Genomic DNA, 505,758 nt, shown 5'->3' with positions numbered 1-505,758 from the left:
AGTTTGAAGTTGGAAGATGATGCAAAGTACCAAAGTTGACAACCATAATTTACATTAAAACTAGCTGATTCCTTTTTGTTTTTTTTTACTAAAATCATTTATTCGAGTTTCATTCACAACTCATTTCCTCTTGTTCTTGGCATCATATAATCTTGGAATCTCCATTCTGTCCTAATTGCTTTAATATGACTTTGTGCACCACTTGTTAAGCATGATATTATAACTGGGACAATGATAGATCAATCACCATTTTATGAAAAGACATCGAAGATCTTTATCTGCTTGGCTTTCACACTTTGTATATTTCTGAGTTAGGATCAAAAGATTTCAGAAATTTTTCGCAAACAATTTCACTGGTTCGAAATCACCACACAAAGGTGATCGGTCAATCTCGCTAATATGATATTATGTTTCAGATAGCAATCGATATGTAGATATTTTACTATATGATGTTAGTTTTTGCATGTGAAAACATTTAAGCGATTTCTCTTGAAGAATTACGGGCTTCAAATATAAACATTAACTTTGTGGTGTGGACATTTTTCTTGACTCTTTACTCAATACTTTCCAAAAGTTATCAGTGATTTGATATCATTTATCTTTTCTATTTGGCAGTATTTGGATCAAAAGCTTTTAAGATTCCACCAGCAATTGAGACAATTAAACTTAAAACATCTATTAATGAAAGCATATGATTCAACAGAAGTTCTGATTAGTTTTAGGTTTTCTTGACAACATTCCAAAAAAAATGGTATTGTAATAATATAATAATAGTAGTTCTATTTATTTTATTCGCTTAATGTCCTGATTAATCAAGTCTTGATTAATTATAGTTTAATTCAATTTCGAGTATAATTGGACCGATTTCTACTAAATTAATCTAAATCTTATGTAACTGACATAATTTAAAGATAATTAATATTTTTTCAGAATTTTATGATAATTTATTATTAAAATATAAGGAGATAGTGAAGGGGAAGAATAAGAAGAAGGAGAAAGTAGAAAGAAAAAAAAAAAGACAAAGAGAAATTAAAAATATATGTAAAAATAAACAAGACAGATGAAACATGTAGAAACAAGGAGACAGAAAAAAAAAAAAAAAGAGAGAGAAAGGAGATTTAATTGAGTCAATTTTAAATTGATTAAAATTTGAATGACGGAGACGAAAGTGATGATCAATGAGTTGTAAGTTAAGAATAATATTATCTTTTAGATAATAAGAACGATTATACGTAAATAAATCAAAAAAAAATATATACATATATATATATATATATATAAGAGAATATTTTTTATAAATAATAAATTTACCCTTAGTTTTATCGGATCTGCCTCCACCCCTACACTACTCGTGTCATTATCTTTCATCTTCTTTACATTACTTGATCTATTATCGTCGTCACTTATAGCCCTCGTTAGACTCATCATTTCACTTTAGTCGTCTTCGCTCATAATTCATAAGGAAAGAAAAATCGTGATAGTTACTATAAAGGTGGCACCCTAGCGATGCATGGTTGGAGGCAGAAGACATAGGTTCGACTAGAGTCAAGATAAAATTATTTTTTATATAATATTATATATATATATACGTATTATCATAATTTCGTTTTTTATTAATAATATTACCATGAGGTCCCGTCCAAGGGGACGTCTCATATCACCGGGTCCCGAGGGGACAGCAAGGCGTACCGTCGGTCCCACAAGAATCGGGTACCGCATCGAAGGACCGCCACGTGATACGTGTGCGCGTTCTTTGCCGTTGGTGTTGCCCAAAACGTTTGACACGTGAACGGTGTCGACTCGTGTGCATGCGTGGCATCGCATGTGCCTCGCTGCTCGGCTTTCAAAGCAAGCATCTTTGCGGGGCCCAGCCCAGATTTCCCTCGCCACGCACGTGCTTCCACGCGAGCTCCAACTCCTCCTCCATCCTTTCACCGAGTCTAATGAAACCTCTCCTCTCCTCTCCTCTCCTCTCCTCTCCGACGCTTAGTTTAGCTTTGATGAACACACATCACAGCAGTCGAGACACTCTCATCTCAGATATATTTCTCATTCATAAATAATTAAACCTATTTTTAATGCAAGAAGATATACCAAAGAACGATCGATGTCACCTCATGCAATCAATATTCGTTCTCGTCTCGAATCCGATAGGGACTGTTATCGCACTCCAAAGGGACCTAATTTGGTTCTCTCATTATTTCTGGCTACAATCCATAGGCAAAACTTTCATGATCACCTATACATATAGTTTCACCATATATGAACACATATATTCTACGTCAAATGCAATTTGCCAATCGTTTGATGATGATAGTAGCTAAAGACTTAATGACCGCTTTATAAGGGGATTGAACTGAATTATTTAGTGATATTTATCTGTAATGTCTCGAGGTTCACATGTTAGATAGTTCATCTCTGTGATCGATTTTGAGATGATTCTATTATTAATAGGATTCTAAATTTTGGTTGGTATATTAGAGGAGGAATTGGACAAACAAGATAGAATGATTGAAGACACATGACAATAGGTACAAACAAGAACATAATACTCGGGACCATGACAAAGAACCTTTATGCATGAGACACAAACATTTGTTTCTTTGTGGACAATTACTTTAATGGAGGGCTGTGTTTCTATTATGATTCTTTTTTCCTCTCTCTCTCTCTCTCTCTTTATTTTTCTCCCTTTATTATCTTAATAAAAAATAAAATTATGATGATAAAAGAATAATGAGAGTATGTCTAATGAGTTATTTTATTAGTATATGATTAATCAAAAAATTTAGTAGTCACTAGCATGAAAGAATCTCCTGATATTTGTTATTTGTCGATCGTATTATATTAGTTGATGAGAGATTAAGCGAAAATAATTATAAACTTGAAGTATATGGAAACTAAAGGTTTTAGATTAAGTAGGACAAAGACTCAATATATAAAATATAATCTTAATTATTCTAACAACTTTAGATAATTTATATTAATTATTTAACAAGTTGAAGAGATCGATGAATATATTATTAATAGAGTATAAACATGATAGTCAAAATCATCGGATACCTTTGAGATTAAAAAAAAAATTATAAGACTATTGCGAGACAAACGATACTCTAAGTGTCGGGCAATTAAGAAAAAAATATATTAACAAAAATTGTGTTGTTAAAATGGATGTATGGAGTTATAATGAAAGATGAAAGAAGAAATAAATTTATTCGTGAATAACCAAATATCGCTTCGATAGATGATAAGATGAAAAAATCTAGTTTAAAATTTTTGGATGTGATAGTAAAAAACGATGAAATAATTAATATTAATGGCATGATGAGACCTTCGAATGCGACAGGTGAAATAATTAATGTCAGTGATATGAAGAGAGATAAATGAAGATATAAAAAGACCTTAATAGAAAATATAAATAAAGATTTAAGTACTTTGAGTTTAACTAAATATATAACTTTTTACGTATATGTCTGAATAATCCAAAAGAGCTAACCGTAAATTATTGGGACTTATTATTATTGTTGTATCGTAAAAAGTATAGATCATGTGTCTCACTTAATAAATGACTTTTGTGTATCTAAATTTGTATTTAGAGAATCTTTACATGTGGTAGAAGGGATTAAAAAGGGGATTTAGAATAGTTTGGTACACTTAACAAGTTTAATAAGCCTTTGAACTGTGTTAATTCTGGCATGCTTATCTTAAACACATCTGAATCAAACAATTCCGATAATTGTGTTAGGAAATGATAACTCTAAATTATAAACACGAAAGAATAATGAAATTCTAATAAAGTTTATAACAGAGTGATTTACCCAAACTTCAATAAGCAATTGAGGGTTCGAAGTCTCATCTTACGTTTTCTACCTTTAAAATGTTGGTGTGATGATGATGATAATATGTCAAATCATCATAAGATCGCTGGAATCAAATCTCGTTCAATCTGCCAGCCAAAACAACACGATGAATGCTTGACGTTATCATCTCGCTAGAGTTGCGTAAACGTAACTTCATCTGCCCTAAATGCAAGCGTGTAGATCGTTTGGGCATGGTGGCCAGCCACGGGCCAACTCTCCGTCTCCCGCGCGAGTTACACGCATGAACAGAAAGCTAGTGGATGCTGCGGAATCCCGTGCGTCCTCGACCTTCCCTGTAGCTCCAGGGAATGGCGAGCGATCCATGCAGCCAGCTTCCCTTCACTGCAAGTTTACTTCCGCCCGCCAGTGGAACCCTCGAAGTCTGTTTCCCTTAAAATACACCCCCCCCCCCCCCGTAATAGGAGCTGAATGCACTCGCATGACAGGACGATCTCTACTTGCATGCACAAGACGATATCGGGCACGGTGCATCGTCTGCCAGACGCAAGAGAGCTGGCCTTTCAAGTTCCAGTATCGCAAACAAAAGGCTGGCCACGAGGCAGACAGAAGTCCTGTGACTCTGTGTGGTCTCTCGGATACACCGACGCGTCCCCCACCTTATAGTAAATGGCAGCGTTGTTGCATGGTGCTCATGAGAATATAGAAAGGGTCGAGATATATATGCTACAGTTGTCAGGTCAAGATATTATATACACGCACGCGGAACTTGCAGCTTCTGCATGGCTTATCACCACATGTACATACGTGGAGTCGAAGCTAGTAGCCTCACTCTCTTACACTCGTAGATGGAATGACAGTGAACACGCAAGAACTATGCCATGGAAATCAATGGCACATAAAGCTCAGGGAACCAACGAGAGAGTCCAGTCCACGAAAGCATTGCTTCTCGTGCACCTCGTGAATTGGATCCTCTCTCTCTCCTCTCGACTGCTACACCTTTCAACTGCTACACCTTCAAATAATGAACACAAAAAGGTTGCACGAGAAAAAGGAAGCCTATCACTTCCAAGCATCCCAAGAGCTGGTAGAAGACCTCACGGAAGCATCCAACGCGATGGAGAGTTCTTGTGCATGAAAGAAACTGTCATGACGACGCATCGGGCACTGCTCGGTTCGTCGAGATCAACCGCACCTATCAGTTTCATGGTTTGATCATCGGTGAAACGTGATGAGACCTCTGGTCAAGTCCATCGATGCCGGGACCGACAATAATACAACACCATAAGTGCGATGACGATCGGCTCTCCAGAGGAGAGAGAGAGTGATGTGTTGCTGCAGCGACCCAAGCGGTCATAATAGATGGCAAATAATTGGCGGCACAGCTGACAAAGATCACAACCGTGTTGTGTGGCTACTAGCCGATCTCCACGTCAGGTGAGATGACCGACCTTGGCCGCTTGTCTTATGCGTCGGTTCCGGATAACGTAAGTTGTTCTCTCGTCATTCCCGCCGTGCTATTACGGAGCTGCCCCCCTTCTGCTCGACTTCAAAGAGGGCAACGGGAGTTCCGATGAAAGTTTACTGAGTTTTCTTGTGACGTCGGGTTGGTAGGGTTCTTGCTATAAATAGTCGCGGGATTGGAGTTCGATCTCGGGGCAGCGAGGCGATATTTTTCCGGGGTTGGGTTTGGTGGATCGTGGACCTCGAAATGGCGCGCCTTTGAACCCCTTCGATTCGTGGGATTTCTGATTCTGGACTTCCGGAGGATCTTGAATGGAGATCGTAGGTCCCGTTACGCCCGGCCAGGTGCGTGGAATCATGCCAATTTCGGGAGTTCTCGAAGAAATTTGCAAATTTTGTGTTGCCTCTTTAGCGTAGTCGAGGCAAAAGTTCTGCCTTTTGTGGATGCTTTTGCTTCCTTCTCTGTTCTGTGAAGTTCTGATTTAGTCTGCGAGAGTGAGAGATCAGCGGGGATGGGTTGGATTTTGCCTGCTTTAGCCATCGATTCATGCGAATTGGCATGCCCTTGTTGCAGGTGGCGGTGCTTCTTGGGTTCGTCCCGATTCTTTTGTGGTGGGTGTATGCTGAGCTGCTAGAGTTATGGAAGAACTCTCGGTTTTTCGGGATGTAAGTTTGATAAACTTTGGATCATCATTACTGTTACTATTTTTTTTCTTCCTTTTTTGGATTTTCCTGCTTTCTTTCTGCTAGCCATTGCACTGTGAGTTGTTTTTGCTTCTTATCGTTTATACTGCTGGGAGAACTTCATTGCTCGAATTTGATTGAAATGTCATACTTTTTGCAAAGAGAAGCATCTTCACGGTCAGATAAACAAAGCACAATTCTACCTTTACTTGCAGGAATACTTGGTCCAAAAATAAGCATGATCCTAAACGACACTTATCAAGTGTTGAACATCTGAATCAGAACTTTGAATGCATCATGTTATGCATGATGGTTAGGAGTTATGCTAACTTGTTCTAGGGTTATCACTTGCAATAAACAGAGAATTCTGATGATGTCCATGTTCGATATTTCAACTCGTTCTAGTCTGATTTCCTTCAAATATTGAGAGTTTGCTTTCTTTGTGGTAGGCATTCTGATGATGATTCTATTGCTTTGGACATCGGATCGCTTGGGGAAGAAGCTAAAACTCAATTACTAGCTGGAGGTTTTTCGGTAGGATCTTCAGTAGCTCACAAGCAAAGACCAGGGCTTGTCAGGTTATTTGTGCACAGTGTAGCTGTATACTCAATGTTCTGTCACTGTAATTCCTAAGTGCCATTTTCTTTTTTGTCACTGCTCAGGTTTTTCATGATGGACAAGGATTTTCTATTAGAGAACCGCTTGACTTTAAGAGCCATGTAAGTGAAGGCGCTATTTGCTTTTATTTCGTAATAGTTTCTTAGTGGCAAGATTGTTGAAAAGTTGGGCTGATGTTCTTCAGATCAGAATTTGGAGTCGTGTTGGCCTATTTCTACACATGTGACAGAACAGATCTTTTTGGAGAGTCATCAAAGGTGCTATTTCTTCCCTATTTACAAGAGGCTGCATGCTGCAACCAATAAAATTTAGGATTGCTAACTTGCAAGATTCAAGAATCATGATTCGCTAATCAGATCTCATAGATGTGCAAAGGGATATACTCATTAATATGAAAATCATAAATTTCTCTAATCTGACAAAGGTATCTAAACCACTACTGTCAGTAATTACTTTAATCAAATTTCTTGCTTCAAATTACTGATATACTGAGACTTCTAATCGAGTCCTAGTCCACCCTTAGGTCATCAGTACTTGGTTTTACTTAGAGCTCTCTCTGAAGAAGCAATAAGAAGGCCGACAACACTAATCGCGAAGGCTTCTAAACCTGATTTATAATGCATCACATATTGTTCTTCAGAGGAAATCGTACCATGGAAGACTGTTACAATAAATGGCATAAGCCTCAATGTCTACCTTCATAGTTTCAGGAAGAAGGCTAAACTTTTGCAGGGTGAAGTTATCATTAAATGAATATTCTGAGATTGATTTTCCATGGTAATATCTAACTTTCGATCCTCCTTAAGAGCTATAACCCCTATTAAATGTATGTATTCTTCACTGTTTCCAATGAAAAGCATGGATGACAAACATTTAATACAATTAAGGAAGTCACCCCTCTTATTCCGATACAGATGTGTGGCATCCTGGAGTAGCAGTGTTACATAATCTTTGTAATGTCCGTCAGCTCATCGCTTCAAGCTGCATCTTCTGAATTCTAACCTTTCCATGGCTGCACAGTGTATAAACTGTCTTTTGTCATTTTGCAGAGCTACAACAGGGATATTTTCTTTTTTCTGTATTTTCTTCTCATCATTGTCGCAGCGATGACATCATTCAAAATCCACCATGATACCTCACCATCGTCATCCAAGTCAGTACTATACCTGAATAGGCACCAGACCGAGGAATGGAAGGGGTGGATGCAGGTAAGAGAACCAGAACAGTGAAGTGCTTCTTTGTGGCAAATTTTATGTTTATTTTGCTTTCGTACCCATATGGTTTGTCAACACTATGTTGCTCTTTTATTCTGAGCAAAATTTGAACATTATGATTCTCTGAATTTTATTCGTTTCTATTTGCTGTACCAAACATGTGTTTAGTTGTCCAAACCAGATCCAAATTACACATGCTGATAATATTCTTTCTTGCTTTTCCTTTTTACACTTGTTTGATCTTCAAATGGATAAATGTTTGTGTGAAATACAAAAACAACTTTATGCATTTTGAACATGGATGTTCTAAAGGACACAGGAAACAATGATCAGGCTAGCACCTGATCTTTTTCCTGTTCGAACTAATTTCATCTGTCCCAGAATTAATCACATGTGATACACCTGGATGTTATGATATCCAGTAATCTTCTCAGATGCTGGCAAATAAGCACTTCCAAAAGACTGAAAAATCCAATTCCATATATGAGAATGTTCGTTCCTTAAATGGTTTTTGAGATTTCTGAAGTCTCAAACATTATTTCTGTTATTAAGATGACACTTTGTTTCCCATATAGTCCTCAAATCTTTATGTTCTACAATGATATACTGTTTTAAACCTCTGTTTTCTATTAGGGCTTATGTTTTTTTTTTGGTTGTTTTCTCTTGGGGCCATGGTTTCTAATTCAGTTCTTTACTCATATATGACACTGGAGAACTTCTGCTCTGTACCACAGTTTTTAAAAACTCCAAGTATCAATTGTTTCATAACTTGATGCTCTCTTTTCTATTCAGGTGCTCTTTGTGATGTATCATTACTTTGCGGCCAAAGAAATTTATAATGCAATTCGTGTCTTCATTGCTGGTTATGTGTGGATGACTGGATTTGGTAACTTCTCTTATTACTATGTCCGTAAAGATTTCAGCTTCTCACGGTTTTGTCAGGTGATGATCACACACAAGTCATTCTTCTTTTCTTGGCAACTTTACTAGCAATTCTGAAATGGAAGCTGATAACTTCTGTCATGTTGAACAGATGATGTGGCGGCTGAATTTTTTTGTGGCATTTTGTTGTATTCTCCTCGATAACCATTATATGCTGTATTACATCTGCCCGATGCACACATTTTTCACCCTGATGGTCTACTGTTCGCTTGGAATTTTTAACAAACACAACAATAAGGGATCAGTTATTGCTGTCAAAATTGCTGCCTGTTTTGTGGTGATTGCTGTGATATGGGAGGTACCACATGTCTATGATATTGTTTGGAGCCCTTTTGCTTTCCTCTTAGGTGGGTGTCCATGAAACTGCCCTTTATTTTCTTAGCCTACTTGCACTCGCTTCCGAGCTGAGATGAATATGTAACTGAACCCTTCAAATGCAGCTTACAATGATCCAGACGCGACAAAGAAGTTCCAACCTATGCACGAATGGCATTTCCGTGCTGGTCTTGATCGCTATATATGGATATTAGGAATGATATATGCCTACTATCATCCAACAGTAAGATCTTTACTAATGTGTCAGTGCATATGCACTGCTGGTCTTTATTTTTACCTCTCATCCTTAATAGTGTTTGGCATCTCCTTTGTGTCATCTTTTAGGGCTCCACATGACAAATTAATTATTTTGAAGCTTGGGTTGTATTAGCACGCTGCTTCATATAGGTGTGACAAGGTTGTGACCGTGTCTTGGTCTTTTGATACAGGTCGAGAGATGGATGGAAAAACTAGAAGCAACTGAAGCAAAGTTGAGGATATTTATCAAAACTTCCATTACCGCAATCTGCCTACTGGTACTTATAAATCCAGCACTCATTTCTTTTCCAACTTCGTTTGGTATCTGTTCATAGAGAAACTTCTTTTTCGCATTTAATTTATGTGCTGCTAATTGCAGGCTGGCTATATGTGGTATGAATACATATACAAGCTTGAAAAGTACACTTACAACAGATACCATCCCTATACATCATGGATACCAATAACGTATGCCTTTTCCGTATCCCATTTTGATTTCTCCCATTGAACTAATGTTGATTGATACATCTTGTTTTATTTGGTCATCATAAATCAGTGTGTATATCTGCTTGAGGAACATCACTCAGGAATTTCGAAGCTATAGTCTCACCCTATTTGGGTAAGCAGTTTTTGATCACTGCAAATGAAGCTTCTTTGCGAACATTGCAGTTCTTAGATTTAACAAGCTCGGTAAACCAAATGTTTTGTGACAAATCAGGTGGCTCGGGAAGATAACACTGGAGACCTACATATCTCAGTTTCATATATGGCTAAGGTATGGTATGCACACCGAGCGTTTTTTGAGTTAGAAAAGGTTGCCTAATGTTCTTTGTGCATGTGACACAAGCAGATCAGGGAAGCCTGATGCACAGCCTCGACGACTGCTGTCTCTTGTACCCGACTACCCTATGCTGAATTTTATGCTCAACACCATCATATATGTCGCTGTACGTAACGTCGATGATCATCGAATAAGAGATTGCCGCATGGCATGAAATCAAAATGAAGTATCCGGTTCTCTTGAGCTGCAGGTTGCACATCGAGTGTTCAATCTGACGAACCAACTGAAGGTGGTGTTCATACCGACCAGGGATAACAAGCGACTGCTGTATAACGTGATTACAGGAGCCATCGTCTCGATCACCCTCTACGCTTTGTCGCTGGTGTTGCTCAGTCTCACGAAGAAGCTGGTACGCATGCTCTAAATGCTTATGTTGTAACTCAACTGTATCTCAAGATCTTACACTGTATTTTATCTCCTTTGTCTCTTACAGCACACCGAGGCATGAGAAGTCCGATCAACAAACAAACATGCCATATTTGTATGCGATGCTCATTGGTGTCTACTAGTAGGCATAAGTTTGACCACAGATTGAGGCGTCTGAGGCTAATTTTGACCTTGATGCCTCAAAGGTCAGCAAGTCTTCATTCTTGAGTTGTTTGCTGTGCAATAAGTTGATGTAAATATGCAATTTATGTGAACTCTGTTGTTTCCTTTGCCAATAGCATAGCATCAGAAATTGAGCAAGAAACAATCTTATGCTGCTGCATCAGAACAATCATTTTAGCTGTTCAAATGAACATTCATGGAAGACACGTTGCAATTACAAGCATTCATTACATTCCAAGAACACAGAATCCCTCACTATGCACAATAGTAGGATAACTCTGATATCATTTGTATATCAGATAATCGATCTGTTCACTTATTGAGTCAAAACCATTAGCCCGAGATGCTTAAATCCAAATTGAGACATATAGATCGGTGAAATCAAAGTCAGCATGCAAGACAGCAGTCAAGGAAGAAAAGATTGCTGCGATAACTGGCTCTGTCTGCAACATAAGCTCTCTCTAACCAAATGATTCTTCTAGGTTTACAAGTGAGTCATCCATGGTTGCCAACCACAACAGAGAACAAAGCCCTCACACACTCGATCCCGTATAAAGGACACTCCAATCATACCTAAATACCACATACTTGATTCAGCTGAAACATGTGCCGATACCAACTGATCACATAAGAGGGCGATCGGAAAACAAAGCCCTGTAAACTTCCAATCTCATAGACTTCTCTTAGCTGCATTAAATTGTAATGATGAACAACTGGGAGGCATATGGATCAGTAACTCTGGGAAGGAAGGCGGTTGCATCAGATGGTAGTTAAGCAGCAGCAAAAGGAGCAATTTCGACCAACCTAAAATAGCATTGCAATGCCATTAACAGTTGGCTTCAGCAAATGGTAACCAGAACACATAGATCATCAAGAAATTTAAACTTTTAGCTGTGTTACAAACCAAAATGCTGGCTTTCGACAAAATCAGTTGTATGCAGTCACAAAAGAAATGAAAATTCACAAAGCCAGGAATTCAGACACTATCATTTTCCATTTCAGTCACATACCTTAAGTACAATGAATAGCATCATATGATAACCTGAGCGAAATAAAATTCATGGAATAGCATGTGGATTAAGCTAATTACTTAGTAGGTAGTTAAATTCTGGAGTCAAGTGTCATGCATTTAAAGGTAACTGAGAATGAAGGATTTGAGTACAATGGCGATGCATCTTTAGATGAAGGGAGGTTTAGAAACCTGAGCATTTAGTCCGGGAGAATTTTTCTTAGAGAAGCTGAAAACAGGTCATAGCAATTTTTTTTTCTTTTGTTAGTGTTTCATGTAAATTTTTTGACTAACAGGTATGTGCTATAACCTACCTCACAAAAGTGAGGGATATGAGAATGAAGATGTTTATTTTCCTAATGATATTAGAATCATAAAACATCATCCAATGATGAAGTAGGAAATAATTAACATTTTGATGGAAGTATGCAAATTCCTTATCAAACTTTACCAAAAGGTAACTGCTTTTGGTAAGAATATCTCACCAATCCAGAGGCACATCCGTGAGAACGCGAATGAAATTTCTGCTTGCTAAGATAAAGTCATTATAAATAACAAGTGCTGGTCTTGATGCCAGACTACTTGAAGGATGGACGTCAACTACCTGTACAACATATAAAATGAAAACTCCAGCCATATTTGATATAAACAGTGATGCATAGGACAGAAAAGCCAAGTCAAATGATGTACATAAGAATCATACATGGTGACCTTTTGCTGTCGAGTAGTTGCCTGAATGGTCAAGATGTGCAACCTGCATAAAATATCCTGCCAGCAGGCCCTTCCTAACATTGTCGTAGTCATCGGAGCTGCTAAAATCAGTGGAGCACAGAGTAAGATCAAGTTTATGCATGATTGAGACAAGATGTCCCCTAACATTGTCAGCAGATCTGAGCACAGTCTGATTTATAAAGTTCCTTTTGCACCACCAAGTCGAATCTCCATCTGTAACATTATGCTCTATAGGTTACTAGAGGTGAACATTGTGATCTATGTGTAAATATAGATGAAAAGTTATAACTTACTGCTTAGCTTGTATGCACGGTAGACATTCAGAAGACTAAGGTGATCACCATGGACGTGGTTGAAAGTGGCCTTAGCTTCATCAGCAGCTTCCAGGTTTTCCATAGGCCGTAAGAAACAATTTGGTACTGTTAAAGAACATTCTGAATCAGAGAAATTTACAGGCAACTTGATGCATGGAACTGAAAACAGTAAGGTGTTGAGAAGTTCCAAAGTATGGTATTGAGTCAACTTCAACTTGAAAGTTTCCAATTATGTTTGCTCTCCTAGGTTTAACCACTTGGTGTGGTGGCCCTTCTTCCCGCCATTATTCTCCCACCATAACAAATCAGCAAGAATTCGATCACAGTTGAAGGCATCATAAATATCAAAGGAAAACTCTAAAATGGAAGTTAAGAGTGTCTAAAATCTGAGGAAAAAGAAATATGTTTGGTTTATATATAGGCAATCAAAAGGCAAAAACCTGAGGAATGCAAGTGAGAAAGCTTGCATGCGTAGTTTTATGCACCTGACAACATAGCAGCAATTGAAAGGATCTCATTCGAGCAGCAAAATTTCGGGCTATCAACTATGGTCTTCGACATCTGAGGATCCAGAGGAAACTCGCTCATGAGCTCTCCCAAATGGGTCAGACTCCCCTCATCATCCAAAGCACCTAAGCATTTCAAGGTCTCAACAGCCCGCATGACTGTTTCGGCAGGAGGAGGATCCATCAAATCAAGATGAAGCAAATTATCAAACCCAAGTTTTCTAAACTGAAGAACAGTGCCTGCAAGGTTTGCTCTGAGAATCTCAGGGGAATCTTGTGGCTGAACTCTGTTAAAGAAATCTTGGGAATAAAGTCTAAAGCATTTTCCCGGGGCTGACCTTCTTGCACATCCTGACCTCCGTTGTGCACTCGCTCTTGATATTGGCAAAACCAGCAATGACTCAACTTGGAGATCTGCATTGTAAACCTTTTGTTTGGTGTACCCACAATCAATAGCGTAAACAATGCCATCAATTGATAATGATGATTCTGTGATTTCAGTTGATACAATAACTCTCCGTCCAAGAGGGCCACCCTTTCTTGTTGGAGGTGGAGCGGCCTTGAAGACCTTATTCTGCATATCTACTGGCATTACGGAGTGGAGAGGAACAACTTTGACAGGTCCAATTTGATCTCCCAAGTCCAAAATCAGTTTTCCAAGTCTCCAACAGCATCTCTCTATCTCCTCCAACCCAGTAAGAAACACAATTATGTCACCAGATGATTCAGATACAAGTATATGGATAACCTTCTCTACAGCTGCCTCCACGAGGTCCCTCACCGGTTCCTTTACATAAGTGATTTGTACAGGATGAAGTGTGGGCAGTGGTTGCACAATTTGTGCATCCTTGAAATAATCTTGAAACTTCTTCGCCTCAAATTGAGTACTCATGACTACAAGTTTAAGGTCACAACGAGCTTTCGTTTTGAACATGTTTTTGAAGTAAGCAAGAAGAATATCAGTTGCTAGAGTCCTCAAGTGAACCTCATCAAGAATTATCACCATGTAGCTTTCTAGGAACTGATCAGACATTGCCTCCCTTAGGAGCAGACCATCTGTCAAGTACCTACCAAATATTACATCTTGAAACATAAAGAAGGGACCATGTAGCATGAACAGAGAAAAAAACAGCTATGAACCGATGCATGGCTTGTGTTGCCACTAACAAGGACTTACTTCAAAATGGTCTTCGGGCCAGTGCAGTCTTCAAAAAGCACAGAGTAACCCACTTCCTCCCCCAACTTCACATCCATCTCTTGAGCAACTCTGCGGGACAGTGCCGTGGCTACCAAACGACGAGGTTGGGTGCAGGCAATCTGCTTCCCTTCACTTGCGTAGCCTGCCTCAATGACGAATTGAGGAATCTGTCCTAGCAACAAGAAAGAGTAGATATCACCAAAAACAAAATTAGCAATAGTTTCATAAATCTCTACCGTGATCATATCACTTATCCAAGCTAATGATACCAAACCATCAACCCAAGTTCCAGACTACAATTTCCTTCTTCCTAATCTTATATCAAATCATGAGCTTGACGACATGGGTCAGTGTCAAAGATAACGAATTTCAATTCCAGGTTCAAATCAACTTCACATCAAGTCGGTGTTCCACCGAAAGTTATAATGGCTCCAAACTTTTTGGACGTTGCATAAACGCAAGATGAGATTTTTTATTGCTAATTCATACTCAAAATCACCTTCCTTCCACGCTTGGGTGGGTTGGTCTCATCAAATTCAATATTTTCCATATTCTTTTACCAATTGTTTCAACTCATATCACAAAATTCGCAGACAAATGGATTCTAGAGCAGCCAGAATCCAATATATAGTAATCAAACACTGGTAAGAGCCCGAAAACATAACCAAAATGTAATGATGATAGACGATGGAAACAGAAAGAGAGCAGTGGTGGTCAGCGGGGAATGACCTGGGTGGACTTGCCGGACCCGGGTGGCGCCGCGACAACGACGACCCGACGCTTCGCGAGGACGTCGAGGAACTTACTCCGCTGACCCCACACGGGAAGCTTCTTCCGCCGCTCGAGCAGCTTGTGGTACCGCCGCGAGAACGGCGATCCCGTCACGGGATTCGCCGCGACCGCCTCCCCCTTCTTCTTCTCCATCGCCACCTCCACGATCCAGAACTCCGACGGTCGGTCGCGTAAGAGGAGGACGATGCGAAGCCAGAGGCAGAAGGAAGACGAGAAGACCCCGATGAGTCCCAAAAGAACCTCGAGCGAGTACCGATGAAGGAACGGCTCCATCAATTATTCCCCACGTGATTGGGTCACCGAATACTTTGAGTTTCGAACCAGCCTGACGTGCGCTCACCTAAGCCGTCCGATGGCAAATAAAGCAGAGGGACCTTATTTGTTCTTTCCCCATTGTTAAGGCGGCTCGTGCTTTACGATCCGCGCGAGGCTGATGTGTGTTGCAGATCGTGTGACGATCGGAGCGGCTCCCTCCATTATTTCCTCCGTGATCGAATGTGCCACACGCTATGATGTCCGAGCAATGTAGACCGTCCGATGATGCCCACGCTTTATTCCTTTCGCTTAGGAAAAGGGTGCCCGAGTGTTGCGGCAGCGCGGCGCTTTGCGATTCGTGCGAGGCTGATGCGCGCTGCAGACCGTCTGATGATGGGCATTCTTTGGGTACCATCGCAGGTGTAATAAATATACTTAGCCAGCAAGGAATGTAATGGCATGAACATTAAACACCTTACACTTCATAGTGATGTATCAAACCAAATTCCAAGAAACCATCTGATTACACTACAGATCCAAAGAAACCATGCATGGGAGATGTGGTTTTTGTGGAGGAACAGTCACCCATTACCTTCACATTAAAGTTCCTTACAAGTCCTAATGCAATTTTCAAACACAGCAACCGGATTCATCGTGGCTTAGATCTTATCCCCAACCTGGCCATCTCAGTCTCCGGTCCATTAACAAGCAACAGTCGAACTGGGGAGGCAAGATGATCACCAGGCACTATCGCTTAGGTGGCCTCTCATCATCGTCATCGCCGTCGTCGTCGTCGTCGTCGTCGTCGTCGTCGTCATCCGAATCATCTTTAGCTGTTCTCTTCCGCTTCGACGACATCTCGTCCCTCGTCGAATGGCCCCCGCCATTACCCCGAGTGCCATCTGCGTCTCCGATGTCGTCGTCGGTTTCTTCGCCAGCTTCGAAGTCGCTTGCATCTTCTTGGCCCTCTGCACGAACTACTGGTTGTGCAAGGTATTCGGTTCCTAGTTCTTCCTGCGGACCAAAACAGACGGTACCAAAGAACCAAGGCAAGAAAGTTAGATATAATTCACATATTTCTCATGGAGCTCTTATTTACTGGAAACAAATAGTAATTCTCAATGCAAACAAGAACATGAAAGTCCCAAACTTTGATGGAAGATGAATGCTACGACCAACCAGTTCATGTCTAGTTTGCATATATCAGAACTGGATGAAAGATTAAGAGCATACATCAAATTGGACTTGCAACGATTACAGCTTCAAGCAGCAGAAAAAATGGAAAGGTGAAGAGATAAAGACAGAGAAACTCCAGATTTCATTGTGCTACTAATTAACGTGACAATATTACTGCTGTTCGAGATCAACTGCAAAAAGAAGAAAAAAGGAATCAAACATGTTATGAAACAGTGTTGTTCCCTTCCACAGAGCAGACCATTTCAACTACTGACCTGAAGACCAAATCAAACACCGACTTTGAGCAAGAAGAGGCATCGATATGTAGGGAAATAGATCGACAATATCAATATGATCGATTGAAGAAATTGAGAGCAGTTTCAACTTGCAGTATTCCAGATTCAAAATTAAGATTTGAGGAGAACAAAATCCAGATCTACAAGAATTGAAGAAAAAATTGCAGAAAAATAAAGAGTAATTACCGATCACAGTAACCAGATGATCAGATCTACGAGGTTGGTTAATCAAGCAGACGAAGTTTAGCCAGAAAGAGGATTACGGATGAGATGTACCTCTTCTTCCTCCGCATCTTCGTCGTCGTCGTCGTCATCGTCGTCGTCGTCGTCGTCGTCTCCATCACCGCCGTCCCCGCCTTCTTCTTCCTCTTCCTCAACGTCATCGTCCGCTGCCGCCTGCACTTGGCGGTGATACTCCTGCGGAGTGACCTCCTCCACGTCGTCGTCGTCGTCGTCGTTGTCTCCCTCATCATCGTCACCACCATCTTCCTCATCATCGTCATCGCCGCCATCTTCGTCGTCATCCTTCAGCTCCACGATCTCATCCGAATCCTCGTTCTCCTCCTCTTCGTCATCGTCGTCGTCGACTTCATACACCTCGGCCTTGCCGTTGACGGCTTTGATCTCCTCCTCCTTCCTCTTCTTCCCCACCTCCATCTCCCTCTTCTCCTCCTCCGCCGCCGCCGCCGCAGCTCCCTTCATGTCTCCTCCTTCCTACTCTGTTACAGAACAAAATTAATCAAAATATCGAGGAAACATACAAATCGAAATCGAAATTAGGGGAAGAAGAAAACCGTGGGACGAAGACGGAGAGAGAGAGAGAGAGAGAGAGAGGGGTTCCGGAGACAACCAGCTCCGACTCCAGCGACGATCTCGACCGTCCGAAGGACGAACTCGTCACGGATCGATGACGTGGACGCCGATCAGACCGCTGGAGCTCACGAGCTTGCGAGTTGTGCTTTCGCGCTGATGGTCACCTCCCGACCTCCCCCGCTCGTGCCGCGGCTCCTCTCCCAGGGCTGACGTCACCATCCCGAACCCCTCATTAAACCTGCAGATATTATAACATGATTTGGCGATTGCGCAAAGGACGGCGGCGGCCGCCAAGAGGAGAAGATTCCATCCGCGGCAGAGAAGATGCCGGAGCACGCCGTGTCGGGACCGGTACGCTCGCTCGCGGAGAAATCGTGTTCCACTTGGGCTGGGCTCGTGCCATCGATCGTTCGTGGGCCAAAGTAGGCCTAAGTGGGCGACTTTGAGATTCGCGCAACATCTGCGCCACGTTAAGATGTGCGGCTTAGAGAGCCTGTCGCCGTCGTTTATATTACAGTCCAAATTCCATGCAGAATAAGCACAAACATGTTGAGTGCAAAGATTCGCCCGAACTTACCGTCGGAATCTATAAGCCGGTCGTGTCCGGGAGCTGTACGCTTCGCTCGCGGAGAAATCGTGTTCCACTTGGGCTGGGCTCGTGCTATCGATCGTTCGTGGGCCAAAGTAGGCCTAAGTGGGCGCGCGCAAGATCTGATTGCATGCAGAATAAGCACAAACACGTTGCGTGCAAAGATTCGCCCGAACTTAACGTCGTAATCTATAAGCCCCCCAAAATACACCGCAACGATCCGAGAGAGAACGTAACCATAACAACCTTGTTTGTGTTGTATTGTTTGTTCTTTTCTTTTACACGAAAGAATAATCATACGACTTAAACGACTGGACACACATCACCTCCTATTGATGTCTCCCTCGACGAACCCTTCGTTGCCTGCGAGCATCAAGTACTTGTCTTTCCTGGTCAGATTGGTGCACTCAAACCCCAGAAACCTTCCGATCTGCCCTTGCAGATGGTTGGCGATCTCGTAGCTGCTGCACTCGTTCCCACCTATGGAGCCGGTGGCCACCTTGCCCATGAACTCCACCTCGTAGCGTGGGGAGGGGTTCATGAGGAAGTACAAGGGGTCGAGGTACTTGAACTTGCTGGTGCTCGTGCCGTAGAACATGGTGACCGACGTCTCCAGCGCGACGGGGACTACCTCCTGGCTCACCTCCGCGAACAGCGGGCTGAAGCGGAGCAGATACGGCTCGCGGCACGTCGTCCCTTCGGGGCACACCACGAGGTCCCCCTCCTCCAGCAGATTCTTCATCCGCCGCCTGTCCTCCTCCCTGTTCCTCGTCAGCCTGATGGTCCGGATGGGGGAGATCCACTCGTTGATGGGGCTGACGCTGTAGGTGGTGGCGGTGACGTTGCGGCGGAGGACCGCGGCGATGCAGAGGGGGTCAAGGAGGGTGCGGTGGTTGCTGATGTAGAGCTGCCTGCTGCCGTGGGAACCGACGTCCGCCTTGGGGTGCGCCGTTGAGGAGGTGACGTGCCGGTTGCGCATGCCCAGGGTGGCGAGCAGAGGGATGGAGAGGGCGTAGGGGAGGCAGATGAAGACGAGGGCCCGGGCGACGGCGAGGGGGAAGCCGAGGGGAAGCCACAGGAACATGAAGAGGGTGGACATGGGGGTCGGCCTGAACGCTATTCTGCCGTCATGGAAGACCAGGGGCTTAGGATAGCTCGATCTCGGTAGCTGCTGCCACATTCTCTTCTCAACCTCACTCACCAAGTAGACTTCCTGAAAGCAACAGAAGGGCGACCCAAATCAGCATGCACGTACGCATGGCTGGTTCTTACCATATACACAGACACAAGTATCTATCGAACACCATGGGCCGTTTGATGTCGATCGGACGTACCAGCCAGAGCACAAACGTTCGAATCCAGTGTGTGATGTTTCTTCAAAGGAAACCAGACAAATAAAGCTCGAGGCGGTGAAAGCGCAGAATTTTTCATGGTTCTCATGGGTGGAGACGTGACTGACCTTGCAGCAAGTAAAGAGCTGCTGGTGAAGATAACTGGAGTAGCCTCCGAATCCGACGATTCCGTCTTCCGTCACCCTCCCACCCGAAAGCAACTCCTCCAAAGCCAAGCCAGCCTTCACCTCGCTCTCCTCCATCAACCCAGTGTAGTAGCCACCAAACACCTTCAGCTCCCTCCCCAGCACCACCTCGACGTTCAAGTACTCCTTAAGGAAGCCTTCCACCATAGCGGTGGGCATGGAACTGACGCACACCCTCCTCCCTCCTCTCCTCAACACCTCGAAGCCTTCCAGCCCCACGTCTTCCAGGAAGAACTTGGGGAGCACGGCTCGCCCCATCCTGAAGCTCTCCTTCCTCACACCGAGGAAGCAAACAAAGACCATGAGCCTCAGGGCCAGTTCACGGCTCAGGCAAGAGATGAGGGGGTAGAGAGACAAGAGAAGTAGGCCTCTCAAGAACCCTCCCGCCTCCAGTGCCACCAGCATCAAGTATGGGAAGGTGGAGGAATTCCTGAGAAGCGCTCCCTCCACGTCACATACTATGGTCTGGGTGGAGAGCTTGTCCGGGGGAGGACACTTGTGTGTTCTTCCGTAGGTTGTATAAGAATTCCTCAGTCTCTTTAGCATGAACCTGTAGAACAGGTAAAGGGACTCGAGGAAAGCCTTCGAAATCATCCGCTCTCTCTCTCCTTCTCTCTCGCTCTGTCCTGAAAAGATATCTTTCAGTCTAGCTGACAAACACGAGAAGAAGTAAGGTTATATATAGAGAGGGATAAACAGAGAGATAGAGAGAGAGAGAGAGACGGAGATTATAAATGGGAATTGAAGGCATGACAGGACATAAAAACTCCAGAGGCTATCTTCCCAAGGCCTTTTGGAAAGAATCAGATGCACTTACAGCATAAATACACGTCGATCATTAGTGGGTGAAGCTGATGGCCCACCTTAACTCGAGAGACAGCAAAATTGACCACCCGGTGGCACTACGCACACCATACATTTGGTAGATCAACCGATGGCGCTGCGAGCATTAACGCCCCCGGCAAGCTCATTCGTGGAGCAACGCCCCAAAACAAATCCAAAGCCCTTTCAAAAGCGTTCGCAGATTAATGACGAACGGGATTGCTGGCACCCACTACAATCCGAGTTCACACACCTTATCTCCCTTCGAATTCCGTGGGTGAGGGGGGAGGGCCGAGTACCTGAGGTGGGTGGTGGCACAGTTGCAGTGCATCAACTAGATGAGAGTGCAAACAAAGCATGCCAATTCTGTGGTCTCATAAGTTTTGAGTGAAATGGAAGGACAAGGCATGCGGCGTAGTTTCGTCTGAACTGTCCTCCTGCAAGACTAACAGATGCAAGTGATCTAAGAGATTGCAGCACAGAATATTAAGTCCAAATATTTTCATGATGAACCACTGAGTTTGTATGTGACAAAGAAAGGTGAGACTTGGTCTTTTATGAATGTGACAAGGGATACCTCGTCGTTAATGCTTGATTCCGTTAGAATGCCATTGGCGGTCCTGCAAGACATGCTCAAGCAACGTAATACTTACTCTTCTTAAGAAGAAAACTTCAATCACACGGCGTTTCTAATCAGAAAAATCTTCAAACAGTTGTTTTGATCTCTGGAAAAGCCTCACTTTCCAAGAAGGTCTGCAACTTTTAAGGCTGGAGCTAATCTTTCTGTAGACCTGTAGACGAACAGAAGAAATAGATTTGGACTTGGCACCAAACATGTGATCTTCCTACTTCTTGCTTAATGTCGGGTTTCCTAGAATTTGTCCCTACAGTTTCAACTGCTAGTTATTATTGTTACAATTAACCCTTCTTTTGAGTAGATAATCATCACAATATCTTAAAACAGGCTACAACTCACGTACACAACTGTTTTGTCCTTTGTAATCTGCACACCTTATGTCTCCTCCTTGTGATCATAGCCTAGCCATTATAAACATGAAGAATTTAAATTTCTCATGCATATATCCATTCAGAATAGAAAAAACAGAATGCAGATGTATTCATGATTGATTGTAAAGAGCTATCTAAAGACATTAGCGAATTTAAAAGGACCACTGCCATTTACAAGTGCCTTGAAGGGCACCTATACAAGTTCATTCAACTTGTATACTACTAGCGGCAAGATGGAATACATAAGTCATTAACTCTCAAAACATTATTCTCTAAAAGAGGATTCGGAAGGATATATATATATATATGTGTGTGTGTGTGTGTGTGTGTGTGTGTGTGTGTGTGTGTGCGCACGCGCGCGCGCGTGCACGCGCGCATAAGAACCTAGGATCATTTATACTTGTTTCCTACTATACGACGTGTACAAGAAATGGGATAACAGGCTCCTTTGCATACGAACTAGGCAATTAATGGTTGTTGTCTCTGTTTCTAGCAGTAGATCCACCTATGCAGCTGAATCCATAAATTCCGAAGTTTTGCACTCGTTTTGAATGCCATTTCATCTTTTGATTGTACTGGTGCAGCTACTACACATGGTCTCAGAGCTGACTTCAGAAAACTACAAACATCTACCATCTTAAAATCCTTTCACGTCAATCTTTAGTTGCATATACAACACAAGGAAGAAGGTTGAAACCTTTTGCCTATTAATTAGCTGGAAAATGACACCGAAAGCGACAATATGAAGTACCTGGACACATAGAAGTCATGAAAAATCGGTCACGCCTTTAGGGAAGTCATCCTGATCACTGTTCATCAGCAGAATTTTTAAAACTTTCTACATGGCTGTCAAAATAAGATTAACAGATCTGCCTCAAGCTTTTATCCTGCAAAAGAAGTCGTTTTATTAGAACCTTTGTGAGAAGCTCATGGAAACAGGTGATCTAACATTGATGAGAACGAAGACAAGCAAAAATGATGCATAAATTAGTTCTGGTACATGATGGCAACAATGGGATGTGCAACATACAAAAATCCTTTCCCAGCTTTGCAGGTCACCTGTGCTAACAGAGACAACAGCTTGATGAATAGGGATCATCCCCAACTACTGCATTAATGGTACCAGTGATGGTACCACTTCACAAATACATGATTGTGATAGGTTCCTCTCCATCAGAAATACATGGAATGCACTAAGAATAGTACAGTTAGTTGATGAGACTGCAGCAGGTTCTAAATGTGGTGCTCAAACTTGCAGGAAGACCGTCGGTGAATAAACATGAGGGTAGACATAATTTATGAAGCCAATAATGGATTTAGTTGGGTACATGCTGCTGCTCCCACCTGCATCACAGCAGCAGTCCTCGTTACAGCAAGTCAAGGAAGCTTGACAGAGCTCATCAAAGGCTAGCTTCCGACCTGGGCAGAACACATAAAGCAACCTAGACATATAACTCGTTTTGCTGTGCTAGTATGATGTCCATATCATTAATCAATGTGGGATTTATGAGGGTACCAATCTAGAGTTTGTTGGTCAATTCTGTGATTAGACTGCTGCAGTTGCCTCCTCATATCTGAAGCTTGTATGAAACAGGTGATTATATATGAAAAAAAAATCCCATTTTATTTGGAACCACTTGCTAATAAAATATATATCAACCCCAAAGCAAAAAGTTCCTTTACAGTGGATTTACATAAAGAAACCAAGCATTTATGCTAGCTTTGTTTCTCAAACCTTACATGAGATAAAAACTAGAAATAGAAAGAACTGTTCATAATTTTTGTATTAAGAATCATCCTATGCTAGAATGATTGGAGAGGACAAGTGTCTGCCAGTTAAACATCTGCTACCAATGTGGATAAGGGATGATCGACATGCAGTGAGGTGAAGCCTGCTATTTCCTAACTGCTATCTTTCATGATTTAAATATATTGATTGGCACTTTAGTTGTGAATCGTTTTCCGACAACAATGGACAACTAACTGTATGCCTACGTATAATTGTAGAGGTGTTTGACTAGTGGTTGACTGATGCAACAAATTCTGCTGAGATCATAACTCAGCATAAATGTGTTCGATTGGATCGGTGGGTGCACAGTTTTCTTGGGTTTATCCATCACTGAGCTAATATTACAGAACCTATACATTATCGTAAACTCTACTTACAGTTCATGTGCTTGTACATTTTATGATATATTCTTATAATTTAGGAATGCTTGATTTATGTGTCTTGATTCCACCTATTTAGGTGCTATGCACAGGGAGAGTCTGGATCTTGCAACCCAAGTCTTCTCCACCAAATTAAACTGAGATCATCCATTTAATCTTACATACCTAAAGATATAGGGAGATGCTATGACATAACTCTTGCTTTAAAGTGTTTTACCAAGAACTTAATTTCCAACACATCTTTGTTCTTCTTTCTTGGAAGTCCAAAGATATAGATGAATGGATTAGAACGCAAGAGTGACATCAGGATTCAATCTACTCTAAAATCTTAAAGTACGAATAGTACCAAAAAATAATGAATAGCAGAATACCGTGAACAAAAATATCATAAATTTATATTTGCAAGGATATCAATAACATATATAGAGTTACTCTTAGATTTGGTGAAAGACAATACATAAACTTGGTGAACAAGCAACAGTCAATCTTAAAATGTTGTGCTATCAAATATAAAAGACTGGATAGAACAATAAATACTCCTACCCAACTATTAATATATGATTGGGACCTCAACAGAAAATATGAAAAAAGAGACATCCATGTTGATATACAATTTAAGAGTTATACATAGATAAAATGTGTTCAACCACATGCAGTGTGTTTTAGGAGCAGGCCACACCTAGTTTTTTTGCCTTTTTTCCCCAGTGAGGACAGAGACTTGAGAAGATCACAACTTTCATGAAAAACTAGAATTTAGTCAGTCATTAAGCAGGATGTTCAGTTAATTACGTTCAAGTAATTACCAAAAGAAAAAGGGAAAAATCATTTTCTAGCCTCTATCTTCCATGACTTAAACATCATAGCAGCTTGGATATGAATCACTTTCTGATACTTATGAGCAATCTAATTTGGTAGCTGCATAGGATAGTCATTATGTTACCACTGGGTATAGTTTGGTGAGATGATCTGGCTCTAAATGCTCCGAAAGAAGCCTTCGAGCTTTAGCCAATGCACTGGTCCACTTCACTTCTCATGGTACCCCAAAAGTTACACACACGAGTCAACCATGATTATATAGCTTATGGAAGACTAATTAGGACACACATCATGCTTGCCTCATCATAATTTACATCTTGACACTGTTAAATCATATTTATATTACATTTCAACCCTTTTTGTTTGTTTCCATTAGGAATCTTTTATACATTCTAGTCTAACCCACTATTTAACCTAGCAAGAAGTTTATGATAACATCACTAAGCCTCTGTTAAAAAAATGCATTTGTTCCATTCATTTTTTTTAAATTAAATTCCTTCATCCGCTCAATCTACCATTTTTTAAACTTCAGTGAAGATGAAAGAAAATTTCATCAACATATTGCAATGAGCTGAAAAAATGATTAGATTTCTTAAATATTCATGTTTTGCCAACACTCCATTATCATAAGGTTCTTTAGACAATAATTAGTAATATTAGTGCAAGATTATAAAAATGAAGATGCAAAGAATATCAAACTTGTAAACAAGTCCAAATTGAGGTTTAGAAAGCGAACCAAGAAGATAAAGAAAACAATGGTCACAGAAATATTAGTAAGAACTATACTAATAGCAGATACTTGGTGATAATGCAAGTGCCATAAGAGAGGATGCAAAGTAGTAATGCGACTGGTCCACTAAGGTCTGGTCATCTAAAAGGAATAAGAAAATTAAAAATAGAATGGAAGAAAGTAGCTAGTGGGTCTCACAAACTTCACCTGCAAAGATTGCAATCTCTTAACTGCTCATACTTCATTCAAGTGGACCAAATCAGAAAAGATGAAACTGTCCCTTGTCACTGTACATAGTACATAGCAAATACAGTTCATAAAAGACAAAACAACCAAAGTTGCAAAGGGACAGCAATATGATAACTATCGATGTAAATTTCTCAGAGGATAAATCTTCACCTAGAGAATGACACAGGCTAAACAAAGTATTGGAACTTAGCAACCTCTTTGTTTCAAGAAGATTTAAAGGAAATCAACCATAGGCCCGCACTATTGGTAAAATTCATAAGAATATCATAACAAACAAATGAATCAGATTTTTGCAAAAGAATAACCAAAAACCAACATCAGGCTCAGAATGCATGGAACCAAAATTTCCACATTATGTAGCCAAATTGACATCTCAATTGGTGAGTCCAGTGCAACATTTGTGTTCTTTTTTATGCATGATAAGTAATTGACCTGAAGTAATAGGCAGGTCTTAATCCCTAGTATCAGGATGGCAATACATATTACCCAGTCAATTTCATGCAAACCCAGTTGATGTGGCTGTAGGAGGTTCTCAGCAGTGGGGCTATAATTGTGGAAGGAAGATTGTTGGTGAAGTATCATGAACCAATTATTGGGTTTAGTTGAGCACAAATTAGACCTTCTGCTAGTACTTCAAACAATTAATTCTAACAAAGCATATACAGTTGCTTGACGGCTGAGCTTATCTATATATTCTGCAGATAATAAGCAACCAACAACCATGTACAATCTATTTTGTTGCACAGATATGATTTACCCATGACCTTGAACAAAATGATCATTACTGACATGCTATGTGATAGTCAACGCAGTTGACTAATCATTGCCTGATACATGTTGAAATGTATGATCCAGTCCAACCATGTTCAGTAGAATCATTAGGTGTATGATTTTCTCACATTTATGTATAACCGAAAGCAGTGACTAGGCGGCCACCTAGGCACCTGGGCGAGACGAGGTGAGGCCCGAGCCCAGGTGCCAGGCAGTTTAGGAGCGTGCCGGAGCCAAATCCAGTCTGGGTCGAGCCTAATTGAAGTGGTCTGTTGAGTCTGTTTGACACCTCAGCGTCTTTTAGTGCCTAGTGCCTTTAACTACATTGACTGAGCCAACTTAACAAAACCTATCAGTCATTTTGCATTATGATGAAATATAATGTCTTCTACATTTTGTGAAACTTTTACATGTCCACTCAGCAGCAAGCGCTGCTGAGACACATGCTCCTTAAGCTATTTTGGTTTAAGATAACATTTTGTCAAATCCAATAATCAACCAGAAACCTATCCGTTTGACCATTATCACCAAATAAGCATCAATAAAGGAATGGACATAACATATTTAACTATCCAGGAGGTATTAGAAAGAACTGTGCATTTGTGCATAAATATGAACTCAAGCACACAGGTCATATAGATAACTAAAATTGCACACAATTATAAAGCAAAAACAAAGAACGGAAGCATAAAATCTGCAATGAATGGAAGAAACCAAATTCCGCAATCACACTACAATAATTTCTTAAAGGAAGAAGAAGCCATGGTAAGCCAATCCTCATGGAAGTTAAACCTGCCTGCAATATGATGTCTGAACACTGAGCAAACAGGAGACGAGCAGAAAGCATAAAATTTAAAAGAAATAATCATATATTTACCAGCGATCAACGCTTTTTCATTTGAGGAAAGGTAATCAGAATATCCAAGTCAAAAAAGCAAAAAAAAAGAGGTTACTTTTAGCATAAAAATAAGCAGAATGCCAACATCCTTGGGAGATATTTTCCAAGACAAGAGTCAAACAAAGGTTCCCCCAGGTAATATAAGAACCCAGAAAGCAAATATCACCATCAAAACAAATTCTTTCCCTAGATAACTCTCTTTCTAATATATATTTTAAACTGGGTTCTATCTGTCCCAGCTAACCTTAATTTTGATGGCAAGGTGAACTTGTTAGTGTCTGGTCTAAAACCACCATCATAAATAGTGGTCTTCAGTTTTGCAAAACCATTATTATGGACAACAGTTTCAACAAAACCGTTGTCCACAGCATCATTTTTAAATTTGTAAAACCAGTAATCATTACAGCATATACAAAATTTCTTCTATTGTAATTCCCACAAGCGAGACTACTGGGGAAAGCCTTTCCAAGTGAAACTAGACGGGAAGAAATAATCAACCCAAAGTTTTTGGAGCAGGAATTCAAATGAAAACTGTAGAAAACACCCACAAGATAGCTCAGGAATGCCACATTATAACAAGTAGCAATGACATTTACCTCGATTAATGATTACCTAGATCAAATGTTATGGAGCATGTGGACACACAGGATATGATACAGACAGCAAATTTATAAGACATGACAAAATATGGACATGACAATTTATATGTATGCCTTATGCTAATTTTCTTTATCTAATGTAAACTATATGATCAAAGATCATTACATACTTGAAGGGTTATAGATAAGAATGAAGAAAAGAATTCTGTGATCTTTTCTAAACCAAGAATAATCAACTAAAAGATGCATATCACTCAGCAGTCTATCAGCCAATAAGACAATTTTGGTAGCACATGTTAGAAAGTACATTGACCTTGAACACAAAAGAAATTAAATTTTAGTTTTGCTGAGAAAGAAAAGCAGTAAACAAAAAGTCAGAACTCAGAAAATAATAAACTTGTAAAGGTATTAGCCATGTCAAATGCCAAGAATATTTACCAACAACATCTGATGTAATACTTACAGGTAACAGCCCCATGGTGCAACAGTTACATCTCAGATATCACAGAACAGTCTAGGTTCTCTAGAAACTAATGCTGATATAAATATCTAATTTAATTAACAGCAGTTTTAGTATCCAAGAAAACAAAAGAATCACAAGGATAAAGACAAATCATTGCGTGAATAGAGTTAGAAACCTAGTTGCACTTCATGTGAGACCATGTATATAATACTCCAATAGACACTGTAAAAAAGGCAAATGACAATCTAAAGTCATCTAGCAGCAAACTCAAAACCATTGGAACAAATACAGCTTGTTTTTAATGTCTTCTGCCGCACATGATCAATGACATTCACATCTTGTGTTTGTACGGTCCGAAGAGCACAATGAAACATAATTTTCCATTTCCATGATGAAGCTGTCAAGGCCATGTTCAAGAAGTTCAAGACTTCTTTGGACAATGTACTGCTTACTGCAACAGTTACTGCCTTGTGACATATGCAATAAAATAGGTTTAATTTCCCTAGATTCATGCTTCTTCAGGAAGTTTCTGTTCACATAGTTGAACTAATGCCTTGAAAAATTGTGCAATAAATTTGGGAAGAGACAATAAATCTTAAAGAAATTGTCCATGGTTTCAGCCCATCATTATGTTGCCACGGCAGGAAAAAAATAAATTCTAAGATAATCAAGAGCCCATTTTTCTCTGACTGCATAGCAGGGCCACGTCCAAATATGCAATCCTCAAAATCTTTTTGGAAGTTGGAATTCATGGTTGGACACACCATGAAAATCTTTTGGAACATTTTCAAGAATATGCCATACACAAAGGTGATGTCATGTATCAGGAAAGGTCATAATAATTACTTTTGACATTTCAGCACAACAATCTATAAAGATTTTTTTTGGCTGTCTATTAGACATAGCACCCATAAAAATTCTAAACATCCAAATGAATGATTATACGAATACATCCAAAAGTAATGCAACACCAAATATAACAATTTACTTATGATAATTTGTACAAATAAATGGTGCAAAGGGTATGTGAAACCTGCTCGTTGGATGGGTTTAAACAAACAAGACTTCATCACCAAAGCAGCAATGATTATTTCATGACTGTGTATCAGCCCGGAAGAAGTTGGTCAAAGTCAAACATTCTTTTGCATGAATTTGTAATGCATAAACAAATGGTGGATCTTCAGACTTATTTTAAAAGAAAATCTAAGAAGAGCTTTGTGACGTCCTCCTCAAGATCCCTTAGCCTCAGATTACTTATTTGCCATTTTGGATCTTCCCAAGGAATCCCTCATCTTCCATATCATAAACCTCTGACTGATTATGATGCATCTAGTAATTTTTGTTCTTTTCATAATAGTAATCTGCTTCAGTAAAGAAAGCACATTCAACAAGCAATTTCTTTCTATGAGACCACAATATGCATAATGGGCTTGCAGTAAAGATGCCCCTTGCACATAGCACATTCAAAATTGTATGATCCTTCTTCTTAATGAAAACAACCTTAGGTTCTAACTGAGAATTTTCAGTTGCCTCAGAAGCAACTTTCACTAATCCATCCATATTGCCAGTAGTTCTGGAGATCCATCCATATCAGTTGTATTTCTTCCTGATGCATCTTTGTCATCAATATTTCTGACTGCATATTCACTGCTCCATCAAGGTCATTGTTATTTACTACTGCTCCAGTGTAACACAGTGGCTTTTCACATTAATCCATCCTTTCATTGTAACTTCTCCAGATACGCCAGCAGCCATAGTCCCTTCTAATGATCTATCCATGCCTTTGGTGCTCTCTACTGATCCATCCACTGGTTTAAAATAAGGACCCATCCATGGTGGTTTTATTTTTCACTGTTCCACCAGTATGAGACTTGTTGGCAGTTGGCTACACCTTGAAGAAAGAACTCTCGTCAGACCTATATACCTCCAAAACAGATGTCATCTATAATTTCTTCAGCTTTATATTTACCAGAAATAATCTTCAGCTTTATATACCTCCGAAACAGATGTCATCTGTAGAAAGCAGGAAAAGGTCAGTAAATATAATTAAAAATTCACATTCAGTGACTAAAGAAAACATGTAACTAGAGTAACTGTAGCCTACAGCTTGAAAACTGCAGCATTTTCGTTGGCCACTTAAAAGCAATATGGCATAACATCAATGTAATACAATTCCAACAAAGCAAAGTGCTTATGCAAACTTGAATATTTTGGAATTTCCAGAATCCCAATATTTCAAAAATGCAAAAATTATACAAATAAGAGAGAGAAAAATCACTGATCATTCATAGTCCAAGAATTTTGACCGGTCAGGTCATGCATCAGGTCAACGAGTTAACAGAAAGGTCAAATAATGAGTGCTTTGTTAGGATGAATGGGTTCACTTACCAGTTGATAGTCCTTTATCCGGAGATGTAATGTGATTAGCTGACTGGTCAACTCCGTGATAGAATGCCATCAAGCAACTTCATTTGCTTAAGCCATTTAAGTGTCTAAATCTTCTGAGATGAAGTGCACAAGCAAAACTAAGGAAGAGAAACCACATAAATTGTATAGCTGTGAACTGAGAACATAAACAGCCATACATTTGATTTCACGGCATAACTGGTAATTAGATAAAGTGAAAAAATAATTAATATTTTCTAGAGCATGCATGCAAGGATCATCTTCCAGGTGCCCATTCGTGGGACAAATCCTTGGTGCACCATCTGCTCCAGGACCAGCTCAGCATCAGTCAAAAGATTCTCCCTACAAAGACCACAAATGAGCAGCTTGTATGATGAATAACTAGGCTTAACACCTTCAGATATCATTATACCCATGAAATCCTTAGCCTCCACAAATTTCTTTGCACTAAGCAAACCATAAAGTAGTGCCTGGTATGTTCCTGAATTTGGATAACATCCCTTTAACTTCATAGTCTTTAAGAATTCCATACCCTCAGACACTCTTCCTTGTTTGCACAGACCAGAAATTAATATGTTGAATGCTATTGTGTCTGGATGACAACCATTTTTCTGCATTCTCTCACAAAGTTCCAGAGCTTCGCTTACCTCGTCATGCTTACAGAGATAATGCATAATTGTTGAATAAGTAGTTGCATTAGGTCTGCATCCCTGCTTTGGAATTTCATGCAGCAAGGAAAAAGCAGCATCCAACTTATCACAGTCACACAAACCCTTGATCAGAATGTTAAAGCAACATGTGTCAAGAGTTATACCCAATCTTGGAGCACTTAAATAAACCTCATGAATAACCTCAAACTGCCGAGTATTTACAAGCATGTTAAGAACATAATTGAAGGTCTTGACAGTGGGCCAACAATTAAAATCTGGCATCTTGAGGAGCGTTTCAATTGCCTTATCAGGATGATTTGCCACATTACCATACATTTTGATCAATCTATAAAAGAAGTCATCAGAAAGTCTGCACTTCTCGCATTTAGCCTTGTCTAGGAGATCCTCAACATAAGCAAATTTCCGAGAGTAAGCAAGTCTATCAATCAACAAACTATAAAGTGCTTCACTAGGTCTATAATCAATACGTCTAGCAGCTTTTTTGAATGCATTAATAATAAGTTCAGGATTTCTCACATTTCTAAATATTTTCAGCATTTCATTTGGTGCTAGCCAGTCCTTGTGATCCAACCTCTCCATACATAATTTGTCACTATCATGCATGTAATTCAACTTTGAGAAGGAAGATGTGGCGTATCTTGATATCCTAACCATTCTAGAATCAACATGTGAAATATAAGGAACAGCTTGAGACAACCATTTGCAATCCATACGCTGTGTTTTATACCTGCATTCACAAACAATTCCCACACTACCAATGTATCAAATTTTGTCATAGCTCACATAGTCCAGGAGCATTTTGGCATTACGGAGTCCTCAAACAAAACAAATACAGCAACAATATAAACAGGGCACTGCTCGTAAATACAAATAATATCCCCCGGAATAACAAAGGACACAGGTTAAGCATCCGATGTTCTTGACCAATAAAATGTTTAATTTGGATGAGTTACGAGTAACAATCTTACTGTTCTGTGTTATTCTTCTTTCCTTTTTCAGGTTCAGGACAACAATTTGATTGGTCTCTCTTCAGTTACTAAAGTATCTCAACTCAACAATGAAATTTATTTCCTAAAGGAGTGATTGTATTAGTGATGATATTTCTATTGTAATGTTTTAAAAAGTGAAGTGAGAAAGAGTTGTACCTCAATAGATATAAATATGGACAACCCTTAGTTTTTTTTTTCTCTCACCACTGTGTCTCTTGTAATATTTCTTTTCCAACTTGAATGTCCATTGTCCATTTTGTCAAACAACTTTTTTTCATGCAAAAATATATATTTATAGATGGCATGACATTTTGTTCTGCAATATCATTTTTCATGGATAAAGGGAGGGGAACATCCAATCTTTTGGTGGTAAAATACTGTCCTTTGAAGAGCTGTTATCTGCACTTCTTGTTGATTGGAATTTCCTCTCTATTCTACCATTAAATGACAGCGAGCTAGAAAACCATTTCAACTCTTTATCAATTGCATATCTATTCTGTCCATTTACATGAACAAGAAACAGCCAGCACCATGCTCTTGTGTATGGAACATCTGATCACTGCTTCGTTTTTCCAATGTGAATAAATGAGACACTTTAAAGAAGGCAGAGTTGTCATCAGACACTGAGTTCAGGAAGCTTTGATATTAAGGGAAAAGAATAAAAGAAGTGGCACCTACCAAGGCCAGACCATTACATTTACAAGCTCATGATGGTCCTACAATGGTCAGAACCATCTACTAACAATTGAAATTTTACTAGGAAGACTTCGCACCATGAAGAAGAAGGAAAACAAATGAGGTAGAAGCAGAAGGAGAAGCAGCTGAGAAAGTAGATGAAGGAGAAAAAGGAAAAGCAGGGGAGAGCGGGAAGAGAGGTAATCTAGGGCAGAAGGGGGAGTCTCCTCGCTAGGGTTCGCCTTACCCGAGTCTATTTAGAATTCGATTCTGTGACCGAGCCGACTTTCCAGGCCTGATTTGGGCGGCCAAGATCACGATCTTGATAAGAGGTCGGGGAGGAGGAAGGGTTTCGAGGGGCTTCATGCAGGTCACAAAGTAGAGGAAGGAGGGAGAGAGTACCTCGCTCGGCGGAGAACGGCGATCGCAAGTGATGGCTTCGACAAAGGGAAACCTCGACCGACTCGTGGGCGGCGCGCTTCGTTCATCGTTTAAATACTCGTTCGGTCCACAAACTAACGGATCTTCATGACCCATCCCCTGGGGATCCGATGATCGGAAACATTATCGGGTCGGATTGTTTCACTCCTTTACCATGTTAACCTCTTTACTACTGACAATCTCATTACACAACCCCCTAAAAAGATAATAAAATAAAATAAAATAAAATTCCACAAAAAAATTAAAATAAAAAAGTATAAATAATAATAATAATAAATGGATTGTAAATTGTAATCTCCTTAATAAACCCTATCCCATTACATCCATAGTTGTGAATGCATTAAGGCTTTGGTTTCTATTGATACTGGAAGATGTCTGTGTAACTCAAGCAAACTTGATGCATGTTTAATGCTGCTGCAAGTCAAAAAGTTCATTCAAATTAATGCTGGAGCTCAACTCAAATCAGGATCTACAATTGCACATCATGCAAGATACAAATCAATCACTGATCTTGGTTCTGTTTATTTACTTCCTTCTGATCAAAAGAACATGACAGATACACAGTCAAGCTTGTTTTTTACAGTACAATTCATTCAATCACAAACTAAGAGAACAATCTTTCTAGTTCAGGGCACAACTCATCACAGTACCACAGCTTTAATGCCTTTAACTTGTTGCCATCTTGTTGACAACCTGATGCTGTATGCATCACAGCCTCAGAAGGTAGGTGTGAAAAAAAATCTGAAATTATAGTATGCAGCTGAGCTAAGAAAAAATGCAGCTAGCTACATTTTTCTCAGAGGATCTGCGGCCAATTGCTAATCCCTCAGATGAGAGAATGAGAAGCACTCCTAGAGAGACAAAGGTTGATACTCTTGTGGGGTTGTTTCATACAAAATGCCGCCTTGTAAACTACTCCGGCTCATTCCCATCTTGAGAGCTTGCTTTTGCAGTACTTGGTGCGGTTTCACTGGGTGTGGGACGCTGCATGTGAGACTGGACAGCATGTTGTCTCTGCAAATCTCTAAATCTTTCTATAAGTTCTTGGAAATTTGGTCGACATTTTGGTTCGCTGTAAGGAGAAAAGACAAATAAGTGATTAGAGCTAAACAAGAAACAGGGAAGAATTTGGACTACAATATTTTGTGGTCGACAAGACAACCTATGCCAACAGCTCTCGATTATCGATACCCATTGTGGGTCCAGATCTTTGGGGAGATCTAACCTTTGGTTCATGAATCCCACAGCTGCGATGACCTGGACAAACAAAAACAAATAAGTGGCAAACCTCTGAAAAGCATTAGGAACTCAGTTCAAGATTTCAATTGTTAAGACCACAAAATCGCCAACCAATGAGGGCAAACTTGTGTAAGAACAGTGTAACTACCATTTTCAAATATAGATGTAGGTGAATTAAGTCGAGCTTGTGCATCACCTGCCCTGCCTTTTGATGGAATGACATCAACGATTGGCAGTTCGGAATGATTATTGAAGTCGGTAGATGATCATGTAATACAAAACTGGAATAGTTGGATGACTACACACAAAAGTAATAGGACCAAGAAAACTCTGTTCTATGTTTCCACTACCAACCAAGAATATCTGTTTGGACGACAACTAAGATCTTGACTCTCGTGAGTTGAAATACTAATTTTCAATAAAAGGTCAAAAAAAAAAGAGAGAAAGATGTAGCTGTTCAAGTAATTATTCTAGATACATTATTTAAGCTTTCATGCATTGGCCATCCATTAAAAAGAAGTCAATAACGCTAGAAAAGTTAATGCCATGATCATGCATCATGATGCCGAGTATTGAAAACTTCTAAGATATTCTAGAGCATCAACAAATGAATTCTACTACAATATAAACTTCCACAAATTGATAATCACCTGCATTGAATTGAGATTATACCAAGGGATTTCCTCAGTGACAAGTTCCCAAAGTATTACGCCGTAGCTGTACACATCCGACCTATTTTAACAATGAAAATAAGCTCTCTTTTTTTTTGTTTTTGTTTTGAAGCAGCACATAGAATATCAATGTAAATTACATGTTAGAGTTACATTTAGAATCTGACATACTTCTCATCTGAAGGTTCATTTCGAAGACATTCCGGAGCCATCCATTGTGGCTGAAACCCAGAAAAACATAACATTTTCAGAATCATCAATAATCAAATGCTCGGAAATCCTCAACAACTGGTATGGCTAAAGAAGGAACATGGGAGACTATGATTACCGTTCCTTTCCCAGTTTTCGTGGTTAAGCAAGTTTCATGCTTCAAACGCGAAAGGCCAAAATCACCAACCTGTTTATTTTGAAGAATTTAATAGAGGATAAAATATTTCTGTTCAGATGAAATAGGCCACTATTATTTGGAAGCAGAAAAGCCACCTTGACTGTCCAATTCTTATCAACCAACAAATTTGATGACTTCAAATCACGATGGATGATAGGAGGATTGCAATGATGAAGATAATTCATCCCTCTTGCCTATCAAAAAGTAAGATTATTTTACAATCAACTAAGGGTATATGCGACATATTGTAATGAACAGTTTCTACAAAAATCTGCAGCATTAAATATTTTCTTAAAAGACAAACAACTTTATGGGCATCAAATAAAATATACGTATGGACTTGAATGCATGAATCTCCATATACATGTAATTGCTATTCCAAATTTCTGGAGGGGTAAACATGCATTTTACTCATTCCTAAGATCATATACACAAAACTCCAGCATATTTAACAAATAAATATTTAGATTATTATAGCTTTTCTAAGCAACAAAAACCAACAAAACAACTCGCCTTATTCATTTACTTATTTTGAGGCATAATCCATTCTAGCCCAACAAATCCAATAATGACAACACACCTTGGCAACCAAGTTTTCTCTTCTCTATGACCCTTGTTGGTGCAACCTACAACTGTGAACTTACAAGACCAACCCTTTCCATAGCATCCTAAAAAAGGAATGCATTTTAAAAATTTCTCTATCTTATCGATTTTTAAATAAGAAATTGATAAATCTATTTATGTCATTTTGAATCTCTTGAAAGTGATTTTAATGATTTTGATTTAAATAAGTTTTATCCAAATCATGATTTTGATGATTGAAGATTTTTTATGCATAAATTGAGATCTTGTTCTCCTATGATTCTTTTTGCTATTCGCTAAAACGGAGACTTATTCTAGTGAATCAAGATTGTTTCCTATCATGCTTTCTATTTGCAAAAGAAGAAACTTATCAAAAATGATATATCTTTGGGAATTGGGGATTTTGTTTTCTGTTCTTCTGCTATGCATGTGATGTTACCCCCGAGATTTCCCAACAATGGTATCAGAGCTAGATTGTTCGTATGAAAATTGGTTTTGAACTATGTGTGTTATGTTTTGGAGAAGCTTTTGATGTCAAAATCATTGACGCAAAAGCGAGAAAGGGCAGCAACTGTTGTTGCCTTTGCTGCCCTCGCTGCCATCTGCATGCAGCAGACTTACTATAGGCGGCCGACAGCCTATAGGGGTTGGTAGCCCGTTGGCATAGCCTGCAGCCGCTGGCGCTGCCACTGGCAGCCCGCGTGCAGAGGTGTCACGGGGCAACGGCGCTTGTGTGCAACAGTGCCTGTGGCCGTTGCACCCGCGGGGTGAGGCATCGCAGGGCAGCGGTGCCTGTGAGCGCTGTGCCCGCGGACAAAACCACCTGGCGGGGCAGCACCGCCTGCGAGCAGGGACACCTTCTATAGTGACACCAACTATTCCAGCAAAATGTCGTACCTCCTAATCTTGCAGCATAAACCATCAACCAAAACACTGCTTGTAGCTTACATATTCCAATCTTGCAGCTCCCCAATTCTGCCACCTGTTTTCTCCTTGGCTTGCTACCGCTCCATCCTAGCTATCCAAAATTGACCACTTTCAGTCCAGTGGACTCCACCCCTTACCAAAACATTTGACCTAAATTTCCCAACGCCACTACCATCTTAGATGTCCGGTTCAAGGTTTATTGTCTCCGTCCATATTTCTTTTCCTTTTTAATATGATTCTGAAACAAATGAAACAAGTTAAACATATGGATTTGGATGCTGCATTGTTTACCAGATCAAATTGCACTTATATGGTCAATTCCCTTCCATAATTCAATTTGTAGAATCAACATACTGTCTTTTTTTATCTCCCTAAGCATAATTAAATTATAGTTCCTGCGATATCTTGCATTTTTTTATGTGATTAAAGTTATACTTAAATAGAGATACACAATTAAACATGTACATGTTGCATTGACGAACTATACTTACAATATCTAGAGCCATGAGAGTACGCCGTCTCCAGTCCAATTTCATTGTGTTTCTTTGCAGTAAACGGAATAAACTCCCACTGAGACGAATAAAAATGTAAAACTGGTTATTTATTGAAATGCCGATTAATCAGCTTCTTCCAGAATTTTCATGTCAATGTTTAAAGTAATAGCATCTTAAGAAGATAAAAAATGTGAATCACATTCCTGTGTAACTAATTGGACCACTTGAGTGGAGAAGATAGTTACATCCAACTGACCATTTCCCTATAGTTTCAATTTGAACTGCTGGATGTGTCATTACAAATTTCACCAACAGCATCCATACAATTAATGCAAAAGTTAGGGTGGGGGACAGGATCTCGCGGATATACAAGCATTTGACTACAATCATGATTAACTTCTAATCAAAGTTTTAACATCAGCTTTATTGAGGATTTCATAATGTTGCTGGCTTGATATGGCCGACACACCCCATGCACTGGCTAAAATGGGCTAAATTCAGCCTGGCCATACCATATAACATAGTTGACACTGGCATTGCTTGACATGGAACCCCTGTGCCAACCAAATCTTTCATTCTTGTGTACATCACACAAGAACACCATAATGCCACACTTGGTGTGGGAGTAATTCTGTGTGTATTGGCAGCTTGTATTAAATAATTTGCTATTGTGAGTTCGATGCAAGCTAATTTGGATCTCTGATTAAAAGGTAGATCATGCTGCCTAAATCATTTTCGTGTAAAAATGTAATATGAGTATCAGAACTGGGAGATTCCTGTTCTGAATAAGCTGCAATATCTTGCCAATCTTCAGATTATGAAATAATGGTTTATTTTGTTTCTTGTTCAGCTTTAGAAAGAGCAAGTTGTTTACCAACCGTGGAAGAAATTCTGTCACAATACAAAGGCGATGAGGAGAAGTAACTGCACCCATAAAAAGTAGTATATTCGGATGTCGTAGCCTCTTCATGAGTGACACCTTGAAAAACAAAGCATTGTTTAGAACTTTAGATTGTAAGGGAAGAGGTTCGCTACCAAATTTAGAGAAAATCTAATCATAAAGTTAAATACTCGGTAACACCATACTAAAATACATGAATTCTAGTAGCATTAGATCTTGGGAAATCTAAATTCAATCTGGAAAAGGGATTCTCTAATTCATATCAATACTGAAAAACATGTAGAGATTGCATGCTATCATGTCCGAGAAACAAATGACTAAACAATATACGTGATCTCATATTCCCAAGTTCATAAACAAATTGATCCCTTAGAGCTGTAACATGATAATGAGAAATTACTGAGCATAGATTTCAGCAGAAGTTAACGAAGTCTATACAGGTTGATATTCAAGGAAAATAGAAAGGCTAAAGTATGAAATCCAGAGCATAAACAAGCAACTGAGTAAGAACAAATTTGATAGGCAATATTTGCAAATTTTGTTACCTCTTGTCTAAAGGAAAATATTACTTCATCAGAGTATTCCTGCTTTGAGAATACTTTAACTGCCACATCCTGCCAAAAACATAAAATTTACTTTTCAGTTTTTACTCCATAACAAGAAGCACAAAGCAGTCTGAACATCAGAACTATACATGATATATTCAAGTCAATGTTTAATTAAGGAGCAGCTTAAGAAATTAAAAGGTAAATATTTGAAACTAGATAGATACAAAATTGTGCTAAACTTCAACATACGTTTTAAGAGTTCCTTACCAGGGAGAGAAAGATTAATATATAACATGCAAGAGATCCCTAAGCTGACTACTAGCAAATATATAATCTTTGTTCAATACGCTGGCCACTCAATATTCATTTCTAAATTGATAAGTAAACATCATGCTTATTTGGATAATGTATTGAAATGTTATCAAGTCTAAGGTTGAACTATATTCTGTGACAATATCTGGCCATTGCCCGGAAAAAACCTGTTAAGCATTCGAAAAATATATGACATCTAAAAGTCAATCTTTCAGCAGCTTTTAGAGATCAACAAGTGACTGTTTTTTACTTGTCAAAGAGAAAAAAGCACGGTTGATTGATATGAAATGATACATTTATTTTATCTGTTTCATTAAACTGAATCTCAGAATAACTTGATTCCAGAAGAAACATGATTTCCTATCTCAATCAATCATGTAACTGAGAAATAAACTAATTTGGAAAAATGCTATCAACCTTGAAATAAATTTATAGCTTATTTTAGAAATAAAAACTCAGTCTGCGTGTTAGGATTGAAACATTTCTTTCAACATAAGAGAGATCATAACTTGACCAGTAAGCATGGAATAGTATGTAGTTTATTCATGATAAATGCTTGTTCCAACTACTTTGACATTCCTAATGACTGGAGAAATTTTGTAGTATCACTCTACTGCTATTGCTCGCCTTTCCGAATACTTCCGCTGGGGCATAGCCTATGACTAATTTCATTGTAAAGCCCATTATGTTTAGCATTACATCATCCAAACTAATTTCTAACTAGAAATTAAAAAGCATCATGCAAATTTTCAACTATTGGTGCATTTTCTGTTTCTCCCAGTACCATTTTTGTGCCTATATCATATTAGTGCAGAACAATATGCCATTTAGTGACCACGGGAAACTATAATGACTGGGTCTAAATTAAAGAAGTTTTATATTCACTTTCATATTTTTAGCACAAAAATCAATTACTGGAATCAGACTAAAACACAGCCAATGCCGATCCCAAACCCGGATGATAAGGGTAGTGGGTTGCATCAAGTTACTGATAACCAGTGTAAAATTATGTCAGATCTCATAAACATGAATCTTAACCGATTTAGCGTTTTACAGATTTCAATGACAGCAAAAGATTCATGTAGCCAACCCCAAATAGTTAGGACTTATGACTTTATTGTTGTTGTTATTGTTGATGTAGACTAATGGTGATTTTAGTTGGTAAGGAACGCATGGCATGCATTCAACAACCTGCCATTCTTGTGTGTCATATCATCTAATAAGTTCTTTTAATAATAAGATTGAACTATAGCACAGTGGATAAAACATCAACACGGTTGTAAAATAAATACAGTCAAAGCTAAGCTGCAACTAGAGGACAAGCAAACAGCTAACCTAAAGAAAAATCACTGGAAAGCAAGATATGCTGTAAATTCCTTTTTTACTTCATTTATATGAAAACTTACCGATCCATACCACAAAGCGTGATATACAGTCCCACAAGAACCTGCAAAAGCAGAAGATGTAGTAAGAAATGGTACATAAGCATGAACAACAGTGATGAAAGTGTTATCCTCTAGTCATTGCTGCATAATGTTAACAAGGGCATGTGCTATAAATCATTATTTGGCAGCAAATAATCCACAAAGAAGTGATTAAGGTATCAAGACATTTGACTGGGAAATTATGCAGAATTTTGTCTTTTAGCATAAGGCACATCCTAAAAGGTAAGATCAGCCAGTCACTGCCTTTAGTGAAGATAATGCAATGCATGAATAATCAAATTCTTCAGTATAATGCCCAACCCATCACAAATAAGAGTACCTTATAGGGGGGACATGAAACACAAGTTTCAAAGGAAAGAGTGTCAGAATCAAATTTTAAACAAGCTGAGAGGAGACCAAAACATCAAACAGCTTAATAGCCATGACAAAGTGCAACAAGTCAAATGGTAGAGAACAACCGAAAATGAGATCATGTAGGAAGACAAACAAAGCAGCAAGTCAGCAGTGGATATCAAACTTGCATTCATGTGCAAAAATTAGATAAAACATATGATTGGAAAATGATGAGACTGTGCCAGTCTAGTCGTCACACCTATATTTTCAAGAGATCACCAAGTTTGCCTTTTCGAATATATGCCTCTTAATTCCCTTTCCATTTTAAGAGTAATAGAATTTATTTAACTGAATTTATTAAACAAAGATGAAGAAGTACAAGGTTCACTTGTTATATCTAGGTCAAATTCCCAAAACTATGGATGATTTCTGCAAGTTTAGAAATTGTACATGGGTGGATAACATAATATTCGCCTCATGGAAAAATAAAAAAGGACAACAAAAATGGAAGGAAACATGCGAGAGACTCCTTTTGTATTTTAAAACATGATTTCTCCATTCTGAAACATTAAGAACAGCAAATGATGTGTTCTAGGTATATGGGACGATAAGCATTGGATATTAGTTTGACTGATGGCATCTATCACAAAAATGATCCCTATAAATATCCTGAATGCTTGTTAGCAACACAAAAAAATGAGAAAGAAAGAAAAGCTGGAGCTGGAATTCAAATGAATTGAACATTCTTATCAGCACATATATGTTGTACTGGAATAACTTATGAAGAAAATGTCATCCTGTTATTGCAAGAAGAAGACTGCTACCTTGACCTATTTGTTCTCCAATTGTAAGGTCTTCCCATAAGATCTCATAATCTAAGCAGTCAGTATTGATATCCGCCTTCTGAACAGCAGTGCCGCCGATGCTCCCACTGCTACTAACACTACTTATGCTGTTTGCATTATGAGAGGACCAGGACCCAGAAGCTTCATTATTGCCTGTCCAGTTATTTTCAGTAACTTGAGTTTCTGTTCTTGCACCAAATTCAGATGCCTTTGTATAATTGCTGTCATTTTCTTGATTACCATGCAGCCATGGCCAGACAAATCGATGCTTTGAATCATTACCATCCTGCTCATGCCCTTTCCAATGCCATGATATCCCCTTATTGGCAAATAATGCCTCTGTCTTGCTTATGATCTTGTATATGCCTGTTTTCCCTTCATCTTCATCATTTTTTACTTTAGTTGCTTTGCCAGGAGACTTTTCCTCTATCATAGCAGAGTTCTTGCCACATGTGCAAGGTGGTACATCTCTTGTAAGTGTGCTAGCTCCACTTGGAGCACCATCCTCCTTATGGCCTGATGAAATTGCATTGTGATAAGAACACTGGCTATCTCTGGTTCGAATCTCACGTTCCAAATTGTTTTCGCCTAGCTTTATTCGAGAACGAACTTTGCATGTAACCTTAGTGGCCTGTTTTGGTGATTCTAAAAATCAAGAAAGAATAAACTACAAAATAAATTGATAATATATGCCAGACTCCACTATAATGAAGAGTGATCCCAAGTGCTTTTGTGAGACATGCAATCTATTGCACTCTTACAGTTTCATGAAATTGCAATAATCCACACTCACCAGGTTTGTGATTTTGGATGCAATGGCAACCTGGATGGGTTGCTGAGGATCAGATCCATGCCTATTAATAAAACTTATTCTTGGTCGACTTGCAGTACTGCAGGCAGATGCTCGTGGGTTGGTGGCGGTTGGAGGGGATGCCGAGTCCTGAAAGGACCTTGAATCACTTGAAACACAAATGATGCCGACCAAACTACCATCATCATCATAAAAGGGGGTGTTGGTGGCAATAGCTAGAAAACGTTCTCCTAACTTGTTCTTCACGGTGAACTTCCCGGTCCAGCTCTCTCCCGTAGTTATATGTTGAACTATGTTACTAGCAATGTTGAAATCACATACATCAACAAGCAACTCAATTGCATTCCGACCAAGAGCTTCAGATGCAGAATAACCATACAGATTTTCCGCTGACCGATTCCTACAAAATCAAATCAGATCATCCTTAAAGATCCTTCGTGGATTAAGTAGCAAAGATCAGTCACTTAACATTTAGAAAACAAAGGATCACACACTCATGTTTTTATCAAAATAAAAAAAATATAACTGCAAGATATTATCATGTACACCTTTCGGCATCTAAAGACAACACAACAGAAGACAAACAAAAGATACAGTAATCAGAATAAAAATAAGGAGACCGTGTGAAGTTGCAGAATGCAAAAAGATGTACATTCCAAGTATCCAAAACCTTGGTTTGTGAATGACGATCATACTTGATATTGATTAGTAAAGACTCAAACACTGCAGTCAGTTGTTTCTATCCCCTTCATCTCTTTTGTCATGTTCTACATTTATTTATCCAACCGACCTAGTCAGTGCGAAAGTCAGACATGACTGGACTAATCGGTAATTAAAATGTATGTCATAAATAGTATACAAAATAAATACTAATTGTTCCACCACAATCATTGTACAGAAGAAAAATGTCAAATCCTAGTAAAGCTAGTGATATTGATCAAAGAACAGCCATTTTGGAGGACTTAGGAAACTCCTTTAAATCAAATGAACTTTAATGTTTGAGAAATAATCTCAACATATCGGTTGAAAACTATGCTTCTTGCAGTGCTTCGGGTTTCTTCTACCTCTAAATGCTTTAACGGTTCTACACATTGAAACTGTACTGGATCACAAAAGGGACCTTCCCCAACTATCTACCATGCTCTGAACAATTTCACCAACAATCCAATTCAACAGAGACTCATTACTCTAAACAATCAAGCAGACCCATTATGAAGCTCACTAGAATATCAAAGGCTATAAGATATTTTTACACAAAGAAATCATATAAAGAGAAGATCAAAGAGCTAATAGAGAAAAGCGAGTATGCGCAGCTGACCAATATATAATCCTGCCCTCGAGATCGAATATATGGACCGATTGCCCCATCGACTGCAGAATTTTCAGGTACTGCCTTTCCGAGAGGCCGAGGCCGGCCGCACCATCGGTGGAGCTGCTTGTCCCCTGGCTCTCCAACTGCAGCCTCGACGAGTGGCCGAAGGAGCCCGAGACCTTCCCCCGGGGCGGTGTGGCCCCCTCGAGGCCTCCGCTCCTCCGCCGCTGCAGCGGCGCCGTCGTCTGCTGAGGCGACACCGAGTGGGACCGGCCGCATTCGGATCGGCCCGCGCCGTGACCATCCGCGGGCAACAGCTTCGACATCTCCTGCTTCAGCTGCGCATGCCCCGCCTCCAGCTCCTGGATCTTCTTCAGCAGCTCGTCTGCTGGGACTTCCATGCCCCAAAGGCGTCTCCTTTCCGCCTCAGAAAGGGAGTAGAAGCAGCAACGCAGGCGGCGATGGGTCAAGGCAAGGGCTCATCGGCTGTCCTTGAATCTTAGCGTGGGTTTTCTGCTCCAAGATGCCTCCTTTTTGGTGTTCTGCTCCCTCTGTGATCTCTCTCTGTGGCCTATTCTTTGCTTTCTTCAATCACGAGTCCTTTCTTTCCCAGCTTTGACTTCACTTGCAGCAAAAGGTTCACAACATGTTGCACAACCTCACGAAGAACAACAACATATCGAGAAACCAGAACAACAAAAGATCAAATCTTTGGGCGACCACCACTCGCTTTCATGCTCGTCGTTTCACGAGTCTACCATTCCAGCCTCTTATCTCTCCTTCAAATTTGGTCCTCTTGTTTTTTCTCCTCCCTCCCTTCTTTGCCAAACCATATTCCTGAGGTTCGTTTGCTTGCAAGCAAGCTGGTTTCTGTGGTCCATCCCATCTCGCGGAAGGAATACCAGTCCCTCATCCAACTTGCCATACTTTTCTACGCTTACCTCTGCTCCAGTAACCATTAGTTCATTCACAGGTGGGCGGCTGTTGCTTTGGAAAGAGTCAAGATTTCTACTGCTTCACATGTCATTTTGACTTTTCCTTGGCATCATTCAACCGTAGCGCAAAAAGAAAGTCTTCCTTACGGAGATTGAAGTATCAAATTTTGGATAAATCCGTTCCTGGAGAAGCTATCGATTGTCACATATAATTCAAGACATGATTAAAAATTGAACGAACTGCCTTTGTTTACCGTCTCTAATGATCCACAAGATGAGGACACACGGGCTGCTGTGATCTCAAGGAACAGTGTTCGTCGTCAGCCAACCAAGCATAGCTGGAAGCTTAAATGTTGCCAGACAGTATGTGCCAAGTTGTTTGCTCCCCCATCCCTTGTGTCGATCGTCAGCACCACCATCATTTTCTTTATTAGGAGAATTGATTGCGTGGAAGCAGCCATCTGCAGAAGACAACTTGGTGATCCATTAATTTATTGAATGATCACTGATGTTTGCTTCAAGTAATCTATTAAACAGTAATTGTCTCTGAGCATTCTTTACCATCTCAAATTGTCTGAAAGTAAAAACATAATAGCAGATTACATCATACATCAGAACTGACTTGTGTGGTGCTGAGAAATTGGTGTGAGGGGAGGAGGAGGAGAATACTGGTGGTGGAAATATAACCTGAGCAAATACTGGTTAAGTCCATTGATGGAGAAATGAAGATAAACAATGTACTTTAAGCAGAAATAGATCAAGTAAAACCCAAGCTTATCATGGAGAAGGATGTTTATAGCAGGCCATGCAAGTTGCTTGACATTGACATGAAATCTCAAACGAAGAAGAAGAAGAGGAGGAGGAGGAAGAAGAAGAATAAAACATGATTAATTAATGGACTCGTTGCACCTCTTAAATGAATCGAAGTAGAGCCTCAACAAGACCAAAGAGATCAGCATCACCACCTACCTTTCTGTGCTTTCACGACCTGTCAAAGATGCCTGCCTCAAGTTGGAAACAGGATGAAGGGATGGTCGTCACTCCATTAACGTATCTCATTGGCCTGCCATAACAAAACACAAACAAGCAAAAGGAAATTATAATTCTTTTTTCCTTAATTATGAACCAAGTGTTGTTGATAAGTTAATCAGTTTATATATAGATCATTCTCTTTTTCTTTTTTTTTTGCTTAAATGGAAGGAGACTTGAATTGACAGTTGAATATATTATCATTAATTTACACTAAGATATTTTAATCATATGATTATATGTCTGTCAAGTTGATAGATCGGTGAACCCATTTACTTGATTTACGAGAAATAATAATGATGTCGCTTTAATATTATATATGATGGAAGGCCTAATAAGAAAATGACTATCTATATATAAGATTTGAGGCATATTCCAAATGTTTTTTTTGGAAGGAACGAATTGAATCGAACCAAAATATTCATATCCATAAATTTCATTGCACAATAGGATTCAATACATTATAAATTATAGATATCGATAAATAGGAATATTTTGACAACAATATCTCTTCTTCCTAGTGTAGTGAGAAAATATCTTTTTTCACATTGATTTCCTTTGAATTCTAAAGTTTGATCCTAAAAGTATTTCTACTCTTATGATGAAAGTAAAAGTTCTTTAAATTTATAGGGCAAGGATATATATCATCCAACTCTTTTAATATCTACTAATATATTAAAAAAAAAATTCTTTTAGTCAACTTTTTTAATCTTTCCTCGTACATAAATATTTTCTAATATTATCTCCATATATATGTATGGGTTAATTATCTCCCCTTTACTCTTACCGATAGGTGGCGTGACTAATTTTGTATATACCATAAGCTTGACTCTCATTATCGCTCAAGTTTTTTTTTTCTTTTTTTTAATATTTTAATATTTAGATTTAAAAAAAAATTACTCATTTTTTTATCTACGAACTTATATCATATTAGAAATCCATTAATGATGAGTGAGTCAAATTAATACATATTGAATAAGACACCAATTCAATTCTATGAAGTGGACATCATCATCTTTAATGATCATTAAGTGACTCATGATTTGTCCTATAGCAAAAAAAAATCAAGTAGTAGCATCAATTTGTATTCTTGTTGAAATTGTTTGTTTTCTTTTGCCATCGATTTGCTATGTAAACACAAGCTAAAGCTTTGTATCGAAGAGTGCATCCTTTGGCGATCTTTCTCTTAGTCCGAGATTTTTGTCCTACGATGTAAAATAAATGATGCAACTTTATTCTCGCAAGTAGAGATTTTAATGTTTTCTTTAGACAAAATATGTGAATAAACAAATCAATTTAGGATCTAAAGACAAATAGGTGCATGATTTCTTTCCTTTGCAATAAAAATATTTTCATACTCATGATTTTTATTAGGATTCAAACTTGAACTCATTGGCATTATTTGTTTTTCTTTTCCTCCCTAAAATAACAAAGAAACATTAAGGGTTTCCGAGTTCTAAATGAATAATTTTGTATTGTTATCTCATATCCACTTTTCGTGTTAAAAAAACTATAATTTTATATGTATATATATATATATATATTTTTATTTATTTATTTATATAACGAGAGATAAAGAAGAATTAATCACGATCCGATGGGAATAAATTGAGTTGATAATCTCAATTCAATGGGATAATTAATCTATTAACACATGTTGAGGTTGAACCATTAACTTAAAATATTTAAACCTGATTTGATAACAATACGCCAATCAAATCCTTATAAAGAGGGTAACATAAGAATAATCACTTACACATTGAAAGTCAACTATCCTTGTCAAAAAGTTTGACTCATCAAGATGAACACCTGCAAAGATTATATAGTTGCACCTAAAAATCAATTAATTTGATTAGAAAAATAACATTTTGGAGCCTGCTAAATGATGATATGCTATGATGAAGTTGTGAAAGAGTCAATTCTATTTTGTTTGGAGGTCAACTAAGTAGATTGAAAGGTTCTGTGATAGACTGTGTCTTCTTTATCATGCTCGTCTGATTGAATGCGATCGAAGTCACATATGATAGTTCTTATTTTTCTTTGTTGGATTTATGATCCTTTTTTTATTCTTATCGTCGGTTTTTGTATGTTTATGTGTAGAGTTTTTTTTTTTCCATCGAGTTAGATAAAATGACGACTCGTTAATTATGAATCAAGTATTCTTAATAAATTAACCAATTTAAAAAATTAATCATTTAAGCAAAATATCATAAATATATCGTCGGCACTATCGATTTAATTTCACATCGAAAATATGATACTTGAATTTATTTATACGAGACTAAATAGTACACTATTATTGATTTGGGCATATATATTTTATGTTACATGTGTCGATTACCTCATCAAGTCATGACAAATGATATTAAAAGCGACATAAGTCGATAGAGTAGAAAAAAAGATAACTATTTATGAATGAGATTTGAGGAACACGACGATACGGAGCCACTATCGTATCGAGTTTTGTTTGAATTGATTTTGAAGGATAAATGATTTTTGAGGCTTAGACATTATCAGAGATCTATTAAACTAATAGATCACTTATCTAACCAAACTCATGACAACATATTTCTACAACAAAAAAAAGTATTGGTTTTGAAGTTTAGCATAGGAGTCAAATAATGTCAAAACAATAGCCCTTTGCTTGAAATTTGCAAGAAGGTCATCTCTAAGGGTTAGATTTAACATAAAAACTATAAAATATATGTGAGGCTTAAATTTTCAATCAAAATTACATGAATTTTATCGCTCACTAAATTATGATCGAATGATTTTTTTTATTGAAAATATTTTTTTAGATAGAGTTTGTATTGGTCGATGTATGTATCGAATTTTACGATTGAATCGAGCTATTTTTCTTTATAAAATATATATGCGCATCAAATCCTTTACGATTTGTATTGGTCGATGTACGTATAGAATTTTACGAGTGAATCGAGTTATTTTTTTATAAAATATATATATGCGCATCAAATCCTTTATATTTAGTAGGTTTTTAATAGTGAGGTAGGGCTAAGGATCCAAAATTTTCTCTAATTCTAATCCAACTTTTGTGCATTTAAGAGTGCAATCAATTGAGGAGACGTCCCCAAGTATTTTTTGGCTGTAGACGTTCAAGCTTGGATAGGATCGAATCAAATCAAAAGATTCAGATGCTTCAAGTTCATGGCACATCTAAGATTCTGTAGATTATAAATTGCACGTATTAGTAGGCAAAAATCATCCATGTAGTGCATTGAAGAAGATGGTGGGGATAAAGGAGAAGATCTCTCTTGATGGTGGGACGTATGGATGGAGATGTTGCAAGTATCATCATCAACACGATTACCTTTGAGCTTCAGAGTTCGATCCTAAAGAGATTAAATATGTTTCCACTCCTATCGTAAAGGTGAGACATTAGTATTTTATCTCAATTCAAGTTTATTCCTATGTTCTCGCAACATCTAATCCACAACCAATAATTAGATCTCATTGTATATATATATATATATATATATATATATATATATATATATATATATATATATATATATATAAAATATTATTCGTGATGGAAATCCAACATTGAGCAAAGTTCATTGCAATTGCATGATGAGATCCAATACATTATATAGTAGGGTAGAGAAGAAGAGTCAAACCACATCTCTTCTAGTATAGTATAGTATAGTATAGTGTATAGGAGGAGATGGTGATAAGATTCAATATGTTATAGATCGTGATAAGATTCAATTCAATTTAAATAAGGAAAAAATCATAATTATTATTCCTACAAACGATATATATATATATATATATATATATATATATATATATATACAATATTCCAAATTCAATTTAATTTAAACAAAATTAAAAGAGTTGTCATTTCCTCTAAATGTTGTATGGAAAGGAGGAGGAGAGAAACAGAGCAAATCCGAAGGAGGTTTACGTGAGGTCAGACAAGGAAGAGCATGGCGTCCGAAGCTGACGCCATGACGCAAGCCGGCGGCCACCGACGGAGAAGATGATCCGAGGGCTCAACCGCGTCCGTCGCCACCCCGTCGAACTCCTCCGCGTAGCAGAGCACCGACTCGAGCGACCGGAGCGACTCGGCCAGTTCCGCCACCTCCGCCCTGAGCACGGCGTTCTCGGACTCCAGCCACTGGTGGCCCTGCGCCAGCCTCTCCACCCGATCCAGTATCTGCCCGTTCTCCAACTTCAGCCGAGTCTCGTCGCTCGTCAGCTCCAGCAGGTGCTGCTGCTTCCTCATCCGCGACCGCCTCGCCGACTCCCGGTTGGACAGCTTCCTCTTCTGCGTCCTCTCGTTCACCGCGAGCAAACTCTGGCGGCTCCGTGCGGCTGACATCCTATCCTACCCTGACTACGAAAGCTTCGTCGAGGGATTCAGTGGCAAGAGAGAGAGAGGGAAAGAGACGGCTGCCTTGGATCACAAACTTAGCTCACGAGAAGACATAAAACCAGTAGAGGAACACGACGGAGAAGGATTGGAGGAAGCAGATTCGGAGAAGATGAGGGGCGATGCTCATAAAGATCACAGAAATTGCCGTCCCAAAAGATGGGATTTGCTTCCCCGATGAGACAGCAATCAAGAAGGCGAAGTACTCCCAAAAGATGTGCTACAGAACAGAGACGGCGAAGTATCGAAGGGAATGCGAATGAGAGAGAGGATGGAGAAGGCTTTATTTATAGAGGAGGAGAAATGAGATTTCTTTTAAGGATTAAATAATTCTTTTTGTTTTGTTTTGTTTTGTGTTTTTGGGTATTATATTGGAAGAGGAAGGAATCTTGGCAATTGATGGGGATTGAAGATAAGGAGGGTTGGTGGATTCTACAGAGCACGTTTTGGGTAGCTTTGAATTAGATTATTTATAGCGTATTTTTGGGTAGTAAAATACGTAAAAATAATAGTTAGGAAAATGATTGGCTTACAATAATAATGAATTATAATATTTCAACTACTTGAAATGGTCTATCTTTTTTTTTTGTCATAATTGAGCTTTGTGTGTAAATACAATACTTGATATCTAAATTCCAAGAAAAAAACTAAATACCTTAAGAAAAATACTTGTATTGAGAATTGAGATTAAAATCACAGTAATCCTTGTTCGGTGCACGATCAGATATTGTTCCTATCTCTTCCACATTCAACAGAGACTTGATATGTTGGATGGCTATCTTGCTCCCTCCACTTCATAATATTCATTGTCATGATCTAAAACAATTAAACTCAATTTGACAATCCGAGTGTCACATCATATATAGTTTGTGACGATAAGAACACAGGAGTATGATTTGGTCTCCTTGGTCAACTAAGTTCATCTAGGTCATGATAAGAACGAGAAAAGGGATCGGTGAAGACTTGAATGACAGGAAAAGGTAGATAGAGAAAGGGAATAGTTAGCGAAGCCCGAATCAATTAGGTCGTGTTTTATATAATCAATGGTTTAAACATGTGATTCATGTTTCAGATCAGAGAGAGAGAGAGAGGAAACATATAATATTAGTATGCCGAGAATCGTTTTTGAGAACATGCTGTAGTTGGTGATGGTGAAGCCTCTTCAGATTAAGAGTAGTATGTTATTATTTGCAACTGATCCTAAAAAATGTGAGAAGGAAACGGTAAGAAAGATGCGTCTGTGGGTATGCTAGTCTTGCACGCAAGGCATGCATGCAGGAAACTGGTGCAGTGTTCTACGCATCTGGTCGATCCGTGGACGGGAGAACAGGATAAGACCGGGGAAGAAGGATCGATTGAGGAACGGTTGGACCAGGAGGACATGCACGTGGACTCGGCCGCCGTGGCTGACAGCTCCTTGTGATCGATAATTCCGGGTGCGTCCAGAAGCTTCTCTCGGAACAACGATACGGCCCTGATTCAAGAGAACAAAAGGGATCGGTGGTCAACCAACAACTTGGGATGAAGCAGTTTCGAGGAAGAGAGAGAAAGAGAGCATGTGTGTGTTATAGTAAAATATGTATCTAAATGACCCCCACAAAAAAAAAAAACGATAAGTGAAGCGAATGGGAGAAAAAGGGAACAATAAAGGACTAATGTTATTTTTTAAAGAAAAAAAAAAGTATCACGACTTTAAAATACACACCTAGAGTTCAGTACATTCCTTATTTCCATCATGCTTCTCAAATGAACAAGAAAAAATTAAAGTAAAACAAATTCAAAGATTTAACTAACTAGCCACGCATAAAAAGCATTGAACATTTACTTAAGCAAGTACCAAAGGAAACAAGCATAACCTAAACCGATAACCACCACCAGGGAAAGGTTGGATTAGGTCAGAGCAGTCCCAAACAAGAATTAGTAAACGTTGACTAATAGCCAAACAGAGCATTTCACTGAAATCAGCCTACCGTTTGCGGGTGTGCCGTCCGCTCTTCTTCCTTTTGCTCTTTTCATCAGAATCACTATCCGAGGCTGATTCAGACTCGGAAGAATCAGAGGACGAGCTGTACCTTCTATGTTTCCTTTTCTTAAGCTTCTTTTTTCGTCGCCTCCTTTCCTCCGAATCAGATGAACTGTAAGTATAGCTAGACTCACTCTCTGTTTCAAACACAGAAGAAGCCTCACTACTGTCCTCCTCCGAATCAGTACCAGATCTGTGCTTTCTCTTGCTCTTTGTGCTGCTCTTCTTCCCTGCCTCTTTCTTGTTGTGTCTTTCATCCCTTACTTCCTTCACAATGTCAGGATCGTCCGATTCATATGACACCGAGGGGGTCATCTTCAACTTGGGGTTTTTGAGCTGCTGAGTTCTTGATGGCCGTGAGATGTAGACACGTTCATTCTTGCATTCATAAGTCCAATGGCCAACCTGATAACACTTTTGACACTGGGACGTGCCACCAGAAGAGGAAACACAAGACTTGAGATCCTTCCTCTCACCCAATCTGACAGCTTTCTCTGTACTCATCAAGTACATTTGGCGCTTTGCTTCCTTCCTCTCTTGCCATCGGCTTGGTCCTTCTTCCTTCTGACCATAAGCATTCACATTTCGAGCTGCAGCGGCGGCGGCCCGCTCAGCTTGAGCTCGACTAAGACCTTTTGCAGCTGATAGCGCTGCTGCTTTTATACGATCAGCTGCAACCTGAGCTTTCTCTTCCTTTTTACTTGACATATTTAGCAGTGTTATAACTAGAAAATCCGGAACTCCAGATGTCCTGCAAGAAATGAAGACCTAAACGGATTAAAAAGTCAACCCCATAACAACCTGGATATAACTATAGAGAACCCCAAAAGCTAATATTTGGGAGAAAAAGATGTCCAAACTTTCTCAATTTCAAACACGACAATCTATTATTAAGAAGCCATGGTTGGTTCTAGTTAATAGGATCACACCAAAGTTTCAACATGATTAACCTTCACTGTCCCTTTCTATGAATCAATCCGAGAACGAATTCCAAACTAGTAAGAATATGAAGGCACCATTGTGAGACCCAAAAGACTACCGCTCTGCTCATGTCCAAGTCTCAGAGGCCAGATCTTCACAACAACAAATCATTATGAAGCAAACAAGTATGGATCAATTCCAGAAAGAAAAATGTGCAAGTGATGAATTGGGAGGTACAACAAGCATGACAGGATCGAAGTGCAAAATTTCTTTCCAAGACCAGGATTCTTAGTAGAAATTTTCAAAGCCCGTCAACTCCTCCCCTAGCTCAGATCTTTCAGATGAATTGTCAAAAAGCAAAAAGATCTATCAATTCCACAAAGAAGGTGATCAAATGATGGATGGGGCGGTAAGACAGGATCTAACTGCATGTAAGACAAAGAGTGCAGGACAAAACGATTCGTGGTAACCCCATTTAATCGCCCAGATCTTACATACATATGATCAAGAAACAAAGTGATCAATGAATTCACAAAAAAGGGTTACGAAGTACCTGTGACACAAAAGGGGTTAGTTGAACCCTATTCTCGATATTAAGGAATTGAAAACCATGATCTTTCAGATTGATCGTCAATAAAGAAAAAATAAAAGTATCAATCGACAACGCACAGAAAGCGGATGGATGGAGCTACGATAAGAACGAAGAAGCAAAAACCCTATTGAAAACCAAGATACTGTGAATTCATCTTGTCGTCCAAACCCTAATGATCGGTTGTCAAGAAGCAAAAACATCGATCGAGTTCACAAAGAAACCAGAGCTACGGTAATCATGAGAAGATAAAAGATACCAATGACACGAAAAAAGCCACGAGAAAGCAAGTAAAACCCATTGATCCCCGACCAGATCTTTCTAATCAATCGTCAAGAACCAAGAAAAAAAGAAAAAGGATCAACCGAAGTAGCTGTGAGGCGCAAAGGGCCACAGGAAACCTATTCTAGACCAGAAATGAGGTCGAAATCCATCGACTCCTGACCCCAAATTGTCAGCCAGATCAATTGTCCCCAAGAACAAGACAAAAAGACCAACCAATTTCACAAAGCGAAACCAAATGATAAGATCGACATACCTGCACGACGACAAGGGCAAGATGAAACCCTAGAGAGCCCGCGCCTCCGGAAGCGGAAGGCTCTTTGAAAACGACGAAGGCACGTCTTAATGATGAGGTGGGAACGCCCGGCCACAACCAAATCCGATTCGGAGAAGGCCCGGCTCAAAACTGAACCGCGATGTTATAGAAAGAAACTTGAACCGGAATGAATCGTCTCGATGAATTGCCAGCCGTGTGCTGACGTGATATCCACATTTTCAATTTTTAAATTAAAAATATTTTTATTAATTTTGATCTTGAGAGAACTCATGACTATTTATTCTTAGAGGATATCGATAATTTTAATTTCCTCCAAAAGATAATTTTGGATTAAGTGAGAGCTTATGTTGTTACTTAATGAGTTCAATAATGACTTCATGATAAATCATTCCATACTAAATGTTATTGAGTTTGATACGTCTATTGTTTTACTTAAATCAGTGATCAATATATTTAAGTTAAAATTAAAATGATATATTTATTAGATTTTTATAAGTTAATATTAATTTTATTTGTTTTTTACTAATGGAAGTATTATAACTTATGATGTTATCACAAAATATGAATCTAATGGAGTTTGAATACAAACTTATTTGAGTTTGAAAGTTATTCGGACGATGAACTTGTGATCATAGGATGATCGATGCTATTTAATTAATTAGGTATCATTAAAATTATAAAATTATAATTGAAACAAATGTTGAATGATTTATAAGAAACATCCAATATATGTGCTCGGTTTATTTTAACTTCTTTAAAAAAAAATATTAGGAGGAGGTTAATTATATATTATCTTTATCTTATGTACTTGACTATATCAATATCATGATTTTTATACTTTAAAAATTTATATTAATTTTTTTATAATAAAAAAAATAATCTTATTTATCCTGATATCGTTAATTGTATTAAGAGAAAATACGATATGTGATATCACATTACGATACAAAAATGATGAACAAAAAGATAATTTTAATATTTTTTTCGTTTTCAATAACCTTATCAATAAAAAAAAATTTCAACATCTCACATATTAAAAATAAAAAATATTAAAATTATCTTTTTTTTATCACCGTCGTATTAATTTAATACATGATATTACGTGTTATATTTTTAATCAATACAACTGATGATGTTAGGATAAATAAGATTATTTATTTTATTTTTAAAACTATTAAGATTATAATATAATTTTTTTAATACAGATATTGTAATACTAATAAGGTCTAAACATAAAAGGTAATATATAATTAATTCTATATAGAGGATGATATAATATATATATCTATATATGAAAAGAGTTAATAAAAAAATTAATATTGTCGAACAAAATCCTTCGAGCTTCCTGAAATCTCAATCCACGTTGACGTGATGATTTATTTTATTCTTTAAATTACCCTTTCATTTGCGCGAAAGGATACGAGGGAATAGTGCTGGCAGTCAAGTAAATATGAACAAAGCCATGGCCTATTATATTCTCACGTTTTCCCCACTACAGTCGCCAGCCTTTAAACGATGAAAATGGTCGCGCGAGGATGGAGTCACCACAGTTCATTATTCTTGTTATGGAGCCAGACACGTCGATGTGGACACGTGTCGTTAATCCATTGGCAAAGGTATCCTCCAGAGCTAGTACAATTGGTGAGCCGGCGAGTGGCGTAAGGGTACCGCGAGGTCACCCTACTCCGTATTTTTCTCTATATATCTGTTACGCTTCTCTCGCCTCGATCGAAGGGGAGAAGCCCGATAGACAGGAGAATCTCGAGATGGCGATCCGGAGGAGGCCTCCTCTCGCCGCCGCGCTCGCTGCGGCGCTCGCCGTCGTCTCGATCGTCTCCGCCGATGTCTACTTCGAGGAGCGATTCGGAGGTATGCGCCCCTACCCTGGTTCCACTCGAGATTCGTGGTTTGTTCTGCTTATTTGCGCTCGATCTCAGCCCGCATGGCTATCTCCTATGCGATTTCCATTGTTTGATTTGATCTCTCTTTCTTTGTTCCTGATCTGTGATGGTTTCGATCCGCTGGCGACAATGCTCATGTTTCTTTTTGGATCTTTCTCTTCGTGCATGCTCTGATGTTTGACTTGGTTTTTTCCTGTGGTTGATTGATGCTAGATGAGGCGTACCTGTATTGTGATGGAGATAATGTAGTCGTGAGGCCGCAGATTATTGATGTTTTATTTTAGCTAGATTTTGAGACAGCTATGTATGTTTATCGCTTTTATAAATGGCATGGATTGTAGAGCTTCTTCTGCAACGGTTTATTTTGCTCATGGGTTTTGCATAAAGGTCATTGTGATGGGTTTTTCGAATCGTGTCTTGTAATAGAAATTAATATGATCTGTTTTGGGATCAAGGATTTGGAATAATAATACAATTGTCGTATACAAAATATGATTATACAACAATTATGAATGGATGAAATGATGAATATTTTTAATAACCGTCTCCTGGTAATAATGATTATCTACAATTTTCTATCTGCTTGATCGATTTGTTTCGATAAATTTCCTACTTAAATCGAAGATGGATGGGAGAATCGGTGGGTCAAATCTGACTGGAAGAAGGATGAGAACACGGCTGGAGACTGGAACTACACCTCTGGCAAATGGACTGGCGATCCAGAGGATAAAGGTATCCCTCTTTAGATAATAAAGATCATTGCTCCGTAAAAAGTAAATCTTAGCTCTGAAAAAGTTGTTTGCCTTTATTATTGCTATGAGTTATTGTTTACATAAATACATTGACTGCAGGTATCCAAACTGCTGAAGACTATAGATTCTATGCCATTTCGGCAGAGTTCCCCGAGTTCAGCAACAAGGACAAGACATTAGTTTTTCAATTCTCAGTTAAACATGAGCAGAAACTTGACTGTGGAGGTGGTTATATTAAGCTGCTTAGTGGTGAAGTTGATCAGAAGAAATTTGGTGGAGATACTCCTTACAGGTTCTTATTATCTATTTTTGCGTTAACATGTGTAGTCATGGATAATGCATCAGTAATCTAACTTATTATTCTGTATTTGGAGATTGCAGTATTATGTTTGGACCAGATATCTGTGGGTATACAACTAAGAAGGTTCATGCCATCTTCTCACGGGATGAAAAGAACCACTTAATCAAGAAGGATGTTCCATGTGAGACTGATCAGCTCACTCATGTTTACACTTTCATTGTTCGCTCGGATGCTACATACAGCATCCTTGTTGATAACAAGGAGAAGCAAACAGGTAGCTTATATAGTGATTGGGATATCCTTCCTCCAAAGCAAATCAAGGATCCTGATGCCAAGAAGGTAAAAATGATATATGTGTGGTCTATTATGAACCTACAAGGAGTGTCAATTAGAGTTGTTTGATTTGTTTGTGTTATGTCACAGCCAGAAGATTGGGATGACAAGGAGTACATCCCTGATCCTGACGACAAGAAACCAGAGGTACTCTTTAACTTTATTGCAATTTATCTGTCTTCTTATTAAATGGTTGCGGTAAAGGAGCTGACCTAGTGCCAGAGTTTATAGTTCTCGAAATGCCATTGTGGCTTGGTTTGTTTTCCACTCATTGTACGATGGAGCTGTTCAATAACTTTGCTCTATGTGGTTCATCTACTTGGAAAGTGTTGCAAAATGAACAAACTACTTTATCTATTGTTTTTATGGTCTTTTAGAAAATGACACCTCTGTCATAATAAAAACTCCAGACTTTATTTAAGTTCTTTTTATGTTTTTGAGCCCTCATGCGTGCATTACTCTTCCTAACTACCCATCATCTGATATTTTTCAAGTGATAATGGAAATTGAAACAAAAATGCTTTGCTGCTTGCAATCTTTTCCTGTCATGAACTACTATCTTTCATCAATTTTAGCATGGTAAATGTACTAAACAAACTCAACCTTATTGGTGAAGGGGTATGATGACATTCCTAAGGAGATTCCTGATCCTGATGCAAAAAAGGTACATGATTGTAATTTCAGGAAGTCTACTCTTGTATAATATATCCTTGCCGTCTTTTGCCACTGCATAACTGTTCTGCGTTTTGCAGCCAGAAGATTGGGATGAAGAAGAAGATGGTGAATGGACAGCTCCAACCATTCCAAACCCCGAGTACAAGGGACCCTGGAAGCAAAAGGTGTAGGGAGCTTACATTTTCTTAACAGAATCAGCACTAGAGCATGAGTAAAGAATCTAATTACTTATTTTGTTTTCTTTATAGAAAATTAAGAATCCTGACTACAAGGGGAAGTGGAAGGCACCAATGATTGATAATCCAGGTATCATTTTATTTTACTTTCTGAATTTGTATATTCTCTTTTTTTCATGTAGTTGAAACTTAACCTTCACTCTTATTGCAGATTTCAAGGATGACCCGTTCATCTACGCTTTCTCCAACTTGAGATACGTAGGCATCGAGTTATGGCAGGTACAATCACTCTTCAAGTCATATGGGTCAAGTCCTTATTTGGTGTTTTTGATTTCTAACTTGTTTTACTGCACTCGTAAGGTCAAATCTGGGACTCTGTTTGACAACATATTGGTGTGTGATGACCCTGAGTATGCAAAGAAATTTGCTGAAGAAACATGGGGCAAGAATAAAGATGTAGGTATTTCAAATTTTCCTCTTTTTTTTTGAGATCATGTAGGATTTTGAAATTCTAAATTCATTTGGTTTATCTCTTGCAGGCTGAGAAGGCAGCATTTGATGAGGCTGAGAAAAGCAAGCAAGAAGAGGTATGCTGGAAATTGCTTCACCTTAGAATCTGTGTTTTCTATTCTTATTTCAGGGTCATATGGTTTGTCTTATTAACATTCATTTCCTGATCTTTTTTTAATATTATATTATATGAACCAGTAAGTACCTATACTTTGTGAATTACTGCTTGTTTAACCAATTGACAACAAAAATGACCTTTTACAGTTTGATTGCATGGGTTATTGACATAGGGGCCTTCAATGTGTCTTGATATTGTTAAGAGGAAATATTTGACTGTAATCAATTCTTTGATGCTTTTTGCCTACTAGCTAATCATTTCTTGGATATTTTTTGCCTCCTACTTTCTCATTTAGTTTTGGTTACTGGAACCATAACATCCCAGTTTAGTCCCATATCGGAAATGAACAAAGATTAAATTGACCTATGAGATCTTATCAATGTATTATGTTTAGTTTCATAGTTTATAAGATTCTGATGAATGTATTATTATTAACTTCTAGTACATTTTAAATCATGTTCATGTGACAGAGGTCTCGATGGGCCCATCAGGCCGAGTCATGACAGAATGTAGTAACCTAATGTCGGATTTCTGTTGATGGATATCTTTGCTTTTCTATCATATGCATATTTGATAGTGTTTACTATTTGATCAAAGATCCAGCGAAAACATAAGGGTCGCATTTCATCTGCTGTTTAACTCTTATTATCTGCTCAGTAGCTCTCTTGTTGTTTAGCTACTTTCTAAATCGAATTACTTGCTTCTCTTATGACAGGAAGCCAAAGATGAAGATTCAGATTTAGATGTAAGCCCCTGACTGATGTTTCTGTAACTCTTAGATCTTTGCCTCCCCTTTAATCTCTCATTTTGGCTCAAATTATTCTATTACAGGGCGAAGACACGGAAGATGCAGAAGATGATGCTGATTCAAAGTCTGATTCAGACGCAGAAGAAGAAAAGGAGACTACTCACGTACCGTTTTCTTCACTCCGCCTCCCTGTTCATTCGCAATTGTAACTGACACATCACACATTTTAAATTAATTTGTTCTTCTGATGGTTTCAGGACGAGCTTTAGATGGAGTCGTCGAGTCCGCTGCAATTATTCACCCGTGCATCAGTTTACAGGCAATTCGATTGGCTAGTCAGTGAAACTTTAGTTTCTTGAGTACTCACTCTTAGACAGAACAGAGAGCATGGTTGCTCTTTTTGTCTGTCGCACAACTCGAAATCTTAGTTGCATTGAATCTATCTTTGAGTTCAAATGAATGAATCATGTTCTTTTGTTTATCTTCTAATGTTTGTGATCTCACGCAAGAAGCGATGCAGTTTGGTCTTTCAATTCAGTACCGATGATCATGCAAATGTGCGAGTAAGATTCCTAGTTGGTCTAAACCGGCCTAAAACCATCTTGAACTGATTCGAACCGACTCGATTTCGGTTCGGTCTTGGTGGGCTGTCAGCCGTGCCGGCACGTAATCGCTGGGCCACTCAGACTGAATAATCCTGTGTTTTTTAATGCCAAGTAAACTAATGGACATATAAACATTATTAAATATAGTTTGAAGACATAAACTTAAATAAATATAGTTCACTAATTTTTAAGTAATGATATAAAATCTCAAAACAATTAAATTAAAATCATGAACATCATTAAGTATACCGATTTTTAAATCTTGATACAGATTTTCAAAAATATAAATAGTAATACAAAGAATATAGAAACATAATAAATTAAAAAATTATGAAATATTAAGTAACTAAAGCATTGATCCTTCCTCTTTTGTTATCCTCCACATGTTTATTGACGGTTAAAGCTTAGTAATTGTTGATGAACTGATGGGCCGTGGTTGATGAGTCAGCACGGCCCAGTCCACGGGGTGATATTGGGAGTCTTCAATCGGTTGAGCTGGAAGTCGGAGTCGATTGAGCCTTTCAGTCGATATGTTGGTGCCACAATATTGACGTCTCTTCGTCGGGAGTAAGGACGTCTCTATTGATCGGGATGGCCTCGCCTTGGGCGTTGTCGTTTTTCTACACAGAAGGCCTCGTCGGCTCGTTACCAACTGTGGCCCCTCGATAAGTAAGTCCATGTGACGTTCTACTTTCTGCCTCCTTTTTCTCCTTTTTTGGTTGGATGTCAGCTAGGGGCTTTTATACTATTGTATGAGGGTCGGTCGTACGCAAGTTTGGCGTGGCGGTCGATCCTCGAGGGATGAGATGGTATCTTTGTGCGATCGTCGTCCTGGGACGTGTGGAACGGTGCCATGCGGCATCGTCCCAAGCTTATCGGGACGGGACATACCGAGTGACGTCTTGATACGGTTACTAGCTCGGTGCATGGGGGTTCTTCTTTTGTTGACTTGGCTGTGGTGTGGCGTGGCATCAATTGTGACGTGGCTCGGGCTTGAAGTATACCTTATCAGTAATAACTGTTGCATATGTTGGCAATGCCATTGTAGATACACTATCTCTAATAAACGGATTATGTTTACCTGTCGAGGTGTCTAACTTTTAATTAAATATCTAACATGATATAAGAAATTATTTTTAAAAAATAGATAAATCTCTTTAGCATCTTATCTCTATACTTAAAAATATTATATTGAAATCTTTATAGTTTGAAAATAAAATAGCTAGGTCTATTTATTCTAACGTCATCAATTTTATCGACAGAAATATAAAAATAATAAGTAAAAAATTAATTTTAACGTTTTAGTTAGTGAAGGTGGTAGATGATATTAGTAGTGACGGACGATGGTGTCGTTAGAGGCCACAAATGATTGTTATGGATGAGTTGCATCTGCATCGATGTCGACTCAGTTACCGAGCAACCATTTTGTTACTCATTTACATTAGCGTCGATGTAGATGTAAAGTGGCATGCGCTTGGCAACTACATCAACATCGATGAAAATGCAGAGTGACGTCGCTTGACAATTGCGTTGATGTTGACGTAGATGCAAAGCGACAAAAGAATTACTCATTGTATTTACATCGACGTAGTTGGTGAGTGATATCGCTTTATATCTATACCAACAAAGATATAGAGCGATGTTGCTCGATAATTATGCCGATGTCGATGCAATGAGTGACTCTTTTCCTACTAGGCAATTATGTTGATGTTGACGGAGTAAACAACCCTTTCGTCACTTTCCTTATTCACAACAATCACTCGTTACTCCCAACAATAGTGCTATCCATCATAATTGACGTCATCCATCAGCAACGGGATAATTGAAATTATCTTTTTGTCTATTATTTTTATATATTTTTTTAATAAAATCAGTATTAAAATAAATGAGTCGAAATATTTCACTTTCATAATTATAAAAATTTTAATATAAAATTTAAGTGCAAAGTTAGTTTGCAAATAGCCCTATTCATATCATATATAAAATGATTCTTTAAATTGTTGGAACAAAATAAAATTCCCTTCGTTTTCTAATATTCTTTTTTTTATCCACTAAGTGTACCCATCTACATATAAACATCCAAAAGCAAATTTTGAAAAGGATCGCTATGTAGAAAAAATAAAAAAAATAATTTTCTTGGAGAATTCTCCTTAACGGCCGACATGTTAAGGTTTAATGCAAATAGTCAACATGCCATCTTGATATAATAAAATGACGATAGTGTCCTCAATATATAGGCAACAGCAAAATAATACATCGTATCCTAGGGGCATAAATGGAAAATCATGTGCTACTTCTCACACGTACCTTTCAACTCTATCGGCCCATCTCCTTTCTTCGTTAAAGCCTCTTAAAATGCTACGAACTGGACTTTTGCGGTCGTTCTCGTCTCCTTTCGCATCTGCTCGTTCGGCCACCGAAACCCTAACCCTAGCTCTCATTCTCTGTGGCGGAGCGTTCTGATGGCGTGGTCGACCCGCTTCCTCACGGCGGTGGCGTTCCTCGCGGTCGGCGTCATCTTCGCGCCTGACGTCCTCGGATCGGGGCCGGAATCCCCCGCTGCCGTTGTCACCGCCGCCAAGCTGTGCCACCTCCTCGCCTTCGCTACCTCCTGGGGCACCGCCCTCTGGGTCACCTTCATCGGCGGCATCATCATGTTCAAGTAATCCCCTTCTCCCCCGTTAAAAATCTCACCTTTCGTAAATACTACTTGACTGATTATAGTTGTACTGATGCAGGCTCACAGCTGAATCTCTAAAATTTTCTGACGAAAGTCTTGTTTATTTGCTAATCTTAACTTGATTTTTTTGTGTAATTAATTGTAGGATTTGGATGTGTTTTGACAATAGGTGTGTGAAATTTTGCAGAAATTTGCCGAGGCATCAGTTCGGTAATCTTCAGGGCAAGATGTTCCCGGCGTACTTCATGGTGTTGTCTGTGTGCGCGGCAGTTTCGGTGGCAGCGTTCGCCTATCTCCATCCATGGAGCTTGGCCTCACCCATCGAAAGGTACCAGCTTGGTTTTCTCCTTTCTGCGCTTGGCTTCGACCTCTCCAACCTGATTGTCTTCACCCCAATGACCATCGAGGTAATTCATTCATCTTATCTGAAAACTTTGGCACCCATTCCTAACTAAAGCCATTATCACTTCCCACTACTGTACTGGTTTAGGGTTTTAGGTCTAACACTCTATGTATATTGTTTGAACTTGCTTTATTGGATGAACGTGATTGTTCTAGTCCATATTAAAGAAGCAGTAAGAAAGGTATATTTGACTAGTGATATTGCTCTTAGCAGATCTTAATGATGGAAAAAGATCCATCTAGATTTTTTACCATATGCAGCTCTTATGAGATAACGAGCATGAGTAGATTTAGAATGTATGTTGTATCTGTGTTTCAACTGCTTAGATCATCTTGAAATTTATTATCACTTAAAGAAAACTCCTAACTATTAATAATGTTATCAGATCTTGGAGGCAAATCCTTTCACCATTATTACAATGACGGAGAGTTGTATTACTTGTTTAATACTTTGATTGAATTACTACAAATGATAGTGATGTGTGACCTCCCAAACATAGATTCTTAGGTTAAATTGGAAAAGATTGGAACTCTTAACTTTAGGTGCTTGTAACTGGTCTTTGTTTCTTGAACTTCACATTATGGTACCACTGAACTGGGCTGAGAATGTAGTAGCACTCTTAAATGTGGCTTACATCTTGAAAGGTTGTATCTTATGCTTTATATAACAAGGCATATTGGCAAATATTTATCCACTAGGAGCTGTTTAGACACACTTGGATATCTCCAATAAGTATAATATGTTTATGCAAAAATTCTGCAGCAAATCAAGTCAAATAGCTAGTACAACATTGCAATAGATTTGGATCAAGATCTGTGTAATTGGTTTTTTATTCTTTAAGTTTCTCTCTGGGCGAGGATTTTTACACACATGCGGTTGGATATTTGTATTTGTATATATAACCCTTGGAAATTTGTATTTGCATGTGTACCCTCCATGTAGTGCATAACTTGTGCCATAAGCATCCATACCAATTCCATCAGCAAACCTGGATTTGATTGGATTATATATGTTAACCAAAATTGTTATAGGATGAAAGTTTCTCTGCACCTCTATTCCCTTTCCTTCAGAATTTTGAATGGATTATTAAACCTGTGCGCAACCCCAATCTTGGAGTTTGAACATGCAAATATGAACTTTTGAGGGTTGTACAGAAATACTTGTTGAGGTATATACTCATAAGGAAATATCCTATATTTGAAATTTGTTCTTATGATAGTGCTTGTTTCAATCATTTGGTTGTGTTCCATAAATAATAAAAATCTTATGCTAGCTATAACGGCTTTACTTTAGGTGGAGATGACTTGGTTAACTTGGGACTTGGGTTTATGTTTAAGATTTTTTGAAAGAGCAAACATATTTTTAAGAAATCAACAGAACTTGACAAATTTAAACATCACAAGACATTGAAATTGCGAAATCATGTATAACTAGGAGCATTGTTATGCTTATTAAAAGCTCACTCCTTGCAGATGATGAAGAAGAGGCACAAGATCGAAAGAGATCTAGGCATTGGTGAGGAAGTTGGAGGGTCGAAGAATTTGGAAGCGGCAAAAACCAATCCACAACTTGCAGCTATGAACAAGAAGTTCGGAATGATCCATGGCTTGTCGTCACTTGCCAACATCATGGCATTTGGCAGCCTTGCCATTCATTCGTGGTACTTAGCTGGAAAGCTTCACTTCTGAACAAAGCCAGTCTTCATGGTTTCTGGAAACTGCACAATCATGTGGTGTAGATGCTTATGCACAAATTCCCTACTATCTATGGTGTTAAACATTGCTCATGTGATATGAAATTTACTTTTTACTTTCTAATGGTTTAGAAACTTATTTTGTGGTATGTTAACCTTGGAGTTCTTCTGCTGTCACTAAAGAAACATCAATTGAGTGGGAGAAAAATTGTTTGTCCCCAAATCAACAAGTGTGGCATGTTCAGGTCAGATTGGCAAGCCATAGCCAAATCTTTTGCTCTTGAAGAAACGGCCAAGTTCAACTGCAAGCTCAGAACAAGTAAACAGGTATTTCTTGAGCCTCAATTTTAATGATCTCTCGTGAACCAAGAAGAGCTATCAGCCTACTGTCTCGTTCCTGTATCTTGCATATCGACCCTATAAAGCCTCCTCCTTTCACCATAGTAATTTTCTCATATCATTTCAGATATTGGTTATTGTTTCACCATAAGTTATGATTCTCCTCCTTTCACCCAAGGACGCGACCGGGCGTTTGGTCTAGTGGTATGATTCTCGCTTCGGGTGCGAGAGGTCGCGAGTTCGATTCTCGCAACGCCCCCTTACAGTTAATATATTTTAGTTTCATGACTTAATATGTTTTTTGGTTATCCAATATATTCTTTTATGGTTTTCCTTAGAGAAAACCATAAATAATAATAATAATAACAATAATAATAAATTAAAGAAAGAAAATATTAAATTAAAATATTTCTCACTCAAATAATATATCGTGTTGAAATAATATTAAGGAAAATAATAATAATAAATTTAAAGAAAGAAAATATCATGTTGAAATAATATGAAGGATTGGTCCATTATTATGCGAACCAGTAGAAGCCTTAGTAGGCTTGGTGGTCACTGTCATCTTTCAGGTTAAGCAACTCGCTTTAATTAGTTATGTTTTTAATTTTATGTCTTAATTCTTCTTTTTGGGTTATCTAAGATATTCTTTTATGGTTTTCTTTGTGATGCTTTCTCGTTCAAACCACATTCTTATAATTTAAAGAAGAAGAAATAATAATAATAATAGGTAAATTAACGCAAAAAATATATCGTGTTAAAATAATAATATTAATGGTTGATCACGCTCGATCATATCCTCCCCTTCCAAATTAAGTAACTCGCTTTAATTACTTATATTTTTATTTTGTATCTTAATTCTTTTTTTTTTTGACTTATCCAATATCTTTTTTAATAATAATAATAATAATAATAATATTATTATTATTATTAAGGGTTGGCTGGATTAGTTTCTGGTTCGATTAATATTCGAACCGGTTCAGATTGGAACCTCTTCCAAGTTAAGTAATTCGATTAGACCGGCTACGAGTCGCACAGCCCAAACGCGACGGGAATATAACCCCCGTCAAGTTTGCCGAAACCTTTCCGCTTTCTATCGATCTCTGGAGGGGGTAAGGAATAGGCGAAGAGACGAGGTGAGACGACTCCAGGATTGCTGGCTAGCTAGGTTCGCAGACCCGCCGCGGAAGCGAAGACGTCGTCTGGATCCCCCCCCCCGCCGCGATCGCCGGAGGATGTCGGCGATGAGGCCCCACGTGAGGGCGATCGACATCAACGCCCTGGCCCAGAAGGTGGAGGTCGACAACCGCATCTCCCTTGCCTTCTACTACCGCATCGCCGATAATCTCCTCAAGCAGGTCCCGTTTCCGCCTCGCTGCTTTGATTTCTTATCCCAATTCTTGTGCCCCGCCCCGCGTCTTGATCCCGAACCGTTCTTAGTTCGGGTGCCTTCAAGATGCGATTCTATTATGCTCTGACGGAATTGTCAGCGTCGATGTGATAGAAACAAAAATAAACAAGGGGAAAAAAGGAATTGGATGAATTTCAAGGAATTTGAGATTACTGGGTCGGTTAAGTGTGGATTTTCCTGTTGGATGTTTTGTCAAGCTAATGCACTAGCATGCTCCATGCAGGAATTATCAAGGTGTCATCTTCCAGTTGTCTTATCATTGTCTGGTTAGCTTTTAGCAAACTAAAGAATGGAGAGTGGATCATGAAATGTTTTAAGGAAACAGAGATGGATAAAACAAAGAGGCCAAATTTGGTGTGAATTTTTTGTTCAGCTGATAAACTTGCATCCTCTCCCAGGAACCATTGGCATGATCCTTTTATTGTCATTTAAGATTTACGAATTCGAGCAGATCAACTATTGGAAGAACTCGAAACTGAGTAATTCCCATGAAATAATTTACGTATATCTTATTATCAACCTGCTATTAACCACTTAAATCCTGGTCCAGATTGTTAGTCAGTCCAAATTTAGAGGTTACTCATATTTGATTAAAATATAAACGTTCTAGCCTATTTGTTGTTGTTAAGCTCGTAAGGTTTGTAGAATAATCCTATTAAATTTTGTTGGACTAGGAACGAGTCTAATTAATATTTAGATACAACTTTTAAGCAAACCAACATGCCTATGATGCACAAATCCTTTATGGTGGACTATGCACAAGAAAGTAATATTCAGGCACCGCAGGTCCACGTTAACCCTTTTCATTGGCATTCCAGTTTGAAGGTTTGTGACCCTTTGGGACTGTTGTTATCATTCATGGAAATTGGATTCAACACTTTCTTTGGAGTAATAGGAACATAAAGTTTGATTTTCATCTTTTCATTGTCCAAAAGTGAGCTTGCTCGTTCAGCAGCTGTGCTGTTCATTTTAGCATATCGATATTTGGACTAAAGTTCAGAATTACTTTGTTGATTATGGCCTGTTTTCTTTCATCCATGTCTGCTGATTCAATACTTTAATTGTGTATGACACAATTTCCAAATTTAAGTGCTTTCTTTTATCTTCAGGCTAGAATTTACAGGGACGAGAGAAATCTCATTGATCTGTATATTATACTTCTCAGATTTTCGAGGTAATGATGCTGTGAAGTCCATATTGCTTGCTTTATGCATGTTTATTTCCACTGAAATCTACATGCTGGTATATGCAATTTTTTGTCTCCAGCATCCAATTTGTTTCCTTTTTCATTTAATTCTCTGCTATTTCGATCAGAACAGGCACTTAGAACTGTGGTTTATATTGATACTTTTCAATTTATCTTTATGGATGCAGTCTTTTGTGCGAGACAATACCTTGTCACCATGAATACCAGGCCTTACCTCCTGCTTTTAGGAAGGTTGGTGTGGCCATTCATTTTACCCTTTCTCCAACTTTGAAGCCTGTTCTTATTGTTTTATGAAATCCAGAGAATGGTGTATAATAATTAAGAACTTCTGTTAACCTTTTTCAAATCATTTCAGAAACTGTTGGATGTCATGAATGAACTGGAATCTCTGAAGCCAGAAGTTCAACGTCAAGTTGACAATCTTAACAGAGAGCATACATTTCAAACTGCTGGTCAGAAAAGTGTCTCCTATAGTCCAGTTCCTGCCAAGGAACACATCGTTCCTATTCCTCGCATGGACCAGGTTTATTTCTATTAAGTCTCTGATATGAAGTCATTGCACATGGCTTGATTTACTGAATGTTTAGATTACAAGTTTCACAAATTATGAGGCTTATGCAAGTTAGGATTTTCTTTGAATTTCCTGCAGAATAACTTACTTTTTTTCTCATCTGATCTTTGTTATCATATTCTTAAAATTGCAGACTTCTACAGTAAGTACATCTCGATCATCATGGAGACCTGCTGAGAGGAATCGACTTGTGTTGCCAGACAACTCACAAGCAGATAAATCATTGCAGAAAATGTATGTGCATAAATCGATCAATTTGTCTATATTTAACATTTTATTATCCTCTCTAGCTTATAACCTGCTCTAAAATAATGAATAGGATCAAAGAATGAGCATTTGGGGAAATATGAGAGGAAAAGCATCAGAGCATGTTTCAGAAGGATGTAGGTTTAGAATTTAGGTTTATTGTAACTCCCCGATTAGACCCACATTGGAAGTGGACAAGACTAAGATTGACTTATAAGGATTTGATGAGTGTGGATTCTAATTAATTTCAACTTTAGTATTTTGGCTAGTGGTTTAGGCTCAACAATGTTGACAAGCTAGTTAACTCATCAGGTCTGGGTCATGACAAATAGTATCAAAGCTAACCTAGTATTGGAGCATGGTGAGGGACTCGAATAAGAAAGAGCTATCCGTGGATGGAGTTAGAGGACTCATCACGATGTAGACTCACCACTGAGCTATGATTCACATACATCATGTTAGGTTTTGATCTAGGGTATGTTGGGCCTTGACGTGGATATCAAGCCCTTAAATAGGGGAGATTGTAATATCCTGATTAGTCCTATATCGAAAGTGGGTAAGACTAAGATTGACTTTTAAGGATTTGATGTGTGTATTGCTATCAACTTCAGCTCTAACATTTTGACCAGTGGTTTGAGTTTAACATAGTTGATAGGCGAGTTAGCTTATCAGGCCTAAGTCGTGACATTTACACAAAATAAAACTTAATTATGGAGCTCTAACATGTAAGACCATCACATAGTATGTTCATTCCTCGTTCCCTGATCTTTCCCACTCATCCTACTACCCTTTTTTCATGTTCAAAAGATAATCCATCCATTGGTTAATTAATTTTTCAGTAGTACTATCTTGATCTCAGGGCAATTGTTGAAATGCCATTAGCAAAAAAAAAAAATGTTGGAATGCCTCAACGTTCTTCATTGGTTAAATTGTTTAATGTGCATCTTTACAATGGTCCAATCAAATGGTTTTTGTTCATTTTTTTCACTATTGTTGTGCAGTTAAATCTGGAGTTTGTCTTGTTTCTTTTGTGGTAATGAATAACTGGTTAACAAAAAAATTCACTGTATATTGTTTAAAATTTTGTGCTTGATCAGTTGCTACGTTGCATCACCCAGTGGTACATGTTATTTTCCATGACACTCCCATAGGATAGCTAAAAGTTCACCTTCCTTTAAATTTTAACTTGAGTATTACTTGCTTTTTCTATGGATAACATACAAACAATAACATGTCAAAGTTTTGGTTAAAATGTATGCAGTTTGTAGTTAAAAAGGTAGAAAAAAAATTGTTCTTATAATTGCTTTATTTGAAAAGTTTCATATATTTATAATTCCAAATTTTGTTAGTCTAGATTTGGAACAACATCTTAGTTTACCAAGATGTTTATGCTCTATTGTAGAATGCAACTCGATGTTTTGTCATAGCAATGAGCAGGTTTCTAATTGTCTGATTTTTGTGGTTGCCAAATATAGGATGGTTGGAAAAGCTTAGTTTTGGCTATTTGCAGTTCTTGGGTCATTTTGTAGACTCTCAAACATATTATCTACTGAGTAGATTTAAAATCTTGGCTTCTCTCTAGACTCTTTTCCTGTGCTAATTTGCTAACAAATTTGTTGTATTACTTTTTTAATATACATTTGTGCAGATCTTTTGGTGTACTTAATCCAAAAGAAGAAACCTTATCTAGGCATTCCATTTTAGGTCCTAATGGTCTATGGGGCCCTCCTGCACGACCAGTTACTGGTATAAGGGTATAATTCTATTGTACTTAACAAGTCTTTTGGTCCTCATCTAACAAAGTAGTGACTGCCACCGGTATTTACTTCTATTTGGTACAGGTCCAGTATCCCAGCAATTTTGAGTTGATTCAAAGTGGAAGTTCAGGGTGAGAATCTTGGACAGTGCTTTATAAATTGCAATAGCAATCTGCTGTGTGCTTGTTTGTTTTTATTCACACTTCTAAATTTGATTTTTTCGGTGAATAACCAAGTCATCTTCTGCTTTATGTCTATTTTCCAAGTTACACTTAACAACACATTTTGGTGCTGTGTACTGTCAAATAGCCTGAATCAGGATGCGCAATCTGGTTTAGTTGTGATAAATGAAGGCGATTCTAGAAAGAGGAACTATGATCTGGAATCAGTTCTCTCCCTTGATGATGGCAGATGGTCTTCTATTCCGGTAGAAGAATCTGATACTTTTGCTGCAAGTGTAGTTCAAGAAGATTTTGCTCATTTGAATATCAAGCAGCCATCTCCTCCTCCAGTTCTAGCTCAAGTGGAGTCACGTGTGATTTCCCCATCAAAAGTTGCTGATCCAAGACCAGGCCCAGCAAAATCTTCGCATGATGGAACGAAGACTTTTCAAAATCTACATGTGGTGAGCTCTCTCCCTTTCACTTTCTCAGTCACTCACAAAATACTGAAAAACCTGACCTTGTTGAGTAATCTATAAAATCTTTCATTCATTTGACAGCCGGTAAAGATGATGGAAGCTTTTATGCGGTTTGCAGAGAAGAACACTGCCAAAAATTTGGAAACCTGTGGAATTCTTGCAGGTTTATTGGTACGTGATGTCAAGTAGGATCATTAACTATGAAATTTTTGCCTGATTTCTGATGCATCCCATGCTTTTATTGTAGAAAAACAGGATGTTTTATGTGACAACACTAATAATCCCAAAGCAGGAATCAACATCTGATTCGGTAAGATAATCTTCTTGCTTTTTATTAATGGATGTTGTTATTAACTCAAATACAAGTTCCAGTTGTATAATTTGCTGGTTGCTGATCTCTTCTTGTTGTTGGTGATTCTTTGGATTAAGACATTGCCTTGTATTCATCTTCGAAATTTAGAGCTAGTTTTACTGAATATGCCAAAAGCATAATAAAATTGTGTATATGTTCTTATTTTTAATTTGTATAAGTTTTGTTTTTTAATTCGTAATATTTATACATGTTCTCTGTTGATCAGGTCCTCCTCATAAGCTAATCCCTTATTTAGTCATTTATTTTGTTTATGGCCTTTTTAATATGATTTATCATCCCTCAGTAATGAGGCTGAGTCTTGGTGCTGGAGCATTTCTTCAATGTGACTCTCTTTTCTGGATTTAACTTGAATCAACAGGCTCACAGCTTGGAGGGGCTTTGGACTCGTTAATAAATTATGAAATTAATTTGCTTAGCTCATTTTTAGTTTGAGAGGCATACTTAATTGGGTCCTATTATGATGAAGATTTATTTGTTATTTAGAGCTTTAAAAAACTTTTCTTTTTCAAGTTCTACGTTACATTGTGGTGCTACGTTTTATATCTATTAGGTGCCATTTTTTTATGCCTTTTCCTCTTGAATTGCAGATCCCTGCCACAAGTCTTCTGATTTGACCTTATCTTGCTATGCAAACTTAAAGATTTTTTAGTTGTCACACTTGATCAGTCATTTTTCACCTGATGACTAAACAAGTACCCTTTCAAATCATATGAAATGGTGGAGAATAAGGCATGTTTTTAGTGTTATCTTGCACCTATCACTTTTAACCTGGAAGAATTTATTGACTCTTGCTTTCTCATATTGCCTTATCCCAGAACAAATTGTCTGTCTGATAGATATCTCTTTCTTCTTTCTTTCTTGCAAGCTCCATACCAATAGCTGTCCATTGTATTCATTGTGCTAATTGTGTTGTACGCAATTTGGTAACTTGTTATCTTGCTTCAATCATTTTATTATGTTTTGTTCATTGTATTCAACGGTTCATCTTATATCATTTGGTAGATCATGTCTTCATAATGGCCCTATTGGGAATTTTATACTTCAGAACACATTTAGCCACCCTTTTGATATGTTGGAGTATGGTCTAATTCCATTGTTAATGGTCCCATTATAGATGTCATATTTTGACAAGTAATGACAGTTCTGGAACATGACTATGAGACTCCATTGAGAAATCATGGTTGTAAGTTATCCAATATGGAAAATAAAATTCAGGAAACAGAACTAAAGGTGAAAATTGCAAATTTACACTTTTAGGACTCTAGGAATTTTGGTACTGGATTTGGGTGATAGAAACAAGATTCATCAGAGACAAGTGCTCCTTCAACCCTATAATTTATTACACTTCTGATCCACCCAGAGTCTGTACGGCATCCTATTCTAGGAAAATATCTCTGCATTATTTATTTCAAATTAAGGCCCAATGTAATGCTATCAACTAGGCAGTTGACACATAACAATTAGCACAGTTAGTTCTAGTTGGAAATTGTAAACCATGGTTTAAACTTCAATTACCATTGCTGATATCCATACCATATCCAGCTCGAATCAGTTTATATTGGCCGGTGCAGTGACATACCACCTGGCACATCCCAGAGAAAAAAATATCAGATAATTGATCAATTTTTGAAACTCAAAGTGTTCCATTGCAAATCAGCTTTACTGGTTCAGTACCAGGTGTTTGGCATGTACCAAGCACACCTGGTACCCTATGCAATATTTAATCCATGGTGTGAATAAAGGAGCACTTTGCAGTTATTTTAACAGTTTTCATGTATTATCTTCTATTATCAATCAGTTCAATTCTTTATCATCATTTATTTGTATGCACTAAGCAGATATTTTTCTTTTCAGTGCCAAACTACAGACGAAGAAGAAATATTTAATGTCCAAGACAAGCTCTCTCTTTTCCCTCTTGGGTGGATACATGTAAGTTTACTGTGAGAGTTTTACTTATCACTATCAAAGCCCATTTGATGTTTTTTTTACCCAATCGATCCTGAAGCATATTTTGAATTGTCATCAAAGAAATTATATTTATTAATTTAGGCAACTATCTAACAGTCTTCCTATTCTCTGTGGTTGTTTCCTCGCCTTCAATAATTCTCATATGTTCTAAGCGTAGATCACTTTCATCTCATAATATCTTGTAAGTTTTGAGGTTTCTCTTAAATTATTTTATAATTTTCAGCAAGTTTGTTTAATGAATGTTTTAGGACTCCTAGATTCATTTCTGAACTGGATGATGATGCCTATGGTTATCTTGCTACCATAAGAAATGACGAGTGCTTTTCGAAGTCTTCTTTATGACATCGTTGGTAGCCAAAAAGTAGAGACTTTGCTTGGCAAATGGATATGACATAGTAACTACAGATGCCTCCTTTTTCTTTTTTGGCCACTGAATTATCAAAGAATGAGAAGTTGATGTCATCACAATTATTGCACTCTTAAGTACTCTTGAACACTTTACAAACTTTTGCAATTCAAGCAAGAAGATATTGATTAAGATGTGCTTTGCCATCCTCCATCTAGTATGGAAATTTATATCTGTATCCATAAGAATCAAGGAGGTTTGGGGATAATGATTAGCAAGATATTATGTTGCTTAATATGCATTTCAAATTTATATGACACCAGGGCATCTGTTCTGCACTAATTGTATTTGTTCTTTTCGACAACTTTGATTCATTTGAGTTACATATTGTTTTTCAGACCCACCCAACCCAGACTTGCTTCATGTCATCAATTGATCTCCATACTCATTATTCGTACCAGGTGATGCTTAAAAACCTTTCTTAGTTCTCCTTTTGGTTAATTCATGTTGAAATGTCTATTTGCTTTTATTTTTTCATGTCGAACTATTAATCATCAATTTTTATTTATTTCTGAATGAACACTTGCCTTTGGCTGACTTCTTGATTGGTTTATTTGGAGCTAATATTGAAAATCTTGGGGTACCATCTTGAAGTCCTCGCCGTGGGTACATATGAGATCAACTTTTTTAGTTGAAGTAGTTCTTATTGTTTCATGACAATTATGCAATGGGTGCTAATTTTGAGACAACAACAACTTTGTTAATTACATCTTATAGTAGCTATTATATTTGATTGAAGGTAGAATAGTTATCTATTAAACAAGCGACTTTTCAGTTCCCTGTATTTACTCTGAAACGAGCAAGGGGTATTCTCCTACTTAAAGTTGGTGGTGGCTGGACACCCCCTTTCTTTTGTACCATTTTCAACTGGGATTCCTTAGTCTCCCATTCGGTGAGAACTGAAGAAGATTTTGGTATTTCTTCTTTTGTGGTAATTCAAGATTTTCGATGAGAACATCATTTTCCTTTTTTCTCTTAATTTCTTTAGCTGTTATGTTCTGCTATTTTCGTTTTTCATCATCTTTTTGCATTTTACTGCCAAAGCTTCTTTCATTTTCTTTTCTGCTTTACTGATGCCTCTTTTCTGATTTGTTTTAATCTTTAACTTTTAAGTGCACCTCATTTTTGTGAGGTATGTGCCTAGCTGTGCTCCTTGCATCCTGAGCTCTGTGTCATGTGTCTCAAGTGTTACATCTATGCTCCAGGAGATCTTTTGTGCTTAAGTGTCTCTCCAACCTTTGATAACATTGACCTACTGGTTATAAACAAATATTACGGATGGACTAGATGTTACTCGAAGTGTATAAGCAACTGTATCTCTTTTGGCCAAAAGATACCCACAAGATTGTATAAATGATATCTCTTGGCTGCACTGAGATGTCCATGGAGGATGAAAGAGGAAGATTATAATTTTATGAGGCAGCAACTTTTTGGTTGACCTTGTAAATAATGCTGTTTGCTTACAGCATATGGTGGGGCATGATATAATTTTTATCCTACACCAGATAACTCACTCCTTATGGTGATAGTCATGATATGCTCATCTCTCTTACATTTAGTTAGGCATTTGGTTGAAATAATTAAAATTAAACCTTATATAGCTTGAGCTAATTCAGCCATTTGATACTATGTTTAAACCTTGTCATATAATTATGTTTTCATGTAGATTGAAAGAGTTTTAAATCATTTTCAATAAATGACATTTGCTTTTAACAGATTATGTTACCAGAAGCAATTGCAATTGTCATGGCACCAACTGATACATCAAGGTGAGTCCATCTCATTTTTCTTGGATATTATAGGTTAAGACTGTAGCATTGATGTTTCCTTTTTGTGGAATCCCTGTCAGTAAATGATAATATTAAGAGAAGGGGAATAAATCTGACGGTTTTAGCTCTTACATCTGATAAATCATGTACATCTAAATGTCAAGAGATCTTCTAGGTAATTATGAAATCTGTCTTTCGTTGACCATCAAAAGTCATCGTGATGTTTCCTGTGTTAATGAGAAGAACTTCATAGCGGGCTTATTCCTGGTAGGCTACATTTTATGGAGAAAAACTAGAATATACTATTTGCTAGAATCTGTTGCTCCCTCTACAATGATCAACGGATTGGGACATCCCGAGTTGTTCAAGTCGATGGCTTCCCTTGTCTACGATTCCCCTCTGTTAATTATATAGTTCTAAAGAAATTTCAAGTAATATCTATATCCTATCTGCCCTTGTTCGAAGGGTATTCATGATATGTTTCTCTGTGCAGAACCCATGGCATATTCCATCTGACAGATCCATCGGGTGTTAATCTGATTCGCAACTGTCGAGAAAGTGGATTCCACCCACATGAGGAGCCTCTGGACGGCAGTCCTATATACGAACACTGTTCGCATGTTTACATGAATGCCAATATGAAGTACGATGTGATCGATCTCCGTAACTCCTGATCTTATCAAGGCGTTCAAACACACGCTCAGTCCAGCTGGGAAGAGACCTTAGATGCAACATGCAGTTTGATCCTCAGCATGTCTACCACGATGCTGGCAATGCCGCTTGTTTATTCTGTATTTACTCTGATGAGGATGGATATATGCCGTGTCGTCAAAACGCCGAAGTTACAGATTCTGTGTCTTCTTTCAGTCTGCCCAGCAACACAGCCAGTTGCTTCCTTGGTGTATATGCAGTTTGTGACTAATAGATCATCTCGGATTGCTTTTTATGATGCATCTGAACTATACTACAGTTTGATGACATATATCATGCTGGATGTAATTGCTGGCTGTTGCATCACATTCTCAATATTGTTAGTCATTTGGCATGAGAAATGATTCTCATGATTAAAACTTTAAGCATTATCTTTCATGTATAAATTATTTGTGTCTCCTTCCCTTGTGTCGTCTGATGCTTGCAGTAGAGCTGTCTAAGAGTGCAGCATCAACTCTCTCTAATGTTGTGTTGAGACAAAAGGATTACCAAAGTAGGATTCTCCACTAGTCTGCTTTACAAGTTGATAAGATATAATCTTTGAAGCATTAAATACACCACAAATTCATCAAAGGAAGTTTAAACAAACCATGACAAAAGATATCCGATCTTAGTGTTCTCAGTTATATTTTCTATTCACTTTTGTTTTATTTTTTTTGTTAAACAGCCGTCTTTCACTAAATTCCCCCGTACCGACTTTAGATTCAAAAATAGATGACCGAGTTGTTATGGCCACACCCAAAGCGCACACAACCGTAATTGGCGATGCCATCAGTGAAATGATGAAGGTGAATATTCATTATCGATAAGGACAATATTATTTTCCAGAAATTTCTTCAAATTTTTTACTTTTTTTAATAGAACACTCCAATTTTTTTTGTTTATTCATATAGAGTGTCTCTTATTTTTTAAAAGATGAGATTATCTTTGACATTCGTCCTATCGCCCATCGTCTACTACTATTGCCAAGCCCTCATCTACCGCTAGCACTACGGAGGTCAATAATCTCTCAAGAGAGTCTCTTGGGTGAGATGAAAGGCTCGATAATGTTGACATTAGAGTTGGAGAACATTTTGCTTATCGTCGATGGGGTCAAGGGACAAGATAAGTTTGTCTTGACCTTGGGGCCGTGGAACACAACCATGTCATAAACATGCACAACTAACCCTAACCACGGTTCGATTCGAATCGAAATCTAATCGGGCCAAAAGCGAAATCGACCTAAGGCGATTCGATTCTGATTCTTCGATGTCAAAGCTATGCAAAACCTCCTTGGCAATGTGTGACACTTCTTCACTAGATCCTGAATTCTCACCATGTACCTCTCCCACGTTTTATAATCCTTTGGTAGCTCACCACTTTCCCATCTCCTACTTCGTAATCAATCGATGTTGCATCCTTCGTCGACACCAAAAGCTCTAACCATGTTGATCAAAGTTGGGTAAGGGGCAAAGGCAACGATGGACGAAACAAAGACCATCGATAATCTCATCTTTTAAAAAAAAAAAAAAAAAACTTAAAAAATGTATTTTTATAAAATTTTGCCCTACGTTTCGACTTGACATGTGATGTGAATGTCAGCCATCAGAAAATGATAGATACGTATCGAGTTTTGAGAAAATTCTAAAAAATACACAAAAAAATAAAAATAATATGGAACACATAGCATCTTTCACAGTACGATACAAACATAGCATGCGATATATAAGTCTCGTACCGAACAACACAAACCATGTTATGTATAACAATAAACTGTCGGACCGATAAATACAGCTCGTACCATACCGTATGTACGGAACTGTGTTAAGACCTTCCATCACAGCTAAATGGCAGAAGCAGATGAGATCAAATTAGTTGGGGACACTCGATTCCCATCATCGCTTCATGCATAAACCTCTTCTAAACCAAATCATCATTCATCATCGTCATCATCATCATCAACAAGCCGGCGGTGCCCCCACACCCACCCACTTGCGATGTCAAAGAGGCATTCTTTTCATCATAAGCAGTACTTAGCCTTTCCTACCTTCTATCTATCGTGTGTATGCAATGCTTATTTTGATGTCAAGGACGCATTTTGAAGGCCAAATGTCCCCTCTGAATTCATCGCAACCCTACAACCAAATTCAAAGCGAATTCTTTGGGTTCCGAAGCTAATCCCTAAACCATAGAAAGAAAGAAAGAAGCAAAAAGATTCATCGTCTACGGCATATAAGCACAGAAAAATTATTAGCCCCACCAACATCAGATATCTAAAAATCAAGTCTTCATCGGCATCAAAGCAGCAATTCAGAGAGGTAAAGAATCAAAGAACCAACGAATCTTCACCTCGATGAAGGAACCAGGAGCGGGTTTCCGAACCAGTTAACCAGCTACTCCTGCCGTCACGCATCGAAGCCCGAATGAGAGAGAGCCCCAGGAGCGATGGTTTCCGACGGATGGGGACGAAGAGCCGCGCGCGATCCACCGATGGTAGAATCCTGGAAGCGGGCGGGTAATCAAGCATGGACATGAAGAGAAACCCTATTTCGACTGTTCCACCCCCCTATAATATAACGAAAACGGCCGATCTTTATTGTGAGATTCAAAGGCTCTATGAAGGGCAAAATTGTCCTGCGATGGGTTTAGGGTTTTACGCCGCCCTAGTTCATCTCTACAGAAATATATTGCAGGAATGGGTTGCCTTGTTCTTGGAGAAACCACTTTGATCTCAAAACACTTTGATTTCAACATGAATCTTCATGCAAGGAATTCAAGCTATGAGCACTTCTATTTCAATTTCAATTGCTAATTTGTCATCTTCATAACCCTAATCTTAACATCGGTACTCATGAATCATTTCGAACCTTTAGTTTCGCTTTAGGCCAATCGTACGTAGGCCTCTCGCTCTCTCTCTCTGACTCGTTTTCACATGCACACAGCTAAGTGCTGGTACAACAAAAAAGTATTACCCCCATTTCTTCGGCTTTGGATGAGCGATTGATGCAGTGTGTTCGGTCATAATGTCACATATAAAATGGCGTGTAACACATGATCTTGATCATTCTTTAAGACCACAAGTCAAATTGCTGGTCCATCATTCTTGATGGAGCATGCACCAGTATGGCTATCCATCCAATTCTTGGATCGGACAGTGCCTGGTGCAGTCTAACCACATAGCATTTGAGATAGATGGGCCTGAAACTGAAAACAAGAGGCAGGGTTAGTCGATGAGATAGTGAGATATGGCTATCAATCAATGAAACGCATCCATCTCCATCATCGGGTGAGTCCAAAAAGAACACAAACGTCCATCATGCATCAACGAAAACGATGCCTGTCGGTCACATAACGACATGCAATCGGAAGCATCAACGAGAATGCGAATCATAAAACCCGCATCGACGGCTTCGATTTCTCTAAATTTAGTGAAGGATTTGGGACTACAACGCAGTAATCAAGATGGACGAGCTCCCCCATGTACTGTACAAACTCGATTGGCTTCTTCTTTCGGGTGGTGATGACAATAACGGCAATAACGGAGAGAAGACGGAACGGGTTACCTTGACGGAACGGGATTCAGGGATCTGGCGAAGCCGTGGATGGCGCCGTAGCTCCTCGAGCTGAACCAGAGGCACCCGAGGAGGCCCTGCCGGTAGGGCAGGAAGGTCCGTCGCCTCATCTCCTCCGTCTGCGCCCGATTCGCGGTGTAGTGCCGCTCGTGCGGCGATGGCGCAGCCCGTCTTCGCCTTCCAAGCCCGTTCGCCGGCCTCGGAAGCGGCGCCTGCGGCTTCAACGGGGGTGCGGGTGGCGGGTTCTTCTCCGGCTTCGAGATTGGAGTGGGTTTCGTCCTGTCCTTGGATGCTGAGAAGGAGATCCCGTGCCAGAACTTGTCCTTCCCGTGGCCGCTCCCTTCGCTTTTGCTCCTGTGGAGGAGATCCTTGAGAAAGATCCATCGCTTGGAGCTCCGACCCGACGAGGAGGAGGAAGACGTCGAAGACGAAGACGAGGAGCGGGAGGAAGCCGAAACGGGCGGCGGAGGGGCCTCCTCCGCTTCGATGTGCTCTGGATCTGGGGTCTTGTCCAGATCCTTACCCTTCTCCTCCCGATCTGCGCCCTGCAGCCGCCACCGGAACGGAAGGTTCCTCAGCGGGGAGAGCGATCTGGACCTTCGATGGACAGAGCGGCTCCGGAGCTTCAGATCGCGCCCACGGACGCCGATATCCGCCGCCTCGCGGTTGCCTCGCGCGCCCTCCCTCTCGTCCTCGTCCTCCTCTTCGTCGGCGATATCAGGGAGCGGAGCCAGGGCTTGCGGGCGCTGGAGGTGGGAGGAGAGCTTCATGGGGCGGATCTGGCCGTTGAGAAAGAGCTCGTCGGCCGAGGCAGCGATCGAATGCGAAGGAAAGCGAGCGGAGAACTCGAACTCGAAGGAGAAGTCGCCGGAGGCGGGTTCGGACGGGGAGTCAGGGGCGGAGAAGGGAGAGGAGGAGAGGACATAGTGCATTGGGCTGGAGGGGGCGCTGAAGAAGAAGAATCCGCCGCCGACGGAACCGCCACGGCCGGGACTGGAGGGGGCGCTGGCGAAGGGGGTGGAGCATGCGCTCTCGAACTCTTCGCTGTTGCCGGGGTTCGGGGAATAGGAGGATCCTTCGGTCTCGCCACTGTTAGGGTTTTCGAGCTCCATCGTGTCAGTGAGGATGGAGGACGCTTGCGAAGTAGGAGAACGGCGTCAGCTTCGTCTCCGACAAGGAAGGGGGAACGCGGGGAGGGTGGCGGGGGGGTTTTATGGTCGCTGTTGCTCGAGTCCTTAACAGCGAAGATGGAAGCGCTCTTCCGTATTTACCCTCGGATATTTATGAATCTCCGAAAGTGCCACTGCTAGCAGCTCTTTTATTGTATTAACACTACAATAAATCTACAACTTCTGTGCGCCCTTGGATGCTTCCAATTGCCTTTAGATTCGCGTGCATCGATGATATTGTTACCCAGCCCTAATCTTAATTTACTTGTCTTGTGGTCGGTAGTATTGTATAATTATAATAACAAAGCAAAAGCAGTTAACAGTAGCTATAAAAAGATTCTACTAATTGCATTCCTCTTAAATTATACATTAATGAGCACAGCATCATGCGATGCGTGTTTGCCATTATTGGTCTTAAATTGCTCATAAATGAGCAGTTTCCAATAAAGTGCTACAGTACATGAAATGAGGAGGAATTTTATGATGGTGCGAGATGCAGAGTTGGGGGAATTGGCTGCAAGCCGCGACAGGCGTCAGGCTGATCCGCAAAAGAGGACCACACGGCTCCTGCGCGGCGGTGGGTCCAACTGTGCCGGCCAGTAGCCGTCGCGCCCGAACCCCACCAGCCGGAGGTGATGGGCTCGCCAAGCGCAACCCGACAGCCGACGCGGGCCCCATTCCCCCTTCCCTCAGGGAGCAACCAGCTGCGGAGCCGCTTGACAGCTTCCCCCTTGAAACCCGCTCCAGCACAAGCCACGCGTCGCGAGGTCACTTGACCGGTCCCAGGGGTGGGACCACCGGCCTGCTCCTCCGTCCGATCCCCATCGCACGGCTGATCTTTCCCGTACCTCGCCAGTTACGGCGGTTGCTCTCAGAACTGCCTTTCCAGAAACAACGGCGGATCAGCGGCCCGCGTAGACCGATGTAGTCGGTACGGTCACCACCAGCATCCCCATTCCCAGGAAGGAGAAGGGACTCACGAGGGCCGAGAAAGTCCCCGGGTGAGATTACCGACGGCGTGGGCAATTTAAGAAACGCAGGGCGGTTGGGGGGGTAAGGTATGAGATGCGGGTTGGTGTCAGGAAGGGAACGTGGGGTGGGGTCCATTTTCCCAGGCCGTGACAGGCAGCATGATGCTGACCTTTTCGTGCCGCACGCATATCGATGCATCCCGGTTAATGAGCAGCACTACCAAAATGGAAGATAGACCCAGGCATCCATCACAGAGCAGCTAGGGCAGGGGAAGTAGGCTTCCTGTAGTATCCCCGTGTAACAGACGTGTAGACTAAAAGTGAGTTGTTTCCACTTTGAAATGGTAACTCCATTTCCTCCACTTTGAATCTAGGTGGGTGATAATTAATTAAGAACCTATATATTATAATTGAAATGCTTAATTGAAGCATGCAGTCATGTACAAAGATCATGCAATTACCAGTCGAGTCCATTTGATGCAACAAGCATAGAGGTCAAACCAACGGTAAATAGAAGCGCATCGGATGGAGCGAAGAGAATGAGGTCCAATCAAGAGAATGATAGCGTAAGCTTGGAAGGTCACCTATCGGGTCTGCCTCGGGATTCGTGTATTAATTAATATATATGATTGATCTGATCGAGCGGCCCAAGATGACGTGGGCAAAGAACTATCTATCTATCTATCTACCAAGGCCCAACCCAACCCGCCCTTTCCTAATTAGTTGACCATCATTGATAACGATGATTCGATGCGACAAATACGAAGAAATATATAAGAGAGGAGAAGTCAACACAGACGTTGAGGAACATTAACAGCCACCGGCAGGCGATAATTAGTCTCCCTTTTTTTGGGTTTGTTTTGATTCGTTTGTGGTTAGAAGAAGGACACGACGTTGGTTCATCACAAACGTTACAAACCAGTGACGTCCTTTGATGGAACTCCGGGAGGGTGCGGCGCGTCACCGTCCGTAGACGAGGGCGGAGCAGCGGGCCTTGAACCAGCGGAGCCCGTTACGGAGGGAGGCCCTCACCTTGCTCTCCGCGGCGTACGCCTTGTACCCCGCCACCCTTCTCCGCCGCCTCGTCTCCGGGTCGCCGGCCCACGACTCCCCCGTCGAGGAGGAGGAACTGCCGGTCCCAATCCGGCTACCGTTCCCCCTCCCGGGCCGCAGCGGCGGTCCGCAGGCGGCGGCGGCGGCCACGGCCTCCGAGCCGGCCGGCGCGCCGTGGGCCCAGACCGCCTTCCTGTGGCCCCGGTCGTAGTCGGGCATCGCGGGAGAGAAGAGATGGCGAGAGCGGAAAAAAGAACTTAATATAATCGCGTACTAATAGCTTCTAATTTTTGCTTGGTTTTAACGGAGCGCGAGCGAATTCAGGAAGGCGGAGGAGCGGATTCCCGGTGGCGACGGGTTATTATGAGGGTGGAACGATTCAAGCATTCAACCACGCCCTTAGTTCCTATTATTTTCGTGCATTAAGTGGCGAGAAGGTAATCTACACTGCGTCCATACGCTACAGAGACAACAACTAGCCATAAGCCTAACAACTACACGCCCACCACGGGCTCACTTGCCATCGTCCGCTGCCGACACCTTGCTGAGCCGACTGGGATGCGACTTGCCGTCGCCGGCACCGACCTTCCTACCGCCGACCCGACGCCGGTGCGAGCCGAACAGAGCCCGTTGAGCCACCATCGCGGAGTAGGGATACCCGACGGCCTTGCCGCCCGGTCCGCCCTCGGTGGCCTCGGCGGTGTTTGCGCGGCCGCCGCAGTCGGCGGCCTCGGCGGCGTCGTTCATGGGGAGGTAGTAGTGGTTGTGGGTGCCAAAGTGGGATCACTTCGTCCGACTAACGTCGGACTTATAATGAGTAGATAGGGGGTGGAAGAATCCTTAGCGCCTGGGGCGGCCGTGGAAGAGGACAACGGAGCGGCAGCCGAAAGCGGCGATAAAGGCTTTTGAGGCATACCCCTTTGGAGCACTCGGGAGAGGAAAAGTGCGCCGGCCATGGGCCAGTAGTCTGTGGATGAGGGGTGAAGGAATCGAAGAATGTGAGACCTCTCTCCACTCGACTGCTTCTTTGAATGGGATGACGATCCAAAAAGGCAGCTTCGAATCAGCAATCATGTACAGGCAAAAGGTACCTGAGTAGGGGACCCAAGGCATGTGGAAGATGATGCGAGCGAGACTGGGGTAACTCCGTCATCCTTCCTTTTTATGATATTTCTGAGCGAGTCATGGAAGCGCAGTCGGACTCCACGCAACTACCTGCATTGCATGCACTTCATAAATGAACTATTATTATCATACATGATGCTGCGAGACAGAGACTGCTGATAGGTGTTCGACAATTAAGTTCTTTCCTAACAGCAAAAAGTTATGGATTATTAATCACCAAATCAAATAATTATCAGTAAAGAAGGCAAAAGTTCAGACAAACTAAAACTTGTTATATATCTTTTACCATCCAACAATCACCATCAGCAGCTGCCTTCGACTAACAATCTCAAGGAACCTAAATATCTAGCAACTAAGGTGGATGGACCAATTGGAGAGGCATAGTACCCATCTCTACCATGACCTGATCTTCCAAGTATGTTGCTTGCGTTTTCAAGGCCAGTACAGGTTTGTGATGACAATCCCAACCTCAAAGAACCGCATGAGTTCCTCCAACCAAAATTTTCTTGTCAGAAGTTTGAAAACAACATCAAAACAAAATGATAATTCCTTGTTTTTTTTTTTTGTCTCGAATCATGAGAAACAGCAAACTTGCCAGAAAGTCATCTCACTGATCTCTATCTAATTCAATGGTACAAAAGAAAGAAAGTGAGATTTCTACCTATCAATCTCTAGACCTACATACAAAATAACAAGTCACAGTGAAAGTGTGAAGGGGGCAAAACGGGGCACATATAATTTAGAGCCCTTGCGCCACTCTTGCTGATTCTATACAAGTTCATAGGCTTGAAGTTTCTAAAACTTGGACAAGAGTCATTAATATGCACCTCAAAGATATGAGATATCCAAGTTATGTCAAGTTGCAAATGCATATCCACCAACAGACATCAAAATCAAAAGCACAAAGAATGAAATTATTCAAATTCTAGATCCCATTAAGAAAAGGGAAAGTCCAAGTAAAATTTGCAAAAACTTATTGTCTGAAACTAATTTTTTTTTCTATGATATAACACAGGCGTTCACGTGCAATTTCACAAGAAACATATTAATTGAGGGGGTAAGAAACAGTAACGAGATACATGGAGCAAAAACTATGTGATATGGGTGTTCGAATCCCAGGATCGGGATGGAGACTTAGATTGATGCACATTAAGTTAGAAAGCAACAACTAATGTTAATATAAGATCACCTCCTAAATGTGTTGGAGTGGGAAAGAAAGAAACGGTAGTCAGGATGATCAACTTGTAGGTGGCGAAGCCAGTTGTCTGCAGCTTGCAATAGCAAGCTTGCTTGCTGCTGCTCATGCAGACCACTGGATGTCCAAATAGGCCCCCTGAATTTATATGAAGCCAGTCCGAAAACAGGCAAACATAGTTTTACAGGCCTGTCATTGCAGCTCTTGACATTCCTGTTTGTGCAAGAGTCAAGAACCTCTGAAGGTGGACTGGCATTATCTGTCAGAAATGAGCAAACCACATTAAGTGGGAAAAAGAAAAAACAACAGCTCTTGCAATTGAATCTCCATGCAGGTTTTTCACAAACATGGCAAAGTAACAGTGGAAGAAGCATGGGTTGCCCCAATTTTTAGGTCTATTGGGTTGACACATGTGCAAATCTAGATTTCTGATACATTTATGTTAATTATACTTCTCAACTTCTACTAAGATGGCATATAACACACACACTTCTTTTAAGAAGTGGTCTTTAATGAACCTTAGAGTAGGCATCAAGGTGTTACTCCAGACGACAGGCAACCGATTTATCAAGATTCAGTTCAACTTTTGAGTTAGATATTATACATGTGCTAACAAATTCCATAGTGATATTAAAAAATCAGCATGCGACATTCTTAATCCTTGCAAGAAAAAGACTGCTACCAAAACAATTGTAATTTAAATAATTTCTAGAAGAAAATAATCAAATAGATACAACATAAAACAAGGAAAACATGTTCAAGTTATATTAATCCAATGCCAATAAAAATTATCTTAAAATAGGATATGATGACTACATGTGTTCGTCACAAAGATGTGTTTAATAGCTAATTTATTGGTATATGTATCCATTTATGTGAAATGCAAAAGTTTAGCACTGACCAGGTTGTGTATCCTAACATTTCTAAGACTGTTTACCCACTAGATGGCAACCTAGAGGCCAAGGTGAATGCTAGAAGTGACAATAGCTGAACTGTAGCCCGACAAAGGACTAATTCAGTGGATGAACTGATCTCATCTTAACGCATTATATGGAAAAAATACTGACACAAAGTTTTCAACAATGAACAAAGGTTCAATAACTTGAAATGCTATAAGTAAAATGCATTCTTCTGTTTATCAGTTTTTGGATAGTGTTCTTATGACTATATTTCATGTAAGGTTAGCCAAATTTGATATCTTCAATAAATGTGAAATAAATGTGTTTCTACTTGTGCACATGCTTTAAGAAATGGCTATTAGATGCTTACTTCTAGGAGTAGCCAGTAAGTGGAACGTCAAAAAGCAAGCATCCAAGTCCTTTAATGTGGGTCCTGTTGGTATCCTATATATCGGGTACCTGCAGCATGAACATCATTTAAGTGAAATCAATAGTATCGACAAATGGAGGTTCTTAATAAAACAGCCAGAAAAAGAAACATCTCCAAGCATGCAGCTTTATAAAAAATAGGTAGCTGAAGACAGATGACAAACAGTGATGCCAAGAAGTCTTAAAACCATACCAGGCAACAGACATCCAACTACATGGCAGCATATCACAACTCTTGTACGTTTTCAGGTCTGGAAATGTATTGGCAAGAACTGATATCTACACAGGTATATCAGCAAAAAGTGTCAATGTTTGTTAATTATAATATTTCAAACTGTAAACTAACAAAGACCAACCTTACCTTGTCAGCCAATGGTTCTCTTCCATAAGGTGGGTCCTTCTCAAAATACTCGAATACTGGAAGTGTTGGCTTCGGACAAACATCATTTTTATCATTTACATAGCCTCCTTGGCCAATGTGGCCAGTAGTGCCCAAGGATGAACTTGTTTCTCTTATGTGGTTCTCTTCACTGCCACTGCTGCCCTCACTGCTAGTATCCAGATAATTATTCCCATCATTTCCCTCAGCAGATCGCCTTAAAATAAGCACAAAAAGTCAACTAAAAAACAATATTTTCTATAAGTTATGGCTAAGCAATCACATGTAACATTTTATCGACTAATATAGGTAATGATGATTTTATAAATAAAAGATCTCCTTTATGGTACTGGAAAAGTGAACATAGCTGGGTCAAGAATAGTAAAGTGAAGATAGCAGCAAAGGGAACCTTGTAAAGGTAAAATATCCTTTTTCTTAGTTATACTTTTAAGATGGTTTGTTTAAACGTTACATATACATCTATTAACTTCACAATCATCTGACTTGAGCTTATGAACTGGTGGTCTCAAACTAGATGGTTAAGCATTATTTAAATACATAGAAAATCAACTCTTGGATGACACCCCTCTAGTACACAGTCAAGGACCAGATAAAGTTATTATGGACATGCTACATAACACCCTTCCAAGTACACAAATAAGGGCTAGACAAAGTAATATAAATGTACTACATAACTCAATAAGACTAATAAACTAGACTGAAAAGCTCTTGTGCATCCAACTTTAGGTAATTAAACTCGATTTTTGCCAAAATTTTTTGGACCCGATTATGAGTTTGACACTTCAATTTGGTAACAAGGACATATTATTTATCTGGATACTATAATTCGTCAATTTGATGAATGAGATAACCAAGTATAATCATTATGAGATTCTAGACATATAAAAATAGTGATTCTCACCATTTTCCTATTATACTATACATTCCTGCCAGAAATAAAAATGTGAATGAAGTCAAGTAAAGATGCTTCCTAACTAATGGCCAAGATATTAAAGCATTTCTACATCCAACAAAAACTTGGGGCCTTCACCATGACAAAAAGAGACATGAGTATGCCAAAAATTTTAACATAACACATCAAAAGAGACAACATGACACATCAAATTATGGATGAACTTTTAGAAGCTTGCTGCTAGAAAACGCTTAATTTCAAGGAATAGAGCCATATATGATGAGAATATAAGTACAATAAATATGTTAAGAGAGTGACAAAGCTCAAGAAAATAAAAAGAGACATGCAATTACTATGTCCATTTTCTTCTCTCTTCTGCTGCTCTAGCTTCTTTCTCTTGTCTTTTCCTCTTCTTCGTTCCTAACACTGGGTAAGCTATAAGGGAAGCCACCACCAAAACTGAATCTTGTTTCTTCTGCCCAAAATCGAAGTGACAATTTTCTTAACCTAAACCTTTTACGAAGTCATGAAACACCTGAAACTAATTACATATTCTCGGACCCCTAGGGAGCTTATGAGAACATGAAGTTCCGTCTAATCTCATTTCTTGTAGAATGACGAGAACACTAAAACGCAAATCCAAGTGCATTGCAAATTGCCATGATACTTGCTGAAACCATCGACAATTTACCCAAGATCTTTTACATATTATGGAACCCAAGGGAAGCTATGAGGTTATGAAGTTCCCTATAATTTCATTTCTTGTGGAATCAGCAAAACACCAAAGGCCATGCAAGACCAAGAGCAGTGTTAATTGCCCATTATTTTGTCTGACTCTTGCTTAAGTCACTGATAGTAAGCCTAGAGATGACGAGATAAAAGCAAAGTGCAAAAGAGAAAAAAAATGCAAAAAATATCTCTTCACATGACAAACAATAAGGTTGTCATTATAAGTCAGTAGATGATGGTCATTGTTGTCATCGCAACCAGCTAGGTGCTTAGGCAAGTGCCAGGTAGAAGAAAATCCTCAAACTATAGCTCAAACTGCCTAGAACATCATATGTACAAACACCATTACACATGCTCACAAGCAGATACACATGCCAAAATTATCAGTCTAGTCGATGTACCAAGATATCACGAACTTGAGGCAGGAGGTATGACGCATATGCACCTCGATGACCCCAGAAATGATGATATATTAAGCATAAATAGTGTATAACAGATCCAAAGCCATGGGTTTACTTATCATTCATAATATTTCCAAACAAATCTAGGTTTCTTTCTACCTCAAATAAAATAGCATTGTATTAGTTGTAAAAAGAAACATACAAGTGCATTGCTTGAATCAGAGACTTAGGATCAAATTAATCTGATTTGCATCAATGACTGGCTAGGATGAAATACAGACTGATATAAGAGAACACCTTATATGCAGACACCTGATGTTCTTGGAAAGGCATACAGGGCAGATACCTCAGGTGTTCCTCACTGATACATGAAGTCTCAGCTGAGGCGAACCTTGGCAGCCTCACCACTTAGTTCCACTTTAGACACACCTTTCATAACATGTGAGTCTATGTGATGATGATACAATGAACTTAGAAGATGATGACATAAGCCATCCCAATACAATGTATCTATGAATTCAAACAATTTTACAAGTCAATTTAATATGCTCCAAATTTTCTGAATGTTCATGTCTCTTTGGTAAGATTTAAGTAAAATGACAATTTGAATTCACTCTCACAGTGATGGCAGAAGATCAAGTATCCACAAACTTCACTTATCATTCATAAGATTTCCAAACAAATCTAGGTTTCTTTCTACCTCAAATAAAATAGCATTGTATTAGTTGTAAAAAGAAACATACAAGTGCATTGCTTGAATCAGAGACTTAGGATCAAATTAATCTAATTTGCATCAATGAATGGCTAGGATGAAATACAGACTGATATAAAAGAACACCTTATATGTAGACACCTGATGTTCTTGGAAAGGCATACAGGGCAGATACCTCAGGTGTTCCTCACTGATACATGAAGTCTCAGTTGAGGCGAGCCTTGGCAGCCTCACCACTTAGTTCCACTTTAGACACACCTTTCATAACATGTGAGTCTATGTGATGATGGTACAATGAGCTTAGAAGATGATGACATAAGCCATCCCGATACAATGTATCTATGAATTCAAACAATTTTACAAGTCAATTTAATATGCTCCAAATTTTCTGAATGTTCATGCCTCTTTGGTAAGATTTAAGTAAAATGATAATTTGAATTCACTTTCATAGTGATGGCAGAAGATCAAGTATCCACAAACTCTACCTGAACCTGCACCCAAACCCTACTTTATAGGTACCCGAACCTGAACTTGACATGGGTGCATACCTTCCTACCCATACGGCCATACCCATCCCAAACCTGATTGAAGGTTTAATCAGTTAGGAGTGTATACATGGTGCATACATGGATCAGATAGATTGTGTACCTGAAAAGACCCGACCCCACTGCTATTCCTAAATCAGTTAGGTGTAACAAAAGATGGAGTGCCGATTGTCTGAATCAGGCTAATTATATATTATCCCCTGTACTTGGACTATATTAGTATTACGGTTCCTGTACTTAAAAAATTTATATTGGGATTTCTATAATTTTAAAAATAAAAATAAATAATCGCATTTGCTCTAGTGCCGTTATGTCACGAACGGTCGTCGCGCACCCGCAACAACTTCGTTCAACGAACCGTTCGTCGCTCACACCCGCATGTACAGCTGCTTGACAGCATGTTTTCTCATGGTTTTGGGTCATTTTGCTGTAAATATGTAAGTTCGAACCAGCTGCAGCGTTGCAAAAGCGATCGCTCACCGAACCGAGCAAAACAGCCCCAAAACAGCCCAAAACGGCTCCGTTTTCGCGTGCCGCGGGAGGTGAGCGGAGTGCTGCCTCCGCTCACCAAAATGTCAGCCATCTCAGCACCCAGGAACCCCCTGGGTGGCACATGGCTGGATGGGGCTTCGGTTATATACCGGGCGTTGAACACTCTTTCGCAAGTTCGCACGTGACCTTTACGGGAACTTGGTGTTGCGCCTGGGACCAGGTGAGCTGCTGTTTGTGGGCTTGCAGCTGTTCGTTCATCCTTGAAAGCCTTGTTTTCCTCCCTCTCCCTCTTTTCTCTTGTGCACACAAGGTGTTCGACGATTTGCTTGTAAAGCTTCCCTTTTCGCGAGACTTCGGGACTTGTCCGTTGCTCGTTCTTTCGATCTAACTTTCTTTCTCTTTTACAGGTCCTTCGGGACCTGCGAGAGGTTACAAAGTGGCTGATCCTTGCGGAGCAAGATCGCAAGGGCGAAGCGCGACTTAGGCAACGTAAGCTAAGATCGCGTCTTTGCCGCACGGGTGACCCGCGACTTTGGCAACGCACGCTAGCTTCGAGTCTTTGGCCGCAAGGGTGCCTCACGCCTTAGGCAATTCCAGCTAAGGTCGTGACATTGTGGTATCAGAGCGGGCAAGCTCTTCGATCGAACAGCGAACGAACTTCGCAACTTCGCCATGGCAAAGCATCGTGGCGAATCAAGCAAGACGGGGCAAGCCGGAACCTTGCCCCAAGCAGCCGCAGGTGGGCTGCATGTGCACACTCGCTCTCATGCTGTTGGAGCCGCTCACGAGGATCGCGGCAGCGAACAGGATGAGCGAGAAGTTGGCAACTCTCCGCGAGCGGAGGAAGCGCAATCTGGTGCGCTAACGGGGAAAAAGAGTCATAAGGAGAGACTCACGACGGCGGAAACCCGCCTGGATGTTCTGGAAGCGAGCATGGAGGAACTCTACCATGGCCAACAAAGGCTTGTTGGGGTAGAGAGCTCGCAAGAGGAAGCGGAGTCCAGGATCGACAAGGTCGAGGCCCTAGTCGACCGACTATCTGATGACACCAAGGACTCTGTGCTACACTTACAGGATGTTGTGGCGGAACTCACGGCAAAGGTGGCTATGCTCACAAGAACGCTAAATGCGGGAGGAGGCAACACCCGCGTTGCACCGCCACAAAACTTGAGGGCACCTGAGCCCCATGGATACGGAGGGGCTAGAGATGCCAAAGAGCTCGAGAACTTTTTGTTCGACATGGAGCAATACTTCCGAGCTACGAGGCCCGATTCTGAAGATACCAAAGTTTCTATAGCAACAATGTATCTGAACGGAGATGCGAAACTTTGGTGGCGAACTCGTTGGGAGGAGATCCAACAAGGTCGGTGTCGAGTCGACACATGGGAAGACTTGAAGCGGGAGTTGAGAACTCAGTTCCTACCGGAGAACACAGAGTTCGTCGCAAGAAGGAAGTTGAGACAACTCCGCCAAAGTACCACCATCCGAGACTACGTGAAGCAATTTTCTGCACTAATGCTGGACATACAGGATATGTCCGAGAAGGACAAGTTGTTCAGCTTCCTTGATGGTTTGAAACCATGGGCCCAACAAGAGCTGAATCGAAGGAATGTTACCGATGTGGTCGGGGCAATTGCAGCTGCAGAAAGGCTCACCGACTTTGTTTCCTCTGAAGACCCGGCGAGAAGGAAACAATCTTCAAGCAATCGCCCTCCAAAACATTCTCGAGGGAAGGAGCTCGGGGGCGAACAAAAGAAGAAGAGCTCCCACAAAGGGCCGAACCCTAAAGGCAAGGCCTCAAAACCTGGAGAATGCTTCTTGTGCGGAGGACCGCACATGGTAAGGGAGTGCCCACAGAAACAGGCACTCAATGCTTTGACGGCTTCCATCCACCCTCCCCGATCGGACAAGGGCAAAGCTGTTGCTCTTAGCTCGAGCAGTTCAGAATCTAGCAGCGATGACGAAGAGTCGCAAGGACCCCGAATGGGAGCAATGCGTTTGTTGAACGCTATGCGGGGTCAAGTGGGGGAGAACAACAAGACAAAGCAACAGAAAGCAGGAAGTGGTGAGTTGATGTACGTAGACATCAAGCTGAATGGCCAAATGACCCGTGCAATGGTGGACACGGGCGCTACCCACAACTTCATAGCCGATCGTGAAGCACAACGACTTGGGTTGATCTTGGAGAAGAGCCCAAGCCGAATGAAAGCGGTGAACTCGGAGGCCAGGCGAATCTCCGGGTTGGCGAAGGGTGTTCCTATCAAAATCGGGACTTGGAGCGGAAACACCAACATGATGGCCGTGCCACTGGACGACTTCCAAGTGATTCTTGGAATGGAATTTATGCACGCGGCGAAGTTGGTGCCGATGCCGTTCTTGAACTCCTTATGTATGATGGGAGGCGATGACCCCTGCGTGGTTCCCGTCTCTCGGAGAGGAACCAAGGAGCCCCAACATATTTCGGCGTTACAATTGAAGAAAGGGGTGCGAAAGGGCGAACTGACATTCGTGGCTGCTATGAAGCTAGAGCCACTCAACGAAGAGGTCATTCAAGAACCTGTTGTGGTGGCGAACGTCCCGAAGGAGTTCAAAGACGTTATGGCACCCGAGTTGCCGAAGACTCTTCCACCACGGAGAGGCGTGGATCACAGTATCGAGCTGGAGCCAGGAGTGAAGCCTCCAGCGAGACCACCCTACCGCATGCCCCCGCCAGAGTTGGCAGAACTCAGAAAGCAGTTAGGTGAACTGCTAAGCGGTGGTCTCATCCGCAGCTCAAAAGCACCTTTCGGAGCTCCAGTTCTCTTCCAGAAGAAACAAGATGGGAGCCTCCGATTATGCGTCGACTACCGAGCCCTCAACAAAGTAACAGTGAAGAACAAGTATCCCATCCCGCTCATTGCGGACTTGTTCGATCAATTGGGCAAGGCGAAGTATTTCTCAAAACTCGACCTTCGGTCGGGATATTGGCAGGTGCGCATTGCTGAAGGCGACGAAGCAAAGACTACTTGTGTGACCAGATACGGAGCGTTTGAGTTCTTGGTGATGCCTTTTGGCTTAACCAACGCTCCGGCCACATTCTGTACTCTCATGAACCAGCTATTCAAGGAGTATTTGGATAAGTTCGTGGTCGTCTACTTGGACGATATCGTCGTCTACAGCCAAACGCTCGAGGAGCATGTCAAGCACCTTCGGACGATTTTCAAGGTTCTCAGGGAGAACACGTTGTTCGTAAAAAGGGAGAAATGCTACTTTGCTCAAACTGAGATCCTATTCTTGGGGCATCGAATCGGTGATGGCTCCATTCGGATGGACAAGTCGAAGGTGCAAGCAGTTGCGGAATGGCGAACTCCAAAGAAGGTGCCAGAGTTGAGATCCTTCCTTGGTTTCGTCAACTACTATCGACGCTTCATTGCCGGGTATTCGAAGCGGGCAACCCCACTGACGGAGTTGCTGAAGAAGGAGCAGCCTTGGAAGTGGTCGGACAAATGTGAGATAGCATTCCAAGACCTGAAAGCTGCTGTCCTAGAAGAACCAGTGCTCAAATTGCCAAACTATGGAGAACCCTTTGAAGTCCACACAGATGCTTCGGACTTCGCTATTGGAGGAGTACTCATGCAGGAAGGTCATCTGGTGGCCTACGAGAGCCGCAAACTCAACGAGACCGAGAGGCGGTATCCAGTGCATGAGAAAGAGATGACAGCAGTGATTCACTGTCTACGAGTTTGGCGACACTACCTTCTCGGATCGCGATTTGTGCTGAGGACAGACAACATCGCCCTGAGTTATTTCCAAACTCAGAAGAAGCTCTCCCCAAAGCAAGCACGGTGGCAGGACTTCCTGGCTGAATTTGATATGGCAATGGAATACAAGCCCGGGAAGGCGAATGTCGTGGCCGATGCGCTGAGTCGGAAAGTGGAATGCGTGAATGCTGCACAACTGGAGGGCAGAGGCCAAGCAAGTCAGTTACACTCCAACTTCCTTTCCCGAATCAGAGATGGACTGTATAGTGATCCCCAGGCAGTTATCCTGATGCAGCTCATCAAAGAAGGCAAGGCACGACGATTTTGGGTCCAGGAGGGACTTGTTTACACATAAGGGAATAGGGTTTATGTTCCCCGAGTGGACAATTTGAGGCGTGAACTCTTAAAAGAGTGTCACGATTCCCTTTGGGTTGGACACCCCGGCATTCACAGAACGTTGGCTCTCGTGGAGAGGGCCTTCTACTGGCCAAAGATGGGGATTGATGTGGAGGAGTATGTTCGAACATGCCTTACTTGCCAACAAGACAAGGCGGAGCAGCGGAAGCCGGTGGGACTTTTGGAGCCGTTGCCCGTACCAGAAAGGCCATGGGAGAGCATTTCCTTAGACTTCATATCAAGTTTGCCACCTGTAGGGGGACTTGGATCGATACTCGTGGTGGTCGATCGGTTTTCAAAGTATGCAACTTTCATTGCTGCCCCCCTACATTGTTCAGCTGAAGAGGCGGCTAGACTGATGATGAAGGGTGTAGTGAAGTATTGGGGAGTCCCACACAATATCATTAGTGATCGGGATGCTCGGTTCCTGGGACGATTCTGGACCGAGCTATTCAAATTGTTGGGGTCAAAGTTATACTTCTCTACAAGCCTCCACCCCCAGACGGATGGTCAGACTGAAAGAATAAATTCGCTCTTGGAGCAGTATCTCCGGCACTACGTGAGTGCCAATCAACGAGATTGGGTGAAGCTGTTGGACATCGCCCAATTCTCCTACAACTTGCAGCAGAGCTCTGCATCCAACAAGAGCCCCTTCGAAATTATCACAGGACAACAACCGTCGACTCCGCATACTATGGCAATTGGGTATACTAGGAGTAATCCATCAGCCTATCATTTCGCAAAGGAGTGGCATCGAAATGCCGATATTGCGCGAGCTTACTTGGAGAAGGCGGCAAAACGGATGAAGAAGTGGGCAGACTTGGGAAGGCGACCACAAGAGTTCAAAGTTGGCGATTTGGTGTTGGTAAAGCTCCAACCAGCATCACTCCAATTTTTCAGGAACAGAGTTCACAAAGGATTGGTGCGTAAGTATGAAGGGCCCTTCCCAATTATCAGCAGAGTAGGCAATGTTTCTTACAAGTTACAGCTGCTGGCGTGGTTCAAAATTCACAACGTTCTTCACGCCAGCAACCTGAAGGCCTACCATTCGGATCCGCAAGACGCTTCTCGAAGTGTTCCAACTCGGCTTCCTCCCATCACAGCCTCCTACGAGAAGCGAGTGGAAACCATTCTGGCGGATCGTAAGATAAAGCTACCCAGCGGAGCGAAACAGACAGAGTACTTGGTGAAGTGGCGAAAGCTTCCCCGAACTGAAGCCAGTTGGGAGCCTGAAGACGCCCTGCGACATGAAGAAGAAGTCATCAACAACTACCAACAAGCGTCGACGAGGGCGTCGACAGTTTAAGTGGGGGAGAATGTCACGAACGGTCGTCGCGCACTCGCAACAACTCCGTTCAACGAACCGTTCGTCGCTCACACCCGCATGTACAGCTGCTTGACAGCATGTTTTCTCATGGTTTTGGGTCATTTTGCTGTAAATATGTAAGTTCGAACCAGCTGCAGCGTTGCAAAAGCGATCGCTCAACGAACCGAGCAAAACAGCCCCAAAACAGCCCAAAACGGCTCCGTTTTCGCGTGCCGCGGGAGGTGAGCGGAGTGCTGCCTCCGCTCACCAAAATGTCAGCTATCTCAGCACCCAGGAACCCCCCGGGTGGCACATGGCTGGATGGGGCTTCGGTTATATACCGGGCGTTGAACACTCTTTCGCAAGTTCGCACGTGACCTTTACGGGAACTTGGTGTTGCGCCTGGGACCAGGTGAGCGGCTGTTTGTGGGCTTGCAGCTGTTCGTTCATCCTTGAAAGCCTTGTTTTCCTCCCTCTCCCTCTTTTCTCTTGTGCACACAAGGTGTTCGACGATTTGCTTGTAAAGCTTCCCTTTTCGCGAGACTTCGGGACTTGTCCGTTGCTCGTTCTTTCGATCTAACTTTCTTTCTCTTTTATAGGTCCTTCGGGACCTGCGAGAGGTTACAAAGTGGCTGATCCTTGCGGAGCAAGATCGCAAGGGCGAAGCGCGACTTAGGCAACGTAAGCTAAGATCGCGTCTTTGCCGCACGGGTGACCCGCGACTTTGGCAACGCACGCTAGCTTCGAGTCTTTGGCCGCAAGGGTGCCTCACGCCTTAGGCAATTCCAGCTAAGGTCGTGACAGTTAGCTGCATTGACAGAAAACACAACACGTAACACCACGTACTGGATCGACGCGAAAGTGATGGGCAAAAAGATAATTTCAACATCCCTTTTGTTTCTAACAACTTTACTGGCAAAAAAATAATTTCAACATCACACATGCTCGAAACGAAATGGATGTTGAAATTACCATTTTTCCCATCACTTTTGTGTCGATCCAGCATGTGCTATGACGTGTTGTGTTTTCTGTCAATGCAGTTAATGATGTTAAAACAAATGAGGTTATTTGTTTCACTTTCAGAACTATAGGGATCCTAATGTAAATTTTTAAGTACAGAAACTGCGATGCTGATAGGGTCCAAGTATAGGGTGTAAGTGTAATTAGCTTGTCTGAATCTAATTAACTACATAAATACCAGAATCTAAACCTGAATTCAACTCAGCCACCTACTTCTATACCCAAACATGTCCTGAACCCAATTATAGGGTGTCCAAATCTCGGGTTTAAGCAGATCAGATAGACCTGGGTACCTGAAAAAGCTCGACCTGCTTTTGTGGAAGTGCTTTGTAGGATCATAAATGATATGATATAGTTGTCCTAGCAGAACTCACAGATTTTCCACCTTATTCAAACGTTAAGCTTCAATATGTCCTACTTAAAAAATTCTACAATTTTTACCACGATGACTACTTGTCAAACAATTGTGACAGGAAAGTGAAACTAAAATGAATCCTCTGTTGTGATTAGAAGTCTCCCTTAAGAAAACATATCTAATGTTACACCATAACTACATAAACAAGCAAGCCTTGTCCTAACAATCATTATAACTAGAGGATGCAGATTGACAAGAAATTACTGACTTAAGAAGTTAGATCTTTCTAGATTGTCAGGAAGATACAGCACAGAGATAACGAGTACTCTTATGCGAAAAGAATAGATAATAAGTACCCTTATGCATAGCTAAAAACACATAAAATAAACACAGGTGACAAAGGTTAAAAACATTAAACCAATGAGGAGTACCCTTATGCAAACAAAAAGAAACAACATCGTTACACCGGAATCATTCCTGCCACCAAAATGCTGCACTTTGCTCTCAGCTCAATGCAGAAATGTTGCATCTTTTACTAAAATTGAATGACTAAAGAGTATAGCTACTAACCCAAACAATCAATGTGAGAAAACAGCACTAGTTCTTTATTAGACATGGTAGTTGATAAATCCATACCCCGATCTTAATGTGGCCGCACCAGTATCCACATACAGCTGAATGGCGGAGAGGTATGGCACATAGTACTGAACAACAGAATCACTCCCGTTTAGCACCAAGGGCACCCCCGCACCATAAGCACTCCACTCTTTGAAAGATTCCCAAAGATCTCCAAGGAAAAAGTAGGGCTGAGATTCCATTTCGTCGCCATTCCTCCATCCCCTTGCACTAGCCTGCCAGTTGTTGAGAATTCAAATCACTCATCTGAACCAGTTCAAAATGCAGATCAATAGAAACCACAGAAACAAGAGAAGCTGCTCCTTTCGACCTAAGCCTACTTCCAGACCTTGGAGAAATACCGGGCGGGTACAATGGGGGTGGTGGACTCGAGCAGCCGGTCAAGGTTTCCGACGGGAGTCGGCGATACCGGTGGCGGGGTGGGAGAAGGAGAGGGAGATGATGACGTTGAGACAGAGGGCTTCAGAGAGGCATCATCCCGATCAAATCTGTCCTCGACCACCTTGACCTCGGCCGCCGTCGCCGTCGCCGTCGCCCCCACGGACGGCCGAATCCTCGGCATCACCTCCTTCTGCTGCTGCTGCTTCTTCTGCAGCTCAAGCTTCCTCCTGATCGCCGGAGGGCTGTAGAAGCGGTCGGTGCCGCTGACGCGGGCCGCCGAGGAGCCGCCGGAGCCGACCATATCGGCGGGATTAGGCAACGGAATCTGACCGGCTTTGGATCGAGGCAGAGATTTCCAATACCCTATATTTCTAGGCGGACGTCCTATCGAATCCCCGATTCGAGGTCGTCAACGGCGATCGCGGCTTCTTAGGGTTTGGGTGGGCAAGCGGCTCAAGGTCGGAGGAGAAAAGCGGTGAGAGGTCGACTGTGGTACTCCGCCTTCGTGACCTCACTGCTGCCCCCTTAATATCTCCCCTAATCTCTCAAAGGGTTGAGGTCCCGTCACCGCATGTCACTGTTACCCTCAGTGACAGGGCCCACAGACCACGTTTGAGAGATGGATGCAACCGCAGCCGCTCGATTAAGGGCGAGCTCCTAAAAAGCTTTATACGACAGAGTAATCTGGGTCGCTCATTTTATACCCAACATTAATCTATACCGTTAATTGACCCGCTGACTGCCTCTCTTCGCCAAGCCGCATGCGAACGGTGGGATGGATTCGTACGGAAAAATTCAACGGTATATGATGGTGTCGCGTAGATGACTATTACGAGCGATCGTAGAGATGGATGTGTGAGTATAAATTCTCTGTTTATGTACGTCGTGTGTTGACTCGGTTCGTCCTCAGGTCAGCTGCCGAGATGAGATGCCCAAAATAGCCTTGAGCTTTGCAAAAATGACAAGAATTAGTGTGTGGAAGTTCCTTAACTTTCTTTAAGATTCCCGTTTTGTAGTAATCGGACGGCTTCCGTTCAACGATCACCACAAGAACCCTCAGTACGTAGTTGTGTGGTGCATTAAAAATACGAGCACGAAGAGATTACTGATACGACAAAGCGAAACCATATCACAAGACTCTCGTGAAGTTGTTGACCTCCGCGGATCTTGAGCTTGGGTCCGACTTGGGCAACGGATCGGATCAAGTCGCGACTGCAAAACCCGCAATTGGGTTCGGATCAAGCATGAGATCCGACCCGTGGTCTGATCCGTCAACTCCCCGTTTCCCATCCGCGGCCACTGTTCTCGAATCGAATCCGTATCCCATGTCCCAGCGAAGGGGACGAACCAGGAGAGCGAGAAGCGAAACGAAGGCAGAGCTCGGAGGGAGAGAGAGAGATGATGAAGGATCTCTAATGGCGCTCGTCGTGATTCTTACCGTAACGTCCCTCCAAAGCCCCCAAATCGCCTCTTCCGACTCTTTCCAAGCGTCACCTCCGATCTCCCCCCTTTTCTCGCCCTCGGGAGGGGAAACCCTATGTTTCCCCGTGGTCGGCCCCTCGTTTCTCTTTTAATTCACTAGCGTGAGCTGCTCCCGCGAAGCCCAGGTAGCTTCCTGTTCCACGGCCTACTTGTGATCGAATCTGTTTCCTTGGAATAACGGCGATTCATTTCTATTCCCAGGCTTAGCAATTCGTTGGTTTACTGCAGGAATTATGCTCTAACTGTGTCATATTCGCAAGGGGCGGTAATCTTTCTATCATATCGGGAGTGGGATTCACGGCAGAGAGGCCGCGAAGCTTAGCTTGCATTAAAGGTGCGATTGTTATCTTCATTATATTTTTTTTGCTTCTTTTCCCCATGTTTTCGGCCTCTGCTTTCTTGTTTCGATGTCTGTGCTTTGTATTACGTGCATACTGATGATTTTTTGGTCCTCTGGTAAATTACAGGGGTTTCGTGCTTATCTATTTTGACCTTCTTCTTCGTTTACTAGTTCCTCTAGTTCTGTTGACAAAACTTGAAACCATTCCCGGGTTTTCCTGATCGCATAAGAGGAATATCACCAAATTTTGGTTTCCTAGCTGGGGAACCAAACTGGAGAAGGTAAAAGATATTATTTTTCTCATCGCCTCTGTTAACTGATCAAATCGTGCAGCTTTTTGTATGGATTAGAAATGCTACTTGATCTTTTTGAGAGGAAGTCTTTTTATGCCATGTGAACAGTCACATTGCTTGAGATACGAAAGAAGCATGACAAATTGTAAAAGAATAAAACAGCTCTGGTTGAAGTCTTGGTAGTTCCAGTTATATCCCATTGGTTCTCATGCATTTCTGTGGTCCTTCTCCCCTATTTATAGTGGTTCAAAGTTGAAACTAGATATTGGTTCCAACATTTCTTCCCATAGTTGACTTTTCCTCTTATCTAACTTTCCCAGAAATGCTTTTAAGAGTATTGTATCTGTATCTGGGGCTATTTCTAAGTTGATAATTTCTAATAGGTTTTTAGATAATCAGTTGCCAGTTATATATATTACATGTGCTAATATAGGCTAAATTGATGCTGGTATTATATTACTCTTTTATAAGTGGATTTCAGAGGCAAACCAGTTTCCCTTTTTTTATGTTTGGTCATCAAATAAAGGAATGAATTTGATGGCAATTCTGTTTGCTTATTAACATCTTGCTCTTCCTTTAAGATCTCTTCCTACCAATTGAGACCAGCTTCACCTATGGGTATGCCTTTACGTGGGTAACCTATATATACTGGAATATGAATCCTGTAATGCTGTTGTGGATAAAGTCATTCTGGAGAGTTTTCCTTTGTTTAGCTTAGCATTAGCTAGAATAGATAAGGAACTAGTCCCTTCTTGTCTAGGAGCTATAGTAGTCAGTTTGCTTCGGAAAAGTTCCAGCTCTAGTTAGCTTGTAGTGTTCTCCAACTTCAAGGAGACAACGTGTAATTTATTTCAGCACTAGTATTTACCTGTTGTTAATAAGTTTGGTCAGTTTGAAAATACATGAGGTTGAGAAATCCTTAATATTTTGAAGTACTGTGTACTGGAACCAATCTTAGTAATCTACAGGTGACAAAAGAGCCACTCTCAGTCCTTGCTTATTGTAGATATCAACTTAAACTGAGTGAATTGACCGGCTTTGACTTTGACATTGTGGAAAACCCAAGAGCTTTAGGAACTGCTGACAAAGTTTTGAGTAATTTGTGCACTAAGAGCAAAGACTAAAGCTGGTCTAATAATTTGGGGTCTACTTATGTACACATTGTTATCATATTGTACTTATCCTTTGAGTTTTCCTAGAATGTTCGATTTTATAGGAAAAGTAAATGGAGCAGATGCTCCAACACTGTAGGTTGGGCCAGCCACTAGCCAGGCATAAGCATGTGACTATATGTTTGGAATTAATAAAATTTTCATTTTCTTTTCAAATCTGTGGTAACTCTTTCTGTGTCCTACATATCAGTTATGGACTATGATACAAGTCAAATTATATTAGATCAGAGTAACAAGTGTGTTTTTGTTTCTTTAGACCAAATGTATGTCAAGGATATTGGCAAGACTCTCTCTCTCTCTCTCTCTCTCTCTCTCTATATATATATATATATATGTGTGTGTGTGTGTGTGTGTGTGTGTTTATTTATATTAATGATAATCAATCTAGCATACCATGTTTGTCATCCAAAATTTGATCATCATGATTATTACATTAAGTGATAAGTGTTTTTGCTTTTTTAATTAGGTTAAATTAAGGTAGTTTATTGATATATCTCATATTCGCTGTTCCTGCAAAATGATGTGATGGTTTTGAATTGATCAGTCAGACTAAAGTTGAATCACTAGAGAATATTTTTCTTACCGATGTCTGTTGTGATTTTGACACCTATTATATTTCTTTCAGGAGATGTCTACTAGTTCTCCTTATGATGAAGAGCATACAGGCACCAATGATGGTGGAATGGAGTTCCCAGCCATTGGGGATGGACACTTTGTCTTCGAGGATAAAAATTTGGTTTTTCATGAAGATGATCAAGTTCAACAGGAACTTGAGGTACAGTTGGGTGAGGATGGTCAATCTAATGTTAGTGCGACTGTGTTATGGAAACATGTTGTCAAGGGAAAAAAATGTGGAAATGCTCATGGTGGTTCTCATGTTTTTAAGTGTAAATACTGCCACAAAATATATCATGGAACCTACACACGTGTTTATGCACATTTGATGGGCCATAAAAAAGGAGAAAGCAAGGGAATTGGATATTGTTCTGTTGTAAAAGCAGACAAAAATCTACAAATGCAGATAAAGAGAGAAGTTGAGCAAGTTGAGAGTACACCAAACGTTGTTCCTCTGAAGAAGTCAAAGCTCAATGCATGTTCAGTGGCAACTTCACAAGGGCCTTCTTTAGCCTTATCCTATGTAAGTCCTTTTGAGCAGGATTACTCAACACAGGACAGAGATGATGTTGATTCTAAGGTAGTACGCTGTTTGTGTGCTAATGGCATCCCTTTCAATGTTCTGCGATCACCATATTGGGAAGAAATGGTATTGGCAATTAGTAAAGAATTGGGATATAAAAGCCCATCATATGAGAAAGCAAATACTATCTTTTTAGAAAATGAACGAAATAAGATTGACAGAGAATTGGATGACTTCAAGCAGAAGTGGCCCCTTTATGGGATTTCAATTGTTTCAAATGGTTGGAGTGACATCAAAAATCAACCTTTGATAAACATATTGGCTTCAAACCAGTTTGGATCCATGTTTTTACATGCCCTTGACTTTGTAGTAGTTGAGAAGTCTCAGAAAAGAATTTCTGATTATATGGTAGAAACAATTGAAAAGGTGGGACCATGTAATGTTGTTCAGTTGATCACAGACAATTCTATTGATTGCAGAGCTGCAAGCGAAGAAGTGGCAAAAGTGTATCCTTACATATTTTGGAATCCTTGCATGGTTCACACTTTATATTTGATACTGAAGGATATTATAAATGCTCTTCCTTGGCTTAAGCAGACATATAAAACTGCAAAAAGTATAGTCAAATATATCTTATATCATTCCCAAGCTGTAGATATTTTCCAAAGCTTTTCAAAATTAGAGTTGCTAAAAGTTACAGCCATAACATATGCTTCACACTATATCACTCTTTATCTTCTACTTGACATAAGAGAATCTCTGACAGCTGCTGTCTTGTCAGATCGATGGGAATTCTGGGCTACCTTTCCAAATATAGATGAGAAAATAAAACTTCATGGGAATGATGTGAAGGAAGCAGTCATGTCTGAGAACTTTTGGGTAGCAGTACAGTTGGCCTTATCTATAATCAGACCAATATACAAAATGATCAAATTTACTGATCAAGATGGTCCCATTATTGGTGAAGTATGTGATAGAATGGATAATATGTTGGGAGAAATTAGAGAAAATCTGAGAGGACGAGAGGATATGTATATGATTTTGGAAGAGAAGGTCTTCATTAGATGGAACAAGAGAAATGTTCCATTACAATGCTTGGCCTATGCTCTCACCCCAAAGTATTACGATGAAGAGTACCTTCAAATTCCTGCACCAGGAGGTAGGAAGAGATGCCCTCCAGGTAGGTTCTTTCTTCTACTTCTTTTCTTTCCTTTTCTAGTAAACATAAATTTATTAAGCTTCTTTTGTGTTTCCTTTTAGGATGCTTGGTTAGAAGCTTTGCAAAGGTTCTTTCTTCTCTTTCTTTTTTTTTTCTTTTGCAGTCAACATAATATATTCTGCTTTTTTTCATTTTCCAGTACAACATTTTCGTAGAATTCTTGCAATTTATGTGCAGCTTATGTTTTAAAAAAAGGATAATGTTGCGCTGTTTGTTTACAGATCAAGATGACGAGATATTTGATAGTGCTGTTGCTGCAATATGTAAAATGCACCCAAATGTTGATCATCAAGACATTGTTCGTGTGCAATTCCTGTCCTTTGTCGAAAAGAAGGGGAAGTTCTCCTCTCCAGTAGCCAAGAGAGATGCCAGAAATCCCAAAATCAATGTTTTGCAGTGGTGGAAGTTTCATGGAGGTGATACAAAAGAGCTAAGAGATGTGGCCTTTAAAGTTCTTTCACAATCAATCAGCTCTTTGTCTGTTGAGAGACCATGGAGTACTTATAGCTACATCCGTGGTGCAAAAAGACATGAACTTAATTCACATCGTGCTGACGATCTGGCATATGTACATTCTAACTTGAGATTGTTGTCCAGGTTGACTCTCTGCTTTTTTTTCTCAGATATCAGATTTATTATCATGATCTAGATATACCTTTTTTCTCAGCAACTCACCTCTTGGTATATGCTCATTTAGGTTTAGTTCAAGTTATAAATATGGCCCTCACAGGAAATGGGATGTAAACCCTGAACTTCCTCTAGTGGATGAATCTGCTTTACAATGGGAGGATTTATGCTTCATGGGTCTTGATGACGATGATGCATTGTTGAAACAAGCTTCTCACTCTAGTATTCCAATACAAGAGCTTTTGAGGATCATTGAGGATGTTCCTTCCAGCAACAATCAAAATGGTGAACAAAGTCAAATAACCAGTTCTGTTCGTACAGGTGGAGTGAGAGGAGGCCAAGCTGGCATTACCGGTAGGATTGATCCAAAGGGGAAAACAAAAAAATTCTTGTGACTATAACAGCTTTGTGTTGTTTTCTCTTTCTAACTGTTCTCAAATGTCAGAATTAGAGGTTATGAAAGTTTCTGCTTCGGATCTTACAACTAATGAAGATTTCTAGTTCTTTCCTAGATAGAATGTAAGGGTCACCATACCACATGTAAATGGTGATCTTCCTAGGTTTATTGTGAATCATAGTATATTACCCATCATGAAATTAGTCCTGTAAATTGTAAGATGCTAATTCAGCTCAGTTAAAATGTTTTGTGCATGGATTGTTTGTGCACCTGAATCATTTGTAACTGTTTCAGTAATATTTGATGTATCTTTAATATGTTTTCCCTCTATCACCTGAAGATCCAAGAAGTTTTTTTCCAGAATCCTTGGATTATGTTGAATTCCTCAGATGATTATGTTGGAACAAGAACCACGTTGCCACGGTATAGATGCTACTGGGTTAGTAATAGGTTTTTTAGCCTTGCAAATAAGAAAGAAATGAACATGCAATAGTGTCTGCCTCATGCAACTATTAAGTGATCAAACTTCTTACAATCATAAACTCGGAACATCGATTAGCTAAGAAGGCTTCCCAATAAAATGGACAGCACAAATTGCAGAGAACAATGAGGTATAATGCATATCCTTGTTACATTATGACCATTACTATTGGACTTCAAATCCAGGTGATTTGGCACAAAACATGTCAAGGTCAACCACTGCTCAAGGAACAGAAGCCACAGGCAGGGACAAAGAAAACCTGTCATACATAAAAGGACAATAAACATTTACAAATATTTCAGGTTTTCCAAAACAATCACCTTATACACCAATTATATATAATCACATTTGTGTTCCACTTACAATGTCTTCCAACACTATATAATGATGGTCAATACAAGCCCTATGATTCAAATGGCGCACACAATCTATCATACAATTGTTCTAGTTTACAGATTCTACAGATTGATTTTGACCTTAAACAATGGTTTGCCAGGCAAAGGATCCTCTACTAGCCCCGTCCTTGCTGCCTCAGTGGGTTCTCAGCTGTCACCACTCCGAGTCAAGATACATTGACCATTCAGTATTCTCAGATGCACAATTCCAGCTCTTTCAGCAGCGAGAAACCTGCTGATAGAGATTCCACACTTGAACCACGGCAATCAGCTTAACCCACTTGCGAATCGATGTTGCAACAAGTGTCATAGTTATATCAGGCTGCCAAGTTTCCATAATAAATTTGTCGATCTCATCCTCTCTCAGGCTTCTTTCCACCAATCTACTGGTACATGGTTCATTCTGAAATGTATGCTCATCGACATTATCACTCGAGTTGAACATGGTAGCTTGGAAGGAACCAGGGGCTTGAAATGATTGCATGCTCTGCTTAGCAGAAGTATCATGAAAAAACTGCTCGATGCCCACTTGAGTGACTAGTTCATCTGTCAAGCAATTCAACACTAGACTAGAATTAGTATGGGAGATCAAGGACATGAATTTTATTCCATCACATTACAAAATTCAGTTACCATTTTCCATCTGTATGCTTGACTCTGGAATCTGTATACCATTTGGTGTTGGTGGGCACATGGTGGAGTGGTTAACTAGCAAATTGATGATCTCAGTTGAAACAGGCTGCAGAAGAAAATAATGCAGTTCAAAACACAAAGTACAACTCTTTGTAAGCAAATAATAGACGTATGGGGAAAGAAAAGAGGATATTTCTGTATGGTGTTTTCCTCAGTTGCAAGAAGGTTCATTTTCGCCATACCAAAATAGAAACAAGAAGCATGAGCATAATACAAAGCAGAATCACAAAGTTGAGTAAGATCTTTCAACTGCAATCTTTTGTTCGGTTATGACTAGGTGCTAGCCAGACCAAAGCATGACGAAGATGCAAGACCTAGATAACTAGAACACATGGCTGAGTCACAATTCTAAGGAGGGATCTTTCTATCACAATATTGGTTTGTTGAAAACTAGGTATGCATTTACAAGGTAAAGAGGTCCTGTCTCTACACTTGATAAGGACACGGAAGCAAACCGTGACCTCCTGGGATAAGAAGCATATGTAGACTCGATGATGAAAAATATAGAACTAAGAATACTGATTGCCTAATTTAGACTAGCTGGTAACCCTGTGTCATATACAGCAATGCAACTTATAAGCTCATCTGAGGATCCTAATCATTCAGTAGCCCACTCAGCAACATACTATGCACCAGCCACTTTTCAACACTTTGTTACTGTCTCTTCAGAGATAACAGATTAAAAAAAAAACAGTTCATTACTACCTAGAAGCTTGACATTCAATATACTGCACTTCTTGAATCACTGATGGAAAATAATTCTACTGGCATAAACACGACCAATGATACAACCCATACCAAGACACCAGACCTACTGCATTAAGAAATAGATGCTAATTTGTTTTAATATATAAACTAACTTACTCCTGTATTGTCATGCAGTTACATGTTTTAGAGTGGGAAAATTTAGGATTTCCTCTCCTGAGAAATTTATGCATTTCACCCCACAGATTTAAGATAATAGGCCAACAACTAAAGCCTCAAGTTTGACTGAAAATGTTTCTTCATGTCATATCATATCGCACTAAGTAAATTTCCTTGACTAGTTTCTTCTGCAATAAATGGAACATAATGCTTGAGAGTAGCAGAATAAGGATTGAATTGATTTATATGGATAGATGGGTCTATTATCATTAACTTGGTCTTAAGCATTTTGTATCACATGGTTATAGGCCCATCAAATTAATGAATTGGTTTTCCCAAGGAGATGCATCATGACAGACCAACATATGGAATCCAGAATTTGTGGGCATTAGTTGCTGGATGCAGCACCTTAACACCTCCACCATCATGTTCTGTGATCCCCACAAGTACAAGTTCAGTTCTCAGAATTTTAACTTAATGCCTGAAATAAATGACTCCCATGATATTTTACATGATCAAAATGTGTCCAAGCCATGAAGTGCTACAAACAAAAATAGAAGTACAAAGGAAAGTATCACTTACACAGGAATTTTCTGTTTCCTGAAAGCATGTAGATTTCTTTAAAGGATGAACACCATATTTAGAAAAAGTATCTTCCAGTTGAGGTAAATGATTTGTAATCTCACCATATGGTGCAAAAGGTTCATTAAGTAAACCCACTTGTCCAAATGCATCATCTGTTCAAAATTACAAAAATATCAAAAGAAGATCAAAGCATGAAACTTTTTTGAGAGACAATGGTTAGGTACCTGAAAGACATGGAACACGTGAGCCAAGTGAGCTTGATACTGTAACTAAGTGATCATATTCTTGAGAGAGGGGAACAGGAATGTTGTCAACCATCATGTGATCCGAGTTAAAGCTTTTCATATCTTCAAAAGCAAGTCCTTTCCAGATCTCTACTAAAGCCTGCAAACCAAAAGGACATTGGCTCATGACATCTTACCACAATGGTACCATGAAATAGATAAACCCCGGTCATCAACTTTATACCTGTGACAAAATAACTATCTTAAGAGAAAACTTATGTTACGAATTGCATAAGATTTCACTTTATATCTTTTTGAACAAATTAGAATAAGCTAATAGTTATGCAAGAACTTTCTTTGGTAATGCTCAATATGAAGTACTCGCTTTCATGTAATACAAGTGTAACCACAAAACTTGAAGGAAAGAATTACAGCATGGTTTCTGCCTTTCTGGCTTATGCTCATTGAACTTGCTGCTTTCCTACTTGGAAATTAACTACCTGGACCAGCTTAAGAGAAAATTCATCCTAAATGCAAGAATACTAAGTCAACTGATGCCACAACATGCCATCAGCCAGAAGGAAACTATTCAGAGCACGGGTTAATTCAGATTCGGTAAAGTCCCTCAAAATTTCAACCTTTGGAAGTCATCCAACCAAAAACAAAGAACATGCTTGAAGGTGTGACGTTTGAACAGGTATCAATTACTAAAGGTTATTGAAGCAACAACCAATATTCACTTTACATTGTTTATAGTAACTCGTTCTAGGAATGGACTCTGTGAGACCTGTTTGTGCTCAAACTTGTGGTTGTTGTTTTCTTTCAAAAAGAGTAATATAAGCAAGCTGTTTTGACATTTAATCTTTTACCAAATAGCAATTTAATATTGTTGTTCTTGGAGCACATAAAAACTTCCTGAAACCCTTTCACAAAAGAACTAGAATAATGCTAGATATGCACGAGAACAATTGTCGCTGTAAATTTACCTCTTATCTGACTGCCATCAATTGTTTTAATTGTAAAGCTAACTAACCCTATTCACTCTCTATGGTCCCCTATTGCAGATAAATCAATCCACATTCCCACCAAAACCCAGGAGCTAGGACGAGAGCAATACCATCAAAAGCTGGAGGAATTCTACTGATAGATGCAGAAGAAAGGGCAAAAGAAGGTTTGGTAGAGGTAGAGGAGAGGTGACAGCACATTCTGTGAAGCAAACAGAAAGGACTTGGAACCATACGATTATAAAGGAAAAGAGAGACGAAGAAATTAAACTTTGGGAATGACAAAGCAGCTACTTCAGTTTTCTCCCAAGAAACTGCATGCATAATTTCACCCAACAAGTGTTTTATCAATAAAAAGAAAGAATGGAGCAGCCACCTGCCCTCAGTAGTTGATCAAGACATTGTGCTAGCAAGATCATTCTATCTGGCCATTGTGTTTGAAGCTTGACCCAAACCCTGGACCACCCTGACAATTTGACAGGTCTAACCTACAGCAGGGATCATCTTACCTTATTACCTGTGCTTTAAAAAGGTCCACCACAATCTTCTTAAACCAAGTTATAAGATATATTGAATTATGAACATGCAAATGCAGAATAAGAAAAAACTAGCATTAGCAACAATAATCATCAATGAATATCTGGAGATATATCCTGAATTCTAATATGAACCTTCTGAGGTGCACTGAAGTTACTGATAGTGTGATAATGGCCATCCAGTTTTGCCCCAAGAAGCTCATACACCGAGTTGAAAATGAGAGTGACACTCTGTCCAACAACATTATAAGAATAAAGCTCTTTGCCTGGTGGACATTCCCTAGCATTTGCAACAATTGCTTCCCATGTCCTTTTTGCAATTCCTTTCTTGCTTGACTCTCCATTGCCAAGTAACTGAAGTTTGACAAGAGAAAAAAATATATTAATAAATGATCTTGTAATTGAACTTCTCAAGTAAAAAAGAACTGGCAGGTATTGCTTACTTTGCGCAGATTATCATGATCCATAGAAAGGGCTTGTAAAAATTGTTTCACACAATGTATTCCAGCATTCACAAGTCTTTTGTGAAAAGGACCATCTTTCCGTATTTTCTCCAGGTACCAGACTTCATCAGTCAATGATGGAGGATGATGCTTCTCGTGCACTGAAATTGAAGACAATAAAACACTGTAATATAAACCCTTGCTTACTTTGATCAATGTATGTTACCATGATGAGACACATAATTTGCTGCATTATCCCTTCAAAATTGTCACCTAAGATTATTAATAAAATAGAAATTCAGCCTATTTATGGATAACATTCTTTGAAGGCTGCAGGTTCCAATCATGTTAGTGTGAATGATGATTATGCAAATCTCAAAATCTGTATTCTAGTTACAAATTTCAAGGGTTGACAAACTATAAATCCTTATAAAGAACGTCAACTCTACAATACGCTACAAACATCAACTGATATTTTTTTTAAACCCCTGATATGCAATTTATCTTTGCAAGAAACTTGAAGGCCCTCCTAGCTACCTGAATGAGCTCCTATAACAATGATTGTCAAAAGTTTAAACTCATACCACGATGCACTAAAAAGCTCCCCTTTTCTTAAGTTATTCAAGTATACAGGTGTATATGCTCTATGATCACACTATTTTGCAACAAGAAAATATTTTTCACACAATGTTTATAAGAAAACACTTCAGAAGTAAAGGCATTTACTTGATAAACCATTCTTTTCTTAGCATAGATTTATATAACTTATTCCAGGTAAAGAATAAAAAAATACAAATATTGATGAGACCTTAACAATAAAATGTAAAACTGAACAGAATGCCCATGGTCTGGAGACCAAAGTTGAATATCATTTTAAAAACATCATTAAGTTCCTTGGGGAGTTCTTCTGTATATGACTATCAGTTTACATATTTTCAACCATGAATTCCTGTTCATTAATGCAAGCATATAGATGATGTTTTAATCTTGATGCTCCTGACTTTATCACCTTCTTCTTGCAGTAAGGCATGTTAAACTCCATCTACCCTCTTCTTCTTGCAGCAATCAGCCTTAATTTTTCTTTTTTTCTCTCATGGGTTGCTTGATGATCTTTTCTGAATGGCTTTCTTCTGTGGGTTTTGGATGTTCCTAGTACATCTTTTGATAAGATTGTTATAATTAGAGACCTACAACCACATTCTTAAGAAAGCATAGCAATTTCAGCAAGAATCAATGTAAGTAATATATTATACATGCTAGTTTCGATAAACTGCAGTCTTGCAAGAAGTAAGGCTGTTTGCTCAGTCTAATTCAATTTTCCATGAATACTTGAGAAACTAGATTTTGCTACTAAGAACGCAACAAAAATTACCTTAGATAGCATTCTCATAATGATTTATGTTGATCTCTGGTGTCTTAAATCAAGTTCAATTAACATAATGCTTCCTTCTTTATGGTGCATTTTGGTATCTACAAGTTTCTAGTTTAATTGCAAAATCACATGCACTTGTCTCCATAATAGTCAAGCGATAATTAAAGAAGTGAAAAAGGTTAACAAAATGTGGACTTACACTGTCCACAACGATCCTTTACCCGGAGAGGTTCACTTATTCCTTCTTGAGCTCCTTCAGCTTTATAAAGTCTCACAGCTAGCCTAAACTTCTGACTTCTAGTCCAAATGGAGTTATCACTAAAAGAGACATTATCAAGATAACCAACACCATTGGTCAGCTGAATAACCAGTTTTCCCATAAGCAGTGGTCCTTTACCCTCTCTTGCAACAACAATATGATTGTTGAATTCATCTTTAGTCCATCTTTTTTGTCCATCACAATAAAAATCACCATGGAGAGCAAGAACCTCAACCATCACTGAAGACCAGCGACCAGAAGTGACCCTTTTTCCTGTGGTAGTATCAATTATTGATATCTGGACAAGATTTTGGTCCTTTGTCATTATTGGCTTTAATGTGTAAAGCTTCTCAGGCAAGCCATTCTGGAATTGCAGCTGGTATAACTCAGCATCCGAACTGAGCAAATGACAATATCTTTTACTGGTCCATTTATAACATGCAGAAATCAGACACTGAAATGCTACTAAATGCAACAGATAAATTACTGAAATGCTCATGTAAGATGATATATGTCAAGTTAATAAAGTTCTAACAGTATACTTGCCTATGTTTAAGCACCAAACACTACAAGTTATTATGGACAGGGAAACATGACAAGATATGGAAAATGTAGGACATGACAAAACATGGAAAAAGACAATTTTGTGTCTAGGATAAATTTTGTATGGTTAAAACATACGAGTGTCATATATGTATCTCAAAGCAGAACAATTATTCATATAAACAACAATAATTTCTTAAAGTACTTTAAATGCATACCCAAAAAATTAGAAAATATTGTAGGCCAAATGACTAAAATACATACATATGTTGTGTTCAACATGTGTTGAGGACTTATATAGATGATATTATTGTTCTATATGTACCACGAATTAATATAAATAAGAATGGAATATACAGATGTCCTAATATATTTAAGTGTATTCAGAAATTGTTGTAAAGTATATAACAGGCACAAAGAGCAACATAGCCACAATACAAACATGACAAGCATTTTTGAACTGGTCATGCTTCACAAGTAATGACAAAAATCCAGTTGTTTTATACATCCAAGCCCATGAGGAACACATAAAAGAACTATTGCAAGGTACTTCGGATGCAGAACACTGAATACAAAATTAAGACAAAAAAATTTACCTGGGAACTGGAAGTGACCAATTAACAAGCGACTTCCTAATTTCATCTTGCACCTATTCATGCAGAATGACAAATTATGAGAAGCCAATTATGGTGTAACTATGATGATAGACACAACATGCGTAACAAAAGTACAAGTTAATTGCAACCGATGTGTATCTCCAGAGAAATAAGATAAAATTTTCTTACTACCAGCTATTATGCTCTTTGGTCCTATTTAAGACAAAGCATTAATTATGGGACAAGTAACGAACAACTTAACATAATAATATAATTTACTAAAAATTATCCCAGGTATGGTCAAACCGTCCAAGTAATGCCAACAAAAATACATCATCTAAGGCTTTCTCACTGAGTATGATTGCAGGTGGGTTTTAAAGAAGATTGCCTACATTTGGTAGAAAGATTGGAAGCCCAAATACCAATATCCATACTGTACACTTTACACCCAAGAAAAGAAATCCGCCACTAGTTTTGTTAATCTCCAGGAAACAAACTATTGGTTAAATATTTCGTCACAGACAAAATAGATTACCTCCTCAACCTTCCAAAAGACTTTGCGAATTGGGCGTGTAAGAAAGACGACTATGTGCGATAAATCATGACAAATATGTAAGAGTAGGAGAAAAAAGAAATCAAAATCAAAGGCGATAATGAAAACGATTTTAACTTATACCTCCAAAAGAAAGATTAAAACAACAACAAAAACACAAAGGATCAGATGTTAAACCCTCCACGACGAGATCAAATGCGAACTTTTCTCATTTCTTGTAATCCTACATAGACTCAGATCAAGACCAGCCCTTTACCGCTCTGCGAACAACCGACTCCAGTCTCGTCAAGAAACGCTTCATGTGCTGCTCGCCCATGACCTCTCTGGAACCAAAAAGAAGACGCAAAAGATAAGAAGAAGAAGAAGAAAAGCCTCGGGTCGAAAACGAAACCTTGTGTTGCCCGCTTACAGGATTAGGGGCCGCCATCGCTTTATTGTCCGAGATCCCTCCCCGCCCTCCCGCTCCTCCTCCCCCGGGGCAAGCAGAGGCCGCTTCTTGGTCGCCATGAGAGCTCGCAAGAGGGAATGTCGACGAGCGGCGGATCGCTCGGTTTTTATAGAACCTCGGAGGGAAACAACCATGGAAACTTCACATGATCCATTTAAGTCTTCGCTCTCGTCTTATAATATATATATAATCTCATGTAACGCCTACACGGAGACTCCAATTAACAACTATCACAGCTTAACTTGATCGAGCGACCAAACAGGAATAAGATCGACCCATCGGTTGCCAGGTCACCGGGTATGACACGATCGCTTATCGGGCCCACAATTTGCGACGAATGGGCAACGCTTCCTTTGTGCCTGCTGGCTTTGGCCGACATACGAGAATAGTACTCCCCCCCGGAGGGGCCTCAGAGTCTGTTGGTCTTGCCGTTGTGGCCAATCGCTTACGGAAGACGCTCTGATAGGGGAGAAAGGGTGACTGACGTCACCCCGCAATGTTCCAAGGGTGAGCCCTCCGTTCTCTGTTAGGCTTCTATCCTTCGATAATTATGTTCGGGATATGATATTCCAACACTAAACTAATGTTTTGGATCTAAAAAAAATTCAAAGAAATTAAATCCTCAAACTAATAAAATGGATCAAATAATCATCATCAATAGATTAATTTTCTAAAGCTGCAAGAGACTAGAAAATTAGCAGAATCTTGAGATTCCAAAAGACGTGTCCTGACTTCTTTCAGCTAACATTTTATTGTTTCCTTTTGAAAGAGATGCTTGCACTTGAATTATACATAGCTATGACCTATACACTACAGTGCTGTATCACAGATTCCAAGCACTCATCTTCTTGCAATACAACTATAACTCTATAAGATCACCTCCCCCTCTGCCAGAGATGTGGGCAATTCTGATGCCCAAGGTGGCAACTAGCCAAGTGAGATCAGGCATTGCCATAGCCGCAGCTGCTGCCACCACTTGGTTGACTCCACTACAAGTTGTCGTCAATTATCGTGGACAGCACAAGCTCCCGCACAAACTTGCTCCTCCGAGCTCTCTCCTCATCTTGGTAAGATAGAGTTGGTTCGGCACTGGAAAGCAGGCTCAGGAACGTTAGGCAATCAAAATGAGATCTAAAAGAAGAGACAAAAAGGTCTGAATGAGAATAACAAGATAGCAGCGACGATGCAACTGATGCCATGCTTTGTAAAAGACAATAATTTGAAGTCATTACAGCCCTTTTGGCATAGAGAACGGAAGGCGAAATCCTTTTGGCAGTCATAATTTGAAGTCATTACAGCCCTCCCATTCACCATCAAAACTCAAGAGGCAATGGTTTCAATTGACATAAATGCTGATATGTTGAAGCTCAATAACCATTATTCATGCGTGTTTTATTCAAATGACAGGCATTAATCTTAAACACACCATAACAGTGGGACAGTAGTCCTGTCCGCTGATTTACAGAGCAGAATTAATTTCCTAGCAGTGTTTCATATCGAGGATCATTGGAATGATTTTTTTTTCTCCTGTCACGATTATTAGTTCCTACTAAAAGGTCACAATGGATACATAGATGGCCATTTATATCTAATGAACAACGACATATGTCATACATAACCAGAAAAAAGAATCAAGTTTTTCTAAGTAGACTTTAATTTGGTAACCATGTAAAGAATGAACAATAATTACAACAGATGAAGTATGAAATTCAACCAAAAGTCAAATTAGCAAGAGAAAAAAGCAACTAAATTATTGGATTTTTTTTTAAGGAGATAGAAAATATATAACATTCCAGTGGATCTTGAAATGAAAAATTAGACAATGAAACATATTTCTAATCAATATTGCAAATAGCAACTCTACCATGTGAATGATTAGCAATTCTGTGCACAACCTAAAAGAACTGGTAGCAAAAAGATCGAGTATGCTTGCCCAAAGTAACAACAATGAAAGTTAAATCCCAGGAACTTGATACTTTACATGGTTCCAGATTAATTTTGTAAAGTGGCTAAGTATGCCATGGCTGCCAGGTTTACAGGATAGATAAAGACACAGCTGAACTTCAAATTGATATTGGGCCAAGAAGCGAAGCCCAGAAGTCAGGCCTAGCATTGTGAGTGTTTTTAGGTTCATGGTTGAAGGAATTGGAGGTCCAATATGGGCTTGCTCAAGGATGACAGTACTTGTTTCTCACCTTCACACCAAGCTATCATTTGCTTTAAACATTGTTTCATCAAATTCTAGTGTTCGCTTTACTGACAGCCCTCTCTGTTGTTATTCGTGTTGCCAAATTTAAGAAACAAAATGCAGTAAAACGATCTCAATTCTTGTGCATTTTCACCACAGTGTTTACTGCATTTATCATAAGTTACTCTAAATAATTTGAATTTGGGCTAGTTAACCGTTTCTCATTATGAAATTTGATTACCCTTTGGTCCAGAAGTGATGCTTATAACTGTCAAGATCCCTACATGTTGATGGTTCAATTAATTTCACCAGTGACTGGTTATCATCAGCTTCATGGCTCACTTCGAAATAGGGTAATGTCTTACCCTTCAGAACAGGGTTCGCACTACAAGTGGCTAACAGGTACAATGCAAAAGTTTGATATAAGTACAAACAGTGATGTAATTGGATGTCAAGTGAATGACAATATCCATAGTGAAATAGGAATATCATATACGGAAACTCTGAGTAGGTTTGCCAAATTTGTATGGCTCACATTCGGATAATTCAAAGCAACTTATAGAGAGACAAGTCAGTTCATCTATCAGTAAAACTATCCTTCTATATATAGATTTGTGAAACCCACATTAAATATCAATCTAAATTATCATACATTTACTTCTGTTTTAACAAGTGATCAATATGCAAACAGTAGGAAGCCCATATAACCCACTTCTTGATAATATATGTACAGATCTCATGCAATAAGTTGATGCAATCATTATAACAATAGGAGTGGAAAAAAGAAGAATATAATTCAACACAAAATGCCAGTATTTCATACCTATTTTCCACCTTATCATCTGAAATTTCATCCACTGTGCTTTCTTCATCAGAGATTACAGCTTGTACATCTTTTGAAGTTTCCACTTCAGGCAAACTGAAAATGAACGATGACAGTAAAGGATCAGGTGCAGCATTGGAGGAAGCAAGCGTGTCTGATGAGCCTCCACAGGAAAATCGAAGATTGGCATCCTGCAATTCCTTTCTCAGGAACGAAAGTGTCGAATGAGATCTTGATGAACCTTTGGAAAGTCTCCTTTCATGCTGCATGTGAGCTCTTGGTTAAGAAACTTGTCTGAGCAACTCAATATAGAACATGGCATTTGCACAATAGGAACTGAGTAATAACTCGTTGAGAAAATCTTCTGCTTGAAAAGAAAGATTTAATTATTCAATAACTATAGGAAAAAAATCAATAGGAGCATCAGACTCGATAGAAACAGATAATGGGATTCAAAAAAGGATATCTTAAAGAAATTTCCATGCTGCACTGTTATGTGGCCAACTATGTCCATTGCAACTCTGGCCGCACATATAGGGCATACCTGAAAAAAAAAAGAAGCTAATGTCAGGACAAGAAACATCACCGACATATAACGAATTAAACACACAGATAATATAAATGTGAGATTTTTTGCTAAATTCAAATGAATAATGGTAAGTCAATAATACATCCACTAAAGGCAAACTTTGGGGCAAAGGAAAGTTATTTTGGTCACAACAACAAGACAAGTCACTCAAAAGGTTAGTTCACATAAAAGTGGATCCTGCTCAAGCAAATATTTATACAACACAAGACACTACTTACTGTTTTATATGGTTACTAAAGTGATAAATATAACAATATGATTAAAGAATATATGCAACATATTCAAGTTGAAGATCAAAATCAGTAAAAAAAACTACCTAGGGCCTGGAAACAGACCTATTGAGACAAGCTACAGTTGGGTGTAAAACAATAGGGCTGCAAATCTACTATTTTCTCAAGATGGATTCCTTTATAACTAGCATTTGACAACCTCAAATAACCAGGTTTTCTCTCCAAATATCCATCATTCATTGGAGCTTGTACAATTTAGGTCCACACTGAAAATAAAGACTTTAATTGGGTTAAATTGGATTTTAAGGTCAGATAAGTATATTATCATTAACTTTGGCTTAAGCATTTTTGATAAGTGGCTCAAAGTTAATGGATCAAATATCCGATAAGAATTGTGATAAATGATATCATAGCGTATTGGACTTGGTGAGAGAATCAAGCTGGACCATGACAACAACGTGCCCAAATCTTGGGATGTAATAGCTAAAGATTTCTTTTGATTTTTTCCTTGAGCTCTAAGATGTGGTTAGGGACATATCTAAGGATAATACATTGGTACAATCCAGGGATGAAATCCTAGTTCCATCACTCTTTCGAAGCCACCATTTTCATGCTAACTGAACAACCACAAGAAGAATCTAAACATACTGAATTTTTGAATAAGTATAATTCAAGAGGTATAGATATGCAATTCAGACTGCAGAGACATAAAAGTCCATGGGAATAAAACAACTATAAATCTCTCGCTTCTGAATGACTAAAATATCAATTTAAACCACGACCATATGAGAGATGAAAATTATACAAAAATCATTTTAAATACTAAAAAAAATAACTGGATGAAAGGAAAGGTTGTAGCATCATAGAATAGGACTTGGGGAAGCCACCAAAACCCAAAACCTTTTGCATAAATCAAACACAAGAATTGATATCAAAAACGAAGAAAACGTTTAAGAAAAAGGCTTCCTATTTCAGTAAGGTCAAATAAAGTAACAAACAAGCATCACAAGGGGCTGATACCTTCAGAAGAAAATACAGAGTCGCACTCGTAACACAGGAAGGCAACTCACAAGCAACGTACAACAGGGTACCAAAAGGCCAAAAAAACGACGCTTTTTTCTTGGAAGAATCCCATCAAAATCCCATTTTTGATCCAACAGTCAAAAGAAAACAAACAGAGTGACACAGCAGACCAAAACCCTTTCAAATGCATCCCAAGGACCAGAATTGACATACTATCTCAGTCTTCACTTCCACTGGGTGCTCATCATCAAGATGACAGCACAATCCCACCAGATCGAAGTCCTCGAAGCAAAACGGGCACGGAAACTCCGCTCGAGAGTCATCTTCTCCTCCGTCGGTGTCCTCCAATCCAAGGTACATGTCTAACATCCAGAAAAAAGGGGTAATAAGGAAACAATTAGAACCGGTCCCGCTAACACTAACCAAAACAATGAAGGAACAGCAACATCCTCCAGTACTAACCGTATCGGGATCGAAGAATCGACTCGTGGCGCTTCGAGGCGGAGGACAACCGATCCCATGAGTCCATCTCCATGGCTTCTTCCCGTTTCGAATCCGGCCGTAAAGGGAAACCCTAATAAAGAAGAGGAGCTGAAGAAGAGGAGTTGGCGGCGAGCGGCCTCTGGTGGAAGATTAAAGAGCCTTGGCGAGAGAAGAGAGGCAAAGGAAACCGCGTTGTGCGCCAGGGGTAGAAAAGGAGGTGGCGAAAGAGCACCGCAATTGCTTCGGTCGGAAGCAGCAACAGAGAAGATGACAAAGGGAGAGTGATGGGCCGGTCGGGTCCACAATGCCACCAATGGAAGGTCGATTCGGTACCACGTGTCAAACTGAGACGATATGTAAAGGGGATTCCCTGATTTGCATCACCGGAGCGGATCCGTGGAGTTATTCGAGTCGAGCCGTTTGCTGTACGGACGCGATGGGATCTGGAATGAAGCACGTGCGAGTGTTGCGGCTGAGAAGAAGCCATGTGCGATGGATGACTCATGTGGCCCGCTTCCCGGGATGAACGCACGTGGAAGCTCGCCATATTGCACGTGGAATACCGTGCAGCTGTTGTGTATTTGTCCACCGGTCAAACTTACGTGTGTACCCGTAGATTCTACGTATCCGTATGAACTCATAGATTGGCATCTACACTGGAGGAGGAGTTCGAGCATGCAAACTGACATCTACGTATCCGTATTTACCCGCTTTTCTGGCTGTGTTAGCGAATGATGCGTTGTCTCCCAAGTCGGTTACTGTGTGAGTGCCACCAAAGTGTCGAGACTGAAAGAAGACGGATGTGGAGATGACTCATCAAAGTGGATCACCAGAACTCAGTGCTGACAACGAGGATATGATCAATCGTTCATCGTTTAATACGTGTTCTTTGCCTTATTTTTTAGATTAAAAATAAAAAATAAAAATTATTTTTTACTGGATTGCCCATGTAGACAAAGATTCAAGATAAATATTATATTTTTATATGTAAAAATAAAATAAATTTAAATTTAAATTATTATTTATCTTTTAAAAAATGTTTAGAATTTAGGATTGTTATAATTTTATGATGCATAAATATTTTTATTTTAATTTTTTTTATATTAATAAATAATAATTATTGATTTATGATATTAGAATGATTATTTGACTTATAATGATTTTATTAAAATTCTTATTTTTAGATTAATACAATAATTCTAATTCATTTAACTATATATTCAAGAATTATGTGTAATTTTTATGATTTAATTAGATTTAAATTTAAAATATAAATTTAATTTATTTAATTTATAGATTTGAGTTACTCTCTAATAATTTAAAATATTAAAATCTAATTGGGGTTTGACCTAAATTAGATTGATCAGTCAGATCGAAGCAACCCAACCCTTATGGCTATGCATAACTCAACTCATATAGCCAAGTATGACCTAGCCCTTGTGACCATGTACGACTTAACCCTTACAATCAAGTTTGACTTGGCCTATATGATACAGGTACAACCTAGCTTACGCGACTATATAAGACTTTGTAGTACAAATATCCATTCGAGTAGAATCCAAAGAAATACTAATTAATGAATGGGCATCCCGAAAAATGTAAAAGTGATCAATGTGCAAAGATCACCTTGGAAAGCATAAGAAAAAGCTATCATGACGAAAGATACAAGATAAAATATACCCGAGGCACAAGTCGGGAAAACTTAACTTGCATAAGAAAAACCCATTGTGATGGGAAGCACAAAACAAAATATACTTGAGATATATGAGTCGAAAAAATCCAACCACATGAGATAAAATCTACCATAACGAGACACAAAGCAAAATGTGCTCGAAGCACATGAGTCGAAAAAATCTGACTCGTGTGAGAAAAAACCTACTATGACAAGAGGTATAAGATAAAATATTCTCGAGGCCCATGAGTTAAGAAAACTCGACCCATATGAGGAAAATCCGTCATGACGGGAGGCACAAAACAATATATACTCGAGGCATGTGAGTCGAAAAAAAGTATCTGCATGAGAATAAATACACTATGATGGGAGCACAAGGCTAAGTGCTCACCCGGGTTATCGATTCAAGGTATATGTCAAGCTCAAATCGGGCATCCTTGCCTCTTATTGGTGATTTGCCCAACGTATGGAAGTTAAGCACCATCGACCTCGTCAGCGTTCACCTAATGTGCAGATGTTGGGCATCCTTAAGCCTAATTGGAGCTCACTCAATAAGTAGAGGTCGAGTGTCCTCGACCCTCGTAGATCGACTCTTAGAGGTTGTCGATTTAAGGTATAGGTTGGGCATCCTCGACCCTCGTAGATCGACTCTTAGATGTTATCGATTTAAGGTCTAGGTTAGGCATCCTCGACCCTCGAAGGTGATGCTCGAAGGTCATTAATTCAAGACACGAGTCAGGCACCCTCAACCCTCGTCGATGATTTGCTCGACGAGTGGACTTTGGGTGCCCCCGACCCTTAGAGATTGTCGATTGAAAGGCACAAGCCAAGCTTCCCCTAACCTTCATTGCCTAATGCATAGAGGTCGAGTATCCTCGACTCTCGGAGGTTGTTGATTAAAGGCATATGTCAAGCGTCCTCGACCCCCGTCGGTGATTTGCTTGACTCATGGAGGTCGGGTGTCCTCACCCTCATTGGTGCTCACTCGATGCATGGAGGTGTCACCAACCCTCGGAGGTGAGTGCTTCAAGGCATAGGTCAGGTCAGACATCTCTATCCCCTATTAGTATTTGCTCGATGCAAGGACCCAACCCCCATTGGCATTCACCCCATGAGTCGGAGAACCAATCAAAGAACCGTAAGCTGAATGTGTCGGATGAACCAGATGTCACACTTCAGGTCCATTTTACAAGAACCCTTAAAGCATGCTTTTAGAATGGACAAATGATTTTGGGGAGTGAGAGGGGAGGGGAGGGGAGGAGATATCGTCAACAATTCACCATTTGCATGACATCTATGCTCGAGGAAAAAGAGAAAAGTTATCCCTCATTTGACTATCTATGTTAATAAGGGTCCAACGTAGGAGGTTGCAAGCTATTTCACCCTTATAACTCGCTTGCTAAAAATGGTAAGGAGAGATTATTAGAGACGATCGAGGATTATCTCTCTATAACATATTTTATAGAATATTTTCTCCCTTTACAATCATATATAAAAGTTTATAGTAAAAAAAAGAAAATCATGTTTGACCACATGCCATCATACACACATATTTCAGTTTATTAACTTGAGACTCGAAAGGATCGGATCGAAAAACATCTTTCGATCTCAATCTTCGTAAAAGTGACATCTCGAGACTCCATGTTTTTATCTTGATTATATCTTAAATAATCTTACGTACATGAATTTAGACTATGGGGTTAACCGAGATGTTAATGACATCTTTCCATAACACATGCGATGTAAGTAGAAAGTGTTACGACCATGTTCAATTGGGCACAACGATCGATAATTTGATTCATTTTAACTATCATTAATACAATCAATCTTACATAACGATCACTAATGTGATTGATATTGGGGTCAATGTGTGGTGAGAACATACATAGACATTTGTCCCCTAAAGAACATGAAAACCAGCAGCGTCAGTGATCACTCGCTTTTCACCCCACAAGCATGCTTCTGTGGTCACTATCAACGGTTTTCTATTAGGCTGATTCACTAGTTCTATACATAAATACATACATACATATATATATTATTCTTTTATAATTATTAGTATTTGATAATTGAGGGATATATTTTCATGCTTGTCTTATCATTATTTTGTGTATCTTAGATTTTATAAGACATATTAAAAACTTCCCATATAGGAAAATATTAAAAATATTAATTTTATATAAAAATATCATATTTGGAGGCTTTAAAAATTAAGATCCACTGTAGAGATTGAAGTGAAAGATGGGCTCTATTTAATATGATTTATGATACTTGTAAAGTCTAAATAATAACATGTCATTGAACATTCAAACACATGCATCAAGTAGTAGGAAAATTAAGTAAATTTAAGTTAAAAAGAAAGAAGTGATATATGTCTGAATACTTTAAAAATCGTGGAGATGTTTGCATTTGCATCAGACGGGAGCCGCGAAAAGCCGGAGCGCAGAAAACCGGACCGTTTCGTTCCGGTTCGGCTAACTAACCAACCTCAGAGATTTCTTAGGGAAGCAGCTTTGGTTGGACGGACTCGCTGACCCTTCCCTCCCGCTCTTTCATCTCTTTCTCTCTCTCTCTCTCTCTCTCTCTCTCTCTCTCTCTCCTGCAAATTGATATCCCCTGGCTTTCCGCTTCCTCCTTCCCCTTGGATTGGATCCTCGGATGACCTGCATTAATAGCCCCAAAGATCGCTTCTTGGGGATAGGGGGTGCGAATTCGCCGAAACGTTGTCTTTTTTGGTATTCGCTGCCGGAATAGCCCTAAAGATTTTGATTCTGGTTGTTCTGTGACTGCGATCTCTGGTTGCAGCGCGGAGACTCAAGTTTTTCGCCTCCTCTTTGGTGTATTCGAAGCTTTTGAAGCCCAAGGTCGCATCTTTACAAGGTTTCGTGAGGGTGAGACAGAGAGGGAGGGAGGGTTGGGAAGGGGAAGCCGACAAGGGATTCGATGGGGAGGGTGAAACTGAAGATAAAGAGATTGGAGAATAGCAGCAGTCGCCAGGTCACTTATTCAAAGAGGAAAGCGGGAATACTGAAGAAGGCGAAGGAGCTGTCGATATTGTGTGACATCGATCTTGTCCTTCTCATGTTCGCGCCTAATGGGAAGCCTACAATATGTGTTGGGGACCGCAGGTACCAACAACTTTTTGGTCATCCTCGAGCGTTTTTTCTTTTGAATCATTTGGCAAAGCTCTTCGGATTCAGATTTGATCATCATGTTCCCTTCTTCGTTATTATTGCTTGATCTGTGACAAACGGGTGCATTTTGTGAGAATTGTCTTTTAGTTCTGTAGATGACCTATCACAAACATCGGAATGAGGTCAACTTGAGCTTTTTCTTGGAAAAAAAGGGAAAAATAATCTACCACAGAAACTTTGCTAAGCATTGCTGTTAGTTTGGAGAGAGGATGCACATCATATCTAGTCTTCTTATGAGATGGAAAAAGAACGATATACAATGATAAAGGAGATAGATGGGCAGATCTATCTTGGTGTTATATTTAAGGGTGATCGTTTGTTGCAAATATTTAATAGACCTCCCATATTCTCACTTCCTCTTCTATGTCCGGGTACATGTTGATGATCGCATTGTTACTTGATTGTTGAAAACCAAATATTCCATGAGACAAAATAGACATTGTTTTGGGCTTCAACAGCAACCAAACTTGTTTTCTCTCACAGGATCTGCTAGTTTCCATTAAATTTCTATTCGAAGCTGTCGTGTTGTTATTTTTTTTCAAAGTTCTTCCATCTTTCTCACCTGATTGAACAAGAGAACTTTTACCTCCATCAATGATGCTACTCAAATTGTCTTACTTCTATGAACAAGCATATGTATCTCACATGAATAAATCAATGAGAAAAAGAGGTTGAGATAGTTTAGATTCTTATACCAATTGTCTTTGCTTGACCATTTATCCAAGTTATTGTAGTTTGTTTCCTAAATGTTAAATGAAAATATTTTGTTTGCAGAAAAAGTGTGTTTTCATCATTTATGGTGTTTTAAAAAATGCCCTGCCCAAATCATTTTAGTCAGGTGCTGAAAGTTATGCTCCAATTTGAGCTTGTCCATGATCGGAATCGATAATCAAGTTGTTCTTAGCTGGCTTAGATAATATTGTGTGTGTGTGTATATATATATATATATATATATATATATCTCTAATGTTTGGTCCCTTTTTCTCTAAGAGTGTCCATGCTGAGTTTTCTTGGTGATGCCAATTAAGCAGTTTGTATTTAATACATTTAGGAGCTAAATCAACAGTATACAATGGTCAAGCCTTGTCCTAGATATTTATTCAGTTATTGAATTGAAAAATAATGTGCACACTGGTGAAACCTTGGCCATCATTTAGTTTTTGGTGCTAAGACCCATCAATGTCCATTCAAGGGCTACAGATAATATTATACTAAGCAATATCATTACTGTTACACTTTCATTATGGATCTGGACTTCAGGTATGTGATTTGGATGGATTATCAGCAAAAAGAGAGTTCCTACTGATGTTTCCTGGTCTTTTATTTCTTTGTTCTTAATTTTACCTGGGGTTAATCAGCAACAAGCATTATAAGTTGTTTGACTTATGAAACTCTAGAATAAGGAGATTTCATATTTGGACTCTTGTTCCATTGACACTTAGCTCAATCCATAATCATGGTGGTTAATGAAACTGGCTTTGATTTTTCTTGGTTATGGTACCCTCTGCCACTAATGTTTTAGTTTTTGTTGAAGTATTATATTTGAACAAGAACTTTTACTCCAATAGTTTGTTTTTTGTCTAATAGCAACATTGAGGAGGTTGTTGCAAGGTTTGCTCAAGTATCTCCACAGGAAAGGGCAAAAAGGTAAGCTGAAAATCTCATGGCTTTAATAGCTGTTTCTTCCTTACATTCAAATCACAGGCCTCTCTGGTGAGCACCTTTCTTTTTTCTAATTGTAACAGAAAATTGGAGAGCCTTGAAGTAAGTGTGTTCACCATTCTTCACTAATCAGTATATCAGTATGATTATTCCATCTTTGCTAAAGAATGTCACATTCAAGGAACTGAGGGTCATTACGATGTACTTTGCAAAACTGATGTCCTTTTTTTCTAGGCTCTTAGAAAGACATTCAAGAAGCTGGACCATGATGTTAATATCCAAGAGTTCCTGGGTTCAAGGTACTAGTATCATTTGTGTAATTATCATTTTTCATGAAAAATGCTTGAAATCCCTAATGGTATTTGTTTGTTTTTCTTGCAGTACTCAAACAGTTGAGGTACTTTTCATATGATATTTCTCCCTGCATCATCATCTTCAATTAGGATAATTGTAGCTTTCTTTGACATTCCTGATCTTTATTAAAACTCCTATGCAGGAGCTCACTAATCACTTGAGGTCATTGCATGGTCAAATATTAGATGTGCAAAAAAGACTAAGGTTCTCTGCTTGCTTTGGCTTTCTATTATCTTCTTATTTTCACTCCATATTACTTGAATCATTTTATGTGAAGTATTTTTCCCCTCCTTTTTTAACACTATACTGTGAATCTCATAGCAGTAACTTCTAGTTCTTTTAGTTATGCAAGTAGCCATCAAAAGGAACTCTAGCAGGTTACTTTGCCTGTCAATGGAACATAGATAAAACCCTTGGAAAGATAGCTTGATCAGGAAAGAAATATTCACCAATAAAGAACGGCATGCTTGGCTTCAGATTTATATTATCTTTCAATAACAAGGAAAAATCAAATTAACCACAAATAGCCTGCCCTAAAAAACATTTGGGCTTCTCTTGGCTGCCTCGTTTGTTCTTGTCATGTTCCTTTTCTGTAAAGTATTTTTGGTATTTATGTTGTACATCTTGATCTTCCTATTAGTTAACTCTACCCGCTAATCTTCCCTATCAGATATGCCATCCATATCAACAAAGACAAGATTGTTGATGAAGTTCTAAGGCAAATTGAGAGGTCTACAAATAAACAAGAAACAGTTGCAGTTCGGGACTTTATGTTGCGGTTTATGATTATGCAACTGCTGTGGCTTCATTTGCCCTGTTTTAGCATAGCATTTAAAGAAGAGGAAGGACACAAAGCTTATGAGACTCATATTGTCCTCTGCCTTGGAATCTTAACATAAAACAGTTGAATAAACCATTATAGATGCCTATTAAGTAGCCATGATGAAAATCTAGACTTGAGGAGTGCTGACAGACTCACAATTGAGGTCTAGATGTACCACTCAAATAATCTCTTGTTTCATTGGTCATGTTTTATTAGTATGAATCATTTTTGTTAAAAGATGCAAGAATCTTGGTGATTAGGTATTTCAATGTCGCAACAAATGCATTTATATGGTGTTAAAAAGTTTAAAGAATAATCATGGTGATCAACAGCATACTTCCTAGTTCCTACTGATGGTGACCATTTATCACATACATATTTTAGATGAACTTATTGTGAATATCAAGAAGGATGTATTTTGATGACTTTATGTAAATGCTTCGAGTTATGCATGACAAACTAATACAACAACCAGATTTAAGGTCATAATGGGACACTTAGCAGATGAACAACAACAAAATTTTGCTGGCAATTAGTTGTCAAAGATCCGATGGGTAAGTCTTAACTTCATCCAGCTAACAAAGTAGAGAGAGGCAGAAGAAAAATGTGTTAGTATGCCATGCCTTCAAAATGTTGAATACTGGTGTATTCTTGTTTATCTACTTAGTGGCACTTGAGAGGGTCCTAGGAAAGAAGATAAATGAGGAATATATGAAGGCATGGAGATCTATACATCATAAAACCAGTGAAGATATGTTTGTAAAAAGTTAAAAATATAAAAGGAATATTAGCAGTAGTATTGAGAATATAGATATGGAGAAGCATTTGAGAATATAGGCTTATTAAGTGTTGATTGAGGCCTCATGATGAGATTATGAGAATACTTATATTTGTCTTGGAACTAATTAGAAGGAAAAGAAAGCCATTACAAAAAGGCTATATGAAAAGTTAATAAATGCCTTTTGTGATCATTATAATGACATTGCCATATATGTCATAGAATATATTAGTCTTTTATGAACAAAAGTGTGATACATTCTGGGTAATCTTGCAGTTCACATTGGTGATTCCACATTTATCCTGTCTCCAAGAGCATGTAAGTTGTGATGCAGTAGGTAGTTGGTTTAGGACATCAACCTTAAACCTTAATGGAACTTACTTGAGAACAATATTCCATAACTCAACCCAAATGTTGGTTTAATGGTATCCTGTTGTTTTTCGTACACACTGGTGGGTAAGATAAAAGATTGGGTATTAGAATAAGAAACAGATGCAAAAGCAGAAACATGGTACGTTAGATATTAGAATATAAAGCAGATGCAATAGCAGGAACATGGGTATATATTTTATAATTGCTCTAGCCCCTAACAAGTATAGAAGGTCTCTTTAAGATCAAACTATGTGTCTTATGATTGCTGGTCAATAGATGCTACCAGAGACATATGAACTTAGAAAAGCACCTGCAGGACATAGTCTCCTCCAGATCTATTTACTGATAGGACTTTTGTCTGTTCATGCAAATGAGACAGTTGCCACTTATGCTAGCTGCTATTCTACAGTCCAATAAATATGTAACATATTGTCCAACTACATACTGGAGTTAATGCACACCTAATTTTTCTGATCATTCATCGAGCAATATAATGCTGAATGCTGCTGGAAGACTATAATAAGTAGGAGTTACCAGTAAATTCAAATCATGAGTGTTATTCCTTAAATTTTTAACATTTTTGCATTTTCTTTTCAGTTATTGGACCGATCCAGATAAGATTAGTAACATAGACCATATTAGGGCTATGGAACAGTCTCTCAAGGAATCTCTTAGCCGTATTCAGGCGCATAAGGTAACATACTATTTTAAAATAGTAGATTCATGAACCATGCCTAATAAATTGGCCATTCTACTGTAGATTTTATTCTTTTCCATGTAAATAGTTTGCATTAGTTTATATGGATATTGCTGATAAAACGTTGCATCATTTCAGCTCATCTTTATTGTTGAATGCAATAACATAGCCATGTTGATATGGAGCAATTACGCTATCTCATCAAAAACACTCCTAACTTGGGGGATATCATGAGCTCCTTTGCATCTTTGTTATGACACCACCCTATGCAGAATCCTTTTTTGAGTCTGCTATGACTAGCAGGCAGGGAAATCAGGAGCATAAAGATGGACTTCATTGCAACCTAAGTAGTCTACTAGCTCAGCAACTTAAAAAAGAGACCCACATTGTGGTCCAAAAACGAAGCTCGTATACAACAGGATCATCTTATTATTTTCCTGATAGGAGAAAATTGAGGTGTTCTAATATTAAATATTTGTAGTTATCTGTGAAAATTTTAGATTTTCTATCTCATGATAAATTCTTTGGTCTTAAAATATTCCATTACTATATCCTTCCCCCTCTTAACCCCAAAAGAAAGAAGAAAATAAAATAACAGTTCAGATAGCATCACTATGTTTAGCAATTATTCAGTTGAGAACTTGAGATAATATCTCAAGATTCTCAACACAGTTTTCGTATATGAACCTCATAAAATGTAAACTACTTTAAGTCAATGGAACCATTATCTGCTGTTTACAATGTAGTTTGTGAATTATTGTCATTATCTACTTTAGTTTTTCCCACTTGAAACTGCTTCATTTTCTTTGTCTTGACAGGAAAACTATGGAAAGCAACTTATTTCTTTAGAATGCAGTGGCCAGGTAAAGAAGCTTTTAGTGATCTTGTGCTTTCTTTCAGCCAATCACTTCCCTATGCAAGGAAACGTTGCATGTTCATTGATCAATCACAACAAGATGATAAAAGTTTGCCACTTCTGTAGTTCCAAAATGACATGCATTTGTCCTCGGGATTAGGCTGTGCGCAAGGAGCCTCACCATTGCAATGGCTTCATAACAATGATGGTCAGCAATTGATGCTTCCACAAGATGCTAATTTGATACCTCAGAGGTGAGAAGGCAATCCAATTGCCTTGCATCATTCTTCATTTAGGGAGTAGATGTAATAATTTTTAAGATATAATTATTTGGACTCTCCTATTATCTATGACATTCTTTATTTGCTCAGTTGTAGTTTAGGGGTATATAGTTATATCACACTGATTGGTTTTTTTTGCTTTAGCTTAAACAAAATGATGGAGAATGACCCATTTATTCAAACATCATAGGGCCAGTAGCATCATAGCTTAAACATCATAGGGCCTCTAGCATCTCAACTGACCCATTTATTAAAGAATGGAAATTGGTCATTTTGCTTAAGCTTAAACGTAACGTTGGAAATGTATTTTACCTGATGTGTATGGGATGTATACGGGTTAGACTCTTTTTGAATATAAAATGATGGGCTGGAATGATTTATTAAGCCAATCTAAACTTTTTATTTTTCTTTCATTTTGTAACTTGGACTTTTTTAATTGTCAGCCAAGGTGCTTTAAATAGGTATCCACTAAATTTACTGCAATTTTTGTGATTTTTTGACTTTTTAATTAATATATTTTGGGAAGCAATTGTATTGTAGTTCTGATTGTTACTCTTGCTTGATTCAAGGGAAAAATATTGACAAGGACATGATATGTTAAACTGCCAGCCATTTAAGATGGTCACCAAAGCACATGTATCATCATGACATGATCATCATCCATGACCTTCCAGTTTCAATTGATTAAAGAAAATTTAATGTCGTCCAACCTCCTTGTATAATGATTGATATGCTATTTTTCGGTTTTTCAGAGATGTTGGTTGCTCCACAGACACATCTCTTCAAAATTATCCTGCTTACTTCAGCACAGGAAAACAAACAGATGCAAATGAGCCAGTTCAGGAGGATTCCTTGCATGAGTTTAGCCCAAATGCATGTTTGAGGCTTCAGCTAGGAGGACAATACCCGTACCAGTCCTATGGTCAGAATTTGCTCAGTGATAGAACATTCAAGCCTGATGCCGAAAATAGTTTACAGGAAAGTACAATAGATTATCAGGTGAATCAGTTTGAGACACCCAGGTCTGGATATGATGCTAGCTTCCAGAATTGGGCTTCCACATCTGGGACTTGTGGTGTTGCAATATACGATGAGCAATCATATACCCAAGTAAGTTTCCGAAGAATTTTTACTTTTACAATCACATAATTGGTTCATTATTCATTATAATTGCAACAGAGACACTGAAACAAGATTTAGGAGGTTATATTCATGTCTGAAGGTTTTGTCTCAACCCCATGTCTCAACACTCTCAAAGAGATGGGGGGAGCTTTTCTGCACCATAACCACAGAAGTGTGCCCTGCACTATCCCTCTGCGAATGTTGGTGCCTGGATTAGGATTAAACTTGGGAGATAGAACATTTCCAATTAGGATTAAGATATTTCATGTTGTCAAAGCAAATTGTGAATATTCTTGTCGTGTCATCCACAAGACAGAGACATGTGATGAATACAGGAAATCTCTTTTATCAGTCCTCAATTCCAATTTATAATATTTAGAACACATTCTGCAGTTGTAGGATTTTACCTTTGTATGCATAATCCTCCAATTTCCAAATTTCAAATAATGCTGAAAAAATTACTAAACCAACTTATCTTCTAACTATCATTTTCCTTTTTGTTTTACAAAATTGCAGTTGGTAATATCTTATCTTTTATTGGCTGAATTTTACTTGCTGAACTGTAGCTGGTATTTATATTTTAACAATCTCGAAGCTTTTGATGGTCAAATGTACTTACTGTTGCTATTGTGCTTTGGCTATGACTACACTGAAAGAAACACAAAATAGAAGTCTTAGAAAGATTTTATGTTATCCCTGGTTTTGATGAACTTCTACCTGTCAGTGCTCATGTTCAACCTAATTTTGCAGCAACCCAACTAGACGAAGAACTGGATCATCTGCCCACCCTTCCTGTTGGAAGAGAGCATCCCCAGGACTTCATCCTTGGAAATCCTTTTTCAAGTGATAGATGGCAGGACGTGCCGGTACTTGCTGACTTAATCTCCTTCTTACAATCTTATTAACACCCGATTGATGGAACTGTACATTGTGATTGTTATATAACGTGAGATAGGAAAAAGGATATTTTCTTTTCTTTTTTTTCTCTCTTTGTGAATTCATATTTGTTGATGCTCCTCAGCTGACCATTTTGTTCAGGTTGTTTTGTATACATCAGGAGGAGGTTTTCCTCTTGTAAATGATAATTGTAAGTACTGTACATGCACTGGTGCTTCTCTTCAATTTGGAACTGTAAAGGAGGACTATCTTAGCGAAGTATATTGTTTGATGATCCCTTTAAATTTCGTGCATTTGCATCGTCGGAATGACGTGAAATCTTGACCGTCCAATTGATGTACTCCAGCTCCGGGTTGTGCGCCCGGTTAACGTTAGGATATTGTGTGGTCAGGATCGTCTCTCCGATCGTTGACGGCTCGGTTGCGATCCGGCCGTCGGTGTTTGAAATACGATGATTGGGAACCATCCGACGGTGTCAGTTGAAAGTGTACAGAAGCGGACCGTCCGGATCATTCGAACGTTGGCGAGCGTGTTCGAATGCGACCGTTGTGCGCGACTTTTCTGTTTTCTTCCGTTGCGCTTCGGTTTTTGTCTGCTCTTCTTTTTCTTTCCGCCTTCAAACCCGCTTTACTTACCGTCTCGGCTTCAACGTTCTTTAAATCCTTGTCAAAATTAGTTTATGCGCTCTCAGGCTCCGCTCTCCTCCTCCTCTTCGTCTCTTACAGTGTCTCCTTGCTTCGATCACTGCTTCGTTTTGCCTTTTCTTGATCTCGAAGAAGCGGGAAGAGGGGGAATGATGGCTCGGCGGGCGTCGTCTCCTGCTTCTCCGGTGACGATCACCGTGTCTTCGTCCGGCGGGAAGGGAGGTGGGGATGGGGCCCTCAGGCGGAGCATCGGCTTGACTAGCCCGGTCCCCCGCCACTCCTTCTCCAACACCCCTGACTCCCCAGCGGCCGCCGCCAGACGGAGCAGCCACCGTGTCTCCAGCGGCGGCGGCGGAAGGTACTGTTCCATGGCTGCTAACGACGAGAGTCAAGAACTGACCTCCGAGTTTGTCCGCTACACCGTCCACATCCCGCCGACCCCCGACCGCCAGGCGGCGGCGGCGGAGGCCGAGGAGGCCCTCGAGCCGGAGTCGCGGCCCCAGCGGAGTTACATCTCCGGCACCATCTTCACCGGTGGGTTGAACTGCGTCACCCGCGGCCACGTCATCGAGTGCTCCGCGGACGGCGCCTCGGTGGCCAAGTCCACCGGGATGTTCTGCAAGATGAAGGGCTGCGACGGCGGGGCGTTCCTCAGCGGATCCAAGCCTCCGTGCGAGTGCGGGTTCATGATATGCAAGGACTGCTACCTGGAGTGCGCCGGGAGCGGCGGGGGTCAGTGTCCAGGGTGCAAGGAGCCCTACGGGACGGTGACCGACGACGAGGACTCGGCATCGGAGACCGAGGACCGACCCCTTCCCCTGACCTCCATGGCAGAGTTCAAGGCCGGGAGGAGGCTCTCGATCGTGAAATCGATGAAAGGCGCCCCGAACCAGGGAGGGGATTTCGACCACAACCGCTGGCTTTTCGAGACCAAGGGCACTTACGGCTACGGGAATGCGGTGTGGCCGAGAGATGGGAACGGCGGTGGTGGCGTGGGGTTCAAGGGGTTCGAGGAGCCGCCCGACTTCGAGGGAAGATGCAGGAGGCCGCTTACCAGGAAGAAGGGAGTGTCCCAAGCAATTCTCAGCCCATACAGGTAACAGAGGATTCAAAGAACAGATCTTGAACATGATTAAGCATTGATTCATTAGAAATCACAAATCATGCATTTATGTTTGTCTTTTTCTTCATGCAATTAAGATTGGCGAAAAAAAAAATGAGATTTTTAGGTTCAGAAATGACTTGTTTCCAATTCTTGAGTCTCAGGTTGCTCATGTTCATTCGCCTCGTCGCCCTCGGCCTCTTCCTGACCTGGAGAATCCGGCACCCAAATCACGACGCTATATGGCTATGGGCCATGTCTGTGGCCTGCGAGGTCTGGTTTGCCTTCTCTTGGCTGTTAGACCAGCTTCCCAAGCTCTGCCCAGTGAACCGGGCCACCGACCTCTCGGTTCTCAAGGAGCGCTTCGAGTCCCCAAGCATCCGCAATCCCAAAGGCCGGTCCGATCTTCCTGGAGTAGATGTCTTCGTCTCCACTGCAGATCCAGAGAAGGAGCCCCCTCTCGTCACGGCAAACACCATCCTCTCCATCCTCGCCGTCGACTACCCTGTCGAGAAGCTTGCTTGCTACCTGTCAGACGACGGCGGTTCTCTTCTCACGTTTGAAGCTCTTGCGGAGACGGCAAGCTTCGCGAGGATTTGGGTCCCCTTCTGCAGGAAGCACGCCATAGAGCCGAGGAATCCCGAGGCCTACTTTGGCCAGAAACGCGACTTCCTAAAGAACAAAGTCCGGCTGGACTTCGTCCGAGAGAGGAGGAAGGTGAAGAGGGAGTACGACGAGTTCAGAGTGCGTATAAACTCTCTGCCGGAATCCATCAGGAGGCGATCCGACGCTTACAATGCCCACGAAGAGCTACGAGCTAAGAAGAAGTGGGAGGAGGTGAAGGAGGACGTCTCTGAGCCCACCGAGTTCGTCAAGGCAACCTGGATGTCCGACGGATCACACTGGCCTGGGACATGGTTTTCGGCTGCGGCAGATCACTCCAGAGGCGATCATGCCGGTATCATTCAGGTACAGTGGCGATCGTGCCTCTCTCTGCATCGATTTCAGAGTGTCGTAGGTAGGATATGGATCTCATCTCATCATCGTGCGCAGGTAATGCTTGCTCCTCCCAACTCCGAACCAGTGATGGGCACCGCCGCGACCCAAGAGAACAACCTCGTCGACACCACCGACGTGGACGTCAGACTCCCGATGCTCGTCTACGTCTCGCGGGAGAAGAGACCGGGATACGATCACAACAAGAAGGCGGGCGCCATGAACGCTCTCGTCAGGACGAGCGCCATTATGTCGAACGGCCCCTTCATCCTCAACCTGGACTGCGATCACTACATCTACAACTCCTTGGCTCTGAGAGAAGGCATGTGCTTCATGCTCGACCGGGGCGGCGACAGGATCTGCTACGTCCAGTTCCCTCAGAGGTTCGAGGGCGTCGACCCCAGCGACAGATACGCCAACCACAACTTGGTCTTCTTCGACGTCACCATGAGGGCCATGGACGGACTGCAAGGCCCGATGTACGTCGGCACTGGCTGCATCTTTCGAAGGACGGCCCTCTACGGGTTCAGCCCGCCCCGTGCCACCGAGCACCATGGATGGTTCGGAAGGAAGAAGACCAAGCTTTTCCTGCTTAGGAAGCCCACGATGGGGAAGAAGCATGACCGAGAGGAGAACGACATCGTACTGCCGCCCATCGGAGATGACGACAACGACGAAGGGGATGTCGAGTCGGCGCTTCTGCCGAAGAGGTTTGGGAGCTCGGCCACCCTGGTGGCGTCCATTCCGGTAGCTGAATACCAAGGTAGACTGCTGCAGGACATGGCCGGAGCTGGACAGGGCAGGCCGGCCGGCTCTCTGGCGGTGCCGCGGGAGCCGCTCGACGCCGCGACGGTCGCCGAAGCGATCAGCGTCATCTCCTGCTTCTACGAGGACAAGACGGAGTGGGGCGGGCGAGTTGGGTGGATCTACGGCTCGGTCACGGAGGACGTGGTGACGGGTTACAGGATGCACAACCGGGGGTGGAGGTCCATCTACTGCGTCACCAAGCGCGACGCTTTCAGAGGAACAGCTCCCATAAACCTCACCGACAGGCTGCATCAGGTGCTCCGATGGGCCACGGGCTCCGTCGAGATCTTCTTCTCGCAGAACAACGCGCTCTTCGCCAGCAGGCGGATGAAGTTCCTGCAGCGGGTGGCCTACTTCAGCGTCGGCATCTACCCCTTCACCTCCATCTTCCTCACCGTCTACTGCGTGCTACCGGCGATCTCCCTGTTCACAGGCCAGTTCATCGTGCAGTCTCTGAGCATAACATTCCTAATCTTCCTCCTGGCCATCACCCTCACTCTCTGCTTGCTGGCGCTGCTGGAGATCAAGTGGTCGGGGATCACACTGCACGAGTGGTGGAGGAACGAGCAGTTCTGGTTGATCGGAGGCACCAGCGCGCACCCCGCTGCGGTGCTCCAAGGCCTGCTGAAGGTGATTGCCGGGGTGGACATATCGTTCACCCTGACGTCGAAGCCGGCGACCGACGACGGGGAGGACGCCTTGGCGGAGCTGTACACGGTGAAGTGGAGCTATCTGATGGTTCCCCCGATCACGATCATGATGGTGAACACGATAGCCATAGCCGTGGGGATTGCGAGGACGATGTACAGCCAATTCCCGCAGTGGAGTAAGCTTGCGGGAGGGGTGTTCTTCAGCTTCTGGGTGCTGTGCCATCTGTACCCGTTTGCTAAAGGGTTGATGGGGAGGAGGGGGAAGGTGCCGACCATCGTGTTTGTGTGGTCTGGGTTGATCTCCATTGTGGTGTCTTTGCTCTGGGTGTACATCAGCCCCCCAGCTGGGGCAAGAAGGGATTACATGAGCTTCCAGTTTCCTTGATTGGTGGAAGCAGCAGCAGCAGCAGCACATTCTTCTACCTGCAAACAGATGCTTGTCTGCAATGTAACAGAAGAGAGTTAGTTGTTCATGAAGTTCTGGTTCATGAAATGTTTACTGGTTTAGTACGTGTACATCTTTTAATTAGATGGTTGTTCTGTCAAGATTATGCTAGAATTGCATTAAGATCAACGTGTATCTTTATTCTTTTCTCTTTCTCGTAGATTGCAGATTGTTCTTTCTAAGAGTTTCTTCCATGACATTTTTTTACAGACTCTGTATTCCAACTTCTTGCCGCGTGCAGTTTTTTCCGTTTCGTTCATTCAATGTTGTAAGATGTTCTGCTCCATCATCTGTTTTGGTTCAAGTAATTGAATGAACTCAAAGTGGAGTAACTGGTGGACGGATGTGAAAGTCACTCAAAGGGAGAGAATACACTGCAGTGGTGTATTATTTGCACGGAGTTATTTGAGGTGAAAAGTATTTTATCCGAATATAGTACTTATATAAATATCGAAGTCAAAAGAGACTTTCCGATTTTTCCGACGTTCAAATTAGCCCCGAGGTTAATTTCTATAGTCTTCTCGATTTCAAACCCCCCCCCCCCCCCCCCCCCTCCCGAAGTTGAGGATATAGTTGTATATTTAATCTTAGAAGGGTAGAATATTCTCACGAAGATTTTGCATGGGAGGTGATTTGTCCCTCGGACTCTTATCCACACGTGGGTGGCAAGCCGTTTGAAACTTTTCCTTCCATGATGGTGTTGGCATGATGGGCAATGACTAAATGATTGTGTATTCGCTATCATTTGTCCCCTCCCCTCCCGTCATACTTCGAGGCCCTTGTAAGTGGAGTTCAAAGTGTAACGTCTAGTTCATTTGGCTTATTGAATGTATTGTTCCTTGGTGAACTTGATTTTCACGCTTCGAGTGGATGCAGCGATCTAGTTTTTTCGACTCATGTGCTTTGGGCACATTCCTCTTATGCCTCTGCCTTAGTGGGTCTTCTAATGCGAGTCAAGTTTTTTCGACTCATGTGACTCGGGTGTTATTCATCTTGGCCCTCCGCTATAGTTGGTATTCTAACGTGGGTCGAGTTTTCTCGACTCACACACCTTTGACACAATTTGGTTCAAGCCTCCGTTGTAGCGAGTCAAGTTTTTATGACTCACGTCTCAAGCGTCATTTGACCTGACTCTTCACCGTAACAGGTCTTTTAGTGCAGGTCGAGTTTTCTCGACTCACGTGCCTCGAGCGCAATTCGGTTCAAGTCTTCGTCATAGAGGGTCTTCTAGCACGAATCAAGTTTTTTTGACTTCTGTGACTCAGGCGCCATTCGCCTTGACCCTTCACTATAGCAAGTCTTCTAGGGTGGGTTGAGTTTTCCCAACTCATACGTCTTACGCATAATTTAGCTCGAGCCTCCATCGTAGTAGGTCTTTTAGCGCAAGTCGAGTTTCCTTAACTCATGTGCCTCGAGCGTAATTCGACCTGAGCCTTTGCCATAGCGGGTCTTCCAGCATGGGTAGAGTTTTTTTTACTTACACGACTCGGGTGCTATTCGCCATGCCCCTCCGTCATAATAGGTCTTCTAGCGCGGGTCAAGTTTTCCCGACTCACGAATCTTGGACGTAATTAGGCTCGAGTCACCATTGTAATGGGTTGAGTTTTCCCAACTCATGCACCTCGGGTGTAATTCGACCCGATGTGATTGTGTTCAGTATGTGCAAAGTCATTTGAGATGAAAAACATCTCCTCCCGAGATGTTACTTAGAAGTCGTTCCCGAGCTGATCTCTCATACGCTCAAGCTACCCCTTGGACTCAACGGAAGAGGTGTTCTCGATTTCAATGATTCCTATCTAGAATTGAGGATGTGTTTTTATACTTGACCTCAACGGAAGAGGTGATTTATAACTACCCCAAGCTACCCCTTGGACTCTCGTGAATATTCCAAAAGGGAAGCATCTTGTACTCATCCCAAACTACCCCTTAAACTATTATCCTCCCCTAGAACATCATCAATGATCACAATTCATACCTTGTTACCATTCTTAGGATATGATACGGAGCTTAATCCAATCGATGCCCTCCAAAAAAAAGGATATGCTATCCCTCCACTATCATATCGAAAAGGGATTTTATAAAAGAGAAAGTTTATCCCTCTCAAGAAAAATACTCTTATTTTCCTATAAAATCAAATCAATTAATCGATCAATATTCACATTTGATATTTAACCCATATTCTAACTCTTATGTAACCAAAACACAAATCATGATCCAAAGAAGCTAAAATCACATTCTTATGGTTACTAAAAACAGAGTTTCCGCCCAAAGTCGACGTGCTGCATAACAGCAACATTGCAACCTAATAGAAACGACGCTCAAAAACAAGGCAAAATGATGTTGTTAACTTGCATTTATATCACCTGCGACTCATAGATGTCCTCTTACCTGCAACTCATAAACTAGTAGAGCATACAATCATTCAAATGGGAGAGAACCAAAATGTGCTAACACATGACATTTTCATAAGACCTTTTATTGTCACCACCTCCTCATAAACACCAACACCACACACACTCCCACCTCGGACAACATGACTCAGAACTCACAATGACACAACTCCACCCCCACCCCCCGACCCCCGACCCCCCACCCCACTGACTTCTGACTGGAACCATTTCCTGGTGCTGGGACAATGATTACTAGCAGTCACCAGAGAAGAAACCTGCAATCTAGGCACAAGAGGATCCATACGGTAATGATCATCAGCCCTTTAATAATATGATTGTCACCTGAGAGTACAACAACATCTTCGTACCAATTCTCAGCCGAAGTTGAATCCACCGGGAGGAGCTGTATTCTGGCCATTGTTCCCAAAGTGGAATCCAGTTTGAGCAGCATCACCTGTAGGCATTGCATCATCCTCCTCCAACCAATACGTCTCAAGAATCTTCACAGCTTTCTCATAGATCTCAGTATTATCATGGCTTTGAAGATTCTCAATCTTCTCCAAGCCCTCAGCTTCCTCAATCATCTGTGCATACAAGTTCACATCTCCACTAGCACCAAGGTTCTTCTCCGCTTCACCAACTTTCAAAATATTCTCAAGCCCTTCCAAGCAAACAGTGACAATCCTTGGGTCTGGGCAGACCAGGAGATCACACAAGGGCTTTACACAACCCTGACTAACTAAAAATCTGGTGACAACAATAAGAACCAATTAGTCTATGAAATTAAACTTGTATAGCCTTTAAAAAGAAGCAAATACAACATGCACACAGAGAAGGATAATGCGCATACTTTATCTGATCATGGTTACCACCCGAAGTTGCATTAGATATGGCCCATGCTGCTTCTTTCTTGATATCAAACTCTGCAGTCTGCAGTAGATGCACTAGTGGACCAATAATACCAGCAGCTATCACAGCCTGCAATCAATTCAATATCAAATAAAATTACAGTCTATTGAAGAGATATATTTTCATACAGTTGGTACAGACTCAAGGAAATTGGAACAACAGGATCAAAAGGCTCGGATTGCTGTGTCAGCATTGTATACCGATCCTGATCAATGCAAATGCTATTAATCAGTTATATCCATTTTTGTCGGATGTACCTGGATCTGTTCCTTGTTTCCAGCTGTGATGTTTGATATGGTCCAGCAAGCTTCCTTCTTGATGCTTTTCTTATGGTTGTGAGTCAGGAGGTTCAGGAGACAAGGAAGAGCTTGGTGATTGATAACATACTACAGTGAAAACCACAAGCTCAACAATTAGAAAGAAAGAGAGAAAATAGGAACAACTAAAAAACATACAATAAAACAGATTCAAAGAACACAGAAGATCCAAATAGAATTTAGTTAAATATTAAAAAATAAGCATGCCGCGAGCATCTTGATAGAAAGCTGGATCACAATCATTAAGAACAAACAATAACAGTTAATTTGGAAACTTGTCGGAATACCAGGATTATAAATGCATGAACATGAGTAACCAACTATACTGATAGAACACACGTAAAGGATCAACCCAAAGGTTACACAATAAAAATAATTAAAATTTAAAAAACATTTTTTTATAAATAGCCATAAAAGATTTCAAATACTGAGGCAACTTGGTTCCATAAAACAATGCCATTTGTAACTTAAGTGACGGTTATTTGAGCAGCAAAAACAAGCTCTACTTTCAAGGGTAAGACTATATATATATATATATATATATATATATGAACCTTTTACATACCTGCATTGGCAGGAGCCTCATGTATTAAACCAACTTAAAAAATAAGAATTAACAATATCTGATACAATATTTTAGAAATAGAACAATAACTTGCTGGAAACAACCTAGTTCTAAATATGAATCATCAAGATGAGGTGTGGAAACAATGCCCTCTCTTAACTACTTTCCCCCCCTTTCCTCCCTCTATATATACACACACCCTATAACCCCAATGAAGGATGATCAAGAGAAAGCGGATTGGATGAAGCAGCATCCACATAATGGCATTGGTAAGTCTACATCCACTCAACTTTCCTCTCCCCCATCTTCCTCTTTTCAACTACCTTCCTTCTCTCCTCGCCTCCTAATCCCCCACTTCATCTACTCACTCTAATTATTGAATCATATTATGTAGCCAATATGATATATATCAGATTGCTTGAACACTTAGGACCACTACCAGCAGTTTCACAGCATAAAAATGAATCCAAAATCGAAGGCAGACTGGAAAGTGCAAATTTTAAGCAGGAAACAAACTGTTCTTGCAAAAGTAATCATAATGTACACAACCACTTATATTAAATAAGCTCATTCTTATTATCCTTCGGCAGAATAGCTTAACCAACTTCTCATCTGCAATATTGATGGTGAATGCTTTGTGATTCTATTGAGAATATAGACAAAATTTTCCACATAAAGTCAGTAATTTATTAAATAAAGGATAATGTCATGTTATATTATTGAGTCATTGTGCTTACTGCCATCTGACTGCCATTTGCAGAGAGAGACGTGTGCAAGCATTCACACACAATAATAAAAAAAACAGCTTTCAGATGTTGGACTCACCCAAAGACTGGTTCCTTTCGTCATAATGATTTTAGCATTTAACAATTTATCTCATAAGAGTTCAAATGAGAAATGAGATACATAAGAAAATAAAACAAGATATGAATTGACATAATCAACCATCAAAACTTTACAAGTTCAGGATAAGCCATTCTGTCTCCCACTGGAGTGACACTACTTACCAGTTACAACTCATAGAAATCTAACTTTAAATATAGTTTTAATTGATCTGATATATTTTTCTACCAAATAGCATGGATGAGTTTCAAATGCAAAAAGCAGATTCCATATGATAGCATAATCCAAGAATGTGTGTACTCATCCAAATAGCATGGACGAATTTCAGTGTACTAAAAAAGAAATGTAAATGCAAACTATCATGTGCCATGTGCGAGACCAGTGATCCCAACCATACTTAAGGTCAAACAATTAAATGTAGAACATGACATGTTGAAACACAGACATATAACCAAGAAGATATTGTGTGGCAGCCCATAATAACATTCAATCTTCCATTTTACTTATCAAGTTGTTTTAAGAAGTTGCAAGGCGTACATATACAAAAGAATAAATCATATACATAATAAGCATGCAAAATTGGTCGCCACCCAGTCACCACATACAAGCATGAGTCCAAATGTACCAAACATTAATTTCTATAGCACAAATAATATATATATACAAGTTAATGCAAGTAATTAAAAATAAGATACCCTCGTGCATTTCACAACCATCCACATAAACTTACTTGCAATTGAATAATCACAAATTTGCAGTCACTTATATGTGCAGTAACTAGCAAAGCTCTAGTACCATATCAACAAGATCAGGCATCACCATGATATAATTGCCAGACAAGTTTAAACTTAAGCATGTCTGCTTTTCAACCTAGCAAGTAACATCAACAACCACCAGGAAAACAATAGCTCGACACAACAAGTATCTCAAAGCAGAAAAAAATTACAAAAACCAAATGATGATTTAACATACCTGTGTCTGTACATCATCTCCTGTCACAATATTACCAACAGTACGAAGGGCTGGAATAAGTACAGAAGGTGAAGGATGGCTGCATTAAAAATCATAACCAAATATAAGCATCTTGAAACAGATAAGAAATCACAAATAGAAAGTAAAGTTGATATATTCATACAGAAGAAGCTCTACAAGCCGTGGACAGACACCAGCCTCAAGTACAGCTTGTATTTTGTCGTTGGTACCATCGGACAAATATGACAATGCCCAACATGCATCTGTAAGCACTTCCTCATCGCTTGAATGAATTAGCCGCTCAAGGGCTGGAAGAGCAGGCTTAACCTGCTCATCAAAAAGCAACAATTATTACGAACATGAAATGCTTTGGAAGATCATGAACAATAAACTCACACAGAATCTAGTACTAACCTGCTCAAAGGCTGGCTGTGGCTTCCCTCTGCAAAAATTTGACAGGGTCCAAGTGGCATTCCTTAGCATGGAGAGTTTGGCATGCTCATTCAACTGTTGAAGAAGTGGGAATAACGCTCCATTGCCAAGGACAAGATCTCGGCATCTTGGGGAATCACCAGCCACATTCCCCAAAGCCCATACCGCCTACACCGTCATAAAATTTATTAGCTAATTTGTACCCTACAAGTAAACATTCACACGCATGAGGGCATGTGCAGACACACACAGAGACCTAAAACAAAACAATACAAATGATACCAAAATAAACTTAAAATTTGCAAAACACTGTACCTGCTCACGGACATCATCACTAGGGGAACTGAGAAGTTTAACGAAAATGGGAACTGCTCCATGATCTATCACGACCTTAGTGTTCTCTGAGGTGCCGGAGGCAATATTGGTGAGTGCCCAAGCAGCCTCAAACTGCCACATGCCAGAACAAGCAGCAAAACAAATTAATGAACAAAATCTGGAAGAACAAGACGCAATCAAGTGAAATTTACTTTGCTAGGAGAAATACCAACCTGAAGTTGGGGATAATCTTCCCTTGTAAGGAACTCCACAAATCGTGGAACAACGCCCGACTGTATCACCTCCTCGATCGGAGGGCTTCGCTCTGGTTAATGGGCACATTAAACTATTCAGAATGGCTAATATTCTTAGAACGTAATAGCTAAACACTGCAAATATATTGATCAAACTAATACCTATCGAAAGCAGTTTACGGAACTGCGTGGTTGCTTCTAACTGCAGAGTGCTATCATCAGAATAAACACCGGCCACCATCGCGGGAAGGCTTTCCAACTGCGGATGACCAAATCGAATAGCGCAATGAGAAAACCGCACGTTCGTAATCCAGAACCCTAGTCCCTAACACCCGGAATCGTATCGATCCGGACCACTGATCTGCAACTCAAAACCATGATAAATCAAAGGATCGGCAGACGGGAGGTCACCTTCTTCTCTATGACGGACGCGTGGGTGGTCGTCTGTGGGAGGGGCTGGGCTTGCATCCCCTCCCGCCGCTTCTTCTGGAGGCTCTCCTCCCGCCGGTTCTTGCGGATCTCCACCATGTTGTCCTCCCTGCGCCGCCGGCCCTCCTCCGCGTCCACGGCCACCTTGTACTTATTCCGGCGGACCTCCGCCCTCTCGCTCGGCCTCAGCGACATTTTTTCTCCGCCGGCGCGCGCCTCACCAACCGCAAGCAACAAGACAAATCAGGAGATCGAGCAAACCCTAGGCGACGGACGAGGGGGCGAAACCCAAACCCTAGCGGAGCCCGAAACGAACGCAAAAGAGAACACAGCTCAATGAAGGAGAGATCATTTTATAGGCTCGAAATGGTAATGAATTAATGCAAAAGGGGCCGCGATCAGGGACGACGAAACCCTAAGATTCGAGATTTATTTTCGAATCAGTACGACGCTTAAGCCCGTTGCCCGCTTTTACACCACTCAAATGCGCCAAGGGGTCCACCGTTATCGCAGCAATCAGCAGAGTGGGTGACACAGAGACGAGTCTGTGAGCAAACCTTCGAAAGGGATGGTGGGAGGAAGTGGTGGAGCAGCGAACTAATAGGAGAAGGTTAACTAAAAGTGAACCGTCCGATGTGGCGATACGAAAAAGAATGAAACGTGACGTCGTGCTTTTAATACCACGAGTACTTTTGGGTTGTTTACAGCGTTCCGAGGAGCAGAATACCGCTAGAATGACCGGCGATTCCGACGCGGTAAAGTAAACGCCGGTGCGAGTTCTAAAGTTACTCCAATGAGAGGTTCTGCAATTATCACAACATTGCCGCTAATCGTGGACCGTGAATATGAGCATTGACCGTTGGATGATGATGATGAAGGATCGACGGCGTCGATCTGTCACCAATTGATACGATCCATTTCATTATATATATGTGTGTGTGTATATGTATGTATATGTATATAATATATAATATATATATTTATATATATATTATAAATATATATATATACCTCACTTAATCCACTTAATCCACCTGACAAAAACCCACTCTCACATTTGCTAGAAAACTGGGAGTCAAGATTTTTGATTGTATGAACTTTCATGAATGAATTGATTGGATAAAGAATGGGATACAAATTCGCCAGATAAATTGCAATCCTCAATTCAACATGAAGCCTTGCGCATGAAGCCACTTCGATGTTCAACTCAGAATCTGAAACTACTCTTCATTGTTCTTCCTGTTCTGCGCTCCGTTCTGATCTCGTAAAGAGGTGACTCGCATCTGCCTTTTCTTCTGTGGTTGTCGCCATCGCCGCTCTGGAACTGCTGCTCCTGCTCTCGTGGGTTCACGAGCACCCGATCGCGGTAGTGTGGATAGCCATCGTAGAGCAGGTAGACAGAGGGATCAAAGAGCGGTGATCCTGCTTGGGTTGCTTTGTTGGCTTCCAAGCAGCTTTCTATCACTCTGCACTCCTCTTGGAATCTCTTCTTAGCTTCTCTGAGAGCTGCCACAGCTCTTCTCAGCTTTGTTCGGACTCCAGCCTTTTGCCTCTCTGAGTTGCTATGGCACTCCCTGCAGAACTTGTCTTGCCTCTCGGAGTTGAAGGCTCTTCTTGCAACTTCATCTGACAAGCATTCATATGCCTGCAAGTGGAATTCATAGGTTCAAGGGAACTTTGGCTCATGATTTAGCAGATGTCGATGCCTCTCTTTACCTCAGAGACGACCTTGAATGCAGCTTCAGCCTTGGGGTGTCTGTTCTTGTCTGGATGAAGCTGCAACGCTGCAGAAAGAACTGTCATCATTCCAGGCTGCCGAGAAACCAACAAGAGAGCAAGAGAGAAATGTGAGCATTTGCTGCTGCGACAGCCATACCCAGCCGACGATATTGCCTGCGTATGACATCGATTCCGGCCTCTTCATCGACCTATGAATCGTCATTGAAATGCCTCTCATTCAATCAATAAACGGTTGTCGAGCAAAGGATCGCAGGAACAAGGAGAGGTGCATGCATGTTAGGACTCAACTCTGAGAACGAGATACCAGTCAACGAAGGGTGGTCGCCGGGGCGAGCGGCTGCGGTGGGTGCAAGCGGTGAACATGGATGATATGGAGCATATCTCCCTCGCGAGCTGTGCTCTGCTGTCCAGCTCCTCCGCCATCTTTCTAGCTTTTTTAGCATGGTCTCAGAAAGCTCAGCAATGTGCATGGATCGGACAACATGGTAGTCCTTCTTCCTCGCGCAGCGGGTTGATTCCCAGTGTGCAACTCATATAGACGGAGGGGTTGGGTGAATGGAATGGTTGAGTTGGACTTCCAAAGCGTCATTTGCGGGAGAGTTTGAAAAGCGCTCTCCACAGAGAGAGAGAGAGAGAGAGAGACAGAGAGAGAGGAAGCAGAGGATGACGGAGAGGTTACCGTTATGTTCGGCACGTGGGTTCCTCGTGAGCCGTTTCCGCGAGAAAGCAAAGCCAGCCTTCGTGAACGGTTAATGCGTTGGAAGTTTGGAGGATTCATCGGGGCCGTCGATGTATTTTGATGGATTTAATCCCAGCCGACCATTGTGTAGCTCCTGGCAATGCTTTTGGGTTCCTTCACGGAGCCATTTCCTTTTTCTCCAAGTGCAAAGACGAATTTACCCCTACACGATTGAATCCCTCGTCGCTTGTCTATACCCATCCCAAGTGCCCATAAGTCATGATTTAAGCATAGATTTAAAGGGTCTTTTGGCCAATTAAAGTTCCTATATTTCTAATCTGACCGACAATCAATTGACGAAGATTAAGCACAAGATATATTAAGTCGGATTGGATTCCAACCCAAGATTTGATGATGGAATGGTACATTGTCGACACCAACCTTTCTTTGAATTCCAAGGAACAAAAGTTGCGGAAAGTGGTTGGGACTCACTCCGTGTCTTGAGACCCGCATCCAGCGTTTGCTAGCGTCGTAGGGAGGTGAGTAGCCCAGCGACCAAAACTGGGCGTGCGTAATAAGGGTTAACGGAGAGAGTCCGTCGAATCCGTAAACTCGTGGTGCCAGCTCGGCGACACGCGAGTTTCAACGCACGACATTGTGGTACGCCATGGATGACAGTTGGCAGCAACAGCAACACCTGCGGTCTCGCGCTCTCCGCGGTTCGTTTTCCTCTTGCCATCCCTCCGACTCCGTACTCTCCGGTTAGGCACCACTCTTTGACGAGAGGAAGAGGACGAGGCGTTACCACAGCACGAGAGCAACGTGCAGCTAATGGCGGTGGGCGCGACATGTTTGCTTTAATTACCCGTCTCTATCTGTGGCCGCGGCAGTCAACTGCAGCCATGTTCCTCAACCCGGTTGTCGAGTAGAGGACGGCAGTGAGACGCGACACACTGCAATCACCCGAGTCAAGACGATATGTAACCGAGCAACGATTACGACGAAAGATAAACCAGTCAAATCAGCAAACAGTTCATCTGCTCAATGGTACTGCTCCTTCATACAACCATGTAACTCTGGTGTGAGCAAAGTCGACACTAATCATATCAAGCAAGAAAGACTGATCATATCAACGACGTCTGTGAACAAACAGTTGGTGGGAAAATTACAGTCCCGATGAGATGAGATGAGATCAACAAGTTTGAAGGGAATTGTGATACAGAAACTAGAGGAACCCTATTTGGTGACCTGTGCAATCATATTGCTTACAGAACTTGCTTGCTCCTTTGCAGCTTCCACCAGTGAGTCCTGCAGAAGAAGATCCAATCGTTAGCACAGTAACTCAACAAAAGGATGAAACTTCTGGGGACTTTTTATGATCTTCTGAATAGCTTGGCCAACATGTTAAGTGTGCATGTCAAAATAGAGAAAGCCCCTAAAAAAACAGTAAGAAATATGTTTCAGTTGGTAAAATCCAAAAAATAAAAAATTTCTTTCTCGACATGAATCCGGATTGTAATCCTTGATCCTACATAAGAAAACCACTCACCATATACCTGGGGAACCTATGCTTAGAACATGCCATAGTCTTGTTGGTGTATATATACACAGATATATAAGTGCATATTTATAAGAAATTATACCACCAATTGACCTTGATGAAACAACTTAGGAATTCAAAAGGAAATCCTTCAATGACGAGAGAAACCACTATAGTATACCAGTTTTTCTTTTTCTAAGTATTCATTTTGTATATTTAATCAAGTGGATGACCTTTTTCATCAAACAGGAGAACTTATTAGAATAACACCTATTTATATTTATTTATTAGCTAAATGATTATTTCTTGATGTATATAAGCTAACTGCCATGAGTCGAAAACAGGATGGGATGAATTTTCTTTCTTCACTCCAAAGCATAGGTCACAACATCAATATCAAGCACAGTAATAAGGAATTAAATACTTGTGCAGCTATAAGCCGAGCAACGGTCTTCTTGCTTGACTCTTGGAGTTCCCCGGCAATGAGAATTTCATCCAGTATGTAGTATGCCTGACCAGTTCAAAAGTAAGCATGAGATCAACTAGAAAAGATATGAAGAAAGTCATCTCCACCGCCATACAAAGTACCTTATGAAAGTTGAATATCAAATCCAGCTCGCAAACCTAACGTTAAGGAAACATATATGTTCATATTGTAATAAACAGATGTTGCTTATATTAAGAGTAGAATATAATTATAAAATCATAGACTTACACTGCCAAAGTATCTGTCCAGTATCTCAACAAAATGATGGATAATTTCAAGAATTTCTAATTCGTTGTCATCTGCATCGATGCACATGCAGAAGTAAAGACTGGCATATCTGCAGATGGTATCTTGAAAGTATAAGAACTTCACCTATTAAAAGTAGCAAGGTTGCCTCCGAAAGAGAAGAATTGGCAGCAACTAAGGTAGCAGGTACTCATTGAATTACTACAAGAGAATTACCTTCTATAGACAACCTTATATCCTCTCCATTCAACAAAGTTGCAAAGCTTTGGGCCTCGTGCAAGTATCAACCCACTAAGCTCTCGAATGACCTTAGTGAGAAAAGGGGCATGTTAATAGAAATGAAATTAAACAAAACAAATCTATCAACCTTATGTTCTTATTGAATAGAAAAGAGCAAAAGAAATAGCAACTCAAACTGACACTTTTAACCAAAATAGTGAACTTTCCTGGCAGAAAGATTTATATAAAATAGAACAAACAATCCATTAAATACAAGAACAAGAGAGTCTGGAGCCACAAGCTGATACAGAACAAATGAACCGATATATGGTAATCTTACAGTGGATCTAACATCGGGTAATTGAGTCTAGAAATCGCCCTCATCGTCCAATATATTATAAGATATGGAAACTCTAAAAACACCTCCAAGAAATAGCAGTTAAATTTAACCTCAAGAGAATATAAGAGGGAATGAAGCATGCAAAAAAGAGAATAAGAATTTTGGTTCAGATTTGACCCAGACAGATAAGGTGAAACGTTCAACAGATTTTGATCACATCCATAGGAATCAGATGAAAGCTTGATTAAGAAATTTTATGGATTAGCAGATTCAGGTTGGTTTATTGTACTCAAACAGATGTTCAAAAGAAAAAAGTTTGGGCATTCAGTTTTCACTTCTCACTTCTAAGAATGCAATATGATTCTACCATAGCGAGTGCAGAAGATGTATGGAGAATGAAACACCAAAGAGAAATCAATAGATTATGAGAAACTAAACCTATTAGTAGCAGAATCAGCAAAACAGGAGTAATATTGAAGTGCTAACAGAGAATAGATTATTAACAAAAAAAATAAAGATGTTGAAAAGGAACAGATAAGAAAAGGTTATTAAACCAGGCATCCAAGAACATCCTTTCCCTTGTTCCCCAGCTGCCCACCCAAGGAAAAGAATGTGCATCATCCTTTTTAGGTCAAACAGGATTTCTTTTGAACAAAACCAACTGTCCCCTATTTCCCAATTATTTGAATCCATTAGCGTTCTCACCTACATTACCAGGATTCATGACAGGGTGGTATTCTATGATCTATAGAATTTCTAGTTTTTCTTCTCATGTCCATTCCTCTTCTGGGGTGACACAGTCCAGTTAATCGAATGTTTGTGAATTGGGTTCACAATATCAAACTTCTGGAAAGCCTAAAGAAAAAAAAAAGAGAAAAAGAACATATCCATGTCCAACAGGTTGCCAGTTGTCTTTTCAGTCACATATACACAGACGCATATAAATATATGAGTTTCATTTTGAACAAGTGAACTTATTTAACACAAATAGGACCAGCACCATTTAGGACAAGCACCAATCCCAAAATGCATCTAGAAACTCTCTTTTAGTATAGAGAAATATATAAGGCCCTATTGGCCCAAAGACTTTGGTTTTTCCAAAAAAAATCACACATTTTCTCTGTTTAGTCATGCTAAAAATCAATAGATTAGCAATTTAAGTCCAACTAGAACTCCATAAGTTGAATATCAAGAACGGTAACCATCAACCATTCTAGTAGTGTTATAAGCTAGTTGCTTGGCTAGAAGATGACTAATCCCATCTAGAGTTAGTTTAGAACTACCACACGACCTCTAGAAACAAGGATGAAGTTGACTTATAATTTCTAGGTAATATTAAGAATATTATACCTTTAAGTCTAGCTAGGTCAAACGGAACACATATCTTCCAAGATAAGGAAAAGAATAAGCACAATGTTAATAGTCATGCACAGACAGACTTTACAGCCAAGAGAATAACTGACAAAACAAATTGGTGAACTGAAGGAAACAATTAAACGATGATACCAAAAATTGAAGCAGAATTGCATGTATATACCTTGGTTCTTTCCTTCTGTGAATAAGGAGAATACCATTTTGTCAATCTAACCTTTCCTTGTCGACTAATTAGAAGTACGAAGTGAATCTGGCATAATTAGAAAAAGAAAATGAGAGAACAACCAAGGCACACGATGTATTAAAGAAAAAAAGAATTTTGTACTAAACTAGAAGACATATAAAACCAATTTGGCAATGATCCATTCAACAAGAAGTAAACCATAATGTATACATTAGTATTAGCAGCTACTACAAACCTAAATTTAACCAGCAAACTCTTCTATATCAACATAGTGTCCCTACAAAACGATCTACCACAAGAGAAACCAACACAAAAGTTTAAACCTTTGACATGACATGAGAGACCATCTATGCAAGTGATCAAACTAGGTTTTTTGCTCCACTGCCAATAGAGTCAACGTGGAGACCAACACAAAACACCAAATAGTTCATCTAACGCTTCCATCATTATTCGCAAGGAGATCTCAATTATTAGTATGATAGAAACCTAAAATTAATAGGCAGACAAAAATAAGAGAGAAATTTTTTTCCTTCCTAATTAAATGATTCTCGGCTCTTATCATCTCTCAGACAGTAAATAAAAGATATCGCTAGCAGTATACCAATAAAACATCAATTTTGGATCTTTCGAACAAGAAGAAAGGAAAACCGCAAGGCGACTGGCACGACGAGTCCTTCTGACGGAACTCGAAATGAATAGAAGAAAATCGGGAAAATTAACATCAGCTAGCGTTACGAATGAACCGGCCGAGCAGTTGACATAGTGAATCAGGTGGACCTCAGAAAACCTCGAACGAATTCATCCAAACAAGGTCGCGTGAAACGAAAGAAAGAGAAAATTCAGCCTAGGCGCGCGGAAAAGAATTCGAGGGAGAAGAGAGAGATCAGAACGAACCATCTCTCTTCCGCGTCCTTCCTCCTCCTGAGCCGCTTCTAGTCTTGCTTCTTTCGGCCCTCAGATTGACCGACTGCAATCTCGCGTTCCGACAGAGCGAAGACGACGAAGAAGAAGAAGGAAAGGGGCACACAGACATAGATGGATATTTATGTATACACCCCTCCAAATAAACAATTTATGGACTTATCCTTATTGATTTTATTTTAGCATAAATATCCCTGTAAAATTTAAGGAAACGGTATATTTGACTATTAGCCGAAATTTTCATCAAAATAAAATATATCTTACTCTTATATATATTTTTTTTTAAAATAAAAATAGTGATAATATCATAATTAATATGAATAAAAGTCAACATATAAATATGTCGAGAATCTTGTAATTGTGCTATATTAATATGCGTGTAGGACATCATTAGATCATCTCAAACTTTCGTTGATATAGTATGACATCATCATCTAATAATTGTCAAATTTTAGATTTTTTTAGACGAGTCCGAGTGTATTTAATTTATTTTTAGTGTAACAACTACTATTTCAAAATTTTACCAATATACTATTTTATTTTATTTTTTTAGAAGATTTTAAGATAATCAATTATTAAAATTTAGATTTTTGGATAAAGTTCAAATGTATTTTAGTTTCTTTTAGAGTATAATAGATTCAACTTTAATAAAACATTTCAAACTTTTGCAAATCTACTATGACATTATTCTAACATCATTAGTATTTTTTACTCTTAGAGATTTTTTTAATAATTAATTATTAAAAATTAGGATTTTTGGATAAATTTTGTGAATGAGTGTATCATAGTTTATTTTCAAGTGTAACATAAATAATTTCAGCTAAACCATTTCGAACTTTTACCACCCTGCTATAATAAATTCTAACATTAATAGTAACATTTATCTATTTTTTAATTTTTTTTAGAATATTTAATTAATAAATTTATTTTTTATATATTCTGTGAATAAATATATCTTAATTCGTTTTCGAGTGTATGATATAAAGGTGAGTGATGTAATGTGTGATAAGCAAAAATAAATGATGTATTAAGAGATGATGAAGTCTAAGAACTTAAGAAACACAAGTAGTAACGATCCCATTCCTCTCATAAATAACTCATGTTAATATATCAATTCTATTGAATAAGATACTATCAAGTTAATATATCACTTAAGCTTTGTGGACAGAGACTATTCCTTGCATAAATAATTCTTAACATAATTGAAAATGATCTAAAGCTATTGAACTTAGATGGTAAAACTGTAGTGGAGCGGATGACTCAATAGAAGAGACACATAAGGTTGTTGCTCCTTAAGCTGTTAGCCCTACTTATGTGATAATGATAGTGTTGTTGTGATGGTTGAAAATGAAGGAGAAAGGTCGTGCAGAGGAACGAAATGGAAAGAATAGACACGATAGAGTCTCTTACTGTAATATCCATTAGTCCCACATCGGAAGTGAGGAATGTGTATGATTAGCTTATAAGGGCCTGATGAGTGTACTACGTAACTTTCGGCTTAAGCATTTTGGTCCGCCACCATTAGTCCCACATCGGAAGTGGGGAATGTGTATGATTAACTTATAAGGGCCTGATGAGTGTACTATGTAACTTCCCGTTTAAGCATTTTGGTCTGCCGTTGAGGACTCGAGGACTCTCTTCTCACTTAAGTATATAACTTAAGATTCTTGATAGTTACAAGTTATTAACTCTTCATCCCTTCATATTGTAGGGTTTACAATTAAATGTCCCTTAATGGGGACAAGTGTCCACCCTTACATGAATATCACATACCCTCTTCTATAAGACAGTGAGTTAAAGGTTCGTAAGATGGAGATATGTGTCTACTCCAAGATCCTCTATCATATGTACTTTAAGATATATGTATAACGTCCCCTTTGTATCCCATGTCTAAATCCTACTATAATCTCATAAGAAAATAAAATATGTATAACATGAGCACTTCATGAGCATTTAGGCTCGTATGGTTTTGATGTAGTGATTTGAAGCTCTTCATGTCCTCGTGGATCGTCATAATTGTGTGATAGTAATATGATCCCCATAACTCTCCTTAAATGAAAAAAAAATCATCTTCATGAATAAAAATTGAAATACTACACTAGGAGGTTGAGATCTATCAATCATAACTTCTTTCTTTAAATTCATGTGTCCATCGGTGGGAGAGATCACAAGTTGATCATACAAGATGCTCTTCACTTTCTCCCAAACGATCAAGTATCAAGGAACCTCATCACGATGGAACACCTCAGCACACACACACACCTAAGTTGTGTGTGATAAGAAGATGACTGATCTCGCTTGCTTTTATACCGAGTTAAAAGGGGACGGAATATTTTTAAAAATATCCTCTAAGAAGATAACCCTAATATCTTCTAACAATTTCTCTAACTCTTATCCACGTAGACGATAAAAAAAACGTAGACGACAAAAAAAGAGAGGCAACAATTTCCATGGTCAAGTCTTGTGTCCCTTATGCCAACTTGATTGTCACATGTAAATCACGTATTAGATGATAATTGATCGAAAATATTTTCTCTCACATATTAGATGATAATTGATCGATAGTATTTTCTCTCTCAAATAGATCGATAGTGATAATTTCCTATTTTTTGATGAACTTATAATTATTCTATATAGAAAATTAACCCGAGGAGAAAGAATGGCCAAAATGCCTTGTGCTGTTTGTTCACATCCCAAAGGGAATGCTCGAGCAAATCATAATAGAAAATACTGACAGCCAAATGGATAGGGAAGCAAATTGCAGTTCCAAACACAAAAAAAATAGAAGATTTGGATTCCATATGTTGATCCAGCATTGCATTTATATACACATTTCCAGGCTTTCTAATTGTAGATGACCACACACTGACTTTCCATTTTAGAACTGCACACAAAGTTCTTCATAAACAAAAGTTCAGATTAACAGAGATGATTAGGAAGACAGACTATGAACACTCGCAACAAGTCCTGTTGAACCATACAGCAGCACAAAACAACAACAAATCCACAGAAGCATTAACCTGTGCTGACAGCCATATCCTGCTCTGTATCTTACTGTGTTTAGTCATAATCACATAGAAGCATCATCCATAGAACATAGAACAACAATTCTAAAAGAAGCTCAAATCTGCTAAGCAAGTGCATTTTACTTGAATAAGCTTCGAAATGTGACAATGAGTAGTTTGACATAATACTACCCAAACTACAGAAACTTGCAAGCTCAAATACCTAGATAGATTGTTATTAGACAGTGTTCTCTTGATAATGCATATACGTCAAGTAAAAAAAAAAAGAAGAAGCCAGTCTAATGAGTATTACCAATTAAATCAACTAGTGATTAGTATTCAATTCCTTACCAGTCAAATGAGTATTTCCTATGGTGATAAGAGGGTTTTGTGAAATCCCTCACTCGTTAGCATATTTCTGTTTACTATTTTGTAATGTTTATCAAACTTTCTAGCTCAAACACAATGATTTTATTACTCTCATCAATCTATACAACATAATGAGGACCCACACATGAGTTTCAATCTTTATTTGAAGACATGATTCCATACAAACTTTTCTAACATATCGATCTTGATGTTCCATTGTCTACAACTTCCCAGTCTCCAAAGACGTATTTGCCCAAAATTTCAACTTTCAATTGATTTTCCATTGAACCGTGCAAACAATTGCTAACAGGACATACTTATGTTATATCAATTGAGTTTTCACACTGAAAATTGCAGTCATGCAGACAGATAATGTGATTATATAGATGATGAATACAGTAAAAACTGGATGCACCTACTAAAACAGTAGGTGTAACAAAAAAAATTCTCATTAGATACGAAAAATAAATCCGTCTCTTCTGGTTTCCAAACAATGATAGAAGCTTAGAAACCTATAGAGCAACAAATATGCATGAAGATAAAAAAACAAAATGGTATTGACTGGAATCAATTGTTAATCATATGATACCTCATGCAAATAAAATTGCTTTAAGGTCTAAGCAAGCACACCAACGATTAGCAATTCAATGTCAACTTTTTGTACCAAGCATGTATAAGATTCATTTTCCTTACTCCGCATCGATGTCCAAGTAAAACTTCACCAAGCGTTAATGAAGAAGAAAAGATCACAATGAGAGCAATCTATCAATCTCAGTACAGAAATCAGTATAAACATATTGAAAAGAACATTCTTTTGGTTGATAAACTTGTTAGGAATAATACATGTTGCAAGCGTAGTGATATATGCACGTGAACGTATGAAAAGGAAATGTCTATGTACATGTTATATGCATCAAAATGGAAAGAGTGAAAGGAGGAAACCCTAATCCATGAGGTTGTCATCGTTATTGCCGGTCTCCGATCAGCACACCGACGGCAACAATCTCAAAGGAAACACCTTTCCCCTCGTCGCCAGAAGCCGCCCCATCTTCTTGAAAGCGAAGTGGGCGCAGTTGGAGAGGGCGATCCAGCACATGACCTCGTAAATGAAATCGAATGCCGGGTCCGACGACGACGGCGAAGATCCGCCCCAACCCGGCCCCTGATCGCCCGAGTTCCAGCCTTTTCCGCCGCCTCCAGCGTCACCTCCTCCGCCGAAGGGGCCATCGTCGCCATCGCCGTCGCCAGAGAACCCGTCGTCCTCGCCGCCGCCCTCGGTGAGGGATCTCCGTCGGGTGCGTCGCCTGGTCCGGCGGACGAAGGCGCGGGGGACGGCGGCGGGGCGGAAGGGGTCGGATCTGACCACGGCAGGGGGAGCGCCGGAGTCTACGGCGGAGAGGGAGAGGGAGTAGCGGGGAAGAAGGAGCTTGGCGGATAGGCCGAGGCCTTGGGTGGCGACTGCCGAGAAAGCGTCGGACACGACCGCGGAGATCTCCATCAGTGCCTGCTCCCGTCTGAAGTAACGGAGAAGAGAAAGGGAGGATCGGAGGCAGAAGGAAGACGGAGTCGAAGGGGGGAAGACAGGACCGAGGAAGAGAAAATACAAGTAAATGAAATAGAAATGAAGAGAAATTGTGTTATATTTATTGTGGCGTGTTATAAGGTAGAGAAGGGTGATACGGCGGTTCAAGTCACACACGGTGGTCGGCAATAACAACGTCGTCCGCGCTCGACGCGACCCAAGCGCAGGGTGCGTCCATCAAGCTTTGAGATGCGTGCACACAAATGATTGTGCCGCGGTGCCGAGCAAAGCGATATCTGAGGCCTCGCTTCGCTGTCACAGCTGGTTCCTTTCGCGGCGGCCTTTTGTTCATCAGGCCTTGAGATGCGTGCAGACGTATGATCATGCCCCGGTGCAAAGCAGGGTGATCCTCGAGTCCTCGCTGTACCGCCCCGGCTGGCTCGCTACACGTCCTGTGCGTCCATCGTGCATTGAGATTCGTGCACGCTCAGGATTATGCCTAAGCGCAGAAGAACGAGGCGATACCACAGCAGGCACCTCACGCGTCCTATGCGTTCATCAAGCTTTGAGATGCGTGCCCAGAATTGTGGCCCGTGAAGGCTGACCGACCCATTGGCGTTGTTGGATTTTAGGATAAGGGCAGGCATTCTCTTTCTTAGGAGTGATCAAAGTGCCTAAAATACTTTGGGGGAAAGAACCTTAAAGGAGGGAACAATGATTATAATATCATCTCAAAAGATGTAAAATAGAAAAGTTGTCAAAAACATAAAGCTAGCAGACAATAGTCAAAACCTGATCAAGATGAACCCAAACTTTGACAAAAACCTTTCAATTATTAATTCATATAAACTTAGGAGCTTCAAACTCAAGATATTGAAGATCGTTATTGGAGATAAAATTATGAAAAGTGATAGGGGTAAAAAACTGATTTGACAAAACGCCCCGGACTCGACGTAATACACCCCCGCCGATAAGCGTCTTGTGCGGCACACAGCCCCAGAACGAGGATTAACAACGACACGACAGGCGCCCATACCGAACGACCCTCATGCTCGGCCAAGACAGGGGGAGGCGTTGATTGACACCCCCTGTAGCAGCTCAGCCCCCCACGCAACCCCAGTGGCAATGTCAGACGCCACCAAAGGTACATTCCTGCCAGCTACGTCAGGTAACATAAAATCTCCTCTATAAATACCCCTGAGTCCTAAGCAAAAAGGGGACACGGAGAATACACTGGAGAACGCTCCCGCCTCTCTTCCCTAAAACCCCTCTCCACGTCATCTTCTTACTTGATCGTCGGAGGGGTCGGGCCGAGCTTCCGACCCGACCTACGTGCAGGAACGAAGACGACGTCACCTCTTCCCGGAGCTGCGACGAAGTTTCCTCCCGACCGGAACCGCCGACCTGCCGACCCGAGCGACCGGTCCCGAACCACGGAGCTCGGCCGCCAGGAGACCCCAAGGGACGTCGCCCGAGATCCCCGATATCTGGACCCCAGAACCGAGCCGCGTCAGCCCCGAGGCCACGACTTAAAAAGTTAGTTACCGTAACAAAAAGAATAGGTATAAAAAGATAATATAGAATGCTAGACTCCTACATTTGTCACAAGCAACGTAAATTTAGTTAATGAATCTCATATACTATTTGTAAGAAGATTATCAGTGTTAGCATAAATTATAGATTGGAGCTACAGTAATAATTCCTTAAATTTTCACTATAGCACGAATAGAGTGTCCATTGTGAGTGAAAGATATTACTTTGATTGACAGATTCCAATTGAAGAGATGACGAGTGTATCTTTACAATAAGATGACATTAGGATTGTGTTTTAGTACAAGATAAGCTAGGTGATGAAAATAAAGATGAGATTTCCTTAAGGAAATCTCTCAATAAAGCTTATTTAATAATTATTTTTATCTTCTATTATTTTCTTCATGGTATCAGTGAGAAATCTTTAATAAAACTTCTTCAATAATTATTCTTATCTTCTATTATTTTCATCATGGTATCAGTAAGAATTCTTCAATAAAACTTCTTTAATAATTATCATAATATAAGTGAAAAATCTTCAATAAAATTTCTTTAATAATTATTTTTATTTTTTATTATTTTTAGCAATGAGAAGGTTAGTCGTCGTTGATAAAAATAAAATTTCGTTCTTATCTTCGTCGTCGTTGATATGTCAATAATCGATTGACTTAAGGAGACAAAGGAACAAAAGGGACTCTCGTTTCCCTTTAATGGCGAGGGCCACCGCTTGACATTTGACGTCCATCACCACCTTAGATGCTTGACATCAAGCGAGGTCGACGACAGAACAGCCTGGAGGGTAGGCGCCACCCTTTCTACATACTGGGCATAAGGTGAGGCCGATGAAGAAGATTTAGCCTCAACCATTCACCGGCAACCAGTACATGAGGCGCAAGGTTGTATCACCGTAGGTTGAGGTGGTGATCCGGCGCTCGGGAGATCTGATGCATCAACGTCATATGCATCTCCTCATGCCTCGAGCCGTACGGGTCTTTGATGATGGGAGCCTCCCGGAGAGGGTGGAGTCTGCAAAGTAGCGGCGTCATCGAGAAGTAACGGCGGATCTTGGCAAGATGAAACGATGGCAAAGGATGTTATCCTCGTTGCGTCCTCATCAGCATTAATGGTAAATGTCACCCCACGAGGGGCATTCTTGGAAGTTTGCCTGGCCTGGACGGAGCTGGTGGCAGTCGGATGTTCCACGGGGGGAGGTGGGGGGGGGGGGGGGGGGGTGCGGCGGGGCTTCTTAGCCGTCGTCATCACCCTTGTACGGCGTGAGGAGCGCTAGGTTTGTCCGCACAGATCCAAGACCCAAAACGGGGGGTGCGGCGGGGCTTCTTAGCCGTCGTCATCACCCTTGTACGGCGTGAGGAGCGCTAGGTTTGTCCGCACAGATCCAAGACCCAAAACGGGGGGTTCTTAATGATTTGTGCGTCAGCAGCAGAGCCGTGCAGTTCCATAGGAGGTTGCTCTGTGAGACTCGACCAGAACCAATGGGTGCACCGAGGAGGTCGTTGGGCAATAGTCATCCTCGTGACTGACGCAGCCACACAAAGATAGATTTGTCTGGAAGCCGACAGGCCTTGTTTAACAGGACGAGCAAAATCAATTTCCATTCAAAGCCAAACAAATCTGCCACGAGATAAGGTGGGGGGTTGAATCTACCACGTTCGAGCAAATCTCTCCGTAATATCTATAGCATATTGAAGAAAGGTATCTATTATCCTGCCGAAGATAGAGAGAGAGAGAGACAGAAACAGAAAGAGAGAGAGAGACAGAGGCGAGAAGGAGAGAAGGGAGATGGAAGAGCACGGGATCAGCCATCGGACGGTGGAGGTGAACGGGATCAGCATACACGTAGCAGAGAAGGGGGAGGGACCGGTGGTGCTGCTCGTCCACGGCTTCCCGGAGCTGTGGTACTCGTGGCGCCACCAGATCCTGGGCCTCGCCGCCCGCGGCTACCGCGCCTTGGCGCCCGACCTCCGCGGATACGGCGACTCCTCTGCCCCGCCCTCCGTCGCCTCCTACTCCGTCTTCCACATCGTCGGCGACCTCGTCGCCCTCCTCGATGCCCTCGCCATCCCTCAGGTCACATCGCCTCGTCTCCTTGCTGCTACAGAATAAGATCACGTGTCTGATTTCTCCAAATCTTCGTTTCTTCTCCTTTCGATCGAGTCGACGGCACAGAAATCAGCAGCAAGAAAATACATTCCTTTTGCTGCGCACAAATCACTTCCAATCTTCTTTTCTTTCTTCCAAGAAAAGAAATTACTTTTGATGCAGGCATAAACCACTTCCATTAATCGTGGAAGGAGTAACGAATGAACTCCAACAAAGCATCGAAAAGAACAAGAGTGGAATGAAATAGACGCCTCATAACTATGAGTACTTTGAAGATGATGATTTGGTTGGCATCATGTAATTTCTTCTCACCATCCAAATTGTTCATCCCCAGGTGTTCTTGGTGGGGCATGATTGGGGGGCACTCGTAGCATGGTACATGTGCTTGTTTAGGCCCGATAGAGTGAAGGCACTGGTGAACCTTAGCGTCGCGCTGGTTCCATTTATACCTCGAAATCCTGCAGGGAAGCTCGTGGAGTACTTCAGATCGTTGTACGGGGATGACTACTATATCTGCAGGTTCCAGGTCTGGCTCGTTCCTTCGTTATCTGTTCCATCAAACTTCTCTATGAACATAGTCCATAATAGATGTCACCTGATGTTTACGGGAGATGGGAACTTTGCAAGCAATCCGAAAGTTTGTCAATTGGTTCATAGTGTGGTGATGATTGATCAGTGCAGAATGTTTTGCTTATGTTTGAGAAGAAGTTGTTAGAGTAGACCTTTGAGGACTTCATCTTTCACGAATGACTGATAAAGGATCATTTGGTCGGCTGGCCATTGATGCAGCATTAGGCTCTTGAGGAATTGTCCGCTTTCGTCGATGGGCGTATCCGTATCATTTTGTCCTTTCATGTGAGCTCCAATATACGTCTCTGAGGATAAAAGAGACTGTATCTTTTATCATGTTTATTTTCTTCTTCCAATTTACATGATACATAGAGTTATAGTCTAACACACACATACACACACTATAGGTTCTCGGATCAAATACCATCTTCATCATTTACCCTTTATCCCTTTGTTCATGATTTAATACCTATGCGTAAATTAACAACATTTCTCTCCATGCTTTGATCATCATCTTTTTAGCATTCTTTTTCTTCTGTGCATAAACACTCGTACAAATGCAGGAACCAGGAGCCGTAGAAGCAGACTTCGATCGCTTTGGGACAGAGAGTCTCCTCCGAATGGTGTTTGCCTCTCGAAATCCAGGGCCTTTGTTGCTGCCCAAGGAAGCTTTTGTTCCTCTCGATAGGCAGATTCCATTGCCTGATTGGCTCTCGGAAGAAGATATAAGCTACTTCACAAGCAAGTTTGACAAGTCTGGATTTACTGGTCCTGTTAACTATTACCGATGTTTGGACCTGTAAGGATCCCTTAGGCCGGCTTTGATACTATATATCATGATCCCTTCGATGAGATGATGGATCCATCAATCAATCGAGCAAGTCCTATGAGACTAATTCTAGTGTTTGTTGGTGCTGGATAATATACTACTATTGGTTATATGAGTGAAATAATCGAATGATTGATGCAGGAACTGGGAACTGGGAGCACCATGGTGTGGGGTGAAGATACAAGTGCCGGTCAAGTTCATTGTGGGTGATCAGGATCTGACCTACCATTACCCAGGCATCCAGGACTACCTGCACGGAGGTGGGTTTAAGGAAGATGTGCCCATGCTGGAGGAGGTGGTGGTCATGGATGGGGTGGCTCACTTCATCAACCAGGAGAAAGCGCATGAGATTACTGATCATATCTACCACTTCATCCGCAAGTTCTAATCTCATTCCCTACGAGTGATCCAACTTTGTTCTGTGTGAGACCATGGAAGGCAGGTCACTGCTTTATGTTCTTGTTATTAGAAGAATAATAATTTGGAACGGTGGTGGATTTTATGAGAAGATAAATACCATCTCTCAATCTTTGTATCCATCTTTGTCTCTACCATTATTTCGGTAGCTAAATAATCATTTTCTTCTTCTTCTCTTGCTCGGCCTCTTTCCCTTTCCTCTCTCCCTCTCCTTCCTCTTCGCCCCATCAGGAGAAGTAAGAAAAGATGCAAGAAACAGATAATGTGACAATGGAGGAGCGACGCCGGCCTTCGTTCGTCTTGTTTGTATTCTTGAGCAAGGAAAGGGAGATGCGCACTGACAGCGATACAAAACGAAGCATTCGCAGACCAGCTCGGTCAAATGTCACTTACAGCAATGACAGGGCTTCAGACCATTTGTTAGTGTTTCTTTGACCCAATTGTTTCTGCAACACTTCACGTGGAAACTTCGATCCTGGAAAGTGATGTAAACCTGTCTTCTGACTTTGGCAAATTCGAAAAGGCAATCGAGTTGGCGGACGATACTGAATCGTTGAAAAGATTCTATGCAGGACTGTGACATGCAAACGCGGAGTCTGTGGCACGACTCCGATAGAATATTATTTTCCTTGCTTTCATCTACTGGTGATCGAGAGAGAGAGAGAGAGAAGGAAGATGGAGGGCGAAGGGGTTGCGCACCGGATGGTGGAGGCGAACGGCATCAGCATGCACGTGGCGGAGAAGGGGGAGGGACCGGCGGTGCTGCTGCTCCACGGCTTCCCGGAGCTCTGGTACTCGTGGCGGCACCAGATCGCCGGCCTGGCCGCCCGCGGTTACCGCGCCATCGCACCGGACCTCCGCGGCTACGGCGACACCTCCGCCCCGTCCGCCGCGGCTTCCTACACCGTCTTCCACATCGTCGGGGATCTCATCGCCCTCCTCGACGCTCTCGCCATTCCACAGGTGATCGACTTTGTCCCTTTATCCTCTCAATAGATCAACTATTAATTTTCATAGTATTTAAAATATAATTATCAAAATATTTTTGTTATGAGGATAAAAGACTTATCCTTTGCAGAGTGCTTATTATTCTCATTAATTAATATGTCTAACTCCTTTCTCTGGTAACATTAAAATTAAAATCCTTCGCCACTTATCCTTTGAATTTTCTTTTTATAATTATTCTCGTCAATTATTTTTGCCTATCTCCTTTTTCTAGAACATTAAAATCGAAGTCTGCAGATGAGCCAAGTAACCAATGCTAGTTATCTTCGTTGGTGTAAATTGGATTGTAGGTTTACCTGGTGGGGCACGACTGGGGCGCACTAATAGCTTGGAATCTGTGTCTCTTCAGACCAGATAGAGTGAAGGCGCTGGTGAATCTGAGCGTCCCGTTCATGCCCCGCAACCCTGCAGGGAAGCCCACACAGCACTTCCGGTCTTTCTATGGGGATGACTTCTACGTGTGCAGGTTCCAGGTAACATCATCTCGCGTCTTTGCCCGTCTTCTCTTCTCCGGACTGTCTCTCGCTGATAATTCGTTTCACCCGTAGGAACCTGGAGCTATCGAAGCAGAGTTTGCTCGCATCGGAACTGGAAAGCTGCTGCGAATAGTCTTATGCAATCGTAACGCAGGGCCGCTTTTAGTAAGCGAGGTAGATTTCGAGGCGGAGGTGTCGCTGCCGTCTTGGCTCTCGGAAGAAGACATCGATTACTTCGCGAGCAAGCTGGATAAGTCCGGTTTTACCGGTCCTGTTAACTATTACCGATGCTTGGACTTGTAAGCGCTCCTTGGCATGGTTGGTGTGTGTAGTAGAGCTGACGCAGGAACTCTTGTTGATGCACGTTACGTATGTTCGATGCAGGAACTGGGAGTTGGGTGCGCCATGGAGTGGGGTGCAGATACAGGTGCCGGTAAAGTTCATCATAGGTGACCAGGACATGACCTATCATTTCCCGGGGATAAAGGAGTACATACAAGGAGGGGGATTCAAGAGAGACGTGCCGATGCTCGAGGAGGCAGTCGTCATGGAGGGAGTAGCCCACTTCATCAACCAGGAGAAAGCGCCTGAGATCACCGACCACATCTGTGACTTCATCCGAAGGTTCTGAGGTGTTTGTTCCTTTGGTGCTCGATCTTTACAAGCTGAGTTCTAGATTTGGTGAAACTCTATCAAAACAGCAAATAAATGACCGTCTCCTTTGATTCAATATTTGTTCATCAATCGATGTTGTGATCGATGACCTGCATAAGACACCAATGGCTGATCCCTAATGTGACATTCCAGTATCATTAGATGCTCAACGATAATTGCGTAAGAATCATATCCATGCAGAAATAAGATTTTATTGCAGCAATCTGACTGATAGCCGAAATAGGAAGAGTATGGTAGATCCAAAATTCAATTACCATTTCTTTCAGCTTCATTCAAACAAAATAATCTAGTCATACAAGTCTCGAGGATCAACAATTACGAAACCTTTATTGACACAACTTTGCCACAAGTGATGCATCCACAGATCCAGTCCTCAAAATTTCTGGAACAGAGGCATTTTTCACAGATTTTAGCTCTTTCATACCTTAGCATCCTAGACGCTCAATGGTTTTTGGCGTCTTTGAACATCATAATGGACGTCTATTAAACCTGTTATGCCAGCTGTGATCTTTTGGCCGATCTTCACTGGGCCGACGCCCGAAGGAGTACCTGTGCAAACACATAAAGAGCACAGCAGAAAACATTACTTGCTTTTTACATAACATTGGCACCAAAATACTTAGTAACCTCAGTAATGACCAAAAGAGTTGGTCATCACATCAGTACCACTTGCTTTGTGCAACTATAGATCAGAAATTTTATAGTCAGTTGGATTGTCCGAATCATTTTTGCTAGATGTAACCATACACGAGGACAATTGCCGAGATAGATGCAAATATATGACCAGCCACACAGATGCAAGCTGACAACTTTTTCTTTTTCGTAACAGCAGAACACTTGCTAGACCAACACGCTGCTAAGTAAAGAATTGGATGCTTCATTTACGTACCACCAGCTTCTGCTTTCTTGCTCTTACCAATGATCTTAACTTATTTATCTTAATATATGCATGCAACTGCTTCTGGTACTTAATATCAAAAAACAATAAAGTTTGCTTGAGGACACACAATCTGAATTAGCCAAGATAAAGATACCATACCAGTTAAAATCACATCCCCTTCCACGAGAGTCATAATTGAACTGATATGGCTTACAAGAAACGGAAGTTTGAAGATCATGTCTTTGGTCGACCCTTTCTGCTTAATTTCATCATCTACCTGGATAAGATGTTGATGATTACATACAGAAAATTGCTAAGACAAACTAGTGAATAAATGAATGAGAGGGGGAAAAAGATAACCACCTTGAGCCATAACTCAAGATTGTTAGGGTCCACCACCATTGATCTGGGAAGCTGCATTGACAAAAATGTCAAAATACATATCTGCATCCTTACCATCTATGCTATGAACCAGAGGTAATACAATATAGACCTTTGATACAGATGCAAAAACCCAAGCTTGATTATACATGCAATAGCTACTCAAGCTTGCTGCCTGCTTAATTTTGTTTACTCATTGAGAAGATTGTAAAAAAAAATCTTGGTATACATTGAGTAACAATCAGTGATCTTATGAAAGAAAATTATGCACTTGGACCTTCCTATGCTTCAAATTGCATTTCTATCAATGTAAAAGATCCGACCCTTGTACCAATAGAATAGCAGGTGAATTAGGAGAATGTACCCACAGGATGAGTTACACAACCAAAAAATATACAATAAAAAGTTGAAAACAAAAGAAATGAAACAGAAAAGAACCAAAGTGACAAAAAAGGAAGCGGAAGCCAAGGTGAATTGCTTACAACTGCACTAATTGGAGTGAAGGTATCCTGCCCTTTGGCCACTGTCCAGGGGAGACCTGCTGACTGTGAATAACAAAATATTAATCTCTCAGAGTGTAACAAAAATTCTGTTAATCACTAATGTTTCAAACTGCAAAACCATCACATTAAGTTCATCATACTATCACAGCAATCCTTTTAACACTACAGAATTGTATAGCATCATTAAAGGAACTATAAGATGCCAAATGACTAGACCCAAATCCAAAGAAAAGTTACAGACTTCAAAGTGAAGGTTTGTGAAAAGCAAACTTCGTGATTAGCCAAAAGTCAGCAACAAACTTCAAGATAAGCAAATTCCTTTTTGAAGACATCCCAGGGACTTCGTGTAAACATCAAAGGCTTCCATGGGGACACAAAGCAAACATTTAATCAGTGATCTACATTAAGTACTTTTAATAACATAGAATATATATCCTGATACTAATCCAACCATCTCCCTTCCCCTTGCAGTGTGGGAGTCGCTTGCTGTGTGATTATATAGGATTCTGCTTTTTATGATTCTATTATAGATAGATAATAATTGACAAAAGTAACTGAAACAGACAAATTACTCAGAAAATAATAAACAAACTAGCACACTTGTTACAAAATTTAATGGCAAAACCTAAACACTTCGTGCTACGGAAAAGAAAAAAAGAAGAAGCTGAATTGTTCACCTTGGCAGCAGATTGGATTTCTCTTGCTGTCATATCCAAAGCAAGTGCATAACCTGAAATTGCCACCAGCGGTAAAGAAAAAAAAAGAAAAGCTAGCCACAATTTTCTCATAACACCAGCTCCAAGAAATAAAAATAAAATTAACACACTACGGTAAAAAGTGAAGAAGAGATTCAAACATCACAAGCGGATGGTCTTTTTAGTGTCACAAATGAACACCTGCCAGTTTAGACACATTAACATTAAGAGTCACATATGATGAACTCTTCATGATCTTTGTCACAAACAAACAAAGTGGGACTTCACATATCTAAGTATACTTACAAAGACTGTCTGTAAGCAAAGAATCTCAAACTTTACATGTTAAAGAAAAAATTACTTGTGGAACCTTCGTGCTGCTTCATGGATGTGTGTGCCTAAAGATCTTGTATTCATCTTTTGGCACTTTTGGACCATTAACCTATTTAGTGGTTATAGTTCTCCATTAGTCCAGTTCTTTTCAAACGAACTCGGCTTTGACTTTCTTCCTTCAAAATTTTCTTATAAAAAAGCGCAGCTATTAATGAGTGCATGGCCAAACAGTGTATAAGACAAAGGCTCTGAAATTCTAATGAAAGTATCAAATAAACCTAATCTCCATGGAAAAAAAAGCCAAAACCTAGCAAAGATAAGTCTTCAAGCGTCAATAGAATTTGATCCAATTACAAAAAGAAAACTGTTTCGAACCTTAGCTTAAAGAAGATTTCTTTAGTAACAAAAAGAAAATAATTTAAAATCTTCGGCAAGAGGAAGCCGAATCCAAGTCAGCCCCAAGGAAGAGATCCCAGTACCTCCGACGTAGTCCATGGCGGAAGCCTCCGTGACATCGCGGGCCTTCTTCCCGATGACGACGGCCAGCTCCACCTCATGATCCAGCGATTCCAGCGGGTGCGGAACCTCGATGGTGCCTCCATTTTGGAGATAAGACGAGGTGGGCTTCATGAACAACACCGGCACCTGAATCCAGAGCAAACCAATTTGATCAAAGAAAAAAAGAAGCGATCAAAGAAAGAAGAGAAGGGATCTTCGATCTGTAGCATGCGGGCGGGAAGCAGATCGAGAGGAAATAAAAAACGAGGAAGTCAAATTCAACAAGAGGGAGAGCAGGAGATGGGGCGGGTGGAGAACCCCACCTTGGGGACGGCGTTGCCGAGCTCCTTGGCGTGGGCGGCGTAGTTGCGCCCGACGGCGATGATCTTGGTTCCGGCGCTCAGTAACCGAGATGCCGTCGCCGCCGCCATAACTCGCTCCCCTTCTTTCCTCTTTTCCTCTCCTGTAGCGATGCGATGCGACCGTAAATAAAATAAAGTGCACTATATACAATATATACAATATATACATATGATTCTACATAGCTATATGTAAAATAAAGTGCACTATGATTCGACATAACTCTTCACGTGAGCATAAATACAAAACAACAATAACAACTAAATCATAAAATATCAATTATTTAGGACCGGTTAAATGGATCTTATATGGTCATAAAATCGCAATCATTAAGATCTAAAACATTGATCAAATTAAATAAAACATCGATGCTTAATGTAATGTTGCTTGCCAAGTTTATATTTCAGATTTATCAAAATCATATTAAAAAGTCTGGACTGATAGAACAAAGTCAGTAGTCAAATCATTAGGCAAGAAATTGCAAGTAGCAGTCATTCCAAAAGCTGCAGATCCTAAAACAAAGAAAATTGTACAGTCCAATAGTTGATCAGTCTCATCATAAAAAAAAGAAAGAGAAGAGATATGAATCCTATAATTAATAGGAAAGATCGGTTCATTTCTCGAGTAAAAGTCTTTCCAAATAAAAAGGGAAAAAAGGCTTTTAGGTTAACTTTGAAAAGGCCAATGTGAAGAATGGATCATAAAAAATGTAGATAACACAATCTTGAACAAATTCCAATCATGGAAAATGTAGGAAAAAAGACAGGCGCAGGTAATAATATGATTTCTAAACAAGTCATGCTGCTATAGATCACACAATTGCAAAATTATGACCACCCCTAAGATCAAACATGAAACCAGGAAACCTAAACCAGGTAATAATATCATGGAATAGAAAGTCCATGCTAGTCAAACATTGTAGTACACCAACATCCTCCTCAGCTCATCAAAATGAAATGAATGGATATACCTCTAGTAAAAGAACATATCCAATGCATGAGACTCCCGCCAATACGGTTAAATGCTCAAAGAGGTTGTCTTCGTGACTCAAACCTTAATCTCTTAAGTCACAAAAGAACAATCTTATCGTTGTATCAAGGCCTGCCCGCAAAAGTCATGGCAATTAAAGATGCACCTCTAGTCCCGAACATATAAGTCATGACAATTTCAAAGCGTAACCTAAGTAATCACAAAAGTTCACTTCCTATGTTATTAGATATGGCATGTTAAGAAGAAGTCTTGATGAATATAAGTAAGCAATGCAGAATTAAAGATGTCAACAGCGTAGGACATACTGTGTAAAGGTTGAAGGTCAAGCACTTTCACCCAACCTTGAGGATCCTCGCCTCGGATGTCCCCATGACCCTCGGTGCCGTCACAGCCAAAGAGAGCACCTCGTAGTGTCTCTTAGCATCCATCACCGTCACAACAATGACGGTGATCTTGTCATCCCTAACCCAAATGCAGAGAGTTGATACAAACACTTGTGAACCAAGAAGAAAGATCGGACCATACCTTCCGTGAAACTGATAAGCCCGTCGAGGGATACGGACGGCTGGTTAATCTTGCTCGTGAAGAGCCGTTCTCGTATCGCCGTGGTAAACTTGCTTCCGTCCTCCACGCTAGAAACCTGCAGAGCCGGTCAAAGAAAACCTCCAAATCCATCACAAGAACCAACAAGAAAAGTGGAAATGAGACCAATCCGAGCGGAGCTGGTCATAACAAGGAGCTTGAGGTAGACATCGTCGAACCTCGGGGCGGTGCGTCTGGCCTTCTTGCTCCGACCGCCGGCACCGAGATCGATACCCCCAGCACGAACAAGATCGACGAGACGAGAGTCGAAGGAACCCACGAAGAACCAGCGGGGAGAGATTAGGGTTCCACGAAGTGAGGAGGAGGGAGCAGGGTTAGGGCTTACCATGGCGGGGAGAAAGAAGAGCCTCCGGTGGTCTCGGATCGAGCCCTTTTAAAAAATGAGGAGCGAGGCGGGGCTTTCGAACGACGGGGCGGGATCTCCATTAGCTATGGGTCCCATAGTGGGGCCGGGTATGAGAGACGGAAAGGTAAGGAAAAGGGTATATCTTCCGTGTGATCTCCGGTCGAAAAGAATCGGCCGTGGACCGGCGATGCCCAGCTCACCAGATTGGGCCGCACTATCGGCCCGGCTCGATCCAGTTAAGGCGGCAGCCTCGGCGAGCCCAATATTATTGAGTTTTTTAAAGATAAAATACGACGATAGAAAGTAATTTAAAAAAGTAAAAAAAAATTCAGTACCACAAATTAAAATGCAGAAGCCGATTCAGAACCATCCACGTGTCACGCTTCAGATTCAAATATCAAAGCCAAAGTCCACCAGCGATGATAACACTATCTGCAGCAGCACAAGCGTGCCCTCAATCTTAGATCCTATGATAATATTACAATATCATTCAAAATCTAGCGCACAATTTAAGATGAAATTTAATTTCAGTATCAAAATAAAAACACTAAGTTAACCTAATAGCACATCATTGTGGGTGGATTACGTGTCCTTTCAAGACTTACTACATCCACCTGGTGCTCTTGAAGGACAACAAAGTTGTCAGTCAGCAAGCAAACATATGTTCTTTCCAGAAACCACAGCTGAGCTGGTCGCCTTTCTGCTATCAGAAACACCACGCATGTGTGTAAGCCAAAGGGAAAAAGGATGCAACGACATGGCAGTAAGTAGGCATGCATTTGTTTTATGTGAAGAGGAAGAGAACATGATGAGCACTTGCAAGAGACCTCATCCGACATAGACATGGTAGTGTACATGCCTCCCTCTCCTCTTCTCGCTGGAGTTGCATGTGTTGTTTCAGGTCATCGGCAAGGAGATCTCTAATGAATCAACCACGATAGCTCTCCTGTCTCTTTTGCATCTCTGTGGACAAGTCAGCAGCAAGAAACTTTTAGTTAGCAGTCCATTTCTGGGAACAGATGAGTCTCCTGATTCCTTGAGAAGAAGATCTCGTATGCTTCCTCACAGAACTAACTGTAGTTGACAAGAACTAACTCAAATAAGATGATCCATGGTTATGAGATCTTAATTGAGACTGTACATGGAAGCTTGGAGAAATACAAGATGCTGTTATAAATAGAAAATGAACAATTAGACTTTAGTTGTCATGTTCAAAATTAATAGAAAATATTCATTGAAGGAAAGGATAGGCAAAGCATCAGTGTTGCATCAGAACAGAGATATACTGCCGTAGAGCAACCAAGGGTGTGACACAGACCACAGTGTCTGCTTTTAGGATGAAAATATATGTTTCTCATATCAAAGTTTTACTAATCATGATCCTGTGTCTCAAAATGCAAATACTACGACGACGACGACATGTCGTAACGTTCTCATTATTTAGAATCGGCTGTATAGATTTTTCTTCATCATTAGGGTCTACAGAAAACAACATCCAATATCCTTACCTACATCATGAACATTCAGATATCTGTACATACTTCCTAATAAAAGTCTTTCATTTAATAATAATTGTCCCACCAAAGGAAGCAGGTGACCTCAATTATTAACAGTATCCAAGATTCTTATGACCACGCTCAATTACAACTGGCTCCCTCTCGCTATTTGGTGGAACAAAAACCTTTAATCAAGCAATTAAGGCCCCCTGTGGGACATGGGAGGAGGACATCTCTCCTTGCTGCAAGCAGCTGGCAAATTAGCTTTTAATCAAAAGGTTAATAAGAGCCATGGTGACCACCTTGGTGGTTGCAAATCCATGGATCTCCTGTGAGTCATTGAGCGGTGCTGAGTGATGGTGTTGGTGGTTGGAGAACTCCTCAACAGCACTGCAACTTTTGTTCCTAGAAACTGATGGGTTGGCCACAGAGAATTATGAGTTTTGGGGGCGCATATCACCTTGGGAGATGGTGCAACAGTGGATGCTTCACGTCTCCTTTTAGGCTTTGCAGGTTACTCACTCTTAAAGCAAGCAAACCATGGCCCTCTCCAGGTGGGTTTAGTTGCATGGCTAGGGTTCTTTTCTTCTCTTTAATCATGAGGTGTGCTGGCCAAATGCACATGCATGGTTCCATGTTATATGAAGCATATCAGAAGGAAGATGCATATCTGAGTTGATCATGCTGGGGAAGTCAACAATTTGAAAGGTGATATGTCATGCTACAAAATGAAGGCCTGTCCTGGACAGCAAGCTACCCTGGGAGATGATTTAATCTACCAAGATATTTCTTTTATGTAGATGCTATGTATAAAAAAGAATTGTGCATTATTTTGGAGTTTAATAAAGACTCAAAAAGGTCTTCTTAAGAAAGATGTTTCTACATAGAGTAGCAATCAAAATGAGGAGGGTTTAGAAAATGGAGCCCATCACTTTCCTTTCCTATGGAAGCCCAAGCTTTTTTTTCCAAGAGGACTGGAAGCAACTGAATGTAATCACACTCAATCATGTGGTTAGGACTACCAATATAACTCAGAAACCTAAATTATCAAGTTGTGAATCAAACTCGATATATGATCCGATTTTTTAAAATTTTAATAATGTAGAACTAATTGTCCTTTTCTTTTATTTTCATCTCACACATATGAATATTCAGAAATAAGAACTAAAAAATGTAAGTCCATGCATAGTCAGTTTTTACCACCTTGTGTTGATGCATGTAACCTAAAAGAGTACACATAACACTAACAACCAATGTGTAAGATCGTAGTGAACATTTAGGCTAGGAACAAATGATACCATTTTCACCCATATCATGATCGATTTTCTGAAGTCATAGTTTCAACTCAAGAAATTTTATGATCCCATGTAGTCTCAAAATATATTTTAGACTTTAGTAGATAAATTGCACAGTCCATAAAGCAGAACATGAGATTTAGACCTGATAAAGCACCCCTGATTTGGTATTTAAAATAACAAAATATTCATACAAGACTTCTACTTTGTCTACTTTTGGACTTGAAAGAGCATTTACTGGTTAAATTCGGTCAAATATGATAAAAATTGTTCAATCAGAGTTGAATACTAACAAGAATTCTTGAAAATTAATGACAGAAAACCTCGTGAAATATTGGTCAAAAGATTCAAAACATTTGAAATCATGAGGACAAAAGTTAAGTGCTCCAAAAACTTGATGGTGAAATATTGGTCAAAAGATTCAAAACATTTAAAATCAATCATGAAGAGAAAAGTTAAGTGCTCTAAAAGCTTGATGATACTAATGGATCACAGACAGCTACCGCTCATCTTACCTGTCCCGAGGATTTCAGCACTCTTACTTTTCTCATAGTGAAGCCTTCCTTAACAAGGTTATGCCCCATTTCTTTGATGCAAGCACACAAGTTAACATGTAGCTGGAATTGTTACCCATCACGTTAAGAAAGAAACCCTACATCTGCCTAGGCCTTTGAAAACAATTCATGCTTTTGGAGAGTGACACCATTCGGAATATGTGGGGTTCTCGATCTTGGGTGAAGCAAACGGATTTGAGACATGCTTCCTAGTGCCTCAATCCGATTAGTATCCACAAAGCCAATGGGAATACTTCTATAGATGGCCACTTCTGTAGACCACAAGGTCCCTACATCATTATCAAATTCTTGAAAAAAACTCCTAAATTTAGGAATTATAGCATAGCAGTTGAACTTTAAAAAGTACCTAGATAGTGCCCCTATTTTTTCAAAAAGATCATTTTACCTCTATCAACCATCAACCTCTATTAGTTGACTACCCCCTATCGCCTAGCCGATCATCCTCCCTTAGCTGCCTATGTCTCTGCGCGTGGCATGGCCCCACCAATTGCAACCCTCAGAGTATGCAAGCTAGTCTTGTTGGCTACGCCTACACCTTCACATGCGGGTTGGCCTTGCCAATCGCCTCCCTCCCCTCCCCTCCCCTAGTCAACGCCCACCTCCACACGTTCGTGAGCAGACCACGCTAATTGTACCCCCCCCCTCCCAATTACCTATGCCTCTATGCGTAGCTTGGCCTCGTCAGTCACCACTCTCTCTCCACCCTTAGCCTCCTATGCCTACACGCACGGGCTGGCCCCGTCAGCCACCTCCCTCCATGCGCATGATGCCCTACAATATGAAGAGAAAGTAGGGGCGATGGCATAGGCAACACAGGAAGGAGGTGATGGTGGTTTCAACGAATGCAAAGTAAAACAATTTTTTCACATGGTCAAGGATGCTATCTGAAAAATATTTAAAGCTGAAATGCTTTGCGAAAAAATCTCTTAGAGACTTTTTCTGATAATTTATCCCTATATATATATATATATATATATATATATATATATATATATAAAAGCACGTGTGCATTCCTGCCGAAACTTTGTGGAGTAGATGCACGGAGTTAGGCGTGCAGTTTTCTCCTTGGAGGAAAGCAGATCCTGTTGCGTGGCGACTGACAACGGCGTGTCATTTCTTCAAACAGCTGGTGGCTCCGAACTAGCCACATCCGAGGGCTTCCGCACCCCACCGTGGAAGGATACAACTCGTTGGTTCAGTTAGGCAGCGCACAGTAGAGAGTACCTCCTCTAATAGCGGCATGCATGTACTGGTCCAGAGGCCGCCATCTTCGTCTCATGGATACAACGTACATCCACAGGGGGACTTATCTCTCCTCCTCCAACAAAACAAAGGAAGGGATGGTGAGGGGCTGAGGTCCCACGGAAGGGTCGAAGCATGTGTCGTCCCCGCATTTGCCGGTCATGATCAGAGTTGGGTGACAAGCTCGATCCTTCGCTGTTGCCCATGCCACACGTTTGTACTTTGTTGGGTCTCCCTGCACATGACCGAATCCTAACCAAAGGCAAAATCCCCAAAAGAGAGGGCCACGTGTAGTTTGATGTGGTGCTCACTGTCATCTTCGCTGCAACATCTACAACCAAAGCTTCCTCCCTCTTGTAAAAACTGTCATAACATTTGGATTGTCATTATACATACCTGCAGTTAAGGAGTAACTATCGAGCCTCGAAGTGGATGGCAAACATGCGGTTCGTTATGCTATCACAATCAATGCACCTCACTCGAGTGGTCCTCGATCTGAACCCTCCTTCTCAGTGCTCATGAGTGCAAATCCAAGAATCATGCAACTGGACCGCAGGGTTCAACTTGTGTTAATCATTCATATTCTACGTGTCTGTGTACAGGCATGCAAGCAGAGCCACTACAACATATGGTGTTCGAGTCCGGGGACCAATGGGTTTGGAGATTGAAAACGAGAGGAGATTGGGAGAAGTCATCGGCTCACATTTTGACAGTGGGAGATGTCTGACCTTGTTCATGCAAGTGACGGGGGGGCCTACCAATATGTACTTGGCTGCCACTTTGTTGGATCTCGCTTGTCTCTTTGGTACTCCATGCTGTGGTGATAATAACTCGAAAAAGTAATTACAAGTTTTGAGCTTGGAGTTATTGTACTAGTCCACAACTTCAAGCACCTATAAATACACTCCCCCGTCTCTCTCTTCAGACAAGCTCTGCTCTCTCTCTCTCTCTCTCTCTCTCTCGCTCTCTCTCTGCTAGGGACGATTACTGCTCAAAATTGAGCTCTCTTATCGCCTCCGGCATTAAAAATGGTCACGGGAGATCAAATCCACAAGTGCCTGACAATTTCAGAGGTACTGCGCTCCACTCGCTAAGCTAAGAATATGATGCTTCCTTCTTCAGAAATCCAAAAAAGATTATAGACTGATGCAGGATGAGTGAATGTTTGGTAGTCTAATGTCTGTTTTTGGACATTTTCTTGAAAGTACTAATTTATATTGGAATTAAATTTTAAAAAAAAAAGCAATAGTGTTTCTGTTTCTTGAAAAGAATTAAGAGACATATAGCAGCTCATGTTCTCGATGGTAGGTATCGGAGGAGTTGAAGAGGATGAAGGACATCGGTCTCCCCATAACAGTCATCAATCTGGTGAGCTACATCAAGGGCATGGCGTCGGTGGCGTGCATGGGCCGGCTGGGCCGCCTGGAGCTCGCAGGCGGCGCCCTCGCCGTTGGCTTCACCAACGTCACCGGCTACTCGGTGTTGGCCGGCTTGGCCATGGGCATGGAGCCAATTTGCAGCCAGGCCTTCGGGTCCCGCAACCTTTCCCTGGCATCCCGGGCCCTTCGCCGCACCATCCTCCTCCTCCTCCTCGTCTCCCTCCCCATCGCCCTCCTGTGGATCAACCTCCGACCCATCATGCGCGTCGTCCGCCAGGACTCCGACGTCGCCCGTGTCGCGGCTTGCTACTGCCGCTTCGCCCTCCCGGACCTCCTCGCCAACAGCCTCCTGCAGCCCCTCCGCGTCTACTTCCGCTGCAAGGGCGAGCCGTGTCCCCTCATGTGGTGCATGTCGCTGGCCGTCGTCATCCACGTCCCCCTCACGGCGTCGCTTAGCTCCGCCATCGGCGTGCCCGGCGTTGCCATTGCCACGTGCCTCACCGATTTCAACACCCTCCTCCTCCTCCTGGCCTGCGTCATCTCCTCTCGGACGGCCGACGAGGCGGCGTACCTGCCGATCCCGAGCTCGCCCACGACCTGCTCTTCGTACAAGCCATGGTCGGAGTGGTCCTCGTTGATCCGGCTGGCGTTACCGAGCTGTTTGGCTGTGTGTCTGGAGTGGTGGTGGTACGAGCTGATGACGGTGGCCTCCGGCTACCTCAGCAACCCTCGCGTCAGCCTGGCCACCGCCGCCATCGTCATACAGACGACGTCGTTGATGTACACTCTCCCGACCACGCTGAGCACGTCGGTCTCCGCCCGCGTCGGGAACGAGCTCGGGGCAGGTCAGCCGAGGAGGGCTCAGACCGCGGCGGCGGTGGGCATGGGCCTGGCGGTGGCAGGCTCATGCATCAGCCTGCTGTGGGCCACCGTAGGGAGGGAGGCGTGGGGGAGGGTCTTCACCGGCGACGGGGAGGTGCTCGAGCTCACCAAGGCCGTCCTGCCGGTGATCGGGCTGTGCGAGCTCGCTAACTGCCCGCAGACGACCGGGTGCGGCGTGCTCCGCGGCAGTGCCCGGCCGTCGGTGGCAGCCGCCATCAACCTCTACGCCTTCTACTTGGTTGGGGCGCCGGTGGCGCTACTGCTGGCCTTTCGGCTGGATTTGGGCTTTTTAGGCCTCAGCCTTGGGCTACTGACGGCCCAAGTTGCATGCGCGTTGCCGGTGGTGTACCTGATCCGCAACATGGACTGGGAGAGGGAGGCCTCCAAGGCTGTGGACTTGGTGGGGAGCGGCGGACGCGCACTGGAAGGGGAATACGAAGAAAAGGCCACGCTCAAAGGAGAAGGGTTGCAGCCATGAGGAAGAAGACTATGCTTTGGATATGGGGACGAAGGATGAACTAATTAATGTATATAATATGCGATGTGTGCCTAACTATGTGATGCCATCATGAGGGCTGCTTCAGAAGCTGCGCGCAACCTTGAAGTGGCTATTAATTAATGAGAAGCTAATCCTGCGCCCCGACGTACACATTTCAAAGCCATGGGGTGGGTGGACAAGTAGTCCCAAAGACAGTTTCCTATCGAGTTTCCAAAGAACCTGCCACAGGAGTCCAGTGGTGGAGAATTGGGACCATGCCTCTTTCTTTGTTGAAGTTCCAAAGAGAATTGTCATGAGTTTGAAGTATGTTCCCAAGATAGTGGGGGACCATGAAGAAAGTATAAAGCCAACCCACATAAGAATTTCTCGGAGCTAGCGTTGTTAGGGATTGATGCAACACTATCTAGAAAAATTCCTCCTTAAAATTACTGCAGGAAACTCTCTAATCCTACGTATTTCAATCATCTCCTTATCCTCATTCACTCATTGCATCACATCTTGATTGTCCATCCTTACAGCCCCACTCATGATAATGAAACATGCAAAATGGGATGATGTGGGAGAGAAATGAAATGGCGATTGAGATGTGAGATGAGGAGAGTTGAAATGAGTGAATCAGAGCAAAACTCTCCAATACAAACTGGTGAGACTCCCAATTTGACTTTTTTTTTCAAAGAGAAATCAACAAAATACTCTCTCTCTCTCTCTCTCTCTCTCTCTCTCTCTCTCTCTCTCTCTCTCTCTCTCTCTCTCTCTCGCTCTCGTCGTAATTACAAATAAATATACAAAAATTGGAGTAAATATTGGCTTTGAACCAGAAGGTAAGTTATTTCGATCCAATTAACAAATGAACATCAGATGATCTAGTCTCCATTTCCCTTTCTTCTCTCTATTCCTAATTTTCGATTGTGATCGAACCTCATCCAACCCTTTAGTCACCTGCTAAAGCAGACATCCATCTTGTCCCTCTGTTCGGTGGGCAAGAAAGCCGCACAGAACTGATTTCTGCCTAGTCTTTGAGAACGATGGACCTATTTAAGTAGTCACCCCACTCTGTTTCTTTATGGTGGAGACCATGTTCTCTTTTCCTCAAAGAATAGATGCTTGTAGATGTGTTTACAATATAATAGGGCACAACATGTTCCTATAAGCATAGATGCTTGATAGCTGTGTTTACAGATTAAATGGAAGCAACATTGCAAGTAGGTATAACATCTTTAGTAGCTAACCCAACCAGTGTATTGAAGTTCCCTGAAGATGTAACGCACAAACGTATCATACCAAAGCTACAGGCAGCATCTCCCCCTAAGAGCCACTAGGCATCAAGTGGACTTGATCGTCTGAATACGATCACCCAATTTATATTGTATAGGAAAAGTATTGCTTGTAATTCTTTTCCTAGAGATACGATCAGGTATGCAGCTACCAATGCATACAAAAGGTGATTTTTTATAGTACAAGATTCCTTGGTTGTGTTGGTAATGACACCACTGTCCTTTGAGGCAGAGATAGAAGTGCCACGTAGGGAACAGGATCAATGGACCGTATCTGTGGGCCCAAACCCATCAAAGGGTGGCAGATGAGGGTACCACAACTACAGAGGACACGCGGAGAGCAGCGAGCACGACGAGCCAGTAAACCCCACTAATGCATGCGTCCTTGCGTTCCATTCACTCCATCTTTCTGATGCTCCTCCCATGCTCCCTTGCCTTGGCCTATTCCCACCTACTTAATTATCTTGATGGCGGATCATAGCCAATTCCCATCTAATCCTTATTCTTATGCATTTTACTTGCAAATTTCGAACTCTCAAGCTCATGTGATCATGAGCAAACGATCGTACTCAGGAAGAAAAATAACAACATTCACGACAGGGAAATGGGAACCATTTATCGTAAAGAAAAAGGAGCTTTATAGACCCTAACAAGATATCCTCCTTCACTATGCACGCTCAGCGAAGCGTTTCCATAGCTGTTATGCTGGGACACGTGTTGGCCATTTGGCTGTGATGGCTTGGTCACATGTCGACGTATTTTTTAAGCAATGGAGAGCAAATAATTTGGTCACAAAGGTAACTGCAAGAGCAAGGCATCTCCCACGCTGCAATGGTACATTAGTGCAGCAACACTGGTTGCTCACACAAGAGGAAACATGATCCTCGAAAGTATAAAGAATATAAATGAGGCAACCTACCAAAGCCAAAGTTAATGTGGATTGATATCTTATGAGAAAGATCATGGAAATCCGATCATCGTTACCACCGCCACGTGAAGCATCGCACATTATTATATTAACAATAGCATCGACGGTAAATCCCGTTCACCACAAACATCAGAATCTAAATCTTCTCATGTACGATGGATACTCTTGTCACCAGGGATTTCCATCAATCAAGATGGTATATATACGAGAAGTATAATAATTCTTCCGAGTTGGATTAATCTAAGAGTGGATTTCCAATTTAATATCCGGAAAAATCCAATAGTTGATCAGTGGAAAATAAAATCTGCAGTGGATCCTACCAGCATCAAATCTCTTTCTGCAATTTTAGACGTATGATAGAGAAACCTAACCCTAAAAATCAAGGTGAAAACACGCAGGAAATGCATTAAAACACAGTACAGAGACCACTAAAACCAGGTGCTAGTGATTTCCAGCTTGCATTCCCTGTGGCAAACCCCAACTATTTTGATCCCTATTCTTTTTCCAAGTGAAGCATCCAATCACAAGTGGGAGGGTATCAATCACTTACTAATTCGACAAGCTCCTCCGATCAAATCAGCACAAAGTGCATAGTCACTGCAATAGTTCACACTTTACGACACGGCTTCGACCATGCCCTAGATCCTCGTAGAAGCCTGCATTCCACCTCCCCGTGTTCCTGCGGTGCAGCAGACGCAGTCGTCTTCCTTTAAGTACCCCACCACTCCCCTCCACAACAAGAGAAGAGAAGGGAAGCCATCATACCACTAGTAGTAAATGGCGGGTTTAAGTGTTCTCTTAGAACAAAGGGCCTTCCCAAAATACACCCGGATCGTGAGCAAAACTTCCGTCCTCAAGAACTCTTCTCCCTTCTCTGCTGCTCCCACTTCTTCTTCTACCCAAGGAAGCACTTTCTTGGAATACTGCTATCTTTGCAGGAGAAAACTTCAAGAAGGCCAGGATATCTACATGTACAGGTCCGAAACAAAAGAAAAGTTTCTCTTTTTCAGTTCGTTCTGTTCCCGGAGTGTCCCTGAGTGGGTTATTCGGGGAACAGAAACACTGCTCTCTCTCTCTCTCTCTCTCTCTCTCTGGGGGGTTTTACTTAGCTGCTTTGACTTAATGTTACTTCAGAGGGGATCGAGCCTTCTGCAGCGAGGAGTGCCGGTGCCGGCAGATATTTATGGACGAGGAGAGCGGAAAGAGGGATCACTGCTCCCTGGCCGCCGCCGCCGCGGCCGATGGAAAGTACCGGGCCGGGCGCCGCCGGCCGAGGGCGGCCGCCGGCGAACGGGCGCTGGCCGGTGGGTTTGCTTACTAGTAGCAGGGTAGGGAGGAAGAACAGCAGTGGATGTTTTTTAATCATATTATGGTTTGACAGAATTACCCACCGTTTTTTTCTTTCTTTTTGGTCCGGGGAGAAAAGAGTGCACGTTTTAAGGTTATCTTGGTCTTTTTGTCATATCATCTAGTTGCTTTATTAGACAATCTATATAAAATAGACTAAACGGAGATGCCAGCTCACGAACAGTACATCTGTATCCATCGTGAGCAGTGTAACATTTTGAGAATATAAATGTAAAGAACAATATAAGTGTTGGTCACTCTTCTGAAGCTTCCTGCAGGTTAAAATACCCTCCTCGGACTGGTGTAATCCACATTTCAAGCCATTTAGTTCAAGATTGCCCTACTCTATATCAATGAAAGAAGCCTCAAAAGTATTACGATATCAACAAGTGTCTATCTACGTATCAGCACTACCTTATCCAAACTCGAAACCCAATACATGGGTGCACGCAGGATAATGAAAGCAACAGCTACTCGATGGTTAATCTCCTGCTGCCTATCTTTCCACTCAATTTTGCCTCTTTCTCTGTCACCTATCACTGCCACTAGGAGCATAAAGCATAACACCGATCGTCTACTATGTGACAGAAGTAGTAGATTAGAGTATTTGCATCCTAAATTTGGAACCATGTTATCTTGAATTGATCCTCGCGATCCATCGTCTGACGGATCCCAGTATCCATTTTTCGAGCCATCAGAATTTTCAACTTAGTTTTTCTTTGATATGTTGCGAGGAAATCATAATATAAATCTGGAACTTCTACTCTGTTTTGTCGGTTTCTGCTCATTGCAGTCACAAGGCTAACGATCCTACTTTCTACTTCTAACTCGGCATCAGGCATCAGCCATCAGCTTGAAGAGTCACATACTTCAAGAAATTAATGACTACCATCGCTTTAAATTGAATTGATGAGGACGTACCTTAGCAGACTCGTCTTGGAAAGCTCCAAAGCGGAGTGCACTGATACTGCATTTAACAATAGCCATGATGTTCCTGCAGGGCAAGTGTTAGCTCTTGATTGCAGAATAGACTCTTGATTGCAGACTAGAATACTTCCAACTTTTTCACATCCAATGAAGAGCCATGAGAAAGTCATCTAAGCCGGCTTAAAATGCGGAGATAACAAAGGCGAATGATGTTATTTACCAGCGCTGGATGTGTGGTGTCCACTTCGGGCTGCTTTTGTGGATATCTAGTTTATCATGCTTAATTTCAATTGGCACGTGTAACATTCTCAGTGACCTGCAAGCACGTATTTCACTCATTAGTCGTCACAAAATATAAGCAAAGCAACCGTTGTCATAATCTTAATGTGCGAAATTTCAAGCTTACTTTAGGGGACGCGGCACTTACTCCCACTAAACCGCATTTAAGAGCACTTCTAACATCCTATTACAATGTGTAATATTCACTAAACATGATTGATAACTTCTATTGACAAGCTTATTATCCATATGAAAACAAACCAAAAAAACCCGACTTGCAGCCGATTGTGGAATATAGAGTAAACTTGTGAAGAATTTAACCTGAGCTCGGAATTTGAAGATATCCTACTATAAACAAATTACACAGAGACTGCATAGTACCTCAAGTCAGTCATATACAGGTCCAGATTTATTGTCTCTTTGAATGGATTTTCAAATGCATTAAATAAAGTGTTTTATCAATTTGTATGAACAAAGCTTTAGCGAAGCCAGTGTCAATATTTCAGCTTATTCAAAGAGAATGGATGAAAGCGGCTTAGTAAAATATGAAAGGATTAACTTGAAGGATCATAGCTTAAGAAATATCTCAATTGATAAATTGAATTTTAAAGAAATCTGGCTGATTATCATGAAAATACTTTTGCTGCTGCCACAAGGTTTGAAGTTAGAAAGAAAATAAATGTACAGTTGTAACAGGATTGATTAGAAACAAAAATGAAATCAAAACATAGATATATGAGTTAGGCCAAAGGAAAGGCAAGGAAATGATTACTAGCATGAACAAGGATATCAACAATGATGTGGATGCATTTGTCTGTCTAAATCATCTTTGGAACCTTTAAAAACTAACACAAAAGAAAATGCATGCAACATAGAAGGCCTTCTTCAGGCTTTTCAGGTGGTGCAAGACAAGGAAAGATCAATAGACTAAAAGCAAAAAAGGTCTAGCACCTGCTTGATTCGTACAAATGTTACTCAAATAAGCAGAAAACTAGTAAAAATGGCCTAGGAAAATAATATTATAAATAAACATTGCTGGCGGCTCAAAGAGTTGCAGAGATTGTAATGGAAAGTTAATCACCTATGGTATGTGCTTAGGTAGATTAAATATGCATAGTCTTATGTGTTCAAGCATTCTACGTTTAACTGTAGTAGTTATACGGACTTACAAATGTAACATATTAATAGCCAGAAGATAATGGTCTGAGGAGCTTAATGAGCAAACATTATGGCACCAATCTACTGTAGAACAATGTTTCAAGGTAAATGAGTAGAACCATGCAAGTGTCAACATTCAAGATAACTTCTGAATATAATGGCCTACAATGAATATTCAAGAATCTAGATAGAAAAAATGAAGCAGACTGTCAAATTTATTAAAAGCCATCCTAGATTATTGTTTTCTCAAGATTTTTATTGTGATAATGAAACAACTATTCTGTATTTTTGGTAGACTTGGAATAGACCTGTGCAAGATAGAAGGCAAGGATAGGCATTGGAGATCAACTTAACCTTGCACAAATAGTAATCAAAGGCTTGATATTTACAAAAACTTTACTGAAACAGGGCAAGACAAGGGTTTACATCGTAGGAGAAAATGAAGAGCATGCAAAAATTTAGGATAAAACAACTTCCTAAAAAAGTTCTCATGGTAAAATATTCATATTGCAAGCGTCACATATGCTGACAGTGGATACATCATAGCCCTTGAACTTAATGTTGCAGTTCCAATATACAAATGATGCAGCATACTACAAAGTCATACAAGAAGATTATGTCAGTCAGCACAGGCATTCTGCAATGATGAATCCTAACAAGACAACCAGTTTGGGTATTGAAACATCAAAACCTGGGAACAAAAGCACCATCAAGCCATCAAGAAGCATATCAGAAGATACCATAGTTAATGAACCTCGGGTAACATTGCCAAACTTTTAGGCTTGTATACAAAATTCTTCTCATAAACATGATAACATGTTACAACTTGTAAACCCTCTATTATCTGATGAAATCGCCCACCAAAATCACAAGTGAACTGCAACCGCAGGTGTCTCTGTATCTAAGAAGTCAGATCAGAAGCAAACTCTCCAGGGATGTTCCATGATTGTGCATTAAGATCTAGAATACATGTTATGGACTTCGCACAAGATATGTAGATCCTCCTTATAAAGAATGAAAACCAAAATAACAGTATCTCACTAGTTGAATAACCGAAATTCTGCAATAATTGCATCTTCCTTGTCCATAGGGAGAATTAGTATACCGCTTATGAATCAATCAGAACAAGAACGCGGAAAGAAGATTAAAGAATCGCATATCATGAACTAAGCAGAACAAATCCACTCCTACTTATGCAATCAACGTACCAAGCAACTCGCAAGTGTATTCTTGCCCTAAGCAGATCATAAGAAAGGGAGAAAGAGAGCAGCAACAACAAGAACAGAATTCGGCATCAAGGGAGAAGAAAAAGCAACTCAGAGAACAGGAAGCGAGATGGAGAATCGGAGGGTGAGAGATACCTCCATCTCTAGCCCGCCATAATCTCAGCCCCAGCCTTTCCCTCTCCTCCTGCCTCTTGAAATGCGAGACGCTCCTCGTCGCGGCGGGCCTTTTAAAGGGCCGATCAATTACGCTTCGCCCTAGACATGGACGCTATTGGGCCCCAACCAGGCTGGCCTATAAACAAGTGACACCTTTCCCAGGTTTCTTCTGAAACAAATTTTATCCTTTAAATGTACCAAAATATATATAAATGTAATATTAGTATAAATTAATAAGCTTATTATTCACAGCTTCTTTATACTGTTAATAATTCTTTTTAAAACAATAAAATATTTTTTATTTTTTATCATTCTTATAATACAGATTATAAGATGAAGAGAAATATTAATTTTTAAGTCTATTTGTAAAATAAACGTTTAGAAATATTATTTTTTTAAAAAAATAAAATAAAATTTTAAATAATAAAGTGAGAGTTATAAATAGTAATTATCTAAATTAGAATCAATTAATAATTATATTTATTATGGTAGATAGTATTTTTTTTAATCTTATGTATCTCGGGGAGATGTTTCACATCTTTTATTATTTAAAATTTGAACTTCATATACTTTTTTATTTCTAAAAAATAATTTAAGATTCAATTTAGTACTTATAATCGGCTCAACGAAAAATATATATTAGTCCATACTTTCTATCTACGTGTAGATAAAATTGTATCTATTCAAGGAAAATAGTCATACTATAGACTTTGTGTATTCTGATGCATTTGTTTCATATTTAAATTCATAATGCATGATATGATAATTCATATTTCATATTTCGAAACATAATGAATAATAAACCTTAAATTTCCTTTTAAAATTTAAAACCATTACTTCAATATTTAATTTTAAAAGTGGCTAACGAACAACTTAGATTACTGATTAAATTTCAAATTAATTCACTAATGAGTCCAAAATTACAAAAAAAAGATTATTAATACTTTTCCCTATTGATGTTTTTAAGAGGTCACACACAAAAAAATCTTTCAAAAAATAGTTATCTATGTCTTTTCCAAATTAGGCTCTCAGTATCTTTGTTAATCAATACTATTTATCCTTAACCAGTGGTATTAGTCAACTACGCTACATAAAAATAATAGAAACATAATGTCCTTGCCACATGATCAGTACTATATATATATTAATCATATTTTTCGAAGACTCATATGACGTTATATCCTTCGAATTATAATTGTGGGGTCGACTATCATCAACTTATATACAAATATCACTTACATAGAATAAGGCCGGCCTTGTGGGGTCCACCTCTTTGCATTATTAGCTTTAAGGGTCGCATTAGCTACTACAATTTGCATGCAAACTATCATTGATAACATCAACAGGTCATGCCATCTCAAATCCTTTGGGGTTGCTTTCTACCGAGCTCGAGAGGCACACCACATTCTAACCTATCCCTCTATTCAACGCCCAATTTAGCGCAGTGCCGTGGCGCAAAATCCGTTGACCGGTCCATTGCGACAGCGTAAGTCAACGAATGAACTAAAACGTTGTTTCGTTGTCAAAACGGTGGCCGTCAAAGATGGGAAAATAGAGAACGCGAAACCAATATCTATTTGTCGGACCCAAAAAGGGTTCTCATAGAATTACCCACCTCACCTGTGATGCTGCATGTCTCCAATCACTAAACGGGTGAAGAAGTGGGGCAATGGAGAGATGTGGGTCCCGTACGGGCACTCTCAGGTCAACCCGTACGGGCACTCTCCAATCATTTTAATTCTTAATTGAAATGATGCAAAGACATGTAATTTCCTTTTCTTTTATTTGGTCTTAGTAGCCTAATATATATGCATCTCACCTGCCCAAGCTGTAGTTGGCGTGACTTCCATCAGCTGTCGTTGAGGCATTTCTATATCGCTTCTTCTTTGTTTGGAGTCAAAGCCAACCTTCCATTACTGTGTGCATTCAAAACTAGCTGGTTTCTCGTATAGTACATATAATACCAACACTCCTCTTTGTCCATTATCTCTAAGCTGTATGAGTATGATACCTTTGAATGAAATAATCTACACTATACTCACCTACTCCAACCTCCATCTCAACAAGATAGACATGGGTGAACGATTCCATGCTGTGCAGGAAAGCTTTATCACGCAACTCTAACTTTCTGCAAGTTGATGCTAAGACCAGTCATGAATTGTCTTTCGTCAACGCACGTAATTTTGTGGAAATCCTCTATGTATTTTCGAGTCAAATGCATGCAGAAAGACGAGCTCGTAAGTTAGCTGCTTCCTTACGGCGTTGTGAGCTGCGGTGGCGGTCCGAGGAGAGCACTCGCAAGCGATAAAGAAGAGGAGAAGTTGCTGCTGCAGTCAAGAGAGAAGATACAAATAGGTGGTAGGTAGCAATGAGTTTGCTTGCTTGCATACCTACCTATGGATTGATCCTCTTCGTTCCATTTATCACAGTGCAATTCATAATTTGACTTGGACTGAAAGGGATTGCAATTTTTCTTTACTTTGTTTCGATTCACTAAACTCATATTCTGTCCACTTAGTTCTACTATCAAGGTGCATGCAATTCATAGTTTGACTTACATTACATGAATCATCGACTCACTTGAAAACCTGAAACAAAGCTTCCTTTCGACCCTTATGCTTAGCAGAATCGAGAAGGATGCGTGCAAAAATTTAGATTGATGTATTTTCTCAAGGAAAATGATTTTAGTGATTTGAAAAGATTTTCACTGTACGATATAAAAAGTTGACCATGCCCGGTAATAGTCCTACGTTAATCGGCATGAAACCTCAGCCAGTAAGCAGTGCCTGTCAGTATCGGAATCAGTCAACAATAGATAACACCAGCTGAATGGAAAAAAATTCCAAGGCCTGCAGTTGCACTTGCACCTCATACATTATAAAGGGCATGGAGGCAACGGAAACGAAGGCAAAGCAAGACGAAGAGCAGCAGGAGACGGCCAAGATGGAGAAGAAGATGGCGAGGACGGAGATGGAGGTGGGAGCCGACGGCGTCGCCGTCATCACCATCATTAATCCTCCCATCAACTGCCTGTCCTTCGATGGTGATTCATCCTCCTCCGTCTATTACCACTTCTTATTCTTTTCTGAGTTCATTACGGATGTCTTTGAGAAAGCCACACCATTTCTATTGGTTTCAGCTATCACCATTTAACCACAGCTTATTGGTGTATATATCACAATGCTGAACTCCTCTCTCTCTTCTTTAAGTCATAGAATAGACTCGCAAGAAATTGTCCCAAGGAAACATGTAGTTTATTTTCTTGAAATTATTATTATTATCACTCGATGGAAATAGTGTAAGATGGAATGCAAATCCACAACTGGAAGTACAGGAAACCGGGAATACTTAAAACCGGTTGACTTCTCCTATGTGTCACGTGTACCGCAGGCTGAGAATAGTATCCAGTGCCGTCCCGACTTTTAAAGCAGTTCCCGTTATCTATTCCTTAACGCGAACAAACTGCACTTCACGGGCACCTCGAGTAAGCTTTTGCAAGGGTTCGAGAGACTTGGGAGAGATGGCCGACGTCTCCGCCTCGGCGGCTGCCAGATGGCACGCCCCTCGCCGGCTTACCATCTCTGCCATTCGAGTAGTCCCTCCCTCTTCGATCGCACTGCGTCCGGCGGTCAACAGGGGGATCGGACTTCCTTTTCCGTCGGCGCGACCGCACTGACCAATCGTGCCTGCGCGAATCATGGCGGCCGGCCACTGCAAGCCGACGGTCCAGCTGTCCAGCTCCGACTGGTCGTTAAAAGTGGGGCCCACCGACCATGTGCTTCCAGCGGATCCGGATTGAGATAAAGAACCGGAGGACCCAACCCAGGATTCGAAACCCGAAAATTTCCGGATTCGAGATAGATAATGGATTTAGATCCAGATTAATATGATCCATTAACCGATAACACGAGAATTATGTTCCGTACCTTCTCGAGGAACTCGTACACTGGAATCGTATCATGATGCAGATTCTTTGGTGATCTAAGAACTCTTCTGCATCCGAGTTTTAGATAGCGTGAAGACAAAAGTTGGTCACAGGAATGCAGGAAGTCTAATTTACTGTTTCTCTTAATTCGACGCTCTTCTCTTTGCCATTGTTACAGTAATGTGGAGCTTGAAAGCCAACTATGAAGAGGCTATCCGTAGGGATGATGTGAAAGCCATCGTTCTCACAGGTTTGTGCAACCTCAAACAAGCTCCGGTTTACTGATTCTGAGAGTGTCGACTCACGAATTCGCTCATCAAGCAGGTCAAGGTCCGAACTTTTCCGGAGGTTTCGACATCGCTGCCTTTGAGGACCTTCAAGGGGGTAACAATGGACAGAGTAAGCCAAGTTATTGTTGCAATGTTGATTTCCTTGTGACTTGCTTCTGCCTGTCATCATGGCAACCTTTTCTTCTGCAGAACCTGAACCTAAAGTTGGCTACTTTGCGATCGATGTCGTCACCGATATCTTCGAAGGTACTTCTGTGACCTCTTTCTTTGTCTGTCCATGACTATGATCTTTCTGATTCCCACTGAGAAGTTTTGCATCTCTGTTTTGGTCATCAGCTGCAAGAAAACCATCAGTGGCTGCCATTACCGGGCTAGTCATTGGTGGTGGGCTGGAACTCTCGATGGTATGTGCTTGGATTCATGTTTACACCTGCATCCCCTACTTGTTATCGGAGTTCTAGTATAATTTTCTCTGTGACAATCTCTCAGGCATGTCATGGGCGCATCTCTACGGCCGCTGCTCAAATTGCCTTACCAGAACTCACTCTTGGATTCATCACCGGGCTTGGAGGTATCACTCTATATATGTTGTAACTCTCTAATCCTGTGTGCTAACTCCTGAGTTCCTTCAGGAACGCAGCGGCTTCCGCGCCTTGTTGGACTTCCCAAAGCACTTGAAATGCTTCTGGTAAAAGTGTTTCTCTTTTTACCTAGGACTGTTCATCAATGGGGTTCTTTCTTCATCTAACTAAGTTCTGATCACTCCCAATAGTTGTCCAAGGGAATCGGAGGAGAGGAAGCCTACAAACTGGGTCTTGTGGATGCCATAGTTTCACCTGACGAATTGGTGGAGACAGCTCGGCATTGGGCTCTGGATATTGCAGAGTCCAGAAAACCATGGATCAAGAGTCTTTACAGAACAGACAAGTTGGAACCCCTGGAGAAGGCCAGGGAAGTGCTGGAGTCTGCAAGAGTTGAAGCTCGAAAGCGATCTCCCAATGTCCAATTCCCTTCGGTGTGTATTGATGTGATTGAAGAGGGTATCGTCTCAGGTCCTCGTGCCGGACTTTGGAAGGTGAACTAGCTTTAATTCTCCCGGTAAAAGATGGTTGATGATACCTTACAGCAGCTGCTAATGTGTGCATTCTCACTGCAGGAATCAACCACTTTCCTAGAACTTCTTTTCACTGACACCTGCAAGAATTTGGTTCATCTCCTCTTTGCACAGCGAGCAACCACAAAGGTGCAAATTAAGGATCCCTTTGATTTAGTTGTTTGATGTGCCACTGATGTTTCTTGGCATTGTTTCAAGTTCTGCCACAAAAGCTATTTATGCCACAGCATCTCACTTAATCTAAGCCATGTTTCCATTTTCTAACATTGCTGACATGTTTTCTTGATTGCATTTGACAGGTTCCTGGGATCACTGACTCAGGTCTGAAGCCTAGGAAAATTGCTACGGTTGGCATTGTTGGAGGAGGTTTAACAAGCTCTGGAATTGCAACTGCGCTGATACTGAACAATTACCAAGTGATACTTAAAGAAGAAGATGAAAACCTCTTAGAATCAACAATTGGCAGAGTTAAAGGTTAGATTTTTAGCATTCAGGAGGTCTATACAGGTTTTCATGGCAAATTTCAAGTTCTTACTTGCAATATTTTTCTCAGACAATTTGCAGAATTGTGTCAATGAAGGAAAATTGAATGATGAAAAATGTGAGACGGCACTCTCTTTACTCACCGGTGTGTTGGATTATGAAAGGTTTAAAGATGTGGATATGGCAATTGAGGCAAGAAATCAAAGAAATCCTTTTTTTTATCCTACCAACTTTTTTGGTTCGATACATACATAAATTAATTCTCATCTTTTTTCCTTGATATCTTGTCATTACAGTCAGCTTCTGAGAATCTTCACCTAAAACAGCAAATATTTGCTGATCTCGAGAAACACTGTTCTCCAAACTGTATACTTGCCAGTAACACTTCAACAATCGATCTCAACTTAATTGGAGGAGAAACCAAGTCTCAAGATCGTATTGTAGGGGCACATTTCTTCGGGTATACAAAGCAAATCCTGTGCAAATTCTTCTCTTGTGAACTCCCTGCAGATAGCTTTTTTTTCTTTTTGGTCTCTGATCTCCTTCCAAACCTGTGTCTATTGCAGTCCTGCTCATGACATGCCACTGCTAGAAATAATTCAAACACAGAAAACATCACCACAAGCTGTTGTAGATCTCCTGGATGTTGCTGAGAAGATTCACAAGACACCCGTTGTAGTTAGGAACTGCACTGGCTTTGCTGTTAACAGGATGCTCTTTGCTCACACTCAGTCAGCACTCTTGCTTGTGGATCATGGTCTTGATGTGTATAAGATCGATCATGCGTGCACCAAATTTGGATTGCCAATGGGTCCCTTCAGGTACACAAACAAACACCAGTCATCATAATGTGGATTCTCAGTGTTTCTTAACCTTAATCGTATTGTCTCTACAGAGCTGCTGATCTTGTTGGACTTGGAGCAGCAGGAGCTTCTGGCATCCAATACCTTCAGAGCTACCCTGAAAGAGTCTACAAGTCCATGTTGATGTCAGTCATGATTGAAGACAAGAGGGAAGGTATGAAGAATGTTGAAGGCTATATTGATATCTTCATCGCTCTTACCACATCATGTAGCATGACAAGTTCAGAATCACTTTGTAACAGGTGAAGCAAGCGGAAAGGGGTTCTACAAGTATGATGAGAAGCGGAATGCCAGCCCAGATCCTGAGATCATAAAGTATGTTGAGAAGTCAAGGAACATGGCCAGTGTTACTCCTAATCCTCAGGTTCTTCCTCGTAATCTCTAAACCTAAGTGTAGGATGCTTGAGATCATTGAAACTTGATGTTAATTCACACTGTCTACAGCTGATGGAGATACCAGATGAGGACATAGTAGAAATGCTTCTCTTCCCGGTCATCAACGAGGCCTGTCGAATCCTTGATGAGGGAATCGCTGTGAAGGCAACAGACCTAGACATTGCCACTGTAATGGGCATGGGATTCCCAGCTTACAGGTTTGTTTCTGGAACATCTCTGGCATAAGTGGAAGCTTCAATCTTGCTTTGCCATTAGAGTGACTTCATCTTCTTGTGATGCAAACCAGGGGTGGCATCATGTTCTGGGCTGACTCCCTTGGAGCAAACTACATATGTGAGAAGCTGGAGGAGTGGAGCAAGTTGTATGGCAATCTTTTCAAGCCATGTTCTTATCTGACAGACAGGGTAGCCAAAGGCATTCTCTTGGTATGATTCAGATGCTTCTTTAAGGTTACAACTCACTGTTCATCAGTCTGCTGATTGCATCAAATCTAATTTGTGCAGAGTTCCCCATAGAGAGAGAGAGAGAGAGAGAGAGAGAGAGAGAGAGAGAATGAAGCAGCATCTATTTGGAAGATTGACAACATTTTAATCTGGCTTCAAAGTTTTGGCCTCTGTGAGCAAAAAAAATCTCCATGCAGCAGCAGCAACATGCAAACTTATCACTACCATGTGTTTGTTGTTGCAAATCATGCAAACTTGTTATGTATTATGGGAAATAATTTGCTTCTGTTGTGGCAATCAAATTGTCACTGCTGCACATTTTTTGGGAAGGCAGTGAAAACCTGCAGTGAAAAAAATAGAGCAGTTCATTAATAAATGCACATATAAATATAATAATAAAAGAAATAAACACTTAATTGCAAAAAAAATATTTTGATGACTTATTCACAGGATGTGAGAAATATATAGCAATCCTACACTTCTTCTTCAAAGCATTGCATCTGTTTATCATTTTGTTATTGAACTCAGTCTCATCAAAACCAGCTAATAAATCCACCACAATCTTATTATATATCTCCTTCACTTTAGGTTCAAAGTAATGCACCAACATATTTTATAATAATAAAATAAAATCATAAATCATAATTGTTTGATATAGGATATATAGATTTTTTAGATATCTAAAAATTTATATGTTTAATTAAGTTTCAACCATGATATATATATATATATATCAATGTGCATCGATAGTTGAGCTATTAATTAAATTACCATCAAGTATAAATTTTCTATTTCATGTGTGGAAATATGTTTGATATGCTTGTTAATTCTCAAATTTTCTCTAAAATTGATCCGTAGTTATCACAAAATCTATATTAAACTAAAAGATGAATGAAAAACTACTTTCAAGACTCGAAAAGATTTATATGAATGACTAATTATGTTATTTAGACTTTCAAATACTTCGATCACCTTCATGCGGGTAATGAATCAAGTTCCACGTCCTTGTATTAAGAAATTTTTTATTATTTACTTTGATGATATTCTTATTTATTGAACATTCAAAAACTATCCTATCAACATTAAAGACAGAAAAGCTATCTATAAATTTTAATAAATGCTGCTTTATAACCTCTACCCTAGCTTTTCTAAACTTCATCTTACTTTATTCAAGCGGACTTAAAGAAGATTAAAACTATCTAAACTTGGCCAATACCGACATCCCTATAAGATGGTCAGGTTTTTCATAGGTTGGCATTCTTTTATTGTCGATTTATTTAAAATTTTAGTACTATTGTAACTCATCTAACTAATTACATAAAGAAATGAGTGTTTGGATGAACATGCTTCTTATATTACCAAATTTTTCAAAAATATTTGAAGTTGATTGCGATGCCTCTCATGTGAGTATTGGTAGAGTACTTAGTCGAGAAGGATACCCACTTGAAATTATCCAAAAGTATTTGAAGTTGATTGTAATGCATCTCTGGTTTTGGTAGAGTACTTAGTCAAGAAGAACATCTACTTGCATTCTTCAGTGAAAAGCTTAACGATACGAGAAAGAACTATTTAACTTATGATATTAAATTTTATGCTATTGTTCAAGTACTACAATATTGGAGACTCTATTTGATCCATATCTTAAATTCTGATCACGAAGCTCTCAAATATATAAATTCTCAAGCATAAGAATTTTTACAAAAGTATACTTTTATCTTGAAGCATAAGAATAAAATATATAACGAGGTATTATAAAAATATTTATCAAATATTTATCAAATTTGAAGAAAATAATTTGTCTCTTAAGATAATTATGAGAAAAAATTCAAAATCACAAGCATGAATTTAATATATATTATAATTTATACTTGATCGTAAATTATGACTTATTAATTAGATAGTCGAGCGATTCAATATTAGTGATTATAAAAGTGGAAAAAAAAAAGAGAAGATTTAAGAAACATTCTTATTTTTGAAATCTTATCAAATCTTTATATTTTAAGTTACTAATTCTTCGTTATCCCTTAAAAAAAAGAAAGTTCCGTTTTGTTTCTTGGATATCTTATTATTTCTCTTTATTGTCTTCTTCTCTCTTCTCTTAGTCTTCTCTTACATCAGTCATGCAATGAATATGGATCGGAGTTTTGTGCAGATGGATGTTTGTTGTTCTGCTCCGGCGACAGAAGGCTGCAGCTTCGTCGCTCGCCATTAGGTGTTTGATGTTTTGTCCCAATGAGTATCTTATCACTGCTTGCATTGCAAACATCCAAGAAAGATGTTTTGTGCGAATTCAGAAGTTTTCTCATGCTCGCTCGCTTGAAACTAATGAAGAAGCCGACAGTTTCTGGTCATCTGGAATCATTATGTTTGCAGGAGACATCCACCATGGAGAAGACTTAAGAACAGCTTCAGAAGCATACACGAACATTATCCATGTCACCAGGATAATGTTCGTGTATACCAACCAATGTGCCTAAGCTTTCTAAGAAGATCTTAACATGATTCGATTCAAATCTCATCATGGATTCGAATTGAAATTGAACTGATAAAAAATCAACTAGGCAACTAGGTCAATGATTCAATAGTTCCGATCCGTATCGGATCGAGCCGATGATTCTTGAACCGAAATTGCTTGGAACTGGTTCGGTTCGATCACATCCAATCAAGCTCACATCTTGATAGTTTTTAGTTGAACTTTGTGCATCCTTGTAAATTTTATATCCTTATCTTATATAGTACATGATAGGAAAAGTAATAACGTAAGCATTATAATACCGACTCACCTAGTCGGGACGACATTGGTAGAAGAATCCATGTTGACAAAGTCTATTCCCAGTAAATACCAATCACCATTCCTGCCCATAATGACAGACCCCACATCTAAACAATCTCCATAACTCAAGAGTAAACCACACACAGAACAGATGACTTGCAAATGACACATTGGAACTGCAAGCAGTTGTCCATCTAGTAGACTAAGTAAGCTAGAATGAGATTACATGTGTTCTTCAAAATCCAGCAAATGACAAGATGATCAGAGCAGTGATAAAGACACATGTAGAAAGATCCACACTGAGCAGGAATATACATGTATATAAAGAGAGAATTTAATTCTTTTCCTATGGCAATTCTCACTCATTTTCAATCTCTATTAGTTTCCTAAAGAGAGAATTTGTACCTGCCATTTTAGTATCATGTGCCCTCCACATTCTCTCAATCCTAATACACCATGCAGATTCACCCATTACTGACCATACCAAATTAGTCTTCATGACTGACCCAATCAAACTTGTCCCTTCTAAGTTGGAGGATGTGCTGGAAAAGCAGAATGCTCAAATGATACTACTCTCTATTCTGATATATATGAATCTAGTATTTGCAAGAAAGATTAGAAAAAAAATGGTTTGCAATTTATGCATAGAAATGTACAAGCAACTGATTGTGTAACATGAGGCTAAAATGATACATCCTATTCTACTCATGCAGAAGGTTTCTAACAAGACATTACACCCTCAGGTGTTTCACAACAATTCTGTCAATATAATTTTTGGCTTGAGAACAAAACAATCTCAAGAAACTCACCTCAGGAGACAACTATAGTGTCAGCCAGAACCTCCAAGTCATAAAAAAGCCCCATTGCAAGTAGAACACATATGTAGTAGTCGACCAATCCAGGTTGAAGTCACAGATTAGACCAAAGCTGCATGATACATCAATGATATGGCACCGCCAAAAAGTCAATCTAGAGGGCAATATGATAGTTTTACTTACCAGAGTAGAAATTAAATGAATAGCAAACCATAATGTAACACACACGAATAAATACAGGCAAAAGAACAAACAAGAAACCTTTTATTTTACTCTACCAGCAAACTGGTTCAGCTAGCATCCTTGAGTCTCTTAATTAGGGCATCCAGTGATTTCTGTTTCGGATTCTGCTTTGCACCCCTTGTACCAAAAGTTCCGAACAGCCGATCTGACGATTCCCTGAACTTCTCCGTTACGGCGACCACCTTCTTGTAGTCGAGCTTGTTGTAGCTCCTTTCCCTGATCACCGCATTAAGGAAATTATCAGGGTTGTTGCTCATGAGCAGATTGACCAATTGTCTTGCCTCTAATAATGCAAGCTTCAACTCGTTTGCACCCGAATCATCCGAATCAGAAAACAAGTGAGACTGGTTTTCTGCAAATGATTCGAACGTCTTCAGATCAACATCAATTCCCATTACTGCATTCGAATTAAACCTCTTGACAGCGTCGCTGAGGAAAAGCCCCATGATCTTGTCAGATATATGGGAGAGGACACCCTGAAGCACCCGCCGCAGGACTTGGATGGGCAGTATCTGCTGTGCAGTGGAGACCAATGTGTCAAGGTATATGTACACCTCATTCGAGTAATCATTCCCATTTGGGGGTGGGCTATCCGCCAACCAACTAATGCTGTCCGTCAGCAGCAAGAAATCGTCGATCTTCTTCCTCAGCAGCCCCAGCAAGAGCTCCACAGTCGCATCACGAGATTTCTTCAAAGGGAACTCCCTCTTTCCCTTCTCTGCAATGCGCAGCGGAATGCCTGAGAGCTGTGCTGCATGGCGAAACAAGAAGTCGCACGCCCGCTCCAAGACGGCCATATTGGCGGCCACTTGCATTGCCTGGGAGACACCAAGACCCCCGGATTCAATGAGTCGCAGTATGGAGCCGTCGAGGACCTCCCCGAGGAGTCGCTCGAGGTACTTCTTGACGATGGGGTAGATGTCGAGCTGCCCGCCATGAGACATGAAGCTGATCGAGTCCTCGACGAAGGACCGGGAGATGCGGCAGAGGTCTGGGACGCTGGAAGAGAAGGGTGCTACGTAAGGGAAGGCCGGGGTGATGTCGGACGTCTGGATCTGGAAGGAGAGCACGTTCATGGAGTACTCGTACTCCTTCTTCATGAGCATCTGCTCGAACTTGTCGGCGGCGAGGGCCTCCGAGACCTGGCGGCGGCAGTCGGAGAGGAGGAGGTCATGGTACTTGTCGCGGTGCTTGGAGAGAACGTCGAGAAGAGGGTCGACGGCGTAGCGGTAGCGGTGGAGGGTGACGCCGAGGAGGCTGACATAGTCCTTGATAAGGAGGAGGTGGTTGGCCGTCTGCATCCGGGAGAACTGGTCCTCCAGCACCGACACCATCTTGGTGACAGCGGTCTCCCAGAGGGCGTCGACGTCGGGACGGGCGATGAGGCCGCCGCCGGTGCGGAGGATTCGATCCTCGACGATAAAGAAGCCGGCGATCTGAGCGAAGAAGGTCTGGTGCGACTCGAGGAAGGGGGTCAAGGAGGAGACCTGGAAGTCGGAGGTGAGCTGCAGCTTGCGGTTCTCGAAATAGTAACGCCGGAAGCGCTCCTCGAGGCCGAGGGTCTTGTGGATGTGGTAGGCGCGGTAGAGCGGGGTGAGATCGAGACCCGGGTCGCCCTCGTCGGAGGAGGCGGCGGCCGCGGCCGCAGCGAGGTCGTCGGCGTCGTCGCCGGCCCAGTCGTCGTCCTCCTCGACACGGAGGGAGTAGGAGTGATCGCGGAGGGAAGGGGTGGCGGTGGTGGAGCCGGAGCGGAAGTGGGCCTGCTCCTCAGCCTGGCGCTGACGGGCACGGAGCTCCTCCTCGCGCTGGCGGGCAGCTGACGCGCGGCCGATGGCGATCTGGCCGAGGTGGCGGCTGGCGACGCGGATCTGGACCATCCAGTCGGAGAACTCCTTGGAGATCTTGCGCTCGGCGTGGGCGCGGACGGCGGGGATGAGGCGGAGGAGCATGCGGCGGATGGTGGGGTGGGGGGCAGCGGGAAGGAGGTCGCGCTCCGCGGCGGCGACGGCGCGGAGGGCGAGATAGAGGTGGTCGGCGGCGAGGTGCTCGTTGGCGCGGGCGAGGAGGGCGAAGAGACGGGAGCAGAGGCGGGCAGCGCGGAGGGCGGCGGCGAGGTTGGCCGCGATGGAGCGGGCCTCGAGGTAGGCGTCGAGGGCGGCGAGGAGGGGGCCAGCCGCGGACTGGAGGGCGTCGTTGGAGTCGGCGAGGGCGGACTTGAGGGAGTCGACGTCGGATAGGAGGGAGCGGAGGTCGTCGACAGCGCGGATGAAGTCCTGGTAGTGCGCCTTGCACACGTCCTCGATCTCCGCCTCCTTGGACCGCGCGAACTGACGCAGGGAAGACAGCAGCGACTCGGGCCGCCCGGACGCGAACGCCCGTCGCACGAACGGTCCCAGGTCCTCCCCGTTTCTGATCGCCGAGAACAGCTGCGCCTGCTCCGCCTCCGTCGCACCCCCGCCGCCTCCTCCCGCCACCATCGCCGTCGAATCCGGTGCCACCTTCCGCCGCATCGCTCGCCCTCTTCTTTTGTCCCCCCCCGAAAGAGAGAGAAGAGAGAGAGAGAGAGAGAGAGAGAAGATTTCGGCGTTAGCCGGCGTCGCCTAGATGACGGGGAGAGACCCAAAAAGGAGATAGAAACGAAAGGATAAAATGACGACACTACCCCTCCGGATCGGCTCACCGAGGTCAGCGCGGGGACGGAGGAGGGTCGGTTCACGCCTCACGATCGAGTTAGTACCCCCGCCCATACGGAATCCCCTCTTACGCTTCCAATCACCATCCAGGGTGCCGTTCCTCCCTCGTCCGTGGGACCCACGCGGGGGAAGCGACATGTTCGAACCGTAATCCCGAACCCTGTCGGTCCTCGGACGGATGTTTCTGCACCCATGGCGGTCTCGAGAAGCGGGATGGGGGAGACGTCGTCGTTCGGGTCACGCGGAGGGCACGTGGGGCGGTCGGGGGACTCGAGTGGGTTCAACCAACCGGTGACTTGGAGTGCACACCGCCTGCGCATGTCGTCACGCCTTATCCTGTGCCGGCCGTCTGGCTGTATCCACTTGGTTGTTGCGAACCCACGGCGCGGACAGCTCACGCAGTCTCATCTTTTAGCACAGGGAACGACCGTACGTTTACGAAACGGCAAACCTGCAGGTGCGCAGCATAACCAACGCCATTAAAACATCCTTAGGAGACCATTAATCCCTGTAATTGAATCATCATTAACAGTCTTTTCCCCTAATTGCATCCGTATATTTATTACATCTAATAAATCTAAAAGAAAATTCTGAATGCAACTTCAAAATGGGCCCTAACAAAAGCTCAACTTCATTCATATAAGGCCCAAATAATGAGCCTATAATTGGCCCATTAACAAACATCTAAGCTCTCAAATGCAACCTTAGGCCTAATAATTAATATCACCATAAATTATTTTATATATTAATACATATTACCATAAATTATTATTTTTTATTTAAAATTATATTTTGAATAGTATGAATGACATATTTATGGAGTTTGGAGACACCTTAATTGGTCCATTGTTCGGATGATATGATATGCATGAATTATATATAATATGCAGCCTAGGCCTAGTAATTAATATCACCTAGTTTTATATATACCATAAATTATTTTTTACTTAGTTAAAAATATATATATATATATTTGAATAGTACGAAAGACATATTTACGTTTGTTGGTGAACTCATGTGTCGTGGTTAAAGAATCAGCACGACTTGGTCCATGGATCAATGTCTGAGATGGGACTTGCCAAAGGGGCACCTCCTTATACGGGCTCCGACTCAACATGGGAGGAAGGTAACCCTCATGTTGACTTGGCAAGTTAAGGGTGTGACATGACATGGATCATAACGTAATCAAGATCTATAATATATCTTATCCACATTCATTCGGGAAAAAAAACATAATATTAGATAGAATAAACACCTTAATTGGTCCATTCTTCTCTTGATATGCATTAATTATATATTTGAGTTAATAGCTTCAGTAGGTTCATTGTTAATTCAACCCTTCTCATGTACCTATCTACTGGTATCAAGTGAGAGGAAGAGGCCCTATAAATAAAAATGAAGGTATGCACGGGATTCGCTTCGGGATGGAGGTGAGAAAAATAAATAAGAATGAAGGTAAAGTTAATTATAATTTAATTAAAACTAATCTAATTAAATTAAATCCAAAAAAAGTATTTAAACTAAATTATTAACTAAAATATTTAGGTTGAAATTAATAATAATTTTAATCATATTCTTGTAAGTAAATTTTAATCTTACATGTTGGATCAAGGGTGTTATAATCCCTCCTCACTCAAGCGTTTTACGTCATCTTTAAGGTTTAACATAATTCAGATCAAATCTTAGTACGATACATATGAGGTATAGCACAATTGTAGTTTCACATTGTTACGAGTATTTTGACTCCAGGTAGCTCTTTTCTATTCGACCTCATTATTATATTCAAATACTAGATATATGATACCAAATGTCACTCGAGTTTGATAGGTTAATTGATTCATCAACTTCGTTTAATCTAAACGAGTGATCAAAAAACTTAAAGTTATAAGTATATTGTAATACTCTCAATTAAATTTATATCGAAAATAGATAAGATCAAAATTGATTTATAAAAATCTAATTGGTGTATAAGTTAATTTTAGTTTAAACATTTTGATGAATGATTTATGTCAAACAAAATTGATAAACTAATTAACCATTTGCCATTCAACCTAATATTTAGACATAATATGACTATTAAATTAGTCATATTTTTATCTAAATATTAATTAAATTTGATTGTGAAAAGATCTTCAACATAGAATATATGAAAGCAAAATTTCTCATTCCATATCTTCCACATGCAGTTTTTTCCTCTCTCACAAATCAATCATATTTCATTCCCCCACCAATCGGTCTCATTTTGTACTTGGAATAATACCAAATGAGATGAGTACGTCATCATCAAATGAACATATTTCTATTCACATCAACTAAATATTCATCATTGAGAATACCATTGAGATGAGGAGGAGTTGGGTTGGACCAGTTAACCATGAAGCCGAATGGAAATTTCGCCTTGCAAAAATCATGCTCATCTAGTAAGAAAAAGCGCACACACACCACTGGTGGAGACGATGCTGGAAGAACTCCCATGCCACCGTGATCGATTCGATTCCTTGGCCAACACTTCCAACATTGCCATCATTCTTCCATCAAAATTGTGGATGACGACATCGTCCACTTCCTCTTGTTTCAGACCGCAATCTCTCTCTCTCTCTCTCTCTCTTGTGTCAGGAATGAGATAATAGTGACGCAGAATATTGGAACAGGAAAAAAAGAAATGTTCCAAAAGCTCAGTCAGGGATGCGAAAAGGTTGGATGGTGCAAAAAAAAAGTCATTAGACGCATCCTTCCTTGTGAAGATGTCACGTTCATTAGTCCAAATATCGCCCGCGTAAATGAGGAAGAAGTGAGATAGATGGTGTAGGCAGTCGGAAAAGTTGAACGAGCAGCGTTGACTACCTTCTTCTCCCTTTAGGCCGCCACTTAGTTCTTGGGATTGAAGAGCTGAAAAATGTGGAACTTATTCTGAAGAATATAAAGTTAGGGATGCGACAAACGATATCATTATAACGGAACAAACGCTTATTATAGACTAATTGCATGACCGCCGCATCCAACTTTCCGCATGATTGATCATATACCAACCTAATAGATACTGAACGAGCCTCATCAATAAAGTATCTAAGAAGTTTATTCCCCTGTTGACTCCAAGATTACGAAAACAAAACAATACGAAATTGACCTCATACGAACAATATGTACCTTTTTGTCCTCAAACTAAAATGAGATAAGAGACACATACGTATCTTATTGTTTTGGGATGAGGATAATAGTAGAGAATGAACTAAGTCAGGTCAATTTAGTCAAATCCAAATGTAGGATCAAAACTGGTCCGGTGGCTGTCTCGAGCAAAGAGACGGGTGATCACGAAGCTTCCTCACCGGTGTTCAACAAGCCAAATCTCCACGTTTCTCGTCAAACCCATGCATGAATCCCCCTCGAATCACAAGGCTGCATGCAGTCAACAGCGATCCCATCACCCCTCGCAAGAGCCACTATTAAAGCTCCCGAGGGAAGGCTTCCGTCGAGGTTCAAGCTTTCCGCCTCGTTTGCTCATGGAAGCCACGAGAGGGAAGAAGAATCCAGCGGAGAACCGGATGTGCGGAAGGGGGATCTTCCCGGACCTCTGTTCGCCGGCGCCCGTCCGGCTCACCGTCTGGTGCAAGTCGCTCCTCTTCCACGGCCACGGCTACACCGTTTACGACGACTCCGACGGCCGGATGGTCTTCCGCGTCGACAACTACGCCCACAACTGGAGGCAGGAGACCGTGCTCATGGATTACACCGGCAATGTCCTGCTCACCATCCGCCGCCGTCGCAAGGTCAGCCTACGACTCTTCTTCTTCTTCTTCTTCACTGCTCCATTGCGTTGTCTGTGCGATCCAATACAATGAAGGAAAGGGTGTAAGAGATACGCGATTTGATGAAATGAATAGAGAACGAAGCTTTGATGTCTCCTCAATATCATAAATTGCAGAACAAGCATTAAACCTACCGACACCCAAGAAATGACCTCAATAATTCATTCCTCAGGCTAAAAAGCATTCCTCCATCAGCCTGAAAGAGACCCACTGAATCTCTAATCACACAAACTTCTACCCAATCCAACAAAAGACGTACACTTCTCTCCCATCCGTTCTACTCAAAATGATAGACTTCAACTCCTGAACTCGAGAAATGTGCTGCTACTGGCTTCTAATGCTCATCTATGTGGTACAGATTCTAAACTTGACCGAGAGCTGGGAGGCCTACAGGGGCGACAAAGACGTGCAAAGGATGGCCGGAGAGAGAATGCCTCTGTTCAAGGCAACGAAGAACCTGGGCTGCCATAGTTGCACCATATCCATGTTCACGGGCTGTGGAGTGAAGCCTTTAGGCTACAGGATGAACTGGTCGCGAGACAAGGAGTGGTCGAAGATCTACCAGGCTGCAGCAAACACACCGGTGGCTGAGGTATCTATCGACACTTGTGTCGGATGATTCAACTAAATCCAACTGTGTCTTGATCGAACGATCAAATATTTGGTGGACAGGTTAGTAGAAAGTGCGGTTCGATGGCGAAGAAATTACTCGACAAGGATGTTCTAACCCTGAGGGTGCAGCCTGGGATGGATCAAGCTCTGGCAATGGCAATGATCATGATCACTAATTCAATGAGATGATCACAACAATACATAAACACACACAGGAGGAATGTGAATCTGTAGCTGCACAAGTAGTCCATTAATCTTCGTTTGTTACACTTGAAGCTACATGCTCGAGGCTTCTCCTTTTTCCTTTTCCATGTATTCATTCATATTGGCACCTCTCTTTTCACGAGGTTTTATTAGTTCAATTCAATTACTTCATCCATCTCTTTGAGAACTATAACATGACAAAGAAAGCCAGCACAGATGGCTGCACAGGTGAGCAGCCTTCTTGATGGTTTCAATGACCGACATTAACAAGGAGGAAACGAGGGAGAAAAGGAGAAGGAAAAGATTGGAATGGCTCCTATTTCTGGTGCAGCAGCCAAGTTGAGTTTCACTTGCTTGTGGGGCAAACGCATTGCATGTTGTGCTCAGGAATTTTTTGGACCAACTCCAGCTTTTCTGGCCATGCCATGACTTGGGACAGAGACTGAGATGACCAAAGTGTAGTTTCTAGTTTCCTTTCAGACTTCAAGTGCTTTTCTTAACCTAATCATCCAAGCACTTGGCTGTTGCTACAGAAGCTAGTAGATAGGGATAAATAAAAGTCAAAGGCAAGTTGGGTATCAAAAAAAGATTTCATGGAATCCATAAGGAGATCAGACCTTGTGTTCTTGAGAAAAGAAGGTGTTTAAGACTTGACCTTTGACTTCAAATGGAGTTCTACGCTGCAACCAACTCCACCAAGAAAGTACCTGGAAACTTCCCTGTAGCAACTCAAACTGAAGATGAATCTTGCACCAACCCTGGCCTCCATGAAGGCCACAGTACCTAAAACTCTTCCCAGGAAACCTAAGAAGGTCACATTAGATCTTAATGAGTGCGCTTGTGTCCCCTGCTCACATGCAAAGTTTCGAGTTATGACCTGCAGATTCTGAACACAACTCACTTTGCAATTGTCTGAACTCACTATTTTAGTGATGAAACCTAATCTGGTCGAGCTGGGCTGTACCATGTAATCCTCTTTTTAGGTTAAGGTAAACACAGATTAAAGTTGCAATCAAGGTCATTCTTCCTGGAGATATAGTCAAATTTTCCTTAGAAGTACCCCACATGACTCATGCATGACTCCAAAGTTCCTGCAGGTCAACGTTAATTAAAGCAATTTGAATTCACAAGTTCTTTTTTTCCTCAATATTAGTTTTAATTTATCTTTCGATCACCTGAAAAAATCATATGATTATTTTAACTGATGAGGAGAAACTAAAAAGCATGAAGAAATTTATTGATGAAAACCTCACTCAGCAGAGAGATATTTAAGCTTGAACAAAACCAGGCATCGAGGTCAATTATCCATGGTGATTACCCTAAAGATATTGAGGTCAATTATAAACTCAATCAGTAGCAAGCTAGTTTTTGAGAGTGATTTAGGATTGAAAGTACCTCTCAACGTTCTTCCACCTCCAGCCACAATTGAAAGGTGCTTCCAATATTTTTCTACTTGCAAAAAAACATGAAACTGGCACAAACTTAAGAGGTTTGAAAGACAATTTAAGAAGGAAAATGCAATTTCACATATCAAAGTAGAATTGACATACCTCATGATCTCTGCTTCCTTATCTGGGAAGGATGAATCAAGAGGAATCATGCTCTTCTTCAACAATGCAAAAAATAATAATTCATACAAGAGAGAAATGATTAAATCCTGAGAAGCCAAGCAACAATACTTCTGAATACTCCTTACGTCTTAAAACACTTGTGTTTCATTGATTTGCCAAAACTGAAAATGAATCCCTTGTAACTTCAGTCAGCGGATCTGAAGAATCTTCAAGTAGCTGAGGTTGTGACTCCTGCTGAAAAAGTTTGGTGATATTATTAATAAAAACAAGTCACCAGTATCCTAATGTACATCCTGATCCCTCACAAAGTCACCAGTAATTTCCACAAGAACATGCTCATTCTCAGAAACAATGAAACATATTGGTTGGTGTGTCTGATGATGATCTCCCCCGGAACAATCTTGCACATAAAATTGAATGCCGTGTGGCAATCTCTGCACACACCAAGATACTTCTTCAATCTAATGGGGGATCCAGCTGAGTACTGGTCAATGCAGATACAACAGCCAGCTTCACAGCATGGTGAGAAAGGAGTTGATTTCAGCCATATGAACATCAATAGACCAAGAATTGCATCAAAACATGCATTAAATGCAAAAACAATGCTGTCATCATACTCAAATCAGATGTCACAAGACCATGAAATCTTCATCTGATCACGCACATGGCCATGTTACTGCATTGGTAGAGTTGTATGAAATATTAATATAGCACTAGGTAGTTGTGAGGAGCCAAACTTGGTTTTCTGCACAGGTGAAACAAGCAGCATCAATTTTGGTAGTCCAAAGATCAGAAAGTGGTTTATATCTCTGGTTCTTTATGGGTTCAAGAAATTTTATACTCCTCCCCAAACTAATGAATGATGTACATAAAGATACAGACTAAAATGTACAGATTAAATTAAAATAAGGAATTTATGAAAGAGGGCAGGAGCAAAAAGAATGCTAAGGCTAACTTCTGTAGTAGATTGTATATGGAGACCGAACATTCAACAAGCACTCCACAACTGCAACTAAGCATGTGTCCTCGATCTGCTTGCGGAAGAAGAATACTCACAGTGATTGCAGCTTTGGTTATATCTTTACACAGCCTTGACAAACAGCTTTCAAACTGATCCCGAAAGGGCCAACTTCAAATTTGGATCTCTCTATTCACTATTATGTTTTAATCATCTAGATCCATCTCTTCATCATGCTCCATGGATCTGCTTGTGTCACTTCGGCTTCCATTATCAGACTCAGACTGTCCGTCTGTCTCATTGTCATCTTCCAGCAACTCGATCTCATCAACATCCTCATCTTTGGCACCAGTTGCCTTAAAGGAAGCCGTTGCTAGGCCACGAACCATCCATTCAGGACATTCATCCTCAATTCCATACAATATCTCACCATTGCTGCTCATCACATGTGCAGGAATGTCATAAGATTTCGAAGTTCGGCAGGCACATTCTGGGAAAGGGTAGGAAAGAAAATTTGCAGGTTTTGATGATTTAGCCCCTGCTAGAAGTCCGTCAATACCCAAGCTCTTGTTAAGATGATCCCGCACCAGTTGCATCCAATTGTGTGTTGGATGATACAAGTTATCATGTACAGAGCCAAACAGCCCAGCAAGTGTTTTCCTGGTGGAAGCAAAACTCAGTAGTGTACATATTAGAAAATAGCACAGCTGTCTCAACTCTAAATTTTGAAGTATAAAATCTACAAGAATGAACAAATCACACCCCGTTGGCACGTTGTCTGTGACAGACCAGATTTTCTAAAAGATGTCAAATTCATTTGTTGCCCCAACTCATTCAAATGGTTTGCATGGAAAATAGCCATGTAGAGCCTCTTTTAGCAGATATGGAAAGGAGCTATCATAATTCAAATTAGTTGTCTTTATATACAACAATCTATCCACAATAAGAAATTCTGGAAAGAGAATTTAGGTAGGTGAAAGTTTAATAATTTCAGAAATGCATTAAGTTAGGCAACAAAACAAATAATACACAGTTGCAATATGTCAACCACCATGGAAACCATACAAAGAAAACATAGATAAAATAAAGGGAGAGTTCAGCTATCAAACATTCCAGATTTTTAATAACAATCCTGCCAAATATTTTTTGTAACCCACGTTCTCTTCTCTTGAAATTTGTACACGCTTGACCATGTCCAATACGGCAAAAAAATTTTCACTTTAACCCTTGTAGTGCACTCCAAGTATTACTAGGATTGTCTTGATCATACTTTTTTTACAGAGACTAGGCAGAAATCTTTTCAAACATATGGTCAAAGATCAACGATTTGAATTTCAACAGGAAAATCACTGGCATAGCAGCCCCTTTTTTCAAACAAGTTTCAAAGAAATCAAAGCACATGAACTGGCTTACTGAAACATTAGTTTGCAGCCAATTTGGTGCAGCTTGGTTGATGATCCACCATCCAGTCTATATTTACTTAAAATGGTGGTCATCAAACTGACAGATTTTTTATGCAGTCACCTCCCTCTTTAGGTCTGAGCCAACAGAACTGCTAACGAGAGGATGCTGGAGATGGTTGGTCATCAGAGGGTAAGGCCTCAAGTCATTCTCTTCTTTTATTTCCTTTTTTCTTTTCAATTCATTTATTACTATTAACAAATTCTACCAGCACCCTATTTTGGCACAACAGCTAACCATGCTGTAGCAGCAGCAGGTTGCAAGAAAGAAAAGGGGGAAGGAATGCTGCAGCACATTTTTGATAGAAAGAAAAATAGCCGTCAATCCAATTACGTCCTATTTAAAGCTTAGGTCAATCGAAGGATCATTATTAGAAAGCAGACAGCTCAATTGCTGGGAATTAGTTTCAGTTTAGCATAATATTGTTTTCCCTAGATGAATATGTAAATGCCTGATAAATGGAGCTTTTCTCAAGTTGGTCTACAGCTCCTATTGTACCTAACAAAAATTCTGCTGTAAGAAAAAGAAGAGAACTCCAGCAGTCTCTGAAGTGTCAGAAAGAGTAATTGCTGCATCACACTGCAGCAAGGTTATGATCATCCAGGAAGAAGATCTAATGCAAGAAAGATCCAATAAAAAACAAGTGCATCATTGAGAACTGCAAAAGATAAAAATGCTACTTTGACAAATAATTTCTTCTATTTCTCAAATGGAACAAACAAATATAAGGAACTTTACCTGCTAGGGCGATAGGTTACTCCAGAAGGTGTTTGGTATAGTCGGTGCCCCATGACCAAGCTTGAAAAATCAGGCCATCCGCTACCATCATTGTTAAAACCAGGAAAAAATGCATCAGCTTCAACAGAAACATAATAGTCGAGAGCATCCCAGAGTAACCTGTGTGCTTGCTTCCTAAGATCCAAAGGCGAAAACTCAGGCTCTATATCAGTCTCAGCAACCCAACCATACCAACCTTCATTCTCATGCTGGTAAAAGGGCCTTGCAGGAGGGGGAGGAAGGGGTCTTGGTCGAGGCCCAGCTTTCTTCCACTCCTCAATAAGTTGTTTTTCACTCTTCACTGGAGGAGGCTGAGAGAGATTTGAAGTAAGAGGATATTCAGGACCAATCAAGTTTAACAGCTCTTTCTTACTGCATAAGGATGTGCAATCTACTAAGTTTGTATACATGGCTTGCAATGGAACTAGAATCCTCTGCCCACCAAATGTCTCAGAACCAGCCAAATAGATTACGGTATTTGGTGGATATCCCATTGCTCGAAGAAGAAGTCCAACCTGCAAAGATTCAAGCTAAAATTTCAACATAGACATCTAAAATTTGTTAGAACATGGAAAATACACAAAGATTATTAACTTCACTCAAAATAACATTTAGAGAGCTAAAGTAGCTTCTGGTGAAATATCGAGCAACTTGATTGCATCTACTTACAGAGAGGACAAATAAGAAAGTTCAAATTTCTAATAGAAGATGCTACTGGAATCTAGAAATTCGCAGTTCATCTGAAATCAAAGCCTTAAATTGAATTTCTTCCTAACCTTGCTTTATTACTCTTAAGTGCTCAACAAATACTACTCACCTGCATTATAAATCATTTGTGCGATCCAAACTGATTACAATTAAATAAGGTAGAGGTAATAACAGCTGAGGATAAGACAAAGGAGACATTTATGATGGATCAGGCAAGGTCGACCAGGAAGGTGTCAGTTCTCTCAAACATTCTTGGAGGGTTAAGCAATTGACCGGGAAGCTCAAACTTCACCACAGCAAGACCAAGAAATAGACAACCAAATATGTGAACCACAAGATAATAAAAAGTGTTGAAGATTGATCAGAAGTGCAAATGGAACCAGTTATTCCAGTAATGCCCTAAACTTTTTAGCAAAAATATAAAGAATTAGAAAAAAAAAATCAATCCCAGAAATTTAAAAGTTTTCTTATCTCGGAGTTAGAAATAAAACATATTTGCCCTAGCATCATTTAAGCAAGATAATATTACATAATGGAGATGAATGGGTAAAGTCACCTCTTCAGGCATTAGAGGGCATGAACCATTTGTCTTTCTAGAAACTGAATCAACAATAAGATCTTCATCAACTGTTCCCTGTTTTATCAGCTGCTTCCTTCTATACTGAATGAGTTCAGTATGAACATCCTATCCAGTGTCAAGAAGAACTCTGGTCAAGTAGATATGAAATCATGCACGACATACTAGAATCCAGCATGCCAAATATCAGACTAATGAGTTAAACAATGGATGAATTTTCTTTGTAATAAAAATAATGAATGAGATACAAAAGAAACAAACCACATACTACTTATGGCACTGAGACTACTTCTAAATGCCACCAACCTGGAAAAGTTCAGCACAACCATGAAATGCAAGGGTGTTCCTGACAAGGCCTGGATGATACGATAGATATGGACCAACAGTTGCCTGTAACCTGCAATGACATTTAATTTGAGATTGGCCATATTTAAGCACACTCCAACTTTGTAATAGTCGGCCAAGAACAAATCCGACTAAAAATTTTGAGAGCGGAATACAGGCACCAGTTCATAAATACAACCTTACAGAATAAATATGAATGATCCCTTATATGTATGCAACAAAGAATTCTATTCTTTTATGGAATAAAGCTTTAGCTATTTCATTTAATTCATGATTTAGCAAACATGTGATACCTTTCTACCATTTGTTTGCCAAGTGCCTGAATTTCTGTGCGGAATTTAAGAGCATGGAAGGCAACCCTGCATCTAAGTCTCTGATATTCATCCAAGCTTGATGGAAGGATAGGCTACATAAACAAGAAAGGATAAGAAAAACAAATAGACTTATGAGGTATTGAATACTGATGATAGTTTTGCAACAAGCCAAAATATTTGAACAGAGAAACCTATTTCAACTTCACATGCAACTCTATTGTAATCTTTTCACATTATTCTCTTGCTAGGTACAAGATTTTTTGTTGTAAAAAAAAAACATCCCATATCAAGTGCCTCCTCCTTGAGGATCCATACATATGCCCATCAAAATTATCAGATTAGGACAATATTCCTTGGCATTTCAACAGATTGACCTAGAACTTGAAACAAAAAATACAACTCTTTTCAGATATGTTACTCTTTTCTTAAAAGATGAATTTCCTAAAGACATGCAGAAATATTCTGCCTCTTTTCTTTCTAATGCTCTTGGGAAACAAAGAACATGCAGCCCCAAATAACAGGTTTACACCTATATTTCTGGTGCTGTTGATGCTAATAGTTGCATTTAGTCTGGTAATATTTATATTACTTCTTTCTATTTGTAGAAAGCTTCTACAAAGAGGACTTTTCATTTGTTTACATACAAAATCAGCCATAGCCATAAAGTGTTTTTATATTTCCACCTTAGTTTCAATGTTATTATGTTACAGTTATTGAAAGTCTTCTGTATAGTGCCAACCCTAAGGCTGGGTAGAAAGATCCTTTAATGAGAAAACATTAACTTTCAATTTTAAAACATTTATTTAGTTTTTGTTCAAAATAGACACTAATATTCTTCCGGAACAAGACAATCACTTATCAATATTTATAAACCTATTAAATCAAACTAAAAAATCTTCTTGTCAACTTAGTTAATCATACATGAACAAAAACTTCAAGGAGAAAAGCATTATATGAAACTAGTAGTCTACTTATTAGAAGGCCTATAACTTCTGGATATTAATTAAACAACAAAACCCAGTAAAGATGGACGTAAACCATTTTTACAGCTCACATACAAGATGCATATGTAATGCAATCCACAGTTCTATGTGCAAATATTCCTTAGCACCTCACCAAATATAAATATATATATATATATATATATATATTGAGAGAGATGCAAACCTTTCCTCACTCTTTTGTCTTGAGGATCACTGAAGAGTACATCCACTCAGTTGGTGCATGTCATAACTTTACTTCATTGATATAACACTCTATAGAGGAATTAATGTTTCATTCATGTCTCTTGCCTCTATGTGCTTCTAATATCTACTGTATAATTGTACAAAGCTGTTTCCTGACTGCAGGAGCTCGAGTTACAACATAGCCGTGCGCCTTCTTTTATCTGAATTAGCTTTCATGACCTTTTTTTTGTCTAAAAATGCTTTCTCAGGAACCAGAGACCAATACTTGAGGGGTATTATCAGCTCTACATGATATTGTAGAAGAAAATGCATAAAGTGCTCAGCGTACAATTTCTATTCAGAAAACCAACTATCAGTATGTTAGGTTGTCTGATTATATAAAAGAAAAAAGTCTCAAAGATTTTAACGATGTCATGCATGTGACATCTTCAGTTCCATTAGTCAACAGAAATGGTAGCTCACAATATCATATAAGCTTTTACTTAATTTATTTATTTGTAACAACCGGGAACAAGAAGTGCTTGAAATTTTTTGTATGCACTTCTTCTTTCCCAAAAACTAAGATAACATTATTGTTCTGAGAAAACTAACAAACAGAGGACGTGTCTAATTCTTCAGCTGTATTAGTTTATGGAGGGAGGTAAAAACCAATTTCAATTTGAATAAAATTTTTAGAAAAAAAAAAGACTTGAATCATACCTGAAGGCATCCTCCATCAGAAACTAGCATCCTAATAACCTTTGATTGTTTAAGTTTAGGTAAGACTTCTCCGATATAAAAAGTTGGGGAAGCTGATCGTTTCGGTGATATTGTAGGAAATTTTGTCCTTTTCCTAGCCTCCTTCAGATCTGCTGGCAAGCTCTTTATAACAATAACATCATCTAAAAGTGCTGCTATAAACTGTTCTTCATCGTAAAGATAAGAGAAACTCTTAAATTTTTTACTGGTATGCAAAAAAAAAAAAAGAAGCAATAAGCAGATGCATCTTTAGTACAAAAGACATTAGAGCACCAATAAATGCACATAAAGCATCGTTGGAAAGACCTGATGCCCTTTGAACGAACACTTTGTTGGATCTCTGGAATGACAAGTGTGGCATTTAAGAGCCTTGCAATAGCAACAAGGTCGCATATCTGCAAAAAAAAAAAGAAAAAACACATTAGCATGTGCTTACCAAACCATGTGTATGCACTGGATGTTCCAAGAAGTATTAAAAACAGGCACAAAGCTTTGCTGAGTCTATTTACGGGCAGAGCACAAAGGATGACACATGCCAAACCATGTGCTATCTGGCATTGTCATGACAATATCTTAATTCCAGTAAATAGTGTGCTTTAGAAGAAGGAAAAACATACTGAAGATCTTATCTTCACAAATCCACCAAAGATTTTTGCATATATCAAACCATTCTGCTGACCTGGAACTGTGACATATAAAAAACCAAAGAACCTCATAAGCCAAGAAAAAATATTAAAAAACAGAAATTTACTGTATTTAAAGTAATTCCACACTATCAGTATCAAGTTTAGAAGACAAAAGCTTTTTCTTCACACAAGTGCATCAATCCAGTTGAAAGGTGCCAAATTCTGATTAGATAAAATCGTAAAGCAACCTCCAAATAAAATCACTTCAAAATCAACTAGTTTTGCCTATATGATATGGGATGCATTTTTTAATTTTTTTCTTAATTAAATGATGTTTTACCTTTGTTGTTTTGGCCAAATTATTATTTTCAACTTGCAACTACCAGATCTATACAGTTATCGCTGTCGAATAAGCATATCATCTTCAGATATCATTTAATAGCTCTGAAACAAGAAATGGCCTTCAGCGGATATCCTTTAGTCAAGGTTTTCAATCCTCATTACTAAACGAATGCAACAAAGCTTATAATGAAATGTAATACCAGGGTAGAAATTTCTCGGCTTAGCATATGGTTGCAAGACCTCCAAGGAGCTCACCGGACCCCACAACCTTCGATGCCAAAGTTTCTGTAAGAGTATACTATGATTAAACTACTATAGCCAACATAAACAACAAGAAGCTTTTTTTTTAAGGAAAATCTTAAGATGAAGTGTGAGGTCAAAAAGGACGCTTCCTAAAAATAAATACCAAATTTAGTATGACCATAAAATAAAATGTAAAATAAGACATGCTGATAGTTGGATGCGTGGTATTAACATACATGTCCCTGTGGGTATAAGTAGTCTTCTTGCAACTTGTATCGTAGAAAGTCCCCCACTGAATAATTTGCAACAAAAATATGCACAAGCAAAGAAAGCACGGACAATGTGATCCCCACGAGCGCAGCCAACTTGATCTTGCTCTGATGGAACATCTTAAAGCAGAGTTCACATTTCAAACCCTACCAAGATTACCGATTTACATGTCAAAACAAATTAGACAAATCCGGTCAATATGAATTGCACTATGAAACCAGAGAAAGTATTGCTTGTCAGAGAACTGGCAATGAATAAAATTTTAGCATCAGACCCATGAAGATCGAATTACTGAAATAAGTATAAAGATTTCATATGAATGAAGAACATATGGTTGCGACAAGGTCTCAGTCCTGGAAGTCAAAACTTAAAAGAACGCATTGAGGAAGAAGATTGGGTCAAGATTTTTGTTTCTTTCAAGAATGGGCATGTTTTATAAAGAATTACGGCTATATCGTCTCAACCGGTCCTTGATTCTCCACCGATCCGATAATGTTCCACTTTAGGTCCAAGAAACAGATGAATAGAGAGAGCGAAACACATATCGGGCACCAAAAAGGTTCAAGAACCGAAGAGAAGGCGGAAATGGGAACCTCGACAAACCCTGCCTTGTCTCCCCAGGGCCGAGATCTGCGACAAGAATCAGCACCACTCGTCGTGAGAGTATGAATTGGATCGCCGCTTTCGAGATGCAAAGCGAAACAACAAAGCCCTAGAAATCATCCGGGAGTGAGATAACGACGAGGACGGTGATGATTGGATGGGGATGGATAGTGAAGCCGTCAAGAGAAGCGGCCTTTTTCTTGCGCGTTCGCGGATGAATTAACCGCATTCATATTCTATTTTTTCTTGGACAAAATCTGGACCGGCTTCGAAGAATGGGCCGTCATCGAACCGAGAAATAAACCGGCTCACAGACGCACAGAGAACTCTAGCGCTCAGATTGCCTGACCGTGAGATGCACGTGCTTAGCATCGTTCTCTTCGTTCAATTAATCCTTATACTACAGCGAAAGTACTTTGATCCGTTAACGTGGCGATCCACGGTATAATTAATGTGAGCATATGGCATGTATCATAGTAATCATATGATACAATACCGCACACTAATTTGCAATAATAGTTTATCGAAAAATCCTGAGCGCAAATTCCGTATTTATCATTTATTTATAATAATAATAATAAAATTACAATGGACTCTTAGCGTGAAACTGCCGCATGCATGCATGCACACGCAGTGACGTTGGACAAGTTCACAAAGAACCAACTCAAAAATAAAAAATATATAGTAGATCATTGATATACTATATATTTACATGCATACACCAAATCATCATTGATATAGTAGAGATCATGGAAACTAAATCATCTTTAACTGATTCATAAATGTAAATAGAAAAAGGCATCAAAATGACAACGCCAATATAATGATTGTGGCAACGACAGAAACTGAACTCTGCCTTGACAGAAAATGATTTTTAGTGCAATTGTTTGCACATAATGCAATAGAAAAAAATAATCACCGAATCAAGAAAAATCAAGTGATCTGAGAGTTTATTGGAGGGTGAGGGCGGCTCATCAAATGCTTCTAGTCTTTCTGTGGGTGTGCCAGGAATTGATTGGGATATTTGACCACATTTGATCCTGGTTTAGACTGATGATCGTAGTACTCGACCACGGCAGCACCAGCTAAGGCAGCCAGTGTCAGAGCCTGAGCATGCAACCTGCAAGATACATGTACCAAGAAATCTGCGTCAAACTAAATCTTATAATCACTTCAAGAAGGATGAAACTTGCAAGATATATGCACAAACTAAGATTCTATGTGGTAAAAAGGTTGAAGCTTCTGGTGATACCTTTATACGGGTGTACGCTTGTTGAATAATAACATATTCTAAATAACTCGAGAGAAGGTAAATGATAAGAAATCAAATCACACGGTTAATGGTTACATGACTTACAGATGAAAATTGCAAACTGCCAAAATGATTTGCTGTGCATCACAATCACACGCAAGCAACTTCAAGGGCAGTTGTCCAAAGAGCTTCAGTTCATGTCCGTCGCAGAATTCAGTATACCAAGTTCATGGGACGTTTGAACATGTTAATATTCTTCAGTATACTAAATGCATAATAATATAAAGAGTAAACCCTGTATTCGGTGTCCATCAAGTTTGTAGTACAAAATGAAGGCTCAACTAAAAGGGAACATATATAGGACTTTTTGATGGTTAGACCATAAGAGGTTGTCTCAGAGCATGTACACTCTTGGTGATTCTACAATCCATGATATATTTGGTAGGCAAGAAAAATGCACATATTTAGCAAACTTAATTCTTCTTAAGGCACATCAAATAATTTTTTTAATAATCCTTTAGATCCAAATATACTTTCAGGTAAATTTATAGAGTTCCGTATATTATGGCAAGTATGCAATTAACCATTGACCTAAAATTCAACTGTAGTTATCAAACAAACGTCCCCATTTCCATTTCTTGTTCCTTTCTTTCTTCAAGGGTTAATTTGGTGCCTAAGAAGTGAATGAAAATGAACATTTTATTGTTCTTGTATAGAAAAAAAGGAAAGTAAATATATTTTCTTTTCTTTCGTTTTCTTGGGAATGAAACAGACTGTAACACCTTACACCACACATATTCTATGTTCAAAAAAATTCCATGGTCTTATAACTGGATCTATGCAATTGCAGATTGAAGGTCTTACAAAAATATAAAAATATTTCAAACATTACTATACTTCACCATGCATGGGAAAAATGGTTAACATAGTTTACAAACAAGCTTGATGTAATCCTTCCATAATGGACATGGATATGATACAAATTCTTGTTCCTATGCATGTAATCTTCCCTTATTTCTTGACCAAAGCAAATTAAGGTGCTAGCTTACTATTTAGATGTATCTAAGGTTTTATCAACTTCATTGGTTTGGCCATCCAGCAATAATAGCCGAAACTGGATCTTGATAAACAAACTGTTTCAGAAGGTAGTGTAAAAAATATCATAGGTTAAGAAATTACTTATGAACACTATAAAAACTAAAATAGAAAAAACATAAAATAGCTATTCAGGACAAATCTTATGACTTATTTGCTCAGCCACCAAGAATTAGACAAGCACTTAAGTTTTGTTATGAAGGTGAATATATCTATAAGCACATCTAAGCTCTCATAAACCTTACGAAAGCTGCATCTATGGTTTATTGAGTACTTTGGTAAAAAGACTAAGGCTTACTAACAAAAACAAGTATAGCAATACGGACATGCATAAAAACACTGCCAATCCCAATAAGCTAGTAAATGGCCGTTTCATGACAGGCACCAATCCAGCATATCCCTTAATGTAATCCGGGCTAGGATCCTCTTAAATTAGAAAGGCTTCAATCCGTGATCAGCAATTTTGGCTTTTATCAATGTCTCGTTGAAGTGGAAGTAAAGATCATATATTCTTCAGCAACTATACATCTAAATATATATCATCCCAAGACTTGTTATAAGTCCGTCAACCATCTCACCCACGATTCAAGGACCAAACTTTTGTTCGAGAAGACCCATTCGAACGAACAGATCTCGTATCAGTTGAACCCGAACACAAAAAACCCCTAATTCTTAAAACGTTAGATCCTCGCAGCAATTCGTCACACGACAGCAGCACTAAGCACAAGACAAGATCTATTTTTCTAATAATTAGACAAAAACAAGAAATTGTTCGCGCAGGCAAGAACAGATCAGCGAGAACAAACCTCGCGTGGATGATCTTGACGCTGGGTTTCATGTTATGGCGCGACCAGTTGTAGGCGATCGAACTCCCTATCCCGCTGAGCCAAAGGCACCCTTTTTTAGACATAAGAAACCCATCAGAACCCTCAAATCTCAATAGAAAGAGCGAGACAGAGACAAAAATAACCCAATATTCAAGAAATTACCGACGGCCCGCAGCTTGTGCTCCACGATCCATTTCCTGATTGATTCAATCGAGCTCGGGCTCTCCGCCATCGCTACCTCTCACCTCCTCTCCTCTTTTTATTTGCGCGGTTCGCCGCGGAAACAGAAACGAAAGGGTAGAAGAGGAAAGGGGTCGGTTAAATAGGAAGAGGAGACTCGCTAATTACCGTGTGCCACCGTCGCGTTGACCGAAGTGTCCTGGTCAAACTCGGACGAAGCGGATCCCACGCGTTTATACCGTATTAAAGAAAATTACATTGTATTTTTCCAACCCGTTCATTTTTCTTACACGGCAGGTATTACTTTATCTAAATTTAATAAAAATTCTCTCAAATTTTGGTAAAATGAGTGTGAAAAAAATTAATAATTATATAATATTTATCTTATGTACCATATTGAGATTATCCAGCTATTATATTGGGTAATTTTTCTGAAAAACTCTTATCTTTTCGACTCAATGTCTTTAATTTTAATTCTATTTTTTTCTAATATTATACCCTTTTCTTTTTTCATTGATAGGTTAAACATTGATTATTGTCATGATAGGACGACAATAATAGAGTTTTAAGTGATATGATGAAAGTGACAATTAAATTAGAAAGACGGAGATAGTAGAATCTCATTATGTGACGAGGATGATGACGATCACAACAAGGCAAAAGCGAATCAACTTCGAGATAATTGAAAAGAAGATGTCCACAATTAGTAGTGTCACCGTGGGGACAAAGAAGAGAGAGTATTAGTGACAACTAATGACATTTAGGATGCTAGAGAAAATGAAGACACCAAATGAAAAAATATAAAAAATATATATTCTCTAAAAAAATTTTAAAAATTATTTTTTTAAAAAAATCACCCTAATATATTCCCAGAGATAATAACAATAAATACATCAAAATAACTGAAAAAATATTTAAAAACATATAGCTGAAAATATAAAATCACTACTGCTAAATCAACCCCACCTTAGAAAATATAAAATATTTTGAATGTTTATTGTGTGTTGATATCAATCATTAATGTGGCTTGATAAAATTAAATTCGACTAACTTGTTTTTCGAGTATTGTCCTATTCATAAAAGAAATTTTATTGAGTATTTAAAATTTAGGTGAGAGAAATCTTTTTTGCAAGAGTTAAAAACATAGTAATGGTTGGAGGATAAAATATGTATTTCGTATGAGTTTCGTAGCCCCATCTATAATTAATTTAAGCATCGAAAATAGGTAAGAATTGAAAATATTTGTATAATAAATCTTTGAATGAAAATGTACCATAGAATTATACCGAGCAATTTATCAAATAAGGATGTCCCTCTTATAATCGTTTTTACTTAAGAAAAATTTATTAACCGATTTGAGTCAATGAACCATTTCGATTTAAATCTCTGAACCCTCCTCTCCTCTGTCTTATGCTGATTCTCCTTTTCTAACTCCGCCTCACCTCCTCCTTCACCTTCGCATTGTCTTCGACTACTCTTCTCTTTTCCTCTCTTTTCCTCTTTGCCTCGCAATTTATTAACCGGAGAAGATCCATTGAGCGAAGAAAAGAACAAAGACTAGAAGGTGCGAAAGAAAAGTATAGAACAAACTTTTAAGTATACCTATATGTATACAACACACTCAAGTATGATGCATATCTACGCATCACCACTTGAATCAGTTCAGTGCATTTGTTTTGCTAATTCAAATAGAACAGTCATCCATAACCCGTCACAAGGAAAAGGGTAGTGTTTGACAAGCTTTCTTCACCGAAACTTGTTTTTGTAATCTAATCAATGACATGGATTTACACAACGAACATATAGATCTCATTAAAGAGATAGTTTCCTAATTCAAATCTGCATCTACACGGGTGAAGCAGGACGTTGCTAAATGATCACCACATCAAGAAAACAAATGGAATAAACATGGATTGTAGTGTAATTGAGAATGCACTTGCCCTCTCTGTATCTCCCGGACAACGACGTAGTCGATCCTATAAAAAGAGCTCTGCAGAACTGAACTTGTTCCAAGCTTCCTACATCATGTCAAAAAGAAAATATTATGAGAAATAAGGAAAACACAAGGAGGCATGGATCTTAGCGCAGCAAGCTAAATTTCCACAAATTTTGTTTTGAGGATGGTAAAGCTAGTTTATTGTCAACCCATAAGACCAGTACATGTGAACTTGAGCTTATGCTCGAGTTTATTTGCCCTTCTACATTGATCACCTCCAACCTAACCACAAAAGATTTTGTATCATCATATCCTCGGATATAAACTACCTGTAACTTACATTAAATGGAATTACTTTTTTTGCTAGGAACACCACCAACCCACCTCAATGTTCTTGTATATATATGTTAACATCTCGGACATACCTTTTTCTTTATATTAATGGATATATTATTTTTTAACTGCCTAATCTTACAATCCACAGATGATTGATAGTACAGTCATCCTATAAGATCTTTTTCTTTCAGGTTGGATGATTACAACAAGACAAGAATTTTATAGTCTAACCATACAGTTTTTGATTTGTAGGAAATATTGCTAGAATTCCTCTTTAGTTGAATTATAGATCCAAAGTACTGAAGACATACTTTAGGTTGTAATTGTTGATCATTTGCTTCAATTACATTAAAATAGTTTGTTCACTTGCCTCCCTTTATTGTCCAAACAGAATAATCAGCTAGTAGAACATCCCTTAAAACTTCAAACTGAAAAACACAACACAATTTCATCTATTCTAGTGCAAATAGGTAAAAGGTCTTGTTGACCCTTGATGCAAATTACCTCGAAAGTCACTAGTTTCCCTGCCCAAACTGCTCTTACCAAAATCCTATTTTATACAACAAAGGCTAGTCCATTTTCTAGCATCTTTTACTTGAAATATTTTGGTAAAGTTGACACAGATAAATTTATTACTAGGCTAATGGATTTGGTGGTTGTAGGTGAAGTATTTTGATTGTTAGGTTAACCTGTTCAAATAGCTATCTTGTTTCATTAAAGAAGCAACTAAAAGATTTTATGATGAGCAGTGGAAAAGCAAACTGGCAAGAACTTTCTCAGTAATGTTGGTAAAACTTTGTCTTGCTTCCTAATTGAAATGAAAACATTACTAGATATCAGTAATTAATAGTGCACATAACATGGCAAGCTACATGGATATAATATTGATAAACATGGAAGAAATTCTTCCAGATAACCATGTCACATGTTCATTTATCTATTTCCTGAATACGGACCTTGAAATATGTTTAGAGTCTATATATGGGTACAGCACTAAAAAAATGGAAGTTATCAATTATGGTCAATGACAGAAGTTAATAGAGATTATTTTCAAATCCTGAAACATCTAATGTTTATTACCAACTAATGCTTAATTTACGTTAATGGTAGTTTACTATGATGCAGGAAAATTATTAGAAATTACTATGATGCAAAGCACATTACATGTGGCTCACAAAGCTGTTTGCATGAATGAATCCACAGGCGTAGCTGGGGTGATGATTTGGGTAGCCAATATGACGTTTGGCTTGAAACGTGAAACATCAAAATCTTAAAATTAGGTAGAAGACAAGAATAATAACTGCTATAAGCATCAGTTTCTGAGGGCCAAAGGGATTCACATGGATAGATTTGGCAACAAAAACAACTGAGAAACAGATAAGTACCTTAAGGAGATCAAACACTTTCTCAGCAATATATTTTTGTTGAAGATTTGCACCCTTCTGTTGCACCTTATCCGGATGGAGACACAAGGTTGCCTTTCTATAAACCTTTTTCACTGCAGCAGCAGTGATCAAATCAGTCAAAGATACAGGCTGCCAACTGCATTCGGGCCAAACTACCTGCATTTGCAAAATTAGAAGTAAATGCAAAATGGTACAAGAAAATATAAGCTGCACCTCACCCCCTTAACAGGGCCCTTATGCAGCCAAAGAGGATCATCAAAAACAATGATTGGTTTACGTGGACATGCTATTCGATCAAGATTAATTAATATCAAATAGTAACATGACACAAAAGGAGAAGAGAAAAGTTAGAAACAACAGATAAGCTCCTCGATAGATAACGGTCAACAAATTCTAATAACCCACATATTGCAATGTTGATAACAAGGCACGCAAATTTCCTTCTTTCCCAGAAGCCCAACGTTTTATATCAAAATCCAGTGCTTCTGCAATCCTCTGAAATTAGTGACAACCACAATTAAGGGCAAACTAATTGATGTGAAATATCAAGCATTATGATATAATATAACATGATCCATCATTCATTGTCTATTCAGGTATAGGCCGGTAAGCCTTTCAGATCAACAAGTTGCTTACTTGTCTTTCTGCCTGCTCCCTCTGAATTTGCATATCACGCTCATTTTTCTCTGCCAATGCTTTGGCCTGGCCAAAAATAATCGTAGTAACATAAGAGATTATAAGATTCTAGCATCAGATGGCCAGACAGAAGACAAAGTTTCTCTACTATCACTAATATTTTATTTAAAAAACATAGACAGGAATAAAGTACCGCACGCTCAAGTGTCCTTTGATGCCGTTCCAGTCTAGCTTTTCTTCTTTCTTCACTCTCTCCAGCTTCTTGGAACTCTCCAGATGATTGAGGAGCTTTAAATGAGAAAGAAACTATTTAGCTAAATCTACTATAACTGCAAGGGTGTAGATAATCAATCAATTTGGAAGAACTATGAACACTACCTCCAAAAATGGAAGATAGATCATCCACAATATTTGTTGTGGAAGATGCCTTCCTGATGGTAGATGAGAAACTTGAAGATGTTCTTGTCCCATCATAACCACCCTTGCTTTGAGATTGAACATCAAACATGGATTCCTGAAACATCCATTACGTGATCAGCTTTGGTAATAAGAATTGCCCCAAAATTTTGATATGTACTCACTACTGTAGCCCTTTGCTTGGGAGAACTGCTTGCTTGAGTACCCATTGAGAAGAAAGACTCGAGGTCATTTTCAGGTTTCTGCTGCTTTTCTCCTGCAGCTTTGTCTCTTGCTTCTGCTGCTGCTCTTTCTCGAGCCTCTGCTGCAGCTCTTTCATGTATTCCTGCAGCTGCCTTCTCAGCTTTTAGTCGACCTTCAGCAGCTGACCGTTCCTGTACCTCTCTTGTAGCTCTCTCTGCAGCTTGTCTGGCCTGTTCTTTTTTTCTTTCTTTTTCAATTCTCCTCCATTCCTTCTGTTGTTGTTCCTTATATATTCTTTCTTGATTCTCTTTATCTTCTACATCATGTTCACATATTTTTGCTTTTTGAACTCTTTCGTGCCATACAGGTACTCTGCTTTTAGTTGACTTTGGATTGCATTCTCTCTCCCTTAACCCCCTAGCATGCCTGAACTTTACCTCAGCTCTGTCCACAGCCTCCTTCATAGCAGCTGCAGATGCTGCAGCATCTGAATTTGCCTCTATATTGTTTTCACTAGTAAAGATATCTGCATGGTCCTGTGAATACGTCTGAGGCTTGCCCATTGCAAAATCTTCAAGTTCATCTATTGGAGATACAACAGGTTTCCTTGCTTTATCTTTTGTATAAGTATAGCTTTGAGTAGGCTGGGATAAGGATTCTTTTTCCCTTTTTCCATTGTCTGCAGAAGTGGCTTTTTTTGTGTCAAATGGAGGTGGAGGCCTAGAAGGCGGAGAAGCACCTGAAGGTTGAGTGAAGAGGGGAATCTCATCAACAGTTAGCCATACATCATCTGCTGTCTCTGACTGTTCATAGGACTTTGGGGTTTGGTCAACTGTGGTATTTCTTCCATGTGTAGCAGAACTTTGGACACCACTTACACCGGCAAATTTCTGCGAGTCAGAAGATTTAGGAGGATGCATCTTTGGCAAGATGCTTTCATGGGCATCTGCTGAAGCCTGTTGAGCTTGTCCTCCAGAAAAATGATGCCCGGGGCTCATGTTGTGGGCATCATGTGTATAACCCTTGTTCTTCTGACTCTCATTTATGTCAGCCATAGATGCTGGCATCGATTTGGAGAGTCCACCAAATGAATCAATCTCAACAGATGAGCCCCCACTAACAGAGGAAGCGCCAACCTTCATGTTTTCTGAGTTCAGAGGCATGCTAATATTTTCCAAAGGGTCAAGGATAAAGACTGAAGATGATGTAGAGGTAGATTCTGTTTCTAAAACAACAAAGGGGTCCTCTGTCACAATGGAAGCTGGTTTAGCTGACGAAACAGAAGGCTTTTGTTGGTTAACCTCTGGAGGCTCCCTGCAAGACACCATGGATTTTTGTTTTTTGTTTAAAATCGCAGAATGTAAAGACAACAATTGTAAATAGTTGGAATATAACTATGCAACTATATTTTACATCTAAAAGTTCACCAAAATAAGATATAGCCATCCCAAACAAGTTTAGTGGACAATCTGGAATGCCGATATAGTTTAGTGAATTATGTGAGAATTTAGATTTTTCTTTAATCTTTCAGACTAAAATGATAACTTTCTATTCAGATTAGTTGAGAGGGAGTAATTGATTAGACCAAGCAAGTTGAAGTGCCAATTAATTTCAGACCAAACTTGCAAAGCTCATGCTACACCTGAAAGTGGTATCTGGCATTTTGACTAATGTTGATTAGTTGCAGTAAACTTTTGTCTTAGTCACTGTTAAGTTAAATGAATAACTAAATTAGGTTATTTTACTTGTACCTTTTATTTTTGTAAGATTCATAATTTATGTCACTTTATCCTTATATCATTTATCATGCCACCTAGAAGCACAGAGTAGAAAAGTAGCTAGAGCAGAATGTAGATTCGATGACAAAACCATGAGAGTTATTCTTCTCATAGAATCATAGAACACAAGAAATGGATGTAGAGCAAGAAAGCAAAAAATATACTCATGAACTACAGGAACTTGTAATTTACATCCTTGCTTCTGAGCAAGAATACCAAACTTCCTTTCAGAAGGATGCTTTATCTAGAAGAAGAAGGTAGAATGCTAATCAAAAATATACTTTTCCCTTAAATCCACCTGCCATGACAAAAAAAGGAGTGAAAAATTGGGGCACAAAAAGGAAGAGGCGACCACAAGAAAGAGAGAATAAAACACAAAGAGCACCTTAATGTACCAGAACCAAGCTACTGTTTTAATGTGCTTACAAGTTGTAAGAATAGTGAAATGATTACAAAGAGTAATTACCTTAAATGACTACAAAATCATCTATAATTCACACTCTTCATGCATCGATAATGCCTGACTAGTTGCTTATGATATGAGAGGCTTATTGGTTCTATTGAGGTTAGCATTGAGTTGAAATTAAGATTGAACTTCAACTCATAATGCATTTCCCTTAACTTATCGAGCAAATGTGAATTAGTCTTCCTAAAGGCTAAAACAAGCCCCACAAGAATATCTTATCGTGTCTGTAACTCTAAAATAAGATATGCAGAAAACTTCCAGTTTAAGAGCCGAGATAATTTTTAAATGCTTGTATTTGGCAAGTTTGTCACTTCATGAGGTATAGAGGCTGGATATTTTGTGGGTATTTTCATCAGGTAACCTCTCTCAAGGTTCAATATTTTCAACCAACAATTTGTACAAGTGAACAAAATTTTCATTATTTTTAAGAAGGAAGTCAATCGGGTCAAAGTAAGGTGGAATTCCATGATATATGTATATGTTTACGACCAATATATATCTTTAGACCAATATAAAAGGTTAAAATAACTAATAAACAGCATCAGAGCACCAAACAAGCTAAAGAGTGAACCAAAATTGTACCTTTTCTTGGGAGGACTGCTCCCACCAAATCCAGGAATCAGCTCATCAAATCCGGACAAGTCGTGCTCTTTCTCACCTGATCTCTCCTCGTTCGCGTTCTTTGGCGCCGGCATTGGTTTCCCAAGATTCTCAAGAAGATCGTCGTATGTGGGAGTAGAATCATGTTTGGATGCCGGCAAGACCGAAGAAAATACATCGTCATACTTAGCAGACGTGCTCTTTAATCCGGGAACCCCATCGAAGATGGCATCATCATCATGAACCGGCTTATCATACACCGGCAAAGAAGACGAAGATTTCGATTTGTAGTCGCTGAGACCCTCCACCGACCTCCGATCGGAGGACTTACTCGAATAACTCGGAGGACCTCCGAAGATATCATCGTGACCCGGGGGGCTCCGGCTTCCGGGAGTCTTGAATCGGTGATCACCGAGGAATGGATCCCCGGCCGAGGTCGGGTTCGGCCCGGATCTCGGCCTATTCAAGGACGAGCTCGCTTCGGAGGATCTGTTCATTCCGGCGTCAAGATTCACGCCGCCAGCGGAGGCGGCCTTGGATGCGGCCATGGGAGCGGACTTGCCCTGCGGCCGGAACCCGAAATCCCGGGCGAGAATACCCGGAAGCTCGTCCATGCCGAAACGAGAAGAGGACGACTGCGGCTCCGGCGGACCGAGACGGCGAAGGAAAGGCAGGCGATCCGTGGTGGCGAGCTCGGGCGATAGTAGGAGAGGAAAGCGTGGGGGTGGTGAGATCGGGGCGGGGGGAGGGAGGAGGCGATTCGAAGCGTTTGGAGAAGGGGTGGGGGTTATTAAACTCGGCCTTGGAAGGGGGACCCACCGCTACGGACGGCTAGGATGCGTCCGGGGGGGAGTGCTACGTTGCGTGAAGTCGCGTACGGCGCACATGATCTCTTTGGGCTTCACGTTTATCCTGCCTTCATCGTACGGCTCCACATCGAAACTACCTTGTGATTCGTCGATTCTGTGATGGCTGTTTCGGGATTAGAAACTGATCTTTCGGGCCCAACGTACCAACTCCGGACGCGGACCCGACCAAGAGCGATGCGGAACGTGCCATGTCGGAGCCTAGACAGGATTTACCTCTCTTGTCCGCTCCTTATACATGGACCCACATCTACAACAAGGATTAAAGTATCTCATTCTTCTTTCCTTTTGTTTTTTTATGAACATAAATCACAACTAATTAAGCGGAGAATAAAAAAAATCACTGGTCAGTGAGAATTAATTAAATTATTTTTTTCCATAATTTTTTTTATTATCTCCATTATTTTTTATTAATTTGGTTTCATTGCGGGTCCCACCACATTTTATAATGGGAGAAGGGGGGTTTCCTGAATCCTGTTGGGAGGCTGAGATGGGAGGACCGCGAGAAGCCTCGGAGAGTAGTGGGATGGCCGCGGGTCTCCTTCGATGCCCGAGTGGCACGAAAAAGGAGATGTGGGAGAATATATCGTCTTGTACTTTATGAGTCATGATGGAAATGAAGCCCTCATTTTAAATCGCTTTCTTCACATCATGCCACTCTGGACTCGGATGGGGCAATCCCTGTTGTTTGAATCAGATTTGCTTCCTTCGCCGAGAAGGTAGAATGCCCAAGAAAGCTCAACGCACTAAGATCTGCATGTCGAAGACGAATTTGTTTTAAATATAAAAGACAGAATTCAATGCACCAAACTCCCAGAATCTAGAGAAGATACGTACAGTTAACCTCTTTATTTACAGTGGGGGTTGTTTCCAAGAACACATACGTGCAGTTAACGTCGGTAGTTTATCTCAAAGGAGTACAAAAGATCCTCCATTGAACATCCAGTCTCTGGGCAAGCAGATGTCGTTCTCCGGTCAGATGAACTCCATTTGGAATATGTATCAAGCAAATGCTTTGTGGTTGTCGTTCATTCCATATGTTGACCAATTTTAGGTCCGTTGTATAGGCCTTGAAAACTACAAGAATACACAACTCACGACTCAAACAAACAGTTGACACAGCCAAAGTCGACACAAGTCGAGTTGGCTGTTCCAAGCTCTCAAAGATGAAAAGTTATACGTTACACATCGAGCCCCAGCTATCAAAGATTACAGCAACACACACACACACACACAATATATAATAATAATAAAATGGAAAAAGGAAAGAACTGAAAAGAAAAACAAAAAAACACTCCTCTATTTTATATTTTCTAAAGCCCTTCATGAAGACCAGGTAAGCCTGCTTTATCTAAGTCGTGGTCTAATATAAATGTCATTCTATACGCAGGTCTATCGGCAGCCGATTTGCAGATAGATCATTCACCCGAGAAGAAGACTGTTGAGTGCCAACCAGCATTCCAGCCCTGACCAGCGCTAGTGGTGGTCTACTTCGTATTTGCAGCTCATCAGCTGCTCCGAAGGCTTCATCTCATGCCATAACTTGGGTTTGTGCAATGGCATGTTTTCCTTCATTCAGCTCTCAGTCTAAGAATCTCTTTGGCAGTCCTCTTCCTGAAGTATGGCATGTTATCCTAAAAAAGAACAAAAGAAAAACGCTTGTCAAATCTCTTACAACCCCCAATACCCATAAGCCAAGAGAATTTGCGAGCTTAATATAACTTGCCAGCTCCCCAGGTAGAGACGGGATCTGAGAATTGCTCTAAAAAGTAACTACAAGCGTAAGAAATTAGCACCTGACTAAAGCAGAGGCTTAAGCCACGGCTATAGAAATCTGTATACTTGAGCATGAACATTCCGCAGTCCCACCTAATGAAAGAAGTAACCATTTGTCAAATATTTGTAAAGGAAACAACCCATCAAATTATTATAGGTATGAAATACAAGTGATCCAAACAATGGAAAGGAATATAGCAACTAACTGTTAGCAAGGAAACATGCATGCGGTTGGAACATCAACACAAAAAGAACTCTTAAGGTGAACACAAGGCACCAGCAGTTAACTCTACCATTATTTCAAAAGATCTTCCTTGTGAAGTGAACATTGTTGCGATGAGAGACAACAGAATAGAGATACAACGAGATGTAGGTTGTAATTGGGTGAGATCCTCCAATGATCCAAATCCAAGAAGATTCGGGTAGGGCTTAAGAGTTAGATGGCTCTATCAACACCCCTAGTTGAACAGAAGAAAGGTGAAAGAGAAACAAAGTTCGATACATATACAAGAGGAAAGATGTCCAACAGCTGTGCCAACATGTCAGTACCTTGCTGATGCATACTGGCACTAGGCACAAGCATGTGCTCGGTGATTTGCCAATGAAACCAGATCACCAGAACAGTGGAACATGGAACTATGGCAGCTTAGTCCCAGCATGGATCTACACCATGGCATGAAATCCATACCTGCCAGAAATGCACAAAGCTTTGTTCCAAGGCAGAAGAACTTGTAACAAGAAAAGAGGCAATCTAATCTATTGCACGTGAAGTTCAATCACAGTAAAGATCAAGAGAGGACAGGCAAAATAACAAAGTGATGGATAAATGTGTGTAGCCTTATTGCAACAATCAAGGAGAATTTTTATTCATAAAATGTGTTCAGTAAAACTTTCATAATGAATTAGATCTCTTTATAGAACTTCCTACAAGGAAAAGAACATGCAAAATAAAGCATGCATTTCAGCAGCAGAAAATATGCAAAGCACTTTTAAGATGAATAAAATCGATAAGCAAGAGAAGCTAAATACCCATTCTTTTGTAAAGGTAGGTCATCAACTGTTTCCAACTTCCATGATAGTGTGTCAACCTGATTTGCACTCTTATCCTCTACTTCATCCATTAAGTATTTCACCTGAAACAAAAGGACATTTTTACAACATATAAAAGGCCATAGTATATCCTGCCAAAATTTTTTACCAAATCATACTTGAAGAGTAAGGCAAAGAGCAACACCAGAAGTTCCACATACAATCTCTTACATGCACCATATTCCCACCAGTCAAGAAAACTCAACTATTTAGGAAGAAATAGAAAACTAAATTCAAAAATGTTCTGCCTCTCCACCTCTCTCCTCTTCAAGTCTGCCCCTAAAAAATTTTTTTTGGACATTTGTTTTAGTATTTTGGATAATTCCAGGATTTCCAGCTACCCTGTAAAAAGCAAAATAAGACTCATAAAGAAGTCCACTTCAAAGTTCTGCCTCTCCACCTATCTTCAAGTCTGCTCCTCGACCATTAATTGTGACAATCATCCAACTTGAATTAAACCATCCAATCACATCCCTTTGTTGGACAGCCAACCTGTCAGCATTCTAGTAAGTCTTTCTTTTATCTCTGTCTTCCATTCTTCCTTTGTACTAAAGCCTGAGATCAATGGGCATCTTCCTTTTTTTTTTGTCTATTCAAAATCTATATTATGGACACTAATCTAAATTAAGATTGGTCAATTTTTCAAATCATGGAATCAAGCCATTTGGTCTGGTTGAGTGCATCATAGTTCAGATTGAGCTTGGCTTAGTGTTGGCTCACTATGCAATAGATCAAGAAAATCAATATAGATCTATAACAACATAATAGCCTTAGTTTCTACAATTAAACCTGCTTTGTATACTTAACATGCTTAATTCCCATTTCTCAGTCCTACACCTTAAGCCCCATGCCTGCTTCTCCTGTGATTTATTTTCATTAACCCCTTAAAATTGCAATCCCTAAGCATCTAAGAACATTGCTTAAGTTGCAAAAAAAAAAAGGAAGATGCTCATTAATCTCAGGCTAGGCCTTTAAATTGAATACCCTCTAAATAGCCACAGTATATATCAATAAAAACAAATCTAAAAAATACTAAAATTTACATTCCAAAATAACTTGAAATTCCACTGGACCCTTAACTAATCACAGTAAGACTTGAAAAATACCCTACAAAAAAAAATGATCTATGTGACAAGTCAGATGATTGGAAATTTTCCAAAAAGTGGGTTCATGTTCCCATCTAAAAGACTATAACTAAATAAAGCTATAAGAGACAACAGTCAAAAGATCATCACAGTACCATAAAATTCCTCAAAACTCATAGACATATATTGCAAGATACCCATCTATTCAAAACATTGCCCTTCAAAAAATATGTATATTGCAACATACCAGTACTTTCAAAACTGCTGTGTCTATTCCACCAAGTGAATCAAGATACAGAAACTTCTTCTCCTTTACGTCAATAACAGCTAAACACCAGTGTACTTCTTTGTGTATAGGAACAAATATCTGGATTTAAGTTGCAAAAAGACGATAGGAAAATAACATGCTTAAGTAAATAAAATTGATAGAAATGAACACGAAAATGAAAGGGCTATAATCACTTTACTTTGTCACACTCAATAAGGCTGTATCCTAGCTTCTTTTGTGTTGTCCACCTCCTTACAGCCTTGTAATCATAACCATTTCTTCCGCTTATCAACTGAACAATAAGACAGAAAAAGAAGGCAAAATCATAACCTAAATATATCATTAAGTTTAAACAGATAACAGAAACAACAAATAAGTAAAGTTTCGAATGCAATGGGTCAAAAATAGAAGTTCACAAAAGAAAATGCACAAAACTTGATGGATCAACAATTACAGATAACTACAGAACAGTGGATAAATAAATTTTGAGACTTGGCGCCAGAAAAATCCATAACAGATGCAGATATTAAATTAAGTGCTCCAGAAAGAAGAATACCTTGTCAGTCAGCAAATACCAGAAAGAAAATGGAGAAGTTAGTTTAACAAAAACATTGTTTACTTAACAACTTGAAAAAGACGCAGATATTAAATTAAAAAATTCCAACCACAAAATTTTTCACCCATGCATCAGACTGAGTTAAATCTCATAAATTATAAGCTAAACATGATAAAATGCATACAAAATGCATTATCTAAAGCAAGATTCGCCATTTTGGGTACCAGACCTATTTCGGTGATCTGTCGGATCAGTACACACCAGTCAATACCAATGTACTGACACGGTATGCCAATGTGAACTGATGTTTCAGCAATGAAGAAAAAGAGGAAGAAGAGAAAGGAGCAGTGGAGGAATACAGGATGAAGGAAGAAAGAAGAAGTAGTGGAGAAAGAAGAAGGAAGAAGAAGAAATAAGAGTAGGAGGAGAAACAGCAGCAGTGTACTTGGGCAACAGGGCAGTGACAGCATCAAAGCGACAGCGTTGAGGCAGCAGCATCAAGAAAAGGGCTCGTGTTCACGAGTCTTAATTTGTTTTCTTTTTCCTTTTTTTTAGCGCTGAGTTAGATAGGACCCCACCACTTTTTCTTATTATTATTTTTTTAACTAGACTACCTGAAACGGGTGTGGCACACGTATTGACCCACGCCCAGACCAGTACATACTGCTCATACCACCATTTCAGGCGGTATAGTAGTCCTTGATCTAAAGACAACAATATCTTTATGAATATGTAATGACTACCTTGAAAACCTGAAAACAAATTGCAATTCAATAAGAGTCTAAAGAGCAAAATAAACTTAATAGATCATAAGCAATTAGATCAGATTTTGATATGAACGAGGAAAATTTTACATAAGAGGAGTAACACTAGAAAAACAAGTTAGCAGTGGATATTGATGAGAACTTAACTTTTACATGTGCAGTAAAATCAGAAATGATTACATGAAATCTAAATGAAGATGTCCAAAAGAAATAAAATTGGGGAAAACAAGTCCAAAGAGAAAATTGACATCCACATTTACGAAGTGCTAAACCCTGAACTCAAACATAAATAGAGATAACGATGCTTCCTATATATAGGCCAAATGATGCATATCGTAAATTACAGGAAAAACAAAGTTAACCTTACAACTTATGAAACTAGCACATTTAGGTACACCATGCCACAACCCATTGCACAAGTCAAAAAGGCTTGCAACAAAATAATGAACCTAGATCGACAGCAATGATGAATACAACCATAAAAAGAACAAGTAAAGAAAACTCTTAAGAAAAGAAAACAAGTAACAGGAGCATTCTCAGCATAAAATAATACAACACATCCACATTGAAGCAAATAAAAGAAAATTCTTGAGAGAGTAATATATAGAGAATAGCTGTGAACCTTTTTATAAAAAAATGTGCTGAAGAAATGACATTTCAAAAACTTCTTGGGTTCTCTTTTCTCTCTCTCCTTCAACAATTCAAGGTACAAATTTATGACCTACATGAGAAGCAAAAGGGCATGTCCATGAAAAAAAAAAAGTAGTATTCCTTAGAAGACTAGCTAGTAACAATGACTACAATATTCAATCAAAATTACAAGATCAATTTTAGTAAAAATTACTTCGTCATTTAACCAAGCATTGCAACTCAAACACTGCAAGACCTCTCTGGTTATATGAATGTTGGAAGCCTCATGTACGGCTAGGATTTCACGACTGCAGCAGCCAAAAGAACCACATTTAAAGTGAGGTAATATCTCTGCATAAATCTTAAAGCTTTGAAGGGGCAGATATATTCCATGGAAATATCTATCTATAACTTGTACCTATTTCTACCATTCAAAGAACGATAAACATCCTCCTCTTCTTCATCTGTGAGTGGGAGAAATACTTCATGCACATCCTACAATAATCGATGATGGTTAGGATCACAACAAAAGAATAGCTAATTACAATGTGCACATGATTATTTTCAAAATGAGTACATAAACCAACAGAGAAATTGAGTACGAATTTATTAGAACAAATTACATAAAAGAATTATCAACAGAAGACCTGGAAGAACAAATGATGAAATCTTAAGACTGTAATTGTCATGTAAAGAAAGAGAAAATGTTGTCCAAAAATTTTACAAGAGCATATTAAGAAAACTGATATTTCAGTAGCATACTCACAGATCTGATTGTTTACATTGGTTACATCCCAAAACGAATATTTTCTAAAAGCATAGTCCATTGGTACAGTCAATCCTTAATGACTTCTACAATCACTGTACAATACTATGTAAATAATTAGTGAGCAGAACAATTGTCCTTTTACTGATTTGAGCAGCTGAGTAGTCGGAAGTGAAATGTAACAAGAGATCCATATAGCCAATTCTGTGTAGTTGAAGTGAAGACTTCTTGTAATCACTTCATAGAGATTTTTTATTTTTTTTACCAAATGACGCTCTAACAGAGTTCAAGACTATCATGCCATTGGACTGAATTGTAGATTAAACATTGTTGTTTTCCAGCCATAATTAAGTAAGCTTTAAAATGTACAGTCTTCGTCTCATGTACATTCATCTTATCTCACTTCAATGGAAGAGTAACATGGCATAGCAGTAGTGTGGTTTCAACTTGAGTCTAACTGATTTAAATCAGTCATGGTCTAATTTTTTTTCTGATTTATGTTATTTTGCAGTATTTTCTCCATTGTTTTATGAGCTATTCCAGAAGACAACTAAGACCATTTTTTAATATTATTATCTAGATAAAAGATGAACTACTCAGTCATGTTCTAGCTCAAAATCCAAATCTGAGTAGGAAAGAGTAGGTTAACTAGACAAGAGCTACCAGCAACTATACTCTCAGTTGAGGATTTGAATGGCCGGCTGACCTTGGTAATCACTGATTCTACCCTTTCAGCATCTCTTCACCTCTATCCATTCCTCCACCATCTAATCTTGCCGCCTTCTTCACCATTCAGCATGACAGTAACATTCCTATGCTCTTTTAATCGGAGTTATTTGGCAGTTCTCATTGCTCATCAACTTTAGTCAATCTCCAGATCCCCGCCAAAGAAGCCAACAGAATTTAATACAATATATAGAAAGAAAAGATTGGATGGAGTTATCAGTTGACAATATTACTAGCGCAACGAAGATGGAACAGATGCTAAGTTGATAAGCAATTTAATAAACACTTTATGTCATGGTATCTGCAGTTACAATAATAAATGTCTAAAATTACGATAGCTACATAACTCGAAAAAATAATATATATACATAAAGGTATGGAATTTGACATGAGATCTGACAAATAGATGGACATAGTGCTTACTCGCCAAGGGTGGTTGCATCAGCACTCAACATTCCCATTAAGTTAGCGATATAGTTTCTACTTTCTACTACATGATAAGTTCTTTGACTGTCTTTTATCTCCTATGAGAATTTTCGGTTCACATAAGTTTCCATGATATCATAATGCCAAAAGAAAACTGAAAAAAGAATTCCATTTACCTAATTTTTTTAATGCTAATTGCAATCCACCTAAATGCAATGACAGAGTTCACAACCAAGTTAATAGGCTAACTTATACAAAAGCAGAGAAAATATAGAAAAGATACCTCCTTGAATTTCTTCTCTTGCTCCTGGCGAACCAAACGGAAAGAGAATATTTTCTTCTCAGCCAACTCCACTTGAAGCTCCAAGTCCCTCAACTTTGAGTCATGTTTTCTAGCAGATTCCACGTGCAATTCCTTGTACAAAGGACCCCTTTTGACTGAAGCTTTCTCCTCCCACGATGGAGTCCATTCTGACACGAGCTTACCTGCATCGTCAACCTTCGTATTCGCCACATGCAAGTTGGGTGTCTCCTCGAGCTTCTGGTTCACAATTTTCCGATCCGACAAACCAAATGGCGAGGAAGGAAACACAAACTTGACAGACCCCAGGTCCGAGACCACCGAGTTGCCCTCTTGCACGCTTTTAACTAACCTCTTGTACTGATCTAATCCTAACAGTTCGTCGGCCCCATCATTATCCTCGGAACCCTGGCTCCCAGGGGGACGGACCAACGCGTCCTCCCTCTTCCCCGTCCGCCACGGAGTGAAGGTTGCAGCTTTCTTCCCCTTGAGAAACCGCGCCACGAGATTTTCCATCTCGGAGCCCCCATCTCGCTTTAGATACGATTCCGAAAGCCGTGATCTGCTCGGCTCAACGGACCCGAGGCCGAAAGCCCTGAGGATGCGCTGGGGGGCATGGACGGGGCGAGGCAGAGGGGCGGCGGGAGGAAACCGGCGAAGGGCAGCGGCGGGGGTCGCCGCCACCGGCGCCGGGGGCGTGAGAGGGCGGAAGTCGGCCGGAGGAGACGGAATCTTGGCTTTCTTGGAGGGTGGGGAGGGTCCGGCGGCGACATCGAAGACGGGGTGCGAGGAGAAGGGGAGGCGGAGGTCGACGGCGAGGCGGCGCTTGCGGTTCTTTGTTAGGGCGCCCATGGCGACGCGATCGTGGACGGAGAAGGAAACCGTCGAGGCGTCGGTTCCATGGACGGGCCTAGGTTTCCATTGGCGAGAGAGAGAGGGAGCAGAACCCTAGGAAGCTTTTCTGGACGGGGGGGAAAGTCTCGGGGGGAGGAGAAACGCCTTGTGAGAAAGAGAAAATACTTATTTCTACTCGGTTTCACATCCCCGACCAAAACACTGAGTGAGACAATTGGATTTTGCCGATAACTGTGGCTGGGGCCCAATGTCTGCATCCAATCCGTGCCCGAGTACAGTTACCCTCCAACTTGTCCCGAACACGCCATGTTTCCAATCTGGAAGCTGACATTTACTCGAAATTGCGACTGTTATGCTGTTTATCACGACCGTCGGAATCTTAGAAATTATGCACGTGATGCTATAGGACGGTAAACGTTGTACTAACTTCCGTTTGTATGAAAATTTGTATTGACAATCCTTTTTACTACAACCCCTTGTTATTGATAATTTTTTTAAATTAAAAAATAATATATTTATTATTTATAATCTTGGTATTATTGGTTTTATCTTTTTTTTTTTCCTACCCTATGACCTCTTCATCGTTATTTTTATCATCGATCCACTTATTGTTTGCTTCTTATTATTGACATTAAAGTACTAAAAATTTGAATTTAGCTTCCGCCTTTGCACAACCTCTCTCGTGATTGGAGGCATCCAAGGGGCCATCGCTGGGCCCAATCAGAAGTCAGGTATTCGAACGGGTGAGTCTTCGTGTGCCAAAGATGATATAGCCAAGACTTCGACTGTGGTTTGATACACTCGACAGGGCCACGTGGATGCATCCCCACGTGTCCGGCTGCCAACGCTGATGTGTCATGTCCTTTTGCCCCCCGTCACATCTCCTTTCTCCAGTGCAATCATTTGGTTGCAGAAAGCGACTCTTTTCACGTCGCCATTAATCTCCATAACTAATCTACTCTTTACAGAAGAAGAACAAGCACTTCTTTCACGTGCGTGGAGAACTCTACATTGTTCTTATACGACTCCATGGAATCTTTACCAGCATGATGTGGTTGACTAGTATTATAGAAGAAACAATGAAAAGTATGCTAAATGTGTGGAGAATATTATAGTCCTGCTGATGAGATATCTCCACTATCATCATGAGCCTGTCTGCCATGGAATCTTCGGCAGTACACTATCTCTTGAATCACGAAGAATGCCATAAAAAGATGCATAGCAATGAAATGAGTGTATGCATGACAATGACAACGAGCATTTGTGTGTGTGTGTGTGTGGGGGGGGGGGGGGGGGGGGGGGGGGGGGATGTCTTGTTGTTGCAAGAAATAATTTGCATTACTCTTCTCTTTCTTCTCTCATCAACATGCTACTACTCTAATCGAAAAGATGAGCTGTGTGATCCCAATCTTTCTTGCACCGTTAAGTCATTCCAATAGAAAAGCTTTGGACATCAACATCAAATGACTGAGATGAGAAGGAATCAGGTTGTTCTAATCTACATATGATGATAAACTAGAAACAGCAGTTAATGTGTTCCATGTGTCAATATAAACACAGCACAAAGATGAGTGCAAAGAGATGAGCACATCTCACAACAATCGCTCTCTTGGAGTCTATCCCCTTGTGTGCCTCCTTCAACCGCACGTCTTCACCGCGAGGACGTCATGGCCCCCGTCTGCAGTGGATGACATCCTCTGAGGTCCATTGTACCCAGAGAGGAGGAGGGAAGGAGAAACGTCCTCTCATGTTCGTGGCATCTTCTTAGATAATTATAGGAGCCCATATGATACACATGGTGAGAGAGACAATTCGTGTCTCTGGTCTATCATCCATATAAAGGAAGACTAGGAAAGCATCATGATCCAACTCACCAAATGGAGCACAAAGTCCACCCTGAGCCCCTCCTCCCTTCTGCTTCCCCTTCTTCTTCTTCTTCTTCTTCTTCCAGTGCGTCCTTTTCGACGACCGCAAGAAGAGAAGTCTACACCTTATGGATGAAGTCGCTGGTGCTCAGCGGGAATGGATGCACCGTCTATGACTCCACCGGCAGACTGGCTTACCGGGTAGACAACTACGACTGCAAGTACAGTGACGAGGTCTACCTCATGGATCATGGCGGCCGGACCCTGTGCAAGATACTTAGAAGGGTAAGAACAGCTCAAACCTTACTGATAGATTATATAAGGAAGAGAGTGCGCGAGATCTCACTGGTTTAGTGTTATCTGCAGAAGCTTAGAGTGTTTGGAAGATGGGAAGGCTACAGGTGCCATGACTCAGCGAGAGAAGAGAAGCGGCCTTGGTTCAGAGTGAAGAAGGGCGATGGAATTCTAAGGAGAAGCAAGTCCAGGGAGATTGAAGTAATGGTTGGGTGCAGCAAGGGGAAAGAGAGCTGCTACAGTACCGAAGGATTAGGCAACAAGCTGGCCTTCAAGATAAAGGATTTGGCTGGAAGGACTGTGGCAGAGGTAACCCATTCTATAGCTCGAACTACCTACATATGTGTATATATATATATCCATTAAGACACACAGGCAAAGACTAACAAGCTCGGTTGGACTCTGCAGGTGGGAAGGAAGCGAACCGAAGGAGGAGTGGTGTTGGGAGAGGATGTGTTGATGTTGGTGGTGGAACCCAACGTAGATCGGCTGCTCATCATGGGGCTTATGGTCGTCTGCGGACTCATCAAGCAGAACATGTAGAACACTCTTTTGTTTCTCTCTTTGTTTCTCCTCTTTTTTTGCCTTCGTCCTTTTCATATTTAGAGAGAGAAGGATGAGGGTTAACTAAGGAGAAGAGAACAATACTTTTTCTCCATTTTGTATACTGTTGATTCTATGGTGAACTGCAAACTATTCTTTCATTTGTTTGGAAGCATGGGTTTCATAGATGAGAACTAATTTAACGAGGCCATGACTGGTACTCTGCAAGCTCATGAAGTCTCAGACAACATGAGACCTTTTCTGTGCTAATCACAGATTAGGTCATGTTTGGCTGAGCAGTATTCTCGGAGACGAAGAGGTGAAGCGTGGGGTAGGCATTCATCACCGTTTCCACGAAATTTAAAGCATCATGGACGGTCAAAATAAGAAGTCAACGACTCATCGCGGCGGGGAAGACGACCGTTTGCGTTCTTCCCGCAACCAACTCCTTCGAAGAAGGCCAAGCGATGGTAACATGCCGCGTTCTGCGTCTATAACGATTCGCCCTCGTTCCGCTGACGCCAGCCCTCGGGCTCTCCATGGTCGTCTCACCGATATGGAGGCCTTCGACCGCCCTCCGTCGCTCCTCCTCTTCCTCCTCCTCCTGTTCTCTTCTCTCGCCCACGCGCTCTCGGATGCTGAAGCCGCCTCCGTAGCCCGCCGCCAGCTCCTGGCCTCGCCCACGAACGGCGACCTCCCCGATGTCGACGTCCCCATCAGCAACCCCCCGCCTCCGCCGCGCCTACATGTACTCCGACCCCTCCAACTTCACCGGCAACTGGGTGGGCCCCGACGTGTGCGGCTACAACGGCGTCTTCTGCTCCCATGCGCTCGATGATCCCGCCGTGAGCGTCGTCGCGGGCGTCGACTTGAACGGCGCCGACATCGCGGGGCACCTCCCCATCGAGCTCGGCCTCCTCACTGACGCCGCGCTCTTCCACATCAACTCCAACCGGTTCTGCGGGATCATTCCCAAGAGCTTCTCCCGGCTGGTGCACCTGCACGAGCTGGATGTCAGCAACAACCGCTTCGTCGGACCTTTTCCGATGGTGGTGGTCGGTCTCCCTTCGTTGAGGTACGTCGACCTCCGGTTCAACGACTTCGAGGGCGCCCTCCCGCCGGAGCTCTTCGACAAGGAGCTCGACGCCATCTTCGTGAACGACAACCGCTTCAGCTCGCATATCCCCGTCAACTTCGGCAACTCCACGGCCTCCGTCGTGATTTTGGCCAACAACAAGCTCGGCGGATGCATTCCCAACAGCACCGCGAGAATGGGAGCCACGCTCAACGAGCTTGTTCTCTCGAACAACGGGCTCGTCAGTTGCGTGCCGTCGTCGAGGTCGAACGTCTTGTTTGAAGGGGGCGGCAATTGCCTCGAGAAGAGGCCCGGGCAAAGGCCCGCAAAGACATGCTTACCGGTGGTGAGCCGCCCGGTGGATTGTAGCCGAGAGAAATGTGGGTCTTCTCCGAGTTATTCGCAACCGACAAACCCATCACCTAAGACGGTGACACCAGCACCGTCACCGGTTCCGAGACCGGTGGACTCATCACCACCACCCCCACCACCTCAGCATTCGGAGTCGCCGGTGTCACGAGTGCACTCGCCGCCGCCCCAGAATTCAAAGTTGACACCCCCACCACCTCAACATTCAGAGTCACCGGTGACTCGAGTGCATTCACCACCACCATCAAAACTAGTACGCCCTCCACCACAGCCGATCCACTCTTCGCCTCCTCTCGTTCACTCACCACCTCCACCGATGGCCCATCCTCCTGCATCAAAAAACACTCCACCTACACTAGTAGTATCACCAACAACGAATTACTCACCACCTCCACCGATAGCATCACATCCACCATCACCAGTATACCCATCCCCAACGCCAGTACATTCTCCACCACCACCAGCTTCATCTTCTCCTCCAGCAGTTGTCCATTCTCCACCTCCTCCACTCAGCTCACCACCACCGGCATCTTCACCTCCATCATCAGTGGATTCTCCTACGACACCACTTGCCTCAACCCCGCCTCCAATCTTCTCTCCTCCTTCGGTTGTCCATTCTCCACCTCCTCCACTCAGCTCACCACCATCGCCACCGGCATCTTCTCCTCCGCCACCACTTGCCTCACCCCCGCCTTCATTCTTCTCTCCTCCACTGCCAACTTCATCTCCTACTCCTCCTCCTCCTCCTGTTGTCCGTTCTCCACCTCCTCCACTCAGCTCACCACCATCGCCACCAGCATCTTCTCCTCCGCCACCACTTGCCTCAACCCCGCTCCCATTCTTCTCTCCTCCTCCTCCTCCTCCTCCTCCTCCGGTTGTCCATTCTCCACCTCCTCCACTCAGCTCACCACCATCGCCACCGGCATCTTCTCCTCCGCCACCACTTGCCTCACCCCCGCCTCCAATCTTCTCTCCTCTACCGCCAACTTCATCTCCTCCTCCAGTTGTCCATTCGCCACCACCTCCAGCTCGCTCATCACCGCCACCGGCATCCTCACCTCCACGTCCGGTGCATTCCCCTCCTCCACTTATACACTCACCGCTACCGCCAGTGGCCTCGCCCCCGCCTCCAATCTTCCATCCTCTACCGCCAACTTCATCTCCTCCTCCAGTTGTCCATTCGCCACCACCTCCAGCTCGCTCATCACCGCCACCGGCATCCTCACCTCCACGTCCGGTGCATTCCCCTCCTCCACTTATACACTCACCGCTACCGCCAGTGGCCTCGCCCCCGCCTCCAATCTTCCATCCTCCACCGCCAACTTCATCTCCTACTCCTCCAGTTGTGCGTTCTCCACCTCCAGTCCGTTCGCCGCCCCCTCCAGCCCACTCATCACATCAACCTCCTCTACCGGCGCATTCTCCTCCGTCACCTATACACTCACCCCCACCTCCGATCTTCTCCCCTCCATCACCAACCCCATCTCCTCCTCCTCCCATTGTCCATTCTCCATCTCCACTGAGCTCGCCACCACCACCTCCACCGCCAACTTCATCACCGCCTGCTTCAGTCTCCCCTCCACCATCCCCTGACTTCGACATCCTCCCACCAGTCGGTGGATTGAGTTACGCGTCACCACCTCCGCCCATCTCCAAGGGCTACTAGGCCTAGATAGTTCTTGATCACTTCCAAGAACTCCCCACAATTAGCATCCGTAAACTCGTTGGGGACGAAGCCAGATATCTCATAGTTTGCCGTGCTGTGCCCTGTTATTATGAATTGGCACGCAGGAGAGATGTAATCTTATCTTCTCACAGCACAAGAATCTCCATTTCCTTTTTCTTCTTTTTATGTTCATGTATCTTGATAAAATACATGTAAATTGAGAATTTTTCACTAATTTGTATGATCTATTAGAACACATAAAGTTCCAAGACAAACAATACTCAGAGGAGTGACTTCTAAGTTTAGTCTCCTATCAGAAGTGAAAAAGGAGATATGAGATGATCGATACAAAGGGCAAAATTAATTGAAAAAATGATTAAGAGTTAAACAATTAGTATCGACTCATAAGATCAGATGTAGTGGATAAGACTCGAGAGAAATGTTCTGATGGTTCATTTGGATCTGCCCAAAATCTAAGATTATGACAGGTGCCTTGGAGAGACACATACCAGCCAATGTCCAGATCTAACGAGATTAGGTGTCACCCACTACCACTGTGTGCCATTTCAAAGCAGATCAACTGCATCAGATTCAGAACCTTAAGAAAACCACATGAGCTGGATCCAATGCACAGATGATAATTTGAGATCTCTTGCCTCTGTTTCAAGAGCCAAAACATTGACAACTGAAGCTGCTTGGTAAGGTTTTTACTCCCATAATGTATCTGAAATTTTTCTCAGAACTTTTGAGAGTAAAACTCTCATGTTCAGAGATTTCAGAAACAAAAACAAAGGCTTAATTCTTCCAGAAAATGCCAGATAAGATATAAAACTATGACAGGAAATCATGGTGGGAAGGCCAATTTGCTGTGTGGTGAGTGATACTATTGGCAGTTGATAAGATGAGTGCACATGAATCATGTGTTCCTGATCCTATGTTTGTGCCAGTTAATTCTATACACCTTGACAAATGTCATCTTTTCACCCAACTGACTATTTCTGTATTCCACAGCCTCAAGTTAATGAAAATTAAACCCCCTCACAGAACTACATAGAGACACCAGAAAGTTCTAAAGTCATATGAACACAGAGGGAACATCAATGATGCTGGTCTGAGTGTATGTTCTTTAACTCAGAGCTATCATGGCAAGTGGATATTATCTAATAGCAGAATTCAAGTAATTAGGTTTGGAACTGACAAAGCAAATGGTGCTAGTTGTGACAGGATATATAGGAACATTGAACCCTCACCAGAGTATCCAGCTGGTTGTAGCTGGTCTTCTTGTGCACACAAAAGCTTTAGGGCATAAGAAGAATAGGAAGCACTGTCCAGAAAGTTCATAGCTGCACCAATAAGTTATTCTTTTTCTTTTAAATTAGGAAGGCATCTTCTTTTCTTTCAAAAAGACTTGGTCAAGAAAGTTGCCAACTGGCCATTGGAGAGAACCCCTTGGGAGCCTCCTCGTTCAAATTCACAGTAGAATTGGCATCAAGACAACAATGAAAGAAGACATGGGAAATTTAGGTGGCCAAATAAATTTTGAATTGCACCCACTTGAAGCCTGGAGAACAATCTTAGATACTCATACCTAAGGCTGGCTTCCAACTTCCAGTTCAATTCCTGGGTCAATGGTTGCAGTAAGGCTATGTAGAACATCATCTATCTTCACCTTGTACAAAATCCAAAAAGGAAAAAGACACTGTAGAGGACAGATTACAACCAAAGCACTATGTTTGGCATTTTATCAGTCTTTAACTATGCTTGACAAATTATAAAGTATTAGGTTCTTAACCAAATATCTCAAACTTTGTTCAAACACAAACAAAAAAGATGAAAACGACAAAAGTTACTGTGTGTGATAAATGCTCACACAAAATAGCTTTCCATTAGTGAGGAGTTGATAATGCTTGTCAAAATTGCATATCATAGATTGGTACATGTATTTAAGATGGCCAACTTCACCAATTTACTCAAACTTGCAAGCAAGAGGTAAATCTTTGGATTTTGGGTCCTTTTCCTCCACCTAAATGCCATCACAAACTTCAGGGACCAAGTGGTGGATATCTCAAGACCTAGCCTGGAGTAAAGTATCAAAATCTAGAGAAGGTAAGATTTGCTCATCACTTTTTTGGAATTCTAAGGTGGAGGAAGAATGTACTCCACTGAAAGTCCCATCTCACTCTCTCTCTCTCTCTCTCTCTCTCTCTCTAAAACATATGCCTTCTTTCTCAGATATCATGTGCCCTGGCTTGCTTTCCAATTAAATTTTCTCCCACTCTATCTAAAGCAGTTAGACAAAAAGTACTTCCACAATAACTTATGCAACTGTCATTTAAATGCTCTGTCCCTGTGCTTCTTTCTTTTGTTCTTAGCTGCCTTGGTTTCTACTGGCTAAAGAGAACCCTTGTTGAGACTTTCTAGTCTGCTAGTCTCTCATTCTCCTCTCCTCCATCTAAATAACACCAAGAAAAGCGGGGAACAGCCAATTACCTAAAATCCATAGCATCATCTCAGTTCCAATAATTGAATTCCATTACCCTCTAAACAAGCATTTACTCCCAACCACCAAACTCACTGTGTTTCCAATGACAAAGGCTCCTCATCATCATTACCGGCATAGAACTAAACAGATAAGCTTTTGTCAGAAAATAGACTAGCTTTAATCAATCGTTCCTCTTTTTTCTCTTGCAGATAAAGAGAAAACTTAGCAAAAACCCTACGAATGAGCAAGGCAGAATGCCTCAATTATAGAAAAAGTATCAAATTTGTTTTCCTCATAGACATGATCATGCAGCAGCAAGAAGTGCATAAACCATTAACTATCAAATCTTCAATAAAACAACCACATCTAAGTCTGAATCATCCTTTTATCCAGAAAAAAAAGACCTTTTTTTTTTTTAATAAGGAGTGCATTAGAAGGAGAGGAAGTCTTTTTACACGAATCACATACGAGTCTTGTTTACAACACCAATATAACAACAGCAGTATCATCAATAACAATAACAATTATTTAAGACTCAGAACAGAACCACCAAGACAACATACCAAATTCGTCACTTTTCCTTCCTAAAAATGGGTATTTCCTCGGATTGGAGCCGAGATCTGCATGATCCCCCTCTTTAACCTCGGCACTGGGTGATGGCGGAGCAGCTGCGAGAGTAGGGGTTGGCCTGGGCGCCGGGGCGGCAGTTGTAGTAAGAGGCGCCGCGTCGGGAGCAGGGCACGGTGTCGCGCTTGAGCGCGCCGTAGCTGATGTAGCTGGAGGTAGCCAGGAAGCGGCGGCTCACCTCGGATCCCAGGTCAAACTCCTCGCCCGCGAGGCACTCCGCGATGCTGCCGCGGCAGCCGGAGAGGGACGGGATCCAGCCCAGTGGAAGGTCCCCTCCAGCTCCTCCGTCCGCCGCGGCGGCGGCGGGGGTGAGGCCAGCTGCCGCGACGAGGAGGAGGAGGGCGGCCAAAAGGACCAACCTTTGCATCAGCTTCGCCATTCTTCCGCCACCGAGAGAAATAAAAAAAACCTCTTGACAGTCTCCCTCCCGCAAAAGCTTCCTCGATATTAATAGCGACTCTCTCTCTCTCTCTCTCTCTCTCTCTCTCTCTCTCTTTCTCTCCGTCCTAACAAACTTAGAGAGTGGGCAATGGATTAGAGGAAGGAGACGGTGGTGGGGGATTAAAAGGACAGTGGTTAGGTGGTGACAACATAAATAAATATGGATATCATATTTCTCATGATTGAATGCTTCGATTAACTATCTATTTTGATCATAAAAATAAAAATAAAAAGTTGGAAATAGCCATCAAAATTGACTTATATTTTTATTGAGTAACTATGATTGTGAGAAGACAATAGAAAGAGAAATAAATAAAAAGAGGACACTACCGCTGTTTTCCACCACCTATTATTCTCTTACTGTTCCGTCCAAGAAATTGCCACCTCAACGCGGTGGCTTTAACGAGCACCTTTGAAAGTTCAAAAGAAGACTTATTGAGAGGGAAAGAATCCAATTTGCAGGGGTCCACATTCACCTAATATTGCCTCGAGAGTATAAATGTACGCTTCAAATACTCATAAACGGATGAAATAGTATAGCAGAAAATAGTACACTTCAAATACATCACTCTTAGAGTTTGGTAAATTCAACGACGACTTTTCGAAAAAAATTAATTTTAAATTTTTTTTCTAAGCATCTCTTATTTTAGAAATGATTTGCTTTTGTGTATCATCGCTCTCTGTCACACTTTGTCGTACCTTTATCTTGTTGATCGACTATATTTTGTCTTACGCTTGGTAGCCTCGTTTACTATGATTGATCACAGCTCTTGTTAGCTACCCCCCTCCCCTTATTGCCTATGCCTCCGTGTACTCGCGGACAATGTCGATTGTCCCCTCTCCTCCCCAATTACTTATACCTATACTTCTACGTGAGGTGCAGGCGGAGACTAGTTAAGAAATAAAATTTTGAGTTAGATCTCAAAGATTATTCTAACCGGATGACAACCAAATGGTGATTACATGCTTCATGATGGCTAGGAATCCTCCCATAGTCATCATGATCTCGACTCCTTTGGTCATAATAGACTCTACGATTGATACATACACGTTCGACTAAAAAATGAGATCAAAATCTTAGATCATTATAAATGAGATCAAAGTTCGTTCCGACCACCAACATTACATCATTATAAACTATTAGAACCTCGACACGATTCGTCCAATCGATTCATATCGTTAACACCAGTAATCAACATCACAATAAAATAATCACGTCAATAACGCGGAATGAACAGTTCATCGCAAAGCATACACTTAAAAATAAGGGTCGGCTGCTTTTGCGCGTCCCCAAATCCCTTTCGATCCAATCATCATCACCAGCTGTCCAAATTCTTCTCTCCCTTTCTCTCTCTGTGGAAAACTTCATGATTTCTTTCTTCCAAACACAACCAACTCTCTCTCTCTCTCTCTCTCTCTCTCTCTCTCTCTGGAAGACTTCATGATTTCTTTCTTCCAAACACAACCAAGTAAAAAAGAAGGTTCTTGACTCCATCTCTGCTATCAAGCGAGGAATATGAGCTGCTATTTTCTGAAAAAAATGCACTGCAACTTTGAATGATACATTAGACATTGGAATTGGTCGTCAAAACAATCCACCTAACGCAATCATTCACATGTGATGATGACATTTGACATAATCAGGTAGAATGTTTCATCAGTTTGAACCTTCCAAACCTAATCTAATCAGTCAGCGTTGATAGAAAGGGACCGTTCTGCACCCTTAAGCCCCCAGAAAAATTGAAGAAGAAAATTACGAGGTAAATTTTCCGAAAAAACACCACAGATTTATGGACTTTCCCATGTCAAATTTCATGTTTTCAGAATGCCTACAGATTGTCTCTTTTGCATTGTTGAATAAAAAAAATATCCTTGTGACAACCAATAATATTGGATTTTTCATCGAGATACACTTAGTCTAGATCGACTCATCAACCAAACCAACATAAACTAATCTAAACAAAAATTGGCTATAGTATTTATTTATTTATTTTTTTAGAAAAAACGATGAAAACCGTTGAATCTCGTATTTTGATGATAAAACCACTTGATATGTGTTTATATTTTAATCTGCGTTTTGAGTGACGCAGGATGCTTCGATCAGGATGAAACAATTAAAGCAGGAAAAATAATGCTGGAGGAACATGTTAGAAGATTGGATGTCGGGCTGATGGATCGGTCGACGTATCGACAGAAGACTTCAGGCCGTGGACTTGGGCATCGGGCCAAGAAGAGCGGGTATTGCGCCAAGGATATCGGAGTTGCAGAGTCAACTGGCCGATTGGGCAATAGGTCGCAGGAGAGGACGATGCGCCGAAGAATCGGACGAAGCGTCGAGGGACCAATGACATGCCGGACAACTTAGTTAATTGCTTATGATTAATTGTCTCGATCGAAGTTTTGTTTTAAGTGTGCAGGATTAACTACGATGAAGGTAAGACATGCAGCAAGAGTTGAGCCGGAGTCAAAGACTATGATCACGTCGCAAGTCCAGGAGTTTGCCGGAAGTCCGTTGGAGCATCGTCGGAGGTTCGTCGGATGTTCGCCGGAAGAAGCGATTGACGCACCGGAACAAGCTGTAGTAAATGTCTTAAGAATTGTCGTAGTTAGCATGTAGATTAAGTTATGAATGGGAGGTGATCCCATTAACTTAATCTAGGGACAATTGGGCCCTTGATAGATCCAAATTGAGCCGAATGGATCAACCCATTCGGACTATAATTCCTACTAGACGGTGACACCGCCCAAGAAAGGGTCTCCTAGGAAAGCTGGGCGGTGCAACCGCCCCAGGCAAGCAGTGGCACTGCCTGGGCTCAGTCTTCGAGCGAGACTGGGCGGTGCAACCGCCCTTGTCAAGCGGTGGCACCGCCTAGAGGCTCAGTCTCCGAGCTCTGCCAAGCGGTGCAACCGCCCCTGACAAGCGATGGCACCGCCCAGAGGCTCAGTCTCCGAGCTCTGCCAGGCAGTGCAACTGCCCCAGTCAGGCGGTGCAACCGCCAGACCCCGAAATTCCGGGAGATGACAGTTTTGAGCTCGGAATTCAAACTGGTTTGGAGCCTATAAATACCCCTCCCATCCCTGGGTAAAATATACAAGCACAAAGAGATTAAAAGAGAGAAAACGTTATTGCAATCTCTAGAATTTCCCTCCTCTAGCTTAAGTATTAGAATTCTGTTTAAAAGAGGAGAGTGAGTGCTTGTAAGGGTTCTCCTAAACCCAGTAAAAGGAGAAGAGGGGTGTAAGAAGGAGATTGATCATCGCCTAGTAAAGGAAGATCGTTAACGGATGCCGGTGGCCTCGACGGAAGAGGAATCAGAGGAGTGGATGTAGATCACGATTGACCGAACCACTATAAACTCTCATCTTCTCTGGTTTGCATTTACTTTGATCATCTTATCTTTACTACAAACCTTTTTAGTAGCTTACTGTCTTCTACTCATTTGCATACCTCATCACCATATCGATGTTTTAAGGTGTAAAATTATGTTGGATGATGTTTTAAACTCTTAATCATTGATGGGTGAGATCAATGTTTAAAGCATAAAAATATATCGAATGTGATTTTGAACTCTCAATCTCTACCAAGTGGATCCGATACACCACTATCAAACCAATGTCTTAAGTGTAAAAATATATCTGATGATGTTTCAAACCCTTAACCATTGATAAGTGAGTCTAATAAACCATCCCAAGACCAATATTTTAGGTATTAAATATGTTAAATGATGTTTCCATCCCTCAATTTTTAATAAGTGAGTTTGGTACGCCACCATCAAGCTAATATTTTATGTATAAAATTATCATATGAAGTTTTGAGTCCTAAACCTTTGGTAAATGGGTTTAGTACATAACCATCTTCAGTAACTTAACTTGGTATTCCAATATTTTAAGTATTTTTTGTTATTGAATTAAAAATATCATAACTATTTTTAAAAACACCATTATCGAGCTTCAATCACTTCAAATCCTACCAATATTATCAATCATCTTATTAAATTTTGAGGTATCATAGAAAATTTTGTATGAGATTTTGGAGGATCTGGTGAAAATTAAAAAGGTTTCAACCCATTTCAAACAATTGATTGACAACAAATCTTCATTTTTTTTTTCCAATAAACCTAAAATTTAGATCTTTCTTTATTGAAAATCCTTCTAATATCTGTAGTAAGCAATTGTGAAAAAATGATAATGAAAAACCAATAAGAAACCCAACATCAATGGTGGCTATCAAAGAAGACATTTTGGTTGGCACAAGGCATAAGAGACACTATGCAGCCATTTTGCAAAAAAGGGCTTCATCTAGGAAAACCAAAAAATATGAGCTTTTTCAAGGAAATAAGCTGGAATAAAGAAATTAAAATATGCATGTTAACCAAAGATTAGAGATTTATAGTATTTTCAAAGGAAAGTTCAAAATGCAAGATGTCAAGCAAATGCATAAAAGGCAGAATAAACAAATCAATATGCACTGTAGAAAAATATCAAGAACTATGAATGGAGTAAACACTGATTTAATTCTGAAAGAGGATAAAACCCATAAATTCCAGGACCTTCAAATGTTCCAAAGCAAAATATCAAGGGGCAGCTATCACCTGATATGGAATTCTACCCATTCGGTTTGATCATAGCTTGGCTACTCGGAGTCTGAACAAGTCAAATCAACATTGGCCAGTGAAGATTTCTTCTACTTGTTTCTTCTTCTCTCTGGGTAGGTCTACAAGAAGAAAACAGCATCACAGTGTTAAAATATTATATGTAACTACTGAAACAAGAAAGTCAAATAAATTAAGCGAGAAGAAGGCAAGCAAAAGATGCATTACTTTTAGGTATGTAAGACATAAAGTAATGCAAGAATGAGTCAGTCTGACTTGATACATCTAAGCAGATGGCTGGCAACTTTATCCAGCCAAGCTATCATTGTAAGCTTTGCATTTCTAATGGGATCTCGTCAAGTCTATGCACTTGAGAGTTACTGTAGTTCATAAATAATGAATTCCAAACAAACAGTGATCTTCCACTTAACCAGACATCAATGAGAATAGTACATAGATGCAAGTAAGAGGGCTTTTTAGCAATGCTCAAGCATTTGCCTGCATTAGGACACTATTGACTCACATGGAACCAAAAAAGGTCCTTCAGCAGTTGCACTGGCTATGAACTTTCATGCTTATTTTGACAATAAATTTAAATCAGCATCTTGAAGGTTTTATGTGAAGGAACTGCAGTTGAGTGGAGATATCACCAGATCCAGCATTTTTTTCTCCCTTCTTTTCGCAAAATATATGAAAGTTAGGTCATCCTAAATCCAACTGTCACTGTTTTACACTAGCATTACTGATCAGATCAGACCTTTTATACTTCAAATGTATGAGTTCTAGACAAACAGAGACAGAAACCAGCACAGATCATCAAAGATGTGCCTGCACAGAAGAACTGCTAACAAGAATATGCTATTCCTGTATGATCTAGTAATATGTCAGAAAAATAGATTCAGATTGAGAACAATGACAAAGGAGTAGGCTTCTAGGTTTTGTCTCTCCATATCATCTATGGTTCACTGACAGAAGACTCACCTATCAAATCTGCTTGGTGATGTGTCAACAATCATGCGAACACATAAGATGGTACCATGACAAAATATTGACACAACATAGAGTTGCCTTTATCTTGCTATCGTGATATTCATCTCCCTGTTTCTTATCTTCTTCTGAGCAAAGCAATATAGTGATACAGACAAGAACGCTTGTTGATTTTGAGCTACTTGCAATCTAGTTAGGTAAAACAATGACTACATTAGAGAATGAGTCATTTAGCATTTAATGGCCTTCAATTTCTCTCTAGAATTCCTTTCTGCTCTCCTCTCTTCTCCTTTTTACCTCTAGTCTCCCATGAAAGCCACCTTCTTCCCTCAAAGAAAGAACACTTGATAGGAGGTGAAAAAAGTCTCATCACAATATCAGGAGGACAAAGAGATACTGGTTTGTTCTAATTCTGAAGGAGCTATTAAAGTCATAAATGATATTTATTCAGCTTGTTGGGAGCACTGGTTTCTTTCAGAAATCATCAATCATGTTCAATTGAGCACAGTAAATGATTTTAGATTCTCCCACACAGAGACCAACCAATTGACTCTGACTACCTCTCACACTAATGCAATCACATCGGAGAGCATGTCTTTACTCCAAATAAGTTTTCTCCTGTGATGAATTAAGTTTATTGAGGGAGTCTGGAAGATGCATGGTGCACTAGATACTAAATATTATAGTGTTGTGCCCATTTTTGCACATTCAAAATTTGCTAAAGTGGGAACTTTATCAGTTCTGATGAACTTATGATTACACATTCTGATTCATTTTCCTAGGGATGGGATATATTGTATAAGAAAAGAGTGTTTGACCTTATCTCAAGCTATGAGTGCATTGGCCAGTTTAATCCTTCTCGAGTTTACTTGGAATGAACATGAACATTCTATGTTGAATGAGAAAATAAATTGTCTTGTGAATTAACTGATTGTAAGTAGAAAATGCTGTAAAAAAACTAAGAATAAATCGAAAGAAACACTTGCGAGTTTACATGAGAGTCAATGATGCACGTTTGGCCAGGCATTTCGTCGAGCAGTTGGCGAGTGAGTTCATCGATACACGTTTGGTTGGAGATTGGTAGAGTCGTGCGGTGATACTGACTCTTGGTGGTGGATGAAGGTTTAGCAAGCGATTGCCGGGGAGGGAGAGGTCGAGAGGTCGGCGATGGAGGCGACGAGAGTGATGAAACGAGGCCAAGTTTATACTAAACCAAGCCTCAAAGTCGATGCTGGACTTGGGTTCGTGGATTCCAACTCGAACCGAAATCGAAGGCTCGGTTCAAATAAATCGGACCGGTTACCGAACCAAACGGGTCGGTCAGATCATGGCTCCCAATAACTCGGTTCATATCACGTGAGAAGTGTAAAGTTGCACGTGCGCTTACTAGGGTTGGCGTTTCTATATAGCTCTTAATCGCCCTTCTGCACTGACGCAGCTTTGCTTCGCTTTCGTCTCCTTGCAGGTACTCCTCCAGGTCAAGAGTTACGCTTCGATTCCGCTTGAGTTAGTTCCAAAGATTCGAACTTTCTGTATGATTTGAAGGCGGCATGTTTTATTTCTCCCGATTTTTTTTGCGGTTTATGTTCACCTGTGAACTGGGTCGCCCTTTTTTATATCAGTTCAAGCGTTGCCCGATGATTCAACTATGATTCGTTGCTTTTGATGCTCTGCTGTTGTCCTTGTCGTTTTTTATGAAGTAGAAGTTCAACAATCGTATCTTTAGGCGACTTATATTTGAATTTGTTTTATGTTATTGGAGTACTTTCTCTCGAAAGTGTTGCTGATTTTGGATTTTTTGGGTCTAAAATCGTGTTTGCTTATTTTTTCTTGCGTGTAATCATAATTTTGATGTATAGCAGTCACATGGTCAATCGGAATTACTTTCCCTGACATATCTTTGTATTTTAGGTGATCTTTCCATCGTTCTGTACATCAATAGGCAAGCGAATCCACTCACAAAATGCAGAACGAAGCTGGTGAGATGACCGATCTGTACATCCCGAGGAAATGGTAAACATCTCCCAACTCAATTAGGGGCTTCTGTCTTCTATGTACTGTTCTGTCATTGACCTTGATATAATGTCTTTGATGCTCAATCTCCGTGATGTTGCTGTTGTAGTTCTGCTACGAACAGGCTCATTACTGCTAAGGACCACGCGTCGGTCCAGATTAATATCGGGCATTTGGATGAGAGTGGCGTGTACACGGGCCAGTTCACCACATTTGCACTTTCTGGATTTATCCGGGCTCAGGTCTGTCTTCTCTCGTTGAGGTTTCTGGTGTCAGTATGTATGCTTTCTGGAATCATATGTTGCTTATGTGATAATTGATATGGTGCCGTTTTGCTAAGAAAAAATGTTAGGCTATTCGTACTCCTTCCCACTAAACATCTGTGCTTGCTGTTTGCTATAATGGGCACATTATCATGACTAGTAGTAGGCTCAATTGTTACTTTATTTCTTGCATTTTACATGTTATGTTCTACTGGGAAATGCTGAAGAATATGGATTTAATTCCTCCACATCTTTTCCACCTTTAAACACCTAAAATCCTGAAAATAATTTTGCCGTTTTTCATAATTAAGAGAAAGAGATTCATTATTTGTTTTTCGTCTAAATTTAATTACAAGCAGAAATAGAATGTACCAACATAAATATAAGATCAATGGTTTTTCATTTTGAAAAATGTAAGACAAAATAAAAAAATTGTTATCTTAATTTTTATTACATGGAATTGCAATAGTTTGACTATTTTTTTAGTTGATCTTGTGACATACAATCTGTCTTTTGTAAAGTTGTGGATTCTTGGGATCTCTGTTTTATAGCATACGCAACAGATCTATATTCGAAAAAGAAGACTATTTTAAAAAATAAAACTGAACAGGGGATGAGTTCCACAAAACCTACATAGAAGCTTTAAATTTATTAATGATTCTACTGCCTCATCTTACTTTCATCACTTGTACCTAATTTAAGAAAAGTAAACGAAAATTGGGAGGCAGGAATTGCCTTACGGGAGAGCTTTCGCCACCTGAAAATTTGCCATAGGGATACGTTATTTTTTATTGAACTGGGGGTTGATGGTGTGTTCATGATCTTCTTTTCATTGCAGTTGGATGATTCGTTGGATATTCATTTCTTCCTCTTTTTTAGCACTTGTACCTTTAGTACTGAACCTCATCTCTGGATTTTTTTTCTGCTGATTCTGAATAATTCGAGAAAGACTGAAGAAATCAGGAACTTGCATGAAGATTGATCGATGCATGTCAGAAGTGGCTTATTTATACATACTGCATAAATCATCGGAAAAAGAAAACTCACTTTTTTTTCTTGTGACAGTTTATAATTATTGCTATCATGTCCTTGTGATGTTTGTGTTTGTTCTGAAACTTCTGGTGCTCTGTAATGGAGATATGTATCTGAGTTGGTCCAAGCAATATTTATCTTTGGATGAACAGTTTGATGGAAACTGAACAATCATTATTGGAAGAAGCATGTTACTATCTTAAGATTTCGGTAAATTTAATTCCAACATAGAAAACAATAAAAATGATTCTTAGCTTAATCCTTAGTCACACTTTTGGTGTAGCTGGAAGTTACTTGTTCCTGAATTGTATTACTCTTGTTTTTTAAATTCTGCTAATTCCTCGATGTACTTAAGCTTATGACAAAACTTAGCTCTTGGTACATGTGCGAATCTTATTTTGCGTTTGGCCTCTTGTACAGGGTGATGCTGATAGTTCTCTGGATAGGCTTTGGCAGAAGAAGAAGGCCGAAGTCAGACAACAGTAGAAATCACTTGTGACGGGGAAAATTCTACATGTTTGATCCGAGTGATGAAGTTACTTTAGTTTCTGATGACATTTTAGTCCCCAATTAGATGCTTTAATTGTATTTGACTGGATTGAGCTATTATTTCTGCTCAGGTTTTTCCAGCATTGTCATTCAGTAGCTTGCTATTGATTCTTTTTCTGTCATTGATCTTGATATGGTTAATGAGGCTCAGAATTACCTCAAGTGGCAAGTTTGAGTCTGATTTTGACATCAAGCCTAACTTGGTTTCTTCTTGACATGGTCTGATTCAAAAATCCTTGAATTCAACTATTTGAGTCTAATGTAGTCAACTCATCTTAGTCTTATTGTTATATTATAATTATTATATCTCTAATTATATAAATGATCATTATCACTTTCTTCTACCGAAACATAATTCAAATCTTCTTATTCATGACTCAAGGGTCGATCACACGTGCACGAATCTCAAGCTCTGCCGACGATGGAGCATAGGAGGGTATCAAACATGGGTTGTCTTGCTGTGAGTTCAAATCGACATGGATAATATCCACGTACGTGTCAACATGTAATAAAGAGAGAAAACAATAAATCATCAATGTACAAGGATATTTTTACATGTATAAGAATATATAATTAGCCCATTTGGCAACGAACTAATTTGATGTTTATATCACGATTGCTAAGGCAGTAAAATATAAAGATAAAATATTTATTTTAAAAAGTATTCATTTTTTTAAAATTTCTGATAATTTTTTTAATAATGATATTATCTTTTGTAGCCACTGTCTTCACTAAGCATCATCGTCAAATCCGATTAACTCTCATCAAATTTATTCTTACCATCATTGTCGAACCCCTCTTATGTTTCACTCTTATCGTTCTCATATATAGCATAGATAATTGTTAATTGTTGTCATCTTAACTTTTCTTTTTTTTGTCTTATCGAACCCTTCCATCTTTGCGCCTATAGCTTTTTTCGCCTGTGCCTTCTTTGCTAACTATGAGCAAGGACGATGAGGGTGAGACGCGTAAGAGCAAGTTCGACTGAAACTAACATAAGATGTATGAAGAAAAGAGGTATATATGATAAGGCAAAGAGTAGGGGCTAACAATTGCATGTGTCGGGAAGTGAGAACAATGAGAGGCCAATGGGGGACTAACGGCGGATAAAATAATATTTTAATCCAAGAAAAGATGCCACGTTAGAATCGCAAAAATAGGGAGTTTTTTTTCAAGAATTTCGTTTATTAATTAACCCGGGTCGGACCGGACCGGACCAGACCAGACCAAAGCTGATCGACAAATAAGGGTACAGTGGTAATTGCGGAAAGACACGTTTAGTAGCGATCGCGAGTCCGCGCTAGGGTTTCTCTCTCGGCTTCGGTAATTTAAAGGCTCCCCTCGACGCTTCCGAGTTCTCGAGGAGGAGGTGCGCAAACAGGAGGCCGACATCCGAAAAAGATGGTTCGTCTCTACTCAACCCAAGTTTCTGATGCATGCCTCTTCTCTTTCTTTGTTTCTCTTGGTTATCGCGTCTCGATGAGTTGCTTGCTCCTGTTGGCGTGCGCATCGAGCCTATGGTTTAGATTGTTCGTTCGTGGATGATCGTATAACCCATTGTTTTTTCGGCTTTCTTACCTCTTAATCGTCTCTTGCTGTGGAAGAAAGTCGATCTTTTTAATGATCGGTATGTTTCTTCCTCCTAGTTTTCATGTAGCGAACGAGATGGGTTAGGTTTGATTTTTCATTACATAAGCGAAGATTATGACACGCGACCATCGGCAACGATCAGATGAGCAAAATTATCATAAGTTGAAGATATCAAAGATCCATAGCAAAATTGTCATGGTGTCTGAGAGCATGGCTTCGTCAGCTCTTTTTATGTTTTGGTTTAGTTGCAAGTTGGTAGCTTTGTTTTATCTTCCGTTGCTTCTTATCATTCTGATATAATGCAAAGATAGTACCTGATGAAAAATCAAATCTTGGATGGTTTCTCAAGTTTCCAGCTACCTATCTCGTATTGATTACTATACGTGAAGATGATAAATGTAGTTCTTGGAAATATATAAGTTATCTGTGGATGTTTATGCTGTCTTCTTCCCTTTGCTTTGTTTTTCCATGTGGTCTTCTGAAGGCAAGAAATATCAGTTCGATTGTTCTATGAGACCACTATTTCATTCTTATAGTTGTCAATATCTGTGTGAGCTCCTGATGCACTAAAATTTCCAGAACCAACTACTTGGTTATATCTGCCATCTTGTTCATCATATGTTATAGATCACTCTTTTTTGCTTGCTTGACTTGTTGTTTCCTCTTTAGGCCAGGGGATTAAAGAAACATCTGAAGAGGCTCAATGCCCCCAAGCATTGGATGCTGGACAAGCTTGGTGGAGCCTTTGTGAGTCGAAATATTTACATTCTGATACTATCTGTTGCACCTTTTTTTAGTTGTTTCAACTGTTGTTTTGACAACTAAATTTGGTTACCTATTAGGCTCCCAAACCATCATCTGGCCCTCATAAAGCCAGGGAATGCTTGCCCTTGATTCTTATATTAAGAAACAAACTGAAATACGCACTTACATATCGTGAAGTCATTGCTATTCTGATGCAACGCCATGTAATGGTGGATGGAAAAGTCAGGACTGACAAAACTTACCCAGCTGGTTTCATGGGTATGCAATTCACCCTCGTTTGATAAGACATGCTTAGTTTTTTTTTTCTTTTCGGTGACTTGATTTTATACCAAAATTGTGAAATGCCTAAATTAATTTTGGTTATATGCAACTGCCTCTATGCATATATGTATGCATATACATGTATTTCAGGGACTAAATTTGATTTTGTTACATGGCATTATATTTTCAGATGTTGTCTCAATTCCCAAGACAAATGAAAACTTCCGCCTCCTGTATGACACCAAGGGACGCTTCCGTCTCCATTCCATAAGGGATGAAGAGGCAAAGGTATTTAGAAACTGTTTCTTTAGATGGTCATTTTTTGTTTTACTTGCTTTAAAATACTGATGATGTTTGATTATCAGTTATCAAGTTTTGGATTGATTAAGCTTTCAACTAGATGAGAAAATGATCTGTCTAGGATTAGTCATACCGTCTCATTAGCTCCTCTGGTGTTGTTACATTATTATAATAATCACATTTGCTAGTATTTTGAAGATCCATGCATATAGCGAAATGCTGAATGTTTTTGTTCAATAACTACTAAAACACAACGAACATTAGCAGCAGTGCTATGCAGATAAAAGCATTGTCATGTTCTATGGATGGACAATGTCTTTAGAGAAGCGAATATGTGATCATTTGTGCTGATTATTGCATCTTCCATGATGATAAAAAGTTTTTTTTTTTCCTATACAGTTTAAGCTCTGCAAGGTTCGCTCTGTCCAGTTTGGACAGAAGGGCATCCCCTATTTAAACACCTACGATGGTCGTACCATTCGCTACCCCGACCCTCTCATCAAGGCCAATGACACCATCAAGCTTGATCTGGAAACCAACAAGATTGTAGACTTCATCAAGTTCGATGTCGGAAATGTTGTGATGGTGACAGGCGGAAGAAACACCGGTCGTGTTGGCGTGATTAAGAACAGGGAGAAGCACAAGGGGAGTTTTGAGACCATCCACATCCAAGATGCTACTGGGCATGAGTTTGCGACTCGCTTGGGCAATGTCTTCACCATCGGTAAGGGGACTAAGCCATGGGTGTCTCTTCCCAAGGGCAAGGGTATCAAGCTCAGCATCATTGAGGAGGCAAGAAAGCGCTTGGCTGCTGCTAATGTAACTGCCACTGCTTAATCCTATGCTCTGCACCCATCAGAATCTTGTTCTTGGAGATTTTGAGTAGAAGATACAATTCTTATCATAATTCTGACATGTAGTTTCCTGATGAGGGTTTTCTTGAAGTTCACCACCCTGTTCTTACTGCAGGATCTTGGCATTTTTATTTGGCATCATCAAAGAACTAGTTGAATTATAAATTTATTTATATTTGGTCTCCTCAAGAATTAGTTGTGTCATGATCATCATTTGGTGAAAGCTCACGAAACACAGTGGTGTGATGCTCTTTAGAAACCATTTTCCTGTTATTTCTTGATTCTGGTGCAACAGATGGCAGATATTAGAAATAACAGGACTTGCATCTCAACAAACTATAATGTGATTTATGATTACATCATTAAGAAGGTAAATATAAATGAAGAGACTAACTAAGCTTAATATTGCTAACGAATGGACTTTTACGAGATCGGATCATTGTAAATTGACTTATTTTTTTTACTTATTTATCAATCAAGTTTTTAATATATATTAATTTTAAATTAAAATGTAAATTGATTAAAAACGTTATAATACTAATTAATCCTTCTCTTTTTAGTATAATTAGTTTTATAATCGATTAAAAATAGTATATCACTAATTCACCTCTTCTTCTATGATTAACATCCTAATAGGTTTATTATGCATTTGCAGCTTCCTTACCTACTGATATCTTTTGTTCTGCTTTGGCAATTATCGCATCACCTCTGCTACAGGACAGTTATCGACACGAATAACTCCCTTACCCCTAAAACGCCTGAGGCGAATGGCACGATGACTCAGTCACACAGCACAGGGAGCTTCTCCTCACTCTAAATTAGAATGCGATGATTCGTCCGACGCAAGGTGGCGGCTTTACGCCGAGGGACGAAGGGGGCGGCGGTATTAGAGCCGAGGGTGGATGTTCCTATAATACCGATTCCCCGCCGATGGCTGAAGCACTTTCAGTGCTGGGTGGGCTCAAACAAGCCGCCCGACTCAACCTCTCCTACCTTGTAGTCTGGGCGGATTCCCTTCCGCTAGTCCAGCACATCAACTCAGATCACTCTTTTTGGACATTCAAGCTCTTTCGCTAGTCCTGTAGCTTTTGCCAGTTTGGTGTTTGCTCCCCCAAAAAATTATTTTCGATGTATCCAGCAAGTTTCTGTACGAAATTTCATCCTTATTGTGCAGTTGTGTGATGATGTTATGTTTTCTTGTCGGAAATCTGGGTCCTTTTCCCCTCATGTGTTCTCGTTCTCTTTGATGATTTCTTCCTCTTTGTACTCTTTCGATGATTAACTATTGCGAGATTTAATGGTTTCATTGATGAAATAATGTTTTAGAATCGCCTTAACACAACGGCGCATCTGGTGTAGTGGTATCATAGTACCCTCCCACGGTACTGACCGGGGTTCGATTCCCCGGATGCGCATCTTTATTCGTTAACTATAAAGAAAAACGAATACATTTTGACATACTTTAGGGGGGGCTTTTATATTACTACAAGAAAAACTACATCCATTTACTAAATATTAAAAGGCCAAAATCTTTTCCGATATATCAATTCATTTAATTAAAATTTAAAATATCATTAGATATATTTGTGTATTTTTGGCTTCTTATATTACTCTAGATATTGTTGGTGTAAATAATTTATTGGTCGTAGCCTCGGGGTCGACGTGGCTCGGTTCGGGTCCGGATGACGGATCATCGTTTCCTTTAGGAAGGGGCTCCTTGCCGACGCGCCCGGAGAGGGGTGCTTCGCCTTCGTCCCTGCACGCAGGTCGGGTCGAGATACTTGACCCGACTCCTCTGATGGTTAATCGGGTCCGGATGACGGATCGTCGTTTCCTTCAGGAAGGGGCTCCTTGCCGACGCGCCCGGAGAGGGTTGCTTCGCCTTCGTCCCTGCACGCAGGTCGGGTCGAGATACTTGACCCGACTCCTCTGATGGTTAAGTTAGACATTGATTGTCAAAGTCCCCTCTTTCTGTTTAGAATGCAAGGATCTTTATAGGGGAGTTCGGTGTTACCTGATGTGCCTGCTCGCAGGGGGTAGGATTGTACTTTCTGATGACGTCTGACATCGCTGTTGGCGTGACGTGCGGGATCGAGCCTGAGCGATCGTTAATGGGCCTCCATTGACATTACAACCTGTGTCAGCTACGCGTTGTCAGTCCGGCATGGGAGCCGGGCATCAACGGGTGTCACGCAAGTCTTATCATAATTATCACCCTCATCAGATATATTTTTAAATTTTAAATATTGATCAGTTGATAATGTACCGGATTTATTTATCAAAGAAAAAAAATTAAAATTTAAAATTTAAAATCTCATCCGATATATTCGAACGAATTATTATTTCATATTTTACAGAAAAAATAATGTTGAAGTGGACTGACTACATTGTGGTGGTGTTTCTCTCTTCTTACTGTGGTTGTTTGGAACATATTATTAGCATTTGGAGTACCTTTTGGGGAAGCAAACAGTGAAGCAAAATCTCCAACTCAACGTCAGCACCGGCAAGACATGGGATTGTTGTGTTATTTTACTGCCACGACACCGTCAACAGACACAAGCAAAACAACAGAACGTCTATAGAAATAACAGTGGAAGCTTTAATCCCCCCACAAGAGTACGACTAAATCCGTCGCACGTTAAACGGAGAAGCTGCATCATCTAAACAAGCAACGCTCCTATAGCTGGTGGTAGGGAACGTAGCCTAGAGACGATTTGACGTTCCTCACGATATCCCTACACCTAAACAGGAGGCTCAGCATTTGGTCGGCGAATGCCTTGTTCGCGTTCCCTCTTTGCTCGCTGGATCCCGATTCTTCTTCAACCCCATTGAGATTACGTTGCGGACGGGGCGGCGGAAGCACCCTCTCCGCCACGCCGAGGGAGGCAGGTGGCGGAGGAATGTAAGGGCTGTCTGCTCTCGGAGGATACGGTATGAGTGGGCGACTCGAAGACGGTGGCGGAAGAAAACTAACTGACCTGGGAGCCTTGCCGATGACGGGATCTACTGCGGAGGAGGTATCTGCACTGCTCCGGACATCGTTGTTGTTGCCGGCGACCACCACTGTCGCAGGCAGTTCGGCCTTACCATCAACAGTGTCCAACATGAATTTTACGCGGGGAGCTTCTCTTCCACCTCCGCTCGGTGCTGCCTCGTCGCTGGGCTTCTTTAGAATAGATTTCGGCTGCCCCGCGGGCTTTTGGGTCAGATTCAACGGAGGCCTCGACGGACCGAATGAGACGCCGACGCCTGCCCCGCTTCCAGGTCTGAATTGGTTACTCTCGGCGAGGCGCGACTCCGACCTCTGCCCGACAGCATCAGAGGATGGCTCGGGCGCCAGCGCGTCGGCGTCGCGGAGATAGTAGTAGACCTTCACCTGGCCGAACATCTGGTTGCTCCTCGCGTGGTTGAGTGCGGCTTCGGCGTCCGGCTTGAACTTGTACACCACCTTGCAAGTGTAGGATTTCCAGTACACGCGGGTCCCGGAGAGCTCCAGCGGCCCGAACCGGGCGAATTTTGCCTTCAGGGAAGCCACGGAAGGCAGCGTCGTCCTCAGCGGGAACTTCATCACGAGGGTGGTCGGAGAGGGCAGCCGAGGCGGCGGCGGCGGCTCTTGTTTCTTGACAGGCTCCGCCGCCCTGTCGTTGGGCTTCGCCGGCCCCGCTGACGCAGCCGCAGACGTCGTCGCGGCGACGGGGTCTTTCTGCCCCCGCTGCGGGCCCTCGAGCCCCTTGTGGCCGATGGCTGCCTTCTTTTCACCAGCCAAAGCTTTGAGCTTGTCCAGCTTCTTCTGCCGCTTAGCGCTCATCTCCTCCTGTCGATCAGATGGGGTTCGTTTGCGTCCGGCGACAGTGGGATCATCAGGCCTGGAACTGGCTTTCGGTGGTTTAGAGACGGAGGTTGGCGCCGTCTCCTCGTTCGTCACCTTTGCCGGAGCAACCACAGCACTTCCTGCAACAGGCTCCTGCGGCGGTGGCAAAGCAGCTGATGGTTTAACGGCTGGGACCTCCGGCGCGTCGGCCTCGCTGGCCGGTGGAAGGCCCAAGCTTTTCTGATAGACCAAAGAACGGAAATTGAGGAAGACATGAAGCGCTACCCAGGGGGCATCACGGTCGATCCCATAGAAAGGATATAGCGCTAGCTCTTGCAAGTCGCTCACCAGCTCCGGGAGTTGCAGATCACGTAAGCTCAAGTCGATGTCGGGATGTCGAACAGCCACAGCAGAGGGTTCCGTGGTGGGTGCAACTTCATCTTCCCTTCTCGGCAACTCCGGCTCCATGCTGACGGGCTTGGCCGCTGCTGATCTCCTATAAAGATCCTCAATCGTAGACGCTTTCACATGATCTGGTACGCCGATCTCACTGCTCTGTACCTTCTTTTTCTTCTTCTTCTTTTTCGCCTGGCCGGTGACACCGGATTCAGCAGAGCTACCATCCTCACGCAGGCGCTTCTTGATCTTCTTCTCCTTCATGATTCCACCAACTTGTGAAGGTCGGAGTGCCAACGACCCCGGCCCATACCCGGGTTTAGCATCAGCACTTGAATAAGCAGCGCCGCTGACGGTAGGGTCTAGTTTTCTGTGTGCGATCTCACTCAACTGTCTCGGTGGCTCGGTTTTCAACCTCCCTTCATCGAATACTTGTCTAATAGCGGGTGCGTCCGCGGCCGCCGGTAAGGCTGTCTGCTCCGAGACCGATCCATCTTGAGAAGTTTGCGGTGGCGGCTTCTCATCGGCGGCGCCAGCAGGAGCTCTCTTCTGTAGCACGTAGTCGCCGAGGCTGGTGCCGCCCGGAGCCGAGGCCGGCGGGCACGAGGCATCCTGGAAGACGAGGGTCGGGTTGGCGTGCGGGGCGTGATGGGCGGGCGTCTGTTGATGCTGCTGGGCAGGGAAGAGGTTGTAGTGGTTGCGGTGGGATTGAACGGGCGATGGAACATCCGGCAAAGAGGGCTTCGGGGGGCCGACGCTGGCGCTCGCGGGCTCTCGTTCGTCCCTTCGCTTGAGTACGTACTTGTTCTTCTTGGCTGACGGGACCTTGGCGGCTTTGTGTACGAGCTTATGGGAGGAGCTTTTCTTGTGGCGCAACGGCTCTGGCAGCACCAGTGGACCGCTCAGAGGAGCCGCTGGAAAATAATCGTAAATAACACAGGTAAGCAGTAATGTGACAGCGATGAGAGAGTAATATGTGACAGATGATACCATAATTAAAAATATTGAATAAAGACATACTGAATGTTTAAACAAATGTAATATGTGACAGATGACAATGTGAAACATCACATGCATCCGAACAACTAAGGTGTAACCCAAGATGGTTAATCCAAGTAACTACAGTCTATATGGTTTTAAAGATGCGGAGCACAAGCAAAGAAACGGGGACAACATAACTTGATGCCAGCATAGAAGAGGGGCCACCTGTGGTTGTACTCTGACCGCTACTGCTCGATTGTGCGTGTGATGGGCATGTAAAGATACATGACACCGGAGGAATATGAAACAAGAGAAATAAAAAACTTGAACGACCCATGAATGCTGGCGAATGTATCGTGAAAGGTTGCCGACGAAGGCAGCTTTCCCAGACTCTAGCAAAAGAGTCATCATGAACCGGAAAGCAACACTATATGAGACGATACATTTCAAATACTCCCTCAATCCTGTGTCCAAGTACATGACATGTTGTGAATCAAATGGGGGAGCAGGGTCTAAATAGACAGCAGGGGCGGCCTAGGCATGAAGGGCCATTTATGTTGCTGACATGTTATAGATTATTAGAGGATTGTTCAACTGGTACGATGCAAAAAGCCAGTGCACCTTCAACGCTGTTGGTACGATTTCAGAGAGTTAGCAACTAACTGGAAATAAATAATTTTCCAACCTTTTTTAAAGTAAACACGTTAACCTCCAAAACGCCTTCGTACAGCTATTAACCTCTATCGGAACAGATCTAGCCCGTGCTAAACAGGCAAACAACCTACGGCTCTGGTTCAAAATTTCTATGCAAATGACACCTCTCTCTAAATTAGATAGACTGACGCGACAAACAACGCCCAACTCTAACCAGTGAGCCAAGGCACGCCTTGATAAGAGACAGGTGGCCAGCACTGAGATCCTTACTTTATTGCCAATTACCAATAAACCACAAGCACACTTCAACTGGTGACGGGGAGAAACATCATTTGTCCTTTACAGAGTACAGCTGCAAGTCATCTACGAGGAAGCGCGACCGACGACAAGAAGTATCAATGCAGATTATTCTCTTGTGAAAAGGTTCAGCAGTTTGGTTCAGATCCCAAAGAAAACGAAGATAGAAGCTAAAATACCGACTTGGTACAGGAAATTGGAATCCATATCCAGATCTACACAAAACATCGTAATAAAGCACGAGAAGAAATCAAAGTTCCCACTTTTTCTTTCTCCCCTTTTCCCAACAATAATCCAATCAATCATGTCACTAATATATAAAGCAGGATACTGTTCCAGTCTTTCGAAATGGTTGGTAAAGGATATCATAAGTCTAAAAACAAAAACATGGGCAGGCACTAAGTAATACGGACGAGAAGTTGGTACCGTGCATCACTTAAAAGATATTGGGTCAACTGGTGCGACACCCGCTAATAGAAGAGCCTAAATAACTCCTGACTGAAGGCCACCTCAGATTAGACAACAAAACTATGGCAGTCATGACTGCAAATAAATCATTTCAGTTCTTTAAACATAGTTGTCCTTGGATAAGCCATGGTCTTTAAACCCTTTTTTTTTTCGATTATTGATGTATCACAATAAATTCTTCGTGCCCCTGTTTCTTGAGTCAGTATTCCTTGTGCAACATTTTTCTTACAACTGGGCCTCACCAGTATAATATTGTCCTACTACAGTAAAAGGACCCTAATTACAGAATAATGTACTTCTATAGATAACACTGATTTCGTCAAATTTTAAACTTAAAATTACATATTCCAATAACGTGACTAGCAAGAAACCTCTTGTCGATATTTAATCTCCACAACACACTCATGCCTATACATTTATTGCACTCGATATTAGATGATGAAAACTAATGTGCCAACTTATAGAGACCATACTTATCAATCTAACTAGGCCATACTCAGATAACCACCACAACAATGGATCACAAAAGAATCCTGAATACCGGCATCATCCTTTACATTTATGAAAATTCTGACAAAGACATGTCACAATACCCGAGACCCAGCCTAATCTGTGTCACGTCTCTTACATGTACTGCTCACGTACACAATGTATCAGTCTCATGTCTGTCTAAACACGTACCACAAATGAAAACTCTTCACGAATTAGAGATTTAGTAGGGAACTGGCACTGCATACAAGCTACCAGTAAATTGTCCTTATCATAGGAGGATTGAAAGTGTAATCACTTTCTACATGAGTAAAGAATAGATCAAATTAGAATAGAATTACTGGATCAAATTAGAATATTGTTGCCAGATGTGACGTGTTCATCTAAAAGTAAAACTGTACTTTAATTAAGTGGAGGCTTGGTAGGATCAATTGCCGAAATAATTATTTAAGTTTGATAGTGGGCCTCGGATGAACCAGTTCCTACTATTTTAAATTAGATTGATCAGATTAACAATATAATAATGTAAAGATCGAACACCATCTCTGACTCCTCTCAACAGATACAACATCGTCTTAAGAAACATTGGGGTGACCATTAACAAATAGTTGGGGAGAGAGATATGAGCCCACGTCCAATAACAACACTCTAGACGATAAGCATTAGCCAAAGGCAGGCAGGCCTGGACACAAAGGAGGAACAGGGTAATTTGTTGGGTCTCCAGCAATTACCGGAACTAAAAAGCTAGATGACGAATATAAATACTTGGACCCATATAAAACACACACATTAGTCTGTGACATCTTAGATCTGACAGCATTCTATCAAAGTCGGTGACTTCAAAAAGAAACCAATCTGAAACCCATCCAGAAATAGGATTTCTGAACATCATCAACCTATACACTTAAGGTTTTGAATTCAAAAGTTTGCCAGTCTTGTCTAATAGTTATAATTTCAGTGGACTTTGGTAAAAGATGTTCACCAGGAACTTTAAGTCAATACGCAGCAAATTTTACATGTTACCATTAAAAGAAAATTATCTGATGGGAGTCTTAGAAAAGGATCAATCAGATGCATAAGAACACAACAGCTTGGCGGAGGTTCTGGCCACGCAAATGCATCATCAAGTTAGGAAGTGTTAACTGAACTTTAATTTGTGATAGCTAAGTTACATTCATAATTTTGTAGATTTACATCTGCAATTTTAAATCCAGACTTGTCATTTGTGAAAACCTCTTTTTTCCCAATTCCAGGATATACAAAACTAATACTATCAATGTCTTACGTAGTGATAAGTAAACTGCATCCATAAAAAAAGAAGAAAAACTATTTCAAAACAATATCACGAAGAAAATCAGTTTATAAAATATCATTGTTATGCAATCTCAAACTCATCATGTTATAGAAAAATAAAAGGTAGAGAGTTCTAGTAGTTCCAAAATCACCAGATTAATAATAAATCATTACAAACTGTATTGTGCTGTCAAACAAAGGCCGAACCATATTCACGGGATCAGATGTGTCAATGCAGCACACATGGTCTATACAAAAACTAGAGTAGCATAATGCAGATAATGCATTAACTCAAATATCAAAGAGACAAATTCTAGTCAACAACAATAAAATCATGCTGGCATGGTAAATTTGCAACATTTATGCAGCAATAATTTTTATGCGTATGTAAAAACAGAAATTTAGTAACTCATCCTACAATAGTTATAACGTATTGAAGTAAAAAGAAGAGGGGAGATTGGACCTTTAATCAGAAAATGAAGCACAAAACTTTTCTGACTTGAGGAAATATTCAAATAAAATTCCTTCTTTATTACTTTGGCTTTTTACTGGTTTGCTCGTCCAAAGGACATGGAGCATTATTTACAGAAAACCAATTTGATAGGCATGGGTTTAATAGAAAAATTAAGATATACAGTATTATGTAAAATGACATAAATCAAGTATGATCAAAGAATATGGAAGCAATGAAGAAAAAAGTGTGAGATTAACTTGCTTCAACAAATTAGCAGAAAGGAGTAAAATGAGGCAACAACCACATGGACTATGTTCACCATGGGATCCCCATACCAGTATATCTAAATCCAAATGAAAGCTCTAGCTTGACTTGTGTAGAGCCTAAGATAGTAATTAACCCTAAAAAGGACATTATTGACAATCAGAATATACAAGCTACTTTCAATCCTAGTTTGGTTTTCACACCTCTTTTGCATCCTTACATTCAAAAAATTATGAAGTATATATCTACTTTGAATCTGAAATCTACATAATTGACAATAAGTTCAGGAAAATTACTGTCCTAACATAAAGGGTGTTGCTATAAAACTTTGAACAATGATATCTATCAATATAGGTCATATTACATCAGAGCATCAACCTAATGGCATATGAACATATAGAGAGTTGGATCACAATTGAAACATGATAATGAAAGAAAGTAGAACCAAGTCAAGCATTCCAATGCATCTACTATATTCCAAAACAAAATATACTTAAAAGAACAAATGATAAACAACCTCACAAATAAATTAACTGGTCGGTCAAAGATTGAGTTTACCAGTATTATGCATTTATACAAATTTAAATACAAATCATATCCCAGTGGCAACATAAAAGCACAACATAAAGGCATGCAGTGATTAATACCTCGGGGGGCAAATCTTTCGAGCTGATCTGGCATAGCCCCAGTGCGTCGAGATGGGCGCACTGGCTCCACACCAAATGCCTGTGCATATGTCTCATCAAACTCCTCAAACACTGCTCTCCGGTAAGCAAGCATCATCGCAACATTTCTCATCCGATCTATGCAAGCAGGGTCATCTGCTAAAGGACTCGTAGCTGTTTGTTGCAGAAAGGAGAGCGCCATGCCAGGTACAAACTTGTCTCTCGCGCTATTGACTTGCTTTAATGAGTAAATTCCCCCGAGCTCAAACCCTGGAACATCAACATAAAAATATCCGGGTACACGAGCAGGCTGGAAATTGAATGGGTTTCGGCAGTAGCAGGTCAGAGCAAGAGCCTCTCTCCGGCTTGCCTCATCAACTGCCTCTTCGACAGCCTTGACAAACGGCCGCAAGGTGGTCTGCTTAGACTTCTCCTCGTAGTGGGGATCGAAAGGGACAAGCTCAGCAGGTTCAAACCATCCGTAGCTACTGTCCCCGAAGAAGGCCACCAAAAAATGGCCTTCTTTTTTCGTCCTCCTGACAGAAGCTGAAGCAAACGCTTCGTTGAAGATATGACCAGGCCACCACGGGTGCGATTTTACCTTCCCCCACACCATGTCACCCAGCTCGAACCCATTCATCCAGTTTCCAACAGCCCCTTGGAGAATCGTAGCACCATTCGAGACCGAAACCTCATCCGACAGCAAGCCCTCATCGAAATCACTACCTCCCTCCGGATCTGCCATCATGAGCATCGCTCCAGCACCAGCAGAAGCAGAAACCCCTTCGGCGACATCAGATTCAGGAACCCTAGCCTCATCCATCGCCGCGTCCTCACCTCCGGGAGCGTCCTTGGGAGATCGAGAAAGATCCGCTTCGCCACGCTCGAGAACCATACTATCGACCTCGATTTTTCGCTCCACCGGGTCGAGCTCCATCGGAACCCTAGATTCACGTGAACCACGGCCGACTCCATCAGCCGCCGCCTCATCACTTGCAGGCCCTTCCTGTGGATTTCCCATCCCGAAGGAGGCAGCGGCGGAACCACGGTCGATCTCCCGCTCGCTCATGACAGAGATCATGACGAGAGCGGCGCAGGAACCACCGAAGCCCTAGGAATCGATCGATCGGCGGCGGCGACGGCGACGGCGTAGACAAACCCTATGCGTCCAAGATCGAAGAGCATACCCTCGATCGACGTAGAAAACAGCCAGAATCGATCACCGGGAAGAAGGAGGCGACAGGAAACCCTAGAGCAAGAGAAAGGAACGGAGAAGGATTGGGAAAGGGTGTGCGACGATGCGCTTCTCACATGACATGGGATCGTATATAGTGTGGCGGTGGGTAAGACCATCAGGGGAAGGCCTGCGAAGCCATCCAACGGTGATAAGGGTCTCTCAAATTTCGTGGTGATATCATCCAACGGTGACGAGGAGTCCCAGCCCGGAGGAGAAGACGACCCCGTCCCGATCGGACCATCGCACCGGACCGACCCCACGGGCTCGAGGGACGTCCCGCAGAAATCCCCGTCGTCCAGACCCGAACCGAGCCACGTCGACTCCGAAACCACGGCTCCCAGGTTATTTACCACAACAATAAGTAGTAATTATTAAACAAATTTTAAAACAATAAAACTTCCTTTCATGGATTATATTTATTAATGTCATCGAATTAAGAAGTAATGGTTTATATACATGCTAGCGCATCTATGTTCAAAGACACAGATTCACAATCTAAAAGTCTATCCTCTTCTGCAACGCGGAGGCCGACAACGTATTCGGGCATTGGTATAGCGTTTATCAGCTGACACTTCTTCATCATCACCAAAGTTACAGCATTGCGGTCAGCTGATGTAGGAGAAATTTAGCTCGAAACATGTTGATGCAGGAGAGCATTGGGTTTCGAGGTTTCAGGATTAGGAGTTGGGCAATCTGGAGGGGTCTGCAGGGCATCTTCTGTTGGTCTGTTCGAAGGGGATGGAATGGTTTTAGGTGGTGGGGAACCATGATCGAAACTTTCGATGCAATTCGGGTTCTCCTGGGAACCATGCGGTGCACGAATGTTCGGAAAGGGAAAAGGAGGGAGCAGGGGAAGCGCTTTTAGTCCCACATCGCTGATTGTTCGGATTTACCAACACGCTATATGAAGCTGTGGAAACGCCTCGATCGCCGAGTCTGGTAACGCTGGCTTGTAACCCGAGTGGGGGCAACGAGGCGGTGGAATGTTGTGTTCAAACCGAATAGGTTGGGTGCGTTCGTGCTAGACTTGGCTTGCCCGTTCCAAGTCAGGCAGCTGAGCTATGTGGCCCGAACGAAGGCCCGAGCCATATGGGATCCTAAAGCGAAGGGCACCGCGTCAGGCTGGTTTCACAGAGCAGCGTTAACCTCCCGCTCTTGACGGTGGAAGGATAACAGGCCGGTGCACGCCACACCCGCCGTACCTATCGGGTTAGCACTGACCAGACCACCACTTTTTGCACACCGAGCCTGGTAACGCTGGCTTGTAACCCGAGTGGGGGCAACGAGGCGGTGGAATGTTGTGTTCAAACCGAATAGGTTGGGTGCGTTCGTGCTAGACTTGGCTTGCCCGTTCCAAGTCAGGCAGCTGAGCTATGTGGCCCGAACGAAGGCCCGAGCCATATGGGATCCTAAAGCGAAGGGCACCGCGTCAGGCTGGTTTCACAGAGCAGCGATAACCTCCCGCTCTTGACGGTGGAAGGATAACAGGTCGGTACACGCCACACCCGTCGTACCTATCGGGTTAGCACTGACCAGACCACCACTTTTTGCACACCGATTCTTTTTTTTTATCTCGAGGGACCAACACTGACCAGATTCCACTTTTGTTTACAATTCGTATTATATATCACTTCATGGATTCTAATGATGCCGGAGAATTTTACTTGCGCTTCTCCTCATGTGATCAAATCAATGAAGAGCCCTTACGAGATATAATTTTCTTATTTCAAGATGCGTTCAAGGCATATAAATATATTTAAAAAAAAAATTAAATTCTCATGTTATCGTCGTATCCCACTATGCCCACACTTACATGCCTCTGATGGTGGATAACCTCCCGCTCTTGACGGTGGAAGGATAACAGGTCGGTGCACGCCACACCCGCCGAACCTATCGGGTTAGCATTGACCAGACCACCACTTTTTGCACACCGATTCTTTTTTTTTATCTCGAGGGACCAACACTGACCAGATTCCACTTTTGTTTACAATTCGTATTATATATCACTTCATGGATTCTAATGATGCCGGAGAATTTTACTTGCGCTTCTCCTCATGTGATCAAATCAGTGAAGAGCCCTTACGAGATATAATTTTCTTATTTCAAGATGCGTTCGAGGCATATAAATATATTTTAAAAAAAAATTAAATTCTCATGTTATCGTCGTATCCCACTATGCCCACACTTACATGCCTCTGATGGTGCACTGGTCATTTGTCGCTTGCATCGCTAGTGGTTGCATAGCTCTTCACATGCGACTTATCAATGACCTCATCGTCATCGTAGCCACACGTGATTTTGTACCAACTAACAACCACATAATCATCGTGGCACCCACTAATGCTTACGAGTTTGTCATGCAACCGCTGAGTATCATGGTCTTTTACATCTAGTTGACATCGATCGTGGCCAACAAATGCTGCAACGACATTGCTGTAGTTGCCCTAAGCAACGATAATGCTACGATCGCAACAAGCTATAACAATCACCCTAGTGGTAGCGATGTTGTCGTCGTATCCCACTATGCCCACACTTACATGCCTCTGATGGTGCACTGGTCATTCGTCGCTTGCATCGCTAGTGGTTGCATAGCTCTTCGCATGCGACTTATCAATGATCTCATCGTCATCGTAGCCACACGTGATTTTGTACCAACTAGCAACCACATAATCATCGTGGCACCCACTAATGCTTACGAGTTTGTCATGCAACCGCTGAGTATCATGATCTTTTACATCTAGTTGACATCGATCGTGGCGAACAAATGCTGCAACGACATTGCTGTAGTTGCCCTAAGCAACGGTAATGCTACGATCGCAACAAGCTACAACAATCACCCTAGTGGTAGCGATGTTACTATAGTTGTCGCCCACAACAACACTACTGTAGTCCCAATTTCTTCTCTTTTTATCTTTAATAAGATTATTACGAGTGATGAATTAAAAAGAAAAAAAGATAAAATAAAATCTGTAATCTCTCAATAAATAATATAATAAATCTTTTATCGAATGAGCTCTGACTTTAGAGGTATGTCCCATCTCATCATCCGCTAAAAGCCCATGGTGTGGGATTAGAAAGGATCACGACGAACTATGCAATTTCAATATATATGTGTTTTCTAAAGTATATATTGTATGCGTAGGCAGATGACAGAGTGAACCCATCGCACTAACATGATCATTAGCATCGTTGATTTTGTCATTGCTTTGACAATGGAAGGTATGCGCTCGGCTTTGTCAATGTGCAGTGTCGAGATGCACGTTATTCCAGTAATAAAAAATAACTAATCGGCTATCTCGTGTGGATGTCAGTCACAAATGGGCAACACTGATTAGTTTAACCAAATTTGAACTCTTATTGAGCTTTTACATAACCAAAATTTTAAATTTTTTTTTCGTTTTTTATGTTCGTAAGCTCGACCAAAGTTTTATCTATTCCATTATTCTAGCCGTCAAAAAAACTTAAGCACTCGTGAACTCTTATGATTTTATTGTGACAAGCACATTCATTTTGCTTCATAAATATTAAGTTTAAGATTTAATAAGATCATCATTCATCTTTGTATAGTTGTTGATTTGCATGGTTTGTTTGGATTGGTTGTTGATAGGTTTTGTAACTCCTTAGCCCATGGCCACGCCAACTTTTATAGGCTGTCCAACTTTTTGTTCTTCCTCGGAGGCTACTCACGGCTCTTCGTTTTTTGTAGTTTTTGCTAATTAATATAGTTTTTTTCTCTTTTTACAAAGAATTTTTTTTCTTTATGTAGTCTTGAGAAATTTTTCTTGATATTGTGTCTTTTATTATATCATCCCGTTATTCAAGTTCCTTTCTTTTGTCGGAAGGAATTAAATATTAAAAAATAGTAAGTGTTAGTGTAAACAACCTTAAGCGGTGGTCTCGGGGCCAACGCGGCTCGGTTCGAGTCCGGATGACAGGGATCTCCGTAGGGGGTTCCTCGGGACCGTTGAGGTCGCTGGCTCGGTCGGTTCGGTCATGGAGGTGGGTCGCCGTTTCCTTCGGGAAGAAGCTCCTCGCCTAGTGCGTTCGGTGAGAGTCGCCTCGTCTTCGTTCCTGCACACGGGTCGGGTCGGAGTGCTTGACCCGACACCTCCAACGATCAAGTTAGTTGAAGATCGTAGGGAGTTTGTTCGTGTTTATCTGTTGCCCCCCCTCCCCTCTTGTTTAGAACACGAGGGTATTTATAAGAAAGTTTAGTGTTACCTAATGTGCCTGCCCGCAGGGAGCAGGATCGTACCTCTGACAGCGTCTGATATCGCCGTTGGCGTGGCATGAGGGATAGAGCCTGAGCAGTCGTTAATGGGCCTCGGTTGGCGTTTCGACCCATGTTTGCTAGGTGCTGTCAGCCCGACAAAGACGTGGGGTGTCAGTTGATGTCACGTGAGTCTTATTATAATTATCACCCTCATTATACTCCCCCCTCGAAGGAAGCTATGCGTCGGTTGCCGTAAGGGGGGTCCGAGGTTGGCTTCGGTTTTAAGGAACTATCTCTGTCAGGCAGAGATCGGTTCGTCGCTAAGGGCGTGGGAATCGTGGAGCTTGGCAATTGACGAGGGTTGGATGTGCAGAGGTGGCATAGAGTAGTGAGTGGTCCGAGGAACCCCGAAGTATGACTCATAGGTCAAGTTGGGCTTGGCCGTAGGAGTGGTAGGCCCCTCAGGCGGGCAGGCCGCGCAGGAGCGGTTACTGGGCTCAAGAGAGCAGAGCAGGCCGCACGGGTGTGGTCTTCGGGCAGCGTGGGGTCGGGGAGCATGACGCAAGCAACGACGACCGAGGAGCTGGACTCAGGTGAGCAGGCCGCGCAGGTGTGGTCTCGGGCAGCATGGGGCCGAGGAGCACGATGCAGGCGGCTACGACCGAGGAGATGGACTCGAGCGAGCAGGCCGCGCAGGTGTGGTCTTGGGCAGCATGGGGCCGAGGAGCACGACATAGGTGGGCAAGCCGCGCAGGTGTGGTCTCGGGCAGCATGGGGCCAAGGAGTACGATGCAGGCGGCTGCGGCCGAGGAGCTGGACTCGGGCGAGCAGGCCGCACAGGTGTGGTCTCGGGCAGCATGGGACTGAGGAACACGACGCAGGCGGCTGCGGCCGAGGAGCTACTTTGATCAGATCTATAGGCTGTGCTGCGGGAGGCGCGGGTGGCCGGGTAGCCTTTGGTCTGCCCGGGAGTCCAGGGGATGAACCTTTTCGCGAATCGCCAGTTTTCGAGAAGACCGACGCTTCAAGCCTATTGTTTGCCATGCGTAGCGCACTCGTTGGCAGCCCTCTTAAGCCACATTTATGGTGGAATGATGTTTAGTCATTCCGACGCGACATGTTTAAAGAAAGGTTGCTGTTTTTGGCAGGATTTTGTTTATAAGTAGTGTGCAGTTAGTCCTTTGAAGGTCTCCTCACTCGTTTTTATGCTGTCGCTTCAGACTCCATCGTTTCATTTGCGTCGACCGTTCCTCTTCTCTCACTAAAGGTCGATAAGGATGGTGTCTTCTTCCTCTTCCTCTTCCTCTTCCTCTTCATCTTCTTCTTCGGTTAAAGTCGGGAAAACGGTGATTGTGTCGAGTCCTAACTCGTCATCCGACGAAAAGGCGGCCCAGGCCCTTGAGGCTCTTATGTGGCCGCACGACCTCGATTCCAGCGTGAGCGAGTCGTCGCTCGGTCGCCTCCGGGATCGTTACAGCATTGTCTTCTCTGTTACTGAATTTACGGATACCCCCCTTTGTTGAACATGTTTCGTATTACATTAATTTACATTAATATTATCTTCCAAAGTTCTTCCTATCAACAAGTAATCCCAAAATGTCTTTTTAAAGGTAATTTTGTGTATATATCCAAGTTTTGATAGAAAAATTTCCCGCCTTAGTAAAAATAATCCTCCCATAATATCTAAGGCTTACTTAAATTAATCATGGATGTCATGATCTAATCCTCCTTCAAGGTAATTATAGTAGACCCATTCATTTTGTATTTTCTAAAAAATATACTGTTGTATATTTACCTTTGAAGTATATAGTTTTTTGGTCATCAAAATATGAGTAGACCAGAAAATAAAACTGAAAAGGTCAATCTCCTCTTCATGATAATATTTATTTCTACATTATTTTGTTAATCAATTTGTTATCTCATGATTCTCCTTATATTCATTATTAACAGAAAATTCAACAAGCATGTCAATGAAATACAAAATGATTCAAGTGATTAAAATTTAAAATAAAATTTTGTGAATCCATCTCCACTTCCATCATTGATTTTTTTTTTTTATCACATTCAATTTTCTCACGGTATAAAAATACTTCATTGGGTTTCTTTGACATATTAGATGAAAAACAAGATGTTAGAAAATACTTTAAATATTAATGAGTTTATAAGGTCATAAAAGGATGAGTATGAGAGATTGTATATAAATGAGTTTATACTCGAATCAAGTTAACTTCTTAGGATTGATTTATAACTCGAACTTGTAGATCAATTTAGTTGTTTGATCATGAAATTTATTTTATCTGATATATCTTGAATAAAAATGCATATATATATTTTTATTCCGATATCTCTAGAATATAAGTGTGTTGTGACAAAATGATTTGTGTTTCTTGCACATATAAATCATTTTGCCAAATATAATATTCACCATTAATTCTTTGCAAAAAAAGAGATAATGTATCTTTCTTTATGGATATCATAACATATATAATTTGTTTAAGAAATTAATAGATCATGTATAATTTAATGATTATTATTATTTTATATAAAATGATATTAAATAAAAAAGAATAATATTAAAGGTTTCATTATTTGCTGGCATCTGCATTGATCTCATACCGTATGTGGCTTGGGAAATGCACGTCAACTAAATTCGCAGCAGAAGATGCATCAACACCACCACCATGCTGTTGGAGGACTTCATCGGGCTTGCCTTGCATGTCGACGAGGGCAGACGAGACGAAGAGTCGGCATTTGTCGAGAGCACACATTGATAGCCCATCATGTAGTAAAAGCATGTCATGGAGGAGAGGCCCGACACCGGGCGACGCTCACATATCCGGCCACATTTGGCTCGGGCATTTACTCGAACAGCTTGTGCGCGTCAGGGCTGCTTCGCGTAGCGCGCGAGGTTGGGGACACGATGGTCGAAGGCGGAGGCGCCGAGGGGGCAGATCACGTGAGACTCGAAGCCAGCGGAGACTGCGAACAACATAATGGGCCGGGAATCCGCCCGGTCCGGTTTGGTGCCGATAAAGCGGTCGAAATGCCCAAGAATCTCCGTCCTCCTCCAGCGGGACCCACATAAAGAAGGGCATCAGACCGCAGAATCTCGATCCAACGGCCTATATTACCGGTCACCTCGCTGTCCGCCTTCACTTTTTTTATTCTCTCTTCTGCCCTCCTCCACCAACAAGAACCCCAGAAAAGGACGGCAAATTATTTTTATTTTCGAGATTTTTCCCCTTTTTGTCTCTCCTTCGCTCGGTGCCCTTTTTCCCTCCTCCCCTTTCGTCGCCATTCGACACAACTCTCCTTTCTCTTGCTTCCTTCCCCTCTCCGCCTTCCCTCGCGGATCGATAGGACTCTTTGGATAGACGGTGAGATTTGCAGCCCCCTTCCTTAGTTTTAGGGTTTCGTATTTGGATTCTTGAAATCTTTTGCTTGATTGGAGATCGGCGTTCTGAGATCTCGTCTCGTGATTGGTTCCGTTTGGTAGGGCTTGTTAGGGATCGGATTGATTTATTTCTTTTTCTTGGATCTCGGCTGGAATCGTAGATTGATTGAGGAGGGCGATTGGAATTGGAGTTTGGGGCCACTTGGACGCGGCTGTTCTTATTGGAGTTGTAGAGTTTGGCTGCCTTTTATTGTCCGTGAACTGCTTCTGGGAGTTGGATTTGAGTGGAAAGTTACCTTTTCTTTCACCGGCTTTTTGGTGATTTGATGCTATTTCTGGCGTTTCGAGTCATCCTCGCCTGGGATGTGTGATATCTGAGGGGTCCTCTGCGAGTGGTGTGGAGGATCCCGTTGCAGGAAGTGCCTTAAAATTTGGGATGTACTCTCTTTACTTATTTGCGTTCGTTTTGGCGAGAAAAATCGGGTAGTAGTTGTTGGTCAGAATCTTCCGACCCAATAAGAGGTGAAGTGGATAAAGTTGGTCACTCTGCGTGGGACTATTTGGCTTAAAGGGTTTGGGCGTAATGTTTTCTCGCGGCACAGAATTCTCTCACGACCCAGCGACTGTGCTAGTGCCAACACGGTTCGTATGGCCTTATGGTGGGAGAAGGGTCTTCCTTTCCGGCTCTTTTACAGGGTCAGTTTCGAACTCTTCCATTTTTTTTCAGTCTGTTATTAGCTGCATTCATTATGATTTTATACGTTTGTTTTGTGCTTAGGGTTGTGGTGTATAGGGGGGTGGGGTGGGGGTTTATGATTTCAAGTAATAAATCTACTTTATATTGTCTATAAACAAATGGAAGTTTATCTAAACAAGAGGTACTATAATGTTATCTGTACTCAGATATCGAACAGTTATCTATTTGGTGCATGTGCCACTCCATCATGCCGTTTATATAGTGTGGACATTGCTTAGAATCATGATATGTGAATGAAATAAATGTCGCATTAGTAAAACTAACCCTGAGTTTGTATTCAGAAACATTACAGACAACCATCTTGGAGTTGCAACTGCTCCTTTACTTATAATGTGTTTGTATGTTTATATTGTACTTGCTTTGTAAAAAACTTGATTTAAATGACATCTTCAAGGTGCCTGGGTTTTTGTTGGTATGGGAAACCAGTGTCAGGTGAAATAACAGCTCGACCAGTAATTGTCTTCTTTCTCAATCTAAGCAAGTCATATAACACATTGTGGTGGCCATTTAGCGCTTATGGTTAACTTAGTTGATTGTGTAACTATTAACTTGAGCTTACAAGTTTATAGTTGCATGCATCAGGTGGTCTGAACATTTACCTATGTCTCCTGTGGAGGGTTGTCCTACAGTGTTTCAGGTTATTTGCAGTCTGACTCCCGGGTTACATCAGGTATATCCTCTTCCTTTTTTGTGGATTGCAGCTTGTAAATTTTGCTCTCTATAAAGTCTTTTTTTTTTTTCACATTGTATGCCTTAGTCTGAGTTCTTTTAGTCATCAGTCCTAGGTCCTTTTTGGAATTTTTATTTGGCAATCAAAGGATGCTTATTATATAATCTATGTACAATTTTTTCATAATCTAGATTTTGAACAAGTTGTACATGCATTTTATCATGGGCTTCTTTATGCTTATACTTGTACCATTTCTATTCTGTGAAGTAACTCCTGACAGAATTCATTGTTATGGGATATTTACACTTTGTCATTTTCACATGCAGTACAAATTTTATGTTGATGGTGAGTGGAGGCATGATGAGCGACAGCCTTTTGCCACAGGAAATTATGGGATAGTTAACACTATTTATATAACTAGGGAGCCTAATCCTCCGCCTGCATTACTAAGCCCTGGAACTCCTAATAGCAGAATGAGCATGGATGTAGACCCTGAAACTTTTCAGCATGTGGTGAGTGTTGTCACTGAGTTTTATTATGCATGCAATAGTTCCCAAAACCTCTATACTCTTGAACTGTCATGCGCCTTGAAGATTGAAATTATTTCTTTGTTCTTGTTTAACCTCTCCTAGTTCATTAGGTGCTTAAACTTTTGATTTTTTTCAATCTCTCTTCTTTGCAGTGGGGACTTTCTTTTCTTATCCATGATATTATCTTCTGGCTTGAATTTAGTCTAGCACTTCTACTATTTATTACATATTATAAATGCAATCAGGATAGTATCCTAAATGGTTTACTGGTAACAGTTCAATTGTTCTTTAAATGTGGAAAATTGTTGCTATATGTGATATAACTTTATGGTTCCAAGCATTATGCTAAATTACCAAATTATTCCAGAATTATGACTCAGGGGTATCAGAGGTCTTTCTACCTGCTTTTCTATGCAGACTTCTTCTGCTCTAAAACATTTCCTGCTTTTTCTTCTTCCTTCTTGCAAATATCAACTGACCAGGGAACGAACTAGATTATTTTGGAAGGCCAAGTCCTTTTCATCGAGTATGTAACATTTTCAAGGATATGAACATTATTTTCATGAGCAAGAAGATGAATTTTATGTCACCTAACTTTCCTATAATGGTTGAGGATCCCTCATTTTGCTGCACAAAAAAATTAAGTTCCTAATATGGGACTAAACTCTAGATACCAAAAAAGATTGTACCGACAAAAGGAAAAACATATATTATGATGATTACTTAAACTAGCAGGAAATTATTTGAATTTAATACTTTATTCATGATGATTTTTTTCACCTCTGTGATGGTGTATGAAATTAATTGATGTTTAGATTGTCTGATTGGTGATTACTTCATGGTCTCTTTTACTTTAAATGCATATCATGGAGTAAGAAGCTTATAGTGCATATTCATTTTGTCATGATTTGTTTTCTATTACTTTTCTGTGCTTTTTATTTATCTTCTGACAATAGTTAATGTACTAAATTCTTTGTGTTCGTCATAATTATTCTGATTGACGCTCCCTAGACTCTACATTTGGTTCATTCACTGGGTACCCTTTTTTCTTAATGATTCTAGATAACAGTGTAACACACTTTATGCTGGTTGAGCTTAGGACTCATTAGTTTTCCACCTGTACCTGAGTTAATTATGAAAAATGCATCAATCTGGAAGATCAGTGATTTTTATTTTACTTCTAATTATGAAATAAGCAGGGTCATGCATTTATACTCTGGATGGAAATATGTCAAATTTCTGCAAGAATGTTTGCCATATTTGCTGATTGCTCCACCTGATTATCATTAATTAATTAAGCAGGGGGCAGCGTCAGATGGTACTGTTCAGGATGCTGCTCTTAGAATTTCAGAGGCAGATATAAAGATTTCCTGTCAGCGTGTTTCTACATTTTTGTCTTCACATACAGCTTATGATTTGCTTCCTGACTCTGGGAAGGTACAAATGTTTCATTTTTCTAGTAGCTTGGACTTTTAAATTTGACAGTTTATTAATTTTGGTGTTGATGTCTTGACTCTAATTAATACTCGTACAAATTTTAGGTCGTTGCTCTTGATGTTAACTTGCCTGTGAAGCAGGCCTTTCACATCCTTCATGAACAGGTATTTCTTTTGATTGTTGAGCTGTCAATTATATTCCTTGAAAATTGGCACACAATACTTGGCATTCAGTTTCACAAATTTCTTTGTTGTCTTCTTATCATTATGGTTATGAAATTTAGCTGGTAGGACAGACTTTTCTCAGTTTGAAAATTTACTGTCTTTGAACCTTTTCAATTTCACAATATCAGCGGTTAAACACTTTGAATTGGATGGTGGACCTTTTTAGTTCTTCAGTCAAAGGCTGATGCAATGTCTGGCATTATATTCTTTTATACTTTTGACCAGAATACTGAGGAACAGTTTGTTTGTTTGTGTGTTTAAAAATGAAAAAATATATGTTTTTTAGTATTCAAATCATTTTGATTTATTACTTTCAAAAGCACATTTTAAGGGCACTACTATTGTCACTTATGAAACAGAATTAGAAAAGGGAGATCAATGAAACATTGAAAGGCATCATGCAGAGAAGAATGTGTTATGGTGACATGAAATCAAAGATTAACGATGCCAAGCATTCCTTGATCTTCCAGATATCTGATTGTTTAGCCAGTTTTATGTTTAGTTAAGGCTGGATTGGAAGCTAGGTTTTGACTGACTGCCAGGAACTTTAACAGATTTTGCTTCATATTTGGCCATTTGGGTGGGGAACACATATTGGGTTGACATTAGGAAAGACAGATTTTGTCATGCACGCAGAGATTCCTATGTTTTCTCCAATCTATCTGAGTTTTTTTAAATACCTTTACTTTTCAAATCCAAGTAGATTTAGGTTTCTCTTAAAAATACCTTTTGGGTTTTCATAAATTTTACTTCTGTTCCTCTGGCTTAAATAGGACAGTTGAAGATGCCAAATCCTGCATAGATTGACACATTTGAATTTAGGCACATAAACACAGCCAAAATTTGGAGGTGTCCAGATCCCTTGTCCTTGAGGCTGTGGCAAATATTGAAGGCATGATTCATCAATTCATGCATATAAGCTAAATGGTACCAAGGAAGATGCTCTATAAAAATTCTTATTTATAAGATATATTACTATGATTTCCTTAAAGGTGCAATTTATTTATTTATTGTAAGGTCAAATTACAATTTCATGACAGAAGCAAACAACTACAAGACTGTCAAGAATTTTGAGTTTTTCTGTCTTGTTTGTGTTTTTATTTTCATTGAAATTAATAATAGCATTTGTCACATGTGATGCTGTATTTTTTTTGTTTTTCTTACGCTAATGATTTTTTTCAAGTTCTTAGGATTTTTATTTGTTATTCTGAGTAATATTTTGGAAGTTGAAATGCCAAAACTAAAACTGGAAGCCACTGAAACTGGTAACTGAATCAAACTGACTTCTTTTATCAATATTTAATTCTGATCAAGGATTTGTGAAAGAATCATATTGTGGTTTAAATTAGTTAAGGAATAGTTTTGCATGCAAACATTCTGTTTATGGCCTGATTTCTTTTTCTGTGCTGTGGCAAAAGCCCTTTTTGTGTATATATTTTCCATATCCTTCTAATTGGGATAAAAAATTTTGGTCTAATGTTGGTGCATCTTTGATTCTGGAGAGTTCTAATGATCTATATTTCAATTATTTAAATTCCAAAAAACAGAAATGTGTTCATGTTTGCAACTATTCATTTTATATCAATCTTTTACCTCTAAGAATATTTTTTCCCTAAAATTTCTGAAATAAAATCATTTTCAGGGAGTTTCTGTGGCTCCATTATGGGACTCTATAAGGGGTCAATTTGTTGGAGTGATCAGTGCATTGGATTTTATTTTAATTCTACGTGAGGTGTGTATATGATATATCATGCTCCTGCTTATTGCAATTTAATTCTTGTTTTGAGTATTTTAGGTAATCATTATGTTTAAAGTTGGTTGTGAATCTTTGACGTACACACTTAAAAGTTAAAACACCATCTTAGTAATTGGGTAATGAAAATGGTAGTTAGAGCCTAGAGGAAGATGTTCTTTGAGTTTTATTATAATGTTGATTTTTTAATATTATCTGATTTAAATGATGAAAAGTTATCTATTTAGTAACCTTTATTACCTAGTTGGGCTATTTAGTCATTTTTTATATGTTAGTCTTTAATAAATTTTTTTTAAGATTATCCTTTTTTGTGATAAAAGAGATTTGTTTATGCAAATTATTAACTATTATACCAACTTATGGGATAAGAAAGGACACATGCTTTCACCTTTGCTTAACTGCTTAATCCACATTGTGCTAGGGAGGTGTTGTGTGTGTGGGGGTGGGGGGAGGGGGGTTTGGTATTGTTGTGATGATGTAGATCAAGGGGGAGTAATAGTTCGGAGCAGGGATTGCTGTACCACTCGAAACGGTACGATTTTGGTGATGTGTCCCGGTCCGAGCATGGATCGTTACGCGGACCACCTCGTTTCGGGTAGTTTGCAATAAAATAATAAAAAATAAAAAAAATTGGTGGGCCCTAATCCATTTCAGCGTTAATAAAAAAGCATTTTAGGGCTCTTCTTGCATACGAAGCTGTGGCACTACGCCATTGCCTCTTCGTCGCTGCAACGACGCTACCTCTTCCCTGATTCGCCACTGCGATGCTGCAGTGGCGTTGCCTCTAGTGATTTAAAAAGCGTTAGGCGCCAAGGTCCAAAAACGCTTAAGGCGCCAGGCGCTCGCTTAAGCGAAGCGAGGCACTAAAATATAAAAATATATAATATAATTTATAAATATAATTATTTAAAATTTTAAATAAAAATATGTTATTAAATTAAGAAAATCTAAGATACAAAATCACAATGTCACATTAACAAAAAGTTTTAAAATTCAAAACAATAAAATTTTACATTAAAGTCATTCATCATAATCAATATCATCATCATTTTCACACAAATCATCTTAATTGAATTCGTCCTCTTCCTTTTGTCCTTCGACTCCTTCCTCTTTGTCAAAATATGTTTCATTCTCTATGTCTTCAACAATAGCAGGAGCCGAGCTTGATGCTTTTGCCCTTATTTTTCTTTTTGTCATATGTCTTGTATATGTTTGTAATTCTTCAGCACCTGAAGCTCTTGCCACATCTCCTCATGTCAATCTATCATTTTTAAATACAAGCTCGTCTTCGACATCTTGCAAGTTAGTACTCATTTCTCCTACCAACCACTCATTTGAATTATCAATATCTTGCAATGAGATTGAATCAATTCTATTTTGCAAATCATGACGAGCCTTCTAAGCTTGATTATACTTTATGTAAATAAGATCGTGCAATCGTTGATGTTCCAACCGATTTCTTCTCTTCGAGTGAATCTGTCATGTCATATAATTTAAAAATATATTAATACATCTTTCTAAATAAATTAATTAAAACAAAAAATTTAGTGATCTTTACATGCTAAAAAACATTATAGTTTCGCTCATAACCCGAAGCACTACATGTCAAACTAAGTACTTTGATAGTAAATTGCTGTAAGTTCAGGGTGAAATTTTCAAATAGACTCCATCATTCAGCTGCAAAATTTATGTTATTATTAGCAATAATATAGTAACATAATATATATGAAATTAATTATATTAAATTATTAATACCTGGAGACGTAGTTGTCTTGGATCGAACGACCATTGGAATTCCAAAAAGACCTTCGACATTTTCATATAAAGATAATTCACGAATAATCTTATCTTGAACCTCAAGGTTGGGAACGAATATTGCAACTCACTGATATAACCTATCCAAAACTTCTGCATCAAACCCAACAGATTTAATCTTATAAAAGAATTCAGGGTTCAAATAATATCTTACTGCATGTAAGAGACGATGAAGTTGACAATTTTATCTTTCGTCAATGATTGTAAAAATTTTCTCATATTTTTTTTCATTTTCATTAAAAGACCTTTTAATCGTCTCCTTTGCTTTATCCATAGCCTCATAAATATATCTCATTGCAGGCTTATTTTCATTATCCACCAACCGAAGGACTCGAACAAGAGGGCCCATTACCTTTAATGTATAAACTACATGATTCCAAAAGGATGACATTAAGATGATATCAGTAGCCCTCTTGCCTTTTGCTTCTTTTGCTCATTTGCTTGTCACCTATTTCTTAGAGGTAAACATGTTTCTCAGATTATGTTTTTGACGATGCACGCTCTGTAATGTTAAGAATGAAGTAGCAAATCGGGTGACATCATATCTCACTAATTCTTTGTTCCCTATAAATTCTCTCATCATATTCAAAGCCTCAATATGATTATAAAGAAATCCAACAATAAAAATTGCTCTTTCTATGATTTTCTTGATGTCTAAGATATTTCCAATATCCTCCAACATTAAATTAATACAATGTGCTGCACATGGAGTCCAATATAAGTATTGGTTTTTTGTTTCAAACAATTTACCTGAGACAAAGGATAACAAAAATGATAAGATTTAAGAGTTTAACACATTTAATACATAGTTGCTTCCATTGTCGGTTATGATTTGAACGACATTTTGTTCTCCAATTTCTTCCACAAAGTTGTCAAGTAAATCATATATCTTGTCTCCAGATTTTACAAAAAATGAAGCATCTATTGACTTCACAAACATAGTCTTTAAAGAATAACTAACCATAAAATTAATTATACTCCTGCACCTCCTGTCAATCCAAACATCTGACATAATAGAGCAACCATGTGTTGCCCGTGATTCTTTATGACCCTTTAGTAAGTCATTTGTATAATTCAACTCTTTTTTCAACAATGAAACTCGCATCTCATAATAACTTGGAGGTTTTAATTCCGCACCATATCTTCCAATAGCTTCAATCATATCCTTAAAACTGTCTAAACGAGTTGTACTAAGGGGAAGACCAGCTTGATAGAAGAAGCGTGCAATGTGTTGAATTGTTCTTCCTCTTATTTCTTTATCACAAGCATCACTTATATTTGTTTATCTAAATTTTGAGCCTCCTGCTTGCCCTTGTTGCTTTTGGGATCCTTGAAACATATATAGATCCATCGGTCCTTTTTTAACCCTTCTTAGTACTCATAACTTCTTTTTCTTTTTTGTCGTATACTTTTTTCCCAATAATCTTCTTCATCCCTGAGATGTTCAACATTGTCTTCTAGTAAATTCCCGTAAGATTCATTCTTTTGTGTCTTCTTTTAATTCATATAACTCAGCAACTCTTTTTTTACTTCAGATGGACACTTTTTGCAAGCTGCTGCATTCTTGAAATTTCCTACTAGATGTTTTGCACGAAAAATACCACCTCTAGTAGTCTTATCGCAGAATATGCAAGTCACTGCATTAGGTTCTTTCGGATCCTTCATATAATTATACTTCCATGCAGGATCTTTTTTTGATGCTATTGGAGACTCTATTGAGTTGCTCTGTACACTTGTCATTTATCCTGAAACCTATTAATAATTTTAAATAAATAATAATTAATAGTATTAAAATCAAAATAATATATTATTAATCTAATAAAAACAAATACATTACTGTTACTAGTATACTGTTAACAGTATACTTTCGAAAGAGGAGAAGGAAGAGGAGTGTAAGGGAAGACCGAGGGTACAGCGACAGCGGTAAAAGTGAGCAGCAGCAACGAGAGTGGCGCTGCCTGGAAGTGAAGCGAGGCGCTCAGGCCTCGCCTCGCCCGAGCGCCTATTCAAATCACTGGTTGCCTCTTTGTCGCTTCGCTACTGCGATGCTACAGCGGCATTGCCTCTTCGTCGCTTCGTTGCTGCGATGTTGTAGTGGCGTTGCCTCTTCGTCGCTTCACCGATGTGATGCTGTAGCGGCATCACCTCTTCACCGCTGTGATGCTATTGCTTTCCTTTGACGCTGCCGCTGCTCCCCAGGTATCGCTGCACTTCTCCTCCTTTTCTTTCTTCTTTTTCCTTCTTCCTATGTTCCTCTACCAGACCTTCCTCTTCAACCTCTTTTTCTTCCTCGTCGAAACATCGGTATGCACGGTGCATACTGTGTGTCGATACACCTGTACGGAGCGGCATGTGCCATGCCATCGGTTGGCCGTCACACTGGGTCAGACTGCTAAGTCAAACCTTGGTTCAGAGGATGATGGCTGCTTATTGACCAAGATATTCTTTTTGGTGAATACTTTGACAGAATTTGACTAATTCATTAAATTTAGTCTCTAAAATCTACTTTTGTTTTCCTTGGGTTGGTCATCCCTACCACTCAAAGAATTTGCATTATATGTCTACTGGATTGAACAAAGTTTGCTTTGACAGTTGAAAGCTTGGAGATATTTGTTCTTGCACAGAGTATTTAGTTTTTCCGTTTTCTCCATTATCTTGTCTCTATTAGCATATCTGTGTTTTATCATAAATGCTAAACTTTTTGTCATCTGCAGCTTGGAAATCGTGGCTCAAATCTAACAGAGGAAGAACTTGAGACACACACAATATCAGCTTGGAAAGATGGAAAGCATCAAATGTATGGGCAGTTAGATGAGCATGGGAGACCACTTCAAAGACACATAATACATGTAAGCTCTCATGTTGTTTCTGTTCATTTAGCTGTACCCCTCAAGATTGAGACTTCATTTTTCTATCTGCATCTTGAGAAAGGAAAACCCAAAGCTGAGTAGCTTGTTAGACCTATAACAGTGAGCAGTCATTGCTTTTGATTTGAAGGTTAAAGTAGTATCCTATTAAGAAATCAGTAGTTATATTTAACACACAATCAGTTTAAGGTTGTGGCCTATGGCTAACGTAAATCTGCATAATGATGATAACTTGATGATTCTTTTGGTGGTTTTGAGAACCTTGTTTCCTTTTTTCATGATGTTGCTTAGTTAATGGACCAAATCGACTTAGATACAGGATAGCGGTAATTGAAACTGGATTCATGTCTTATTTTTGTTCCTGAGTTCTCACCTCTCTCTTTTATGTGGAATATATTCATCATTAACTGGGTCATATACCTTGTCTTGAAGGAGTTCTCCTAGTTATTTCTCAACTGTTTTCAATTTTTTTTTTCACTTTGTTCTCATAGGAATTTTTTTTTGTGAGTGAGACCAACACCTTGGGTTACCATGTGGTAGTTTCGCCGCCTTTTCCAGCTTTCAGTGAGTATCTTGTTCAGATATTTATGGCATATGAAGTCGATCTCAATACCATATGTACAGCTTGTTGGAGCTTTAAGTATAATGTCATACAATCCTTAATCTTCCTTTTGTATTTTGGAAGTTTGTAGATTTTCTACTAGAAAATCCTTGTTATTATGGGATGAAAATTCTTCATTTGTTTGTATGCTAGACTGAAACTTGTTGATAATGTTTAGGATGACATGTCCATTGCCCTCGTGTCTAGAAAATTGAGTGCTTATGGGACACAATGGAGTGAATCCTTGCCTTGTCATTGTCAGTCTAACAAAAAACTATGCTGCCACAGCATAGCATTATGACAATTTTATTATGTTTCTTATCAGCCTGAATAAGGGTACTCTTTCTGGATATTTTATTAACTTTTTTTGTCCTTAATCATCTTTTTTTATAAATTGCAAAATATAGGGACTTTTGCATTGGATTTTTAAGTTCATTGCTCATCCTCTGGTACCCTCTTTGGTGTATTTATGTTTTGAACTGCAGTCAAACTCATCCTGAAATGTTTACTTTTTTTTGTCCAGGCTGGTCCTTATGATTCCTTGAAAGATGTAGCTCTAAAAATTCTGCAAAATAAAGTTTCTACAGTTCCAATTGTCCATTCAACGGCTCATGATGGTTCATTTCCGCAATTGTTGCATCTTGCTTCTCTTTCTGGAATCTTAAGATGTAAGCATTATTCTGTTTTGTTGTGTGTAACTTTCCACATCATCACACTTTTTTGACAGTCTAATGATGGATTATTGTGTAAGGTTTTATTAACAGTTCCACTTCTAAACTATCAGGTATTTGCAGGCACTTTAGACACTCTTCGAGTTCTTTACCAATTCTACAGCAACCGATTTGCAGAATTCCTTTGGGTACTTGGGTTCCACGAGTTGGGGATCAAAGTGGGCGTCCGATCGTTGTGTTAAAACCAAATGCATCACTTGGCTTGGTCCTTTCTTTATTGGTTCAAGGTGGACTTTTGACTTGTTGCTATCAGATTTTTGTAAAATTGTTGTCGTAAAATCTGCTCTAGTGCTTAAGCTCTAGCTTTTATCTATTAATTGCTTTTTATGTTGTCTTATTTGACTTATTCCTGTATGCTTGGTTATTTTTATTGTTGTTGTAGTTCCTTTTTTTGTAATTTTTTAAAACGTTGAAGCGTTAAATGTAAGTCTAAAATCACTATAGTGGTGAGAGAACTAGCATTTATTGAGCAAATGATTTACATGGATGACTAGTAACTAATGCATCACTTTGCACCTCCAGTGCCTAGAATCACCTTCCCAATTTTTCACAGGTTTTAACTAAAAGCTTTATGGATACGTATATGAGTTTTGAAGTTGTTATTTCTGGCATTTGTACCTTTATATTGTCTCGGAACGTGGATCAGAAAAAGAATTCACCTTCCCATGCATTTGTACCTTTTTCATTCGTAGACTTGGCCAAAACTTCAAATTGCCAAACTTCTGAATTTTCTTACCTTTAGCAGGATATTAGGGTTAGGGTTACCAAGCCATTAGTAAATGTCACCCTCATTTGACCATATGTAGGACATTGGTTGTTTTGTTCTTTAAGTTTATCTCTAGGTGTGTGCATGTGCATATGTGCATGAGAAGGAAAAAGGGTGAGATTTGGGCCATGATATTCCATTTGTCTCTCGTGGTGCTCCTTGATGTGAGGTAGATGGACAGTTAAAAGATAAATTTATGACATAATGGTGCACAGCTAGTAGCATCCAGTCATATCTGTTCACAGGTTGAATGATGTTGGTGAAATTTGTGATGCTAACCTAGACAATAAAATTGTTGAGTTTTACATGTATCATGTTCCACAGGAACTATAATCCATATCTGTGAAGCTGCATGTTAGATGAAATATTATGAGAAAACCTCATGGTTTGTGGTTGAATCCTTTGATATTTAAAGTATTGTTTTATGGAAATAACAGGGACCACATGACACTGGGCAAGAGTTGATTCACCACACTGGGCAAGAGTTTATAGTGGAAAAACATATAATTTGTGCTTTGTTAGGCGAGTAACATAACACTGGGCAAGAGTTGATTCACCACGGAGATATAGACATGATTAATGTGATTGTGCTCTTCCACTTTATTTTGCGGGGCTTTGCTGTGAAGGCCATATTTACTTAAGTCCATGTTTCTAAAAATGGAGGTTGGGAACTGACTGTCATGATGATTTTTTATCACTGGTCTCCTTTTTTGTTTATCATAGTTGTCAATGGAGGCCATGCTTATTTGGAATTCTTAGTCCATTCCCATAGTTTCTTAGAGCAAACTGTTATGCTAATTTGGCCTTTGTTAATTAGCAATGTAGCTGGGAGCTCGTTCTGGTTTTCTGCCCACATTGGTGTAGGGGCCCAAAATTAGAATATTTGAAACAGATGAAAATTGATCTTGATGATTAGGTCATGTATTTTATATTTACTTTTTAGAACTAGGCTTAAAAGAACTTTGTACTTTTGTGGTTGTTGTCTACTTAAAGATGAAACATCGATTCTGCATTAAGGTTAGATTGGTTGCTCTGAGAAATGACCATACCGATGAATATATAGTCATGCTGTCGGTTCTTGCTTCTCAATTTGTGAATAAATGATTTTCAACTTCTGGAGTTTTGATATGCCATTTCTCTTCCTGCTGTTTTGTACATCAAGCTTTTGACACAACTTCTAATCTTTGATACAAAACATGTATTCTTGGCCTATATTAAGCTGCTTTATACTCTGTACGTACATCATCTGCATATCAGATATCTTACAAGTTGCAGAATCGGTTTCTTACAGCTGAAGTTAGTTCAATACCTATAGTTGATGAAAATGAATCTTTGGTGGATACATATTCCAGAAGGTATAATGATTATCAGTTTTGTATTTCCAACATTCATTTATCTGTTTCTTTTTCGGTGGACTTAGGAAGTTTCCATTACTCCTATACAGTGACATCACAACTTTGGCTAAAGACACAGCTTATGCACAGATACACCTTGATGAAATGAGCATCCATCAGGTAATTATCTAGAATTCCATTCTATTAAAAACTTCCTTATGAAGATCATATTATTTTTCGATCTTATAAATAGTTTTGCAAACATACCGAATCTGATAACATTGAAATGTCAATGCTCCTCATGTCAAATTATCACTCAGGTTCTAACTATACTACATCAAAGAGTGTTAATGTATGAAATTATGATTAACCATGCGTTAACCCGTAGTAAGCTCTGCAGCTTGTGTGAGTGGTGCTGGATATTTTTTTTGTTTTCTTTGGCATGAATAAGGTAAAAGCTTATCTACATGCAAAATTTCATGCAATTGATTTTTTTATCAGATCTGGAAAACACCGATGTGTATAAAAGATTGAAAATTAGATGTTCATACATAGATACTGATGTTATCATTGGTTCTTTTGTTTAGATCTATGAGATGTGGATGAAAATTCTTGTGAGGTGTTATTCTCTAATGTTGAGTATACACAACATGGTGGTGAATCATGAGTTCCTGAGCATGAGCTACTCTTGGTTGTTAGAAGGGCCATATTCAAAACTCTCTAGATTTTGCAAGGATGTCATGTCAACTTATAAGGTGTAACTTGAGTGTCCCCACTAGAATTGAATCACCTTGTGGAATATGATACCAAAACTTTTTGTTCATTTTGATGTTCTATGGACTTGCATTATTTTATAACTACAAATGAACATAAAATGTTCTTTGCAGCAGTGCACTCAAAGATTTGTCTCTTGTTTTTCTGGACATTGAGCAGATTGAATGAATTTTCACCCTTTTTTCCTCTGCCAAAATCAGGCACTACAACTAGGGCAGGATGCAAATTCTCCATATGGAATTTTCAATGGTCAGAGATGCCAGATGTGCCTCCGCTCCGATCCTTTACATAAAGTGATGGAGAGATTAGCAAATCCTGGTAAAATTTGTTCAATAGTGATGTTAGTTTTAATTTGTTCATTGCTGATATTAGGTTTCCTATCTGAGTATTCCATGCTGTCAGGGGTGCGACGTGTTATCATTGTTGAGGCTGGAAGCAAGCGTGTGGAGGGAATCATTTCGCTTGGTGATGTATTTAGGTTCCTGCTTGGTTAGCCCGTAAACCATCAACTTCTTACGATCAATTCCACCTGTTGTGGAGACCTCTACCTTTATGGTGAAGATTGCTGTCAGCCCATCTCTTTCTTTTTCTTCTTCCCCCTCAGTGATTTATTAATTTGATAGGCCTCAGTGGTTTGAATGCTACAAGGGGTCTGTAAATGTTTAGGTTATTCAGTTTCTTCCCTTTTTTTTACTTTAACCGTCATCACTACTCAGAAATCTCATTGTTGTCGGATACAACCATGATGTGGGCTTATAAGTGCTACCATGTTCAATCATGTGCACAGAAGTGCTACTAACAGTTGAGGCATGGAGAGAATTGATGTTGGGGTCTATACGATCTTTTCAGTTGCATCAGAGAATTGGTTTCACCTAATGTCATAAACAAACTTTTAACATCTGGTGTGCCACAGTTATCTCTTTGCCACTTTTGAAGCAGCACTTGCAAATGGATTAATTTATTCGTTCTGGAATTGTGACAGTATCGATTTAACTTTCTGGACGATGACAAATCGAAGAAATCTAATTTTATTGTGATAAAACGAAAGCACTCGGGTGTTGGCCTCGTGTGTGTTGTCGTCTTTGTGATCTCTGTTGATTGAAGTCCACACCGCTAGACATCCGAGGCGTGTCATCGAAGAGCTTATCGGCATCGAAGCGATAAACCTAATAATAGATGGCTTACAAAACTTGCGATCGTTGCCAGCATCATGGCGTTCCGGGAGAGGGAGTGCCCATCAGGACATTAAGCCGTACATGTGAAGGATCGACGACGATGGACGAGGCGTGACAAGCCGTAACAAGCAATTGCGTACGAGAAGCGCGCGGTATAGCTACAGAAGTGGCAAGACTCAGGAGATCAAATCTCAAACGTCCGTTTTATTATGTTAAAAGCCTCTCGCCCCGTCGCAAAAGGTACGATATATCAGTTCCTTTAGCTGGAGCCTTCTCTCTCTCTCTCTCTCGGTTCTGTTTCCCACTTGTCATTGTCTTCTGATTTCCGATTCGATTGGGTCCGTCCGCCGAGGAGTATTTTTATTTGAAGATTTTTTCCTTCAATTTTCTCTTTGACCGAATCTTCAGTTGTTCGATCGGAAATGGTGAGTGAAGGGCTGCCCTTGCTGTGATCGACGCTTTGTTTCCTCTTTTCCGGTTCTTGGCCTGTTGACTAATGAGAGTTGTAACTTGTCCAGGACTGGACGAGTGATAACGAAGTTAACGAGGAGTTCGAGTGGGACAGCGACGACGAGCCGACGGCTGCAGCGAATCCTCCTACTCTGCCTTCTGAAGACATTCTTGGTCCATCCAACAAGGTAATCACCCCCTTTCGTTGGAAACATAGAATATGGGAAGTACCTTTTGTCTCTGTATGATTCCACTCCTAATATTGTTTGTTTTTCTTTCTCCAAATTATTTTGGAAGTTCTTGAGTAATTGCTTTTAGGGCCATCTTGGTTAATTTTGTTCAAGTCTATAAACTTAGTGAGTCTTTAAGCTTTTAGGGTTAGTGGCCGCCCGGTTAAGACGTTTATTATGGAATCAGAATAGATCATGAGTTTGATCGTGCGTGTGGCCTTTTTTTAGGGTTTTTTTGGCAAAGGGTAAGCGGTGGAGGCGGGGTTTAAGCCCAGGACCTTGTGGTATTTTTTTTCTTCTGATATTTAATTAAAAAAATATTTGTACAATATCTTTTCTTCTTGCATCATACACTTGGATTTCGTACACACGTTAAATTTAAACCAGTTGATAAATATGTTGATTTATATGTTGTATCCTATCCTAACAGCTTAAGCTTTTGGCATTACGTAATGCCCAATCAAATCCTAATCATATGTGTTTCTATATTGTTTTGTCATGCATGGCTGTTTATGCAAATTGGGAACTTGAGAAAATGGAAGAGTTTTTCTCTTGTGGCTTCACATCCACTTGGGAGGACATATTTGCTCCATTAGTAATAGTACTCTTTACCATAATAAAACAAAAGGATAAATAATTACTTTTTGAAGAGTGTAGGGTATCGACAGCATGCCTTTGGTATTATTGCTTGCTAATTTTCTTGTACAGGCTAATGATGGCCTTAATTACAACCACTGTTTTATTTGACAAAGTACCATTTAGAAAGGAGGCAGACAAGGCCATCATTTTTTCATGACGAAAAAATTTTGATTTGGGTTCCAAGATTTCGAAAACCTTTTCTGTTATTGTTCTTCCTGTTTTTGCTGGATGTGCTTCACTGATGTACTTTGTTTTATTCTAAGGCTTGTGATGCTGGTCCTTCTCGCCCTGTGCTGGCTTCTCACTTTATGGGGATGGGATTTTCTGAAGATATGGTGTTGAAAGCCATCAAGGAAAACGGTCAGTGCTTTGTGTTGCATATACACATCACAGCATTTGATATTTTGTCTGACTCCCTTGACCTGGAACTGTCCTATATGAAGGAGAAGGAGATTCTGAAGCTATACTAGAAACACTGCTTACATATGCGGTATATAGTACTGTCGTTTAAATAAACCTTTATTGTAACTTTTGGATGCCAAATTTATCCAAAAACTTTGAATTTTCTCTTTTTTCTAGTTGTTAATGTTTTTTCTGGATCAAGAAGAGGTCATAATTCTATATTCTGCTTAACAGGCTATAGAAAAATCACCTGGAAAGCTTGATCATTCTCCTAGTGATTGTTCTTTAGCAAGCTGGGGAAACAACTTGGATGATGATGATGATGATCTATGTGATGTTGATGACTTTGAAGATGAGGTAATCAATTTTGTTGACTATTTAGATGTGAGATAGCTGCAGCATACACTTTTATAGACTTAAAATGTTTTACATAGTATCCTTATTTATTTTTAAGTCCCTTGTCTTTTCAGAGTGTTAATTTTTCTCATGGCAATTGTCAGTGATATTTAGAAATTTTCGAAATGCTTTTTATAATTTACCAGTATGAGATCGCTGCTTCTTGTTGTTACGAGTCAATATTTCAATCAATTTTTTTGCAGGAAATTTGTATATACTCTGAGATCATTTATTGCAGTGATTTAAAAAGCGTTATGCGTCAAAAGACGCTAAAGTCCAAAAACGCCCGAGGCGCTAGGCGCTCGCCCGAGCGAAGTGATGTGCTAAAATATAAAAATATATAATATAATTAATAAATATAATTATTTAAAATTTTAAATAAAAATATGCTATTAAATTAAGAAAATCTAAGGTACAAAATCATAATGTCACATTAATAAAAAGTTTCAAAATTCAAAATAATATATTATTAATCTAATAAATACAAATACTATTATTAGTATACTATTAACAGTATACAGAAGGAGAAGAAGGAAGAGGAGTGTGAGGGGTGCTGATTGAGAAAAGAGGAAGCGGTAGCGACAGCAGGAGTGTAAGAAGGCAGCGGCAGTGGGAGCGGCGACAGCGGCAGCCGGAGTGGGAGCAGGAGCGGCGACAGTGGTAGCAAGCAGCGATAGCGGCGAGCAGCAGGAGCGTGAGCGGCAGCGGCAACGAGCAGGGTTAGGGTTGGGCAGCGACAGCTGATATCGGTGCTTTAGTTGGTTCGATTGAACCAACTAAAGCACCGGAGACCGAACCAGACCTAAAACGCTGGTTCGGTCGCCTGGTTTAACCCAGGCGCTCGCCCGAAGCGCCCAGCGCTTGGGCTCGGGCGAGCACCCAGGCGGTGCCTCTTTGAAGAGCACCGCCTGGAAGTGAAGCGATGCGCTCGGGCCTCGCCTCGCCTTGCCTGAGCGCCTTTTTAAATCACTGATTTATTGAATGAACAATGTTTATTGAATGAGTTACATTTACAATATGCAGTTGTTACATCCATTCACTTGCCAAACTTATTGGCATTGGGTTAATTGCCTTACTAATTTTGCTACATTCACTAGCTTTGAGGTTTCTGGTTTGAGGTTAAATGGGATGTTACCTGGCATGCCAGATACTATAGACTGCAGAGTACCACTGTGACATACTAAAGACTGCAGTGTACCACCATGACATGCCAAGCCGATGGTGACCTGGCCCAGAGTACGCCTTTATTCTAGGTGTTAGTGGTAGTTACATGACATGCTCATGATACAAGGGCACTCAAGCTTTGAAGATTTGTGTTACAGCCAGAAGCCTGGTCTAGAAAGTAATATTTTCCAGCCCTTTCCCTGGGCACTTGAGGGCACAACTCTTTTCCAATTTGAGGTAATGTTGTTTCATGGAGGGTGGAGATTATGATCGAGGAAGATGCAATGGGTATAGTATATACCAGAAAAAAAATGATATAGTATATACCTCAAGCTTCAGCTTTCCACTACTCAGAGTCACTAATGCGGAAATTAGTCATAAATATTCAAAAGTTTGTATTCACTTCTCCAATAAGACTGTGTTTCATACTGTTGGTAACATGGTGTTCCTACATTCTAGATATCATGACATTCTATTATGCAGATCTGAAAGCTTATATTATGAATTAAAGGTGCTTTAAAATGTAGTCATTCTGAAACAAGATTCGTGACCTATAATTGTAGTAAATATTTATGAAATTTAATATGGATATATGAAAGGAAGCACAGAGTTATTACTTAACAATGAGATAATCATAAGGCCAAGGATGATCCAATTTGCAGGATGATGAATGTGGTAATAGAGAGGATTCCTTGTTTGCAGGACCAAGGATGATATAATGTCAACTCTGAGAACAATGATCATGGTGTATCAGTTAAGTATGTCATCTATATCATCTACAATTGCTTGGGAAAAGTTCTTTTGTGTGTAGTGGCCCTTTTTTTCCCGATAAAGGCACATTAGATATTATAATCCCTGTATCGTGGTTTTCTGGACTTGAGCCTGTTGTGCTTGTCGCTTTGATGGTTACAATATTGTCATCATCTGCTATAAGACATTGATGGATTTAGAGCATTTTGCTTCTAGAAAATATTCTATGCATTAACTCTGCTGGTAATGTATATATATTTTCTGTCAATTGATGGGAATTTATTTTTAAATGCCTCAATGAATGTTCACTTGTCGTACATACGTTGCATTATTAGATGAGATTCTGTTTTTTATGACTATTATTTATTACATCTATTAAATTTTGGTTAAATACCTATCTAATTGTATGATTGAAATCTTTTTTCTTGGTTTCTTGGTCACATGCAAACACTGTCAAAAGCTTAACACCAGCTTGTTGGTAAACGTTTTCTTTGATTTTTTTTCTCTTACTTTGTGACGAAATTCTGAAAAATGGTTCAAGTACTTATGTTCCTGTTAAAATCATGAACTTCACTGTGCTAGGTGGTACTCCTATGAAATAGATTCCTTCTTGTTACTTGCTTGACATCTGAATATTTAAGATATGAATGTATTGGGGCTTTTGAGTGTTCTCAGAATAATGCAGTGCTTAATCAAAATACTTTGACTAAATATTTATTTGATTTATTTTTCTGCTGAAAATTTGTTTACAGGAGTTCAATATGGATCTTTCTGCAGAAGATAAGAAGTTGTTGACCCTAGTGGAGATGGGGTTTTCCACCAAAGAGGCATCTGCAGCCATTCATAGATGTGGTATGACATCTAGTTGATGCTTGAAGCGATACTTGTTATATTGTGCAAATTCAGAAAGTTAATGTCTGCATTGTGTCTTCAATGAACTTGCTTGATCTATTGTATAATTGCTTATAAATAATTTTGCTAGAGTTGACATTTAAATTTGGTCGATGATATTTCATCCTCTCACATTCATTCTCTTGTATATGTTTTGGACATGTGTATACACATTCATTTTTCTCCATGTATTAATTGTGGTGAAGTTTAGTGTTGTCTCTTCCATAATTTAACTGCCACACCCCCAGATTGATATCACATAAATGTGAGAGGACAATTAAATTGATTTATAAGGCCAGAGTGTCTGCTACTATTAGCTTGGGATTTAAGATTTCAGGCCACATGGTTTCAGTTCTATCAAGTTAATGGGCTAGTTATGTTGTTCAGTTTGTGACAAATGGTATTAAAGTACGGTTGAAAGGGCCCAAATGAGAAAGAACTACTCATGGATGGGATTGGAGGGTGAATCAAAGCATGAAACCTCGACTAGGTTTGATCTCATATACACCATAGTAGGCCTTGTTTTTAGGCTATCTTGTTCCTTGACAAGAACGACAAGCTTTGGCCTAGGCAGTTTGGACCCCAGTTTGGTCCCATATTGGATATGGAAGGATAATTATATAGGACCAGAGTGGGTATACTATTATTAACTTTGACTTTGGCACTTTGCATCACGTGGTTGTCCTATCAAGTTAATGAGCCAGTCAGCCAGTTATTACATTTGGCCAAGTTTGTGTTGATAACAATAAGCTTTCTGCTGTTAAACTTACCTCCTTAAATTTCTTCTGCAGTTAAGGTTTCCTTTCAATTATTCAGACGTATTAAATTAGTACTGATGTCGGACAGCATGATATAATAATTTGTTTAACTTCTATTTCAAGTAAAAAAACATCATGATTATTACATCAAGTTGCAATTATTCCTCGCATCAATTGTTATACCATGAATAAACAACATATATATGTCGCAATGGGTGCCTGCTAATAAATATGTACTCATATTTGGCAGGGAAAATTTGTGATGTTAGACACATAATATGAGCCTTCTGTAGATGTGGCTTTTCTGTAGGTTCTACTTGGCACAAACTTCCATGAATTCTGATGTTCCCTTCTTCAAATTCAAATCTTTAGAACTTGATTCGTGCATTGTAGCAACTCCATGATGCATTATTTGTTTGGAAAATTTAAATTTCATGCTTTGCAATCATTTCCAGAACATTTTCTTTGATGCCATCACACAGTAGATTATGACAACTTTTGGTTGATTCCCACCTCACGATAGGAGAATCCTCGTTTATGGTGAAGCTAATGGAAAATTAGTAATTTGTATATCCATTTGACTATTCTAGCTCACAAGTTTGCTGAATCTCTTTAAAAGCCTGTGAAAATAGAATTTTTTGCTGTATACTGGGATACCAGGGCACTTAGCTGCATGTTTGCACAATTGACATTGTGGAGTAGTTTTTAGAGAACAGACATTCAGAATCGAGCATGCTTCCCCAACTAGTTGTCATGAGCAATGCATTTTTCTTCATTGTCCTTTCAACTATTTATTTTATTCATTCTCACTGTTCTTGTACCAGGTCCAAATTCTTCTATTTTGGAGCTAGCAGATTCCATACATGCTGCTGAGATAGCGGAAAAATTTGAGAGTCATTTGGAAGAATCAACTTACACCAAAGATGAGGTACCTCATATCTATACGTTTTGCTAGATTTTTTTTCCATGTAGATTTAATATAGTCTATTTAACCAATTTCGTATAACAGCCTGGAAATTATATTTATGGTTGTTCAAGAGGTAAGAAAAGGGGGCTTGCAGAGGAAACAAGCAGCAAAAAAAGACGTTTTTTAACTGAGAATGAGTCTTCTATGATCTCTATTCCCAAGCCAATGGTTGGATATGGCATTCCAAATCAAAGAATGCCTAAAATATGCAGAAAGCTACCTGAGTCAGCCATTGGTCCACCATATTTTTACTATGAGAATGTGGCCCTGGCACCAAAAGGAGTGTGGGAAACTATCTCACGCTTCTTATATGACATTGAGCCAGAATTTGTGGATTCAAAGTACTTCTGTGCTGCTGCAAGGAAAAGGGCGTATGTTCACAACCTCCCCATCCATGACAGATTTCCTCTTCTTCCGATTCCTCCTAAAACCATCCATGAAGCACTCCCATTAACAAGAAAGTGGTGGCCTTCCTGGGATACCAGGACACAGTTTAACTGCTTGCAAACTTGCATTGCTAGTGCAAAACTAACAGAGAGAATCAGGAAAGAGCTTGAAAATTATGATGACATACCATCTTTAAAGACACAACAGTATGTTCTTAATGAATGTCGAAAATGGAATTTAGTTTGGGTGGGACGACATAAAGTTGCTCCACTAGAACCAGATGAAATTGAAATGCTTCTAGGATTTCCTAGAGATCACACAAGAGGGGGTGGTATTAGCAGGACTGAAAGATACCGATCTCTTGGGAATTCATTTCAAGTAGATACAGTGGCTTACCATTTGTCAGTTCTGAAGGATATGTTTCCAAATGGTATAACACTTCTCTCACTGTTTTCCGGTATTGGGGGAGCTGAAGTTGCTCTCCACCGGTTGGGAATACATCTGAAGACGGTTGTTTCTGTGGAAATTTCAGAAGTAAATAGAAATTTACTAAAAAGTTGGTGGGAGCAGACAAACCAAACAGGGACTTTGATTGAGCTTGTTGATGTCCAACAGCTTAGCAGTGATAAGATTGAGCAGTTGATCAGCACTTTTGGTGGTTTTGATTTGGTAGTTGGTGGCAGTCCTTGTAATAACCTCACAGGAAGCAACCGTCACCATCGAGATGGGCTTGAGGGTACACATTCTTCTTTATTCTATGATTACTTCCGCATCCTGGACCTTGTTAAATGTATCATGGGGAAGAACCTTTGATTCCACTGAACATATACTTCTAACTCTCATTAACTTGATGTTTTTGATGACATTGCAAAAGCCTTAAATTAATTGGGTTTTGCAAGGCCAGTTCATGTTAAGGATGTCAGACAGACATCTATGATGATTAATCTCTTAATGAGAGTTCTAATTGCTCTTTTATTTTGATTATTTTCCCTTGGGAAAAGAGAATTTATGATATGTTAGACAACTGTGTTGGTCATCTAATTCTCGTTGTTGCAAGTTTATATTTTCATTATTTTTCTTACAGTGCTTATGTTTACTGTTAATAAGAGTATGTACTTAAAGAAAAGATTGAGGTCAATTTCATGGTGATTTGGATTGAGGTGATCTTTCATTGGGTCAAATTAAGTCTACTGTTAATCTATATCTATCCTAGGCATGAACATTTATAAGTAGGAATATCGAATAGGTAACCTTCACTAAATTCAGTTAATAATCAAGTTGGCATAGAATTGTACTTTATTGAGAAACTTTTGTTGCATATTCTGACTTTGTGACTGACAACTTTTGTTGCATCATGTCAACAAACCTGAAGATTTGAACTCAGCATAAACTGGATCAATATTGTCATGGAGTATCAGTCACAGGATCCTTATAGTAAAGAATTTTCCAGTGGACTGAGGAAGGAAGCTTGTGATTAGAATGACACAAAAAGTTGCTATTGTTGCAACAATATATCAGTATATAATGGGATAGGATGTTGCTGGTGCAAGGTGAATATTTTTATATTGTTATAGCTGTTCAACATGAGCATGGGATGTGTAGTGCTCAGAGAAAAAAAAAAAAGAGATCACAACTTCCAATGAGGATGGCAAACGTTTAAAAAGGCAACGGTTTATAAGAATGATTTCTCATGTGTTTAGAAATTTGTATAACAGAATTATTTCCACTTTTATCTAACATTATTAACTGTGCAGGTTTACATCTGTGTATGTACTAGTGTTGCATTTCCACTTTTATTTGACATTATTGATGGTTTTACTATAAGTTTTGTTCTCTAATCTACTCACGGTTGTCATATGGGGATCATTGTCTTTAAATGGTAGTTTGAACTTGCAGAATGTTAACAGAAAGGGTTTTATGGTTGAGATTGTCTAGATATTAGAAGAATGCTGAAGAAGCTTATAATTATGTTATGCAAAAGCCTGTTGTAGAGTGCATGTTTTCGTTGTTTCTTGTGTCTATTCTTTCAGGGTTTTTCTTGATTGCAAAATTTATCAGATTTGTCCCGGTGAGGCCTGAAGAACCATGAAAAGATAATTCATAACCAGACTTAGGTCTCAGCAGCTGGCAAGCAAGCCATGTCATATATAGATGGGCAGTTGACACCCTAAATGGTGGCGATTGAGAGAACCTAAGCCCCAGTGAACATTTAAGACACTGCCTATCTGTATTTGTTTTGGCCCATCTTTTGGCTTTATTTGAGCAATGACTTCATAATTCAATTTACATTTTTCTTGCTCAAGTTTCCAATTTATACCATCAACAAAATATTATACTTGTCATATGTTGGAATGCATGTTTAGCTCTCAGATTTGGTGTGATGAATGACATCAAATCTGCATCTATGCTTTCCATTCATGAACTGTATTCTATGTCTGAAATTAGTATTTTGTTTGGGTTCTAGCTCCCATGTTGTTGTCAGAATTCTCAGTCATTTCAATATTTGTTATATTTCATCTTGACATACTGAATATATGCAAAAAGTCAGTCCTACATATGTACACTTAACTGCAATTATATTTTAATCATAAGTTTCATCTCCAGATATTCCTCTTACATTTCTTATAGTTGTTAATGCATCTGCAATGGAAAGATAGATATATTCTAGAGCTATGTTCACCAGATTCCTTTTCCCTGCCCTGCCCTAGAATATGTAGTTTCTTGATTCTGGTACTACGAGAAAGTTCCAAGTCTCAGGACATCACAAGCCTATCTGACCACCTGAATAAGCAAATTAGAGACTTAAAATCATCGATTTTAAGACCAAGTTATCTGATTGCTTAATTCTCTGATTACGCAGATTGAGACATGCTTAGCCTCCAATTGCTTTGTGATTTTGCATCTGCTATTTTCCTGTAGAACTGTGTTTAAAATGTTTGCTACTAATCAAAATCACGTTCTTGTGCAGAATTGTCCATTCTCAGGTTCATTCCCATCAGGAATGGGATCATATTCTCAGCAAAAGCTGCATCCTATAGTTTGATGTTAAATTTTGTTGCCTCTATAGTTACCACCAGGTCAATATGTGCCAAAGTGATGGCTTATGTTATATATTTTGCTAGATCTATGAGGTGTGTGCTAATTGTAGGAGAAATAAACTGATATGTAATCCAAAACAAATCATGCAGGTGGTTGATAATATTTGTCCGTGCCGAGAATGTTGCTTGATAATATTGTCTTTTTCATCTGGATTTCAGGACCCAGCTGGCAGATTGCGGTGAATTCTTTTTCCTAATCTGTTCTAGTTCTTTTCCCTAGTTGTTTGAAATGATTTTTTTTTTGCCATGCATGTAGAACTAGCCACTAAGGAAAGACTATTACATAGAAGCTTGATTACACCAGCTGATTCAAATAGCTAATTTGCATTGCCTTATTGTTAAATTTAAGATTGGCAGCATTATATGCCTAACAAATACTGTCGGAATTTCTCGTTGTTTTGTGGGTTTTATGGATTTGGTGCTGCCCATTGATGAGGGTAATAATGGCGACATGACGCGCTACGACGTCAGTCATGACCGGATGACACTCTGCCCGGAAGAGGGCAATAATGCCGACACGATGGGTGCTGACGTCACCCGCTCTCAGACGAAGACTTCATCGTTGTTTGACCCAACGCGCTCGATCGAGGCAGAGGAGAACGACCACCGAGGCACGCCCATACCCTACAGCAGTTCGGTTCTCCACGCAACGTCAATGACAATGTCAGACACCATCAGAGGTACGATCTTGCCTCCCGCAGGCAGGCACGTCAGGTAACACTAAATTGCCTTATAAATACCCCCGAGTTCTAAACGAAGGGGGAGGACACTTCTTCACTAAAAAACTCCTTTCACATAATCTAACTTGATCGTCGGAGGGGTCGGGCCGAGCTTCCGACCCAACCTGTGTATAGGGAAAAGGGCGAGGTTGCATCTTCCTAGCGTCGCGGAAAAGCTTTACTCCCCACGCAACGTCTCGCCCGGACCATCGTAACCAACCACCCCAGCTGTCCCGAGGAACGTCGCGCAAGATCCCCGTGCATTCGGACCCGAACCAAGCCGCGTCAGCCCCGAGGCCACGGCATAAAGTTGTTTACACCAACATTTTGGCGCTAGAAGGAGGGCCCCCGAATGTCGAGCGATCAGCAGATCCACTTTGGCGAGCCCGCAGCTATGAGGTTGCGTCTGGTCAACACCCCAGAAGAACATCCCCTGCGTGATAAACCCCGAGACGAACGCCCCGCCACAACATCGGAGCGCTACTGGCGATTGTTCAACGACTCGGGTTTATCGTCACCCGACGCCCCCATCGGCCCATCGCCTGTATCGTCCGAAGCCTTCCACGACCTCGCTCATCAAGTCCGAGCACTGGCGGGCGTGATGCAAACTATCATCTCGCTCGTCTCCCAACCGACGCCCCCGCATATAACCCAGCCTCTGCAACAGCGGGAGCCCCCCACCCGGACTCATGCACCACTTCCCGAGCTCCCCACTTTGCCTCGGAACGGATAAGCCCAACTCGGGAACCGAGGGGTGGAACATTCGATGACTCGCCCGGAACCCGAGGCGCCATCTGTGGACTCAACGAGCACCCTACGAGCCCAGCTGCGCCTTGTTAATCGACGTCTCGACGAAGTACAACAGGAGGTTCGCAGGTCAAAGGGATAGCTTGGGGCGAACAGACACCGAGGGTCCCCGTTCGGGCCCGAAATACAAGATGAAGTGATTCTATCGCATTTTCGGCTCCCTTTGCTGGACGCCTACGACGGCACCGCTGACCCAACGGATCATGTAGCCGCTTTTCGCACCCAGATGACACTATACGGAACCTCTGATGCCTTGATGTGCAGAGCGTTTCCTACCACTCTGAGAGGGCCGGCCCATGCGTGGTATGGCGGCCTGAAGACCGGGACTATCACTTCCTTCGACCAGCTCGCCAATGACTTTGAGCTCCACTTCATAGCCTACACACGGTCGAAGCCTTCCGCAGCACTGCTCCTCAGACTCAAACAAAGGGAGGACGAGCCACACCTCTTGGTTTGGTGCCCGAGTCCACCTCAGCGCGGCCTGCCCGCCTGAGCCGAGGCCGACGCAACTGGAGTCGCGCGTGGCTTGCTAGGCCTCACCGAGAAACGACACCATGTCTTGGTCCCAACGCTGCAAGGCTTCTTTGACGACGGGGCAACGGGAGGTGGAGTATATGATGCCGGATGACAAGGATTACTACAAATGTCATCCTCGGGCAACTCAGACTAGAGGACGGCAACCTCTCTCTGTCATGGTTCGCCGAATCAGCTCCACCTTGTCGCCTTCACTTCACTCCAGATCGCCTGATGGGCTTAGCACGAGGCGCGCCATCGTCAGGTCTCCTTCCTTCCACACCGACGAAGCTTCGAGGCACATATCAACGACTTACTCGTGGGAGAACTTGTCAATGATGAAGCAAGCTTTGCACGTACGTAGGGTTTTATATAACCTAGAAAGGGAAGGGCTAATGACTTATTATCGGTAGTTACACCTCCTGATGAGGACAATAACTTCGACAAGACTCGGGCTCACGTCAGCTGCCACAGATGATGCCTCACGCCTCGATCGACCTGACAGTACTTGGTCAAACGGACCAGAACGTCGACCGAGGCACATTAATGTCCTGCTCGGGCTCGGTCCTTCACGCCAACATCAGTGTCAGACGCTACCAGCCTGCCCCCTGCAAGCTGCCACATCAGGAAATAGTAAGCTTCCCTATAAATACCTTCGCATTCTAACCGAGAAGGGGGCGAAAAACTTAGCCAACGAATCTCCCCTCCACTATCCTCTAACTTGATCGTCGGAGGGGTCGGGTTGAGCTTCCCGACCCGACCTTTGTGCAGGTGCAAAGCCGAAGGTCCCCACGGGACGCGCAGGCGAGGAGCCCTTACCCGGAGGAAGCGGCGACCCTGCCCCGATCGGACCACCGCATCAGACCGACCCCGCAGACTCGAAGGTCGTCCCGGGAAGATCCCCCGTCATCCGGACCCGAACCGAGCCGCGTCGGCCTCGAGGCCACGGCTCCAAGTTGTTTCCCGCAACAGATTGGCGCTAGAGGAAGGGCCCAGAATGTCGGATGATCACCCGAGCGGCTAAGATGAGCCCGCGGCTGAGAGGTCGCACCCGATCGGGGCCTCGGTGGAACATCCCCCGCACGGAGACCATCATGACGAACACCCCGCCACGACCTCAGAATGATATTGGTGAATATTCAATGACCCAGGTTTGTTGTCGCCCGACGACGCCCCCACCGACCTCTCGCCCATGTCGTCCGAGGCCTTTCACGACCTCACCCATCAAGTCCGAGCTCTGACGGGTATGGTGCAAACCATTATCCCGCTTGTCTCTCATCCGGCGCACCCGCATGCGATCTAACCACTATGACAACACGAGGCGCCCGTTCGGGCCCCCACGATACTTACGGGGCTCCCCACTTCGCCTCGGGTCTGACCGGCCTCACTCGGGGATCGAGCGATGGAAAACCCGAGCGGTCGCCCAGAACCCGAGGCATTCTCCTCGGACTCCCTACGGGCCTAGTTGCACTTCATCAGCCAACGACTCAACGACGTGCAGAATGAGCTTCGCAGGTCCAAGGGAGAACTCGGGGAGGACGCACATTAGGGATCTCCCTTCACGCCCAAGATACGGGATCAGATAGTCCCCCCGAACTTTTGACTCCCCTCCCTGGCCGCATATGACGGCGCCACCGACCCAGCGGACCACGTAGCCGCTTTTCGCGCCCAAATGGCATTGTATGAAACCTCGGACGGTTTGATATGCAGGGCGTTTCCTACCACTCTGAGAGGGTCGGCCCGCACGTGGTATAGCGGCCGGAAGACCGAGACTATCGCCTCCTTCGACCAGCTCGTCAAGGACTTCGAGCTTAACTTCCTGGCCTACGCCCAGCAGAAACCGTCCGTGGCACTGCTCATTGGACTCGAACAAAGGGAGGACGAGCCTCTCTCACATTTTGTGGATCGCTTTGCCACGCAAATCCAGGGTTTGCCGGACACTCATCCCTCTCTGTCAGTGCAAGCGTTTATGATAGGCCTACGACCTTCCAGATTCCTCTGGTCCCTCGCGGAGCGACCTCCCACCACGGTGCCAGAGATGCTCAAGCGGGCTAACCGGTACATCGCAGCGGAGGCTTGGGCGGCCGTGAGGAGAATGGACGACTTCTAGCAGCGAGCTCCTTAGAAGAAGTCAAGCACCTACGGTGGCTATCCGATGTAGTCCTCGTAAAAGGAATCTAGGTCCTGCCTCAGTCTCTTCCGAGCGAAGGCTCAGTATCTACCTGACTACCTCCCGGTTCGCGGTTAGCTCCGACCTAACCCCCTTCGATATCTACACAGCTCGGTCGTAGACTGCCGAGTCCACCTCAGCGCGGCATGCCCGCTTGAGTCGTACCCCTCGGTCGTAGACTACCCGAGTCTACCTCAGGGCGACCTTCCCGCCTGAGTCGTACCCCTTGGCCGTAGACTGTCGAGTCCACCTCAGGGCGGCCTCCCCGCCTCAGCCGTACCCCTCGGCCGTAGACTGCCGAGTCCACCTCAGGGCGGCCTCCCCGCCTGAGTCGTATCCCTCGACCGTAGACTACCCTCAGGGCGGCCTCCCCGCCTGAGCCGTATCCCTCGGCCGCAGCCTACCTGCGCCATGGTCCTCGGCCGCATGTTGCCCGAGACCATGCCTGCGCGACCTGCCGCACGAGCTACATCCCTCGGTCGTAGCCCGCATGCGCCGAGCTCCTCGGCCGCATGTTGCCCAAGACCACGCCTGCGCGGTCTGCCCGCCTACGTCGTGCTCCTCGGTCGCATGTTGCCCGAAACCACACCTGCGCGGCCTGCCCGCCTGCGTCGTGCTCCTCGGCCACATGTTTCCCGAAACCACACCTGCGCGGCCTACCCGCCTACGTCGTGCTCCTCGGCTTCATGCCCCCCGGGACACACCTGCGCGGCCAGCTCTCCTGCGTCGTGCTCCTCGGCTCCATGCTCCCCGAGACACACCTGCGCAGCCAGCCCACCTGCGTCGTGCTCCTCGACTCCATGCTCCCCAAGATACACCTGCGCAGCCAGCCCGCCTGCGTCGTACTCCTCGGCTCCATGCCCCCCGGGACACACCTGCGCGGCCTGCCCGCTTGCGTCGTGCTCCTCGGCTCCATGCCCCCCGGGACACACCTGCGTGGCCAGCCTGTTTGCATCGTGCTCCTCGGCCCCGTGCCCCCCGAGACACACCTGCGCGGTCAGCCCGCCTACGTCGTGCTCCTCGGCTCCTTGCTCCCCGGGACACACCTGCGCAGCCAGCCCGCCTGCGTCGTGCTCCTCGGCATCGTGCCCCACAAGACACACCTGCGCGGCCAGCCTGCTTGCGCCGTGCTCCTCGGCTCCATGCTCCCTGGGACACACCTGCGTGGCCAGCCCGCCTGCGTCGTGCTCCTCAGCTCCATGCTCCCAGAGACACACCTGCGTGGCTAGCCCGCCTGCGTCGTGCTCCTTGGCTCCATACTGCCCGTAGACACCCCGGCAACCGCCCGGCAGGGACAGTTCTTAAAACTAAAGCCATGCCTCGGATCCCCTTCACAACGACCAATGCATAGCTTCCTTCGGAGGGGGAATATGATGAGGACAATAACTGCTACAAGACTCGGGCTGACGTCACCTGCCATAGATGACGCCTCACGCCTCGATCGACCCGACAGCACCTAGTCAAACGGACCAGAACGTCGACCGAGGCGCATTAACGTCCTGCTCGGGCTCGGTCCTTCACGCCAACACCAGTGTCATACGCTACCAGCCTACCCCCTGCAAGCAGGCACATCAGGAAACAGTAAGCTTCCCTATAAATACCCTCGCATTCTAAACGAGAAGGGGGGGAAAAACACACACACAAACCTCTTCACTCCGTCTGACTTGATCGTCGGGGAGAACTTAGTCAACGAATCTCCCCTCCACTATCCTCTAACTTGATTGTCGGAGGGGTCGGGTCGAACTTCCCGACCCGACCTTTGTGCAGGTGCAAAGCCGAAGGTCCCCGCGAGACGCGCAGGCGAGGAGCCCTTGCCCGGAGGAAGCGGCGACCCCGCGTCGATCGGACCACCGCATCAGACCGACCCCGCGGACTCGAAGGTCGTCCCTGGAAGATCCCCCGTCGTCCGGACCTGAACCGAGCCGCGTCAGCCCCGATGCCACGGCTCCAAGTTGTTTCCCGCAACACCTCCTTAGTATCATAATTTTTAGATTTAAAAATTTATATTAATTTTTTTATATCTAAGTTCATTTATTTAAATATCATTGATTTTATTGATATAATTATAAAAATAAAAAATAAAAAATAATTTTAATGTTTCAGTTAGACGAACGATGTCGGTGGTAGCAAATGACGATGTCATTGGGGTGTGTGATTATTGTGAATGAGAAGAGCGACGACGAGAGATGAGAACTGTTTTGCATCAACACTGATGTTAACACGGTTGTCAAGTAACTCTTTCGTCGTTCTACATCTGCATCGACATCAATACAATTGCCAAACGACAAAATGGCCACTTGGCATTTGTATCGACACCAACATAAATGCAGAGCAGTATCACTCGACAATTGCGTTGACGTTAATGTTGTTCAGCAGCAAAAGGGTTATTGATGTAGATGTTGAGCAGTCATTTCATCGCTTGAAGTCTTTCATCTGCATTAGCATCGTTGCACATGTTAAAGCGGTCCTTTTGTTGTCTTTGCATCTGTCGGCGTTGACATGAATGCAAAACAACGTCGCTCTACTATATGTCGGCATTGATGGAGATGTCGAGCGATCGTTTCGTCACTCGACAATTATGTTGACACTGACGCAATTAGCATCCCTTTTGCTACACGACAATTGTATCAACGTCAACATAGATGCAGAGTAGCGCACAATGTAGAGCAGCACCGGTCTACATTTTGTCGACAATGACACAATTGCCAAGCAACATCAATGTAAATGCAAAGCGCTCCTCATCTACTGCAACCACTCGCCCCCAGCGGCACCGTCGTTTGTCACTACCAACTAAAATATTAAAATTATTATTTTTACTCATTGTTTTCATATTTTCATTAGTAAAATCAAGTTGATAAGTTTCATGCAAAATGATCGTAGAAGTTTTTTTGAAACCGTATTCATATACGATATAGATATAAAGATGTAAACTAATTTAGTTGATAAATGCTTTGATAGTTTATCATAAAATCTTAAACGGCAACATCACTTATCTTTTATAAGAAAAAAATAAATTCACTGTTAGAAAAATAAAATCAGCTTAAATATTTTTTTTGAATTCCAAAATAATATTGATTATCATTATTTAAAATAAATAAATTTATCATTTTAATTATTTTTTATGATAGGAAAGATTTCTTTTTCAAGCAAGAAAATGAGTATCGATGATGAATAGTTCCTATAGAACAAAAGAGAAAACACTTTTGAAAATGGTTTCTGATGAGTAGTTTCGTATACGACAAGCAACTTTATTTTAGTTATCAAAAAAAATATACATATCTTAAGCAATGCATTCTTTTTCCCAAATCCAACCAATCATCATTGTTAGAAATAAATAAAGTTATCCTCTTAGGTAATTTTTTTATGATAGATAGGACTGATATTGCAAGCGAGCCAAGGAATCTTATAGGAGAATAATTCAATTTTCGTTATTACGAGAATAAAACTAGAATAATTTAATTTTCGTTATTAGAAGAATAAGACTATCTTATGGGGGAAATAAAGAGATTCCCAAATCCAACTAACCATCATTGTTACTCAAATCATCTTGAGGAAGTTATATTTTATGATTACAAGTCTAACTAATGATTTAAATACTCAAATCCCTTTCAAACCTCAGAAGGATTGGATCCTCCCACCACCACGGGATTGACACTCAAATCTAATGACTCAAATTATCTACCTGATTAAAGAGTATCCCAATCCCATTTAAATGGATATCCTAAATACCACCAAAATAAATCCAACCTGCTACCATCTTTTTGAATCATTATATTCAGAATAAAGGATATTAAAAATGGAAAAACCAATTGGAGCACCAATGCACACACAGCCTTACTCATCTAAAATTTAAGTCACCCACCACACTACCATTATACTCAAGCTCAAAACTTTAATCACCTTAATAATTGGATACAAAGTTTGAAGCATCATAATACTTGTAACAGGTCTTAAACCCACAATCTGAATTTTAGAATCCTACAGATACTATAAATTCAGGCATAGATCTAATATCTATCAGGACTTGTCTGATTCCAACCAACCTGATAAACACTCGAAATTTGATAACCCAATGACATGATTAATGGTTTGTCAAACCAGCAAGATATTACACTGCACTGTCATAATTAAGCTTAGTGTACCCAAGGGGTTATTACGAGTTCTCTGTATATACAAAAACATAATCTTAGGAACTGCAAAATAAATGGCTATCCAAAATACCACAAATGATTTTGCACTCAGAAACGAACGACGACATCATACCCTACATTTGGATAGGTTCTGTGGACGTGGGGGCCCTGTTCTCGAAGGACTGCATTCTTTGCTTGAGAACATCATTGCAACTGCAAAATATATGGCTAACCAAAATACCACAAATGGTTTCACACTCTGAAACAATTGAGAACATCTACCCTACATTTGGATAGGTTTCCTGGGTGTTGGGGCCCTGTTCTCCAAGGACTGCAATCTTTGCTTGAGATGAAACACCTCCACCTGCAAAATAATGTTGAATGATTCGGGTCAGCATGGAGGTTTATGACGAACCAGTAAAGTCCGATCGAATCCATAGTTTTACCTGAAGTTGAAATGCTCTTGCCCTTTCGCCGGCTAAAACTCCACGCGTTGAGTATAGCTCCTGCAGACAAAAGAGATATTTGGTCCAGCATAATCTTTGAAGGCATGAAGAATTGGGCACAAACTGCACGAATAAAATTTGTCTTGCCTTTTGTGTGTCATCCAGGATGGCTTTTAAAAATGCTACATCATGCTCAAGCCTCACGTTGTGGGAATGGACAATATTTGAGAGACTATTAGCCTCTTCTTGAGCTAGCTCTACACCAGCCAGCTTCTCCTTCAGCAGCTCAACTTCCTTGACAGTGTCAGCTAGTTTTGTCTCTACCTCTTGCTTACTCTTGACGGCAGAAGATAAGTTCTTCTCAGCAGCCTCTCGGCATGTCAAAGCAGCTTTCAACTGTTCTTCGAGCAGGACATTCTTCCTAGTCAAGCTTGCTATTTTAGTTTCATATAGTTGATATATGTTGGAAGGATTTGTCAAAACTGATCTTCCATCTGTCTCAATAGGTAGAACACGGTCCACATTTGAACCTTCTGATTCAGCATGCATTTCTTCTGTGCTAGCTAAAATTCCAGCAATGTCCATCTTTATTTCAGCTTCTTGCCTTTTGCTCCTCTGCCAAATGTACAAAAAAAAGCTTTGCCAAAATCAAATCGAAGAGGAGAATTAGATTCTCATTCTCATTCATGAGAAAGAGAGTATACTAAATAAATGCAAATTTCAAAATATGTTCAAAGTGGAGAGTCCAGAAGCATATTGCTTTATGATGCAATATACTGAATGTAAAAAAACAAAAACACTGCAAAAGAAAGAGCATCAGGAATACAGGAAAAAGATATCACTTGTACAAGCGATCCAAATAGCCAGAAAATTGTCTTTGTATTATAATAGGCTAGTATAAACCTCCAATGGTTTTTAGGCCTTTGCATGAGTAAAAAAACAGCTCTTAAACAGCAATCATATACTGTTGCTTTCTTGGAATCGAAGCTACTCTTGCTTCTAAATTAAATGTCATAAGTAAAACGAATTGTAACTTCAGTAGTAACTAATTTTTAACTCATCCAAATGATACTAGTTATGTAAATCTTATGTGTGACAAATACAAACATGCATAACAAAATCTGCTAGATTCAAGTATTACTTATTTGGATTCTAACTCATACTAAATGAAATTTAAAGTAGTCCTACGGACAGCATCATTTGCAATCAAAGGAATAAAGGCTCCAAATAACTACCAGAGAAGGAGAATCAGCTGTATAATAACTTCTGCCTATTGTAGTGGTTTAACTTTCAAGTTGCAGAAAGAGATCTTTTTATCCACTTGTACAAGGACTTAGGGTTGAATCCCAAATATACCATCTAATTTACTTGTGTTTCAGTTATCTCACAACCAAACTCTGATTTTTGTTACCTTCATGAGTATGATTATATCACAACTGAGAACCCTTAAAACACTCTGCAGTGGCCACTAGGAGAAAATGTAAGGCTGATTTACTAGAGATTTGCACTTTGGTAAACTCCACAATCAACATACAAGCCCAACATGGGAACATTTTTGGAGAAGCCGATTGACCAGCGCATTGGTTGCCTGAAGTGCTTCCCAAAAATAACCAGCTAAATTGGTTAGGACTCATCTGGAAGACTCTCTTAATACTAGATGATATGGGAAAGCACTTTTCTCCCACGAGAAGAGGGAAAACAGTTACCTTCAAGCGCAATCATGAGAAAGGCAAAATGCAACTAATGTGTACACAGAACAATGTATTTGTGTTCTTTGTATTCACCTGTGATGAAGTATTATGAAGCACTAACTGGTCATCAGTTTCATATTTTTCATCCTCCAGAGGTTTTTGGGATTTAGCAGCTAAACCATAATCTTGATCTTGATGACATTGCTTGCAAAGAGTGGATACTGAAGGATCATCAGAAATGGATTTTCTACCAGATATTTGCTGCTCTAGTGCAGATGCTAGACTGTGCCTAGCAACAGGATTGACAGAAGCTGGGGAAGAAACTGCCTTTAGGTGGGCACCAAGCTCCCTGATATTCGCAGCACATTCTTCATATGGTAATAATTCTGTTTCTGGGGCAGATCGCCAGCTCATAGAGCATTTATTAGTAACCAAGAATAATATTTCAACCTGTAACCCAGATTGATATAAATATATATACAAATATACAAAAAGAGAACACAAATGAGTAGATCACACATATTAACCATGATTGTTTAATTCAAACCTGATTTGATGACTCTTTCTTGTATCCTCCAAAAGCTAAGAGAAATGATTTGTCTTTGTGATGAACAGGAAGCAAGCTAAAGCCCTGCATGGCAACAGTTATCACAAGTTTTTCTTACACCAGTGGCAAGTATCACAGATTTAACTTTGCTAAATGCAAACACTTCATGAAAATATTAGCTACTTCTCACACATTTTTGCAATTTGCCAACCAAAAAAGTTCTAGTGCCTATTATTTTAGAAAATGATGTTCACAACCAGTTGATGGTTTTATGATAAACCATAGGATGTGCCTCCACAACATCTGATATCTAATACTTACTACATGCATACCAAGATGATGAACACAAATTTGGGTAAAGTAGCTCGATGGCACCAAACTGAGGTTGTGTGGTGTTGAATAAAGTCCACCTGTTGTGAACCAAAAGGACTAAGTGGACACAAGGTCCAGGCTCATTTCATCCACACAGGCAAGACAGGACTAACAGAACTCTCCCAAAAAAGAAAACTTAGCTGACTTCCTTTTTCCAAAGATCCTAATTGAACACCTGGGTTTAAACAAAGTTTGCTAAATTGTAATGTTGTCAAAAGCAACCAGTGTTATAAGGCACCCAGGTCCCTTATTGCCTAAGAAGTTATGCACTCCCCTGAGAGGAGCAAGACATTAACTTTACAGAATTATGAAAATAAAATTAGATATAAAGGTAACCATTAGAACAAAATCAGGGAAGTGAAGGCAGTAATGCAAGGAGAGAAGAGGGATGGAAGAGGGAGGAGGGAAGGAAGAGAAAGAGGAAGGCAGCGGCAATGACAATTGTTGGTTACAGAGAAAAGAAGAGAAGAAACAAGACAAGACAGGAGGGCAAAGAAGAGGGCACCACTGGATTCATGAATCCATGGTAGGAAATCTAGTGTTCTCATTTTATGTGTCATTTCCTTTAAAAATCTAGGAAGGGTGGATTTTTTTACTTTGATCTCTCTTACAGCACTCTCTTTGATCAATGTCATAAGATGAGGCCACAACTCCTTCATTGACCCTCTTCAAGTCATATAACAAACAAAGAATTCTTGTGGACTCGTAAGTCTAATCACTAGATAGTCAGAATGTCAGATCTGATTTATCTTGTTTACATGTCGTAATAGCAACAAAAAAACGCATTAATTTCACCCTTGACCAATCTTGTCAACAATCTTGAGCATCTTTGGCCACCTCCTTTCATGTGACATCTAGAATATATAACAAGTATGACTGTCCATTCTGACCTGGTGATGGGAAAGGACATATAAATTACTTTACAGTTCCAGTGATATATTCAGTGAAAACCAATTTAAATAAAACTGTCACAATAAACCAGATTAAAACTCATTGTGTTAGATTCACCTTCAGAGAATTTTGCTTGACATAAGCTCAAAATCACCCACCAATTATTCAAGTTCCACCTACCTCAAACAACATTTTATAATATGGTACCCGATATTCTTGAGATTAGACAAACAAAAATGCTATTTCAAGTCATTATGTTCAAGTATAAAATGATCTCATTGTAAATGACTTGAATGTCAAAACTACTGTCATTGAGTAGCATCAGTTGTACATTTTCGAAGGGGTCAGGAAATATGATCAGTTCAATAGGTTCAAGTAATTAACTTCCGCCAATGGCAAAGAACTTATTATACAGCTCATAATTGTGAAAATAACATGACAGCATGCAACCCCACATGTCCATAGCAAAGGCAATGAGATTAACACTAATGCAACTTACTCTATTGGTGGTAATAGAAACAGTGGGCGACACAACAGATGCGGACCACTCTAATTTTAGAACATCAAAGACCAGGGTTTCAGCATGTCCTGAAAACAGAACTTGATAAGTTAGAAGGAAGATGAAATATCTAGCAAAAACTGTTGACTCTAAGAGTCCATTAAAAAATAAAAATTGGAACAAATGCCAATAGAGGCCGCTTTCTCTATTCAACTAAGAAAATTCAGAATTTTGATAAGGATAGAGTCTCCTGTGAGAATCAACTCGATTCTTGCTTGGCATACCCATGGAGATCACTAGGAGCATATAATGCCATAAAATGGTAGAGCCAATCAAATATTAAATTTTGCAATAATACTTCCTCAAAAGAACAAACAATATGATTACAATTATAACCTGTGAATGACAAATTATCCTTGATAGTCTTGACTTAAGTAAAGAAAGAAACTAGTAATCAAGCAAGATATAGAGATTGTTTATAGTGGCTATTATATCTTAGCAAAAACATAAATATGGTATGTCAATCAGCAATCCGCAATTAAATGGTGAATCCACCAAAGCATACTCTATGCAGTAGAAGATGCATACTTTTTCTCTTGCTTCCACCCCCTGTGATATACCATTTAGTTCCACATAGAGCACCACAAGAACCTGCTCGAGGTGAAGGGTGATGACCACGGACCTTTATTCTTGACCATATCATCTGACCAGTAGAAAGCACATTGGTAGGTAATATCCAACTAAGCTACTATCATTCACATGAAAATTTTTCAAATAAGCATTGACAAGGCTAAAAATAAACCAGACATACTGTTTCAAAATCTAGAGAATAGAGATCATTGAGAATCCTAGACTTTGATTGTCCTCCAAATACAAAGAGCAACTTATCCTCATGAAGGGCAGCTACATGATTTGATCTTGCAGAAGGTCCTGTCCCCCTGCAACTGTGTATTGTCAGCACCCAGATGCATCAACAGGCACACAGCCCATGTGATCTTAAAGGGAAACATGTCAGCAAATTCTATGTAATCTTAAAGAGAAACATAATTTTCTAGAGTTTAAGTTGGGGTAGCATAAATTTTAAGCAAATAAACTCCTTAGAAAACAAGGACCAATTTCTTGCTGATGCCTATCAAATTCTAACTTTAATATCATGTTATTTTGTAACCATGTTTGATCCTATATCAAGAACTTTCCAAATGGAAAGAGAAACATGAAGAGAAATTATACTTACTTATAATGTAAAGGAAGCCAAGATAAAGACTTTAAATCAAACATAAAAAGATCGTTTAGTTTTCTTCCTTTCACATCCTCGCCTCCAAAAAGGATTAAGACAGTGCCTGCTCTGAGTACGGTATGGCCACTACGAGCAACCTGAAATCCTACAAGAAGTTATATTCATGCAATTTTACACCATGCAACAGAAAATCATGCTTCATGCATTACCCATGACGGCCTACTAGAACCACTATCCAGATAAGATAAAGAACAAGATAGAAAGTAGAATATTTTGAACATTTTGTTTGAATAAATAATATTTACTTGTGGAGAGACATATGATGATATAATTAAATAATAGGATTTGATAATCCTTCTCCACAGAGGCAGATAGTAATTGTAGGCATAAAGGGCATGCTCTTGAATTAAAAAAGTAAAGAAAACAGCAAGCATATGAAGTTTAAAAGGAGAACGCAATCCAACTGAATCAGATGAAATGTTCATGTATAAATTACCGGAATGTTTCCCTTTGCCTCTATGTGCGACCAGCACTCTGTTTCTACATTGAAAGACCACACTGAAAGAAATTGAATACAAAATACTAATTATCTGCTTAACTTGAGGTGCAGTAAAAATGTATTATGTTATTATAATCAAGAAATCAAAATAAAAAGAAACAACAACCCGACAACTTGTCACTCGGAGGTTCAGTTTTCCCCCCAACAAGGAGAGCAGATTTTCCCCATGAGACCTACATGAGCGAAAAGTGCAGAAGCTTCCTCAATTTTTTTATCCTCATAAGAAAATTAGCATTGCTCCATAATTGATACAAAGATATTATTACATTGATTGGATTATTATTATCAGTTACAGCAGTAGGAAGCATAGTTTGCACAAAGATCACTTAGTCACAGACCGATAAACATCGTTAGCTATCACAAGTATGCAACCGATAAAACATAGTTCAACAGGTAATATTATACACAAAAAGATAAGTTATCTGCCACTATAAAATTTAAGTTTAACTTGGAATGTCTGGAAAAGGATGGAAGAAATTAAAAACAGCAGGGATGTTGTTATGCCATTTATATAGGTTTGTAATTTGTAACCTAAATAAAAAATGTACTAGTTTTGATGTGTTTAAAGAATAAATAAGGGGAAAATCCCCACATAGGAAGTTATGTAGATCAAATACTTGAAGTTCATGAAACTTGATGGCCAAGTTGATTCAACTGCCATAAAGGAAAGCAACAACCTTGAAGGTGACAGCAGTCAGTGCATAAATGGAGGGTAGCTCAGAGAGATGCGGTGAGGATGCTGGAGAGCAATTGATCTGTGTACAAGAGAACAAAGTGGTTCATGCAACAACTGGAGGGGTGTCTGGGTCAAGTGAGCTGGCATGGCAGCAATGACAAAGGGTTCATCAACTTGAAGTTAACAAACTTTAAAAGGGAGGATGACAACGAGAACTTGAAAAGTGATGATTGCAGAAATAATGGTGCAGTTGAGACAAGTGGAATGCAAAGGGTAATAATAGAGTTTGACAGCATCAACAAGGGACATGATTCCAGGAAAGAGAGAGACCAGGTCTTCCCTCTCTTTGGCATGTTTCTATATCAGGGATGAAGGTATTATGGGGCTCTACCAATTTATGCATCATCATCACACTCGTCACAGCCACTCACATCCACCCTTTTCAGTGATAATCCAGACTTGAAAGATCATCAAGGACTGGGATCAGCTACTTATAAACGAATTGGGATCAGATGATCCAGATTGGAGAAACCACCAGAAATAAGTAAATATATAATAAAAATGAAAAAATGATGAAAGTAATCACTAGAAGATAAAATAAAAGCCAAAACAAACCAAATTCCTAACTTATGAAAGAAAAGAATAGGGCGGATGAGTCAACAAAAGCTGCCAGCGAGCAAGCAAATGGAAAAGGTTGTGGGCAGGTTGCAAGTGGCATGAGGGAGGCAGGCATCACAACAGAGACTGAGAGAGAGGCAAGAATGGAATCACAATGTTGTTTAACCCTAAGTAGAAACAAAAGAACGAACCAGACTAGACCGTTTGAAAAGAGTTGGTCCATGAGTTGATTGGTCATCAGCCTGATTGATGGGTATATTGAATCTTGATACAGATAAAGGATAACATACAGAACCAATAAAATGGCATGTGAAATTAAGTAAAGAATAAAGAAATTTTAAACAACTTAAAGCATGCTTGTTGGCTCTGACTAGTCAATAAGCCTATAAGTTAATTAAAGAACATGTATTCACAATAAATAATGCCAATAGATTCTTCAAGAAAATTCTTACCCAAGTCTCAATAACTCCTAAGGGAATTGCCCTCGACATTTAAGTAACCTTACAATGTTTAAAGAGATAAAATTCCTCCAACATTGTCAGTCTCCCATACCTCCTACATCCCTAGGCCAATCATATGCTAAAATAGTTGACATGACATCTGTTGGCAGAGTCATCCATTATCACGTTAGATAGACCTTTTTCCATCCTCCCTCATTGTTCTCTTTTATATCTTCCCACTCTGTTTGTTGGGTTTTGTCGAAATCATCGTGGTTCTGAGTCAATTCTAGTTGATCCCAATTTGGATTCAGGTATTATGGAGTGGGACCTGCTGATACTTAGAAGACTTCACCTGAAATAGGAAACTAGGGCCTAATTCTTACTACCTATTGTTCCTAAGGCTAAAATTTAATACCAAGAAACTAGGTGGAGTAAAAATGCCAGAAGTAAGGCCAGTAAAAGCCATGAGAAGAACTGAGAGTCAGGATTAGCATCATAGTTGTTATTTTACTGACAGATTATTAGATGTGCAACAAATAAAAAGCTTGTTTTCAGCTATAAATTGGCTCATTTCATATTTGTTTGTGTAACAAATAAGGCATGCTAAAGCATGAACAAGCTTGGCTTCAGAATTATTTTAAAGCTTTGTTCGAACAATAACTGTGATTCAAGAATACTAAACAGTAGTTAGCCTAAGTTTAAGAATAAATTCTTAGCTCAATCAAACCTCCTCCCATGTTCAATTAACCCTTAAAGGCTTATATGTAGTAAACTTAAATAGTCAAAGTGAACACATATAAGAACTACAAAATAACTAAAAAATTATAGATGTAGATGTAAGCATGTAACCAAATAACTAAATAACTAAATAAGTATAGGAAACCATGCCCTTAAGTATAGATGTAGATGCAACCAAATTATTAGTCACTAAGGCAACAAGTTGAAATGTGAAGCACCGGAGAAGCATAAAAGAATCTTCTGTCAGTTAGCACACTGATTCCATCATGTAACAATGTCAAGAACCCAATAAAGCCACATAACTGTAGAAGGTACATTATGAACGATATAGAAATGAAAAAGAACAACAAAAGAGATAGGTGTACCAAATTCTAAAAGATTGCAAAGCTGCATACACACATGACGAAGAATAACTTGACTCAGCTGCTTAATCTTATCAAAAATTGATGTTCATTTGCATAACAGATGTAGTGCCAGAGTGAAGAAGTATTTGCAAGTGAAATTGTTGATTATCGCAAACTAGCGTAAATGATTCAGGAAAGTTGAACCAAATCCTAGTTGATTCCTTGAATGTGCAGAACTCTGTAGGCCTAAAAGGGTTGGATCGGTAGCATCTGGTAATGGGTTCATGATAAGCAGGTGAAATCAATTTCTGTCTCCAAAAGTAGCACCATCAAATGGCATAATGATAATAATGTGTTAATACTCATCCTTGGTCAGAATATATCACAATTCAAGGTAACTCAGGGTTACATGCAATATCATGTAAATGCAAATCCTAAATTCAATGCACGATCTAACAAATAAAAACTAAAGACAGTGAACCTAATTGAAAAATCTTGCTACAAATTTAGGATCCAAAAAAATATGAGTGCCTAATGTAAGTTGTTTTAATAATAGGTACCTAATAAACGAACTTGCTACATACAAATCACTGCCACATGAAATCCGTATTGTAATGCATAAGAAGTCCTATGAGAAGCAACAGAAATCATCACCAAAAATGGTTGTAATATAAAGCAATATAAAGGCTTGTAAAGTTGGAATACTAAAATTGTACCAGGGCGTGACCTCTGCATGCAGGGATTTTCAACGAAACCCCACCAGGAGATGAGTAAACATTAGAGGTGGCAGTGGCCCAAGTAAGTGTGTCTAAACTAAGTATCTGAAGCACAAAAAAAATGGTTAAATCAACAAAAGTAGAAGTTCTGTGACCCTTTTAGGTTATTCATACTAGACATCTTACTCACAAAACATAATATAATAAGAAAGCCATTTGGGATCTAAATGAAAGTGTTCAATACAAGAAAGACAGTATATTGCAGAGTCAAAAGTTGCAATATCATATTAGAGTCATTTACCAGAGTGTCATCCAATACACCGTGGCTGGAGTCACCACCAACAACCACCATTTTGCTTCCAACAATTGCTGCTGCATGCTATACACCAAAACAAAAGATATTATTCCTTTCCACTTTATGAACATGACCTAGGGTGAAGCATGTATCGACAATAAGTTAGCAAGTCTGGACTACCAATTACATGGAAACGAGGAGTGGGTTTGTTCCCATAGGTTGGCAACACTTTCCAGTTCTCTGAACTATCCACACTGCACTTGTGCAGATCAAATGTGCGGGAAGAGCAATGGCAATTATGGTCATCAGAACGACCACTTGATGATGGCAGCACCTCATTCTCTTCCTGCAGATAACGCAACATCTCAATTTCAATTACCTAGCTAGAACCCATATGGATCACCAGCAAAGGCTTACGTTGGACTGGCTGTGCCGCTTGGATGGTCGGATGGGACTCCTAGTCCCCTGCACAGGGTCAGCGAGATGTACCTTCAACCTACACAACAAAGCTCCATAAAATTGCGAACGCCACAAAAGGTAAATATTTATCAGGCTTGGATTTTTGTCTATCCGAACACTTAAAACTTGAACTCCCATCAAGAAGCAACCAAAGGAATCAAGGTCCCACCCACAAATCTTCATTGTATACGGACAACATCTATATAGTACAATCATACAAAAATCGACTCGTTGTTACAAGTATTTACTTCAAACGACGAACCAAATGGACCTGAAGTAAAACCACGTTAATAAAATGATAAAATAAGTAGCAATGAGAAGATGGCCTTAGGAACAATAGTGAACAAGGAAGAGGAGATTATCAACGGAAGAGAGACGAATAGAAGATGCCAAAATATGCGAGAGGGAGAGGATGGGTGGAAAGTGAAAGGTGGTGGAGAGACGAGGAGGTAGAGGCGAGAGGTGAGGATGGCGAAAAGAGAGAACCGATCGGACGATAAAGGTCGCTTTCTTCCTCATCTTAACTCTAATTGACATAAATATCCTCTAAAAGATTAGTAAGCTACGCAAACTATCGCCTAGATTCAAATTAGGAAAATTGGTTTGATTATTTCAAGAAAGTTCTTCTAGAAAACGCATCTAATTCGATCAGAGGGTCCATAATTAGGGTTCTTGAGCCGACGAGCTCCAGAAATGTTGAGATGCGTCGAGGATTACCTCCCTAGTTTCGTCCGGCGGCGGGAGAACCCGAAAATTTTTGGCATTGGGTGCGCCGGTTCCAGAAACGAAGGAATCTAAGAGAGGCGTCGGGCCTGCAGACTCAGGAAAGGGCAATGCCACGGCGGAGAAGCCCTGCAAAGATGATACCGTTATGAAGAACGGAAGCCAGGGGAGGCGAGCGAGAGAAGAAATGGAGTGGCCGGAAGAGGGGAAGCGACTGACCTACGAGGGCTTTAGGAGAGAAGAGGAGTAGGTGGCGCAGAAATCAACTCCGTTAACGCTCTTATTCTTCTTCCGCCGACTGCTGTCTTCGGAATTCGAAATCACCGTTGCTGTGGATTCCCCAGTGCGAGGAGCAGCAGCGGACGGGGTTCTATCTAAAGCTCTGCTGAGGTCACTCAGGAAACGCCAAACAGAAACGGCATAGTGAAACGCCATTTTTGTTAATTCTTTTCTTTCCCTTTCTTTTTGGCAGCGCTTCGCAAACCCGCATCAGACAGACACGAAACAGACTCCGTGCAGCACGACTTCCGCTACGAATTTAGATACGAGAACCAACTACGTAGAAATCATGATATTCTTATAAGTTTCCGAAAACTATTAATGTTATTTAAATATTTAAATTAGTAGTTTCGGGATTTTGATATTTAAAGTACGATTTTGCCCTTTTTATGTACACGCGTTTCGCACGTGACGTCTAGAAGTCGAAGACTAAGCGTTCGATTAAGTGCTTTGTATTTATTTGAAGTGTTTACATGAAAGATAGGAATCAAAGATGTCGGATTGGGGAAACGCCTCCGAGCTGCGAATAATCCCCTCCAACACGGCATTTATGTGGGCGTGGCTTGACGGGCCAATCTCTGCAGCGGCTGCTCTCGCGAGGACATCGCCTTGTCCCCTGCCCCCTCTCTCTCTCTCTCTCTCTGGTGTGCATCTGCTGATACAGTGAACTGAGCAGAGAGAGGACATAAAAAAGAGGCCTCGGCGTGGGACGGAGGTGGAAACAGAGTACCGAGGACCATGGCGAAGGACCATCCGTCGGACAATAGACGATGGAGATGGCCCCAATGGGATCTCAGGTCCCTCACCCTGGATTCTGACGTGACACTATCCTAAGGTCTTGGCTTTGTGTGCAGGTAAAGACGCAGTAATCCTGAAGACAACGCTTTGCAATATATATAGGGGTTGACTATGGTGAGGAAGATGTGGGATAAATCTTGACAACAATTAATATCATTTATAATGTAAAACAAAGATTAATCATTGGATTATGCATTTATCTTTTGATCAAATTAATGAAGTCCTTTCAGAAAAAAGACAAAGCATGAAAAGGAGGTGTCTGCATACTGACTCGTGACAGAACTTTATGGCTGCAGAAGCCTGCATCTGAAAAGGATGCAGCTGTGACTGCCCTTATCAAAATCATGAGCCACTGTAAACTCTACTTTTCTACTGTCCTCCCAATCACACCACCCACTGCGCTCTGATATCACCACCTTGGACCACTGAATCGTTTTGTGATTGAGCAAGGTCATGTAGGGTCATAAATGTTTAATATTCATAGTATATCATGCTATTATTTTTACAGATTCGAAATGAGACTGATGTCAATTTAATTATGTTCATATTATGTGTATTACCTCGCACGTTCTTCGTAGTCAGTAATCTCAATATTTATATTTTTCTTAGGTTAGTCATCTGAATTCTTATGTTTAGATTGATACAGATATTATTTTCGACCAATCACATATTAGACATGTAATATTAGTGTTTGCCTTCATTATGAACCCATTGAACTAAGCTTAAGTTTTGAAATTGGTAATGGGCATTTTTCTGTCTGCAATTAACAAACCAAAATAGACTTAAATATAGGAGAGATTTTGTAGGAATACAATGTCAATAAAAAGAGATATGAGATATAAATATATTTTTTTATCATCGAAATGAATTTTTTCTCGATAAACATGTTTTTCTCTCTTTCAAATATAATAATATTTTAAAAATATTTGGTCATATTAATTATATCATATTTGTTAATGAATAAGATTGATCATATTATATTGTCAAAAATGAGATCGTCAAAAAAAAATTAAATATGAAATTTTAAAAGTACATATCCCCTCCACAAGATAATAGTTTCTATAACGACCATATATTCTCCGTTTTAGTATGAAATCATACTCATACTATTATACCTATAGAAGTATTAACACGGATTGAGGGAATACATAGCACAAAAAATTGTTAAACTATGATAAAAATATAGTCTTGCACCTAAGTTAGATAGAATCTAAAGTGTCCCGTAAAACCGAACTTTAAAATGATAAGGACAAAGTTTTATATTAATACGAACTAATGGTAAATAATTAATTTTATGATTGTAGTAATTATTACTCTTGTGGGTTTATAGGTGATTTTTAATTAATTTTCAGTTTATCTTATATTTGATGGAGTTATGGAGTGATGAGCTAAATGATTATAAATTATATAGATTTTATAGATGTGAATAAGAATTTAATATTTTTGTGTCCTCAAATTTTATATATGTTAGGATCGGAACGGCACTAAGAGGGGGGGGTGAATTAGTGCAGCGGTGAAGTGCGATAAACTTTTCATGATTTAAACACTTTTCGGAAACTTCGTACGATAAAAACAACGTTTTCGTTTAAAATCGTTTCGATTGCGTTTTAACTTGAAGAGATAAGTAAGACGGAGACAAAGCAGTATAGCATTAAAGTGCAAATGGTTTGCAGTAATATAAATGACAATAAGTAAATGCAAACCAGAGATCACGCCGATTTTACAGTGGTTTGGTCAAATGACCTACATCCACTTGCGAGGCCCATCTTCGATGAGGCTCCCCCACTAGCAAATCTCTTGAAAGGGAATGGTAAATACCCCTCTTACAACTTTTACAAGCGGTTCACTCTCTTACAGATTTTCAGCAAGAAAGAAGGAGGTGAACACTAGCAAATTGAAAACAAGACTAGCAAAGACTCTTCTAAGACTTTTCTCTCAATCAATTGCTTCTCTAAAAGTTGTTATCTCAACTGAGATTTGAGGGGTATTTATAGGCCTCAAGAGGATTCAAATTTGGGCTCAAAAATTTGAATTATCTTTGGGTTCCCGATGCTGGTGGTGCCACCGCCTGTCAATTTCTAACACTGACAATGGCTGGCGGTGCCACCGCCTAGGCCAATTCAGCTCACTGGTTGGGCTCCAAACTTGGCCCAAACCAGTCCGAACTCGGGCCCAATTGGCCCCTACTTGGGTTATAAGATTAACACCTAATCCTAACCCTAATTAACGTGCTAACTACGAATTTAAATATATTTTATAAGCTATTACAAAGTTCGTAAGTCAAGACTTCTTTCGGCGAGCTTCCGACGAACTTCCGACGGTCTTCCGATAAACTCTCGGAAACCATTTTGCGGACTCCCGGCAAGCTCCTAGACTTCACGATTTGATCTTGGCGAGTTCCAACGAGCTTCCTCGGCAAGCTCCGATCTTTCTTGGAGAGCTCCGCGAACTTCCAACGAACCTTCTGGCGAGCTTCCGAAAAACCCTTCGGCAAGTTCCCTACTCATTCTCGGCTAGTTCCGACAACATTCCCGACGAACCTTCGGATTTCCGTCGAACTCTCGAACTCGCAACAAATCCTTTGCGCTCGACTCCGACACTTTGTTTCGCTTTATGTCTTCATCATTTTCGTAGTTAATCCTGCACACATAAGCCAAAACTCTACTCCGATCTAGATAATTATTACAACGCGAATTGACATTCTGTTGCCTGGCACGTTATTGGTTAGCGCTTTGTTCGATTCTTCAGCGCATCATCCTCTCTTGCGGCTTGTTGCCCAATCGACGGTTGACCTCCGTAACCCCGATATCCTTGGCGCAATTCCGCTCTCCTTGGCCCGATGCCCGACGTCCGAAGCCTTCTGCCGTCCAATATCCTAACGTGATCTCCTCCGGCGCAACGTCAATTCCTCATGTGTTAACTGTCTAATCCTGATCGAGTAGACCTGCATTACTCAAAATGCAGTTAAACATCTAAACACAATCAATTAGTTTCATCATCAAAATCCGAGATTCAACAATATCTTAGATCATGAGTTTGGATTATAGATGAATGATAATTTTTTTTTAATTTAAGATAGTTTTATACCTCTTAAATATTATTTTAGAGATATGACATAAGTGATATATAAAAAAATCAAATATGATGTATATGTTAACGATGATGATGATAATAATGATAATAATAATAATAATAATAATAATAATAATAATAATAATAAAGTGTTCAATGCACAAATATAGATTGTCTTCATTGCATATAATGTTAGTCCATAATAAAAAAGTATTCAAAGCATCAAATATGATTAAAAGCCTCATTTTTTATGTATGATGCATCCTCCAATTAAAAAAAAAAATCCAAATGCCCAATCACTCTAACAATACCTAAATTATCTTTTATTAGGTGCGATTTATCCTTCCATAATAAAAAAATATAAGATGCCTAATATAGCTTAAATATGATTAAAGCATGATATATTCGCGTATGATAAAAAAAACATATAATGTGATTATTATAAACATCCAACATGTCTTATATGATTGTTGCATTTCTCCGTATCAAAAAACATTTATCGCAATTAAAATTAATATTTTAAATTAATTTTGATAAAAATATTTAAAAAAAGAAATAAAATAAATAAAAACGCACGGAAAACTCGTGCACATGTTCCCTTTAAATGGGAAATGAGGCTGGGCCGTCCGATAGAGGATGAAACGGAGACGGAGGTGGGAAAGACTCCCCGCCCCTGTCCGCAGATAGGACCTCATATCCGTTTTGACCCAGGTAATTCTTACCAGGAAATTGATTGGGTAAATGACACGGGCCATGCGACAGCCACTGCCAATCGCCCCATGCCTTTCATGGTATATCCGCGGGGAGATTGACAAGCGGTATCAAAAAGAATTGTCTCAAGCTCAAAATCCGCCAGTCATCCTTTTGGCGGCAACTGAGTCCTCCCAGATAACAGAACACCTACGAGAATTATACCTTTTCAGCCGTCACCATCTTCTATACCTGATCTTTCAACGACCAATCAGAAAGATGGTACGAAAGTAGGTTGTTCGCAGTATAGTAAAAATGGTTTTGTTTGTAACACTAACGCGCTACAAGTGAATCGGATATGGGAAATGATATATACGGACATACGACCTTTCGCTCTTACACAAGACTCCCTTCTTCGTCGTAGTTCGCGAAGAGAGAAGCCCCAACTTGGTTCGTTCGATCTCACGGGATCTCTCCACCGTCTCCAAGTCTCTCGTCTTCTTTACGTCTTCCTCCTTCTTCCCCTCCTGGGGGGGAAAGAAACCCTCGTTGCGGATCCGCCATGGCGAAGCCCCCGAAGTACGAGGAGTTCTCCGACGAGGGTACCAGCAGCGGCTCGATCTCCTCCGACGAGGGGCCGGGGAGCGGAGCGGAGGGCGACCAAGAGGTGGAGGAGGAGGACCAGGAGGAGCTGGAGGCGGTCGCAAGGACTGGGAGCTCAGACGATGACGAGGCCAGGGAGGACGATGATCAGGCCACGGAGGACGATGAAGCCGTCGGGGATGAGGTAAAATTTTGGAGCGATTTGTGCATATTTCTGACCTTGGGGGGGTCTGTGGGGGGTTTTAGGGTTTGAGGTTGCTCAATTGGTTGATAGTCTTCATGTTGATTCATGTAGTTTTACAGGTTTCTTTTACACTTTCTTCTGATTTTTCCTGTTATACGTCTGTTCGTAGATTTGTTTTTGTATGGTAATAATTAGTTTGAACTGGAGTTGAGAATGGGATTGATGAGCAAAATTGATGTATGAAGAGTTAGGGTTTATATAGATTTTGCTAGTTGATGCAAGAATTCATTAGATGATAGTCGTCATTTATTGTATATACCTTTGACATCCTAAAATGCGTTTTCCTAGTGTTGTTCTGACCCAAGTTTCACGAGAATTTAAGGTGCTCGATTGCAAGCATTTTGTATGACATGGGAACTAGTTGGACCTTTGCTTTGTGGTTCCTCTTTTCCCATCCCCTTCCCGAGTTGAGTATAAACGGGCTGTTCGGGATGGTCTTTATGTATAACTAATGAATGAGTAGATTCTCAAAGCATTTGAGTCATTTGATATATTTTGCAGGCCTTGGAAGCATCTGCAAATGCAGAAGTTGGGGTGCGCGAAAAAGCCAGGCTCAGAGAACTTCAGAGAATGAAGAAACAAAAGATCCAAGAAATCTTGGATGCACAGAATGCTGCTGTCGATGCTGACATGGTTTGTGAATATTGTGGACTCACTTATTGTAGAAATTCAAATTGTTTATGCTTGATACATGATATTTCATCTCTGTATGTGATTGTGCTCTATATTTTAAATGCATTATGGTTGTATTTTCATGTGAATCTGTTTCAGTGTTTCACTTAATATCCATAGCAGCAGTCTTTTGGCATGTGACTACCTGGAATGTGTCTGGTTCTCGCTGCCTTTTCTTCTTTTAACACCGTTTAGATGTTTTGTTCTTAGTCTTTTGATGTTTTTGCAGAACAATAAGGGGAAAGACCGCTTAAAATATCTGCTTCAGCAGACAGAAATATTTGCTCATTTTGCAAAAGGAAGCCAATCCGAATCAGATAAGAAGCCACGGGGAAGGTTACACCATACTCATTTACTTAACATGTCATGGTCATTCTATGAACAGGAATGTCAATGTCAGTTATTCTTGATGGTGACATGATTAATTTTAGATTTTACTTTCATCATATGTTTCAGTGAGGCTCGATCATTTGGTCAACACATTTACTGCCAGCATTTAGATCTTAATGAAATTTACATTGCATATTCTTATTCATGATGCACTTGATTGTACCAGAATGTTTGTATAATCAATTTCAGTCATCCATTAGTGATTTATAAGAATGCTCACTATTTATCTTAAGATACCTCTGTGGACTGATTTATATGGTTAACCAACTTTTTGGTCTAGTTAGATAATCACATTTGGTCTTGTGAATAACAGAACATGAACTGATTGGCTACAATACCTAAATGATATTAGCTTTTCGGGCTTTACCTGTATGATGGTCCTCTGTTGTGGTAAAGGGTTGCACATCTAGTTCTCCTAGTGATCGTTGTTCATAAGGCTTGATGTATTCTAACATCCATAACCTTTTCAATTTCCTTGCTGTCAAAAGTATTACTTTGAGGGGATTTATGTTGGATAAATATGGTCACAAAGTTAATGAGTCACTATGAATGACCAATCATAACAATCTTTTTTATTCTGCCCAAAGGTAGGACTTAAAAACATTCCTTATTATTGACAACAATAACTCGTTTTTTGTTTGAAGTATGATTTAATCTAGTGATTTCAATGACATATTCCAAAACTCCTACCTTCTGTCAAGGCTTGGAATGAATGAATTAGCTGAATACAAACTCTATAGAAAGGTATCTCTTGCTTTAGATGCTCTTGAAGAGGACAAAGATTATGTCGGAATGGTCACAAGTTTGGTCATGATGGACCATGATTATTAAAAAATAATTAACTACATGACTTTGATTCCGAATGAATACTCTTTCTATTTGTCTTTATTTTTTTATCTGATGTGATAATATAGGCAATTTGTGAGCTTCTTTTTTGCATTTAGCCTATATTTGATCAGTCACTCTCTTTATAATAGGCAATGGATAACTTCAACCTAGGCACCTAATACAGAAATTTCCCTCTTCTAGCATGCCTGATCAGTGAGATAGAGAATAGATGATCAAGAAATTTCAAATCTGAAAGTTATTTTTTCTTTGCTTTTTATAATTCTCTGAACTTTATCCTGGAATACCAATGAATTGAATATTCCCTTTCAATAATCTCACATGCTTAACTGAAGGGGAAGAGAGGGGGGGCAGCGGAATAATACTTCTATTGGAATTGACTTTGTTCATTCTTTTAGTTTTCTGGTAAAATTAGGGTTTTAGCTTGCTGAACATGAGTTGAACAGGATCTCTTAGTGCTTCACCTCTTTCCTCTTCCTTTTGTGCAAATTGAATTTCATGGTACATATCATTTGGTCCTTGCTTCACATGCTCAACCACTAAGCAATTAATGTTTTTTTCCTTACTCTCATATTTTCCAACACTTTTGGAATTTGTTGCTCAAGGTTAGCTGTGTTGTATTTTTACTGAGGAATTTTGAGAACTCTATATGATATCTTGTCACTGATGAATGCAGCAATTTCATTTAATGAAAAACTGCTATAAATTGCTGAGGTGCAGAACAAGGAAATAATCTCATTTCAGTATCATATGTTAGCTTATTTACATCTTTGAATCCTTTGAGGCCATATCTTCAGGTGGTAGATGGTTTTATTGAAAACGAACATGTTACTTTGATTTCATACTTTCTGTATTGGGCGCAATATGAATATCTAGCTTTAGGAAGATATTTTTTTAATTTAATTGTCACCTAGTTCCTTGAATATTTTAGGTTTTTCTGTTTTGGTCAACAAGCAATAATTACTTAATGTAGACAACTGCTGAAGTATTTAATTGTTTATAATATTTTTGGTTTTTCTGTTTTGGTCAACAAGCAACGATTACTTAATGTAGACAACTGCTGAAGTATTTAATTGTTTATAATGTCCTTGGTGTTGTCTTAGTTCTGTACCTCCTCATTTGACATTCTTTTTTGTGCTAAAAATTTCTTCTTTCTTTTTCTTGTTTATTTGTGTCAATTTCCAATTTTCTGAAGATAAATGATCACAACCTTCGCAGGGGACGTCATGCATCAAAAATCACGGAGGAAGAAGAAGATGAAGAATACCTCAAGGAGGAAGAAGATGCTTTGGCGGGTGCTGGAGGAACACGCTTAGTGTCACAGCCATCATGTAGCTTTCTGTTAACTATGCTTCAATTGTTCTTATTTTCTCCATGCATTTGTAATTCTCTTGACTCATGATTTAACGGTAATAAACTAAATAAGCTATTAAGTTACGATGCTTCAACAATGATGCCTCTGACTTCATATTTATCCAAAACCATATGGATTATGCCTGATTATTGTGCTGACATCTTTTACCAGAATTAGGGTCCTTAATTCACCTAACTGTTCCAGTTGCACTTGCATACTTCTTTTAGTCCTTGCATCTTCCACTGTCATTTTTACACCTTCACATGTTTCTACCATTTCTGTCTATCGTTGCTGGAATGTGCTTCAAATTGACATGCTGGTATGTGATACTTGGATCTTGCACAACTTAGGTAAATTATATAATCTACTCAACTCTTGTACGTGAACCTGATTCGATTTGATCAAATTATTTACAGATACCTGTACTTATGCTAGTTTTTCTTTACACAAACCAAAGAAGTTGAAAGAGAGAATGAATTTAATAAGTCTCCTAGTCCACCAACATCTTATATGAAGAATTTTTCTCATCAAATGTAAGCATGTTATGTTGAGAATCGGTTTTTCCCCTCTCTCTATTTGCTTGCTGACCAACAGTGAAGATATCCAAATATGATTGGATTCAACTCATGTGATATTATTGTGTTACATACGGATTGTTGCAAAACGTTATGAAACATTGTAATAACTTTTAGTTTAGTGATCAGCAGAACCTTCTTTGAAAGTTTAGTCCAAGAAGAACCTGTACTCCATTTAACCAAGTTCTGTTTGGCGTATGCAAGTGTTGACCTGATTTCTCTTAGACAAAATAATACTTTTAGTTTTAGTTGGACAATACAAAGAGAGTTTAAGCATAATATTTGAAAAACTTTTGGACGTAGAACTTGCTTCATTTTAAGCAAACCATCCGTTTGTTTTGCTTTTGAAATAATGAATAAGCAGTGGACCCTGAAAAACAATGGCGATCTCAAAACCCAAATTTGATTTTGGTTCTAGTACTTTGAAATTGGATAGCATTTGGTATATCTTTTTATGTTGTTGGTAATGGTTATTGATGGTGTTTCTACAAAGTTGATGGATAAAGATGATCCTGAATCTCATGTAAAAAAAAATGAGAGGAGAATTTACAGAGGATCTTTTTGGAAGTTGAAAGACAAGAGTCAGCTTCTTTAGTTTTGGAGACTCACTAATTTCAAGTATCTGTACAGAATCTTCTTATTTGTGAACTTTCTGCTCTTTTGGCAGGTATCCAGGGTAAGATGAGAGACTATCAGCTAGCAGGACTGAACTGGATGATACGGTTGTATGAGAATGGCATCAATGGGATACTTGCTGATGAGATGGTATTGGAAGCATTTGATAGTTTCTTTTTTATGCTTTTATTTGAACTGCATTTTCTTTTACTTGTATGGCTAACAATAATTTTGTATCTAGGGTCTTGGAAAAACATTGCAAACCATCTCATTACTTGGCTATTTGCATGAGTATAGAGGAATTACAGGGCCCCATATGGTGGTAGCTCCAAAATCTACTCTTGGCAACTGGATGAGGGAGATTCGCCGTTTCTGTCCTGTTTTACGAGCTGTTAAATTTCTTGGAAATCCAGAAGAGAGGGTTGGAAACTTAATTATTTTCACAATCTGGTTAAATTTCATCTATTGCTTATAGAGCATGTAAACTTTATACTTATTTTGCAGAACCATATAAGGGAAACTTTGTTGGTGGCTGGCAAGTTTGATGTGTGTGTTACTAGTTTTGAGATGGCGATCAAAGAAAAAACTGCACTTAGGCGTTTTAGCTGGCGCTATGTTATCATTGATGAGGCACATCGGATTAAAAATGAGAACTCTCTTCTTTCTAAAACAATGAGGCTCTATCATACTAACTATCGTCTTCTTATCACTGGCACACCTCTTCAGGTAAGTTTCTATAATCTTTTGCAGTTGAAACTGTATGGTCTGGTTCATTAAGCAAATTACTTTTCTCGCTTGTAAAACATCTCTTTATTTTATAGAGGTAAGGCTGCAGACTTTCATCCTTCTTAGACCTGTCAGGAGTCTTGTGCATTGGGTTCATCTTTTTTACAAGAAACATTACTTTTAGCAGCAAGAGTTAACTACTTATGGTATAATTGTTTGCAATATATTGTGTAAGTGAACTATATAAAGCCAGTTGATTTTAAGTGTTTCTGTCCAATTCATTTTTTTGGCGTACTTTGCACATCCAATAGTCAGATAAGAAATTTCTTTGATATATCATAGATAGAAACTTTTACTTTCTAAAGATTCCTGTTTATGGAATGGTTTGCTACTTTGCTTATACATCTACTTTGCAGAACAACCTTCATGAACTTTGGTCTCTTCTCAACTTTTTACTCCCTGAGATATTTAGCTCTGCTGAAACTTTCGATAAGTGGTTCCAGATATCTGGAGAAAATGATCAACAGGAAGTGATTCAGCAGCTTCATAAGGTAACGCTGAAATTTCTTTATTCTTTGTGAATTCCATGCATTACCCTTAACAAGGTCTCATATACAAAATCATGTCATGTGTATCTTAAGGTTCTTCGTCCCTTTCTCCTTCGGAGGCTTAAATCTGATGTTGAAAAGGGCCTGCCTCCCAAAAAGGAAATTATACTCAAAGTAGGAATGTCCCAGTTGCAGAAGCATTATTATCGAGCTCTGCTTCAAAAAGATTTGGAGGTCATTAATGCTGGTGGTGAACGCAAGCGGCTCTTGAATATTGCTATGCAGCTTCGGAAATGTTGTAACCATCCATACTTGTTCCAAGGTGCAGAACCTGGCCCACCGTATACCACTGGGGAGCATTTAATAACAAGTGCAGGTAAATTAGACATTGTGAGTTCTTCCCTGCAATGATTTGTTTCTTTGTATACTGAAGAATATGGTAGTTTATGTCCAGGAAAAATGGTTCTTCTGGATAAATTGCTCCCCAAGCTCAAGGAACGTGGCTCCAGAGTTCTAATCTTTTCACAGGTCCTTGTTCCTCCATGATCTGTTATTGTCGGCGTCTGCAAATGTTTTGATTTCTAAGATGCTAACATGATAGTATGAGTTACATATTTCCTTATTTGCCAACTAATTTGATTGCTATATTTGCTGTTGGATCAGATGACTAGACTCCTGGACATTTTGGAAGATTATTTAATGTTTCGTGGTTATCAATATTGTCGAATTGATGGGAATACTGGTGGAGAAGATCGTGATGCTTCTATTGAAGCCTTTAATCAACCAGAAAGTGAAAAATTCATTTTCTTGCTTTCAACCAGAGCAGGTGGCCTCGGGATTAATCTTGCCACTGCAGATGTAGTCATTCTTTATGACAGTGATTGGTAATCTTTTTATTTAGACAACCCATCTCTGTTTAAACTGGTGCCTTGAGTTTGTGGCATTATCTCTTCATTTTTGCTTTCAGGAATCCACAAGTTGATCTTCAAGCACAAGATCGTGCACATAGGATTGGACAAAAGAAAGAAGTTCAAGTCTTCCGATTTTGCACTGAGGTTAGCTTGAGGCCTAAATATCATTTAAATTTTGTAATATAATTTTCTGGATATTTATGAACACTTATTAGTGATCCGTTAATGCAGTACACTATCGAGGAAAAGGTGATTGAAAGGGCATATAAGAAACTTGCCCTGGATGCTTTAGTTATTCAACAAGGGAGATTGGCTGAGCAGAAAAGTATGTTTTTTTGCAAAGATTTTCTGCTTTCCACTGATCGTATGGTTTGCGTTGAGCAAACAAATGAATATATGAGCTCACTTTCCATGCAGCTGTTAATAAAGATGAGTTGTTACAAATGGTACGTTTTGGTGCGGAAAGGGTATTCAATTCCAATAATAGCACAATAACAGATGAGGATATTTATGACATCATAGCGAAGGGTGAAAAGGCGACAGCAGAGCTTAATGCCAAAATGAAGAAATTTACGGAAGATGCAATCAAGTTTAAAATGGATGACAGTACGTTTCATGGTTTTGATTTTCTATTGGTTATTCTTGTTGCTTGAGGACTAAGTATGTTCTGAATGTTTTTTCCAGATGCGGAGTTGTATGACTTTGATGATGAGAAGGTATAATTTCTCTTCAATTTCTACTTGTGCAAATGGCTTTGCAGCTGCTAATTGAAGTTTTGTGGATGTAATACATATAGTCCAAATGGTAATTTACTGTATGGACATTTTTATTTGTTGTTTTTGCTTGAACTGAAGGATGATAAAGAACTTGATCTTAAGAAACTTGTCACTGAGAATTGGATAGAGCCACCTAAAAGGGAACGAAAGCGCAAGTAAGACTGACTCATGGCTATAATTTCACTTCCTGTTATTGTTATTTTTAGCATAATGACTCTGCACATGGCAATTTAGCTACTCGGAATCTGATTACTTCAAGCAAGCTCTTCGTCAAGGTGGTGCTGCAAAATCTAAGGAACCACGAATTCCTCGTATGCCCCAGTTGTAAGTTTTATTTTCTTTTCCGAGTATGGAAATTTATTTTTAGCATATTTCGTACTTGTATTTTTTTTAATGAATTTATGTTGTTTGTAAGAGAGAAAAATAAATGCCAACTTGTTGATAATTGATCTTATATTTTGTAGACATGATTTCCAGTTTTTTAACACCCAAAGGCTCAGTGAGTTATATGAAAAGGAAGTTCGCTATCTTATGGTGAGTTATCTTATTTGTTCTCTGTTGCTTGGCCTGCTCTTTTTTTCCCAATACTTCTCTGCTGGCGATCCATCTGATCTGTTGTCCTTGTCAATTGCTTGAGTGACGTTTGGGGTTTCTAGCATAAGTTAGTTTGTCATTATGTAATTCTTTACTCTTGTTGTAATGAGAAATCCTGTGCCAATCTTGTGTGCTTTCTCCCATTATTATTGCTTGTAAGAGCGAGAGCCTACTACTTAAATGTGACTGCCCCATGGTAAAAGGGCTACACCTGCTTTGCTACTGATTCTGCTTGCCTCAATATTTGTCCAGCATACCCATCAGAAGAATCAATTGAAAGACACTATTCCTGATGGGGATGAATCTGAAGGTACTCATTATCAAGAACTTTTTATAGTAATAAATTTTTAATTTTAAGATTATAATTATAATTTGTTACTTAGACTTGGGAGATCCATTGACTGCTGAGGAGCAGGAAGAAAAGGAGCAGTTGCTGGAAGAGGTAAGACTGTCATTAGGTGAATAAGATAGGTTTAATCTTGTTTGTATTTTGATTTTAGCGTTTATAACCTCAGGGTTTCTCCACATGGACACGGAAAGACTTCAATACGTTCATTAGGGCTTGTGAGAAGTATGGACGGAATGATATAAAAAGTATAGCTTCGGAAATGGAAGGCAAAACCGAAGAGGAAGTTGGAAGATATGCCAAAGTCTTTAAAGCAAGATACAAAGAATTGAATGGTACAAAAATTAATCGATCCTGATGTGCTATGTGCAGTCTGTGAACACAGCTCTTATCTTTTTCAGATCAATATCTTTAATATATGCATTTGTCATCGAATATTCTCTGCCTTTAGATTATGATCGAATAATGAAGAACATTGAAAGAGGAGAGGGAAGAATCTCCCGGAGGGATGAGATAATGAAAGCTATTGGTAAAAAGTTGGATCGCTACAAGAACCCATGGTTAGAATTGAAAATTCAGTATGGCCAGAATAAGGGAAAGCTATATAATGAAGAATGTGACCGTTTTATGGTGAGTAATATTTTCAATCTTGAATCTAATTTGCTTTTCCATTTTTGTATTTTATTGACTGTCCTTTCCAGTTATGCATGATCCACAAGCTTGGCTATGGAAATTGGGATGAGCTAAAAGCAGCTTTCCGCACATCACCTTTGTTTCGCTTTGACTGGTTTGTGAAATCCCGAACAACTCAAGAGTTGGCTCGACGATGTGATACACTGATCCGTCTAGTGGAGAAGGAGAATCAAGAATATGATGAGCGGGAAAGACAATCTCGGAAAGATAAAAAGCTCACCAAGGTCTAGTTTACTTGTTTATGCCATTTGTTAGTTTACCATTTAAATTATAAGATTATTAGTGTAAGACCTAATTAGTAGCGAAAATGAGTGTCATCCTACTGGGAAATACAATTTTTTTTTTCTGTACATGCTGCCTCATTTGATCCATTGCGGTCAATCTTATTCATTAGGAGACTTTTAAAAGCTTTGCTTGTTATTATTCTTTTGTTGAATTTTGCATATTTTAAATTTTTATTGCATAATTAACAATACATTGTATTGCATAATGATTTTCTACTTGCATGACCTTTACTTTCTTTTGTAGAATCTGACACCATCCAAGCGGTCCATAACAAAGGCTCCAGCCCTTGAGACTCCTGCACTAAGTTCGTTCAAGAGGCGGAGGCAGTCAGATGACTATACTGGTTCAGTAAGTTTGCATCTACTTCAATTTTGAGTTGTGATGACCATGTGAAACTAAAAGAACTAGAGCACACTTAGCATGGTGTATATGTTCAAATCTAACCAGATTAAACTCTGTTAATTGCATATGTTCAAATCTATCAACTTGACCTCTCTCGAAACCACAGTTCTCCCCACCAAATATATAACCTTCGATAACCAGTCCAGTGTAAATTGCATAACCATCTTAAATTATGAACCTATGGTTGCAGATTATTGGTAATTGTTTGTAACTTTCAATGTATCTTGTGGGAAGAATGGGGAGGTGCCAAAACCAAAACCAAACAGAGAAATTTGCACACTGACATGAGAGGAGTCAGTTTGACCAGGACAATATATTGTCCACAATGGCCATGATTGTTTTACTTTTAAGAGTCATCTTGTCAAATTTTCTTCCCAGTCCAACTGTATATTTATATTAGTTTTTGTTTCGACATGAAACTAATTGGTGATCATATACAAAATAAGTCTATGAAGTTGGTGAACTGCACCTAATGCTATATGCTGTTTTTTCTCCCATTGACATGGCAGGGGAGGCGGAGGAGATGAATGCCGGAGGGAGGTTTTGTTGATCGGCTGGAGAAGGTGCTTCAAACTTTTTAAATTTTCTGATTACAAGCAGAAGCTCCTCCAAACTTGTAGCTGTGGACTTGTGGTGTGCTAGTAGTACACGGGACACAGTGGTCATGGTGTTCCTTGGACGCCTCTTTGTTGCTTGCTTTAGTAGAACAATGTAGGACATAACTGATGGTCTTTAAGAGTTTGTACGGTCTTGTTACATTGTGTGTACTCCATGAACATTATTAGTAAGCGTGTAAATGGCGCACCATGCCGGCCACGCTTCCGTGAGATGGTCAACTCATTCTTTACTTATTAACAATGTTCAATTAAAAAACGAATCTATGATCCTGAGATTCTTTTAACAGATCCACCTCAGATTCTCTATTTGTGATGTGGATAAATGTGTTGCTTGAAAATATGCACATCACATATCAAAAAATGGTGAACAACCGGGCTAATATAATATGTTTTAGTGGGAAAGATAATTCTTCTGTTTCATAGCCACGGGATACACTACTAGGAGATGGAAATATGTTCTCACTGGTAATTTAGTTCTGCTGATTTCCTGAATGTTCCAAATCTCCCTCGCATCTATATGATCTATATGTGTATGTTTTAATCTTGATGGATTTCACTTTTTAAAGCATGTCTGAACTGAAAGTGTATAAGAAGCTTGATTTTTATAATCATTTGTAATTTTTTATGCATTATCATTTTTTAATAATTTAAATTTTAAGTTTTGAATTGTAGTTAGTTATTTCTGGTATCTCGGTTTGTATATTTTTAAAAATTACAATCATATTTTTATAATTATAAAAATAAAATATTTAGGTTCATTTATCTTAACGTCGTTGATTTTATAAATAGAAATATGAAAATAAAGGGTAAAAAGATAGTTTTAATGTTTCTGTTGGTGGTGATGGATATGTTGACGGTGGCAGATAATAACGTTATTGGGGTTTATTCGACAATTGTGTCGATCACAAGTATGACGATATACTCAACGTCGAATTTTGGGATCCACATTTTTCTATTACCATTGGATACGTCTCTTGGGGGCTTGATAACAATTTGCCACCAGCTTTCCATAACTTCCCTTCTTGATTGACGACAATAATAATAAATAAAACTCTTCCTCAGATAAGCCCCCCATCTCCCCTTTTTCATACTCATAGGAATTGACGTGATAGATGAGGGATTACCCTAGCTTCAGGTTGAGCGATCCGTCCAATGGGTCAACGGTAAGGTGACCACCATCTTCGCCATAGATGCCGCTATAGCCACCATCATCTGTGGATGCAGTTATCGAGTAGTGAAAGGGTCACTCAACATTTACATTAGCAGCCATTTGCCGTAGACGTTGTGGTGGTCACCTGACGCAGATGGTGGTGTAGAATCACAGTGTCTACGACAAAGATGGTGGTTACCTCACCATTGACTTGTTAGGTAGATCGCTTAACCCAAAAGCTGGGGTTGTCGGAGCTCTTGTTACTCCCCCTGTTGTCGCGTCAATTCTAGCATGGGCATGAAAAAATGATAGATGGGGGCTCGTTGGAGGAGAGGTCTATTCGTCATGGTTATCGTCAATTGGGAAGAGTAGCTTTGGAAGGTTGGTGAGTGAGCAGTTATCGAGCTTCCGACGGATGTATCCGATGGTGGTAGAAAAATGTGGGTCTCAAAATTTGATGCTTAGTACGCTGTCATACTCGTGGTTGACGCAGTTACTAACACCTCTTACCGCCACTCTCCTCATCCACAACAACCACCCGTGACTTCCAATGGCATCATCGTGTGCCATCACCGATGCCCTCCGTCGTCATCCGCTAAAATGTTAAAATTATTATTTTTTATTTTTCTATTTTCATTGATAAACTATAGTGTTAAGATAAGACGTTAAAATTATTTTTTTTATATTTTATTTTCATATTTATTTTTTAAAATATATGGATCAAAGTACTAAATGTAACTAACTAATGGATAATACATAATTAACCCGTCTGATTATACACAAGAACACTATATTTTTACACGACCAAAATTAAGTAACACACTTAAAATCAAAATAATTATATAAGCTCGTAAAAATTTTGAAAGATCAAATTTAAATCAAACCATCATCACTTAACTTTTAAAAAATAAAAAGAAAAAGAAAACTAATTGAAACCAGGTTTTAACTTGCGATCCACTTAAAAGCAGAGCACGCGATATTAGATCTCCGTCTCTCGGGAAATCTGTGCAGTTCTTTTATTGGTCTAACAAGGGAAAAGAAGACAGTCTTTATCTACTTATATATATATGTCTGCCTTCGGCTCACTTTGTCTGCCGATGGCGATAGGCGCGTCGACGATGACTACCGCAAGTCTTCGACCTCGTTTCTGCGTTCCCCTCTCTTCTTCCGCTTCACCTCCGACGAGCCTCCTCTTTCTCCGCCCTCCAAACCCTATCTTTCGCCCCAAACGATGCTCTCCAATTTCGATGTCGCTCGCCGCCGATTCCTCATCCTCCACTTCTCCCCTTGTCGGTCGGTATATCTTCATCCTACCTTATTTTCCCCCTTTAATTTATCTTTTTCCGGTTCGATTCGGCGCGTTGCTTTTCGAACCCCGGTTTCCAAATCTCCAATCTTTCTTCCTACTAAATATTATGACCTCGCTCGATTGCTGCTTGTCATTGTCTTGGTCTTATAATCTATGTGTGGTTTTGTTTGCCTTTTCTGTGAACGGATTAATGGGGATTTCCTGTTCTCCTTGATGAAATGAATGATATGCTGTGGTTTTTGTGATCCCCGTAATTATGAGAAGGGCCGTTCGTAGGAATGTCCTCTTAATGGACCATTAAACGGGATTTTTTTCCTTGGGTTGATCTAATTCTAAGGAGGGTTTAATATTCAGTTTTTCTTGATTGATGTTGCCACTGCAATGTTTCATTGGCGTGTCAGTTTGAACTTTGGACTATTACCGAGGGTGATTTGCAGCATCCAGAACCCCGGTGCATTGGAAATTGTTTACCGGATAATCTCTTGAAGCGGCATGTTCAAGCAGTTGCTTTGGACTTATTGCTTGGTCTTACGTTCTCTATTTCCTAATTGATTGAAGAAACCACCAGTTAACGTTGTAGTAACTGAACTAGGATGAGAATTTTGTTCTCTTAGTTATTTTTGTCTATGAGATCCTTGTAGAGGAGGCCCTTTGTCACTATACAATGCTGGTATTTTGGTCGGTTCTCTTGCTATATGAACAAGATCAATGTTGGCTTCATTTGCCATGAGATAGAAGGATCACACAAGTGAATTTATAAAGTTTCTTGGGTTCTGAGTGCTGGCTGCTTGGACAAACTTTAGTGTGCTTCTTTATGACTACTAGTACACACTGGTATTTTTCTATCTTGTTCAGGAATGAAAAGTTTCTGACTTGTCCCCCATACCATGGGGTTTCTTATTCATCTTATAAACAGACCTAGTTCTATAGATATAATATCTTTATATAATCGCTATTCCTGTTGCTGAGATGCCAACAATAGCTAAGGAATTTTCCTACTGTATGATGAAAAGCTAAACCTTTCCAGGTTGTTGCTAGATATATATAATAACAATTTATATCGAGTGGAGCCAAAAACACATATTTTTGTCATCTAAGATGATCAGCAAACCTCCTTTAATGCCTCACTGTTGCTAACTGTTTTTCTGGCATCTCTCCATTGTTGGAATAGGAATATTAATCTTAATTTAAATACTCAAGTTATTGATACTAGGCTTCATTCTGTTTATCCTAAACCCAGTCGATAACATAACACCTAAACTCCATACATAATAATGTATAAACATCTTAAACATAAGTATTTTGTTCATTGATATATAAAAAAGCTTAGTTTTGCATTTTCAACCTTATAGAAATGCCTTAGATATGATTATTGTTAGTTGGCTAATACAATATTGTTCTACTTTCATGGTGCCAGAAATATCAAATGACGCTGGACTAAAGGTAACATCTCCTGGTATAATTGGGCAGAATGATTTGTTAATTGTGGGGCCTGGTGTTCTTGGTCGCATGGTGGCTGAAAAGTGGCGAAAGGTTTGGCTGAAGTCCTTGGAACATTTTATTTGAGATTCTTACTATTTATAATTGATATCATCCAAGATTAAGGTCCCAATATTATTTATTTAAACATTTCCGTTTGTAAGATTGTGGTCTGCTTGACATAGTCTTTGATTAAGGATAATGCAGAACTAGAGTACCATTTTTTCTTGAGAGTGACAACAAGAAATTTATCCAGCTTAAACTATTTCTGTTTACTCAGAGGGTCCCAGGAGAGCTCCAGCCTAAGAATTTGAATCTATATTTGAGACCAGTGATGCATAGATATTTTGATGCTCATAAGCAATTCATGAAGTAGCTTAATGTTGGTTACTCCTCACATGTTAGCAAAATATTATCTTTCCATAGTTGATCTTGAGCTTGGAGAGTGCCAGCATTAGTCTCTGTTGGAACATATGTGAACTTTGGTATATAATATCAAATATTTTTTATAATGCTTTATAGATGCAAACTCTCAGAGGGTTAGCTATTTTAGAATGGTATGATATTCTTCATTTAATGAATATCTAGGAACATCCAGATTGTCAGATCTTTGGACATACAATTACCACCGATCATCATGATGAATTGATCAAGATTGGCGTCATTCCTTCTTTAAGAGGATCAGAGCTTACCGACAAATTTCCTTATGTTGTATTTTGTGCTCCTCCATCTCGAACCTCAGATTACCCTAGTGATGTGAGGTAAGGATCGAACTGTAGTTACAAGTGATATGTACTCCTGTAAAATCTTTCTAATGATTAAAGTACGACATAAATTTGTTTTATTCACATTTCACAAAAGGTTTCTTTTTTTCCTGGCAAAAAGAATGTCTTGGTATTTCATAATTATCTGGAAATTTAGCAAAATACATTTTATATGGAACATGATACATGATGATAGAAGCTATTATGATATTGAACATTGGACTTATATGTATTTTGATGTTGCATGTATCACATTCATGCAAGGTTATGAGATCATATTAAGGCACTAGTGGTTTGTTTACCGTAACTTCCAAGAAATTCCTAGAGATGGATAACATGTATTATTTATAATCAAATGCAGATTAGCAGCATCGAACTGGAGTGGTGAAGGTTCTTTCCTGTTTACATCAAGTTCTGCTGTATATGATTGCAGCGATAATGACTTTTGCAATGAGGTATTACACTCAAAATTAGCATATTTCTCTAATGGCAACAATATGTTTGGAATTATTGCGGCGATACTTGTGAGCAAATGTCTTTTCTTCTCTGTATTTGATCTGAACTCCATGATTCCTTGAACATACTAGCTAGTAAGATTTGTTACTGTTAGATTGTTAGTAATTATCACTTGTTGCACTAGAACCATCATATCCAGAAATTAGCAAATACCAGGGATTCATATCAATGAAGTTAACTAATTTGTGTTCCACATGTAGCTTGAATGAACACTGCAATTTATATTATACTTCTGCGGGGTATGTTATGTACTCATCTTTCGCATTTTTTAGTAGGATTCTCCTCTGGTTCCTATTGGTAGAAGCCCACGGATTGATGTCCTTCTAAGTGCGGAAAAGGAAGTTCTGGATGTTGGTGGCTGTGTTCTGAGGCTAGCAGGGTTATATATATCCTTCCTGAAACTCTACAATTTTTTCCTTGGAGCTAGGTTTTGTATTTGTTCAGAAATCAGGGTTTCATGCAGGATGAAGTTGATTCCACCGTAACAGTTTCTGTGGCTAGTTATTGCTTCTATTGGAATGTTATTATCTTAACTATTTATACAAAGAAGATAGAGGTGCTCATACTTATTGGTTGGCAAGAGGAACAGTTGATGCTCGTCCAGATCATGTGGTAAACCTTATTCATTACGAGGTTATAACTTTTTCCATCCTTATCTTTGTCCATAACTGTCTTTCTATAGTGTTGTCGTCCACATAATTTGGTCTTTTGCCAATTTGATTTTCAATACCATTCCGGATGAAATGTGTACAGATTATTGACAAAGATGGAATTTTACCGAAAGCAGTTAATTATTCTTTGCCATTTGATTGCACTTTGGTGTAGAAACCTAAGTTACTTAATTTTGTGTAAACCTTTGTCTTGCATGTGTGAATTATATCTTATCATGATGAGGTAGTATTGCATCTTACTTTGCAAGTGGCACAGAAGGAGAATTGTTATAGTTGACATAGGTGTGAAAACTAAACTGTGATAAGACATTGGCCAATATGGTCCCATGTGAAAGTTGGTTAGCCATGCAGCCTTTGAGTTTTCTTTAACATTAACTAAATTGTGATTGATCTGCATGGCATCTTGTTCAACTGTAAGCAAAAGGATTTTTTCTTTGTTTTTTCTTTCTGGTGGTCTTTTTTAAGGGGAGGATGCATATTTTGGCCATATGATGATTATTTTATTATTCAATGACTTATGATGAGCATTTTAATATGCAGGATGCAGCTTCCCTTACGATTGCAATCATAAAAAAGAAGCTTCGAGGTCGAACTTTCAATGGTTGTGACAATCATCCTTTGTCGAGGTCTTCTTACAAGGACTCTTTCTTCTGTCCATCTTGTTAAATTAACTATCTGGGTGCAACTATACCAGTATAAATACTGTCGTGTTCCTAAATTCAGAGCCCTATTTCTTACATCATGATATTCCTAGTTTATTCAGTATTTGGAGTGTCGCTTGTGCAGGCAAGAAATTATGGATTCTGTGAACCGAAGCGGGAAGTATAGCAAGAAGTTCCTGGGATTTACAGGCATGTTTCTAGATTTCTAGGTCACCTTCTGAAGTATATAACACTCTATACGCTTGTAACTGGGACTCTTAATTTGTTATTAACAGGCACTGATGGTCCATTGGGGAAGAGGATGACTAATTCGAAAACTCGTGCGGAAATTGGATGGGAGCCAACATTCGTAAGCTTTCCTCAGTTCCTTGGACTACCAGACTGAGTTTGCCTTGTTTTTTCCCTTCTTTGCTATGTTTTCAGATGATTGCAATCAAGTCGGTCATTCTGGTATATTGGTTTTGTGTGGCTAGATTAGTGATCTTCCCGTCATTAGTATCCAGTAGCAAGCTAACCAATCTTTGACACTTGCGACAAATCGAACACCATATTGCTTGTTGGTTATCGTCTTGTCTTGTGCATGTATGAATTGCACATTGATTAATAAGATGGCCTCCCTTTGCTTCTTGGAACTGATTCTGTTTTACGCTTTTGTTGATATCTCCATCGTCATAAAAATATCATGTTTGAAGGACATTTGGTGATGAAAAAGCAGTGAGCTTGTGCCTGATTAAATCTTATGAACTTGTTGGTTTATATGCTTGTTATGATTTGACTGCAGTTTATAACATGCAAGGTGGTGTGGTTTCTTTGTGCACTTCAAATCATCTGGATTTGATATTGAACCTAATACTGTGCTTGGCAATCATCCACAAGGAGACTTGCTGAGAAGACAACAAATTATTATTCATCTCAACTGGATGAAGCCTAATATTTCTTTTAGTGCACTATAAACTGAAGAGCCGCCTAGGACTCCTTATCTGTCCATCAGGAGAACCATTGATCAACTTTTGTGGTTGATTGGTGTTTCATATGTTTGTAGTTTCTGATAAGGTCCATACTGCTCATCATTAGTTAAGCCATGAGGAATTATCACTAACTAAATATCATCGAAATTGAAATTATTATTTATGTAACGATACCCTAACTAACTAAATATGAATAGAAAATAATAACTTGATTCGAACTCGAAATCTATTTTTGATGTAACAATACACTAACTAAATATGAACAAGTAACTTAGTATCCGATTCAAAAAAATTAACGTTCATTTATCAGTTTGTCTGTAAATTCGTTGCGCCGCACAACAAAAAGCTCAAATTTTGGTAAAAATGCTTGTATAAAGTTAAAGATGTCTATAAAAAGAGTCGTGCTAAAATCTTGTGCACGAATGCATAATGGAATTCATGAATCTGGTTGCAAAAATGTAACATTCATACAGTCAAAATTAGTTGAGATACATCAAAGTATACCTACTATTTAGAACCATCTAGTAAACCTTCTAAGAGGTGCTCTATTCTGTACTTCATGACAGGCTGACCAGATCTGGTCTTCTTAAACATCTTTTCCCTCTCGGCCTTCCTTCTGTCTTCAGCTTTGGCTCTCTCTTCTTTCTTTGCTTGGATGATTGCTTCCCTATCCGTCTTAGCCTTTTCGACTTCTGCGTGTTTCTTCTCGTACTCTTCTCTCAAGCTCAGCAGACTCTTCTTCTTTGTTTTACTTCGCATTTGCGAGTTTTCGGTCTTATCACCATCCTGCAAAGTCATCAAAAGACGACATGAAAGAAAATGTCTTAGCAACTACCGTGCTGCCAAATGCGATGCAGAACAACAGGGTGATTTTTCTTGGTCATGTGCTGAAAACATTTCACAGTGCATACATCCACAATGACCAACAACTGATATCACAAGGTTCTGGAACAGCTAAGCCGTCCTTCCATTGTAGATGTAACATCTTAAATCAATAAATAAAGATGAATGAAGTTCAACACACTGCTATGCAGGGAAGCATCTTGATCATTATTTTCTCAGATAGAAAATGCAATTACAAGCAATTTTCTAAGCATTTGTGAACATAATTCCCTTTGTTAAATAGTTTTGGAATAACAAGAACAAGAAAACTACACTAGAAAAACACCATAAATGAAGGTCATTACATTTACAGGAAGGACAGACAATGTACTTATGACAATACAATGTGCTCATATATGATGTAAGCAGAAGAGGACACCAGTACATGCAATTATGCACTCACAGGTATTAACAGTACCAAAGGCCATGTAAAATAACCAGTAGCTTATCATGTTACGTTAGTCCAGAAGTATGTTTCATCTTTATCACACCAAAACTTCAACTCTAGATAATTACAAGAGATAAAATACCTTATCATCTGAAACTTTTGGCATATGATCACCGGCCAGGTTTTGTTGTTTTAGTGTCTTCTTGTACTTGGTCACATATTTTGCATTTCTATAGAACTCTTTTTGCTTTTCTGTAACCATAGTAAAAGATAATTATGATGTTAGCCATGAAGAAAAAGAAACTTATCTTCTTATATGCAATCAATAAAAAGTTCTTCAAGGAATTGATGCTGAAAGTGTAAGAATGTAAATGTAGATGTGCTAAAAATGATGTGTAACACTTAAAAGAATAAAAAAAAACCAGCCAAAGAAAAAAAGAGTTACTCCATTACTGCCGGTGTTAGAGAATGGTGCCAAAAAGTATACTAAAAGCTTCTCAATGAGAAGCTTATAAATAGATGAGGAGCTGGAGATTCAGGAACAACCTTGATGATCAAAATTCTGACATTTGAGGTACGTAACAATCAATGATACAAGGTAATACTAGTTCAAATGGCTTGTCTTGCTTCTTGCAACATCATACCTTGAAAGATTGCTGATATAAGATGTATAAGTTTCACAAAGTTGGAAGTTCTGGATTCTCAAGCCCACAGAGAGTACTTCTATAAGATATTATTTGCCTGTAGGATCTAAGATTTTGGAAATTCTTCGTACTTTTAAATTTTAATACATACATTTAGACCTGCCAAAGCCGAGTGTTGCATATTGGACTTTGTCAAAAGGTTCATATACATGGTCACGAGTGCTCTTTGAGGCACAAGGAAGCTGTACTGGTATGTTGCCCTTATATTGATCGATAAAACAAATACCCATGACCTGGGTGCAGTGCAAATAGTACACATAAAGAATCTCTTAGCATGTGTGATAATAGTTATATTTATCCTCTCACAATGCCACATTGGCAGGAGGCTTACACTGCACAAGTACTTTGTATTGCACCTAACTTCTGATTAGAATACTGCATACAGGATCGTGTGGCAAATCAAGGGTATATGATGCAATGAAAACAGATTAAATTAACACGAAACAAAATACAGGACAATATATAAAGTCATACGCAGGATGGTCGTGTCGATCATCACAATGTGGTAGTGCTGACTCATTTGGGAGGTATTGAAATACATACAGGTTAATTTTTGGTGAAAGCCTGGCAGAAGGGCATACCAACAGGTAACAACAACACATCATGCCAAATATCTCGGAACACCCCCGATGCCCCGGTGAGGCTATCCTTGCTTGAATATTTAGCCACTCTAACATATGTATTATCATGTTGCAACGACAATATAGCAACAGATAATTGAAATCACAACTCTTACCAACCAATTGCACTCGTTCCTACAAAACAAACCTAGTTGTTGAGGAAAGGCTGATGCCAAATGGCATCACATAATCAAGATCAAGTAGATGTTGCAAGCTACAGTTGACATCAAACCCTAAAGTAACAAAGCCATATATCAACAACCCTCTGCAGTACATCAATGAACCTCATCATAAAATGCAATGTGGGACATAGATAGCTGCAACGTAGTAAAAATTACATCTTTTTTGTTGCCTAATTGATATATCAAAGCGAATGACCGAAAAGGAATAGTTTTGCTACCTCGTAAAAGCGATCATCGCTCCAAATCGATCGCACTCGTGACAAGAAATAGGCCAACTAAGCCCTACAGAAACGAAGAAAAGAGTGGCCAAGAGGGGAGGAAGGGCTCTTACTTATGAGGGCGGGGTTGTATCCGGAGGACCTGGATTTGGCATTCGCGAAGGCTTCAAGAGAGAGCCCCTTCCCTCCCAACCGCTGCTCGTTCCTCTTCTGCTGCTTCCACCGATTCTTCCCAAACTCTTTGCTCGTTCCCTCCTCTGAACCACCTCCGCCGCCTTCTCCTACCGCTGGGCGCTTCATCTCCTCACCTCGACTCTCGCTATCTCCGGTCGGTTTCCATTAGGGCTCCATATATCGGATCTACGATTCGGGTTCGAATCGACCCGAATCCGAAGATTGGTTCTTCTTTCTGTCGACACGTGGAATGGTTTAATCACGACAGCAATGCGGGTTAAACCCGAATCCGAATCAACCTCTGATCTCGTTCAAGTCCTATCCAAATTGGTGTTATAACCCACCTAATCTTTTTAGCATCGTTATCCTTAAATTTAAAAATTTATATTAAAATTTCTATAGTTATAAAAATAAAATATTTAATTTTATTTATCTTCATATCATTCAGTTTTAATGATGAAAGTACGAAAATAATGAGCAGAAAAATAATTTCAACGTCCTAATTACGTTTTCGATGATGACAGATTATGACATCAATAGGGGCTACAAGTTACTATTGTGGATAAAGAAGGAAAACAATGACGAGAAATGAGACAAAGGGAAGGAAGAAAGAAAATAACACATATGTTAACACTTTGTATCCGCATTGACATCGTTCAACAATTACATCAATATCAATACAAATGAAGAACAACAAAAGGGTTGCTCGACGTCTGCATCGATGATGACACAGATACAAATGCATAGTAGCATTATTCTACATCTGTGTCGAAATCAACAAAGATGTGAATAAGAGTAGCATTGCTTTGCATCTATGTTAACGTTGTCTAGCGGCACCAACGTAGATGCATTTGCGTTGTCCTTTTTCTCTTTTCTTTGTGCCTCATCTGTTTATGTTGCTCTCATCTTCATATACAACGGTCACCCATGGCCCCAATAATGTTATCATTCACCACCATCGAAAACGTAAATGAGACGTTGAAATTATCTTTTTGTTTATTATTTTCGTATTTTCGTTAGTAAAACCGACAATGTTTAGATAAATAAAACTAAATATTTTACTTTCATAATTATAAAAATTCTAATATAAATTTTTTAAATCTAAAAATTACGAGGGGTAATATATAATTAGCTTAAAATCTACTTATCGAATTAGTGCATTTATAATGTCATTGGCATTCATTTCACAGCAAAAAAAATTACAAATTTTCAAGATTCTCTCTCTCTCTCACTCTCTCTCTCTCTCGTTAAGAGACTAGTGTTAATTATGATGATAGCTTGTCATGATTTATGTGGAAACTTGTTTTAGAAATGGCTATCTATAATAACAATTATTATTAATTAAAATCCTAATTTTCTTTCACATGTTATTGATAAAAAACATTTTTAATATAGTAATTCCTTATTATTAATTAAGTAAGAAATTTCACCTAGTTAAAAAAAGAAGAAATTTGTGTAAAATTATTCTGTCATCCATTATTATTTGCAGTTAGTGGGAAGAAATGAGCTATAGTGACAATTCAATTTAGTTTTTTAACCATCTATTTGGCTCCCTTATGATTTAATCGCATATGCATATACCTTAATTTTTAAAATATATTTCAAAATAAAAAAAAGGATTTCAATTTTTTTTAGCTGATTTGATCACTGACTAATATGTTATGTCAATGATTAGAGCCAATTTTCAGTAAATTTAATAAAATATGTGACCAAACAATTTGCTGTCTCGATTCATAATTATAATTCTTAGTCTTCTTAAAAGTATGTTATTGGTGATAATAGCACACATATTATGCTCTAAAACTTCGTTCATCCATTTCTTCTTTTTCCAACTTTATTAATCAGCCACTCTATGTTATTGAAAAGGTTCATTATTCATTTTTTTATCATGTTATATCACTTTGATTACATATAAAGTCTAATTGTAATATCTTCATGTAGATTGACTTATAATGACAAATTTGATTGGAATACTTCTCTTAGCTTAGTTTAAGATTAAGCATTTTAAATCAATTAATCAAATTAAAAAAATAATATATTAATTATCTCATTAGGTCTGATCATGACAATTGATATAGAGTAAACTAGTTTCGTAGCAATGCAGTATTAGAGCATGATGACAAACTCAAGTAAAAAACGATTATCCATAAATGAGATTAAAGTATATGCGATAATGTGAAATCAACAATGAGCTATATCTAATATGCACTATACTAAAATCTAATTCCGAGTTTTGTTAGATTTTGATGAGAAAGTCAAACTGTTAAATGGAAGAGATTATAACACCTTAATTTAGTCACACATAAAAAGTGAGCTAGAATTTATATTGATTTATAAGCATAGCCCTAATAAGTATACTATTATTAACATAGCCTTAAATATTTTGAGCTAATAATTTAAACTCAACAAAATTAGTATGTCAATTGTCCTATTAAAACAGGTGATGACTATAGTAATATTTCGAGTAATCTTTCACTCAAGCTGCCACTGAAAGTGACATTAAAGTCATAGAATTAAGTGGCCGGTGGTTGATGATCCAACTGAACTTTGAAGCAATTAGACTCTCAATCAATAAGAGTATCATAAATTGATGCACCTCCTAAAGGACCACAAAGATTCTCCTATGTTGATGTTGTACGATTAAATGCTTTAATTTTTGCTAATTGACTAACTATCAAGTCGTGTGATGTTATCATCTACTTTTGCTTTCATGATGTGTTATTTGCATCACAAATTATAATTTGCAACACATTCCCTTGTCACAATACGTTATATTAAAATAACTTGCAAAGCATAAAAATCCGTAATATGTTATATTAAAATATGAAAATAACATTTATGTCATGATTGAAATCAAATACTTCAATCTAATTTAACGATGCATACCTTTTATGCCATATATTCAAAGATTTTTGTTTGATCAGTAAGGCATCGTCTTTAATCCAAGATCATTGTCAATCTCGAAGGAGGAACTAGATCCTTTCTCCTCTCTTTCTATCCTTTTATAAGATCAATTAGATTGATTTATAGGTGAGAACAAAGGGTCTAGGATAAGATATTGAGAGATTTCTTATCAAGATTATCTCATCAAGGAATCGTACTTTAAGTGGACTTGACTAAAATATTTCAATAAAATTTAATTAGTTATATTATATATCTTATCCAATTTAAAAGCCACAAAAATCTAACACACTCATAAAAAATCATGTCAAAAATATTTCATGACCAACAAGACTTGGAATCAAATTGCCCAACTTAATGTTTAGGGTTGTGGGTGAAGGCATTCATTGAGGAGAAAAGACATTTAATTGGAATAGAGGACTTGGGAAGTTAGGTGAATCATAATAAAAAGTGATGTGTTGATCATTTATGTGCATATATTATCAATCATCGCAGCAGTGCAAGACATAATCGTATCGATTTAATAGTTGGAGTCCTCTCTCGATTTTGGGTTTACTTATTTCGAGAAGAATATTAGATCCTCAAATATCAAACCATTCAAACTTTTTTGTGCTATATAATTTATTGATTCGTTATCCATTACCTCTTAATTCTTAATCAAATAAAAGAATTGACATTGCAATCAGTTCTAAGTCTCTTGCTCGAGTCATGGACAAAAACAATGCTCCTATGAGATCCAATTAGTTAATTATACTTTTGATATTCGAGATATTATGGTCCTTAAAGAGGGAGAGTATATAAAATGTGGACACATTATTGAGGAAATTTTAATGAGGATATTGAATGAAGCTCCCAATATTAAAAGAAACAATTATTTTCCCTTCCTTAAAAATGAAAATATTAAAAATAAGTAAAGCTTACATTTGAAATGTCAATAGATTTGGAGAAATAAATGAGATCGGTTATATCTATTTCTATTTGTTGTTTGGTTCAAATCAAACTCAAACAAAAATAAAATCGAGTTGGAATCTGAATCGGATCAATAATTTATCGATTCTAAATCATGATAATTTAGTTGTAATTTTCGATTTTTGAAATTAAGAACCAGTAAGTAGCTTCGGTTTGAATAGATGGTTCATAATTAATATATATATAATTTTTATTAGTGAAATAAATTTATAACTTTGAGTTTTTTCATAAGTATCGCAACTTTGAAAATTTTCGATAAAATATTTTTTTAAAAAAAATAAATATTTTATCCTTATTAGTCAGTCATCACCCTCTATCTCGTCTTGCCCATCGACCCTATCATCTCTTCTAGTCATATGCATCTTCGTGTGGGGGGATGACGGACAAAGTCGATCTTTTTTCTTTCACGATGACTTACGTCTTGTTCGATATTTAAAAAAATATCAAAATCAATTTGTATTGGTTCATGCAATATATTTTGAACGGACATCGTAGAGGATGAGTTGATTGATATAGTTTGTATTAGATGGATGATGAGATGTTGATGTGGTACGCGAAAGATACGAATCATCCATCTTCCAAACACCTTGTCACGTATGGATTTCAATTCCGCCCACTAACCACCCAACCTTCTCTCACTAACCACCCAACATAAATTCCATTGACTTTTTTACGGTCTTCCCATTAAATCATACCACCTAAACCTTACGTTATCCCCTAATATTTTACTGGTAACCAACATAGCATGCATTAATTCTTCCCACCAACCATCTCCATCTCACCCTCCCAAACCAGAAAAGGGGAGAGCCATTACTTCTGTCGAACACTATTCGGGCGGCTCACTGCCGTATCAAATCAAATGCCCGTGTCATCCATCGCATTCACGTTCGCCGCTCTGGTGGTTGGCTATGATCACCTTGCGGTGCAGCTCCGGCGATCCAGACTCCACCATGCTTTCTCCCATGAGCTCTTAAATCGATGCCCAACTTGCACTGGTAAGCCCACTCCCGTCGGTGATCGAACTCCCCCACTCCCACCTATAAATGCCATCTCGCTTCAGCACAGCATCCGGCAACTCGTCTCTCTCTCTCTCTCTCTCTCTCTCGAGTGAGTTGTCTGGTGATGGAGTCCACAGCGAAGCAAGGCGTGAACGGAGGGCTCCGCCATGGGACGGGTGACGAGGGCAAGACACAGGCCGGGGCGGGTCTTTCCGCCGGGATCCTGCGACTGCTCGTCGTCGCCACGACGCTGGTCGCGGCGCTGGTAATGGCCACGGCGTCCGAGACGCAGACGGTCAGCATCGAGGTGGCTCCCACGCTGCCGCCGTTGCCTGTGCCGGTTACTGCCAAGGCCTCCTACTCCTCGGCGTTCGTGTAAGCCACCGTTCCTCTCTCCATGTCTGCAAGACGAGTCACCAAGCGTTCGCTCTGTGCTCACTCACCTGCGTGCATGCAGATACTTCATCGTGGCCAACGCGATCGCGTTCGCGTACTCCGCATGGTCGCTTGCGGTCGTCGTCCTAAAAAGACGCAGCACGAGGGGGCCTATTCTGCCCATCTCCATCTTGGACGCGGTTATGGTGGGGCTCCTCTTCTCCGGCAATGGCGCCGCCGCGGCGTTCGGAGTGTTGGGCAAGTACGGAAACTCCCATGTCGGCTGGACCAAGGTCTGCAACGTCTTCGGCAGATTCTGCGCGCAGGCATCGGCTTCCATCGTCGTCTCGCTGATAGCCTCGGTCAATCTGCTGGCGCTCGTCATACTCTCGATGGTTGGCCTCCACAGGAGATCGTCGGCTTGAAGTTGGAGATAGAGAGTGCGTCTTCTCGGAAACATCGTCGTGTAGGGTGGCATCGCTGCTTCTTGCTTTGCATGGACACCATGAACAGCTGCTGCTTAGCATTACAACGAAGTGACATGCAACAATTCCGCGGCAAGCAATGCTTGGATACAAATTAGATTTAAGGACGACATGATTTCCAGATTAGATATGAGTTTGACAGGGCATAATGAGTAATGGATGACATAAAACAAGTTGACTCCATATCCTACTAATAATAAACAGTAATATCATCATATCTCTCACAACCACTCAATAGGAATATATATATATATATATATATATATATATGATGGTGCAGTGGAAAACAAAAGTCATTACTCATCTGTCCGTATTCAGATTCCAGCCCTATGCAATAATTCGAACTTTGCACTGTCCTTTGTCTACCTTTCTCCGCACCCTACTGACCTGCATCTTTTACCAACGCAAGGATGACACAACCAATCTCTCTCTCTCTCTCTCTATCTATCTATCTATCTATCTCTGTCTCCTCCAAATCACTCGTTCTACTTTTCCCTCCTTCCTTTTTCTCTCCTGTACCACAATCTGCATGTTTGAAGGGCATTTACTCAGCCCTAAATTGGCCGATATCATAACGCTAACTTAGCCTTGTATTGCACCAATCATTCTTATGATCAAACCATGTGGCTCATTTACCTCTCAACATAGCTCTAATTGGGATTTTTAGCTCTTTCTTACAAAGTCAAGATAAGCCAATGCAAACAAGTCTCCTCTTACATTTGTTTATGATAAATTTACATGCGATGGGATCGTTGATCTATCAAATTAATAGACTTAAAATATCTAATCTCAAATTAATATATTTTTTTATAAATTTATTTAAATTTTATCTTATATCAAATGTAGGATTAAACTGAATTATAATCTCATTGAGATTTTGACTAAGTAAAACATGACCTCTCTTTACATTGTGATGTGAGCTTAATTCTATCATCCAAATACTCATCTATTTAATACTCATCTAATAAGATAAGTGATTCATTCGAATGCTTAGGCATATCCAATAGAAATACTAAGTTGGGATATACAATCTCATTTCTACCATAAAAGATGATTTATTTTATAAAGGAAAAATAACATGTTGTACATGGGTCCCACTCATGGCAAATTTAGGAAGAGAGAGATTGTTCTCTTAATATCACATGATTTGTAATGTATAGTATCCAACAAAGTTAACTTGATATCTTGGCAACACTCCCTATCACCATTTCACTCTCACCACTTACTCCCCCATGGCTTTGTAGTAGTGGAGAAGGTATGTGCAAATGTGTGGATAATGTTTGGAACCTCACCTTTCCCATTATCACTATTGCTGCTACTCTCACCCCAGCTGCCGTTAACCCTCCCGTTTACCTGTCTCTAATACGAGCCTCACCTTTCCCATCGCTGCTGCTTCTGCTGCTACTCTTACCCAGCTGCCGTTAACCCCTCCGATCACCCATCCCTGATGCGAGACGCGGAGTTCATCAGATGCCATCATCGAACACCAACTCTTTCTCCGGCACATGTCCAACCAAGCTCCGTTCTTCTTCCTTCCACAGCTCGCCACTCTCTCTTCCTCATCACCCTTCCCAGCTGCAGGTTTCGAATTTTAAATGAAGTCCCATCCATGCCCGCGCCATCATCATTGCAGAATTGCCGTCAACTCCAAGCCTGAGTGGCTGACAGCCACCACCACCACCACCACCTCTCCATGGCCAGTCAAAGCTCGACCACAGTGACAGGAAAGAGAAACCCCCCTCAAATAAAGAGGCGTGAGGAGAGAGAAGGAAGAAAAAACAAAGCCTCGGCTAGCTCTGCTCCACTTTTCCTAGGATTCTCACCATGTGGCCACTTCCTGAGCACCACCATTAATGTCGTCTCTGCTCGTTTAGGCTCTTGGGAATAGTGGAGGAACCGGAGAACACCCATCTCTCTTTCTCCTTGATTTCTGGCACCGGATCTTGAATGGCCACTTGGGAGACCCGTTTTGCAGGCTAGGGAGAAGCTGGTGTTCTTCCTCTCGTTCCGAGCTGAGGAACAAAGCTTCTGCTAGTGGATAAAGGTGGCAGCCATGCAGCAAAAAGGTCGACTTCAGCCGCCACCCAGCTAGCTTTGTCGTCGGCTTTCGGCTTCCACATGCTTGTATCGGAAGGTATTCGTTATATTCTCTTCATCTTTTCGTTGTTTCCTCTTGATCCATCGAGGTGACGCCTCCGAACCCCTCGTTCCAGCTCGATCTTGACTTGGTCAACTCGAGACAGAGGCGATGGTGCTGCAGTTGGAGGACTTCGGTTTGGATCCCTCGGATGGGCCTGCGACCGAGTCGGAGCCGGTGGAGCTGCCGTCAACACCCTCGGTTGTGTACATGGACGTCAGCGTCGTCCCTGAGCACGACAAATCAGGATTGGCATCCACGATCTCCAGCCTCCAAGGCAGTGCTCTTTCCTCGTCGAGAGCTTGCGTTTGTAGCTCGTTGGACTAAGGATTCTGGTTCTGCTTCTGCAGCGGAAATGTGGCAATTGAGATCAAGGCAGAGGAACCTGGACGCGAAGCGGCGTGAGGCTCTTGATCGGATACTGGACATCAAAGGCAACCTTCATCTCAGCTCGAGTTCGTCGCTGGATTCTTCGTCTGAGTCTGACCGGCTTCTGGTTCTTCTGCAGGAAGCATCAGGGTGTTCTGCCGAGTCAAGTCCGCGGACGAGAGAAAGGTGGCAACAGTACCCATTTCGATCGAAGCAGAAAAGATCACTATTAGATCAGTCGGAACGAGGAAAGATTTCGTGGTGGATCGAGTGTTCTCCCCAGAGTCCACACAAGGTAACGAGATGAGACTTTGAACTCTCGAATCAAACGCCTTCTCTGAACGAGCAACTCATGAATCGCTGTCGCAGAGGATGTTTTCAGAGAAGTACAGCCAATCCTCAGATCCGCTCTCGATGGCCACAATGTCTGCATCTTAGCGTACGGTCAGACTGGAACAGGAAAGACGCACACAATGGTAGATCTTCTCAGCTATTCCACTCTTTTGTGCTCTTCGTCAGATGATGATGAAGCGTGATTCTTCAGGAAGGAGTCAGTGACCAACCGGGAATAGTTCCTCGAACCATCGAAGAGCTCTTCCATCAGATCTCTCAAGACAAATCAGCCTCGTTTACCTTGTCCATGAGCATGCTCGAGGTCTACATGGGAAGCCTCAGAGACCTGTTGGTCCACAGACATTCTTCAGCTCGATCCTTCCACTGGATTCCTAAATGGTCGGTGACCTGCTTCGATCTTTCTCTCAGATTCCTGTAGCTGCAGGTTCCACTGATCATCTAAGAACTCATCACCTGCAGCAGCAACCTCAGCATCCTGAGCAGCAGCGACGGCGTGGTGGAGATCGAGGGACTCACGGACGTGCCGGTGACCGACGCCAAACAGGCCTACCGATGGTACGCCAGGGGGAAGCACGCTCGTTCGACTTCCTGGACTAATGTCAACGATGCTTCAAGCCGATCACACTGGTTCGTGATCCAGCTGCCTCAAATCTTTGGTCCACTCCTTTCCTGCTAATTCTCGTCAGTGACTGTTCCAGTGCAGCTTGACCAGAATCACCATCCTTCGATCGAACGACGCGGTGGGAGGTGGCAAACCAGTGAGCAAGCTTTGGCTGGTGGATCTCGGCGGCAGCGAGCGCTTGCTGAAGACCGGTGCAACCGGACAAACACTGGATGAAGGGAGGGCTATCAATCTCTCTCTCTCTGCACTTGGTGATGTTATTGCTGCTCTGAGAATGAGGCGCAGTCACATTCCTTACAGGCATCGACTCGCTCCACTCCCTGTCATACTTTTCTTTCATTCTGCCTATCACGGAACATGAATTCATCCACGCATACATATGTTTACAGGAACAGCAAGCTGACTCAGATCCTCAGTGACTCGCTAGGTGCGTGAATTACAAGTGAATTCAGAGCAAATTTGGCCATTGATAGAAGGATTTTTGGTGCTAATTCCACTCGTTATGTTTTCGCAGGCAATAATTCGAAGGTTTTGATGATTTTGCACATCAGTCTTGGTGATGATGATGCAGCGGAGACTGTGTGTTCTCTGAGCTTCGCTAAAAGAGTCAGGGCGGTGGAGGCAAATCGAGAACTTTCAGAGGTACCATCTCTTCCTAATTGATTGATTCTTGCTCTGTATCTAATGATTCATGCATGATTCAGGAGACGAAGAAACGAAAGCAGCAAAGCATCACTGAGCTTGAGCAGCACATACAGGAAGCCGAAGAGGAGCTGCAGAGAGTGAGTAAGCAGATGGAGATGGCCGAGAAGCTAATCCAGGAGAAGACCGAGATCTTGCGAGTGGCTCATCAGCTCCCTGACGAGATGGGGCCGGAAACCCAGGCAGCAGAGAAGCCAATCCGAGCGACGCACGCGGTGCCGGTCCCCCGTTTCATGGCTTCCACCGAGTGCAGCCGGCTGAGGCAGAAGACAACAGAATTGATGGGGAGATCAAGAGCCATGAGCGTGGTGGACAGAAGACCCATAGATCTGTTTGGATCTCAGTCACTTAGCTGCTCAGTCCATGATCATGTGATGCCGACGAAGAAGAAGAGAACATGGCCGTGCAAGCGAAGCGATCCGTCACCGCACTGTAACACACCGAATGAGAGCCACAACATCATGGATTCAAAGGGATCATCGTTTCCGAGATCGAAGAAGGTTGTGTCCGCTTCGAATCCGAATCTGAGGGTGACATTGCATCGGCAGCACAGAAGAAGGATGTCGGATCTTATCTAACAAAGCAATGCCTGCAAAACTTGACTGCTATGTGAAATTAAATTGAGTTCTTTCTTTCTTGCTTGAGATTGATGGGTTGGTTTGATCGTGGTTTCTTGCTGAGTTGATGATCCCTTCATGTTTTGCTTTTAGATTGAAACAGAAGGGTGGGATTGTTTGTGGTGTGGTCATGCTGTGGTGATGGTGTTTTCCTGTAAATTTACTTCGAGCTAAGCTCGTGATTTGCACAATAATTTGATGAGTATATTGCACTAAAATCATCTCTTCTTTTATTACCGTCACAGCAACTGCAATTTATGGTTGACTATTGTGAAGAGAGATTGGATTTGTGTGTATGAGGATTTAATGCAGGGTTTCTTGTTGGATATCATTTGGTGATTTGGCATATAGGAAAGAAAAGATTTGACATAGTTTTTTTTTTCTTTTTGTTTTTAATCCGACCAATTTCACTCAAATGAGAAAATGGATCAGATTCTATGGTATCCATAAATCTATGGGAATAAAAAATAGGAAACAATCAAAATGAAATAAGGAAATTTTTTATCTTTTCGGTTCTTGAAAAATATATTATAAAATCATGAGTTTGGATGACTGTTTTAGTTGCTTTTAGTTTGGTCCTCGGAGCTAAGTAGATCTTGACCCATAATAGAAAGAACTTATCATGAAGTTTACTGCAAGGTATAATGTGAAGTTTTATATTGATTTTAACCTTGAGGAACAGACAATTCCGACATGGACATGCAAATGTTTGAAGCATCTTTCCCAAGACAAATTAGGACAGAGAGAAGGTACTGAATCACAAACATTATTGTCCTCTAAAGTACAGTAAGATCCAATAATTTTATGGCTGTTGTTGTTTCCATCTGTCTGCAAACAAAGATAGAAAGGAGTGAATTCTGGTGAAGGGGGGCAACCCTAAAAGGCTTAGGATTCCCCCCATTTAAGTAGATGGTTGAGATGTGAGACATGAAACCAAGCTAGAATACAATGTCTATTTTGGATACATTTAAATTTTGTCATTCAAACAAATCCATCATATTCGAATAATTTTGAATGCATAGTTGACGTTCTCTTCTACATCTACCCAAAAAAAACCAATCTGAATCTGTATACCTCATTTATCTGATCTATATGCAGATCAATTTTCATCAAAAATTAGAAAATTCTATATTCTGATTTTTTTTTTCAAGGAGATGTATACCTATTAAATCTGGTCTATAACCAAGTTTAAGTCATTCTCAAGATTCTTAAAACAAATCCATCATTCGAAGTAAAGCAGATTTCCGACTAATTTAACACAAATAGTTAAGGCTACATCTAAAAGTTTGAACTCAGGACAGTAATGAAGTTCCAAATCAACTGCCCGGAGGTAAAATATTATCCTCATATACATCAACTCAACCCTAGAAAAGAAAGTATATATAGAGACCTACAACAACTAGTTTTACAGTCCCACAACTTATTGACATCCAAAGTTGAAATGGTGCTAACTCGAAATAGTTAAAATCCGAGATCTGTCCCCTCCATTCGATATCATGAACCCCGAACTGATTCAGTTACAACAAACCGAATATAAAATTCTCTACCTTTATTTCTTTCGATGTGTCACCTTAAAATCCAAACACATGATGGGGTGTCAGATCTTGGACCAGCAACTGTTCGATAAATGTAGAGCTTCTCGACAGGGCAATTATCAGGCTGTAACTCCAACGGCAGCCCTCTTTTTCTCTCGTTGATGACCTCCACATTAAGTAGTGGCATCTTCCGAGCAAGCTGTCTGCAGGCTCCCAGGGTCACAGAGCATGATGACATCCAAAGGGATCGCATTGTCTCCAGTTTCGCAGCATTATCCAACAAAGGTTTGTCCCCAAACGGGCAGTCCCTGATTTCCAGCTTCCGTAAGTTCTTGCAACCAGAGAGAATGTAATGAAGACCAGCATCACCATCACCAGCAAAAGCAACTGACAGCATCTCAAGACAATTTGCCGAGGCCCCGATAGATTTAAAGACAAGGTCAGTGAGAAGACCAGATAGGGAGAGGCGCCGGAGGTGCTTGCAGGATTCAACGATAGCACTGAAGCCAGCATCTAGAGGTTGTCGAGTGATATAATCGGGGGTGTGAGGCTCCATAATGCAGAGGCGGAAGCACGTGAAATTAGGGCAGTTTTTAGCAACAGTAAGGAGAGCTGCGTTAGTCATTTGCCGGCAAAAGTAGAGAACAGAGTGAAGCATTGGGCAACCAGCAGAGATGGCGACCAGACCATGTTCGGTAAGAGAGATAGGCTGTGCGGCACCGTATGGATCAGAAGGGAATACCCGTAGTTCTTGAAGGAGCTTGCAAGATGCTGCCACAGCAATAAGGCCATCGTCCTCAATTAAATCCATTACCTATTAAAACAAGCTCCTTGGTTAGCAAACACATGGCTACTGCAAATTAACATAGCCAAAGACAAAGAGAACGTATAAACTACCGCAAGATTTTCACCTGATGCACCAAATGGCATCAACTAATGAATTTGATTACTTGGCAATGACAAAAGCATAATAAAATTAAAGGCAAAACGGTCGTCTTAGGTTAGACACATTTCCAAGCTTTTTACCAGTGGTCCATAGATAAGATGAAAAGAAGTCAATTTAGATACAATAGATATGACGAACAATGCAAGTAAAATCGAAGACATGCAAGCTCTACAAGGGCCTTGTCCAGATCAGTGGAAAAGCATAGGAAAGGAATGTAGTAGTTTCCCATAATAAAATATATGAAAGATTGAAAAGATGCAGATATACCCATAGTCGTTGCAGATTTTTGCACCAGCTGATTAACTTGATGAGCTCCGGGCCTTGTATCGTAGCATAGCTCAGATTCAGTGATGTAAGACCCTCACAAACTGAGTAGATTGCAGGTAGGTATGTCGGTCCAGCTTCCCAGAAACCAGAGAGGCTCTTCAAATTTTTACAGCCAGCAATGGCAGACTCGAGCTTGGAGAAAAGCTCTGGATGATGTTGTGCAGCAAACTTGCCAGTTCCAAGGTCCACCAGCTGTGGCACCCTGTGTAGGAGGCCGACAAGCCTTTCTAGAGGCACAGAATGGTTGAGTCTGAGGGTCTTGAGATTCGGACATCTGCCAATGAGGCGCTCAAGAACAGAAACATTCACCTCACCTTCCAAGCATGCAATGTTCAGGGTTACTAAAGAAGCAAAAGACTCTGGAAAGTGGCTCATCCAATGTAGACAATTATCCTCCACTTCATTTTCATGTAGGTCTAGCTCCCTCAGATTCCTGTTATTATAAAAATTAATCAGGAAAAATGAAAGACAGATTTACACTTATAATGCAAATAGATCATGTATAAGGATTTCGTAGGACAATATCTTTTAGCATTTAAAAGTTAGCAGTTCTGAGACCGGTTTACAATAATCACAGTCACCAGACAAAATTAGTTGCTAACAAAGAAGTTACAATGCAAATGATTTTTTGTTAGTTAAAGAGAATAATAGTAGACCAACATTCCTCAAACAACAACTGATTATTAACTTCACAATATAATGCATGTAGGTAATTTTTTTCCCATAACATGTTGTCATGGATTGGTGATGACAAATAAGCTACAATAGAAGATGGAAGTATATGAAACAGCTATTTACAAGTAATTTTCATAAAATTAGTGCTCATTTCAAGTACATTGTCTTTCCAAAATCGCCTAGGGCATGTTAAATAAACAATTTTAAATTTTCATCTTCTCCATTCTCCATTGAAAGAAGGAAATCTCTCTATCAGCCTCAGGCCCAGGGGCATAGTTTATACTATCTATACATACATAATGATGTTTAGGGCTAGGACATTCTATACATACAGAATGCCTATCTATACATAGTTCGTACTATGTCCTCAGTTGGTGGTCCTAGGAAAAAGGTGTTTACTTTTGGGAGATATTTGCACAGAGGATTCTAAACCATTATTCTACTGTCTCCTAGCAAGACTCTCCTTGTAGCCTTCACTTGGCAACATACGATATTGGCTTAACCACAAACTCTTATGCCAAGTGTGTGACTGTTGCTCTTTTCTCTCATCTTACTTCTCCCAGATGTCTGTGCTGTTATCCCTATTTTGTGTATTCTGCTACAACAAATAAGACTGGAGGAGCTGTCTGTATTTGAGGTAGCCAAGTGCTCTAGTTTTCAAATTTTCTGCTGATACATAATTCACTCATGCAACTAAACCCATTCTTGTTTAAATATGAATATGCTGACATTTTATGCATATCTGCACTTCAATTACATGATTTTAGTATATTACTCAACCATGTGTATTATTGTATTCACTTATCCAGAGGAAATAAGTTCCACTGACTAAACTTTTTTATCAAAAACTTGTCTTGCTGAACTCACATTAGAGAACAAGATGGAGGACCATCGTAAAATAGTTGGGGTGAGAAAAGACAAGCATGTCATGTGCATGTAAAATTTTGTGCCATGAAATTAGACAGCTATTTTGATTAACTGATCATCATGATCCTTGCTTGTAGCCCATAAATCCTCCAAAAAAACTCATGGCAATTACCACCTAAAAAAGCTACTCATAATTTCCTTTACAATTGCCACCACCACTAGCAATGACAACTGCTGTCAGAAACTCCAAGGCCGCTGAAGCACAAACCACACAAACCAGTGAAGCAAAGGGAGTAATAAATCCTAGTAAATTATATATGTGACCTCATGGAGGTCCAGAGCAACATCAGGAGAGAGGAATTGGGGGTCTTGGATGCCGAAAAGGGGCGATGAGAAACAACGGAAAGGCAAAAAAGGAAACTAGTTACAAGGGAAACAAAAAGATCTTACCATCACCAAACAGGTGCAGGTAGGGCGGTGAAGCAAATAGATTTTGTAGGTAGGCAATGCAGGGAGGATTAGCCAACAGCAAGATTGTGGACAAAATGTGAAAAACATTAATATAGAAACAAGGAAGGAAATTTTGCAATATGAGAACTCATCACAAACATCATGATGAGAGCATCTCATCATCAAAGATAAGGATGAAGTAAATAGATTTTGTAGTTTACAAAAGTTGTACGATGGCAGGAAAAGAACTGTAGCCAATCCAAATAGTTAATATAATACATCTTGTTTTTAGTTTCCAAAATGTCAACCTAAATTAGATGATTAGAATTTTAATTATCCAGGAGATTACATTTAAAACGATAAACACATGTAACCAATTTCAATTTTCTCGAAAATACTTCCAGCTCGAAAAAAATTTCCACAAGCTAACATAACAGAACCAACAACACGTACGTCTATGTCTCATCCAAACAAGTTACTCAAGGAGTATATTTATAGACTAAACAAAGCAATGTGTTCATAAGATGCTACGTAATTTTGGTCCCACATCAAAAGTGAAAGAAATCTAAGTTGGTTTACAAGAACTTGATAGGTGCACTACTATTAACAAAAACATGCATTCTTATATAGCCGGAATCCCTTAAACCTACCATTACCAATGATGACTTAGGAACAGCGAGAATCATTAGAAAATTTCCTTTTCTATTAACATTTCCTAGTGTTAGCAGGACCAAAGTGAAGTTTCCTACAAAAAACAATCCAGTCTGTTGGTATGCCTCTGACATTCCTGCTGTTACATGTGATTCAACTTATAAAGTTATCCTATCAAGTTCCACAAGCTTCTCCAACGTAAAAACATAGTGTCATGGAAATTATGCCAATCTAATTCAAAATTGGCCGATCCTAAACAAAACAAGTTAAAGAGGCCAAGAACGAATGGAGTTCAGAGAAATCTACTAGCATGGAGAAACAGTTAAGAGACTACAAGAAAGCAGACAATTATATTCATAAATTGAACACGTTGCAAATCGTATCACCTACTACACTCCTAAGTCCGGCCCTTCCAGCGACGACTATATAGAGCAGCCGTATGACACGAATCTGGAGGACAAGAAACGTAATTGACAAAAGGAGGAGGACGACCAGGATCATCTCGAAGCTGGTATTCAATGTGAGATGTACAACAAAGTGCAGCTTTTTGTGCAAAAAGAATATAACATTTTTTTTCCCAAAAAGAGAACATATTAGGATAAATCCTTAAGGGAACAAAAGGAGTATTAGATGTATCTTCATTTCATTTTTACTCTCCATCAGAACTAAATCCAAGCTGATTCTTTTCAGTACCCAATCTTATGGATCTGACGGACCTCCGAGTTCGGTGTCTTAGAGGAAGATTAATGATATCAAATGGTCAGAACAGAAATAGTCACTACGACATCATTGCTTTCTACAATCACCAGAGAAATGCAATGTACTCGCCCTTACGACCTCGATCCAAGAAAAGGGGAAAAATCCGAACATTAAACGTAAATCTACCATGAGAATCGGATCTCCAGATCACTCGAGATTCCCGAAAGACTTTTTTTTTTTTTTAAGCGGAGTGTCCCGTCACCATTCAAAATACCTAGGTCGGACTAGCAAAAAGGGGCAAAATCAAGTCTTTAAGCCAAACAACCACCGAGAACCAATCTTTTTAGCATTAGAATGTCGAATCCAAGCCCAAAACCAACATTAAACATTGAAAAAAGAAGAAACAACGAAAAAGAAAAGATAAACTCCAACCTGCAGTTGGCGGCGATGGCGGCGAGTCCGGCCGTGCTGAAACCCTCGCAGGAGACGAGAGAGAGCACCTTGAAGTTCTTGAAACACCGGGCGATGAGCTCAAGGCAGTCGTCAGAGACCACCATCCTTTTGAGGCGCAGCTCCTCCAGGTGCGGCCAACCCTCCGCCATCGCCTCGACCCACGCCTCGGCCCCGCCGCCCCAGTCGCTGGGCACCAGGTTGAAATCGGCGAAGTGGGGCTTCCCCTTGATCGCGGCCGCCCTCACCTCCGGGAATCGCCGGACCGCCGCGGCCGGCTCCACCGCATAGCAGTTCCCAACGAAAACCCGCCACCGCGACCGCCGCTCGATCCGGTACCACGCGCGGCACACGAGCGCCGCTGCGTTCCGGTCGGCGTCCGCCGGCAGGAACGAGAACACGTGCTCCCACACCTCATCCGGGAACATCGCCGCCCATCTGAACCCCCCTACCATCGCCGTCCGCTCGGTGTTCCGCCGCCGACGTCGCTACCGTCCAACGGCGAAGGGAGAAAGGAGATGACGGTTCGTGGGAACCCTCATCATGGGGAAGAGATGAGAGGCTGAGGAGGGTCTCGTCCTCTGTGGCATAGAATCGAGCTCGGATCTCGAGATGGACGGTCCAAAGGCCGACTCGTGTCAATTAATCGATCTGGGCCGTCGGATGTGTTCGGTGGCGGGGGCGTCCTTATCCACGAGTCCCGCAAGGGAGAGCGTGTGCACTCCCTGGTCCAAGCGGGAAACGTACGCCAAACGGAAACGGGATTCTCTCCGCTCCCTTTAAATCCCGATCTTTTTTCCGTGGCAAAAGGGGAAACGAGAAAAACAGGGGAAACCGGGTCGAGGAGAAGGGTGCGCAGTGACGGGTGGGGTCCTCGTAATCCGCGCAGTGATTGGACGGTGGGGATGAGGGCTGTGATTGGTGGGCAAAGACAGAGGGGTAACGTTGGGGGGGGGAATCTTTCTTTTGCTTGCTATGGACCACCGGCGAGAGAGATGTGTCACTGTAAAGGCGGCGGGCCCCACTTATTCATTGTCCTATTTTAAGTCTCTTCACAGTTCACATTCTTTTAAGCCAAGGCGAAATAACTTAAGATATTATATATATTTATCATTTTAATTTATAGTGCAGCGTTTAGTACGCAGTGATCACTTGGATTCCCTGCCGTCAGTAGCGAGCACGGTACGCTTCTTTCAGGGGTGGGGCGGCGGTGCGGGACGGTCAACTCACCGCGTGACGAGGAGCACGTTGCGACGCGACAACTCCGCGCCCGACTCGTCCATTCCGACACCCTGCAACCAAAGCGACGGTTCCGATGCGGCTGTTACCGTGCGCCGCAAGTTTTCCCGTCACCGACGGTGATCCGGCGCCTTCAAAAGGCGTGCGCACCCCTGCGACCGAATCATTCGACGCTCGACTTCCCTGAACTGCCCTCCGGTCCACGCCACCGCTGAGGACGCGCGACCTTGTTGACCGCGGGGGTATTATGGTAAGACAAAAGAGAATAAGGCGGCGGTGGAGAGGCAACGGACGGACGGACGGGATTTGATCAAGGAAATGTGAATATCTTGGTGATCTCAATATAATGCGTAGGGCCACCAGAGTAAAGATACGTTGATCACTGTGGTCTCCACTGCATGGATCCTATGTCAACCTACGGGTACTGTACAAGGTAGGTGTACATGCATGCATGGTGCGTGATTCAATTGATGATTGCGATGGCCATAAAGAAGGAAGGTGATGTAAACATAGGAGACTCAGCGTTGTGTTGGTGGATCGGTAGAAGCTTTGGAATCAAGCAATGCTTGCTTGGTGGACCATAAATGCAGCATGAGTGGCAGATACAGCATGGCAGTGCGCTCATTGATGTTACATGTCAAAACAAGCGATTCACCAATCCCCGCCGATAGCAATCGACTGTGCCGACTAATTGCATTCGATAATATATTAACCTGTGATTTAAACTAAGGTTGGAATCTCAAATTTATGAGGCATAATTGTATAAAATAGTTTTCATCTTAGCTCTCCGTATTATTAGTATGGTATTGATCGGTGATAACGTCAATCATGAGGAGTCGATGATTTCATCTACACAATGTTATACATATTGTTTATTTATGACTTGATTAACGCTTACTAGATTAGTCAGAGATCCATTGTGAAATTTTTTAAAAATATTATTGCATTCAAAGTCATATATAGTAAAAATTTATGTTGATATATTATTGATTAGACATCACAAATTTATGTTGAATTAAAGATTCAAATTTCGTTTCATCATTTATCTTTTATAACAAAATATATCTTTTTAGAATTTAAACCTAAGATGATAAAATGAGGACGACATAAACACGAATATGTCTTAGTCTCTAAAGGATTATTATATTAATGTTATAAAATTTGAATGAGAATCTACCAAAATTTGATTTAAAAATTATAAAACAATTCAATAACTATTCACATTCTATATTAAAATGTGTATCATATGATAAGATTGAGATCAACAAGATAAGCTTTATTATGTTACCCTTGTAATAAGTTAAGTTACTCTTGATTGTAGTAAAATCAAGTTATGTAATTGAGTTCAACACACTTCATTTACCAGTGTAATAGTGTGAAGTTTGTCGAGCTCACTTCAAACTTTCATGGTCAAATGAAAATATGATGTAAATAGTTAATCTATTAGTTCTTTAAATTTTTTATTGATTTTTTAGGGTCTCCACAGTCTAATTTGACATATTTTCATCTTGAATATGCAAGCAAATAATATAGTTTATTTACGAGTACAAATCATAAAGTTTATTCAACTCACTTCAAATTTTTACAATAGATAAGAATTAAGAGTAGTTTAAAATGTAGAAACATATATATATATATATATATATATATATATATATATATATATATATATATTGATATAGTTATTTTTCAGTTAGTAGCTAAAACTCTAACTGGTGTTAATTTTCTTTGAATTCATATAATACAAAAAGTACTTTATATTTATATGTATTTAACTCAATAATTTGATATTAATTATGATTATAAGTTGTTAGTAGATGAATATGAAAAAATTATGACACCGAGAATATCTATATATTAACATGGATGATATAGATGATACTTATTTGAGTCGAGTTGGTATGTTCAAGAATAGAATGCTTCGCAACATAATCAAGGCTGAATAGGTTTCTTAACGTAATTCCATCGAACCAATAATGAATAAAAAAAAGGATAGTTTTAATAAATAATGATCAATCTTGATTATCATACCCAAATAATTTTTTATAATAAATTAATAAAAAAAATTATGATATAAATAAAAAATATATTTTATGCGCGACCACATAATCAATTAGGATTAAGGTAAATAATATATATATATATATATATATATATATATATATATATATATATATATATATTAGAGCCGACCTAGTATTTGAGAGGGAAAACTCATCATGAAGTGGAGCCACCATTGAGTTAAACCTCACATGCATTATGCTATGGTTCGATCTGGGTTATATTGTAACATTTCATTGGTCCCACATCGGAAGTGGGCAACGTATATGATTAACTTACATGGGTACGATGAGTATATTATGTTAACTCTTGACAATTCTACCATATGAATAAAATATATTTTATGTGCGACCACATAATCAATTGGGATTAAGGTAAAATGTATGTATGTATAGATACCTACACATACAATCCCATTTGTTTATTCTAATATCAGAAAATTACTATTGCTAAGTGTGTTTGGTTTGCTAAGAGTTAATATTATACAAATATACATACATAGATAAATTATCTATGCATTCAACCATTTCTATAACCGTTCTTCAAACTATTAGTTGTGTAGCACAACCAATAATATTTAATTATTATTTATTTTCTATAAAAATCGTGGAACATGAGGGACATTAAGCAGTCATAATTAATATGAAAGCCATGACAGCTTGTGAGGATATATTCGACAATTACAATATTCCTTATCTCAGTTTTAAGTCAAGTTTGATGAACATATAAAAGAGAAAAGAAATTAAAAGCATTTAATAGTGCACGACCATAGTTTCTTTCCCTTTTGCATCATAGGATTTGTTTTGAGGTCAATACAAATTTTATTGAGGATAATAATTCAATTCCAGACATAGACCAATCATTGCATCAATGTCCGATTCGAATCGATCATTTTGTCCTTGTTAATCGAAGAAAAATAAATCTCAATCATGAATTATATATTATTATTATTTAATTGGAATAAAAAAGAGGGCATGTGATTAGGGCATCATCTGCATCTTATAATCCAGCAAACAGCGATGAGAGGCACCGCCACGCGCGCGGTCTGGAGTCAATTCTCCGGTCGCGAGCTCGAAGCTAAAGGCTTCGGCTATCTTCTTGTCAATCATTGCCGCCCAAAGTTTATCTTTACATCCGCGAAGCTGAGGTTGGAGTCTGCAGCCCACTTCCTGTTGAGATTTCTGCGTGGGTGTCGCGGCCGGGGGATGCCATGGCCGTCGATTGGGGAACCGTCATGGTGAAGCTGGGGCTCTCCGGACTCGATACCTCTGACCACGCGTCGGTGGTGTCGATCAATATCTTCGTGACGCTCATCTGCGCCTGCATCGTGATTGGCCACCTGCTGGAGGAGAACCGATGGATGAATGAGTCCATTACATCTTTAATCATCGTGAGTCTCTGTTTTTGCTGTTTTCGAGATAAAGATCGGATCTTTTTTTTTTGGGTGTTGGTCGAAGATATGTGGTGAATTGGGGCGGTTCTGTTCACAGGGGCTGTGCACCGGCATCGTACTTCGTCTTGCGACACGAGGGAATAATTCTCGTGTCATGGTCTTTAGTGAAGATCTCTTTTTTATCTACGTGCTCCCACCAATAATTTTCAATGCCGGGTATGTTTTCCTGTGCTAAATCAGTTCCAGAAAAGCAATTTATTCGTTTGCTCCTCATGTTTGAGTCGAGCTGTGTCGAAGTTGAGCTTTTTAGTTGAGATATGATGTCAGGTTATCTTACAAGAACTGCATATCGGAAATCGGTTTGTGTACCTTAAAGGTTCTGTTTTGCTGTGATTCATTAGGTATTTATGTTGGACAGTGTTCCTATGCTTCAGAACTGAACAAGGTGTCATTTCTATTATTTTTTAGGAACAAACGGTAGATAGTTTCTTTAGTTTGACTTGATATCGAATTTGTAGTCGAATCTTGCTTCTGTTAATCTAGCTAAATGGGAACAGAAGTAAAAGGAGTGAAGAAAAAAAAAATTACTTAAAACAATTCTTATGCTACTTTAGACGAGGGCTGAGTTCGTTCAGGAAGAATATGTTGGGTGTAGTCATTCTGAACTACATGACAAAATTACTTACACTTTAGAAAATCATTTGTTGGGTGTAGTCATTCAGACTTTTGCAAAGACGACGGCTAGGTCGAAAGAGTACTTTTACATTCTGAACTGCATGACAAAATTACTTACACTTTAGAAAATCATTTGTTGGGTGTAGTCATTCAGACTTTTGCAAAATAAACAACTTATGAATGATTATGTATTGTTGATAATCAAGGATGCCCATCTTCTAAATCCAACCTTGCAACTAGACGCAAAGTTATTTCGCATAGGGTCAGTGCTAATCTACCTTGCCAATGTACCAAATCCTGGTGCACACCCCGGTAATGATAAGCAGCATCATTGAGCCTGCATTGTGCTACATGCAAAACGTGTATTGACTGTGGCCCCTTACGTGATTTAGTAAGTCATATCACTTTAACAAGCATTGTTTAATCTTACTAGTGTTAGCAGCATTCATGTTACATACAGATGATAAACGAGTAAACTAAATCATGAGTTTTGATATTGTGTCAGGAGATTCATCAAAGATATTCTAATTGTCAGTCTGAGAAAGTTAGCTTAATTACACAATGTGGAACTTGTTGGACAAATATTTAAATTAGCAAAGATGGTCACAAATTGTTTCTTTTACTGAACGCACTTGTTCCTTTATTCTAATGGTGATGAAAAATGTAGTCATTTTCCATTTCTCCAAGTGAACTTTGACTGTTTTTGTAAGTTGAACCAGAATAGAATTTGGAATTAGCAGATTGTTTGTAAGTTGAACCAGATCAGTCACTAGTAAAAATGAACTCACAGATTGTTTGAATTTGGAGAATTCTGAAACCGTTTGATAAACCAACCAAGGATCATTATTTTGGATACTGGATCCGTTTTGGTGATCTATTGCACTGGTGCATACCGGTCAATATCGGTGTACCATGTGTTAATACCCCAGTATGTACCAGTGTTTTAGAGAGGAAGAAAAGGAAGGGGCAGTGGAGGTACAAAAGAGGAAGGAGGAAGAAGAGGAAGCGATGGAGGAGGAAGAAGAAGTGGTGGAGGTGAAGAAAGAATGAAGATGAGGAGGAGAAAAGGTGGGAGCATACCTGAAAAGAAGAAGGCACGCAGCGGCAATGGTAGAACGCGAGAAGAGGGCTCGCGGTCAGGAGCCCTAATTTATATTTTAGGATTTTTTCTGTTTTTAGTGTCAAGTCAGATGGCCCCACCACTATTTTCAATTTTTTAATTGTTTTCATCAAACTGGACTAGGCCGCCTGAAACAGGGGTGGTCTGTGTACTGGCCCATGCTTGAACCAATGTGTACTGCTCATTTCGTACTATTTTGGGCGGTACAGCAATCACTGAAACCAACTAAATGGCAAGCCTAGGAGATGTCCTTTTCAACTTTAGTCCATTAATTTCGATTAATTTCTTTCCAACATGTTATAGTCAGGAGCTGATGTGTATTCAAGATAAGAATAATGCTTTTCATTTTAAGCTAGCTGGTAATCCACTTCAATTATTAAAAGTTTGTTCTACATATTATTTTTCTGAAATCCTCAGAATTCCTTTTTTATTTAGGTTTTTGGTTTACTGTATGCCATTTTGGAACTATAATTTTTATCACCTTACCTTTGTGTAACTAACCAGGCTCAAAACCGTTCTTGCTCCACCATTTGCATGTATTATCTTGCTTTTCTGCAAGTATATCTTATATTAACTAATCTGGATTCTCAAGCTGAATGGCTATATCATTTTTTTTATAAAACTTGATTGCTTGTGGATCAGGTTCCAAGTAAAGAAAAAGCAGTTCTTCCGCAACTTCATAACAATTATGCTGTTTGGTGCAGTAGGAACTTTGATCTCCTTCATAATAATTTCAATCGGTAAGGAAACAAATCTGAAGTACTGAATATGGATTGACATGCATTAGCTGTTATAATTTCAATTGGTAAGGAAACAAATCTGAAGTTCAGAAGTACTTTGTATTGCTTTAAAAAATAATTCGCTACCACCACCGTTTGGTTGTTACATCATTCCTCAAATAGTTGCATTCTCTAAGTTCGAATTTAATTATTCAGATATATGTGTAGTCAAGAAAACATCATGATGTTGGTTTCTGCCTTCTTTTTTAAAAATCATGATGACTCATTGAGCATATTTGCTAAACAGAGTTGGAGAAAAGTCTCCTAGATTAACTTCTTACATTGTCGGGATTTAGGAAAAATTCAGCAGACAGACTGTTAAGATATGTCCAGAATACAAGTGTTGCTGATTTATAGTCATCAAATTACTAACATGAAGGGCACGGTCTTTTTGTTTGTTTTGGACCATTGTTGATGATTTTTAGCTGGTCCTGTGCCTAAAAAAGTAGTTGTAGTGATATAAGCAATCAAATTATGGCATATGGTAGAAAGTTTGTCCTCTGGCTTTTATCTTTGTTAAAAGTTGGTGTAATTTCAGGTGTAGTATTCAAGTAGCTCACAGGCAATCTATGCCTCATACAGGATAGTAAGTAATCTTATTTGCCTCTATAAGAAAAATTTAAAATAGTCTATCTATATCTATGTGATCGGGATCAATCATTTCTTTCATATGATTGATGCAAGTGTATCAAGATTTTCATGTTGAGAATTGTTCATTCTTGACCTCAATTCTGGTCCAGGTGCTGTGGAAATCTTCAGAAAAATGGATATAGGTGCACTGGAAATTGGAGATTATCTTGGTAAATACTCTTGTGGATGCATTCCTTGCTTGGTCCTCCTTGTATCTGATTAATTTTTCTCCTTTCTCTTTTTGCTAATCATCTATTTGGTCCTTTTTCTTTTCTATAGCAATTGGGGCAATCTTTTCTGCAACTGATTCTGTTTGCACTCTGCAGGTTCTCAACTCTAGCAGATTTCTTTTATGTGTCCTTTGTAACATAACAGCTCACTGATTTTTGAAATTCATTACTGAAAAATCAGGTGCTTAACCAGGATGAGACACCTTTGCTTTATAGCCTGGTTTTTGGTGAAGGTGTCGTAAATGATGCTACATCGGTGGTGCTTTTCAATGCAATCCAGAAATTTGATCTGGTTCATATGGATGTCACAGTTGTGTTAAAATTTGTTGCCAACTTCTTTTATCTATTTTCTACAAGCACCTTGCTCGGAGCACTTGTAAGTTTTGATTAATGATGATTTGCTATGAAAATGCTCTGCTCTCCTCTCTTTTTTGCTGTTATATATTTTAGTTGATATTTTCCTCTTTTGCTAACAGGGAGGATTGCTTAGTGCTTATATCATAAAAAAGTTGTATTTCGGAAGGTTTGTGAAAAGAAAGTCAACCTTTACTTAAACTTTCTTTTTATATATTGGTCACACGTAGAGAACCATTCGTAGCATAGCAGTGCTGAAAGGATCGGAGGTTCAATTGAACCACTGCTGTGTTTTTCATTTTTGGAAGTTTAAATGATTAAACATAAAATATTCTAAATTGGTTCTGTGTAAATATATCATTGCTTACTTTTGTTTCTGATCCCTATCCAGACATTCAACTGATCGAGAAGTTGCTCTTATGATTCTTATGGCTTATCTTTCTTATATGCTAGCTGAAGTGAGTTTCTTCTCCTAAATCACCAAGTAAACATCAGTTTTCTTATGTCTCCAGTATGCTGGATTTGGTTGAGATCACCCTAAAATCATTACTTCTAAATATTAATGTGTCTTGCAGTTGTTAGATTTAAGTGGCATTCTTACAGTATTCTTCTGTGGGATAGTAATGTCGCACTACACCTGGCATAATGTGACCGAGAGTTCTAGGATCACCACAAAGTACATATACTTCGTCCTTATCTCCGTTGGCTGTTTATACAAATCAGACTACATTTTTTTAATCTTTTACTTGTCAATTCAGGCATGCCTTTGCAACCTTGTCATTTATTGCTGAAGTTTTTCTTTTTCTATATGTTGGAATGGATGCATTAGACATTGAGAAGTGGCAGTTTGTCAGCAACAGGTTTGTTATATTTCTGATCACTCCATGTTTTGCTTATGTTTTATTGCTCGAATGCTGTAGTCTCGTGATTAAACCATCTTTGCTATTCTTGACTAGCAGTTGTCAATATTATCCGAGGTCTCCATTCATAATTGTGATATATGGGCCATGATATATCTTATGATATAATTTACTACTTTTTTATCATGTTGGGCATCTATTGATTGAATAATTACTAGTTTGTTCAATATCATAAACAAAGCTAAGCAACAAGATAGAATCTGCTTTGGTTAGTAGCCTTTTCTGCACCTTCTGCGCCTGGTTCATGCTATTATACATATTAAGAGAGTGAAAAAAGGGCATGTATTTTCAAGTGACTCTGACCATTTAAAAATCACTCCGAACTTGTATAATAGATCATTTCTGTCCAGTGGATACTCAGTGCAGAGTTGTATATTTAGAATTTCCATTCTTCATTCATCTATTTCATAACATGCTTGGTTAGAAACATAAATTGTCTGCATTTTATGCATACTTGGTTTATTAGTGCAATACATTGGTTGCTGGACATCTAACAATATCTCTTGCTTACAGCCCTGGAAAATCAGTTGGTTTGAGCTCAATTCTGTTGGGCTTGGTATTGATTGGCAGAGCTGCTTTTGTCTTTCCACTATCGTTCATCTCCAACTTAAGTAAAAGATCTCAGAATGACAAAATTACCTTTAAGCAGCAAGTAATTGTTTTCCATGCGTATTTATCATTTGCCTAGTTTTCACTCATCAAGTACAGTAACATATCTCGAGTTATCAACAGGTTATAATCTGGTGGGCAGGTCTTATGAGAGGTGCGGTATCAATTGCACTTGCTTACAATCAGGTCAACTTGCTCTCTCATCAATAAAATGAAAAGTCATCACTTTCTAGCTCCAGAAGCAATCTTTTATAGATTAATAATTACATCAACGGTTACGGCAGCACCAACTATCATCATTTCTCTTTTCTATGAATCTACAATCAAAAAAGAGAAAATTTGTCCTTGTGTTTTTTTTCTGGTTTTCTAAAAACAAAGCAGGTTTCATGGTCTAGCATTTAAATGTTGAACACTGAGTTGTACTGTCCTGTCTTGGACCTGTATGTGTGTTGGTACAGCATGTTGTACTCCAGTACACTAGGAAAATACAAAATTTTGTAGTTTGATTATTGATGTACTTTATTTAATGTACCAAGTACTGTGCACATCCAACAAGTGTCTATCATGTTATATCTATTGCATGTCAAACAACTTGCAAGTCTTTTATGTTGATAAAGTTATATATGGTAATTCTGCAGTTTACTAGATCTGGCCATACTCACCAGCGTGGAAATGCATTTATGATCACCAGCACTATCACCGTTGTTCTTTTCAGTACAATGGTAAGATACATTTCATTTCCTTGTTTCCTGGTTCTAGAATAACATGATACTAGCTCAGTTACTGATTGCATGTATTGATTTCAACTGTTGGAGGTGAATAGTATTGGATGCTATTAAGTCTCTGCTGATATCTATCCTTTTTTGGATTTGTCTTCCCTGCTGGAAAAGATCCACATGATTCTGTTATAATCACTGTCCAGATGAACTTCATGCATTCTTCTAAAGTGATCTTATATGTTTATTTCGAAATGAAAATTTTGATGTACCCATCTGAAGCTTACTTGCCATTGTTTAGGAACTGATATTGGTATTTTTGTCTAGATCATCTTATACACTAAATTTATCCCCGACAGCAAAAGAACAAATATATTTAGTATTCTACCTTTATGTCCTCAGAGATGATTTTGATCAAGATTTTAGGTCTTGTTAAACGGAATTGATATTTAACTTGCTTTATATTTTGTCAAAAGAATGAAAAAGTAGAAGATCTGAGACTGTTTCATCTAGGATGACTGTCAAGACATCAATTTTTGTTGTTGGATTGTTCTGTCAGGTAAAATTCTAAATTTATTTGCCGTATAGATTTGTGCTGATGTTCCGCGTTTGCTTAGGTGTTCGGATTGATGACTAAGCCTCTCATTTACTTCTTGCTGCCTCCAAGCATGAAGCATCTCACCAGATCTCTGAGTCTCTCATCGGAGCCTTCAAGTCCAAAATCTTTCCTTTCTCCACTGCTTGGCAATGGACAGGGTTCGGAGCTTGAAACTGGGCATAGCATACCTCGCCCGACAAGCCTACGGATGCTTCTGATGACACCATCCCTCTCTGTTCACCATTACTGGCGCAAGTTTGATGATGCCTTCATGCGCCCAATGTTTGGTGGGCGAGGTTTTGTTCCATTTGTTCCTGGTTCGCCGATTGAACGCAGTGTCCTTGAATGGGAATAAACTGGAAAAGAAGATTAAATTGCTCTTGGTATCAGTAACGTGTTCTTCATGGACAAGAACAATCGATGCATATTTGACTGTGAAGAACTCTCAAAAGTTAACATTGTGTCGCATATTTGCATATGCACAGGCAACTACTTCTAGTGATATTAGTGAATGTATTTAGTAGCACTTATGGGCTACATCATACTTTTAGTGATATTAGTGCCTGTAATTGGGACCCCTTATGAGCTGGTAGAATCTTTGTACTCATGTTGTGTCATCAAACAGTAGCAGTATGTACATATATGCTTTCAGATGATCTAAGATTTACATGTTTTAAAGTTTCTTTGCTGTGTATTCAAAAGTAATATTTTATTGCATTACTCAATTTTGCCCCGCTATGGACTTCCAATGATGTCATCTTTGTGATAATGAAGGTGATGATAGTCTTTTATTATCATGAATTCGGGATGATTATATTTAACAACAATAATAAAATCATAAAATTCTAACTATTTAAGTTGATTATATATAATTTTTAATATAGTTGAGATACGTAAAAAATAATATATTTAGTTTAAAATATTTAAAAAAAATTATTTTATTAAAATATTTCTATGTCTTTCTCTATCTCTTCTCGATGTGATATGTTATATATTGAATGCAAATAGATGTTATGCAGAAACACGTGCAACGCACGTGATACGGTGATCGTTAAAGTTATCGACGGTCAGGATTAGATCGTAACGGTCACCCATCCGTGCCCTTAAATACCAAAGATTACCCAACAAAACCTACCTGCTTTGGCTGTGCCGGGCTCCTTGTATGGGCCCCACTGCTCGTCTAATCACAGGAAGACCCGGCAAAACGTGGCGGTCTACAAATAACGGGACAGGTATCGATCGCATAGTGTACAGAAAAATGCATCTCCCTCGCGCGCTTTCGCTCCCTCTGTTCGCCTCACGCTCTTTGTGCACTTCGCCGACCCCCCTTTTCTCGCCTCCTTCTTCTTTCTGATCTATATCGATCGATCGCATGCCGATGGCTTCCACTGTTGAACGGCGAATCACCATCTTCGCTGGGCCTCGGCGATTCGTGCAGGTTCGATTCTATGATATCCTCCACCTCGATCTGGTTTCCGTCTGTTCTGTCTGTTCTCATCTCGAGGGTTTGCTCATCATATGTTTGTTCATGCTTTCCTCGTTGGGTAAATCAAGTGTATATATATGGAATAATCTTAAAAATATATGGCCCCATGTAATTTATTCGAGTGAATCTAGACGCATTTTATTCATTGGATCATGAAAGCATGTTACGCGATTCGGCTGGAGTAGAATGAAACTGCTGGTTATATGAGTCTTTCTTTCTGGATTTAAATTTCTCCGTTGTTAAAGCATCGATAGTGAAGTATTGACGTCTTGAATTGGAAATTAATGATGAAAATGGACAGACTCCAAGATGTCACTTGTGGTGAAGTTGTGATAAGAATAATTGACAGGGGTATAAGAGAACTTGACAGCATAACCATTTTCTTCTTCCAATTTGCAGTGGATTGCTCTTTACGCATTGGATTAAGAATTTATCTTTCTTTTCAAACTTTTATTTTGTCCTAATTTAGAACCACAACTTTTTTTTAGCACAGATCTGAGATAAATAGCAACAATTCGGATCATACATGAGTTTGAAAGTTAATCTTAATTTTTCTTAGGTTCCAACTGCAATATATTTTCCTGTCATATAGTTATTGCAGTTAGGAATTAGTGTTTCTAATAACTAGCTTCTTTATTTTACCATGACATGTATATGAGCGGCAAGTCATATTTCTGCAACCAATCACTTATTTAGGATGCTTCAGAACAATTGGCATATTGCATTGAGTTTAGTAATCTGAGCTTTCCTTGCTAAAACCAGTGGTGCCAAAGCCTAGCACATTAATGCACATTGCACTAGTCCACATTTATAGGCATTTCATTTTCATGAAAAATATTTTAAGCATATCTTATTGTTTGATGCATTTGGATTGAAGATTCCCATAGTATTTGGGATTTTTTAGATATTCCATTGTTGCCAATTTTCCACATCATAGCAGAATGGTTAGATGGAGTGCATAGTTAAATGTACCTTTGGTTGTAAGAAGGTTTTTCTAAATACTTGTCATTATACAAAAAAGTTTAAGCCTCGATAGTAATTTGTACCCTCAGGCTCTGGAAAATGCATCTTGAACCAGCATGTGGTATTATGAAGCATGTATTATTATATCTTTGTTTATGGAAGTCTAGAGTGACTATTATTTAAGTCTAGAGTCATATATACTAAACTGAAGTAGATGCCACGTAATGGATTTTCTCTCTCATAAAGACCTATGCCTTCTAAAAGGTTAGCTCGAAGAATTATTTTATAATGGTTTTTTTCTCAAAATAATTAGCTATCCATGTATATGATGTTCAAGAGCACTGATATTTTGTTGCTGATGTTCTTACCCTGGTATATTGATTTAGCTTTGGGTTTTCCAAGGTTGAACAATTAAAATGAAAGCAATCCAATGAAAATGGCATAGGTTGGGTAGGAATATCAGTTTTAAATGATATTTTTAGACCTTTGGAAGACTTGAAGATCATATTTTACACTTCTTGACCAAGTATCTAATTTTTCAAGGTAAGTGTAATTTAGTGATAAAAAAAATCTAATTCTTGTTTGAGCCCAGGATATATGATGCTTAATGTCCTTTAAGAGTGACAGAATTTGTATTGGCAGGAATATTCTTATTTTTGTAGATTTTTTTGCCTGTAAGTTCATTAGATTGCTTTTATGAGGTGAATAATTCCTGATAAGTTTCTAATGTTATTATAGGTCTGTAAGTGTCCTATATATGAGTCTCAGGGTTATTTACAGTTGATTATTGAACAGACTTGAGGAATTATTGGAAGAAAAGTGGTCTAACTGATCGATATTTTCAGAAATCAAGACATTTCAAACTTTGTGGTTATCATCTGATGCTGTTTAGTTGTATATTATTTGTCTTTAGGATGTTGTTTTTACTAGAATATTATCATCTGCCAATATTTGTAATGATCTTCTCCAAATTGTAAATGTTACTAAATCAAATTGATTAGATATTGGTCTTATTGGGTTGTGTGTAACTTCCTATCCTGTTGTTTCTCTCATATACCGAGGTCTAATAGATGCTTAAGTACAATTAATAAACTATTAACATGGTGACTGAAGCATGTTATGAACTAGTTCAATGAAAATAAGGCTGCACATATAAATATTCTTGTGATCTTTCATCGTGTAATACTTGGGCAATCATTCATGTTCCTGAGAGCAAGATGAGAATTATTGATTTATTTCTTTGAATTTATGTGACTATAAGTATGGTAGGATGATATGGAAGAAAGAAGAAATCACAAACATGGTAGTGGGCAAAATATCATGAGCAGGATGGATTTTGATTAGAACTTCAGTATAGGAGTGATCCATGCTTCTTTGCAAATATAGACATTAATAAGGAGCATGACACTGTGTGAGAAATTATTCCATTCTATTGAGATGTGCAGTTAAAGGTAAATTCAAACATAACAACACTCTACTCACCAAGATTATTTTACTATGATTTAGATGGTGAGAGAGCTGGTCAAAAGTAAGTCCTTTGTGAATACATCTGCAATTTAATTGAAGGATAGTTGTTGTTGTATCCTTTGATGAAATAAAAGTAAGATACCCTTTTACCTCTGCCCATATACATAACAGCCCATATGCATGACATTGTGACACTTTAGATTCATCGTCTTGTAGTAACATGATATCAAATAATAGTATACCATGATATAATTGTCATGGAGAGCAACTTCTGAGCATACAGTCTTGTGACAGCCCCACAAGGTCTATGTGACCTCAATTTTCAGTGATCATGCTGATGATTAATCACGTGGTCCAAAGCAGAACCAAAACATGAACATGCAGTAACATGCCTGGATTCTTTCCTTTTTTAGTTATAACTATATTTATGCCATAACACATGGGTCATTACAGTCTGATGCCTTTACTCCTTGTTAGTTACCATTTATCTCATAAAAGATAATTCTCATCCTTTGCTAGGCGAACTGGTGTAAAATATTATGTTCAGCTTGCTTCATATTTTCTTCTCTCCCACCTACACAAGTAGTTGTCTTGAACATTTTGTCGTGCTTGTTCGGATTGTATATGTAGTTTTGAAACTTTTTTTAGTTCAATTTGTAGCTGTGTACTGATGGGAATTTGCTTTTCTAATGACCCCTGGGATAGGTGCTACTTCAGTTGCGAGGATATTGATGCTGGGGTTAAGATCTTTGAAGAGTATATAATATCAAGACCTCCAACTGCTTAGTTGTATGTGGTAGGTTCATATGAAGTAGACTGGTTTTTGGTTAACTCCAACTGGCAGTGTCCTTTACAGTTTGCACCTTGTAATTTTTGATGTAGGTGCTTTTGTTTTGTTATTAGTATATTCAAGTATGTGCTGTATGGATGCCTCACTACTACATCCATGTGATATCTCTTGTACTGTGGAAGAACTGTGAAGTATTGGATGCATGATAAGATAAGCAGTAGATGACAGATGGAGAGGCCAGGGTCAGAGAATTATGGGTTTGCAATTCCCAGATTTTAGAATAATAGGCTCTATGTAGGTTTTCCTTATCCTAAATACTTTGTTTCAACTTCTACTTCTCCCTGAACCAGTCTTCCATTCTTGATTGACTTCTTCCATTGTTACAAATAGTGCAAGGATAATGTATCCTGTGTTGACATCAGTCCTGTGACTGTTAGTTACTATGCTTAAAACCTTTACCAGAAATTAATATAGATGATGAGGCATAAACATATGTGATACCATGTCGAAAGTTATCCGCTAAGAGCTCAGAGCAATCCCTGCACGTGCAGTCTAAAAAGAAAAGAAATTATACCCATACCCAAATATGCTTTGAAATTTTCAAACAAGGAATGCCCCTCTATGTTCCTCTAAGAAGCAACCTACATCCAATTCTGACAAACAAAGGGCAATGCTTGTGAAGACAACTTTTTGCATCTTCTGTTGCAGCAAAGAAAAATGTGTTAGGTCTCCTGCTCATCATGCTAGCTAATATAGCACTCAGCACATGGTAGATGGATAAACTCTCCTGCTTGCATCAACCTATTTTGTGTCAAGTATATATGAACAGACCATAGAACATCAAATGCCCAAGGTAAAAGGAATTTCATGTACTCCAGACATTTTCTTGTGTGCATAAGATACTGTTGGTATTATGATATTAGGCATCATCTTTGGTTAGTAGTAGCATAGACTATAGACACTGTATCTGTGGCATTGCTTCTTTCATGATGCCCTTTACCTGGACCCACAATTTAATAGTCTAAGATGTGTATTGTCACTGCTTTTGTTCTGTTAATAGCTTGTGTCTTTATACCTTGTTGGATGGTCTGTAAGAATATTCTTTTGTGTACGCTTGACAATCTTTGGGCATACATTGTGAGTTCCCTGGAATGCCTCCAAAGTCATTATCATAGACTTTATATGAACTCTCTCTGCAGTTGTTACCTGTGAATTCCAGAAGATCAGTTAACTATATATGAGAATGTCATATTCTGCATTTATGCTCTGATAGGGACATAGCAATTGTCATTTACTTCTTTTCTGGCAGAAAAAAAATCTGAGAAATATTATGGATATAATATAGACAAGCGAACTGATTAAGTGAAGTAGGTCAAAACATCAGAAAACGGGATCCCAAACTTATACTCATATGTTAAAAAGGGAAAAATAAAAGCAATAAAGAACTTTGTGTTTAAAACTCTTAAGTTGTTGGAGCTTGGAGGTAATAATTTGCACCTATCATGGACATAAATGAGTTTTAGCTTTGCAAGTTTGACAAGCTTGCCATTTTGTGCTATATGGTGGTCACCTGATTTGTGTCTAATGTTGGCGACTTTTAAGTGTTTAACATTGTATTATGTGATCCCTATTATCCATGCTATGATGCCTCTTGCAATTCCTTTTTTCTGCCTTCTTTCCAACTGTTAAACTTGCAGTTGTCTAGAGTTTTCCTCATGAAGTGAATAATCTGTCTTATTCTCCCACATTTTTCTTATGCTAGATTATTATACATGGTTGTGTTCTCTGTAGTTTAATATGTTTTTGATGATTGCAACATTGATTTTTACCCCCTAAATGTCCTCATCACCCACCCCCATTTCTTCCACTTAATTATGAAGAAAACTGTAGAGAAGAGATAATATGATGAAATAAATTTTGCCACCGAACTAGGAATTAAAAGGAAAAGAAGAGAGGTTACGAACTATGAAGTATGAAGAAATAATTTTTGTTCTCTATATACAATCTTGTTATTCTAGCTGTCTGTAGCACCTAGATCATTCCTCAAAGAGCAACTAGGAGTCTACGTGGGCAACTGATGAGAATTCTGCTTTTGGTTTTCCATTATTTGTAAGACTATTATATGATATTTTAACTTGAATCTGTAATGTACAGACCCTAATTGAAGGAGCAATGGTTGGATATACTCCTAGAGGCATGCAACTTGCTCAAGAGAGTCTGGTATTTGATTCTGCAAATATTGGATATTGATTTAGCTTTTTTTTTACATTTTAATTGATAAGATAAAAATGGTAATTTCATTGTCTTGTAGGAGAAAATGAATGCAAGAGGATTCTTCTTGAACTCAAAGATGGGAAGTGACCTCCTGCTTGCAGCAGCAGGAGAAAAGGTATGGGTTTCCAATTGACTAAAGTGGTTTTCATCTATTGCTTCTGCTATTGTGATATATCATGTCGGAATGATCTTGTTATGGTAAATTGATCAATTACCTCTTGACAAGTTTGTATTTGATGTTTTTTACTGGCAAAGCTGCACATAGTGCTGAAGTTATGTGCATTTTTCCATCACAGTGACAGCTTATAGTGATTGCCATTTATATTTACCTCAACTTTTAAATTAAAAAATATTTTAGGCTTCGTGGTATTGGAAAGTCTATTAATACAAACTTGTAATTGTATAGATGGGTGGATACACTACCGCCAATTATGTTTGGGATCTTTTGCAAAGCCACAAGATCACTCCATGGCTGCCTGCAGTGAAGGCCTTCTATGAAGGCTTAAAGGTGATGTACCATTTCATTGCTCATACGTGTGCTGCATTGGTTAGGAAATCATGTAGGTGATAGATATATGAAGTAATGAAGTTTAATTACTTCATTCCAAACTAATTGATGGTGGCTAATGATTGGATTCCAGTTTGGTGATAGTAGATTCCAGTTTGCAAGCTGCAATGATGAGCATGTCTTCACGAGTTTCATTGCCCTTCTTTGTTTCAGGAAAGGGAGATACCATCAGATAACCCAAGGCTTGTATTGGTTGGGCGCACATAGGACAATGTAAACCTCAGATTTGGAGGGAGGCGAAATGTCTAGAACAGATTAATCAAGTGCTTTCTTACTTTGAGATGCTTCCAAGAGCGTCAGGTGTGGTCTCCATGGCCACTTGATCCAGAAGAAAGCACAGTAGAAATCTTGAAGGCCAGCTACGTGTCCGTAAGTTCTGCTCGGTTGCGTTCGCAACTTGTGTCACAAGAGACATTACTCGAGCAGATGGTCGACTGAACTTCCACAACTTTTGGTTTTCTACACCAATAATATTTAGCCACTGACAACTTCTGAAGTGAGAGGAACAGAAACCAAAGTTGGTGAAGAATAACTTGGTCTCAACAATCACTGGTCTGGATTCTGAGTTTTTGAGTTCTTTGAGTGTTGCAACTGTGTGATTGGAAATGTCTACTACCATTATAGTAGTGGATAGTAACATGCTTTTGTGCATTGGATTCATTGCAGAAACATAAACTTGTAATAGGTACATTTGACGAGCTGAAGTTTAGCAGAAAGTCTCTTTTTTTTTTGTCCCGCTTATTCACATTCTTCATAATTCATTTGTTGGGGTGGGAGCTAAAGGAATGAAAATAAAAAATAATGAGATATTATCCAATTACAGTTTTTTTCACTGGAGTTACAATGTTTTTAATTCAGTAATAAAAAACATTGTAATTCTATTAAAAAAATATTGTAAGTAAAAAACATTGGAATTTTATTGAAAAATATTATATATTTGATCAGTTTTAATCCAAATTGGGTCTTGATAAAAAAAAAAATTATTCTTTTATGGATATTTTGGTTCTTTTACAAAGAGAAGAGATTCTCCCTGGGAAATATAGAAATGAGAGACTGTAATCCGAGAAAAGCCCAAAACCTATGGTTTATTTAAAAAAATCACCCTTGATAGAAAGCTAGGAGATAGACATATTTTATTATTCTATTATATGTGTTATGTAAATTAGCAGATTTATTACCAGTATTTTTATTTATCTGGATATATAATAATAATAATAATAATAAATAAAAATAAAATAAAATAAATAAAAATAAAATACCAAATATCCTCTTTTTCAGAAATATATAAAGAACTTAGAGGGAAAATAGGGGCAATTAAACTTCTGATTCATATGTAGCCCAGCCGGGCCGGTTCAGACGACGCAGGTTCAATTAAAATGGTTCAACCCAACTGTTAACCAAATCACAATCTCTAACCCGACCCACACTGGCTTGAGTTCAATTAGAGCAAACGGGGGCTCTAAAAGCCCTAACTCTCAACTGGACGGGGATAGAACGCTCCCCCAAATCTCTGCCCGACGTGTCTATGTCCTGACCATCTCCACCGGCCCTGAGCAGATCTGGACAGTCAACCGCGGCGGCTCTTCTCCGGCCTCCAGGTACCTCTCCTTCCCTCTCCGTGTGTTTCCGTGCCCTTCATCGGTGGTTCTGTTGTTCCCTTTTGTTTTATAGGTTTCGGTGATCTGTAATCGTAATCTGTTTGATGAATGGGATGGGCTAGCTTCTTGGTTTGGGGATTTTGAAGGGTTCCTTATCTGCCTCTCTGAGCGCATCAGCTCCTAGGATTCCCGTGGTTCAATTACTTGATATGTATCTGACTACATATGGAGACTGATCTTTGTTATGTAAAGGTTTCATATCTTGAACTTTTATGGTGTTTGTAACTTGTGAAAAGGCGGTGTGTCCCCAACACAGATTGCTGGTGCATATCACATACTTATTACGTGTCATTTTTAAACCCATTTCAATGATGAACAATAATAGAGACAGCATTTACATCGTGCATATGGTTAATTATTTCTCCAAAACTTATTTGTTGTCCTCTTGGGTGTAGCTGGTGAACTTTGTGGAATGATGGCTTTTTAGTAAATTTCGTAATATCAACCTTCCTTTTTTTTCTTTGTTAGAGAAAAATGGTGCATATCTTTTTATTCTTTTTGGTTTATCATGCTTACTTATTAATTTGATTGATGCTTCTAAGGTTCCAATATCTTTTGCTTTTACTTTGACATTTCAGAATGATATATCATATTTCTTTTGTCCAATTTTAGTAATTGCATTATACATTAAATCATTCTTACGTTAGGTGCCACATATGTTAATTGTTGCAGTAGTATTTTTCCACGAAATCAACTCTTATCTACATGGAATGCTAATTAATGCTCAAAAGGCCTATAATTATACATATAAAGATCCTAGGCCACACGATAAAACCTTGATCTCTCCGTTACAATTTTTTTGTCCTATTCTATGATTCTTTTAGACTTTCTATCATGAATTGTCATATTGTACTGACCATGCATATTGGTCCTTGACCCAGACCAATATGTACCTACTAATATCGGTGTATCAACATATAGTACTTGGTGCGCACTGAGGACTCAAAGAGGAAGGAGGGTGGAAGAGGAAGGAAGATGAGGAGATGATGAAGTTGGAAGTAGTAGGAGGAAGGAATAGATGATGGTGGAGGAAAAAGGAGGAAGAAGGAGGAAGGAAGAGGAAGGAAGATGAGATGTAGGAAGAGGAAGGAGGAGGAGGAAGAGGAAGGAAGATGAGATGTAGGAAGAGGAAGGAGGAGGAGGAAGAGGAATGGAGAAGAGGTGGTAGTGGTGGAAGAATAAGCACGAAGAAGAGGAGACAGTGGAGGGTGAGGAGGAAGAGAAAGTAGGATGAGGAAGTGGAAGCGGTGGAGGAAGAGGAAGGAAGAAGAGGAGACGGTAGGGGAAGAGGAAGAGGTCAAAAGAGGAGGAAGAAGGAAGAAGAGTAGTAGGACAAAGAGGAGGAGGAAAAGACGAGGAGGAAGTGTGCTCGAAATCAATGGCGGGCAGCAATGGGGCCAACAGTGGCTCACAGGCTTTGTGTGTACAGAGAAGAGGGTTCGCGAACAAGAACCCTAAACTAGATGAGTGAATAGTTTTTTTCTTTTTTTAATAGGTCAGACCAGACCATCTGAAATGGTGGCAGTCTGCATACCTAGTTCATGTCCAGGCTGATATGTACTACCTGTTTCATATTGGTCCAAGCGAAACCGTAGTCTATGCTTTCTACGTTATTAATTACTAACTGTGGTTTTGGTTTCCTTGTTTTCTTTGTGCATGTGGTACTACTTTTGCTAACATTTGTATTTCACCTGACAACCAATCCTTGTCATTGTATTATGTAACTGGGAACCAACATTCATTAAAGTCCAATCTGTGTTACAGCACCACACTTAGAACAGTTTTGAAAAGTTAAATTAACGAAAGTCATTCAATTAATGTCATAATGTGGAAAATTCTTAACTGGAGATCCTTTAGTAGACCTAGTTATAATGGATTGCATAGTTTCAGCTATGAATTGAACCCACTCCATCTCCACTGCTTTGGGAGTCATCACTGCTGCAATTTCTTGCTGAAACACCAACAAATATCATAACTTTAATTTTCCCACTTTTTGTTTGGTGATAGGACAATGATGTACAAGTGTTAGTATGATAAGGATCATAATGATCAAGGCAGGTTATTTTCCTTGTGATTTGTATTTACCTTTGATGTGATTGTTTTTCCATGAAAATGAAATTGAATATATGTGTTCTTTTCTGACCTCAGGATCATCTTGTTAACATGATGTGTGTAATTTATCTGATGCTTACAGCTGTTTTTTCAGTTACCTTCTTAAATCTCATTTTCATCTTGACAGATGATTGACATAATTTCAGCCGTTGGCGAGTTAAATGGTCTTTCTTCTCAAGACTTGAACAAGTTGTTGAAAGATTCCGAGAACTTCACCATACAATGCAAGACAGAACAAGGGTCCTTGAAGCAGGCAAATTTCTACTCGCTACAGTTTTACTAGAACTAAAACTAGTTTCTGGTTACTACTTTCTAATTTTGTTTCCTTTTCAGATCAATGTGGAAAAACTTGCGGCTTCTCTCCCTTTGCACCTTATTGCGACACTGCTATCACCTGATAGGGATATGCGCATGGGACATGTGCTTCGTGGCATTCGCCTTTTGTATACACTGTCTGATTTAGCTACACGCCATGCCAGACTGGAGCAGGTTTTTATCTCATTAAATTCTCTATCTATTTTATCATAACAAAGAAACAAATGAATAATAAAGAATACCACACGATTTCTTTTCATTTGGTTCTTTTTTGCTTGCTTCATATTTCAAGATTGTACTACATGTTCTAATTATACTGAATAATTATTTGACCTATGGTAGTCTATGAACAATTAGTTGGAATTTTGTGTATTTATTACCAAGGATGAAAATCATGGCACATATCTCATCTTTGGAGTAATCTGAAAGGGTAATTTCTGGGCATGTACCCATGGTTTGCAGAATTTAAATATAAAAAAGGAACATCTACAGTCACCAGCATCTTGCCACAATCTTTATGACAGTTTCCATATTCCATGCTTGGAAATTATAAGTGCTATCTATTATATCTTTGTTTGTTCTACTAAATACAATAAGGGATGTAAGTAGAAACTATTTTAGTCTTGATATCTGTAAAAATTCCCATAACTACAATCTGTTGCACATACTTTTGTTACTGCAATTATGTCACATGTTCCATAGATATCCGGATATTGATAACTGAGGTTAGATATTTGGATGGCAGTCTGTGGTTCACTAGTTGATCTGTCACTGACCTTGTGTTGATGAGATAATTTGTGCAATACTCTCATTTGCAAACCTGCAAAATTAAGTCAGCTGTCTTGACACTCTCAAAGGCAAAGTGCCTTAGCCACTTGTGCAAAATGCACAACTTTGGTACACAAAGGGAGGACACACACAATTGCATGAAAACTTGGATTTTATTGCTCAAATGGGAAGCTTACTATATACTACAATTACAGTGGTGTTGCAAGGGTCCAAGAGAAGAAAAGGGGAATACTTGTCATCCAAAATTTCACACCCATGTGAATTAGCCTGCTTAATCATCAAAAGCTCCACAACCTTTGTTGGGACTGGCTCTACATGTGTGCGGAGTTTTTGGTTGATAGTTTTTTTTTTGCCTACTCTTGGTACCCTTGCCTGCCCTTGTCAATAATGTTCCTCCATCTTCAGTGCAACTTGTATGATTTTCTGTTGTCCACCAAAATATGTTTTCTAATGATTAAGGTACTTTGCCCTTGTGATCATACAAGTAGGCTAACTTCTTTGGCATGAATTATTTAGATAACGTTAAATATGTGATGGTTAAGTCCATATGATAATGACATCGATTGAACATAGCTGGAATTAGTACTGAAGCATCAACTGGGTTGGGGTGGATCTGAAATAGGTATTTAACGTAGATAAACATTTTTATCATGGTTCGCTGTGTCGACCTGTATCGGGTGGTATGAGTGGTACGTAACGGTCCAACAGGGGACAAGGACACGGAGCACCCTATATCGGGCAATTTATTACAAGATACCTCGTATCGCTTGATACAGAGTTTGTACTAGTTGAAATGGTCAAAATCCAACCGTTACCAACTTGTATCGGTTGAAATGGTCGAAATCCAACTGTTATCGATTTGTACCGGTTGGTAACGTCGGATTCGATCGATACCAATCAATGGTTCGGATTTGTTGAATTCAAACGGTTTGAACTAGATCTAAGGGCTTTTAAACCCTTTTCACCCCCTCATTCTCTCTTTCACTCTCTAAATCACTTTACCACCATCAACCTCCTCTTGCCCGATGGTAAGCCTTCTGACCCCAACTTTGCCTCCGTAAGTTGAGTCGCCTTGGTTTATCTGTCAAATGCCTCGCCGAGATAAGGTGCATGTGCCTTGAAGCTTTATTCGACTTTGGCACAATGCAATATGAGTCCGCTCCATCAGAATGAGGGACCCATAGAACGACATGATCTCACTCTTGCTTCTGCAAGAGTTTATATCCTTGATCTCTGTCCAAAGAAAATTTATGCTTTCGCTCTATGTTTTGTCTTTTATGCCGACTTCTTTCATGCGGTTTGGCCACTTCGCCAAGTTCCACCCAAGTTGCTCTGCTCCTCGGTTTGCATTGAGTTGATGGTAGCCCTTATGCCTATCATTCACAGGTTAGCCCTTCGTTGAGTCCGATCTCTACATCAACTCTAAGTGTGTATTTGTTTGGTGCTGCCTAGGATTGCTCTCCACTTGACCTCACGATACGTCCATCAACGCATTACCTCGTGCAAGATTATACGATAACTCCTTGCTGCTCGCTTGGTCCGTTGAGTTTTATGGAGCTATCATTTTGAGGTACCCCTCAACACATGTAGTCCGTTGCACATGAGTCTCCCTTTGGAGAATTGAGACTTGTTCCTCCCGATATCTGTTCTATTGGAGCAACTTTTCTCTTCGCATCCTTCCCTCTGAAAGTTTTGGAAACCACTATCCCCTTGGATTACTCTGCCTTGTTGAACAAACTATGTATTGTTTCGTCATCATGAACCGACTTGCTAGATTACGACTCTTCGCCAATACAACCCTTGCTACGCCCCTCAAGGCCTACCAACATGCTAAACTTATTGCACACTTTAGCCTCCTACGGATGTATCCTTTTTATGCTGAAGAGAAAGTTTCAATACCTCGTGGTGTCGAGTTTCGGTCGCCTTGGGATGGCCATGGACAGTCTATCGTCTGCATACAAGCCCTTGTATGTGTATCGAATTCTTCTATCACTAAATATTTTCACATCTATAACATTGTTTTTAATATCCTTATCAGTAACAATTCTTACACCATTTCTTTGTTTAACTTTTTCAAAATACTAAATTTTAAATCTGGCATTATCAATCTCTCTAGATTTTTCCCCTATCTACTTAAGTCTCTTGTAAGTAAATAATATTTATTCCTCTTCTGATCATAGTGTTTGCCAATTTTAATCCTTTCCCTAAAAGTCTTCCTGTATTCCAAGTTGCTAACTGAACCCTTTGTTCTTGGACTAACTTCTTTACTCCTATTGGTCGAACCCTTGTTTACTTGACACCATATCTGAGCGCCGATGTGATGGGCCGCTTTCGGGCGACCTTCTAGCCCATGGTTTGCAATTCGGGACACCTAGGTGTGAATGTGCCTCGTGCCACTTTCGGGTGACGACCTAGCTTTATATTGACATCGGTTAATGTAACACCTTGATTAGTCCCACATCGGAGGTGGACAAAACTAAGATTGGCTTATAAGGGTTCGATGGGTGTACTGTCATCAACTTTAGCTTAAGTATTCTGACCAGTGGTTTAGATCAAACGAAGTTGATAGGCTTGACATTTGGTATCAGAGTTGACCTAGTATTGAGACATGGTGAGGGGGCTCGAGTAGGAAAGAGCTACTTGTGAATAGAGTCAGAGGACTCATCACAGTGTTGAGCCACCTTGGGTGACGTCTCACATGCACCATGCTAGGGTTTGATCTAGATTATATTGGGTCTTGTCGAGAACGTCAAGTCCTTAAGTGAGGGAGATTATAACATCCCGATTAGTCCCATATCGGAAGTGGGTAAGACTAAGATTGGCTTATAAGGGTCTGATGAGTGTACTACTACCATCAGCTTCAACTTAAGTATTTTGACAAGTGGTTTAGGTCAAACGAAGTTGATACGTCAATTGTCCCATCAGGCCAGGTCGTGATAGTTAAGATCTAGGTTCATGTGATCTGGCATAATTTTACGTTGGTTGTCAGTGACCTAATGCAACCCTCCATCTTTTTCATCTAAGCTTGGGCCCGACATTGGCGGTTTTACGCTGCTAACGAAAAATGCCCTTTACAAAGGTGGTCTTATTGATAAACCAAGAGTGTTATTTGTTTTCTATGGAAGGTGAAACATAAAGAAAGTTATTATTAGAGTGGAACTTCATTAAACAAGGTGCATCTGTTCTCCAAATTTCTAAATGCAAACCACCTTTCCAGACTCTTTTTAAGCCTTGGTGACAGACAATAGATGAGAAGGAACAACAATTCTTTGAACAACACTTACGAGTTACGACAAAGGCCCACATTACTTTTTGAACTTTAAGTTGAAGTATTAATTAACAATGATTTTTGAAAAATTCAATAAAATCTTCTGATTTATGAGATTAATCATTGAAAGCATAGAATTGCAAGATCATATAAACCAGATGTGGAGAGTAAGCTGAGGGGAATGAGAAGAATCTGGCCATACAGTATTCACCAAATATTACCGATGAACAACTATGAAGCAATATTCAGTAATATAGTGAAAGAACATTAAGTAGTTATTCCATGCAGACCTGCTATCGTGACACAAATGGTATAGTGGTTGGACTTGTTCATTTGAATGATTCTGCAAGTGATTTACTCCATTGGCTCTGTAGTAATATTCCATGCATATGGCACCTACACCTGAGTTTCTGCAGGTATACTTACTGTATACAGTGAACTACAGTTTACTTTTTTAGACCCTGTCTAGCCAGAAACTTTTGTCACCCAAAAAGTAGTAAGTTTTTGCACTGTTTATGTGGATTACTATTATTTTCTGTCACCAATAGATTCTTTGTAATATCATACTTTTACTGATTATTGATGCTTCTTTACTTCCTTTTATCGATCTTTTCACCAGTGATATACCAATGATTATGTTCATTATAATGGGTGTAGCTTTTAATACTTTATCCCATCTCTCCAGATTCTGCTTGATGATGTAAAACTATCTGAACAGATAATGGATCTGGTACTCTATATGTTGATTGTTCTTGCATGCCGCAAGCAGGTGAAACTTTCTCTAATCACCTACCACGGACCAGTTAATTTTCTTACAGTTGAGATATAAAAAATCTCTAATATTGTGGTTTATCATTCAGGATAATCATATTGGGTCTTCTCCTGTTCTGCACTCAACACTTGTTGCTTGCAGCCTTCATATTTTGACAAGTTATCTTTCATCTCAGTGGCATGATCTTGTGCATGTTCTTCTTGCGCATCCTAAGGTAGAACGTGATATTGTGTGTATAGATTTTATAGATGCTATTATTTGTTTGTCCTTAGTTTATGCAGGACTTAGCCAATGAAGATTATCTTGCAATACCAGTATTCTTTTATTTCGACAAGTGAAATTTGTCATCCATTGGCCTGCAAAGTAAAGACTACCCTCTTGACTTGCATGGATTGTTTCTTCTACCATCTTTTTTTTGTATAAATTGAGAAAGTTTTGTATCATGAGGGATACTACTTGAATCGCACTGAAGGAAATTGAGGGCGATAAGTGGGCCGTCTTCTCATTTCTGTTGCTGTAATTCATGGACTGTTAGGGCTTGACTTAGGTACCTTAATACTCCAAAGAGGTGTGTTTGCCGAGAGGGATCAATATGTATGAGGAGACATACTATTTGAAGAGCGTGAGAGGAACCACCTTTCTGAATCCATTTGCGAAGGACATATATATTTGCTAGTGTTATAGCCTTATGAGTGATTAGTGGCTTTGTATGCATCTAAATGGTCAAAGAATGAATTTAAAAGAAAATTGGGTTGCTGCAATTTGCGGAACAGACTGTTTAGCCTAAAAGGAGAAAGATAATACATGAAAATACAAGATATAAATGAAGAGGAAAGGGAAAACAAAAAAAACATAAGAAAACGAGAAAAGAGTGGATAACTACAACCAAAGAACTAGACAATGGTAGTGATGTAGTTGCAATGAAGTGTGTAAACTGCAAGAGGTGTTGTGACATGAACAAATTAGAAGATACTGCTAATATTCAGATTGATAGGATTTTATAACACTTAGGTTGACAGAGGATTATTGCCCAATAATCTTTGTTGTTCCAGTTGTAATTTTGAACTTTATGGATATTTTGCTAGCCAATGGTTCATTTTATTGGTTGTGGTAGAGCTTCATTATTTTCTCTATATTACCATGCCCCAGAGTTGTGCAGTTATTTCATTGTCCATCTGATGTCTCTGCCCACTTTTTTCATTTTATATTCGTCTATCTTTGTTTAATTTATTTCATTTGTTGCTTTTCCATTAAATTAGTATTCATTTTCAGGTAGACATATTTATGGATGCAGCTTTTGATGCTGTGCATGAAGACATCAGGATTCTAGGAATCAAGCTACAACTGTTCAACAGTGAATTATTGAGCAACAAGTCTAATCTTCCTGCAGCTGAACGAACAGCTCATTACATCTGTCAGCAATGTGAGGCTTCCTTGCAATTTCTTCTGTCCTTGTGCCATCAAAAACCGTTCCGAGACCGCCTTCTAAGGAACAAGGTTGTCTATTCTAGGAGGTGCATACTTTTTATGCAACATTTTCTCCAATGCAGTCTATTTGTAGAATATATTCCATATATAAGCATTCCAAATAGTGCTAAGATATTGACCATCCAACCATTGTTCCCTTGCTATCAAAGGATGTGATAAGAGTGGCTTAGTGTTACCTTCTAGCTCTCTGCCAGTAAAGATTACTCGAGTGTTGCACGCTTGCTGACTAAAGAATTGAATCCTTCACACTGGATCAACTTACAAAGTGACCTTTGACTTTTTTCATAATACACAACTATTTTCTTCTTTTTTCTTTTGCTTTTTACCTCTACTATTCAAGTGTGAAGCCATTTCATAAGGAATTACTGAAGTATCTAGTGGCAGAGCAGGAATTGTGTAAACATGGTGGCATACTTTCGCTGGCTTATTCTATCTTGAAGTTAAACATTTCACATTGTTTTAAGAATTCCTTCGACTTTGTGGCTGCTGTATCTAGGCTGAAGGCCAAAATTCTGTCTATTGTAAGTCTAGACCAACCACATTCTCTCCTCTAATTTTAATCTTAGATGAGTATTAAATTTAAATTAATTCTCATTATTAGTTACACTATGTGCAGTTGTTGCAGCTTTGTGAAGCAGAGAGTATTTCTTATCTCGATGAAGTTGCTGATTCTCCAAAAAGCATGCACCTAGCAAAATCAGTTGCAATAGAGGTTAGTTTTGTGAAATGATTTTTTATTTCTCCTGAATTCGATCTATTCCTGATTGATTGGTATGTCTTGATAGTTTCTTGAGATACTGAGGATTGCATTTAGAAGTGAAGTTAGGCTACTTGGTGATACACAGTACAAGAGTAACCCAATGGGCCTGCTGCTTCTTAATGCGTTGCGTTTAGCTGACATATTTTCGGATGATTCAAATTTCCGATCATTCTTTATGTCTAAAAGTGTAAGACTTTGTACTTTTATTTTCCTTTTGTTATAGAAACTGCCTTGTGACAAATTTGTTCACTTTTCCAGATTCCAGTTCTTGCTGAAATTTTAGCAGTTCCCCATGAAAATTTTTCATTAAACTGGTGCTCTTCAAATATACCAGTGACAGAGGAAGATGTGAATATTGAATATGATCCATTTAATGCAGCTGGCATGGCATTGGGTTCTCTTAATGATGCCAGTGAGAGTGTTCATTCAGCAGCTTTTCTGCTGCCTGAAACTAATTCCACATGTCCTATTAATTTCAGTGGCATGCCATCAGCTACATATGCTCAGCAGAGAACGTCATGTTTGGTCAAAATAATAGCAAACCTGCATGTTTTTGTTCCCAATATATGTGAAGGTTGTATTTTGAACCGTAGTTTTTTACAAAATTTATATTTTGATTATAGTAGTAGATAAAATATCTAAAGTTCATGTAAACCAAGTTCTTTTCTATTATAAAAACAGAAGAAGAAAGAGATCTTTTTCTCAACAATTTCCACAAGTATTTGGTTATGAAGAGCCCAGAATCATCTGGAGATCACTCTAGTTTTGACATGCAGAAGGCTGCAACAGTCTGTAAAAACTTAAGTAACTATGTTTTCTTATGCTTTTATTTTGTTCTTCCAAAGATAGCTTGCTTAGTTAAGTACTCTCTGAACCCCTTTAATCATTCATGTCAATCTCAGGTTCACTTTCCCAGTATGCTATCTCTTTGACGCCAAATTTTTTGATTGATGATGATGTACACCTCCTAAGGTAATTGAAATTTGTGTTTATGTCTTTCTTTTTTCAACAGAAAGGGAAACAATCTGGGCTACTGAATTGATGTGTAAAAAAAAAAATCATCAATGTGAGACCTAAAAAATTGTCCACTTATGAATTAGATATCTTTTTGACTGCATGCCCTTATTGTTTTACCAATCTTGCTGTGGACCTGTTTCAATTTGTACATACTAGACATCATTTGATAGTGTTAGCATAATTGTTTGTCTAGATGAGAATAAATATGCTCAACCTTCTATTAGGAGGATCTCTGCCTTTAAATTAGAGAACATTTCCTCATTTTAACAGCTCGTAAATTGAGCACATGTTTTAGTTCATTGCAATTTGGACTTGGTTTCTATATCATGATTACTTTCTGTATTCATGCTTGTGCTGATTTTACCATTTTTTCTTCTCTGATTTGATTTTGTACAGGCTGAAATGTAGTACACTGTACACATACTAAAAGGCTCTTTCCTTTCAATCTCTCTCAACTTGTTTTGTGTGAGCAGTACCATTGTGTGCTGAACACCATGAGACTTGCCTAGATGAAGGCCCACCGAAAATGGCTGGTGGCATTTATATATGTGGCACTTTACCCTGGTTTCTCACTATGAATTTAAATTTATTTCTTCCTTTTTTGGTAAATTATCCAAATGCTTAACTTTGGGATATAAGTTTTTTTTTGTCCTTTTGTTCTTTTTCTTGCAACACTGCCAATGCCGGTCCTAAGCTTGGATGAAAAAGGTGGAGGTTTGCGTTAGGTCACCGACAACCAACGTAAAACTATGTCAAATCTCATGAATATGGATCTTAACCGATTTCATTATAGAGCAGGTCGTCACTCGGAAGTGATGCGAGACATCTTAACTACCTAAGTGTCTTGAATTGCAAATGGTGGGTTAGGAGTTCGTCCGGAAGCGACCCATCACATCAGTGCTTGAATGTGATGCCAAGTAAGCAAGAGTTATCTCATTGTTTTGGACCAATGGGAGTAAAGAAGTTAGTACAAGATCGGAGGGTCAGATTAGCAAGTTAGAATATAGGAACACTTTTAGGGAAAGGATTAGAATTGGTAGACACTATCATCAGAAGAAGAATTAATATTATTTGCTTACAAGAGACTAAGTAGGTAGGGGTAAAATTAGAGAGATTAATAGTTCTGGATTTAAAATTTGATATACTGAAAAAGTTAAACACAAAAATTGTGTAGGAATTATTGTTGATAAGGAACTTAAGAACAATATTGTAGATGTAAAATATTTGGAGATATAATTATAATTCTAAAATTTGTGAAAGGATAAGATGTTTGAATGTCGTTAGTGTTTATGCCTCCCAAACCAAAAGAGAATTTTGGGAAAGCTTAGATAATATCATTTAAGGAATATGTATAATCGAAAAACTTATAATTGAAGGATATTTGAATGATTATGTAGGAAAAACATATTTTTAATCTAAAGGGGTGCATGGGGGCTTTAGTTATGGGGAGAGAAATGAAGATGTTGGTATAGTTTTACAACTTTGTATAATCTTATAATTGTAAATACTCATTTTAAGAAAGGATAAACATTTGATTATTTATAAGAGTGGTCACAACTCACAACTGTAGTCAAATAAACTTTTTTCTCATTAGAAAGGTAGGAAAAGTTATTTGTAAGAATTGTAAAATTATAAATGACGAAAGTTTGACAAATCAACATACGTTGATAGTATTAGATATTTAATGTAGAGAATGAAAAAGGAAAAAGATAATAGAAAATTTTACTAGGACTAGATGGTGGAATTTTAAAGATGATAATATAGAGACTTTTAAAAATTGGATGGAAAAAAAGACGACTTGGAACTTAAATGAGGATAATATTAATATTATTTGGACTACGATGGCTAATATGATTAGGAGCTTAAACAAGATAATTCTTGGTGAAACTAAAAATAGAAGTGTAACATTAAAAAAGAGTTAGTGGTGGTGCAAGGAAGTTCAAAAATAATTTTTACTAAAAGATCATGGTTTAAAGATTGGTAAAATTGTAAAAATAAGAAAAAAATTAAAAGCTATAAAGAATCTAAAAAGTAGTTAAAAAAAAATTAGTATGGCAATATATAAAACTTATTATAATTTTTATAATAAATTAGGTACTAAAGATTATAAAAAAGATATATATCTAATTGCTAAAGCTAAGCAAAGAAAGTGTAAGAATTTTGGTAATATTAGATGCGTTAAAAGCGAAGATCAAAGGATACTTTTTAATGATAATGAGATTAAGAAAAGATGATAAAAATATTTTTATAAATTATTTAATGAATATTCACATGACTTAGATTTAATGAAAAATAATAATGGTAGATTTAATAATCATATAAATGTTTGTAAAATTAGAGTTAGTGAAATAAAAGACGTATAAAAGAAGATGAAAATAGCCGAGGGTGTGGGACCTAATTTTATCCCTATTGAGGCTTGGAAAAGTTTAGGGGACAAGGGAGTAGTTTGATTAATTAGCTTATTTAACAAGACCATGAGATTTAGAAAGATACCTAATGAATGGAGAAAGAATATTTTAATGTTAATTTACAAGAATAAGAGTGACATACAAAATTGTTTAAATTATAGAGAAATAAAAAACATGAGCTATACTATAAAACTTTGGGAAAGAGTTATTGAATTTAGGATAAGGCTTGAAAGAAATATATTTAAAAATCAATTTGATTTTATACTTGAAAGATCAACCATAGAATCTATTCATTTATTAAGACAATTAATGGAAAAGTATAGGAAGAAAAAGAAAGATTTATATGTGGTTTTTATTGATTTAGAGAAAACCTATGACAGAGTTCCTAGAGATCCATCATGGTGGGTTTTAGAAAAGAAAAAAAGTGTATCCACTAATTATATTGATGTTATTAAAGATATGCATGATAATATAGTTACTAGTGTTAGAACTACAAGGAGTGTGTCTAGTGAGTTTTCTATTAGCATAGAATTACATTAATGATTTACATTAAGTCCTTATCTTTTTATATTGATAATGGATGAACTTACAAGTCACGTACGTGATAGACTTCTCTGGTGCATGTTATTTTTTAATGATATTGTCTTATTTGATGATAGCCTAAGTGGAATTTATTATAAACTTGAGCTATGCAGGTAATCCCTACAAACTAAAGGTTTTAGATTAAGTAGGACTAAAATTGAATATATGTGGTACAATTTTAGTAATTTTAGGAATAAATAGAAGAAAATAGTTAAGTTGGATGGACAAGAAGTCTCTTTAAGTAAAAACTTTAGGTATCTTGGATCAAGTATTCAACAAGATATAAAGATCGATGAAGATATTATTCATCGAGTAAAAATAGAATGGTTAAAATGACAAAGAGTATTAGGGGTCTTATGTGATCATCGGATACTTTTGAAATTAAAAGAAAAATTTTATAAGACAGTTGTGAGACCAACGATGTTTTATGGATTCGAGTTTTGGGTAGTTAAGAAACAACTTATACAAAAAGTTTGTGTTACCAAGATGAGAATGTTGAGATGAATGTGTGGAGTTATTAGGAAAGATAGAAAAAAAAAACTTATTTATGAACAATTAGGTATCGTTTCAATAGAGGATAAGATGAGACAAAATTGTTTAAGATGGCATGGACATGTGCTTAGGAGACTTCCGGATGCGGTCGGTAGAAAAGATGAAATGATTGATGTTGGTGATACGAGGAGAGATAGAGAAAGATCTAAAAATATTTTAATAGAAGTTATAAATAAAAATTTAAGTATTCTGAACTTAACTAAATATATGATTTTTTACAGATATCAATGACAACAAAAGATTCATGTAGTCGATCCCAAATAGTTGAAACTTACGACTTTGTTGTTATTGTTGTTCTTTTTCTTGCAAATTTTTGTAGTGCTTGTTCCTGTTTTTGTTGTCAACGCAGAAACAACACCTGAGCATACCTTGTGTCAGCATGGTAGTCCTGCTACACTTAAGGATGAGTAAAAGTACCAGTACTGGAAATGCAAACCTTGATCTATCCTTTGCCATTTGATGTTTAACATGACAATCTCTTTTGAAATGCTTACTACCAAATTGAGGTTAAGAAGATAGATAATTTTCTTTTGCTTGAGTCATTTTGCTACCTTTTTTCCCTCCTTGGATCATGGCACCATGATCATTTTACAGTCTTAGTACCCTCTAAATTTTCAATGATTATCGAGCACAAAGTTCATGAGGCTCAGCGGAAAAGCTTAATATATTTTCACTTGTCAGCATTGTATGTCCCTATCATGGCAATTTTAAGAAACATCAGGCCTTCTATGAAAGTTAGGGGAATCCTCATCAGAACATGCTCATTCAAGTTAGGATGCAACTTCAGGAAGTGCTTGGCTTTAAAAGGGTCTTGACACTTCGACAAAATGATTTCACATATGAACCTGCTCTCATATAGGCAGCACAGAACAATAAGGTTTTATTGAAAAACAGCACTGAGAATTTATCCAAAATTTGTAAAAAAAGTTCCATGCCTAATTTGGGATGTGTTGTGTTTTTATTGTACTAAAGCAATTCATTTTAAAGTGTTTTCTTGGTATTTTTCATACAGTAAATATGCTGATGAACTACAGAACTTAACTCATCCAGAAGTTGGAGATAGATTTATTCAGGTATAACAAACCAATTCTTTTCCTCCCACTTATTGGTTCACGTTCATTTGGTTTTGTTTCTTGCTTTCTTAGCATAGACTGTGTTACCCATTTTTACCTTGGCTACATACCTTACCTTGTTTGAGTAATTATTTAGGAAAATGTAGTCAAATTGGAAGAAGATATGAAACCTGAGTATGGGCCTCTTATGCAGCAATCTTCTCTGTACTGGACTAAATTTCCAAACTCCACTTTCAGTAGAAGCCAACAGGTAGTTTGTAGTTTTATGTTGCAAAATTAGGTAGTTCACCAGAATAATCATATCAAAGTGGCATTTCCCTGTATAGACTGAAATATATAATTAACAGGATACACAGTTTGTTTTGGGGAATGTACCATCTATTTCAAGAAAACAAGATGAAACTATTCAAGATGATGATCTAAAGCGCAACAGCAATGATGATGTTGATCTAAAATGGAGAGTTGGGGAAAATTCAAGGTGTCAAGAAGTAGAGCAGCTAAAAATTATGAACCACTCAACGACCGGCCTACCAGAGGATTTTGAGGTGAGCCATGACAGAAAGAAGAATATAATCGATCAGCCTGAATACCTGAGAAGTGGAGAGAAAGATACCAATGATTGTGATACGAAAGGTATAGAACTTGATCCCAACTAGATGGATTTTGACTCAATACCTGACAATAGGGAGTTCCCAAAGTCAGAATTTACTAAAGAAAATGTTTCTCACAGAAGATGATAAAGCAGAAAATGGCCTAAGTGAAGAGAAGCAACCAAGGAAGAGAAAGCGGAATATAATGAATGAGACGCAGGTACTCTTGATTGAGAAGGCTCTCCTGGATGAGCCTGAAATGCAAAGAAATGCAGCATCACTGCAGTCATGGGCTGATAAGCTGAGTTCACAGGCATGTACAAATGGTCACTTTTTATTTCATCTAGGTTTTAATCAATGCAAGTATTTATCAGTTTGATGTAGCCAAATATTAAGTTTTTGTTTCTTTCAGGGCTCTGAAATTACATCATCTCAGCTAAAGAACTGGTAAGAATACCATCTTTTCCAGCACTACTGTTAAAGCTACATAAAATTTTCTGTAGTAGAAGCTCTACAGTGTGTTCAACATTGCAAACTTAAGCATTTATTTTAGTGCATGAACATTCGATGTATTTTTCAATTTGTTGATCTGCTTGAATCTTTAATTCTCAACCGCTGATATCTGGATTTTCTCATTGGCATAGTTGAAAATTTTTTCTGAGCTGTAACCTCTTGGTATTCAAGGCATTATTTCTGTTGGACTAGCCCTATATCACCACCACCTGTGTCCGGGCCTCATCTCTAGGTTACTTTGTTTCAGCAAGCCATCCAATAGCATTAACAAAACATCTGTTGATGCAGGCTGAACAACAGGAAAGCCAGGCTTGCACGTGCTGCAAGAGAGGTCCGTGCCCCATCCGAAGGGGAGACCTATCCAGATAAGTCCTGTGGTCCGAGCTCTTCTCATTTTGGCGACTCCTCTGAGAGTGCCGGTGAGGAAATTTATGCTGCTCCTGCTAGAGGAAGCACCCACCAATCCATCCCCAAATCTGGTGGTATGATAACACGATCTGCTAGATGTGAGGATGTGGAGATGACTGCTCCTGATTTCGTTCGTGGAGCTCACCAGAACCGCCCTTCTATAATATCTTGTTCATTCGAACCAGGTCAGTTTGTCTCCGTAGTGGATGTGGATGGTAAATTAGTTGGCAAAGGAAAGATCATTCAGGTGGAAGGTAGGTGGCATGGCACGAGCTTAGAGGACAGCGGCACATGCGTTGTGGATGTTACGGAGCTGAAGATCGAGAAGTGGAAGGAGGTTCAACACCCATCAGAAGCAGCAGGAAGGACTTTTGAGGAGGCTGCAGCAAAGAATGGTGATATTATGAGGGTGGCCTGGGACGTAAGCAGGATCTTGGCACTGCCTTAGTTTGCAATAAAGTTGCTGTCTTGGAATTGTGTTAATTACATCTACTAAAGTCTTAATCAGGTTCAAAGAGCAGCAAAAAGCCTGTCAAGATAATTAAGTTAAGAGAATTCATTGTACTCCTATAACTCGTAACTTAGGCCAGTTTTTTCATCGGTCATCTAAATTTCACCTCTTTCTTTTCTAACCCATTGCAATATGCCTAAATTTTCAATAGAACTCAAGAGTGTGTTGTGATACAATAGTCATTATTGCTTGGTAACTGTTAGATGCAGTGGTATTATTTCTGCATGATTTAAGCTGCTTTCAAGTTTGGTACCTTTTAGAACTGCTTCGATGTATTTAAAGTTGATAGCTTCACTCAAAGTTCATCCTTAGAACTCCATGTATTTGACTCTGTTGTCATCGTTTCAATTACATTACATACGCATCAGCCAGGCTTGCAGTCAATGAATTCGTCACAAATAAGGAGTTTGTTCCCTGACCTTTTCGTTGCGGAGAAAACCGATAATAAAATCACAAGTATAATTTTATTTAAATATAATATAATAACCAATTATAGTGTTCGATGCCACTATTTTAGCAGGAAAGAGTATAGAAATCATAAGATGCGGAACTTTTCTATGGAAATTGCCTGAAGATATCCTTGGCAGAGCAATATTGCTTGATTATTATTTTTAAAATCAAATCATTTTTAAATTAATGTCATGAATCAACCGGTTGAGACCAAACCTCTTGACGGTGCCACAAATGTTTGCTTTGAGATTTGCAAGCTTCCAATCCAACGGCTACAAATGTCGCGCTGCACCACGACTTGGCGATGCGTCGTACTCTACACGTCAGCGAGCGAACCGTCGTTTCAATCGCTCCGATGAACAATGGGGAAATCTAGGCCCTCCACGTTAGCAATCCTGGGGAACCTCATTCCAGCCAGTCATGTCAAAGATCTCCTCCAAAGAACCCTACCGTTCGCAGCTCTATATATACCCAAGCCCTCACGAAGCGATCGCACCAGCGCTTTCGCACGCCTCGCCATTGATCTCGTTCGCCGTCTTTGTCCTCGTTAGGGTTTTCTAATCGATCCGAGAACTACCAGAGATGAGCTCCGCAGCGCCAGCGAAGGGTGGCCGAGGCAAGGCCAAGTCGTCGAAGTCCGTATCCCGATCGCAGAAGGCTGGCCTCCAGTTCCCTGTTGGCCGCATCGCCCGGTTCCTCAAGGCCGGCAAGTACGCCGAACGCGTCGGTGCCGGCGCCCCCGTCTACCTCGCCGCCGTCCTCGAGTACCTTGCCGCCGAGGTTGGTGATCTGGTCCCCTTTCCTATAAATGTTGTGATTTTGTCTTGTCCCTTAATATGATTTGGATTTGGCTTGTTTTAGGTTTTGGAGTTGGCTGGGAATGCGGCGAGGGATAATAAGAAGAATAGGATCGTCCCGAGGCACATACAGCTTGCTGTGAGGAATGACGAGGAGTTGAGCAAGCTTTTGGGGGCTGTCACGATTGCTAGTGGTGGTGTCTTGCCCAATATCCATCAGACCCTACTGCCCAGTAAGGCGGGGAAAGGGAAGGGAGATATTGGATCTGCGTCACAAGAGTTTTAGTTTTGTGAAGACAATATTGTGGTGTGATGGGAATATGATTTGTGGAGTGTGCTTGATGATGTAGCACCTTTTGGTATTTTGTTCAATACACTCATCGTAGTATGAGAGGGTAATTCCAAATTATTTCTTTTATATGGGATCTATTTTCCCTTGTCTTCGATCTTATGTGCCATTTAGGTCCAAAGTATCACTTTCTGTCTCCATTCAATTGAATCGTACTGGTTGACTGAATCAGTGATTCTTGTGATTACTAATTGATAAAGCCTATTTGAAGCATAAGTAAGCTTTGGTTGCTTTGTTATCATTTCAGCTGTGTGATTTCTACTTTTCACATTAATCATTTTTTGGTGGACCAGATTTGCAATTCTTGTTTAGAGTCGCTTTCAGGGTAGATATCCGTTTGGTACACTTATATGTATCTTAGGAATATTTGTGGTGTAGAATCATGCATCTGTTTCCTCCATTGTTCTTGCCTTTTAAATTGCCTCATCCACCTTCAAAGCTATCCCAGCACTAAGGGATATGAGTATGACATTCTGTTATCATGGCCCTCTTCCTCTCAAATTAAGATTGTTAACTGTCAGAGCTGTAAATTCTCCTGAGCCAGCTGTAGATTCTATTGATTCTGGAAGCTTGCGGTTGCAGCTTTTAGAACGAGTTGATGAGGAGCTAAAGAAGGGAAATGAGAGGGGAGCTCTATCTCTTATCAATGAGACACATGGGAAGCCTGGGGGCCTTCGGTGCTTTGGAACAGCAAGACAGGTTATTTGTCTTGATATTAGTGTTCTGCAATCTGTTTCTATGTTGTGTGGATTCCTGTTGAATGTTCTTTTCTTTTGATTTATCAGTTTTCTTCCAATGAGCACTCAACTGGACGATGTGAAAGAGGGTTTCCACTTTTTCTTGATTTATAAGTGATTCTTTAGTTAATGTTCAATGAAATAGTAACCAAGAGGAAGAATAAGAGAGATCTTCATGATTTTAGCTGCTATCAGCTATTTACGATGATGAAGGTGATTAGAAAGTTATCAGTAGTTTACATTTCAGCTAAAACGAAATGAGAGTGATGCATTAGATGGAACACCTAAGATTATTTTTTTATGTTGGTCCTCATTCTGTGTTGCAGCTTATGTTCATTGGCCAAATTATCTTCGATTTTGAATTGGCAACTATATGCATAATATATAAGCATCTAATTTTCTGAGATAATCTATCAATGAGGTTATGTAGTTGAAGTTATTTGTTGATTGCTGAGTTTTTTCTCACTTCGATTGATTGAAATTATTTTGATGTATGGTTAGATTGTTTTTGGTGGCAGACCAATGAAAGCTAAGCCATAATGGAATTTGATGGGATGAATATATTGAAATTATGTAATCTCAGACCAATTTGGTGCATCTGTTGGATTATATACTTTTGCAGCCAGAGGTTTTGGGCAAATAGTAAGCTAAGCCAAACTGGAATTTGATGGGGTGAATATTGAAATTGTGTAGTCTCATATCAATCTGTTGCATCCATTGCATTATATAATTTCACAGCCAAAGGTTTTGGGCAAATAGTAACTCGTGGCTCTGTAGATGTGGGAATTGCTCTTGAAACCACTTCATTGTCATACCTAATGCTCGTGTGATTAAAGAGATTGGATACCACAAATTGCTTTGGGACAGTTGCAAAAAGCTCTTGCTGACATGGGATGCTTGATGCTCTGATTGTCAACTTGCATTTCATCTATTATAATATGGTGCTATTTTTTTTTTATGAATGAGAGCATAAAGCTTAATGTTACATCCATTATTTGTGTTTATATGTATATAAAATACCTTCGGCGTGACTGTTGCAAGTAGGATGAAAATTAGAGTTTGGTCTTTTTTTGATGCATTGCAGCGCCCACCCAGTTTGGACTGGATCTGTCAGTTCTGATTTGCAGGAAACTGGTTGAATCATATCACCCAAGTGGTGATATGATTTCTAGCCTGTCAAACTACATTTAACTATTTGTTCATGATGAGCTTGACTGTTTTGGGAAAAGCATGAAATCAGGTGGCCTCACATCACTGATGTGAGGGACTTGTTGGAAGAGAGGGTTGAATAAGGATGACTAGACAGACCACACAGAAGATGTGCTGATATGCTCTTATCAGAGTTAAATCAGAACACTTGCTGTTTTAAAGAATTATGAAAAAATCACTCAAATTTTTTATCTTTTGAATTGTTTTTGTAAGATCATATATATATATATATATATATATATATATATATATATATATATATATATATATATATATATATTATAAATGATGTTTATATGCTATTGCTGGAAGAGCTTGGAGTTATGTTGGAGGTTAAGTGCTGGGCATGGCCAGGTATATTTTGTGTGGCAATAAATTATAGGACTCATCAGGTAAACCAAGGCAAGAGAAGTTTATGTTCTTTTGATACTTAAATAAAAATCCTTTTTAGTTAAATCCAAATGGTTCTCTTTATCTGTAAGCATTTATGTGGCTTGTTTCCCCTTTGGGTAAAATTAATGAGGTGTTTACAAGATTAGCTTGTTCCAAATCTTAATAACTCGTACCAGTTTTTTGTTGACTGTGTGGAATTTGTGATGTAGGTGCCACAAAGACTCTACAGCTTGGATGAACTGAAGCTTAATGGAATTGACACTTCTTCCTTTTTATCACCAATTGATGTAACACTGGGCTCGATAGAGAGAAATCTTCAGCTTGCTGCAGTTTTAGGAGGTGTTTCTGCATGGTTTGCTCTTGGGTTTTCTCCAGCACAGATATTGTATTTTTCACTCGGTTTACTGTTCCTTTGGTCATTAGATTTGGTGAGTTAACCAATATTATTACTTATGTGGGCAGTAATACTTCTTTTTAATGACATTGCAAGATTGATAATCATGATATTTTACTGATGTTGAACCTTGCTAAAGCTTCTTTTGCTATGGGATATACTGATTATATTCATGCATATGCAATATGTGTTTTGTGTTACATAACTCTTTGGAATATTGACAAATGTTTTAACAGTTGCAACAGCAATAGTCTGTCCAAAATGGAGGTGAAAGATCTTCTTAGATTGCTTTTCTGAGTGCTAGCTACTTACCAAGTTCCTTTGTTACTCATCGCTGTTCATTTGAGCACTTGAACTCTATTTGCAGTTCAATTTTTTGTTTTTTCTTGAAAGCATTTTCGACTTCTGTAGGATGAAAAATGTTGATAGATTATCGGATGGAAACTTGGCTGCAGTCTGACCTTTGTCAAACCTTGATGTAGGCCATAATAACTGCAAAATAGTATCTTGATTTGCAGGCATTTATCAGTCTAGCTGGTGGATCGGTGGATCTTAGTTTGGCACCATGGCTGACAATGTCATGTTGGATTAACATGTTGATCCTGCTAATATGGTACACTAGTTCACATATATGCACTTGGCATGCACTTGTATGTGTATTTGTAAATATGCATATATCCAAGCTTATTTTTGCATATTTTATTTTCTATATTGTTAATCTATCTATTTGTATATGCATGTATTTATTCAGTGTCTATATTCTTCATAGGTGCTAGTTGCCATTGATAATAGAGAATTATTCCTAAACATACATGCAGAGACTAAAGTCATCTCTTCTTAAAAGAATGATTCTCGTAGCTTTGGAGAGATTGCTGTGGGTCTATTGTTCTCAGCAAAACAGAGTTATCCAAATCATCTCTTCTTTTTTTCGTCATTGTAGATCTATTTCAACGGAGGAGTCAGGAATTTGGTGCTTGATACCATTGGGCACAAAGTAAGTCAGAAATATCACCACAGAGTTATTCAGGTAAAGTTTTACCATACTATTAAAGATATCAGATTTAATTGTTCTGGAGTGTTATCGAAGATATGGTCCTAACCCTTTGAAGATGGATATATGTGATACAGCATGAAGCTGGTCATTTTTTAATAGCCTATTTGCTTGGTGTGCTTCCCAAGGGTTATACATTATCAAGCTTAGAAGCGTTAATTAAGGAAAGATCGCTCAATGTGCAAGCTGGCACTGCTTTTGTGGATTTTGAGTTTATTGAAGAAGTATGACATTCTTTTCCTGTTTCTTTCTTAGTTTGTCTTCATTGTTATTACCTTGCTTTACATGGAAGCACCATGCTGGCTCATGCATTACAAACTTGATGTATTGCCCTTGTCTCTAGTTTTGTTCTTTTGAACTTAGTATCTCACAGTTCAGTGCTAAGTTGTTCCACAAATGTGCACCAAGGAAAGATGCTTTTGCCATCTTTGGTTGAATGTTCTTAGCTTGTTAAAATTAGCTAAGCATGGATGTGGGTCATGGATACCACTTGACCCATTATAGATATGCTGGCACAGCAAATCTATAAAAAAGACAATATAGCTGAACATGATAGTAAATTGAATAGTTATAGATTAATTTATTATATTAATCCACATGAAGATGTACTTTGTACAATTTGTATGTAATTCATGAGAAGCATAACAATCATTTATCTTAAATGATGGCCATTTACTAAAATGCTAGAAACATGTCCAGCAGCCTTAGGTATATGGCATGCATGTTCTACATATAAACCATGTAGATCCATGTGTGTGTGTTGTATATGATTGTGTATCATGCTTGTCATAATTACTTTGAGTCTTGACAAGAACCTGACATGGACATAGCAAGATTTTGGATCATCCTTTATACATAGTAGATCAGACTTGGCAATTCATCTCAAGTATTACCTGGCAATGTTTCTCTTCCCATCATTACCCAGAAGCAAATATGCAACTTTTACTACATTGATATTTGTTAATGCTCATATTGATGCTGAGTAAACAATATTTGCTTTCTAGATTCTCTTGTCCTCTTTGTGCATATTTGGCATGTACTGTTGGCCTCATCCCTGATGCCTGATGTCTAGTTTTTTCAAAGAAATTCTTTCGATGCAATATGTTCTATATCTGATAGAACAGAATTCCATGGTAAAATAGTGTGATGCCGCAGAGTGGCTTTTATAAACCAATTAAGGTTCATGCAAAAACTTGACATGAATACCAACATCCGACCAGGTCCCTTGAGTTTATAGAACTGTATACCCACTAGAGGCTCCCTGACATTCATATTAATCTCCACGATTAAAAGTTGCTGATTACATGATTTAGTTTGTTCAAATTCACCGGGGGCATAGGAAGTTTTACATATTTCTAACTTAATGAGGCTTCTTCTTTTTTCCATTCTTAGAAACTCAACATTTATAAGTGCTTTATCTCAAAAACTAACATGCTTCTTTGTCATCGAAACTAAGTTGTTTGGGTCCTCAATTTTGCAACAAAATTCTATAGCTGCAGTCCAACACTTATACCCTGATTGGCTGTAAGAGAACACAGTGTTTAGACTATGATCTTTACAACCATTGTGTTCACCTCCTAATGTGGTCCAGTGCTTTTTCCAAACAAGAATGGTCAAACCAATTGGCATTCGCACGAGAAAAACTTCTGCATGAGCATGGCAACACATCCTAGAATTGCTGACATATAGTTGGGACAAATTTTGGTCTATACATGGGCTGATACATGGTTGTGAAAATGTTCTGGGCACAATGCAGAATTGTACCATGCCAGAGAGGTGTGTATGTGAAATTACCTTACCACAGTATCCAATCAATTATGATTTAGAAATATATAGTGTTATCACCTAATGATTTGTCAAAAATGTGGTTTCTCTGACTAGCCATTTAACAAGGTGGTTGTGGGGAATGCTACTAGATGATTCTTTAGATATGTTTATGGTTTCTACTGTTGTTTCAATTTCTTGCTTCCAATGTATTTACCCTGACTGTATTATTCTTTATGCAGATAAATACTGGAAAGGTATCAGCGAAGGTGAGACTTCAAAATTCTTTCCTTGAAACATCAGTCTTATTTTCCACTGAAACATTTTGATTTGTTGGATGCATATAGTTACTCTCTGATCATTCCTATCCCTTTTTCCCAATTTTTTTCTTTTGTAGGTCTGCACTCCTTTTCGAAACATTAGTTTCATTTTGAAAATTTCAATTCTATCACAGTAAATTTATCGGTGCCTTTTCTTTTGGGTTTGGAATTTTTTAAGCAGATGCTGAACAGGTTTTCATGCATAGCGCTGGCAGGAGTAGCCACAGAGTACCTCCTATTTGGGTATTCTGAAGGAGGTCTTGCTGATATCGATAAGGCCAGTCTCAAGTTCCTAACATTCTCTTTATATGCACAAATTAAGAGTTCTTTTCTTTCTCCTGACTGTTTCTTCCAATGTCTAAAAATAGTTGGATACATTACTCAAGAGCATGGGTTTCACACAGAAGAAAGCAGATTCTCAGGTAAGATGGGCTGTGCTGAACACAATTTTACTGCTGCGCCGCCATGAAAAAGCTAGATCACAGCTAGCTGAGACAATGTCTTCAGGGAAGTCAGTTGGTTCTTGTATTGATGCAATCGAAAATTCCATTGAAGCTGCAGATGTTTGATCCAAAAATGCATACAACATACTCCTGTCACTGTATTCTCAACGATATTAGTCCCACCTGTGTAAATGTACACACAAATACATGTAGAACTAATTTACATACACATGCAATATATGATGTATATTGAAAACTCCTCTTTCCAAGTTAATTTTGTTGTGAATCAACTATTCTCTCTGCTCATCATCATTTCAGTTGATTGCATTTATGTATGTTTTGTGATTGGCAATGCTGCATGATATCTTGATGGACAATGCTACATCATCACGAGGTGGCCCAGAATGAAACAAGGAAAGATCTCACCCCTCTTCTTGATGAACTTAACGACTCAGAATTGAGCTCTACTGTACTTGGCGTTCTATATCAGGATAAGTTCAAAGTCTGGTTTTGGTGGTTTGGATTGTGCAGGGCAAGTGCTTGACATGTTGCTTAGCTGGGTGGCTTATCCGTACACCGCAGCATGCAGAGCGGAGTCCACGGCGTGTTGAGCTCGCAACCGTGCGTGCCCCATCCAACATCCAACATCATCACGAAGACGGCTTCGCTGCCCACCGACTGCGACCAAACATCGAACAGGTTGTCGTCTCTTTTGATGGTCTCGTTGGCCACCCATACTTATCCTTCTTCAGCCTTAATCTCTTCCAAAAATATTATAAAAACATGAGGGCTCAAATAATTGATAAAGAATATTTTGGGTATTTTAAATTTTTATTTTTTAGAAAAATAAACAATAACTATAATGGTTTACTTCTATTTCACGAGAATGACGTATCTGAAATTTACAGCGATAAATATGTTCCTTTCAGACTTCGGAAGGACAGATACCTAAACATCTTTTCTAAGATGTGACCTGTGAAAATAGTTATGCCGTCATATAAATTATCCACTAATTATTATATATAATTCTTAGAAACACTATTATTCATAGTTTTGGTTGATTAAAATGCTTAGATTTTATAAAATGGATATATATATATATATATATATATATATATATTTCTGAGAGCAAAGGTACCGGACGGTGAGCTGATCCATTGGCCCACGAAAACACTTATTTAAACACCACACGTTGCATCGCGGTGGACCAAAATTCGCGAGTCGTACTGCCAAACACATCCAAGCGTTGGAATTCATCGTATCCTTCACCAATCCCTCTTCCCTCTATCTTCCTTCTTGTCTCTCCTCCACACCCCTCCTACTCACTCCCCTCTAATGGCGCCCACATCTCAGGCATCTTCTTCTTGCCCTTCATCAGAATCTATCAAAATTCTCTCTTGCTATCTTTCTCATTGAATTCCCTCTTTGTTCCTGTAGGGTTCCGTCGTCTCCGAGAACAAGAACAATGCTGCGTGCATGCCGAATAAGCCGGCGCCGACGGCAAATGGAGCGACGGTGAAGTGCAATCCCTGTTTGTCGGAGAACAAGACGTCCATCAGGGGAGTGGTGGCGCAGCTGCTGGCGATGGTTAATCCGGAGAAGCCGCTGATATCCCTCGGCGTCGGGGACGCCTCCTCGTTCCCGTGCTTCCGGAAGGGGAAGGACTTTTCAGACTCCCTCCTCGCCGCCGTCTCCTCCTCCATGTTCGACTGCTATCCCCCCTCCTACGGCTTCCCCTTTGCCCGCAGGTTCGCATGTTCCGTTTCCTAATAATTAGCTTGTCTTCTCCGTAGTTGCTGCGTAAGTTTGAGCCCATTCGTTATCGTGAATTTGAAAGTAATCCACCGAAAAGCTCCAAGAAACCACGCAAAAACAAACGGTCCTGCACACTAGTTTTGGTGAGCAAAGTTAGGCATCCATTTACTTCTTGAACCCAATTCTACAAACAGATGGAGTGCATCAGCCTAGTTTGACGAGAAGCGTAGGCCTGTGTGTAGAACCCTCCTGCTTGGTTCTTATCACCAGTCATCTGATGATGGAGCAAGGAGTTGGATCTTAGCCAGTGTCCCAAACTCTTCGCAATCTTTTGTCGTCGACCTGCGTGTTCCAGCCGTCTCTCATGCGTTACTGCTACTATAGTCTTATATGTCATTGAATCTAGTGTGTGGTCGAAACGCTGTGGAGAAGACGACGTGCCGAGTACAAACACAAACAGAAGTCATCGAGGTGAGGCCGTCATCGCTCCTCGGAGGACGCCATCACGAGGAGTTCAACACGCCACGTATCTTCAGGGGACGAATCCATTTCTTCCTCCGTCCCATGATAATAATAATAATAATTATAATTATTATTATTAGTGTTAAATATTATTTTTAGAGATGCAAATTTATTAGTTTTCCAGCAATAATAATAAATATTATTTGCGTTCTATCATTTATTAGAGATTTCCAGCAGCGAAATGAGATCTTTCATGCAACTGCTGAGTTCACGTAAGATGTAGCAGTGGAGTGATCATGGCATCTTTCCCTCTTCTTCTTCTTGGAAACGATAAGCAGGGCGGTGGCGGAATTCCTGTCGAAGGGAGTGAAGCATGGCATCCGGGAGGATAGCGTGTACCTGACGGTGGGAGGGACGCAGGCCATCCAGGTCTGCTTGACGGTGCTGGCGAGCCCCGGCAGCAACCTGCTCCTCCCTCGGCCGGGCTTCCCCCCTTACGAGACCGCCTGCGAGCTCGCCGGCGTCGAGGCCCGGTACTACGACCTGAAGCCCCGGCGTGGCTGGGAGATGGACCTGTCCCAACTCCGCTCCCTGGCCGACTCCAACACCGCCGGGCTGGTCATCATCAACCCCAACAACCCCTGCGGCGCCGTCTACTCCTCCACCCATCTCCAACAGGTGCTCCTGCGATCCATGCTTCCCCTTCCATCCTGCTGCAACTCTCACCTATTCATCGCGAGTGCTCCTCTTGGCAGATCGCCGAGACCGCCAGAGACCTAAACATCCCTATCATCGCCGACGAGATCTACGGGCACATGGTCTTCGGTGGAAGCAGATTCATCCCGATGGCCTCCTTCGCTCACCTGACTCCCGTCATCACCATCGGAGCCTTGTCGAAGCGTTGGATGCTCCCCGGTTGGCGTCTCGGATGGCTCGCCATTTGTGACCCTCATGGGCTTATAAAGCAGGTAAGGGATTCTAACGCCGGCATCTCAGGACCAGCCATGTTCACATATTTACTTCGCTCGGCTTCCATCGTGACAGGTGAAGGTGGCGACGGAGATGCTCATGAACGTTACTTCGGGACCTGCATCTGTGATTCAGGTACCAAATGATCTCCTATCAACGATGTCTTCACATATTGAAGCATGAACGATGAATCCATCTCTCGAACAGGCAGCAGTTCCTGGAATTCTCTCTGATTCCCATGAAGAGTTCCACAGGAATGTCCTCACGGTGCTGGAATCCTCACTGGATGCCCTTTATGCCAGGATTGGTCAGATCAAAGTCCTCCAGTGCCACTCTCGACCTCAGGGTTCAATGTTCATGATGGTTGGTTCTTGTTCATCTCCTGCTTCTGCCTGTGCAATGAACAGGTCCAACCATGACTGTTCCATTTGGTTGCAGGTGGAGATCAACACAACACTAATGTTTGGCATTGAGAACGATATGGATTTTGCAAAGGAGCTGATCAGAGAAGAATCTGTGCTCGTGCTGCCAGGTAACCTTCCATTTTGGTGTACATCAAGACAGCAAATTTATATCTTACAGTGTTGTGGTCAAACTTGATTCTCAATCCGATGTGATATGCTTCTGATTCTGAGTATCTTTTTCATCATAATTTATGCAGATGTGACATACTTTCTTAGTGACTAGAATCAAGAACTAATCGGTACAGAATATTTATCATATTATCTAGAATTTAGAATGCACAATGTTCTAAATGGAGCTCAACCCAGATATGTTAATGTCAGACGGAAGCTTCCCTTATCTCTTCTTGTTTGTTGTTCGCTGCTGCACGAGTCGAAGCTTCAGTTCCTCTTGTTCTTCTACTGACCGTGTGACTGATCTCTGCCAGGCTCTGTCATTGGATTGAAGAACTGGATCAGGATCTTCTTTGGAATTCCTGCAGATGTACTGAGGGAGGCTTGTGACAGGATCGAGTCTTTCTGCAAGAGGAGACAGATTAAGAGCTCAAGCATTCTGTGACCACATGCTACCAAAATAACATCCACATGATATCTATCCATGTATATACACATATATAGTTGGGTTGATAGATGCACTGTAATAGTATCAAGCACCAGAAAACCCCACTGCAGTAGCAATTTAAATGTAATAACATTTGTATGTAAATTTTGGAACAGGTGATAATAATGACACTTGCCATAGTAAAATATTTATTTTAGATGATATATGTAGTATATATAGTGTTCTTTGTACTCTACGCATGTGCTCGAATGAATAAGTATTCTATGCGTAGAGCAATACATAGAATTGAACATGGGAAAAAAACATAAAGTCAGACCATAGTAAAATAAAGAATATAAAGATTTTGTTAATTATCTGATTATTTTTAAAAAATAATTTATAGATTTTTTAAATAAATTAACTACTTTTATGAAATTTCTATGACCTATTATAGAAAAATTCCAAAAAGCCCAAGAATTGGATATTTACAAATAGGTAAATCCCATCCACCTCACTCATGAATTCTATCTCTAACATTATGTGCACATTACGACGATTGTTACCATATTCATCGTATCTAAGATCCAAAACACACTGTACCGCAACGTGTCATCTGCTGCTTCCAACGTGTCGCCCACGTATGACGACCTCCACGTGCGTTGTAGCTCTCACACTCACGATCTTCGGCCAGGATGAATTCAATCAACGCAACGGACGGCTGTGATCATCGTTCCCTTGCGGCATCATCTCCTCGTGTCGTGAGTCGTGGGCGAATGGAATATGTCAGGCTTCGAATACTTTATTCGGAGCCGCACGTCATCGATGACGCACCCAATCCAAAAGATACCAAATTATTTCCCCCGTTTGTACGACGCAGCATCGGAGCAGTTGGTGTAACAGTGGATTGAGACGGTGTAAAGTTGCGTTATAAATGATATATAACGGGATGCTCTCGGGACTGTTATGTTAACCGACTATATTTAAGTGAGCCCTTTTCACTCTCGTCGTCTCAAACGACGGGCGGGCGAGTCGTACACCGCTGAGCGCACTCTCCCTTTCTCTGTGCTTCCTCCGTCGACCTCTTTCTCTTCTAGGGTTAGGGTTTGCTATATATGGAGGCCCCGGAGCTTCTTGACTTCGCCGTCGACGACGAGGAAGACGGTACCCTCTTCCCCGCCTGGGAGTTCGGGGCGTCTGACCTCCCGACGCCTTGTCCGCTGCCTGCTACCGTTCCTCCGCCCATCCTTCCGTCGCCCCGCGCTGCGGCCGGAGAGGGGTCAGAGCCGGTTGGGAAGCGAGACCCGAGGCTCTTGTGCTCGAATTTCTTGGAGGGACGGGTCCCTTGCTCGTGTCCGGCGGCGGACGAGGTGGAGCCGGCGGAGTGGGGGGACAAGCCGATGGCGGGCGCCGTTGGAGGCGACCGGAAGCGGGCGAGGAAGGCGCGAGCGACGCCGGTGGCCGCTTTGCGGTGTCAGGTCCCTGGGTGCGAGGCCGATATCGGGGAGCTCAAGGGTTACCATCGGCGGCACCGTGTCTGTCTCCGGTGTGCTTGCGCTCCGTGCGTGGTTCTTGATGGTCAGAGCAAGCGGTACTGTCTGCAATGTGGCAAGTAGGTTCGCGGTCGAATCTCGTTGTTGGTCGTTTCCTTCCTCCTGCTATCTTTTTGCTCCGAGTTCTTGACCGTGCGGTAATGTGCATGTGGTACCGGTTAACAAGTGTTGTAGCCTTTACAGGTTTCACATGCTGTCAGATTTCGAGGAGGGTAAACGTAGCTGTAGAAGAAAATTAGAGCGTCACAATAAAAGAAGGCGGAGAAGACACACTGATGGTGTATCCATGATGGGAAAAGAGAAGGATCCTCATGGAAGCCTGCAAATGAACGTTTCTTGCGTTGATAAATCTATGACAGGTATGAACTGGTGGAATTTGAATTTATTCTTTATTCATGTTGTATCTAGATAGCAAAAATAGCAAACTCTTAGTTGCATGTAGAATATTAACCAATTTATGTTAGCGACTGCTTAATATCAATATATTTGTTTGTTTTGATAAAGAACTTGTTCATTCATTTATGATGGATAAATTTTATTTATTTTAATTAAAATAATTTCTCTTGATATTGGATAATTGAAGATCATCCCATGGCTGTATAACTAAATATACTAGTTAGGTCTAGTTCTTATAACTTGCTTGATACCCTTACCAAATTGGTAAGGGACACCTTGCTCATCTTTTTTTTTTTTCTTGCTTGTTGTTGTCCAGAGATGTTGTTTGGAGTTGCATGCCACACAGAAGAAAAAGTCATAAACAACAAACCAATGGAGAGGAAAGTTCTACATGAATCGGATGATGGGTGTGATACTAAATTTAATTTGCTTAGTGGTTTTACAACTATTTGTGGAAACAGTTTTTTGTCCTTTGCTGCATCCAGTGAACCTCAGAATGAAGAGAAGGATGATAACCCCAAGTCCCCTATTTCCTCTACCCTCTGCAACAGTAAGAGCACTTATTCATCTACGGTAGGTTCATGATCTTTTTCATCCTGGGAATTTGGTTGATCTTTAATAGCATAATTTGTTCTAGGAAGCATTATTGATGTTATTATATTTGAAGAATGCTTATTACATGTACCATATGAGGTATTACTTGTTTGTAGTGTCCCACAGGTCGTGTATCATTCAAGCTTTATGATTGGAATCCTGCAGAGTTTCCTAGACAACTTCGACACCAAGTATGCATGCAAACTTTTAAATGCATTAAGCATTTGATATCAGAGGCTAATTGATTGTCATTTGTTCCAAAATACAGATTTTCAAGTGGTTGGAGAGTATGCCTGTTGAGTTGGAAGGTTATATTCGGCCTGGCTGTACTTTCATGACTATATTTATTGCCATGCCAGATTTCATGTGGGAGAAGGTAGATCTTTTTTCCATAAAAGAGTACTATTGATCCTTTATTCATGAATAATAGGTTGTACTCTTTCTTTCCTTTTTTTTTTTAATTTTTCTGAGTGGTTCTTTGGGCTTTTCCGGATGTCATCTTTATTATATACATGAAATTCACAAGAACATTAAGGTCTAGACGATTGACTTAGTTTTGGGTAGTTGGAGTCCGTCCTGATACCAATCTTACTGTCAGCACTTTATGGCTGTTATCTTGTAGTAATTGGGTACAGATGTATAAGATGAGTTTAGGGGATATTATAGCTTAGAGGAGGTCATAGTTGCTTGAATACCCTAATTAAGTGATAGAATTACTCTGCACATCTAACAAAGTGGAAATTCTGTTAGAAGCTAATATTTTGCTTTGGTGGTTAGAAAAGAGTATAAATGATGCAAACATAAGTTGTAAGAAAGGCCTTACTCCAATCACAGCCTTCTCACCAAGCTTGTCACCGCAGCCCAATGATGTAGCTTCCTATAATCGTTATTTGATGAAGGATTACTCCACAAAGTAATCAACAGCTGGAACTTACTTTAACTGAACTTTTAGATGTTCTGATACTAATGTCCGGTAAACATTTATTGTTATGAAAGAACCATAGTGGCAGGAAATTGAAAATAAATTGTCCTCTTTTTGTCTCATCTTAACGTGGGATGGTCCTTCCTTAAATCTATCCTTGCTTTACACAGTTATCACAGGACGTGGCTGGCTGTATTGAAAACTTGATTTATGCACCTGAAAGCTTGCTTGTCAGAAGAGGCAACATCCATATTTACCTATGTGACACTATTGTTCAAATTTTGAAAGGTATGTCCTAGTTCATTTTCGGTGTGGACAAATAAGGGTGTTTTGTTTGTTCTTTTGACAATATGAAGCTTAGCCTGACTTTAATGACTTCTTCAGATTTTGTTGGCTATCATCTTAACTGCAATTTTATCTGCATGCCTTTGTGTATATGCATGTATGTACACATACACCTTGTGCACATCTATAGATGCTTGCATGTGTACAAAGCAGAAGGGATTTTGACCATGTGTTCTGGATCATATAATTTATTCCCAACGGTGTTGTAAACCAGAGGGTATAATCATATCAGATTAAGCCATATCTGATCACATTGGAGGTCTTGGGCCTTGAAGAGAAGTGTTAATCTTTGAATGGGAGAAATTATAATGGCACAATAGGTCCCATATTGGGTGTTGATAGTGGGTTGGATTAATATATAGAGCTCGAGGAGTTAAAAGTATCAACTATCTGAGCTTAAGCATCTTGAGTCACATAGTTCGTCTAGTTTACTCAACTTATTTGGTCAATGGGTTCATTTATTTGTGTAAATGATAGATACTGGTATTTAAACAGGCAGTTTGAAAGTGTTTCAGATTTTCCTCTATGAATTCAGATCAAAAGCCTTTGATGAACACCAGGATGGAGGTGCAAGTTCCCAGGCTTCATTATGTTTATCCTACTCTTTTTGAGGCTGGTCGGCCAGTGGAATTTATTGCCTGTGGCACCAATCTGAATCGTGCGAAATTGAGGTAAAATTACTAGTAACCTGTGCAACTTATTTGCTGCATGATAAATTTACCTTTGCAATAGCTTGGTGTATGGTTCTGGTTTAAGTTCCAGATAATTGCAATTGTCTGTTTTCTTTGACTTCGTTTTTGTATAGAACCTGTGAGTAGCAGTTCAGGCTTCATATGATTTGTACACTATTTGCGATGCTTGTATGTGGTGATGTTTCTGGTTATACCATTGGTTGCACGATCTTGTGAGTCTGAGCAGAGCTGCCAAAATGCATCGATCTGAAATAGAAAAATGTTTTTGCATAGCTTTCTTAGGATTCAGATACCACTTTTCTTACAAACCTAGATCTTATTGGTGAGGACTTCCCTCCTGAAGGTGAAAGAGTAATTTGCTAATTAAATGGTAGATCAAACTTTGTGTCTACATTTTGTACTCATCTAAGGCTATTTTGTTTTTATAACTTTATTTTCTAATGACTAGGTTGCATTTGATAAGTCTGAATAATTAGTTGAAAATGATTATTGTTGGCTTTCATGTAGGTTCTATGACATTTCCAGCACAAGCTACAGTTATGTGTGGAGATGTTCCTTGTTTGGTAGGATATCTGATGGGGGATTAATATGTAGTTTTTATGTCCTATAACATTGCTCATAGAGGCCTATTAACATGGTCAATTTAAGTAGCATTACAGCTTGAGTTATTCTATACTTCAGCAGTCTGTAGATTTATTTTTTTATTGAAATTGCATAAAAATAATAATTTTAATCAGAATTTTAGTGTCTGATTAATATAGGCAAGAGTTTCTACATTTTTTTTTGCCAGGTTCCCCATACAAACTATGTTGGTTATTAGTATGAATAAAGGTGCTATCTCTGTTCTTGTGTTCTTGTGTGTTCTACTTCTTTGAAGTAGAAGCACGGGGTCAATTACATGTAGCAGCATATCCATAACTGTCTTTCCTGTCCCTGTGCATTGGAATGTGTCTGTGAATGTAGCGTATCAGCACTACCTCATAACAGCATAGAATGGCAACTAATACTAGCCTTGCCCAGTCTCTCAAATTATGGGCACATTGACATGGTATCTTATGGCTTTATAAAGGCATTGCCTACACAGGTACAGGTAATTTCTTTAGCCTTTCTAAAGAAACACATTGGCTTTATAGAGATAGTTTCTATTGAATATCTTCTCTCTCTTTAGCCTTTAGCATTGACCTGCCTTTTGCCTAAGAACCTCAGAACAGAACTACTTACCTTCTGATCTAGCATACAAGTTTCTGATTGCAAACAAAGCGATGTGTGTTGCATTAATATATAGGATGTTCATAAAAGAAAGGTAGCACAGTGAGTGACCAAATTTGAGAAAGTATTTGGGACATGGAAGGCTAGTCATTTTGAAAGGATAATCTCTCTCTGTTTGTGTTTGTGAGAAAGAACATTGAGATTATGAAAAATGAAAAATTAGAGAAGTCTCTCTTCCTGTTGCACTTCAATCACTTTCTGTTCTTTTGATCTAAAATGTAGATACTAAATAACATAACTAATGTATCTTTTGTTGAAATACAGTAGTTTTTATGCTTTTCTGGAGTGATACATGCTTCTAAGCTAGGGTAGCACTTTGATGGTTCTTGTTGTAACAGTAGCAATATTGACTTTCAATTTGTTCATAAACCTTCTTTTTCTACTGAATATGATAAGCCATGACATTGATCGTCCAAACCTCTCATCTACCAAGTTGCAATTCCTATTACAAGAAATCTTCAGAATCCCATGACTGGTTGGATCTAATATTATTACTTCCATACTCATTGAATTGTATTGCACTAATTTTTAATGTTGTTGGGTCTGTAATTCATATAACTGCTGCTGATTGCATGTTAGGGCTACAAGAATCTAAACAAGATTGATACTTGTGCAGGTTTCTTGTATCTTTTGCAGGAAAGTATCTGGAATTAAGCTCATGTCTTGCCATATCACATCGGATAACTAAACCATGCAATATCAGTGATACGGATCATATTTGTGATGATGAGAATGAGATGTTCCAGATTAATATTCCTCAGACAGATTCTGATGTCTTCGGTCCTGCATTCCTTGAGGTTTGTGTCTTGCAACTTTTGTTTTCTTTGCTCATGGTAAATGCAATTTTTGTTCTGTTGGATGTTTACTTGAAGTGTCTACTGCATGCTTTGGATGCTTTCTTCATATGCTTTAATGTCTGCTCCTGCATAGAACCTGTAATGGAATGCCAGGAACTTTTATTGTCATGACCTGGCCCTCTGGAAAACTGACCCATTTACTTGGGGTGAACATTTTATCGAGTTCTTTAGTGTCAGGAAACTAAGTTATATTAAGATAAATTAGGATGGACTTCAAGCAGTTAGGCAGACATGTTTAGCCTCATCTTTGTTATGTTTGTGCAATTTGTGCAAAGGCCATAAAAACTGTCCGTACAACCTAGATTGTATCGAAGAGCCATATGAAGATTTTCTAGTGGCTTAGCAGTGGGTGTGGCCTCCCTAAGCTCCAGGCATATGTGGTTTAGACGAGCTTTTGATTGTGCTTATCCTTATCTGTGCCCACAAAAATGTGTACAGTGTCTTTGTGCTGGAAGTGGTAGCCCAAGCATCTATTTTAGATAATCCTCACTACATGTTTGTAATGACATGATTATTTTTAGAACAAAGTAAATTTTTGTTTGCTTTGCCTGCGTCCAGTTTATCTAAAATATTAATTCTTCGAACAATAATTTTGATTTGCATGCGAAGTGCTTGAGTTAGGTACAGATTCTCTGCAGAAAGTTATTGATACTGCTGATTTTCTCCACCATAAAAGTCGCTCAACTTGTCTCGTGTAGGTGGAAAACGAATTAGGAGTTTCAAACTTCATCCCTGTACTTTTTGGAAGCAAGCTTATATGTTCAGAGTTTGAGAGGATAAGCAGAGCTATTTTTGATAGCTGCTGTTCTGATGGTATCTACAGGACTACGAATATTGATGCCACTTCATATTCTGGCAATTCTTTCGTTTCGAAACAAATTGGTATCCCAGCACTACTTTTGGACATTGCATGGGTGCTCCAGGAGCCTGGGTTGGAGAAAAGAGAACAACTGCTGAGTTCAACCAGCATTCATAGGCTAGTCAACCTATTGAAGTTCCTGCTACAAATTAAATCTTTGATTCTTATGGAAGTAGTACTACATTATGTAGATGGGATTAATTCGCTAAGCTTACATGAAGTAAATAACACCTTAGATGGTGATTGGTTGCTTTTTTTGAATTATATAAACCAAGCAAGAGAAGTTCTTTCTCAAAGAACCACACAGCATATGAGATCAGAATCAGGTTCAAGAAACTTGAGCCCCTGCCCTCATTTTTCACAAAGCTCCAGAGAGAATGACACAAAGGATAGTATGCTTTCGGCAAATCAAGTAAGCAGCACAACTTTTCTGGTCTTAGCTTCTTTGCCTGGCAATCTTTAGTAGTTTTTTTAGTTGACATTTCTTGATGTTCATTTGTTAGAATTATCGTCTCAGAGTTTATTCATGTGTCTTTTTTTGTTGATGTCTATTTTTTAGCCAAATACTCAGTGATTTTTGCATAAAATAGAGATCTCACACATTGAATAATGAATGGTCTGTAATTAGGATCTCCCATTTGCAAATGATGATACTCAAATCAAGCTAATACAGACTTATTAAGTAGATGTTGCAAATGATGATACAAATCAAGCTAATACAGACTTATCAAGTAGTTGATGTTTTTCTTGGATTACAGAGTCATTTGTAATATAAAAGAGGGAAAATTTATCGATATTGTCTTATAGATGTAAGCAGTTCATCATCCACATAAAAGTGTTAGTTATAATATCAAGGTGGGTTCAAGCCGGCTTCTATCAGTTTGTTGGTTTGCTTGATTTTTAGTCAATTCTAGCTTTCTTGCCTGCCTTTTGTTTATTTTCTGCCAAATCTTCTGAATTGAAAAGATCTTAGGCGTAACGTTGGCTTCTCCATTTCCTTGTACATCCAGCACTGTGCTTTGGAACTGATGTTTTATTAGCTGTTACGTTGCCTAAATGCTTCTGGCTGAAATGTACTAACACGTGAAATATCCATTTCCTTACATCCTCTTTGTTGTATATTTTGCTTCAACGTGCATATTCCATGAGGCCGGCCATATTTCCGGCTGAATCCACAAGTCTCCCATTCATGATATGGCATTTCTTTTCTTACGACGGTCGTTGCTGTCGGAAACTTGCCACTACGTTCAAATAATAGGCCGATGAAACAAATCAAAAATATATATATATATATTTTTTTGGTTCCCCAGGAGTTTGTGAGAGAAGACGAAGATAGTGTTGAGCTGACGCTCTCTCCCTCCAATCAAGAGAATCATGAAGCTATTTCGCTGGTGGCAGTGGCGAGAAAGCGTACTTCGATCTGCTGCCAGCTGCAAATTGACGACAGATGGAAGAAGGGTTCATGGGGGAGCACTTTGTTCAGAAAGGCGAGCATGCATGTTGCTCTGGCGGTAGGAGTTGGTGCCATCATATGCTTTGTAGCTTGCCTTACCCTTTTCCACTCTCAGAAAGCTGGTGGTTTTGCGGTATCCATAAGAAGTCATCTGTTTAACCATTAGCGGGGGTTTGTTGCAGGTATTCATTAGAAGAAGTCGTCTGTTTAACCATCGTTAAACACACTATTTGCTTTGTACTATTGTTAAAGATACATAACTCAGGCTGAGGGTGTTCACAACAAGAAGCCGGCTGTTTAACCATCGTTAGACAGACTTTTTGGCTTTGTACTATTGTTAAAGATATAAAACTGCTATTACGTTGTTTAATCGTCGCTTTGTCGAATGAACATTGTGGCCTGAGTCCGCCGATTATTACTACAGCTCTTTGGTCTGGGGAATGTGAAAAGCATTTTTGGAGAGTTAATTAGTTAGTAATTTTAGTATTTTGATATTTATATTTTAAAAAGTTACATTTAGCCTCTATATTTTAAAAAATTATATGGACATCCTTATTGTCATAAAAGTAAAATATTTAAGTTTATTTGCCTTAACGATTTTAGTTTTTTCAATGAAAATATGAAGACAAATAACAAAAGAATAATTTTAATGTTTCAATTGACGATGACAGATGACGACATAATAGTTGAACAAGATTTGAACAAGATCAACTCTTTCATCACTCTACATCTACGTCGATGCTCCATCGTCGTAGAATCAAAATTTGCCATTGAAGCCATCACAGAGATTTATCACTTGTCAAAGCAAGACTCAAAGATGATGCACGTCCCTCTTGTCAATGTCAACGCCATCCCCTCCTTGCCACCCACCTCCTTAACCACCAAGGCCCAAGAAAATACTCTTCTAAACCTCTCCATCTCCGCTCGCGAGGAGCTCATGTGCACCTAGGCATCCTTGACGCCCTTATCATCGCCCTCTGCATCCTCTCCCTCGTTGTCACCCAACATGCCGTCGCAACCCTTTACAGCCTCTTCTCTGTCGAAGCATACTGCTCTATCATTGGGTTAAAGAAGCTTCTCATCACTACCCTCGTGGACTTCTTAAGGCCTCGATGCATTGACTAGATCAATCAAGGACGTGCTCAAGGCCCTCTACCCCGCCGACATGCCGTCGCAACCCTTTACATCCTCTTCTCTGTCGAAGCATACTGCTCCATCGTTGGGTTAAAGAAGCTTCTCATCACTACCCTCGTGGACTACTTAAGGCCTCGACGCACTGACTAGATCGATCAAAGACGCGCTCAAGGCCCTCTACCCCGCTCAACCGCACTGCCCTCATCGAGTTGGGTACCATGCCACCCCTCTTCACACTAGTGGTGAAGGACACGAGGACAATAATTGCCTAGGTAGCAGCATGGGATAAGAGCATGGAGGCATTCCAAAAGGTGGACAATGTTAATATCCTAATGGATCTAGTGGTTGGGGAGAGCAAGGGAAAATGTTGCAACTACGCTAATGAACCTGGTAACAAAGTTACAAAGGCAAGGCAACGAGGGACATTAGGGAGGTGGACAAAGTGGAGGCAATCGTGAGAGCTTTGGTCGACGACAACATCGAGGTGAATGCCGAAGCACTATTAAGGGTACTAATGAACGAGCAAGAGCCAATTGTAGGGTCATGATAATTCTGAGATTGAAACCGATGACTCTATGCCACAAACGTCATGGACGAAGTCGCATAACGCTCGTCACTCTTCATCCGCCACCACTAATTAAAATATTAAAAATTATTATTTTACCCTTAATTTTTATATTTTCGTTAGTAAAACCGATAATGTTAAAATAACTAAACCTAGATGTTTCACTCTCATAACTATAACAATGCTAATATAATTTTTTAAAATACATAGATTGAGATACTAAAAATAATTAATTACAAAAGATAATATATAATTAATTTATTTTTGAATAATGATGTATAAACCATATTATAAGTAGCATTAGACACCAACCCAATTGAGTCCAACCTCTTATTATATATATATATATATATTAATAATTTGATTATTGATATATAAAAATATAAAAATAATAAAAGTAGAGTGATGTAATTGTATGTCAATCCCTAATCCAATATTGATATCTTTAGCAATATATGAGTGTGTTTGTTGCCAAAGATATCAGACTTGGATCATACCAATGGATATGGATCAATGTTGGATTGACATACCACGACATCACTCTACATTGATTATTTATATATTTCAATATATGAATAATTAAATTATTAAAATAAAAAAAAATCACAAAAGTTATTACTAATCTCCTTTGTAGACATGACGAGTTAGCTTATGAAGTAGCAACCGGAATAAACTTGACCATCAGCTCACAAAAATGATGCATAAGGATACACATCAGCCGACTAACCAAACATTAACATATAAGAAGAAAACTAAATACCAAAATTAATGCTTCAAAAAGGAGTTTGCTCCCTCGTCCACGCATGACCACTCTTGATGTCTTTATTTCCTTCTGTCCACAAGTAAATACGCTACTGTTAGACTACAAAGAAAAAAAAGAAAAAGTACCGATTGAAACACACAACAAGCACAAGGATTTAGCTGACACAGAATACATATTGCACGTTGCATGCAGCTTATGGAACCAAGTTTCAGTGGCATCCATGCAGAGTAATCGACAAAACAAGCACATGAAAAGATGACAAGATTTTGTCGTATGCCTCGCCAACTGTTAAAGAAACAAGCAAAGAGGCCAAAGCTAAACAATGAGAATCCCACCTGATGCATTTAGCCTGAGGAACAAGCAAGCCCCGTTTCTCCAAGCTTTTGAAGCGATCCCTCGCAAGTGTACAACACCCCTTTAAACCGAAAGGGAAAGGAATCCATCATATTCAACAATGAACATCCAGTGATGAACAATTTAAACATACTTTGCGGAGAAAACACTAGTATCTTCAACTTCCTAAGAGATCCAGAAATCTCCTGTGTCAGAAGAACTTGAAGAGGAGCTGGTTCAAATCTATAAAAGAGCAGAGAAACAAATAAATAAATCACCCTGAACAACCGGGATTGACTGCACACAATATGGATAATAGATTAATTTGCACATGAAAGACAATTAGATCAATCTCAGCTCAAATAAAAGATAATTATCAGACATTTTAACATGGAGTGTTTTGAAAGAAAACTTTTGTAACATCCCATTAGTCCCACATCGGAAATGGACAATGTGTATGATTAAGCTTATAAGGGCCTGACGTAGTTAGCTCATCAAACCCGGGTCGTGACATTTAAATATTAAGACTCGAGCCTGATGGGCTAACTAGCCTATCAACTTCGCTTGGTCTAATCCACTGACCAAAATGCTTAAGCTGAAGTTGATAGTAGTACACTCATCAAACCCTTATAAGTCAATCTTAATCTTGCCCACTTTCGATGTGGGACTAATCAGGGGTGTTACAACTTTGGGTATTTATACTGGTTCTCATTAGCAAAATACCTCCGGTTGCCAATTCACTTTTAATTAGCTAACAATGTCAACATTTTACAATAATCACTAGATCTATTTACATGTCAATACGTCTAAAGTTAGCGGTCACTGGACCTATTTACATGTCAATATTTTACAATAATCTCAAAGCCCCAAGAATTAACACAGAAAATAGTGCACAGCTTTGTTGATATAATAAAATATTTCAGGCTAAATTAATGAAAAGATATCTGTTGCTTGAGGGCTGAGCATTGTCCATGAACAACTCTGCGTATAGTGACCAAATATATTAGATACCAGATAAGAACCTTTATAGTGATATTTTTTAAACCATAAAGCTGGTTGGCCAAGTAAACTAGACAATTTGGACTATGTATACCAACAAAGTCATTTTCCAGTAAAAAAAATAAATCTAATAGTCCAGAGAGCCCGTAGTACAATGTATTTGTCTGTACAAAATAAGACCAGTTGCCAGCCAGAAGAAACATGCAGGACAAACATGTATTCTTATGAAGGCTTCTGTTATTGATGAATTAATGATGCAAGTGAAATAAAATCTCACAATTGCAGAAGAATAATATGTTTCAGGACATTACTTGTACTTCCCAAGTCGTGGTGGAGCAGATTTCAATCTTTCCTGCCTAGCTATGATGCGTCTCATGTGTCTTCTGTTCTTTTCTTCATCCTCCATGGCTATTTCATTTATTATATCTGGTAAACTGCAGAAAGTATCTGAAAATGTTAAATTAAGCATCAAAGACATATGATGACCACAGCGAAATAAGTATGACCACAGACACCTATCAATTTCTTTTGAAAGAATCTCCATTTTTTTTGCTTCTGCTTCTGCTTTTAGCTGCTCCTTACGCCTGGCTCTTCGATTTAGCTCCACACGAGTTACTCTCTTTGTTTTTGACTTTCTGTAAAAAACAGAATGCCTCATTATATAAGATTAATAAAATTGCAAAATATGCAAAAGCTATGACTAAAAATTTGGCATTCACACAGTACAAAAAATTTAACTGTATGAAAAATTGATATGTATGGGTAGTCACATTAAGTGAACAACCCACTAATCTGGTAAAAAGAACTCTTTACAGCCATCAAGGAAAACCTACAATTTTTTCTTTTTTTGTTTCAAAACCCACAATTTTTAGACCATCACAAAAGTCTACAAATAGTTAAGATAATGAACAGCACATCATAGCCACTGACTTTTAAGAAAATAAATTTACTTGGTAAAGTTTCTGGAAAAGATATTTTGAAACTTAAAAGTGATTTAATTCATATATCATTTAAGTAACAATTTTCTCCAATAGAAAAAAATAAAGCTGATTTAGAGAAAGGCAAATTCAATTAGCATCCATAAAGGCAATGGCATTTCTGAGAATGGATGAAGGAAAGAAAAATTGTACAAGTTAAATAATTCAAGGGAAACATTCCGCATGGGGTACTACTAGTGTATGAAAAGTTAATAAATTTTCCGAAAGATTGAAAATAAAAAAATGATAAGTACATAAAACAAAAGATAATGCTGCTATTCTTGCACTAAGGTATACATAAAACAAAAGATAATGACAACTTGCTTTAGTTTCCAACTGTGAGGTCAGGCAGTCAGCTATATGGATTCTTTTCCCTGCTATCATCTGTCGATGGGATAACATAGATGATAGAACAGTGGAAATAAATTCATTTCATAATAATTTTATTAACATCCAATTCATTACAACCCATTTTATAGCATATTGCATCTAGGAACATGTCCAAGGTTGATTAGTTTGATGTACTCGGACAAAAGTTCTTGATTGATCACTCGCAGTTTAAAGCAACAGCAGTTGAATGTTAATCCTTACAAATTACAGAAGGTAACTCATAAATCTTATTTTGTAACCCAATGATAGAAGACCATATATGAGATATTAAATAGGATTATAGAGGTTTCTAGAAGAAACGTATATCTTCAACTGGCATACAACTTGGTGTCAATGATTTAAGAAAAAAATTTATTGCTTACATAGTAGAAAGAAGACATAAGCCCCGTGAGAAGTAATAGTCCTTCATTATATAAATTTTCAAAAAAAATATCTTGAACTTATCAAGGTAAATGAATGACAAAAGTAAAAGGCACAATAAATGTATCATGAATTGCAATTACATCCTCGATCCAATCCAAATACATGAATTGTGCAAATTAAAGAGACATGAAAATGATGCAATTCAACTTCTTTCCATGTCCAAAACCAACATTTATAAGTATGCTAAAAAGTGTCCTCCAGTTGCAATCTATAATCTTTGAAGCACGGACAAGCTGGATTGAAGGGCACATACGTGTTGGACACGGATTCATCACCGACATAGCTGGACACATGTTTGGACACGGATTCATCACTGACACAGCTGGACACATGTCGGACATGTGTCCAACAGTGCCATTTTTAAATTTTAAAAAAAAATTATGTTAGATACGACAAGGCATGTTGGATTTGAGCTTCCTCATCGCAAGTCAACTGCAGAGGTATCATGACATTGGGATTCCTCACCGCTGACCAGACTACGAAGGCATCATGCAACATCTGGAATCCTTCTTCCTCATGAATTTAGGAAGGATTTACAAACAAATCGTTAGCGTTAAATACCTTAGGGCCCGACCAAACCATTCTTCCTCACCGATGAAGCCTTTGCCCTCCACCTCGAGCCCCCCTCTCTGTTGTCACGCGTTGTCACACTCTCGAGCCCTGAGCCTTGAGCCACCCTTTGCCGTCATGCGCTCTCGCGCCCTTCGCATGGAGCACCCCTCGAGCCCTCGACGATTTCACCAGCGTCCAACGAAACATCTTCCTTAGTGGTGCCCGACATCCAACGAAGGTAAATTAATTTACCTATTTTATTTTGTCTTTTAATCTATGTTTTTTTAATCTGAATTTTTTACTGCTAATCTAGGTTTTTTTATTGCTGATTATTCTAGTAGGTAAATTAATGTGTTTTTAGTAGTTAAATTGTTAACATATTATTCTAGTAGTTGTTTGTATGGACTAACAGCAACTTGCAGTGTTCTTCATTACAAAAAATCCATTTGGTTTAAGGCCAACATGCAAATTAGATGTTCATTAGTAACACAGAGATAGCAGCATCATGACTACAACATTAATGAGCTCCAACAATGGTTATGGAAATTGGACTTATTTTATTAATAAGATACATTAGTAAGTGTAATGGAGAGACTATAAAAGGTTATATATATATATATATATATATGTGTGTGTGTGTGTGTGTGTGTGTCCTCGCCATGTCCGTATCCTAATTTTTTAAAAAATGATGTGTCACTGTGTCCATGTCGTATCCCGTGTCCATCTGTGCTTCATAGGTTGCAATACATTAAAACTTCCGAACTTTACATCTACAATGGGAAAAACCTCTATACAGATGACTTACTACAAGAAAAAGAAAGGATTCGAGAAAGCAAACCTCTGTCCAGGTAACTCATTGGTGATGCTGTCTGTTTCCTCTTCCATCTCACTTTCATTTCCATCATCTGCCTCTAGAAAATATTTCTGAAAAAGGTGATAAAAGATAAGTATTACATTTACTTTTTAAATATGTAATCAGCAGCAATAATTATTGTGAAAGAACTCATAGGACCCACAAATTAAGTATAAAATGAAAAAAAAGTTCAAGAACAGAAAAAACAAGAAAGAGAAAATCAACAGGACAAGACTGCACATTCAGATTGAATATTACAGGTTCTATATGTTAACAAAACAGCAATGAAGTGTTTTTCTTTTGTGGCATGAGTGCATGACATAGCAACTTTGTTCTAATTAAATATTTCAATGACTAACTTGCATATTATTTCAACTCTTCAAATGCCAGCAAGAAGGGCAAAGAATAAATTAAAAAAATAATCAGTTTATTGCATGAGATCACTAGATATATTGTCAAAACATCTCATTCTCACAAAATAACCATTAAGACAAAAGGAAATACTCTTGCTCACATCATCTTCTGCTACTACTTCACCAGGAACTGTAATGGGCACTGGTTGAGGTCCCAACTCTTTTTTGTAGATTTTTTGCATCTCATCAGCAACAGCTTGAGCCAATGAATCCTATATTAACGACAGCATAGTAAAGTACACACACTAAGATTCTAAATAATAGAATCAAGCAGACCACTTATTCTAAATGTACAAGTAGAAGCCAGAATAGTACTTGATGAGCCTCCAATGGAGGATTGAATGAACACCCAGGTGGCTCCACTTCAACAGCAGGAATGAGACAGGCCTTGTGCTTCTGGAAGATCAGAAATTTGGGAAGAAGAAAGGAAAAAATCATGCCTTAAGTACAGAGGGAGATTCTTATACAGCATACAAGAAATAGAAGACTACTCAAAAACCAAAATTGTTTATTGTAAACCGAACATATAATTTTAAAAGGAGAGCTTAGAAAGGGTAAAAAAGAATGATTACACAAGAATGATAATGTGAAATCATAAATAATATTCATTAAGAAAGCACAAAAATCAACAAGCATATATTTATACTTCAGTAAGTTAGACTAATTGGCTTGACTACATATAAACTCTTTCAGGATTTATCTTTTGTTGCTCGAAACCTTTCAATCAATTCACTTAGGAGTTTAAAATTGATTTGTTTGGCTTTCTAGCCATTCTATCTAGATAAAGTTTTCAGACCTAGGCCTATTTGACCAGGGACTAAAACCATGCTTTTGGCATTTGGCCCATTTCTATATGAACCAATGACAAAGAGGAAAAGAAAAGGTCTCTAAGAGTAGAAGGCCTGAGGCAACAAACCATCATCATAGCCTGCAAGGGATACAATCACATAAGGTGCATCATGCACCAAAAGCCAATTACAAAGTCCACTCAAAATACAAACAGTGGAACCACATCTAGTGAGTAGTTACAACACAAAGACAATCAAAAAGCTCCATCTAGAACCCTATGTAACTTGAATTTGCATCAGCAATATTTAAAGGCACAATAAAGGAGTATCGGTGGTACCATGAGCATCTCGCTTTAGACTTTCCTATAGGTGTGGATGACTTTACACCAGAAATTAACTATTAGGCTATAGATAAAAGAAATTGTCTACCACCTTTTTGGTCTTGGCATCTGCTTCTCCTGCAAGATTTAAAGAGAAAAACTTTGATGATGTATCCTCTGCCTAGAAACATCAACAACATAAAATAAATAAGTGACAGAAATTTGAGGTAGAACATCTTAAATCTGAAAGCATACCTTGGAAGCATTTTGAGTCTGAGCTTTTTCTGTGTCAACTTTTTTCTTTTTCCTCTTCAACTTTTTCAAGGTAGAAGATGGAACAGGTTGCACAAAAGGATTTTTCTGCAGCAAGCTCTCATAATGGAGAATTTTATCCTTATGCTTCTCAATCTTTCTTTTGGCAGGAATTTCTGTGGCAGTTCTAAAACTTTCAACAAACCTCTATAGTGTTCAGAACTTTAGTAGACAAAATACATGATACCCAGAAAAATGCAGCTACTCAATGCAAGAAATTCAATTCTGCTCATTTAGATTGCAAGAATATGTACTAAAGTGTATCCTATGCTTCTCATACAAAATGGAACATTACTTCTATCAAGACTGTTATTGGCTTGTGTATCTGAGTACTTAATCATAAAAACGGCCTGCAGATCATCTAATGATTCATCATCCTATCAACCCTCTCCTACAGTGTTCTCACTTAGCACTTTAATAAAATCACTTGGAGAAGTGAAAAAAATATATAGATTTTTCTGCTTTCAGTTACTTAAATAGCAATGAATGTTGGTGCCACAATGGACTGCTTCTCAAACACCAGAGTCAAGAAAAAAAATACTTTCACCCCTCTAAGCAGACAAATCAGTCCTATTAAATCAAATTACTTTTAGTTCATGGCTCTCAGATAACTGCTATCATGCCAACACCAAAGAAATCCACTGAATCACATGTCGACTGCCGCAAAATTTTCCAAGCATTTCAGCTTCCACAAAGAACCTAAATGTTAAGCATCTGAGTCTGAATATGAACAAAATCCTCTTCTTCATTGTCTAATTAGTGAAGTTACTCGTGTTTCTCTTCAAATAACTTCACAATCCTTATCTTAACACAGTTGTGCGTGCCTTTTAGCTTCAATATGTTCTTGCAACCGTACAGCATGACTAATTTGAATGCGTACACAGACCATAGATTGTCGTTATCAGTATATATTCTAACCCTGAAACCAGCAAAACTGGATTCAAGGGACCGACAGAAGATAAAGAAAATCCATGCGAGTCATGATGCTAGCCTAAAATCTTGAAGCAATCATGGGCAAAGCATACTAAGCATGCAAAGAATCAAAAGAATTTAAAGAAGGAAAAGCTCTAGAAGGAGCAGAATCGTTCCGGTGGTGGATCTTTTGTCAAAGTAGAAGAGGGAGTTGCTGGGAAGAGAGGCGATGGCGTCGGTGCGGCCGCTGAGGGCGTCCTTGGTGGACTTCTCGAAGTAGTCGTCGATGTCGTCGGTGCTGATGTTGGCCCTCCATGCCTTCTTCCCCTTCCTCGATCCCTTCGCCGCCTTCCCCATCGCTTCCCTATTCTTTCTCTCTTCGCCGGCCTCTTCGAGTGGGAGCGGAGGGCGGAGGAGTTGGGGGTTCGCGCCAAGTAATAAGCGGGCGGAGGGGGTTAGGGCAAGCACTGAGCGTGCGCGGTGCCTTGGAAGCCGATCCAGATGATCCTGACCGTCAAATTCTATCAATCACTCACATGCCCGTTCCTCTCAGATGATCCTGACCGTCGATCATGTTAATTCATACAAGTGAAGACACGCGTCCTTAGCGCCTTCAGTCGTGGATTAATCCGTCCTTACTCAGTGTACTCTGCATACATATCATAAAATTCCATCAACAGACTGCAACCTGTCCACGAAATATAAAGTCCAAGATACACTTCATACGTTTGCGCTTCTGCATCCGTCGGACGTCAATTTTGTACGCCGTCGCTGCAGCTGCTACAAGTCCATCTTCTAAGATCTGCTCCGTGGTCTTTCCTTCCTAGTATCAACCAACCCCGTCGCTCTGCTCGTCTCGCTTGGTGTCCGGTTTCCCTCTCTTTGGTCGCCGCTTGGAACCCTACTTCGGCATCCGATTAGGTAATCCAGAACGCATTTTTATTGCGATTCGACTGAGTTCAATTGGAGTTTCTGCTTCGATCGTCCAGAACTTGTCGGATTTTATTTCGTTTTTTTTTTCTTTTTCTCCTTTTCGATTGGGAGAACTCGTCGTTATCTGTCATCAGAAAAGTTCCAATTTTTAGGCAAGGAGGTGCTTTTTTTGTTGGAATGGACGGTGAGAGAGTGTTATCTTGAAGGGATTAGAGAATCGGCATAAAAAAGAGTAGGTGTTTGCTTCGTGCCCCTTAGTGTTCTCTCCATCTTCACTTCCTCCTCACGAGGCCGATGACGAGAGGAAGAGTAAGTAGAAAGGAGGAGCTAAGGGATGCAGCGAATAAATATGCCATTTTTCTGAATTTATAGTCGAAGATCATTAATTGAATCTGATTAAAAATGTTTACAAACTTCTCTCTGTCTTTACCTGTAATAAAGATTACTCTCATGCCTTAGCATTTGCTTTTTCATGTGTTTCTCAAATGGTATATATAACAAGTTCCTGGAAACGCAGCAGTTTTCCACCATGCGACGTTGGAGGCTGAATCGGAGCAGAGCTTCTTCTTCCACGCTAGTGCCTGTTGATGCGACTTTCACGATTGATGATGAGATATCTCAACTTACGAAGCTCCAATCGGGACCCTGTACAAGTAACCTTAAGGCTCTAAGGAGCTGCCGGAGAATGCCTATCCCCACAACTACAATGTTATTGGCAAGGGAAGCTAATTATTCTGGACAGGGAAGGTTCTCGTCAGCTGATTGCTCACATGTTCTTGGCCGGTACCTGCCTGTGAATTCTCCAAGTCAAATAGACAGGATGAACAGTGAAGCATATGTGTCGCAATTCTCCATTGATGGTTCACTTCTTGTTGCAGGATTTCAGGTATGCTTTGCTTGAGCGTTTAATGGGAGGTTAGTAAGAAATTCTTTTCCTGTTGCGGTTCCGGACTAGTGACTGGTTATGTCCATCTGTTTGTTAATTGAACAGGGGAGCCGTATTAGAATTTACAATGTTGACAATGGATGGAAAGTACAGAAAGATATAAATGCTCAGAGTTTGAGATGGACAATTACAGATACAGCTCTTTCACCTGACCAACGGCATCTTGTAAGTTTAGACCTGATCCCAGTGGAAAAAATTGAAGTATTTCGCTCAATGTAGATCCTTTTTGTTTTCTAAAGAAACAAACATTTTAGATCTTGTTATATACTTCCAGATATCGGTGATGTATAACAGTTCAAACATTGACTGGCACATGGACCAATCTTAATCATGCCTAAAAGTCCTGACTGCATTTCAATACCTATTATCAAGCTGTTATGGGGCTGGATTGGGTTGATAGCTTCAGTCAGACCAGTTCAAACCAGCTCTGATTTATGTTTATTTTGGGTTTATGATCAGGCTTCCTTCAGCTTTCATTGAGCAGCACTGTGATTAAGAAAATAAGAGGAGAAGAGACTTGAGAATATTGTTAATAAATAAACTGTCTAAATGTCTTGGAACTCCAACTTGTGTATGCTAGACAGCAAGTACAAGGACTATATTAGAAACCAGATTTAGAACATCCTTTGTAAGAAACATCTATATTACCTTTCTCATAGGACACCTCATTTTTGTATGTTCTGTTATTGTACTTTGTTTTAAAAGCTAATGGTTATTTATCATCTGATTTTTTTCCTCTTTTTTGGCATGATGTCCTTCAGTAAGATTGATTTGTATATTTGAATCAAACTTGTTTTTTTCATTGCAGGTTTATTCTAGTCTCACACCACTTGTTCATATTGTTAATGTGCGGACCGGGATGACAGACTCACAAGCTAACATTACGGTTAGTGCTTTTTCTTCAAAATAGCATAACTTTAAACAACACTAACTTCTGTTGAGGTCTGCCATAAAGGACCATTCTGTGTGCATTCTGCAACTTGATGGATCGCCACCCAGTTTTAGATTATTCCTTATCTCATGTCATAAAATGATGCTTAGAATTTTGACATTTTTCAGCAAAATAAGATGCATGTGTTTCCTTGTAACTGACATACTAAGGAAGATAAAAGATTTTTTAGAATAGCAAACCATAAAAAGAAAAAGTATTCAATCAGAGAAAATTCTTGCACTCCTTTATATGAATTAATCCAAGGAGATATTTTATGAGTAAATTTAATTACTTCTCTAGATGCAAAAATTTCATATTGCAGTATGCTGTAATCTAAGATATGCTTCCTGATGGTATTTATAATTTGCTGCTGCTTATATACTCTTATGGCACTTGTTATGATCATCTTTTGCTTAAAAACAGTAGATAGTTCTCATGTCAGTTAAAATGTCCATGTGTTTGTGTAGATGATGCTTGACCTTTTTCCCTATGATTCCCTTTTCCTAGTATCACCTGATATTGATAGTTCCTTTTTCATACAGGAAATTCATGAACATTTGGATTTTTCTGTTGATGGCGACAGAGACTCCTTTAATATATTTTCCATAAAATTTTCAACCGATGGTCGAGAGCTTGTTGCTGGAGGCAGTGATGATTCAATATATGTGTATGACCTGGAGGCAAACAAGTTGGCAATGCGCATTATAGCTCACACCGTATGATTTTTTTTATTTGTTCTTCTAATTTTGTATTCCTTTCATTTACATTTCTCTTAATTTCCCCCTCAAGAAATAGATTAATATCCCTTGTTTGGACAATTAATGACCAAATTTCAAGTTTTACATTGTTGAACTCTATTACTGATTCTTCTGGAATATATTTTTTTTGTCTCTCTGTCATCTCAGGATGATGTAAATACAGTTTCATTTGCTGATGAAACTGGCCATGTCATGTTCTCCGGTAGTGATGATAATCTCTGCAAGGTAAGCTCCATGCTTCAACTATATGGTCTGCAGTAAGAACAACATTATTCAATGTTGATTGCAATGTTGGTGTCTATTCTTTTGTTCACAAAATGTTAATCTGCAAGGCTTTCCATTAGTTTTTCTAGTTGAAAGTGTCTAGTGAGTATGCCTTAAAATTCCATGATAATTTAATAAATATCACATTAGGTGTTTGATGTGTTGCCCAATTATTTTGCCATCTGGTCAGCACTATTTTGCTCAGATGAGTATCTCATCAGATGAACTTACCTCTGTTAGAAGTTTATCTTCCATCTGCTTGGTTGATCATGAATCAGGATGTCATATAACTCAGGTTTGGGACAGACGATGCATTGCAGCAACAGGAAATCCAGCAGGCTTTCTCGAAGGTCATCTAGAAGGCATTACATTTATAGATAGCCGTGGGGATGGCCATTACTTCATTTCAAATAGTAAAGACCAGACTACCAAACTTTGGGACATTAGGAGAATGTCCTCCACTACTAAATCGTATGTGCTACTTCCTGTTATGAATAACTTTTCCTTTTATCTGACCATCTTGCAACTGGTTATATATTAGTCAAATATTGTCTTTGTGGTAGTTAGAACCAATTAAATCATTGCTTCGAAAGAAACGCTATTTGTATTAGGAGATATCGGAAAGTTATACCGTGGTCATAATTAGAAGACATGCCAAATTATCTGAAATTTATTATGCTTGTCCTATGGGTGGTTCTGCCTTCGGCACTAGCTTAGGTTGTCGCTAGATTTTGCTGGCCCTTGTTTTTTACCTGTTGGTTCTAATGGGATGTAGATCCACACTATGCATCAAATGCCCAAGAATGGAGAAGATAGTAGGCCTTTTTTCTGAAGGTTCAGACCATATTCTTGCTTGGCTTTGATATATTTCTTCTGCATCAATTACAAAATATTCGATAGATGCATATTTTGTGCTTCCATGACTCTTTCATGCATTGTTTGACGTGGTTCTGTAAAATTTATAAAGTGATCATATTTATCCCTAAAAGAGGCAATTTAGGACTGATGTAAGAATGACATGCAAGATTGTTGATGCTCATAGGAACTCTCAGGTTCATGTCTAAGGAGTATAGCATGATACTTCTGCAGTGTAATTTATACCATTAATACTATTTACTTATAATTTAATATTTTGGTCAATTTATATGAACTGTGTTGAATTTACTTTACTATTGGTTTCCAAATCAAAGAATCAGGTCTGCTTCTGGATTTATATGTTTTATTTCACGTTACTCTTTTGGATGTCATTGATGGTTCTAGTGCTTCAAATGTAGTGATCCCCAGTTGTTGAGACATTGTTCTTTCTGTTATATGCAGCCGAACTCCGAGAACTTATTATGACTGGGACTATAGATGGATGGACTACCCAGCTGAAGCAAGGAATCAGAAGCACCCATGCGATCGGTCTGTAGCTACATATAAAGGGCATTCAGTCTTGCGCACTCTGATACGCTGTTACTTCTCCCCTACACACAGGTTGGTCTGCTATCCATTGTTCCGAAGCGTCAGTTGATTTTGACATCAACTCACAGGACACACTCACAATCATTGAGATGCAAGGATTAGTACTCCAAAAATTTCCAGCATTTGTCTTTGCATTGGAAGTTTTGTAATATAAAACTTTTTGTTAGCTACTGTTCCGTTAGAAGTATACACATGGCTTACTAGTTTTACCATTTGTTACAGCACGGGTCAGAAGTACATCTATACAGGATCCTTCGACAAGTGTGTTTATATCTATGATGTGGTATGTAGCTCGCTCAACTTCTTTCACTCTTGGTGTACTTATCTTCCATCTTTTTATTTAATTTTATTCACGGCTGTTAGTGAGGTATCTGAATCCAAACATCTTGCTGTGTAAAATCCCCAGCTACTCTTATCTAATAATCCATGTTGGTTTACAGATGCTCAAGCCAAAGTGTACATTAGTTTAACCCTTTGGTCTGGTTGCATTTTGCCACACATTTAGAACATCCTGGCTTTCGACTAGAGTTAATTGTTCTTCGAACTTGACAATATAGTTTATACCATAAACAATGTTTCAGGTAACTGGAGCAATCGTTGCAAAACTCGCCTGGCACAACGATGCCATTAGAGATTGTAGCTGGCACCCCTATTACCCAGTGCTTGTCAGTTCTTCCTGGGACCATGCTGTCACCAGGTGGGAGTTCCCAGGCAGTCCTGCCGATTCCGCCGTGAAGAGGAAGACAAGCCAGAGGAGACATGAAGGGCATCCGTGACAACAATCCGTTGTTTGGGCCTCACTTTATTTGTAAAGCAAATTGTGTATCGAATTTCGTCGCCTTGGTCTGTAAAAAGTTCGTCCCGTCATGGTGTATATTCACCATAGTCTTAACTCTGATGAACATGCAGACATAAGATGTTAGAAACATTTCGATTGCTGATTTTTTATCCTGTCAGGAACGAATGGATCTGTGCATCAGATAATATGCCTTTCTGCAGCTTCTTCGCTGCCTGCTCACACGGCCTAAAGAAATGCAACGAGAGAGAGTTCCTAGTGTTTCATAAGTTGGCTGATGCATTGTCACGGTAAACCAGATCGAAACTGGGACCGAATTGGTTTCGGTTTAGTAGTAAGACTTCTCTGGGTAAGAAACAGAACAATCTCACGGTAAACACCATCTCGTGTGAAGCTACAGCAGAAGTATCAGTTTATTCATTCAAATTGTGAGAAGCTGCAGCCCCCCGCCCCCAAAAAAAAAAGCTTCCGTACCTGTGTAACGGAACAAAAAAGTTCCTACAAAAGTTGTTCTCGAAGAACTGACAAAGCACATCGAAGCCTTCAACGACAATTGTCTTGTGAACACGAGGCGGCAAGTCGATAACCCGATACCGGGCGTCAGCGCTTGGCTGCATAGGCCAAAGAAATGGCAGCAAGTAAAGTAGCAGCAGCAGGGTAAAGCCAAGTCCGCATTCCACCCTTGTTCTTAGCCTCGGCCACGGCATCGCGCAAGAGCTCGAGCTCCTGGCTCATGTTATGGATCATCGCCATCTTCCTCCTGAAAGTCATCTTGAAGACCGCCAATTCCCTTGAAATATTCTCAGTAGTCTCATCCGAATCATAGTCGAGGCCATGTCGTTTGCGATTAGCATTTTCTTCCAAGTCCTCAATGGCAAAGGAGAGCTTCATGACACCGTTTATCAGATTGTAAGCCAGTTCATATTTCTCAGTAAGAGCTCTGGACCTTTCATCCAGGGACAGCCTTCGTCCGCTCGGTGAATAAAGATTCTTCTTCGAGTCCTTGTTCTCGGCCATAAGGCTCTTAGGAAACGCCTTCTTCTCCCGGAGTTCACCGTGGTCATCATCCTTCTCCAGCTGCCCTCTTGGGCCATTGACTTCCGCCTTGTCAGGATCTAGGCCTCTGGGGTCGTTCTGAGATTGCAGCCGGGCGTTGCTTTCGGTGTTGGCTCCGCATAAATCCTGATGCGCAGAAAAACAACATGGACAATCTGCCATTTCATCCTCCTCCATGGCCCTCGATCCGTCGATTGCATCCTTCTCCTCTATAATCTTTTTCAATGAGTTCACCGTACTATCAACCTCCTTTACATGATCACCTATCTGCCCCTCATTGTCAAGCTGCAGTATCTTTTTCTCGTTTCCAGAAGAGTCAATCTCCATCGTTAACTTCTCTGCCTCCCCTGTAACCGTAGCATTCCTCTGGTTTGAGTCTCTCTCCAAGATTGCACGATCCAGAGCCTTCTTGAGGTAATCCTTCTCTCCAGTAACAAAACTCAAAGACTCACTGCTCTTCATGAGAGGCTCCTCTGCTAATCTCAACTTCTCTTCCAAAGCTATCTTTTCCTGCCCAGTGGCCTGAAGCTCTGACTCCCTTCCCTGAAGATTAGCGATCTCGGTCTCAAGAATACCTCTCTCTTCCCGAACCTCTTCCATCTTGCACTGGTCACTGCTGAGGATAAACCCTTTCGTTTTATCCTCAAAGTCATGCTGCATCTTCACCATATTCTCATCGAAAGCATCAATTGAAACCTGAGACCCATCCGTCTTCTGAAGTGCCGTCGGCATCGCGTTCAGATCCCTTTTGCACGCGTCGCTCTCCAAGATCGCACGCTCCAAATCTTTCTCGATCTCACCCTTCTCTCCTTTAATCAACTGCAATTGATCATTAGCGCTTCGCGGAGCTTTTTCCATCGACCCAATCCTCTCCACCATGGAAGCGTTGTCGGCTTCCAGGGCTAGGATTTGAGCCTTCCGTTCTTCAAGATCCGACCGTAGCTTCGCGATTATCTCTCGACCGGTGCTCACTGCCATCACAACTTGAAGCTGCGTCTCCTCGAGTTTCAGTAGGGCCGAATTCCTATCCAAGATCGCCTCGTTCAAAACCTGCTTGATCGAATTATCATCGCCCATGGCGGTCTCCAACTTCAAGCGCGAGATCAAGAGGTCGTTCTCCTTCTCCTTCTCCTTCGCCGCCGCCATCTCCGCGGCGAACTCGGCGAGGCGGGAGGAGATGACGAGGCGGGTAACGCCGCGCTCGAGGTCAGAAGCGAGGGAGAGGCGGTCGAGGCGGGCGTGGAGGTCGTTCACTTGCTTCCGCCGCATCATCATCTCATCGAGGAGGATCCGGTTGAGGGCCTTGAGGTTATCTGCATAGTTCGGTGATTTCTCCGCCGGCGGGGATGACGCGACGCCGCTGGTGGAGGACTTCTTGACCATCGTATCGGAGGGCAAGGTTCTTGAAAGGGCTTCGTGAGGGCTGAGCGGTTAGGGTTGGAAGGTACAGGAAGACTGAGAGAAGCAAGAAGAAGGCGAGCGGAGCCTCTTCGTTTATAGGAGGGGAGGAGGGAAGATGGGCCGTTGGCAGAAGTAGTTTGGGGATCCGCTATCATTTCCAGTTCAGGCTTCAGAGGAAATCACGGTATCGAACTGACGGGTCCCATACCGAGAGCAACTTCGGAACGTGAGTTTCTGTGTCTCCTGCGTTGAGCTAGACAAATGATCCTCCCGTGATTAAAGAAACCCGCTTGCTTGTTCGTACTCGCGGCTGAAACGGACGGTCGAGATTTGTCGATAGCAGCGCTCCTACCCCCGCGCTGCCTCGTCTTCTCGCCCGAGCCGCTTTGATTGCCAACTCCTTGCGGGTATTTTATTTTATTTTCTTTCTCTTTTATTTTAATGGCGGGAATTCGTGCATTCATTAGGTTTGGTCATGTTTATATATTATATATGTGACAGTCATTTACATATTATATATTTTGCGGCACAAATGAAGTATGCCTCATCATCCATCATGTGAGAGAAGCAGAGCAGTACGTGGGGATATGAAGGCCATGGCCATGTGAGCCGAATAATGAAGCCTTGTGTTTGTGAGACCGGCATCGCATGTTAAGTCCCCATCACGGTTGAGCGTGACAGTGTCATCAATGCATGGCTTCTCTTTCTTGGACGTGTGGGGCGATGGAGAAGAACAGTGCCTCGTTCCTATGGGCGAATAAATGCAGATGGTGGAGGTTTACACTGCATCGGGAGAATTCTTTGCTGCAAAGAGTAATCTTTTGATGATGTGTAGCTCACAGGATTCTCTCCTCCATCATGGAACCAAGGTAGCATCATAATTATTGATGCAAGAACGTGTCTCCTGCAATGGAGAATCTCTCTGACAAAGAAATCGCAGCTCCGTAGACCTCCCCACAGTCCAACCCACTCACAGCTGTGCCTGCGAAGCAAAGCAGAGTCATCACCTTTTCAACATCTCTGCATCTTTTAAGCTGACTTCGATACATTTCGAAGTTAGTGATACAGTCAAGAGTAGTCACTCAAGGCTGCAATGTCGCAGATTGCAGATTGAAGATTGCTTCCGTGGCATTTGTGTTCATGGATCGGTGACAGGGAGAAGAGATCCACTCTACCATTAATTTCTTTTGCGGGACGAGGATTTAACGGAAGAATCACCATCCGTTTCGATCAGCCCCTGTTCCTGATGGCAGCGCACTGTTCCGGCGGCCGCATCCTCTGCGGCCCGGCGTTGCGCGGGCACGCCGCGTTGACCGGCGGCACCATGCAGTTGTCCTGCAAGCACAGAGACATGCCCGCCGGAACGGAGGCTGCCGCGCCGCCGATCCCGAACCCTGTCAGGTAGTTGTGCTGCAAGTAGAGCACCCGCATGCGGCCCGCCACCACCCGGTCCACCAGCGCTGCCGGCAACTGCCCTGTGAAACGGTTGAAGTCCAGGTACAACCGGCCAGCCGGCGCCAGCTCCGCCGGTACGTTTCCCGTGAGCCGGTTGTAGCTCAGGTCGACCGTGGCCCCCTCCACCGGCAGTGGGCTGGCTGGCCGGAGCGGACCCGAGAACTGGTTCCTCTGCAGCCGCAGAGTCGAGACGGAGAAGGTGAAGAGGACTCCCGGGAGCGGGCCGGAGAGGTGGTTCATGCATAGGTCGAGGAACTGGAGCCGGGTGAGCCGGGGGAGCACCCGGTCCACCCACCCGGAGAGCCGGTTAGAGGCGAGGGAGAGGTAGACGAGGGACGGGGGCAGGAAGGGGACGGAGCCGGTGAGGGCGTTGCTCCTGAGGTCGAGGCGGAGGAGAGGAGCGGAGGCGACAGCGGGGACGGGGCCAGAGAGGCGGTTGTGGGCGAGGATGAGGGTCCGGAGCTCCGGAAGGCGGAAGATGGCGGGGGGAACAGAGCCGGAGAGGCGGTTGGAGCTTAGGTCGAGGGTGCGGAGGCGGCGGAGGGCGGAGAGGGAGGGGGGCAGGGAGCCGGAGAGGAGGTTACCGGAGAGGGCGAGGAAGCGGAGGCTGGAAGGGAGGGAAGCAGGGAGGGGACCAGCGACGCGGCCGGGGACAAGGGAGAGCTCAGCGAGGGCGGAGAGGCGGATGAGGGAGGAGGGCAGGTGGCCAGTGAGACCCGGGGAGCCAGCGCGGGGGTCGCCGAGGGAGAGGGCGACGACGCGGTCGCGGGAGCAGAGCACGCCGGCGAAGGCGCAGGGTTCAGCGGTGAAGTCCCAGCTGGCGAAGAAGGCGGAGCCCGGGAGGTCGGCCAGCGACTGGCGGAGCGACTGCAGCACCAAGTAGTCCACCGGGTGCAAGATGCCGGAGGCGGGAACGAAGAAGACAGCACACAGCAACACTGCAACCTCCGCCTCAAGCCTCGGCATGGCAACCAAGTCACAGCAGAGTAAAGATGGCAAAGGAGGAAGAAAGAGAGAGGGTGGGGTGGGGTGGGCGTTAACTTCAGGTGGAGATGGTGGGGGAGGCCATATGAAGAAGGGTTAGTAGATTGGGAGTGGGACAGCGGGTGTAATGAATTGGAGAGAGGCTTGTAGGAGAAGGTTGGTGGTGGCAGCTTTCGCTCGATTGCATGCACACTTGCTTCAGCGGTGGGGTCGTGTGTGCTTCTTTGGCCATCATTTTGGCTTGGGGAGGAAGGTGGCGAGGCTGTTCAACACCTACTGGTATATCTGAGAGGGCCCTTCTTCCTTCTTTTGCTTCTTTTAAGGTCTCCTTGATTTGATGTCTTAGTAGCAAAGGAATCTTACAGAACAATCCATTGACGTGCAGAACGCACCTGTGAAATGGGAACGTCCCCAAAGAGTCTTATAGTGGATGGGAGGATTTATGGTGGGAGTGGCACGACAATACCATGAAATTAAACAGATATATTGGCAGTGCTTCCGATGCAACTCGCACCAATCGGACGTGAGAGAATGGTAGGTGAGGGTTTGGGCGTCGGTCGGTGTCGGCCTCGGCGGACTCGCCGTGCGTCGTGTTGCTTGGTGTCCTTTCTTGGTGTTCCGGGAGAGCGGACGGCGAGTGAGTCATGGACATCACACGTTTCTTGGTGTCCTTTTCTATGGTTTCTCCTCCCTCGCTCAGGCACCACCTGCATTTATGGTCTTGCAAGTATTAGAGACGTCCAAGTTAGAACTCTTTAACAAGTGATTAGAACATTCAAAGAACTTACTGAAGAGTTCTAACTTGGATTATGTATATAAACATTTTCCTCGTGTTCAACATTTTATGAAAAGAACTAAAAGCTGCAAACTCTGTGATGTCTCAATATCAAGGAAAAAGCAAAGCGGGATGTTCCCATGTAGATTGACCAAAGTTCATCGACTCCACAAGATGATGCATTAAGAACACTGAGAAGAAACACCATCAGGAGCTACAAGTCCAACATAGGAGTGTGTATAAAGCTCAGAATTCACTGTGATGTTTAGTATACCTTATTTATTTCCAAATCATGAATCATGGTGTTCTGAAACTTTCACAGAGATCATATTCATGCTAACGGTCTGCCAAGCGAACCGAAACCCTTCGCTGAATGGGAGTCCTACAAGAAGGGCAGTCTTTCATGGCCTGCTTTTCATGGAGCTCATTGCATTTGGTGCAAACAACTTGGTGGGCACAGGGAAGGAAAACAACAGACATCTCCTCGGATAAGCACATGACGCATTCCCTTTCACGTTGTAGTTCTTCAGATGCCGAATCCTGGGAGTCCACTATGTCGACCAAAATATTGGCATTGATGTTCTTGCTTCCACCCAAAAGGCGGCACGCATAGGTTCTTTCTGTTCCCCACCTCGGAGCAGCAAGAATAGACAAGTTGGTGACTTGCCTTAGTTGCGCAATCTGCTGCTCAAGCCTGCGAATATCGCTTTTGCATCTTTGCAAATCATTTTCTGCTTTCAATCTTAATGCATTTTCCTGTGATTTTGCTGAAGTCTCAATCTGCTCCCGCTCGTTTCTTTCAGCACTGATCTCTGCAAGTGCCTCATTCTTCATCTTTTCTTCTTGCCTCCACCTAGCCTGCAAGTTCACCATGAGGTATAACTAAAGGAGCAATTATTGAAGTAAGCATTGCAAAGGAAGTATACAGCTTAATATAAAACGAACAATAAGAATCATTAGAGAAACATGAGAAGAAAGTAGCAAATTTTCACAAATTCCAGTGAATTGAGTACAAATTCCAGAGAGTGCAAAAATGAAGGTACAACCACATTTGGTGATTTGACTAACCTAAGTCTAGACAATGAAGCTGCAACTTCTTTTCAGCAGACCTTGTCCTCCAGCTTCCTAGAAACCGTATAACAACCCTTCTCCCTCACCCGGGAACCATGACCATGTTACTTGAGATATTCCCAAAGGGCCCAACAACCCCCCTAAAGCACCCTACCAGGATGCTCCGACTTGTTCCCACATGCTAGGAAGCCTGCTCAAATAAAATATACCGAGTTTCCACTGATACAAATAAGCAAACACTGTTCCAAGATGAGTCAGTCCTCTGGTGAAGTTGCTCCTTTGAAACTGATGGCCAGGGTTCAATTCACAACTATCGTCTCTGTACTTGTAAATTGAGTTGCCTATACTGATCCTCTCAAAACCCTACGTTGAAGGAACCTCATTCATTGTGCCATACATCTTTTAGTGGTTCGTCACTCAGTTTCCAGTATCTGGTCAGTCCTACTCAAGGTGGATATCAACCCACTTTACGTTATATTTTCACGTCTTCCTATGGAGCAATTCTAACAAGCAATGTACTCATTTGGCAACCAAAGTCTAGCCATAGAGCAACAACTTTTTTTCCTCCACTACTAATATTTTTAGATACCTTTTGACAACTTCAATATGTCTCTAAGTCTCAGTTGAGATGCATATCTAAATCAATTGTTTGATTGCCTATAGTCATGTAAAAAATTGGAAAATTACTTTTAAGTTTTCAATTATTTGGGATTGGCTACATTAAATTCTTCTTTAGACAACATATTACAAAATTAAGAGCCATCAATCTCTCTTTATTTTTCCTAATAGAATTTCAGTCTTCCTTACCTCTCCTTGTGGTACCAATTTAAACCTTCCCATTAGCGTTAATAACTAGCATGTCAAATTGCATGGTAGTTGTAGCTTAAATGCCACCAACTACCATTCCCAATGTCTTCTCAATCACCAAATCATTATTGTCATGCATTAGAACCATTGGCACCTCTCTAACAATCCTGCCTGGCCACCTCTCTAACCATCCACCCTGACCACTGCTACCCTCCCATTGCACGTCACTCTTCTTGCCATCCACCCAAATACAAATTACTTGCAATTGACAATTACAAATGCAAATAAACCAAATCCTCGTGTTGCATTTCTAGACATCACATTTCTAATTATAATGAGTTTATAATTGCCAATGAAACTAATTACAAAAAATCAATCATCTCCCTGGGCAATAGCCAATTGTAGTAGCAAGACCAATTTGTATAGCAAGAGAACAGATGAAACTATAATTGAAAGACAAGCTGAATAATAGTTTGGACTCTTTTCAACAACATTCATTTTGCAAAGATATTAATCTTACCATGTAACTGTTCATATCCAAGTTTGATGGTACTTATCTGGCTTACCTGGTCCTGATAGTGCTCTAGTCATACTTCATCTTATTCTTTTGCTGCAACCAAGGATACAAATGCATTTGCCAAAAAAACTACAGATACAGAATTTAAATGGCATGCCTATCCTAATTGAAACCTTAAAGTATATGTCCTCGAGAGAATGACTGTGCAAGCCCTATCACTGGTCAAAGAACTTCTCATTATGCATCACATGCACTTCACGCTTGAAAAAATCCATGAGGTACTAGTGAACGCGAGTTTACCTCGGATTGATCTTGAAGTTCCTTGACTTGTTCAAGTTGCTGCTGCAGCTGAGAAAGCTGATGCTTTTCATTTGCAAGCTCCTCTTGAAACATTATTTGCTGTTTTTCCCATGACTGGAACATTTTAAGAGTCTTCATCTCCCTTCTTGAAGCTTCTTGACAATTTGCCTCTGATTGTGCTGCATGTAGTTTTGCAGCTTCCATTCCAAGCCTTAGCTGTGTATTCTCAAATTCAAGCCTGCGGGCAGCAGCATTAGCCCTTTCAACCTGCGCACTTGCCTTTGATATTGCAAGTTCCATCTCAGCAAGCTTCTTCCTGGTATTCTCTTCTAGAGTTTGCATCTCTTTCTGGAGACAGGCTGCTTCTTCTTTTTCTTGTCTCAGAATTTGGAGCTCAACCTTCTCCTTGTTCAGCCTTCGGGCAGCCTGCATCACCTTTTCCTGGGCCCAGTCAGACCAATCTTGCAGCTGCACCTGGAGTTCACGCATCAGGGGAACTAATATGAGCAGCATTTCATCCTTCTTGTCCTCTGGGATCCAATCTCTGAACGTTGTGCCAGAATGGATCATACCATTACTGCTGCAATTTGCAGCATCAACATTAGACTCTTGTGTAGGACTAAGAGCAATGCTGCTTCCTGAAGACAGCGATAGAGAGAGTTCAGTGTCTGTAGTTGGTGTCATTGATCTGCTGGTAACTTCTTTTCTGCCGCCTGTGGGGCTAGATGAGTATCCATGACTAAAAGAAAGGTTAAGGTTAGCATCTGCAAATGATTTCTCAGTTCCTGTAGCCTCCCCTGGCTTCAATGAGGAGCTCTTCAAACTTATGCTTGTAGCATCTGAGATTTGTTTGCATTTCCTATCCATGATTAAGCTACCCGAGCCACTTTGTCTACATGCTCTCGAAACCGCTTTAGTTCCCAGTGGTCGATAGCTCTTCTCAACATGTACTGACCTGTGTTGGACAGTTCCTTTTTTGGAACAACCTACATGGACCTTTTTACCACTAACTGATTTCTCTTCTTGAGGAGACCGAGAAACTATTGAAGAAGAAGATTCTCCAACATGGTTCGATGAAGAAATCAAACTTTCTTTCATAGCTTTAGGTTTTGAAACCAGGTCATTCTCATTAGAGGCTGAGAACTTTCCATGAGGTAGACTTGGGATCACCATCATCTTTCCAGGTTCAGATTGCTGGGCACTATCAGAACAAGGTATGACTCCTCGAACATTACTTTTAGAACTTACTGGAATAGTGTCATTGGACTCCGACCTTGATTCTAACTTTGCGGCAACAGAAGTGCCCAAGTACTCATCACTAATGACAGCGTTTGATGAACTGCTGTCCATTGCACAAGCATGGGTAACATTAGCATCGGACATCAGTAAGCACCATAAGGCCTCACCTGTACTAATAAATGGTCGAACCCCTCTAAGCACACTAATCATCTCCGCCAACACCCTCTTCTCCAACTCCTTCAAATTCTTGGAAATGTTCTCTTTGGAAGAGGAATCCACCTGTTGTCCTCTCCTCAGCAATGCCAATGCATTGTCCACAACATTAGATACGGTATCCTTATAACCATAACAGAGCCCTGAGCTCAATACAGCACTCGTTGCAACTTCCTTAGTGTACCCATGAGAAGTTATCATCTTAATTGCGGTCATAAAGACCACATCCAAGTTATCAAGCAAGATTTCCTCAAGCTGGGATTCTGTGAGGCAACTCCAATCAACATCTTGGAATTCATCCAACTCTGGTCCCTCTTTGAACCCAAACATATGAGTCCTACACATATCACACTCGCCCTCATGGTGTTCGAGGCTGGGAATCTCGGAGGTTTGCTCTGCGGGGAACAAATCAAAATTCGGCAACTCTGTTTGCAATGCATCGGCTAGCGCATTTGAGTCCACCAGCGGCAGATCAGCATGGAATTTTCTCTTGTTCCTGCTTCCTGCTTCTTGGATAGCAAAAGATGGATTCAGAGAACTACTATCACCAGCAACCACTGTCGCCATTCCAACTACGAATTCCTCCTCGATTAATCTCTGTCTATAACTAACGAATGCAGAACCAAATTACGGGATACGAAGAAGAAGTTTCATGTAATCAAATCTACAAATATACCAAATGAAGAGAAGTGGTAGCGGGGGCTCAAACCTTACCAATTTGAGGAATAAAGATTATATTTTTATTTTCCTGCATCAAACAAAGTCGAATTCATCAGACAACAAGAATAAGAGAAAACCCAACACGCGCCAATAAAACAAAACGGCATCAAAACAAAGAAAGACGCCTAATTCCTACACAAACAGACAAAGACAAGACTCGGAGCAGGAACTGACATAATCCTTGCACGCATGCAAGGAACCAGAAGGTAATCAAATCAATTGAAGGGTTCCCGTGAAAGAGGACAGATCGAAGGAGGCGAAAACAATTGGGGAAGAGAGATGAGAGGGATTCGGGTCGGTCGATAGGCTTGGGACGTGGGAGAGATCGATCGGCACCCACCGGATTGGAGATTACGGCAAAAAGGATCGATCGCGGCGTTGACCAGGGTTCCTGTGAAGGATTTGGGGGCGCCGAAGGCCGACGATGAGAAGCTCTTTATTTCTTCTGCCTCCGCTTGGAGAAAGAGTGAGAGATATCGAGAGAAACCTTTTTTTAATGCTTTTCCTTATATATATATATATATATATATATATTCTGGTGATTTGCCCGAAATTTTTTTATTTAATTACCATGCAAAACGAAAAATCAATTTTTTTTGCTTATTGATAAGAACCTAATAGCCATAATTAGCAAATGTTGACGGTGTGGAATTAGGACTGTATTTGGTTCTTTGGATTTAGTTTTCCAAACACGCTCAAAGATAAATAAGTCACACTTTTCTTTAGTATCGAAACATTTTTTTTATATAATTTTTTTTCTATTTTATCAAATATTTTTATTTTTTTCAAATAATATCTTACTCCTTTTTATCAACGTAATTCATTATCGAAATCATAATCACACGAGAGACACGCACACATTGCGTTATATCCGCTTTGCCCCTAGTCGTCATCATCGTGAGTTATGTTACGATACTAATAGTTAACACTTTTTTTTTAGAGAAGTAAGAGTGTTTACTTAGATTTTTCCTTGAATAACAATAATAATGATGATTAAAATTACAATGATGAAGTATTAGTTATTTTTCATAGAATTTATTAATTTCTTTTTTACTTCCTCCGAATGAATAATTATGATAAATTAATCAAAATACTATATGCTATCATATAGACAAACAAAATCAAGTAGAGTTTAGTCAAACTTTAATTTGGTTGAACTAGAGTTTCAATGGAACTCCAATTCAATTCTAATAATTTCAAACGAAAATTTAAATTCAAAGATTAGATTCAAATCAACTCAAAGACCTAGATGCATTAGAATTGGCCAAGAATCTAACAAGGACTTTGTCCCACCCATCTAAAGTATTCCAAGTTAGCTCAAACTCAATTCTGATATAACTAGGATTATGATAGTCCCTAACCAATTAGTACAGTAGAAGACTGCAGCGACAAAGAACTAAGGATAGTTTCTAATTGACTTTAGATACTCTAATGATCCAAGTTTCATTACAAAGAACTAAGAACATTGCATCAAAGCTTCATCCATCTGATATAAGAAACCCCAAAGCCTTAATGCGTAAAATCCAAAACCTTAGGTAAGATGTTTCAATAATAAAAGAGGACGAGACCGCAATCGAAAACGATCCTCAACCTACTGAGAGCATATAGGTGTTATCCAACGATAATCCATGTTCTTATGCATCTTCTATTAGTCCTTATTTGTACTTTTTCTTTTATTGGTTTAAAGAGGTTATTTTTAATCAATAATAATATCTTATTTAAAAATATATCAAATGAGATTTTACATTATATATATTTATAAGTTAATCTATATTTTGGTATTCATCCCTCTTAATCTATATAAATATAAAACTTCTAAACTTATGGATCAATTCGTAATTTAGAGTATACAAATTAAAGTTTTAATTGGTACAAATACGTTTTTTTTTTCTTAATCAACATAAATACTATTAAGGTTGCTTCAGATATTTGTGTCAACCGCATCCATTGTCATGGGATGACGAAGTATAAAGTCCAATGATCTGACTTATACTTGAGCCCAATCCGCAAAACTTGTTTTCAGAACGATCACGATAGAAATTTACTGGACGACTATCGATCGTCATACGTGTCATTCTTTACATAAGACATATTGGGTAAGATATGGGAGAACGATGATCGAAGCATTTTTAATTATTATTCTCGCTTTATCAATATGTTAATTAGTTTGATAACAACTTTATTTTTTTAAAAAATAAAATAATTAAAAGAATATAAAGAATCCTATTCTCAGTCCCGCCTTAGTGTAAGAATGTCTGTTATTGCTAACAAGAAACGATCGAACAATGTGTTGGAAGAATACAAGCCACATAAAATGAAGTGGTTCCAATTTGGGAGTTAGTTGGAGCGGTGATGTGATGGAGTTAGGGCGCGACTGTTGTCAATGTCATGCAACGCAACCGTCTCTCTCGCCCTGACCGCAGTGCCGCAACCTAAAGAGGAGCCGGAGGACGTCTCGCGCCTCTCCGCTGTCCGACCGCCGGTGGATGCAGATCTCCAGAAGGCCCAACTCTTGAATCTGTTAGTCGCCCTCGTTCCCCTCCCCCGCAGTTGATGCCCTTTTTCTTGCTTTTGTTATGCTCGGTTGAGGGGATTCCGTCGCCGCTTCGACGGCTCCATTTCCCTTCCTTCTCGTTCGTGATTGCCGTGCCCATCGATTGGTTCTTGATCTTTTGGGCCTGTTTTGGGCGTTCATTGGAGATCACATTGCCACGTTGATTCGGTGATCCACTCGAAGTCTCTTGACAAATGCTGGTCGCTTCTGAGCGTGCTGAGGTTATTTTCTCGCAAAAATCAACAGTAGGGTAACAACAACAACCAGTCTCGACCGGTGGGGGTATGCATAATCGATTCTGTTTACAAGAATCAGCTGTTCTAGGGTTATCTTACGGGATCTTGCTTGATTGTGCCCTAGAAATCGGTTCATCTTAGATTGTCCAAAGTAATTTTTGTGTGTTTATTCGTAATATTTGTAAATTTGACACAGTTTCGATTTCTATGGATATGATGACATCTCTGACTGCTGGGGCAAAACCTTTTTCTTCCTTTAAGGGGGCTATTCAGGTAAACGAGAGATTATCCTGACTCGATCTTGGAACAATAATAAGGGACCTGACCAAATGCAATCAGAGCCGCGAGGGCTCTTTTTGATACATGGAATTGTTAGTTGTGGCCTCTGTCTGAAGTACATGAACTGTTCCATTCAACTGTTTCCCAATTTATGGCCTTTTGATTCTATCTTTACTTATGTTCCATGCAGCCAGGAAATGACTGTTCCTCAGCTTCAAAACTAGTGCACTATTTGAATCCAACCTAGTCGATTTGTCCACTAGAAGCATGCTCAAGTACATCATCTCTGTTATAGGTTGGAAAACTTTTGAGCCTTTTTCATGAGAAAACTCTAAATTCTTGGAGTTTGTTTGGGTCGTACTCTTGTACTAGTTTTATAATGGATCAATTGCCTATAGAAATCTGTGCTTTCCAAGCTCACGACAGAAGATCTGGTTTGGACTCAATTTTCATGATTTGGGCGAATTTAAAAAATATTCAAGCTGATTCAATGTCTTTTTGACCTATGCTTAACAATAGTCTTTTTGTCTAATTATTGACGAAGATGTTTCAAAAGATCTACACTAGTTTTAAAGGACTATTTGTCAAGACACCATAATGACACTGATGTATTTCCTATATCAGACTTGTTTTTGACAGTTTGCAGAAAATATGCCGAAGTAACGTCTTGATTCATTATTCAACTATCTCTGATCATTCACCCAATGTTGAGATTGACTGGAACAATAGAGGGCAATTGGGTACCAGCATAAGACCAAGCATTCTCATCATTGATTTTAGGCATTGGTGACATGCTAAACTGAACTTAACTTTAAGAGGTGCATAATCTGTGGATATGTATAGGACTTCTGATTGGTAGATTGACATGAATGCTTTCCTCAGTGCCATAACACAGCCAAGGGCAATTTTTTTGGTTCTTACCCTTTCACCTATTCTTGCCCTGAGTTATTTCACAAGAAGTACATGATTTTGTTTCTGATCAAGGAAAATGATTGCAAAAGCTCAATAATCTAGTGTAGGCTTCTTCTCTGCCCTTTTAAGCATTGGCTTTATAGTGAATTTTATTTGATTGTTCCTGTTTATCGTTACTGGAAATTTGTATTAACTGTTAGTTTAAAGGCTTTTAGACGGATGTGCTGACTTGCCCTTGCATATGGCAGACTAAGTTTTCATAGTGAAATAGCTGGACACCAAAATATTGTTGTATATCAGTGAGACTAGAATGGAGGTCCAGTGATTGGAATGATATAGAAGGTCAAGATATGGAATCAACAGTATTAGTGAATGAGGTGATGCAATTTTCTGCACAAGATACTCTGAAGTAGTAGACTAGATATAAAATCTAAAGGCCACTAGCTGTCAGAGACTTCTTGTTGGGCAAGTGATTTCTTCACTATAGATGTCATGACTGGCTAACAGTATAGTAAATGTTTAGCTTCAGGAGTTGTAAGATAATAGAAATTAATTAAGAAAATAGTAAATTAGTTTTTTCCTCAAGTCTTTTTGTGATATGAATGGTCAATGTGTGAAAGATTAACAGCATCTTATATCTTCAAATGTTCTTAGCCTCCTTTAGAAGTAGAGTACGTTACCTTTAAACAGAATCCGGCGGATGAGTTAAAGCCCCCAGAACTCCCACAATGAAGTTTTTCAGTTGGAAAAGAATTGAAAAACATATGTACTAGGGTGTTACATTAGATCCCTAAGAATCATATTTAGCTTAATTAGCCTTCTTCTAGAATGAAACAGTCATTCTGCATCAATAGCCGTGGAAGGGTTACTTTGGAGAAGTTACAAGGAATGAGATATTTCATCCTTGCTAAAGTCTTCTTCTTGCTTGGGTCTTTGATAGAAGTCCTGATGCGTTGAAGAACAAAAGGAGTCTGCTAGACAAATCTGATTTGATTCACATTACAACCGGACACTTGCTTATCTGGATGCGGTATATGTTGTTCATTATATACTATGACAATGTTTCTTAGATAATCTACGTTCTCAAGGTAGCAAGTTTGTTACAATCTCAGAATTTATTTTATGATGAAGGGGGCTAGTATGAATTATTTGTATAATTTATTTTTTTGTTGTATACTCGCAAGTCAGTATTACGCTTATCTAATAGATGATCATTGGCAAGTATCTTAATTCCGCATGCTACACATTCCATATATCCCTTTCTATCTTTTGTTTTGATTATGATGGATTATTCTGTATAAGGACTAGTTCGCTAGATATAGTTCTTGGTACCGTCGGCTATTCATGCTTTTGAGGCAAAGTATTATATGTTTGTTCTTTGGTGCATTTGTTATAAAGCTATTCATGCTTTACTAAGTGAAGACATATGTTCTTTGGTGCGTTTGTTATAAAGTTCATGCTTTTTGAGGCAAAGTATCATATTTATTGGTGCTTGTTGTTATAAATATACTTGTAGCATTACATAATTCCCACTGTAAACAGCTTGGATTGGTGCACTGCACTTGTTGACGAAGCAAGTGCTGTGCATATATGACCATGAAAAATAGCTTGTGGTCAGCGTTCTTAAAGAGCCTGAAAGCATCGAGTTCCTCAATTGAATAATGCCACTCGGCCTGCCATCAGTCACGTGTACAAGAATCAAAAGCTACGTGGATCCGAAGAACAGCCCACCGCCCACCTTTTTTGTCAAGCAGTCGTGCGGTTTACTCATTTTAACAAGCACGGGAAAATGTTTAGTTTAGATGCAGAGAGCGTTTTATTCTTGCTTCCGATTCATTAACCACTTAATCTCTGTTTCTTTTTGCTGATCTTTCAGGCTCATCATGTTGTTTCAGGTCAAAGATCCAATAGATACTTTTTTTTAACACACCACGTTGTTGGCGGATAAAGCTCAGGATTCATTGAAGGCTTTTTCATTACGAAGAGTTCTTGATAAGCCTGTACTTGTTGACGACGAAACCTCTGTACGAGGAATGACCCACCGGAAGGATCTATAAAAAAAGCCAGAGATTGCTCGGATCAGGAGGAACGGGAGAGAAGGGTCGCAGCTTGAATCCAGGAGGAAGGGCGAGGAGATGGATAAGAACCAGAAGAGTGGCCACAGGTGTCTGCCCAAGAGGATCATACTGGTGAGGCACGGGGAGAGCCAGGGGAACCTGGACATGGCCGCGTACACCACCACCCCGGACTGCCGGATCCCGCTCACGCCGCTGGGCGTCGTGCAGGCGCGCACCGCGGGGGAGCGCATCCAGCAGGTGGTGTCGGAGGGCGGGCGGGCGGCGAGGTGGAAAGTCTACTTCTACGTGTCGCCTTACGAGCGCACGCGGGCGACGCTGCGGGAGATAGGGCGGGCATTCCCGAGGAAGAGGATCATCGGGGTGAGGGAGGAGTGCAGGATCCGGGAGCAGGACTTCGGCAACTTCCAGGTGGAGGAGAGGATGAAGGTCATCAAGGAGACGCGGGAGCGCTTCGGCCGCTTCTTCTTCCGCTTCCCGGAGGGCGAGTCCGCGGCGGACGTCTTCGACCGGGTCGCAAGTAGGCTTCTCTCCCAACTCTACTTGGGCCTCCATATCTTTGTTGGGCTGTTGGGTTAAGCAGCGTCATGACACTGGGTTTGCAGGCTTCATGGAGTCGCTGTGGAGGGACATCGACATGAGGAGGCTGGAGCAGGACGACAACTTGGACGTCAACCTCGTGATCGTGTCGCACGGCCTGACCTCCAGGGTGTTCCTGATGAAGTGGTTCAAGTGGACCGTGGACCAGTTCGAGCTGCTGAATAACCCCGACAACTGCGAGTTCCGAGTGATGCAGCTAGGCCCCGGCGGCGAGTACAGCCTCGCCATCCACCACACGCCGGCGGAGCTGCAGCTGTGGGGGCTTTCGCCGGAGATGATCGCGGACCAGCAGTGGAGGGCCACGACCGTCCGCGGCAGCTGGTACGAGAACTGCCCCTGGCACATCGACAACTTCTTCCACCACCTCAAGGACTCGTCCGACGACGATGGGTCGTCGGACGAGTGCTACAATGCATGAACTAATTTATTTTCGGTTGTCTGGTCTCTCCTTGCGTCTCTTTTTCTTCCGTAGAAAATGATTCTTTGTGGTACAAGAATTGCTTCAATAAACAACACGTCGGTGTGGGCTATTATGAGTACAATCGTATCTTTTGTGGACCGTCGGACTACAGAATCCAGCGTATTATTTTGGAGTTCCGTAACCAACACACTCGGACACGGGTAGCGGGACCCACTGACCCAAGCCGCTCATCCACGCGGAATCCGATAGTCGCGGACACGCTGTTGCCGACTGCTCGCGAAGGGAGCCACTCATCGATAGACGCCGTTACGTGTTCCCGCGCCACCTTGACGGCCGCCTCCCCCGGTCTCCGCGAAGGTCGTGACGGGCACTACATGTCCGTCGGAACCTGGGAAGGCGCGGCGAAAGAGACAGCGCCGCCCACGGGCTGCGGTGACCTCGTCCCGACAACCGCGTCTCAGATTTATTTCACCCCTCCGGCCAAGTTACCCACCCTGGAAAAGAACTCCGCGGGAGACCCAGATGATCTAGCCGTCAATCCAACGAATCTTCGTATTTGATCTCCAATTCTTAGCGACCTCTCTTGTGGGTGTGGGTGTGGGTGTGGGTCGGGGTGTCTGAAGCAGCGCTGGATTATATTATGGCGGGGGCGGGTTGAGGGATGGCGTCGCGATAACAATTGCCAGCGAAATCTTTGTGATTCGGAAGGATCACCGAAAATCCAACGTGCCATCAGCAACGGGTGCGGTGATACCACGTATCCAAATAATTACGAGAGGGCGGCGGCTGCGGTCGGTCAAACCGTCCGCCTACTACGCACATTATTTTTCTCTTCCCTTTCGCCGCTCCACCACTCCCTCTCTTCTCCCCTCTCATTCACCCTCTCTCTCTATCTCTCTCTCTCTATATATATTTATCCTCGCCCATATCTTTCCTTCCACCTCAAGGCAGCTCCCCTGTTCTCCTTATAGCTGAATCCTCCGTGAAGACAGAAACAGAGAAGAAGAATACGGAACGGAGAGAAGCAGAGAAGTTTGGGGGTCTTGCAATGGCTCCGAGGACGAAGGGAGGCGACGCCGGAGAGGGAGGAGGAAACTTGCAGGTCATTCGCTTCCGGGGCGTGAGGAAGCGGCCGTGGGGGCGGTACGCCGCGGAGATCCGCGACCCCGCGAAGAAGAGCCGCGTCTGGCTCGGTACCTTCGACACGGCGGAGGAGGCGGCGCGCGCCTACGACGCCGCCGCTCTCCAGTTCCGCGGCCCCAAGGCCAAGACCAACTTCCCCTACCCCGACCCTCGCCACTTCCCCGCCGTCTTCGTCGGTGCTGGGTCCGGATCCGCCGCCTCCAGCCCCAGCAGCAGCACCGTCGAGTCCTCCACCCCTTCCCTGCCGTATCCCGCCGCGCCCCCACCGTTGGATCTCGAGCTCGGCCACGCGTCTGCCCGCCTCCCCTTCCTGCACCCCCTCCCGGCCACCGCAACTCCCGCGCATCCCTTCTTGTTCCTGGACGGGATGGCGAGATCGGAGAAGGCGGTAGCTGTGACAGGGTTCAAGACCGTGGCGATGAGTGCCTACGGCGGGGCGCACAGCGAGTCGGGTTCGTCCCTGGACATGAGTTATTCTCTCTCTCCTGTGGTGATGGCTGCGCCGGGTAGGAGGCTTCCCTTCGATGTCGATCTCAACCTGCCGCCTCCGCCGGAGGTGGCATGAGATCCGTACGTCTTCAAATCTCGACAGAGATAGAATAATAAAAAATATCATATATATATATATATATATATATATATATATATCCTCATCTTAAAGTCTTGGTTAGAGAAGATGTAAACAAATAGTTTTTGGGGTTTTTTTCGACGCTGAGAAATTAAAGGGAATCTCGGAGATGAAAGAGGGAGATCCGACTCAGTGTTGTTTCAAATCTACCATATGTGTTTTTGATGAGCAATTAAAATTTTTCTGCCACCTTTTTAATCTCATAAATTGTTTCATGCCATCATGAGATGGGAAAAGAACCGGAATCATTTCAAGTATAGAGCTAAATCTGGATGGATGCCGCTTATCCTCATTCAAAGATGATGGATAAGGTGCTTACCACATGAAATCTACGTGCCTCTTTTTTGGTTTTGATGTTCCCGAATCGTACGCGTCATTTTACACGGAGAAGAAGCCCGTACGGCGATCGAGTCCCTAAATTTCATGTCATTGGTCGTCCATTTCAATAAATCCAGGACGTCACCACCCTCGCACGCAAGGTCAGAGTCCATGCGTGCTGAGACATTGTCCGACACGCCTATCATCTTAAACCGCGTACGATCCACCCTCATGATTCACCGACGCCCCAACCTCGAAAGCCATCGACCGACGACCTCACAGGCGAGCCATCGACTATTCAGCCTCCAGGCCGAGGAACGTTTACCAAGAATCCGACACCGAGGGTCGGTCAACGTTTCGACGTCCAGTTAAGTCGACGAGACACTCTAAACATCGACCCGTGGATTACTGGCTAACAAGCCACGACACATCCATTCACAAACACATTTATATACGTCAAATCGACATCGAGCGTTGTCTCCGTGTGTACGCGACATTATAACTCATCTGTGTGGCCTTTTTATTGGCTTGGTGGTAAGCACGTCGTTATCCCTTTGGGTGAACGACGAGTTCGTGCATCGCAACACGTCATGCTCACACAAAGACGGAGGCGAAGCGCAAGCACAAAGAACGGGAAACGGGCTGCCGCCCTCTGCCATCCTCGTTTCCATCGGCGACCCCAATCGCTTTCCCAGTTGTTTTCGAGTGAGGGGGCGACGAAGCAGCGTCGCTACCGCCACGTGGGAATCGCGGATCCCGTTTCCATGGAGCATCCCGATCGCTTACCCGGTTGTTTTGGAGTGAGCGGGAACCGCGTCGCTGCCGTGACGTGGGAATCGCGACCACATGGGAATCGATGCTTCCAAGCCGGGCGGTGCTGACCAATTACGAGGACGGCGGCTCGGAAGAATTCTTTTACGTCCTATCGCTTGAATTAAATTTGGGAGATTTTTCTGTGAAATTTCCCCTTTTCGTTTTTTTCTCAGAAGCTATCTCGTATTTTCTCTTTTAAGTAATATCTAAAATATTCCTTATCAATCCCAAATAATACTGTTCATAATCCCATACAGTGTTTTAACTATAAAATAAAAATATTACAAAATTTATTTAAAATATTATAGAAATCATAACTTCAACCACAACTTCAATGTTAAAAATTTAGTACTGTAATAATTTATGAGTAAAAATAATTTAAAATTATAATATAATCATGATATTTTTAATAGTATTTTTAGTATATTAATAAAAATATTATAATGCTATTGAAGAACACTGTAAGTGAGCTAAATAAAATTAAAACACACTAAAAATCAGTCTATATATCATACAAGGATTCAAATAGATATTTATAATAGTTTATTATTCATATAATTTAAAAATACTATAAATGACTTGAATAAACTCATAATCTCAACTAAACCAACTACAAACCTACAAAAAAAAATCTTACTAATCTATAAATAATAATAACAAAAAACAATATAATATAATATAATTTATAATGTTTTCAAATAACTTTATAGTGCTTTCAGCACTACAAGTAAAAATACCACAACAACTATTAATGGAAATAATATTGATAATATGTTTTCTTGGTATTATTCGAATTAGGGATACTATTTATGAAAAAAAAAAGATATTTAAAAAAAGTGAATTTTTTGAAGAAAAATCACTGATTAAATTGAAATTCTAATTCATTTATTTGAGTTAATTATGCATATACACATAAATGCAAAAAAACTCTCATATAATAATTGTTTTACAAGAAGGCCTAATGGGATCCTTATCCGAAATAAAATAAAGCCTACCTTCTCTTCAGCTTAGGGTCACCGCTCTCCACCTCCTAAGCCGCCGTCCATTGGCGGTGACCGGACCCATCTGTTCTACTCTCAGCTCTCTCCACTTCTCCGCCGCTTACTACTTCCTCCTCCGCGATGGCCGCCGCCGCCGCCGTCTCCTCCACCTTTATCTTCCTCGCACCGAACACCTGCTCCTCGCAAACCCTTAAGCCGCCCTCCCTCGGCCCCTTCCGGCGCGCTGCCTCTGCCGTCGCCTTCCCCCGACTCCCCCGGCTCGTCCCTGTCCGTGCCTCCGTCGCCATCGAAAAGGAGACCCCCGAGAACGAGCGGCCCGAGACCTTCCTCCGTTCTGCCGATAGCCCCCATGGCGACGCTGCCGCTGCGCCGAGTACCGTTCGGGCCCGCTTCGAAAGGATGATACGGGAGGTTCAGGACGAGGTGTGCGCTGCCATTGAGGCGGCCGATGGCGGCGGGACGTTCAAGGAGGATGTTTGGTCCCGGCCGGGCGGGGGCGGCGGGATCAGCCGGGTGTTGCAGGACGGGGGGGTGTGGGAGAAGGCCGGGGTCAACGTGTCCGTGGTGTACGGGATGATGCCGCCGGACGCTTACCGGGCTGCCAAAGGGGAGGCCAAAGCTGCTGGTGAGGATTCTTCGGTCAAGGCGGGGCCTGTGCCATTCTTTGCCGCCGGAATTAGTTCGGTATGTGCCGGAAAGTTGACTCAAGTCGCTACCTTTTGTTCCTTTGGCAATTTGTGGGCATTGTAGTGGAAGTGGGAATTTAGCAGTTAAAGAATCCAATAAGTTCTGTGCTTTTAATCACGACTTTTGAGTCTGGTAAATCTAAATGGATTTCTCATACTTAGACCTCTGATTAAGGGATACAAGTTTAGGAATGGAAGAACCCTAGACTGCATTCTGTGTGTGAGTTGAAATGAATGCTTGGACAAATTGTGTCTCAAAATGATACTTCTCTCTTTCCTACCATTTCCGAGTCTTGACATGAAAAGATGAACATAATATAAATAAATTTGATAGGAATTTGGTTGGTGGTTTGATCATTGTCTGTAACCACTAAAAGGGAAACATTAGATCATCCAATGCTTAATGGTTTGATTTTTTTTCTTTTTATGTTTGTTATTATGGTGATTAGAGTGAATGGTTTGAAATATTTTGTAATTTAAAGGGTCCACCATTTGCTTGTTGTATTAGTTGTTATAGAACTGACGATGAACTGTAAAAGCAGGATTAATTAGGTTAGAAACAAGTATCAAATACGTTGACAGGAAAGTGGTGGAGACTCGACATGTCCTGTGCAACTGTTCTATAATAGGAGTGGCTCTTCGATAAAACTACAAACAAAGGGCTTGCTTTTGGCTCGACTGGCCACGGTTCTGCAAGAACCTAAATGATGCACACAGAAATTCCAATAGACATAAGTCTTGTTAAGGAAGGTAGATTTATGGAAAGTGCATGGTATCAAGTGCTTAAAAGTCTCCAGAATTATGGTTAAGGTGTTTAAGTGCTTCTAAGCATGGCAATTTCAAATTTCATCCTTGCAGCGACCGCTTGTCATCTTAGGTCTGTACAAGCTACATGGTGCATAAAGCATAAGATCTTTCCAATAATGCAATAGTTGATCCTCACTTTTTGTCTGTTGATATCTGTCACCTAAGGTTTTGTGACTTAAAAGGGCTGTCTTTACTTTTTTCTGCACATAGAAGGTTTTAACTTTTATATATTATATAAATTATCCTTGTAAACACATGGGTTTCAGGCAGGTAATTTACTCAGTATTATATAGAGATTGCTCATCTCTTCTCGGAAGCACTTAAGAGTTGTACAAAAATGTACTGGGTGGATTAAGTTATTGAACTGTCCAAGTATATTATGCAGAGGATGGTTTACATGGACTGCTGTCTAAGCTGTTTGATTTCTGTTTTGTAGGTTTTACATCCGAATAATCCATTTGCCCCGACATTGCATTTCAACTATCGGTACTTTGAAACTGATGCACCAAAAGGTACCTAATCTAAAAGTTGTTTCCACAGTAAACAATTATATTGGTCAACATTTAGATCCAGGCATGGCTACCATGTACATGTATGCCATACATTTAGAGGCATGGCATATGTACGTGATGGAATTGGTATGTTGCTGAAATACATGACTGAATTGGTTAAAAGAGCATCAAGAATGACATATGGACATGTATGCCATGTGTGTAGATGAATTATTTACATGCATACACATGTATATATGCATATGAATATGTGTATTACATTGTTATTTTATTCTATTTCATCTTAGCTCTCCGCCACAATTTATAAACTACTACATTTGGTGAAAAATATATAGTTATTTATGATCTTATACTTTTATTTGCCTGTAGATGCCCCTGGAGCACCTAGGCAATGGTGGTTTGGTGGGGGTACTGATTTCACTCCTGCTTACATCTTTGAAGAGGATGTAAAGCATTTCCATAGGGTATGTTGGATTTTTAAGCGACCAACATTTGACATTATCTTTTGGGCATCTTAATTATTTACATCTGAAATTACAGTAGAACCCAAGCAGATAAGTAAGGAAATGACTTAACAAATGTTCTGTAAAATTTTGGAAGCGAACAAATTGAAACATAGTTTCGCTAATCTTTCAGCAGATCAGTGTGTTTATTGGTTAAAAATTTTGTTTTCTTTACTCCACCAATTTGTTCTGTGTATAACCTCTTCGTTTATGTTTCTGTGTTATCTATGTTGGTCAAAAGAAAGGTTGGAAACATTTGAAGTAACATGTTTGATAATAGAACTTATTCATTCATCATCCTCTGAATTAGCTCCACCTGTGTAAGTTGAAAGTTTTCTAATATTAGCTTAATTGTCTTATTAGGCCCAAAAGCAAGCATGTGATAAATTTGATCCAAGTTTCTATACCAGATTCAAAAAATGGTGTGATGATTATTTCTTCATCAAGGTATACCTCTCTTCAACTTCAGCATACAAGCTAAAGGTCTACCTAACCATAGGTTTCATTGCCGAAACTGGGGCTTATGGTTTTTGGAAATTTTACAACCTGTCTTATGCTTTAGAAATAAGGTGTTTTATTGCCATTTGCCTGCTGCATGAAATATAACCATTCGGTGGTCATGACCTGATCATTATGTTTTGATTCATTTTAATGTTTGCAATGCTGCTGCATGCCACATGGAGTGTGAATTGCTAGTAACAGACACGCATGAGCAATGCATACGAATGCTAATCCAAGATAATCGTATCCTTTTAATGCAGCACATAGCAACTTTTCTTTTAGAAGATTCTTTTAATCCAAGTCTAAAGGTCAGATAATTCACCTGCAGCATTTCAATTTCTTACTTTAGTTAATGGTTTGATCTTTTTCTTCAGCACCGTGGTGAAAGGCGTGGGCTTGGTGGCATATTTTTTGATGACCTTAATGACTACGACCAAGAGATGCTTCTTGCTTTCTCTACTGGTAATCCTGCACTCAATCTCTTGTGCCTGCTCTAGCGGGAAGCAATCAAGAGAAATAATATGTTTCAGAAACTTTTACTGGAAAGTTTGTCCAACTCTTCTTTCTTTATGCATCGTTGTTCATCCAATGTTATTTGCAAACAAAATGATCATTCGTCCAACTCTTCTTTTTTTTCCGATCGTTGTTCATCCAATGTTGTTTGCAAACAAAATGATCATGGTTAATTCAATTAGATTTATATAGAGTTGGTGCAAAACGTTCAGTAACCTGTGTTTTCTTCAGAGTGCGCAAAGTCTGTAGTTCCAGCATACATACCGATCATAGAACGAAGGAAAGACGCACCTTTTACCGAGAATAACAAGGCATGGCAGCAATTAAGAAGGGGACGTTACGTAGAGTTCAATCTGGTAAGCGTAGACGAAAAGAGAAATCTATCATGCTTTTGCTTTTGTTTTAGAGTTGATTTGGATCGAACATTATGCCCTTTGTGTAGGTTTATGATCGTGGGACAACATTTGGATTGAAGACCGGCGGACGAATAGAAAGCATTCTTGTTTCCCTTCCGCTAACAGCTCGGTGGGAATATGTTCATGTATGCTCATCAAACCACACACCCTTCTCTCTCTACATATAGATCTTATGCACATTCGCATAAATCTAATTGATGAATGGAATGAGTTTTGCTGCAGCAACCAAAAGAAGGAAGCGAAGAGTGGAAGCTGTTGGATGCATGCATCAATCCGAAGGAATGGATTTGATGTCGGCCAAACGGCTAAGCAATCTAAGCTAAGCCCTTTTATAGCGTTGAGAAAATATGTGCAGGTTAGGAGTTGTGTATTGAGTTATGATTACAATCATTTCTAGAATAGTTAATGGTGGTCATGTTCATGGTTCGTATTATCGGTCCGTACTGATATACCGATCAACTGTTGGTACGGTATGTATTGAGCTATATCAAGCATATTGATACGCAGTATATTAGGGTTTACAAATGTACCATTTGTATTAATATTTTGTCGGATTGGTACATATCGCTGATATCGAGTGGTATGTTCCATACGTTAAACTTCGGATAATATTTAATTTTTTTTTGCATCAATAAAACCTAAAATGCATGGATAGAAGAGCAGCCTCTCTGACTGACATTCGCTCTCCACCCCTCCATTCACATCTCATCTTTTCTCTCTCTTGTCATCAAAATGACTCAAAAAGAATGAACCAAATGTCGTACTAAATAAAAAAAATTTAAAATTTAGAATAAGATGCATAATGAACGAAGAATTATCCAATTGTATTTTGATGAATAAGAAAAAATATATATTTTGATATATGAGAAGTCCATATGCATATACTATTCAATTTTTGATATTTGAGAAAGCATGGGATAAATTATTTCCTTTGTATCATTAATTGATTTATTTTGTGTTGGATTAACATAATTCTTTTAATCTGGATAAAAGTTTATGTTTATAATATTTAGTTATCATAGTATATATATATATATATATATATATTTGTTGTTTATTTCGATTAAAAGTTGGTGTTCAAATTCAAATCAGATTGAACTGAATCGAACCGAATTATATTTGTTGTTTATTTCGATTAAAGTAAAATAGTCAAAACTGAAATCAATGCGAATATATCTAATCGAACCAATTTAAAATCGAATAATCAATTTATAATCTTAAATAATTACTTTTTTTAAAATGAATCAATTTAATTCAATTGAATCTAATCGGAATCTTCATGTAATTGGGCGACACAATAATATTTATTTGAGTTGATTTGATTAATCAATTTGAATTGATTATGGATATATTATATCTTTTAAATTAAAATCAATTTGAACAGTTTAACAAAAATCAAAAAAGGATATTTCGAATCAAAATGGAGGTGCGGGGAATCGAACCCCGTGCCTCTCACATGCGAAGCGAGCGCTCTACCATATGAGCTACACCCCCGAGATGTTGAATTGATGAAACTGCATTTTAGAGAGCATTAACCAGCAGCTAGGAATCCTGATTCCACCACCACGATAGCAGATGGCGAAGTCGCGGCGGCTGAGGACGTCGAGGAGGAGGAGGAGTTGGCCAAGCTCGCCGCCCCCAAGCTCCCAGTCAAATCCCTCCGCGCCGACCATGGGTGAGTCATCGACACCTCTCTCCTCGCCTCTTATTATGTTTTCCGGGTAGATCGGCGAGAAGAGGGCTTTTATCATTCTTCATAGACTTGATCTCAAATATGTATGTCGTGATTGACACTCGAATGGTCGATAAGCAGCTTTTGTTGAAATCGAGGAGGTATAGGCAACGGAATTGTATAAACTGCTATGACTCGAGTTCCTCTTAATCAAACTCAGTAAAATCGACAGAAGAATCTAAGATCAGATCAAAAGTAGCAAATAACAAAGAACCCGAAGACGACGAACCTTTTTGCTTCAACCATGAAGTCGAACAGGCCGCAGCTCTTGGGATAGAGGAGGTTGAATCGTTCACACCAGCGAAAACAATAAAGACGTTTGGAGCCACAATCAAATCGCCAGTAACAACATTAGAAGTCATAGGAGGAACAATCATTGAACCTCCAAGGCCAATTGTAATTGATATGATCTCAACTTTCAATGTTGTTGAAACTCTACCAAAACTCACGATCACAAAGGGTGAGAGGTTGGTCGGGAAAGATTTAGGTTAAAAATTATTCGACAAAAGTGATAGGTTTCTAATGATATATTTTGGGTCCAAGACATGTCATAATCTATGCCACATCACGCTACAGTCGGGTCAGCAAGGGCAGCACCCATATACGCTAAGTCAAAATCCCGTACTAAGCAGCCACCCTCGAGCCACGAGTGTCTCAACTTGGGAATCGTCATCTAGTGAACGAAGACAACCTGTCAACTAGTCCGAGAACGGAGAGACGTTACTTAACGCGAACGACACCCGGATCAAGAAACGCTAATCAACACCCCATCGCGAAGGTTCGGCCTACCTCGACGCCCAACTCAACTGACAGAAAACTTCCTACATCGACCTGTGGACCGAGCAATGCTGACCCATCAACCATAACACATTTGTTCACCAACTACCACGAACAGAAACCTCGTTGCTTCTCTCACAAGCAAAAAATTAGATAAATTTATCTTGTGAATCAATTATACGATAAACTAGCCTTTTGAAATATGATAAAAAATATTTTTCTTAAAACTAAGATTGTTTTTTCGTAAATTCGCTCATCATTTTACGCCATCGGACGTAAGCATGCAAAGGTTTTGCATTCGTTGTATATATATATATATATATATATATATCGACTTTTTGCTGGTAATTTTCACGTAAAGAATAAAGCGATCGATTCCGCTTCCTTCATTGGCCACCGTTCCGGCGACGAGGGTTTCTTTTCATCTATGGCAGGGGCTTGAGATCAACGACGGGAGCGAAAACAGCAGCACCCGCCAAAGGACAAGGCTCCATGGAACAACTCCTGAGCATGGGCTTCTCCGAGGATCTCGCCTCCGAAGCCCTCGCTGCTACCGGTGGCCACTCCCCGCTCGCTGCCGCCGACTGGATCCTCACCCGCTCCTCCTCCTCTTCCTCCGTTCCTCCTCCCCCTCTCCCTCCCTCACAATCCCCCTCCACCCAACCCTGCCTCGAGCGCTTCTTTGCCTCCTCCTCTTCAATCCCTAAAACCCTCAATCCTTCCTCCTCCTCGGCCCCTAAAACCCCCAACCCCTCCACCTCCACCTCCTCCTCCTCCCCCTCCTCCCTCCCCATAAAGCGCCGCCATCCCTCCGCCGCCGCCCCTCTATCGGACCGGATGCGCCCGGGCACCCTCGACTCCATCGTCGGCCAGGACCACCTCCTCGGCCCTTCGTCCCTACTACGCTCTTCCTTCCTCCCCTCCCTCGTCCTCTGGGGCCCGCCCGGCTCCGGCAAGACCACTCTCGCCCGTGCTCTCGCCGCCTCTCTCCCGGGCTCCCTCTACACATTCGTCCCCCTCTCCGCTGTCTCCGCCGGCGTCCGCGACCTCCGCGACGCCATCGACGGCGCCCGCCGCGCCCGCTCCCACGGTCGACGCACCGTCCTCTTCGTCGACGAGATTCACCGATTCTCCAAATCTCAGCAGGACTCCTTCCTCCCCGCCATCGAGGACGGCTCCATCATCCTTGTCGGCGCCACCACCGAGAACCCCTCCTTCCAGCTCACTACTCCGCTCCTCTCCCGCTGCCGCGTCCTCTCTCTTCAGCCTCTCAAGCCGCAGCATATCGAGGCTTTACTCCGCCGAGCCCTCTCGGACGCCGAGAAAGGCCTACAGGTCACTACTGAAGCTCCGGTGTCTGTCAACCAAGAAGCCATCGACTTCCTATCCCTCCATTGCGATGGCGACGCCCGTGTTGCCCTTAACGCATTAGAGATTGCGGCGACGCTAGCGGCCAGTCGGAAACTACATGACAACAAGGGGAATTTGGCAGTCACCCTCGACCAAGCGAAGGAGGCGATGCAATGCAAACACCTGGCGTATGACCGGGCTGGCGATGAGCACTACAACCTGATCAGTGCCCTTCACAAATCAATGCGGGGGAGTGATGCAGATGCAGCCATTTACTGGTTGGCGAGAATGCTAGAGGGAGGGGAGCAACCACTTTACATCGCCCGCCGGCTTGTCCGATTCGCTAGTGAGGATGTGGGACTCGCCGACCCTTCTGCACTGAGTCATGCTGTAGCTTGCTATCAGTCGTGCCATTTTCTTGGGATGCCTGAATGTGATGTCTGTCTAGCTCAGTGCGTCACTTATTTGGCTCTGGCACCTAAGTCAGTTGCAGTGTACCGGGCGCTAGGGGAGGCGAAGAGGGTGGTGAAAGAGTCAAGTGGTGGGAATGAGGGGGTGCCATTGCATTTGAGGAACGCTCCAACAAAGCTGATGATGGATATGGGATATGGCAAAGATTACATGTATCCTCCTGATCATAAAGATTGCTCATCGCAGACTTATTTGCCCCCATCGCTCCTGGGGCACAAGTTTCTTGATTGGCCACCACAAGATGAATAGTAGCATGGAGGCTGGGTATGCCAAGAAGTGCACATTTTTGTTCATTTGGCTTTTGGTTCACTGATGATCTCTTTTGAAAAATACTATGAATTCTGTTTTCATTTTGTTTGGCAAATCTGGGATCCTACATCCATTTTCCTTGATGGGGGTAATTTGCACCATACAAAGTTATACTACTTTTATCGCTCACTTGTTTGGTTATGTGAATTGTATTTGGTCTTAATGTTTGTAATATCACTGCTGTGAACCATCTATAATTGATCATATGATACTTGTGGCACTTTGTAATAGTAGCTGCACACATGTTAGAATATAGAAAAGGACCTTTACATACTTTAATAAGAATGTAAAAATGACAGTGGGGAATTGAGTGTCTAGGAAAGGTAGATACGTACTTATTAGTTTGGTGGTCAGGGTTGGGGATGGAAGGACAACTAATTTAATCATACATATGGTAAATAAAACAGATGAATGCTACCATTTGCAGCAGCTTTATGATTGTTTCTTTTTTGGAATACTTGATCAGATTTTCTTGGATGAATATCTCCGTAATATAATTTTGTGATTGCGCTAATGATATCAAAAAGCTTGGGCAGGTAAGATTGAAAGTTGAATATAAGAAATAATTAGGGACCTTCATCTGTGACATTTTAGAATCTGATTCTTGTATTGTGATGATCACCTGTTATTGTTTTGTTAACTAACTTTGCTAACTCTATAAATTTTATTTAGTTAAGTTTGATTATATGCATATTAGTAGCTTTGATGCATGATATATGTATTTTTAGGTTCTCAGAGGATCTTTCCTTAACTATTTATTAAGTTACAGTTTTTTCTTCATATGCTAGGCCAGATGGAAATAAAAATTCAATCTTTTGCAGTTTATTCTGATGTTATTCGTTGACCTTGTGAATCCTATATTCCTATTGTTCATTGTATATACATAAGTTTGCAGGCAACTAACTATCAAGGGACATGTGCCATAGCATGCCACAATGATTCAGAGAGCTGGCAGCAGAACAGGTTCTGCATCCAAACCTTGTGTTACAAGAGGCATAATGAAAAGCAAAATAACTAGGTTTTGCGTTTTCTGAAATAGTGAACTGCAGGTGTTTTCTATGTTGTACCTTTTCTTTTACCATTGATTAGTTTTTTTATGTGCATTTGAAATTCTGTCAAGCTTGGGCATAAATTGTCATTTACATGACGGTCCTGGTCTCGGACCGGTGCTCTTATCAACAATCTTGGATTGATCCATTCCCTCTGTGCAGGTCCTTCCCCTACAACAATGGGTTTCCCATAGAGGTGTTTATAAATGGAAATTTTGTTGACATGCTAAAATGTGTTTAGCATGATTTTGATTTCCATGGATGTTAATTTGGTGGATGACCACTTAGATGTGGACTCATGATCTTATTCATCACAGCATTTTTATCTACTAAAGGACCATATACTGATGACACTGCTTTCCGTTTTCTGGTCGGACTTTTTTGATGGAAGACCATTCTGAGTTAGTCATACATAAACGGTATATTCTATGGTTGGTTTGTGTCATTTTCGTCACTAACTTATCTGCAGCATGCTATTCATTTGATTGATGCTAAAAGAGCATACACTACTGCTGGTGGTCCAAGTAACGTGAGACTTATGAGTTGCATTCATAAACCAAGCAAGATTTTGCAGATGGTATTGGATGATTCCTTTGGAGAACAGTAATCAAAGGAATGCTTACAGAAAAAAGGAAGGTAAGATCAATTTTACTTGAACCTTATGCTTTAAATGTGTGACATTTGTGGTAGACTCCTCACTTGGAATCAAGCAAAATGACTTTGTTGCACCTTTGTTGTAATTTATTGATCTTTCTACATGAAGAATTGTTATTTTGGACACTTTGCATCAAATTAGATAGCCTTAAGACAAACTTGAAACTCACTGCAGGACAATGGTCAGGGCTCTCTTGTCTGCAATCAAGTCAGCCTTCGGTGGCCTTCAGGAACCTCATACAATGGTTAGGACTATTACCAATTCCATCTAGCTCTCTGTTCACTAGTATTTTTTTAACATGGTTTCAGTTTCAATACATTATTATTACCTGTTGTGATTCATCAAAATTCCAGGAGAAATTTCCAAGATGGTGGTCTTAATAATCATCATCTTCACTGCCTAGAAGAGGAACATGGTAAATTTTTTTTTTACATATAATCCATGAAATAATCTGATGATTTCTTTTTTAGAAGGAATTGCTCATTTGACTATGATATATTTTGACATGGTCTTAATTACAAGACAAAATTAACGTTTTGACAAATATAAAAAACAATGCAACAATGTGCCTTTAAAAAATGGTTTCATTTTAGGGTCGTTCGATTAGATCATGAAAACGATCGAACTTCTATCTTAGGTCATCTTTTAGATCTTTGGGTGCTATCTTAGCTTCACCAGAAATGCCTCTATAATAAATATATGGAGCTCAAACTTATCTATAGCTGAGGTGTAAAACAATACAAGTGCTGATAGGGGAAATGCTCATCCGAATCAAAGCTGGAAACTGTTCCTGTTAATATGATGTCAGCGTGTGATGTGGATTAATTTAATCCAATATACTTTTTTTATAATATTTTTTTTTATATTATAAAATATTTATATTATTTATATATATATAGGGGCTCCTTAAACCATTAGAGCAGCCATCGAAGACTTCTTAAAGTCAATCAACGTTTTGTCCCTTTTTCTTTGTAGAATAAGAAGTTAGCGTGGGTGGAACGCACAAATTGAGATCAAAGTCAATGGCTGCAACATGACCGGATCAAAGTCTACGATTGATCTCTAATGATGGTTGAAAATTGAAATCAATATGTTTTCAGATATTCTCCCTACTCTTGTTGAAATTAATATGGTACATTAATTGTGTGCCTAATATCTTGTAATATAAACCTCCAAAACAAACCTACTGGTTTCTGGTACACCAGATCGAAGCCCAATCGTTGGGTGGACGGACGCGATCGACCGGATCGTGCTTTAAGATTAGCGAAAGCTGCAGTCGCAGCTCGTCAACGCTCCTGGAGGGAGGAAGACCTGTTACCTTGCCTCGTACTCAAGGAGCCGACCGTGGACTTCCGAAATGACTAAAATATACATGACACACGCATCACATACTATGTAATCTTCGCCTTAATGTGAATCATGGTGACTCTTAAGATTAATTATATATATGATTTCATCTGTTCTCACAATTGAAATTATCATGCAAAGTGTAGAAAGATTCTTCCACCAGGAAATGCCATAGAGGATAACAAAGACTAGCTAAAGTAAACGCGTCACTGAGATGACATGGCAACTTGTTTGACGGTTTCCTCTCGTGTTATCATCAAGATTATTACTGGCGGATTGCTTTGTGGGACAAATCAAACCCAGCCAATTTTGATGAGGGCGAAGATGATGATGTGATGTTGATGATTTTGATTTCTTCTCTTTCTCTGTTCCTTCTTGTGAAGGAGTTCGCGGTCCTGTAGAAAAATCTGAGGGGCATTCTTGTTATTTATGGAAATTAGGAAGGATAGCTGAGTCGACTCGTAGACTTCGTCAACAATAATAACGGTCACTTTCGCTCCTCTCACGTCTCCCCTGCCTTCGTGGTGGTTGGTTGGCTCTTCAACTCTTCTTCCTGACTTCACCTTTCTTCCGCCAGCTGATGAATCCACCGTAGAATAATCGCTTATCTTCTCTTCTCTTCTCTTCTCTAAATACTTCCTCATATAGGCCACTGCTGGTCCTCTCCTCTATCTCTCTACGGAAAGGATGGCGAGCCTCCGAGAACAGCTAGCGGTGTTGGCCGTCCTACTAGCAGTGGCGATCCGGTTGGCGGCCGGCCGGTTCGTGGTTGAGATGGAAAGCATCAGCGTCGTCTCCCCGACGTCTCTCCGGGGGCACCATGATGCCGCCATCGCCAACTTCGGCGTGCCCAACTACGGGGGCACCTTGATCGGAGTCGTGGTGTACCCGGACAAGGGGAGAACGGGTTGCAACGCCTTCGGCGGCGACCCCTTCCGGTCCAAGTCCGGAAGACCCGTGATTCTACTGGTCGATCGTGGAGGTAAACTGCGCAATCAATTCTTGTGCTCTGTTCTTGGATTGTTCTTCACATGTGTTTGTTCTCTCTCAATTTGATAGACCCCAACTTTGTGATAGATTGTCTGAATCACTCTGTTCTCATTGATGAACATGCACTTCATAGTAGATCTCTATTTCTTTTAGGCTCACATCTCTGGTTAGCTGAAACAAAAAGGAAAGGGTAGCTGTGCTTTCATTTTCTTTCCGGCTGATGAGTCTAACAATCTTTCGTTCAAAGCAAAGTTTATTAGAGGGCCTCTCACCATTAGCGATTAATCGTCTTCTTCTTCTCCATTTACTGTAGATTGCTACTTTGCTTTGAAGGCATACAACGGGCAGCAAAATGGTGCTGCCGCAGTTATAGTCGCTGACACCATCGACGAGCCCCTTTTAACCATGGACGCCCCCGAAGAAGACAACGACAACGAGTACGTAGAGAAGATAAACATCCCCTCTGCCCTCGTCAATCGAACCTTCGGCAACTCCCTCAAGGAAGCCTTGGGGAAGGGGGCCGAGGAGGTGGTGGTCAAGCTGGACTGGACAGAGTCCATGCCGCATCCGGATGAGCGGGTGGAGTACGAGCTTTGGACCAACAGCAACGACGAGTGCGGCGACCGGTGCGACGAGCAGATGGAGTTCGTGACAAACTTCAAGGGCCACGCGCAGCTCCTCGAGAAGGGACGATTCACGCGGTTCACGCCTCACTACATCACCTGGTACTGCCCTGACGCCTTCAAACCCAGCCGGGAGTGCAAGGCGCAGTGCATCAACAACGGGAGGTACTGCGCCCCTGATCCCGAGCAGGACTTCCGCGAGGGGTACGACGGGAAAGACATCGTCATCGAGAACTTGCGGCAGCTCTGCGTTCACAGAGTCGCCAACGACAGCAGCCGGCCGTGGGTTTGGTGGGATTTCGTGACGGATTACCACGTCAGATGCTCGATGAAGGAGAAGAAGTATAGCAAGGAATGCGCTGAACATGTCGTCAGATCTCTTGGTTAGTGGTGTTGGGTTTAATCGAACTCTATTCTTCCTCCATTCTACTCTATGCATTAACAAGTTCTTCTCCTCTGATGCATTAGGATTGCCTTCGGACAAGATCTCAAAGTGCATGGGTGATCCTGAAGCTGATGTCGATAATGATGTCCTGAGGACGGAGCAATTACTTCAGGTGCAGCACACTTGTTTAGCTAAAGTTCTTAGCTTAGATTTCCATAGACAACCAATATTTGTCTGATATCCTTCTTATAATTTGTAGATCGGACATGGAAATCGTGGAGACGTGACTATTCTCCCCACCTTGGTCATAAACAACGTTCAATATCGAGGTCTCGCTCACAATTCATTGTTGTTCTTCCAAGCTGAAGAGGACTCATCTTTTGTTCTTCCCCGAGCTAAAATAATCTATCAATTTTACTGCCGCACAGGAAAACTGGAGAGGACTGCCGTGCTGAAGGCAATCTGTGCAGGATTTAAAGAGTCAACCGAGCCTTCTGTTTGCTTGAATCCAGGTTTTCATTGCATTCCATGATCACACTCATCTAAATAAGCCTCCTGTTCTTAGTTTTGACCGACATCATTTTGTTTCCAGATATCGAGACGAACGAGTGCCTCGATTCGAATGGAGGATGTTGGCAGGACTCAGAGTTGAACATCACCGCTTGCAAAGTAAACTGAAGCTTTGAGATGTTTTTAACCTGTTAAGCAGAAGATATGATCTCTGATAACATTGTGTTAACTCTACCCCAATCAGGATACTTTCAGAGGCAGAGTCTGTCAATGCCCTGTCGTAAACAATGTCCAATTCCAGGGAGATGGCTACAATTCTTGTATACGTAGGCACTTAATCTTTCATCATAAAGCCTTGTTAAAATCCCATCGATTTGTGCTAATCCATGAGTTACCTCTTGTGTATGTTGGTTTCCAGCTGTAGGTCCTGGAAGATGTGCAATCAACAACGGAGGCTGCTGGTCTGACACAAAGAATGGACAGAACTTCTCTGCTTGCCCAGTAATGTCAAATCTCTTCTCTTCTTTTCATTTCTCCTCACCTTCATTGTTTGAAGCTTATGTTGGTCATAAACATTCTCTTGATGCACATAGGATTCCGACTTGACGGGTTGCCGCTGCCCGTATGGATTTCATGGCGATGGTTACAAATGCGAAGGTACTTCATTCTCTTCTCGTTGTTATCTTTTGCACTGAATCCACAGAGAATGAATGCACATATTGTTTTAATGCGATAGATGTGGATGAATGTAAGGAGAAACTCGCCTGCAACTGTCCTGAATGCTCTTGCAAGAACACATGGGGTGGATATGACTGCAAGTGCAAAGGCAACCTGTTGTACATCAAGTCTGAGGACACATGCATTGGTAAGGATAGTTGTATTGCTCATTCGCTTTTCATGAATACAAAGAAGATGAATTTTCTTCTCTTGATCGATTCATTTAAAGTTTTTTGTGCTCTGTTTCTTCCACGTCTGCAATCATTGTGCAGCTAAGAGTGCATCAAAATTTGGGTGGCTTATGACCCTCTTCATCTTGGCCTGTGTGGTCGGTGCTGGAACAGCAGCCTATGTGTTCTACAAGTACAGACTCCGGGTAAGTCTGTGTTAGAAAACCTAAGCTGTGTATTCACATCACTGCTACGTGACTGCTAATGCTGCTTTCTCGCAGTCTTACATGGATTCTGAGATCATGGCCATCATGTCACAGTACATGCCTCTCGACAACCACAACAACGAGACCCGACCTCTACGAGAGGATACAGCAGCTTAACAAGGTCAGGTCATTCTTTGCTTGTGTTTTCTCTCCTCCCGAGTCTTGTCTGTGATCACCTCTCTATCTGACATTTCTTGGTTTCTTCTGCAGAGGAGGATTACATGTCGATGTAGATTCATCTACAAGTTTAGTTCAGAGATTAAGGCGAAAGCAGTCGTTTACACACAAAGGTTTTTCTTTTCTTGTAACACCAAACCCCCCCCCCCCACCCCACCTTCTTGTGTGATAGCTAGTGTGACACACAGTGGAGAGAAGACAGAAAGAGAAACACCAATTCGCTTGTGTAATACAGGAATTGGAGGGGGTTGCACTCAGTTGCTGTTGTTGTGGAAGATGAAAAACCAGCATACAGCAGTGTGGTGTCTAAAAATAAATGCTGGATGTTTTTAATAGGAAGATTTTAGTGTTTGTGTGAAATCTTCTTTGATGGGATAACTGACTCGTTAACTTTATCATCGTCGATCCATTGATCTTATAAATTTATTTATATTTTTTATATATCTAATACGAGACTAAATCGACGGATATCGAAACATTATAAAACTATTTATATTTTTTTTATTATATTTAATATGAGATTAAATGGGTGTATAAAAAATTAGGCTCTGAGAAAATTGATTTCCAATGCTATATGATGGGCAGTCAAACCATTCAACGTGTGATCTAAAAGGACCGATTGATCAAATTTTTGCGGCTTTTAAAGCAAGGATGATCATTATCGCACCAATAAATCTGAACAATTTGATGGTGCCGTGGGGTCATGCATTTGGGCCGCTGAGGAAATCTTCTTGGTTTATTTCCGGTTCGTTCGCGGCCCATTAAATCCCTAAGCGGTAACCGCCTTGCTCTCTTCCGGCTCCCCCATCTCCCCGAGAAACCAAGAAGGCCGCCGGTTCCGGCTTCTCTTCTCGGTAAGGAAGTTCTTTTCTTCGTTTCTCCCTCATTATCTCGTCGAATCCATTGTTTTGCCAGTTGAAGAAGGTTTGTTGAATTGGGGTTGTGTAAAACGAAGATAAGGAGATCGATGTTGTGTAAAATGGTGTTCTCGACTAGAATAGATATGTTGGATTTCATCGGTGTTGGATTTCATCGTCGATACTGTCTGATAACGTCCCTAGTTGGCAGTTCTTGGTTGGAAAATGTACAAGGATGCATTGCTAGTGTAGTTTAAGGATGGATACATTGTAAGAATAATTCTGAAGATGGTGGTAAGTATGTCATTTCCTAGTCAAGAAACAACAGCTACAAGCACAATTGTGACAAAATAGAGATATGTTGTCTGTTCCGAAGTTGCAGTTGTCTGAATTCTCGAAATCACAAGCATATTTTTCTTATTTCTCCTATAAATACCATAAATAAAGTGCAGGTGGATGGAAGCCAACGTGTTCTTGAAAACCGTGTTCTTGAAATGCACAACTCGCACACACTCTCTTTCTAAAATGAATCAATACACCTGTGGAAAGATTAGAAAAGATTCTGATGCTATGTTGTTGGCAGTTACTTAGACACTTCACTAAATTTGGCTTTCACTGTTACAAATGGCTTATATTGCTCAATGTAGTAATGAGCTCAGAGCCTCGGATGATGCTTTTCCGAAAATAAAGGTAGATGTTATCCAAGATAATTGTTATAATGAACGTGACTTGGAATTGCACTTATTTATGGCCTCCAGATAAGGGTAGCCATGTTTGATCTCAATACGAGTATAATGTTCCTTGATTCCTGTTGATTTCCCATGGAGGCTCTTGTATGAGTTTTGCAGTGCAGTTCTTACATTAGTATTATGCGAATGGCTACTGCTATTGGTTTTTCTTGTTTCATTTGTTCTGTGATAAATTCATTGATACAGTGAATTGATTGCTAAGTATTCAATTCAGTCATTGGCTTGGAGTCTGTCAACATGGTGGGATAACAGAGGTGTCTGTGTTCTGTTCTTCACCAGGTCAGCACCATGATGGGGCATAATAACCAGACATGTCCAATGGGATGTAGTACCTGGACACGGTCTAATATGGTGCCAGGTAATTTTCAGGAACCACTTGAGCTATAGAAGCAAACTGAGTCTGATTAAAGCTTGTGCAACACCGTCAGTGCTGTTCATGAGAATAGTCCCAAATCATCAATTTGAGTATATACTCTTGGAGCGACTATTTTGTCAGCACTTTTCTTAATCAACATGAGAGTCCTTGTTTTATGTTGGCAAGATTTTCTGCTTCTGAATGATATCTTAGCGCATTTCTGATGTTCTTGTGATGCATCTGGATGGTGCAGATGAGATGCAGCACAAATAGTGAATGGTTCAATATGTATTTAGTTATCATATTTATACTAGGTCCAACAAAGTCAAACTGGTTATCAATTGCCTGACACAGCCCTCCTACTTTTTCAGGCTCATTGATAGGTGGACTTCTAATGCTTATACGAGATATACATTTATATGCATTTGCGTGTTGGTCTGGTGGAATAATATTGAATTAATGGTAAACATGCTAATTCAATTAATTTTGTAGCAATGCCAGTATTTGTGGAAATTAAAATGTCTACCAAGATTTATTCCGAGATAAGCGGAACTATTAATAGGTATAAAGTGCCTAAATAAAATTCTCAACTCTATGGTCTGCTTCATGTGTCATATCATACTATTGTCTTTAAAATATATCATCCAATGTTGTAGCTTGGACATCAACTTTTTTGTGTGATTATTTCTTGATATATTACGTATTGTCAGTTCACTTATTGTTTGATCTCCTACATCAGTTCTTCCATCTTTGATTTTGGATGTTAGCATTTGCCTGTAAATCATGTATCTCCTTTTGCAATTACTCTAGAACCAACACAGTTAGTTTGGTTTCATCTTCAGGTTGGCCATTTTTTTCTGGCACTAATTGCCTGGTGATCATGTAGCTGTTTTCTTCATGTCGTGTTTCCTTGATGAGTGTTGCATCAATATTTATAATGCTATTATTTTATTTTCATCATTTCTCTAGAACTTCCAGCTTAGAGTTGGAAGGGCTGCATTGTTGGTTGAGTTGCCAATTGTTTTCCTAGATCCTATGCCCAGTCAAAGATTCTTCTGGTGGCCCCTCTTTTCACCAAGTGCTTTCAGTGTTTTAGGCCATGTAAGACAGCCACTCAAATTATCACTAACTCCTTAAGCAGATGACTTGACAAAATGCCTCTCTTGTAACCCAGCTCTAATTACATTACATATATTGATTTAAGAGTCCCAGTAAGGTCAATCTGGTCGCTTGGCTAGTTCATGGAATGCTTGTTAAAGATGTTCTGTTGCAACTGCAAGCTACCATAAGACGAGCTGCAGAAACCATCTATCATGTACAATAAGGTTGCATGTTACCTTGTCTGACAAAAAAATCCATTCACTTTTGGTTTGCAACTGTTGTAATAGAACTATTTTCAGTGATGCAAAGTATTTTGTGTTGTACATTTATCATTCCATTATGTAACCAACTTAGGTAATCCATTCAGCTCATGCTAATGCAGCACATAATCTGATAATCATGGCTTGAACCCTGATCGTCTTCTTGTTGGTAAATGTATTTTTTGCATTACTAATATGAAAAAGAAAATTATGCTGTCCTTATTGTATTTTTGTTTGTTGGGAAAAGGGTGTATATGACATGACTTTCATACCATGCAAAAGGACGGAGCGGGATCATGGTGAGACCCAAATGCCAGTTGACGGTGGTGGTGAGGGAAACCACTCCTGAAGAGGAAGCAAAGATTGCCAAGCTCCAAGTCAGCAGGAAACTCACAAGGCGCGAGAGGCAGCTCCCGAAGAGGAATCAAAGATTGCCAAGTTCCAAGTCATCAATTTCAAGAAACTCACAAGGCGCAAGGGGCAGCTCGTCTCACATCAGCTCTATAGAGACCACACCAAGGTGGGATAGGAAAGGGATGGATGCTGCTGCAGTGTAATACTGCCATGATTGTGTTCTGATGTTTTACATCATGGACAAAATTTGGCATGTTTCGACTTGCACAGTGATCATCACAGTTCGAAAGAAAGAAAAAGAAGGAAATAATCTTTGTAGCAGCAGCTTGTTTCGCTGCATTATATCAACCATGTTTGTATCTCTTGTTTTTTTTAATTTTTTTTTTTCATGTTGTAGTACGATATCATCCTTGCCAAGCAAAATGCTGTAGCATTTTCTTACTGATACAGGGTACCCCTATTAGATGTCATGATTTCACTTTTGAATTGTTTGATATGGCCTATTCTACATGAAATTTTGACCTAAAAACTTGTGATATACTCTTGGAATGAGTTGCATGCCCCTATTAGATTTCTTGCTATGTTGATGGATTTTTCCTTTTAGTTAGGCCCTTTTTGTTTTTCCAAGTAATATCAACATGTTTCACATCTCTTTGTATGCATGCTTATGTAATCTATATATTTTTTCTTTCTTTTCCATTTTGTTTAACGACACATTAACACATTTAGGGTTCTAAGATGACTTCTTTGAGAACAATAGCAACGCATCCGAAAAACTTTTTTATATTATTTTTGTGATTCATCAAAGGAGTAAAAGTTGAAGCAATTTGATCTTTTGCAGTCGATGGTTTGTTCACTTTCGGGATTGTGACTGCATTCTTCAAGCAGAGAAACATGTAGTGTTTCACTGCCGAAAACTTCTCTCTCCTATCATGCTCTAAAAGTGATTCTATTGCAGGAAAAGAAAATCTATTACATTGTATGAGTCAAAATATTACTTCTGTCAAAATAAGCCCCCTAAAGATATTAATAATAAAATGAAATTATAATATAACATATATTTTTATTTAAATATAAATTATGAGTCAAAGGAGCGATCTCATCATTGTTGAGGTCAACATTACATCGTCTTGATGGAAATTTTGCGCATTGGGACCAACTCGCCAACTTGGAAGAACTGTTCGCTTTCGTTTTAGCCTCCGTCCTCCCAACGCATGGGTTGTTTCATGGATGCTACGAAGAACTTTAACGTGACTACCACCGCCTTCCGCTGCAGCCACCGCATCGTAAAAGATGACGAAGCTTCCCTGTGCCTGATCGTACTTTCTTATCCCAAATCCTTCTCTTTTCCCTGTCTCTCTCTTTCGCTCACGCTTTACCCCACACGCCAAAGCTGTCCCTTCTCTCGGAGACTGAGACGGCGCAGTATCCGAGAGGCGCTTTGGTCTCGTCCCCGCAGGTGATTTCCACTGCAAAAGGAGCCTCAAAACACTCCTCCCATGGCCACCGCGACCTCACCGGCTTTTGGCATTTTAAATGCCCACCCCCCACCACCTTTGCCTCCCTCCCAAGCTCCGCCACAGAGAAGCTTCCTCGAGAGCCTGACTCCTCTTTGCTTCCTGTTCTCTCCCTTTAGCCTTTGTCCCTCCCACTCTTGCTCTTTGAGTCGGAGATCTTTCTCTTGCCCCCTCCCTCCATTTCTCTGAGACCAATAAAGGCAACTGCACCACCTTCTCTCTTCTTTTCTCCGTGACCAACACAAAGGAACGAGAGAAGAATTAAAATAGGAAAACTGTTGGCTACTAGAAACCATTTTTATATGCTCTTACATGCACTCGATCGTCATGAGGTGGAACAGTAGTTGGCAGTCGGTGTTCTTCTAATGGAATGGGAAAAAGAAAGAGAAAGGAATAAGAGGCGATGATGCTATTTGTCTGCCTCAGCTCGAAAAAGGAAGCCCCGTCCATGTCTGTGGATATGTGCTGTCGTCGTTGGCATCGATATCAACCTCCGCAGGTTATTTGCTTGTAACGATGGTAGGAAAGGGTCATGCACTGACTCTCAGGAGAATCAAAAGAATGAGCCAACAAGAAGAGGGTTGGAAATTGTGTTAGATCCGGTGAGCCGCTTGTATCTCTTTTGCTGCTTTTTAGAGGGGTCTCCGAGCCACAAGTCCTCCTCCGAGAATGCTCCCAGTTGTGGCTGTCCATGGGTAAAGAGACACTCACGTACTCTTCCTCATCATAACATGAAGTGGGGCAATGCTTCGATCTCTCCGACTGGCATAATACCGATGTATCTATCATCTTAGCAAAATCTGCAGAAATGGAAAACCGGATGCAAGCATGACAACACAAGTAATCCAGTTTCGAGAAAGGTGTTGGTCTGACATCATAGATTTGCGTTGCTACCGTAGTAATTAGCGATACTTAAATAGACATGCAGCAGTGAGGATCCTTACGAGTTCTCTTATCTCGCTCACAGGATACAGGAAAACCAAGTAGTGACGAACATGAGTGTCATAAGGTGCTCCTCGTATATATATGTTCTCAGATAGATAATCTAAGTTTAGTGATGGTGATGATGATGATGATGATGATGATGATGATGATGATGATGGTAGACAAACCTAACTCAATAGCTCTTATTTAAGCATGATACCGTTAATCCTTGTTTTGACTGATAGAAAACCTCACCCATATGACAAGTTCCTTGCTTGGGGCATTGCACCGCCCGTCATCATGGGATTCATCATCTCCATGGGAAGAGGATCTCTTCTCGGAGACGGCCTGTCGAGTTTGGAAGTTCCTCCATCGTACTTCTTCTCCCTAGAGCTGTCCATCGAGAGAATAGGCTTGGCCTCGTAAACATTTGCTATGGAATCCGAATCGATGTCGGTGTCGATCACTGACGACGCTATCCGAAGCTGCTCGCTCTTGGATGGTGGTGGTTCTTCCTGTGATACGATGCATGCCGCAGTCGATCCCAGTTCTTGTAGGCGAAGGTCGTCAGCCCAAATCAATGGACCCTTCCCGTTGGAATGGTACGGATTAGACCTCTTCTTGCTCATAATGCTGTCGTCGGTGGGGAACAACCCGTCGAGGGGCCTCTCCATTTGGTGCTGCATCTCCAGCTGATCCCCACCGTATATGTGGAGGTCTTGGAGAGAGGGGTAGCTCACTGGAGAACCCATTTCTTTCACGGCACCCATGTCGGGAACTCCTCGACTTGCTTGACCTTTGTAGCCACCCGAAACCATGCTCTCGGCCGCGAGCGTCTGGTACGCTCTCTCCAATATGTTCTGCATGTACTTCCCGTGCGCCTCGATCCGCATCTGAAGGTGTTTCTGCACCTGTTTGAATGAAAGCGTGAGAAGAGAAGATAGGTGATGGGGTGAGCAGAAAGCAGCATGTCTTGCCTCTAATTGCTCGTGCAGCCTTCTGTGGACTTCCATCTGCATCCGGAATGCATCATTCATGTGCATGTTCCTGCTATAAGAGATTCAAATCCACAACCATCCTCAATACTAAATTCATCTCCTGGAAATAGAGACAATTACTGAGTTGAAGGTTTAGGGAGTTGGTCAATATGCCGGTGGCTTACTCGTTCATGTTGCGACCCATTATCGCCGATGAAGAGGCCGAGTTCCTTTGTAGTTCTAGGGCAGCTGCAAACCATGGCAGCGATGAGCAAGTAGAAGGACATGATTAGATTGTATCTATACGAAAAACAGGAAAAATCGGTGATATTTAAATTCTCACCGTTCTTAGCAGACTGATCGTTGAATTCTTTGTGTGGTTGCTTTCCGAGCCGGAATTTCTACGATTGAAAGCATCAGAAACAGAGTTAAAATCTCAAGTATAGAATGTAATTGAACATGTTGCTATTGGAATATGTACCTGAAGATGGCTCTTAAGGTGGTAGAGAGTGAGACCCTTAACACCCATGACTCTCATGATGGTCTTTGGTGTGGCCTCTGCAGAAACAAACATACCATTCAGAGACGGAATAGAAACAGAAGAGATTGTGAGATCATGTGAATCGAGTGTGTGTACGTGGGGAGGAAGAGAGAGGGAGAGGAGGAGGAGGAGATGGGTAGTACTGTCGGGTCCTCCGAGCTGGGTGACGGCATCGACAAAGCGATCGTGGAGCTCGACGGTCCACCGAAGGCGGGGCTTGGGATCGGTGGTGAGGACAAGGCCGGAGTCGCCTTGGACACACATAGGCCTCTCATGTGAATTCATAGTTGGCTTCTTGGACGGGAACATTCTTTTCTCTTTCTCTCTCTAATTTTCTATCTCTCCTGCTGTAGAACTGAATCGAGATTCAAGAACAAAAGGATGGCATATATGGAGGAATAGGGTGCGGTTCCTGCAGAGTTGCCCTGAGCTAAAACACACTCTTCTCTCCTCTCTCACTCTCTCTCTCTCTCTCTCTCTCAATCCCTCTCTGGTGAAGCCATGGCTTATTGCTATTCGATCGCCTGTATAAAAGCCACCCAGTGGAAACCCTACTTTGCCAAAAGATATGCGTGGAGAGAGAGAGAGAGAGAGAGAGAGAGAGAGAGAGGGAGGCTATATTATTCTTCTCATGGATCATCACTGGGAGACTTTTCTCAAAAACAAGGAACAGGATAGACCCAAGGGCAATCATATTAGCCCTACCTCCTCGAAATTATACTTGTAATCACTGCAGCAATCTGCGCCCCTGTCTCTCTCTCTCTCTCTCTCTCTCTCTCTCTCTCTCTCTCTCTCTCTCTCTCTCTACATACTTTGAAATCTCAAGTCCTGTATAGAATGTTACCGGTAAAGTAAACCTTATACACCCTCCATAATCTTTATACTTTAACTCGGTACCTCAAAAGAAAGGTATAACAATGATTAAATTGACCATGCATCGACAGCTCCAGATTCATCCACATTGAACATCCATTTCTAGCAGTAGTAGCACATATGTCCTCCGCCTTTATAATTGTGTTGCATGGATCAAGGACAAGTGGAGTACGGAGTTTGAGCTTGCCATGATGTGTGTCATTTGTTTAGCCAGCTTGATCGGTGGATGGATATCCGAAGACCCGAGTCCCCACCGCCGGTGGTTGGGCATGGAGAGCAGCATCATTTCACTGAGCCCCTCGAGTGGTGGCGTTGCTTAGTGGAGTAGAAGATTTGCTTGGCCATGGGTGTGTCGCTATATCATTCCAGACAACATTTAATAGGTCAAATCCATTAAGTTGACACAAAAAGGGGGATGGGATGGGCGGGGTGGGAGAAGATAGGCGAAGGTTTGAGGACAACCAAAAGCACTCTTCGTCTTCGTCTTCCTCTTTCGTCTCTCCCTTTCTCTTTCTATCTCATGAACCGAAAACGCACACCATTTGCCCTATACCGCAAGCGAATATATGCTTTCTTCTTTGACAAATACCAAAGATTCTTCAGAAAAACTTAAAGCTGAGGACGGCTTCGACGACTAATTCTTGTCGATCGATTTGATTGATTGATTAGCTCTCAGATAAACCAGTAAACACACAAATCATCAACTTGTATGCTAAATTACTCGGACTTTTCTGTATCTATGAAATCGTCCCTCCTCCTCATATTTTCTAGATTTCTCTAGAGAAATCATTCATGAAATACTCGAGTGGTGACTCATATCAACATACACTTTTCCCGAGTATTCTAAAATAAAGCGAAGATTCTTAAAGGACAGGGCTTCACTTTGGCATCACCATCTCCACCAGCTCCTCTCTCTCTCTCTCTCTCTCTCTCTCTCTCTATCACATACATGTTCAAGTTAGTAATAAACTTGAAACCCTCGGAAAAGTTGGTGTGCTAATCTACATTAAATCCTCATTACTGGCAAATCGGGTTGACGAAATCTTTTGCCTACAAACTAAAGCAAGATTGAGTAAACCCACCCATTCAACTATGGTTTACGATGAGTGGGTGCAAGTAAGCGGCTATAGAGACAGATGCATGCATGATCTCTCTCTCTCTCTCTCTCTCTCTCTCTCTCTCTCTCTTACATGCATACACACATTCCATTCCATTCAGGTAGGAAGTTTCGGAGTCTTTAGCAAGAAACAAAAGAAAGTAAATATTGCTAATGAAATCCACGTGCAGAGAGAGGTGCCCCACTTAAATATATACACTTTGGAAAGGAGACATTTAACCTTTAGCTCATTAAGCTCCAAATGATATCCACGAACCACGTTAGCTTAGATTTCAAGCACGCATTTGGAGATGCTCTTTAGAACGATTCCTTGTCTATAATATTGTAGCCAGTCTTTTCTAACAAGCTCCACGCAGGCCCTATATATCTTCTAGGTCACCCTATTCTCTCTCTCTCTCTCTCTCTTGAATCCTATCTTTCTTTGGCTCGCTTGGTAGATCAAAAGTTTTGGGGTTTGGCACCTCACTAAAATTAGTTTAATCATTAGCCTACCTTGATCTTTGATTGGATAATTAATTGATGTTGATTTGTATTTCTCCTAATTGGTATCAGTACAGAAATCTGACTAATTATGCGCAAGAATTACATTACAATCATCCTTCTCTTCTTCCCATAGTAATTTGCCGAGGGGGAAGAAAACTCGAAACAAAAAATCAAAACTCATGTATCAATAATTAAGGAATACATCAAAAATTCGAAGAAACTAATTTTATTTTTTTTGCTATATCAAATACAAGCAATATCTATCTTGAGCATATTCAAACTCTTGTATACAGTTGACCTTGTAATTGCATTAGTGGATGATGGGATGAGGATCCAATCACCAGCACTAACTCATTCATTAGTGTGCTATTTTAGATTCTCCTCATACCTAACCTCGGTGTCATGCCTAATGATACCAATCCATCTTCCTGGTTATCAGAACATTAGTTTAATCTTCCACGGCCATGCAGTTGCCAAACAAGTGTGAACATTCATACTACACTTCGCCAATGATGCACTCATCATGATTAGATTAATAATTAGCGAACATACGAATCGATGGCTTCGTGCTTTTTCCAAGCACTACGAGCTGATCGATGATCATGCAAGGGTCCAATATGTCGCTTTTTCTTCCACTATACCTTTTGGATCTTTGAATCCTTCTCTCCCTACTATATGATATATGATATGATGAACGATCTCTCTCTCCGTGGGGTCGTCTATCGGCTAAACTTTGTGTAAATAAGAGGTAATGGAGATTGCATGTCACGTCAAACTAAGAGTCGTGCGGGATTTAAAAACTCGAAATAAAAGAAAAGTTCAAAAAAAAAAAATAAGCTAACATCAATGCAAGATTAACGTGATTCGATAATTTTTTATCTATATCTATGAAAAAAAATCAAATTATACATTGTACAAGATCAATCATAAGACTCTTGAGTTATCGAAGATAAGTATGATTCTCTTTATATATATCAATCTACGTAAATCCTAAAGAACTCATACTCTTTGTCTCATCTTGTCTAGATACTCTTGAAAAAAATTTCAAAGCACTCAAACTATTTTCTCGCATTGTACTCTCTCAATTAAAACTTAGTGATACATGAGAATATTATAGAATATACATGATATATGGATAGAATAATCAAACAATAATTTGAGTCCTCTTAAAACACTTAGATCGACATATTCCAAAATATTTATCAACCCTAATAATAAATAATAATAAGCTTCATTTGCATATATATTGTTTGTGAACAGATGCATCGTGGCTAATGAGTCAGCACGGCCAGGTCTACGGGTCGATGTCGGGAGTCTATGATCAGTCAAACGGATTGTCGAGGTTGATTACACCCGCAGGTCGAGATGTCGCGTCCGTCTGAGGAAGGTGCCTCTTGGTATAGATGCTGGCGTTGCCTTCAGGAGAACGCCTCTTGGTCGGGGTGATTGTGCTTCCAGGGATGTTTGCACTCCTACACAAAAAGGCCCTCGTCGGATGATTCCTGACTTTGGCCCTTCGACGCTTAAGTTAGTGCTTGGTTCTCTCTTTTTTTTTCCTCCCTTAACTAGATGTTGGTCAGGGGCTTTTTATACTACTGTGCGAGGATCGGTCGTACGTGGGTTTGGCACGACGATCAATATCCGAGGGATGGGGTAGTACCTTCGTGCGGCCATCGTCCCGGAATGCACGAAACAATACCATATGCGCATGAGAGTACTTTTCTTGCTGATCTGGTGGTGATGTGGTGCGGCATCGGTTGTGACGTGACTGGGACCCAAAATATATCATATATATATATATATATATATATATATATATATATATATATATATATATATATATATATATATATATATATATATATATATATATATATATATATATATATATATATATATATATATATAAAAGAGAAAGAGAGATCGGTAGTTAAAACGTTTTTGGTGAAGTAAAAAGATGTAATGTATCGAAGAGGTAATATGCATTTGTTTGTCATTTGCTCTGTTTGTATCCTTGTTGTGGTCCAATGGGCATTGAGATAAGACTGATGGGCTGCAAAGAAGGACGTCCTTACCCAGGTCGACAAGCGCTCACTTCATATGATAAATGAAGATCTTCGGTTGCGAGGTCACACATGAAGGTCGACGATTCCTCGTCGTGGATGGTGGAGAAGAAAGGTACCGTTCTCACTGTTATCATTCCTCTTCATTTACTATTTATCGTTTCCGCTTGTAGATATTGAGTAGTGAGGGGGTTAGTGTGGATGTCCGCCCGCAAGTCGTTTGTTTATATGTTTGTGTGGAAAAGTCGGGAAGAGAACCAAAACTTTTGAGGATGATTATTTCACATTTCAATTGTTTCTAATCTTAAGTAGCAAAATAAAAAGAAAAAATAAATAAATTTGCAAAATATCTCAGAATTAAGCTATTGATTTTTTTTAATCTTTTTTAAGGTCAATTTCGAAATTTGGATCATATTCTTTTGTGACTTTGATCGAGGATTTATATTGTATCAACATATATTTTCCCCTTCACTAAATAATTAACTATTATCATATATTTGCTGTTGGTCATTTTTTCATATCTTATATGATATATGTTTCCTTTATATTTTCCCTAAACATTTCATTTGCCATAGAAATATGTATTCCACCATAGAAAAACATTTCATTTTTCATATCTTATATGAGATAATATATTATCTGAGACACTATCTCTTACTTAACATTCATGATTTAAATCATAAATTTAGTTAATTCACTAAATCTTATTAGCAAACTATATAATCCGTCCTGGCCTAAACAAATGTCTAATTTGATTTCATTTCTCGCTTTTTTCCTTTCTTCTCCTCTCCTTTAGACAAGGTAGAGAGAGACGAGGAGACAGACGAGAGAGGCAGAAGGGTGGGGGGGGGGGGTGGGCGGGGGTGGTCATCCTCCACTCCCTCCCCCTCACCTCCTCCCTCCTCTACGGGACTTGAATCGTAAGTTTGGTTAATCAGCCAAGTCCCGCTGGATGGCCCATTATATAAGCTCTTTGAACTTAAACAAATGTTTGATTTGATTTGATTTCTCACTCATCTCCTCTCCTCTCCCCCCTTCGTCTTCTTTGTTTATGAAATCATGGGGCATATGCTCTTGCCTTCTTCACATATCCGTCATATAATTTGGTGCTCCCATGCATGATTTTGCATGTAAAATCGTATTCACATGGGATGATAATAGGGAAAATGAGGCCTATCTCAACTGTAACACCCTACTTAGTCCCATTTCGGAAGTCGGCAATAACTATGATTAGCTTATATAGGTCTGATGAATGTAACAATTTTTACTTAAGCATTTTGATCCGTGGTTAAATGGTCGAAATAGAGTTATTAGCTAGTTAGCTCATCAAATTCAGGTCGTGACATCAACCATCAAAGTCATCCTCTCATCGCCATTTGTTTCTTGAAGGTTGTTATTCTTCTTATATTATACGCATGCTACATAGATGAGGCATTTCTTAGATGTTTAATCACGACGATCTCGATTTCTTCCCAAACCCCTCGTTTCTCGAGCCTTCACTTGGCTCTCTTATTGATCGCGATTTAGTTTGCAAGAAACAATAATCAAGAAACGAGGTGCTATTTTGGATCATCGAGAGCCCTCTTTCCTCTTATTTGATTCTTAAAGGTTCATTTTCTTTTTGTTTGATGTCGGTGGATTTTGTTATACCTTTCTTGGTTGCATTTAGTGGGTGTTACATTGATTTCTTGAATGTCCTTTTGTTTTTGTTTGCCCCTCTCAATTTCTAGTTCCTAACATATGATGTTGCATGAGACTTTCAATTTCTTTAGACAATTGGTTGGAACGAATCATCAATGGATCAAAGTTCTTCTTTTCTTTCTTTATGTCAACTATCCTTGTTCTTGAAGGAGTCATTCTTTGGATCATCGAGGCTCTTCTCTCCTTGCTTTAAATTGGTATCGAGGGTTCATTTTCTTCTTGCTTTATATTGGTGTTGTGCACATGAGGTGTTTCTTGGTAGGTTGATCATGTCGATGGGGGAAGAGAGTGAGGGAGTGGGGGACGAGAATGAGGAGGGAGGGGTCGAGGAAGGGGGAGGGAGTGGGGGAGTGGTGAGGCGAAGGGACAGGGAGATGGAGGAGGGAGGAGGCGACCATCCTTCATTCACCCCCGTCATCCATATCCTCGTCTCTCCCTCTACCTCTCCCATTGCCACCTCCTCCACCCCATCCCCCACTCCCACACACCCTCCACCCCATCACCAACTTCCTCCTCCTCGCACTATCCCTTCACCGTCGCCTCCTCTACATCCCATCTCTCACTCCCTCCCCCCTTCATCTCTCTCTTCCATAACATCATGTCTCTCACATCTCAAGACTTTAAATACCTCAAGATATTATATATAATTATAATTGATCCTCGAGCACATATATTTCTATAGTAGTTACGATAACTTAAATCATAAAAAGTCTTCAAAATATTTTTGAAACTCATATTTCCTATGAAATCTCGAACCATTACTATAATAATGCCACAGCCCAACGAAAAGCTGGGAAAGATACAATTGCTGCAATCCTATCGATTACCCGTAAAGCCAAAACCAAAACAAATTATATATATGATAATGAAAACGAACCAGTACCAAGCTCACAACACACTAACTAATTTCAAGCTTTAGAACTCCTTAGCGAGCGCAAGACTCGAGGGTAGCCCGCCAGACCCTACGTATCCCGACAAACTCAATGATGCCACTCTGGAAAAGGCATAATTAATACAAGAAGAGCACTTTGTCGTCGATTTCGCTATGGACACCGGCAACCGAAAGAACCAAGCTGGAGGACGTGCTTCCGTAGCAGTGTCTAAGGCCATAATTGTGTGGAATATTTACAGGATGAACGAAGATGGCCCATTATATACTTGTAGCAATCCAACAAGCAAGTTTGTAAAGTACTCGTTAATGTTGGCTCTTCTATATTTTCTTCCATCTTCTATGTTCCATCATATCTGAAAACATTAATTCGAGAAGAAGAAACACAACCAAAAGCTTACCATAAAACAACCAATTCCTACCATGACGATCAAGAGAGCAATAGTAGGAGGAACAATCGAGCGAGAAGCCACTTAGGTTTTCTTCCAAAGGAGACAAATATGGTCACAAGCTCGGACCATATTTAGATTTAAAAAAAAATCAAGAGAACGACAGTGAGAAAGAGGAGATGCTACAGAATGGGGCTCGAATAAACCTAAAGGAAAACCCAATGGTAAAATTTCGATCAAATTTGACGGTCGAAATAATGTACTTTGATCGTCAAAACAATATACTAGTTGATTACTGATCAGTACAGATCGACAATTGTCGAGATTGCCCTGTTACTGATCAATACTACAAGTTCCCTTGCTTGACAGTATATCCATCTTTAGGTTTCACTTGTATCTGTTATTAATTATAAAGCATCAAGACGCGAACCTTTACAATAATAGAACATCTACGATATATGAAATCTCATTGTAGGTCATCATATAATCTTTACCATTTCCTCAGAAATTTGCTCCTGTCACTTGCAGTGAATTTGCTCTAAGCTGCAAAGAGAAACATCATATAAAACAAATCTGGTAAAAATTACAATCCTTAAGTCCACAAAGTCATTATCAACTCTCCATAGATCACTATCTATTACGCGAAGAATTCGATGAATTTCATATAAGATTTTGGTTTCTATTGATTTACTATGAGTTTAAAAAACCATGGAGGCCTGAATGATATTTGAAAGATCCTTTACGAGCAAAAAGTATTCAATCATGAAAAAGTAGTTGAAGACACTAAACTTGAAGAGCTCGGTAAGACAATAACGACAAATTAAATATACAAAAAACTAATGATCAAGTTTAAACATCACTTTGTGCTTCCTCATTGACTTAAACTACTGTTTTGGACTAAAATTAGTGGCAATAAAATAGTGACCTATTAACTTCGAACCAAATTCAACAAACAAAATACTAATGATTAACATAGAAAAGAAACATTTAAGAGTTTCTAATCTTTATCTTAGACATTCCCTCAGTATTCACAAATGGGAATTTCAGGCTGTTAAATTATTATGGGATTGCCATTGGAGGCACTTTTTATCTCGTGTAGATTTATTTTGATGACAATCATTGAAAACACAATTTCGGAAACTTTCTAATGAACTTGAACACCTTAAGTAAATAAAGATTAAAGAGAGGTACTACCCTTAGTTAAACAAACCTGAGAATATGCATTATATCCTTTATGAACCATCAGAGCTTTGAGTAACAACTTGGATCTGGTTCATAAGGAATTTGCCAAAATTTCGGTATGAGCAGTCAACTCTTGCACAAATGTGATCAACTAGATTAGTGCAATGTGTTGTAGGAACCCACACAACAGCAATCCTAGTGCTCAGAAGGTGCAATGTTCAGTCAACTGGCCATTTCATCCACAACTGGCTGCAAAGTGATCCATAGAAATAATATTGCAGTCAATTATAATATAGCTTCTATGATCTTCAGAGTCACTAATGACTAATTTTTCTTAAAAGTTAAGGCCACTTAGTGCCTCTTTAAATTTGTATCATGTATTACATCGTTCTAAACTCAAGAATCTAATCAACAGATTGGGATATCTTTTTCTAGCATTAACAGGAACAACAACAAAACAAACAGCACACTACACATCCCAACTATTTGGGGTTAGCCACATGGATTGTCTCCAAACAGTTAGCTAAATTGAGGATAAAACCACTGATTTATAATATAAAAAAAAACAAATCATATGGTTGTCAAAACATTTCTTTAGTCTATCCTACTCACTGCTATATAGACTCCCCATAGACATGCTCATACTATCTTAAAGTTTTTTTCAGAATTTTATAAATATTTAGATTCTATCTTTACCGGTAACTCCAAGCATAGTTATCACAACCAAAGCAACTCGATCAAGTTTTGCATCCCTAGGTCACTGGTCGAATTGATGGGTCAATTGGCTGGACCACATGTTTAATTAAAGAATATTTTAAAATATATCGAGTAAAAATTATACATAATAAAAATCTAAAATATTATAACTAATTCAAAAATATATACAATTAATAAATTTGATAATATTAATCAACATTATAAACATAAATATTGTTGGTAATTATACTAAACTGGATTGATTTTAATTTATTTCTCATGTAAACTCTAATTTCATGATTGATATAAATGCTCTCTTAAACAAATAATAGAAAAGGTTTCAGCTAGGATATTTAAGTAATCTTTTGCTATATTATAAATCCGGATCGATTTATTTAACCAAGTCAATTCGTGCGGGTTATCCAAAAATCAATCGGGTCAATCAGTTTATTCTGATTTTTCAACCCATCTGAACCGAGTGGTTTTTCATTCCATCACTCTCTCAAATTTCCATAGTTTGTGGCTCGTTAGCTCAACTCCTACATAACTTGAGTAAACATTTAATATCCCCCTTATTCTTTTAGTGTGATCTCAATTTCTCGTTGATAACAAATCTTAAAATTTACTTAATATACGCTCTTCTTAGCATCTTTTTGGCACTTGTTTTTCTACTCGGAGCCTTCTTTTATTTCTTTTTTGTTGAGTGCTTCTGTTATGTAGAAGTAAAAAACCCCATATGAATTTTTCATTAAAAATTGGAGAAAATATGCAAGAATTTAATCCCTGATACACGTGATAAAACAATGGGCAAAAGGAAAAATTTTCATATACAGATCTTGCTCGCTGGAGGAGCCTATTTTCCAAGGGAAACAGCTAGAGAGCTGAGCTAATGGCTATAAAATTATAGCTGGGACTGGAGTGTGCTATTAGCCTGGATATCTCAAGATTGGTAGTGGAATCTAATGCTAAGAAGCTGATAAATTTTGAACAGATCCCCTGGGGTCCTTTTAAACTGTTTTATGTATAATTTAAGTCTATCTGATGAATTTCCTGAATACAAATTCATTCATGTATTTTGTGAGGCTAATTGTAGTGCTCACTGATTAGCAAATTTTACTACAACTACTAAAACTTCAATGATATGGGGGCAAGATTGGGCCGCCAGGTCTTGGTGTATTTTGTGCTCCAAGGGGCATGGTTTATCATAAGAGGTTGTTAAAAGTAAAATGATTTTATCCTTTTGAAAAAAAATGATATAGGAGATCTTGGAATAAAGAAGCTGGGTGTAGCCAATTACCCATATAACTGACTTTTTTTCTCTATATGTATCTCATTTTATTCTCTTGTTTATCCAAAGGTATTCGCTAATGCTTAATTTCTTGTCATCCTATTTGTTGTGACCAAAATCAGTGTTAACTTCTACTTTCTAATTGAAAAATCTGATTCATCTCCCTGTTAGGTTGCCCTCAATCTACAAAATTAGTTGCATAGTCAAAACAACCTTCTTTTACTAGAAAAAAGCATAAATAATAGCATTTTGTTATCATCTGAAGGTGAAAGTCTAAATTATCCAACAAGCAACTACATGAAGATATATCAACTTCTCACATTTGAGTAAATAAGTATCCAAAACCAAAGGAGGATCATTTCCCTGCAGCTAGACCTTGAAACTTATGATTTTACAATAATTATTCATCTTCAGTGTGTGTGAATTAGATAACCTATTAGGACAAACAAACGAGAGACACTATTAAATCAGCCAATAATTATGACAGTGACATAACAAGAGCAGGGTATATGTACTAAAGGCTTGGGTCAATATTCACCCACCAGGCAATTAACCAACTTGCACTAATATCTGCACTAAAAACGCACCCTCATAAACAAATAGTCATGATATGGTAAAATTTGCCAACACCACCAATGCCCAATAAACATCACCTAGAGTACATACGCATTTTCCAAATCATAAGAGCATGCAGAATATGTTCTGAAATGTATTAACAATAAAACATGATAATATCAGAAACTCAAAGGTCTAACCTAGCATTAGAAAATAGAAACCCTATGTATTAAACAGCTTCAATGTTTCTTTGTATCATTTTAAAGAAAGCTTTTAATATTTTTTACTAGTAAATGTACTGTATGCAGAGGATATTGCATCAGGTACCTCGTCCTTGCCCATGCATGGAACACTAGTGATAACATCACCAGTAGCAGGATTTTGTACCTACGAAAATAAGAAAAGTCTTAGTCTTCATTTCTTAGGCTCCTTCTATTATTCCTTCACAGATCCGTACAACTAGGAAGGAAAAAAAAACGCATGTAAGAAGATCAACTCTGAGAAAACAAGAACACCTTCAAGAATCAGAAACAAGATGAGTTTGGTCGTGAGATTTTCTTTCCAGATTCCAACATGGTTCTTGGTTTTTGGTAATGGCCAATTCCCTGACTGTATTTCGATTAAATTACCACATGGACCGCCCTCAATGTTCACACCTTCAACCAATTCATCGTCCATACAATTAGAAGGCACACCATTGGAACATCGACTCCAAGAAAAACAGGAACACCTTCAAGAATCGGAAACAAGAAGGCATACGCCTCGAGAGGTACCTGAAGGGTCATGCCGTCGTAGGCATCGATCCACTTGCCGCCGACAAACCCCTGGGACCTCAACAGTCCCGATTTCCTCAATCGATCAACGGCTACGTGTAGTTCCACGCTCATCTGGCCACCAACCAAAACCGTAACGCTTAGATCAAGTCAAGAAAAAAACTAAAGGACAAGATTAAGGAAAGATTTTATCGATGGAAACCAATCAGGAACCAAAACAACAGGACGAGATTGAAGAAGAACCGCAAAAGGAGGAAAGATGGGTCAAGAAAGAGAAGGGCCCAAGATCTGGCGATTTACGACGAGAGAATCGAGAGAAGGCGGGATCGGTTGCCCGGCGGCAGAGAGGACGGAGGGGAGGAGGAAGGTCGCGGCCAAGGGCACCCACGCGGAGCATCACCATCGAGCTCGGACGGAGTCGTCGAGGGCAAAGCAAGACGCTCTCCGCACTCTCCCCCTTCTTCCTCGATTCAAGAGACGGCGGGGTGGTTTGAAATCGTCTGTCCGTCCGACGTGTACAGATGTAGTGACTTCTCTCCCTGATGAAATGGATATGCGACCATCAATGTGTTTGATATGTATGCGTTGGCAAACGCTGATGCATGTTTATCCAATGATCTCGGATCTGCTTATCCGATGGTCACGATGTTTAGATGCTTTTTACATGTACACACCCTTAAATGCTGAGTTGACTCAGTTTGGACTCGTTTAGATGTGTGAATATGGTAGATGGTTAGAGAACACAAAAGCATCACACCAAAGATTATATATATATATATATATCTTTTCACTGGTGTGCAAGGATAGGCATGTTCAAGTAATTTTTGACTCTATAAAGCAAGAGAGTCAAAGGTTTTAGGCAGGTGGTAGATGGATATGGGGCAAGAAAGTGCTGCTGCTGTTCATGGGCTTTGCAAAGCGTAGGCTTGGTTGAATCCAATGGGAGTGAGTGGCTGAGGTGAGAGATGGGCACTGTTCCCCCCTCCCCCTAACACACACATCAATGTCGTCGATGAGCCATGGGAACCAACCATAAAGAAAGCGGCAAAGCGGGGGCTGCAGCGGCTCCACATAACAAATATAGCAACCCACAGGAGTAGGGGAAGGAAAGGTGACCGGTGATGGACATTGCACACACACACACTCTCTCTCTCTCTCTCTCTCTCTCTCTGTGTCTGCTTCAGTCCTTCGGCACCCCCTGACGCCAAAGTAGCAGCGCAGTGCCCCGTCAACCCCCATTGCCTCAGCCTCAACACAGGATTGGACATATGAATCCAGGCCTTAGCACCGCCACCGCCACCACCACCCTTCTCCCTTTTCTCTTTTTCCTTTCTTTTTATCTTCTCCTCCTCGGAGATGATCTCTTTGATGCACCACGGCTGCAGATCCTCTGAGCTCCTGCAAACCCAACTCATCACAGAAGCTTATCTTATCTCTTACTTCTCTCGATCTCTTCTTGTTCTAACCCACACTTCCTCTTAAAGCTACATTTCCGCCTGCCTTAATATATATATATATATATGTTTTGTTTTGTTTTGTTTGGGAGAATCCACTTGGTCTCCTTCTTTTGGAGGTACGATTCTTTAGCTTCTCCTTACCTATCTGATGTATTTTCTTCTTTATATAGTTTTTTTTCCTTAAAAAAAAAAGGCATTCCTTGTCCGTATACATCAATCCACACATTATGCATTTTGGTATCAATCTTTTACATAGTCATTTAGCCTTGGGAGATGAATATGAATTCAATTTAGTTTGTGCTTTATAATTCTAATATTAAATTATAATTTTCAATCTAAGGATAATAGTTAATGATTATTGAAATTATTGTTTTGGTTATGCATTGGTTTATCCTCGATTCATGTGACATTATCATCGTCATCCACCTAAAGTTGAACGATGCTCAGCTCATGTTCATATTTATTGTTATTATTATTATTATTATTATTATTATTATTATTATTGTTATTATATATATATATATATATATATATATATAAGATTGACCCGTGTTATTATAATTCTATAGTTATCTTTTGTCCTGTCTCAACGATCTGATTCAATTGAATTGTCTTTTCACGTCAACGGCACACCACATATAAATATACTCTCACCGTCACTGTTTCTTTTGTCCCTTAATCCGTCCTTCACCGGCGCATGTGAGATGAGATGATGAGATGGATTGATAACACCACACAGAAACCATACTTCTCTCTCTCTTTCTTCCTTCTATGTTATATACTATTCCCCCATCAGTCTTCACACTCAAGGGCACACAGGGGTGATCATCCAAGCACCTGCAGTTGCACCACTTCATCGCTCCTCGTGTTCCATCGCTAGGTAGCTTGCGCAGAGGGCGATGGAGGAGGCTTTCGCTGCTGCCATGACCGCCGCCACCTCCTCCTCCAGCGCTATCCCTATGGACCCTCGCATCTGGCGCCACCTCCCGCAGGGCCTGGTCGACCGCGTGCTCGCTTTCCTCCCGCCGGCAACCTTCTTCCGCGCCCGCGCCGTCTGCAAGCGCTGGTACGCCCTCGTATTTTCCGACAGCTTTCTTGAACTCCACCTCCGCCTCGCTCCCACCCTCCCTTGCTTCGCCTTCTTCCTCCTCCCCTCCAAACCCCCACTGTACTCCACCTCCGCGGCGTCGTCATCGTCGTCGTCCTCCTCCTCCTCCCCTGCCGCCGCCGCCACCACCACCACCTCCACCGCCAACAGGCCGCCGCCGGCCCCCGCGCTGCTCCTCGACCCCGTCTCCAACTCTTGGCACCGTATCCCTCTCGGCACCATCATCCCTCCCGGCTTCTCCCCCGCCGCCTCCTCCCACGGCGTCCTCTGCTTCATCTCTGACGACGCCGGCTCCAAGACGCTGGTCCTCTGCAACCTCCTCTCCAAGTTAGCTTCGCAGCTCCCCCCGACGCCGACGCCTCGCTTGTTTCCGACGGTCGGCCTCACCGTCGGCCCGTCCTCCATCAGCGCTGTGGTAGCCGGCGACGACATGATATCGCCCTTCGCCGTCAAGAACCTCACCGCCGAGTGCTTCCACGCCGACGGCGTAACCGGGTTCTACTCGCCGTGGGCGACGGGGAGCGCGCTCCCGCGGTTGTGCAGCTTCGAGCCGGGGAGGATGGCGTACGCCGCGGGGCGCTTCTACTGCATGAGCTGCGGCCCCTTCGGCGTGATGGCCTACGACGTGGGCACGAACGCGTGGGAGAAGATCCAGCCGCCCATGCGGCGCTTCCTGCGCTCCCCCAGCATAGTGGAGTGCGGCGGCGGGAGGGTGGTGCTAGTTGCGGCGGTCGAGAAGAGCAAGCTGAGCGTGCCGCGCAGCGTGAGGATGTGGGCGCTGCAGCCGTGCGGCCGCGCCTGGGCGGAGATCGACAGGATGCCCCACGACGTGCACGCTCAATTCAGCGAGGCGGAGGGCGGGCGTGGGTTCGAGTGCGTCGGCCACGGCGACTTCCTCGCCATCACGATCAAGGGGTCCAACAACGTGCTGCTGTTCGACTTCTATCGCAAGGAGTGGCGGTGGGCTCCGCCATGCCGCTTCCTCCACGGCGGCGGCAGCAGCACCAGCGGCTGCGGCGGCCTGCGTGGCTTCGCCTACGAGCCTCGCCTGGCCACCCCGTGCATGGCGCTCCTCGACTCATCTTCCTTCATTCCATTCCAAGGTTTCAGTGGCTAACGAACTAGCTAGTAGTACCTGTGACGATACTAGTTGTAATAGTAGCAGCAGCAGTAGAAGTAGCACGCAATAGAGTGAGTTCGGTCTGTTGATTTAGTTGCTAGAGTAGTTAAGTTCATGATCCATGAATCAACTACTAGCTAGGGGTGTAGTACCAGTAGGATCTTGTTGTGATAGTGAGAGTATAGAGAGAGAGAGAGAGAGAGAGAGAGAGAGAGAGGAAGAGGGAGCGAGAGAGAGAGAGAGAGAGAGAGAGAGAGAGAGAGAGAGAGAGATTGTAGTTTGCATGGAGGTCGTTGGACGGTCGGAGGTATTTGGCAGTGGGGTTTGTTGGCGGTGTTTGCCTTTTGGAGAGCAGGAGCAGCCGTGGTGGGGGCTCTCAGCTAGTAGTAGTAGTGGTGGCTGATGTAGTTGCTGTTGTGTTAACTTAGTAAGGTTGTAATGGAAGTCTACTGTTGGTTTGTTGCTGGTGAGGGGTTGATGGGGATACGCTTTCTCTTTCGTCTTTTGATGATGCCCATGGCTTTCTGCAGTTCAGTACAAGGGACTCTTTTTTGATACAGAAGAGGAAGAATCTTACAGTCACATGCATGAGAAATAAAAAGGTCTGGGACGCACCTTGACTGCACCTGGCACAGACACAGGATCGATGGAATTAGAGAGAGAACCTTGATGCAGAACCTTCTGACTGTTGGGACAAACCATACTACAAACAAAAAACAAAAGATGAGCACCTCATCTACAGAGATAGCAGACCAAAAAGTAGTGATCTTATACCCATATAATGAGCATCTCGATCCAGATTGATCACAACAACCAATAAAGAAAAAAAAGTACATGTTGATCTCAGTCAACCTACAAAGAACTCTACCAGCTGCACACTGCTTGATGATCGGCATGGGTGCAATGGGAGATACTCGCTTTGCCTACCGATGCGTCTACCGCAATCGACAGAATGTGCAATCACTCCAAGCTTTACCAAATCAGAGTTCCGCCCACCACCTATCTCTTCTTGTAGAGATCGTCGAACCTACCAATCCAAGGCTTCCTGCTCCGAGTGATCTCAAAGGGATGAGGCAAAGCCGAGACGCCATGATTCGCGCAGCTTATCAATAATCCCAAACCCTAACATAAAGGAGAACATTGATCTGCTCAGTCCTCTACACGAGCCGATTGTTGATGTTGATAGGAAGAGGGGATAGAGATATCAAACAGAGGAAGAGTATGACAAACTTTAATCTTCTATATTTCTCTCAAGAAACACACTTTTACAATTTCAGAAACTCTATTGACTCATGACCCAACATATGGGGTTTATATAGTTCCCAAAGATACATTATATTAATTGTATTCAAGATGAATCATTCTCTTTCAAGAAACCCTTTCAAGAACCAATAACCAATTTGACTTGTCCTTCCATAGACTTTTAATCCATTTTTTCTTCTTGATGTATTGAATCTCCCTCTTGATGCAATGAACCTCTTTTGATGAAATGAATCTCTTTATGATACTTGAACAAGTTTAATTCCAACATTCTCCCCCCTTAAACTTGTTCCATCTATCATGCCAAGTTTCTTTCGAAGTTGTTGAAATATTTCAAATTTAAGAGGTTTTGTGAATATATCAGCCACTTGTTCACTTGTCTTGACATGATGTATCTCCACTTCTTTATTTTTGATATGATCTCTTATGAAATGAAATCTTGTATCGATATGCTTCGATCTTTCATGATAGACTGGATTCTTGGCTAAGGCAATAGCTGATTTGTTATCAACATAAATCTTGGTTGACTTCTCTTGTGGCATATGAAGTTCTTGGAGTAATCTTCTTAGCCATATCGCATGACAAACACTAGAAGAAGCTGCTATATATTCTGCTTCACAACTTGATAGAGCAACGATTCGTTGCTTTTTTGAAGACCAAGTGAATGTAGCTTCACCAAAATAAAATACAAATCCAGTTGTACTTTTCCGATCATCGTAGCTTCCGGCCCAATCACTGTCACTATATCCAATGAGCTCCAACTTTTTAGATGATGAATAGAATATTCCATACTCAATTGTTCCTTTGATATATCGCAAAATTCTTTTAGCGACATTTAAATGAGATGTCTTTGGAACTTCCATAAATCTACTTATTAAACCAACTCCAAATAGTATATCTGGTCGAGTGCATGTCAAATATCTTAAACATCCAACTAGACTTTTATAATAAGTTGGATTAATGTATGTACCTTCACCTTCCTTGGTCAACTTAGTGCCATATTCAACAGGTGTATCTGTAGGATGACAATCTTCCATGGAAAACTTCTTTAAAACCTCCTTTGCATAATTTTCTTGTGAGATAAAAATTCCTTCATTATCTTGTATAACTTCGATACCAAGGAAATAAGTCATTAAGCCCAAGTCAGTCATCTCAAACTCCTTTTTCATAGAGTGCTTAAAATCTATAATCATGGAGCTACTATTGCCTGTAAATATTAAATCATCTACGTACAGGCATACAAATAAGATATCTCCATTAGAGTTAGATTTCGTATAGAGAGCATGTTCATGTGGACATTTAGAAAAACCATTTTGAATAAAATAAGTATCTATTCGAGAATTCCATGCTCGTGGGGCTTGTTTAAGCCCATAAAGAGCTCTCTTTAACTTGTATACTTTGTCTTCTTGTTCTTGAATAATAAAACCAGGGGGTTGTTGAATATATACCTCTTCTTCAAGAACTCCATTAAGAAATGCTGATTTGACATCCATTTGTAAAATCTTCCATTTCATTTGAGCTGCTAGAGAGATAAGTAATCTTACTGTCTCCAATCGAGCAACTGGCGCAAATACTTCTTCATAGTCAATCCCATATTGTTGTTTATATCCCTTTGCAATCAATCTGGCCTTGTATTTTTCCACCTCTCCTTTTGCATTTCTTTTTGTTTTGAAGATCCACTTAACACCGATAGCTTGGTGGTCTTCTGGAAGTGTAGTAAGCTCCCATGTATTATTTTTGTTAATGGCATGAATCTCTTCATTCATAGCTTGTCGCCATTTTTCATCTCTATAAGCTTCTTCGAAGGTTAATGGATCATATCCTGCAAAAAGACAAAATAAAGAAAGTTCATCATTGTTAGTATCGATCCTTCGAGTCACATCATATAGATCCTGAATAGGTCTAGTCCTTCTTATAATTGGACTTCTTGAATCATGTAACCTAGCTGATCTGGGTGATGATTCCGGCACAGCCACTTCGGTGCTTGCTTGTATTGTATCATCTTCTTCTGAAACTACAGCATTCTTATGCTGCTCATCACTTTTCCAGTTCCAAATCTGTTGTTCATCAAACTCAACATCTCTTGACATCACAACTTTATTTGTGATAGGATTGTAGAGTTTGTAACCACTGGAATTTTCTGGATAACCTAGCAAAATGCATTTTTGACTTTTATCCTCCAATTTTGTTCTCTTCTCTTCTGGTATTTTGGCAAATGCAACACTTCCAAAAATCCTCAAATGATCAACTCTTGGTTTCTGTAAGCTCCATGCTTCTTCTGGTGTAACATTACCAATTCGCTTTGTCGGAAACCTGTTAAGCAAATAAACTGCACAAGCAACAGCATCACCCCAAAATTCTTTCGGAATTTTTCTTTCCTTTAACATGCATCGGACCATATTAAGGATAGTCCTATTTTTTCTTTCCGAGACACCATTTTGTTGAGGTGTGTATGGCATGGTGAATTGATGTAGAATTCCATTATTTCTACAAAAACTTTCAAATTCATTTGATATATATTCACCACCTCTATCTGTTCTTAAACATTTAATCTTACAACAACTTTGTCTTTCAACCAAATCCTTAAATTCTTTGAATTTGCTTAAAACTTCTTTCTTTTCTTTTAACATGTAAACCCAAGTTTTGCCACTATGATCATCAGTAAATGTAAGAAAATACCTGCTTCCTCCAAGTGTTACTGGATTAATAGGGCCACAAACATCTGAGTGTACCAGATCAAGTCGATTCCATGCTCTTTTTGTCCTTCTCACTTTGAAAGGCTTTCTTTCTTGTTTACCCATGACACATACTTCACATAGTTTTGCTGGGCGATCAATTTTTGGCATTCCTGTCACCATATTATACTTTTCTAGAAGTTTCAAAGCCTCAAAATTTAAATGAGCATATCTAAGATGCCAAAGTGTAGAAATATCCTCAATATCAACTTTAAAACAATTTGATTGATCAAAAATACTCAAATGCAGAGGAAACATT

General features: G+C 40.2%; 67 protein-coding genes, 2 long non-coding RNA genes, 3 other non-coding genes and 1 pseudogene across 145 annotated transcripts; 39 read left to right on the top strand and 34 right to left on the bottom strand.

Annotated features, from left to right (window-relative positions):
- Positions 1-5,374: 5,374 nt before the first annotated feature.
- LOC135632394 (protein REDUCED WALL ACETYLATION 4-like) lies at positions 5,375-10,813 on the top strand. Its single transcript, XM_065140935.1, has 16 exons — positions 5,375-5,624; positions 5,854-5,945; positions 6,413-6,541; positions 6,626-6,682; positions 6,766-6,838; positions 7,631-7,789; positions 8,588-8,737; positions 8,829-9,084; positions 9,178-9,296; positions 9,502-9,588; positions 9,690-9,778; positions 9,867-9,929; positions 10,029-10,085; positions 10,161-10,257; positions 10,342-10,500; positions 10,585-10,813. Exons 1-16 carry the CDS (start codon positions 5,592-5,594, stop codon positions 10,597-10,599), a joined length of 1,635 nt encoding a protein of 544 aa, XP_064997007.1. The 5' UTR covers positions 5,375-5,591; the 3' UTR covers positions 10,600-10,813.
- Positions 10,814-11,106: 293 nt separating this feature from the next.
- Positions 11,107-15,552, bottom strand: LOC135632393 (probable pre-mRNA-splicing factor ATP-dependent RNA helicase DEAH2). Of its 2 annotated transcripts, none has more exons than XM_065140934.1 (7): positions 15,189-15,545; positions 14,439-14,626; positions 13,241-14,328; positions 12,735-12,860; positions 12,413-12,654; positions 12,195-12,313; positions 11,107-11,504 (listed from the first exon to the last, which is right to left on the bottom strand). In XM_065140934.1, exons 1-7 carry the CDS (start codon positions 15,522-15,524, stop codon positions 11,471-11,473), a joined length of 2,133 nt encoding a protein of 710 aa, XP_064997006.1. In that variant the 5' UTR covers positions 15,525-15,545; the 3' UTR covers positions 11,107-11,470. The 2 variants fall into 2 exon arrangements, 1 of the variants encoding a protein (XP_064997006.1); XR_010494692.1 differs by having other exon boundaries at positions 11,474-11,504; positions 12,421-12,654; positions 15,189-15,552.
- A 414-nt stretch (positions 15,553-15,966) lies between these two features.
- Positions 15,967-18,073, bottom strand: LOC103978929 (uncharacterized). 2 transcript variants are annotated; one of them, XM_065140939.1, is made up of 3 exons: positions 17,773-18,073; positions 17,255-17,697; positions 15,967-16,520 (listed from the first exon to the last, which is right to left on the bottom strand). In XM_065140939.1, exons 2-3 carry the CDS (start codon positions 17,678-17,680, stop codon positions 16,254-16,256), a joined length of 693 nt encoding a protein of 230 aa, XP_064997011.1. In that variant the 5' UTR covers positions 17,681-17,697; positions 17,773-18,073; the 3' UTR covers positions 15,967-16,253. The 2 variants fall into 2 exon arrangements, with proteins under 2 accessions (XP_064997011.1, XP_009393171.2); XM_009394896.3 differs by having other exon boundaries at positions 17,829-18,073.
- A 540-nt stretch (positions 18,074-18,613) lies between these two features.
- LOC103978930 (probable glycerol-3-phosphate acyltransferase 3) lies at positions 18,614-20,669 on the bottom strand. The gene is made up of 2 exons (XM_065140936.1): positions 19,840-20,669; positions 18,614-19,593 (listed from the first exon to the last, which is right to left on the bottom strand). The coding sequence occupies exons 1-2, from the start codon at positions 20,509-20,511 to the stop codon at positions 18,703-18,705; spliced, it is 1,563 nt and encodes a 520-aa protein (XP_064997008.1). The 5' UTR covers positions 20,512-20,669; the 3' UTR covers positions 18,614-18,702.
- An 8,611-nt stretch (positions 20,670-29,280) lies between these two features.
- LOC103978931 (pentatricopeptide repeat-containing protein At3g14580, mitochondrial) lies at positions 29,281-33,972 on the bottom strand. 2 transcript variants are annotated; one of them, XM_065140938.1, is made up of 3 exons: positions 33,586-33,972; positions 30,831-32,174; positions 29,281-30,455 (listed from the first exon to the last, which is right to left on the bottom strand). In XM_065140938.1, the coding sequence occupies exons 1-2, from the start codon at positions 33,669-33,671 to the stop codon at positions 31,085-31,087; spliced, it is 1,176 nt and encodes a 391-aa protein (XP_064997010.1). In that variant the 5' UTR covers positions 33,672-33,972; the 3' UTR covers positions 29,281-30,455; positions 30,831-31,084. The 2 variants fall into 2 exon arrangements, with proteins under 2 accessions (XP_064997010.1, XP_064997009.1); XM_065140937.1 differs by having other exon boundaries at positions 30,831-32,246; positions 33,586-33,968.
- Positions 33,973-34,116: 144 nt separating this feature from the next.
- Positions 34,117-45,889, bottom strand: LOC135632392 (uncharacterized). Of its 3 annotated transcripts, XM_065140931.1 has the most exons (14): positions 45,622-45,886; positions 44,439-45,550; positions 43,103-43,520; positions 42,289-42,940; positions 41,093-41,133; positions 39,372-39,440; positions 38,804-38,904; positions 37,923-38,001; positions 36,018-36,116; positions 35,863-35,931; positions 35,706-35,755; positions 35,514-35,595; positions 34,787-34,881; positions 34,117-34,696 (listed from the first exon to the last, which is right to left on the bottom strand). In XM_065140931.1, the coding sequence occupies exons 2-14, from the start codon at positions 44,831-44,833 to the stop codon at positions 34,537-34,539; spliced, it is 2,310 nt and encodes a 769-aa protein (XP_064997003.1). In that variant the 5' UTR covers positions 44,834-45,550; positions 45,622-45,886; the 3' UTR covers positions 34,117-34,536. The 3 variants fall into 3 exon arrangements, with proteins under 3 accessions (XP_064997003.1, XP_064997004.1, XP_064997005.1); XM_065140932.1 differs by lacking the exons at positions 34,117-34,696; positions 34,787-34,881 and having other exon boundaries at positions 35,522-35,595; positions 35,675-35,755; positions 45,622-45,889; XM_065140933.1 differs by lacking the exons at positions 34,117-34,696; positions 34,787-34,881 and having other exon boundaries at positions 35,528-35,595; positions 35,688-35,755; positions 45,622-45,888.
- Positions 45,890-50,330: 4,441 nt separating this feature from the next.
- Positions 50,331-50,741, bottom strand: LOC135632553 (ocs element-binding factor 1-like). Its single transcript, XM_065141164.1, has one exon. It carries the CDS (start codon positions 50,739-50,741, stop codon positions 50,331-50,333), a length of 411 nt encoding a protein of 136 aa, XP_064997236.1.
- Positions 50,742-51,872: 1,131 nt separating this feature from the next.
- LOC135586541 (uncharacterized) lies at positions 51,873-54,996 on the bottom strand. 3 transcript variants are annotated; one of them, XM_065140684.1, is made up of 3 exons: positions 54,864-54,996; positions 52,763-53,566; positions 51,873-52,266 (listed from the first exon to the last, which is right to left on the bottom strand). In XM_065140684.1, exons 2-3 carry the CDS (start codon positions 53,521-53,523, stop codon positions 51,993-51,995), a joined length of 1,035 nt encoding a protein of 344 aa, XP_064996756.1. In that variant the 5' UTR covers positions 53,524-53,566; positions 54,864-54,996; the 3' UTR covers positions 51,873-51,992. The 3 variants fall into 3 exon arrangements, with proteins under 3 accessions (XP_064996756.1, XP_064996757.1, XP_064996758.1); XM_065140685.1 differs by lacking the exon at positions 54,864-54,996 and adding an exon at positions 54,290-54,769; XM_065140686.1 differs by lacking the exon at positions 51,873-52,266 and having other exon boundaries at positions 52,595-53,566.
- A 1,594-nt stretch (positions 54,997-56,590) lies between these two features.
- LOC135634246 (calreticulin-like) lies at positions 56,591-60,879 on the top strand. Its single transcript, XM_065144587.1, has 14 exons — positions 56,591-56,753; positions 57,410-57,517; positions 57,637-57,829; positions 57,919-58,177; positions 58,262-58,318; positions 58,788-58,835; positions 58,924-59,010; positions 59,095-59,152; positions 59,234-59,301; positions 59,383-59,478; positions 59,562-59,609; positions 60,366-60,395; positions 60,482-60,562; positions 60,656-60,879. Exons 1-14 carry the CDS (start codon positions 56,651-56,653, stop codon positions 60,665-60,667), a joined length of 1,248 nt encoding a protein of 415 aa, XP_065000659.1. The 5' UTR covers positions 56,591-56,650; the 3' UTR covers positions 60,668-60,879.
- Positions 60,880-63,362: 2,483 nt separating this feature from the next.
- LOC135633024 (uncharacterized) lies at positions 63,363-65,903 on the top strand. The gene is made up of 3 exons (XM_065142053.1): positions 63,363-63,665; positions 63,871-64,090; positions 65,559-65,903. The coding sequence occupies exons 1-3, from the start codon at positions 63,466-63,468 to the stop codon at positions 65,772-65,774; spliced, it is 636 nt and encodes a 211-aa protein (XP_064998125.1). The 5' UTR covers positions 63,363-63,465; the 3' UTR covers positions 65,775-65,903.
- A 402-nt stretch (positions 65,904-66,305) lies between these two features.
- Positions 66,306-66,377, top strand: TRNAP-CGG (transfer RNA proline (anticodon CGG)). The gene has a single exon. It is a non-coding gene; the product is annotated as a tRNA-Pro (tRNA).
- An 803-nt stretch (positions 66,378-67,180) lies between these two features.
- Positions 67,181-77,542, top strand: LOC103978938 (AMSH-like ubiquitin thioesterase 3). The gene is made up of 14 exons (XM_009394907.3): positions 67,181-67,476; positions 68,639-68,703; positions 68,904-68,967; positions 69,092-69,259; positions 69,441-69,541; positions 71,202-71,307; positions 71,395-71,441; positions 71,620-71,935; positions 72,032-72,121; positions 72,198-72,260; positions 74,178-74,252; positions 75,036-75,098; positions 76,414-76,466; positions 76,960-77,542. Exons 1-14 carry the CDS (start codon positions 67,354-67,356, stop codon positions 77,138-77,140), a joined length of 1,515 nt encoding a protein of 504 aa, XP_009393182.2. The 5' UTR covers positions 67,181-67,353; the 3' UTR covers positions 77,141-77,542.
- Positions 77,543-80,543: 3,001 nt separating this feature from the next.
- Positions 80,544-81,942, bottom strand: LOC103978939 (uncharacterized). Its single transcript, XM_009394908.3, has one exon. The coding sequence runs from the start codon at positions 81,838-81,840 to the stop codon at positions 80,716-80,718; it is 1,125 nt and encodes a 374-aa protein (XP_009393183.2). The 5' UTR covers positions 81,841-81,942; the 3' UTR covers positions 80,544-80,715.
- Positions 81,943-83,694: 1,752 nt separating this feature from the next.
- Positions 83,695-84,166, bottom strand: LOC103979549 (uncharacterized). Its single transcript, XM_065144462.1, has one exon. The coding sequence runs from the start codon at positions 84,138-84,140 to the stop codon at positions 83,829-83,831; it is 312 nt and encodes a 103-aa protein (XP_065000534.1). The 5' UTR covers positions 84,141-84,166; the 3' UTR covers positions 83,695-83,828.
- A 137-nt stretch (positions 84,167-84,303) lies between these two features.
- LOC135634179 (uncharacterized) lies at positions 84,304-100,092 on the bottom strand. 4 transcript variants are annotated; one of them, XR_010495260.1, is made up of 7 exons: positions 99,522-100,092; positions 99,194-99,408; positions 87,931-88,165; positions 87,763-87,848; positions 87,511-87,599; positions 85,013-85,136; positions 84,304-84,888 (listed from the first exon to the last, which is right to left on the bottom strand). XR_010495260.1 is itself a non-coding variant. In XM_065144459.1 (7 exons), the coding sequence occupies exons 1-7, from the start codon at positions 99,873-99,875 to the stop codon at positions 85,133-85,135; spliced, it is 1,248 nt and encodes a 415-aa protein (XP_065000531.1). In that variant the 5' UTR covers positions 99,876-100,091; the 3' UTR covers positions 84,304-85,132. The 4 variants fall into 4 exon arrangements, 3 of the variants coding, with proteins under 3 accessions (XP_065000531.1, XP_065000533.1, XP_065000532.1); XM_065144459.1 differs by adding an exon at positions 86,236-86,500 and having other exon boundaries at positions 84,304-85,136; positions 99,522-100,091; XM_065144461.1 differs by having other exon boundaries at positions 84,304-85,136; positions 99,522-100,091.
- A 799-nt stretch (positions 100,093-100,891) lies between these two features.
- Positions 100,892-106,520, top strand: LOC103978942 (uncharacterized). 3 transcript variants are annotated; one of them, XM_009394911.3, is made up of 6 exons: positions 100,892-101,181; positions 101,285-101,390; positions 101,524-101,677; positions 103,487-105,179; positions 105,440-105,815; positions 105,916-106,520. In XM_009394911.3, exons 4-6 carry the CDS (start codon positions 103,490-103,492, stop codon positions 106,238-106,240), a joined length of 2,391 nt encoding a protein of 796 aa, XP_009393186.2. In that variant the 5' UTR covers positions 100,892-101,181; positions 101,285-101,390; positions 101,524-101,677; positions 103,487-103,489; the 3' UTR covers positions 106,241-106,520. The 3 variants fall into 3 exon arrangements, with proteins under 3 accessions (XP_009393186.2, XP_009393187.2, XP_009393189.2); XM_009394912.3 differs by having other exon boundaries at positions 101,258-101,390; XM_009394914.3 differs by lacking the exon at positions 101,524-101,677.
- Positions 106,521-106,985: 465 nt separating this feature from the next.
- On the bottom strand, positions 106,986-115,351 carry LOC135633244 (calmodulin-binding protein 60 A-like). Of its 3 annotated transcripts, none has more exons than XM_065142494.1 (10): positions 115,200-115,351; positions 115,047-115,113; positions 114,238-114,290; positions 113,039-113,520; positions 111,468-111,628; positions 111,160-111,378; positions 109,485-109,644; positions 109,258-109,412; positions 107,752-107,857; positions 106,986-107,682 (listed from the first exon to the last, which is right to left on the bottom strand). In XM_065142494.1, the coding sequence occupies exons 1-10, from the start codon at positions 115,295-115,297 to the stop codon at positions 107,336-107,338; spliced, it is 1,848 nt and encodes a 615-aa protein (XP_064998566.1). In that variant the 5' UTR covers positions 115,298-115,351; the 3' UTR covers positions 106,986-107,335. The 3 variants fall into 3 exon arrangements, with proteins under 3 accessions (XP_064998566.1, XP_064998568.1, XP_064998567.1); XM_065142496.1 differs by having other exon boundaries at positions 113,039-113,496; XM_065142495.1 differs by having other exon boundaries at positions 106,986-107,664; positions 115,200-115,350.
- A 737-nt stretch (positions 115,352-116,088) lies between these two features.
- Positions 116,089-120,765, bottom strand: LOC135632483 (protein DEHYDRATION-INDUCED 19 homolog 2-like). The gene is made up of 5 exons (XM_065141093.1): positions 120,554-120,765; positions 120,305-120,453; positions 118,716-118,793; positions 118,250-118,518; positions 116,089-116,327 (listed from the first exon to the last, which is right to left on the bottom strand). The coding sequence occupies exons 1-5, from the start codon at positions 120,624-120,626 to the stop codon at positions 116,228-116,230; spliced, it is 669 nt and encodes a 222-aa protein (XP_064997165.1). The 5' UTR covers positions 120,627-120,765; the 3' UTR covers positions 116,089-116,227.
- A 4,017-nt stretch (positions 120,766-124,782) lies between these two features.
- LOC103978944 (agamous-like MADS-box protein AGL65) lies at positions 124,783-133,507 on the top strand. Of its 2 annotated transcripts, XM_018823121.2 has the most exons (12): positions 124,783-124,950; positions 125,052-125,374; positions 127,028-127,087; positions 127,186-127,204; positions 127,337-127,401; positions 127,484-127,499; positions 127,599-127,660; positions 130,027-130,123; positions 130,945-130,989; positions 131,109-131,236; positions 132,016-132,373; positions 133,136-133,507. In XM_018823121.2, the coding sequence occupies exons 2-12, from the start codon at positions 125,190-125,192 to the stop codon at positions 133,145-133,147; spliced, it is 1,047 nt and encodes a 348-aa protein (XP_018678666.1). In that variant the 5' UTR covers positions 124,783-124,950; positions 125,052-125,189; the 3' UTR covers positions 133,148-133,507. The 2 variants fall into 2 exon arrangements, with proteins under 2 accessions (XP_018678666.1, XP_009393193.1); XM_009394918.3 differs by having other exon boundaries at positions 124,783-125,374.
- Positions 133,508-133,941: 434 nt separating this feature from the next.
- On the top strand, positions 133,942-138,150 carry LOC135633062 (cellulose synthase-like protein D5). The gene is made up of 3 exons (XM_065142123.1): positions 133,942-135,022; positions 135,193-135,997; positions 136,082-138,150. Exons 1-3 carry the CDS (start codon positions 133,962-133,964, stop codon positions 137,864-137,866), a joined length of 3,651 nt encoding a protein of 1,216 aa, XP_064998195.1. The 5' UTR covers positions 133,942-133,961; the 3' UTR covers positions 137,867-138,150.
- Positions 138,151-140,253: 2,103 nt separating this feature from the next.
- On the bottom strand, positions 140,254-145,697 carry LOC135585341 (importin subunit alpha-1b-like). 2 transcript variants are annotated; one of them, XM_065143589.1, is made up of 11 exons: positions 145,335-145,697; positions 145,086-145,182; positions 144,903-144,994; positions 144,670-144,801; positions 144,337-144,522; positions 144,086-144,249; positions 143,923-144,001; positions 141,483-141,611; positions 141,167-141,294; positions 140,685-141,063; positions 140,254-140,598 (listed from the first exon to the last, which is right to left on the bottom strand). In XM_065143589.1, exons 1-10 carry the CDS (start codon positions 145,545-145,547, stop codon positions 140,691-140,693), a joined length of 1,593 nt encoding a protein of 530 aa, XP_064999661.1. In that variant the 5' UTR covers positions 145,548-145,697; the 3' UTR covers positions 140,254-140,598; positions 140,685-140,690. The 2 variants fall into 2 exon arrangements, with proteins under 2 accessions (XP_064999661.1, XP_064999660.1); XM_065143588.1 differs by having other exon boundaries at positions 140,254-141,063.
- Positions 145,698-146,439: 742 nt separating this feature from the next.
- On the bottom strand, positions 146,440-147,685 carry LOC103978947 (uncharacterized). Its single transcript, XM_009394921.3, has 4 exons — positions 147,381-147,685; positions 147,229-147,280; positions 147,069-147,136; positions 146,440-146,997 (listed from the first exon to the last, which is right to left on the bottom strand). The coding sequence occupies exons 1-4, from the start codon at positions 147,513-147,515 to the stop codon at positions 146,560-146,562; spliced, it is 693 nt and encodes a 230-aa protein (XP_009393196.2). The 5' UTR covers positions 147,516-147,685; the 3' UTR covers positions 146,440-146,559.
- A 1,192-nt stretch (positions 147,686-148,877) lies between these two features.
- On the bottom strand, positions 148,878-153,192 carry LOC135633031 (AP-1 complex subunit sigma-1). Of its 2 annotated transcripts, XM_065142074.1 has the most exons (7): positions 153,056-153,192; positions 152,141-152,227; positions 150,261-150,352; positions 150,027-150,135; positions 149,900-149,935; positions 149,736-149,822; positions 148,878-149,079 (listed from the first exon to the last, which is right to left on the bottom strand). In XM_065142074.1, the coding sequence occupies exons 1-7, from the start codon at positions 153,056-153,058 to the stop codon at positions 149,008-149,010; spliced, it is 486 nt and encodes a 161-aa protein (XP_064998146.1). In that variant the 5' UTR covers positions 153,059-153,192; the 3' UTR covers positions 148,878-149,007. The 2 variants fall into 2 exon arrangements, with proteins under 2 accessions (XP_064998146.1, XP_064998147.1); XM_065142075.1 differs by lacking the exon at positions 149,900-149,935.
- Positions 153,193-157,253: 4,061 nt separating this feature from the next.
- Positions 157,254-158,077, bottom strand: LOC135633237 (uncharacterized). Its single transcript, XM_065142461.1, has one exon. It carries the CDS (start codon positions 157,952-157,954, stop codon positions 157,439-157,441), a length of 516 nt encoding a protein of 171 aa, XP_064998533.1. The 5' UTR covers positions 157,955-158,077; the 3' UTR covers positions 157,254-157,438.
- A 3,096-nt stretch (positions 158,078-161,173) lies between these two features.
- Positions 161,174-163,565, top strand: LOC135633312 (uncharacterized). Its single transcript, XM_065142638.1, has 4 exons — positions 161,174-161,596; positions 161,964-162,155; positions 162,763-162,998; positions 163,170-163,565. The coding sequence occupies exons 1-4, from the start codon at positions 161,309-161,311 to the stop codon at positions 163,414-163,416; spliced, it is 963 nt and encodes a 320-aa protein (XP_064998710.1). The 5' UTR covers positions 161,174-161,308; the 3' UTR covers positions 163,417-163,565.
- A 506-nt stretch (positions 163,566-164,071) lies between these two features.
- Positions 164,072-165,656, top strand: LOC103978952 (uncharacterized). The gene is made up of 4 exons (XM_009394925.3): positions 164,072-164,408; positions 164,741-164,923; positions 164,999-165,225; positions 165,311-165,656. Exons 1-4 carry the CDS (start codon positions 164,121-164,123, stop codon positions 165,555-165,557), a joined length of 945 nt encoding a protein of 314 aa, XP_009393200.2. The 5' UTR covers positions 164,072-164,120; the 3' UTR covers positions 165,558-165,656.
- Positions 165,657-165,835: 179 nt separating this feature from the next.
- On the bottom strand, positions 165,836-170,564 carry LOC135633313 (probable acylpyruvase FAHD1, mitochondrial). Its single transcript, XM_065142639.1, has 8 exons — positions 170,547-170,564; positions 169,215-169,354; positions 168,873-169,038; positions 168,043-168,095; positions 167,345-167,407; positions 166,845-166,895; positions 166,641-166,758; positions 165,836-166,150 (listed from the first exon to the last, which is right to left on the bottom strand). Exons 2-8 carry the CDS (start codon positions 169,320-169,322, stop codon positions 166,035-166,037), a joined length of 675 nt encoding a protein of 224 aa, XP_064998711.1. The 5' UTR covers positions 169,323-169,354; positions 170,547-170,564; the 3' UTR covers positions 165,836-166,034.
- Positions 170,565-170,710: 146 nt separating this feature from the next.
- Positions 170,711-185,913, bottom strand: LOC103978954 (uncharacterized). Its single transcript, XR_010494957.1, has 7 exons — positions 185,833-185,913; positions 183,255-183,350; positions 183,029-183,101; positions 172,018-172,153; positions 171,748-171,890; positions 171,003-171,622; positions 170,711-170,881 (listed from the first exon to the last, which is right to left on the bottom strand). It is a non-coding gene; the product is annotated as an uncharacterized LOC103978954 (long non-coding RNA).
- LOC135633311 (protein DETOXIFICATION 55-like) lies at positions 176,745-178,923 on the top strand. The gene is made up of 2 exons (XM_065142636.1): positions 176,745-176,871; positions 177,107-178,923. The coding sequence occupies exons 1-2, from the start codon at positions 176,827-176,829 to the stop codon at positions 178,535-178,537; spliced, it is 1,476 nt and encodes a 491-aa protein (XP_064998708.1). The 5' UTR covers positions 176,745-176,826; the 3' UTR covers positions 178,538-178,923.
- Positions 181,513-182,364, top strand: LOC103978955 (FCS-Like Zinc finger 15). The gene is made up of 2 exons (XM_009394928.3): positions 181,513-181,737; positions 181,895-182,364. Exons 1-2 carry the CDS (start codon positions 181,538-181,540, stop codon positions 182,079-182,081), a joined length of 387 nt encoding a protein of 128 aa, XP_009393203.1. The 5' UTR covers positions 181,513-181,537; the 3' UTR covers positions 182,082-182,364.
- A 2,811-nt stretch (positions 185,914-188,724) lies between the features above and the next one.
- On the top strand, positions 188,725-193,683 carry LOC135633310 (glyoxysomal fatty acid beta-oxidation multifunctional protein MFP-a-like). The gene is made up of 18 exons (XM_065142635.1): positions 188,725-188,896; positions 189,957-190,028; positions 190,103-190,177; positions 190,258-190,314; positions 190,405-190,472; positions 190,558-190,639; positions 190,701-190,756; positions 190,841-191,143; positions 191,225-191,311; positions 191,482-191,656; positions 191,736-191,857; positions 191,962-192,125; positions 192,232-192,486; positions 192,561-192,682; positions 192,771-192,892; positions 192,973-193,121; positions 193,211-193,349; positions 193,428-193,683. Exons 1-18 carry the CDS (start codon positions 188,740-188,742, stop codon positions 193,437-193,439), a joined length of 2,217 nt encoding a protein of 738 aa, XP_064998707.1. The 5' UTR covers positions 188,725-188,739; the 3' UTR covers positions 193,440-193,683.
- Positions 193,461-199,805, bottom strand: LOC135585323 (exocyst complex component SEC15B-like). Of its 2 annotated transcripts, XR_010494956.1 has the most exons (3): positions 197,217-199,805; positions 196,950-197,067; positions 193,461-193,708 (listed from the first exon to the last, which is right to left on the bottom strand). XR_010494956.1 is itself a non-coding variant. In XM_065142634.1 (2 exons), exon 1 carries the CDS (start codon positions 199,706-199,708, stop codon positions 197,246-197,248), a length of 2,463 nt encoding a protein of 820 aa, XP_064998706.1. In that variant the 5' UTR covers positions 199,709-199,805; the 3' UTR covers positions 196,756-197,067; positions 197,217-197,245. The 2 variants fall into 2 exon arrangements, 1 of the variants encoding a protein (XP_064998706.1); XM_065142634.1 differs by lacking the exon at positions 193,461-193,708 and having other exon boundaries at positions 196,756-197,067.
- Positions 199,806-203,376: 3,571 nt separating this feature from the next.
- LOC135634410 (protein LURP-one-related 8-like) lies at positions 203,377-204,745 on the top strand. Its single transcript, XM_065144870.1, has 3 exons — positions 203,377-203,658; positions 204,056-204,289; positions 204,370-204,745. Exons 1-3 carry the CDS (start codon positions 203,392-203,394, stop codon positions 204,496-204,498), a joined length of 630 nt encoding a protein of 209 aa, XP_065000942.1. The 5' UTR covers positions 203,377-203,391; the 3' UTR covers positions 204,499-204,745.
- Positions 204,746-206,063: 1,318 nt separating this feature from the next.
- On the bottom strand, positions 206,064-215,447 carry LOC103978962 (protein EMBRYO SAC DEVELOPMENT ARREST 30). Of its 4 annotated transcripts, XR_010495338.1 has the most exons (12): positions 215,224-215,446; positions 214,597-214,776; positions 214,318-214,402; positions 213,767-213,834; positions 213,456-213,544; positions 213,111-213,354; positions 211,204-211,316; positions 210,872-210,962; positions 210,545-210,673; positions 209,242-209,795; positions 207,141-207,702; positions 206,064-206,829 (listed from the first exon to the last, which is right to left on the bottom strand). XR_010495338.1 is itself a non-coding variant. In XM_065144867.1 (11 exons), the coding sequence occupies exons 2-11, from the start codon at positions 214,747-214,749 to the stop codon at positions 207,249-207,251; spliced, it is 1,980 nt and encodes a 659-aa protein (XP_065000939.1). In that variant the 5' UTR covers positions 214,750-214,776; positions 215,234-215,447; the 3' UTR covers positions 206,064-207,248. The 4 variants fall into 4 exon arrangements, 3 of the variants coding, with proteins under 3 accessions (XP_065000939.1, XP_065000938.1, XP_065000941.1); XM_065144867.1 differs by having other exon boundaries at positions 206,064-207,702; positions 215,234-215,447; XM_065144866.1 differs by having other exon boundaries at positions 206,064-207,702.
- A 538-nt stretch (positions 215,448-215,985) lies between these two features.
- LOC135632836 (uncharacterized) lies at positions 215,986-218,706 on the bottom strand. Its single transcript, XM_065141651.1, has 3 exons — positions 218,570-218,706; positions 218,387-218,477; positions 215,986-216,353 (listed from the first exon to the last, which is right to left on the bottom strand). The coding sequence occupies exons 1-3, from the start codon at positions 218,637-218,639 to the stop codon at positions 216,218-216,220; spliced, it is 297 nt and encodes a 98-aa protein (XP_064997723.1). The 5' UTR covers positions 218,640-218,706; the 3' UTR covers positions 215,986-216,217.
- Positions 218,707-220,316: 1,610 nt separating this feature from the next.
- Positions 220,317-227,086, bottom strand: LOC103978964 (auxilin-related protein 2). Of its 3 annotated transcripts, XM_018822836.2 has the most exons (9): positions 226,328-227,086; positions 223,483-224,815; positions 223,280-223,415; positions 223,095-223,189; positions 222,902-222,967; positions 222,671-222,760; positions 222,245-222,421; positions 222,024-222,105; positions 220,317-220,605 (listed from the first exon to the last, which is right to left on the bottom strand). In XM_018822836.2, the coding sequence occupies exons 1-8, from the start codon at positions 226,957-226,959 to the stop codon at positions 222,031-222,033; spliced, it is 2,604 nt and encodes an 867-aa protein (XP_018678381.2). In that variant the 5' UTR covers positions 226,960-227,086; the 3' UTR covers positions 220,317-220,605; positions 222,024-222,030. The 3 variants fall into 3 exon arrangements, with proteins under 3 accessions (XP_018678381.2, XP_009393210.2, XP_018678382.2); XM_009394935.3 differs by lacking the exon at positions 222,024-222,105; XM_018822837.2 differs by lacking the exon at positions 222,671-222,760.
- Positions 227,087-228,251: 1,165 nt separating this feature from the next.
- LOC135634256 (ubiquitin-like-specific protease ESD4) lies at positions 228,252-236,600 on the bottom strand. The gene is made up of 9 exons (XM_065144601.1): positions 235,581-236,600; positions 233,798-233,874; positions 233,594-233,687; positions 233,372-233,470; positions 231,629-231,721; positions 231,409-231,528; positions 230,017-230,120; positions 229,008-229,080; positions 228,252-228,845 (listed from the first exon to the last, which is right to left on the bottom strand). Exons 1-9 carry the CDS (start codon positions 236,448-236,450, stop codon positions 228,783-228,785), a joined length of 1,593 nt encoding a protein of 530 aa, XP_065000673.1. The 5' UTR covers positions 236,451-236,600; the 3' UTR covers positions 228,252-228,782.
- Positions 236,601-238,333: 1,733 nt separating this feature from the next.
- On the top strand, positions 238,334-239,316 carry LOC135634314 (protein LURP-one-related 11-like). Its single transcript, XM_065144700.1, has 3 exons — positions 238,334-238,603; positions 238,685-238,921; positions 239,021-239,316. Exons 1-3 carry the CDS (start codon positions 238,451-238,453, stop codon positions 239,153-239,155), a joined length of 525 nt encoding a protein of 174 aa, XP_065000772.1. The 5' UTR covers positions 238,334-238,450; the 3' UTR covers positions 239,156-239,316.
- A 127-nt stretch (positions 239,317-239,443) lies between these two features.
- LOC135634313 (pollen-specific leucine-rich repeat extensin-like protein 3) lies at positions 239,444-242,378 on the top strand (annotated as a pseudogene).
- A 2,799-nt stretch (positions 242,379-245,177) lies between these two features.
- Positions 245,178-245,883, bottom strand: LOC135634315 (rapid alkalinization factor-like). Its single transcript, XM_065144701.1, has one exon. It carries the CDS (start codon positions 245,751-245,753, stop codon positions 245,385-245,387), a length of 369 nt encoding a protein of 122 aa, XP_065000773.1. The 5' UTR covers positions 245,754-245,883; the 3' UTR covers positions 245,178-245,384.
- Positions 245,884-252,811: 6,928 nt separating this feature from the next.
- On the top strand, positions 252,812-255,340 carry LOC135633436 (small ribosomal subunit protein eS21). 2 transcript variants are annotated; one of them, XM_065142878.1, is made up of 4 exons: positions 252,812-252,859; positions 253,306-253,407; positions 253,517-253,649; positions 255,123-255,340. In XM_065142878.1, exons 2-4 carry the CDS (start codon positions 253,358-253,360, stop codon positions 255,186-255,188), a joined length of 249 nt encoding a protein of 82 aa, XP_064998950.1. In that variant the 5' UTR covers positions 252,812-252,859; positions 253,306-253,357; the 3' UTR covers positions 255,189-255,340. The 2 variants fall into 2 exon arrangements, with proteins under 2 accessions (XP_064998950.1, XP_064998951.1); XM_065142879.1 differs by having other exon boundaries at positions 252,829-252,871.
- A 1,199-nt stretch (positions 255,341-256,539) lies between these two features.
- Positions 256,540-259,194, top strand: LOC103978968 (small ribosomal subunit protein eS4z). Its single transcript, XM_009394942.3, has 5 exons — positions 256,540-256,655; positions 257,511-257,588; positions 257,684-257,864; positions 258,058-258,155; positions 258,567-259,194. Exons 1-5 carry the CDS (start codon positions 256,653-256,655, stop codon positions 259,002-259,004), a joined length of 798 nt encoding a protein of 265 aa, XP_009393217.2. The 5' UTR covers positions 256,540-256,652; the 3' UTR covers positions 259,005-259,194.
- A 1,171-nt stretch (positions 259,195-260,365) lies between these two features.
- Positions 260,366-260,436, top strand: TRNAG-CCC (transfer RNA glycine (anticodon CCC)). Its single transcript has one exon. It is a non-coding gene; the product is annotated as a tRNA-Gly (tRNA).
- Positions 260,437-261,503: 1,067 nt separating this feature from the next.
- Positions 261,504-270,108, bottom strand: LOC135633443 (PWWP domain-containing protein 1-like). 2 transcript variants are annotated; one of them, XM_065142893.1, is made up of 3 exons: positions 268,776-270,108; positions 263,181-264,142; positions 261,504-263,072 (listed from the first exon to the last, which is right to left on the bottom strand). In XM_065142893.1, the coding sequence occupies exons 1-3, from the start codon at positions 269,872-269,874 to the stop codon at positions 261,699-261,701; spliced, it is 3,435 nt and encodes a 1,144-aa protein (XP_064998965.1). In that variant the 5' UTR covers positions 269,875-270,108; the 3' UTR covers positions 261,504-261,698. The 2 variants fall into 2 exon arrangements, with proteins under 2 accessions (XP_064998965.1, XP_064998964.1); XM_065142892.1 differs by having other exon boundaries at positions 261,504-264,142.
- A 7,356-nt stretch (positions 270,109-277,464) lies between these two features.
- LOC103978971 (sucrose nonfermenting 4-like protein) lies at positions 277,465-292,794 on the top strand. Of its 4 annotated transcripts, none has more exons than XM_009394946.3 (14): positions 277,465-277,620; positions 277,740-278,333; positions 278,977-279,064; positions 279,391-279,576; positions 280,894-281,031; positions 281,136-281,195; positions 282,898-282,987; positions 287,538-287,672; positions 288,815-288,959; positions 289,076-289,249; positions 291,080-291,143; positions 291,233-291,302; positions 292,097-292,214; positions 292,299-292,794. In XM_009394946.3, the coding sequence occupies exons 2-14, from the start codon at positions 278,221-278,223 to the stop codon at positions 292,388-292,390; spliced, it is 1,473 nt and encodes a 490-aa protein (XP_009393221.2). In that variant the 5' UTR covers positions 277,465-277,620; positions 277,740-278,220; the 3' UTR covers positions 292,391-292,794. The 4 variants fall into 4 exon arrangements, with proteins under 4 accessions (XP_009393221.2, XP_009393222.2, XP_065000411.1 ...); XM_009394947.3 differs by having other exon boundaries at positions 277,472-277,620; positions 277,799-278,333; XM_065144339.1 differs by having other exon boundaries at positions 277,489-278,333.
- A 351-nt stretch (positions 292,795-293,145) lies between these two features.
- LOC103978972 (DNA (cytosine-5)-methyltransferase DRM2) lies at positions 293,146-303,454 on the top strand. Of its 7 annotated transcripts, XM_009394951.3 has the most exons (10): positions 293,332-293,496; positions 293,590-293,709; positions 294,654-294,750; positions 294,834-294,880; positions 295,027-295,149; positions 297,855-297,954; positions 299,576-299,679; positions 299,761-300,841; positions 303,074-303,182; positions 303,294-303,454. In XM_009394951.3, exons 1-10 carry the CDS (start codon positions 293,494-293,496, stop codon positions 303,331-303,333), a joined length of 1,824 nt encoding a protein of 607 aa, XP_009393226.2. In that variant the 5' UTR covers positions 293,332-293,493; the 3' UTR covers positions 303,334-303,454. The 7 variants fall into 7 exon arrangements, with proteins under 7 accessions (XP_064996980.1, XP_009393226.2, XP_009393225.2 ...); XM_065140908.1 differs by lacking the exon at positions 293,332-293,496 and adding an exon at positions 293,146-293,311 and having other exon boundaries at positions 303,074-303,306; XM_009394950.3 differs by having other exon boundaries at positions 303,074-303,306.
- An 8,077-nt stretch (positions 303,455-311,531) lies between these two features.
- LOC135632906 (acyl-CoA-binding domain-containing protein 4-like) lies at positions 311,532-323,151 on the bottom strand. Of its 2 annotated transcripts, XM_065141765.1 has the most exons (17): positions 323,013-323,151; positions 322,788-322,922; positions 322,029-322,107; positions 321,799-321,957; positions 321,618-321,695; positions 321,317-321,421; positions 317,891-317,957; positions 317,722-317,783; positions 317,223-317,362; positions 316,800-316,926; positions 316,577-316,691; positions 315,989-316,077; positions 314,227-314,310; positions 313,773-314,129; positions 312,136-312,603; positions 311,989-312,048; positions 311,532-311,906 (listed from the first exon to the last, which is right to left on the bottom strand). In XM_065141765.1, exons 2-17 carry the CDS (start codon positions 322,832-322,834, stop codon positions 311,826-311,828), a joined length of 2,118 nt encoding a protein of 705 aa, XP_064997837.1. In that variant the 5' UTR covers positions 322,835-322,922; positions 323,013-323,151; the 3' UTR covers positions 311,532-311,825. The 2 variants fall into 2 exon arrangements, with proteins under 2 accessions (XP_064997837.1, XP_064997838.1); XM_065141766.1 differs by lacking the exons at positions 322,029-322,107; positions 322,788-322,922; positions 323,013-323,151 and having other exon boundaries at positions 321,792-321,865.
- A 4,869-nt stretch (positions 323,152-328,020) lies between these two features.
- On the top strand, positions 328,021-339,115 carry LOC103978974 (probable chromatin-remodeling complex ATPase chain). The gene is made up of 25 exons (XM_009394955.3): positions 328,021-328,419; positions 328,981-329,112; positions 329,381-329,487; positions 331,606-331,718; positions 332,984-333,081; positions 333,173-333,352; positions 333,436-333,657; positions 334,074-334,208; positions 334,299-334,581; positions 334,660-334,733; positions 334,869-335,089; positions 335,173-335,260; positions 335,348-335,441; positions 335,534-335,722; positions 335,801-335,832; positions 335,971-336,047; positions 336,127-336,216; positions 336,357-336,426; positions 336,739-336,796; positions 336,870-336,928; positions 337,002-337,167; positions 337,284-337,462; positions 337,534-337,749; positions 338,054-338,158; positions 338,722-339,115. The coding sequence occupies exons 1-25, from the start codon at positions 328,195-328,197 to the stop codon at positions 338,737-338,739; spliced, it is 3,231 nt and encodes a 1,076-aa protein (XP_009393230.2). The 5' UTR covers positions 328,021-328,194; the 3' UTR covers positions 338,740-339,115.
- A 1,911-nt stretch (positions 339,116-341,026) lies between these two features.
- Positions 341,027-346,012, top strand: LOC135632643 (uncharacterized). Of its 2 annotated transcripts, none has more exons than XM_065141283.1 (9): positions 341,027-341,272; positions 342,706-342,821; positions 343,356-343,528; positions 343,893-343,986; positions 344,323-344,434; positions 344,592-344,659; positions 345,259-345,344; positions 345,505-345,569; positions 345,656-346,012. In XM_065141283.1, the coding sequence occupies exons 1-9, from the start codon at positions 341,047-341,049 to the stop codon at positions 345,763-345,765; spliced, it is 1,050 nt and encodes a 349-aa protein (XP_064997355.1). In that variant the 5' UTR covers positions 341,027-341,046; the 3' UTR covers positions 345,766-346,012. The 2 variants fall into 2 exon arrangements, with proteins under 2 accessions (XP_064997355.1, XP_064997354.1); XM_065141282.1 differs by having other exon boundaries at positions 341,030-341,272; positions 344,592-344,680.
- Positions 346,013-346,734: 722 nt separating this feature from the next.
- On the bottom strand, positions 346,735-349,650 carry LOC135633365 (auxilin-related protein 1-like). Its single transcript, XM_065142744.1, has 3 exons — positions 349,456-349,650; positions 347,761-347,870; positions 346,735-347,134 (listed from the first exon to the last, which is right to left on the bottom strand). Exons 1-3 carry the CDS (start codon positions 349,640-349,642, stop codon positions 346,856-346,858), a joined length of 576 nt encoding a protein of 191 aa, XP_064998816.1. The 5' UTR covers positions 349,643-349,650; the 3' UTR covers positions 346,735-346,855.
- Positions 349,651-354,426: 4,776 nt separating this feature from the next.
- LOC103978978 (CASP-like protein 1E2) lies at positions 354,427-355,370 on the top strand. Its single transcript, XM_009394958.3, has 2 exons — positions 354,427-354,759; positions 354,842-355,370. Exons 1-2 carry the CDS (start codon positions 354,509-354,511, stop codon positions 355,182-355,184), a joined length of 594 nt encoding a protein of 197 aa, XP_009393233.2. The 5' UTR covers positions 354,427-354,508; the 3' UTR covers positions 355,185-355,370.
- Positions 355,371-356,638: 1,268 nt separating this feature from the next.
- LOC135632727 (kinesin-like protein KIN-14O) lies at positions 356,639-360,072 on the top strand. Of its 4 annotated transcripts, none has more exons than XM_065141443.1 (11): positions 356,639-357,378; positions 357,458-357,658; positions 357,732-357,815; positions 357,890-358,045; positions 358,120-358,226; positions 358,295-358,482; positions 358,567-358,731; positions 358,808-359,026; positions 359,116-359,153; positions 359,241-359,368; positions 359,431-360,072. In XM_065141443.1, the coding sequence occupies exons 2-11, from the start codon at positions 357,493-357,495 to the stop codon at positions 360,004-360,006; spliced, it is 1,827 nt and encodes a 608-aa protein (XP_064997515.1). In that variant the 5' UTR covers positions 356,639-357,378; positions 357,458-357,492; the 3' UTR covers positions 360,007-360,072. The 4 variants fall into 4 exon arrangements, with proteins under 4 accessions (XP_064997515.1, XP_064997514.1, XP_064997517.1 ...); XM_065141442.1 differs by having other exon boundaries at positions 358,564-358,731; XM_065141445.1 differs by having other exon boundaries at positions 357,239-357,378; positions 358,567-358,659.
- A 1,198-nt stretch (positions 360,073-361,270) lies between these two features.
- Positions 361,271-367,207, bottom strand: LOC135633812 (transport inhibitor response 1-like protein Os05g0150500). 2 transcript variants are annotated; one of them, XM_065143749.1, is made up of 4 exons: positions 366,628-367,207; positions 363,168-363,286; positions 362,794-363,080; positions 361,271-362,394 (listed from the first exon to the last, which is right to left on the bottom strand). In XM_065143749.1, the coding sequence occupies exons 1-4, from the start codon at positions 367,098-367,100 to the stop codon at positions 361,612-361,614; spliced, it is 1,662 nt and encodes a 553-aa protein (XP_064999821.1). In that variant the 5' UTR covers positions 367,101-367,207; the 3' UTR covers positions 361,271-361,611. The 2 variants fall into 2 exon arrangements, with proteins under 2 accessions (XP_064999821.1, XP_064999820.1); XM_065143748.1 differs by having other exon boundaries at positions 362,794-363,286; positions 366,628-367,206.
- Positions 367,208-370,977: 3,770 nt separating this feature from the next.
- Positions 370,978-378,652, top strand: LOC135633946 (sodium/hydrogen exchanger 1-like). Of its 2 annotated transcripts, XM_065143973.1 has the most exons (14): positions 370,978-371,335; positions 371,436-371,554; positions 373,776-373,873; positions 374,653-374,712; positions 374,822-374,868; positions 374,954-375,148; positions 375,249-375,295; positions 375,518-375,584; positions 375,702-375,802; positions 375,885-375,986; positions 376,560-376,698; positions 376,779-376,841; positions 377,294-377,377; positions 377,989-378,652. In XM_065143973.1, exons 1-14 carry the CDS (start codon positions 371,156-371,158, stop codon positions 378,322-378,324), a joined length of 1,638 nt encoding a protein of 545 aa, XP_065000045.1. In that variant the 5' UTR covers positions 370,978-371,155; the 3' UTR covers positions 378,325-378,652. The 2 variants fall into 2 exon arrangements, with proteins under 2 accessions (XP_065000045.1, XP_065000046.1); XM_065143974.1 differs by lacking the exons at positions 375,518-375,584; positions 375,702-375,802.
- An 8,305-nt stretch (positions 378,653-386,957) lies between these two features.
- On the top strand, positions 386,958-404,595 carry LOC103978982 (nodulin homeobox). 6 transcript variants are annotated; one of them, XM_065143530.1, is made up of 19 exons: positions 386,964-387,115; positions 387,189-387,438; positions 389,415-389,540; positions 389,621-389,776; positions 394,345-394,428; positions 394,520-394,645; positions 395,704-395,928; positions 396,309-396,440; positions 396,536-396,631; positions 396,705-396,866; positions 396,938-397,253; positions 397,361-397,483; positions 397,582-397,651; positions 402,251-402,311; positions 402,448-402,561; positions 402,659-402,944; positions 403,045-403,214; positions 403,314-403,348; positions 403,703-404,595. In XM_065143530.1, the coding sequence occupies exons 2-19, from the start codon at positions 387,388-387,390 to the stop codon at positions 404,268-404,270; spliced, it is 2,901 nt and encodes a 966-aa protein (XP_064999602.1). In that variant the 5' UTR covers positions 386,964-387,115; positions 387,189-387,387; the 3' UTR covers positions 404,271-404,595. The 6 variants fall into 6 exon arrangements, with proteins under 6 accessions (XP_009393242.2, XP_064999602.1, XP_009393240.2 ...); XM_009394965.3 differs by having other exon boundaries at positions 386,965-387,115; positions 387,189-387,367; positions 403,042-403,214; XM_009394967.3 differs by lacking the exon at positions 387,189-387,438 and having other exon boundaries at positions 386,958-387,115; positions 403,042-403,214.
- Positions 404,596-405,256: 661 nt separating this feature from the next.
- LOC135634255 (histone H2AX) lies at positions 405,257-405,998 on the top strand. The gene is made up of 2 exons (XM_065144600.1): positions 405,257-405,563; positions 405,645-405,998. The coding sequence occupies exons 1-2, from the start codon at positions 405,366-405,368 to the stop codon at positions 405,864-405,866; spliced, it is 420 nt and encodes a 139-aa protein (XP_065000672.1). The 5' UTR covers positions 405,257-405,365; the 3' UTR covers positions 405,867-405,998.
- A 332-nt stretch (positions 405,999-406,330) lies between these two features.
- Positions 406,331-412,530, top strand: LOC103978984 (uncharacterized). 2 transcript variants are annotated; one of them, XM_065144599.1, is made up of 7 exons: positions 406,331-406,628; positions 408,478-408,696; positions 409,603-409,689; positions 409,842-409,937; positions 411,720-411,746; positions 411,979-412,074; positions 412,166-412,530. In XM_065144599.1, the coding sequence occupies exons 1-7, from the start codon at positions 406,389-406,391 to the stop codon at positions 412,364-412,366; spliced, it is 966 nt and encodes a 321-aa protein (XP_065000671.1). In that variant the 5' UTR covers positions 406,331-406,388; the 3' UTR covers positions 412,367-412,530. The 2 variants fall into 2 exon arrangements, with proteins under 2 accessions (XP_065000671.1, XP_009393244.2); XM_009394969.3 differs by having other exon boundaries at positions 406,333-406,628; positions 409,791-409,937.
- A 905-nt stretch (positions 412,531-413,435) lies between these two features.
- Positions 413,436-416,645, top strand: LOC135632256 (nicotianamine aminotransferase 1-like). The gene is made up of 8 exons (XM_065140671.1): positions 413,436-413,593; positions 413,678-413,988; positions 414,796-415,135; positions 415,213-415,425; positions 415,502-415,561; positions 415,634-415,789; positions 415,865-415,958; positions 416,316-416,645. Exons 1-8 carry the CDS (start codon positions 413,576-413,578, stop codon positions 416,444-416,446), a joined length of 1,323 nt encoding a protein of 440 aa, XP_064996743.1. The 5' UTR covers positions 413,436-413,575; the 3' UTR covers positions 416,447-416,645.
- A 797-nt stretch (positions 416,646-417,442) lies between these two features.
- Positions 417,443-425,735, top strand: LOC135585633 (squamosa promoter-binding-like protein 9). 3 transcript variants are annotated; one of them, XM_065141409.1, is made up of 11 exons: positions 417,443-418,037; positions 418,153-418,337; positions 418,691-418,781; positions 418,860-418,947; positions 419,085-419,159; positions 419,237-419,344; positions 420,061-420,178; positions 420,771-420,906; positions 422,813-422,993; positions 423,752-424,324; positions 425,223-425,735. In XM_065141409.1, the coding sequence occupies exons 1-11, from the start codon at positions 417,541-417,543 to the stop codon at positions 425,529-425,531; spliced, it is 2,361 nt and encodes a 786-aa protein (XP_064997481.1). In that variant the 5' UTR covers positions 417,443-417,540; the 3' UTR covers positions 425,532-425,735. The 3 variants fall into 3 exon arrangements, with proteins under 3 accessions (XP_064997481.1, XP_064997480.1, XP_064997479.1); XM_065141408.1 differs by having other exon boundaries at positions 418,162-418,337; positions 418,691-418,947; XM_065141407.1 differs by having other exon boundaries at positions 418,691-418,947.
- A 1,922-nt stretch (positions 425,736-427,657) lies between these two features.
- LOC135633704 (ribosome biogenesis protein NOP53-like) lies at positions 427,658-435,564 on the bottom strand. The gene is made up of 11 exons (XM_065143525.1): positions 435,287-435,564; positions 434,131-434,308; positions 433,988-434,056; positions 433,083-433,163; positions 432,869-432,979; positions 432,340-432,425; positions 429,675-429,794; positions 429,471-429,593; positions 428,331-428,403; positions 428,163-428,242; positions 427,658-427,896 (listed from the first exon to the last, which is right to left on the bottom strand). The coding sequence occupies exons 1-11, from the start codon at positions 435,454-435,456 to the stop codon at positions 427,887-427,889; spliced, it is 1,101 nt and encodes a 366-aa protein (XP_064999597.1). The 5' UTR covers positions 435,457-435,564; the 3' UTR covers positions 427,658-427,886.
- A 299-nt stretch (positions 435,565-435,863) lies between these two features.
- Positions 435,864-441,336, top strand: LOC135633703 (LEC14B homolog). Of its 2 annotated transcripts, none has more exons than XM_065143522.1 (10): positions 435,864-436,020; positions 436,553-436,918; positions 437,024-437,143; positions 437,787-437,864; positions 438,452-438,625; positions 438,815-438,892; positions 439,227-439,402; positions 440,249-440,407; positions 440,618-440,678; positions 440,977-441,336. In XM_065143522.1, exons 2-10 carry the CDS (start codon positions 436,562-436,564, stop codon positions 441,169-441,171), a joined length of 1,398 nt encoding a protein of 465 aa, XP_064999594.1. In that variant the 5' UTR covers positions 435,864-436,020; positions 436,553-436,561; the 3' UTR covers positions 441,172-441,336. The 2 variants fall into 2 exon arrangements, with proteins under 2 accessions (XP_064999594.1, XP_064999596.1); XM_065143524.1 differs by having other exon boundaries at positions 435,876-436,020; positions 436,550-436,918.
- Positions 441,337-444,189: 2,853 nt separating this feature from the next.
- LOC103978990 (leucine-rich repeat receptor-like protein FASCIATED EAR2) lies at positions 444,190-446,359 on the bottom strand. The gene has a single exon (XM_009394978.3). It carries the CDS (start codon positions 446,067-446,069, stop codon positions 444,879-444,881), a length of 1,191 nt encoding a protein of 396 aa, XP_009393253.2. The 5' UTR covers positions 446,070-446,359; the 3' UTR covers positions 444,190-444,878.
- A 57-nt stretch (positions 446,360-446,416) lies between these two features.
- Positions 446,417-452,209, bottom strand: LOC103978991 (putative E3 ubiquitin-protein ligase RF298). 5 transcript variants are annotated; one of them, XR_010495097.1, is made up of 5 exons: positions 452,070-452,209; positions 451,724-451,757; positions 449,558-451,616; positions 447,137-447,720; positions 446,417-446,794 (listed from the first exon to the last, which is right to left on the bottom strand). XR_010495097.1 is itself a non-coding variant. In XM_018823655.2 (4 exons), exons 3-4 carry the CDS (start codon positions 451,574-451,576, stop codon positions 447,199-447,201), a joined length of 2,541 nt encoding a protein of 846 aa, XP_018679200.2. In that variant the 5' UTR covers positions 451,577-451,616; positions 451,719-451,757; positions 452,070-452,209; the 3' UTR covers positions 446,974-447,198. The 5 variants fall into 5 exon arrangements, 3 of the variants coding, with proteins under 3 accessions (XP_018679200.2, XP_018679199.2, XP_064999593.1); XR_001977286.2 differs by lacking the exon at positions 446,417-446,794 and adding an exon at positions 446,974-447,053; XM_018823655.2 differs by lacking the exon at positions 446,417-446,794 and having other exon boundaries at positions 446,974-447,720; positions 451,719-451,757.
- Positions 452,210-454,062: 1,853 nt separating this feature from the next.
- LOC135632409 (phosphoglycerate mutase-like protein AT74) lies at positions 454,063-458,927 on the top strand. 4 transcript variants are annotated; one of them, XM_065140967.1, is made up of 3 exons: positions 454,063-454,249; positions 457,606-458,305; positions 458,391-458,927. In XM_065140967.1, the coding sequence occupies exons 2-3, from the start codon at positions 457,846-457,848 to the stop codon at positions 458,801-458,803; spliced, it is 873 nt and encodes a 290-aa protein (XP_064997039.1). In that variant the 5' UTR covers positions 454,063-454,249; positions 457,606-457,845; the 3' UTR covers positions 458,804-458,927. The 4 variants fall into 4 exon arrangements, with proteins under 4 accessions (XP_064997039.1, XP_064997042.1, XP_064997040.1 ...); XM_065140970.1 differs by having other exon boundaries at positions 457,253-458,305; XM_065140968.1 differs by having other exon boundaries at positions 454,063-454,565.
- Positions 458,928-459,735: 808 nt separating this feature from the next.
- On the top strand, positions 459,736-460,791 carry LOC103978994 (ethylene-responsive transcription factor 8). Its single transcript, XM_009394982.3, has one exon. The coding sequence runs from the start codon at positions 459,855-459,857 to the stop codon at positions 460,512-460,514; it is 660 nt and encodes a 219-aa protein (XP_009393257.2). The 5' UTR covers positions 459,736-459,854; the 3' UTR covers positions 460,515-460,791.
- A 1,902-nt stretch (positions 460,792-462,693) lies between these two features.
- On the top strand, positions 462,694-467,172 carry LOC135632443 (oxygen-dependent coproporphyrinogen-III oxidase, chloroplastic-like). 2 transcript variants are annotated; one of them, XM_065141035.1, is made up of 8 exons: positions 462,695-463,393; positions 464,639-464,714; positions 465,084-465,178; positions 465,581-465,664; positions 466,093-466,180; positions 466,463-466,587; positions 466,674-466,772; positions 466,870-467,172. In XM_065141035.1, exons 1-8 carry the CDS (start codon positions 462,830-462,832, stop codon positions 466,936-466,938), a joined length of 1,200 nt encoding a protein of 399 aa, XP_064997107.1. In that variant the 5' UTR covers positions 462,695-462,829; the 3' UTR covers positions 466,939-467,172. The 2 variants fall into 2 exon arrangements, with proteins under 2 accessions (XP_064997108.1, XP_064997107.1); XM_065141036.1 differs by lacking the exon at positions 465,581-465,664 and having other exon boundaries at positions 462,694-463,393.
- An 896-nt stretch (positions 467,173-468,068) lies between these two features.
- Positions 468,069-468,141, bottom strand: TRNAA-CGC (transfer RNA alanine (anticodon CGC)). The gene has a single exon. It is a non-coding gene; the product is annotated as a tRNA-Ala (tRNA).
- Positions 468,142-468,165: 24 nt separating this feature from the next.
- LOC108952400 (uncharacterized) lies at positions 468,166-473,406 on the top strand. 3 transcript variants are annotated; one of them, XR_010494904.1, is made up of 4 exons: positions 469,501-471,241; positions 472,182-472,971; positions 473,165-473,234; positions 473,344-473,406. XR_010494904.1 is itself a non-coding variant. In XM_065142237.1 (2 exons), the coding sequence occupies exon 2, from the start codon at positions 469,649-469,651 to the stop codon at positions 471,224-471,226; it is 1,578 nt and encodes a 525-aa protein (XP_064998309.1). In that variant the 5' UTR covers positions 468,166-468,322; positions 469,591-469,648; the 3' UTR covers positions 471,227-471,514. The 3 variants fall into 3 exon arrangements, 1 of the variants encoding a protein (XP_064998309.1); XR_010494903.1 differs by having other exon boundaries at positions 473,165-473,391; XM_065142237.1 differs by lacking the exons at positions 472,182-472,971; positions 473,165-473,234; positions 473,344-473,406 and adding an exon at positions 468,166-468,322 and having other exon boundaries at positions 469,591-471,514.
- A 1,501-nt stretch (positions 473,407-474,907) lies between these two features.
- LOC103978997 (vacuolar-sorting receptor 6) lies at positions 474,908-478,535 on the top strand. Its single transcript, XM_009394985.3, has 13 exons — positions 474,908-475,319; positions 475,641-476,333; positions 476,419-476,507; positions 476,595-476,664; positions 476,764-476,847; positions 476,928-477,004; positions 477,090-477,171; positions 477,264-477,346; positions 477,439-477,502; positions 477,582-477,710; positions 477,835-477,938; positions 478,014-478,119; positions 478,209-478,535. The coding sequence occupies exons 1-12, from the start codon at positions 475,025-475,027 to the stop codon at positions 478,113-478,115; spliced, it is 1,872 nt and encodes a 623-aa protein (XP_009393260.2). The 5' UTR covers positions 474,908-475,024; the 3' UTR covers positions 478,116-478,119; positions 478,209-478,535.
- A 218-nt stretch (positions 478,536-478,753) lies between these two features.
- On the top strand, positions 478,754-482,333 carry LOC135586937 (uncharacterized). 3 transcript variants are annotated; one of them, XR_010495222.1, is made up of 3 exons: positions 478,754-479,029; positions 480,061-480,139; positions 481,745-482,333. It is a non-coding gene; the product is annotated as an uncharacterized LOC135586937 (long non-coding RNA). The 3 variants fall into 3 exon arrangements; XR_010495221.1 differs by having other exon boundaries at positions 479,996-480,139; positions 481,780-482,333; XR_010495220.1 differs by having other exon boundaries at positions 479,996-480,139.
- A 562-nt stretch (positions 482,334-482,895) lies between these two features.
- On the bottom strand, positions 482,896-486,389 carry LOC103978999 (myb family transcription factor IPN2). Of its 5 annotated transcripts, XR_010494953.1 has the most exons (8): positions 485,954-486,388; positions 485,751-485,827; positions 485,613-485,670; positions 485,455-485,518; positions 485,270-485,342; positions 484,548-485,203; positions 483,681-484,168; positions 482,899-483,591 (listed from the first exon to the last, which is right to left on the bottom strand). XR_010494953.1 is itself a non-coding variant. In XM_018823828.2 (7 exons), exons 1-7 carry the CDS (start codon positions 486,117-486,119, stop codon positions 484,159-484,161), a joined length of 1,101 nt encoding a protein of 366 aa, XP_018679373.2. In that variant the 5' UTR covers positions 486,120-486,389; the 3' UTR covers positions 482,896-484,158. The 5 variants fall into 5 exon arrangements, 4 of the variants coding, with proteins under 4 accessions (XP_018679373.2, XP_009393261.2, XP_064998679.1 ...); XM_018823828.2 differs by having other exon boundaries at positions 482,896-484,168; positions 485,270-485,339; positions 485,954-486,389; XM_009394986.3 differs by having other exon boundaries at positions 482,897-484,168.
- Positions 486,390-492,718: 6,329 nt separating this feature from the next.
- Positions 492,719-498,350, bottom strand: LOC108952326 (succinate-semialdehyde dehydrogenase, mitochondrial-like). Of its 8 annotated transcripts, none has more exons than XR_010495038.1 (5): positions 498,120-498,344; positions 497,820-497,933; positions 497,562-497,702; positions 494,536-497,433; positions 492,727-493,868 (listed from the first exon to the last, which is right to left on the bottom strand). XR_010495038.1 is itself a non-coding variant. In XM_018823289.2 (4 exons), exons 1-4 carry the CDS (start codon positions 498,220-498,222, stop codon positions 493,827-493,829), a joined length of 231 nt encoding a protein of 76 aa, XP_018678834.2. In that variant the 5' UTR covers positions 498,223-498,344; the 3' UTR covers positions 492,719-493,826. The 8 variants fall into 8 exon arrangements, 1 of the variants encoding a protein (XP_018678834.2); XR_001977098.2 differs by having other exon boundaries at positions 497,374-497,433; XR_010495037.1 differs by having other exon boundaries at positions 492,728-494,756; positions 497,374-497,433.
- A 1,679-nt stretch (positions 498,351-500,029) lies between these two features.
- Positions 500,030-501,501, top strand: LOC103979000 (protein ABERRANT PANICLE ORGANIZATION 1). Its single transcript, XM_009394987.3, has one exon. It carries the CDS (start codon positions 500,176-500,178, stop codon positions 501,499-501,501), a length of 1,326 nt encoding a protein of 441 aa, XP_009393262.3. The 5' UTR covers positions 500,030-500,175.
- Positions 501,502-505,758: the final 4,257 nt, after the last annotated feature.

The sequence above is a fragment of the Musa acuminata genome, chromosome BXJ3-3 (assembly GCF_036884655.1).
Source record: "Musa acuminata AAA Group cultivar baxijiao chromosome BXJ3-3, Cavendish_Baxijiao_AAA, whole genome shotgun sequence".
In the NCBI taxonomy this organism is placed as follows: domain Eukaryota; kingdom Viridiplantae; phylum Streptophyta; class Magnoliopsida; order Zingiberales; family Musaceae; genus Musa; species Musa acuminata.
The sequence above is the reverse complement of the archived record's forward strand: the minus strand, read 5'-3'. Positions and strand labels throughout refer to the sequence as shown.

Bases quoted from the DNA above. Each gene is read 5' to 3' on its own strand.
- LOC103978955 (XM_009394928.3), top strand. From the start codon at position 181,538: ATGGCGGGTTTAAGTGTTCTCTTAGAACAAAGGGCCTTCCCAAAATAC. The intron at 181,738-181,894 runs GTCCGAAACAAA...ATGTTACTTCAG, and splicing joins CAGGATATCTACATGTACAG to AGGGGATCGAGCCTTCTGCA.
- LOC103978978 (XM_009394958.3), top strand. From the start codon at position 354,509: ATGGAGTCCACAGCGAAGCAAGGCGTGAACGGAGGGCTCCGCCATGGG. The intron at 354,760-354,841 runs GTAAGCCACCGT...GCGTGCATGCAG, and splicing joins TCCTACTCCTCGGCGTTCGT to ATACTTCATCGTGGCCAACG.
- LOC103978991 (XM_018823655.2), bottom strand. From the start codon at position 451,576: ATGGCGACAGTGGTTGCTGGTGATAGTAGTTCTCTGAATCCATCTTTT. The intron at 447,721-449,557 runs GTAAACTCGCGT...GTGAACTTGCAG, and splicing joins AACTTCAAGATCAATCCGAG to GCTAGGTGGAGGCAAGAAGA.
- LOC135634315 (XM_065144701.1), bottom strand. From the start codon at position 245,753: ATGGCGAAGCTGATGCAAAGGTTGGTCCTTTTGGCCGCCCTCCTCCTC.
- LOC135634256 (XM_065144601.1), bottom strand. From the start codon at position 236,450: ATGGGCGCCCTAACAAAGAACCGCAAGCGCCGCCTCGCCGTCGACCTC. The intron at 231,529-231,628 runs GTAAAGTGATTA...ACTTAAATCCAG, and splicing joins GCCTTATTGAGTGTGACAAA to ATATTTGTTCCTATACACAA. The intron at 228,846-229,007 runs GTGCTAATTTCT...GTTCTTTTTTAG, and splicing joins TAAGCCTCTGCTTTAGTCAG to GATAACATGCCATACTTCAG.
- LOC135632906 (XM_065141765.1), bottom strand. From the start codon at position 322,834: ATGCCAAAAATTTTCGGGTTCTCCCGCCGCCGGACGAAACTAGGGAG. The intron at 317,784-317,890 runs GTTGTTGTTTCT...AATTTCTTTCAG, and splicing joins TCCGAGTGACAAGTTGTCGG to TGTGGTCTTTCAATGTAGAA. The intron at 314,130-314,226 runs GTTTGAATTAAA...TCTGGGTTACAG, and splicing joins AGAAAGAGTCATCAAATCAG to GTTGAAATATTATTCTTGGT.
- LOC135634179 (XM_065144459.1), bottom strand. From the start codon at position 99,875: ATGGTCGGCTCCGGCGGCTCCTCGGCGGCCCGCGTCAGCGGCACCGAC. The intron at 87,849-87,930 runs GTAAGGTTGGTC...ATACCTGTGTAG, and splicing joins GAGAACCATTGGCTGACAAG to ATATCAGTTCTTGCCAATAC. The intron at 87,600-87,762 runs GTATGGTTTTAA...TTCATGCTGCAG, and splicing joins AGTTGGATGTCTGTTGCCTG to GTACCCGATATATAGGATAC.
- LOC103978972 (XM_009394950.3), top strand. The intron at 294,751-294,833 runs GTCAGTGCTTTG...TCCTATATGAAG, and splicing joins GAAAGCCATCAAGGAAAACG to GAGAAGGAGATTCTGAAGCT. The intron at 297,955-299,575 runs GTATGACATCTA...TTCTTGTACCAG, and splicing joins TGCAGCCATTCATAGATGTG to GTCCAAATTCTTCTATTTTG.
- LOC135633436 (XM_065142878.1), top strand. From the start codon at position 253,358: ATGCAGAACGAAGCTGGTGAGATGACCGATCTGTACATCCCGAGGAAA. The intron at 253,408-253,516 runs GTAAACATCTCC...TTGCTGTTGTAG, and splicing joins CTGTACATCCCGAGGAAATG to TTCTGCTACGAACAGGCTCA. The intron at 253,650-255,122 runs GTCTGTCTTCTC...CCTCTTGTACAG, and splicing joins CTGGATTTATCCGGGCTCAG to GGTGATGCTGATAGTTCTCT.
- LOC135585341 (XM_065143588.1), bottom strand. From the start codon at position 145,547: ATGTCGCTGAGGCCGAGCGAGAGGGCGGAGGTCCGCCGGAATAAGTAC. The intron at 144,802-144,902 runs GTTGGTATTTCT...GGCATGTGGCAG, and splicing joins AAGATTATCCCCAACTTCAG to TTTGAGGCTGCTTGGGCACT. The intron at 141,064-141,166 runs GTATGCGCATTA...TGTTGTCACCAG, and splicing joins GGTAACCATGATCAGATAAA to ATTTTTAGTTAGTCAGGGTT.
- LOC135634314 (XM_065144700.1), top strand. From the start codon at position 238,451: ATGAAGTCGCTGGTGCTCAGCGGGAATGGATGCACCGTCTATGACTCC. The intron at 238,604-238,684 runs GTAAGAACAGCT...TGTTATCTGCAG, and splicing joins TGTGCAAGATACTTAGAAGG to AAGCTTAGAGTGTTTGGAAG. The intron at 238,922-239,020 runs GTAACCCATTCT...TGGACTCTGCAG, and splicing joins CTGGAAGGACTGTGGCAGAG to GTGGGAAGGAAGCGAACCGA.
- LOC103978964 (XM_018822836.2), bottom strand. From the start codon at position 226,959: ATGGACGAGCTTCCGGGTATTCTCGCCCGGGATTTCGGGTTCCGGCCG. The intron at 222,761-222,901 runs GTAAGCAACTTG...CACTAATTTCAG, and splicing joins GGGAGCAGGCAGAAAGACAA to AGGATTGCAGAAGCACTGGA. The intron at 222,422-222,670 runs GTGGGTTATTAG...TTGCAAATGCAG, and splicing joins TGTTATCAACATTGCAATAT to GTAGTTTGGCCCGAATGCAG.
- LOC135632256 (XM_065140671.1), top strand. The intron at 415,562-415,633 runs GTACCAAATGAT...TCTCTCGAACAG, and splicing joins GACCTGCATCTGTGATTCAG to GCAGCAGTTCCTGGAATTCT. The intron at 415,790-415,864 runs GTTGGTTCTTGT...ATTTGGTTGCAG, and splicing joins AGGGTTCAATGTTCATGATG to GTGGAGATCAACACAACACT.
- LOC135632727 (XM_065141442.1), top strand. From the start codon at position 357,493: ATGGTGCTGCAGTTGGAGGACTTCGGTTTGGATCCCTCGGATGGGCCT. The intron at 359,154-359,240 runs GTGCGTGAATTA...ATGTTTTCGCAG, and splicing joins GATCCTCAGTGACTCGCTAG to GCAATAATTCGAAGGTTTTG. The intron at 359,369-359,430 runs GTACCATCTCTT...TGCATGATTCAG, and splicing joins CAAATCGAGAACTTTCAGAG to GAGACGAAGAAACGAAAGCA.
- LOC108952400 (XM_065142237.1), top strand. From the start codon at position 469,649: ATGGAACAACTCCTGAGCATGGGCTTCTCCGAGGATCTCGCCTCCGAA.
- LOC103979549 (XM_065144462.1), bottom strand. From the start codon at position 84,140: ATGCCCGACTACGACCGGGGCCACAGGAAGGCGGTCTGGGCCCACGGC.
- LOC103978952 (XM_009394925.3), top strand. From the start codon at position 164,121: ATGGAGGGCGAAGGGGTTGCGCACCGGATGGTGGAGGCGAACGGCATC. The intron at 164,924-164,998 runs GTAACATCATCT...TTTCACCCGTAG, and splicing joins TCTACGTGTGCAGGTTCCAG to GAACCTGGAGCTATCGAAGC. The intron at 165,226-165,310 runs GTAAGCGCTCCT...TGTTCGATGCAG, and splicing joins TATTACCGATGCTTGGACTT to GAACTGGGAGTTGGGTGCGC.
- LOC103978931 (XM_065140937.1), bottom strand. From the start codon at position 33,671: ATGAACGAAGCGCGCCGCCCACGAGTCGGTCGAGGTTTCCCTTTGTCG. The intron at 32,247-33,585 runs GTACTCTCTCCC...TTGTGAATGCAG, and splicing joins GCCGTTCTCCGCCGAGCGAG to GTATAAAACACAGCGTATGG.
- LOC135633313 (XM_065142639.1), bottom strand. From the start codon at position 169,322: ATGGCGGCGGCGACGGCATCTCGGTTACTGAGCGCCGGAACCAAGATC. The intron at 169,039-169,214 runs GTGGGGTTCTCC...CTCTGGATTCAG, and splicing joins TCGGCAACGCCGTCCCCAAG to GTGCCGGTGTTGTTCATGAA. The intron at 166,151-166,640 runs GTATGGTATCTT...GTGTTTGCACAG, and splicing joins AGGGGATGTGATTTTAACTG to GTACTCCTTCGGGCGTCGGC.
- LOC135633311 (XM_065142636.1), top strand. From the start codon at position 176,827: ATGGTCACGGGAGATCAAATCCACAAGTGCCTGACAATTTCAGAG. The intron at 176,872-177,106 runs GTACTGCGCTCC...TCTCGATGGTAG, and splicing joins AGTGCCTGACAATTTCAGAG to GTATCGGAGGAGTTGAAGAG.
- LOC103978942 (XM_009394914.3), top strand. From the start codon at position 103,490: ATGTCTACTAGTTCTCCTTATGATGAAGAGCATACAGGCACCAATGAT. The intron at 105,180-105,439 runs GTAGGTTCTTTC...GTTTGTTTACAG, and splicing joins TAGGAAGAGATGCCCTCCAG to ATCAAGATGACGAGATATTT. The intron at 105,816-105,915 runs GTTGACTCTCTG...ATGCTCATTTAG, and splicing joins AACTTGAGATTGTTGTCCAG to GTTTAGTTCAAGTTATAAAT.
- LOC103978947 (XM_009394921.3), bottom strand. From the start codon at position 147,515: ATGGCGGAGGAGCTGGACAGCAGAGCACAGCTCGCGAGGGAGATATGC. The intron at 147,137-147,228 runs GTATGGCTGTCG...TTCTTTCTGCAG, and splicing joins CAGGCAATATCGTCGGCTGG to CGTTGCAGCTTCATCCAGAC. The intron at 146,998-147,068 runs GTAAAGAGAGGC...TTCCACTTGCAG, and splicing joins CATTCAAGGTCGTCTCTGAG to GCATATGAATGCTTGTCAGA.
- LOC135633312 (XM_065142638.1), top strand. From the start codon at position 161,309: ATGGAAGAGCACGGGATCAGCCATCGGACGGTGGAGGTGAACGGGATC. The intron at 162,156-162,762 runs GTCTGGCTCGTT...GTACAAATGCAG, and splicing joins ACTATATCTGCAGGTTCCAG to GAACCAGGAGCCGTAGAAGC. The intron at 162,999-163,169 runs GTAAGGATCCCT...TGATTGATGCAG, and splicing joins TATTACCGATGTTTGGACCT to GAACTGGGAACTGGGAGCAC.
- LOC103978990 (XM_009394978.3), bottom strand. From the start codon at position 446,069: ATGCCGAGGCTTGAGGCGGAGGTTGCAGTGTTGCTGTGTGCTGTCTTC.
- LOC103978974 (XM_009394955.3), top strand. From the start codon at position 328,195: ATGGCGAAGCCCCCGAAGTACGAGGAGTTCTCCGACGAGGGTACCAGC. The intron at 335,090-335,172 runs GTAATCTTTTTA...TTTTGCTTTCAG, and splicing joins ATTCTTTATGACAGTGATTG to GAATCCACAAGTTGATCTTC. The intron at 337,463-337,533 runs GTGAGTAATATT...TGTCCTTTCCAG, and splicing joins AAGAATGTGACCGTTTTATG to TTATGCATGATCCACAAGCT.
- LOC103978929 (XM_065140939.1), bottom strand. From the start codon at position 17,680: ATGAAGGGAGCTGCGGCGGCGGCGGCGGAGGAGGAGAAGAGGGAGATG. The intron at 16,521-17,254 runs GTACATCTCATC...TTTGGTCCGCAG, and splicing joins AAGATGCGGAGGAAGAAGAG to GAAGAACTAGGAACCGAATA.
- LOC103978997 (XM_009394985.3), top strand. From the start codon at position 475,025: ATGGCGAGCCTCCGAGAACAGCTAGCGGTGTTGGCCGTCCTACTAGCA. The intron at 476,848-476,927 runs GTTTTCATTGCA...TTTTGTTTCCAG, and splicing joins TTCTGTTTGCTTGAATCCAG to ATATCGAGACGAACGAGTGC. The intron at 477,005-477,089 runs GTAAACTGAAGC...TACCCCAATCAG, and splicing joins TGAACATCACCGCTTGCAAA to GATACTTTCAGAGGCAGAGT.
- LOC135633031 (XM_065142074.1), bottom strand. The intron at 150,136-150,260 runs GTAATTCTCTTG...TACCATCTGCAG, and splicing joins TATAAGGTTGTCTATAGAAG to ATATGCCAGTCTTTACTTCT. The intron at 149,823-149,899 runs GTACTTTGTATG...TGAACTGGTCAG, and splicing joins TGATATTCAACTTTCATAAG to GCATACTACATACTGGATGA.
- LOC135633365 (XM_065142744.1), bottom strand. From the start codon at position 349,642: ATGAAGCGCCCAGCGGTAGGAGAAGGCGGCGGAGGTGGTTCAGAGGAG. The intron at 347,871-349,455 runs GTAAGAGCCCTT...CTATGGTTACAG, and splicing joins ATACAACCCCGCCCTCATAA to AAAAGCAAAAAGAGTTCTAT. The intron at 347,135-347,760 runs GTATTTTATCTC...ATGACTTTGCAG, and splicing joins CAAAAGTTTCAGATGATAAG to GATGGTGATAAGACCGAAAA.
- LOC135634255 (XM_065144600.1), top strand. From the start codon at position 405,366: ATGAGCTCCGCAGCGCCAGCGAAGGGTGGCCGAGGCAAGGCCAAGTCG. The intron at 405,564-405,644 runs GTTGGTGATCTG...GGCTTGTTTTAG, and splicing joins TCGAGTACCTTGCCGCCGAG to GTTTTGGAGTTGGCTGGGAA.
- LOC103978930 (XM_065140936.1), bottom strand. From the start codon at position 20,511: ATGATTTCGAAGGCTTTCCTCGAGTCCCTTTACCTGTTCTACAGGTTC. The intron at 19,594-19,839 runs GTCAGTCACGTC...TGTTGCTTTCAG, and splicing joins AGCTCTTTACTTGCTGCAAG to GAAGTCTACTTGGTGAGTGA.
- LOC135585633 (XM_065141407.1), top strand. From the start codon at position 417,541: ATGGAGGCCCCGGAGCTTCTTGACTTCGCCGTCGACGACGAGGAAGAC. The intron at 418,038-418,152 runs GTAGGTTCGCGG...CAAGTGTTGTAG, and splicing joins TACTGTCTGCAATGTGGCAA to CCTTTACAGGTTTCACATGC. The intron at 424,325-425,222 runs GTAAGCAGCACA...TTGGTTCCCCAG, and splicing joins GTATGCTTTCGGCAAATCAA to GAGTTTGTGAGAGAAGACGA.
- LOC103978984 (XM_009394969.3), top strand. From the start codon at position 406,389: ATGAGTATGACATTCTGTTATCATGGCCCTCTTCCTCTCAAATTAAGA. The intron at 409,690-409,790 runs GTAAAGTTTTAC...TATGTGATACAG, and splicing joins ATCACCACAGAGTTATTCAG to CATGAAGCTGGTCATTTTTT. The intron at 411,747-411,978 runs GTGAGACTTCAA...TTTTTTAAGCAG, and splicing joins CTGGAAAGGTATCAGCGAAG to ATGCTGAACAGGTTTTCATG.
- LOC135633024 (XM_065142053.1), top strand. From the start codon at position 63,466: ATGGCGTGGTCGACCCGCTTCCTCACGGCGGTGGCGTTCCTCGCGGTC. The intron at 63,666-63,870 runs GTAATCCCCTTC...GAAATTTTGCAG, and splicing joins GGCGGCATCATCATGTTCAA to AAATTTGCCGAGGCATCAGT. The intron at 64,091-65,558 runs GTAATTCATTCA...CACTCCTTGCAG, and splicing joins TCACCCCAATGACCATCGAG to ATGATGAAGAAGAGGCACAA.
- LOC103978944 (XM_018823121.2), top strand. From the start codon at position 125,190: ATGGGGAGGGTGAAACTGAAGATAAAGAGATTGGAGAATAGCAGCAGT. The intron at 127,661-130,026 runs GTTCTCTGCTTG...TTTTCTTTTCAG, and splicing joins GATGTGCAAAAAAGACTAAG to TTATTGGACCGATCCAGATA. The intron at 130,124-130,944 runs GTAACATACTAT...TTGTCTTGACAG, and splicing joins GCCGTATTCAGGCGCATAAG to GAAAACTATGGAAAGCAACT.
- LOC103979000 (XM_009394987.3), top strand. From the start codon at position 500,176: ATGGAGGAGGCTTTCGCTGCTGCCATGACCGCCGCCACCTCCTCCTCC.
- LOC135633237 (XM_065142461.1), bottom strand. From the start codon at position 157,954: ATGGAGATCTCCGCGGTCGTGTCCGACGCTTTCTCGGCAGTCGCCACC.
- LOC135632643 (XM_065141282.1), top strand. From the start codon at position 341,047: ATGTCTGCCTTCGGCTCACTTTGTCTGCCGATGGCGATAGGCGCGTCG. The intron at 343,987-344,322 runs GTATTACACTCA...ATTTTTTAGTAG, and splicing joins ATAATGACTTTTGCAATGAG to GATTCTCCTCTGGTTCCTAT. The intron at 344,681-345,258 runs GTTATAACTTTT...TTTAATATGCAG, and splicing joins TAAACCTTATTCATTACGAG to GATGCAGCTTCCCTTACGAT.
- LOC103978982 (XM_065143529.1), top strand. From the start codon at position 387,388: ATGGTGTTTGTAACTTGTGAAAAGGCGGTGTGTCCCCAACACAGATTG. The intron at 387,439-389,414 runs GTGCATATCACA...TCATCTTGACAG, and splicing joins GTCCCCAACACAGATTGCTG to ATGATTGACATAATTTCAGC. The intron at 402,562-402,658 runs GTAGTTTGTAGT...TATAATTAACAG, and splicing joins CTTTCAGTAGAAGCCAACAG to GATACACAGTTTGTTTTGGG.
- LOC103978994 (XM_009394982.3), top strand. From the start codon at position 459,855: ATGGCTCCGAGGACGAAGGGAGGCGACGCCGGAGAGGGAGGAGGAAAC.
- LOC103978968 (XM_009394942.3), top strand. The intron at 257,865-258,057 runs GTATGCAATTCA...TTATATTTTCAG, and splicing joins TTACCCAGCTGGTTTCATGG to ATGTTGTCTCAATTCCCAAG. The intron at 258,156-258,566 runs GTATTTAGAAAC...TTTCCTATACAG, and splicing joins TAAGGGATGAAGAGGCAAAG to TTTAAGCTCTGCAAGGTTCG.
- LOC135585323 (XM_065142634.1), bottom strand. From the start codon at position 199,708: ATGCGGCGGAAGGTGGCACCGGATTCGACGGCGATGGTGGCGGGAGGA.
- LOC135632409 (XM_065140967.1), top strand. From the start codon at position 457,846: ATGGATAAGAACCAGAAGAGTGGCCACAGGTGTCTGCCCAAGAGGATC. The intron at 458,306-458,390 runs GTAGGCTTCTCT...CTGGGTTTGCAG, and splicing joins CGTCTTCGACCGGGTCGCAA to GCTTCATGGAGTCGCTGTGG.
- LOC108952326 (XM_018823289.2), bottom strand. The intron at 497,434-497,819 runs GTACCTCTCGAG...TTATTTTCGTAG, and splicing joins ACGACGGCATGACCCTTCAG to GTACAAAATCCTGCTACTGG. The intron at 493,869-497,373 runs GTACCTGATGCA...TTCTCTTTGCAG, and splicing joins CATGCATGGGCAAGGACGAG to CTTAGAGCAAATTCACTGCA.
- LOC135633062 (XM_065142123.1), top strand. From the start codon at position 133,962: ATGCGCTCTCAGGCTCCGCTCTCCTCCTCCTCTTCGTCTCTTACAGTG. The intron at 135,023-135,192 runs GTAACAGAGGAT...CTTGAGTCTCAG, and splicing joins GCAATTCTCAGCCCATACAG to GTTGCTCATGTTCATTCGCC. The intron at 135,998-136,081 runs GTACAGTGGCGA...CATCGTGCGCAG, and splicing joins ATCATGCCGGTATCATTCAG to GTAATGCTTGCTCCTCCCAA.
- LOC135632394 (XM_065140935.1), top strand. From the start codon at position 5,592: ATGGAGATCGTAGGTCCCGTTACGCCCGGCCAG. The intron at 5,625-5,853 runs GTGCGTGGAATC...CCCTTGTTGCAG, and splicing joins GTCCCGTTACGCCCGGCCAG to GTGGCGGTGCTTCTTGGGTT. The intron at 6,542-6,625 runs GTTATTTGTGCA...GTCACTGCTCAG, and splicing joins CAAAGACCAGGGCTTGTCAG to GTTTTTCATGATGGACAAGG.
- LOC135632553 (XM_065141164.1), bottom strand. From the start codon at position 50,741: ATGTCAGCCGCACGGAGCCGCCAGAGTTTGCTCGCGGTGAACGAGAGG.
- LOC135632393 (XM_065140934.1), bottom strand. From the start codon at position 15,524: ATGGAGCCGTTCCTTCATCGGTACTCGCTCGAGGTTCTTTTGGGACTC. The intron at 14,627-15,188 runs GTCATTCCCCGC...TTGCTAGGACAG, and splicing joins GGTCCGGCAAGTCCACCCAG to ATTCCTCAATTCGTCATTGA. The intron at 11,505-12,194 runs GTGAGATATTCT...ATGCTATTTTAG, and splicing joins ACGGATGTGCCTCTGGATTG to GTTGGTCGAAATTGCTCCTT.
- LOC135632443 (XM_065141035.1), top strand. From the start codon at position 462,830: ATGGCCGCCGCCGCCGCCGTCTCCTCCACCTTTATCTTCCTCGCACCG. The intron at 465,665-466,092 runs GTATACCTCTCT...CTTTTTCTTCAG, and splicing joins ATGATTATTTCTTCATCAAG to CACCGTGGTGAAAGGCGTGG. The intron at 466,181-466,462 runs GTAATCCTGCAC...TGTTTTCTTCAG, and splicing joins GCTTCTTGCTTTCTCTACTG to AGTGCGCAAAGTCTGTAGTT.
- LOC135632836 (XM_065141651.1), bottom strand. From the start codon at position 218,639: ATGGCGGAGAGCCCGAGCTCGATTGAATCAATCAGGAAATGGATCGTG. The intron at 218,478-218,569 runs GTAATTTCTTGA...TGTCTAAAAAAG, and splicing joins GCACAAGCTGCGGGCCGTCG to GGTGCCTTTGGCTCAGCGGG. The intron at 216,354-218,386 runs GTTTGTTCTCGC...TGTATCTTGCAG, and splicing joins GTCAAGATCATCCACGCGAG to GTTGCATGCTCAGGCTCTGA.
- LOC103978939 (XM_009394908.3), bottom strand. From the start codon at position 81,840: ATGGAGCTCGAAAACCCTAACAGTGGCGAGACCGAAGGATCCTCCTAT.
- LOC135633812 (XM_065143748.1), bottom strand. From the start codon at position 367,100: ATGGTAGGGGGGTTCAGATGGGCGGCGATGTTCCCGGATGAGGTGTGG. The intron at 363,287-366,627 runs GTTGGAGTTTAT...TTATAATAACAG, and splicing joins GCCATCGCCGCCAACTGCAG to GAATCTGAGGGAGCTAGACC. The intron at 362,395-362,793 runs GTATATCTGCAT...TTGTTTTAATAG, and splicing joins AAAATCTGCAACGACTATGG to GTAATGGATTTAATTGAGGA.
- LOC135632483 (XM_065141093.1), bottom strand. From the start codon at position 120,626: ATGGAGATGGACTCATGGGATCGGTTGTCCTCCGCCTCGAAGCGCCAC. The intron at 120,454-120,553 runs GTTAGTACTGGA...TCTGGATGTTAG, and splicing joins GATTCTTCGATCCCGATACG to ACATGTACCTTGGATTGGAG. The intron at 118,519-118,715 runs ATATCCTTTTTT...CCAAGAGCTCAC, and splicing joins AGCATGGAAATTTCTTTAAG to ATGCAGCATGAAAGGAGACT.
- LOC103978938 (XM_009394907.3), top strand. From the start codon at position 67,354: ATGTCGGCGATGAGGCCCCACGTGAGGGCGATCGACATCAACGCCCTG. The intron at 71,308-71,394 runs GTATAATTCTAT...TATTTGGTACAG, and splicing joins GACCAGTTACTGGTATAAGG to GTCCAGTATCCCAGCAATTT. The intron at 76,467-76,959 runs GTGAGTCCATCT...TTCTCTGTGCAG, and splicing joins GCACCAACTGATACATCAAG to AACCCATGGCATATTCCATC.
- LOC135633704 (XM_065143525.1), bottom strand. From the start codon at position 435,456: ATGGGGAAGGCGGCGAAGGGATCGAGGAAGGGGAAGAAGGCATGGAGG. The intron at 433,164-433,987 runs GTGGTAGACAAT...CTGATCTTCCAG, and splicing joins CAGATGCCAAGACCAAAAAG to AAGCACAAGGCCTGTCTCAT. The intron at 432,980-433,082 runs GTACTATTCTGG...TCGTTAATATAG, and splicing joins CTCCATTGGAGGCTCATCAA to GATTCATTGGCTCAAGCTGT.
- LOC103978962 (XM_065144867.1), bottom strand. From the start codon at position 214,749: ATGTTCCATCAGAGCAAGATCAAGTTGGCTGCGCTCGTGGGGATCACA. The intron at 213,545-213,766 runs GTATGTTTTTCC...TTTTTTTTGCAG, and splicing joins TTGTGAAGATAAGATCTTCA to ATATGCGACCTTGTTGCTAT. The intron at 213,355-213,455 runs GTCTTTCCAACG...TTTGCATACCAG, and splicing joins GTTCGTTCAAAGGGCATCAG to TAAAAAATTTAAGAGTTTCT.
- LOC135632392 (XM_065140931.1), bottom strand. From the start codon at position 44,833: ATGGAAGTCCCAGCAGACGAGCTGCTGAAGAAGATCCAGGAGCTGGAG. The intron at 41,134-42,288 runs GTAGCAGTCTTC...CTGCTTTTGCAG, and splicing joins TGGAGAACAAATAGGTCAAG to GTTCTTGTGGGACTGTATAT. The intron at 34,882-35,513 runs GTGATTATCAAT...TTGTTTGTCCAG, and splicing joins ATAATCTCAATTCAATGCAG to GTCATCGCAGCTGTGGGATT.
- LOC135586541 (XM_065140684.1), bottom strand. From the start codon at position 53,523: ATGTCAAGTAAAAAGGAAGAGAAAGCTCAGGTTGCAGCTGATCGTATA. The intron at 52,267-52,762 runs GTAGGCTGATTT...CTCTTGAATCAG, and splicing joins GGACGGCACACCCGCAAACG to GGCCGTATCGTTGTTCCGAG.
- LOC103978971 (XM_009394946.3), top strand. From the start codon at position 278,221: ATGTTTTCTCGCGGCACAGAATTCTCTCACGACCCAGCGACTGTGCTA. The intron at 278,334-278,976 runs GTCAGTTTCGAA...TGCATGCATCAG, and splicing joins CTTTCCGGCTCTTTTACAGG to GTGGTCTGAACATTTACCTA. The intron at 282,988-287,537 runs GTGTGTATATGA...TGTCATCTGCAG, and splicing joins TTATTTTAATTCTACGTGAG to CTTGGAAATCGTGGCTCAAA.
- LOC135634410 (XM_065144870.1), top strand. From the start codon at position 203,392: ATGGAAGCCACGAGAGGGAAGAAGAATCCAGCGGAGAACCGGATGTGC. The intron at 203,659-204,055 runs GTCAGCCTACGA...TATGTGGTACAG, and splicing joins CCATCCGCCGCCGTCGCAAG to ATTCTAAACTTGACCGAGAG. The intron at 204,290-204,369 runs GTATCTATCGAC...TTTGGTGGACAG, and splicing joins CAAACACACCGGTGGCTGAG to GTTAGTAGAAAGTGCGGTTC.
- LOC135633244 (XM_065142494.1), bottom strand. From the start codon at position 115,297: ATGGCGACCAAGAAGCGGCCTCTGCTTGCCCCGGGGGAGGAGGAGCGG. The intron at 111,379-111,467 runs GTAAGCAATACC...GTCAAACTTCAG, and splicing joins ATCATGATAATCTGCGCAAA to TTACTTGGCAATGGAGAGTC. The intron at 107,858-109,257 runs GTAAGTGATACT...TTTCTTCTGCAG, and splicing joins AGGAAACAGAAAATTCCTGT to CCTGTTTCAACTGAGATCAT.
- LOC135633946 (XM_065143973.1), top strand. From the start codon at position 371,156: ATGGCCGTCGATTGGGGAACCGTCATGGTGAAGCTGGGGCTCTCCGGA. The intron at 375,585-375,701 runs GTGAGTTTCTTC...TGTGTCTTGCAG, and splicing joins TTTCTTATATGCTAGCTGAA to TTGTTAGATTTAAGTGGCAT. The intron at 377,378-377,988 runs GTAAGATACATT...GCGTTTGCTTAG, and splicing joins TTGTTCTTTTCAGTACAATG to GTGTTCGGATTGATGACTAA.
- LOC135633703 (XM_065143522.1), top strand. From the start codon at position 436,562: ATGCGACGTTGGAGGCTGAATCGGAGCAGAGCTTCTTCTTCCACGCTA. The intron at 437,144-437,786 runs GTAAGTTTAGAC...TTTTCATTGCAG, and splicing joins CACCTGACCAACGGCATCTT to GTTTATTCTAGTCTCACACC. The intron at 440,408-440,617 runs GTTGGTCTGCTA...CATTTGTTACAG, and splicing joins TACTTCTCCCCTACACACAG to CACGGGTCAGAAGTACATCT.
- LOC135633443 (XM_065142892.1), bottom strand. From the start codon at position 269,874: ATGATCTCTGTCATGAGCGAGCGGGAGATCGACCGTGGTTCCGCCGCT. The intron at 264,143-268,775 runs GTATTAATCACT...ATTATTTTCCAG, and splicing joins CGAAAGATTTGCCCCCCGAG to CGGCTCCTCTGAGCGGTCCA.
- LOC103978999 (XM_009394986.3), bottom strand. From the start codon at position 486,119: ATGTTCCCGTCCAAGAAGCCAACTATGAATTCACATGAGAGGCCTATG. The intron at 485,671-485,750 runs GTACATATTCCA...TTTCAATCGTAG, and splicing joins ACCTTAAGAGCCATCTTCAG to AAATTCCGGCTCGGAAAGCA. The intron at 485,519-485,612 runs GTGAGAATTTAA...CATGGTTTGCAG, and splicing joins CGATCAGTCTGCTAAGAACG to CTGCCCTAGAACTACAAAGG.
- LOC135633310 (XM_065142635.1), top strand. From the start codon at position 188,740: ATGGAGGCAACGGAAACGAAGGCAAAGCAAGACGAAGAGCAGCAGGAG. The intron at 191,312-191,481 runs GTGCAAATTAAG...TGCATTTGACAG, and splicing joins CACAGCGAGCAACCACAAAG to GTTCCTGGGATCACTGACTC. The intron at 191,657-191,735 runs GTTAGATTTTTA...TATTTTTCTCAG, and splicing joins AACAATTGGCAGAGTTAAAG to ACAATTTGCAGAATTGTGTC.
- LOC135634246 (XM_065144587.1), top strand. From the start codon at position 56,651: ATGGCGATCCGGAGGAGGCCTCCTCTCGCCGCCGCGCTCGCTGCGGCG. The intron at 56,754-57,409 runs GTATGCGCCCCT...CTTAAATCGAAG, and splicing joins CTTCGAGGAGCGATTCGGAG to ATGGATGGGAGAATCGGTGG. The intron at 59,302-59,382 runs GTACAATCACTC...TGCACTCGTAAG, and splicing joins TAGGCATCGAGTTATGGCAG to GTCAAATCTGGGACTCTGTT.